The sequence below is a fragment of the Camponotus floridanus genome, unplaced genomic scaffold (assembly GCF_003227725.1).
Source record: "Camponotus floridanus strain SB8 unplaced genomic scaffold, Cflo_v7.5 scaffold43, whole genome shotgun sequence".
Lineage (NCBI taxonomy): Eukaryota > Metazoa > Arthropoda > Insecta > Hymenoptera > Formicidae > Camponotus > Camponotus floridanus.
Genome location: NW_020229581.1, coordinates 1038847 through 1615562, shown reverse-complemented (window position 1 = coordinate 1615562; position 576716 = coordinate 1038847). Strand labels below are relative to the sequence as shown.

Below are 576716 nucleotides of genomic sequence, written 5' to 3'. Positions count from 1 at the left end.
TTCCGATTATTATAGAAATTATGTGTATTGTGGTTAAATATTATTATTATTATTTATTAATTTATTTATCATATATATTCGCGAAATTTAAACCGCGAAATTTAATTTTTTCTCTGATTTAATTGTTGGGTAACATCAAAGTTTTACTTATCTTTCCGCGTCATCAAACATTTCTTTTAGAAAATCTTATAAAATGAATTAAAATTTCGCATTAAAATTACTTTTTCTTAATTGAGAGGAATACAAGTGATAAATTTATTAATGATTTTTTTAGTCGCGATAGATTATCAATTACGCTAATCTAAAAATTTTCTAAAAATTTCTAATCAATTTTACGTTGTACGTATTGCAGATATTTTCGTGTAATATAGTAAAGTAATCTACGTATATATTCTACATAACAATTTTTTATGTATTATTTTATGTATTATATATAATATATATTTTATTGTTATGTATTACACTATATATTTTCAACGAAAAATTTTATGTATTATCTTATAGTACAATTATAATACAATTTATAAATTGTACTATAATTATAATATATATTTTGTAATATATTTTTATGTGACTGCAAGCTATGTAATTATGCATTATAATATTTTATAATTATATAATATATGTATATTTTATACATTCTTTGTATTATATTTTCTATTTGGAAAATTTGAAAAACCTACATTATATTAAAAGAAAATAAAATAAAAAAATTGTACCTCTTCGATGGTATCTCCACCTTAACGAAGGCATTTGCCGGGTGAGGAGGTTTGAGTACTCTAATGATCCGGAGAGCTATGCCGGCGGTAACATAGGCCGGTATTCATACAATTTGTTTTTATATTTAATCATCTTAAATATAATCTTAGATCGCATCTTAAAATTCTGTTCAGTCTCAATGAAATAATAAACATTTTCTAAATTTTACTTAAAACGATTTTAAATATAAGACTGTGTAAACACCGGCCTTAATTACTGATAGGGTCACCCATGCCGGACAGGTCAAAGAGAAAGAGTCAGACTAAGAGAGATATCGTAATTATAATTATTATATTAATAATTATTAATTAATTACATATACTAATATATATATATATATATATATATATATATATATTAATATATATTATATATTAATTTATATTATACATTATTAATATAATAATTATATTATATTATAATATATTATAATACTTAGTTAATAATTATTATATATTTTGAATAAGATGGAAGAGAGTAAAAGAATGATAAAACGATAAGAAGAAAGAAGCACGAGTCTTGGGAATGCGACAGATCACAACATTGCAAAGATTTGAAGAAGAAGATGCATCGGATAAATATGTGTAATAATTAGGAATAGCTTGCAATTAAGTCAATAATAGTAATACTTTATAATTATGTTACATTTTATAATTTAGCACATTGTATTATATATATATATATATATATATATATATATATATATATATAAAGCATCAAGCATTAAGTATTTTGCTGTTATGAAAATAGAACAATATAAAAAATTTGCTACATAAAGTGTAACATTCGAAAACATTCACTGACGAGATACTATTAAAGACCGATGATTTTACAAGATTTATCGTGACACAAAACATTTATGTATTATATATATATATATATATATATATATATATATATGTAGAGAGAGAGAGAGAGAGAGAGAGAGAGAGAGAGAGAGAGAGAGAGAGAGAGAGAGAGGATCACAAAATTCATTTATATTAAAAATTTATTAAGCGTCTTGTGCTATACAGCGCTGGTACTACTGGTATTTCGTATACATACAACGGAATAAAACCAGAAACTCCATGATACATCAATCTTTTAATAAATATAACCATATAATTAAAAAATCTATATAATTTAAAATATTTGTATATATACATTAATATATTATATTCCATGTACATATATATATATATATATATATATATATATACATACAGGATGTCCTTTTCGTTTGGTATATATAAATATTTAATTTACTATTCGACTGATTGCATTCCGACTCGCTTTTTTATTCGATATATATAAATATTTAATTAATTAATCGAACGATTGCATTCCGATTCATCTTTTCGTTCAATATATATAAGTATTTAATCAATTAATCGAACGATTACATTCTGGTTCGCTTTTTCCTTCGGTATATATAAATATTTAACGAATTAATCGAACGATTGCATTTGAATCGGAATGCATTCGTTCGATTAATTCGTTAAATATTTATATATATAAATATAAATATTTATATATATAATTATATATATAATATTTTATGTAATTATATATAATATTATAATATATTATATATAATATTATAATAATTATATATATAATATTAATATTTATATATATATTTATATATATAAATATTTAACGAATTAATCGAACGAATACATTCATCTTTTCGTTTGGTATAAATAAATATTTAATTCACTATTCGACTGATTGCGTTCCAACTCGCTTTTTTATTCGATATATATAAATATTACACTTAAGTGTGAGTCCAAGAAGCAGATTTCGGATATTCACTGTCAGCCGCTCCTCGGGCGATCGGGACGAGATTTAAACGGTAGTGCCGCGAAATGGTGTAGAATTTTATGCAAAAAGAACGAAATCGCTATCGCATCCGGAAGTCGAGATATAAATTGGCCGTTTTTCGTCTGCGTGCGGACGGTCGAAATCATGCACGACGCCGCGCATGTTGCCTGCCTCTCTCGCGCGATATTCACTGTAACGCGGCGAGTAAAATGGCAAGCCGAATGCAATCGTTCGATTAATTGATTAAATACTTATATATATCGAACGAAAAGATGAATCGGAATGCAATCGTTCGATTAATTAATTAAATATTTATATATATCGAATAAAAAAGCAAGTCGGAATGCAATCAGTCGAATAGTAAATTAAATATTTATATATACCAAACGAAAAGATGAATCGGAATACATTCGTTCGATTAATTCGTTAAATATTTATATATATAAATATTTAACGAATTAATCGAACAAATGCGTACGTGTGAGTTCGACGTCTGCGCACTATGAAAAATTCTATATATGTATTAATAATTAAATTTTTAAATAATTAAAAAAATAATCAATAAATATCAAAGATCAGTTTACTGCTAATTAAGATTTATAGAAATAACAGTTAAAAATGTTTTTATTTCACAGCAGGCATTTTGTGTTTTGTAAATAAAAATATATAAATATAGCAATGAATATAGAAAAATATTTCTTTCATCTTTGAACATTACATTGGAAGATTACAGTATCTTTCGCGATTGAATAATTTATTTACTATCAATTTATATACATGAATGTCTTGTTATATTCTGGTGCTATCGGCATTTCGTGCACGGAACGAAACCAGAAATTGTGCACATTATACCCTCTGAGTACATTCATGGACTTTGGCTTTGTAGTTTATGTCCACATTTTCAATGTCTATAGAGGGAGTATCGATTTCAGGGATCACCTAAAAGCAGGCCATGACATCTCTCAGTCTTCTCTCTGTTTGAAGCGTTTGATTAACCAATCGGAATAAAAGCAGTAAAGAATTTTACTGAATAGTACAGAATGGATGGGATTCGATTGACCACGTCGCCAATTCAAAATAGGACTCTCTGATTGATTAATCGTTACCTAGGTACAGGTCGATATAATTGGCTGTGGTCAATCGCAACGTGGTTAAACAAGACGCTCCCGTACAGAATAAGCAAAACATTCTTGGTTCTTGTGCTGAACGAAAGAGATTAGAGTTTCATAGCACGATTTATTTACGCAGAGATGGCAGAGAATTTTGGAAGAGAACCGCCATCGGCTTACAACGAAGAGAACAAGACTGCAGGTCAACCGTTGTCGGACTTTCTGTTGCAATTAGAAGATTATACACCTACGGTATTAATCTGCTCTTTTATTGAATACAAATTTCTGTAGATTTCTGATCCATCCATTGTGCAAAGCATGTTACTAAAATTATGTTTATATATTTGCATTTGTGTGTACATTTATGCATATGTAAAGTACATTATACATTTTGTATGTTCATATTAGGTACCTGATGCCATCAGCGAGCATTACTTGCATACAGCTGGTTTCAATACTACAGATCCCAGGATGTAAGACTAAATATATATTGTTTATATATATTATTTACAAGTATTATTCAATAAGAATCTTTTCAATTGGAAATTTATTCAGTCGATTAATTCTATTGATATTTTCTGTTGATATCTATTTTAGAGTACGTTTGGTATCTCTAGCAGCACAAAAGTTTATTTCGGAGATTGCCAATGATGCGCTGCAGCATTGCAAAACACGTGGTGCCAATCAAAACACAAAGACAAAAGGAAAAGATCGACGGTATACACTGACAATGGAAGATCTGACACCAGCAGTTGCAGAATATGGCATAATAGTAAAGAAACCACATTACTTTGTGTAAAAATTTATTTTATTAATACAATTGAATATATTTATTATAAAGGTGCATTAAGGTGCAATTTCATTGATGCTAAAAAGTAGCGTCAATCATTGGTTGAACAAAGAAGTAAGTAGTTGCTTCTTTGTTCAGTGTCAATGAAATTGCACCTTTATATTGATGACAATATAAAGTAACTGCATTTGGATGCAGAACCTGTCATCAATTAATTTAATTGCACATGTAATAAAACTATATGAATATCTCCTGAAGAAGATTAATTATAATATATTTTATTTGTAACAGTATATACATTTTATCAATATATATAAGTATGGGTATGTTTATTATGTTATTATATCTAACTATTCTTGCTAATGTTTTTGTAGAAATTTAGAGATGTATTTAATATAATAAATTTAATGCGTGTAATAAAAAAAGTCATCAGGATTTATTAAAGATAAAAATTTGTCTATTATATAATTATGAAAAAATGATGTGGGATAATGTTTGTGTAATTTAATGAAAGAATTTGTGTAATTAATTTGAATAGCCACAGACATATACTATATCCTAGGTTACGTTCCAAAACGCAAGTAACCGAGGAAAATTTTACTCGATGGCTGATACGAACCAATCGGAAACGCTTAAAAGAGTTTCGGAACGGCGAGCGAGTAAAATTTTCCTCGGAGAGTAAGTTTTAGAATGTACCCCAAGAAATAAATTTTGGAAGGCAACTTTGCGCATGCGCGAGTGTGTCTCACAGTCCACAGTAGATAGTTAATCTATATAATTTTTAAGTTTATGTACAACTTTGTTGAGTGCAGTCAAGTGCAGTGAGTGTAACATATACGTGCACTTCTCTGATAGGTATATTGAACAGTAGACATTTCATACGTTATTGTTGAAATTGTATTTTCGAGTGTTTTGTGTTTTCCGGAGAAAAACAAAAGTGCGAAAATGAGTAATTCAACTATTTCGGATCAATCGCTAATGGACAAGTCAATGAGGAGTGTTTTCGGTGAGTAATTTAACGTATGATTTACACTGTTTTATGAGGTTAGCGTTGTAATAATGTAATGATGTATGTACACAATTATTTGTTTTGTAGTCGGGAATATCCCGTACGAGGCTACAGAAGAGAATCTAAAGGATATTTTCAGTGAAGTTGGACCAGTGCTTTCTTTCAAGTATCTCATTTTTCTGTTACTTGTCTTAGTTAATTTAACAAGCTTAAAATCGTTAAGCTTGTTAAAATGTTTGAATTTCATACATATTTCCAATACTTGAAAACACTTTAGAATAGTAAAGTACTTTAGCAATATTCTTTAAATATTAAATATTTAATTATTTAATTATATAAAAACTTACATATAAACAGGAATGTCAAAGAATTATATTCAGCATACTCATTTTATTTCTTGGAAATAAAATGAGTATGCTGAATATAATTCTTTGACATTTGTCTTGTATACATTTTCTTTCTACTATTAAAAGTGCATTTGATTTTTGAGCATACATTTAATTTGCATCATGTAATTATTCTAACTTTTATAATTACAAAGGAAATGTTGAGTATTTATCTATATGTACAATTTTTCAATTGTGTTAAATAGATTAGTTTTTGACCGCGAGACAGGCAAACCTAAAGGATATGGCTTCTGTGAATACAAAGATCAGGAAACAGCCTTAAGTGCTATGAGAAATTTAAATGGATATGAGATTGGTGGAAGAACATTGCGTGTGGATAATGCTTGTACAGAGAAAAGTCGTATGGAGATGCAGAGTCTTCTGCAAGGACAGAATACTGAAAATCCATATGGGGAAGCTGTTCAATCAGACAAGGCACCAGAAGCTATAAGTAAAGCTGTAGCGTCTCTACCACCGGAGCAAATGTTTGAATTGATGAAGCAAATGAAACTTTGTGTACAAAATAACCCGAATGAGGCACGTCAAATGCTTCTACAAAATCCTCAATTGGCATATGCTCTGCTTCAAGCACAGGTGGTCATGAGGATAGTGGATCCGCATACAGCAGTCAGTATGTTGCACAAGGCTAATCCTATCCCAGGTGTATTAACACCATCAGAAAAACCAATCCAACAAGTCCAGCCACGAATTGAGGAACCGTGGGCTCCGCCACGACCTCCACCAGCTGTTAATGCTCCAGCGCCCATTTTCGCAGGTAAAACAAAAATCTTAGTGTTTCTTTAATATTATGTAATTGTTATTAACGAATTATATTATACAATCATTTATTATTAAGCCCCATCTTGTAGCCATATTAAATTATGACATTAGAAGCAAGAAATCATAAAAGTTTTCTTGTGTAGATAAATACATCAAAATAAGTAAGTTTTTTTTCAATACAACTATTTGTATTTAATATGAATTAGTAAAAAATCTTTAATTTATGAATTAAAACTACAATAAATGTAAATCATGGTCAATCGTTATAAGATTTATTTTTGCTAAAAATAAATCTGTATATGTACAATATGTTCAAAAAACTTATTTATTTTGATGTATTTCATAAGAATAAAGCTAATGATTTTTTATCTCTGTCATAATTCAGTATGACAGATTCATGGCAATAAAGAACCAGAAATTTTAATTACATTATAATATCTTGTAAATTTATTGATTATTCAGACTTGGAAGTAAATCATTAATAAATTAATGCAACTTGTTTTGCAATTGTTTGCTATATTATATCATGTTGCATGTAAATTATGAAATCTCCATTATCTCTCCCTATATTGGAAAAATTGCTACTTAAAATTCAATTAAAATACATAGGTCAAGACGTGGATCTTCGATTGGATAGACCAATAGATCCACGTTTAGCTAGAATGGATCAAGATTTAAGAGGACCACCTCAAACGCAGCCCGCTCCAGTTAGTGCACCACCAGTGATACCGGCTGCTGCTGATCCGAGAGGGCCCAATACATTTAATATTACAGACAAGTAAGTTTATTTCAGTTGTCGAAAAATCGATTGTAGATTGTGTAATTGAAAGAGCTGCTCTTTTTTACAGCACTCTTCCTGTGGAGGGAGTCGAGAGGTTTCATATATATATATCTTAAATAGGTTTGATCATTACGTCGTACTCTCTCTTGCATTAAATTCATATTATTTTCAGCTTTTGCCGTGATCCAAGGGCTGATAGATTCGGCAGAGATCCGAGAGATCCGAGAGATCCAAGAATGCCTATTGATCCTAGGATTACCAAAGCTAATCGTAAGTATCTCGGATTTTTTCTTCTATTAAATGCATTTAATACAAATCACACTTAATTTCATTAAATGAATTTTTTACAAGAATTATATATTTAAATGCCTTTTTAAAAAGAATCTCTTCTTTTAAATCTTATGAAACTTTCACTTTTCAGCGACTCCTGTAGCTCCACCGGTTGTTCCGAGACCAGTTGCTGCACCAACCGTGCCAATACCAAGTCCTGTAACAGGCAACACGACTGGTTCTACCGCTGTGCTTTCACAGTCGGCAAGTTCTGCGACATCGAGACTTATGGCTGGAATGTCTCCAGCAGGAAATATTCCCAGTGGCGCATCTGACCAGGAAAAGGTATGTTATGGGATTTTTTTACTTACAAAATGATTGCGATATCTTGTAAATTTTATAATTTTATTTGAAAACTTATACTTTCAAAGAATAGAAAAGCACACAGAATAATATCTTTGTATAACAATTAACTTAAAAATTAAAATATAAAAATGAAAACAATCGCGCGAATATGTGAACAATAATGAATTTGATGCAGCATTATGCTAATATACAGTTATATTAAATTCGCTATTAAATTCACAATTCGATTATATTAATCAAAAAATATTCCAAATATCTAAATAAAAACAAATAAATTAAAAATTGTTTTTTTTTATAGGCAGCCTTAATAATGCAAGTGTTACAATTATCAGATGAGCAAATTTCTATGCTTCCACCTGAACAGAGACAAAGTATTCTGGTGCTAAAGGAACAAATTGCAAAGAGTACTCAGCGTTAACATGGTCTTATGTAAGTCTCTAACTAATTTCAAAATAATATAATCTTAATATAATCTTAAAGTGTGTGATGTACAATCAATATATTCTTATAAAATCTTATAAAATCTTATATGCAATACTTGCTTCTTTTATTGTCTATGAGATAGTAGTCAAACTTATATCTATTTATATTTATGTATCAAAAAGATGAAACTACTGCAAATTCCTGAGTAATTTTCTTGTCAAATCATGTACAATTTGTTGCACAATGTACATGGTTGAAATAAAACTTAAATAATATCAATCATAAATGTACAGTCATAGATTGTTAATACTGCTGCTTCTTAGTCTTCTTCAGGATTCTTAAATTGATATAAACCTTCTTTTATCAAATCAGCATAAAAGAGTTCTTTACATGATTTATCTTTGTATATTTCTGCCACTATGTTATTCCCATTACTAATTTCCTACAATGATTAATTTTTAATAAGTATTTTCATGCAAATTTTAAATATATTAATTTTAAAAAGACTTGCCTTAATTCGAGCCACAACTGTTTGATTATATATTTCGTCCAATTTTGATGCTAATAAAGTAGTGTCATCAGAAACAAAATTTAGTCCCCAAAATTTACATTTAATAGCCATAGCGGGCAATTCTAACCATTTTTCTTTTGGTACATGTAAACCATGGTTTCTGAAATATTTTTATGAATTATTACAAATAACTCTTGTATTGCACAAATCAAATAATACATGAATAAGTAATAAGTATTCATATCTTACGGTAAATCCAATGTTTTCCATTCATGGTTACCATAATCAACATAATATAATGAAACCTCTATGGATTGAGAATCCGAAAGTTGACTATTTGTGATGATGCATCTATACCATATTTCATCAGAAAATTTTGTTATGCATGGAGTATCTAAGAAAGATTATAGTGTATTTTATTGATAAATTCGCTATATATTAATTACACATAAAATTATAAAATTATTCATATAAAATTATTTATTTTAAGACAGACTATAACAATTAATTAAGAAAGATTATACTTACTTTTTTCAAAAGATTCAATTAATGGTTGATGATTAGCACTGATTTGCAAGTCTGACATTATAACCTCATATTGCAGATAATAATCATGAAACACCTAAAGAAGATGAATATATATTAATTAATCAGGCTAATGCTTTATATATAGATGTATTTCATATAAATTCGCGTATGCCTACATTGGAAAACATGGCGTCGTTGTTTTCAGCCAATTGCGCGTATGAAGTAATAGGATCTCTATTGCAACATAATATTAATTCAATATACTTCGTCTCTTGTGGAATTGTCAATTGTTCATATATATCCAAAAAATCTTTTTCTTCTTCTTGTGGTTGCGGTGTTGAACAGGCGTTTAATTGCTTGTCTAAGATAATTGCGTCCATCCAGGATATATTTTCAAAATCGGTCTGTTTAATAGATATATTAAACGATTCAAGCTTCAAAGATTCTATTTCTGCACAATTACCGCTGATCACATTTTCGTTAAATGTAGAATTTTGCGTATATAATTCTGATAAAGATTCTTTTGAAGCATTAGCTGTGTATAGTTCGTCATTCGTTTTCTCAATAGTAACGTCTTTGCTGGTAGAATCCGATCTTATGGCTTCGCTTTCAAAAGTTTCAGAATCATTCCATTCTTTACGTTCGATTTTAATTTTCATATCCATGTGATTTGCAAGATACATTAGTAGATCACATTTCCATGGCCGCAATAATGTTATTGATACCTGTAAATAATAAAAATAAAATGTTATTGCACTTAAAATTATAATAAGAAAAATATCGATAAATTCTCTCTCTCTGTCTTTCTGACTATATAAAGATAAAAGCTTTATATTTGTAAAAATCGCTTTTCATAAATAGACATAACTTACAATTAAATTTGCAGGTTGTCGCTGTAAAATAGATACTTTGCATTCTTGGTCGACAATAAGCGCATGTATTCGATCTAAATCGTGTATCATCCATTTACCATTTAACAATGCCTATATTTATACAAAAAAATTTAGAAAGATTATTATAATACATGAGCTAAGAAAATTATATAATATTTGTATTATTAAAATTATTCTCAATTTTGAAATATAAAATTATATTACTGGTTTTAATCCACTAATGATACATTTTGTAGATTGGATAGGAATATGTCCTAATCTAATATCATCCGTCACATGCTGTATTTCACATTCTTCTACATTGCCATAATCGACGAATTCCACCTAGAAACAAAATACAATATTATCAAAAAATAATTATTAGCATAATGGATTATTATTATTCTTACCATCAATGTATTTCCTAAATTTTTTGAAATGCGACCTCTATACCATTTTTTATTTTGATGATATCGGGCAATACATATATCTCCTGCCTTCCATACTTTAGTCTTTTTTATTTTAACCTTTTGATAATGAATTTGTAGTTCAGACTCTATATAGGAAAGTATATCAGCATCTAATAATAACAAAACATAAAAAAAGATATGCATGAATAAATAATATTGTATTGTAATATTTATAATAGATATTTATATTGATTATTAATTATGTAAGCAAAATAACGTACTGTGCTTTTTAGAATGCAGATACACGTTGCATTTATTGTCCACGTATGTTGGTATAGCGTGGAATACTTCTTCGATTATTTCAATTGGTGGTAACCAGTCAGAAAATTTCACTGCATATTCGCGATTCGTCGAGTCGCAAATCTGATATTTGGTGTTTAAATTGGTTAATGCATTAATACTAGAATTATGACACGACAAATCACTCTCACGTGAGAGTGTTCCGTCTAGCTCAGTGTTAAGCTCTTTATTAAACCACTTTACTTCTTCTTCTTGCTTAGTCAACACGAATTGATGATCATCTTCTAACTGTCGTTTAAATTCTGCTGCGAGAATCGAATTCGACTTTGCAAAGTAACTGTTGAAAATTAAAGATATTATGATACAAATATATGAGAGAGAGAATTAAGTTGCTTTATATATAAATTCATTTAAATTAATTTATCTAAGTACTTTTTAATAGGTAAAGCAACGCCCTTTTCCACCAACATTCTGTTGATAGAATTAATCTCTATTTTAGTTGGCGCCAATGGTCCTGGTATTTTGGCTTGTCTTACCCAGAGTTCAACAGGTATCACATCGTAAGCTTCTTCCTGAACCTTAAACAAGATATAAATATTATATCTTCGACTTTGTTTGTAAAACGACTTTTATTACATACTAGTTGAAAAGTCAGAATCGGTTTGATCGGATGATTATTGCAAATTTATTATAATATAAACTTAACATCGGCAAGAATGTACAATTCTTGCTGAACACATATTACAAGCTCATTATCGAATTCAAGTTCATTATTTACACTAACATTAAATAGTTTTCCAACGGATCGTAATCATAATTCATTTGAAATATAGGATAGTGTACATAAACGCTCTCTTAAAAAAAATATTTTTTTAAACTCACCGGCTTAGTGATATAATATTTGCAAAATGTGTTTTCTTGTATAATATCAAACAATGTGTCACAAGACAACGATGGCCACGTAGATGATCCACCGCACGGTAAAATACCAGCTAGCTTAACCTTGAAGCAATACGTTGGCTGTTTCGCGAATTTCATGTGTAAAATCTGTATATCCTCCATCGTCACCGTCTCCTCGATGCCCATATCGTAAAAATAGACCAATACCTCTGTCGGGGATTTTATTTTTAGGATTTTTGCACGAAAGTAAGACTTATCCTTCGCGGAATATACGGCACACAGAGCGCCTTCGCTCCAATTATCTCGCGATTCGGAGTGATAGATATCGTAGAATTTTTGCATCGCCGATACCATTTTTGTGTTCGACTTCTCGTGCTCCGTCTGCGCGACGTAAATGCAATCTGGTGTGATCACTCGTTGTATAGACACTTCCACCTTAAAAGGATCTTTAATAGTTTCATTCTTCTCCACAGGTTTCTTCTCATCGTTTTCTGTTTCATCATATGAATCATCGCTCAAATCCTTCGTGGAATTATCGAATTTTTCCAGTGGTAAAAGAGCGGACTTATTAGGCAATTCTTGGTGATTCCTAGGCGATTTATTTTTAAATTTGCTGTAAAAAAAGCAATGATCTTGATCAATCGAGTGTCTTAAATATAAAATTTTTTTATGCTGGTAGTTATATACATGACAGGTGAGCATACTGACCTGACTTGAAACGAATTGACGACGCCTTCAATTTTTAATTGTCGACTAACATCAACATCATCAATGCAAATACAACCGATATATCCATCTTCCACTTTTTTTCGATAAGTTATTGTTACATATTTTATGTTCTTGAAGATATTTAGTAGCGTTATATAACACTCTGATTTCCACAATCCATCAGGTTCTGGTTTTATATACATTAATGATATTCTTATAGCCTAAATCAAATGAAAAAAATGATGAAAATTATTGTGTCATTTTATAAATAATACAAAATAATACAAAACATAATAAATAATATAAAAATAAGGAAATGGACAGCAATTTACTTGCGCATTAAGTACGGTGTACTCATGCGGAATCGCTCGTAATTGATTACAGTTTAAAACTAGAGTGCATCCACAATCCACGTAAAATACTCTGACTTGATTTTCACTAAGAATTTCAATGATTTCACCACGTTGCCAAGTAAAATCTTTCAACTGCACAGCACAAGGTAAACCTTCTTGAGGTGAATCGATCATTTTCGTCAAATTGTCTTTTCTATAATATTCTTGTAACTCGTTCATTAATTTGGAAAATTTAACTTGTCGTCCAATTTTGGTGACATAAATCTTATCTGGCGATTCAATCCAGCTAACAGAAACTTGTATTGGCGTCTTATTTGGAAGTTCTTCTTTTTTATATACATAAGTATTTGTCAATATTTGCGTAGTATTTTGCCAATTCTCCAAACGCGCGTAATCCATACTTTTCATAGTATTACACATCGATTGCGGACCCATATTATTATCCTTCGAGATAACACAAAGATCTACATATAGCATGTTAGGAGTAGATTTAATGATAAACATCGAGCAATCGGCTCTATTCGTCAACTTCATAAAATCGTTTGTGCTCGCGTTCGTCCAATGAAGCTTCTTGGGCTTTAAACCGTGCAAACAGCATCGAATCGCCTGTGGTGGCAATTCTAACAAATGTTCAGCGATGTTTCGTATTCTCGAAGTTGATATATTACATTCTTCAAAGCCATAATCTAAGTAAAATACATTGTACGACGTCTCACCGTCATCGGTCGTGTTCACTGCGTTCACGCAAGCTCGGAACCATTTTTCGAATTTCCTTTGTTTAACAATACACGTGTTACCTGAACAACAAACTATCGATGAAAAAAAAATGATCGAGTAAAATGGTGAGCGATTAATCCTCGCGCTCTTACCTAGTTCAAGCTTAACTGGCGGTTCTGCACTTTGTCTGTTATATCCGTATTTCGTCAAATCCTTTTCCAATTGTCTGAATTCCGATTTCGAGGCAACTTTCCGAACGAAAAACAATGATGGATTAACAACGTATGTCACCTCTACCTTACACTCTGAAGTGCCTTGAAAAGAAAAAAAAGAATTTGATTTTTAATCCGAAGACTAACATTGGAAGGATTAACTTACTCTCTTGGTTCGAATCTTCCTTCTTTTGATATAGTGCTTCTATATCTTCTGATTTGATAGATTCCGTTGTTGATGCACTGACTGGCTTCTTTGATAAAGGCATTAATGGCAGTTCTTCGTAAAGTCCTGTCAATAATATTTCATAATTATTTCACAAAAACCATAGAATTATATCTCACGAGTCAAAATTTTATTAAAATAATAAAAATATATTTACTAAAAAAATTGTGTATAGATGAAATGAATATTAGTTATACACATAAACTAATTTTTATGTAAGACATTTGGATGCTAGTAAAGATTAAGAAAGCGAATTTAAAAAATCTATTTGAAATCGCGACAATAAGATTGAAGCTCTCACTTGTCTGCTCCGACTTGTTAACGGGTGACACTATGTAATTCTTTGGTAATTCATCCGTTCGCACGAGACTGTAAAACGATACTGGCGGCACTTGAATCGAGCAATGATCTTTTATAGCTGCGACGATCGAGTCATCGAATTTAAACCTGTTGAGAGAAAAATACATTGTTACACCAGCGAAAGAATTATCATTCAATAATTGCTAACGTTCCATATGTTCACATGTATGATAAAAATAACATGTTTGCAGAAAAAAATGATGTTTTAAATATTAAATATAAATTTCGATTAGAAAGATATAGATGGAAAAATGTTTCAGTTGTTAATAACGAGTGACAAGCATGTCATGTCAAAAAATAGCGCGTCAGCAAGAAAGATTTTGCACCTATCGACATAATTTCACGCTTTTTAATGATTTGAAATTCGTTGTCGATACTCACGTTGCTTTACAGTTTTGACCTGCGTCTTTATACATCAAATGACAAGGCAAATCCGCCAGTTCCTTCAAAATATTTATCGCATTTCGTATGTCGACTTTATGAAAGCTCTGTCTCGCATAAGAAGCCATCTAAACAAATAATCGTGTTTGAAATAAGCTACAGAGATGTTTGATAATAAATTAGACAAAGTAAAATGTAAATAATATGAAACTGAATTTAATGTAATTTGATGTCACTGAACCCACTCTGTTTCTTCTCTTTTTTATATTAATCAAATTATTCTTTTATTATAATCATCTACTACATTTTATCTAATTATCAATAATAGAAGTAGATTTAAAGTCTATAAAAGAATCCATAAAGCAAATAAAGTATTAAAATAATGTGTAAATTTCATTTGAAGCAAATAATAGACAACTGTACTTTTCTACAAGTATTTTTAAATTTTGAAAAAACGTACCTGCAACGTCACCTTCAATCTTTCCTCTTGTGATCGAAGCTGTATATCGATATCTTCTAAATTATTCTTGAGAGAATCACGCTGCTGATATAATTGGCTTATCAATTTCGTCTCCATGTTTTGAAGAATGCCATGTAGATACGCGAAATGTCGAGTGATTGCCGTCTCTATGATTTCACCGTTGACTAGATCGTACATGTTGGATGCTAAGGCAGAGTGTACCTTCTGAAATATAAAAGAATAATTCGATGAATTAATATTATAATCCCATTACGTTGCGATCTATTTGAAATAAATAAATGAAAATGCATATATACAATATTTTATGGTCATTCGTCATGTTAAGGCCTATTTGGTAAATTTTATAGCAAACGAAAAAATGTATAGTCTCTGAGGAAGTAAAGAGATAAATTGAAAAGAAAATGGAACGAAAGAAATGAAATGAAAGATTTTTCTCATTAAGTTTACATATCAATACAAGTTTTCGGGAAGAGAAAAAAAGATCAGATGCGTGAAATATTCACTGATAATATATGCATTTCACTCACGTAAATAGTTAAATATATATAAATATATAGGCAAATATTATTCCGAGAGTGCGTCTCTTGGGATGGAGCTCGCATTCGCGAGTTTTCTCGGCGGTTTTCTATTTTTCTCGCAAGTTTCATTCAAATTTGCGAAAGTCGTGTTGCCTCAGTAAACTCTTGGATCGCTCTACTGCTTTGCTCTCGGAATGAATTGACGGAATCAACAAATGTACAACATTACGCACTATCGTGTCGATTTGTAGAAAAATTTATTTTTTCGTCACAATTATTCGATTATTTTTTTAACAATGAATCAACTAATTCTTCGCGTAGCTGCATCTTTGTACATCTCTCAATATGAAATCGCCCGAAGCATCTCACTTGATCAAGTTCTTTCATCAATTCGATTTTTTCTTTCTACAAAGTATAACCAGATTTGAGCTGCATCAATCGATTTAATCAACGACATTGATGTTATATAAATGCAACATTAATTAACAAACGCGATAAAAATGCATAATCAATTATAATCTTTTTTATGCAATCTGCAGCAATAATGCATGTGCTTCTAGAAGTGTCATCGTGCACTTTCGAATTGAATCGAAAGGAGAATATGTGAAAATATGCCGCTGATTGACGAAAGTGTAGCTCAATCCGATGGCAATTGAAATGAATGACTGCAAACAAAGAGGGACTCTGCTCGTTCGAAATGCAGAGAGAAAGCGCGAACCTTTGTTCTAGATGCGCGACACAATCAATTCATTCGTAGCGAGTCGCACCATCAGGAACGAATACATATGAAAATCATTAAAAAGTCCAAGTCAAGGCATGACCGCGCATAATATAATTTTGTTCGGAAATATTTGACAAGTTTCTTTAAATCATGTATATTGTAGAGAATAGATTTTTTTTAAACTTGAATATAGATATGTTTGCGAATATAATTATAATAAATATTAATTATTAATATTATCTATTAATTATAATTAATAGATGTACCTGTGTAAGGATGCAGTTGCGCAAAGAATTCATTGATTCATTGTTAAAAAATATAATTCGTCGCAAATTCCAAAACAATCATTCGTTTTGCACAACATCACGCCTATGATTATGAATCATTTTGTCAGAGATTAATTGTTAATTAATTAAGGAGGAAAGTTGTATATTTTTTGATATGAGAAAAACAGTGAATTTTCAATTTTCTTTCTTATATCATAATACATTTTTAGAATAAAAAAGAGATTAGATTTAAAAAAAAAACATTTTTACAACTTGATAAAACACAATCCGCAAAAATAGATACGCGTGAACGCTCCTCATTTCTGATTCATATGATTTATCTCGCGCGACACGCCAGCCGAGAGGCATTTATTAAACGAGGACGATTTTATTTAACAAGCCAAAAGAGGCTTAGCGTTCAACTTGCATGAAGAGGACACCGTTTTTATTGCGGCCGACAGAAGGTCGACTTGATTCGCTCCGAGGATTCCTCCGCGAAGGAAAAGAGACTGGGCTCCTCTCTCGTCGGAGTGGAGATTGTGGAACGGCAGGGAACCGTGATGTATGCGAGACTAATGCTATCTGGCTTCACGAGCTACCTTTCCTCAGTCTTTCACGTCCCGAGCGACCGGTCGCACAGTCGAGACGACAAACGCACGTTCCGTTCGCCAACGCGAGTATACTCGCGTATCTTTTCCTTCAATTCACCGCAAAGAGAGTCGACTCGACGCGAAGGATACACACAATTCGACGATGCGTCCGCGATCGTAGCTCTTGCTAGTGTCAACACGGAGGCGCGGGTCGTAAGGGTGGTATCGAAGTGGACCCTGTCGAGGAAAAAAGGTAGAAAAAGCGGAAGAGCAGAGGAGGAGAGGCAATAATAATATGAAGGTCCTGTGCGTGACGATTATCATCGCAAATGCAGCGTTTCTCTTGATTATCGTTGGTGAGTTTTCCCTCTTATGAAATTGGAAATTTTTGGCGTGAAAAATTGGTAGAGTTATCAATGAACGAAGAACAAAAACCTTATTAATTTTTTTAGCTTTTTTTCAATTACTTTTCTTTCGTTCACCTACTTCTTTTTAATGGCGTTTAGCTATTTTGGAGTATATTTTTTTTGAGCGAAAATTATTACAGTCTCGAGTGAATACACGAAGACATTTACAAAGATCAACCGCAGGGATTTTTTTCTCTTTGTAATTAAACTGTTGACCGATTCAGATAGATTCGCGGATGCGTTTTTGTCAAATGAACTTAATTTGCCCTCGCGTTCTCGAGCAAACCGTACTGATATCCGTTCGTTTAACCATCTCCTTCCAGACTACCCTTTAACTATTTACACAGCATAATTAACGTTGCGCCATGAAGACGTTAAAAGAAGTTCTCTCTCTATAGCTGATTTATCAGGTTAAACAAAATCGCGCCGATTCTCCGCAAAGGTGGAGTTTGAATTGTCAATTTTGCGACAATGTGTCAAGAATGTCTTTCCATTTATCTTTACAATATTTTTCTCAATTTATAACACTCATCTTATAATTAACCACGAAAAATAAAATACATACACACACGACTCAGAAAACTTTTTAATAATTGTATCTCAGAAAATATTATTTTTATAATATCTAATATAAAATATCTAATATAAATCACAGTCTCTTTAAATTTATATATAATTTGAGACAAAATTATATTTTATTATAAAATATATTTATTTCTACCTATATATCTATTTTATAATAAAAATATTTCCGAAGAATCAAAATATATTTATAGAATATATATAATTGATATCAGATAATGCGTAAAGAATAATTCGTATAGAATTCACATCATATCATATATAAAATATACAATGTATCTAAAAAAATATTAAATCATATAAAATGAAATTTGTATTCTATAAAATCGTGATATAAATTATATAATCTAAGTACAATAAGTTTTTGTAATTCAATCATTTTAAATACGAAACGACGAAAGTATCGACAAAAATAGGAAAAATTATTATCTTTTATATAAATTCAAAACTAAAAAGAATTTTTTTAGTTATTGAGATATGCAATTTTTAGAAATTCGCATATTTGCTATTAATATATTACTTTTACTTTGTTTACATACTTGCTAAATATAATACAAATGTGTATTATTAAAATAGGTCAAAATAGAGAGCAATCACCGCGTATTACATCTTAAAAGGTATTTGAATGATAATAATGAGAGATTCAATCAATGTGTCATAAAGCATCATCAATCACAATCTCTTCGTCATTTTTGCTTCTGTCATTTGCGACAGAAATGTCCACGAACCTCGCGATTCCCTTTGCTCAAATCTATCTATTTATCTATGTACTTCCTCATCTTGATATCCCGGTAATGGACAATAAAATGTTTCGTGTACTAAAAAGCAATAATCGTACTCATACGTGTGTATCACAAAAAATTGGCGAAAAAGGTAATGCGTGGTTTTACGCTTTCCTCCTTTATCTCTCTTTTTCTTTCTCTTTCTCTTTATTTTTATCATCCCTTGGGCACGATATCGATCGAACGACCGACAGCAAAAGGATAACGAAAGGAAAAGGGGGAAAAGTCACGCGACTAAGACCAGAAATACATCGATAGAGGAAAAGAGGAAGAAGAATGCAACTAACACGGCGGGCTTTTTCTGAAAACAAATCCCCCATCCATCGGACATCGCCTCAATTACCGCTCTAACATCTCTCTTTCCAAAGACGAATCCGAAGAATTCTCTTTTTCCGTTTCGCAAATGTACCGCATTCGTTGCGTACAACAAAACATGATAACTATAATGAAATCCTGATAAAAATTAATCGAATGAAATGGAAAAATTAGTGACATGTATACAATTGTCATCAGGCCTTTATATATTGTCGGAATATTTGATTGGATGAAATATTACTCGTGAGAGATTCCTCCAAGTCTAATAAAAATTGAATCACTAAAAAAAATTAATTTGATCGAAAATAGAATAATTTATTTTGTTGTTGCCATTGTAAAGTACGACATTCAGACACGCATCTCAGTGTGTGAGACAGAATCTCGTATGTAACCTCTTGTGTAGGGGAAAAAAGTGAATTCGTCCCATAATCGATTCGAAAGGCGTTCCACCTCAAGCTGTATTTATTCCGATCTAGATAGAGAAATTCTATCCTCGTTCAAGGATCTCTCAACCTCGTTCCCTTTAAGGATGATTAAGTAGATTCACCTTCGTGCGTTCGTGAACGACATGAGAAGAGGTGATAATTAATCAAGCCACGCATGGAAGATTCTCTTCGCGAAAGATTTTCAATTGTATTTATCGACTCTCTTTTAGCTACTATCTACTTTTATAAATCTCTCGGGATGATTGCGGCCGCATTCTCTGTCTTCATCGCGTAACTGCACGCACAATTCGCGTTCTCGCTTCGCATGTTAAAATGTGAGTCGCTATAAACTACAACGGGTCGCTATAAACTTCTGAGTCTTTCCGATCGAATAAAAATTCGCACGCTAAATCACTATACGCCATGTATATCGTAAAGTGTGTATGCGTTAAAAGCGTACGCAATACTAAACTTTTTACGAGTATACAGAACAGAAAGAGAGAAGGAGAAGGAGAAAGAGAGAGGGAGAGGGAGAGAGAGAGAAAGAGATTTGTTCGTTTACGAATATATTCGCCGACTTTAGGATCAAGAAATATTCCATTTATCTGATTCGCATCGTTTTGTTTGTCTTACTGATAACGAATCGCGCGAACGCAAACGGGATTAACTCTCGTGGAAATAATCGTCGGAGCGGAAGAAACCTCGGCTTCGAGAGGAAGCGGACTCCACCATTATCCGTTTCGCATAATTTTCTTTATATCCTTTGCGATAATGACTCTAAGATTGTGTGAAATAGTATAGAGTTGGTCCAGCGCTCTCTCTCTCTCTCTCTCTCTCTCTCTCTAGTTAAGATTTTGCGAATTTTAGATAAAATTCTAAATTATGATGGAGCGACGATATATAATTTTTCTTATTCATCAATATTATACATTTAAGTACCTCTCAAGACGTTGTGATTTAATTTCATAGATTGAAATTCCGGAGTGTTTATTCATATTGTAATGTCACGCGATAAAATCTACGTATGTCTTTATATCTCTGTTTATTATACATCTGTCAGTATAATAATTGCGTTGCTTCACACGATGCATCGTGCGAGCTTCGCATAGTGCAAATGTTATGCCTTCCGCTGCGCAAAATGTTCGCCGACGATAATGAATAGGTAGTGTATCGCGCAAGAATAATGTATTACTCTGCGAATACGGCCTGCATACCGCATATATGAATTGTTTATCCGTGAAACGATCATCGTACTTGTCGAATATCGCGAATAATCGCGCACATTTCTCCGATATTCTTGAGATGCAAAAAAAATCAACGCAGATTCGATTTCGTAGAAAATCAAATCGCTCGCAATTTTATAATTCGCAACGTTAAATCTCTCAGCGGAGATGTGCCTGAAATAAAAAAAATGATAATTATTACGGGACAATAAAAATGTTAATAAAATAATATAGATTGTTGCATCGATTGGTTGCACGATATTTCACGATCATTGATTCCATTTCGACATCGTTATTGTCAACGACGAGACTAACGTGTAGACGCACACAATCTAATTCCCGGCTGCTGTATTCGACACATGTAAATGCAACATACGGGCGCATAAAGGCAGACACGTGTATTAATGACGACGACGACGACAGGCTTGCGCCACGTTCTTGGTCGCGAGATCGAGCATGACAATAAAGCCGCGGGAAAATTTCAAGTCGTGAGTCGAGTTATGAATTAAGTTTCTCGGTTTCCCGCCGTCCCCGCCCGCGTTTTACAGTGTGCAGTAGGAAGAAAAGGCGGTCGCTGCCTTCATACCGCGAACTCGCGAGTTTTCTATTCGAGTTCGCGTGCGGGAAACCTCATCGCATTAATATTTTTCACGGTGCCGCAAATCGAGATGAACGATCGGAAGCGAGATTCGGAGTATAAAGTCGCCATCATAAAAAAATTCCTCGTTAAATATTGTCCTTTTACACACGTGTTTCTTAACGAAAAAAAAAAAAAAATGTAAAACTCTTCCTTGTCTTCTGAAACCGCGACTATGGAAACCCTCGACTGCAACGGAGTCCTCGTATATAAAATGCATAGGAAGCAAGAAACGAGCGGAAGGGAAGATTATCGCTCTTTGTGATTCTCTTCTCCGGCATATTACTTTTCCCCGCGCGTAAATTTCATTATAGTAATACGTAACGTGGTATTAACGGCAAAAAGAATGCGCTCCAATTACTTCTCCCAGGATCTCCCCGTCCGTTCGCGCGCACGCTATAGAGAGAAATTTATTTCCATTACAGTCCTATATACTGTATATATGCGCACATATATATTTCATCTTTTCATCTATCGCGACCGGGCCAGCTTTGAAATATCTATGTGTCTGTGCACGCGCGTACCAGTGTATATATATGTGTGTATGTGTGTGTGTGTTTGTGTGTGTTGTGTGTGTGTAACGATCGATGATACCGTTGCAAATATTATTTTATGGGCGTCGACCAGAGGTGCGCGCGCGCGCGCGCACAGTAGCGAACAAGAGGGCTCTTCTCCCGAGGTGTCGAGATCGATGCCGGGTTCATGATTGCTGTCGAAATCAGTTAGAGGAGTTATTCATTTCGGGCGTCACGGCATACGGCTAATAAACATATTCACGACGACTTTGCCCCGGCAACAATTGTGAATATGAATAAGCGATATTACCCCACCTTCCCTCTTTCTCCCCCTCCCCCCGCCTCCTTCCCTTCCACGCGATGCATATTATTCATGGTAATTATTAGCAATAATTAATCTGTAATCATAATAGGTAATATCGAGAGCTTTCATTATTACTACCGCGGTATATAACCAATTTAGAATTTATAATCATAAATTTTTTCGGCGAGAGACGCATATATTTGTGCTTCCGATCGGACGCGATCGATTAATTGGGCTCGTATTCCACGTTCGATTTAACTCGACGACGACGATGACGACGACGACGATGATCTATCTCGAGAGAAGGCGGACGTCTGAAGGCGATGAATTTCGAAATGTTTTCACCGCGAAGATTAGCAGCACCGCTCAAAGAAGTAATCTACGATCTCGCTACGCCCCGTTGTTTGTAATCCGGCATTTTGTTCGAGGCGGTTTGCTTAAATCCTGCTTATATACCGCGCGGAGATGGCTGGCTTCTCCAAAGAGACGAGGACGGTACCCGAGTAACAATTTACGGACGCGGAACAAATGGAATTATAGTAAAAATATATCCGAATCCTTACTTATTACGTTACTTAGCATTCGCTAAATTATACCGTAATTGCTACAACTCGGTGCAATCGCTGTGCAATGTTATAAGCTCGCGTTCGCGCAATCGCGCGACAATCTTTTGACGTAATCGAGATCGGGAAAAAATGAAGAAATCAAACTACGAACTTAAAATCGCATCAACATTATTCTTAACCTATTGATTTTGTTCAAAATTTAATACTTTTCTTTAATTTCTTACGTCTATGATACGATTTTCTTCTCTTTGAATACCCTGCGTCCCAGGCCACTGTTTCGTGAAACGTTCATCGCGGAGAAGGATGGTTTATCTCTTCTAACAATCGCCGCGAGGGAGGATCGGAAAAATATAGCGTACTGAAAATCTCGCGAAAGCTTTTTCCTCGGCGAGATGAGGGCCCCGGAGAATGAAGTTCTCTCCTTCAACCGCAGCTTCCGCTTTTCCGATCTCGGTTATCGGTCACGTGTAATCTCGTTGACTCCCTGTCGTGTCTGTCAATGACCTTGCCTGCATCGTATCGGGGATCTGCGATCGGAAAATGCGATCTATCGCGACAAGGTCACGCCCAAGTTCCGGAAAATCAAGTTTGCCGTCGCGGGAAAGTAGTGTCGAACGCGTTAACGAATCACGAAAGTAATAAATTAATCGAGCGTGGAGAGAATCGTGCGTGCATAAACGGAGTCGATAGAAGCGATGGAGCGATCTCTCGAACCGGCACGAGAGTCTTAATGAGATTCTCGCGATTAGCTCGCACGAGTCGATCGAAAGCCTGAGTCATGGTTTTAATAGAGCGTATTAGAAGCTAGATAGAAGGCGGACGAGTATAACCCGAGGCTGCGCTTTTTTTAAATCCCGCGTCTTCTCGCGTAACCCCAGTCTAGATATCCGTGGGAGAAGGGCCGGAAAGAGACGCAACGTTCCGTTTTCCAGACCTCGCAGACCGCGCGGGTGAAAACGCGTGCTTTAGCGTCACTCGCGATCACGCCTTACACACCTGGTGAAAGGAAAAATGCATTATTTCCCCTCCCACGCGAGCGGCATATTTTTCTGATTGCATCAAGAGGTTACGTGTGTACGATGCATGTCAGTTACGCGGAGAGCGTCGACGGAAAATGAAGAGAAAAAGAGAGAAAGGAAGGAGAAGAAGAGAGAGACCCAGCGTAGACAAAGAGATGCAACATCTAGACGAAACGCGATTAAGGTATAGCGATCACGACGGACATTTACGAGAGCATTGGCGGAAGTAGGTCGATTCCGACCGGTTTGCCGCGTTTGAGCGTTAAACTGGTTGTTTAAGTCAAAATTCCTAATCATACGCGCACTTTTATTAATCTGTCAATTGCTCCGGATTAATCAAGGTGTTGGAACAATATTTGCATGATGCAACTTGCGAGATACGTAAGATTTATGTTAAGCTAAATTTTTTTCTCGTCTTTTGGATCCCGAATCCAGCAAGATACACACGAGTCCACTTTTCAAGTTCCGAGAGTCAACTAACAACTCGCGCTCTCACTAGTCATTGTTCATTGTTTTTACAACGTTATTTACCACGATCGCATCTGCGCAACTTCCCTTTCATCTCCCTCGTCTGACTTTGCCTCTGGTTTTTACTACTCGAGATGGCCGAGTAAAATAACGCTAATTTGCTCCAGAAATAACGTAATGATGAAACGCAACGGATTTAATTAGTTACTATATTTAATTATGTTTATCGACGATTCAAAAATATTCCCATTTAATCGTCTCCGGTTCTTCTTTCTCGAATTCCGTCATTAGGAGATAATTATTTTTATGATTATCGTGTAAAATCCTTCGCGCACAATTTGTCGGTAATTATTTTTTTTTCTTATGATTTCATTCCTTAGTATTTCCTATATAATAATCATGCGAAAACTGTTAATGAAGGTTAAAAACTGGCTTTACGACGGAGAAAGGCCTCGATTCCTCTGTCGCCGGAAGTTTGTCATATGTATTGCACAAGAGAACTACATATATATTTTCGATTTATATTATACCCCGAGTTCCGTAATGACACAAAAAACCGTGAGAAAATTTCTAATGCGGAACGCGCACGCGTAATGTGATTTTCAATTGAATTATTGTTCGCATCGAATAAATCTCGCATCTCGGAGAAATATGTCTCCGCGGAGATCTCCGCGAGAATCGATAATGCACATGGGTGTCGATAAATTTTTCTCTGCGAGAGAGCGCGATAATCTTTCCCGCTTCTCTCCCGATCGATATTCACGAGATGAGGAGACGAGGATTTAATTTCGCATTCGCAAATAACGCGAATATGAAAGCACGTCAACGTCAAATTACCTACTTTTACACGCACAGCATACGTCTCGTTCCCGTCGTGTAGAAAAGGGGCAAAGGGTTAACGCACATGAGAGTCACAAGCTCTTTCATTAACTTATTTCCAGTCTCACGGCGAGCTCTTTTCTCCCTCTTCCATTTTCTCGTCCGCTCGCCTTCCGCTTCTCTCGCATTTTCCACGGTTTTTCTCGGGCTTCTCTCCGTTCTTTCTCGTGGTCTTCTTTTCCGTTCGTTTGCCCATCCCTTTATCTTTTCCTCTATCCACTCTCCTAGCTATCTAGAACGGTGGCTCTGACAAATTTCATAAGAGGTACGGTCGTCCCCGCCGTCGACGGCGCCAAGACTCGACGAGATTATCCGCCGTAGAACGTGCACTTCCGAGATTATTCCACCACGTGAGTGTCAGTCTCACCTCATATGTGCACTGTTTCTTATCGATAAATTTTCGAAATTTCCGTCTCGCGAGTCGTTGAACTCGCTGTGAATTCTAAATCACTAGATCCGATTATTTGGAGGGAAATAACACACGTGATGTAAATCGTGCGGCGATTAAAAATCGCAAGATTTACCTGTAACTAATTCAACGACGCATCAAAAGCTCTCGAACTCTGAAAATATTATTTCTGCGAGACTAGTATATTTTCGCGTGCTAGATTGCCACGATGACGAGAGGAGCTCAAGTTATCAAGACGACCGGAGAGTGCATTCTGTTTATAAGTAATCCGATTAAGGCTCGTTTTCTCTCTCTCTCTCGCAGACTACCTCGCGCGGATGTTCTTATTAATCCTACAAAACTGAAGTATACGTGTAACGAGCGCGCAAACTCGAGGAAATTAATATTACTGACGAGGACGCGCAATAAATCAACTTTTATGACAGAACTCAAATAAATGTCGGACGAACTTTAAATTAAAACTTGCGCAGGTCGCCTTCGGGTTGTTTTTTCTCCCTCTCTATTTTTTACAATGACTTCATTCTTTACCAATGTTAAATGGATTATTCCTCTTCTTTTTAATTAACTCGTACGCCTCGGTAGATTATCTTCTTATCCTCGTATAGAGTAAAGAGATACTGTTCGTCGCGATAATAAATCGCCGACTACAAAGCAGTATATTCCAGGTCGTGCCGATGTTTCAGAATGCATGAAATTAAAAAGCCTGAGACGACGGTCCGGTTTAACGAAGATGTCGTCCTTGATTCTGTTCATCCTCAATCGCGTATTTCGCTGCTGTTATTAATCGCGCCTTTTTTGAGTCGTGCTTTTCTTACTTGCCATCGAAAATTAATCGTTGCAAAACTTTACGACGCGATTGCCTTGAACCGATGAGAATACGTATGACCAAGAAAGGCCCGATTACAATCTATGGACGTGCAATCGGTTAAACTCTTGTATCGGCAACTTACAATAGTTCCGACTGAAACGAATATCGCGCGCAAATATCGCCACAAAGATTTATAAATACAACCGAGTTGAATTAATAAATGGAGCGTGTAAATTTCTCTATGTCGGGCAACAAAGTCGTATAGAAATTGCGTCGAAACTTGTAGATTTTTTATTTCGCTAAACGCGAATAATTTTTTAACGCAGCGCTTTGATATAAATAAATTATAAATAGATTCGAGGAAAATTAAAATATATAATGTCCAAGTTTATTTGAAGACTTAAGTGACTTGACTTGACTTTTTTTTAATACATGCACGCGATTGATATGTATATATACTCGTGTAAATAATCATATACAGAGTGTTTCTTAATAAGTGCGAAAAATTTTAGGAGATGATTTTTTGTTCGAAAATTAAAAGAGGGGTTTTTCATATAAACATATACTTCTATATCCCTTCCTGTGGAGTTACACTCCTCCAAAAATGAGGATAAAAATTAGGTTTTTATTTTTTCTCAAATTTGAAACAAGTTAAAGAAATGAAATTAGGTGGATATTTTCTACTAAAAAGATAAAAAGATTATTTATTAATCTTTTTTTCACCTCTTATATTGCTATAAGGGGATGAAACTAGCAACCTATTCAATTTTTTATTAGCACTTTTTAATGTTTATAAAAACCCCCTTTAATTTTATAATGTATTATTGTACATTTAATACATGTACAATAATCGTAACGGTGGTTTGTAATCGCGATGTCCATTATTATTTCGGTCGTGTTCAAAGCAACAATATATTGTGTCGTTAGCGGCCAGTTACAAAGTTCGAGTATCGTTCGATAATATCCTCTGTATATCGACGATACATTATGCAGCCGTCGCACGACCAGTGTAACTTGTAAAGTCAAAGTTATAACGTGAAAATTACAATCCCTATGGTACGACTAAACGTACGTAACAGCTCGCGTATATTAATTCGCAAGAGCGTATCTATTCGCACGCACTCGTGATTTCCGTCACGTTATGCACTTTCATTCAAACAAACATTATCTAAGGCGTAATCTTTTAAACCTGTTACAAGATTTCTATATTGGAATTTACATTTAGCGCTTTTTAACGCTTGTTTCCTAAATATTTTATAACTTCCTCCCAATTTTTTTGTTTTATAATCATATCTTAGGATTTTAATAAGACAGGCTTTTCAATATTTTAAATTTAAAAATATCTACAATATTATCTGTCGAATATTTTATTTAAATATTTAATATAAGACAATTTTAATTAATACAATATAGTATCCTGTATACGAAATTTAATTAATATAAATAATATATAATTAATATAAATAAATATTATTTAATTAAATTAATATAAATCTAATATTATTTTTTATACATTTTAGAATTATGTGTCGTATGGAGGACTTTTGTTTTTAATATTATTTTTGATAAAGAACATACAGCATACAAACATTACGAAATTGATCGACCTTATCCTATGTTCGCCATGAAAGGAGTATTGCGTTGAAGTCGATCGGGAATCGAGAGATCGTGAGATCAGGGCGCGTGGTATCTCCGTCTCGCCTCGAATCGAAGAGAACAAGCTTTAATGATCTCGAACGATTGACAGACCTCGCTAATCGAAACGATCCGTTTCGCTGAACCGGATTGCGATATCATCGACCATTAACATGACGAGTTGCACGACAATCTTTTCATCCGATCTATATGTAAGAAGTAAAATTAATAAAACTATATTTTCTTTCGCAAGTGATGTTAGGAAGATATTCATCTTTGACTTCCTACATCGTTTCATGTTCCTATTTGCGAAATCATTTTAAGAGTCACGACGTGCAAGTCGAAATATCAGCGGGCATACAGCTAATCATCGCATGTCGATCGAAAATCGCTAAACGAATTTTGCAGCTTGCGGATCGAAAATTCCCAGAGCACAAAATCGTCCGTTTCGTGCGTGATTTCGACGCGAAGAGAAACATCCCCTATAAATATATATACAGACTCGGATAACGGAGCGGCACCGATAAGCGTGGCAGGCAGGACCACCTCGTGCGTTTGTCGAAATAACGTTAATTCCGGCACTGACTGACCAAGCACGTCCAAACTCCAGGCAAGGTCCGAAAGAATCGGAGTTTCTTTTCGCCGAGAAAGGCGAAGGTGCAAACACACTTCTCTCTGTCTCAATTTACTCCCCCTATATACATTCTCTCCTTCGTTCACGCCTGCCTGATTCCATGTCGATATACTCCTCTTTATTTTCGCGTGATTTTTTTCTTTTCCTATCATTTTTTTCTTTGCAGCTTACGAATTTGAGGATAAGATCGAAAGAAAATTTGGTTCTTCTAATATTGAGATTATTAGTACTTTATCAATCTTCTCGAGTCAATTTAAAATTAATTGTAGGAAATAGTAATTTAGTAATTCAATCGTCTTTCAATTTGTAAAGCCAAGATTATTTTGGTTTAGATTTAACGCGTTTTGAAACGGCGTGGTTAGAATAATCTGCGGAGTCGTAATGACTTGTAAATTTTAAGCCATCGAATATTGCATAATATACTAGATCTTGTTGTATTAATCGATGATTCTGCCAAATTTAATCTATCATTTTGCGCGGTGAGCTTAGTGTAAGAACCGGTTTTATTTCAGGTCACTTGCCTTTCTACGAAGCGAGCAAAAATTATTGGCGAATGACGAGCGATTAAATATACGAGTCATTTTTACATCAACAACAAGGAAATATAGTCAAGTTAAAAGAGAGAATTAATGAGATTACTCAAGGTAAATCTACGTATCAATGATTTCTGAAAGTCACATCAGTCTTTGTTTTTTACTTTAATAGATTTAATAATCACTTTATATTGGCAATTTAATTATTAGAAAATGAAAAAAGAGAGGGAAAGAATCGGGCATCTGATAAATGTTAAAATAAAAATTTTCGAAACTATTTACATATATTGTTTTACTATAAAATTAGATTTCTATCGTGGTAGTATCTAAAGTGAATACATTAATGTCTATATAGGTATATGTTTGAAGCGATTTTAAACGATATTGGTTATAGTGCAGTGGAATTTTTTATTACGTTAGTTTAATCGATGATGCGTAAATCAAGCGAAACTAACGTCGAAAGAGAAAACGATTTTAAATCGCTGAATAATCGATCGGCGCAATAAAATGCCGATGAACGCGCAGTTAAGGGAAGAAGCTGGGAAAAAAGATCTCATTTCAATGAGACGCGATTTCACACTTCATACCGTAAATGCAGAACGTCGTCAAACATAGTCAATATCAGCATATATATAGAATGCATCTGCATAGCCGGAATATTTCCCGTCGATCGGTTTCTCATTCACTGCCTCGTTTGACGCCGATGAAAAACCGGTAAAGCAGCCGATAAATTTCTTAGTTACGTCAGCCGATATATTTCCTATTAATTGCTCGCCAAATATTGTATTCCATGCATCCATGAATTATATAAATCGCGCAGAGACTCAGTAAAAAATATTTCGCTTAAAGCGTGAGACTTTTCTTTAAGATATTCTTGAGGATTAAAATCGAATTTTTTTCCATTACTTGCAGAGATTGAATTTCTATTGTGTCGATTGTATTGGAAATTAAGATTGTTACAAGCTGCGAGATGTTACAAGCTCCGGATGTTGCGGATATAATAGCGGCGAATTATATTTGTATCGCGTGGCCCGATTCGCTGAAGAGGAGCTCTCTTGGCTGCGGTACTTTCGCGACGGTATAAACGAAAGGCCATAAAGCGAAGCTTTCCATCGACAACTTCGGACGAGCTCAGGGGCGTACGCCTTCGTCTCTCCTTCTCTCGGTTCGGCGAGAATAATGCTGTGCCCTGGAGCGTACTTGTACGCTCTGGCGCAGGCGTCGTACGTACGCCGAAGGTTTTATAGTATTAACTGAAATTGCAACAGTCCCCGTAAAGAGTAGGAGGCTTTAGTGTTCACGCGCATGTACAGGGTGGCTCGGGAATCAAGGCGCATTGTCCGCAATTTTGATGAGATCGATGACTTTCTCTTCGCCGTTAGTCATCGACTTGTCGCGAGCTAATCGTCATCGCGATAATACTGCAAATTATTCACGATCATTTCCATACGAGATGCCTAAAAAAGCTGCCAGCGAATCTTCGGCATTTGCAATTTTAATTACAAGTGATTGCCCTGTTATTTAATTCAAATTTACAAAAATAATTTTGAATATAATTAAACAAAATGAACTGAAAAACTACTAGATTATGAAAAAGAAAACTTTTCATGTATTCAGGTTGTTTTTTACAATATCATGACTTGATGATGAGTTTTTCAAAAAGAAATTTCTATATATTTCCCTATAAAAGCAATAATACTTACAAACTTGCACGCGTAAAAACGAGGCATATCGTAATCGGGACGAATAGACGTCATCAGATTTTTCGGCCGCGAAGACGCGCTTATTTACACGTTGTTTACACGTATTTCGGCTCGGCAATCACCGGTGGCGATTGAATGCGAATGAACCACCCTGAACGTGAGTATCCGCGTCACCAGCTCCCGGGTTGAGCGCCCGGGCTTTTTGCAGTGACGAGAGGGGATCAGGGACGCGACAGTAAAATCGAAATTGTCAGAGCTGCCGCTTTAGTTTTAGAGCCTTGGGTTATTGCCGCCGTTGAATCCCGTCGCTTCCAACCCGCCGGTTCCCACATCTCCACCCTTGGCGCCCTTTTCTTTCTCTCACGGAAGTAATAAGTATCGTCGGGACATATAGCTCGCCCCATCTCTTTCTCGCTTTCACCTGGACTCTTCGGAATTCAATCAGGGAATTTCTACGTTGAAGAGAACCCGATCGTGCGAGAATGCTGGATGACTTATTCTCAATCCGCGTTGATCTAATTTTTATGCCGGGAGTGCGACTTGGCAGGGAATAAAGGGAATTGCAAGGGACACCCGTGGACTCTCGAGCGCGTTTCTTATAATTATGTCTTATTAAGATCATTACGAACGAGAAAAATGCGATCTTTAAACTCACACGTGCAGCTGAATGCGAAAAATTCCAAAGAGCGATCCATTTGAATCTCGCTCGCTCACGTATTTTCAGCAAAACTGAAATGATATGCCACGACAAGTGTCCATCAGCACGATTAAAATAACATTACACTGTATTGCGGATTATTTAGAATAAAATGCCAAATCTCTCTCTGTTAAACCGGTTGACTTTTTTAAGTTTTCCAGAGAGGGAATTTCATATTCTCGATAATACATTGATAATAAGCGAAATTCGAGAGTTTGTGTTAACAGTCAAAAAAAAAAAGATAGACCCATTATCTTTTCTCTAGGGAAATCCAAACAATTAATTTGCATTGATTACACAGCAGCCGAGCGACGAGCGTTAACGACGCGTATTGGGAGCGCTGTCAAAAATTAATATAATTGAACTTGCTGTCCCAGCAGGTGTGCAGATGTAGTCGCGCCTCCAAAGTGTTAAATCCGATTACGCTTCAGCGTGGTTAACAAAACTGGAAACCTTTTCGGTATGATTCGGTAAGCCGATTAAAACTTGATGGACGAAAAGTAAACGTGTAATCAAATCTCTCGCGACAGATTATTCCGGAAAGCGCGGCGATAGATTTCTACACTTTTCCATATTGCGGCGAATATGAAAATTTTCAATATGGTTTACGCAATACCCGTCGTGGCTGAATCCTCGATGCGGACGTTATTCACTTTTCATATTATCGCGATTATATCTTCTCAAGAGTCACTGTTAAAACACTAGCATTACGATTAATTTACACGAGATTTTCTCAGAATCAAACTTTCTAATATTTTATTACGCGCAATTTGCCGTTCCTCGTAACGTGTCATTACGAACAAAACGGATGATCGAAATTGTTTGTATTATTTCTATTCGCTAGCGCATCTTTCTTACCAAAATATAAATAATTTTCTCTCTCTTTATTATCCAAAGAATGACTCTATTATCGCAGAATATTTTCACACGCTCGAGTAAATAATTTTCTCATGTATTGGTCGTCTAATTTATTTATTTATTAATTTATTTTATTATTGTCGAATTATTTTATAGCAGAAAGATTCCACAGGGATGATCGCTCGTCATTTTCACAACTTTTTCGCAATATCTCGCATTAATCGTATTTTTCTGATGCGGTCCTCATATTTTTGTAATAAATAAATGATTATTATAGTCAAAGTTTCAGAGACTGCAGTCGAGTGTACGCCAAAGTGCAAGCCGACAGATATCGGCCCGTCTGTCCGGCTCGCGCCATAACGTATCCCCAGATTGCGTAATGTCTGAATGCCTCCAGCTGTCGAGTAGAAAGAAAACGCTCGCGCGACATTGACCTCGTTGCCGAATGCTTCGCGTTCGGACTGTCGGCATGTAGATATTATCGTCGTGGATTTGTTCATTCATACAAGTCGGCGTACGAGGGACTTAAAAAAAGCCGCGGAGATATTTCGGCGCTTATGTATGTCGATGTCATGTAACGACGATGGATTATTTCCTTCTCGTCGAGAATATTCGCAAATATCTATGGCTCCATGCATGGTTTCTACCTCGCTTCCTCTCCGAATCCTTCTTTTGTACGAGGAAAGAAGAAAACGGAGTTGAATGCGAAGAATGACTACGTGGATCCTGGGCGTTTACGCGACCTACAACGTTCAGTCGTAATGCCACGTGCTCGACCAAGCTCGACGCGGATAACTCGGAGCGTAAACGGGTGAGTATTTTGCAACGCACGACTCTCGCGAAGACGACTCTTGGTATGCACTTGAATCTTATATCGAGATAAAAATCTCTCCCCTCGAGCGTCTACGAGGTTTTTTTATTTTTTTCTCTCTTTTCTTCTCACGCGAATGCACGCGAACGTTGAGCGTGTTACGACTACGCGCCGCGTTACACGCTCGTTTGACGCTCCTCGACATTATGAGAGCGCGATATCGTTCATCAGCCTCGAACTTTCACTTCTGCATGCGCGACGATACGTACGTACGTACGTACGTATGTACGCGAGGCCCCCCTTTGCCGGCGTTCGCCTTTTCGCATCGCTCCGAGATCTCGTTTCACCGAGAGAAGAAACGCGGCCGCCAATTATGCCCGCGATGTTACGCGTCGCGCCATTTCATTTTGAGAACGATCGACTTAATCAACAATTTGCAGCTTAGTTTCTTTTTTCACTCATTAGCCTGCTAACTCGCGAGAGAAGATTAATTTATCCATTATGCAACACTGATTAACTTTTTACGTGTTTTATATTTTTTTTTTAAATCTGTAGAAGGTTTCGAAAATTATTTCACAAGATAGACAGATTTAAATGCGTACATTTATGATGCAGACAGGCAGTATTATTCTCGTGTTTAGAAATTAAAATCAAATAATTATTTATTAAGGGGCGAAAAAATTGAACCTTTGTACAGAATCTTCAGATGAGATTTTAACAAGCGATCTTTTCAGTAAATGTTTCTATTATTATCCTATACCGTTCGCGCGCGTTTTAAGAAACTCGTTTCCATCCGACTCCATTTTCCACGCCGGATCGCAAGGTATAAACTCGGAAAACAAATAGCGAAAAGCTAAATTGCAAAAGTAGTAACTGCGGAGGAAATGCGAATGGGAAGCTGACGACGCGGAGATAAATTGAGGATAGAACCGCGGCTAATGATGATACGGCGCCGTTCGAGACATTCGTTATTAGAGTTACCGCATTATGACGTTAACGAATTCGACATGTCGTCTAACTTGTCAAATACAAGCATGCTGGACGTCCATCTTGCGTCACATTTTATTGCGCAAATATGTGCTTTTATTTGCTTGCATCTTACACGTTACTTTTGAATATACGCAATAGTAGAGAATCGATGAAAGTGGTAGAAGATGACAATCACAATAGTAAACAATCGCAATTATTAAAATATATGGAAAAATCAGCAATCTAATAGAATAGTATTAAAGAATAATATTAAAATATGCTAAAAAATGGATGATATATAATAAAATATAACAGACTATAGTTATGCAATCTGTTGGATATATCGAGATCGCAATCCAACGAGTTTCTCCGAAACTATAGAGATTCACCTATCATCTCACATAGCAGAGCTATTTTAAACATCGTCTGTCCAAAAGAAAACCGATCATCTGTCGAGACCAGTTTGGTTTCTCCCCTTGTTTTCATTCCATTATTGTCTCCCCTTGGAATAAAGGGTCGTGTTCGCGGGAATAGCTGTATGTCGAACAAACACGAGGGAGACATCAGGCGTCGTCGTCGTCGTCATCATCCTCCCCCTCGAGGATATCGCGACGTCAGCAATGAGCATTCTCTCGCAGGCACGACTGTGTCTGTAACCTGTTGCTCCGTTCTTGAATTTGTCTACGTTAAGCCTCTCATCGGGAAGCGACGTATACACGCGTATATAAGTTCATTACTAATTCATTTCCGAGAGGATTCGAAAATCGCCGGGAAATCCGATTAGCACCGCAACCGCGACCGCGCCATCCTTAAGCCCAACTTCCCTCATCTTCTCTCTTTGCTTAATTACTCCCCTGCTCTCTACGGCTTCGTCTTTTCGCATCAGCGTGGTTTTGTGCGCACATTGTGTACACTCGATACGGTGCACAGCTTTGTAAATATCGAAGATTGGACGAACAATGCGAGAGAAACGCGGAGAAGGAAGCGCGTTTCGGAATTTCGTTTGTGTAAACTCGCGACATCCGCGAAGAAGATGGAGAATTGCCGTTGTATGATCGCGGATTGGAGCATTTCTCTTTCTTTCCCTCTCTTTTTTTCCTTTTAATCGATTCTTTCATAGAACCGCTCTCACAAGTTTATTTATAAATTACGAGCATGATATAAAAGATACAAAAAATTTAAAGAATATATATTTTCGCAAAAGGATTATGGAGACATCATAATTAATCTATGATTTGACGAAATATTTGCGAAAGATGTGTGTTTAAAGACGCGCGTGCATCTCTCATTTCTCTCTCTCTTTTTTTCTCCTCTTAATCTCTCTCTCGCGAGGGACTCATTTAACCCACAAGTTACGAGCGTGATATAAGAGTTGTAAAAAAATTTTGAAAATACGTATTTTCGCAAAAGAATTACGGAAACAACCAATTTATCTACGATTCGGCGAAATATTGCGTAACGCTAAAGTGCGTTTCGTGCGTAATTTCGAAAGCGAAATGCGGTTTAAGTCCCAAACAGGATCAATTTGCGAGATTTCAATATGCAAAGAAGATCTTTACTTTAATAATACATCGGCTTCGACATACGTGCTATGTGTCATATGAAAATTTCCGTCAGGATCATGTAGCGCTTTTTTCGCTAGTCTTTTAGCCTTTTTGAGATATTATCAGCACGCGAAATTTCATCGACAATAAAGTCGAAGCTGCGCAAGAAACCGCCGGAAAGCATTGTGAAACGCGTTGCCGTGTCAAGCGAGAATTTCGATGCGCGCCGACTCTCTCTCTCGAGTCACGCTTCTTGTCGCCCTCGAGGAAGAAGACGAAGGCGCGGGAGAGATGCCGGAAAGCCAAAGAGTTATGAGCCGAACCGCGAACCGCCTCGTCCGCAGGTGTACGTTTCCATCGAGGCTCGCAAATTTATGTCCCCTGACGTCGATTATAAAGATTTCCGGCTTTAGCGCGACACAAACTCTCTCTTCTTTTCTCTATCAAAATAATTTAAGATATATAATAATGTATCGACAGGAGAAACGATCGGATAAATTATAAAATATTTCGACGTTTCGATAAATTCGACATTTATGAAGTATATAATTAATGCAAAATTTATATATTTGTCGCGTTGTATGTGAACATATAAAATATTTAAGTATATATACAGGGTGAGTTTTATTTCATGTGTCAATCTTTTTATCATGCGCGAGATTATTGACTGCATAATAAATGGATTAACCGTATCAAAGGCTTGAATATAATGTGTAAAATTAAAGCAAAGTAAAAGCTGAACTTATGTAGTATGGATTTATTATTATTATTATTAATAAAACTACGTATTTATTATTATTATTATTATTATTATTGTACATATTATATTCGGACTTTCGATACGGTCGATCCAAATAATTGACATTTATGTATCAATCAATTTATTATGCAGTCGATAATCTCCTGCATGATAAAAAGATTGACACACGAAATAAAACTCACCCTGTATATAATTCAAAATGATTTTTTAAATAGATTTTTCAAAATGATCTTTCAAAACGATCTTTTAAAACAACAATTTAAATAGAAATTGTCAGCTATTCATACTTTGTAGGAGAAACATCTTTTCATCTCAGAGCGAAATAAACATAACAAGAGTAATAATCGGTTAAATAATCAAACCTTATGCATTCTAATAGAAAAACTTCTTGTTACTGTTTTGCATTTGAATCTCCCATAAATCATTCGCGTGATAGCTCCTGTTCCGGTGGGAGAGATGATGCGTACAGTTTGGCCTGTACGTACTTTCGGCTAAAAACGCTCGGCAATTTATCACACGGCAAAATAATTAATCGTTCTTCACTTCCGCCAAACAATACAAAACTTATCGCAGTCGTCATTATATCCAATCTATATCCGTAATGTAAACAAAATTACAGAAGAATAAGATTTGTCGAAATTTTATAAAATTGAACTTTTATGTTAAGAATTTTATTACTTTAATAAGTAAAACCAATCAAACATCGTAAACCAATGTAAAATCTGATGTGACAAAGATGTTAAAATCTACACAGAGAAAAATATCATTCTACTGCCAAGAAAAGCGATTACTCAGTTTATTTTTCTTTTTTTAAGTAATCGTTTTCTTCAACAAAGAATATATCCTTGATAATAGTCTTAAAATATGCTCATCACAAGGGTTAGAAAATGACATTATCATGTACTCAAAAGAAGAATTCATTTTCTCTTCAAGAATATTGTAAAATTGTATCAAAGAAAAATCAAGCTTACTTTACGTCAACTCGATATAGTAAGCGAACCAAATTTTTGTTTTAATTAACATTCTTAATACTGCACAAAATTCAGAATATATTCAATTAAATTTAATGCTTGTGACGAACTTATGATATATTTGTGAATATTCAAACTTATGATATCCTTAAAATAAATAATATTTACTTGAATACAGTATACATTTTTCTCTACGTAAGATTGTGGAAACACATTTCTATCCGGCACCTCGCCCATGGCAATGTAAAAAGTCCCAGGACGACTCCTCGGCGTTTATACCATTCAACGCTCCTGTCAATACAATCGCTAAAATTTCAAGCACGCTCGCGGAGATAAGCATCTGCGATAAGCCATCGAGAATCGACACCTTTAGTGCAAACGGACGACAGTTATACGGCTCGCGTTGTCGCCTGCAGATCCACCAGAAGAGCAGTCTCGAGCGGGGAATGTCCGGCAATGGTCGTCCGTATCCACTGTACGTTGCAGCTGCACGCGCATCGTTTCACGCTGCCGTGCAATGACTCCGAAGTCTCCTTTTTTAGCCCGGAAAGTCATTAAAGACCAACTACGTGTGGTGAAAGAGGGGGAAAGAAAGGCGTACACCGAGAGATCTTATATCATTTCGTGATTTTTACGGCTTCTACAAACTTACGTCGTTTCCTTCGTGGGGATTAGTAGGAAAGCTCGCGGTCGCGACCGGCGTCGATTGTGTGTACAACGGGTGTCCGAAAAGTGTTCCGGAAAGAATGAAACGTCGCAATGACAAAGCGCCCGCGAGAACTTTGGTCGTTTCCGACACGGCCACGACTGATCTTCGGTGATTCATCCTCCGGAAGCTTCGAAAAATAATATTTTACTCGAGACACATCCCTCTTACGAATAATTATCGAGAAAAATAATTAGCGAGAAAAAGTTATTACGCATGTCTCGCGTAATTATTTCGAACATTTCGCGGCGTTCGGAAGAAATATTCGCTCTAAACGAATCCGTTACTCATCGTGTTACCTCGACATCGCGGAGCGAAATTAAATGAACGTTCCTTACGAGCGTTGTATCTCTCGACGCTTGTTTTCATCAACGTCAGCAAATTGTTATCCGATCGTTGGGCATCCGCGAAATTATCCGCGTCTCGGTCAGGATAATTGATGATCGGCCATCGAACGTAACAATAACGCCACGCGATTGTCCGAATAATTATCTTCCCGTCACTATCCGTTGCTGTGGCTGACTACTATTGATTAACCAATAACTCAAACGCAATTACCTTTTGCATCGATTTGCCAAACCCTATACATGAAAAGAATCCGCCAAACAAACGCATGAAAATTCGATGTAATTGTTCAAACTAACACTCCCTTTGGGATAATTCGCATCTGATTCGCTAGCTATTTACATAATACCAGCTAAATTCGTATTCGGATAGCCCGCTGGGCTGCTGCAGAGCCTCTAATTGGCGGTATAAGCGAAAGTACTTAACACAGTCGAAGTACTCGAGGCCCATTATGCCCGTTAACATTCATTCTGAACTGACCGCGCGATTAAATCCGATATAAACGTCTAATATAACGATCGCGATCCGCGGGAACCATATGCCGTGTATTTATTCGCGCAAGTTTCGCAAAATATAAGATTACAAAATACATACTCGGAAACGGGTATTTTTTCAAACATCTTAATCCTTCGCATAAATCATGTTATATCACGCACCGACCGTGCCGGAAATTGAAGATTATCTGGATTCGTTATCCTAGCGCGCGGGCAGATAGCCGGCGTCAGAATTTCGCTCGTGGCCAGCTGCGCCCGATCATTTGGGGCGCCGTATATAACGCGATTTGGCAAACGACACACGTGTCTGGCGTCGTCCGCTCGCGCGAGCTTTTTCTTTGTTATGCATATACGGCGTAATAAGCACGCGCCCGGCCAGCAGCGCGAGCTGCATTATGCACGCGTCGGATGAAAATGAAGAGGGGAGGGGGAAGGGAAAAAAAGACACCGCCTGCAACCAAATGAAGTCGCGACTTGGACGCGACCGGGCTCTCTCTCTCTCTTCCTCCCTTGACCCTTTTCCGCATCCCAATTACCATGGCACGTAAGTTCTCCTCGTGCTTGGTTTCCGTACCCCATTTCACCTACGTCGTGACCCTTTCACCCGACGATCCTCGGAAATCTCATACACGACGGAGAAAACTTCCTCGAGTTCCCAGCGAGAAGTCGCACACCACCGTCAAACGCGCGAGATTTTTGTTCGTTTGCTTTCCTTCGTTTACTTTACGCTCATTGGTTCGTGAAATGAATGCGAAGCTAAATGTAAAGAAAGAGGAGGATAGTTGGGAGCAACGGCAACAGAGGAATAAAGCCATGAAATGGACGGCACTCTCTGGAATTCTTGCGCGAAAAAAAGTCGCGCGCTCTTTAACATTTCCTACAATGCCACTTTATGAACGAAGCGTATCTTGAATTTTCCGCGTGCCTTACAAAATATGCATTATTATTAATTAATTTCATATGAAATTTACGCGTGTGAATGAATTAATTTTTCATTCCAATGGCTCCATGCGAACAGCTGTTTGACATTGGTTTTAATTAGTGAACGATAGATCTTGAGAAAAATTCATTATTATCGCGCAAAAAATGAAAAGAAATTTTCGTGAAGCGCTACAGCTTTGCGACGAACAATACGGTATTAGCAAGTTAGTTAGGCACGTAGGATAGACGTGAAAAAATCACAAGTGTCAATCAAAAGTGTTGAATGTTAACGAAATGAACGATTCGCATGACTGCACGAGAGGAATCAAATTTGAATATACAAAAGGTAAAAGAATGTTCATTGAGGGTAGAGAGAGTAAAGAGTGAAAGACACAGTCAACATCCACGGTTGTGTTCTCGCGTTGCAACGCTATGGAGATCTTTCACCGCTTGTCTAACTCCAACATGGATTGCAGATTACGCAACTCCAGCACGTTTACGTAAGGTTTTAGCCGCGAGGTTCTCTGTCAATAAACCGGCTCATCTGTCTCTCACGCGTGTACTTAGCGGATTTGTTAAAAGGATAGAGAGGATACTTTGAAAGACACGCTTCGGACACAAAGAGTTCCATTTACGGATCCGCGAATCTCTCGTCTTTTAAGTGACACATAAACAGCTATTTTTTCAGCAAAAAGCGACGTTTAAAATAGTGCACATTGTTAATTTTCAGTTAATATTTTCTATCGAAAATATTTATCTCATTTCAAGTCACTTCAATTTTAAATGACGCGATTGACTTTGCAGAATATCGATTGAACAAAGTTTCCATCGTTAAAGGTAACACATGCTGAGAATCTTCCGGTGCATAAGACTAAGTAGCGAGAAACTATTCCCCGTACTGTCGGAGGCTTTATTTCCCTCGTGCCATTTAGCCTATAAAATAACAGTTAACACGCTATTTAGAGCGACTGTTGCAGAAAGCGAGCTTATTATGCATTCCTGATCGAGGAGAATATTGGTTCGCGCACCCTTAGGAAATCATGAATAATTAAGGATATAAAATTACAGAAAGAATTGTTGTACAACGGAATTCTAGAACTTTTTCATCTCGGCAATAACTGCTATTTTGTTTCAATCAATATTTTTTCACAAATCGAATCCTTTCTAAAATTCATACATATAAAATTATTATATATTATAAAAAATTTCACATGGAAAATCTCGTAGAATAAAGCGAGACGTTGCGTAAATTTGATCTTTTAATTTGTCTCGAGATAATTTCTTTGATCTAACGACTGGATCTATTTATTATAAATTATCGCGAAATATAGAGCTGAAAATAAATTGTTACAATCCTTAATAATTTACGAATTTTTATGGTACGTCAGCTTCGCTCACGCGCACTAGTCAAATATCATTTTTCAATACAAAAATATCGTATCCATACACGAATATCGTTGAAATAAATCAGGATCTGGGCGCTTAAAAAAAAAGAGCTTTTCCGTTTTTCCGCGGACGAGAGAGAAAGAGGGAGGAAGAAGGTATACTGCGGTGAAAACGCGAGAGACACAGGGATTTACATTACACCTCGTTACGCACCGCGTGACGAGCTGCCTTTGAATTTCGCGATACAATCCCATTTAGATGCAATGTTGCTCCATTCCTTTTTTCCCCCGGAGGAGACGCGCGCACCTCGCTAATGCGACTCGTGCGCGCACGGCTTTGCATTCGATGCGTCGCGCGTCGTCTGGACGCATTGTTTCTTTTATGACACTCATTACGCCGTATATGCATAAGCCGCGCTACATCATAAATGTACTTAATCATACCGACTAAGTTCATTATACAAAATAGCGACGCCTATAAGGGAATATTCTGCCTATTCAGTTTGTACGTAATCTTTAGGGATTCGTCACATTACAGAGAAATATATTTAAAAAATATCAAGGCAAAGTATAGATATGCGTACAAAATTTCGAAAGTGTTTATAAAAGTAGATTAGAAATAATAAACGGAATTCCAGAATTTTTAATAAAATATTAATGATAATAATAGTAATAATAAATATTTCAGTCTTTGACTAGACTTTCTTCAGTAAAATTAACTGAATTTAAATCTATTTATAGATATGCTTCGATTTGAAATAAATAATCTCAAAATGGAGTTCAAATGAGTTTTCCAGCTCGTTCGAGCTTTTGCGCGTAAAACGTCAATTTTTATGACGTGAATTTTATTACGAGGAATTAGATCGGCGCTCGCGACAATTTGATCCGATCGCAACATCGACTAAATAAAAATGTCATTATCGCGGAATGCGTATTTGCCGATCGACAAAGGCGGCGCGAAATCTTTTACAGCGATTCTTTCGAGTTTCATTATTCGACAAGCGAGCAATCGCGTTTTTCCATTGCTCAAGAATGGAGGAAGCGTTTCGCTCGCTAAGCAGAGGACGCTTATCCTTTGTCCAGAAACTCATTGTCGTTTCATGGATACGTGGCGGATTTCGTGTATTGCGCGCGACGTTCTCGCAGCCACGTCGAAACGGAAATGTCTTCGCAGATTTCGATTCCGTAGAAACGACGATCTCGATTACTCTCACTGGGTGTCAGCGAAGAGAGGCGACACGGCATTTCTCTCTCTCTCTCTTTCTCTATCGACACTGTCTCTATCGCCCGCGGAAGGAGTAAGTGCACAATTCGGTAGCCAATATTAGGTCTCATTGTTACCGAATTCTGTACGCGCGCAAACACGTTAGTCGATAGAAACTCGTAAGTAAGGCACATCCGACAAAGCGAGACAATAGTAGGTGAATCATGCAACAAGAAGGAAGGAGGAAGCGGAACAAGAAGGAAGCGAGGAAGGAAGGAAGGAAGCAGAGAAGGAAAGTCTCTTCTCGAGAAATGGAAATGACATTTGTATGCATTGCGGCTCATATTACAGTACAAACCCAACTCGATCCAACGTCTTCTCTCTCTCTCTCTCTCTCTCTCTCTCTTTCTCATTGCCTCGAATTCTCACCTCCTATTCCGTGATTACTGTTTTCCTATGCCACCTCGGTTGTTCCCGTAGGGAAACGTCGCGCCGCGTGTTTCACGTTCACGTTCATGTAGAAGATGACGGACACGTGCGATGCGATTGAGAGAGTCGACCAGATTACTTCGATGAAAATTATACAAAATCGTTGGTTTACGAAGCGCGCGAATCTTCTTTTACGAAGAAGTTAACTTGGAATCGAGAAGTTACTTATAAAATTGTTTCTTTTGCTATTCACGCTTTCCTCCTTTTCTTAATTAATATCTGTCATTGAGATGACTCATTCAATTAAATCATTGAATTAAATTAATTTCGTTGAATTAAATTAAGTTTATTGAATTAAAACATATTACCATATTTTCATCTTGCAATTATTAAAATTATACAACTAAAGCAAGTTAGGTATAAATCTCTTACAAATATCGAACAGTGTTTTAGAACACAAGTTTGTGCAAGCTTGTGGCATAATACATATATACGAAAAGTTGATAATATCTAGATTCGTTATTCTGTCATATCATATAAAATGATATTAAGATATCGATGTCTCGCAGTATTGCTTCTAATACATCACCGCCTCTTTTTCTCTGTCATCCGCTCCTTCATACTTTCCGGTTTTTCACGTCACAAACTCTCGTCTCGAAGTCCCAAAAAGTCCGCGATGGCACCAAGGGAGATGCACGAGAAGAGTGTTTGATCCTTAAGCTTCTCTTCAAAGCACACAAGAAGGAAACGTCGGGACGAATAAGTATTCTATATTCACGCGAGCTTACGCGAAGCATTCTCCTGAAGCTTCGAATTCTTGATCCAGAGATTCTATGGAAACTCGTGTGGTAGTAGAATATAAAATGACGCGAATATAATCCACAAATAAAGAGATAAATAATACTTAAAAATACTTCACATAAATTAGCGTTTTAGACAAATTAATTAATTGTAGAAACTATTGATATATGAAAAAGAGAAAGGTCATTTCAGAAAAACAATCTGTAATTAGTTGCAAACGGCAAAAAGTGGTACAATAAATAAAATTAAATAAAAATTAGAATATTTCATTAAATTGGAATAACAATAAATGAAATAAAATAAAGTGTACTATTTGTAATATTTAAAAAACGGATAAATGCATACGTGTTTATTCTCGTTAACCAGTAGATTTCACGAGAGAAAATGACGCTGCATATAACAAGCGAATCAATTATTTTTTACGAGAGTACGCAAAGAAATTTCGCGAGTACTAAAAAAAAAAGAAAACTTTGGTAATGTACCGTCCTATCATCGGTTGCATTACGAAAGCGCCGAATCATTACCGAAACACCATCTATCACGCGGACCGACTGCAGAGGTTATTCATTCCGGATGATTATCCGGGGGATAAATCTTCGTTGCCTCGTTTTACGCGATGCTCAAGGTCAGACCCGGAAGGTCAGGCGCCGCGTTTCTTCTTCTTTTCGACGATCATTTTGCTTCTGCCCAGTGTATGCAAGACACACTTTAAAGAGATGACACAGCTCGGAATTGATGGCACGCGCTTCGCCGAGTCACCGATGATCATTAGATGAATCGCCATCCGCGAAAATGCAGCAGGTCAAAACATCGGGTTACCCGACAGCTCTTCCGAGGTTTCGAATTTTTTATTTTTGCAATCGTCGGTTTACCGCGCGAATAAATTTTCTATCTATTTGACTGTCGCGATTAAAGTGCAAAGTCACGCAACGTTGGCGATGAGCTATCATCCGCGTAAACTCGCGCAATCGCCGACACAAGCAACGAGCACGTGAAAAGACTGACGATGTTGATAGTAATTGATGTTTTGAAATATCAAAAGGCTAGACCGAACTTGTCTCTGGAGCTATTCATCTATAAAATAATTTATTCAGAATTTGACAAAGAATTTTATAAAGATATCTTTTATAAAGATTTTTCAAGAAGAATCAGGTAAATTAAAATTAGAAATTATTAAATCTTAGAATCTTTTAGAACATTTGTTATGTCTATATATTTATAAAAAGAGAAAGAGAGAGAAAAAAATTCGCTAAAATAATTAATAAATTTTAATAAATATGATACGTGATATGTATTAAACTTGTTAGAATAAAATTAGCAAAATTACAACTAATTAATAAAAAAAACTCATAAGCAACATAAATTTTAAGTAAAATAATGTATCGTGTTCCGAGTAATCAAATTTTTTTATTTTATAATGTGTAGCTGTTGTTAAATGTAAAATTATTTAAAACAAAATATTTAGAAAGGTATTTCACATATAAAAGTATGAATGAAGCTGCAAAAATTCTCAATTTTTCCATTTTTTTGTCGTTCAAAAATATTTAAAATTTGCATCAAAAATTTAAATTTGCTCCCTCATCACGGATCACATTTTTTCATAGTAGAATGTTAACAGTGTGATGGATGCAAAAAATTCGTAGCACGTCCGATTACCGTGTCGCTAGAGAGGATGCCGTGCCTAAGCGTTCAAGTTTCTAACGATGTCATTCGCGATGAATCGAACGCCGATACTCTTGCGAAACGGATCGATTAATGTTTACACAATTCACCTGGATAACGTTCGTCATTAGGAAACAGTTCCCGTCACTATAAACGCTTTGAAATACGTAATCTTCTTTATATAATAGAAATCTTGTTGAGGTATATAATTGGCCATTGGTCGCTTGTTCACAAGAATGCCGACGTTCTTAGACGAATAAATTCTAATTGAAAATTATTAAATTTTTGTCGTAAGAAATTTGGATTTGGCCGCTTTTATACTCATAAACTTGGCAATCACGCATGATATAAGCGTACAAGAGTGCAAAACTATAAAAGCATTCGTTGATTTCATTCGGTCCGATGAATCTGCAACACGTTGTGTTTTCCAAGTTCTCAAGCATTCGCGAGTATTGATCGGTTCCGCGACTCGTTGAAAATTTGCTTAACAATGAGATCGCGTTATACGGCTTGTAAGCGATGGAAAATAGGTCGGACGTGCAGAGAAGTCGCTAAAAAGAGGAGACGATTTTTCTCAACTTCTATTGGCGTCGCAAGGCTTTGTGCGAAACCGCGTGTATGTGCGGCTTTGAGATGACTCGTCACTGTCAATGTAAATCACGATCCGACGTTGGCATATCTCATTTCGTTTATTTTCGCTCGCTATTTTCCATTCAGACATTTCGCTCGCGAGCGCACACGTGGGCGTGTTTTTGCTCTTTCTTTTTTCTATAAATTCGGCCTTATTGATTTCTACATCAAACGGCTTATTCTCTCTTTTTATCATTTCTCGTTCCGCTCGCACGCGCTCCTCCCCTGTCCGACACTCGCACAGAGTCGTTGCATCTCCATGGAAACCGCAAATTAAGCGTGCGGCGTAGAGTAACGGCAGGTGAATTGGTCCAAAGGGTGAATCGGATTTTAAATTAAAAGCTCGCACGCTGGCTAACTTCTGGCCGGCTTCAACTTAACCTACCGTGCGCACCGAAAAAGTTCTCATTCTCTCTTTTTTCTTCCTCATCTTTTACCTGTCGCGTTATCTCGATTCACTCTCAATTATTATATAATTGCATTCTATTAGAAGAAAATGTCTCTAATAATCCTGTCGAGAAGCCCGCGGCACAAAGAAATATTAACGAGATCCGGAAGAAAATAAAGGCGATTGATGGAAATAAATCCGATTTGCTTGGCATTAGCAAGCAGACTGATTGATTTGTTATGAGCTCTTGACTCGATAATACTGTCAGTATATCGATAAAATGTAGACCGATGTGTCAAGATTACATAAATTAAAAAACGAAAATATATAAATACAAAGTATAATATTGTCGATGTACATTCAGACACTTAAACTCGTCTAAAATAATAGATTAATATAAAGTAAAGATTTTAATTGTACTTTGAACATCCTGTAATATATAATTGGATTTTTTATCAAGATTTACTCGTTTCGCAATATCGTTTAGAGACATCATTAAGCGCAAATATAATCTCGGCGGACTATCTCTTGGCTGAGTGACAGAAAAATGGAACGGTCATTACAAGTTCATCTCTGAAGTTAATGACAGAAATTATGCGCAAATTTATAGGGAACGAGACTCTTCATTCTAAATTTTTTTCAATGTATAATCTAAAAATATTAAAATATAGTTATTTCTAAAATTGAAGAAAATGATTTAAAAGTTTAAAAATTTACCTTTATCTTTAATTTTTCAACAAAATGCAAAATTTAAAAAATGCTTAATTTATCTGCAATTAATTTTTCTATTAATTTTAATTATTTTAAACTTTGTTTTATAAAAATAAAATTCGCAAGCGACGATCATCGATAAATAATATGGTCTCAAATAAATAAAGAATAATAGAAGATACTGAGAAGCTCTTTCGAAATAAGTGACATTATTTTTTTATTTAATGAACATATTAAATTATTGAAGAAATTGTGCTATGACATCCGTTATTTCCTCATGGAAATTGCGCTAATTATATATGGCGACGCTGAGGAAAACTTTTTCCGTGGAAAGTGACGCGTCCGCGCTTCTCTGTACGCAAGAAGTTAGTTCAAAATCGTTGAATTGACGTAACTTTGAAACTCCGCGAACGGTCTCGTCACTCTTTTCTTCTTCATGGAATAATTAGCGAAACTTTCGAGGCTTCCCTATATCCGACAAGGTGTCTACCTTGTCATGTTTAGCCAGCATGTACGTTTTTGCCGTCCGCATCGCCTCTACATGTCACCCTCGGAAAATCAGAGCGTCGGACATTGGAATATTTTGGGCAAAAATGTCGAGCTTGCGAGGAGATTGTGATTTGTTGGAAGAGAGCTAATTTCGAAAATGCAACGAAAGTATCGCGAGTGTTTTATGTCAAAAATAAAAATAAAGAAATTTCATTTATTTATCCACGAGAAAGAAAGAGAAAGAATATAAGAATCATTGCCAAATTATGACAAGAAGTATAAAATCTTTGTCATTTTTAAACAATATCCAGATTTTTCAGAAAATTGTACATGTCTCTTGGTATATTAATACGATAAAGGTCTTTCCATTTCGGTCTCTGTGTAAAGCGAGGAGGATTATGCAGCTAACGCGCGCAATGCGCAAGACACAAGATGCAAGACATTATTGCCGCAAGATAATGACCACAATTATGGCGGATGCTTTTACATCCCCACAAATTTCTGGGAAAGAAGGTAAACTCTTTTGTCGGTGATTTCGAAAGTGGTTACAACGGCGCATGCGAAATACACTCGCTTTACTAAATGCGCCCGCACTTCACTTATTCATGTGTCGGCGGACAATTAATTATACCGTATAATACATAGCGAGCGATTAAAAATTGAAATATTGTAATAACTCCTAGAGAGAGAAAGAGAGAGAGAGAGAGGGAAAGCATGCAATAAATGTCGACACAAAGCGCGATACGTGTCTAGTGCGTTATTCACGATACGCTTGTACGTACATGCAGTTAATGCGGTCCGTTCATATTATACTACCGGCTACCGTGTATTTTAGCGAGATTAATGAGTCCAAAATATGGAAGAGTCATTAATATCAGATCGCTTTCCACCCACGCATGGCGCCATAGTTAAGCGATTTTTCCCCTCCTGATGTGTCCATAAATGTCATTACATATTTAACAATAACGCACTATCATTATGATTTATCATGCGTCATAAGCCGTCAGTTGCTTGTCCTGCGAGCGAAATTACGCAACGCAAAAGTGAAAAGATACAGTAAGCTATAATTCTGATTCAAAAGCCTAGAAGGGACCGGGCTTTTAATGATAACGATTCGAAAATGAGGAATCCTAATAATTTACTTAAAAAAAAAAAGATAAAATTCGCAATCTTTAATATTTAAAAGAGCGTTTAACGATAAAGATCCAAGGACTCGAAAAATCTTATCTGAAATTCGCGTCGGAAGATCGCCATTTTTCTCTTTTTTGCGGTAAGATGCATTCGACGTATTTGTTGTATTCGATGCATAAAGCCATCCTGCGCTCGCGACCGTCGTGTCGGAAAACCTCAGAAAACGCGCCGTTTGTGCGGAACCAGGAAGAGGAAGGAATCCTTGGCAGTCGGGCGGTTCGGATCGATTAATTATTTAACGAAGCTCGTCCCCTCTCCTCGCGTACCATTCTCCTCCTCCTCCTCCTCCCGCACCTCGCTCGCCACCATCCTCATCCCGTTGCTCCGCCGGCGTGTTTAGCTCCGAAGCAGCGCCCGTTCCGTCTATGTTTCCATCCCCTGCACAACCCACCCTCTTTCCGCCTTTCTCCTTCTGCGCGTCCGCTTCTCCTGCCTCCCCCCTCCTCTCTCCACCTCTCGGCCTGAAATTTCATCGTGAACGCGAGAATCGTAACTTCGATCGCACGCAGCACTGCCCTCGGCTGTCGTGCCCCCCCCCTCCCCCTCCCAACTCGCGCGGGGTTGGTGTTGGTACAACAGATACCTACGTAATTACTTCCCCTTTGATGAGAAAACTCGCGATGTTACGTACATGCGCACGCAAACAGCAAGGAACGGCAAGCGTAAAGAGTGACGAGCCATAACGAAGAAGAACGAGAAAAGACGAGATTAAGGTAGGACCGTTTCATGTTCGAGGAAAATTATAATAATTTTATAAAACTCGTCAAAAATATATCTAATAGAGAAGTAACAAAGTATATACATTGATAATTATAAACAGAATTATAACGATTGACACTCGTTATGACTGAAGCATAACGATATCTTTACGAGCACGTTTCACGTGTCGGGGGGGCGGGGGGAGGGGGGGGGTAGCAAAGCTTGAAGTATGAAACTCGCAAGGGCCAAATACACGCGACGGAACGACGGAGATGCGGGAAACGCGAGGAGCCAGTCAAAGGAGGGAGGCGAGTAGGGGGTGAATCGAGCGCGATATGATAGAGGCGCAGGATGCGCACAATTAAATGGGCCGATGGCTGGTGGACGAGGCGAGAGATCACAAAGACGGATCGTTCTTTGCGCCGTTAAAAGGCCCTCCTTCTAAACGACCATGGCAAAAAGGTTCTTCTTCCTCGTCGTCGTAAACACCACTCGATCTCTCTCCCGCGCCCCCTCTCCTCCTTTCCCGCTCTACTTTCTCTCTTTACCCGGTCGCGCATCGCTAGGGAGAGAAGAGGAAAAAGATAAAAAGATGAAGAGATGCTCTTTCCGCTTCTCCTCCCCCCCCCCCCCTCGATCGCTCCGTGAATTTCTCCGCGTTTATACCGGAGAAACGACTCCACCTTGCATGGTGTCTCGTTTCCAGGGTGACGTCTTTTAGCAAAGTCAGCGGCAAAGTCACGACCGAGGAGCCGATGCACGTGAAATGATTTCTCCCTTGGTCAAGTTAGGACACGAGATTTCGATGCGGTTCCTCGCTTCCTCTCTTTTCTTTCAAGAGATTATATCGAATTCTCTAAACGTCGTATATATACTTTATTTAAAGAGAGCCGAAAGGACGCGCATGACGGTTAAACACCTTACACCCATCGGTTAAATAAGCACCTTATACTCTCCCCTTTCTTTATCCCCGGCATCCTTTTTCCGCGCCTCGTATTTCCTTTGCAGATTATCACACCGTTTACTATTTATCCTTTTGTGGTATCATATTTACCACGATCTATCGTCGCGTTTACGGTTTCAATCTCTTTCGCCGTTGGAAATAGCGACTGTGTATTTTACAATTACGATACTTTTCGAATTTTTCATCTGTACGATTGTAATATAATGAATGGTAAATAAATTTTGTTCTAACTTATCTGCAAGTATTAATTAATAAGCAAATAGCGATAATAGATAAAAATGTGAAAGACCTGCCAACTACATTTTACGAGTACACTATTTTTATTCGCCGTTTAGAATTTTTGTTATATAATTATATATAATTCTGAATGATAAAGTCTTTCTTTAAATTCATTTTATATCGATTACATACATTTACATCCCATTGATTAAAATACGAAACTGATGAATAGCCAACCATTGAACTATATTTATCGCGTACGTGAAAGCTTCTAAAACATGGAATGTCTTCTTTCAATTTGTGAACAAGAATATTTCTTCATTGAAACAAGATTGTGTATGCGCAATCGCAGGATCGTTACGTAAATAGTATCATTTCTTACATAATAAATTCTTTTTCTTTAGCCAACTCTTGTAATTTAGAATTTAGAATTTAAATAATAATTATGAAAATAAGAATAAAATATTATATAAATATTTAAGTTATTATCATGAAAATATTCTATATATTGTAATATGTAAATTCTTTTTCAATTGTAATAATCGTAACAATTTTAGTTTTTTTCCAACATTTCTACGACTTTTTTGCGATTTTTCAAAGTCTCAGGAGATGGATATAAACTTCAAGATTTTTATAATGAACGATTACTCTCCTGTAATGTGGGCTCTGTTTTTAAATTACGATTGCAACGTTTCTTCTCAGCGTGAGAGGAAATAATTAGGCCACCGAAAATAAGCCAACTAATGGAGAAGTGCGATCGATAGTTAATTATCACACGCTATCGATAGTCAATTATCAGACAGCTGGCCTTCGACGGACAGTAGCATCATATCCCGATTTGTCTTTCGGAAATAGAAACTTTTTTTGAATTCACCACCGCCGCTGCCTCCTCGGGGCAGACCGGGTCGGAATCGATTCGCGAGCAGCGCTCGTCCATGCATGCGTTATTACACACCCCAGCGCGATAATTCAGTTCCGGGTCGAGTACGCTTGATACCTACTTTTATACCGCCGGTGTGCATCGAGCATTTGATAATTATTCGGCATTTCGATCATGGTCGAATAATTACACGTGTTTATCCGTGGCATTTAATATAACAAACGTTATTTGATCGAACGTATATATATTTATATCGCTAACGCTCGTTCGAAAACATTCATCATCGTCGCGTGACAGAGAGAGATAACTGTACAAGAAAATTATAGATGCTTTTAGCATCTTCTCGAGGCTCTAATGACTCTAATGTTCCCGTGTAACATGACATTTGTCAGAATTATTAAATAAAAATCGACAATAAGCCTCAGTAACGAATTGTTAATAAACGCACGACGAGGTCACACATTATTCGTATCGTCATATATATTTAACGTTCTTTGAAGCCCGTGCAAGGAAATGCGTTGCTCGGATAATGAGCATGCATTCCGCTGCATTCGCGCGCGATCGCTTGACCTCCCTTCCCGGCCTCGGTTCGGAGTCTCGTTTCGATGCACGCGCGTGCATAATCGGCGTCACGCGCGGATAAATACGAATTAGCGAGATCGGTGTTTGCGGTCGTAATCGGAGGATTTTTTTTTCTTCTCGACCGCGTGAACGACACGCATTTCCAACGTGTGCGGAGGGAGAGAAAGAAACATCCTCGCGGAAGAAGACGATCATATTTTTTCCATTCTCTCCCCCCCCCCTCGCTCTCCTTTTCTTTTTGTCTTTTACAGTTCCCGCTTGCTCCCCCCATTTTCCCGTCTTTTCCTCTCCCTCCCTCTCTCTCTCTCTGTGTACCTTCTTTCGCCCGTTGGCGAATTTTCATACAGCAGCGCGATATTAAAACGCCCGTTTCCCTGGGATATTTGCACGTCACGAAACGCAGAAAATAGTTACGTCGCGCGCGACTCTTTTTCCCTCGTGCTCCTTTCTGCTCCTTTAATAGAAAGCGGAGACGGACGGATGGATAGACAATATTTATTATATTCCGGAACTCGACCCCCTTTTGCGAGCGACATAACAATGTAAATACACGGCTGGATAAAGAGCTACGGACGCGCAATTGTAAAACTAGCCGAAGAAGTAACGATCGTATACATGAAAAGCGAAATATTTTCAATACCGATATTATCAAGTAATTTCTCAGTAATTTCGCATCCCGCGGCGCAAATTATTATCGAACGAAATGAAATAGGAATTAACGTTATTACGTCACTCGTGTATTTATAGGATTATGTAGACACCGCGTATTTGAGGACGATGCTCGGCAAACAACGAATAATGCGATAAGAAATGACGCGTAAATTTTCACAAGCGTAACGATTATTTCCCCGCCGTTATGAACGCGCGCGTGGCATCGCGTTCCGAAAAAGCGGGAATGTATTTTATTAAAACGTCGAACGACGTTTGCACGAGCGGAAATATTTCGCGATATTTAATAGTATTTACAGTTTTCGGGTCGCGCGCGCGTAACATTAAAATCGCGTTTTACGCGCGATCGATGACGCGGATTCGCACGAGGAAGTGGCGAAAAAAAAAAAAAAATAGCGGACAGACGTATCGCTGTCTCGACGCGTCTGTCCGATTGCGAAGCCCGCGCGCGAATTAATCCGCGACGACGTTTTGACGCATAAAGTTCGCCTCGTCGATATGAGCCATTAATTAGCTTCCGCGGCACGGACGCGACAGCCGGCATCAAATAGGATGAACACGCAGAGTTTCCGCGCAGCTTTCCGTAAACCGGAATAACAGGCGCGTTATCTCCATCGTGTTACTTCGCGCAAATAATGCGCGCTACTAAGGATTCACGCCGCGATTACGCGGTTAAATTTATCCCGCCGATCGTGAATGTACTTTTATACAAATGCGATGGAAAGCTCACCAATTGTTTCGCACGTAAGTATTCGTGAATACGATATTGTTCTAGAGGAGGAAATTTTATCATTTAATTATGAACCGATGACAATTTTATTCCTTAAAATTCGATGTTTAATTTTTCCACGTATAAATATTTTTTAAATTATTTTTATAAAAGTGTACAATCCTCGTCGGTTTTCCTCGGCAACTTTTCGTATTATAGCGGCGGCTACTTTTATTCTAAAGGACCGGAGACTCGAGATTTTCCAGGCTTGACCCAGTCCTCGACCGAGATAAAACTTGGTTCATTCGCGCTATAGATCGCGCAAAGTTTCGCGAGATACATACCTACCGAAAGGAGGACCGTCCAAGTTTTGCAGCCACCGTGGACCGATATCTACTGCGTTATTCACGATACATTCGTATAAACGGTCGACGCGACTCCGTACTCGATAATGAAATTAACACGCCTCGGGAGTCCGGTGCTAATTAATTTCAAGCGCAGCGTCCCCTCCCCTTATCGAACCGTTATCGGTCGCGTTCCTCGACATCGAGTCGATCGTGTATTACGGAAAGTTCCGATGTTTGACGTGCCTGGTAAAGACGCGCTGTACTATAAAGTGCAAATATTTCGAGCGCACGGAGGTTTCGCGAAAATCCCCGCGAACGACGTATTAATATTCAGCGAGGACGTACGATAGGGGAGGAATCTTGCGAATCGAACGAAACACATCTGGAACGCAAATACCATACCGTATGCGTCTGCGGTACCGCCTGTATTACGCGGCCATATTTTTCCTCCCGGAGGAAAAACAAGCGGGCGGCGTGGACAATATCGATTAAACGTTCCTCCGCATGAATTAAAGAGACTGTAAAAATTTGTTTACCTCCGGGAACCACCTCGTGACGGTCGGCCGCATTTTCAAATGATTTAAATTTCAGATTGCTCAAATGACCAAGCCCCCGGAGGCTGCAGGCGCGGCGCTTCCTTCTCTCCTTTCCGAATCCGCTCTTTCTCTTCCGCGTACAGACGAGACTCATCAGGAAGAAAATAACAGCAGAAATAGTAGAACTTCAATCATGCGAATTAGTACGGGAAGAAAGGCGAGTGGACAATGCAATTAGAGAGATAATGCAACCATTAGTCCCGTGGAGCAACAATTTTGACTCGGATTTCGATGAATCAGAATACTTGAGATTCCTGGTCGCTCATCGACGAGGTCCCTATCGAATTATATCAAAAGCGAAAAATCATGTGCCAAAATACATTGCTTTTTTCTTCCATACATAAATCATCATTCGCGTTCAAGTAGATTAATGAATATAATGAAGTCTCTTTTCTCATTTGATTAATAAATAACTGTAAATCTTGATCAACTGTCACAAGTCTATTTCGGTTAGAAATATGCTGCGACATGTCCAGATGAAAGTTATATACATGTGTATTTTATTACCAATATTATATCAGACTCGAATAAAACGAAAAAATTAATTTAGTTTGCAAGAAAAAAAATTGTATAATTTTTCAATTTTTCAATTATAATTTGATATCGGCTTCAATGAGCAAACGTTTAAATGTCGAATACAAAGTCCTGCAAATTTTTTAACACAATAAAAATTAATTAATTCGAACTTGACAAATTTAAACGTAAATTATCCGAAAAAATATTAGTACATTTAAAACTTTAATGTGCCATAATTTTTAGAACGTGTTAAATATTATATTTGAGTGACAGTTTAACATTATTTTTTCAATTTTATACTGTAATTATTTTTTACAATTTTACTTAATCCTTGTACGTTATAGCAGAATGTTTCTTTTACAGACGGCACGCGTGACGGTCGGGGCGACAAAGTGTCGAAGCGAGCGAAGCCGCTCGATCCCGACGAAGACGATTATTACTACGATGATCCGGTGGACGAGAGGAATAATCCTACGAACGAAGCGCCGGTCGTGCCGCCCGGATTCCTGAGCCCGTCTGTGCGCGAGTACCTGGATCTTGGCAAATCGATACCCGGTACGTATAAACAAGCTCACCCCTCGCGCAAAATTATCTCTTTGTGAGCCGTTTGTGGGCTCCACCGACCGATTCCGGTCGACACAGCATCACCTCGGTTTTTCTCCCTCTGTGTATATAGTGTACACAGTCTCTGCAATCCATTCCTGCCTATCTCCTTCGTTTTATCCAGCTTCCCATTCTACCCAGCTACCCCATTCTCGCTCGTCTTGTTGTTTCTCGCCGAACATTTCTTCTTTTGATATCGAGTGGACATGTCGCGTAAAAAAATCGTGTTTTTACTCAAGAAGGAAATAAAAGGAGAAGAGGAACTCTGAAACGAGGATCCAGCGTTGAACTCGCGAGGGACTTGTCCGAGAATAATGAGGAAATGGAGAAAGCGCAAGATATGATGAAATAGGAGAGAAAGAGAAAGAGAGAGGAGACAAGTCGATTGCGTCTTCCGTCGAACGCGTATCTGCAGTATTCTCGAGCAGGAAATATTTCACGCTCGACGGTGCCAGACTGCGAGAAATGCCAGGAATGCGCGGAATTGACCCTTTTCTTTAAAATACCGTCTGCAACCGCTATGTTTTATCCATAAGGATGGAAAATGCAGCCGAATCCGCGAGAAATATACAATCGCGCGTTATAACGGTTGGAGAGTCTAATATTCATTCGTACAATCATCATCCTCAAAGCTTTTATGCGAAATGACTTGTATCGCGATTGAAGAAAGATCTTATTAATCTTATTCTTTGCAGACACAAATTGACACATGTATATGAAACGCGTAAGTAAAACTGTAAAAACAGATTCTTTCTGACAAATTCGCTTTTTCCTTAATAAAAATATCACAATTGACACACTTCTTTCTCAATTATCAACTATTAACTTGACAAAATTTTAATATAAAGATCACTTAAAACAAAAATATTTATATAATTTATAAAATTAATGATATTATTATTTATTATATTATTTAATTATATAAATATTATTTGTTAAGGATGTTTTGTGCGTACAATCCCAGCAAAAAGTAGCTGAAAATCAATATTGACGAATCTCCACTTTTGGTGTATTTTGAGTATGAGAAATTGTGTGGAATATTGCAATTTGATCTTAGCCACAGTGCAGAGAGGAATTTTTTAATATTTATTGCGTTTTTACTTAAATATTCCGAATTTTGTTAATCAAAATGATTAACTTTTGGCAGAGAATTTCGCCTTGTGACAGATACATGGCTGGCTAACTTCATTGAATTACATTTAATATCTTTTTAACCAGTTAATATTTATATAATATTATTTGACGAAATATTTCCTCTATATCTAAACTTTTGCAAATTTTCAACAAATTCTGAATATTATTTCCATGTGTTTTTATCATTTGAATCGACGTGGTTATACGTTTCCCATAAGAACACATGTTAATATTCGGTGCACATTAAAATCTATAACTTGTGAACGCCTTAGTGAATCGATTTAAAAATTGTACTGAAGATTCTAAACATATGTAAGGACATTCTGTACAATTTTCATTAAATTCTCAATATTTTGAAAATAGATACAAAACATTTAATAATATTTATATAATTTATAAAAAGTTGAAGAATTGAAAAAATGACACTCAATTTCAAAAATGACAAAAAATCGGCTTCGAAATCGAGAAACTTGTCATTTCTTGCAGTGTCAATAATTTCAAGACACATATTATACGTCCAGATATTCTCTGAAGTAGCGAGACCGAGGATCTTTCCGTCCATGCGAATGAAACATCAGGTCGAGCGCGATACGCTTTGCCGGCTGCGATTATATAAGATTCGCCGGCCGCAAATGGATTTAAATCTAAACGTACGACGCAATACCATCGCTGCGTTCATGAACACCCTTCAACGGGTAATCCCGTCGACAATAGACGGTGGAACGAGGAGAAAGATGCGGACGCACGAGCGGAAATATATAATGTACAAGGAAATACGTAGTCGCGCGCATACCTCGACGAGCAATAACTTATCTTCTACATCCGCTTCTTATACCTCTCCCCCTCTCTCTCGTCCGCGGTCGCATAAAGCGCGTTTAAACCGAGAAACTCGTCGAATACGCGCATCGCCGCCAAGGAACAGTTTCAGCTGCAATTTCGCTGATATTCCGCAGTTGGCTTTCTATCTACGGACGAAACAAGAAGGGCCCGCATCGCATCCCTCTTCCATCCATCCTCTTTTTCCTCCCATCGGGCTCTGCCAATTTCTCTAACGCGTTTCTCTCTAACGTCCTGAAACTCTTCTTTCGCTTGATATATCGGCATCGGCCGATCGATACAAACTTTCCGATATCGGCATTTTTAATCTCTCGCTTGTCTGCCTTCGCCGATCAACCCATTAAAGCTCGCTGGCAACTTTAATCGCATAATTACTGCCGTCAATAACTGCACTTATACGCGCCCCATACTTCATAAATTTTGATACATTATAAAAATCAAAATTAAAAACATTAATATTTGGCAGACGCGAATCGGAGCATCTGTGAATTAGGACATTATAGTTATAGTAGTCGACAAGTTTCAGGGAATTGTGGACTTTGACGGATTAACTCTGCTTGAATTAAACAATCGTTTATCGATAAGCGCTTTAAAAGATCGCTCAGAGCCTTAAAGTTGTTCTATGAAATTATCAACTATTCTACATATTGGGGTTGAAGTATGCAATGACGTAATAATTATTCGAGAGAAAATGTTTTCGTAATTTGAAATTTTTGCATGCGAAATTAATTTAGAATATTGCATAAAATGATATTGTTTTGTATTAAATAAATAAATAATAAAAGACTTTGTAATGTAAACTCTCAAAATTGACACATTATAAGCGTAATGCATCGTTCCGTTGTCTGCCTACTAGTTTTCATCATGGTGCGAAGGTCGTTCTCTAAAAATCATTATTTTAACGTAACAGCATTAGCGGCATCGTAAATTCACGTCGGAGTAATTGAACGGGAAACGCTATTAATCTCTTCATCAGTGTGTGATAGTCTTCTTCCGCTTGTCTATATTGAAGAAAATTTATAAAAATTATAAAGAAATTAATGCAATTTCCTTCTCGCTATTAAAAGCGAATGCAAAATAAATCATCTTCGCGATGCAGATTCGTTCGGTTGAAAAGTAATAGCTTATCGTAAATCGTAAAGAGCGGGCACGCATTCGTGGCAGGAGACTGACTATAAGATTAAGTGGAATATTTTTAAGCGAGGGGGGCTTATTCTCAAGTTACCGCGATAATCCTGTTGCCCATTAAACGCGCGGTCGTATTGCGTTTAAGCGCGATTTATGTCACTTTGTGCCGGCTAATGGGCTCTTTGAAGACTCGCAATTTCGATGCTGACCTATCGTAATGCAGGCAGGCAAGCGGCATTCTCTTCGATTTTCCTCCGTCACCCTTCGACCGGCACTTACCCGTCTCCCTTTAGTCGATCGATCGTAAAATATTTGTAGCCTTCGGAGGGAAAATTCCTATAATGGAGTTTGCACATCGCGCCATCGGAGGGTAGAGACTGCGCCGGCAGGGCAACCCCTGCATGCGCGCGTTACACGCGATAGAAGATGTCGACCCGACTGATTTATAAGTGTACACATATATAACGCACGGGGTGCGCATAAAATTCACATATTAAATTAAATACGATCATAAGTATACGATCGGAATATAGGGTACTCGTGAAATTTTACGAAGAACGAATATTTATTTTCGGCCGCGAGGATTTATGCCCGTCGTCGAAACGCGAATAATATGCGTATACGCGATTAATCTGTCGACCATTGTTCTACGAGATTATTTCTGATTATTTGATAACGCGTTAAACATATTTCGCCGCGCGATTAAATCGATCGCGCTTTCGTTGTAACGCACGAATGTTACGCGTTTAAATGCTCTATAATCAACGGTGCGATAATCGTCAGCGATGATAAATCTATAGATAAATATATTATATCGTTGTATAAATAAATCCGTGTCGCATTGTGTACAGTACAGAAAGAAAATGTGAATTTCGAAAATACAGACATGAGTCGGATATTACGAAAACCTTTCTCAAAATGCCCGATTATTTTTAATACTCTCTACGCACCCGAGGGAAATGATCTAATAATATTCCTCCGATATTTCAATATGAATCAGGGATAGATTATCGGCCCAGTCATTTTCCCCGAGCGATCCGATAAATGTGCAGCGCGACATCAGGCGTGAATTTGAGAAATTTTGCCAGGGCGACGGCGTGAAAATTCCGCGAATATCCATCGACGACGGATGAGATCTTCGTTGACGTTAATCTTGAAGCGGAAAGCGACAACAAGAACGACATCGTCGACGACGATGACGAGGATGACAATGATATCGTGGCATCTTTCGTCGACACGACGAGGACCGATTAGCGTTTACAAATTCTCAAACAATGCACGAGGAATTTACGACGTCGCGTCGCTCTATCGTAAACTCCGGTGTGTCGACTAACTACCGTGACACCCTTCCGACAAGGGCTGATCATGCCGCTCCGAAGCAGCTGAGTTGTTGCAGGGTGTGCAAAGGGAACGAGAAGCCGAATCGATGGGGAAGATGGTGTAACGAGAATGACAAAGGCGCGGGACAAAAAATAACGAGATGAAACACGAGAAGATGGAAGAATAAAAATAGCGCAAGAAAATGAAAAATAAATTTTCACGTAATATAGAGGATTTGAAAATAACGAGGTGTGTGAGAATTGTGTGTCTTTATAGAAGACAAAAATTATATACGTGTCATGTGCATTTCGAAATATATATATATATATATATATATATATATATATATATATAAATATATATATATATAAATATATATATATATAAATATATGTGTTTGTGAAATGTGCACAATAATGAGTATGTAACTTGATAATAAAAAATTTAATTTAGAGCGAAAAAAACGTATAATAAATACGTGTAATAAAACGTGTAATAAATGTTACATACCTTAATCTTTTTTACTCTTATATTTTATGACTTTTAAACCTATTAATTAGTTATTTTTCCAATATTATACATTTTATTATATATATCTGATATATAATAAAAAAATTCGAAAAATGTAAAAAATAGCTTTCTACATGTTTCGTTAATGAATGCCGTTTGTTTTTCTTTCTCTTTCTGATACCTAATGCAAAATAAAATCATCTCTGAACAAACAACGAAAACAGCGAGAACAGAGAAAAAAAGAATTAATAGCTGCGACGCTGAATTAATATGGTAACGTAAATGTATCTCATTGACTTGACAGTTTTCAATCTCCCAAAGGATCACACGGAACCTCTCACTCTTCGAACCTGGACTCGGTATTCTCGGATAGAATAATGAAATAGTCCAACTCCGGACGAATTCTGCACTCACGCGGCTCTCCTCAATGTCATAGTTCCTACGGAAGCGAGTTGCAGGAACCAAGCAGGACAGAAGAAGAGAAAGAGAGATGCAAGAGGAAAGAAAATACGGGATTTGTTATATGCGTCTCGCTTACTCCTAGGCTCTTTCTCTCTCTCTCTCTCTCGTCTTTTCTTCTCTTCCCTCTTCGCCCCGCATTTTCTCTTTCCTTTGCGGAAAACTAACCAGGTACGTCCTTACGTGCATTTCATGACATACGGACAATAGCGGGGAAAAAGGAGCTAACCTATAGAGATAGAGAGGAGCGTACACAAGGGAATGGAGAGACGATGGGAGAGATGGCGAGAGAAGGAAACGAGGGTCTATTGGAACAAGATGGACGGAGAGAACAATACGGGTTGAAGGGTAGTTGTAGCAAACCTCGTCCTGTGCGCCTGGCTGACTTTACGACGATGGTTAGCAATGAAACGTAAAAGAGAAGAAGATGGATAGTGCTGAGGATATAAGAAGGAATGAAGAGAGAGAAAGAGAGAGAGAGAGAGATTCGTGCGTGATCGCGAATCATACAGACTAAATTTCGCCCTTCAGCTGAAAATATAATTGCATATAATTGCCAGAACGGAAACATTCGCAAAGACAAATTTATTAAAAAAATTTTAAACGAATATATATACACATATATATAATATTTAATAAATACTTGTAATAATATATATTAATATAATTAGATAATATAATATACAATATGAATATTTGTAATAATTTTATAGAGCGTGAGAAAGAGACTATGGATAATTTATCTGCATTAGCTTCAAGAGTTTTTTATATTTTTTACAATGTTGTATTCATTTTTATGTTTAAATAACGATTTATATATTACGATTTATATATTTATATATTATTTTATTGCGTATAATTTACAAAATGATGACAATTAAATAATGATTTCTGTACGTTTTATAATTAAAGCTGATTTTAGACAAGCTATGAATTGTAACAATTTCTATTTCTAATTTTGTGCACATATATAAATGTGTATAAATAATAAAATACATATTTTAAACACATGTTAGGCTACATTGAAATTATATGAGACAATCAAAAAATATATAAAATCACAAATAGAATTTTGCCTCGCGAATTATAAATTATCGAAAGCGGATTTAAATAATGATTTATATCTCTTCTGCATGATTTATGATTAAAGGATAATTTATGAAATTGATTCGCTAAAACGAAGAATTAATTCTATCAAACGATATATAATTCGGTTTTGATATCGAAATCAATATAAAAAAAAAATCCATCAAAAACACGCTAATATCCCCGGGCTTTACGAGAGGAACGATTTGGAATCCTCGCATGTGCAATTAATGCCATGCTGCATCATTCGCGCCACTGAGAGGATTAATATCCCGCTCATAGGACAAACGTATCCAAAGTGTAAACGAACGAACAGCTGAATAATCACAGGGAACGGGCTGTTTAATCATCTCGGTATGATTCGAAGTCATTTCGGGCTCTCCGCCTCATTACGCGCGACACGGCTGGACTAGGTTCGGGGCATTCTCATTGCGTAAGACAACGCTTGTGATATCCAAAAGCGATTCGCTTCCACTCGCGCGAGTGCATTTGCCTGTAGACATGCGTGCACGCGTGCCGGATGCATTCCGGATTAATCGCTAGAGATGCGTCTCTCGATTCTCACTTGACACTTGCGTTGTTACCGAGCAATCATCTTCGTATCGACATTCATTCGATGAATATACAAGCTTGAGTGTGTATGTATTATATATCTATATATGTATTATATTTACACATGTGCGCGATGTATACAAAAAAAACTCGTACGCTGCTGACGTCGAGCAATTTTAAATTAATGATCGCGTTATCGTGAATAAGTCGTTAGATAATTACATGTCTTGCATCTGGCGAAAGGATCAATTAATCTGCCGCTTCACACGCCGTCGACCTAACGATGCGGATTTACGGTGCAAGCTACCATAGCGACGCTCTTTTTCTAACGTCTTTTTGTCTCATGACGTGAGAGATTAAGTCCCTTTCGAATTTGTGCAAAAGTTAATATAATTTTGCATCTCTCTTTACGTGCGGATAATTTGAGAAAAAAGTCGCATCACGAATATCAGCGTCGCTTCTCTTTCGCGAATGATTCTTTCGTTCATCGAGAGAAAGTTGTAGAAGAAAGGAGAAGATATAACCCTTGATGTCTTTTAATTGCCGGCGATAATAACGTCAACGAGGAACATCCAGGGATAAAGAAGGATATATCTATTATCGTTGGTACTCGTTAAAGAGTTCCTACACGGCAAAAGAAGCGAAGAAAGGCAGAGGCAAAGAGTAAAAGACGAGAGAAGAAGGATCCTTTGATTCGTGCACATCCCGTTTTGCTTATTTATTTCTGCCTCAGTAATTCGAGACAGAAGTTTCCCGGCGCGATCCAAGTCTCTACGCGAACTTTTCATTGCGTTTCCCGATACATCCGGCGAGAGTTCCGCGATTCGTCGCGCAAGGAATATCGACTTTGCAATGCGCGCTCGTACAACTCGAATCGTAAAAAGAGATCGCGCTGTCAAACGACCAGCAGAGCGCTCTTGTTAGAAACGTCGGGCGAAATAATCGCTCGTACAAATGAAAAGAATGTAATTTAATTTTCTATAAAGTGTGCGAAAAATATGTATCTATTTGTTAAAAATATAAATTATTTTTTCAACGAGATTAGATCGAAATCATGTTTGTCCAAGTATTAATCGACGTGCGTTTCTGAAAAAAGACAATTTCCTGCGATTACGTTCGATCGTTTTTAAAACTCAGGGCCAGCCAGTCGAAACGCGGGTCTCGGTAAGAAGTTCTTTAGACAAGTTAAATAAAGCGCGAGGGCACAGGAAGCCGCCAAGGATCCTTCGCTATTGCCAGCAGTCCGGCGACGTTTAACTTTGTGCAACGCGTCCCGGTCTTGATTTTAAGGATTCGTATATTTTACTTGCGAAAGAGATAGACGTGGGGTTTTATAAGATTACATGCGAGAGAGGAGAACACGCCATTCTCTCGGCGGCAAAGATAACAAGACCGGTCTCGCGCGGAGAGATTTGGCCACGTGCCAACGCGTAAGATTCGCAAGAACAGAATTGTTGAGCCCGCACGATTCCCTTAAAGTAATGCTAAAAAGTACTCGACGGAGATAGTACCGACGACGATCCGACATTTTCTCCGATTGGCGAAGGAAGTTGAAAACGAGGTCGACGCTTATTAAGAGAGTTCCTTCGTTAACTCTCCACGAGAGACCGCGCCCTAAGCGCGGATAATCAATCTTTTTTTAAATCTCATATCGTGATTTAAATTTCAACTTCACGGAATAATTTTGCATTAAACTGTAAGTAATTGTCTTTAAGCATTATTATCGGAAAAAAATTATTACTCGTTTTTTGTCCTCAAATTATTTTAACTTAAAAAAAATTCCGTCATACAAACTATCAATATTGTAACAATCCATTATTATCAACATGATGACAAATTAAAATATATAGATATTAAAATTTGCACATAAATATTTTCTACGTTAATAATAATGCTTTTTTTCTATGTTAATAACAATGCAATAGTTTTGCAATTATAGTGATATAAAAAGCATAACAATTACAAAAACATTGCTTGGTTTTGTTTGGAAAAACGAGTAAATGCCGTCTAAATAATTTTGCGTCAATACGGCATCCTGTTTTGTCCCCGGATCGGACAATTCTGTCTCTCCACTCTTGTTTCCTCCCAATCTCTCTCTCTTTTTCTCTGTCTTTGTTTCCGTCTATCTATACATCTCTATCTCTCTCTATCTCTCTTCATCATCTGTCTACTTCTTCATGTCTCTGGCTATTCGAATCTCATCGAGCTTAGTTTTGCCAAGCAAGAATATCGCTCGTAAAATCGTGACGAAGGCGAAACAACGAGATGTTCCTAATGAGAGGAATGTAGAAAGAGATAGTGTAAGATGTCTCAAAGTAAATTTATAATGAAATTATACTAAATAAATTCTGAAAGATACGTGCTTTGATTAAAATCTCTATCTCAAAATTATAATATTAAATAAATTTGCTAAAAGTATCTATGAATTTTAACATAAACATTGCACATATTTTTTACAATTTCATACAATTATATTTCAATTATATTGCAATTTTACGTAAAGATTATTTACGTTTAAACCAAACTTATTATTAATTGTATAGATGCAAACTCTAAAGTCGATTAAAATTTATTATCCAATTCAAGCGATGCAACAAGTATAAAGTTCTACTAGATTTGCGAGTCAAGTTCTATTAATATTTAATAATTAAATTTAGAAATCGCATTTGAATCGTAAGAATCCTGTATAGTGATACACATATTACTTAGCGTGTTTTGTTATTTGTTTTACACACGTCTCGCACTTTGGCTTTCTAGCGAGTCGAGAAATTTTCGCGTCGATATCGCTCGACGGAGGCTCGTTCAAGTTAGCTGAAAACAGCGGATTGGCCAGACTTCGTCTCGGGCGCATTGCAGGAATACCGATGCGGCGAAATGGACCGGTCTGTACGCGCGCACAACACCCCGGAAACGTATACAATACGTGCACCTTCCACGAGAGACACGGTCGCATAAACTCGACCGTATCGCACCGACATCCATACGAAATTCGCAGCTTGCGTCGCTTGTCCGACCTGTTTTGTCAACGGAAGAGATTCCGCTGCACGGAATAAACGCTCATTGTCTCGCTTCCGCTATCTCCCGCTTTCTTCTTTCTCTCTCTCCTCCTTTCTTTCCCTCTCAGCTTCACAGCGGTTGGGTCCGCGTAATTATAACTTTGGTAGGATCCACGGCGACAACACTGTCGAACGCGTATTCTCGTTCTCGAGCTATTCACCCGTTTCGTAAGTACGCTCGCGCAACGTGTCAGTCTAATTATTTCGTTTTCCGTTGAACCTCAGACCGAGGAACGAGAGACGAGGACGGGAAAGTACGATGGGGATGAAGGATCCTCCCCGAGGGCACTTTCTTGGAGCTCTTTTAACGATCGCTTTAATGCGCCTACGAGCCTTTCTCAACCGCAAATCGTTTTAAGTTGTCTAACTTTGGTTTTCACCCCTTTTGATCGCGATCGCGATTTCTTTCGGAATTACTCGTTTATCGTTTGCCAATATTAAATTAAAAATGTATCAATATTGAACGCGAAAATATTTTGATACACGTTGCGAAAAATTGACAAATCTGAAAAGACGAAACTCCATCTTTCTTGTGTAAAAAGATATAATCCGCAAAATTAAACTGTCACAGATACAAATTTTCAAATGCAATTTTGTTAAATTAAATTATCAAATATTCAAAACTGTATTATAGCCTTTTGAAAGTCTCAGTTCTTTTGAGAAAGAGAGAGAAAAAGATATATATATGTATATATATATATATACTTTTCTATATTTTTTATATTTTCCCTTATTTTTTCTTTTACTTTTATTTAAACAAAATTACTGGAAATAATATTTCTAAATTTCTTAGCTTTCGATACATATTCTACCACAATCGTCCGAATAAAACTGTGCGATAAAATACGACCTTCTAATAAGATTCAAACGGCTACGATTGCAAAAATAACGAAGGGTTGAAAAAGAAAAAAGGGCAAAGAACCACGGTTGCACATCGATTCGTTTAACTTCTCCGCTCATTTAGATAGTTAATTCGTCCAAATCGCCGCTTTATATGTGTTTGCGAATTTCACGCAAAGGGAATCCGTGAGCGCTGAAATTACAGCCGGAATAAACCGTGAATTATTTAAGGCCTGGAATATACGATCGAACGATATCAAGTGGGATGATGAAACACATTTGAATGTTCAAAGATCGTTCCATCCACGTCATTAAAATATTATCCATAATTTGGATTCATTAAATATACTTTAATTAAAAAAAAGAATATTAAAACAATATATGGCAACATATCAATTAAAGTTTACCGATATGACTTGTGTTATTATAAAAAAATAAGGTTTTTTTTACGGGATTAATTATTTACATCAATCTTTTCTTTAATGCTAGAGAACTTACGGTACTTATTGCAATTGCAGGTCGGCCAGGCACGGATTATCCGGTGCTGGGGAAAGTGCCCTACACAAATTTCTACTGCGACGACCAGTCCTTTCCCGGCTTCTTTGCCGATGTAGAGACGAGATGCCAGGCGTGGCATTATTGTGACATAGACGGGCGACAGGCAACGTTTCTCTGTCCGAACGGCACGCAATTCAGCCAAGCGGTATTTGTCTGCGACTGGTGGTTCAACGTGAGATGCGAGCTCAGCCCGAAGCTTTACGCCATCAACAGTCGACTTTACGGTACGCCCACCGAGAGCCCGACCAGACCTCACCGACTGATCACAAAGGAGCTTCTGGAGAATATTTTCGTGCGTAGGAAATGAAGAGGTCGAACAGACAGCACGCGATATTCGCCTTGAATCAAGAAAAGAAGAGAAGAAGAGGCGAGAGGAAGAAAGGGAACGGTCATCATCGTTCGAAATGGAAGACACTTTCCCTCGCCATACAGAGAGAAATATCATAAAAAAAGCGCCGCGGGTCTTTAAAAATCCATACAAGATATCCTTTTATCTTCTTTAATAAATCGTTTGCGAATCTTGCTACTTCAAGAGTCTCGATTCTTTGATCTTCGAATCAATCGTAGTCACTTAACTATTCCATTTTACTGATCGACAAACTATCGTGAGATGTATGTCTGGACACTATCACGACTCTGCGAAAACACTTTCACAGGAAACGTGAGCGAAACATTCGAGAACATCCGATGCGAGGAAAACACGCCACTCTGAAGAACCACTCTGCATCTGGAGATTATCGAGAGAGATCAATCTTTGCCAAGTGAATATCGAAATGACAAAGATCTTTCGTCCGCAAGCGAAGACTGGCGCCGAGAAGACGAGAAGGATGCTCGTCGACGCTAAGCACCTGTGTCAATAAGAACCGGAACCGGAGATAAACTCTTCCGCTCACATTTGCCCTTCCACATTCATGTCGCCCTACGATTCACGTCGATACTCAAGGTTTTTAATCATTGATGAGATCTCATCAATGTCTATTGTAGCTCTCTTCTCTCTACCGGCGTCTTTACGGATGTCATCGACATGTCATCTTTACGGATGTCTATCGCGCGTCTCGTCGGTGGATAAGAAACTGCGGAAGTTGATTGTTATAGCGGAAGTATAAGAGTCACGTGCCATCGACACATTTGCGCGAAAATCAATCAACTACGTGTTCTATGATCGATCATTAACCCGAATGCGATCCTCACACAACAATGCTTCGATTGTGCTGTAATATATTTGATAGATTTTCGCGATTTTCGTTGTAGTTTTCAGTAGTGATCTTTTGTTAATTATATTTACCAACCCAAAAATAAATCAATTTTAATTACGCTTTGCTATTTTGCGAATATCATAATGTTCGTTGTATTTTTAGAAGTGAATTTTTATGCACGCTAAATTATATTCATATACATATAAATATGTATAAATAGGCAAATATTGTCAAAATATATTTTTTATTTGTTACTATAAATGTAGTATCGATTGCGAAGGCATAAAGTATCAAACGAAAATATTATCAACTTTAATATATTGTTATATGAATCATTGAACAAAGTAATGATGATTAAAAACGAATAAAAATTTGCCATTTCTATATATAAAATACCATCAATTTTTATGTAAAATTATTCTGACAAAATATAAAAATACTACGATTTACCATTATAACTTGCATCGCTGTTTCATCTAACGATTCATGGTGCAAAGTGTAATATTTTATATATTTATTAAAACATATTTATTTAAAAATATGTACAAAAAATATTTAATCCGATTAATTGTGTAAAAATATAAACATTGCATAGTTTTGCAAAATAAACAAATTTTGCGACAATATAAACCGCTATCTGTTTCAAACGGCGTCGCAAGAAGAAATCGTTGCGCGTGTGCGACATGAGCGGGCGTAGAAGTTGACGAAATCAATAGCTGATAATACGATTACATATTTTGATTGTGATGCCCGAGCGAAGTACGACAACGGCAGGTTTGCCGGCAATTAGTAACGGCATGTTGTGTGATCGCGCGATATTGTTGCGGTTCGCGTTTCGTAGCGCTCTGAAAAGCGATCGTCACGCGACGAATTCTCGCCACGACTAATAAACGAGCGTATGCACGAAACGCACAATCGAATCGCGGGTTGCGACTTTTGTCCTTTTTTTTTTCTTCATTGTGTAGAAACACTGGTAGACATAACTAATCACTCGAGATATCTCCCTCGAGCACGAGTTCATAGTGTTAATTAGTTGTTGAAATTGTGAATGAGCAAGCGTATGCGTATTTTGTGTCACTGTCATTTGTAACGTTTGATGTAAGCGCTTTCTGCAATCGAATGAACACATGTGCCTTGTATATAATAGAGATAAATCATACGTATCTACACTAAGCCATGATATGCCAATTTTGTTTCATAACGTTATAAACTCATTAGCGATTTTGTTAAAAAAAGATACCTTAATATTTAATCGATATAATAATAAGAAATATGTTTTCAAAATTCTGATAAACGCAATTGGCGATGAAAATGTACGATTAAAAAAGATATCCCGAAATTATTTAGCTATCTTCGATTCTCCGATATCCAACGAGAAATCTAATCTTCATAAAGTCCCGAACATTTATACAAGAATGTAATTACTGAAATTTTTATTGAATATAAGAGAAGGAACTTTTACGAGAGGAAGTTACGGTAAATTAATTCGAAAACTTCTTGATACGATGCATCTTCAAAAGATGCCTTTGCTAGGCAATTTGCTGATGAGAAAGGGTTAACGGAGAGAGACCAATTTCAGTGAAATTAAAGATCGCTTCTTAAACAAGTGGCAAAATTTAAGCTGGAAGATTGAAGAGTCACGCTTAATTTGATTATAAGACAGAAAATCTTAACTAATTCGTTCCGCGGTTTATACGCAGTGCGATTAAATATGCCTTAATTGACAGCGGCATTTTGTCCATTTTTACCTATAATCATATTTTCAATATGAATCCTATTTAACTCGATTTAAGTGTCGCGTCAACCAATCGTTCACGCGAAAGCAATAATAAAAAAAAGGACGCGCGATGATAGTCTAATTTTGGACAAAATTCAATTCAATCCATCTTCAGTATTTTCAGTTTAAATCTGCGCTGTTGAAAGACGTATTCTAAAGGTGAATGAAGTGATTGACATTTTAATAATTATGGATGCATCTGATGAATAATTTTATTTTCAGGACAATCTCGAAGTAATTATTTCTTTAAAAATATTATTATATGCGATAAGATATTATGTGCTAAATGAACAATAAACGTGTAATTACTTTTATAGATTTTCAAATTTAAAATTTAGATAAGATGAGAGAATTGACAAAGTACATAACGCAATATATTATAGAGCTCTTCGATAATCAGACCGTTTGTGAAACTTGAGAATTATTAAAAAAAAAAAAGTTGCGAAAGTATTGGTTTGATGATGGCCAACGCGGTCACTGCGGCCACAACTGATTGAACTTATACACCACAAACTCTATTGAACCTATACACCACGAATGGAGTTTTATATAAAATATCAGATATCTGATACGTTAAATGAACCGCAAGTTGCATTTCGCGAAATAATTGGTTTTGTATCAAAATTTTTTTTTCACAAACTGAGTTAGTGCGGCACGATGGTACATTTTGAGGTTTGTCTCTATGGTTTTTGTTTTAATTTTATTTTATCTCCCTCCGCCTCCCTCTTCTTTTCTCTTCTATCACATTCATTTCGAATTGTATCTGATATTCTTCATACTGTGTATCTATATAGGCATCCTGACAATTAAGCAATTGTTAATTACGAATATCAGAATATTTTTTAAAATAGTATTTTTCAATCGCATAAAATTAATTGAAAATCACTGTCCTATCTCAATTCGACTTATACTTTGACTATATAAAGCTTATATATTTACAATGAATGCAGTGTGAGTCTTGCAAATGATATCTAGACTACATCATGTACAATTTTCACTCGCACAACTATACGAAATCGTTTATTGAAAACGGTCATAAAGCGAGATCGGCTAATATTGGCTAGCATTTCAAGTTATTGTCCAGAAAGGTGGATGCGCGGATTGGCAAAGCGAGAAGAACGACGAAAGAGTCTAAGAATCCATCAACGAAATCAGGTAATCAAGTAGGCCAGCACGAACCACTTTCAAGGATTCAATTTCGCTGGGAGTTTTGCCATTTTTCCCGCCCCTTTTCTTGCATTTTTCTTCCCTCCCTCATTTCGTGCAAGTGCACTATGCGCGTGTGCGCAATGTCGCTCAGCATCCTTAGATTCATCCAATTTTGTGAATGAGCTCGTTTCAGTTGCCATTCGATACGTCTGCGCTCTGGACATTGATTTGGGATTTTCTCTAAACTATTGGAAAAATGATATATCGATAGAGCGATATGATGTGAATTCAACATTGTAAACGAATCGCCATCAAACACGCAATATTTTTAATCGAAAAACGAATAAATAAATAAAGTTAAAAATAAAAATAAAACCAAAAAGGATTTATAAGCGACGATTGAGAATATCTGTCATAATTTTTCGACAAGAACTCTGAGAATTGATGGCCAAAAAAACGATGATTAATATTCACGAAGATGTACCACTTTCGCGCCCTTAATCGCAAGATTCTTTTGACGTAACTTTTAAAGCCGGATGCAAATGGGCCATAAAACCGGGCATCCAGGTGGCTCATTTACGAGCGCGGAAAGTTTTTAGATTCGCGCGAGGATCGGGTTGACGATCGCGCAAATGAGAGGGACTGTTTTATCGGTCTGCGAGTTCGAAAGTAATTCTCTTACTTGACAGTAGGACCGAGGGACCGCGCGAATTGCCAGAGACTAACTTTGCAATAATGAGAATTCTCTGTCCATTTCGACTTCCTTATCGATTGCACTCCTCAAATATAATATTACTTTGCAGCTGTTATGCTCGATGTATCATTTTGATATCTACTTTACGCTGGGATGTAAATTTACTGAAGCAGTAAATTTACAAATACTCGAAACGGTTAATTAATAATAATAATAATCAATTAATAATAATAATTGCAATTTTCATTCGCGCAAAGACAAGAGAAACATTTCGAACAATATTTTCAGGCTTAATCATGATGATTATTGTTAATAAATTTGTAACTTTTTCAAAAATTTAATAAATCAATCAATTAATTAATTAATTAATTCTTTATAAATCGGTTTAAGTAAGTCGATTCTGAGACATCGTTCAGAATACCTAGTATATCTGGCCATTCTCGCGCTCGCGTCGGCGGGAGACAGACACGCGGATGAATTATTTTCGTTCGCATAAACAAAGCCACGACTTGAAAGGGGAGTTTAAATTGTTCGCTAGTTTTACGCGCCCGCGGCGTTCTCTCCCTCGCTCTCTTTTCGTCCTAGTCCAACTTCCCTCTTCCCACCTAATTCTCGATATTTCTCCTCTTTCCTTCTCTTTATTTCGCTCTTTCTCTTCCGCTCTCTCCCCCTCGTTGCCGGAAGGGAGAGAGGCGAATGCGCGCGTGTTGTTGCTGCTGTTGCCGCTGTCCATCAGGAAAGATCCATGCGAGTCTGCGCTTGAAGCCCATTGATTAACCGTTGTCTGCCGCATGCTACGAGCGAGAGAGAAAGCGGAAGAGCGTTCTCATGCGAAACGAGACAAGAGGAGAGAGATGCGTTCAACGTGCTCACGAGTAACGCTTATGAAAACTTTGTGCATCGGCTGCGCTGCAACAACAAATAAAATAACGCCCTCGATTAGCCCGGGCCATTCTCTCTCTCTCTCTTTCTCTCTCACTCTGCTCCCCGACCCACGCGAGCCGCTTAAATTATCAGCGTTTTCCATTTTGTATCGCCCTGAAGCCCAATCGCCAGCATCGTCGATAAGCAACGTCAAAGAGTTTCGTGCTAGCTACAGAGTCAAACGTGTCCACCTGTGTTATTAATGAAGCGTTTTCCGGCTGGTCTTAATATATTCCTACCGTGGCAAGATAAAACGCTGATCTTACACTTTGATAAGTTAAACAAGCGCCTAGGGTTCATAAATTATAATGTAGAGAAGCAAAATCGATATTGCTAAAGGAATATTTAAGAAAACGCGAAGTATAATTTAAAATTTTAATTTCTAAAAATAGCCAAAAACGAAAAATGCAAAATATTATACAACATCTCCTGCCATTTTTCATACATTTCTATATGTATAAAAAATGGCCGGAGATGTTGTATATGCAGAGACATATCAATGCATGTATAAATACGTTTTAGATTCGACGCAGCGAATGAATATTTCTGGGAAAAAACAGTGTGAATTTTCAGGCTTTTCTACGATGATAGAGATATTTCGAATATATACGATATTTACGCCGATTGCAACCGTGTTCTCTCTCATCACAAAGGATTAAATCGACAATTGTTCAATCGTGTATGTATGTTGTGTTATGTACAACCCGATACGACATGATGTTAACACGCCAGGCTTCCGGCCTGGCCGGAGGATTACAGGCAAATGATGCCGCAGTGATCGATTAGCACATAACTCTGTCCATATAAATCAGAACGATTCCCCGTTGCATTTTCAACGCAGTGATGCGAATAAATTGAAGAACATGTGCGGGCAATGGGAAAATTATAATTATATAAATCACTCACCGGATGAAGACAGCGATTAATTTAGATTATCGTCTTACCTGAAACAGAAAGCATAACGCTCAAAAACTAGAAAAAATAAATTTTATTTAGAAGAATTGCATCGACTAATTATATCTACAAACATTTTCTCCAGAAACATTACGTAAAGGGATAGAGAAATCGGATTAGTTTGATTATCAAATAATAAGAATGTCGTAATATAATTGCGAGCGAAAGCACGAAATGGTAAGAAATGAAAACGCAATTAAAATGAGCTTCCCGAATTCTCGATATGGCCGAAAATATTTCCGCGTATCCAAGTAGAAATGTTGAATGAAAATGTAGGATGATCGACGATTTCGTGACACAAACCAGCGAGGTAGAGACGCGAGACCGAATCAGAACAGCTCCTAGGGTCAAGAGGGTGGAACAAAAAAGAAGGAAAAAAAAAAGAAAAAACGTGCGCATCCTCCGCGATTTTTATTCTCGTTCCCTCCCATTTGTTCGCCAGTTGCTCTCTTCCCATTTCGGTCCGGTTTTTTAATTCGCGCGATATTTCCTGGTTGTTCGCATGTTAATTTTCGACGACCAATGACGCGGCAGGCCCGCGGGGCACAGACGTCGATGATATTTCGCGAGCGTGTTTCGAGAGCGGGTCGAGAGCAAAATTCCCGATCGGCCGGACGCTCAACCCCACCCCCACCTGTCGCATCCCTCTCTCTTTTCTCTTCGATATCGATACGAGCGAATGTTGCACTTTCACAGCGTGCATTACTAAATAGTGTATAATATTTGCGCAAAGAACGTTGACAGAAAAAGAACAAAGGGGGTGAGATTAATGAGGAGAACGCATGGAAAGCAATTGTGAATGGATTTTTCAATCAATATTTTATGACATTTTCGCGAAAAGTAAATATTGATACTCACGCAAATTACGTTCTCGCGCTTATACAGTACCTATGAAATAAACAATGGTTTTGCGAATATAATCATTGGCGCAATAGTTTATGCAATCGACGATATTGGGTCAAACTAAATGCAAATTTAATTTTATACGTTCGATTGTTTAATTACTCATGCAGATTTGCATACTGTTTCTCGTTAATTAAATAATTAATTAAATATTTATCGAATATTTCTCTGATCTCGCTTATACAATCAAAGCATACGTGTCAGAGTTGTTTCTTATAGTCTAATTATTTTTTTGTGTACAATTACATATATTCATTATCATATTTTCTTCTTCGCTATATAAATATTGATGAAATTTGATTGTTTTAGCGACAATTTCAAAAAACGATCTCCTAAATTAGATAACGATTGATGTTCAATCGAGATGACACTCGAGTGAGTGTACAAAATGGTACAAATGAAGCTTTAACTTTTGTTACTATATCATTTATTAGTGCATTCAATTAAAACATGAAATAATAACCTTAGTCCATATTTCAATTGAATGTACTGTATAATGTATTCTCTTCCAATATGCAGTGTTACTTTAATTTTCTTCTAAAAGTCTATGACAACTTAATTATACAATTTGATTATACAGCTGTGTTGCAAAAAGCAAGCTATCTTAAATCAAAATATTATGTGTTACACTTTCTAAATTCTTTAATTTCGCGGAAAAATTCAAATACATTATTCTATATCATCGAACTATTACGTATCAGAGATAATTGTTTAGTGTGTTATATAATTGCATAATTTGCAGTTTATTAAAATTATTATAGAATTTTGAAGAGTCCTAAAGCAATGCTATCTGTAACAAGTTCTTTATAAAAGGGTTTGAAATCTTTCATGAAGAATTAAATTGTCTCAGTTTTAATTGACAATTGCATAAATAAGAGAGCCCCAAATTGAACTAGTGTTGGAGATTTCGATGCCCGAATACAATCAGTAGAACTTTGGTGCCAGGCATTGGAGTCGCTCGTTTCTTATAACTTACATTAACATTTTTTTCTCTTGATTCATTGAAATTCGAGCTATTTATAGTTCGCAAAAGAAAGAAATTAGAAAATCTAATTTAATCAAAAACAAAATTATAAAACGTGTCAATGTATTTATCAAAAATTTACAAACATTTATTAAGGTAGTATCTTCTATAATTCAAAATTTTTAGCAATAAAGAAAAAAAATAAATTGTTTTTAAATATCACAAACATACAAATTTTAACTTTTTTTTATTAAAAAAAATATTTAAAATGTTAGATGGAATATGCTTTTTTTATCAGAATTTTGCTTTAATTTATCATTTGATCTATATTCCTTAACAATCTTATATAATAAATATAAGTTTATATAACAAAAATATCTATTGATATGAGTTGGTTGTCAAATACATTGTCAAACAAATATCTATTTCCAAGAATCGTGTTTGAGCGTGTTATAAATAATCCGTGCAGCTAAAAATCACTTTGGTTTATGGTTAATCCGGCAGTATTTTTTCCCCGCTGATATATTGCGCTTCGGTAGTGTACACAATGCGGCTGTATTGAACTGCAACCCCACGAAAATACTCGCGCGCTTGATTATTCACAGTTATATTCCAATGGGTTTTGGCTTTCGATTTGCCTTTCGAAATTCCATTTTTCATGCGTCACTGTCTATCCTTGCACTTTTACGGAAAATTTACGGTAACAATACGTCAAACAAGTTTTCTTTAATTTTTAACGAATAACAAATATAGCAAAACAGATTTGATTACATATTTAATTCTGAACTTATTGATTTCGCTTTCATTACAAGCGAAATTTCAAAATCTTATAAATAAATACTTAAAACGCAAATATTTTCATGGGAGCAAATACGTGATTTCGAGAGTAAGGAAAAAATTCCATTCATTTGCAATTCGAATATATAGTTTATAGCCGAAGCGGAGTGATAGTTCGGAACGAAGAAGGGAAAAAAGTAAACCATAAAACCTTGAGAGAATGTTTAAATGAAAGAATCTCTTTTCGTCACCTGTGCATGGTCACTAAATCTTTATGAGATGTAAAGAGAAAGCCCGTTGGACAAGATTGGTCGATATATAGCAACATCGAGTTGCTTTCTTTGCAACATAAAATCGATATATCCAAATATCCCATAAAGAATGAGAAGTGATACGAAGATATACAACTACGTCACACGTAAACCAATACGGTGAAAGTGAGTAAAAGCGCGGATGAGTCGTAATTAATCGCTCTACCATATAGATGTGAAAAAAAAAACATCAAAATTTTTATTTGGAGCCAAAAAATAATGCTCATCGCGTGGCGCTAATTTAGATTGAGACAAAAATTTAAGAATCGTTAACAAATTCAGAAAACAATAAGCTCGAAGAAGAATGGAAAAAGATGGGACGAGAGGAGGCGACGAGAGGAAATGCGAGCGCGAAAGAGAAGGAGAGGCGGGAGAAATGATGAAGCCGTTGTCGGCTGGTGTTGCCGTTGCTGTTCTACCGGCTTGATCGCATTCAAACGCCTCTGAACACGTCGGAGTCCCCCGCTGAACATGTGTTTCTCCGATTTCATCCAATGTTACCCGTCGCTCCGCACCCTCTGTGTGCGTGCTTGCACGCTTCGCGAAAACACATCGGATGCATCTCTCGCTAGCAATGCGTTTGTGCCGTGCATAACCGGGTTGTGCTTGTATCAGAGAGAAGAGACGGAGACAGAGGGATCTCTGTTCTGGACCGTTGAATACCTACTTGCTTGCTTACCAAAGAGAATCCGATCAAACCGTTTTCGCGCATCCCTTCTCATGCACCCTCGCGCTGCGTTTTTCACCACAATCTTTTTTCCTCCTTCCCTTCTCCTGGCGCACGTTGAAAAATAAAAGATCGCTACGAATTCGCCAATACCGCGATTATTACGCTACCTACATTTGTCTGCGACTACCATTACACACAACTGTGATCGTTGTGTTATTATGCGCAGTTATTTAAGTGGAAATAAGCGCAGCGAAATAATATAATCAATTCTAAGCGGAGTGCTAAATAACTCGCTGCTCTCTGCGATGAGAACGTTTTGAATTTAATATAGAGTCTATAATTAGATTACGTGGTAAACAGAGATTTGCGAAATTCAATAACCGTAAGATTCAACGAGCGTAATTGTTCAAAATAACGTTGAATTATATCTCTTTAAAAAAAAAATTATATATGTATAAAATAACGTTCACGCAGATATACTTAAAATAATATTTATGACACGAACAATTTTCTAAGTGTCGACAAAGTTTCACAATCGATTACGTTAGCAGACTAATTTATACATGGAAAAGCACTCGTAATCGAGTGATATTACCTGTGAGTCGAGGCGATAACGACTTCTCTAGCCGACCAATCAGTTAAGAGAGCGCATCCGTGTTAAAATCTGCATAACTGAGGTCCCACGCGAATAAACATCCCAACGTGTTCGCAGAGAATTTCCTAACCCGTGTGATCTAAGTGCAGGGTCCTTGGAGTCTCCACAGTTACTTGGATATTCCGGAACTTTCCGGCCAAGAAGGTAGAGAGATACGAAAGTCTATCGCCGCAGGGTCTAATACAGCTCTGAGTATCCGCGCAAAGGAGGAAAGAAGTTTAAGCTAAAGTTTCAAAAAGCAAAATATACAGTGCACAAAGTATACAGTATACATGATTGATTGTTAAATATTGAATTTTTAAATGTCAAATACTGCTATGTGATTCTCAATTATGCGGATATCACAACTTAATTACTATATATTACGCATCTTATGAATGCATTTGTTATAACATGTTATAATTTCTTTCATTTACAAATAAACTTGTTTATTAATGTTACGAAAACAACCGTATATCTTGAAAGTAAAATGTACTTGTTTGTTTCTTGATTCTCGAAAGTTATGCATATCTCGTTTTTTTTACAAGTTTACAATATTTTATTATATCTTTCCGTTTCAATCCATATCCATTTTTTCATCATTCGCGCCTCTTCATGTCTAGATTACATTCTGTTTCCTGTTCAATGGACGTACTTTTCGTCGAGTGCATTCGATAGCGCAGGCAGATTGCAACGATATATCGAACAGATGCAGCGACGACCGTGCGTTTTTCCCCTCGCAGTGGACAGTTATTATTTCGTTACATTGCACACGCGATGTATGCAACAAAGGATTATTTTATCGCGCACTTCCGCTCCACCGCACTTGTCTGTGACCGATATAAGCGTGAAATATTAATTTTTTCAAAGACAATTGATGATTATATGCTCGTGCGATCGAAAGGAAATTAATGCGACTCTAATTTCAATATTTTATTTCGTTAAAAATTGAGTAAATTAAAGAAAGTAACGAGAATTCAACGAAATGGAATTCCTAATCTTCAAAATTCGGCATTAAATTAGAAACGTTTCTCTCTTTAGATTGTATTTCTTGTTTTAAAACATATACTTGTATTTTATTATGTATCTTAAAAAATATTCTTTTAAATAACTTGTAAGATATAGTCAAGTGTTTATAATTAATTTTTCTCTAATTTTAAAAATTATATAAAAGCTCATGATTTTGTATAGTAAAAATTTTTATAAATTCCATAAATTTATAACTCATCTTCTACGCGGAAATATTATCGATTTAAAAAGTTATCAGATTCATGTCAGAGAGCACCGCTGCTCCCTGACATGAATCTGATAACTTTTATTATATTCGTACCTTTCTTGTCTACTAATCTACTTTCGAATTATTTATAATTTTAATGATTAATGCTCGAATATTCTCATTGAATAAAAGTAATCAAGGGGCGTTTCGCGTTCGACACTCTTGGCAACAATTGCAAACGCACTCGCGCTCGATTCGTCCGAGGTGTTGTGTTTTAAACATTTCTAAAAAATGATAAAAAAGGAGTTTTTTCAGAAGCGAATGTACAGAGTCATAAATCTAATGCAGAGTATTCCCTTTTTCCCCGGTCTCCCACCTCTCTTTTTCATATTATATGCTTTCATCACATTGCAAACACTCTCAGCCGCATGTCGATGGAAAACATAAATCCATATTTAGCCAGATTACACGCGCGGCTCTCGTTTATATATTTGCGACTCTCGGAAAGATATAATTTCTGCGTATTTTATCCTGTGTTTCCTCTATTAAGCATCCTCTTTTCCCATTTTTAATTCTGCGATTCGTAACGTATTTATAGCGAGTAGAGAAAAAAGTGGATTATGTTCTGACAAAAGGTAAAGGAATTCGTTTTGTTTTCTTCCGTATAAAAGATCTTGTTATTTTCCGATTCAAAATTGCTTGGTTTATCTCTCTTCGTAAATATAATATCGACAAATTAAGATCCTTGAATTTATCAAATTGTCGCTTATTGAATAGTTCAATATTTATTTTCATCGACATTTTTGCGAACATTTATACAATTTTTATCGTTTCTCGAGAGAATGTATTATCTAATAACATTCCATATACCAAATCTCGTACTATACGATTTGCGAAATATACTTTTTATTATTTTTGATTACATTAGTCTTATTTAGTCTTCATTTTTCTCCAGTATTTTTCCCAGTTCTATATTTCACGATTCCTATTTTGCATGCACATCGCACACTGCAGTTCGATTCCGGAAACAACACATATTTTGCGTTGCGTGTATTATTTTTTTGTCACACGAATAAAATTAATACCGTGTAAAAAATGCTCTTTTTCACGTAATGTATTTGCAGACGAAAATATTAAACAACAAGCAGAAATATAATCTTGCTCGGCTGTTTTTCATTAAATTTGAAAATATTGTAAAAAGAATGCTATCCATTATTTCACCTGAATTGATAATTGTTTTAATTGTCATGTAATTATCGTTTTGTTCGAAAATGTAGTCGAAAATACGTGGCGTGTGTTTCATGGAAAAATTTGAAACAAGGAGTGCGCCAAGTTAATCAGCCATACAACTATGCACATCGATAAATTACGGCGAAATGCAAGATTGAAAATTGCAGTAGCGGTAACGAAGAATCGTGCAACGAAGCATTTTATCGTTACTGCGCACGCATAGTTTCTCTCGTACGTCTACCTACGTGTCCAGTTTCAATTGCACGAATGGCGTGTTGAATAATACGATAACAAACGATCGTCGTCAGCGTTCGCGAAAAAAAGATGACGTAATTAAAAACGAGATACAACAAATGCACTGCATCGCGTATCGTTATATAAACTTCCTTTAGAAGGTATAGGATATGCACAGGAAACCCAAAGATCATTCTCATTCGCATTTCATGTTAAACTGATAATATACTTTCGAACTTGAAGTGACAATATTATACGAATTTGTCTAAATATGATAAAAAAATGTATAAATTTATTTTTCAGTACAAAGACGTATATAAGGTCTATTAGTGTCTACATTCAATAAAATTTATATTATCCCATTTCATATTCACCACTTAGATTCCAAAATATATTCTTACAGTTTATTGCAGAATGTCAGGAAATAGGGTGCAAATGAAAGCACAAATATATCATGCATGCGAGCGCGGCGTTTATCTTTATATTCCGTCGACAATTCCGACCGCGAGTCGAGAGGCTGGCTTTCGCGGGGATATTTCAGAGTATATATATATATATATATATATATATATATATATATATATAAGTAGAAGCGTGTTCCTCCGCTATTACGTGAAAAGAGGTACGAAATAATCGAAGGGACGCGACTAATTAAAGGGCACGAGTTGCGAGATAATCGGGGATTTGATCGTATGACGTCTACGCGCCGTGGAATTATCGGACAAACGCGGCATTTGTGAGATCTGATTTCCCTTCTCTCTTCCCCTCCTCTCGATCGAACTTATTCGAATGCATCCGACGAGAGCGAATTCGTGACTCAACCGTTACCCTCTTCTCACGGTGGGGTCAACGACATTATCAGGGGGTTACGGCTCATCACTCCGGATTCGAGAAAATGAGATTTCAGAAACATTGAACCGCGTAGCTGATCCGCGAATTTCAATTTCCCCAGATTATTCTCCCACCTCTCTTTTTTATCATCAGATTACTTTTCAGTTTGTGTTCCTAGTCGAAATGACTTCTCCGCGTCTCCCGTGCTCTTGCATTTGACGTGAAAAACGCAAGGGCTTTTTCGAATATTACATTATATATTTTCGTAAACTCTTCCGAATCAAAAGGAAAATTGAAAAAAATCACGCGAACAGAAAATCTTGATACACAAATAGGTATCATATGCGATTCCTCGCAGAGCGCACGTAGTTTGGATAAAAATGGTAACTACTGCCGACGTTCCGTCTTCTCGAGATGGCGAAGCTCGACTGCCTATACGTGGAAAAATCATAGCCTCGAGGAGAATTCTTACGTATGCATTCTCGGCTCCTTTGTCGCTGAATAAACGCCCAGGCTCCCGGCAAGTGTATCGCAGGAATTCCTTTTCTCCCGGCGGAATAAGAACAGGTTACCTGAGCAACCGCGTCGAGGGTGCCTGTGAATCGCTATTTCGCTTCGCGCAAACAGATATCCCAAACGCAAACGGGCGCTTCTGTTCTCTGCCGTGATGATTGCTGTAAATGGTTTGTCGTCTCGGAAGGACGACCGAGGAACGAGAAAGCAAGGGAAAGGAGAAGGATGAATTGCAGGAGGTTACAGACTCGGTGTCGGGAGGATAACAACCAAGAAGTTAGTCGACCGTCTCGGGTCATACGGTACTTTATTGTATAGAAGCGACAGACGGTTAATTAGAAACACTACTCGAGGCGATGAGAGGAATTTCCGAGGAGATTTCGGTCGAGATAGATATACGGATGATTTTCTCTCTCTCTCTCACTCTCTCTCTCACTCTCCATCGTGTGCTACTGCCCGTCTAATGTAATCTTAATGCAAATAAATACTCTCGCGGAAATTGCGAGCAAGATGCGTTTAACACGTAACGCGAAATGCCGTTTAGCAACGATTAAACCCGCAGTCTGGACGAGAGAATGTTACGAATGTATCATCCTTGTCTACCCAGGTCCTTCCTAAACCTTTTTAAAACATATATAAATGCTTGGGGGGAGCGTTATATGCATTTACCAATTTTTTTTCAGAATACAAGATCGGATTAGGATTCATGATTTAGTCGCCAGATTAAATTTTGTCGCTATTTTCACAGCGTGTATCTTTTTAGAGCGAAAAGTAATTTGCGCACATAATACGTCTGGTATTTATCTCTTCTCTTTGACCGCTTCCGCTTTGATAAATTTGATCTAACATCAATGATTCATCCTAGAACGTTCGCATTATGTTCGTAAAAGCGAAGAGAATAATTAAAAGGCCGAGAAAAAGGAAGTTTGTATTATAAATCTTTGATTCCCTCGGCTCATAAAGTTTCGCGCTTCGACATTTAATTGATATTTAAAGCCAGCAGCACAATGATCATACATGGTTTCTCGTTTACTCAATCATTGATAACGATTGAATAATAATTCATAGCTCAAAAGAGCTGCTGAGTTCACGAGACTGCGACTTTTTTGTAAAATAGTCGCGAGCCGCTTAGACGTCAATCAGCGATAAAATAATCAATAATAACCTAATCATGACCGGTTGAGGCATCGAAAGAGTACGTTCGTTTTAACGACGAGAAATATTTACTTAAAATGCACTTGGGTGTCGTAATGGCGTTCATTATGATGCCAGCGAGCGGTACTTTTTGTTCGCAGGGACCGAAGCGCAGCTTCAACGCGCTTTTATTTATTTTTCTTCCGCCGAGATAACATCTAATGGAAGGCATTAATAATTGCCGCGAGTTTCTAAAGCGGATTCATCTTTCGGTGAGTGATTCGACGTATGGAAGAGAAACAGACAGGGAGGAGGGGAACGATCGAATGCTCGAAATATTCAAGCGGAATATCTGCGCCGATACCGGAAGCCGGTTGGTCGGTGTACCGGCGTTAAACTATTCCAAAAATTCCGAAATACGCGAAAATAATTCATTGCTCGGCCGGGCTTTTTGATTTTAAATAATTTATTTCAGCTACGCCACTGGTGTATTAACGCGAGCCAGATATTTTAATCCGCTCGAGGCTACTTTAATGAAAATTTTCGGCCGCGTGCACGATAAAAAGGAAACCTTAGCAATGCGAGAAATTGCGCGTGATATTACGCGAATCGATATCTTTTTAACGCACGACGCGAGAGCGTTAATCGATTAACGCAGACAATATTGCAATCTTTTTTTCCCTTTTTTTTTTTATTAATTATAGTATCTGGACGAGCGAAATTAGAAAGAATTTTATTTTTGCGATGCCGAATGCGAGAATCGATGAATCGTGCCCGCAATGAAGCCGCCGTTATCGCCCACGCTCGTCCAGATCCGCTGTTTATCGTACATTTAACGGATAAACAATGAATTGAAGCAAATGCGTGCGTACGGGATAGGGGGGTGACGACGAGATATTTCGCGCAGAGGACCGCTGAATAGAGAGCGAAGCTGCGAACAAGAGAGAGACGGAGAGACGCTGGCCGTGCCACGTACGGTATCGCCGCATCGCGAGATCGTGCTGTACAGCAAGTCCCATGCATATTTAATCAGTCAGAATTATGGCTCGTCATGTAGCAGTTTTAACGGATCATCCGTTGCTACGTGATCGTCCGTTTCCCGCTTTTTCAAATACGCCAGTTGACATACGCGGCGCGTAAATATTGCGTAAATATCCAACTCTTCCCCGAAAAAGATTATAATTGTTTTTTCTTTTCTTCTTCTTTTGCAAAAACCGCGCTGCATAAAAAGAGAGAAAAACGATATCGCGAAATTCCCTCTAATTTTCGCGCATTTTACTACGAAAATTTAGTAGTTTCGAGGCAAATCTTCAGGTTCTTGAACTCTGCAAAAACTATCAACGTTTCCTAAAGCGGGTACTCGTTGAGTTTTATCGGGTATTATATTAAAGCGGCCGTAAAAGATTAAGATACCCGAGAGCCCCGAGAAGATTCGCACGGGAATAAATCGGATATGAATAATTTATCTGTATATTTATAATAAATAATATATATTTATAATGTAAATATATATAGCGTGGAAAGACGTTTGTCTCAGCATCGACCAGTCGAGTTATATTAGACCGCATCTCTCGTTCGCGGGACGTGATACAGCCTCCATTTGAGGGTAGTTGGAAAGAGGTGATTCCCTTCACCGTGTCTCTACGCGAAATGACGATGTGTTTCCTCGCGTACTTAATTTCGTGGTCAAGCGCGCGCAAAACCAGGACGGATAGACGACTGCACGGGTATTTCCGTAACCGGCGAGTCCGTTCCGTTTTAGACCGGCTCTCTCGGCGGACTCTCCCTCTGTCGGGTCTCTTTTAATTTCCATTTTTAATTAGTAAATCCAGAGGAACGGAGCGTTTACCCTTTCCCGGTCTCTTTCGCCGTTGGCCTTTTCCCGCTTGCTCGCTCGCTCGCTCTCCGAGTTTCGACCGCTATAAAAACGAGAGTATCGCGCGTCAGACGGCTTCGAAAACATACTGCTTTCGTATCGGCGTCCGTATCATTTTATATCAGAAATAAAAAAAAAAGGAAAACGAAAATACACAATGGATAGCACATGCGAAGCCGATAAAACATGATTTTTTCCACGTGATGTCTCTGGTAAACGCGCTCCGGATTTTCGACGGATTTATTTTTTTTTGTCCAAAATTCAATCCACCGGCTTAAAACAATACATTTTTCGTGGAAATAGAGCCGTATGCGCGATCGTTTCGCGACGTGAAACATTTCGAAAAATTGATTACTCGAGAAAATATGAATGTTTCTTTAAATAATCTCGATACATCTGAATGTGTGTGAATCGACAGTATAACATGATTATATATGTCTCGATTCTAATAATAGTTTATTTAAAATGATATACTGTAAGATGTAGAAAAAGAGAAAGAAAGAAAGAGAGAGAAAGTTTGATTAAGCCATCATTTTGGCTTCAAGTGAAGCCATATTTAACAGATACAATATATCAAACGACGTGCAAGAGTTTTGAGTTTGCGCGCAAACTTTAAGTCTTGCCAATAAAATATCCATGAAACATTCGAGCAAACGCAATTCATCGGAATCTTTCTTCAGGATATTAATATAATGTTGAAATATTTAATAAAATAAAGATAATTCAGATATCTTTGCGTCAGGCTTTACCATAAGAGAAAACTTTCAGAGAAAGCTTAAAAGCATAGAATTTTAACTTATTTTACCTTGCTTCGACAATTAATGGAAAAATAACATTAAAATAATATACTCTGAAAAATAACATTAAAATAATATACTCTGAAAAATAACATTAAAATAATATACTCTGAAAAATAACATATAAATAATATACTGTGAACACTTTCTTAAGAAATAATTTATATAACAGTGTTGACAGCCAATGTTTCGCTTGTAACGAATAAAAACGATTTAATAGTTAGATAAATATCCGGTGCAACGTGTGTGAAAAAATGTCGACGTCATTTTTCCGCGGTGTAATTCTGATTTGCTATTTACGAGATTAATTGCAAAGGTGTAAAATGAGTGGCACCTAATGACACGTGCGATGAGAGAAAGCAAAAGAAAAAAAGAGAGAAAAATACATTTCTACAAGTCGGCGTTCCGCGATTTTGTTTGTACGAGATGAATTTATCGCAGATAGAACAGCTAAAACCGTTTTTTTTTTTTTAGGATTGAATTAATCGATACAATTAATTATATTATTCTTACGCTGCAAAAATAAATGTGTTTAACGCTCTTATATTATCGCGCGCATTCCGAGCACAAGATGAGTCTCCGCCGAGTAAACGAAGTATGAGGGAAAAGAGATTTCCCGATACCTGCGATCCGTCGCACTCCGGTGTCAAGGAAAAAGTTGTGCCGTGTCATCGAATAACTCTCGGCGAGTGACAAGTTAAAGAAGAGGCGCGCGCGCTCCAACGGCACGTCGAGAGCAAAATTGCTAAAACTTTTAATTGGCACGTATACGCGAGACGCCGCCCGATAAGCATACATTACGCTGAAAGACGAAGAGGATGCGGCGCGATTTTCATCATCCGTCACGCTGAGGTGAACGAATAGATTCGCACGCGGATGACTGAACAAGCGCCGAGAATCGAATCTCGACAAAAAAGTGCGCGACGCGCGTAATAACGAGCGTACACGGCGAACGATGCACGCACGTTCGCACGCATGCATGCATGCACGAAGTACTTTGCTTCACGTTCACTTTCGTGCTCGCTCGATGAAAGTCATCGCGAGCGAGATCGTCCTGCGATTACGCAATCGGCTGCTGGTGAGACGATGCAAAAACACGGTCGCGTATATGCGACCGAATACTTTTGCGCTCAACGAAATGCGGATGCGTTACGTCAGTGGAAACAAGCTCGTGTGGTCGGACGCGACGGAAAGTGCAAACACGCATCTAGGTGGTTTCAAGTTGCGATCAAAATCCGGACTAACTAAATCCGATTTAGCGATGCGCCGCTGCTCCTTTCTAAATTGCAAATGTACGCTTCGCGAAAGGAACTTTAAATCTTATAATGAAAGTTTTAGAGAAAGAAAATATGCCATTTCGATTGTTGATGATTTTAAGAATTTTCCAAGATCGAGAGACTCGGGAACGTCCATCAAGAATTAGGAAATGTTTGATCGCATCCAAAAGTGAGAGGCGGAAGGAGTGAAATATAGTTATTCCTAGTTACATTCACATTGACGCAGGAGCTCGCGGAGATCGGACAGTTCGTACCGTGGCGATTAAATTAGAGGAGTTGCTGCGAATGGCATGTTCCTTAAGGTTGTTGTCTACCACCTTGCTCGAGAGCCAAACTTGGTTCAACCGCAGGGATGAAGTACCGTTGATTAAACGTATGTATATGTCAAAGAGATATAGCTCGCAAGTAAAATTCTAATTAAATATGTAGCTATAGATATAAATATGCATCTATCCAAATAAAATCTTTATAAACGTGAATAATTTCACAGGTACATTTTTACGTTAACGCATATAATTCACTTCATTAGGGACAAATGTCTATTTTCTATTTTTGACATTTTCCCGGTTCTCTTCTAAAATTCCTTTAATCTTTTTCGGTTTTATTAATTTACAGAAACAGCTGATTTCCATTAAAAAAAAAAAAATAATCTCGTAATTTCTCAGTTTCCATAAATAGGGAGAGCAAAGTTCGAGTTCTCTTTTATCGAGTTTGAGATCGACTTTTTTACTTATTTATGTGTGCCAACCACCGTAAGTGAATGAACGGTTCGAGATCGAGCAACCGGGGAATCGGATTTGTTCGCGAGATCGTCTCTCGGCGGCGGCAACGAAGGCGCATAAACGAGAGGAGTCTCGAAGAACGGTCGGTGTTGCTGACAGCCCGTCGGCAATTTAGTCGATCAAACTTCTCACCGCAGGGTTGTCGAAGGTATAGAGGATAGAAATGAGGGGCGAGAGTATGTGGGTGAGCGCGGTAGTACCTTACGAGAACCTACGCTCCGGCTAAGTTCCTTTCCCACGAGCTATATACGCGCTTCATCGTGTTCCGAGAGTTGGCGGTATGCGGCTATAGATTAATTAAGGTCGCGGCAACGTCATCCGGATAACGTGCTCCATTTTAACCGTTCTTTTTATCCGAAATATGACGAAGTACAATTTTTCAAGAAACTCGACAACTACTCGCGACTAGTTCGCTATAATCGTTATCGGATTATCACTATGATATATTTGATAATTTTTTTACTCCAACTCTTTTAAATTCGATCACTGAAAATGTGTCACTGATTAATGCAATGATTATAGTACTTTACTCATTTTTCTTGAGAACATTTTGCTTTTCCGTTTTATGTCCCGTTATGTATTTTACACGATAATAAGATAACATGAAAAATTTGATAATTTTAAAATATCATTCGATTGGTAAAATGTGACTCGATTAAAATAATGACTGATTCTTTCAATGAAATTTCATTGATAATACATTGAATTCAATTTAAGAGAGAAAGAAAATTTATATATAGAAACACATTATTCTTAATTCAACGATATATTCTTACAAAACTTGTTTACTTCACTTTCATTTTTTTAATGACTCAAGTATACTTTTAATAAATTAATTAATAATTTTAACAAAATTGGTTCGCTATCAATTTTTTGACATTCCAAAGATATATGCAAAAATTACTTGGAAAATTTTACAGAGCCCTGGTAAAATTACATCTGTATTAAGCCATCGACATCAACTGTCAATGTTAAGTATCCATTTCGTCGGATCGACCTTCCGCAATTTTATGACCACGATTAAGATACGCTGCCGATTGATTTCTAATAATTATAAGCGTTCACAGACTATTGCATTATTCATTCTTTTTCGTCCTGTTTTAGAAGGTACGGTCGCTTACTCTTGGCACGATATTCCTTTTCTGGCCTTCGATCATCTCCCACCTTGCGACTGCTTACTTCATTTTATGCTTTCTCTACGTTGTGCATTGTTACGAAAACTACTTTACGTCGCAACAAATAAATATAACCTCGATTAACCAAAGCGTATTTGCTCCCATTCTCGCACCTTCCCACAACTTACGTACTCTGCCGAGTTCTTTCATTTCCGCTGTTACAATCGCGAGTTCGAGGTCTAATAAAGTCTCCAAAATAAAAAAGACTTTAATCCGTACATCTTTGACATTTCTCTGCCTCTCCACCGCTCATTTCAATTTCTACGTTACAATCCAACTTTTTCGCACAATCTACACTTTAATTTTATATCTCGGCTTAATTAGTATCGATTATGTATGCGACATCGTTCGACGGCATTCACACTTTTCCCTTTTACATCGCTTTTAGAAGGCTCGCTCTCTGCCCTAAGGCGAGAATAAATACTCCCGTGTCCCTCCCTCTTCTCGCGTTCGTGCAACAAACCACCTTAATCGCTCGCTCGTGCGGTTCGACTCTCGATCGTGTCTCGGCGACGCGTCTCGTAAATAGAACGCCGTCACTTTCCACGGCCCGGTCACCTTTTTGCGGCATGCACATCCGACGGGCCGTATGCACCTATCTCGATGCTCGAGCGTTCCTTCACCATCGAACGTGCTTTGCGTACGTACACAACAGCCTTCTCCCATGCTCTATAAAAAGGGAGAATGGGAGGGGGAGGGAGGGAAGACTGATGGCGCGCGGTTGCATTATGCGCGGCTGACCTATAAGGAGAACATTTGCCGGATGAGAGGAGAGACAACGAGGAACAACGGAATAAAGCATAATATCGCTGTAGAGTTTTCCTCGCGCTTATTCCGTTTTGTTTCGCACCGCCGGTTGTCTTGACGATATAAGAGGGATTCTTGTAAAACCGGTAGAGCGAAACATTCGTCGTTTATTGCAGACTCCGTATTCTATATTCGCGAGACGAGAGAGCGGAGCTTCTTAAATCGGTTCGCCGAGAACGCAACCAAATAACTGTACGTACGCTATGTTTATGCGCTCTACTGTGTCGTGTATATATGTCGGGTATAAATGCGCTCTTTAAGTAGTAAACATTGCTGGCAGTTCGAGTGTCTCGCGTAGTCTTGGAGACGTAAAATTTGTCTCTGTCTTCAATACTCGAATTTGGAATAAAACGCGCATGCGACGCGATATTAAAACAATGGGGAAATATAGTTTGCGTATAATTTGCACGTATCGCGGGGAGCGCCTTCCTTTCGCTTTGCCGTACCCGAAATACCATCGAAATAGCATGAAATGAAAATTAACGCGACATAAAAATTAACTACCTTCTCTTTCTCTCTCTCTCTATTTCATCCGTGAATAATTGAAGCAATGAAACGTTTTAGAGATAAAAAATGTATTAAAATTTGAATGGCACGTATGCGCGCGTGAAAATTTATCAGACAGAATGTAATGTATTTTTACGCGTGCTGTTTTAAAAATCATTTTATGGCGCAAATCATAAAAAGTCAACATTAAACGAAGCGCCATATTTTGAAGTTTAAAATTCCTATCGGTTTACCATATCGGTTTACTTAGTCGCAATAATAAATAATACGGATTATGTGAAAATAATACAGAATAGGAAAATAATTTCCGATATCTCATTATTCTGTTAAAAAATATGTAATTTAGCACGGTAATACGTTGTTTTTTTAACGCGGTTATTTTTCATATTCATATTACATCGAAAGAGAAGAAAATCGATGATTCTTCAAATATATTAAAAATAAAGAAAATAAAAAATATCGCAATATCAAAAAATTACAATCATACTAAAGAAATTATCAAATAAAATTACGTTGCAGAATTCAAATATACGCTTAACATATGAACAAATCGATCAATACAAATTAGCGCGGAATGAGAAACAAGGAACGAAGTAATCTATCTGATGACTGATTGATGCAATACGCGTAATCCAATTTTTCTCTTTTTTTACGAATCGATTAGAACATGTAGTCGTAATCGAATAACAGAACGGCAAGTTAGAAAACAAAGGTGCGAAGAGAAAAAAAAATTTCCAAAATCGGGAACGTGCGTCATGGCATTGATAAAAATCGAAAACGGGACACGAAAGAGAAACACGCCAGATTTTCGCGAGCCGTTTGTTCGCGCACGTACATTCGACGTGCGTATCCATTTTGACTTAGCCCATAAATTTATGTACGTTCACGCGTGTATTCGGAGCTCGATCAAACGTCACCGCGCGAGTTGTACGCCTGAAAAAGTTAGATGATAAAACCAAATGACGGATATTGGACGATCGCGATAGCTACGCGAGGGATTCGCTGACGCGCGGTTTTAACGCTCGCGATGCGCTGGCGGAGCAAATCTGCCGTTCGGTTTATTCCATGCTAATCTTCGCGAACGGTGAGCTTTCCCCGTCCGATAATCGCGCGTGTAACTCTGCACGCAAATATACGTCCGGCGAAAAGTTACGCTCCGATGCGTTTTAAATACATTGCTCGCTTACTAACAAAGTACGCAGCCTATGATTTATTTTTAAACAATACAGGAAAGGAATTTTTCGATGAAACTATCAATCTACTTTGAACGATCAGTATTCTTCGGGTAATTTATCCTTAATAAAGGTCTAACAAATATACCTTTTATTTTAACAAAGTACATTATTATATTTTGACTATCTACTCTCTTACATCTCTATCAAATAGTACGTCAGACAAGGAAAATTATACACTTCTAAATATATATTATTCAATCACTCGCCATATCGCCAGTTATAACAGCGTAGGGTTTAATTAAAAGCAAGGTATGTTTCCGTAAAATATTTCTAATTAATTTTTGGTAACGGTTCATTAATAGTGATGCGCGCTGAAGTATCGAACGCGCGGGTGGTGTTCATTTATGCGAAGCGATAACACGCGTGGCGTTAATTTTGCGGGCGCCGCGGCCCGACGCAATCGATCCTTTATTCTTGAATTATAAAAGTAAAAACGCAATCGCTTACCACATGTATTTATTTCAGTGTATTTATTTCAGTGTATTTATCTCGTGTGTCTCGTGTAAACGGGTCACTTTTTTGCATTTAAAATCTCTCCTTTTTATCAGATTTTTAGTACATCGCGTACGAACACGATAATGGTATTCCGAATGACCACGCAGCGATATGCAACTGTACGATGACGCATGCACGCGATGCAACAATCCCTCCTACGTCGGGCGAGACAAATGCACGCTAAACACGGGTTATCACGCCGAGTTAGCAACGATAATCGGTATTACAGACAGATAGATTAACGTGTAATGGCTGCAAATTTACCTGATTATGGCAACGCGATGTTATGCGACTATAATGAATATCAAACCCTCATTTAATAATAAAATTAATTGACATTCATAGCGACACGCGGGAGTCGCCGCGGCACGTTTTCCTCAGAGTCGAAAAATTCCTGATACTGTGATTCTTGGTAAAGATCGATAATAACGCAATACCGGATATGCGTTTCGTAAATCGAGGCAAGATCTCGCAGGATCCCAAGAGGGCCAATAAAGTTGTTTCACTTTTGGCTCGCCGCAACGTTGAAAGTTCGCACTTTCGCACTCTTAATACAGTCATCTTTTTTTCCTCGTGTCGAGCAATAAAACGCGAGGGTGGAGAGAGCCCGGCTAAATTACAGCGATCCTTTATGCGTCGCGTTTATACTGTCGGAAGATGCGCGGCAGCCGGTTTCCCGGCGTTGCAGAATTCCACGTCGCGGCTATATTCCACGTCGTTCGAAGTATAGCGCAGAGATTCGCCGGGGATTGTAAACGAAAATACGATCTTGGCACCTGCACTCCCTTCTCGGTTGGTACGCGGGAGGGAGGGAGATCCCCACGCGGGGGAGGAACCGAGGGAAAACCGGAGGGATGCTCTTTTGCGCGGAATTGCGGAGGGAGCGCCTCCACCATTAACTTTGATGCGCTTATAAAACGCAGTAGATTTGAGCCATGCGAAGCTCACGTCGACGGAGTCAACGGTACGGGTACGACACGTATGTGTGTACGTGTGCAAACGCGGCCGGAGGTATAGAGTTTCCAAATTTAATAGCCCTGTGTCGCGAGTAGAGAGCGAGGAGGGAGCGAGAGAGGATGCAGGAATGAGGAATGGGTACACAACCAGGTACGGTGGATGGCTCTCGACCATAAATACGGGAGCTGGTTTGATTATATGGAGCTCCATGTCAAACCGACCGACCGCCCGTTCCCAGCGTCCTTCCCCTCCTTCCTCTTCCCGACCGCGTCGCATGCATCCGCAGACGTGGATGCGCGTTTTATCCTCTTCCCCCTCTTTTATCTCCCGATTCAAAATGAGACCCCTCCTCCGTCATATCCAAGTTCCATCGTTTTTGCGCGCGTTTCGTCATTTTTCGTGACGTACATGCAAAATAACTAACAAAGCTACCAGATGCGATGCTTCACTTAAGTTTATTCGTGCAAGCATCACGATCTTTGAGCATTGAAAATTTGTATTTTAAATTATCGAAAAATACGAAAATTTCTTTGCATCTTAAACTTTACTTCGCTCATTTTCACACACATATTAATATGTAAATTAATGTTAATATATTTAATTCCGCGGGTGTGTTTATAAGTTAAACATTATAAAAAAATTATAAAAAATCCGCTAGGGATATCGTATTCGAAAAAAGGCAAGCGCATAAGTATCATTGTACCAAACGATGCGTTTACAGCCACTTGTAGCACCTGTTCCAGCGTTTCTCGTTGTGTGCTGCGAAACGAAGCGAAGTGCACGATTACACGAATCGCGGTAACGTAGAGGCCGGAAAAGCGGCTGGTTCGCAAGCAATTTCGTGCACCGAGCGTCTGCGAGCTTTTCACTTATCTGGGCTATTTCTCCGCGTCTCTACCTAGTGTTCACACCACGGGAATATGTACTCGGCGATAACATCATCCTAATCTTTTTCACACTTTTATGCGTTTTTAAATAATTTCGCAAAAACAAATTATCTAGAGTTGAGGCGTGAAAAAAATAACGAAACGATTGAAAAAAAAAAATGAAAGTATATATACAAGTGCTTTGACTTTATATACATTGATATACACATTCATTCTCGAGTGAAAGAATATAGTCTTGGTGCATTCCAGCTTGAAATGCAACGAATTTAATTATAAAGTAAGAGACTTAAAATCTGTTTTCCTCGAAAAGAAATGCGATTGAAATGCGAGACGAGACACGAGTGAGGCGACGGTTTCTCGAAGGAACGCGGAGTAATCACTCCGCCGACTTTACTACCCGCGTATTAAACTTAAACAGGAGAACCGTCTCGGCAGATTCCTTCTTCGTCGAACGTTACGGACGAAGAACCTCGGGCCAATTTATGTCCCATAATTTTCGCAGGGAAACGAAACGTCCGCTGCTTGTTCACGATGCGCGCATTGCCGAGACGTTTCAGAAAATCGGGCTCTTAACGCGCGATGCAACATCGTTAGGCGAAACTATTCGACGCAAAATTAGAAAACAGTGCAAATCCGACGCTACGAAGGCGCGAGACCGACGTAGGTTTCGCATCGGAAATGTACAACAGAATTCAATCAACAACACAGTCACAACGACGTGACACGTGTGTATGTGTGCGTGCGTATGTTGTATTGTGTGTTCCCACAGAAATAAACCCTATACCACTGTTAATGATCCACTATTATTGTTCCCATTTTCGCGGCGTACACCCGCGTCTGTCGTCCAATCAGCATCGTGTTTATTGGCTTTTAATTGATTACAAATGACGGTTTGATTGACTCTGTTGCTTATACGTCCTTCTCGTTCTAATGACGACGGGGACGTTTCGAAAAATCGATCGTCATCGGGCTATACGTTGCTTACGTTTCCGCTTGCTTTGGGAAACTATTGCGTCACTGTCACGTTCCCGTTCGCATTTACGAATTTGACACGAGACAGAGATCAATCGATCTCTGCAAAAAGGAGAAAACACGGAGGAGCTAATGTGTCATCTCTTTAATCTACAACACAATTTAATCTCGAGAGAATCTTAAGAAATGCAACAACACCAAGAATAAAATTTCAGAGAATTATAATTTAGCGAAATAAAGTGCATAAGTTCTATACATACATGCACATATCGATATATATGTTACATATATAGGATTGCTTTGATACTGTTTGTATCGAATATCCGCTTGTAGTTTTACTATCCTGCTAATTACAAATCGATCCTTTACCAGCAGTATCTCATCGGTGAATCGAGCACATCGCCGTTTATAAAGTTGAAATTTATAATCCCGTAAATGCGATGAATTAAATCTAAATCAATTATTAGTGAATTAATTCTATAAAATTATATTTAATTATGTCGTTCTTAGCCGCGTATCTAAATGATTGAAATTACAAAATCTTCATTATCTAACGACAAAACACATTTTAAAAATGCAAAATCTAGATAAAATTGAATAAACGAGAAAAAACAACAAGCGTACAAATTAGCGTGGGCGAACGATATTTACAAAGAGAGGTATATAATTTACAAAGAAGATTGCAACACGTGTTCAAGAGATAGAACTCATGTAATGATCGTTTCAAAACAGCGCCGATAATTCGTGAGCGCGATCTTAATGCAAATGAAATTTCATCGGTTTGTTTGTCGACACCTGTGCGAAGCGAACATCTCCGTCTTAATCTAACAGCGCGGTAGAACCCCGCGAAAATGGAGGACGCACGTGACTCGAGCGAAAGTAGAATTTCATGCGCGGAGATGTGCTCGTGTTGATAGAGACCTAATCGAAATTCCAAGCCGCGAAATATATCCCCGGAGAAAGCACCGTGACCAACGAGAGGAGATAGAGATGCTGCGTATCCGTGCAATTCGCGGCGAAAACGCGTCGTGTATAAAATCAAAGAGGATGTAGGATTAATCATGGAACATGTGTCTTTTAGGAAATGGTTTCGCTGGACGGAAGGTTGCGGCCAAATGCGACAGTAAGATGCGGAAACGAGCGGTATCAAGTCATCATTGATGATTGTAATAAGGTAAATTATAGCGAACCTTCCATCTCGCGACCACCTTATATCTGAATATTATGAATTTTTTCCGCTTCTACTTCTCAATTACTTCTCAGCGCGCAGTAGTTTTTAAATTTCCGTCGCTTTAAATTGCGGTACGAAAACAGGAATTTAATTTTAAATTAGAAAACTAGCTAAATAATTTAGTTAGATACATATATTAAATGGAATTAAATGTACAGATATATATGTTATCTTTCATTTACCTTGTAACATGAAATTAACATGCGGATATACCTGTCATTTATCTTATAACAAGTCAGTTCCTTCGACTCAATTAGGTAATAATATGTAATTTTGCAAGTAAGGATTTCATAAAAATTTATAATGCAATTTTTTCAATGGTTCTAAACTCGCTTAGAGATCCAGAAATCCATGATTTCGAGACACAATCAAAAAAATTAACTTCCAACAAGGCAGGTAGATGGGATGAACAAAGCATTTCGCTTCTTAAGAAACTTCTCATAGGAATTGAGATAAGATAAATGGACTCTATTTTGTCACGGGTGGCTTTACGGCGTGTCACATGGCTTTTCCACTCGTCCGACTTTAATCCCTTCATTCATCGTTCCGACGTTGTTCCTAAAAGCGTGTAAACCTGCGCGTCACGGTGCAATAAGTGTCGCGTTACCGGACGATAGAACGAATTATCGGGTCGCGATTGGTTTTGAAATCTGCGCCCGCGACGATCAATTTGTAAGAGCCGATTGAATTTCACTTAAGCCCCGGGGAGAAACAAGGAACGCGGAAAATGCAGCGACGCGAATCGCACGCGCGCGCCATCAAAACCGCGAAATGATTGTATGTACTTAGGAATTACACGATTGCCGAGTCGGAATTGATTACAAATTTAATCTCGACGATTTAATCCTTCGAAGCTACGAGGCAAGTTAAATCTGTTTATTCTGAAATTACGAACAAACCAGATAAAAGCGCACTGAAATTACGATATTCATTACTTTCATATAAATTAATGTAGAATATATATGTGTTGTAAATGAAAGAGAAGCACGAATCATTGCACAAAGCATCAATCAATATCATTTCTTAAAATTCTATTTGTTATCGTTGTAAACATTTCCAGACCGCAAAAAGGATATGTATGTTCGCTAGGAATTAATCTGTGATATAATTTATAGTAACATGCATATAGTAACATGCGTGTTTTCTTTCTCATTGACGTATCATATATAATTATTAAAATCGTACGATAATGAAATACTGTCATATGCATCAGTCATGCAACGTATTTTACATTGATGTTACGCTAGTGAGGAACGACTTATCAGTGATGAGATAATCGGTTAATTTCTGGTTTCAGCAGCAATTGGAAGCAAATATGTTCGCAAGCATCTGTGAAATTGCCATTATATAATACTTTTGATCGATTAGCAGAATTTCCAACAACATCACCGACGCAAACTTCCCTGTGCGCGCTGAGCTGTATTGATTAAATCGGAAACGCGTCACCAGCTATCGATTTCAAAACTTCAATATCGTACTCTGGCTTACCCGGTGCTTCTTCATCTCTCTCTCTAGGTCTCTCTTATTCATTTTTTTCTTCTTTCTTACCAATTCTACCTGTCTCCATCCATTTTCATATCTGGCATTTCTCTCTTTCTTTCCGCGACATGAAGCTATCTCTCTTACTGGCGAGAATGAACGGCCGCCATTTCGCGGTGCCAGAGTTGAAGCGAGAGCGAGTCGAACGTCGCTCTAAAGAGGGGGATGGAGAGTTGGCAGATGGAGCAGAAGAGTAGAGAGAAAGAGAGAAAGGGGGGGGGGGGAGAGAGAGAGAGAGAGAGAGAGAGAGAGAGAGAGAGAGAGCACTATTGACCAGGAAGAACGGGAGATTTAAACGCCAAATTCAGGACCGAACCAACCTACCCACTTTCTCTCCCCTATCCCTCTCGAGCTCCCTCTCGTCAGAGTTTTACGTCACTCAATATATGCACGCGAGTTTATGCCGGCAAGCTGGTAATTCTGGCACGGGGCAAGTGTTTCACGTGAGCCACCCTTCCTTGCCTGGACCGACAGAGAGAAACGACGGGGGGGATGGGAGAGGGATGGAAAGCAGCAGGAGAGAAGAGAGCGACGGAGGGAGAGAACGGGAGGTATATCTGCCTTAGGAATTTCTGAAACGTCACTCGCGCGCGCGTAACTCCGCGACCGTTTCGAAGGAAATTTAAGTTTCATGGGATCGGGGTGATACCTGCCCGCGCGGCCGAGCTGGTATACATAAACGGTCGTTCGTATGCGCGCCGAACGAGTAGACGGATGGTGTACGATACCGTAGCGTAGGTAGATAGCTAGGTGGATACGGAACGTATATATGAACAGGATATGTTTCTAGGTGCCCGAGAGAGAGCCGAGCCCGGGTAACACCATCCCGGGATTCGCAAATAGAGAGAGGGAGGTTTGTGCGACACGGTTATTAAAAATGAGTGGCCGCAGTCGGATGCGCCGTGCAAAAATTGTACGCGCATTCTATTTGAATAATGCTCTCTCTTTCTCTCTCTCTTTTCCCCTCTTTCTCTGTTGCGGATTCGGAGAATCGTGCGACCGAGATAAAATGGATTAAACTGCGCCTCTCACCCGTCGCTAGAGAAAAGAGAGCTTCAAAGAGAGAGATCTCTAGTAAATAGTAAATAGGCGAACTACGAAAATAAGCGAGAGGTAAGGTAAATGCTTTCATTTTGCATCGCGCGAATCTCTTTTCTCGCTCGTATAAATGAGGAAATTACGATCTGTGTTTTAGCGCGTAGCGTCATGATGCTGAAATTATTTTGGAATGAATTAAAAAAGTTTTTTCGATTTAAATTTTTTATAAATCTAAAGCAAAAAAGTTCGCGACTCTAATTATGGAAACGTATCTTGCTTTGGAAAAGTCCAAGAAGTGACGCAAGACAAACAATTAAACACCCAAATATACGGCGAAATAAAAATCGAAATATAAAAATAAATAAAAATGTCAAAAATGAAACAAAACGAAATTCTTTCATTACGTGATTCACTTCTCATCGCGTGACTATTGGTACAAAAATGCGATAAACAAAAACGGGTTTCATTCGACAATCAATGGTGACAAATTAGTTGCCGATAGAAAGAACACACGGCGCGCGCGATGGCCGCGTAAACAAATGTTATGCAAAATTGTTTGTCGGATGAAATAACGTTGACGAACGAGAAGGATGGATTTGCACGGCAATATGCATGAACAATTGCCAACGCATCGTGTCGTTTGTCGCGATATGTTTATCCGAATGATTATATGCGCGTCTCGCGATTCGTCGGAAGGGGAGGAAAAAACACATGTCCCACTCTAGTCCCTCCGCTAATAAAACTTTCAATTGCGTGTCTCACGCGATAATTTTCATACGATCGTCGCGCTCGCGGCCAGCTCTAATGATTATGACACGCGCGAGTTCGTGAAAAAAAAGAAAGAAAAAAAAATATAAAACTAACAGAGAGGGAGAGAGAGAGAGAAAATACTGCTTCGTTGAAAGATCTGTCGCAAAAGCGAACTCGTAGTAACTTTTAATTACATTTATCTGCCGGAGATGACGCGTCCCGCTCTTTTTATCCCGCAGTTACTCTCGTCGGCCGAGCTTGAGAGTGCGCCCGGCACTCAATTACAGAGATACATGCGCCACCCTCGCATCGCCTCTCCCACTCTCTACCTCTCATCATTTTTTACATGTGTGTAAACGGGGCCGTTTGAGAGCCGCGTACTATTTTACGCTAATGCTTCCTCGACGGAATCGTGCATGTATCATACATTCGAGACCTTTCGCAAATACGTTGAATCCTGATCCCGAGATTAACAATTTATATATATATATATATATATATATATATATATATATATATCGTCCCAATCTCTAAATATATGTAAATAAAATATATAAGCTTGATTTAAATTGCATTGTCAGATACATGAACGTATGTAATTTAGTTGAATGGAAACGCTATGTATGTGTCATTAGAGTAGAAATAGAAATAGATTCTTTTATCTTTTTTGTACTTTATGTATGTTCGGAGTCTCCCGCATATTTGATTAAGCAATATTCTCAGGTGACTAATTGACAACTGCGATTCGTAATGGAGTCCAGGCGCGGATAAACGAGAAAGAGGAAACGTGGATGACAACAGAGGAAAGGGAAATCCTCGCGTAGAACACGTCCGTTCGCGGTCTCGTTATTACGTTTCGCGGTTATTCATGCCGGTTCGACGATGACAAAACATTGATACTCGACATTATGCGTGTTCGGGAGCATGCGCGTGGTATTGAGAGAATTGGTCTGTCAATGGCGTCGTCCTTTTGAACGTTGAAACAAAACATCGGTCCGACCACGTTGCACGGGGTCAAATGCCGCTTCGATTCGATCGCGCCATACGAATTTTCTATTGGTCACCTTCGGCGACTTGGAAAGCTTTTGTCATGCGGGATCGATCTGCCAATTAATCTGATCTCAATAGCGTTCCGAGAACGTGTCGTTATACGTTATCCATTTTGTACTCTCAAATTGCGTCTCAAAATTCATAAAAATTGATAAAAGCATTTGAATATTTATCCTGTATGTTTTTACAAGTGTGGATCCATTAACGTGCCTATAAATTATACAACTGTAATTATTCAACATTGAATTATTACTAACTCTATAAGCAAATTTTCTTGCAAATACATTGCATTAAATTAATGAATAAAATAGCCACATCAACGCCTGTCTGATGTTGTCGACAATGAAATTTTGATCAAGCGACTTATGGCGTACACGCCTGTTATGGAACATCGAAGGCAACGCGCTTAATCCTCAAGAAGCGGCATAAGCGGATTCGGTTCGTACCAGTTGGAAAGAGCGAAAATTATATAATTGAAAATGGTTTGAAAACGAAATTTTCGGCTATACATATCAACTTCACTTTGAATAATGTTGGATCAGGGATGAAACACAATGCTTCTTGAGAGAGTATATGTCAAAGGTAATACGCCAGAGAAAGAAACGTTTGTTTTTTAAAATTATCTCTAAATGAGTATCTATAATTTCGTAGGTGGAATTCCTATATGCATAGTTTTTAAAAATCGAAACGTGAAATTCGCTTTAAATGATTATTCGTCACAAAATTTAAAACCATTCTATTTATAATTTTATATTCCGCATATCTTAATGTACACGTATGCATTTTATATATGTATATTTGAGATATTTTCAAATATTTTCTGTTACACTGTGTATAAAATTATAAAAAAGAGTCTGAATGATGAATAATTCAAAAAAGGCTTAAGCAAAAATCAGGATATTTTTCTCGCGGCATAAAATGCACAACAGAAATCACGTGTGAATCAGTGACGAATAAATCATGAATGGAATTGAATAGCATGATTATAATTCTTCACTCGCGAGAAAATCATATGAAGCGTGGAAATCGTACGTGCGATTATCATGAAAGAATCCCTCGTGCGTATGTATAATTAAAACATTTTCACTCGCTCCAGTTTCCCGTTATTCAGCAGGGTCCGCCGATGTAAACGCGAAACGGAGATGGAGATGAGTCTGACCGGAATAAACACTTTGGGAATAGACTTTCTACCATCTTCGCGCGTGCCTTTTTCACCGAGATTTTGTGGGTCAGTATTACTTTGACCGCGTGATGCGCGTATAAATCTCGCGACACGCATGAAAGCAGGATTACCTTCATTCATTCCATGAAAAGCGCGCCTCGTAATGACTTTTTCCTTCATAAATTTCCATGTTTAAATAGGGCATGAATTATAAAAATTAAAGGCTTCTCTAATTAGCCATTTAACGTATAATGGAGCACAATAACGAAAATAAGCGATGTTGTTACGCAAGAGTGCGTAATATCTTTCGACAAAAATCCGAAATTCGACGATTATAAATGTTAGAGCGATCAGCTTGCAGGCAGACTCATGTAAATTTCAGGAAGATTTCCGAGCGAATGTTTCGCGTAATGGCGAAAATCTCTATCGGATGATTCGCCAGTAGCTAATGGTCACCCAACCGAAGCAATGCACATGCAATGTGAATTTAATTTGGTATACCTGGATATTATCGGGACTAAAACGCATCCATGTCTACCCATAGTTAGCGCGAGCAAATCTCACGTACGAAAAAGGAAATCAATTAATAAATAACGATACATTTTCCACGAAAATACCTTGAATGTATGTATGTTCGAAAAGCGACATCAGCTAAAGTATTAATTATATTCTGAAAATAACTTGCGCAAACCTCCAGTTCTATATACGAAAAAAACTCGCTTAAAAATTGAGAATAATAATGTCAATACAAGCTTACCACTTTACATATAAATTCTATGACTATATATAATTATTATAAATATATATAGATTATAATATATTAAACTCTTAAATTTTATATATTAATCTTTATCTCTTATTTAAATAAGAGCGACACCGTTCTCAGTTATCACATAGTCTTGCGATTTAATTAAAATATCAGTTAGGAAATGCATCCGAGGGTATGCCTTTTCGAAACATGTCCAGATGGGAAGAATTTCTAAAGCAATTTTGAAAGGTAATCGCTCTAACATAAATGAGCAACTTAATGTACATACAATCTATTTGTATCTCCAAAATGCGATATGCGCAATATTGATCATCAAACATGACAAAAGTGAAGCAAACAGATAAATGAAAATGAGAAACAATTACTCGATCAAATGGATAGCCGATATTGAATAATATTTAGCCGACAATATCGATGGCGCATAGAGATTTCGTTTTCGAAGTGATGCTTATATCGAGTGTTCCGAAAGATATGCAGCACAGCGATAACAGATATTTGGCGTATAATTTGCGCCCTATTTTTTTCTCTCTTTCTCTTTCACAATAACGGGTCTTCAAATAAATTTCCAGAGCAGAATTTAGAGGTGGTGATACGCACCATTTTGGGAAACTTCGTATATAACCCGACGTTTCGCGAATTTTTCCCGGTCGTGAAGCGCTTCGTGCCGTTGAAAAATACTCGCGACAGTTTTGCGCGAATTCTTTTTATTACGAAAAGATGGAAAGCGAGTCCCGTTGGAAAAATAAAGAGCGGGTCCACACGAAAAAGGAATTTCGCATAAGAATGCCGTTTGTTATTTCGCGCAGGAAATTCGGACGTCGCGTGAATTAGCATGAATTTAATTAAAGTGAAGAGAAAAGTCTTGAAGAGAAAATTCGATAAAAGTGCAGAGACATCTTCGATTGTCATCGGCCGAAATAAATCGCACCCGATCCATTACGGAAGTCGATAGACACGTTTTCTATTTTGAAAGTACGATTCTTTTGTCTCGACTGATGACAGCCCGTCTCGAAAGAACGTATCAAAAGTTATAATATATCATTCAGATATCCATGTAGTTTGCCAAAGTTTTTATTCCGAGTAGAAAGTGATGGATTCCAACTGCTTGTTACGTGATGATCGTGTCCTGGCCTTGAAATAATTGGAGCCTTGGGAGCCCGTGAAAGTAACGAGATGAATACGTGATAAACACGATTGACATTTTTTTCAGAAAATACGAAATATTAGTTGAAGAAAGAGAGAGAGGGGAATTTCGTCACGTGAGATAACGTACTTTCTAAAATAATTTCAATCGCAACGATAGAAATACATATCACTTTGAACATTAATTAGAGATTGTTTTAATTTTAAATGTAGATTATTCTTTAATAGCATATAAGAATTACCATCATTTTCTAAATGATAAAATATACAAAATGGCAGGTATTTATTGGTGATTTTTTATTGTACATTTTCCATATGCTTATGATAGATGGAAGTGGTAAATCTGCGGAGCACCGCAGATGTCTGTAAAAAAAAGAACATAAAAAGTCAGATTTGGATCGTATCCAAATGTAACTGATTTCATCGTGTGCGAGAATATGGCATATCAACACCGAAAGTTTGAGCAATCATTTTGTGAGAATTTATATCGTTACCAACGTTAGAATGAAAACGATATTCCGCTCTTGGATAATGCAATAGAAAACACGTTCTCGATCAAATATAAGCTTGTACTTATCGATGTATTATTATTGATCTGCGTCTTTGTATTGAATCAATCACGTCAATCCGGATTTCATCAAAGTAAATTCAGCGTAAAGGTAAAGCGGTCAAGAGTACGTCGGAGAAAACTAATCACGATCTAGTATCCTAAAATAACAATTGTAGAGTGAACCACAGATTTGTTTCAGGCGCCTCAGGCAATGATCTATCTAACTTGTATCTTAAATTGGCCTTGAACTTGTGACAGTGACACATGTCCGCATGACTTAAAGTGCCTTTCACGAATTGACAATATATTATGTAACCTTTAGATGTACGATCGAAATAAAACTCGAAACTAGCACATATATCCGCGTATATTTTTATATATAAAAATTATTTGGCGACTATATACTTTATTTAAAAAATTAAACATTTAGAAGAATAATTTTTTATAATTAATTTTACATCATAAAAAATATATGCGTGAAGAAATGTGTGTTTCGCAGAGTGAATAAAAAAAATAACAAAGCGATCTTTAAATTGAGAAAGGTGAAAGGAGAGTAGCTCTTTAACGGTAATGAAGACGGCGCAATAAAGTACACTGTGATGCGCGTGAATTGATTATAAATGTATTTTATCTAACGAGAATATATTGTTGATTAATGCTCGGAGGAAAGAAGGAAATTTCGCGTTTAGCTACCGCTCGATTTATTACGTCTCTTTAAAGCAGAAGAGTATTCGCGACGTGGGCCAAATTAACAGTACGCGGAATGTTAGCAGAGGAGATTTTAATATACAACGTCGTTGTCCTTATGAAACGTCGGAGAAAGTTGGTAAAATGTTTTCCTCGGGTAGATCGCGGAGGCGGTGGAAACACGAGCGACGGAGCACAACGGAGGTTAAAATTTCATGCAACCTCGCCTAGGTTACACGTGAGGAGCCGTGCTCTCGAAACAAAAGCGACGTGACGTAAGCAATTGCGAGCGCGTGCCGGTTCCGACCTCGCGTTCTCTGCCACGGAGATGCATTGTATCGTGATAATGAAAGTGAATTGTAATAACCGTGCAACAGTCATACAAAGAGTACCTTGAAAGAATAAGGCGCAAAATAGCGAGAATCCAATCTTGCAGTCTGAAAGAAAAGTCTTACGGAAATTTCGAATATTTCTTCTAAAAATTAATATTTTTTAAAGAGAGAGGGAGAGAGAACTCATTAATAATTAAGAATTATCGATTAAATTAGTAATTAAAAATTTTTACTTCCGGCTGAGTGTCTTGTTAAAATGCATTCCGCACAGTGCGAAATTTACATCGCGAAATTCAACGCTTTCCCCAAGAAACGCCTCGCGCCTTACAATACAAACATCATTTAGATGTAAATGTCCATTTATCTACATGTTTGACTTGTTTTTATTGTAACTTTTCCCAAGTCTGCCGACAACATGTTCTTCGAGTAATTTCACGAAATTTGTTCGCACGTAAATTTTATGTAATTAAATTTCGACAAAAGTAGCGTTAATAAAATTGTATCACATTCACTTCGTATTTTAAAGCCGTCGAGTCCCTGCTCTCTCGTAACGTAAAGCTTTGAATTTCATTGGAAAATACGTCGCGCGACAATGAGGTCGAGGAGTCGGAGATGTAAACCGAGGCTTTCGTAACGCGGGATCTCTCGCGGTGCAACGGGACGTATTCATCGTTCGCGCCCTTTTGTCGGGGGCGCGACTAGATCGTCCTCTTTTCTCACCCCTCGTTCCTACCGACTGGTTCAACTGGCAAGTTTCAAGTGTCGTCGGAGAGACTGTTGCTCGCGTTATGCTTTCTCCGTCCTTCTCCGGTCGCCTCGAGCTGGCATTTCGAAACGGAAGAGACAAAGAGCTCAAAGTCGCGGAACAATGAGACCTGATATCGCACGGTTCAACTACGTATACTACTACACTATTATTACTACTACTGTTCTCTCCTCCCTCGCATTTTCACACACGCCGACATCGTCGACGTGTCGACCGTGTGTTATTGTGTGTACGTCAGGGGGATGTTTACCTAACGGCATACAATTATCGTCTGCGAAAAACCTCAAGTCCGCACCATTCGGACCGTCCCTTCTTTTCATCCCCGCTTTATGGAATTAACGTTTTCGCGCTCTCCACGGATGTAATTAACGCATCGAATGCGTTAACCGTCGAGGACGCAGATGTTTACGCGTAAATTCCCTTTCTTATAACCGCGACGGATGGGGCTTCGCGTTTTATCCGCGATACGAAAACGCGCGACGTAATGCAAATCCGCGTATTTTCAGCCGCGTATTTCGTGTCCTTTTATTTTCTTGCCGTTCGCATCGCGCGACAAAACTTTCACGATGCGACGACGTTGGCGAAAACCACCGAAATTCCGACGGCTTATATAAGGTCGCTTTAATTGTCCGGGTGCGTGTGCTCGTTATGCGCGACGGGGACAATTTCCGCGTTCGCGAACACGCGGATACACGAGTCGTGACCGTCTCTTTCGGCGGAGACGATTAATTCTGCCGCGATCGCGCGACCGGCCGGATTTTTGTGCTTTCGTTACGGATGGAAATTTTTGTTTAATTTGATTGGCAATCACACCTGAAAAAATAGCGCCGATAACGGCCGCATCAGCAGCCGCGGCGATAATTGTCGACCGCTGCCGCGGAACTGTTGTCCGGTAAAAACGTTTCCGCTCCCCCGATTCGTCCTGTCGCTTCTCCCATTTCTCGATTAATTTTCGCGTCGTCACATCCCGCCCCTCTCCTTCTCCTCCGTTTACCGGTTACATACCGATAGGAAGTCGCTGCCATATTACCGCGCATTCGCGAAATGGTCATTTACGAGGCATCTCCTGCTCCTGGATTTTAATGATCTGGCGCAGGTGAATGGGATTCTTTTCTACGCGGAAAGTCTAATCGTCGCATTTGGAGCAGACTCTCTTGCCTCTCTCTTAAACCGCGCGCTCGTATTTTTCCCCGTTGGATGCAGTAGAATTTAACGTTCGAGCGAGTATAAGAATAATTTATCGCCATTTTGTAATTCTAGGAATATGAAAATCATAAGAGATTGTTTAATTTTATTGCTCGCTCAACATATCATGAATCTTCGTTTCTCTCGCGCGAATAATTGTAATTGATCTAATGGAAAGCTAGGGGCAACTTGTGATGCGCGCTTAAAACGTTCCCTTGGAAAATAATTAAGGTAATCAGAAATAGACAATTACGCGGTAATTGTAACGGGCGCTATGCAATTTCTCCTTTTGATACGCGCGCGAACTCTTTACGAGGTAACACGTTTAATGCTCGCAAGAGTTAAGCGCGATAAAACTAAAATTGACGGCGCAAGAGAATCATTATCGGATAGCATAAGAGACAATCTCCAGCGTTATCTTAATATTTCATGAGAAAGGTAACGAAATGGCTGCAAGCTCGGTTGAGTTTTACATCCTTCGAGAGATATCATACATAGAATTTTGTCTCCTTATACGAACTTCATACATATATGTCACTTTTTGATCAAATGTGCCATCGAATAGAAATTTAATAATTATTCATCTCGATAGACAAACCTTTTACCACGATCCCACTTGAACATACAGACAATTAAGATGAACGAGATACATTTTCCAACATTAAATCATTAATAAATTTTACCTCTTAGGCAAACCAAGCGTAACGACCGAGGGATAAATAAAATGAATACTAATGACACATGACAAGAATACCTTTTTCCAACATCACTGCAAGCATTAATGTTTATTAAAGTAGGTTGCGGGAGGGAGACCCTGGATAAGGGCATTCGTCACGTGCCACTTTTCTCCGGGCAAGTCGATCGACGCATCGAATGATTTTCGAGGTTTCGAAGCGTGTCGACGGAGCCCGTCTCGACGCTCTCGCTCGTCCGAGAATCGTCGGTCGGCCGTGATCGTGCAACGGGCGCTATCTCTTTCCCACCGCGGCGAAAGGCGACCGCGACGGGCAAAAGCAAGAGTCAACGTACGTACGTTCGCGTTCAGTTCCGCTCCGAGACGGCGAGGATACTACCGACAGCGTGGCATCGAAAGGAGTCAGTTTCCGCGTAGTCTCCGGCACGTCGGTCACGCCAGGTGCCGTTTATCTACCTGTCCGCTCCGCGTGTCTGTCAGACGGTACGCGCGAGGTACACGAGAAGATTGTCGAGAAGATGCATCCGTCGCAGCGCGATGCTCATCGCGTCCGAATCGCGCTGTTCTCGCTGGGTGAGTACGAGAATCGCGTACTAATCCGGATTAGTTCTGTAGCAAGTTGTGCGCGGGCCGATCGGCAAATTCACGCTTCGACGGACGCGCCGAAGTCTAGCGGCGAAACTTAGCCATCGTCTCGAGAAGAAAGGATACGGTCTGACAAAGTAACTGTGTAATCAGCGTAACATCCGATATTATAATACAGGGCGCATAAAATGTAACGCTCGAACGCGTATCGATCGCACGAACGCTTGGATGCTTAAAAATGTCAGCTCTGTTAGCTATAATAAATAAATTTTAATAATCGTTAATTAAACGAAGAATAAGGATCGATGGATGTTCTTCGAATTAACGTTAATTAACAATGAAAATTGTCGATTGAATCATTATTTTAATATAACCGTGATGAGAGGTATATATCATTTTGGCTATTTGAATATCAAAGCCGAAGCCTATCGATCCGCCGCACCCGGGGTTGTCATTATAGAGATTGTCGAGATGCATTCTCGATGCGAAACGCATGATCGCGTGGCGTAAAGTACATATTCCATAGCGCGATATATGCGCTTTGTGACACGTGCCCATGTCCTGGGAGAATCTCTGAAGAATCGAGAGCGACCAATTAATGCCGCGCTATACGTATAGATGCTCGTTTCTCCGCTAGTCGAAGAACCGCAAACCCCGCAAGTTGGAGTATCTCCTGGCTGACAAGCATCGTCCCCGTCGTCGACGATGCCGATGTCGACAACGGCGGCGACAGCGACTGCGGCATGGAACACCACGGGGAAATCAAGCGTTCTCCGCTTTTATTTGCATAAAATGATAGGACTGACCACGTCACGTTCGAAATGTCGGCCTCGCTGATTTTCCCTGCGAATTTTATTATGTTCCGACACACACACGCACATCTTTCGTCGCTCCGTGGCATTTCGATTTCGCGGAAACAACACGACGACGACGATCATTAAGTCGAATGCAAATGGGAGAGCACACGCGAAGAAATCCTCAACGCGAATCTTTCTCTCCTCGGCGTATCGCACAATCGAGCGGAATCGCAAACTCGAAAGACCGGAAAAGGAACGGTAATTGCGAATTGAGGAAAAGAAAAGTCGAACGTTTGGGAGGACGCCAAGTGTAAGCAAAAAAATTCCCCTTGTAAATCTCGTCTTTATTACAACTCGACGTTAACTAGAGTCGTGTACGAATCTTAAAGACCGTACGCGATAAAGGACGAGCTTGCGCGAATAACGGTAAAAAAATTCGGTGAACAAGAAGAGAGAGACCAAAGACGAATTTGCGATCTCGCGAATACGCAAATTAAATTACGGGTATTAAATTGCCACACATTCTCGCATTCGAAGGATGTCAAGGCGAGTGGGTCGCGTTTAAAATTTTCTTTTTTCGCTCACCGTTTACACAATCGCGCCAATTTCGCACGAACATTCCGCGTTCTATGGAAAGGTGGAGCGCTCCATGCGCGACGTCTCGTAAAATCCCTGAATAGCGTCGCGCCGCGCCGCGAAACGAGATTATAGCGAATTCGCGATAAAACCTCTGGCGGTACAAACTAATTCGCCGCTCGGATATTTTTAATTCGCGCGAGAGATTCGACGGGGAAAAAAAAAAAAAGAGTTAAAAAATAAATTTAAAAAAAAAAGGAAGAAAGAAAAATCGTTTTCGCCAGCGATTGTAACTGTCGAGCGCGCACGGAGAGCCGTATGTGCGCCTGTACAAACATTATCGGGCCGATGGCTCGGAATCCCCGGCCCGCTATCATCCCCGGCCTACGCTATCCCGAGCGAGCCGGCACTTAATCCCGGCAAATATAGTTGGAATTCCGCAGCATTGTTGCGCGCATACGACGAGCAGATTCGAATATTACCGTTGGGCGCGTCATACTAATCGCTCTGTCGCTGAGCTATACTACGATTAATTATCGGCTGAGCGCGTAATCCAGCTCGCTCGCGCGAGCGAGCGAAACTTGGGACGAAATCAATTTTCGTCGGATCTAAATCCCTTTTGCTAAAAGCATTATTCGGCGATCCCCAATTTCCGTTCGACAAACGTCATTGTCATCGAATAAATCCCGCGAAATATTAACCCTACGCGAACGCGAACGAAACGAAACTGGATATCGCAATATTGGCGGGTGTAGCTTTTTCGCGTAAGATTTGAAACTAAATTTTAATTTGATTCTTTTTGTTTAACAAGATTCGAGAGATTGGGCGACTAAAATGTTTTTAAAAGATAATTTCTGTTTTCGGTACGGAAGCGTACTTTAGAGTAACTACAAATTAAGCGAAGGAGGTACGGAGACTCCCAGCTCTGACAGTTAATTTTGGAAGCTCGCCAACGCCAGATATAAATCTGTAAGTGGACGACTAAAATCAAGTGGCTGAAATATTTATGCGAGAGTCTAGACGGGGTATATGTAAACAGCGGAGCTGGAAGATTTTCGGATCACTCGACGATCGCGTCCTTGAATTAATACAAACCGCAAATTACAAGATTCCAATTTACAATTTAAAATCTTACATGTAGGTTAAAATGCGAATAATAAAATCTCTTTCGTTACATCGTTGCTTTTAAAATGGCTGGATATTATGCGTTTCCTCTTGCAAAAATCAAACGCCGACAGAACGGCGGCGGATCGCCGATGAATTTTTCAACGTGCTTAAACCAGAAATCCTACCTCGCTCGTCGAATATCAGAGTCGGTTCGAGGTAGTGGCGTCGATATCGATGCGCTTGGGCGTATCCATTAAATCGCTCGATATTGATAGTAGTTGTAAATACGATACGTGAGCCCAAGATCCTTACGATCGCCCATACAGCAAACGCTGACAAAGGTCTTTGGAAAACTCCACGCGACTCTCTATGCACTTCCTCGCGTTCCTTCCTTTCTACCTTGTATAGAGAAGAATAAAAAGAGAGAGAGAGAGAGAGAGAGGGGGAGAGGGAGAGGGAGAAATGACCACCCCTCGCGTATACACACAAACGTCTCTCCCGATCGTGAAACTCCACGACGGTGTTTCATCGTGTTACGTGCTGGCTCGAGTCGTTCTTCTTCTTACAACGAAATCGATTTCCGCCGACAAGGCGATCGTAAAATTTAACGACGTTAATTCGGGGCCCGAAAACCGTATTGCTACGAGACAATCGTGTTGAAATGCGTCGAGTATTCCGGAAGAGGGTGTAAAATCGAACCTGCGCTAATCCGTCGACAGAGCTTACCTTTAAAGTTGAGCTAAAATGTTTTTCACAGAAAAATCAAACTTTGATGAAAAAATTTCTTACATCTCTAAAGAATAAAGGAATAATTATTTTTAACCGATAATGATCGATCATCGATAAATGCACAGCGCGTCTTTTAACACACTGTAAATAAATATAGAAAATGGCACAACAGGAAGGTAATTCGCGTAATACTTTGTACGCAACGTGTGCTCTCGACTGTTGCTTGCTTATTCTTTCGAATTTAAGAATCGAATCTTATATTCCGAGCTATTTAGACCGTTTCTAGGACTAAACCCGAACAGGCGAAACTTGGGGTTGAAACAATTAGAGCTGCCCGCGATCCTGCCGACTTGTTCTCGGCATTCCGTGTCATCACATTTGGGCGATCGCGGCTTAAAATTCTCACTGAACACAATCATATAAATTGCTCTCGCATTCCCGCGCTTACTCGGAACGAATAGAAGAGATCCGCATGACGAATCGGACGAAAGTTTATTAGCCGCGACGTCGGGGCCGCACGCGCATTGAATTCCGTGTGCGACACAAGTAGTAATTTGTGTTTGCAACGAGTTTCTCTCACGGTAACAAAATATCGAGTGTCTCGCGGCTTTCGCACGTGGGACTTAACAAGTTTACTTGTGCTGGCAGAATCGCGCGAGATACAATAATGACGGAATGGAGAGGGAAAAAACGTGTGTACGCGAAAGAAAAAGAGAGAGAGAGAGAGAGAGAGAAGCGGAAAGAAAAAGCTTTGGATCTAACGACAAAGACGCGTCGCGACATCGCGTGAAATTTGCACGTCGAGACAAGACAAACGCACGCGATATCTTCAGGCCATTGCGATAAAGCACGCCGATCAGGCATCGCGTGTCCGCGACCGGACACGGGAAGCACGAATGCGTCTCCAAGCGTGTACGTGGGAAATCCTCGTTAACGCGGCACGATGATTTTCACGATGCGTTTTTACTTTCGTCCGCACCGATTCGAGCACAATGCCCTACCCCCCCTTCTCCCCCGCCGTAAGATTTATTATAAGCAGTTCATTCCGTCTTCATCAATCTTGCCGGGCGCGCCTCGCTTTGGGAAACGTAACAGTGTACACATATATTCGAACATTATTAATTAAAGAACGAGAATTTCTTTCTCCTTCCTTGAATGTTACAAATAAATCGTCAACAATGCCTTTATATTCCTCGAAACCATATTTGAGCGAAATCCTCCAAGCGAGGTAGCGTGGAAAACCGTCAACTGCGAGGGTTCAATAAAATAACGCATATAAATGTGTCGGAACACAGGAGGCGGAAGTGTAAAACAGCATACGCGGCCAAGATCGGAATTGCACGACTCGCGCTGCAGGGGAAGTTTTTCCATCCTCCATCGACCTCCAGCTCGCGTTTTCGTGCATGGCATAAGGTTTCGCATGGCAATCGCGCGGTATTATTATCCGCATACACAAGTTCGCTTTTTCCCGCGTGCGTTCGCGAGGAATGTGCATGCACGTTCATCTCCCCCGCATCGAAAGAATCGTCTCCTTCGGCCTCTACCTTTTCTGCATAGCAACGCGCGAGCGAGCGAACTCGCGCGTTGTGATTTCCATTCTCTGCATTTTATTTTTGTTTTTTTCCCCCCCTCGGCTCTGTCTTTCTTCTCCCCCCCCCCTCCATCTTTTTCTCTTGCAATTTCACGGGGTTTCCATGCCTCCGTTTGTGTTGGTGATCCGTAACATAAACCGATATACTCGTATATCAGGCTGCTTTCACCGCCGGTTTAAATCAGTAATATCGTTGTAATTAATGCAATTCAATTCGCTATTTCGCTATTCTGCGTTACGCTACAGCGTTAACGCGCAAAATTTACATAACGTAGTTGTAGGGACGGTTACGTAGAGTGAAACTGTGCGGTAAACCGACATACGTTCGCTCGAGAAACGAAATCGAGAGTTTTGCACCGTTATGTATATTTATATTATTTTTTAAATTAAACTGTACGTAACAGAAATCCCCTCGGTTCTCCTCGACACACGATGAAAATGGAAATGGTGACGAAAGAAGACGAAAAACACCAACGATGCGCAGTCGATAGCAATCACGGACGTATACATTTTTATGATAATTAAGTAGCCCATCCCAGTTTGATATAGCCGTATAGTATATCCCGAGTGCTCGGCGTCGGGATACAATGTGAATTGTGCGCAAAGGATGAACGCCGATAAGGGCGATGTACATAGGCACTTGATGACAACGTCGGTGATGGACGTGGCTCGAATCGAACGAACAATCTCCGTCCTCCATAAACTCATACAGAGTGACGTCAGCCCGGTTTAATCACTTGCGGACTAGCCACGAAAATGAAATTTAACACGGCATCGATCGAATTACCGCGATGCCTCTTCTCGTGGAAGAGATAGATTGATCGGTCTAGTTTTGCACGGAAAAAAAATTGCTTCTCTCGGAATACGTATTTTGATTTTAGAAATTCGCGCGGAAATCTAATCGACGTTACGGAAGAGATTAAAAAAATTCGTCAAGTCGGATATTCAATGGCGTAGAAGAATATATCTGGCTATTGTGGCATTTTTTGACCGTCGTGGGACTACGGATGATTAAACGGGAAAGAGCCATGAGAGAACAATCTCGACTTTGTTCGCATTCCCACGCCGGTCGAACAAATCAAGCCGCGAAAGCGGCTCTCCTGCATGCAAATTTCGTGCATTCCGGTTTTGTCGAAATTACGTTTCTCTTACAACTTCCTGCAGAGGGTATTAGCCGATTGAGAAATCCGCTCGTACGTCCGTTTGTCGACCGTTGTTCGTTTGTTAATAAATAGAATTCCTGGACGGTGAGCGATCGATACCTACGAAGGTAGAAACGAAGGGGAACGATAGTCATCGGCGAGCGCTTTCCAGTTCGCGGAAACACCGTCGTGCTATTAGTCAACGATAAAACGGTCCACTGATCGCAATTATAAAAATCATTTTCAATGAGAACGTAATATATGATTGTATTGCGGACATATAATCGGAATCATCGTCATTTGAAGTGATTTATGTATCTCTAAATGCTTGACATAATATTCCTATTCGAATCTCGGACGAATGTAAAAGAGAATTTCTGCATATTTTATGATTTTTTGATTTATCATGCGCAAGGCGAATTAAATTAATCACGCTAGTTCACGTAACATCTGTAAGATGACTCATAAATAGAATCATTTCAATCGTTTGAAAACATAACAGCGTTTATTTCTGTCTGCGAGATTTCAATCTCTCTAAATTTATCTCACTTTCAAAATGATCGAGATTCGATTACCATGCGAAAGGATTATTTGCGCTTACGATGCGAGATTCAACGCTCATTCGAAAGTTAAAGCTCGATGATTCGTGTTAGCGATGATGTTGTCAGGAAGGATTAAACGTTCACCATCACAGCCGATCGTTATTAATCCAGCGTCCTGCAGGACTGAACAGGTTAATTAGAAAATTACCCATATGTTGGACATGATAACGATTTTCCCTCTCTCTTTTTCTCTTTTTCCCTCCCTCTCTCTCTCTCTCTGCCTCGATATTTGAATTGCAAATGAGCTATCGCCAGAAATGACGGGAAATTGTTAACATCATATTTATTATAATGAACAGCAGACACGCGAGCATCTTTGAGTATTACTCTCAATGAGAATTGCAGTAACGAACCTTCATTCGCTGGTAAAAACTGCATCACTCGTTGGTGTTTGTGAGAAGCGACGATATTGATAGCCGGATGTCTATATAACTTTATCAAAATTTATTTACTTGGTGATGTTGAATCATTGCTCTCTGTCGATTTCATTGTGTTCCTTTTTTCCCTCTACTCTGACAATAAATAATATATCTTATAATATATTTCCTAACAATATCTATAGAGATCGAAAAGCAATCTAAGCGTTTCAAGATATAAAAAATTATGACGCTTCAATAAAAACCAATGATTAATAATTCTAAAATTGAACGCGCTGTCAGAGACTTGAAAATTCCAGCATAGAATATTCCGTTTAAAGAAAGTGAAAGTAAAGTCATCTGCGTTCAATAAAAACATCCTTTCAATTCGATCGCGTGCATATAACGTGTCACGAATGCGCGATTTAAGAAACTCGATGCGATAATCTCGATCTGGCTTCATTAATGGTAATGAATGTCGATTGTCAAGTGACTTCTCGCGAGCCGTAAAAAGCGCTATTTCCACAGCATCGATTATATAGATGCTTCCGTATTAAGAGCTATCGGGATGGAAAAGCCATTGCGGGAAATGGCAAAAAGCGCACCTGTCACAGCGAGAATAGCAATTTGTGAAAATTTAATCTTGCATCCATCTCTGACCGTCGGCCGATGGCCAGTAACATTTATCGCGAGTAAATACATCTTGCGTGTTTGTACATCATATGAACGGAAGTTATACGCGATGCTTTCGAAGAAGGAGATAGCAAAAATTTACACTCTCTATTGTAATATTTTTTACGCCAGTATTCCGCGAAATGGAAATATTTCATAAAAAATTTGTTATCGGAATTTAATCAAAATAAATTTGTCATTCGTTGAATTAATTTTCAATCGTATCAAGATATTTTTGAAAAGAAGGAGAAATTGATGATATAAATGATATCCATAATTAAACCGTGTATAAAAATAAATTTATGCGTAGTTTTGTAATCATAATGTCATATTGATTGGAATATAAAACATAAACACTATTCAAAATCGAAATATACCGAATCGATAAAAAATTGATAATAAATACAACCAGCTTTTAATAATTATTTTCAATTATTTGCCGCGTTATACAATTAATATCAATTAGAAATCTCGTTGTATTGGAATTATATCATAGTAGATATTCGACATACGCGGCAGCAAACATTTGTCACAATTATCTATATGCCGCTGAGAGAAAAGAATGAAAAAGTGCAGTCATATTTTTTTGTATACATACATTTCTGCACTTTCATTCGTGCACCTATGCCGTTGCCACGTGTGAAAGTGCGACGAATTTCCCTCTGTGATGGATATTTGTTCCGATTTTAGGTATCGTCGAGATATACATTTTTCCGTTATCATGGACAGTGCGCTTTTACATGTCCCGACAGCTTTTCAAATCGTTTTATGCCGCGCGGAATGTCACTGATTGCACGAGAGTGTGTCTCGACTTTTTAACAAAATTAATTAATTGCATAAACGTACACGCAAACGCTCGATGATACTTTGCGTATATTTTTTACCGTCCCGAGTCAGGATTAATTATTCCGGAACAATTTAAATGTGGATTGCGTGATTTTTCGGACATTTGGCATAAATATCATTTATATAGGAAATCGCGAGAGACGAGAGAACTTTTCGTATTTGCAAAAGTCACGTAGCTCGTATTAAAAATTCGATAGCAACCGAATAATTAAATTAATATATTTTAAGCTTTTAAGCGCGTTTTAACATATACAGAGGGTAAAACCGACGCTCATGCATTTCCGCGCTTTGCAAGGCTAAACTTCAGGCATGCGAAATAACGCGAATAGCACGCGTAACGCGCGGTCGTGATAAAGTATGTCATAATTATTTATATTTTTCTCCTCACTTTATCGCTTTCATCACGTTTATAAATATAGTGGAATACAATCCTTCATCCCGACGTATTCTTCGGGAATTCCTACGATTCTTTCAGCTAAGCGAGGCTAGCAATATTTTTCCGTTTCTTACGTTTCCTTCCGGTCATTCGACGAAATTAAAGTTTACTAGAGATTCAACATGTCTCTTCCTCGATATGTGTGTCTGTCGTAACCTGTCAACACAGGTAGATAGGTACGACTATCCGAGATTCGGGTATCATATTTTGGATAAAGGATATCGCGTATCACAAAGAACGATATAGTCGTCAAACAGGTGATGAACGTCAAAGTGTCTCGTCGCAAAGCGCGGAAAATGGACGCGAGAGAAAAGAGCGGAATAAGAGGCGAGACGACGGTGGATGATGGCGTTTTCGTCGCAACGCAAATTCATAACTTTGTAGCGTAGAAAATTTTACCGCAACTCGTAAAGAAGAGGCACGCTATATACGATGCCGGCCAATCGGTAGCGTGCAAATAGCTGCGAGAACGGGTGGCGTTGTTCCGATGCAAGCGCGTATTTACGACGAATGCGGCAAGATGATCGATCCGCGGTGATCGAGAGCCCGATATCTCGTTTTGCGCGAATTACGATCGGCCGCAGTCCCTGGAGCGAAGACTCGCGCCGATGAATTGCGACGAAACAATTTTCGTCATCTTATTCGGCTGAATAAACGTAAAATTGATAGCGAGAGAAATGACAATTGAAAGATTGGCGAAAAAAATAATAAATAAAATTGTAAAAATTTTTCAAAGGGCATTTATTATGATATTGAAGGTTAAAGTGATGAAACAAGTTTTATCTTATTTATAATTATTCAGTTTAACCAGAGAGATTAATTTTAGAAAAAATGCATTTTCTTAATTGATGACTCTTGCAATATCATAAAAGGTTGTAAGAATGAAAGATGCATCTTCGACACCACAATATTTCTCAAGGACAAAACAGAAAATGCAGATTTCATTTCCCCTTGAAAGTTGCAAACGAGTTTCAGATCTTGGGATTTTATCATATTTTAAAATTCGATTGACGAAACATATATATTAGGGTTATAAAAATTTACATATTTCGTATGTAATTAGTACAAAACCTTGAATTTATATGCTTTTAGAGATGTTTGAATCCTTGAATCTTACATATTTATAATATATAATTTAATGATATAATTCAAAATTACATATTCAACGTGAATGCAATGTTGTAACTTGACATATGTATGACTAAGAAACATCATTTAAATAACATCCTTGAGTATTTGGATCGCGATTAATTCACAACGAAAGATTACATTCACGTAGAATGTAAAATTTTGATAACTGAATTAAGAACTGCGAGATGAAATATTTCTGGGCGATTAACGCATCATATATTCACTTTTTTATTCAAAATCCTCACACACGCATATCTAACCGTATCTAACCGTATACCCACTTTGTTCGTTCAATTTCAACCTAGCGCCAGCCGCATATTCGCGTGGACCATAAAAGATTGGATACCATATGGCCGAGATTCGACCGAGAAGTGGCCGTAAAAGTCCATCGCCGCTGCTCGAAATTATAGTAATCCAGTGATATATACGAGGCGTTCCTGTAACGATCCCTAAACGCGGAACTATAGACGAATCATATTGAACGCGGCGGAAACGCATACCGGTGTTACGTTTTGTTAATATCCGTGTCGCACGATCGGTTTTTCAATCAATCGTCCGGTGAACCTATTATTATGCCGACGCGCGTTGCACAATGTTCTCGTTTGCATTTTTACGTCCAGCTGTTGTAATTTTACGATCGCGCAAACAATCGTGCGCAGTCAGCGAGCTTTCCAAGCGACGCATCGGAAACCGAAATTACGATCGGTATACGTTCCGCGTCTCTCCTTTGTTTAAAAACGATGCTCGTCGATCAAATCGATCGCGGAAAAATGCCTCGTAGCAGCGTGTCCGAATATCATAAACGTGCCTCGATTTCTATTTTTCGCAACTCGTGTCGCATTTGCTTTGCTCTATTAAGTGTATCGTTGGTTACGACATAATGATTCGAGTAAAAATTTATCTTAGACGCGAGACGACGTCATATATCCGAACAGCATGTCTTTTCCCACGAAGAGAAAAATTTAATAACGAAATTATTACCAGGACATTCGCTTCCTCGTTCAAGCCTCTTCGTGAAATCGATAACCTCGCATTTTTCACATTTTACATCGGATCTTTCGCATTCTGCGAAGCTAATCGACGTTTCGATCGATCGGTATTCGGTAGCGCAACGTATATATTACGTAGCGATGCGTGCGCAGGTGAACAGGAATTAAACGTTGAATTCGATTAATGTCCTGCGGATAGGCGAGCAGATGAGGTTGCCCTGATGTTGATAGGTTTGAGAATGGAAGGAGGAAGGAAGGGAGAAAGCGAGGATCGAACCGAGACCGGATACGAGGAGCGACAGAATGGGCGCTTTACAGGCGAGGGGACTGTAAAGCAGTAACCACAGAGTTCGGTACGGGAGCCATCGGAAACAGATTGCAACTCTCTCTATCTGCATCAACTATCTCCCCTTTCCTTCCTTTCCTTCTCTCCTGCTGCGTATTTATCTCCGCCTTCTGTCCCCCTTCTTCCTCTGTCCGTCTCTCTCTTTCATATGTACCATGTATGCGTCCTGACATTAGCGTCTACTGGACCACTTCCGACCACGTTGTGCGCGAACTACCCTGCTTACCTCGCGGGCACAAAATACCTGACAGCCCCATTGCCAGTCCTATTAACAGGTGTTAGAGCGTGCAATTAACTCGGAATTCCGGGGTCGGACCGGGATCGATTAGACGCGCGTTTGTTTGTCTTCCGCCGGGGACGATAGCGACGAAAAAGGAGAATCGTGTTGCAATCGTGCGCGCGAACCTAGCCCCGAAATCTCATCACCCCGGTAGTTTTTGCGAAATGCCGACGTCCGAATTAATTGCGCGCAATTTGCATCGAATAAACCGAGACAGAACGGCGAATCTGGAATTCCCGTCAGAAGTAAATTTCTAGCGCATGATAAAATTTAATAAATTGTGACTTCTTACATGATTAATCAAATAATCGAATAGTGTTCACGACGAACGATTCCACGCGAGATTTTTTATTTTAATTTACCTTTTTATTTACCTCGCAAAGTCTCGATAAGTCAATGACGGTGAATGAGATGATATCTTTATATCTCGAGATCTTGTCTAAGAGAACATTTTATCAAATATGTTATCAACTCTCCACGCCTTCTCTCAGCTGTATCGTATATATCGATTCCTTGTTCACTGGAAGTATCCGAGTGCATCGACGTTGCATTGCAAGGCGACGCACGTATATCACGGATTCCGCGTCCCTCCCAATTCGCATGCTATATGGAGAGTGTGGCGAGAAACGACATAAAAGGAGAATAAATAAAGGCTAGAGAACAAACGAGAATAGGAGACAAAAATATCGTGCAATGGGGAGGCGAGAAGTAAAAAAGGAGCGAATAAATGCTATATTTCTCTCCAAATTGTAACCCACGAAATATTATATCTATCAAATGCATACTTGAATCGTCTTTACATTTTATCATCAGACTTAGAATAAAAAGAGAGAGAGAGAGACTTACATATAAATTACACTGGTCAACACTCAAATTTTTTCCTGACATTTAACATGTATTATAGGTTATATCTAAGACAATGATTATGAAAAAAATACTAGTTTAGTTGTATCAGCTCTACTTTTTTTATTTATAAGATATTACAATTATATCGATTATCGATATTTTTGAAAGATGTATTCGCCACAAATATAACAAAAACTATCTGGATTATGTAAACAACGTCTCCGAGTCGAAGACATATCGAAAGTTAAAAAAATAATAATTTTGAGTCGAGTAAAACTCAAAAAAACTGCATGTCTAAAGGGGGTAGTTTAAAAATATTAAAAAACAAGAGCTGTTAAAAAAAACTACTGTACTCGAAATCAGCACACTTAAATAAGCCCAAAACTGCAAAATTATAAGAGGAGAAAGTTAAAATTATTTTTTTTTTGTTGACCAGTGTTATTATTCAAACATTTAAAAACTTTTAATCAATATTCTCGCAAATAAATACATATAAGAATCTTTTAGGAAATTATTTCTCTTAAAATTTTTAATTCCTTTTCCATTCCATTTTTACACGATTAGATTTTACTTCATCACTGCTCATCGATGACTAAAATCATCCGTATTTCCATCAATATTTCCGGCGCATCAAAATCCATCCCAGACACCCATCCTGGGGCGCTGTAAAAGGAAGAAGGGATAAACAAACCGCGCTACTGCAGTTGGCCCCCTCATCCTAGTCGGCTTTTACGACTGGCACTCAACGCGTTCGAAACAGGCGTCTCGCCCTGAATGCGCGCCCGTAAAACTTAATTGCTGCTGCAATCCGTATATATCGGCAAAAGCTGCTGGTTAACCCCGGCCTTATGTATCGTTCTATGTACAGAGGTATATACGAATCCATCGTGACGGAGCGATGTACATCGCATACATATCGTTCTCGTCACCCCTGTTCGTCGCTTCTACCTTCTTCATCCCGATCTTTCTTCCCTTCACCCATCTCTTCTTTATTTCTCGCTCATCCTCGAATATCTTCTTTAATTAGCCTTGTATTCTTTTACATTTCTTCCATCGATATGATTTATTATTGATTTCTCAATTTTGATATTTCTCTATTCTCTAAATCTGGAATAATTGTTTAAATAACAAAATTTTGAAGCGTAATAAAAAAAAATCTCGTGAAAAATGTCTAGGAACAATTTTACTCATAATTGATATTTCCTTCGTATATAACATATTTGAAAGTAATTGAAAATATATACTAAGCCATGAGATGAGATCAATAGATGCGGAAAATTTCTATAGACTACCATAATCGTCATTATATATCGTACTTCACGTGACGCAGACGATGGATTGGCGGATGCATTATATCTCAAATGCATTAGAATTCGTATTTGATTGACGACGAGACGTATTGAAGAGCATGTTGTGCCATAAAGATTCCTCTTGACGATTTCAAAAAGCAAAGGGAGAGAAGCGAAACGAGAAAGTGAGAAGTATGAAACGGAGAATTATAAATAGAATACATAAAAGAATAAGAAGAATAGCACGTCGATATAAACTGATGTATTTAAATCGATGTATTTAAATCACTGATGTTAAAAATGTTAAGAAAATAGAATATAATAAATGGCAAATGAGGAGTCGAGCAACTGGATATTCTTAAAGGTTTGTAAATCACTGAATATCAGCTTTAATATTTAAATCTTGACTCTTGGCTGCGTTTCAGATTTGTGAAGTTTTGGAAATTTATATTCTCAAAATATGGAAATTTAAATTCTCAAAAATTCATGGGACGTCACAGAGATAACGTTCTCATTCGTCGACAAAAGGAAGAAGTTGGTATCACAAGAGACTAAACAAAGCATGGAAGACAGAACGTTCGATTGTCACGGGAGAGTCTTCCACTTCTCCTCGAGCAATTATGCATAATAGGGGTAGCAGCTGGCCCGTAGCCATATCTACCTGTTGCACGAGGAAAGCCAAATCGCTCGTCGGCGCGAAACTACGGCTCCGTTCAAAAGATCGTTCCTGAATGGTAGGAGGTAGGACATTGTGAAAGAAAGAGGCCATGCCGATTTAGGGGTGGATTTCCGGCATTCCGGATGGGATGGGAAACGCGAACTCGTGCCGGGAGAGGGTCGTTGAGATCGGATTTCAGTTTCGCTCGTTCGTTTCGGGCAGTGAAGATGCCTCTCGAACAGTGCTTCTTATATGTGTGAAAATGCGCCGGAATAAATATATCTCTTATCTGAGAGAGAGAGAGAGAGAGTGCCTTTGATCGGAGAACTTACATTAAATGGATTAACGTGTTCCATCGGATTTCAATTTATATAATTTTGTAGAGATTTCACTAAAAATTGTAAAGCTCGTTCCAAATTAATGGTAAATAAATAGTTACAACGGTTACAAGAATATTTGACATCCTGTTCAATTTGCTCGTTATTGATGATACAATTCTGAATCTAGTCAAACGCTAAATTTCATCAAATTTTTTTATATACATGCCAAAAAACACGAGTTAATTATAGAATTGCAGTTGTGCAAGCACAGAATGCGAAGATTTATTTCATAAAACAATAAAAAAATTATAAACAATTTCTAAAAATAATTTCACAAATTAATGTTTAGAAAAAATATCGAAAATTTGAACAAGATTTCAACCAAAAATTTTAAAATGTCAAGATTTGTGATTTTCTAATTAAATTCTTTTTTTTTCGTTAATAGCTAATTTTTTCGTTATACGTGTCTGTATGTGTCTAGACTAAATCTCTATTTACATTTACCAATACTATCTTCGAGGACAGTAAAATGTTAGTTTACCCATAAGTAGATACTAGTTGACTATAATACTACTTTCCACGTCATGTAATGTTAAAATTTCGCACACAAATCAAGCACAGATATGATTCGAAACAAAGATAAACGAGTAGAAAAATCGAGGCCGATGTTAACGAGGACTTAAGAAATTTTCATAACGTGTTTCAGAATTTTCATAACGTGTTGTAAATCGAAATATATGTCGTATGAAGTTTACAATTTATTGTGTAATACTTTGCACGCTCATACTTTCTAATGCGTGAATTCTTTCCATAATACTCAATTAACAATCCACACCTCTTACATAATAAAAAAGTAATCGAAAGAATATTCTTTCTATTATAGAAAGTTTTGAAAAAAAATTCTCTCGAATCTAAATAATTTTATGATCGCACGAAATTTTATTGATGCCTGTTATTTAATATTTTAATCATCGCCTTTTGCGTATCGAATTATCTTCGAGCAGATCACGCGATTTGCAGTAATAATTTTTCGAGCTACGGCACGATTTTGCGAATCTCGTTGGAGATTTTTAGCAAAATACTAATAATAAGTTGATTTTTTATTTATTTATCGCCGAACTAAAAATGGAATTATCAATTGCGATCTACTGTCACATTTTAGAAGACAAAGAAATGGAAATTCTGAATAAAGACAGAGTAAATAGAGATTAGCTCTCGTATTGCGCCACGAAAACAAGCAGCAAACTAACTAATTGTCGGTTGAGTTAGTTTATGGTGAATTCCTAATACAAAACCGACGGTATAATTAATTGCCGTCGTGTACCGTTTTAATATAATTATACGACTACCAATGTTATACTGCTAATTGCGAAAGTTCCTCCCAGGCCGGCGGCGCAATGTCGCGCAGCATTTCGTTGATAAAATCCGCCAGTGTGGAGAAGTTCGGTGTGATACGGCTAATATTTTCCGCATTTTCTTTTTCCCGTGGTTCACAATTACGCAAATGCATTACAGCGGAATCATGATACTCCTGCCATCGCGCGTATCAACTCCGATCCCGAGTTCATATTTCATTACACTTTTCTGCCGCGGGCTCGGTTTAGCAAAAGTTTCATGTATATACACAACCAGCTATGCGAATAACACGGATAACGCGGCGACAAAGGAAAAAAAAACAGTAGATGAATATCACATCGTTGTAGTTTTCAGCAAAGTATATGGAAAAATTAATCATAAATAATCCATAATTTCAAAAAAATCGACATTATATTATTAATATAATAACATTGCCAGATATCCCATAGCAACTTTTTATTAAATCTATCATTTTAAAAAAATCACACTTTCTCAAAAATATATTTTATATAAAAGCCAATATGATGAAATTAAAAATTATCAAGAATGAAGTCTTTGAGGTAATCACACAGAATCTGGATTGAAGTGATTCTATTGTTTTTAGATTCTCAGAAATAATAATAGAAAATAAATTTTTTTGAAGAATAAAGACTACACGATCACTCAGAAATAATTCACAGTTATTTCGAAAATAGAGTATTTATAGTAGATATACAAATATATGTATATCTACATAATTATATGCGTAATTCTTTCTAGATCATTTCAACTTTTTTTTTTTAGACACATCAAACTGGTGATCATCTATCTTTTTTTCTTCTATACAAGCTCTTTGTTTCCTAAAAGAAACGATATTTATTTAGACGACGCGATATGAAATTTCAGGGCATGTTAAGTGTTAAATTTTCGTTTTGGAAAATGTTGCTCACATTATTTGAATTTCTCTGATACTGATTGCCAGCCTCTTTTTTTATCGTTCGTAATTAAGTTTTTGTTAATAACTTTGACAAATTGTTTGAATTCCATATCATTTCCTCTATTTATGAAATAAATAAATTGAATAAATAAACGCCTGTATGCAAATATTAATTATAAATATAATTCAATATTTGAAAATATGAAAACGCGAATCCAATGTAACGCAATAAAATTCCTGGGGCTCGATGATGTTTATATTCCGTGGAGCGTGTGAGCAGAAGAACGTTAATTCCGGCGAGAGGCGCACGTACGCTTGTCAAGGTGATAGACGAAATGCGGTAACGTAATTTTTCACGCATTCGATCCATCCTCAAATAGATATGCACTCGACGCGACGAGAGAGACGCGTGTTTTTTTCATGACGTGTACCCGGCTCGGACTATGCGACTTTCATATGGACGCGCTATGCATGCCAATTTGATTCATTACGAGAGACCGGTACTTTTATACCGATTTTTATATCGAGTATATATAATAACTTCCGCCAGAAAACGCGGAAACAAAAATTTACATTTTTTTATTAACGAGGAGGAGAGAGAAAGAAAGAAACGGACGAATTCGACAGGGCACAAGAAATTGCACCGGCAATCTCACGTAGATCTACAGACGATCTACGTGACTCGAACGCTTCAAACGCACTCGCTCGGATGCCGTCTCTTCCCGCTAGCGAATCAAATTTATCGGGCAAGCAAACGATGCGCGACGACGGGCATCGGTAAAATTTATCAAAGAACAAAGCGTGTCCATATTAGTACATGATTGAAAGAAACTCTTTTAAAAAAATTCCTGCAAAAAAAGTACAAATACAAATTATCGCAAAAATCTGAAGAAAATAGTTTCTAAAAGAGAGTTCATTGAATTCATGATATTAGGTATGTTATTTTTCGCGTTTTTATTTTTTAATTGTAGCGAAACGAATACAACATTTTTCGTTTCTTTTCGCGAGGACAGCGAAGTTTTAAAGCGAAAACGCAAAGTTGCGTACAGGGATTAACAGCAAAGAGATTCACTCAGTAAGGTGCAGAAAAATAATAAAGAGCGACAACTCGAGGGGAGAGGAGGGGGATTATGAGAATGGATAACGAGCTGGAGGATAGCAAGGAGAGGTTTAGTTGCTAATTAGCGACCCAGGTATGTGGGTACAATTAATTGGTGGGTACAAGCCGAGTGAAGCTCCAAGTATAGAAAACACGCGTAAATAATAATGGCAAGTGTATGTAGTTGGAATTTTACATTCTTGGCTATCTCAATATTTAAATCTTCGAATCGTGTTTTAATTTCAGATTATCGATTTTTTTAATTGTCCCTAAGAATCCACGATTTTGCGTTGGAAAAAATATGAGCGAATTATACGCCGTATTTATATGAACGATAAAGCGATATAATATCGGAAGAAAAAAAAATAAACGACGAGGAAGTGATATAATCAAACGCGTTCACCGTTGTCTATCGTCGTAAAGATCAAGCGGCTCAGGAGGAAAAATAGCTCGTTGGAAAAACCGACGCGATTCGACGGCTGCCGCAAAATCTACGAACCAAGACCGTACACAAACTGGTCGTCACTTTCTCCGTAGCTTGTGTGTTACACCCATAAATGATAAAGTAACGAGACGACGCGAACGTTTCGACTTTCTCGACACGCCGCGCGCTATATTTATGTTAGAGGTGAATGTTATTCGATTAACATGTGACAACCAAAGGAAACTTTTGTAGTTCCATATGCATAAAGGACAGATAAAATCGAACAAACAAACAAACACACAAACATACATATATATATGTACATATACATATATATATATAATTGAAATATTCTGAGAAAAAAATAAAAAATTTTCTGAAAATATGGAAAACTTTAAGAAAATGGGGATTCTTCATTGAAATTTCTACATTTTTTAAATTCTTTTTTGAATAATATCTATACCAGTAATAAAAATAGATATTATCTGGAAAAAACTGTGGTAAAACTTAGACTTCTATTAAAAATATTAAAATAAATAAAAATTTTTTTATTTATCAATTTTTTTAATCATTAACTGATAGAGAGTCTTCTAATTTAAATTTTATCTAAAATCCGTAATAAATTAAAAATCGATAAGCAAATAAATTATAGCGAATTTAGTCGGATGCACTAGTGCGCACTGGTGCACATTAAAGGCTATCGTACATATTTACAATAGCATAAATAACTTAAATAGTTATTAATTTTGCGAGTTATTATTATCATTATTCGCATTGAATAATAATACATATATAATAATAATTTGTAGTATTAATTATTCTGCTTAATTACTTATGCTATTGTAAATTTATATATGATAACCTTTAATGTTTTTCAATGCGTACTGATACATTCAATCAAATTTGCTATTAGTTTTATGCTACAATATGTTGAACACAAACTAGATCCATATAGATAAGAATATTTAATTCTATTACTATTACATTTTTCCTATTAAACAAAAAATTTAATAACATTTATATCTCCAAAATTTTTGTTTTAAAAATATATTTCACGTATATTAATTTGAGTTTTAAAGAGTTAATTATTATTATATTATAATTTTATTTTTTAAACTATAATGATTAATATGATTTTCTTAATTAAAACAAAAATACATTTTGGTACAAAGTTATACAAATATATTTTTGTTACACATATTAGCCATAGTTTTTGCCAGTTTATTCCATTGAATAAAGTTCGGGACAATAATAACAAATTTATTATCATTTAAGAAGCAAAAGAAGGTTAAGGAACCAAAGACGAGAGTGCGAAATAATATATTATGATAGAAATTTTGTAAAGTTATTTATTTTACATACAATAAGAAGCGCAAAGATATATGTTTAAATTGTACTGTCGACAATGTTTCGAATAATATTATGTTTCTCCTATTTGACTTTGAAAAGACCCTAGAGCAGAGTCGAAATATCGTCGACAGTACAATTTAAACACATATTTTTGCGCACTTCTTATTGTATGTAAGATAAATAACTCTACAAAATTTCTATCATAATATATTATTAGTATCATCATTACCTGTGTCTTTGGTTCCTTAGCCTTCTTTTTTTATTTGTATCATTTGAATTATTTTTACATTTTTACTTTCTTGTTATTATCATTTTTTTTCATTCGCAAAACTTTCGACCAATCCTAATTCTTCAACATTCAGATAAAAGAATATTCGGTTTATCTCATAAATCAACACGTCGAAATATTTGTCGTGAATTTAATAGCATTTATTAGCACATGGGCAAAATTTCATATAATTTGATAACGCAATAGATACGGGATTTCAAATCTAATTTTATCGTGAAACATGTTATATAATCAAAATCATCAATATTCACATAATTCCTATGTATAATTAATATCGTGATTAATTGAAATCCTAGCAAAGAACAAAGATTACGCGGGACATTTAATGGTATTATAAATTATTAAAGACAGGTCCCCGTAAATTAGTCATCGTGTTCATACAATTTGCATATTGCCGCGCTATGTGTTAATTATTGCATCGACCGGATCTTTATAATTGAAAACCTTTTATTTAGTCTCTCTTCTGCATATGAATGTTATACATATGTCTCTCTTATATTGTGGATGTTATAGATAAATTGATACTACTAAACCAATCTTGAATATGATGTAATAAGAGCTTAAAAATGAAAAATAAAGCAATTGGAATGAAAAGAAAATGGTAGCAGTTTTATTCCAGTTCATAATTAAAAGTCGTTAAATACTAGTTCTTACAAACAGAAAATAGAAATATACAAAGTAAACATTGTATGCCAATCAAATTTAAATATTTTCTAAAAGACAAGATTGATTTTTTATTATTATCTGAATAGCAGTAAAAGTACATATAGATGTCCTACATTTCTTTTACACATAATTATTTATCTACTCTGATACATTTAAGGTTTAAGTAATAAAGTAAACATTCAAGTTTTCTCTATTAATTTCGTGCATGCATGCGATACTAAAAAATATAAAAAAATCCCGCTCAAATTCTCTATTTTTTCTCTTTTTTTTCCCCCGCATTACGTTTCATAGCAAAGCGAATGAATGCAATACCGAAAATCGATCAAATTTTCATTGTTGAATATTTAATATTTAATATTTAATATACCGCGAGCTATTTTTCGCGCAGTGAAATAACTTGCAAATGAAATCATGAAAATTGACAGAAAAAATAGTCGACAATGCCCGTCGCAAAAGACTACAATTTCTTTCTTTGTTTCCTTTTTTCTATCATTTATTGCCTTATCGTGTGGTCCGTTGTTGTCGATGTATAGCCTTTCATCTCTAGTGCATGCCAACCATAACCGATATATACGAGTGTCGGTGGGACAAAGTTCGCATAATCACAACCGAGAGACGACGACTAATGTGCTTAGCGTAATATTCGGTCTGGGGATTTCGAGAGCACGTCGAGGCGGAGCAGGTATTGCGGTACATCGAGAGCGCGTAATCGAGATGTAGTCGGATAAATAAAGGAAATGCGAGAAATCGAAGATGAGCGAGCGAGATGCAACGCGACGCGAGTCGCGCAGAAGAGAAAAGGGCAGGGGGAGAGAAATTCCCGCGTGCGACTTTGAATTAATAATCAATGCGCGCAGGAAGGGGTGTCGCGCGTACATATATAGAAGCTTTTTGAGATAGAGAGAGAGAGAGAGAGGGAGAGAGGAAGAGAAGATAGGGAAGGATGAAACTATAGGATATGTGTATATCTAGCTTACAAAGTTAGTCAATTCCCTTACGGTTGCTCGCCTATCGAATTTCAAACAGGTGTCGGCCGCGTGCTCCGAACTTTCGTTACTCCGCGTTGCGATTTCTCCGCAGAGCTTTCAGTTCCGGCTGCTGTCATCGAATATCGGCTATGTCCGGATATGTGCGATCGGGGCAGCACGGGTCGTTCTGTTCCCCGTTTGTTGTCTCATCGCGAGGCAAATAGATCGAGGGTGACTGTCAATTCTCGCGAGACGCACGACGAGAGCTGACTCGACGTGCTCGGATTTGAACAATATGAAATTATGAACATGCTGTGATCGAAAGTTGGAGAGTAGATAACTTTGTTACATAATCGACTTTTCCCGCGTAATCCGAAAACGAAACTCGCGTACGCGTGACAATTATGCAAAAAAAAATATTTCGGCAGAATGACGAAATGGCAAGCTTGACGACGGAATGTAATTCAAGAATTGATTTATTTGTCTGAAAAGTCACGTGCGTGGCCTTTTCTCATTTTCTTACTTAACGAATACGCAATCGCTCCGAGAGCGTGAGAGTGTCTTTAATTACTTACGGTAATAAATCGGACAGGGATATGTTGGATAATCAAGACGGTTAATCCGTTATATGTATATTTTTTCATACTTGTAATTGCGTTGACCAATTTAGCTCTCGTTTCGTCTCGCACGCCTGGGAAAAGGAGCGTAGAGAATGCGTTGATGTAATTTAGTCGCCGGTAGATTTACTGGAAAGAGGAGAGAAGGCCGGATGCATTAATAAAGATTAATTGCGATGGGCTTTTACGTTCGATTCACGACGATGTTGCGAAATATCGAAAAATACATGGCGCGCGCGGATTATTCTCTCCCATGCCATTGCTATATCGTGCCGGATTTGTTCCGATGCATAAAACGTTATTCGATGAAGTCTGAAAAAATTTCTTCTATATGCATGCTTGAACGACCGGCTTAATAATCTAATATACATATGCGAGTGTAATAACGTATTACGTAAATATATAAAAAATACTGCCACAGTGCGATCTAATATGAAATTTGAAAACTTGAAAGTTAATAATAAACAGGATTAAAGATTAAATAGTGCAATGATGAAAACACAATTCGGAAAGTCGTCGACGTTTTGTTTATATCTTGCTATATTAGCTTATTTGTGATTTTTCCTAATTAAGTCAATGCATACTTTGTTAATTTAATTTCGTTCATCTTACTCTATCGTTTAGCAACTGGACAACAAGTTAGCAGATATTATGTACTGCCCAATAATGCAATTTTAACTTCAAAATGATTACATTAGTCTCGACGTCGACGGCAAACACGAGAAACGGATGCTTCCGTCTTTCGGTAACCGGAAACAGACCGCATCTCGAGTGTTAATATTGTTAGGGATCCGACTGCGCGACGCGAAAGTCACCTGGAAGATTGTAATGAGAGCGGACAAGCCGTCGTCGTTGTGTTTGTAATTTCAACGCTCGAAGCGTCGACTCGGGTCGAAATGGAAACTTCGCTCAAGTGTAAGGAGTTCCGGTGAAATGCTCCTGATATCCCGATATGTCGAGAAGCATGTTCCTCCCTATTCGCACTAGTTCCTTCGAAACGTAAAGTTTCGCTTATGGAGTAATAAATTTATTCGTGTTTCGATGAAACGAACAAATTGTTAAAAAAATAGAGTACTAATATATTTATGATGCGTATCAATAAAAAGCAAGAATCCTAGATATGCAAGATTGGGAATTTCCCAGACAATTTTTTTTACACGGAAAAAATTTGATTATCCTAATTTTTCGTTACTAAATCGTAAAAAATCACTTTTGCACGGTTTATCCTTTTAATGTCAAAGTAGTAGAATTATCTCATAACGCGAGTTCTTTGGCGAATGCAATATGGAAATGACTTTCAAAGCATTCTGACAGACGAAGAGTATCATGGTTTGTTCAACGTTCATGGCAAATCAAAGGATCGATGGAGTGGAACTGTCGAAGCACCATGATCAGGAAGGATTAAGAGAATAGGACATATACCATAGATACGAATTGGAAATATTCGACAGAGTGAAAAATGACAACCGAAAGTTTAATACGATTTATACGGGCTTTGCCGCAAATTTAATTTGATTCTTGTGAAAAGAGCGATATCTGCGCTCAGCTTGATGATGTACTGTTAATTAAATAGGTATTATCCGAATGACCGCATTCCTATTTCCGCTATTTCTCCGCACACAGTCCCTCGAGAAAATAATTATATCCACAATAATAAAAGACAATCAGTATTTGATGATTAGTATTCGCGTTTATTATGAAACGTTCGCATTAATTATGACGATAGCATGCATATATGGAAAATCGTTCCTTGATAAAAGAAAATTTCGCGAACAAGCATTTTTTTCATCGAAAAGAAAAAAAAATTATTCTACAAAAAAGACCGCGCAATCATCTCTCGCGTACGCCGCTTTATTGTATTATTAAATATTTTAGAAGGAATTTTATATCAGAGCTACGGCCAATAAGATTGAACGCGCGAAATCGATTTAAATTTACGGAACACTTGGACCGAATAGTTGAAATTATTCGACCAAATGAACAAGTTGGTCGAAAATCTGAATAATTGTGGTTGCGGATACAGTGGATGATTCTACGTTTCGGTGAATTTAAACAATATTACGAATCGTTGATTTTTCTATTCAATTACGGTACAATTAAAAATACGAAATTAACAGTATTGTATATAAATGAAAACGTTTTCAATGATCCATATATAAAAATGAAACGTTTTCAATGATCCATATATAAAAATGAATTCTTAGAAATGATAGAGAATTAAAGAGAGGAAAAAATGTTTATATTTTAAATTTAAAAAAACAGTATAAAATTGCCATTTTACTTAAAACTTTCAGATTGTTGCATTCTAATGAATTTTTTAGCTTCTAAAAATTAACACATACGTAAATTCATTAAATTTTTAATTATAAAATTTTTTCATTTCTAAATCATGTCAACGACACATACTTTGAATCGCGTTGAAAAGTGATTTATGAAATTCTATCCGCTATGCGGATTTTATTGTCGAATTGAATTTTTTCACACAATAAAATGCAATACGAACAATCTCCATATATTTGGCGCCATCTCTATCGATGCAATGAAACTGCTGGTTATCGAATTCCCTCCTGAAAATGCCGTGATGTTTAGCGAAACGTTTCCTTTATGTCTCGATAAACACAAGGATTTTCAGGCAGACTTGAGCTAATGAATTTAATGCGCCAACCTGCGGTCATTCACGGATATCCTGTCGCGGTTTATATCCAATGTAAACGTGCACACAGCCATTCGCGGAATTTATTAGCGACACATACTACCCATTGTTATTCTTCGGGGTTGTTGCATTTGTAACGCTACAGTGAGCCAGTCTTTGAACGCGATCCTCGAGGGGAGAATACGACAGTTCCCCTGAATCGATTGATTTTGTGCGATTGTATCGACAGACAATGCAAACCCAGAATTAATACAAGATATTGAAGGCGCACAAATATATGATAATAATAAAATGCATATATATATTCCCTTCTTTTCAATATGACATACTTTTCTTTCGAAAGCCTAAATTCTTCTATTTTATTAAAGCTATAAATTCGTTTCGTCTTATTCAAAGCGAAAGCAAACTTAAATTTTTACGACATCGTTTCTCGATTAAATATGAGTATCTTGCAAATTAAGAATAGCTTAAGGGCATCTAAATTTTCCTCAATGAATCATTGGCTTCTTGAAATATATATTGAATTTCAAATCTTAATCTAATATGAAAAGGAGAAAGTTACGGAAAGTTGCCTGTGATTGAGACTAAAGTTAGAAACAGGAAATATTATTATTGGATCGATCACTCGATCGCGTGAGAACGCTGTGACTACTGTAACCGAAACAGATTGATTATCTATTGACGTTGAACGCTTGCACATTTTCCGCTAAACTATTGGAGCTAGAGCGCTTATTGACTATCATTTCCGATAGGAGACTCTGTAGTTTCTATTTAACCGTTGTCCGTATAATATGATTTTGACCGAACTAATCGAGCCGATTGCAATCCGCCAAAGAGGTACGTGGAATGATGAATCAAACAGCAATCGCGAGAACTATTATGTCAATAATGATGTGATGTCGCAAAACAGATGCAGCCTCTGCAATCTTTACTACTATTCGTATCGTACTCAAAAATGAAACTATCTTCCTTTCTAAAATTTTGCAAACTCAAAAAAAAAGCGCAGACTGTATGAAATAGATGAATATAGAATTGCTTCATTTTTCTAATATTGAATAAAAATCACAAGAGGTCGATAAAAATGCGGGAAATTAATATGAGAACTTGTAAAGGGTCAGATAAAGCTTCAAAATTTTCCTTCAAAATTTTTTTAACATCCAATGTGCAAGTGTTATAGTCCGCATGGCAAAGATCATTCCTTGGTATTTTCAGGGCGAGATCTCGAACAAGATATCGAAATAATACACATATATATATTATATATACACATATACACATGCCTTCATTTTAGCTAACTTACATTTCTGGATGTTCTTGTTCCATCCAATTTCACCGGTTTGTATCCCCTTAAGATTCAGTAACGTTACAACTAACCTCAGTGCAATGCAACAAAGTAGAGGGATGCCGGCGAGCATTTGCATTCGCACAAATTCTCCGGTCGAATCGCTCGGTCGACCTCGGCCTCGGTCTGCCCTGTTTACATCCGAACAAGCAAGGCTGGGTGGTGGTCTGTGGCATCGAAACGCAACAAGCCCTCGTGCGCGCGCGAGTGTCATTACGCGGCTCATTTTCCGGCTTTAATTAAACGACATACAAAATTCGCGCGGCACGCCCGCATCTTTCTGGAAATTATCGGAAAGCTTGAGACAGGTCAACCGTAAACGCAGGAACGTAGTCCGCAACTAGGACGGGGTACGCGTCAAGTTCGAATGCAAATTCCGTGATATTTTAGAGAATTTCTCCGACGAGAAATTCACTCCTGTATGTGACACAAGATACGAACAATGTAAAAGTAGGAAAATATCATCCAATTAATAAGAATAAAATATTTTTTCGCATTATATATGTGTGTATATGTATATTATCATATGCTTTTATGACTAGAACACAATAGAGTAGTCGAACATTCGATTAGGAATTAAATCATTGTAGATAAAATTGATGATAAAAATATAATTAAAATTGAATAAAAATTTAAATTCAAAGATTGTTATATATAATAATAATGTATTTTATAAAATATTCAAAATTTTAACAGATTGCTATGTGCAGATACGTGTGTCATGTATATATTGAAATTTCATCATATTATATCTATTCTTTATCCTTAAACTCTTCTACAAATTAACTGAATACAAGTTAACTGAATACAGATTTATTTGAATCAAGCGGAAATTTATTTAATTTTCTTGAGAATAATCTACTCATTGGTATTTTTTAATGCATTATTTCATAGATTTTTCTCTAATGTTCGGCTATAGTTTTGTTCTTTATTTTCATTCATTTTGGCAGCATTATATACGTGCCATATGCCAATCATGTTTATCGACAATTTTGCGAAATGACCGAGACCTTATCGCGATTTTGCTTCAGCATTGCATGCGTGTAATTACGTTACGTGTGTGTCATATCGCAAGAAAAAAAACACGCATTTCCTTTCGCTTTGCTTGTAATTTTAGATAGTCAAAATATGCATCGATAGCAACACATAATATTGCTAATAATCTCGATGCAAAAATAGTGAATACGAAATATATTAATCATTATATATAATATTTAATAACAAGTAATTTTTAGTAACAAATAATCTTATATAAAGAATTCCAAAATTAAATTCTTTTAATATATATGATGTAAATATTGAAAACTTGTAATAAATAATTTCCTTCGATATTTTCGCTAAGAAGAAAATGTGTTCTAATTAGTTAATTTGTTCTAAATTAATTAACAATCTACCACTACAAGGATGAGTGATTTATAAACCTTTAATATATATCCTACAAATTTTTTTATAGAAATATATAAAAATTTGGAATACATGTGTGAGATATTCTTTAAAAATTATTAAAATCTACATATACAAAACATAAATAGAAATAAATAACTTAAATTAAGCATTTAATCAATGAATATAATAAATAAAACAAGTTTTCTACGTTTTTCATACATTTCCTTCTTTGTATATTAAAATTTCTCTAATTATTATACTGAATTACAGTAATAAAGTATTACTGTATTACTGTATACAACGGTATACCATAGAAAGACAAATGATCAATAATACGTGTAAAAACCTCTCGAAACTGTTCCGATTTTCAAAGCTCAGCAACACGCCATGTTTTTCCGGTATCGAGCGGCAATCGCGATATTTCACTCATTAAGAATTTCCGTCCTCGCGACCAAGAATGAAAAATGGCTTTATTTTCCCGCACATATTGCACCGCTCGTATCGCGGCAAGCCCTTCGTCTCGTGTCTGTGCAATAAATAAAGTGACGCACGCAGTAATTTCAGCCACGCGCGATTGGGAGCTTCGACGATGGGTTTCCCGTCCATCGCACACCCGTAGCGGCATCAATTATTCGTAGCAGTTAGTTTTTGCTGAATGCAGTGTTCTACATTGCGAATGTCGCGTACTGCAGAAACGAGAGCGAGGATACGGTATGTTTATTACACCGAACCGCACGTCGCGAAAACAGACAGATATCTCGTATCGTTCCGTACATGAATGCTACCAACTCGTCGGAAATTAATTAGATACCATGTTCGAAGGAACTTGTAATTAAATTTTCGAATTTTAGAGGCGAAAGCAACGTCTGTATTCTGGACGCATCTATGTGATTCTCTCTATGTATATGTATATATATATATATATATATATATATATATATATATAATCTTTCTTCCTCCGTCTGTCAAGCTCCCAAGTCACGCACGTTCGAAATAACGTAATCCGGGAGACCAATACCTGCCAATTAATATTCCGTATCAAGTTACCAATGGATCGACACGGCATCCCATCCAACGTGTCGTACTTTCGCGTTATACATACAATAGGTGTTGCGCGACGCGAATTCGAGTTAGAATTTCACCAGTCGAACGGATATCGTTGCGAAGACAAAGGCAGAGGAAAAAAAGATTGAGAGATACATCGACAATAATTGGAAAGAAAAAACGATATCGAATTTGACTGAGATTTAATTTAAGGAATAATTATTTTTATTGTGGCAAAAATGAAAGGTCTCTTTGGCATCGTACGATCCATCGTATGGAAAAACAAAAATCTAATCTTTGTAATAAAAAAGTTATCGAAATTCACCTGTATCCTCATGTTGATTCCTTAATGCGATCGATGCATGGAGGGATTTTTTAATAATTTTTTAAACGGATACGCGACATATAAAATCATATTTGGCGAGACACAGAGATTTTCTTTGATTCGGAATAAACGCAGTATTTCGAGGCGGATTCGCGCGAAAAATTTATCTCCGAAGACACACGATCGAGTCTCTTTATACATACCAGATACGCAGAATGATATTGCATCGCGTCGTGCCTTGAAAATTTTCGAGACAAGAGTCTCTTAGAGATTGCGCTTTGCGAATTTTTCTATCATGTTTCGCGCTGATAGGATTAATAAAGCGCGCCGAGCCATGCTCGCGTCGCACCGCAACGCGGACAGAGTTTCCAGACTCATTTCATGCAGAATCGAATTGGATTTCCAGGTTGGAGCCGGTGTATATAACTGTGTGTAACTCACGAAGAGAGAAAGAGAACGAGAGAGGGAGGGAGAAGGAGAGGGAAAGAGAGAAAAGAGCGAGAGGGAGAAATATACGGTTAGAACGCACAACCCTTTGATGTGCATCGTCGGCTCGAAGCGCCGGCGATGCTCTTTCAGCGGGCGCGCTGCACTTTGTTACATCGACGCTAAATAATCGGTTTATAAAAATTCATGGCGAGTTTAGTGAGGCGGGTTTATATCCAGCAACACTCGGACTGTATACTTTGCTATTCCAGGGGTTGTCCTGTACTCTCCTTTCGCGTTTTCATATTACAATATCGCCAGCCGGACGTTGTGACGAGAGCTCGCAAATTGAAAAGTGAACGAGGATATATTCGCGAAGCGTTTCGCGCGTGCGAAGAATATTTATGGATGTACAAAGTATCGTGGAAAATTAACACTGTGATTCTTTAAAAATTTATATATCTTCAAATCGCGAGAATTTCAGGTTTTCATGATTTTAATAAACTATCATATATGCATCACAAAATATAAAATTTTATATCGTGAATAAATTAAAAAATTTGTAAATGATTATTTTACTTAAATTGATATTTCTTGGGAAGAAGAGAACCAAATATAATTTAATTCCAAATACTTATTACGCAAAGTATAAAATTTTATATTGTGTATTTTATATAATAAAGAAACTAAATATATTAAGAAAGTGTAAGTACTTTTTCAATATTATTAATTTTGCTGGTAGAAAAATAAACAATGATAAAATTATTTAAATAGAAACAATCGTAGACAATACAGACTAAAATATATAACGGTGCAATTGCTCCCATGGGAGAACAAACCGCGCTATATCGTGGATAAATGGGCGGCATGCGTTTGTAGAATATTTTATATAGATATAAAATTTAATTCTTCACAAACTATTAGTTTATAAGCACAAATAATATAGAAAGCACGATCGATTAGATAAGAAATCAATAACAAATTTTGATTATTGTTGGTCGACATAAAACGAGCATAAGATAGAAAGAATTCCTTTTTACGATATTCGCACCTGAAATACCTACATCTCTAATCGACCCCTCGAAAAGCCATCGCGCGATCCATCCCATCTCAGTCTCTTCCCTCGTCCTCGAAAATGTGCGAGGTAACGCACGGTTCTGCGCGCTCTTCGCCAGGTGAAATTAAATTAGAAGGAAAATATTCGGAGAGCCGGCCAGTGCTTTTGAACGTGCCACAAGATAGCGAGATAGAATAAAGGCAACGAGTGCGCGTATATCGGTATTCCTGTGGCATAGAGGGTATATTCGTGCTCTGGCACGTTCAAGCGATGCAACCGCTAAAAACGTACCGATTCGCCAGCTCTACGTCTTGATCGCCAGACTCAACTTTCAACTCTCGACCGACCTCCTCCTCCCTTTCCACGATTCGTTTTTGTCGGAACGTTTCAGACATACACATATATATCGCGTTATCTCTCATTTTCTCTTCGCCTTCTTTCACGAGTAGTCGTTCGTACAATTGTGATGACACATCGAAAATATAACTATACTACCGTTTTGCAACAAATTCGCGAGATTGATTCCAATTTCTAGATCTAATTTAATTATATATATGCAACACGCTTGTTTTTTTTTAACACTCGGGGTAAAATAAAATTAAAAATCGCTCTGTAAAGTTTGTTAAAAAGATAATAAAGCGATTTCTTTTCACGATTGCAGTTCTCTTAATGCGAAGCTTGGCGACATCGGAGCCGGCAAAGTCGAACACGACCAGCGCTATTTCCGAGAATGACGAGGAAGAGCTACTCGCGAACATGAATCTAACGACATTCAAGGAGAGATACCGGAGATTGATACCGTACATGACTTTCTATGTCGCCAATAACTACTTGCACGCCCAAACTGCGTTGGAGCAAAATTACGCGACGGATCCATCGATCAACTTGCTCCGGAAACTTTCGCCGCCGGAGCAGCACCCTTTGAGCCGGCTCGGCGGCGTGCCGAGGCGAGGAAATAAATACCGTGTCAATTTACCCGATCAAGACAAGAAGTTCGTTCCATCTGTGCAATTTGATCCTAGAAATATCGGAGGCGACAACGACTACTTTACACCGGTCAAGTATAGCGCCAAGATCAACTATGCCGAATATTCCACTCCGTCTTATCAGCTCTATCGGGTGGAAAAGACTTATCCCGAGATTACCACGCCTTCCACTCAGATCTTGCAGGAAAATCGATATTTCGTTACCGCGAGACCCCTGCGACCTCCCGTTCCCGCGCGAGAGCAACACTTGATCAAGAAACCGCTGCTTGGCAGCTCGCAGGACGATTACGATCAGGTTACGGCGAAGATACCGAACGTCATCGTTAGCTACCCCAATAAAGAATACGAAGGTTTGAGATACATCCCGCCACCGATACATCCGAACGTGCAGCAGCAGTCATCCACCTCGCAAATTTATCGAAAACCGAACGTGATTAATAATTTAGTCAAGAGTTTTCAGTTGACCGAGCAACTGCCAGAAATATTAAACAACGACAACATCGATAGCAGTATCAAGACCCTTTTAGAAATTATCAATATTCTGCACAATTCGCGGCAGGAAAATTTGCCGCAGCCACAGAAACCGTTACTGTCGCCGCCCAGACTGACTAATTATAAACCGAAAACACACACGCGACCAAAAGTGATTACCGAGACGAGGTTCCAGGCGACTCCGAATCCTTTATTGATCACCGAAGATCCCGAACGATATAAGGTAGCGAACGTCGATAACGTCCGGCTCAAGACACCACAATTACAATCAGATAATATAAATCACATAAAAGATGAAAAGGTGGAATATTACATCCCTTATGTTCAGGATATTTCGAATGAATCTAATCAGCAAGGATTCAGACCAACCCCCAGACCTGATACGACCGAACATACCTACGAGATCACGGAAGATCTTAGTGACGACGTCCTACAGGACGAACGGTACACTTTGCCGATTTCTACCGAAGCATCCGTGAGTCAGGAACACGTGGCGCCCAACGAAATTACGCATCCAAAACCGAAAACATCCTTGAAATACGGTGCGACACGCGGAAAACCCCATGTCGATTATCCAACGTACGCGATTATACCCGAAACTAATTTCTCTTGTAAAAGTCAAAGATACAAAGGGTTCTTCGGCGATCCAGCGACTAGATGTCAAGTGAGTATACGCGGAAACATAATATTTATTTATATTTTTGTTCCTCAAATTTTGGAATTTTCAAACGAAATGGTTATAAAATATATTTTTTCAATTTTTTTTAAACTTGGAAATCTTTATACACTCCTTTTCGGCTATTTTAAAGTTTATATTTGCGATTATTTAAAATATCGAATTAATAATAATATACATATCATTTTCAGGTGTGGCATTACTGCGATCTTAATGGCGGTAAATCGTCGTTTTTATGTCCGAACGGCACGATATTCAGTCAGATAGCATTGACTTGTGATTGGTGGTTCAATGTAAAATGCGAAACGACTACTCAATTATACGTTTTAAACGAGCGATTGTATAAATATATTTTGCCAATTATGCCCAAGTTTCCTGAAGATTTTACCGGTCCGGAAGTCGATCGATACTTGGAACTCAAATTCAAAGAAATGGAGGCAAAACTGAAGGAAAAGAAACTGAAGAAGCAGCAAGAGGACAAAAGCAAGCATAAAGCAAGCAAATCGCAAACATCGAATGACGAAGAATAGACGTATAAAATGTTAAATAATTTAATCGTAACGTACGATATCTGACTCGTTGCCATTATAATATATACATTATAAAACAAAAATCGTAGTCTATAAAGATTACAAAGACGAAGAGCTTGCAGTTTCGGAAAAGTGCAATATATATATAATAGAGTTATATATATTTTAATGAGATAAAGAGAGGATCATACACAACATCCTCGCGCGAAAAAATAATAAGTTATAATAAGATTATCTTACAATCTGTTACGGGTATGAAATGGCTGATGATATTATGTATTTCTTCTATTATCTCTAGTCATATTGTATTATTTATCACCGAAAGTGCTCGCCTGTCTCTATGAGCTTTATTTCTTTTGGCCTACTTGGCCTAAATTTATTTATTTTTATTACTGACGTATATACGTTTTATAGTTCTTGATTCTTTATCGAAAAAAATATTTAGAAAAATAAGTACTCACCTTTTTTGTCTGGCTAACTCGCAGCAGCGTCTCCTCGATGTTTGTGTAAACCTGATTAAACTCGGGTAATAGGGTCTGGTTCTGTAAATAAAACACATCAACATTTAGATTTATCACAATAGTGCATAATTATTTCTTTTAATTTAAATAATGTTACTACTAACCTTTTCTGATAATTCCACAAAGTCATGCATTTTGTGTGAGCGCAAAGTGCAATTAGAACAACAAGCCACATTACAGTCGTTACAAAAATAGTTTAATGTCTCGTGACATGTTGGCGAACAGCTATTCAAAATTGCAGCGGGAGTATTGGGGTCTCCTTCATATATCGGGACCTGTGTGTGACTTTGCAGTGCTCTTCCATGAATCTACAAAGTAGAACAAAATCAAAATATGATACATTTAATTAAAAACACATTTCTTTTATATAAGTATATTAATTTACTTTTGAGTAACAGCAATGACAATAGAGAGCCAGACATTGCGGACAATTAACATTAGCTTGATTTCCACATTCATAGCAACATCCTATAAGGAAAAAGAATAAATTAAATCTCTATCTTTTTTCATTCGCAAAAATTAATTCATTTCATGTAATAATGTGCTAACTTCCTAACCTTTCTTTGATATCTGACGTAACTGTGTAGATAATCTATGACAAAATAGAAAATCTTCATCGTCAGTTTCTAATGGACGATTACATGATGAAACCATCAATCCTAGTGTATATAAATTCAATGGAAGTAAGGATTCCTGACTGCTATTGTCTTCACTAGCAACACTTTTATTATTACACTTGCAACTTTTTTTACTTTTCTCAATCTGGGCACATTTACTACATATTGGATGTCCACATTCCAATAATAAAGGTATATAAATTCCCTTTTGTAAAGCTATCTTGTTCAGTTTTAATAAATCTGTAACAATTTTAACAAAACTCTTTCTATTTTGTCCTATGCGAGTTATTTACTATAATCTATTTTACAATATAAGAATATAAGATGTCCAAGTTGTACGTTTTTTCCATACATAATGAGAATAATACTGAGAAAATACAATAGGACTGTAGAAAAAATGTATGTCAATTTGTATCAAAGTTGTATTACAAAGTTATACGATATATAAAATGTAATTATATATAAAATATCTGATTAGCCTGATAACATACATTAATCTTCTATTATTATGAAATATGATAATCACAGTAAAGCTTCCCCATTTAAAATACGTATGAAAATATAAGTAAAATAAAACCGAATGGAAAGCATAAGTAGTATATAAAACATAAAACATTTTTCTAATCAACTAATAAAAATGTTTTCCATTAAAGCCTTGAATAAATACAAAAACGACACAAGTACTTCTTGATTTACAAGCGTTTCTCACTATAAAAAACACCTTAGAGAAGTCATGCTCACAAAGGATTCTAACCTCAAGATCACTGTTCGGATTCGTAATATCGAAAACAATCATTTTTACTTTCGCTTTTAGTATTGTTTATATATCGTACACGATACATACCGCATCATACGAGAAGGATCTCGCGAATTTGGCAACGCGTTGTATTTTTTCAACCGTGATGCCGGCGTAAGAATCGATATATGTATACATACATACATATATGCATGTACACATATTGTCGCGTTACGCGAAAAGCCGGCTCTGGAATTACCTGGCACGTAGAACTTGTGTTTACAGGCAACGCAGGTGACGTTCTTTAACCTCGTGCTGGGAATACTGTAGGAGGGCGGCGATTTGACCCTCGACGCTTCCGCGCGTGATACGTCCCTAATGTACGGATACATCACGGAAAATGGATCCAACTCGCGACTTATCCCACTCAAGACTTGTCTCTCACTCGACGCCGGTTCCTTCGAGATACAGAGCGTTCTCGACGAGACGCGACACGTTTGAACAACTGCTCTATCGCCGCTCTATCGCCGCACTACCCATGAGCACTTGCGCAAGTTACGTTATCTCCTGCCTCGTCTTTTTTACTCGACCGATCGTATTGTATTGGTACGCGGAGTCGAAATCGAGCACCGTCCTTCGGAACTGTTTACAAAAGTTTGTTTATATCGGATAACAAAGTAATCTCACTTTTATATCGCGAATGTTGTAGACGTGTAATATATGGCGGACAAACTCTGACGTCATATATAGCAACAAACTTCACGTTTAACTCACGTTATTTCGTTTGCCGCGCATTTATTTTTTATTTGAATTTATTTATTTGAGAGAATCGAAGTATATTTTTTTTAATCCGAGAATATGGTTAATTTTTTAAATAAAGAGGATTAATTGTGCAAGATATTTATATTTATCTCTATTATATACTGCTTTGTTTCTGGTATATTTTACTTATACTTATTTGTTAGATTGATTTTATTAATGTGAAATGAATACTCTTTAAATATTAATCAAGCGATAATAAAATAGAAAGAAATTTACTGAAATTTTAACGAGTTTGATACTGAATAAATTTCGATTAATCTCATTTAAATCTGGATTACGAATAATCTTGGAAATCAGAAATTCATTTCGAAGCTTTCAATGCTTTAAATTTATCAAGACCATAAAACATAAAATAATATAGTATAGATGCTTAAAGATATGCATAGTAAATTGAATAATCGCGTTGAGCGTTCTTAAATACGAATTCTCAGCTGTGATTGATCGATTTACATAATATGAATAGATATGCAAAACTTTACGACTTGGAAAATTAAAATGACACAACCGTAGTCCAGATTTTTATAATTTGTGTGAGCATTAAACGTATCAAAATTTGTAAATTTCTTATCCGTTAATTCATACATTGTCGTGAAATAATTTCGTACTTGAAATTAATGAAATCGACAAGTAATAAAATATATATATATATCACAGGTAAAAATGTGTTAAAAAAACAAATAATTCTTTGTATTTCGAAAACTAGAAATTTACATGTTAAAAATATATTATCGACCAATAATAATCAAACATTCTTGAGAATTTTTCATCACCTATATAGTTTTGTTTTATGACCTACAATCGTGTTATTAAACATCGGAACGTGTATACTTGTTTGCTATTATAACAATCGGTATTAATTTTTATAATGGAAAATTGAAAACTCATTGACCTCAATCATCAATTGCCACAATTGCTCGATAAAGTCCAAGGTCGGTTTTCAAGCGATACGTACACAAGATTCTAAGGACTTACCCGGACAAATTTGCATAGGTGCATAATGCATATGCATAAAGAAATTAATCGATCAAGTGTCTAAAAGAAGACGTCGTATTATTATCTTTCTCATATCAAACGAGCGAATGTTTTCGCGCATCACGCGCCTGTTTACAAATGAGATTCGATCGACGATCCAGGAGACTGGTGCTGCTACCTGGCGAGCGATCGAGGAAGTCGGCGCGAAATAAGACGTCGGGAAATAATCGCGCGGTTCGATCTTGTCGACGGCGATCCCGGATCGTCCGAGAGATGTCGGATGCCACTGGCGATTCGATTGACGGCGGGCATCGCGCTACTTGGCCAAAAATGCAAAAAGGTAAGGTGTGGGCAGACACGTAGATAGATAGAACGATACGCTATGTCGGTTATATCCGTCTGGTCTAGGCGCGGCCTGGCGCGGCCTGGCGCGGCCCGGTCGGTCGCCGGCCCGAGGGTCCGTTATGATTCCCACCCGGCGAGCGATCGCTTCAGCGAACAGCAGACTCGCGGAGTCGTCGGGATGCTTTTCCGCCTTCTTCTCCATTCTTTTTCCGCGATATCGCTCCGTTCCCGCCGCGCGTCGCTCGGAGTTATTATCGGCGAGGAAGATGCGCCGCTCGAGACGGAAAGATTCGCATCCTCCTAAAAGCCCCCGTGACGCGTACAAATTTCCGCGTGATTAATAATATCCGCGACGGTCGAATGCTCGATTTCCGCCGCCCTATCTATGTATCTCGTCGTCATTGATCGATCGGCTCGTTGCGCGCCAACTTCAGCCGTTTCCATCTTTCCCAAGGCGTTCCTCCCACCTCCCGCTTTCGACGAAACTTTTAAATTAAGTTGTTGACCAGCGGTTACCATTAGCGGTTCAATTTTCTTCGGACAGGACCTGTCTTCGAGGAGATGAATTTTATATCAAAAGGTACATAAATCACGAAATTCTCGGGAGAAATTGTCCTTAGATTGTTGCAATTTTTAGTCTCGCGTTGCCCGAGAATCGCGCGCGAGAGCGGAATGCTACTCGAATTAAATTCGCTCGTTACAAAGTAACGCGATCGGACGCGTGTGTCTTTGTTTCGTGGTGTCCTTTGAACAGCGCGATCTGTTTACGTAATCGGCGCGGGCGAGCGAGACAGTGTCGTCGCTGCGTTACTTGGAACAACAGTCACATGGCCTCTCTGGACTAGACGAACGAGCGAGCGAAAGAGCAAGGTCTAGGCTGGCTAGCGTTCAAGGTCGCGTACAGAGAGAGAGCGCGAAGCCCGGATCTATCCCCGCCCCAGATTTCTAGCGCCCTTCGCTCCTCGCTGTCACCCCGCGCCCCTCTCTCTCTCTCCCTCCCTCCCTCTCCTGTTCCTTTCGCTCGCTCCGTCTATCGCGACGTTTCCCATCCCGCTCGCGAGAGAGCCGCGACCCGCGCCGCGTGTGCAACATCGATTTAACCATAAAAATTCCCCGCGCTCGACTCTATCACTCGGCTATTATTTCCCTGCTCGCCCGGGCCGCCGACGCGACGCGTTCCGCTCCCGGAATTCTCTGCTCTGTAAATGCACGGCGAAGGAAGGCCTCGGGGCCGCGCGTTATACAGTCGCGCGAGAAACGAGGAAGCGCGCGCGCATCGCACATGATCCGCTCGCGCGTATGCGAGAGCGTATCTACGGAGCGCGCGGAGAAGAGGAGAGAGAGAGAGAGAGCGATCGCATACTTTGTGTTCGGGTTCTCATAAGGAAACGAACGGAAGCGTGACGAATAAGATACTAGCTCTCCGCCGAGAGGCGACAGCTGATTCTCGCGCTCGCTCGTTCGTTCGCTCGCTCGTTGCGAGGATGAAAGGGCGTATCGGCTATTAGGTCCCGTTACATACCACTACATCGACGAGGCATTAGCGGCATTAGTCTTGTTCTATTCTCTTTCTGGCGTATACACATCTTGTTGGATTCTACGCGCGTAGGCAGTTTTCGAAATTTATACTTTAGATAAATATTTGTGCAGGAGACACATGCGCGATATGTATAAATACAGATGTATAACAGATACATTTTAGATGTGATCTTTTGTATTTTTAGAATAAAATTTTTGACGAGTAATATGGGTGCGATTATATCACACGAAAGAGATTGTCTTTTGCATCATCTCTCTTTAATTTTATGAATATTTTATTTAATTTCGTAGATTTGCTTTTTAACAATTATATAAAAGAATGCGGTTTTTATAACGGTAAAATATTACAAGATATATAAATAACAATGATGCTAAATATTAATACCCAAATATTAGAAGTCAACAGACAATTTACGGAATATATAACGGATCAAAAACTCGTCGTCATTTTTTGCGTAAAGACTTGTACAGTTAATTTAAAATCCAAAATTCTTTCTCTTTCGCATTCTGATCCAGTCGCGACCTAGCAGAATCCAAGAAAGACTGTGTGTGTATGTGTGTGTGCCGCGTCTTTTTCGTTGTGAACCCGGAAACGCTTTGCCTATGCGAAGAAGCGGCGCTGAATCTACAGAACGGTATATAACTACGGTAGCCTGGCACTGGGTTCTAAATTCAATTCTGTTGACCTAGATTAGGTGCTACGTGACACGATGGGAGTTCGCAGTTGACTTTCTTCCCTCGTCCTCTCTGTCCTTCTCTTGCTTTCACCGGGCTTTCTCTCGCGTGTTCTCTCCGGCAAGATAAATTTGTTATTTTTTGATGCGCAGGTGTAAATTAAAAGGAAATTTTTTATTAACAATATTTAATTTCAATTACTCAATTTATTTTCAAAAGTTACTTTATAAAATTCCAAAAGAAAAAGTATTCTCGTCGAGATAAATCAGTGAGAGAGAATTTAAGGCTTTTTCAAATATTCAGAGTTGAATTGCGTTTTAACTGACGTTTTTATCACCTATTGAGATAGCTTTTTTTGCAACATTTAAACGGTCGAGAGGGGTTTCTTCTCTCGGAACCATCATTGTCGTTACTGTCGAGGGTATCGTGACGATGGAAAAGATCGAGGCAGAGCGGCGCCGAGTTAGCGAGAGATCGATGAATAATTTTGGAGTAGTGGACGAGCGAAAAGCCATTGATTGAAATTTTCATCAGCCTTTCGCGCGCGCGCGCGCCCGCTCCATTATTTATTCACGGAATAACGAACGGCCGCGACGAGCGAGCGGAGCAACGAGGAGACCAGGAGATAAAAGGCGATGTCTAGATTCGTTTGAGACATTACTGGCCACTTACACGGCTTCGCCGTGAAATTTTAAAACGCATTTAAACCTCGGTAAGCTTGGACACGAATCGAAGGCGGTGGGAGAGGAGAGGAAATCCACGCGAGAATCTTTCTAATAGGCATGCTTTCCCGTGTATTTCTCGTACAGAAACATCGCACGTTTGTGCGCGTGCGAAATATATTTAAAAAATTATAATTAAAAAGAAGAGAAATAACCGGAAGGTCGACATTAATTCAAATCTCATATTTTTCGTCGCGTAATATTTGCCATATTTGGATATTATCTCGATAAAAGCGAGTGTCGGAGAAGGCCTGAAATTTATGCGGCAAAGCGCGAGTCTGTGGAAGGTCATCTCATTTTATATGCGGTTTTGAACGGTAGAATCGCTCGGGCTTCACATACATATACGGGATTCGTTTTTGGCGAACAATCTCGAGACTCCTTCGTGACGAAGGAGCGAGAGAGGAGCAGCGACCGGTCGCGAGATCCTGCCAGCGAACGGTTTTGCGCAATCCCTGGCCTTCCCGTCCTCCTTTTCAGCAAATAGCTATCCGGCAAGAAACTTCCAATTCCGGATGTTGCGAGCGTATGGCGATACGAATATTATTTTATATCTATCCACATCACGGCTAAGTAACAGTTTCTATCAAAATAGATTAAATACATCGACTCTGCAAACTATAATTTTGCGATTCGGAGATTGATTTCGCGTTAATGTGATGTAAACAAATATAATTAATTAAAATAAGAGATTTCTATAAATAAGAGATTTATATAAATCCTTAAAACATTTGTCACATTTTCTAAATTGTACGACTCTCTCTTCTCGCATTATTTTATATCAATTTATAATTGTCTATTTTTCAAGAGATTCGAATACGTAATATAAAATCTGAATATCGCTTCGCGTTTAGGGCCCTTGGAATTCAGAGTTCGTAGTCGACCCTGTGCCTTTAAAGGCCAACGATATCGGTCAAGCCAAGCTCTCCGTTCGTGTAAACGACAGGCACTCACCGTGTGCGGCGAAGATCTTTGTCGGTGTAGCGGTCACACACGTGGACGCGCACATTCATATATATAGACGCCGTATACGGGTAACCTTCCGCACTACATCTAGTCCTGTCCCTCGGTTCGCTATAACCGAGCCGAGAGCGTTTCCGGGGTAGGCGACGAGCGTCGGTCGGAACCGACTGAAAATAAGGGGCCGCAGGGGGGGTGAGGTGTGGGTACACGTGTCGCTACGGGGTGGTTTGAGAGCGAGACAGACGCCGGGAGCCTCGGATGCATCCCTCTCACGCGCACGAGCGAGGAAGGGAGTGGCGGATAAGAGGGAAGGGGATGAGCCGGGGTGAATCCTGCTTGTGGGTGCGCGGCTGGTCAGGTCAGGGATGGAGCTACAAGTGGTGATAAACGAGGCCGAATCCTCGTTATTACCCATTGGGGAAGAGACTCCGGGAATTCCTGCGGAATTCTGAACGCGCCGACTACTTGCCGCGTTTTTCCGCCTCGCCGATCCCGATCGAACTTGTTGTGTTCTCTCCCTCTCTCTCTCTTTTTCTCTCATGTATGTATCTCCTATTCGCATAAGGGTAGTTACATTCCTTGTTAACTTTACCGAAACAATCAGCGGTCACATGTACATATTTTCCTATATTAACTCCGCATGTGAATCGAGGAACTATAAAAACGAAATTCGCATTCCCCGATGAGATTCTAAAATGGCCTCTATTGTGCAATATGCTTGATTATTTTAACTATCGTTGCATTCTTGTATCGATTATATTTGAAAATTATATTATAAGATATTTAACATTGTAAATGAAGAGAAAAGCAAAAGAAAATATAAATAGATGTGATTAAATGAAGCAGATTAAGTTAACTATTTACTCTTGTTATTTTATGATGCGATGTTTTAGCTTTATAGATAAAGTTCTATCCCCTATAGATGAATCACCTATTAAAAATAAAATGATAGTATATTATATTTTTGTTTGAATCGTGAAAAATTAGAGAAACTCTAAAACTTGACTTGGTATTTTTTTCTAGAAACAAGCTGGCTTCCTTTTAAAAGACGGTCTCAACGTTCCAAAAATATCTACGATTAATTTTTTCATGCGGATCTCAACGAAGCCGTTAAGAATCCTGGACTTTTCCAGCAGTGATCTTTTTTGTAAGTGATAAACGCGACTGAATGCCAAGTAGAATTAAGTGATGATTATTAGTACCAGACTTTTCTTCATGAATAACGAATGGTATGAATAATTGATAAATCACACGGTGGACGACTTGATGAATGGAGTATATAAAAGTCTAAACGAAGTAAAAGGCTTTCCGTTTAGCGCTTTAATTTTTTTTTTGCTCGTTTGATCATTTTATAAATATTTTACCGTCATCTTTTCTCGATAATGTAAAAGCTCATAAAGATGCAACGACGACTATTAAGCTTTTAACTTTTCTTCGAAAGTTGTACAGATGAACAGGAGAAAAGTGTTAGCGAGATTATAATCTTTTTAACTTTGCATAAAATCAGAAGCTCTTTATCAGCCTTAGGTCGCATACCATTTATGTACAATGGTGTTCGTTCATTAAAGGATTAAATCTGCTAGGATATTTCGCGCGATATTATTTTGACAGTTCCGTCGATGTTTTCACGATATTATTTTTATGCTTTTGCTTCTTATTTTTAATATTTTTTTAAACTACAACTCCCTTTAACTGCATGAGTAATCTCTCATGTAATTATTTCCTTTTTTTTCTGACCGTTAACGCTCGTCTAAAACTGCAAAATTATTCCACAAGACTTGCGTGTAATGCGCATATGACATTACTTATCGACCGTTCAGTTGGTAGCACCCGAGATGGGAGGATAGAAGGAAGTTTATTATATAGTGAACAAATGATCTATATTCAAGCACATGCAATATGTTACATTTTCGCATTAAAAGTTTTGTCTTGTACTTCTTTCCCGTCTAGTAGGATTCAATTAGATTTAATTGCATTAATTCAAAAAACTTGTTAGTTTCTATACGCAAAGATAATATAATTTTTAATATTTCTTAATTATTTAAACGAACCAATTTTAAGATTCTTTGTTTTCCATACTCGTATATTTTCAGTTTTTCTTAATATTTGATTTTGAGCGTCGGAAATGTGATGGTAATTTGGTACACTATTATAAATCTCAAGAAGCGTTGGATATAATATTCTTCTACTTTGTCACTTTGGGCGTTTCGAAAGTACAAACGATAAAGAGAAAGAAGACGTAAAAATTTGATCGAATGGCAACAAATAAACAAAGGTTATGCGTACAAAGAAACGCTTAGTGAAAAGGGTGGCATAAAGAGAAAAGCACAACCGTCATTGCCATTATTGACAATGTCGTACGGGTGTATAATAGGTATCGTCGCGAAACTGAATACAAACGTCACGTTAAAGTGCGAGAATCGAAGAAGAGAAATTGTGGGGTCTCGAGTTTGCGTGAAAACTCAGTGAATCGGGAAAAGAAATGATAGAGGATGAGTAGCTAAGAATATGCGAGAGACAGCGTGGGAAAATGTGAAAAGAGAGATGATGTAGAAAGAAGAGAAAGGGAGAAAACAACTGGCAAAGGATAAGTGTGTGTGCGAGAGAGAAAAGGGCGCGGTAATCGATTACGCTTACTTTGTCTTCATCGTCTCGTATCTCGTCGTACCTCAGTCTTCGGAGTAGTTCTTCGTCAGCTCTCCGGCAATCAAAAGAGCCGACATTCGCTATCCGGAGTGCAGACGGATCTGCCTGTGAAGAGCCGGGAAGTCGCAATAAAATTGACGTTGAAAAAGAAAAGAGATGGAATCGTTAATTTCCTCTCCAGTTTCCTCGCCTGGCCGCGCGTTCTCTCTCGCTCTTTCTTTCTCTTTTTTTTCCATCATCCTTTAGGGGTGCATATTGCAAACTCTATACTCTCGAACCCGTTTCGCACCGTTCTCTCCTGTCGTTCTCGTGCCGGAAACGACATTACACACTTCACTTTAAAGACCGCTGTACAATGACTCTCGAAATTGAAAAACGTCCGACAAACGTGGCGAAGATTCATCTATTGTTCAGATGTTTCGCGATTAATGCTTGATTTCATGCGAATTGAAAGAAGATGAAAGAGTTAAATTTGTCAAGTGATATTGCATCATTAAGTATATTTTTTTATATATGGAATATAAATATATTATTTTTGTTATTAAATATCGCGTGATATTGAGTTGAATGATATATTGTTTAATAGAGAGTTGATGTAATAACGTAAACTTTCATCGTTCACGTCAAATTAAATAAATTTCTTCGTTTAATGGACTTGACATAGAGTGACATTTATTTCAAAAGCATTAATCATCTCGTAACATAAAATTATAATGTTTAAAATAAGAAGCTGACCATTTTTTTATTATGCTGTTATTCGGGCTTGCAGTTTGTTTTTCAAAACATCTCTATTCGCAGTCCTAAGTATTCGCTACTAATTATAATAATGACATTGAAGTTACCAAAAGAAAGAAGAGAGCTCGATAAAAAAAGCGTTTGATTACAATCATCATCTGGGAAAGACAGAAAATTGTTACAGATGAGTAAAGCATGATAGTCAGAATCTGGATCTGTATCGCAGTTGATTGCAAGTTTAAAAATTTCGCATTTATCATAATTGGATAATCAAATTTTAATCGAGTAGCTTGTACATGACTTCTTTGAATTATTCTATTTATACGAATATGCAGTTTCTTCGAGGCCTCGTCATTCAACCAGAATAAGATCCACGACCAATTCCATCATTTTCGGTACACATACCGCGAGGCCAATATTTGTGTCCACGTGGATGGCGAATTGGGTAATCAGTGTTTGCAAGCCCTTTCGAAATTCATTAGCGTGCGCTTTTCGTGCACCCCGGGATGGATGGGGAACTCTACCGTATTTTGATGACGGACATACGGGGTTGCGAGTGCGTGATTTTCACTGCGGTCGAGCCAGAGTAAGCGACGGTGCCAGTGTGCCAGTTTCCGGGACAAGTTTCTTAAGAACCTGCGCTCCCGCCGAGCAAATGACATAGGAACGAGGAGGAATTGGATCGTGTAATTCCGGTAGGAAACGAGGACGGAGGTTGCCGCTGCCGCGACGGCGTCGAGCGCCGGAGTCTTCGTCGCCATCGATGCGAATCGAGCGCGATCATTATACACGAACTTTGAACGATTCGCGTAATTCGGTTACGCGATTCGGAATCGCGGGTTATTCTCGGCAAGCCGAGCAAAGGGACATCAAACTCGGATGGCAGATGTAAAATGGGAGCGCGAGATATCGATTACGCTTCCGCGTTTGTTCTCGTTTGCGTTCGCCAAAATTGTCACGCGCTCGCTCATAACTCGCATATATATGCCGAACGCCGAACTTCTTTGACGTGGTGTCGCATTTTTGTCTGGCTTCTCTAACAAAGCGGCCGCAGCAGTTTACAATGCGCTCGTGCACGCGATTCCTCCTGGCGCGCGGGTGTGCTCGTGTTGTTTCGAATCGCCGCGGGCGAAGGCGGAAACCGGGAGGGTGCAACGACAATTTTATATAGAGAACGAATCACGGCTGCATAAATTCATCGCGGAATTTCGCAATTTCGTGTTGGCCGACCAGTTAGCAAACCGATGCAAACCGATGGGAACAAATCGATGCCCTCTGGGCCCAACAACGGCAAATTAATATAGCTCCCGTCAGACTGCGTTGATGATACGCAACAAATTAATGAAATGATAATTGCGTGGACCGATATTATTAGATGCGCGCACGAAAAAATTCTTTCCCATGAAATTTTCATGCGGAATTAATTTTGCAAGAAATTATGTCATATTTATTAAATTCCCCGCAGCTAAATATTAAGTTTAATTTTATAGGAGGAGGAAGAAAAATTACGTCCATATTAATTTAATCTTAAACTTTAGACGCACATACATTTTAGATATTAATACGAAAATGTATTATTTAGCATGTGATTTTTCCGAAGAAAATCAGAAGTGCCTCTTCTCAAAAGTGTATCTCAATTCTCTAATTATTTTGGATTTCTATATTAATTATGTTTATATCATCTCCTTGATGTTCCAATAAATATATTAAAGAAATATAATTGTAAAGAAAAAGAATAAGGAAATCTGTTGTATATAGTCATGTTTTTCTTGATATCTCGATCAAATATGCGATAGCGATTCATTGTCGCGGAGAGTGCATCGAGAACGACCTGAATATTCGTTTAATATTGCGTTGCAGAGATTCATTCGTATAACCGGGCTGTTTGATAAAGTCGCTAGTTCATTGTTTATCAGAAAAGTCTGGTCCCGTTTTATGCTATGCCTCGATGACGACATCGACAACGAAGCAGAGAACCCGGCGGCGACGCGGCTGCTAGTAGGTGTTGGGACTTCCATTTTTCAGTTTTTCCCCAGGTCATGCGACTTATTTTTTTTCTTCCTTTCTGCCACTTTCGTCGTCGTCGGAGCTTCCCAGCTCCGTAGCAGCAAACCGTGCTGTTGTCGGCGAGTTGGATCGCGAAATCACACGACGATCGCAAAAAAGGCAGAAGGAAGCGGAAGGAGAGAAAAAAAGAACACCTTGTTGAGAGCGAAGGGTACAAACGCAACGATTAACTGAAAAACTCATGCTCAATTTGCGAAAGCTCAGTTCACCCTCTCACTGACTTTCTTTCGACATATAAAGTGTTCCGAGTCACAAAACACTCTTCAAGTACTTATCATCTTGTCATTATCCTGATATTGATTTGTATTTTGAATCTTTTCACACAACACTGTAAGCACCTATATCTCGTATCTTAATTTCATAAATCTTAAAAATGAATTGTTACTTTTCTGGATATACTTGAATTTTAAAATTCCCGATATTGTGAATTTTGTGTACCATACTTCTTCAAATTTAATTCTAAATCTATAAAACTGCTAGATCAACTTTTTAAATTTTTATTTCCTTAAAATGCTTTAATACATTTCCTGCGTCTAGAGTTGAGCGAAATCAGAGCAAAGCGAAAACACTTTGACGTGAATCACCTTCTACTCCTCTTTCTCTCGCTTTCATCCACTCTCGTTTCTATCCTCTCCTCTTTCTTTCCTTCCACGTACATACCCTCCACTACTTTCGCCCTGGTTTATACGTACTTATAAGCTGCTAAGCTTCTAAGCTTGCACTTGACGGTTGGGACGTAGTTGGTCGTACATACTCGGCCGCCGCACCGAAAAGCTCGCAAAGTTTATTAAAGCTCGATTTTCCCGACGACCAAACGAAAGATTTCATCTGAATATATAATATATCAGCTTGTATGCCGCTTAAGCTGACTCGCTGTGTCTTCCTGTCTTATGACAGTTGCTCTCCTCTTTTTGACTGAGCTATGCTTCTTTCTCTTTTTTACTGTTTGCCAATGTACTAACCCAACCTTTTAACGATATACATATGCATTTGAAATAATTTATCTGCACAACGCGAATTTTTTCTTTTATTAAGATATTTACTCGTGAAACGAAAGAAGTAATTTTTATAGCTAAAGTTTTTAGAAAGCGGTTTGTCACTTTTTCAATTTCATTTTTGTAAAACAATCAGCAAGTAAAATTTTTTCTAATAGTATTTACAGAATCGCTGTTGATACTAGTTGAGACAAATTTGACTTTTCCTTTGCTAAATCTATAGAGTATTATAATATTTATTCTACAAACATAATAATTTTTAATTCTCTGTCGAAATTTGAATATTTAAAAAATGTATTTTATATCTAAACAATTTAGATATTTATTTTACAGTTTTATTTTTTAAAAATCCTTGAAAATAATAATAAAAGTGGACAAAATCAATTCTACAAATATATATTCTCTTTTATTTCAATTATAATCTTCTTTCTATTTTAATTTTAACTCGTATAATGTTAATATTATTCCCTATATTAAATTAGAACGTTTTAAGTAATATTTTACCCAGGACTTTAATTTTGATAGCTTTTATCAAAAGGCCTGTAAATGTGAGCGATAGGCACGCAAAGGGTTTTAATCGTCAATAGCTAATGTGCATACGGCATAATGTTAATATTCTGTAATATTAACATAAGACAGAAAAAGAAAAGAAGAGACAGAGTTGCGTTGTTAATGTCAACCACGTCGTTAAACATCGCTGTCCCTGCACCAATAACAACGATGACGATAAAGACACAACAGCGATAAGATGATACTATGTACAGTTTAATTAAAATAATGTCAAAAAGGACGATATTCTCTCTTGCGTGAAAATTTATCAAGTAGTAATTTCGTGGCATGGAAACGGAAGTTGGAAAAAGCAGAAAATTGGCAACCGACTAGCCTGTGAAACGAAGTGAACGAATGACATTGTGTTTTGTAATATTATATTACATATATAAGTTAGGTTTTGCTCCAGATAATTGAAGCGCGTTCCGACGTGTGATCTCATTCAGTTTTCACCCATAATTTCTCATAAATAATCAAAAAGAGTTGTCAAAATTAAGCTAACATCAACATACAAAGTTACATGATTTTCAGATTCCTAAAGTTTATACAAAAGAATATATCTTTAATCGAATGGAACAAATAAATGAATCAATTTGCATTTTTCTTTAGACAGAAAGTTTGATAGATCTCTTTGAACTCTTGAATATTTTAAGATATCCACCGTCTTTTTACAATCCTATAAACGATTCGAGAGTAACAAGCGCAAAAATGTTTGATGTTGAAAATATATTCGCTTGTTCGTTATATAACGTGTTAAGTTGTCTGCCGGTAAGTTAATTTATTACAAAGATGCTTGGATAGAGTGGCTCGAAGCACAAAGCGTCTCAAGGTAACGAAATTACACTCGAAATTGATGCATTACATTCGAAAGGCTAAAACGTGTATCGAATTTACTTTTGCAACTCTCCCACACGACTGATCTTTATAAAATTGTATAGTCTATTCTCGTAAAATATAAACTTATTCGTGAGACAGCAATTGTTGACAAATAAAAAAATATTGACACTGACTAAAAATGGCAAAAAGCCGCGGCGTCGCGAAAAAAATCGATTGTAACATCCGTTACGTAAAGCGATTCTCGAGTAACCGCATCGCACGATCGATTTATCGATCGCCCCTCGGAGAATGCTTCAACGCGGAATTATCCTCCGCACTCCTTACGACCGCGGACATGCCAGGAACTCCGAGACGTAAACCGCCAGCGGATCTCGGCGACGGTCCCGGCGGTCGGTGCAGGATGCGTCGGTTGCGAATGCGACGTCCCGACCCGGGTATCGAGAACACGATGCGGTTCGACGAAGATAAACGGCGCGAACCAAACGGCGGAGACCGAGAAAGCTTGGCTGACGGAGACGGCGAAAGAGCAGAAACGAGCAAAACGAGAGAGACGGTGCACGCGAACGCGCAAGAGGGACGGATAGTGGACAAAGAGCAACGGGGGAGAGTGGGGGTGAAAGTTTGAGGAAGGACGAGCGTGTTGCGTGTTCGGCGAGGACGCGCAGAGGACGGGGAAGGACACGAGGAAATATAGCGAGCGATCGTGTGCAGGTGCACAGGAGAGGATCCGCGTACGGGCGGGTGAGTTGTGCGTACCAATCGGCGGGTGCAGAGTACGGTCCGCAGGCACGCAGGAGGAGGCGAAAACCGGGCACAGCCCCAGGAGCACGGCGGTGGCTTCCGCCATACGGGGCAAAACCGCCCCACGCCGGACCCGGGAAGCGGCGCGCGTCTGGTTGCGCTGGCGGGTGGCGGGTTGCACTGTCGAGTAGCGCGCGAAAAGGGGGTTCAACTCGACTCGATGTGCCAACGAGCGCACGAGAGAGAACAAGAGAGAGAGAGAAAGAGAGAGACGAGACGAGAGGGCGAGAGGGATCGCGGGGGAGGCGAGGCGGAGGATACGTCGGTCAGAGGAAGGGGAGGAAAGCGAGCGCGAAGAGAGCGCGGGAGGGATAGGGATAGCTAGAAAGCGGCAAGGGTAGTGGCGATGGTGGTGGCGGCAGCGGCGGCGGCGGCGGCAGCGGCGGCGGCGGCGGTGGCGGCGGCGGCGATCCTCGGGTGGTGCCGGTAGAACAGCGGAGGGTAGACGGAGGGAAGGCAGTGGCGACGGCGAACATAAAATCCCTCGCACATGCCTGGTGCATTCATTAGGGGGGATGTGCCCGTGCAGCGTACACGTCGACCTGCATCCACGCCACCCTCTCTCTCGGTGCCACTCCTGGCCTCAGTCGCGCTCCGCGGCCAACTTAGTGCACACGCCACTCCGTTGATCCTCCCTGGCGGACTCACTCGTAACCGTCTCCCATCGTCAACGTTGCATCGTCGAGTTCCCGGGCGCGCGAACCGTGATAACGTGTGCCACACGAGTCGTTGCTCAATTTTAATCCCGTCGATCGCGAATTCGCGCCTCGCGCGACGATGACCGAGGCGAGCTGAAAGGACTTGGCGCGCAAGCCGACACGAGTGCGAGTTGATAATCCGAGTGCGGGAAAGTAAACACGGGAAAGCCGCACACACCGCGAAAGACTTTCGGAGAACGAGAATCCGCGAAGGGCCTGCGGCCGCTTCCGGGAGCGGGAGCGAGGAAGAGGGCTTTCCTCGTCGTCTTCGTCGAAGATCGCCGACGGAAGATTGTCCATCCCAGCGTCTTGAGCAGCGCAGCGTCCGAAGAGGATCGCGTACGACAACGACACGGCTCTACGCGCCGCCGAAGGTTGCGGGAGGCCGACGGGATTTCATGTTCACGAATTTCAATAAACCAGGTAACGATGCGCCAGAGACCCGCCGGCGACGGAAAGTCCAGCTGCACGGAATTGGCGCGTCGACATATCGCGAGCCTCGTTTTGCCGCGCCGCAACGCGTTTTCATCGCGATCGGGAAAGGGCGGGAACGTCACGGGGAGGGGATTTATCGATCGCGCGATCGATGGCACGCGCGTTTCCGCCGCGCAACTTTTCCTGCGGGGGTGGAAAAACGAACGGAGAGACAGTGGCGTCGTGCGTCACGACGTCCCGTCGACATCGCTCCGAAATTGCTCGCCGCGATGCGCTGTCACTTGCGCTCGTTTCCTGCTCGCTACCCTCGAGATTACGAGTTGCAGCGAATAAATTTGCATGGACGAAAAGCGGCGCGTGTATCGTAATACTTTTTCTTGACGGGCTTTTATCCGCCCTATACGTGAATAAGTAGAATCGATCGCGAATCGAGCGGAAAATTCGGCGGAGACACAATTCGGGAGGAGTATCGTTATCGGGAAAAATAGCGGGAAATCATGTCGGGGAAAGTGGCGCGTATCCATGATAAAGCGGTCTTTATTAATATGACCGAATGTCAGTCCTGTAATTTAACACGTTTTGTCAAATGGCATGTTTATCAGCTCGACAATCGAGTCAAATAGCGGATTCGTTAGCGGGAAAAATGCGCGGTATGCGGATTTTGCACCGTTTCCGAGAGTTGCGTGGGCAGGTGCAAGGATGCAATTATTTACGGTGGCACGGCACGGTCGGATTCGAATTTCCATATTTTCGCTATTCGTTTGCGCGAATATTATTACTGCGCTTGGAGTAGTAAAAGATGCATGGCATTTCCGATGAAATATGCCACGTTCAAGAAACGTGCCTTCCAAGACGGGCTTATCTTGGTCTCGCTTCTTCCTTGTTCGCGGGAACGATTTTGATAAAAGAAAATTTTGCATAGCGATAGAGTACAACCTTTCAAAAATGTAACATTTCTGAAATATAATTTCTTTTTCATTTCCGCATCTTTCACGCGTTAGACGATCGATAAAATACATCGCGCTTTTAAGACATTTTTGTAGAAATAAATTTTTTATCTTATCATTTTTTTATTGAAAAATAACTAACAAGAGAATAATTTTTTAAGAAGACTCTTATATAGAACAAAATCTTGCTTATTGTATAAATAATTTATGAAAAAGAAAAGCTTTTTTACATAAAAGTAGAAAATTTTAACGTAACATTTAAAGATGGGTATTATCAAAAGATGAAATATCAGTTGAACTTTAATGTGAGTTACAAGCGCTGATGCTTCTATTTGAACGGTGTCGATTAGCATCGCTCTTTTAACGGAAAATATAATATTTGACGATTCTCCCGCAGGAAATATTGCCATATTGATTTCAATTAATTTCTGCGGACATAGCTGTACGATTCATAGCGCGTTAATTACGAGCAGGGCTACAAATGTTAACTAATTTCAGCCTCGCGTTTCAACGTATTTGGCCGCATTTTTCCCGCGCGGTAGCAGTTATGTCTCTGATATATACACGCGTGGTGGTTAATGCTGTCGCTCTACGTCAAGCTTAATTTTTAATCCGCCGCGTAGTGCCGTGTCGTGAAATAATTCGCCGCTTATTATGCAAATTTAATCGCGCGTTTATCGCGAGGCGCGCTAATCGCAGATAACTTTCCCGCTTAACTTCACCGTTAGGATGCGTTTACTCCTTTTTATTTTCCGACGTAACAAAGGACGTCCGGGCCGCTTTGTTTTCCCGGCAGCAGATACGCCCGCTAAACGCGGATTAAACATCCCCTCTGCGATCCCTCTCGACGCGATCATTGTGTCGCCGTTCTTATAATCGTCTAGGTGGTTACGCGCGACATTTATGTTCACCAACTCAAGCTACGGCTGTTGCCGTCAACAAGCAGCATCCATTCAATCGCTAATCACTCCGATCGGACGTTTCTCTTTCGGCAAATTAAAATGGAAAAAAAGAAAAAATGTTTCCGACCTCTTTTGCTCTTTCAAGGTGTCTAAGCTTAAAGATGTAAGAAAAATCATTCGGAGATTCTGGGTCGCGAATCGAGAAATAGATACTTTCGCAAGAAGACGAGCCGAATAACTCTCGTGATGGTTCCGAGAGACAGATACTCCCGAGTGAGCTTAGTTCTCCAAAGTTTTCCGACTCCCATCACCTTCGCGAGCATAGTTGCTCGGGACATCTCAAAGCATTTCTATTATTCGGATCGTTCTACTTTGGTCTCTCGAGTCATTTGGAGGGATATTTTGGAGCGCGGAATTCTCGAATACGTTTCTCCGCTTCGTATTTGCTACCAAGTCATAGCGTATTCGGTGTGACGGCGATGTTATAACGAGATTTTACGTCAATGGTGTGGCATCTGCTCGCAAGAAAACGATTTCGTTTGAAGATTTCGTGCTTCAAAGCATACACCGTCTTCTTCGTCCCGCAAATGTATTGTAATCGAGGAAAATGCACGCCCGAATGTGCAGCAGTGCGTCCTTTATCGGCGCGAGCATTCTACATAGAGCTTTTCCGAATATTTGCACGTTATCGCTTGTGTTTGCGTCATGGACTCGAACTTTCAATTCCTAATCGATCCGAGGCGCCAGGCGGGAATCTCGGAGACAGACGCTGGCGTCTCTTTGGTTCTTTGCGCGTTTACGTCGACGAAGATATAAAAAGAGAGAACGAGAGGAAGAGAGAGAGAGAAAAGTAGTCACGGAAAAGAGTCAAGTAGTTTCTATTTTTCTACTCATCGCTCGAAGCGAAAATCTATTTTTTTACGCCTCGCGAACTGTACTTTGCTCAAGAAAAAGCCCGAGAGACTCGGTTAAATAGTCGATATAATAGTTGTAGAAAACGGGAATGCGATAAGGCGTTCACCATTGATCCATCAACGGTATAAAAACGCGCGCGTCCGCGTTCGCCTTCGCAGCGTGCGAAGATCTACGCGTCCAAGATGAATTTCGGGCAGCGTCCAGAAGATAAAGCGCGCCGATGCGCCGCATCGCTTTGTGCCGAAAGCGGCGTTTTCCCAGCCCGCGCGGCCGCGCTGCAGCTGCGGGAAATGCATCGATCGCCGATGCATTTCGATGGCACCAACGTCACGCTTTCGGCGTCAAAAGGCCAAGGTCGGCCTCGCTTAATTGCGTGGACGATCGCCGACGTCTTGCCGACACGCAGGATACACAGGTCTGTTTTTTTTCCAAGAAAAAGAAAATATTTTCATTGTATTTTGTCAAAGGATGAATCATTCTTTGACAAGAATATTAGCCTTATTAAATGCATGGAATAAATTATGTAATATCGATATATTTAAATATATTCATAAGTTGCATCCATTAAGTGAGATAAAAGAAGGTAATTTTCTCTTTTTGTATTGACGATATTTTTCAATCAATTCCCGAGCACGATATCGAGTAAAAATTATTTCGAGGAGTCTTTTAAATTTCTCGACGCTTTATTCACATATCATAAGTTCTTTTCGCGTTGATTACCTGAAAATATGAATGACATTCGTCTGTTCTCGAATCATCTCTGTAAGTAGCTCGTTAGAGGGCGGATTTACTTAAGAAGATAAAGAACCGTATGACGTAGTCAAACTATTATAATTACGTAATCCTTATTAAAGTTTGTAGGCTGTTATTAAGTCAGGCTAGAAAGAATCTTTGTATCGGGATGTTCTTAGCGCGCGCGTTTAGTTTAATAAATGAGAGATGGGAACTCTGTGTGACTAAATAGTTTTGCATAATCAGGTTTATTATCGGACTAATTATTTATTGTTGGATTTAATTGACTTATATATATTTAAAAAGAAGAGTTTAAATCCTAGATTCTCTTATATTATTAATAATAGCTATAATATTATCTGTGTGAGAGTTTATAATTGGACATGTAATTTTTAATCATCAAAATATATTGTAGAATCATATTGAAATTCTTTTTAATTTTCGAAATTGTGCAGCAAAATATTCCACTCTCTTTTTTCGATTTTTTTTTGTTAACTGAGATGCGTTGAAATTTTCTGAAAATAGACGACGCGTATTTTCACCAATATAATATTGACACATGTTATTTTAAATTCTTACTCGCGACAGAATATCCAGTATATAATTCTCCAATATATAATTTCATATATATATACACAGCGCGTATATATGTGTGTGTGTATATGTATATATGTATATATGTATTCGTTTGATGTTCCAGGAGCTTTTTAAACGTGATATTATTCCATGTCTTTTAAACGCCAACAAATAAACAAGTATGTAGTGCATTTCGCATTTCATGATTAATATCTCATTTAAGGAAAAACAGGAAATTGCGATATAGAACTGAGTACAATTAGGACATGTCCGTGATTGCGAAATGAATCCCGATTGTACGGAGACAGATCAGCTTCCAACTAGCTATTTCGAAATGGAGCGCGAAAACGCGGGATTGAATTTAAACGACAGATATTGCATCGTACGTCGCAACAAAATTTCATCGCAAACGCGATTAATTAGGTATTTTTAAATCGCGGTATTATTGCGTTAAAAAAAAGTATACGAGAATATTGAATTTCTCATTTACATTGCGTTTATCGTATCATCGTTTTGACGTACGACCATTTTATTTCATTTATCGCATTTCTATCTTTGCGCGAGATATACTCGTGAGTCATAATTTTTCAGCGATGTCGATGAAAGCGCGGATTAAATCTGTTAACAGCCGTTCAAAGCTTGTAAATCCGCGTTGGAAATCTCGGTTGAGGAGATTTTCCAATTTTCCCCGTTGCCTATTGATTTCGCGTGAATAACACGATTATCATTTGTGGAAAAGGGGAAAGAAGGGAGAAGGATAGTACCAAATTAATATCAGATACTCACGGTTTGTGCAAATTATCATTTATTATCGTCAAATGAAGCTAAAGGGTCCAATTCGTACATCGCGATTTTTCACGAAATGGAAAATATTCTTTCGCGGAATTTTCTCTTTAATGTATCGAATACTGTTTTCGACTGATTACGAGTATAGCTCTTTCAGTAGCTACGACGAATAGAAAACTAGAAAGAAAATGCAGTCGTGAAACGTGCGCGTATTGTTTTTTCTTGCGCTCTTAAGCTCCATGCTTAACCAAATGGATGAAACCATGAGAATCTCTTTTTTACGCGATGCATTGTACGTTGGAAACTGATATTTACGCGAGTTGCACTCTCGAATTTAATCCTCATTCTCAATCGCGATTTGTACAAACATTCCCAGAATTTCACACATTGGCAAGAAAGACGACGCAAGGAATAATAACGCTAAACTTTTTTTTTTAATGTGTTAACATCGTAATAAAGCATCTTTCTTTATACGTGTCGTAAAATAAGTAAGCAGGTAAAGAATCATAGAGTGTATTGTGAAAATATAAAAAACTACTAGTTTCTGTTTTCGAAAATGTATAGAGAGGAAAATATACATTAGTAGTAATAAAATTGTATTGACATTTCTTTAATTTATAATTTGCTATCTAAAAAAAAATTAAATTTCACAAGTAATAATATGCAAATATCACATTCGTATTTTTTATGATGATTCAAAAATGCGTTTGTTCAATAATTTTTAAATTAATTTCTCTGCAATCATATTTACATTTCTTTAAAAAAAATTAAAACATTTTAAAGTAATAAAAACTGTTAATTTTTTTATACACATTAATGTTAGATTTTATTAAACGAAGAGCACAATTTCTAATCAAATTTTGAAAGAAACAAGTTAATTAAAAGTATATATTAAAAAAATTAGATATATGGAGATTAAATATATTTTATATAGTCTCTATTTATCTCTGATTTTTCTCATAAACTAAGCTTTGCAACGAATGTACGTGTTAAAATGAGTGCTGAATCACGATTAGATAAACGGATGAAATTAAGTTATTATATTTAGGGCTATATTTTTTTTTAAATGTATCAACTCTAAATATAATAGTAACTTCATTTGCTCTTTAGATTACACGTTGCTGAAAATCTATCACAACTTTTAATTGTAACTGTAATTACGAAAGCACTATTTGTATATGACAAAAAATCAATAAGATGAGGATATTTATCTTAATGCATTTGCCTAAGCTCGGATAAATTAGTTATTTATTTTTTCACTATTCATTGCAGAATTATTGATCGATGATAGAAAAAATCAATTGTCTTTCAATAATCGTTGTAATTCGGCATTTAATAAATATTTTGCACGAATATTGACACGAATTTATAAATAATAAATGGATAGAGATAGATCTTTAGTTTGCGTCATTAAAATATAATTCCAAATTGTATGGTTAATATTTTTTAACAAAAAGACAAATCACACTATACATATCTCCGATTGTTATAAAGCGTTTGATAGATGAGAATTTAATATTCCCACGCGTTTCGTGAAAATCGATGAGTCGCAAAGGTAAACGTAAAGTTAAAAGTATTCGATAGAGGTATATAACGCACTGTTTGAATCGAGCGCCTCGCGCGCCATATCGCGTACGTAAGCGTGCGAAAGCGTGCGTTATTCGGAAAATAAGAAGGCCGGCATCGCGGATCGATATGGCGGTCGTTTGTATTCCGGCGCGATACACTCGAGCGGGATATATCGCGGGCCGCGATTACAGCATCTAACGCGTATCTGGCACGCGATCCGGCAGAAGACATCGACGACGCGAGGCGACGCGACGTGACGCGACGCGACGCGGCGTTGCCTTAACCACGTTTGAATCCTCGCGCCCTTCGCGCCATTCCCCCGCGGCAGATGCACGAAGGTCAAAAGTATTTTAAAAATAAGGCCGTAGGCATTGGCAGATTGGTATGGCAGTGGACGTTAAGGGTCGGGTGGCGTTGTAATGGCAAAAAGTTTGCGAGAGGTGAGTAATCGACGTGTGCACGTTAGATAGAGGCGATATTTGGCGAAGGGTGCGCGATGTACGACGCGTAAGCTGCGTCAGATCGGCGTAAATAAAGCGATGCGCCGTAGGTAGGACGAGTGGTTAGAAATCGGGCATCAACAAATCGAGTTTTCGCGAGGAGGCTCGTGGAGGCTAGACGAGCACGGCCGACAATGGCGCCCAAGCCTCGCGAATATTGACATTGCCAAAAACATTACCTCCGAATATATCGGATTATTATCGTATACGTGGGTGGCACGTACTGCGTCGCAATTAGTGATCTAACCTCGCGGTGGTCCCCGTGTCGCGGCTTATCGCGTAGGAATCCGTCGCGGATTACTTCGATCGGGCGCTAAGGTTATGCGAAAAAATGTTTTCTGCACGTATAGTAGCGCGGCGTGAACCCTGAAGGGTTTTACAGTTATACTGCAATGTGGCACATTTGCAGAAGCACGGAGGACGTTGTGCGCGGGTTTAGAGCCGCGATTTAATCTATCTGGGAGATATCGTCAGGACGATAGGAAAGTGTACGCGGAGGAAGTGTGCGAGGTAGCGATTTAAGGGTTAGGGAGGCATTCAGTTAGCCAGGGTTTGAGTATAACTTTTTATGTAGACGGTTCAAGGCAACTAGTTTGGTTGTAGGGTCGGGATTGGAGATAGACAAGATGGACCAGCAGTATTGTCTACGGTGGAACAATCATCCAGCCAACCTCACAGACGTTCTCAGCTCCCTACTTGCTAGAGAGGCACTTTGTGACGTGACCCTGGCTTGTGTTGGAGAGACATTCAAGGCGCACCAAACCATACTATCTGCATGCAGTCCATATTTTGAGAGCATTTTCATACAAAACACCCATCCCCATCCAATTATATTCCTGAAAGATGTCAATGATACGGAGATGAAGGCGTTGCTGCACTTTATGTATAAGGGTGAAGTTAACGTTAGTCAGCATCTGCTACCGATGTTCCTTAAAACAGCGGAGGCATTGCAGATCAGAGGCCTCACCGATAATAGTGTAAATAACAAGACAGAGGAAAAGAGTCCATCGCCAGAGCCAGAAACGCAAACTGGAGTCAGACATAGCGATTCGCCTAATCTTCAGTCTCATCCTGAGAAAAGAAAAAGAAAACATTCAGGCAGCTACGATGTTTCCCTTTCTGGTCCGCCTAGTGAGAGATTCTTATCCGATTCTCAGGTATATAAATATATGTCATTTTTTCTAACTGTATCTCACGATGGATGACACATTTTACTTTTATTCTTTTTAACATTCATTTATTATAATTTATACATTTTCCATCTTATTATCTTTTGTATCTTTAAATTTGAACTCTAACTCTAAACCAAATTAAAGAAAATCATATTAGAAATGAACAATAATAGAATATTTTTTCTTTAAGTATATACAAGTGTAATTTTCTACAAATATTTTTGTTAGAATGTAGTTTATAAATACAAATTTTATTTTACTTCTCGTTACATTGCTTTGCAATAGCATTACATTGCTTTGCAATAGATATACTATATTTTCCTTGTTAATCGCTTAAATTACACATTAATATTTTTATTAAAATTTTTGATTTTGAAATAAACTAATATATTCTAAAAATTTTTACATCAATATTGTTTTGTGTAAAACTTTTGTGAATAAATTTATAAAGTTAATTTCTGTTTTATATATCAGTAAACATATGTTACTGCTTAAAGATCTGTTTGATTGTGACTCATACAATATTATTGATGAATGTTATATGTGTGTGTATGTGTGATTGCACAGCTTTCCAAATAACTTTATTTGTAGCCTTGGAGAGTTTAGGCCAAAAGCTAGTGTCTGTTGTATAATTCATGAGACAGATATTACTATAAGGTGTCTTCTATATATTTTAATGTACAAATTGTATGTGTTCAAAATGAGGTATAATTTATCCGTTCCAAGATATCAGGCATAATTTAACTATAAATCTATGTGATGCAACATAATATTTATTACTGACATCATTTAACAAAAATTTATCTCTATGTAATAATTATATAATAATTCCATCTATTATTTTTAACAAACATAATTTATTGATAGTTTTTTACCCTTAACTAAATTTTTTGTTGAAATAAGAAAGAGATGTAGCATTTAGAAAATATTGAGAAAATTTTTTTAATTGATTGTTTTCAGGCATCCTCACAGTGTAGTTACAAATCGAGTCCTTCTGTAATTCCAAAGTTAAATAACGCCCTGGGAGTTGAGATGGAAGAGGGTGGTCGACCCATATCTCCTGCTTCACAACCACAGGCTTCTATAAAACAAGAGGTGGATCATCACTTACCGGACTTCCATGACAATATTTCCCTCCCTGTAAGTAATTTTTTATTTGTGCTTTTATACATGTTTTAAATTTTTTTTTGGAAATTAATTATTTCTTTCCATATTTCTTGCATCTATATAGTTTTAAACATGTGTATTATCCTTCCAATAAATATACACATGTTTGAACACAATAGTGAACAAAATAGTGATTTTAAATATTTTAAATTTTTCAAAATTTGCATGTTATTTAATTTGTATGTAACAATATATATGTATTTATTCTTATTTTATCAGTGTAAAGTGATAAATATTTTAAAAATTATTATTCATATAAGGAAACATTATTTTTTTCCTCATATATATTTTTATATCATGACGGTATAAAAGATAAAAAAGATAAGAAATGCTTTTACTTTTTTATCTGACTTTACACGACTATATGAATTAAATATTTGCTTTTATATTTGACATTTTTTTATATTTATCTAAATATATAATTTTAAATTAATAAAAATGTACGCTACACATATATATATATATATATATATATATATATATATATATAATTGCTTGATATATTATTTCCATAATTATATAATAAAACATGATTTTTTTAATAATTATTTTTATATTTAAAGAATGATGTATCGATTTACACATTTATGTCTTTTAAAAAATGCATATCTTTATAAAATTGCTTGTGAATATTCTGTGGTGTGAGGTGTTTATGTAACAAGGCATTTTGCTACATTATTCCAGCATGTAATTCTGATCCTATTTATTCATTAAGATATTTTTATTGCATCCGTAATAATTTTTTTCGAAGACGCTCTATGCTTCTTCTCGCTTAAAACGCTTTGCATATTCGTGAATGAAGTGCGAAGTTCTCGTAACATATATCGTGGAAATAATTTTTCCTATGACAGAGTTTCGTTACTGTTCCCACAATTGATGACGATTACTTACCGTCATCCTACAACTACTCAGTCAAAACAGACATGGGAAGGAAGGGATTTTCTAATTAGAGATTACAGAATTGGCTTTTCTGCTAAAAGAGATCAATCGATCGAGATGTGTTGATTAAGCACATATCCTTTCCTTCTCTGTTGACAGACTAGTATGGAGTGGGAGGTTCAGAGAGATGGGAAGAGTGACGAAACTATGGATGTACAGAACATGACTTCAAATCGTCCAGATTCGGCTGTGGTGCAAGTTTCTCGCGAAAGTGCCATCATGGCTGGAGGTTCTCTCTGTGTCAATATGTCAGGAACTACATCTGAATTTACTGGAAATTCATATAATCTAAGTCAAACCGTACTTGTGAACTCGCACAATTCGTATAAAAACAATAATGTTTATCCAATGCAATCTTATTCGTTACCCGAATGTAGTTCGAATGTTAAAACAATTGACAGTGATGTGCATACATCGCTACGAATCAATCAGGAACCCGGAATGTCTGTAATTCAATCAACATTATGCGCGAATTTGCAGCGTTCTATTCCGCAAGGTAGAAAGGCCGGTAGATTTAGACCAGGATGGTTAGAAACATATTCCTGGCTGCAATACGATGAACGATCGAATCTTATGTTTTGCAAATACTGTAGAAAATGGAGTGAATCCATACCAGAAATTCGCACTTCATTCGCAGCGGGAAATGGCAATTTTAGACTTGAGATCGTGAACCATCACGATAAGTGCAAAGCACATAATCTATGTGTGGCTAAAGAAAGCGAAGCAAAAAAAAATTACGCTTACGCGACAAAGACCTGCTAGCCTCGATATTTATCGTATTCTATTCGTGCCTATCTAGCTTGTAATCCGTTCCGCTCAATTAATTTAAAAGAAATTATTATTAAATTAATGATTTATAAATACAATATTCACGTAAATACCATATTTGAACAAAATTTCTTGTCTCTTTTAATAATTCGTTTTAAAATTTAATCAAACTTGTAATAATGAGAAACTTGTAACAGAATGTGTTACAAGCATATTATATGACTACCCACAATCTCTTCGATATTCCTAAATCTTTTTCTTCGGTTCTTTTATTTTAACTTTAAATTTTGTAATTCTTTTTATCCATCATGTTTTTATTGCATCAGCAATTTTACAAGTGCATTCATACTTCGTTAAATGTAATTTAGTAGTTTTGCATATTTTTATGAAATGATTTTATTGATGTTAAAGTTATTGTTGTATGTAAAATTGTATAAAAAAATAATATGAACATTATTATAATATACACTATTTTATTGTGTTAAAAATACAAAATAAATAAATATATATATATATATATATATATATATATTTCATAAAGCTGATTTAGTATTTTTACTTTATAAAAAAAAGATGATGATATATATACATATTTCTTGCGATTAACAACATATAATTTATATAACAATTGTACATTTAAATAGTATATAAAATAGTACATAACAGTATAAAATAGTATATAACATTATAATAGTATAAAATGATTTGTACAATTTTTGTCCCGAAAATCATATAATTTTAATAAATGAATAAATAAAATGTACAATTCAAGTAGAATATGATAGAATATAATATGATAAATATTTTTATTTTTACAATGATAAAGCAAAATATTTTGAAGATATTTGAGAATTATAGACAAATTTAAAAATTTAAAAAAAAATACACATTGTTATATAACTATGTATTGTTAGATCGCAGCTAGTAATTAATAAATTTTCAATATACGAGATAAAAGGATGTGTTAAAGCAAATATTTCTGAGATGATATCATTCTGTGATGGGTGCTTATATTTTTGAATTAGAAATAAAAATAATTACAAAAAAAATTATTTATCGTTACATTAATTAGAATCTTTAATCTTCTGTAATTAGAAATTATTACTTTTTAGTTTAAGTGTAGTGACACATTTAAAAAATTTATTGCTAAACATTTATTCTCTTTTATTTATTGTTAAAAAGGTCGTATAAACTTTTATTAAGAAAATAAATATTATGTATCAATTTTTTTAAATAAAACACACCATATACTATTATCCATATGTGAGTAATAGTCATAAAGCGCAAATTACTTTTACATTATTGTCAAATTATAAATATATAATCGTTTATCGCTTATTTATAAATATATAATCGTTTTGTGTGCAGGGTCATCCAGTTGGACTGATGGGAGAAGATGGAGGGACCACGGCAGGGGCGCTCGGTGATGGTATTCAGGGGATCGAATCATCCGAGCACCATAATCCCCCGGAAATGCTCGACGGACTTGATGGTAAGATTGCACATTTTTTTTTAATTTTACGACCAAAATTTCATTTAGATTTAACATATTTCCTTATTTTTTTGTTTTGCATTCCAAGCCGTTCTGATTTGCGACTAACTTGTATGTTACGTGAAGATGATATTCGATATCGTGTCAGACACGACTTTAACAATCAAACATGAATATTACGCTTGTAGCTATATTAGCGATAAAGGATTTATCAATGCACTTTTTACGACTTGCTTTAAATATTGCATTTAATTCACCACAATCTCGTCAAGAGATCTGACTTTACGTCTCTTGAACGTTTGATATCTCGCGGGTGAAAAGAAAACGATCTCTTTGTCAGTCGATGTGTGGGAAATATGTTACATCTAAGAAATCGAGGGACATCTGCATGCACGTTTTGCAAGAATTTGATACGAGTCGAGTCGTACGTAGGTATCGTACGAAGCGAGCATCCCTCTATTTCCAAATCTGGCAAGTGTAGTGAGTGTAATTTTAGAAAGTGAAAGATTTTCTCTATATGTATGTATATATATGAAATATATATGTACATGTATATGCGTACATGCATGTGTGCATGTATATATATATATATATATATATATATATATATATATTTATATATTTATATATATATGCATACATATTGACAAGCGCAATATGCATCGCGCTGTGTGTATATACATATATATATTTTTAACTACATATGTATATTACATGAACCCTTGGTGTTGTGGTGATGGTATCGTGCATTTGCTACATTCAGTCATTGTGGTAGTTTTTAATTACGTGTGTTAATATATACAGAAAACATATAACAAAAACTCTCGTTGGTTTGGGACATGGTATCAGCAAATGGACTGTACTCCTATCTTTTTTTTCTCTCTCTTTTTTTTCTTTTTTTTTTCCTTTTTTTTCTCTTTTTTGTTGTGTCCGAGATTGCGATGGTGTGTGGGTGCGATTGGCTGAGTTCATCTCGCTGTTCTTACACGTGCGCGGGCGCACGTGCGTTCATATGCGTGGTGTCACATTAACGAACTCCATTTGCGTGAATGCGCGTAAATGTGCGCCATGTGTGCGACATAACGTGTACATACATATGTATGTCATATATGTGTGTGCATATATGTATATATACACACATATATCACATGTGGACATCATATATGCGTATATTGCGTGCACGTACGGATGCTGATATATATACGCATATGTGCAGTTTTCACGGCGAGTCTCTGTGCATGTCTTTACGCTGTTTTTTTTTCTATCTCTTATATACCCTTTGCCGTATCTTGCGTCACCGTGCCTAGCGATCTTGATCTTATATTCTCACGTCTCTCTTGCGCTGTTCGTTTCGATTTACACGAGTGAACGAGAATATTAGCAACAAAATGTGCAATCGGCGCATCAGGTTGCGCAATCCGTCATTTGCATTAATAAAGTTGCCGGTCGCAGGAAAAAAACTCGTTACGTAAGACGTTTCCCATACACATTGTTTGATACCACGAGATGAATAATAGGAAGCTAAACGCGATTATTTAAGAATGAAGGATCCGAAGATTCTATAATCCCAACATCTCTTAAAATTAGAGAAAATAAAATATTTTACTTTAGAAAACCCCTAAGTCTTTTTTTAACTTGAAAATCTCCGTCGATTCTGAGATTAGGGAATTGAAAGATTCAGACACTCGAGTTTTTGCATACACTGAAAAAAAAATTTTGTTGAATATTGCCAAAAAAATATTCTGTTCTAGTAACTGTACATCGTTGTACTGAACTCTCTGTTTTGATGATTTGAATAAGCTTTTTTTACATCAACAAATTATATCGGAATATTTTCGTTATATTTATTTGAACGTATCGGACAATATATTTAGTTGGGAAAAACAAATTTTGCCTTTTTCAATCAAGTTTTTTTTTCAGTGTATATTTTTACATGTCTAGAAAAAGTATATAGGTAGGAATTTAAAAGATAAAACATTTTTAACGAGATATCTTCTATCATTTATGCGCATTAATACGTCATGCTTATTTATAGTCATACGATTCTTATCCATCGTCGATGCATTAATAATAGTTGTCAGCAGCAGCAGAAGCAGTCTCAGGAAAAATCGTAACCCTAGCTCATTTTTCTAACGATTATTTCCGAAGCTAAGAAATATATGCGATTATACTCATTAAATTGATTTTGTTGCTAACTCTATTCTCCGTTCATATTTCGTATTCTCGACCTCGTGGCGATTTCATCGTCATCATCGTCGTCGTCGTCATCAGTAGTAGTCGTTGATAACCGCTCGATTATATATTCTTCTTGCGCGATTGCATATTCATATTATATCAAGTTAGTTAAAGTGTTGCACGAGATACATTATGCAATAGTTGCCAATAGTCGCGCGTTTGATCTCCGACGAAGCAATTTATGTATAGACGGTATTTGAGAACCAGGGAGGGCAAAGTCTATAGTTCATATCGCGATCTCCGTAGACGGAATTTGTCGTGCAAATATCGGAATTTCTCTCCTTATTGAGATCTTACATTAAAAATTTACTTTCTTTTCGATTTTCTTTTTTGTTAATTTGACATCTCTTTCCTTCTTTCTTTTTCTCCTGTACGTATTGTGACAGTATCTTTAGTCTCTTGGAACGCGATGAAATGACAGTAGAATTGCGCTTTTTACATTGGTATTGACATTTGTTACGAGTAGGTAATTATAGATGAGAAAGAGCACAGGGTGAAGTCCTTGATGGAATTGACTGAATATCTCTCTTGTTTTGATAAACGCAGCAAGATTTTAATTCTTTTTCTTTGAATTCTTCGTTATGTCCTTGGATCTTCCTGTTTTTCTATTTTTATGTCTACGTTATTTCTTCTGTGTAATTTCTTCATATATACACATATGTTTGTAGCGCACTTATGAAAACAAAAGAGGAAATTAAGCAATTCCATTTATGTACATAACCCTGTATAAATACGAGTGTGGTGTTCGTTATGATATTCTCGTTGACTTTAAACGTAATAGAGAAAATTCCCTTTTCTCTGCAATTATTTGAGTAGAGTGTGACTTGGGAAGTATATAGAGTGCTCCATTTAACGTTATCATCTACAATATTTTTTTTTCGCAATGACGATCTGAAGACAAAATATTTAAATGTTTTGAAGGATTTTGACAATTTTAAAAATATATGTTGAAATATGTAAATTAGTAAAAAAAAGTTTCGAAAAAATAAAAGTTTAAATTTCAATTTTATAAAATATGATAATACAACTATAAAAGTTACAGTTACATGATAATAAAACCATTATTTATAGTTTTATACATATTATTTGTATATTGATGAATGATACAAATTTATTACAATTTTATTAATACATAAATAATTTAGCTTTGTCAAAAAACCAGTAATTATTAAAATAATATTTATCCCGCAAAAAATTCTTGTTTTCGAAAAATTAACATTTATTTTGAAACTTTATTTTATAATTTTACATTTATAAATTTTTTTTATTAAACTGATTAGACGCGATGACTTTTTTTAATCCAAGAGATATTAGGAGATAGTGCAGATATTATTTCAGATAACATTGCGCAAGAAAAAGGAAGTGATTAAGTGTGATAACGTCGAATCGACCATTCTTATCTTGGGATAATACTAGTAGACACAGTTGGCATTGTCCGTGGACTATCATGATGAATTCATTGAAACGGGACCTTGTATTCCAGGAACGACAAGGACTTGCAAAAAAGAAAAGGATATAAGTAAAGACAGTCACAATAAGTTAGAGCACTCGCAGATCGGTATGGAGTGTTGCAAGGTTTGCGGAAAGAGCGTAGCCAACATTAAAAAGCACATGAAATCGCACAACCCCGACAAACACGTATGTCATATCTGTATGATATCGTTGACCAGGTCAGACAATTTGAAAAGGCATATTAAACTGAAACACGGAATACGAGAAGGCTCCTTGATCTCGCCGTTTATGCGTATGGAACATAAACATTTCTTAGCCAAATCCGAGTCGAGTTACTTGACTTAGTAACTCTTGCGTTGCATAATAATAGGCAGTGCGTACACGTGCAAAAATATATTAATCGCAGATTGCGTGAATTTTTGAACTAAAACTATTACAATTTTAATTCATCCAGGCGTTATTAAATTACAATAATTTACAATATTCTCTTAATCAGAACGCCTTAAACTATCGCGATATATATATGTTAGCAAACCACAAGACATATATATATATATATATATATATATATATATATATATATGTCTTGTGATTTGCTAACATTTGTCGCGAGACTATCGTAAGTTTTATTCATCCTTGGATTTTCGAAACCATGGATATTGAGCCCTTCAATTCTTCAGAAGACCTCGTATAACTCTTGTATTACTCTTACATAATTTATTTTCCTATCATAAATGTAAACTAGATTCGCGTGCATACATTAGGGAGTTGGCTTGAAACCGGCGCATGTGCAACTTTTTGCCCGTGTTTCACGTTTCACGCATAATTAGTAATAATTGCTACGATCAACGAAGTGTCACACGAAGTGTCGACCTCGTCGCACAGCTGTACGTGACGATTATATAGAACGATGTGCCGTTAGGCGCGCATGCGTTTTTTTTCTTCTATTTAAAGTACTATTATATTTAAATTAAAGTTAAATTAACTATTTATTCTTGTGCGTTTATAGCTCCTAAGTATTTAATTCTAATGGATAAGAGATCTAATGGGATTTCCGTTCTTGCTCAAGAGAACTAGAGCTCCCTTAGCTCTAATGAAATATTTCTAGAATCAATGGCCGGAGATCTCAGTGAAAGTAATATCGAGTACAAAACTTCATTCGTGTTCTACCTCCCGCTAATCATCTGATATCGCGTATCGTTCCGGAATACGGAAGATGAGTAACGTTCCTCCAAGATTACGGGGTCATTCCCTAATCTCGTAATCGCCCTTTTCATTTCCTCGAATCCTCGAATTGTTCTGATTCTGAAGATTCGCGGCTTGTCCGATCTCTACGTCCTCGGATTTCGGAATTTTGGATTACAGTATCCTTGACTATATCGTCTATAGGCGCGGCAGAGATATTATTTAATAATATTAAATCTCGTGCACATGTTGCAAAAAGTTTTGCATTATTCAGCAATCTTTCGATAAAATTTATTCGCGATAGAAAATGTCTGAACATATATAGTGTATTTTAGTGTTATAAAAACTTCATTTCATATATATATATGTATGCAAAGATAATAATGTATCATGAAACTTTCGTATTCTTTAACGTTTTATTCAAATCAACCTCGGTAATACAATATAATGCAAAGCATTTTTCAATGCATGTACGGAATATATACATATTTATACATATTATATTTATATGATTTATATGATATGAGGTTGTGAATCATGTCAAAGACTGATTTCTGTGTGAGTCGCCGTGGCTCAAAAATAGTCATGATGAAACTAGTCCTGCAGGCCCATAGGCTGTTACGAGAAGGAAACAGGCTTCTTACTTGTGAGCTCATTTATATGGTGCCTTTCGCTTAAGTACAAGGATAAATCATTAATGACGATAAATATATACGGTGAATAGTAATTATAATAAGCGAATACGATGTCTCCCTTAGACAGTGCATGGTCATACGTTCGTAGCCCTTCGTACATCGTTATGTAACACACGTATCCTTTTTTCGCCGTCTTCGCATCGTTCATGCGACTTTGGGAAGGAATGGCATCGAGCCAGTTTTTTCTTATCTACCTACGTTCTTTCTCTATTTGTAGATGCGACACTTTTAGCTCTTCGAGCCATTGAATTCGCGCCAATAGCGGATGTAGATCAAGCAAATATGTCGAAGTTTTTTTTTTTCTTGAAGTATGCGATCATACGTGCTAGCAAACGTATATCGGCGATACTCTCGCGCATACGTTTAGTGTCATTTCATCATTAATTTCTTGTCTCTCCGGATTCCTGATTATTTAAACACGATTATTTATCTCGCAAATCGAGAATCTTGATTTTATCCTAAAGGAAAGGAGCACATTACATGGAATTGTATATTAAAATACATAAGAGTACATGTTAAAATTGTACACACATTTTACGGGAATAAGTGTAATAAGGTTGTACCTTGCTCTTTTAATAGTTACAACATTGAATTTTTCTTCGTAATTATTGAAATTCGCTTTTCTTGTCTTTAAGAGAATTCCTCGGTATTCTAGCAATTTTTCGAAATATTCTCGTACGATTGGCGACAGCGAACTTTTGCTGTTTGTTCGTTCGTGTACAAAGCGACATCACGGTTTCACGGGAATGTAATGCAATCTCGCACGTTTGTTCCTCTCTCTACACTTACACGCGTTACGCAACAACGTGCGTCGTCTCGTTTTGCTAAACAGATGTTCTGGAAGCGTCACGGTTTTCGGAACTAGCAAAAAAAGTGGACGCGCAAGACTCTCGGGAATCTATTTATTTGAGCCCCTGAAACATTTGCTTTGATTATGAATAATGATCACAAAATATTATTTGTGCCGAAAGAACTATTCATCTATTTCTCCTATTTTTTTCCTTTTAATACGGAGATGTTATTTGTTTTTCCTTCGCTATTTCGCGATTTTTAAAATTTTTACAACAGATTAATTGAAAGCTATTATAATATATTTTAATGTGCAAATTTAAATTAATATGAAACAATTTGAACTACTTTGAATTAAAAATTTTAAGATATTTGAATTTAAAAATTTTTTAAATACAAAAGTCTCTTTCCACTTTTTCTTTTCCAGATACTTGATTTCTTATCTTTCTCGGAAAGAATGAGCCATGAATATTTTCCGCGAGATAAAACCGCAGACTAAGTCCGAGATCGATTGCGTCGAACGGTAGTAAAAATTGCAAGAGTTTGGAATCACATAGCTCTGTCAATGACACATGTATCGACTCTTTTTCCGTTCTGGCAACTTGACTAACGACAAACAAGCGCTAGTTCAGAGCACAATGTGACACATGACCGATATTGCTCTTGAGAATCAAACGGATTGGAAATCGTTGTAGAATCTCTTTGTCGAATAATAAATGAGAGACGATGTATATATCGAACGTTTAATATTACTTTTTACGCTTGGCGAATCATACGATGCGAGCATTTAATTCCGAGAGAGAGGGAGAATATATCGAGAAATTGTCTCTTCAGAAATGATCCATAAATATTAAAAACTCGGCGCATATTTGTTATGCATTAACATGGTATTTTCATTGCGATACTCTCAGATATTCGTACGCGAAATTTGGTATCCTCAAGTACGGGATCTACGGACGGCACGAATTCTTGAATCTCTCAATTCCATCTCCACCCAACAAGGAGAACACGTATTCGGGGCGACAATTCGGATCTGGTAATATTAATGTCGCGAGTTGGCCGTGACATGCACCTCGTAACGGAGCTTTCTGCATTATATATACATACATACATACATACATACATATATACATACATACATACATACATACATATATATATATATCATATATATATATATATATATCATATATATCATATATATATATATATCATATATCATATATATATATATATATATATATCATATATATATATATATACATATATCATATATATATATATATATATATATATATATACATATATATACGATACATACATACATACATACATATATATATATATGTATGTATGTATGTATGTATGTATGTATGTATGTATGTATGTATGTATCGTCATTGCACGAGACGTGAGAAACGTCGCATCACGGAGAGGCACTTCAGTATCATAATTTTGCGACCTTCAACAGCAGAAAATCATACGTTCGTTTTTCCGGGTAACGCAGTTGAATAGTGTCGTTGCATTAGTGAGCAGGACCCAAATGGAAATTAGTATCGTACGAGACCTTCCTTGTCACAGCATAATTAGGGCTCTCTTTCTCCCTCTCTCTATCGAGAAATAAAGAATCAACGTTTTGCAAGTCCCTACAATAGTTTCATTGGTCCATTGATCGATCGTTGCATCTAATTATACAGGATGCCCTTTATTACCCTAATTGTTCTCGCAGCGTGTTGTCCTCTTCTCGATTCTATCGATTCTTTTCAATAGTTCATCGAATTAAATCATATATTTTATAATTGCAAATTGATAAGTTTGATCCATTTCCCTGGATATACAGATCTAGAAACAAAAATCGAGAGAACTTTTGTACTTTAGGCTTTAATTCAACTTTACATTCCAATATTGGAAATTTTTTATATTCTTATATATTATTTCTATATCTTCATAAAATACGTTTAAACAATTATAATATTATCTTATAAATCATATGTGTGTTCAAGTAATTTCTCTTTATTAATTAAAATATCACAGAATATTATTGGACTAGAGTAAAATACATTTTTTTTAACAACTCCACAATCTTAACATTGTACAACTTGCGAGATTTTTCTAATCGGTTTTTCGTGAACTTTCTTCTTTTTTTTTTACTTCCGCTCTTTTCGCCTTTTTCTCTATTTTCCCCTTGATGCTATTGTCGTCTGCAAAATCACTTGGAACTTCTCTTACTCGATACTTATTTTCTTCATCGAGATTTATCCTCAACATCTATCGATCCTCGAACAAAGCTCCAGTGACATATTATATATTTTCTTTATTCTCGAAATGCATCAGTTGCTTAATATTCTCATGCATGAGCGAATACGATATTCGTCCATGAAGCTGAGATCTTCCAACCTCGATAAGCTCCTTAACTATATCTTCTCGCCCTTATTACATGAGCGCGTCTCACGGAGGTCGAATGGATGTGACAGTGGTTCGAGGACGAAGATAGGAGTGTCTTCAATAAGAGGATCACTGGGTAGAGATGCACCCGAGTAATATCCCCGGTCGCTAAGAGTCTCGTTTCTCGAGCACGCGATGAGAGGCTTTCGTCTCTTTTCCGCTCGTACCTGCTTACTTTAAACTCGACGATTGGCTTAGCCGAGTAGACGAAAAGCCATGCCTTGCGCCGATACGTCCTTGATAGTTCACTCGTCGAAGTAGCAGAAACTTCGTCTAACACGATCTCGCGATACTCATCATTAACCACTTAATCGTAGGAGCTTTATTAGAGTTCGAATCGTATCGACAATCTTCTCTAGCTTTACAAGCTTACAAAAGCTTTACAAAATGATTTTAAAGTTTTTTTTTACAGTTTTAATTTATTTATATATTTGCATATTCAATTTCAACAATTTTTATTTAATTGTATAAAAATAATTTTTGAAAAATACGAAATTCACTTGTAAATTGTGTCCCTTTCAGTTTTTTATAATTAGATTCGACTATAAAAAAACCACTCCTTTCTAATTATATATAACGCATTCCCCTACTTATTAGATATGCAAATTTTTACTTTTTCGTACTGTTTGCATCGCGAGTAACTTTTTAATATTTCTCGTACGCGATTATTGTAAACTTAAATAATCTAAATAGCCTTTGTATTCCATCAGTATCGAATGATTAGATATATAGGTAGTGTTATTCTCTTTGCATCGTGATATCCTTGTTATCGCCATTTCTGAGTAGTTCAATCAACCCTCCTTATGTCTCGAGTGGTTACATGTTCTGGGAGCGCTGCGATATTGTCTTCGAACAAACGGCATGTATTCCACAGACCTAAAGTGCTGTATAGCTATATCTATTGACAGGAATACTCGAAATGAGCTTCCAACATTTCGACTTTACGAGTAGTATTCTGGAAATCAACCGCATTGGAAAAGTTTGCACGACGGAATTTCCTCTCCTTGAAATTCACCAGACATATGTGCAAATGCAATTTTATTATGAATAATTATATATGTATAGAAAAAATTTAGTTTTATGAGATTATGAAGAAAAATAGAATTTAAATTTAAATATTATAATTGTATTATATAAATATATAAAATTCTTGGATCTTTCAGGATCGATGATTATTTTCGCGAGTTTTACATAATATCTTTCACGTTAATAATCGTAAATAATTCATGTGAAATCAAGAAAATTATTACCCGATCGATATATTATTTCTATGAAGAAATCGCAGTTCTTCAGCTCGGCTTTCACTGTCCGGAATTTAAGAAAAGCTCTTTTTTCGACAGAAACATCCGTTGTAAGACGACATAGTAGCAAGTACTTCTTCACGTGTAAATTTAGTGCGGCATCTGGTCCAAGAGAAAAATAAAAAAATGAGAGAAAGAAAAAGTATCGTTCTCCGCGACCATATGATCGTCATTCTCTGAGGGAGATACGAAATCCTGTACTATACTCGTAGACCGTGTAGACCGCTGTGTTGAATTCACGTGCATAGATCACAGTGCGTCCGCACTCCTCGGCACATATGCAATTTAGTCGAATGTACCGGGAGGGAAGCGCGCACACAATGGAGGGTGGGAAACACACTCTGTTCTCTTCTCGCTGCCTCGTCGTTGCTCCCTTTCCTCGTCATCCTCTACGGCCGGCGTTGCGTCTCCTCGTTTCTACCCTTCCAACATCCCTCCTTTCTAACGGCTCTTTCTGACACAGCAGTACGGCACGGTGATCGATGCCGGTATGCGAGAAAATATCGGGTTTTCATCCGTAAAATGATTGGACGTTGTTAACACGAACGATTTTCAGGCTTTATGCACCTGACTATTTACATTTATTTAATTCGTGATCAGGCATTTAAATATTAAGAAAATTCCTTTAGCAAAAAATTTTTCCAACGTTGATTAAAATTAAATTTGCATCTCCGTCTCTTTTTTGTAATTTTCCATACTATATCATCCGAGTAATAAGAGTAATAAGAGTAAGAGATGAAAGCTCCACTAGGGCATGCATTCGGATGCATTATTCAAAATATAAACCGCTGGCGTATATTCCCTTCGCGCGTATATCAACGTTGCCGGCCAAAAAATAGAGACAGCTTACGTGTGCAATGCCCGGTACAAAGTGTGTTAAGCTCCGAAAGGGCCCGTCCGTTTCTCTCGCTCTTCTCTGCATAATAAATCTTCTCAAGCATCCCCTCCATTGTACCGTGTCCTTCCCTCAGTCCTCCCCTTTCTCTCTTTCTCTTTGTCTCTTTCTTCATTACACGAACCACTGGTCTCTCTACGGTTCTTTCTCTCGTTTCCTCTATCTCCGTTGCAGCCAGTGATGTCTCACTAGAGAGAAAGAGGGTTGTCCCGTGGTCAGGCAGTGAAGCACTGGCAGCTGGATCGCGTTGTTCTCCGCCCTTTAATCTCTTTGAGCCCAAGGGTGCTTGCGAATGAGAGACGGCGCAGATCCTAAATTTATAAAAGATATTCGTGGAAATTCCATAATATTGAAAAATCGATGACGACGCGCTTCCCATTTTTCTATTGTAACCGTATCGAATTATTATTTACGCATTTGAATCATTTGAAAATAAATGTACTTTTGATGATTAGTTAAAGACAAAAAATCTTCTATTTTTGAGTAGAATAAATTAAGATCGAAAAAAGAAGAGCAATAAGTAGCCTACCTGCAGAGATAATATACGTTTCGGATCGATATTGAACAAACTGGAGAGGATATAAAACGCGCGTAGAGATCTACTCGTAAAGTTTTGGGACGCTTGGAGATGTCATTCGAGTGACTCCTGAATGATTCTCTTATTAATAAATCTCTTATATATAATCTTTTGCTCTCCTATACACGAGTGTACTTCTCTAGATCGTACTTCATCGATTCACTTGAGATAGAATTGACTCTTTTGTCTAATGTCAGCTTGAACAGTTGAGAAAATAGACGTTTCATTTACAAATGGCTCGTTTCTTTGCACAAACAATGTCGGACCCCCGTAATTTCCAAGAGTAGATTTCACATTTCCGCCCCATTCGTCTCTGTCTTGGCAAATTTTGCAGGAATACTTTTACTTCCTACTCCACTTCCGTGCGACGCCCACTGTAGGTCCGCCGAGCATTTGAATACGCTTCGTGCCTCGCGATTCCGATATAAATCATCGTGCGAACACCCGCCGGTGATTGTAAGGGTCGCGTTACGTCTCCGATAGGATCAGTTTGAAGTCTCGAATTAATCACGCTACCAAACGGCCGCTTGCTTGTTACACTAATACGTTGCTGCCGTCCGTCTTCTCCAAGTCGCGTTTTCCGTACTTGCTTCCTTACATTCTGGCGCTTTCTTTCGAATGGCACGCGGAACTCATTCGCGCGACACGATATGTTGAAACATGAGCTTTTTACCAAAGCTTACAACTAAGATCTATCTACCAATCTAGCAATTTTGGCAGTTGATCTTTGAATTTGTTTATTTATTATTTAGTTCTTTTATTTTTTATTTTGTATTTTATATATATATATATATTCTCTTTTTATTTAAATTATTAGATTTAATTTTCTTATTATTTATTCATTATGTAGATTTGTATTATTTTTTTTGTAAAGAATTGAAAACTTTGAGCACTTTTTTCGCACTTTATATCGTTCTCAATATTCTGAGAGCTACTTTTAAGAACTAGTTTTGAGACACTAAACGACTTTTCGTTACAATACATTAAAAGTAAAAGTTTATAGCGTGTACTCTATTCAGTACTTCAAGTTTCTTATTTTTTATGGTTCGTATGCAAAATAACAGAATGCGACATGAGTTATCAAAGAGGATCAGAAAGTCGTGCTTGTAGAAATGTTGGCACGTGTCTGACATACGCGCCTTTACATATATTCTCTATATAATCTGTTGCATGTAAAAAAAATTAAATGTATATCGATACGTAGAAACATGCATCGAAAATTCATAAACGCGGAGATGCGGAAATTTCCATGAGAAACGTAGTTTAACTTTACGGCTAATTAGCTAATGTGTATGCCAAGAAAAAATCTGAAAGAATCTGTAGATTTGAACGTGGGTTGATATTTTGCATAAAAAGTTATTGATGCCACACGCTAAAAACGCGATGTCGTCGGTAAAAGCTATTTCGACTACCTCGAAGCTATTTTCGGCGCGATGTATTTAATCATCCATCCACGACCAGTATCTCCCTTTTCACAGCCAAAGTTCCGCGATAGTTTTCAATTAATGCGTTAAAAAACTTTGTTTAATTAATACACCAAAGAGCATTATTTTTACATGTACAAATGCATGATATTTACATGCTAGTGTGAAACGATTCGTTCTTTTTACATACATAAGTTTGCACGAATCTCGTGTATATATTAAGTATAAAAATAGTGTCGCATAATATGACGTCGACAAAATATTACGTTTAGTATCATCAATCAACGTCAGATTCGCAAATCAAGATCGTTGCTTCGATGCTCGAATCAAGATTGCGCCATCGAACTTCATTTCCGAACGTTAATTTCGCAGCACGAGAATAATCCTATTTCGCGTGGAGAAATATTGACATTGTCGGCGGCACATCGATTCCTTTTGCTCGATAACTAAAATATAACTAGTAGTGTCACGCTACCTATGGGCACGTGTACTGCGCATTGCCCGTGCACGGCATTTTGCTGAATACTTTTCGCCACTCGGATCATGCGACATTCATCACGTAAAAAAATACCACGGAATTTTTCGTGGTTTAAATAAAAATTAATTTCCATCAAGTCTAATATGCCTTTATTAGACGTCAATTTTCGATGGATCTTTTTTGCATTGTTCTACTTTGGTTATATTAAAAGCATAGAATATCCTAATTGAATATCGAAGTCTATCTATAGGTCCATAATCTTATCTATTCGCCTTCCAATCGTTGTCGAAGCCACCGATTATATGACAATTCTAAGCTCGATCTCTAAATCGTTAGATTTTTGTTTTTTTGAATATCTCTCAATTCCTTTGATAATCTCGAGCATTAAAATGTTTACAAAAATTGAAGATTAACAATTAAATATAAAATGTTAAATTCGTATAACAAATATATAAATATGTAATGTAGGTATCTCGATTCGGAAAATTATCTATACATGTGCTGCGAGTCTACAGATCAATTTCCGAGTCATTTTTTTCGATATATTTAGGTTTCGTATTTTCTGCTTCGACATGCTTAAGAAAGGAAATACGTTCGATAACGATGCTATTAGGGCTTATACTGCGTTGACCATCGCGCTTATTTTAAAAACCTTTATCCTTTCCCTTTTTCCTCGTTCATACAAAAATTGTGCCATAAAAAATGCCTGCCTATGCGCCAACATAGATTAATGTAATTATCATAAGAAATTAATTATTCACTTTTAAAGATAACGTTTGTATACCTAGAGATTAGGATTTTTGTATGCGCGCGCCAAACAAAATTTTGCGCTTCGTTTAATCAAATTTACTACAAATTAAAAAAATATCATTTTGATGTCACTTCGAATTTTTAGATATTTAACTTTTGAAGTTGAGTGATAGAATTTAAAAAAAGAATTTGAATAGAATTTTAAAATTGAAAAAGTTTACTAGCTTTTTGAATCATCCGCGTTTAGTATTAATGAAAACTTACATTTGTTTGTTTTCAAAATATTGAAAATTATCACTATTTAATAATTAGTTCCAAAGAAAGTATTGAAAAAGTGTTTTTGGCGCGCGTAACAAGTATTAAGATTTAAGTATAAGTGAAGATAACCAAGTTATTTGACAAAATATTGTAATATTTTTGTACCGAAAAGAGACTTGTGAAATATAATAAACAATGATTATTCAATCTAACCTATCATATATTATGGATTTCGGATATATGCTTTCTCGTCATACTCGATATTTTTATGTGATATAATGTCCAAATTCTATTATTTTTTAAAAATTTTCCGTTCTGCCAGAAAACAGAAAAAGAGGATGCATGCTTCGTGGTTCTCATGACGAAAGAATCGCTCTATTTTTTTTCGTTAATCGCATAACACGTGCGACAACGTGTGCGAAAAGAGAAAGAAAGAAAGAAAGAGAGAGAACCATCTTTTGCATTTTCTGGGCAAAAAGAGCAAATTCTCGTTTACTTGAATTTTATCGTTTTCCGACATACATGGACGCTTTGCCTTTGCCACATTTTCAATCCTCTTTTCTTTATCTTCTCATATTTTCTTCCTTCTCTTTTTCTCCCCCTTTTTTATGTATATTTTTCTTTTCTCACTCTTTCTCTCGTATCTATTCTTTGTTATTCTTATATGAATCTTAAATAAATTTATTTGAATCGCGGAACATAATCGTAATAGCAATTGACATCCTTTCGTTCTTCACAAGAGACATTTTATTCTAACCCGGTGTTTTTCAACCTCCATGTGACAAACAAATCTTTCGCGACAAGTCTGAGGGAAAAAGTTAATTATCTTTTTGTAATCTTTTATAATGTATCTTTTCTACTTTGAAATGAATCCAAAACAATAGTAACAACACAAGGTGTTCGAGAAAGATATTTACAAATAATGAAATTCATCTTGTGCAAAATAAATATAATCTTGTCGCATATATCGCGAGTTTGTAAAGTCTCTAAATCTGTCATGTTTTTATCAAAAAGTCAAGATCAAAGGGACTATCAGAATATATCATAACTTTGCGGAAGAGATATATCAATAGCAGAAGAAAATTAAGATCGATAGTTACTTGGAATATATATTATATTTTTACAAATATATATTTTTGCATATGTATTTTTCAGAAAATTAATGTATTCATATGGAGAAATAACTTGATAATTAAATTTTGTATATATAACACAAACAAATAATATTATAATTTTATATAATCTTGTATATAAATTTTTATTACAAAAATCTGTCTGCTATTGATATGTGACTTTTGATAAGCGCAACCTCCTTGCAATACCTTTCGCCACTCTATCGCGCGTTTCAAGGCATTTCTATCATGCAGAAAGGGTTGAAAAACACTGTTCTAACCGAATCTAACCGAGGCTATTCCACTAACAAGAGAAAAAAGGTGCTCACACATATTTATATATACCATATATATATATATTGCTCTCAACTTTGTGTATATGTATAATAAAAAGCGACATTGTACAAAGCCTTTTCAACAGCGTCGACGGGACGTCGTATCCACGACTGCATTTCGCACACTCGTCACGGAAACTCCCGGAAAAGTGGAAATGAAAAAGTAACATGGGGGAAGGGCGGACGATCGGGTTTCATTGAAAATCGAATGAGACGATGAAAGTTTTTAACTTGTCTGTTTCTTTTCCTTCCTGTCTCTCCTTCCTCCCTCTTCAGCCAATTCTTCCTTGGTCTTCTCATCGATCGGAAGCGCGGGGTGACCTTTCACCTTCTTTCTCTGGCGTTTCCGTGCACCGTCACGCGAATATTATTTAAATCGCGCATTAATCGGGAACGGAAGCTAGCGTGAATGCAGTCGATCGATATGACGTACATCGCGGTAGCGTCGACAGCAATCGGCTCTTTGAGGAGCTAGACAGCAATTTAATCCTTTGTGGCACCCGCCATTTCCGCGAGAGTTTCAAGATGACGCTTGCATATACGGGATCGTTGGCAGAATACGCCCAAACATACCGTAACTCGCGCAAATATAATATACGCGAATAAGTTTTGTTATTTTATTGTTGCGATGGTGTAGCAATTTATTTTCTAAATAATTAATATACAAAGTTATATAGAGAATGTATAGAGAATTAATATCTTAATTACAATAAAGAATTTAGTAAAATAATCTTAGTAATTGTGAGATACAACAAGTTTTTCTTAATATCTTTTTAATATTATATTAATTGAATTTACAACAAAACTTTTAACATACATGCTGATTTACTCAATGCGCGAGTTGCGATATTTGTGCGAATATTGTCATGCGTTTTCTTGTAAAATTATTTTCTCCGGTGATTTCTTGTATTTTTACTTTGAAACGCGCTTTGCTTCACATTGCTGACTTCGCGGCAAAATAAAGTGGCACGTGACAGGTAACCATCGTGAAAATAAGGCAGTTTGCAAAGGGTTAACACGCGATATCATGCTTGGGGTATCGTTGAAATGGAGTCTCTTGCGAAAGTTCAATCTATTCAAAATCCGAGATGGTCTTGCCGCGACAAGAATAAATGGCATTCTATAGGGTGTCTTATATAACAATCTATCAAAAGAGCGTAGCAATATACTATTTTTTCAAAAACTCTGGAACAAATATTTTCTTGGTTAAATTTTATTTTACTTTCTTTAAATATGAAGAATCTAAGATTCTTAAATATTTTAAGCAAAAAATTAAAAAATTTTTTTCTAAATCCAGGAAACATGAAAGATTAAAAAATATGAGAATTTGTTCCTACATATATGCTTAAAAATAGAGGCTAATTAAATCTTCATTAAATTTTTATCTTATTGAAAATACATTTTTATGAAGTTTTATCAACAATGTATGCGTCACACCCTATGTTTCCATTATGATTGTCAGCGGATATCCCGGGTACGCTAAGTGAGATGCGTTAAAACGAATATTGATCAGTTCAAATGGGAGCGCGAGCTTTCAGGGACTTCATTTTTCCAGATCATGGAGCATCTCGAGTATCATTTCCCTGTCACGAGGAATCCGTCGAAGAGTAAATCATTTTTGATTCACAGTCAACGTCTCTCTCTCTCTTCGTAAAAATAAATTAAAGTAGTTTTATGCGATATGATGCACTCTGAAACGCACATCATTTTTTAACGTAAATTTTATTATAGCGCATATATATTTTGATCCAGATATCCTTAAAAACTTTGCACTCTCTTGATTACATACATTTTCTGTAAAATATGAACTTTGTATTTTTTTTTTTAATACATGTATGTAGTGAAAATAATATATTTTATTTTAATAATATATTTTAAATAATTATATTTTATTCATTGTCATGTCGATTATATTAAAACTTATGTCTGCGAATTACGCGTTTTAACAAAGGAGTCACATGAGAGAGACGCTTTGTAAAGGACTGGCTTTGAGGACAGGAGATATTCCGAGGTGTTCTATGCGTCTCGGCAAGCAGGGATTTTCATGGCAGTACTATAACGGATTTATGCACATCACAACGCAGCGCGTGCGTGCGTATTTATGCGTATACGAGCGCGCTGAGTGAGCGGGCTCTCAGAGTGCTCCATTACGTTTTGAGTCTATCTCTTCCGTTTGAGATTTCGAGTGCCGGGCACTTGTGCCTCGAGACAGACAGAACCATTTGGCATCTTTGAATAATATAACGACCTCGTTTCCTCCGTGCATTAGGATATGGTAGGATAATTGTTTCGGTCGTCTCGCATATATGTATCGTTTCAATAATTAATTCGAGCGACGTGTATGACGTCGCATGCGTGATACGTCTTTTAATTTCTTTGGACAAAGTCTCGCGAATAACTTAATTATCTAAATGTTGATCTCATACTTGGAATCTTGAGAAGCACATCGTGCATAAAACGGAAATAATGCACGATTAGTCAGTCTTTTAAAAGTAGCGAATGTCGATGTTGATTTCTTTTAGCTTGCGAGATATACATATTAATTATTTCATTCGTAGCACTTTATTATTATCGAGCTCGCTCGTGGACTTAACGCGATACTAGGAGGATGAGAAAATTACCCATTTACGATTTCAGCTCGCTTTGCCTACGCACAAAACTTGTACGCCCATTTTGACGCTTTTTCTTTGATTAATCGCACTGGTTTGAAGTTTGATCGATGTTTAAAGAGAACTTACATGTCTGCGCTTTGATCGCACGTTTCCTCACGTGTACCTCAGTTTTAATCGCGTCGAGAGGCAAGTGTTTGCACCAAGTTTGAAAACGCGCGATGTACATTTTTTCGATGCAATTCTGAATCGCTACTTGATACATATTTTAAATATTTTTTTAAATATTTTTTAGTCTTCATATTCAAACGACAATTGCATATCTGAAAAATAATCAGTAGTTGATGATTACATAATTATAATAATTAATTTTTTGGAAATAAAATTCGAGGAACGAAAATGGAAAATAGAGTTATTATAAATACACATCATATATTTTTCCAAAAATTTTATAAAACAAACTTTTTAAAATGTTTAAACAATAATGATGAGGGTGTTTTTTTTATTTTAAGTATTATTGTAAGCCATTGTCGTTTGTATACATTTTTATTTTTTATGAAAACGATACGAAATTTTTAGTGGATACGCATTTTAGTTGCAGAGAGCAGTGATGATATTCATTTAACTCGCTAGCCCGAAGTGCTGCTTGATTTAATATTTATTCCTTCATTACATTCCCTCGTTTTTCGTATCAGATATTTGCAAAAATAACCCATAAGAGCTGGTGTCTCTCACAAAGCAAAATTCCATGTTTTTAAATACGGAATTATTTAGCGCATACAAAGAGCGTTTCTCGAAATTATTCAAAGTATGAAAAAAATGAGAAACCAGCGGGTCAATTTATTTAAATTTATTTAAACGATACTATATCTTGCAAAAAATAACGGCGCTCTGAGGAAATGCGAAGGTAACGGGCGATCGATTTTTAATCAACAACCTCATATTTTCTCTATTCTCGCAAAAAAGTAATGTTATTTCACGAACGATTTCATTGTGCGAGACGCTTATTTCGAACGTATTATAATATATTTATATTTTTCCGAAAATGCGTTGATTTCTTTTTATTCAGTCAATTCTCGATTGCGAAAAACGGTATTTTTCAAAATCGTATTAGTATGATTTTTATAATGATCGTAACAAAAGTAAAAAAAAAGCTTTATTCACTTTTCTATTATTCGTACTAACATTCGATTTAATGTTCGTATTTTGTTCTGTCTGTCTCTCTTTATGATTAAGATTAACGCGCATGCAGGATATATAACTAGTATACATACATTTACCAAAAGAATGGAAGGACTTTTAAGGGAATGGGAAGAGACGTAGAGAGATAGGGAAGCAAAAGCGACTAAAAAATTCAGAGATGACGAACGCGCGATATTAATAAGAGTGAGATCAGGATCGGAGGATCCAAGGATACAAAGAGATCTTGTTCTGCGAGGAGTTAAATGTCCGACGAATCTCAGGGACTCAAGACCTCGGGGATCTTAGAATCCGAGGATTCGAGAAGCCGAGTATCTGTAGGTTCAAGATTCCGAAGATCGAATGTCTCAAGATCCTAGGACTCGATGATCTAGAGATCTCAGACTCGAGGAATTCGAGAATCCAAAGATTCAAAGACCCAACCCGGGATCTATGTCCACAATTCTGTTCCGAAGGATTCGAGGATCGAGGATCCTGGAATTCGCGAGACCTCCGGGATCCACGGAGTCGAATGCCTACCCAAGTATCCAAGGATCCGGCGACCCTTGAGAAAAGCCACTCTAGAAACAAAAAAAAGTAACGAGCTTATATCGAGAAACGTATTCAAGTAAAATACTACAAAAAGCGAAAGCAGCATACGGAAACGGCATAGAAGTAACAGTAACGTAATCAGAATAACATGATGAAAAAATAGAAAGTAAAAAAGAAAAAGTAAAAAAAGAGAGAGAGAGGGGGAAAGAGAAAGAAACGAGCCGCCGGCGATCGAGTGGCTCGCCGCGTAATTCGTGTTGGGAGGCCAACAGCTGAAAGTGACTTGTCTTGTGTTGATGTTGCAGGTTCAAAAGCCTGGCACATGCGGCTGACCTTTGACCGGGTGCCAGGCGGCTGCAACCTTCACAGGTGCAAGCTGTGCGGCAAGGTCGTGACGCACATCAGGAACCACTACCACGTCCACTTCCCTGGCAGGTTTGAGTGTCCTCTCTGTCGTGCCACGTATACACGTAGCGACAACCTGCGCACGCATTATAAATTCAAACACCCCGAAGCAAGAAAGATCGATCTTAATGATTTTATGGCGGGCTCGTTGGCGCTTTCAACGAGCAACGACACCATGAACACGCTATCCTAAAGACGTCGGAAAAGAGAGAGAGAGAGAGAGAGAGAAAGGGAAAAATGTGAGAGATTATATATATTTAATATATATTTAAATATATATTTAAAATATATAAATATATTAAATATATATTTAAATATGCATATATATTGAAACATAATATATATATATATGTAATAATACGCGTCCCGCAAGAATTATATATATAAATGATAGAATATATATCGAGAGCACACGAATGGCTGCAGCCGCAGGGGGGTATTTCGCATACGGCGAAGATACGGTCCTGAAGTTACGGCCATTGGGGGGATTATAAGGGCCGGCCAATTTCGGCTTTTCTTCTTTCTCGAACACCAAATCTTTTGTAGATTTTACGCTTAAGGGATCGAGAAATTCTCCTATATGGGAGTCTTTTTTAACAAATAAAAATTGCAAAAAATGGCAAAAAAAAAGAACAGAGAAGATTAATATACAGCGATGTGTACAGTTTAGTGTGCGGTGACTTTTCTTGGGAGTGGGCTTGTTGTAGCTAACTTGTCGAAGCTGTGAGGATTAAGTTTTCTTTTTCTTTTCTTTTTTCTTTTTTTTTCTTTTTTTTTTTTTTCTTTTAGTAGGTGTCGCCGACGAGCGGGGTTAAAGTGCGAAACGAAAGTCGCGGGCCACGAATACGAGAGATCGACGCTTCGCGTCGCGCGAAAGCGTTTCTCGCGTCGAGCTGATCCGAGGAGGGGAGGTTTCGCGATGAAATTTAATTCGTTGTGTATCGCCGGACGAAGAGAGCTCGTTACATCGCGCGACGGCAACAATGACGACGCGTTGCTTTTTCTCGCTTTTGCGGCACGTCGAACCGGTTCGACGCCGATTCGAATCGATCAGGAAGTGGATCGCGTAATCCTCGAGGCTGCAACGCCTCGAGAATCCTTGGCCGTTGACTCGAGCGATCCAAATTGACGTCTTCAATGTGGTAAGGCCGAGGCCCTCTCGAATTTCGAGTCGCTGAACCGAGATGAAGCTCCGCGTTGTCGATTGCGGTACCGTCGATCGATCGATTCGAGACGAGCCGTATCGTATGTATATAGCGCAGGTCGCTTTATCGGAACCTCCCTCTTTATCACGAAAGAAACGCGCTCGCTCGCGAGAGGAAGGTTTGCCCTCTGTCTTTCACGCGGAGCGTCGTATCTACGTGTCTCGATCGTTGCCGATTGAATTAATTTGTCGCGATGGATCATGCGCATCAATCTCGCACCCAATCGCGTCCGCGACAATGTCCAAAGACCGGGCAGCTTTATCTTTATTTTTTTCCGTGGTGAAAAAACGTGCGCCGATCATCGATACTTTTAACGAGTGTTCGGGGAAAGTCGCGCGATTAAAACGATAAAATGTGAACGTTCGCACGGTTAGTGTGTGCGCGCTGATTTAATTACATAATTATAGTCTATATATAAATACACATATATAAATATTATATATAAAATGGGAGCAAACGTGGTGCCAATTTCCTCCCGTAGACGCCGCTGCCGATCGGTCGAGACGGCAGCCGGAAAGAAAATATTAATGATTCAATTAATTATATATCTATTAATTATAAAACTGAGTCGCTGGAAGTAATTCATTCGATACGCAGGGTGAGTCGTATAGTTGTTGAAGAGTTTATAGTTGAACTTCATATTAGATTGTAATCGTAATTTTATGATTATATACACGGGATATACACGCGCCTTCGGGAACCAGTAGCAATATTAACATGTACGCGTACACGCCTACGCACGTACGTGTTTCTTATAGGCCACATTACACGCAAAATATACACAGACACACATACACATATGCACACGCAGATATAACGTAATTCACGAAAGATCGGCACCGCGTTCGCGATACACGCAGCACGCATAAACGCGAGCAGCAGGAACACTCGTATACGCGCAAGTAACACGCAACGTAAATCGAGCGACAACGAAATTTCTGTCCTTTTGCATACGTTCGTCAAATTTTCACAACACTGTGTAGCGCACTTTGCAGTCTTAATATGAACTTTAACTATAAAACGCACGTTACTTGTTAATTAACACCTAAAGTTTATATAATATTATAACGGTTAAGCTGCACGCCGCGTTATTATAAAATAACCGCGACCGCTGGGTAAATAGTGGAAATCACGAAGACATTCCACGATTCGGGACTTAAATGCGTAGGCAACAAAATAAGGTTTTATTGTATTGGATGATTTATATAAGTACTATATTATTTTATACTTTATATAATCTATTACACACTAATAATCTATCATTGGTTGAAGATGTAGTTACGTTAAAGAATAATTTTTATTCATGGGATGTGGTCATACGATATTTGTATCGTTGTTGCACATTGATATTTAATTGGTTGGGGTGCAATCTGTTTGTTCTTCTTTTTTTCTTTGTTTGTTTTTTTTTCTCCGTACATCGTGAAATTTACGTGTAACACATATATACATATATATTATATCAATGGTAAAAGGAATACACCGATATACGCCGCTCGAAAGAAATTTGGAAATTATTTCTTCAAACGTTCGTTTTATCTAATATTTTAAAGATATTTTAATATCTTTTTAATATGTATGTATGTGTCCAAACTTAATCTTTATGTTTGCGACAGTATCTAAATGGTTTTAATGACGCTTAAATCCAACAGAATTGCCCGAAGAAGCAATCTTCTAATTATTTTGAGCGATGTATAACCACATTTATTTACACATATATGCACACATGAGAGAGAAGAGGATAGGCGTCTCACGGGTAGACACGGGACAGAAACAAGAAGCTTTTCTTGTCCGGACGAAAGCGTAGCGACCCCCACAGTCTAATCTTTTCAGACAGCGTGATTCACCTTGAGAAATCCCCGTTTTACAGACAACGCGAGATTAAGGTAATTGCTAATTTGCGAAATTAATAATACCAAATTCGAGGCCAAAGTCATAGTCGAAACTTTCTGCGTTCTTTCGAACGTTACATTTATAACGTTAATAACAGGGCATAGCGACCCCCCGCTCCCCATTCGATGATCTTAAATTTTTTTGACGATCGGGAATCTATCGCGCTATTTCGATTTTAAGTCTAAAAAGTTCTGATCGAGACACACCCATTCTATCGTTCTCGAGTAGCAGCAGATACATGATACAATAAGATAAGTGATTGTCTATTCTATGGGGGTCGCTAGAAATACATACACGCAGGAACATGGATATATGCATGTGCAATACATGCGTATACGCAGAGTCCGCTAGCTATTCAAAGAGCCAAACCGCAATATGTGATGAAATGATATTACCGTCGATCTTTTCTCTTTTTTTGCAAAAAAGGGGCACTTTGCATAGTTAAGGCTACGAACACGCATATATATATATATCTATAATTTAATAATATATAATCAGAATATTAATATATTATTTGCAGATTATTGAGTATATATACATATATTAATATATTGGATAATTTATTTTATTTTGTTTTATCGTTTTATGATTTTATATATATGTTATTCACTGTGTTTATATATACACCGCGAAACATTATATTGCAATAAGCGACACACGCAAGATTTATTTATTGACAGGTCGGATTGAATCGTTTTAAACTGCACTTGCAGGCCTACCTCCTTGGCTGAGAGATTACGCGTCGATCGACTTTTCTTTATTCTTTCTTTGCCTTTTTTTTTTTTACTTTTTTGTTCATTTCTTTATTACTTCTATGCAACGCATTAGGCGACGAAACAGTTCGGCGCCGATGTGCATCTCAAATATGATCAATTATAACTGCCGAGAATATTCCGCGTGTATTATCGCAAAAGTTGATAATAACCTTCCAATTCTGATTCATATTAAACAATGATTTTTTATATTTTCCGGATAAATATTTATTTTCGTGGCTGTATCTTAAAATTGTTGTGAAATTTGTGAGATATTAATTAATGAATTAAATTTCTCTATGCGAAAGATATGAAATTTAACTCTGTACTTGGAAATCAGTATTATCTTATAATCTTTCAGAGATTGATTATAATTTTAAACTCGGCAATTTAATAACACAAAATCGTTTCTTTCATACAGAGAAAAAAAGCGAGGGAAAAAATTTTAACGCGAAAGAAACAGAATTTAAAGGAGAATAAGAGAGGAAACAACTTTTACGAGCAATGCCTATTTTTTCAGCGATTCCGTCTTCGAAAACAGGGGTATTCCAACTTGATGCTATAAAAAAAAGATAATCTATTTAAAATACTCAATCAATAGATTTTTATCGCGGTCATATATATTTTATATAAATTAATCATTAAAATTAAAAATATCAATATTCTTTTAATAAAAGAGAATTCTCATTGTTAATTCTGATTAAAAGAATAATTGACATTGAGCTTTTTATAATATTGAACTTTTATAATATTCTTTCCAAAATCTTGAAAGATCTCTAAAAGAACTGCTCGATCAGCTTTTTGCTAGCGCTGTGTTTGAAAACTCCTGTATCAGAACGTCAGCGTGATATTTTTCCGCATGTTTCCACGATGCTTTCGATATGTCGAACGCGAATAAACGATAAGCGACAGTTATAGACAGCGGCGTGCCCGCAGATTTGGGCGCACACGTGATTCTTTCTCTTTCTCTCTCGGTCGATGTTTCTCCTCTCGGTGCACCACCCTTCACGGTGCATTGCGGGCTCTTTTCGACAAGGGAGAGAGAGAGCGAGATGCTCGTGGACAGGATCAATGTTTCATCGTGCGCGCGAAATTATGGCCCTGCAGAGTCAGAACGCGCGCGGTTGTATTTAATTGGTTGACCGCGATAAAGTTTAATCAGAGTTTGCTTTTCATCTTTTGTCCTAATATTGCGAAAGTCAACTCCGTCGCTACTGTCGCTCTATCGTCATTAGAATGCAGTCGTTGTTAGTTAGTCGACGGTTTAGAGAGGGACTCCATCCTTGGGAAACTTTCATTTTTGCCGCTCATGCGATACTAAATGTCGCAAGACGAATGAACGAACAAAATCATTTCCGCAGCGTCAATATATGCACACTTTTAGGTGTTTTTAATTTTTTAAATCAATACTGCACATCGTTAGAGCTCTCGTGTATCGTAAAATTATGTAGATTGCTATGAAAAGTCATGCAACACTCTAATGATGAATGCTATTAATCGACGAAAAATTGCGTGATTGTTACAGTTTTCTTTCTTAAAGCACAGTAACATTAAATCGTAAACTTTGTGGCCATCTCGTCAAATTAATTATTCGTAGAGATTTTTTTTATCATTATTATAATAGATATTTGATCGTATAGTTTATATGAATGAAATAATTATGATATAACGAATCATTAATTATTGTAAAGTCAGCTGCACGAATCTGCAAGTACAATATTATAGCACGAATAATGTGTAATGTTGAAATAACATTTGATTTTCAATATTACGCGTCGTGCAATATTTACATAAACAATAGTGATGTATTTACACGGTTACGCGATTATTATTCAACAACACATTCGCGATTCGTATATGACTTTTCGCTCGTTTTGTATTTACATACGCGGTTGGACGTTCGTCGACGCACGGCCGCTGTCAATTTCCGGAATTGTTCATACACGAATTGTCAAATGGCCGCAAACGTACAAAGCATCCGACAGCCGACACACACAAATGGTACTTTATACACGCGCGTGCACATTCTTTTTACGCGTATAAAAGAATTCTCATATCGCATAACGTCGATAACAATCTGCGAGAACGATTTCGACGCAATCAATTCTACGGGAAATGAATTTAGCTTGATAAGAATTCGCAATATGTACCCAGTCAGATTTTGAAATTTCTTTATTAAATCTTTTTTTTTAGTTTTATATATGTAAATTATCTCTGATATTTTTAGACTTAAAAATCTTTGAATTTCTGAGCTTTTCAAGTTTCTTTAATTATCTTTTTTAAAATAATTCTTGCCTTTCTCTAAGTCCTTTCAAAATTATTGATATACGAGTCCTAGTTGCTGTTGTAATTTCGTGTTTCATCACAGACCGGAAATCTGACGTGCGCTTTCACGTCCGTATCGATCGACTGACTCTCACGACGATCGAGAGCGTCCGAGTTCACCGATTACATGCAGACATGCGGAGCACGATGTTCGGTATGCTACGTATTTCAAATATTCGCGGATAAATAGCCGAGTGAATAGACATAATGACGGAATAGGAAGCGAAACGTTTTAGAGCATCGTGGAAATATGTGAACCAGTGTCTTTCAAACTTTTCCATACGATAAGATTTCTCCGGAAGTCATCTAATTTTGAGTTTTAGATATCGTATCCTTAATTATGACACGATTGTAATTTTTTATTATCTTATTTGAATCTGAAAATTTTAGAGCAATCGAATATTTTCCTCTAAAATTGTTGTTAAAATTATATTGTTAATCGAAGGTTGGAAAAAAAAAGACACAATTTTTTCTTCTAAAACAATTATTAATATAGATAAAAACATAATATATTTATCTCTTTTTAAAAAAAAATTAATATTTTATTTACTCAAAAATATATTTCAACGTTTTAAAATTGAATGATTGCATTGATACTCTCGTTGCTTACTTATTGTTTTTATCCAAATTTATTTCAATATGTTATTTAAAAGGGAGGCAGAATCGCATGAAAAATCCAGATTTGAAAAACACTACGAGAACGCCGATCCCCTTTCGAGGATGCGTAAATACGCGAGCAAAATCGGAAAACGACCGCGGATAAAGTCCCCGTCGACTGGGAGACGTAATCGGCATGGATTGTTCTGTCTGCGCGTTGAAACCAGTTGAATGGACTTTCCGCCACCCCCACCCCCTCTATGTGCGTGCGAGCGGAAGGTGATACACGTGTGCAACACCACCGGAGATTTTTCGTTACCATCATCGTGCTTTTGCGGTGTCCCTCGTGTGTTGCATTATCGCGTCCGTGTTCACGGACTAATTTATTCGCGGTGTTTTATTTCCGGCCTTCGTCGACGCCGACGCGCGATTTGCTTTATGATTTCACCTTATCCCCCTTTGCTATCGTTTTTTCCTTTATGTATCTCGTATCCTCTTTCGCGACTTTACATTCTGCCACGTAAAATTTGACTGTACAATAGGAACGCGATATAGCGACAGTAAATTTTAAAAAACCTGCCAGAGAAATTTAAATGCGAAGTTGATGATAAAAGGGGATTTAATGAGGTAATAATTTCACTATATTATGATATAGACTGTTCCGAGCAAAATGTCGACGAATCAAAGATACTTTTGATAATCGCTATAACGAGAGAGAGTTATCGTATATTAATTCAATTTTTGGATTTAACATATAAAAGGATTTTAAAAAAATAAAGAAGGAAAAACGAGAATAAAAAGTATCTCTCGAATCTTGACACATTATGCATCGCGTGGTTTTTTTTATTTTTGTTCAGATTGGTATATATGCATCGCGACATCATCTCAAGGCCATTAGAAAATAAAAACGTGGTAAAAAGAAGTGAAATTCCTCGCAAATTCATTGTCAAGTACGAGCGTGTGAAAGTCGGAAAACACAGGTCACAATGCTGTTGCAATAGGTGCGACTATTACAGCTCGGGATACAATTGCAAAAATACTGTCATAGGTGTCCTCGTTCTGAACAAAACAAATAACTCGATAAAAAGCTAGCGCGATGCGATATAAAAAATATAAATTCCGTCAAATTTTTCGTCCAAGTATTATGAGCCAAATAAATTGACCTAGGCTATCGACCGAGGCCTATCATTACCAAGATCGAAAGCTTCTTATAGAGTTATGGATTAATGTAAAATGGAAAAAAAATTCTGTTGCTCATTTTAGAAGCAGTCTTTCGCAGCTAGTCGATTGCATTCGGTATTCTTTATCGTTACAAATATTCGACGGTCTCGACATATCCGAGGATTCCAATATATTAATAAAACTCCTTTAACAAAAAATTGTCCCTTGGAATACGCGTGTTTGCCGCTGGTTATTCGACGCGACAAGACGTTATATTTCGTTTCGAACGGTCCTCGGAAACCCGGTGCTTTTCTATCCCGTTGCCACCGTCACGCGATGGAGTATCGACATGTGATTCTCAAAAAAGAAGATCCCACGGAAAAGCTCGCCGCGAACGATAACGGCGTTATATGGAGAGCGCGAGGCAATAACCTTTGGCGGAAAGTTTATTTTTCTGGTAGTGGCGTGATGCGCGAGAAAACGAATAAGACAGATTTCTATAAAGGTCTTCTTTTTCTAAATCCTGTGACTTTTGTACGACCGCTCGCAGAATTTCCTCTTTTTATTTACGAACTACATATACGATATATACACGGCTGAAACTTCTCGCTTTTCGTTTTTCCGCGGGCGGAGCACATTGGAGCGGGCGAAATCATGAGAGTGGAACTTGTATACAGGATGTATATATGTGTATGTGTATTTGTGTCCCGAAACGACATATATATACATCACTAGCACGGGTGTATCTCTCTTGTCTATACATCCCTCGTCCCTGAGGGGAGATTAATCTTAGGAATATTTAAGAATCTAAACACACGAAATCACCAAAATAATTCTTAACGTTCAATCATGCAAGTGTCAACTTTTATAAATGTTCGTATATATTTCATATGCAGTGTGTCAAAGATTCGAACAATTTCAGGCTCTAAATGTGTGCGAAACAAACTCTATGTAATTAATTATTATATATAGAATATATTATAGCTAAGAGACGCGCGGTTCACTAGAAAGCGATTCAAGAAAGGAAAATCCTGCTAGTGATTTATATCTCTGTTAGGACGATTTTACACACGTGAAGGCTCGCATACATGTCCAATCGTATGTGTATCCGCGCACGGATAGCCAAAATACGCGTACATCCGCGGCACATGAAAAATAGTAGGAACGGAACATGTGCAGGAAGGAAAAGGGTGGGTGAAAAAGAGAGAAAGAGAAATACTCGGCACACAATTTTACAAAATATTGAATCGTCCTGCGCGCCGTCGTTTAACTCGGCCGCGGGTCACCTGGCTGTTATATCGAAATCTTTTATTAATTAAACGGAAAATACTACGATATATATATTACTATTATTACTACTGCTGCTACTACTACTACTACTACTACTACTACTACTACTACTACTACTACTACTACTATTACTATTACTACTATTGCTATCACTACTATTACTACTACTACTACCACTATTACAACTACTATTATTGCTATATATAGGTATTTATATATTTACAACTGCGTGGTATGGAGTGGAACATTGTGATATAATAGATTGGTGCTAACACCTTATTGAAATTGAGATAAATTTAATGAAAAATAAAAAAAATTGTGCAATATATATTGCGATAGTAAAAAATGCGGGGCATGGTGCTGTCGCGCGGTGGTCAAGTTGCGTTCTCCGGATATTTTGAGTGGCGAGAACGGGCAAGGACGAACGAGTGGATAATGTTTCTCTTGAGTTTTCGAAATTCTCGAATTGCGCCCCGGAAATTCATTCGATTCGAGCGGTAACGGGCGTGCATGGTTGAGTAACGCTCGAATTTCGATACCGAATTACTCCGCTTTTCAAGCGGAGTAAAACCGGATCAGGAAGGATCAGGTTGTACAGATGCTTTAAGTACTTAAAGAAATTTAATTCTTTGACGCTTGACATTTAGTCTCACGTGAAATAATTTCGACCAGCCTTTGTATCGGGCAAAAAATTCTCGAAACTTTAATTATTACTGTTAGAATGTTAAGTTTCATCATCGATGGTTCGCAAGTTATTCAAAGTTACGCATCGAAAGCGCGAATTTGAAGAAATTTAATGGGCGATGTGATTCGTGCTTTTACTCAACTAATGCGCGTATACGATGCGTCTCGATCTCAGCTGTGCTGACGACGAGACCCTGAACCGTTCTCAGGATTCGCATGGATCGCGGGGCCGGCACTCGAGGAGACGTTTTAAACGATTGAATGCGAGAAAAGCGAAGAAAGAAACTATGGCTGTGCAAGTGAACATTATGAATGTAGTTAAATAGGCGTTACCTAGGGATTAGGCTTAGCTGATAGGATAAAGGGCGCGTTTAGGCGTTTTGTTGTTTTTTTCTTTTGCCGCCGAGCGACAGCACCCCCTGTCCCCTTTGTACATTATTAAACTAAATAAAAAAAGTACTATTATTAATATCTCTTTATATAATAATATATATATACAAATTACGGATTAACTATGGATATATATGTATATACACACATGATATATGTATATATATCTATCTTCATATATATATATATATATACATTTTGTTATTTTTCTCGGGGGATGAATAAACTGTAATAATTGTAAATCATAATACAGGGGATCAGTGTTCCCCGCGAGAATACTGAACGTGTTCTACTCATCATTAAAAAAAAAAAAATAAAATAAAATATGAATCGGCGCGACTGTCAGACTGAAAGTTGTGATTTTACACGGCGCGCGCGTGTAAATATAGAAAAACAAACCTCTAAAAATAGATTTGATGTTATGAACGAACGGCGAGGAAAAAAAAATCGTTATCCGTTGCATTTTTCGCATATTGTGTGATGAAGCGAGAACAAGTACGAACGCATACAAGAAAGAGAGAAAGAAGAAGCGTGAAAGAAGAAGTGAAAGAGAATCAGTTCGGGAATGAGTGAGAGATTTAAAGAGAGAGAAAGAGAGAGAATGTATGCGTGCGTGCAAGAAAAAAAGGAACCAAATCGCGATCAACATTTCTTTTTTTTTCCTAACATGTCTCGTTCCTCTTTCGACACACATCCAAGAAAGATACGCATCACCGTTCCGTCGTGCTCAACGCACTAAAAAGCTCAAACGTCTATAAATTTATGCGGCAAACTTTGAAAAAGTTCGGCAATCGAGGAAACTGATTCGGTCGAAGGAATCGTGATCGCAAATCTTTCAACGTGTGCGTACCAATCCATTTATTTTCTTGTTACATTGTTGGTCTGACGCTCCCTTTTATCCTCTTTTCGCCGAACTTTGGTTTTAACTCCTTATTTCCGGTCTTTTCTTTCCTCTCACCGTTGTTACTCATTTCGAAGATTCGAAAGCTTTCCGACAGTGCAGTTACTTACGGGGACACTATATATAAAAGCGATCGATCGATTAAACACTTGAATAGAAAGGAAGCAAAACACCCGCCCGACTTAAAGCGTATGTGTTTACGAATGAAGTCTGTGAACATAGAGAAAAACAAGCGTTTCGATTAGCACGATCATCGTCATCGTTGCCATCATTGTCGTCCGTCCGGACCAGAAACGATGGCGATTACGACGATCGTCGATAGAGTCGAAGCGACGGGATGCTCGAAAAAAGTTGATATATGTTTTCGTTATATAAATGTCACTTGGCTCGAAACGTACAATAGGCAATATTTAGCGAAGAAAAGGAGAAAGTGAAAAATTCGCAGAGGAACTTCTGACCATGCCAATTAAGGGAATAAAATATTTAAGGCGGTAACCGGTTTTATTACGAGAAATTATTCTTACTACTATTTCTCTCTTATTGTTATATTACGATTGTATTTTTATCCTTATGATTATTCTAACATAAAGTCTCTTATGTTTACAACTACATTATTATATATACATCTTTAATTCTAGTGTAGATAATACGGATGATAATGATGATGATGATAATAATAATGATGATATGATGATAAACAAAAAAAATGGAGAATTAATCACATGTGCATTTAATGTATTTCATACTAATTTTTTGATTAAACATAATTGTGTGTTAACCGAGTAGTCTATCTTTCTTTTTTCTTCCAGATCATATTTTTCCCTGTTTGACGTTCGCACGTTCGCTGAATAAGCGCAATTGTGTGTTACCGGACCGTTTATCCTTCTTTATTCTTCCAGATTATTTTTTTTTCCGGTCGCATATTGTTCGCCGATTAAACATAATTATGTGTTAACCGAACCGACTACCTTTCTTTCTTTCAGGTCATTTTCTGTTTCACGTTCGCACGGTGTTCGCCGATTATGTTTATATACTCTTGCTTATATGTAATATATACTTTTTCAATTTTTACAATTGACTATTTGCGTCTTTCACGTTTCTATGTTTGTCGAACACCTTGGGAAAGTTATGTAGATTAATTGGAGATTAATTAGCGACATTTTTACGAGCGAGTATTATTAAACAATCCTATATAATACGATGTTATTTGCGCGTCTGCACGTGATTGCTGCGCGCTTCATGACAGCCATTTAATCGCAGTGTCTGCAACGGAGCGTCTGTGAGGAATCACGTTCACTTCAACGCCGTGGACTACGACGACACCTTATCATTTAAGCTACGCTGAATTATTTCGACTAACTCGCGCGATAACGCTATTATTAGTGCGAAATAATGCAAGAACGTTGTTGCGAATCTTTTCGTCGTCTTATCTTGAGACTATTTTATCGATTTATGACATACGAATTTTTTTTATTCCATTTCTATTCTTTCCATTTTCAATATTTCATGTGATCGTACTGTCGAGTGAAGCTGCATAAGAGAATGTAGAAATGCAAAAGTTGATCAAAGTTTTTGAAACTTTATCGATAACCCCTCGGATTCTAAATTCTCAGAGTCAACATCTAGGTTTTTTCTTTTCCGGATTACTTAGTCGATTGAATTCACAATTTCGCGAGTTCTTAGTTCGTTATGCCGCTTGAATCTTCAAACGTCTCGAGGACGTTTGGTTTATCATTCGTACGTAGGTCAGATCGCTGTAGTAAAAGAAGGCAACATGATAGACTCGAGCAGCTTACATTTCCGAGTCACGTGTGCCCACGCTCTTATCGGAGCTCTGATTTTACGTCAACGTGTCGTTGCGTACATACGAATATGTATAGCACGTTTTCGCATACGATACATACGGGGAATATGTTCTTCGCGATCGCAGCATCGTCTTCCTTTACCGAGAGAGGGATTTTTACGCGGTTTCTGAGATTTTTCGCAGTTTCAATCCTTGATCCTCGCGAAGTTCTTAGAGTTTATCGTCAGTACGAAGTCTCAAAAACGCATGTTTCCTTCTCGAGACACGAAGCTGCGTGGATCTCAATCTGGAACAGAATCGTGATTGTCGACTCTATCCTGTTGATTTCTACAGATCGATTTTTCATTTCCTTTCGCAGACTATCGCGGTTACCGTCGACGTTACAAAGTGATTGCTCTTTTTCGGGTCTCATAATGTTCAAAGAGGATATTTTTAATCTTTGATGTGTTTCCGAATGCTGAAAGATCGTTTTGTAATTTTCCCGGGATCTTCAGCGTGTTCGAATTCTTTAATATTTGACATTTTCGGTTCGTTGGTTATCTTCGATTATTCCAGTGTCCTTTGATCTCGCGCCCCTCGAACAGGTAGTTTGCTCTCACCACAAACCACACGTCGTGTATATCAGTGTGTCAACGTCGTATACATAATTCTCTCCAAGATTGTCACGCATCCTTATACGCACACGCTACACGCCACGGGAGACGGATTAAATAAAAGGAATAATGATTCCAATCTGATATCAAAGGGAAAAATTTGGCGGGAAATAAAGAGAGAAAGAGAGGGAGAAAAAATATAACGCCGGGGAAATAGAGCGATGACACGTTGCGCGTGGAAAGAACGGGCTAATACGAGGTGCTTTGCTGACACTGTGGTTTCTGTTGTTGTGTTGCAGAGCTGAAAAATTGGCGGATATCACAGATATTTGCGAGACAGAGTAACAGCGACGAGAGGAGGCGGTGCTCGTTGTGCGGTAAGGTCGTGACGAACGTGCGCAATCATTATTACGTGCATTTCCCCGGGAAATATGCCTGCCCGCTCTGCCCAGCGGTGTACACGCGCAGCGACACTCTGCTCACGCACACGCGTACCAAGCACGCGCGCGTACCCGCGCAATAGCGCACGCACGCGTCGCAATATCGTGCCGCGTATTTCAAGCTGCGGATCTAGCGCGAATCGACGAGAGATCGCTTCATCTCCCTCTTCTTTTTCTTCCTTTCTCTATCGTTTCCTACTCCGTCTCGCGAGATGCGAGTTTGGCTGACAGATAAGTCATTTGTGATACTATATCGAAGGAACTGTATTAGGACAAGATTATGTGTATATCGAAAGGCGAGGGATTTTTAAGAAATTAATCCTTAAGAAGGAAGCTTAACATCTGAGAGAGAGGATAATCGTAAGATTGAAATGTAAATTCGTGAATTGCGGGAAGCGTAAATGACAGCGTCCTGGACTGGAGAAACTGAATTACATGTTGGAAAAGGCAGATCCCTTAATTAGGAGTACTTCGTGGAATGTCAAAATGATTGCGTACGCAACACGGCACTCGCTCCCTCCCTTTCGAGCAATCAATAATTGACATTGCATTTAGCGCTGTTTACCGACTTCTCCAGACGTACTTGAGTAATCGTAAAGACCGTGTGATTCTATCGTGTAAATATTAGCCTTCACCTCTTTCACCTCGCTACATTCCTCCTTTCTATCTTTTTCCCTTTCTTCGACAACGAAAGGTGCCTAACGAACTAAATGCTCGAATCTTAGGATTTCAAATTTACACCGGCTGTATTTACACCAGTACGCGTTTTTAAATCTCTTTTCCGACTCGTTATTCGTGAGAGCGTGAATTAACTTGCAAAAGGATTCGATGCTTCCGGCTGGCAAGATTTAAAGACGAATCGAAGAAAAAGTCGAGATAGATGAAAGTGGCGGTCTCCTCGTTTCGTCCCTTCCCTTCCATAATTATAATTATTCCTATTTTGAATAATAAGTATGGTAAAGGAAAAGGAATAAAAGGCGAGAAACATTATTCGATATTGAGTAGAATTTGTAAGTGGTTTTCTTTTAGGAGATATATATATATATATATATATATATATATATATATATATATATATATATAATTGGACAGAAAAATTAAATCTACGATAAGTTTAATTACGAATGAATATAATTGTCATTAATATTGATAATTATTGATATTTTATGAGACAAATATTTACGTAATTACAGATGCATCGGCCTACAGATAATGTATAATTATATGTAATTAGCTCTCTACGTGTATAGATTAACATGTAAGGGAGTTGATATATTATAATTATTGCATTTGACACACACGATATATTTTAACAACAATTAATTATAATCCTCTCCCTTGACAGAGAATACAGCCGGGATATGAATGAGGTCATATTTTTTAAAGTCTTAAACAATTAAAAAAGATATACTTGATGTGAGGATACTTATTAATATCGAATCTTCAGAATGCGATATTTAATCTTCAAGGGAGATTACTATATGCATATTCAGAGATCAATAATCCAATTTAATACAAATTTACAGATTTATATAGACGTTAAACGCATATAAAAATTCATAGATCCGCAGCTTTTTGTACTATATAAGAAATGATTATATTGATAATGTGCAATGTGCCGAAAATGGATGTGTTCTTTCTTCAAAATGCCAAAGATAATTCGTGGAAACGTGTTATATGCGTTATATAGTATAAATGAATGGCGACGTAATGGTATAATAAGCGTCTGTGTTAAGTTTTCTAAAAAGTAGAAAGAGTTTAATTTCATTTTTTACTTGTACCTTTGAATTCCTGCGATCGTCACCGACGAGGCCGGATTCGCGAGAGTTTTTCATGTTATATATTCGTTATCTCTCATTCCAAGTCTTCTTCTGCGAAATCAAGTGAATCATCTTCTCACGGAAAGAAAGCGCGACAGAGCCGTTGATCTTTTCTCGTTCAAGAATAGAGGATGAAAAAAATTATGAAGGATCGATAACTCGAAGAACTCGTAGATAAATCGCTCTCGCGTTTTAACGAACAAGAACAAATAATTTGAATCAGCTTATGCGCGTATGTACGATTTAGACTGTACGACTAATGGCCAATTATATAGAGTTAAGAAGGATTGACAAGGGTTCTTTGAGAAATATAGATGCTTTATAAGACTATTCAATTAAGAGATGTATTATATACATATACATATATATATATGTGTACATATATATATGTATATATGTACGAAATAAAGAAGTTGGCATTACAATAATTTCCAAGATTTCAAACGAGAGACATACACCATTGTTATCACCACTCTAAACCATACCATTTTAACTGTTCTGTAGATTTTTGGTCTTTTTACGCAATATGAATTATCGGATGCTTCATTCACAGATAATCAGTTTCGATAATCGATATATGTCGTTCCTTTGGAAAACGGGAGGGAAGGGGTTGAATTGGTATTTACGATACCACAACGGCACTACAACGCCTTAATCAACTATCTTGATTACTTTCAAGTGCTCACAGGTAGTACTATGAAGTGTTTGAATAAGAGATAATTTATATGCAAATTGGTAAAAATTATAATTTTCCACACTATTGTTAGGAAACTCTACAAAATAATTTTACTTAGATTTATTTTCTCAAATTATAAAAAAATATATTCCTGTCACATTTCTTGACTTTTTGTTATTTTATTATTTTATAAATTATTACTACAAAGATGTTATAAATTTTTAAAAATTATTTTCTGGAAAATTAAATTGCTAGTTAGCCCTGATTGATTTTGCCTACAATTGTGTGTAAATTTTATCAATAAAAATAAATTTTATCAATTTATTTTTATCAATATCATTGATCGCTGATTAAGAAACTGTATAATTCGTATTAGAACTTGATATAATTTGAGACTAAAAAAATTATTAATGTTGAAGAAGAGGAAGAAAAAAAATTACGCGCGGTTAATCACAAATTTACTTTTATTATTATTTATTATTCTATTTACAGTTATTGTGTTAAATGTAAAATTTTAAAAATTTTGTCTTAAACGTTCTATAATATTCTATTTAAATGTTCTATTTAAGAGAGCAACCTTTCATCGTTCTCTATAGTGCGTCCTGTATACAGATGATTCGTAAACTTTTTTTTTGTCAACACACTGACGACGATGAGAGCATATGAACTTTCTGCGTTTTCTAGCACCGATTATTGGAGCTTTGTAGCGGATAATCCCGCAGTAACATCGGTAAATGTTCGGTTAAGTATTTTTCTTCTTCACGGTTCCTGCATTAAAGCGATGCTAAAATATATTTTAAAGAATCCTGAAAAATGTTTTTAAATAACCCGACGAATCAAAGATTTCGTTTTTACATACGATTCGTGCATCTAAAAACGGCAATATTTTAAAATTTGACCTGTCGAAGAATCTTAAAGTAGTCTCAAGAATTTCAAGGGGCGTAGAGGCAGGTTATTCTTATTTCTTCTTCTTGTTCCATGACGGCATCGAGAACGTGAGTATAAATCTTGGAATGCTTATGGAATATGTCTGCGCTTGTGAAAGAAATAGTGAATGCTGATTGTGCGTGCGTGGATGCGTTTACACATCACCAGACAAAGTCGATCATTTCGATCCACTGCCTGCCTTGTGACGTTTTTCTCGCGCGTGGGAGAAATTTTTCAAAGGACAATGTGCACAAATAATGTTTGCTTAATTTTTGCGTGTTTGAAAATTATTGACTAAGCTATCATTTTGCTCGTTACATTTTATTTATAATTCTAATACAAAAAATTAATTTACATTAAAATCAAAATTTATATCATTTTATATCGCTTAAAAAAATCTTAATTCTGTTTTATTACAGTTAATTCTGTTATTTATATATTTTGCTTTACGTTATTATTCCGTTCCTTCAAGACTCATGTATCAATTATTTAAAGTCGCAAGAAAGCGTTCACGTCACCAGGTGTGATTCGCAAATTCATTAGACCGCTCAGAGACACTGATATTAAACACTGCGTCAAACGAAATCCACCCACTGCACCAAGGGGTTCAAGAGTCTTGAGAAGATCTCGCAGACCGAAAATTTCAGGATCTAAAGCTGATTTCTGAAAGCACGGCATCCTGAAATCAAAGGATCTGATGATTCAAGGAGTTCGGGAACTACGACAGACTAAAAAGGCTCGGGGATCCTGGGTAAACATGCGATCTTGGAAGAGATTCAACGAGCTCGGGATCTAAGGCTGTCGTGGATCCTGGACTCGTAGTAAAAATCTTCGGATCTGTCAGATGTTTCAGGATAAATTCGTGGCTACGACGGCGTTGATTGTGCACGAAGGGCATGTAGATGCTGTTGGGTTTTGCAGGTCCGATGCCGAGCGTGCCGGTCGGCCTCTCTTATCACGAGATGTTCGCCGTGTCGCTTAACAGTCCGGCGCTGTGGAGATGCCGCGCCTGCGGAAAGCAGGTGACCAATCGCTGGCACCACTTCCATATACATACCGCGCAGCGCTCGCTGTGTCCCTATTGCCCGGCCACCTACAGCAGGATCGACACGCTGCGCTCGCACATACGCACTAAGCACAGGGAGATGCTATTCGCCGGGAAGGGGTCCTTGTAGAGGACGGTGATTGCCCCGCGAAGGAAGCGGCCGCCGCCACTTCCGCCGCCGCGTCTGCTCCAACGCCCGTTTGCGCCCTTCTTCGGTTTCGGACTACCCTGACCGTCTCCCGTGTCGCCGTACTCGGGGAATCCGTTCACCGAGTGGCGATGAAGCGTTCTCGGGAGGAGAGCGCGGGCTTGGATGGATGGCATGTGTTTCGCGCGCGATTAAGGACTCGAAGATTCGTGGGTACCGAAATTCGAACGGTCGAGGGATCCTATTGTACGATTATAAATTCCGGAAGCTTCGATAAATTTAGGATTTTAAAACGACCGTTGCCAACTAATCGGATTCTAGCGTCCGAAAATTCGGGAGCTTCGAGGATCCTCAGGCCGAACAGTCGGAAAGGTGTCGAAAAGTACTTTCCCAAGCATTTTCGGCGGATGTTGGACCCAGCGATCGGCGCGATGGTATTGATTCGCGGGGCGAATCCACTCGACTTCAATGGCCTCATTAGCGATAATTATTTGCCGGTTAATCTGTTTGTCGCGTCTTCGATGACAAGCCACCACGCCGCTCTACGGGAGGGTGAGGTTGACAGACTGGAAGAACGGTTATCGATCATCGCGCCCTCGAAACTTCCGTCACATCTCGTGAGAGCGGCGGAAGGGCGGACGAGGAAATAAATAGGGCAAGGGGATCTATCGACGAGGTGCTCACGCGCTGACGGTCGGGCGGTATGGCTGGCACGAAGTCAGAATTTTGCGAGGACAATCGATCGATAAGTAACGCTTCAAATAGTTTTCGCGAAGAGCTGTATCTCGTTCGGTCCCTTTTTCATATCTGCGGAGCGGACCGTGAGAAATGATAAGAATGCTTTAAATATCTACTGATCATTTAAACGTTTCTGTCAAACATTTTTTAAATTTTAATATTCCAATTAGTGATCTATTAGATTCTTAGAAATTGTTTTATAATTATTACGAGGCATTTAAAAATTTTATGTGCACCATTTTATTATTTTATTCGAATAGTATTTTTTAATTATTATTTTTTAATACATTAAGTATCACGCGGTACTTTCTTTCATTATATGGCGGTTCATATTTTGAATTAATTTAAAAAACTAACGGATCCTATTAGAACATTGTTTATAAAGGAATCTTGATTATATGTGAATTATGGTAAAACTGAGAAATTGATTCATGACAATGTACCGATTAACACATTATATTAACATATATCTTGTAGAATGTGTTTCTGATGGTCCGCTCTCGAAGATATTACACAAAATATTACACATACGTCACATTCTTGTTGATCAGTGAATGTTTATTTGCTTAATTGATTTCCATCAAGTCGTCTTTATATCTTTGTGAATGATTTAGAAAGTAAGAAGAGTAAAAAAAAGCACAAATGCACAAGAAAATACAAGGTGGCACGCGAATACCCACCATTTTCTAAGTAAAACGGTCTAATTAATATGCAATGGAAGGCTGAAACACGCGCTGTGATTTTCGAACACCGAAAAAAAATTTTTTCAAAGGATACTACGAATTATCGTGATAGCGATCATTATCATTGTTACAAAGAGAAAATCCTTAATCGTATTAATCCTATTAATATTGTTTCATTACGTGCGATAATTAATAATCGTTTCTTATAATTATAATTTTCGTTACAAACGCAAACGGTCTATGTGTGAGTGAACGAGAATGAGAGAATAATATATGTAGACTGCCAATCCTCGGTATGCGAAGACGAAAATTATTAAATTTGACTATATTTAAAAAATTTTTTTACAATTAAGAAATTAATTCAATATTGGCATTTTTTAATTATTATTATTTGAGCTAATGTTTTATTATAACTTTTATCTTTTAATTTAATCAGTCTTTTCATCTTCGAGGTCTAGATTGAAAAATTTTATGGAAATTTTAGAATCATTTTTAGCTCGAAAAGAATTCTTCAAATTTATTTTGCTTGTTTATTCTTATATTAGATTTCAACCATGATAGGTTCGGCACATGATGAATTATAATAGAATCGGAAAATTAGAAGACATTCCTGAGAATGTGAAAACTTGGAAACCTGAGAGAGCATTTAATTAATTAATCGATTAACGCAATTTGATATTATTGCTGTGTACTCGCATTTGTCGTAGACCGAGGACGGCGGTAAATGAAACGTGTGTGACCAGAAGTGCATCCTGACGTCCGTAATAGTATTACGTGCGTGTGCGCCGAGGTATGTATATATACTTTGACGGTGGTTAACCGCCGTGTGTATAGAGAAGTTATGATTGTCCGTCCTACGGAAAATTCGAGTGTTCCGTAATGGATGCGAGTCGTCGTCGGCATCGAGCCCTCGAAAAGCAGTAAGTATATCGAGAGTTGCCTGAATCCATATACTTTATTCGTGTACGCTGTGTATAATGAATCAGATAGCGTATCACGCTGGCTGATACATAAACAAGAGAGCGACTTTCGATCGAGACAACTTCGGGTGCCTCGGGCTCTTCTCACGAGGCTGCTCGATAACCACGTTATCGAAGCGATGCTGCATGATAAGCGGGAAGAGAATAAATCGGGGATCCTCAAACTTTGCACGATGCCCAGAAATTTTTTAATGCATAAATGATTCGCCGAGATTTCATAGTTTCTAAAAAAAATTCAAAATCTTGCGAATGTTGAATCCTGCAACTTTTTAATTATCTCGTTTTGGAACTTTAATATTTTAAATTCTTTGATTGTCGAATTTACATTGTGAACAGCAATGTGCAAAAATATGCATTCTGAGTCACGCAATTTTTATGGGAATAATGTTGCGTTGTTTGAGGAAAACTTTTTTTTCTTTTCCCCGTCTTAGGACTGTCCGCAACGAAATGACGTGTCGAAAGAGGCGCCGCATCATTTCAGATATACCCAGAATATTTCTCTTTGGACCAATACTCTTGATGTAATAAACGGTTGTAATCGCTGTCGAGGCTCGTAAAGTACCTAAGCAAACCTCACGCCGAGAGGAAAGTTTTTGACCGTGTGGTTCCTAAGTTTTATTCATAGCGAATCAAGTCACAATAGGGATTATGTGATATATTAGGTGCGCGGTATATTTTTAAGGCCAATATAATTTACAGGGACGGACTGGCCCGATCTCTTGGGAAATGGAAATGTAATACTTATTCAAATTAATCATCGCTACGTACGTGTGTATATATAAAGTTTGCGAATTTGCCGAAAGAATTGTGCCACCATTCTCTCAATAATTAATATCAATTGTTCGCGTGCGATAGTTTGACGTGAAAAAATTATAAGGATTAAATACATCTTGTGCGCTGATACATCAAACACATTTTATGCAACTGTTAATTTTAATGGGTAATATTTTCTAATCGATTAAACGTGTATTAGTTAGATATTTGCCCTGTCAGCCAGTCCGTCCATGTCGATTTGCGTATTATGTGTAATTAATATTCGCAAATGCGAGAGAGAGAGTGAGAGAGAGAGAGAGAGAGAGAGAGAGTATCGAGATGGATCACGCGGCGATTTCTTCTTAGCATCGTCGTCGTCATCGGGGACGCGATCCTAATCGCGAAAGATGTACGTCGCCGCGACAAACTGCTCCAATCTCGAACCTTTATTGTAAAAATAGGTGTAAATATCAGAAATATAGGAGGAAGGGGGGATGTGATTCCATTATTATTTATTAATTTTCTTCAAGATAACGCAATTACGCGTAACGTTAGAAATTTGCTTCAGTATTTTTGGCGAAGTACATAAGCCTTTACGTTGATATTTTACTATCAGCGAACCAAGTTTGCTCGATTAAACTCTGGGTTAGTCTCGTCAAGAATTCGCACGTTACAGCTTCTCAAGCGTATCTGTAGTGATCACATTTCTAGTGAGATTTTACGTTAATTTTTCGTAGCACATTTTTTTATATTGTTTTTTTATATTTATCTTATCGAAGTATATTTTTGAATTTTGGATAGGAGGGAAGGAGGGCGATGATAAATATTTACGGTTGTGATAAAGAAACTATCGCTAACTAACGAATCGCGCGATTTTCTAGAGAAACGATTCAGTTGCGGGGCCTATTTAACACATTCAATTCCGATTAGCCGAAGATTGAATCGGAACGAATTAAAATCGCGCGACTCTCGTCGGGAGCGACTCGTCGGCGATGTGTCTCGAGTTCACCGATAACGAGAGCGAGGGAGAATTCGCGCGACGTACACTTTTTCAATCGCGAGCTCGACGGTTCGTCCGCTCGATTTTTGTAATGTTCCGTATTCGATCGACTTATTAAATCTGGGCTGTTTTTGAGGCGAGATCCCACCTCGTCTGTCGCGCCTCGACGGGGTCACAAATGGAAAGGGGGACACATGTACGTACACGTTCTCGTACCATTGTAAATAGAAGAGGAGGAAGAGGGATGCAATCGCGAGACTGGAGTGGTGTCATCTCGGTGATACGTCCAAATGGAATTGTGACATTTCCTCGATCAGCACAGATATGTCATACACGTCGATCCCATCGGAATCCTCCACACGACCAAAATGGAGCTAGGTATTTCATATACATAGGCTTACACGCGCATAACGTATATTACATAATACATATACATAGATAGCTAGATAGATGAGGGTATACGGGATGTATGTCACAAGAAGCGCGTACCATCGGCACGCGAACATTTCCCGGCAAGGATTTTCGGCACAGATTTTTAGCGAGAGCTCGATACATCTTGATATATTTCGATATTAAATATATTTTAATTGAATCTGTGATTATTTCAATTTTTGTGTGTTTTATATTTCTGATGATTTTTACTTGAAATCTCTTTCTTCTTTCAAACGAAATTGTATAAGTTTCTGGTACTGCACTCCTTGCGAAACATCCCGTTTACTTATCACTGTGTTGGTGGTCCGGTATGGCGGAAATCGGAACTTCAAGCACAGCTATTTAATTTTTGCTCAGATGCCGCGATTTCCCGATCGATCGATCTGCTGCGCGAGGCAAATATTGACTTCCTCCAATGAACGACGATAGTTGAAGCCGGATACGACGCGGGTTTTTACGTTCTTCCAAGCTTCAATAGAGCAAGTCGATCGCGACGTCAACTTGACAAGGCGAGTTGCTTTCTGTCTTCCGTCTGTCTTTGCGCACCTTTCTTACAATTCCTTCAGTTAGACAACAATTTACAGAGATAAATATCCGAGAAAGAGAGAGAGAGAGAGAAAGAGAAAAGAAAGAGATCTTTGATTTTTCGATTATGTGATTCTGCGGTTTTTAATGATATCTTAAATTCTTCGATCTAAAGATCAATCATTCTTGTGGACCTTAAATCTTTCGATGTACAAGATTGGTTCGGTTACATCAACAATTTTAGTTAATTATTGATAAGTCATCATTCAATCACAGATCAGTCATTTTCCTCTTCCTAAATGATAGGCACAATGGACTAGAAAAAGAATTATTGGTAAACTAGGATTAATTAGTTGTTTCTGGTCTTAGTATCTATTTATATTTTATCTTTAATTCTTGGCTCTTCGAACAGTATAATCTTTATGATGAAGTAACAAATTATCTAACTATGCTTTGTACAAAAAGATTATACGAAGATATAACGATCGAGAGTAGCCTTATTACGGATGCTACCTGTTTTTCTCAACGACTATTTGTAATAAATGCTACAGTTCCTAGACGCTTCGAAGCAACGATCTCTCGCAACTCGACCACCGACATTCGACCGAATTATCGCTCTTGATACCAAATGTTCCTTAAGTTCTTTACGGAAATACTCTTGTAAATAGTCAACGTCTACAATAACCGAAACGCGTGCGATTTGTATGCGAGAAAGGTCAAATTAAAATGTGATAAGAAAGAGAGAGATGAGGAGAAGCTCTGCGAGCTTTACCGATTGCCGAGATGACGGTTTTCAAAATGTACTAATTGTAAATTCAAAGAAAGATATTTTTAAAATTTTATTTCAAATATATTTGTAAAAGATGTTTTATTTTAGAAATGTATATGTAATTAGTTAAATCTTTCTAATAATTTTTATTCCAAAAATTTTTTAATCGTTCAGTATCTTTATTTATAAGTCCAAGATGCTGATTGTATTCTTCTCTCTATCGCGTGTAAATTAATAGGTGATGTGATTCGTACAATTAGTAAATTTTGGAACCTGGTGCCCAACGGCGTATTCTCATCACGACGGTTAGGATCAAACGTCAGTTATTGCACACACACATACACACACACACACACACATACATACATACACACGCTCGATGTAACTATATAAATATCGATATCAATCTGTCAGTCTCGTGTCTCTTTGATGGTACTTAAATGAAACGGCCCCTCGGGTCTCTATGCATTCAGCGGCGCAACGTCAATAATGTTCTCTAAAAAAGCGAAATATATATATATATATAAGTTAATAATAATAAAAAGAAAGAGTAAATAAATAAATAAATCTTTTCTTCGTAGCACACGTTCCTCCTTTGGCCCGACATGCGACTCTCGAGCACGGATCTTTTGTACATAAAAACGCCGCGAACGCGGGTGCGACGCGCGCGAGAGGTAATAATTAATTAATTAATTAATTGACGCTCTGTCTTGTCGCAAGTCGTGAGCCGACCTTGCGTATAAACTCTTTGCTCGTTTATATGCGATGTATTTTTGTGAACAGTATTGAAAGTGCTACCGTTGTACAGTTATCATATGATAAATGTACTAATGATGTACCTATAATGTACATAGATATATTTAATTAAAGTGAATATGAATTTGTGTAATCCTCAGGTGCTCATTATCCATCTATTTCTCTCTACTCCATATTCCCGTTTCCAGTTCGAAGATTCGAATATCCCTGGATTCTGCGAGAGATACCGTCGAATGCGACCCATCCTGATTAATGTCATCTGTCTCATCTTTGTCGTGTTAACTTACTGATAAGAGACGCCAAGGTAAATTCACATTCAACTTACCGAAAATTCAGAATCGCTTCATACGCGAAGTAAATGCGAATTGAAGGAGAAACTAGACTATGAGTTTGTTTCGTTACCTTATTTCGATACGTTACAGCGTGTTTGTGACGCTGAGGTCAGATCGAGATAGTATTTGGCATAAAAATATTATTATTGATGTAAGACATAATTATCTCGTAAAATATTCCAGACGCTTCAAGCCATATCTCGCTACATTTATATTGTCGTTCGAGCTGTTTAAAGAGATCTGACGTAACGAATACATTAGGTAACGCTGAAAATACAAACATAAAATAATTAACATACGAATGCACTTAAAGTAGTAAAATTATTTTTAAAAATGTACTGCATTTTTCTCAAAGCAAAAATCGAAAAATCTTATTCGAACAAATTTTTCTATCGCGTACGTACAAAAATGAATTAATTAAAGAATCTTTGCAAAATTATAAAATCTGAACGGAAGAACATAACGGGAAGATTAAATCTAAACATTTTCGAATCAATCGCCGAGTCGAAAGATTATGAGATCAATACCGGAATACGTTCCTGTCAATTCCTGTTAATCCGGTCGTTTTTGCAGAGCCGCACAAAGGGACCGTGAATCGAACTTCGCTGTCTCGATACGATGGGGACGCTTTAAAGCGTAGGTATTGTTTGATTATGGATAGGATTGACGTTTCGCCGGTGCGATCGTTCAAAGGAGTCTAAATGCATATCGATGTGCATATATATAAGAATAATAAGGAAATTGCTGAAATTATTCGACTGTTATTCGGATAGAATTAAAAAAAAACAAATCGTTATGAGAACAAGAAATCTATCAATTTTACTAGCATATAAAATACAAACTATACAAAAAATTTGATAACTATATTTTATATTTAAAAAAAATGTATGAACAATGATGCATAAAATTGGACTTGGAAAAATAGCCTTATGTATTTTTGCATTATATATTAATAAAATTGATAGAATAGAATTTTTTATACTTGAAGCAGTTTGATTTTTGAAATTCTATTCATTTGTTTGCAAATAACAACCGAATTTCAACAATTCCTCAATTGATATCATTTATTTAAAAAGTCATGTATATACATATTTATATAATTATATAGATAACACACACACAAGAGAACAATTTTACAAATCTGATCACATTCATTTTTTTCGTATAAAACGCGAGACCGCGTATCGACACGTTATGACATTTACACTTAAAAGTTCGTCGTCGTGAGAGACGATAATGGAATTATGTCGTGATTTCAAAAATGAAACAAGTGCATCTCGTTTTTCTTAATTGAGAAATACATGTACCCTCTTTTATAGCATTTTCGCGCATTATTTTATACCGAATCGCGCTTCTTTCGTGCTGCTTTTTCCTCTCTTTCTCCTCGGTATCTTTGCTAGACTTTATAGCGCACGTGACTCGGAAGTAAAATGATTGACGGGGACCAAGCGGAAATACGCGGGCACCGGTTCTACGTGCGTTACAAGCAAATTTGCAATTTCGAGAAAATAATAGCGAAAATAAGTCGGCGAACAACTTTGCGCGGCTGTCCAAGTTTTAAAACGCGTTTAAGCTTAGACCGTACGGTTCTGGATTATCGGAAATGGTATAAAATCGACATTATACGTGATATAGAGACTGTTCTCATCTCTAAAACAGTATCTATCGATTTCTGTGGGAAATGAATTTATTGGTGTTTAAAATTATAAATTACAAATTTTTGAGGTAAATATATGCACTTTGTAAACAGTAAATTAATTGAATTAAAGAGAAAAAAATGTAGATTAATTAATGCATTTAAATGAAAAATGATAAACTATTTTTAATACCTACAAAATTATATGTGGCTAATGGAAAGTCATATTAGACTCCCACCGTCTGTGCCTTAATCATGCAAACGATGCCAAGGAGTCCACCCTCTCCTCATGATGAGGAGAATGAAGAAGTAGAGATAATTTCTGAGAACTACCCTCCAGCTCTCCCTTCATGAAGATACACGACAAAACGTGGAGGGAGCCAAGAGTCGAGAAGATTCCGAGAACCAGAAGGAGAAAAAGGTGAAGGAAGCCACAAAGAAAAGAAAAAGAAGGACAAAAACAAGGAGAAAAGCAAAGAGAAAGATTCCGGGAGGAAAAGAGCGCACAAAAAAAGTGAGGACCAAGACCCTAAAAGGTTGGCCCATTTGCTATCATAGAAATGTCGCCAAATTCTACGCGGCAGACAGAACAGGTGAACTTGCTAAAGAAAATTTTTGAAGCTGTTAGAGGCCTTAAGTCTTCTTTAGATGACCTGAACAGGAAAAGTGATACTTATTACTTTGAATCAGGAATGAAGATCAGACTAGAATAGGTGTAGCTGAGACACGTATTGCGGGCTTACAGCAAGCATGTATTGAAGCAGCAGCACAGAGACCAAGTCAGACCTTGGCAACAGTTACTCTTGCAACAGCCAGCACTTCGACATACACTCCAACACCTCATTTCAGTCGAACGAGACCTTCCACAACAAGAGGCCTTGGGCTAATGAAAAATGAATTGCTGGTTCATTACAAAGTTCCTGTTGGAATCGAGAAAAAAGAATACCCTTTCCTTGTTCGAATTGCAGCTAGTAGCTCCTTCCGTCCTGATTTATCGATTTGATATTACTCTACTCTGCAGGTAGAATTTCTGAACGTAGCCGTAAATGTGATGAATTATATGATTATCATTATGAATGGTACTTATTATAAACATGAGGCTCAATTCTTATGCATATGAAAACTATCGATAGTTATGAATAAATTATTTTCCTTGTCGACAACTATCAACTGTTAGTGCTTGTCGATAGTATCGATAAAAATCGATAAATTTTGCATCCTTGCCAGTTACAGAACAAAAGACTCTGACTCTCTCGATCTTCGACCGAGTGGAGTATATCTTTCTTGACACTGCAGAAAAGACTCTCTATTTTCTACCAAGTAAGGAATAATGCAGTCCTTTCCATACAAATAAAAAGGTTTCTATTCTTATAATTTTTCTATTTCCTTCAAAGTCAACCTAGAAAAGGCTGCAAGGTGGGAGCTTACCGGGGAGAAGCTTGTGTATATTCACGAGTATTTGCAAGAGGTCAGAGTCTATATAGCGACGAGAAATTTTTAGAAGTCCTAAAAGAACATGGACAATAGTTTCCCCTCGCATGAACATTTTTGAACGAATGAACATTATCAAACTGGTCAGGGATCGAAATGTGCTATTTGTTCTCTCTTCGAGTTGATTTGAATTATCGAGACAATTCAACAGTGGCAGTCAAGTTTGAGTGGTGACATGGACCGGGAATATGAATCCTTTATTTTTTAGATCAAAGCCAATAGCTTTAAAGAATGTGTCTCTTAAAGAAAAATCGAAAGTTATATTGTTAAAATATATCTCTCTGTTAAAAAATTTCCAGTATATTCAAATTTAAAGAAATAAAAATTATATAAATTATATATAGAGATATTATAACGTTATTATTTTAAGAGAACAAAGTTTAAATAAATGCAAATATAACGCAATCTATCAATATTGCATTTTTGTCAAAAAAATTTATTCGATGATAAAAAATTATTTAAACATTAAATATTTTCGTTTAAAGATTTATTTTTTATGTATTTTCCTTAAATATAATGTTCTTTGAAATGTCTGAATTGATTCCAGGAAGTATTCATTTAAACTTTACATTTATTTCGTTTATTATTACATTTATTTCCGTTTCTCATTCTGTTATCACTAATATTATGCAACACGCTGAAAGCCTGGAAGATTACATTACATTTTTTCAGTACATCAAATGTGAAGAGAACTGAAGAATGCGTTCGGAAATCATACCGTAAGGTAAAGTAGCATTTAATTTACCAATCAGAAGCTAAGATTTCTTTGTTCTGATTGGTCAATTAAATGTTGTTCTCTTCACGAGTAGAATTTCCGAACAAATCCTGAATAAAGTAAGAGAGGAGAGATTTAATTACAATCTCGTTCGCCAGATGTCGCGTCATTGTTGGATATGTAATCAGAAATCAAATACTTGGATCTGTTCTTTTCAGCTACACTGCTGCACTAGTGCAATAAGTTAGAAAGAGACAAACATACTTTCTTTCGCTCTAAGTAATTGCACTAGTGCAGCAGTGCAGCTGAAAAGAACAGACCCATTGTCGCGTTATCTGAAAAGAAAAGATTCTCTTATCATTTTGGTACTTCGTTTACACGTTCAGATTCCAGTTACTCCAACTTTTCTGTTTTACTCCGTTTTAGTCAAAGCCAGTTTTTTGTAGCTTGTTCATTCAGTAAATCTACTGAAAAGCTACTGCTCGCTTGTACATACATACTGTAACTTGTCACGCAACAACAAATAGTTACGAGCATTGGATAACGATGACACTGGAGGCGATAAAATGGAACAGAGAGGAGAATAAGCTGGTAATTCTGGATCAGACGCTATTACCAGATATGACCCTCTATCTTCATATAAAGGATGTCCAGGATGGTTGGAAAGCTATCAACATGATGAAAGTAAATTTACGAATGTTTTTTTCAAAATATTTTGCGATATTTATCAGAATAAATTATCTAATATTAATATAAAATATAATAAAATAATGTTACTGTATCTCTTTCATATTACAATCAAGATATACTTTTTTTTTTATTAATGTGTCCCCCAACTTATTTCGATAGTTATTAACGCTTTATATCAATTTTATACTTTTTAATATGTTTTGTCAAATTGATAATATTGTTTTCTAGCAATTCGTTGGGCTGAATACTATAGAAAAATGATGTTTCATTTTGTACAGTTATTTACATAAATTTTATAAATATGATTGAGAGTTGATTACAATATATTTAATATCTTTAACATAAGAAATATGTTTAGTAATTATTTATAATTGCATTTTTAATTTTTGTAACATATATAGGTACGAGGTGCACCAGCCATAGCTATTGTAGGCTGTCTCAGTTTAACATCGGAGATTATTAATCATAAGGAATTCAAAAATAAGCAAGCCTTTTTTGATTTTATGAAGGCTAAATTAAATTATCTTGTAACAGCACGTCCTACTGCTGTGAATATGAAAAAAGCAGCAGATGAATTTATAAAGTTGGCAAATGAACTTTACAATGATTCTAATTATTCATTATCTTCTATGAAAGACAGGTATAATTTCATGGTACTTTGTACTTTTAAAGAAACATCTAAATAGTATGATTTATATCTCATTTTGAAATTATATTATAGAATTGTAAATGATTTTGAAGGGATGTTGGAAATTGATGTGAAAGTCAATATGGCAATTGGAAATAATGGTGCACAGGAGATTTTATCGAAAAATGCATCTAAAGATAGTATCATAATCCTCACACACTGTAATACTGGAAGTCTCGCTACTGCAGGATATGGAACAGCTTTAGGCGTTATCAGATCTCTTCACAAAATGGAAAAGCTCAGTAAATATAACTTGTTTTCTTGAAAAGGTTATCTCGGCTGGATAATTAAGTTATAGACCCCAATCATTATTTATTTTTTCAGTTCATGTCTATTGTACCGAGACTAGGCCTTATAACCAAGGTGCCCGTTTGACTGCTTATGAATTAGTGCATGATAAAATACCGGCAACTTTAATTTGCGATGACATGGTTGCCGCGGTATTGAAAACGAAAAAGATCACAGCAGTTGTGGTAGGTGCAGATAGAGTCACTCTAAATGGCGACACTGCAAACAAAATTGGGACTTATCAGGCAAGTGTCTTAATCTTTAAATGTTATATAGTGCGATGAATGATATTAATCTAAAAACAATTTTTAAAAATAATTGATTAAAATACAATAGCACATATATTTACATAGCTATCTATACTAATTACAGATTGCGATTCTCGCCAAATATCATAATGTTCCTTTCTATGTGGCCGCACCACGGACATCTATAGATACTAATATGTATAAAGGTGATGACATAATCATCGAGAAGCGATCCGCTGAAGAAATAACTCACATAAACGGGAACAGAATTGCAGCAGAGGGAATAGAATGTTGGAATCCAGCGTTCGATGTGACACCAGCAAGTTTAATTACCGGGATAATTACAGAAATTGGTACTTTTTCACCGGAAGAATTGAAAAAACACATTTGAAAAAGATGAATGCACGAATAAAAATTTTATTATATAATAAAAAATATATGTGCTTACGGATGCATTTATATGTGGGTGCATATACCAATTATAAATATCAAGATTCAAGATATTTAATTTTATTGCGTAAGTACTGTGCCATCATGAAGAAAAAATTGTATGATATGAAAACTCAGGGAAATTATTTACTATATTTAAAGAATTATATTGAAATCATAATCCAAAAGAGGCTATAAAATTAAAAAAACTATTGTAATGTTTAATGGATGCGATTTCAATATTTGCCTTAAGAAGTTACATAATTTTGTATAATACTTTGCTTGAATTTCTAAGGATGTTTAGCACAATAATGTGATACAGTGTATGCTATTGCCATAAGTATCAAGAGATTTGTATTGAATAAAAAGAAGCAAATTTATTATATCTTTGATACCCGAAATATGCATATTTATCATGCCTTACAATTGCCATATCATAACATCCAAAATTCAAATATTTAAGTTTTTACTAGTTATTAGATATATGATTGTAAACTCCTCAATCCTAAATTTCTTAATCCGTGAATCACATATTTATAAATCACATTCCTTCCAAATCTCTTTACATCCTTAATATTCGAATCCTTAGAAATTCTATCATGATTTTCGAAGCAACAAATCAATTTACTTCACAACATTCCATAAAAATGAAAGAGTATGCTATTTATCGTATATATAATTATGTTTATATTCGATTTGCAGTTTGCGCAGTAACGTATGATAAACACTCTAACTTATGCGAAATTATCCGTATCTATGATACCAACAAGTATCGTCGATACTTGTTCCTGCGGGAGAACACGAGGTTCTATTTTCGCCTTTGAAAGAGGTGCAGCGTGGGATACTGTTCGCATCGCGGGGTTTCCGTAGCGCGGTGCTTTAGTACCGTCAGCCTCGTCGTTTCGCGCGGAACTTGGACGCTTGGAATAGGTTCGTCACGCGCTGTAAAAGTTTTTCGCCGCACGCTGAAATCGGAACGCGGTTGGTGACCGTGTAATAGACAGACCGTGGTGTTTGTCGCTGCCTCCCGTAGCTGTTCGCAAGACCTTTCGGAAGTACGTTTCACAATTCTTGATGGAAGTGGATACGGAGAACGTCAGGATGGATAAAACGGACATCAACAGCAACGATAACGATGAGGCGCCCACCGTCGAAGAGAGTTACGAGATCACCACTACCAGGCGCAAAACTATTCGCACCAGCTATAAGATTCAGGAGGTAAGTTGTCAACGACAATTGCATTCATGATGTCCGCGATCATCGTAACTATCGAGGTAACTGCCGGCGCCGGAGGTAACTGCAGCGTGGGCGTTTATGTTGCTGCTATATGTGATTGTATAGCGGGGAGATTTTAGGGAGATAACACGTGTGAGAGCAAGTGAGTTCAGTGCATTCAGAAACGAAAACACGAACTGGTTTCTCTCTCTCTTATAATTAAATAAATAAAAATTAACTAGTTAAGATTTTACATGATTTCCGAGCTTCTAAGATTCAATGAAATACATATTTTTAAAATAGATATTTGAACTCCAAAAATTTTAGCGAATTTTCAAATCTAAATAGCTGAGATTTAAACACGAGAATTTCAATGAAATTGAAAATTGTTTATTTATGGAAAACTCTAAATAGATAAAATTCTGAAAAATGATTTTTATAGAGACTAGAAAAATGAGATAAAAGCTAAATATATACATATATTAACTCGCTTCACGATATTGATTCTATCTGTAATTTATTTTGGAACTCCGTATGCTCTGGAATATTATTGGTATCGTTCATGCGCGGGCGTGATTATACAGACGATAGATTCAGAAGATGAATTAGTAAACGTGAATTAGTAAACTGTTCCACCAGTGTTTATTATTACGTATATCCAGAGAAACGCATACGATGCAGTCATAGATGCAACGCAAAATTCGTCGTGCAGGTGCGTCAAAGCACATGTAATTTGCCAAATATCGGTCCAACTATCATTTATCGTTTATTTATCGTTTCGTGCCCATTGTTGTATGATTCATTGATATACTGAATTTGTTAATTCAAATTTAACGCGAAGTTTGAAAGTCGTAAAGTTTTTTTCACGATCTTGAGCTGCGGAGGAACTTGTATTTTTCACTCCGTTGAAAGAGAGGATCCGCTGTCCCTCGAAAAACAAACGGTCACGATCCTACGTCATTGTCAGGACGACGATTTTAGAACTGGCAACGAACTCTCTTCGAACGCAGAACCGACGAGCGACGTAAATGAGTGGCTGACGACCGTTGTTTGCGATCGGACTTCCGATGAACAATATATTCGTGTTCGTGTCTTCCTGTTCCACGTGTATCAAACGATTTCATAAATCAATCTTGAAGAAATTATTATCTCAATCAAAAAAACAGGAATGTCAAAATTAATATTATAAATATTCATTATTAAAAATTGATAACCGTAGCCTTTCTGAATAATATGAGACATTGATATTAATTGTGTGTGAGATCTTTTAGTATTAATATAAATAATTTTAGTTTACTAGAGTGTAAATTTTAATCAGCTTACTAAAGTTTTTATTTTTATTATATAAACTGACAAAAAGATATTAATAAATTAAAATTATATTATTTATATTAATATTAAGAGACTTCTCAGAAAATGTCTCATATTAATTTCGAAAAAAAGGTTGATATAGAAGGAATAACTTTTTATATTAGATTAAAGACAATATAGGTATATTTGTTGAAAAATATATTTAAAGCATCAAAATACAAATGCGGCCACAAACTGTTTACATACTAATGAAAATTGTGAAATTCTTGGCTTAAGTTCGAATGTCATTTCAACGCTGTTACGCCGAATTAACCAAAGAACTCGTTTGGTATAAATTATGAGTACATTGATATTGAACAACCTGAGATTTCCTGAATAAAAATAAAGAGAGAAAGTGTCTATGCGAAGAAATTAGCCGCAAAGAGGGTTTTAATCGAAGGAAATTGCGTAAAAGGAGAAAATGCGATGAAAGAGAACTATCGAACGAACATGATCTTGTCGTAAACTTGCTCTCGTTTTTCGCTTGTAATGCAATTAACGGTCACAAAGCTACTACCACGATTCTACATTTAAACGAGGAACGGCGCTTCGTTAAAGCGAAGCGTCTAAATTGCAGTCTACTTTGTCGAGGATAGCACGTGACAACATAAATTTCACCGGCGATCTGCTTTCGTGAAAGCGACGATCTGTTTCCTCCAGTGCTTGATGAAGATGCTCGCTTTTCGAACACCCTGTTGCAACACGACCATAGAAATTTAATCCGCGTAGCTAATTTTGAATTAGTATATGTCCTGCCAACTGTGCATTTCGTCCGCGATGCGATTCGCCATATCAAAAATGTGTAGAAATAATGGGTACTTGTAAACAATATAAGATATATCGCGCGTGCAAAGAGTTACGTAGATGATGGATTATTCGTAGGAAGATACTTCGGACGCGTGAAATATTGCAATAATATATGTTTTAACGTTATGATTTTCAAGGAGAATGACGTTATCTCGATATTAAACGCTTAATTTATACGACATTTTTGGAAAACCTTGAATTCTGTATATTTCCAGACTCAGTTACGTAGCCAAGGCAATCTAGCAATAATTTCTCGCGAGTGATGTACAATTCTTCGATGATCGTTCGCGGAACGATCGTCGAAGTCTCGTCTCGACCTCGATGCTATTTTAAAAGTACGTCAACGTAATCGCTCCATCATTCTATCTTGCAAAGTCTGCGGAAGCGGCGAGAGCAACGATTTATCGAACAAATAAATGTATTTGAATATCGATGTCGCTATTTTTAAGTCATGGATGATGGCTGAGTCTCGCATGTTCTCGACTTTATAATTGCAGAGAAAAACAGGTTCATGTTTATGATAACACCATCGGTTTCCGGATAGACATATGTTGAAAGCGATTGTCGGAATGCTTTGCTGGTCGTATGATATAAAGTGATGGACAGGTAAATTCAACTCGTGGACGAAGTGCACGGAAAGGCGAATGAAATTAACTGGACAAGATGTCAAACTCCAGCAAACAAACTTAGCAAACGTATGCGCGTATTACTTGACGCTAATGTTTAAGGGGGTAAAAGATTGGCGTTCCACTCGCTGTTGAATCGTTTCAACCAAGATATTATATAGAAGCTAGAGACATTTTAACTGGCTGGCTGAAAGCAAACGAAAGGTGAACCAATAAGACGAGTTAAACAAGTTTCTTCGTGGCAGCTGTTGTACATAATGTAGAGAAACGTCGGCGAATTATCTAGGAGGAGACCGGAACAGAAATCAGTTTAAGTGCTGCGTTTGCGGCGTTGAAGTTTGGAAATGTGCGTCACTGCAATATTAACATTCGGAGATCCAAAGTCTATCCGAGTAATAATTTGTTTGAAGACTAAAATTGTTTGATATTTATATCATAATTTAGAATTATTATTAAACTTTGTATAGATTTTTTACGAATGGATTTTTTAAGTTACTAATCTTCTAGATTTCGAAATCATGATTGAGTGCTTTCGATTAGCCAGATTTCTTTGTAGTATAATTAATTCTAAATAACGTCAAGAAAGAATTCGTCATTAGAATTCAGAATGAAAAGCGTAGAGGTTCTAATTGAAACGACAGGTATTTTCGAACTCTTGTCAAACGCTTTCTGCGAAACTTATGTTTAATTCACAAATGGCCAATGAAAGGAAACAGCTTGACAGCTAGATATAGAATTGTGAAAGAGGAAGAAAAGTTGTACGGGGCGAAAAGGAGAAAATACGAGACGCCTATAAACTCGGCGACCTGTTTTCGTAGTCCGCGAATTTGTCCCGCAAATTATTCACCCTGTTCTTGACGTCCAATTAATCATCGTAATTCTAAGTTATCCACTCGACTGACGATACCAGTAGTGGCAGCTGTTGAATTATTTTCGAGTTGCAGCCCCGCCCGATCTGAATGAGCTTTCTGTCTGCCATATTTCATAGAGAAATTGTGGAAAAGGATAAGAATATTCGTCGCGTTTCCAAGAATATCACCGATAGACTTTGACACGTCGTTATTCTTTCAGTAAAAATGCATTCGTCGGAACCAATACGAGCTTGTAACTTTTTCTCTCTCTCTCTCTCTCTTTCTCGAAAGTAGTAGAATTCCTTCCCTCAGAAATGAAATAAAAAGTTCAAAAGAATTGATTTTTTATCATCATACACTCTAGAATGTATTATATTTTTGCGTTGAATTTTTTTTACATAAATTTCGTTCATAATATATTTGACACTGATTAAAATCGCTGAGTTGGGAAAGGTTAATCGCATGCAAAAAAATGCAGGGACGCCAAATACTGAGAAATAAGTTGCCGGATTAGCAATGATCAACGTTGACATTTAATGCGATTTATCGGGAGGGCGGCAGGAGGCATGCATTGCAGGTCGCACACTGTAATATCTTTGCCGTTATCGGGGATATGCTCGTGCGCCGATAATGAAACACGACTTTAGTCGGCATCCCATTGTATTCCCGAACTCCCGCCCTATCGTTGGAGATTACTACGGGAAACCTGTTGAATATCATTCACGGAGGGGTTGAACCCGACATTCACAGTTACAGGCAAAGCCATTACTATTCTCTTCCACTACAAATACACAGGTAACTTCGCCCACTCGTGTACTCGTGCCGCTATTGTTAAAGGCCTCCGGCGATCGCAACTGCAGGTGTAAATGGAAACGAGACGGTTCATCGCGATGAACATTGTTCATGCAATACTGAATTCATGAATGCATGATTTGCGAAGCGAGAAAGCAGAAGAGATTACACGCTAAAATTGATTTTAGTTAATAACGATAAAAAAAGTATTCATTTCGCTAACGCGTCTTATGAAAATTATGAATTTATCAGTTGTTAAAAATTAAGACGAAATTAATATTTATCAGAATCGTAATAATTATTTCTTATGAAAAATATGAATATATCAGTTGTTAAAAATTAAGACGAAATGCTATTCTGTATTCACTGTCCTGTAACACCTCTGTAAAATCTCGTTATTCTAATAGTTCTGGAAACAATTTTGAGATTTTTGCATCTACAAAACATTCAGTTATTTTCGATTTACCTCACGTCACAATTAATATTTATCAGAACTGTAATAATTAAAACATTCCGGAGAAGACTGAAATTTTTATGAAAGAGCCATGAAATCATTTTAACATTATCTGCTGATAGAAATAGATAAGGGTGAAAAAGACCAGGGAAAACGCGTTGTGAACTCTCGGCACGTGCAGCGTGACCTGACAAAAATTCCTCCTTGTCTTGGATGAGCCGACCTTGCGTCTAGGTGAGGTCGTAGGTGACGACATTACATTCTGCAATTAACGTCGCCGATAAAATCCCAAGCATCCGCGCTATCCGATCCGCGGATCAGAGCGATGGATTCGCGTTCCCAGCGAAACGCCGAATATCGCCCGCTGCATTTTAACGGGGATTGTCGCGAACGGGATTATCAACGCGATTGAAGAGAAATTCGATATGCCACGTATCGGTTTTTAGATCGTAGGTGCTAAATAACGCGAATGTCCAGCCGAATGTTTTCTCTATCGGCCGCCAAATTCTATTTATCGAGAGTTCGTATCTGATGTACGATGCAGCTGACACCTCGTTTTCTCGCGTTTGCAACTGGCGGCGAGTGCTTCCGAAAATATTTCACTCGGTCGACGACGCGTCGTCGTCGGGCTGACGGCCGGGTTTTCGACGTTGCACTTAAATTTCATGCGACGCACTCGTAAATATCGGCGCGCGATTTCGGTTCCGGATGCAACAGGTCGAAACCATCGAATCTGCAACCTCGTCGCAGCTTATAAATAACCCGACGATGACGTAGGGCCACGGCACATTTGGCGAATGACGTCAGAGTTACCGTGAGCGGGCGCATATATGTGCGATGTCATAAATCGGTTTACATTTTACGACTTTAAATATTTTTGTAAAATGCGCTCTCCCGATACGCGTTCGCGCAAAACGCTTTCGCGAAATTTTACTGCCACGCGAAATTTTTACTGCCACGAGGAATTACACGAGTCATCCACCGCGAGCTCTTGGAAAGCTTTTTCGCGACCGAAACTGTGCATTATCTCGCGATTTATCTCGTTTTTTAATCCTGGGCTTCAATATTTAGATAAATTTTCGAGTAAGCTTTATAGAATCGAAAGGATAAATTCCTTGAACTCATTTGTGTATCATAAAGGAAGATAATTCTGAATGAAGTGTCGGTCTTTTGGCAAACTTCGTTACGATTGCACGCTAAACGGATACATGTGCGAACAGCATATTCAGAGTTTTCGCTACAGTATCATTCTGATCTAGAACCTTGATATAACGTGTGACAGATCGCAACGCAAGAGTCGAATTAACACGCTCTACTGCATCCGGCGCTCTTGAATACTTTATGTTCATTAAAGCACGATGTTTCTATGTATATTCCATGTATATTGTTGTGTCGCACAAAACTACAACTTTGTTTATCGAAATTTTATTTATATAAAAATTCTACAAAATTTACAATCTTGAAATTTTTTATCAATTTCGTAAATTTTACGATTTGAATATCCTGAGATTTTGAATGTCTAATACTTATCTCCCTTGAAAGTTCTAAATTCTCTTACATCCTTTTATTTCCTTTTAGTGTCTTTAAAGTCCTCGAGCATTTTATAAATATCGATGCTCTTAGATCATCGATTATTATATTAATGTATCACTACGGTAATATGTCCCTTTCAATCGTTCAAACAGACGTTTGGCAGTTGTTTGACACCCGCGATAATATTCTACGAGGCATCGGGTTTGCCGGACATTTTCTGGCAAACGAGACGTCGACGGAGATGGACGGTGTCGGGCTTTTCGGCCGGGTATCGATTTCGCGTGGTTAATCGGGATAACTTAACCAAGAGATCGCTCGCAAATTATACGCGCATCCAGAATCCGGGGGCAATTTCATCGTGACGGCAGCGAAAATGTATGAAACGAACAGCCGGTACGCACGTTACTCCGTTTCACTTTCTGGTCGATGCCTCCCGGCGTTTCAATTAGTGAAGGCACCAGGCACCATCGGTCGATGGGCCGCTTTCGTCGTCGTCAGTCGTTCCGATCTCGAAATAGATCGAGTTCTCGCTGTTGCCTGTCCTCGGACCACCGTAAGCGGTGCCTGACCCTTTATTGCCCATTTTTCACGCCCGTACGATTAATCCCAACTTTGTCGGTGGCACGATTTAGGTGGACAAGCTTTGGGCGAGCTTCAGCCGTTCGTGAACCTTTGCCCTTAGAGTGTCAAACTTCTCGGAGCGCAACGCGTCGCTCATCGAAGGTTCGAAAATTGACTCTGAAAAGAATATTTCAGCCCAAATAAAAATCACTATTAAATATTTTGACTTATCTCGAGATAAACAATTATTAATTTCTAATTAATTATTAATTATTTAATCAATAAACAATTATTAATTTAATTTAACATTATTAACTTTGAATATTTATAGTATTTTTTAATAAGTCGAAAATAATACAGTAAAGATATATACGATAATATACAATGAATACAATATAAATAATAATTTGACAGAATATATCACCAAAATTTAAAACATCGTTAAAAGCATAGCAGAAAAATTTTATATATTTATACAGAGAACGATTATGAAGCACGGACGCGATGGTGTCTGGATTTAAATGATTCGTACACAAGAAATTGCGTCGGCATCGCGATAATCAAAACTCGAGACGGTATAATTGAAGCTTAATTAGCCAGGTGGCTTGCTATTTTTTACTACTGCGCTGCATCATTCGGTGTTTTAATTGGAAATGACAAACCACGACTTTCCATTTGATAAAGCATCGGTCTGTCACGGACACAGGAAAATTGAAAAAAAATCAATATGTTATCGAGAATAATTTTTGTCTTCACTCAGGCCGTCAAATTTATCATCATGCCAATCTCACGGACAATCAAAGTATACAGAGGATTTGCTGACATTGCATTATTTGTGTACAAAGTATTGCATAGCGGCGTTGAATAATTATTTATATGGTTTGCAGAGGAATTAAGGATCTTAAGGCAAAAGAAACATTAGATTTCACTGAATCAAAGATAATCTCGATAAATTTAAGATTACATATATTGTCTCTCTTTTGTCACATGAGGCATCTCGTTTTATAAATTAAATTTATTTTTCAAAAAATTAGAAAAAATCGAAATTTCTATTGATATAAAAAAATGTATCTAGTATTTTTGCTTTAATAAAAATCGCAGATTTAAAAATAATAAATTTCTGTTTGTTTTTGAAACTAGACTAGAAATCTTTTACGTATTCGAAATGAAAAAAATATATTTTATATCTGCATATAAATTTTTCAAGGCTCGCGATTAAACATGTTATAACGTTCCAATAATACTTTTTTATTCTAACATAATTTTGCTTGTTTACCACACATTGAAATGATAAGTTAGTTCGAACGTCGACGATGAGGTTTGCTATAATTCATAGTCCGTGCGACCTGTATTTTTCGAAGGGGTGTGTTTTTCGTATCTCGCGCGTTAACCGGTCTGATAATGGGACGATCGATGACAGTGCTACGTAAGAAAGGTCAGGTCAGAATTAAGCAAGACGGAAACGAGAGTCGATTGGGGAAGGTCCGCGTTCTCACATAGGATATACGGTTTTCGGCGCTAACGGAAGAGAAAACATTCGGACTCATCGTGTTGTTGCTGACGTAAGGATGCCCGGCATTGAAGGGAGGAGCGGTGAATCCGACTTAAAAATAACACGCCACTTGAAACAGCTGCGTGGATGGAAAGTTTCCTCTCTCGATTTCAGGAGCATTCGATAAAGCAGCATTCGATTCGCGATTTGGATTTTGATCATTTCATCAGATTAGTTTAATATGAAGACGTTTTCATACAGGATACATTAAAAAATATATGTATTATATTGGTAGAACTTTTGTAAATAATGATATAATAGCTTTAATATTTTATTGAGCAAATTTTGTAGTATTTAACACTTTAAATGACTATTTTAATATTTTTAACGTTCTTTTACATTTTTTTTACATTTTAACCTGTTTTTTTTTTCGTTTCCATACGTTCTTCTTTACTCTCCATGTATTTAAGGATAAAACAATATGAAATTGACATTAAATAGATGATTGGATTTTTAATTTGTGCTCGCAAATAGGTTTGAATAAAGAACGTAATTATAACAATGCAAATGATTGTTTCGGGCTTGACAAGACGGAAGAGTTATTATATTCTATGCCAATAATAAAATTTTATCATCTCTTTGGCGCGGAGCCTCCACTGTATCACGCTTGGTAATATCAAACGACATGCTCGCGCTGATTGCTATTTGCTCGGCGTCCATTTCGAAATAATTAATTATATTCCATAATTAACATCCAGTTCTCTGAATTTTGTCCACGTGTACTCGATGCTTTTGTTAAACTCAGACAACGAGCGTTGCATATAAGCAGTTTTATATAAGTTTTAAATATACATTCTTCTTTAATGTATATATACATTCTTCTCTAATGTATATAAACAGCTTTGAAATATATTCTCCAATAGTAGCTACATTTTCTTATAGTTCGTAATCCGAAGTGCGAAATCTTTGCAAATATTGAGTCACATTGCAACGCGAATTCTTTGTAAAAAGAAACTCTCTTAAAATTAGATTCATACATAGAAACATAATTGATTGTGAGATACTTATTTTTAAAATGAGCCGATCAATTATACATGTCACATCTCGCGATTAATTTTTCGCTTTAATGTCGCATTTTCGGTCTGCGGCTTTTTGAATTCGCAATCGTGGATTCGTCGCTCATAACTTGACATCTAGTTCGCCGATAATTTCTGTCCGTTTTCATCTTGTCGCGGAAATGTAAATGTCGATTTACGACTGCGGTTTTCTGGTGGAAGTGTCAGATTTAATCTTAATTACGCATCACGAACTTTGTATACAGGACAATCGAAAACTGCACGATTTGATTAAATAAAAAAAAAAGATATATCGAAAACAGAATATTACCTTACGAAATATAAAAACTTATTCTATAAACGTACGTCTATAAATTTTTAATCATCCTGTATGCATTTTATGCTGCTATATCGCATATATAGCAGTAGTATGGAGAGTAATTTGATTTTTCCGGCGCAAAAAGGAGACCATTACCCGGACGGAATTGCTCGCTCTCGTCCGCGATTGTTGTGTCCGTGCATGTGATGCATATTGAAAATTCGCACGAACGATCATCGGACAATCGACGTGCGAAATGAGCTCTTTAATCGCGCAGGTGATATCCCTGCGGCGTCAGAGGAAAACGTTTATCCCCGCTTTGCATAAATTATTTTCCGAAATAGAATCGATCGATTTAACTTTCGTGTTGTACGTGTGCTGCGACACTCTCCAAATGTGAGAGAAATTTGCATAATGCGCGAAAATAGCGTACGGTATCTAAATGATGTCGGTTTAATAAAACTTTTGCGTGGAATATCATCAATGGGAAATGTGGGACGTAAAGAAAAAAATTGAAATAAATATAAATACTAAATTAAACATAGTATACCCTATTAAAACTGGAATCACATTTTTTAATCTTTTCTATTATATTATCTTTTCTATTATATTTGAATATTTTCCGTATAAATCCTTGCATTTCCAATCTTATTAGATATTTAATTTGTACAATTATTTAAAAATTTTATTCACGCTATCCATTGTGCAATTTATTGTTAGTCTATTATTTGTTTTATTCATTTAGTGATAGAGTTCGTTATTATATTATCAAAGCACATCAATATTTCCTAGAATTCCTTTTCTCAAGTCAAGAGCTTTTCTGGCAGCTCGACGACCGAGGGTAAAATCGAGCACAGTGTCTTCTTTGTACTAGCAATAGGGGCTTGGCAAGCTTTTGCACCATCTAACGGTTCTTCCGGAAGAGTTTTCGCACGGACAGCTTTTAAGCTCGCGCGAAAGCTTACAAATGGCTGCCGCCATCTATTTGATAAATATAATTTTTATAAATAATTTCACGTTGAAATAAAGAGTTCGTCATCATTGATCATCTATAACATAATAGTTAATTCAGATTTTATTAAAAATAATATAATTTTCATCCTTTTTAAATATAAAAAATATAAATTAATATAGATATTTTGCATCTTTTTATTGCTAATTATAAACTTAAAAAAATTAAAATTGAAGTCTGTAACTTTTGTGTATTAATATGAATGTTATTTCTTATATAAAATAACAGAAAATAATTGTTTTACTTTATATTTGGATTGAGGAGATTTGTTTATATATTTAAGTTTATAGATTTTGTAACGCATAAAAATGAGAAAGACAAATTAATTAATCAAACAAGTTGGAAAACTCGATATAATAAAATAAAATCAAATAGTTTTTGCGCCGTCAAGTTATTTCGCGTAATTCAAAAAATATTCCTCGAATTATAGTCTCTTATTATTTTCACATTTATCATTTTTGTATTTAAATAACTCGACCAACATACGAATATCATCAAGTGATCCAATTTTACGTGTGTTCGCGCTAAATACTGAATTATGCATCAAATGCAGCGACTGTCGCAGTACGCATATCATCGCGCTCGAACATTGCCAAAGAGAAATTCCGGGCGATTTAACAAAAAGGATTTGCATGGATACGACGGAGAAAATTATCGCGGCCGAGGATACATCATCGGTTTATCTCGTTTGAGCGAAAACATTGCTTCCGTTATTTCGTACCGTGAAATTCGCGGGCTGGCTCATCGGAGAGAAAAGAGGGAGAGAGAGATCTTCACAACCTTTCGCAATCTGTTTTACGCAACTCCCATCATGTATGTTGTCGACATCTCCGCAGACGAAACAAATTATTTTCCGCGGATATTATTGCTTCTGCAGTAGCGATATGTAACATCTAGATTTGTTCCGCAATATTCAGGTATGCGACTGATGAAATCAAAAGATTGCACGTGGGATCAATGTTCCCAAGACTTGCATATCGTAAAGATTTGTACAAGCGCGATATTCTCGTCGTTTAGGTACTCTTAGTCTCTTCTGTTTGCGACACTTATTTTTAAGAAAAATAAACAATCGCGCGGTAAACGACAAGTTGCTTTATTCTACTTCCTATGTGCGAAAAATTTTAGGAGGGCGGTAGAGGACAAATTATCTATGCAGATACGGGCCGTGTATAAAACATTGCAAAATCGTCAAATCACCTACAAGATGCACAATAGAATTCTTCGCTTTTTGAATATATCAGGAAATTAATCGAAAAATTGTTTATCGATTTCTTAAGCATCTAATGGTCTATAATTTTAATGATATCTTTCTAAAAGAGATTCAAAAATCTAAAAGTACAGCTTTTTATTATTAAGATATTATTAGTGATGTTTCGAAGAGTATCGATTTTAAAGACAAGTTATCGATTAAAAAAATTAAGAACCAACTAACAAAAGAATCGCCTCGGTATTTCGTACAATGCGCTTTTTCCCGTGCGTCGTCATCGTCGTCAGCGGGTGGCGGCCTAATTATACGTGTTTCTCCGTATTTCTGGAAGCGGTCTGCGGACGGGGCGCGGTGCGGCCCGCTCGCGGCAAAGTGGAAACGCGTTTCCCGACTTCAGTCGTGCGTGGTCCATCTCGAGAATCGCGCATATTTCGAGTTATCTCGCAACGCATTATCCGAGAGACAAGTCTCTCAGCGCGAATTAAGATTGTATTTTGCCTCTTCGATCGCAGCATCCATTTACGGCCATCTAGCTCGTCCATGAAGCGATCACGCAGATATCGAAAGAACGAAAGAGCTCGGATCGATTAATTGCATCCGTTGCAATTTTTTTCTTTTCGTTTAAAATGAATTTATTTTTCGTTAACGATATTAAAATGTCCGCCATAATTTCATCAAAGATCGCGTGACATTTTTTGGCTTATTAAAGCTGCTTCTTGATATTAAGAGTGTCAAAATTTTATGTCGACGTTTCGGATTGGAGAGAGAGATAGATAGATTTTAATCCTAAATCCCTCGTTACATGTGACGATCGATTTGCTTTTTAACAAGCAAGGATTGGGGGTACTATGATTATGTACGAACTTGCAGAAATGTTTTTTGACGCGACGATAGATAATCGTAAGGATTTTTTTAAGTATCCGTCTTGTGAGGGATTTAGAAAGGAGTGATATTTAAACTGTGCGAAGCGAGATATCGCAATAATCATGGCGACCACGGAGGTCTTCCAGGATTGGGATTCTCCTTATGAGAATCTCAGCACGATGAGGACCACTACTAAGACTACCAGAAAAACTACAACCACTACAACAACCACTAAACGAGAGGTAAAATCCGAAAGAATTGATTAGATTTTAGATTCTTAATGAATTTTTGTATGCGTTTCATATATTTTTTAAATTGTGTAATATTTTTAAATATTTAAATTCTTCATTCTTTCTTCGAATTCTTCAATATATTATTAATAACATTCATTAATAAATATCAATTTAAATTGTAAATGTTTTTAATTGTTGATGTCCATGTATGAATTTATAATTTTTAAATTCTTTTATTATTTAGAATGCATAGAGTTTTTAGAAATCTCGAATCTTTTAGATTCTTAGATGGAATTTTTAAGTATATTTTTACATTGTAATTAAGTACTAAGGACTTTACTTTTGTAATTATAAGTCTGGTGATCTTGCCAAAATTTGTCGCGCATTTCTGCTCTTGCATACATCACGCTGATCGCGTATCTTTACGCCTGTCAAATAAATCATAAATATACGAACGGAAGATTTAAGATGTCAGCTTGCGACTCGGAGATTTTCCGGATTAGCGTTAGTGGGTTAAGTCCAGAATGGGTGGAAAGGCCAAGAAAAAGTCTTCTTTCTTGGCGCGCGTAAGTCGAGTGCACAAAGTAACTACTTTCGCATGCGATTATTCATCGAGAGTGGTTTAGAGATTTTCCGGCTGTTTATTCGCGTGAATCGACTCCGCGAAATAATGGCGGTTCTGGCAATCGTTTTGTAAACGTGAGGAAGGCGTCCATATTTTGAAATACATTCGTGTCTTTATGAAATTGACGGATTTTTCATCTTAAATAATAAGAAATATTTAGTTATAATATATATTTATTAATTCTCAGATTCTTTTAAATTTTCATATTGATCAATTTACATGTATTCGATTATTGTGTATTTTTTAATATTTTTTCTTTCCTTCTTTTTAAATTTTCCTTTCTTTTTTTCTTTCCTGAATATACAAATATATTCATATTTCATCGCATTATTCTATCTTCTTAGAATAATGTGAGCCAAATGCAGAATTCAGTAAACAAGTAGTCGAATTTCGGATCTTGTTAGCACCATTTTGACACTGTCAACGATACTTATGGCATATGTTGCAGTTCGGCTGTTGACAACCGCGCGTGATATGTTGGCATTGAAATTTCAAAACTGATAGAATGCATCCGACTATTGTAAAAATATATTTGATATAAATACAACTAAAGTGACGCCAAATAAAAGCGGAAGACTCGAAAGGACTCGCGTCCGTTCGATCAGCGAGACTTTTTCCGTTACCTATAAAAAGAATTCGGTGTCTTTTTGTGTCGCGGTTGCAGGTGCTGGCCACGTGCCAGATGACGTGAATAAAAATCGCAATAAAAAAAAATGATTGCGCAATTCTCAATGATTTGATATCCCATGGCCCGTTCCCTCCCGAATTTATGTTCGGTTAAACGCTTCGCTTTTCTGCTCCAAGTGTGAAAGCGGCTGTTCATTCAGAGGCCAAGTCGATAATTGAAAACGTCATATTCAGTCGCTGATTCTCCAGCTTGTTGAACAACTTTATAGAAATATTAACGCGCGAATAAAGCGCGCTGCGTTTGCGTCAAAGCGCAATTCGACGTTTTAGATTTAACGGCTTCAGGCTCTCGAAACTTTGGACTCTCGATTCTGCGCGCGCGGGCTCTATAAATTTCATCGACGTAATATTCTTCGTTCGTCTTTCCGGCTCTCCTTGAGGCAACAATGTGTGTTTGGTTTTTGGCGTATCGACACCTGGCTCGGTTTCTCTGGCGATGATCAAACGAATGCGGCCTCAACGTGAAACCGTAATCAATCGCACATTTTATACATTATATTTTTGAAATTATCTAGCGCGAATCATTTATGAAATACCAGATAACTCGGTATATTTTTGAAATGCTATCGGCATTACATTTCGAAATGCATTGTATTTTTGAGATTCGACCTTGCTCGTTTTTGAGATTCGATCTTGCGCACTTAGATGCTGCGCTTACCTCACTAATTTTACATCCGTTTGAAATTTCATTGATTATATTTTGGAAGCGGCTTGTTATTGGCCGTGAGTGCGAAAAGCGAAATAAAGGTTATTCTCAGAAATTTTCACGAAAATGCCAGCGTGATCGTGATGAAAACTTTTGATGATCTGGTCAAGCCGTTGCCAAAAGACGCGGCAAGACTTATAAATTATCCACAAGGATAATTCGATTAATTCAGTCAGAGCGTGAAGTATCATGGCGTACAATATAAATTGCGATGTTTTCTCGCGAAGTCGCACTTCGTTTTGGCGCGGCTCGAATACAATGCAGTCTCTACAGTCTAGAGTATGCAATTAGGAACACGCTGGAATACAATGCTAATGATAATTGACAGAACGTCAGCTATCTGTGACGGGACTGCGCCTTTCGCAATATTCGCAGCGACTGGAGAAAAACGCGTGAAAGATACGTAGACGAGATATACACGCATGACGTACAATGCAACGTGCGTGGGTGGTCCTTGCAATTTTATGTCTTAAGAACAGCATGAACGATCTTCCGGTTGGGCACACAAGCTGAAAAACGAGCGTAACTTGAAGAGCGTGATAAAGGTAGACTTTGGCAGGGGATTTGCGCACAAAGTAGACGCGGCGCGTAAATCCCGAATTATTTATGACAAGAATCTATTAATTTCGTACAAAATCGTTTCGTTGTTCGCCGCCCATCTCCCCTCGCCTCGTCCAGCCCGATTCTCGCACGCGAACTCTCCGGCTGCCAGGACAATCTTGCGAGAGGCGTGGGTCTCGCTGCTAAATCGGAAGTCGTAAAACCGAGATTGTCGGGGTTGGCGCTCATAATAGAATACGCCGTACAATTGGCAGTTTCGAAGTCATTTACCTCGCGAACTTTGTCGGACGATCATCGAGTAAAACCGTTCGTGATTTTCTTTTACAAACGCTCATAAACTTCGGACTTGTTGTGCACATCACGTTCCAAAAATAGAATCGACTTGCTCCCTCGGTACTCTGATTTTCTCTTTCTGTCTGTCTCCCTTGGACTTTTCTAATTATAAATCCCAAACTCTTTGTACACAACGCCGAGAATAGAATACGAATGCTGCCGCGATAAATGAGGAGTTTCGAGGGTTTCTGACCTCGCCCGCGGTCATTATTCTCTCACGTGACAGAAAAAAATAAAGTACACGTGGATCCGTATTTGCCATCGATAAAAGGATCCTTGAATTTTGTTCGGGAAGCACGATTGGATGTATGCATCTTCTCTTCGTTTGCGATTCGATTTTTTTGGATTCGCAATTTGCGATTTGCCAATAAAAATATTTACGTTGCCGGATGAGAACCAGATGCTTAGGCGGCATTCAGTCGGGAAAAGCTCTCATCCGAACGAACGAAAATGATTTGTTCAAAGCGGTTCAAAATTGTTTCCGTCGTTTTGCACTTTGCACCAAACTCGGAATATCTTGAAAAGCATATGAATTTTTGAAAACCATAGACTTTTTCTGTTTCTCTCTTGTACAAAACTGTCGAGGATCTTATGACATGATACAATGAATTTTCTAAAAAGCATCTTATTTTTCTATATTTCTCCAAGATTCAAGCTAATTGAATCCATATTGTAATTTATGTTTAATAACTTTAAAATTCTAGGAGAGTAGGCGACTTTGTAGATTGATTCGACTGAAAATATGAATTCAAAAATGTGATTACTTCCAACTTCACGTTCTTGGAATGCATAAATTGGTTGGATTACGGAGATACTTCGTACAAGATGATAGCTTTTGAGGAGAGAGAAAGTTTCTATCCTTGGATATTTGTATATGACGCATTTAATGGTGTAAGAAAATTTACTTAGTACATTTAGATCGCGGTAATTCATCTCCGGCATATAAAACGAGATCTCTCCATGCTAGAAAGTATGTTACAAAAATATTGCAACGAACAATCGGGTTTAATCGTGCGAACGCGGTGACCAGGATGCGCGTAATTAGACAGAAGAAAAATGCAGCGTAATTTTTTTAAAACTATGAAAGCGATGCTCTCTCAGAATAGACTATTGTTTTCATCTCGTGTTGTTAGACGGTTTAGATGCGCCATCCCGACGACCGGCTTTTCTCTCTTAGAATAATATAAGTAGAGATTATCGCGTTGATATATTCTTGCGCGATCACATTGTGATACTTACGATTGCACTTGACGTGTAAATCATCATAGCATTAGCCTCAGTGTATTTATGAATCGGCTTTTAATTAAATCGCGAAGCATCGTCGATTGTGTAAGAGCTGTTGCCATAAATGTTGAGGACTTTTTTTTCGCCACTACCTTTGAATACGTAAATCGCTTGATTATGTATGATGCGAGGGCGGCTTTCATTACCGCGTCACGTATGCTACATCATGCATAAGAGTACATGGCTGACCTTTTCATCAGGCATTGCGGAACTTCCCACGCGTGTGCGGGTGAGCTGTGATCAACCGATCGTGACTAAGCAAAGGGCTCTTAAATGCGGGATTAGTCGAAGGGAGAAAGGCGTTGCTATGTTAACGATGATTCTTTTATGACACCACGAATAGAAATGGATAGCATCGAGTAAAAGCATTGAATTATTATTGAGTTGATGCACAAAAATATCTTTCTTAAAGTAAAACACTTCCTGTTTTAATTATTTAATCATCAAAATCATATCTCTTTTAGAGATACGATTTCTCTCATTCCTCTTCGAATTTCTTTTAAGTATTGGGAAGAGCACATAGATAGCTTCTGGAGTGTAAAAGAGGATGCTTTACAATTCCAATAACAGGCTTGCGCATTCGGCCATGGATCACATCTGTCTTTAATATTTGCGCGACATAAATCGAAAGAGTTCACAAACAGAGCGGAAATCCATAAAACGTCCCAAAGTACGCGACACATTGCTTCCTTTTATCCGCGATCGATTCGCACATGTAACAGCGAAACGAAAATACGCCAGTCAGCTCTGCGAGTCTGTTAAGCTAGATCGCATTAACATGCGCGATTATTTACGCGGAGAAACAACGTATACTAGGTATAATCCGCGTCATGTCAACGACCCCGTCGTTGGTTCATCATCGATGTTTCCGATCGATCACGCGCGTCAAGATTGATAACCGTTCCCTTTTCCCCTGTTTGTCGCTGACGGCGATCTCTATTTATTCGTAGACTCGAGTATTTATCCATCGTCGAATGCATCGGACAATAATCTCGTGTGTCATAGCTCAATTTACAAAATAATGTTCGAAAGCGAGGTACGGGAAGCTCACCGAGAGATCGTCTGGTTCATCGCGAGGAAATTGATCGATAGAGAAATGGAGCAAGCGCACATACACATACATGAGTACGGAAGTGTGGGCGTTATCGATCAAGGGCGACTGCGTTCTCGAAATACATCGATGAATCGATCGGGTAGAGACGCTTCGTCGTAGTCGTATTTTTGTAAATCGATGATGCGCGGCGGAAAGTAACGACGGAATCTCGTCGACTCTTTCCACGGTTCTAAGATCAAGAACCCGTGATCTTTCGTGAAACTTCTCTTCAGGATTTATATCCTCTCTCCTTATTTCGAAATATACTTGGCGTTAAGAGACAAAGGGCTTCCATTTTTATGAAAGGTACGGAATACTTGTTCTTTAATATTTTTTATAATAAAAGATTATTTTTTTTGTTCGTGTTTGTGTTTTTAATTTGAGAGATATTATTATTTTAATTTTTAAAAATATTATCATGGACAAATATTATTCCACAAGTTTTTCCCAGTAAATTTATAGCTTCTATTTGCTTAAATTTTTTTAGAAATATTTAAAGCGTAGAAAATCTATATTTACAAAAAAAAAGATATTATTAAACTGTTTTAAGGCTATAAATAAAAATTCTCTTGAGCTAACCTGTGATAGGCTTTGTACAATAGATTAACATAATTTAATAATAGTTGGAGTACCGTTGATGTTTCCAAACATAATGTTAAAGTTCAAAAGATATCGTAAAGACGTCCCAAAGAGATTAGCTTGCTCATTAGATTCTTTTATGATACCTTTATGGCGGCTCGTAAATGTTTGTATAGTCTGGCAATTGATTGATCGTGAGTATGTGTGATCATGTGTCGTATGTTGCAGAATATTAAATTATGTTTACATTTTTACGGTGAAAAATTCATGTAGCGGCATATACGGGATATAATATCCTCCATTATTCAAATTTATGGGTATTTTATGGAAAATTCTATACAAGAAGCGCATGGCAATATCCTCGGTTGCATCTCTATCTAACGGTTGATATGTAGGTGCGATGAGGTCATCCGGCGAGTCCGTCAGATGATATCACGTCGATCTTAAGCAGCAATACGTTGTTTACTCGGACAAGGGACGCCAGAGAGATGAAAATGCCATTCGAGCTAGCTAATAAATTTATCAAACGTCAGACGATTTCTCGCTTTATTTGCAACACAAGGACAAAGCATTTGGCCGCATTATTGAAGCAATGAAATCTTACGCAATGAATTCACTAAATAAAAAGTCAATCTTTATAATGATTCGTTATTCCATTATATCTGCGTGGAATTTATTTTTTCAAGTAATTATATATTTTGATAACTTTTTTCACAAGCTTTTTATATTTTTAATCGAGTCTTAATCGACATTTATATATATTTACTTTGTTTAGCATCTCTTATTCATTAAATATATTGTACATATATCAATACAAATACACAATATATCAATGTTTTTCAAAAATTCTCAAATCTTTAGAGAGAGAATTTGAACAGTCTCTTTCCACAATTCTGCAGGAAAATCACATTTAGACATAGGAGAGAAAAATGTAGACGGGAATTAATTTCCGCTGACATAATCACTTGTAATCTCGAGCGAAAACTTGGAAAAACTGGAATCCTTTTACGGGAATCAGGACCCGGGGGCTCTCCAAGTGAAAGTCGTTTTGAACGCAATCGCCGCCGGCTCGTAGACTTCGCTACTCGTGCACAATACCGCTCTACCTGGCATCTCTCATCGAGGTTCCAGCATATAAAACTCAGCTGTTTAGTAGCGCTCCAGCTCCGGGCGACTCTTGTCTTACTTAGTTTACGACGGTGCGCCGCTCCTTGCTCGTCTCACCTGAGCGATTACGTTACCGTAAATCCAGAGTCTCATCTGCTTTGTCAGTCCCTTCGCGAACTCGTGCCTGTGTGTCACGTGAATATCTTACAGGTCACTCATTCCTGCGGCCTTCGTTGCGTAAGTACGGCTCCATTTACGGTAATCGTTGAAATTCGCTGTTTGCGTCGAGCTGTTATGGCAATACGAGCTCTCGCAATAACAATTAACTTAATTATACACGATATGACATCTTACCACATTTAAGGACTTAATTTTAGCACTTGAGATTCAAACATTTAAGAAGAAAATTTGACAAAAATATATAGCTTTTTTAAATATTTCATATATTTTCATGAAATATGCGTTTCAGTTTAATCATAATAAGAGGATACTTCAGATTGAATGTGCAAAATGTTTTCGCGAACTCTTTCGCATAGTTCCCAAACGATTTCGCATCTCAATTCCAGTGATGCCGCGCAGTCCATAATGGTTGTAGGCAAATAGCGCTTATTTGGATAATGCGTATTTTGCATGCGGTATTCGGAGAAAATGATCGAGTGCCACTAATTAACAACTAGCCAATATTTGATCAGTTTGCGCATATCAGCGATGCCTAGGAGCTCCATTATTCTAGTAATTGAAACGGTATAATATCGCGACCGCGCTCGATTGTTCGACCAAACATCTGCGTTGACTAATCATACATAAACTTTGATCTAGCAAACCCCAAATTCTTTTCGCCAAAGTTGATTGAAGTGCTCTATATGTTGCTCGAATATCTAGTTATCCACGAGACAGATTTCAGTTCAATAGAATAGAAATTTATTCGTATTCCTGCTCTTAATTTACGAGATGTTAAAAGGACTTCGCTCTTATTATCTCAAGGAGTTGTCTTATTTCGAGGACTATAAATTAAAATTGTACAAATAAAAAATTATTTGATAAACTTTAAAGTTTGAAAAAAATATTTGAAAAACTTTAAAGTTTTTTCGCGTTAGATTTTGAGAAGGTTCTCAGGAGAATTAAATCTTCACAAAATTATTAATAATACGTAACATACGTTATTGCGAAGCAAATAATACGAAATGTACGATATCACGAACGAACGTTTCAGTCATTGCACGTCCTCGTCGTTGAATTCATTTGATGAATCGAGCCATCGATTTATAAGACGCATTACAAAATTTCAACGCTTCGTCGCTGTCGTTAATAATTATTGCAAAAGGAGAGTTTTCACCAGGAAGTCGAAGATCAAAGCACTATTCGGAGAGAGAAAGAGATGAATATTTACACGGTCTGTCAAACGTTACAATGGATAGAGCTACAAATTGATACATCTGTGCTTATTAAATATGGAAACCGGTAATTTCGTTAATAATAAGCGCATGTCGAATAACAAATAATCGAACAGGTTGTAAAGAAAGTATTAATATTAGAGATCTGAAAAAGTAGAAATAATTCAAGTCTAGCACTGGAAAACTATTTGCTCTCTTAAACTTTATCTGAATCGTTATAATTTATATTTCTGATTTAATGCTTATCTTAATATTTGTACACACTTAATTGTAATTTAATCTCGTCTTAGTTTAATCCGAATTTAATTTCACAAGTTAATCTTAATTTGATTCCAACATTCAATTTTATATAAATTAAAATTCCGTTTATTTTGATGACTTTGACAGTCATTCTTAATCTACAGATGCGCGACGTCGATCTAATTAGTAACTGGAGTTTCACATCCGCCCGGCTTTGTCGCCAACTAACTAAAGATGACACGATAACCCAGATCACTTATATCGATATACTTTCACAATGAGAGATGGGGCGATTTTATCCATTCTGGCCAGGTATCTGGCGTGTTGCCAACAGAAATCTGTTTGTACACAAAGAGAAAAGATCGAATATGAAAAAATTCGATCGGCTCGAGAGGGTCAAATTGGATCCGCATATCGGTGGGAAAAATAATTCGACATAATGGAAAAGATGCGACAAGAATACGCGGATTATCGATAGGACCGGCTTGATAAATCGCAACACGAAATTGCGTAACGCGCGTTTTGGCAGAACGTATTTCATCGCCAACGATCGTAAACTTTGTGTAGACGTGCCAGATAAATCGTCCGGCTGTGATTTATATCGCGATCGCGTCGCTAGCTAAGATTTGCGAGATCTGTAACGGTTATTATTATTGTTGTTATTATTATTGCGACGATAAACGCGTTGTAATTAGGCTAATTCTCCGAGAAGTGACTAATCATGCGTACTGACTGAAAAGTCACGGGATTGAAAATGGAACGAGTATCGAAGATAATTATCGTTATATCGATTACGGAGGCATGCTGGATCCGCTGATCGGGCGAGATTGCTTCAGGCCATTGAACAATGTCTGTCACGGTACCATTCGTCAGCTGTTAGACGCGCGCATAAATACTAGTAACGTATATAACGTTGTGGAACCACCGTTGTGGCGGTACGTTACGCCGTATAAAATGATGTTTAATGACCGTTACGTCGCAAACGAACCTTAAAGATCGCTTGATTCATATACGCTCCAAGTACCGTAGGTTGAATAAAATCGAGCAGAGGAAGTCCACGTTCAAGAAATTGAAACGAAACGCGAATTTTCACGTCAATAGCTGAGAATTTAATTAATAGATTAGATCTTTATTTTTTCTGACATGAGATTGAATTCTTAATTCTCGGATTCTTATCTTTTAATAATCCTATGAATCCGATGAAATTTTTCTTTTCGATTTGATTAAGATTGAGATGGTTACTTGTTATAGGAAAAAAAATTCGAGATAATAAAGATGTATCGCGAAAGTTATCGTTATGTTCGATGATGCGGATCTCGCAGTTTTCACTTCTCGCATCTGCTGAGCGATTAAGTACCGTTAGAAAAAAATTACCTTTGGACGTGTCGCTATTCAATCTGTTCGTGAACGAGCGAGATGCGTGAGTGGCTCGCTTTCTCGTCGAAAGGAAAAAACTTAGTTGCATTTTCTAACGCTCTGCTTCGTAAACTGTAGGAAGCGAATTTGTAGATTTCTCGGGAAAGTCTGTAAGTAATTTCAGAAATTTTAGAGAAATCTAATAAAATTATTATAGATGGCTGAAGATAATCGCTTAATCTCTGTCTTTAGCGATGTTGATGCATGATAGTTCATATTCTGCCTCTCAGTCTTTAAATATTACCTTAACATTGAAAATATATATTTCGGAAAACTTGGATAAAAATATCTCGAACAGATGTGACTTTTGTATCTCTGACTTTTTTATGATGATCGTCTGGTCTCAGCGAGGAAAATAAGGAACCACGTGCGGTGTCTCGTGTAAAAGGTGATGTATTTTTAGTAGCTCATTCAAATTGAGCTAGTTCATTTTTTCCAGACTTTTCAAATTTTCTGTTCACATTCTGCGTTATTTCTCGCTTTTACCAATTATCTTGTCCTAAGCATTCATTATTCGAATCTGAAAATTTCAAGCTCTGGAACTCTGCATAAAGTTAAACGTACAGAGATAAAATTCTAAATCTTAAAGCTGTCAGTGAAGAAAATTGTATTGTTTAGCAGGTAACACGTTTAAAGAGAATCAACAGCCTCTCGTAAAAGATTTTTCGAACGAGATTTTGGAGTCGCGAAAGAGAGGGAGAAAGGTGTTGATGCGAATTCGCCGACGAGTGCAAAGTACTAAGTTTCTCATCGCGCTCGGAAGGCATGGCATGGCAAGGGTGGTGTCGTTATTAATGCGGGCCTAGGTCATGGGCGGCGGAATGTCTCCTCGACTGGTCGCCGTAGCTGGTTAGTTCATAAGAAGGCCAGTGGCCGCGCTCTCGCGGCCACTATAAATAATCGGGTGCGCGGGTATGTCCAAGTATAGCCCGTTGGGAGGGTGCCAGTCTCAGCGAGGAAGCCTCAGCTATTTTTGAGGGCTGTCGCCGCTACTAACCGCTCGACGGACGGCACTCCGATCAGGACCGTCGACGGAGATGGCGATTCCGCTGCGTCTCTCCCTCCGAATGGGGACCATTGACGCGCGTATCGAGCCTCCTTTCACCCCTTTCTCCCTTTTCCTCGCACCGCCTTTCCTTTCTAGTCCGATATCGATCTTCTCGTCCAGATTTTACTCTTACGGTGACCTTGAGCGGCGTCGAATCAGGCCGATTATGTCAATGTCGAGATTCCGCGGATTACGTGATCGAGATAGAAGGATAGAGGAACGGGACGCGGAGAAAAAAGAGGAAGGAACGGCAGCAGGAAGGGGAATTGCCGGTTTTGGCAACTTGCATTCACGTGCTGGCTTCACGGTCAATCGTAAAACGAGGACTCCGAGGCTCGATTAATATGCGGATGACTCGTACTGCACGGTTTTACGCGTTACCGGATGTACACGCGGATAAATTTACACCGGCTCCCGATGCATGTTGAATACGAAAAAAATTAAGCGATGGACAGTGCATCTTAAATAGCAAACGCCTCGCTGAAGAATGTTAGATATTGATAGCGATGCTAGAATTGAAATTGTATAGAGATGTATGAGGAATCAGTTATCAATCGAGATTACAATTCATTTTTTATTGAAGAAATAAAAGCTGATATGAAAACCTTGAGTCATATATATATATGCTATAGCTTATTTTGTATTGTCACAATCTCCGCAGTCTCTGGTGCAATCATACATTCAAATTAGCTCTAGTATTAGCAGTGTCGTAAGGATACTCATAATTTAGCAGAAAAGGTAATCTCATTGCGGAAGAAGTGAAAGGCTTTAATCGATTGATTCGATTTTGCATGTAATAAAATTATCTTCTATGAATTATTAAGGAAAACGTACAATTCTTTTGAATGAAAATTCAAGTCATTCTAAACAAGAATTAAAGATTACTGATGTTGAACTTATTATCGAGAACGTATAACGTTTTTTCAGAAATATTAATAATTTTCGTGTTTAGTAAAAAGTACATACATAAATTTATTAAGAAGAATATTTTTAGATAAATATTTAAATGTAGTTAAATATTTTTAGATAAATATTTAAATATAATTAAATATCTTTAGATTAAATATTTGTCGAGTTTTTCATCATCTAGAAATTAAAATTTATATATGTGCGTGTATAAAAAAAGTCTGCATTAAGAGAAAACAATTTGCAAATAATCCCCCTCTATCTTATCTAATAATTATATATAAATAATATTATATATATAAAAATATATTTTATATACAAATTATATACATATATATATTTGTATATATAATATAAAAAATAAATAAAAAAAATAAATTATAAAAAGGTAGATAGGCATATACCCCCGGTTGTCTGTTATATTCCAATATTAATATCCAATATTAAAATAATATTTATCCCGCAAAAAATTCTTGTTTTCGAAAAATTAACATTTATTTTGAAACTTTATTTTATAATTTTACATTTATAAATTTTTTTTATTAAACTGATTAGACCCGATGACTTTTTTTAATGAGATATTAGCAGATAGACCAGATAATTTAAAGAGACACATGAAATGTAAGGCTCCTCTCGCCGTTTATAGCGTATAGAACATAAACATTTCTTAGCCAAATCCGAGAGTCGAGTTACTTGACTTAGTAACTCTTGCGTTGCATAATAGGCAGTGCGTACAATCACGGATTGCGTGAATTTTTGAACTAAAACTATTATAATTTTAATTCATCCAGGCGTTATTAAATTAGAATTACAATATTCTCTTAATCAGAACGCCTTAAACTATCGCGATATATATATCACGAAGTCGCTGAATCGGGAATCGAACCCGAGTCTTTCGCTTGCCGGGCGACTGCTCTTACCACTGAGCTATTCGGTCCCACACCGACACTTCTCCTATCCGTTTTTATTAATCTATGGAAATAATGAGAACACGATCATTTTTAGCTCGGTGTGTAGTTCTAAATAAATTGGTAAATAATACGGCTCTATGTATTTAACAACATGATAATTAAGAAACGAGCACTAAGAGTCTACAAAACGCGGATGGCAATGCGTAAATTTTTTCGAACATTAATCGAAGTCTCAAACCAAGAGAATCTATAACTTGGCATATATGTATATGTCTTAAAAATTTTTTCGCGAACAATTAATGTTCGAAATAATTTACGCATTGCCATCCGCGTTTTGTAGGCTCTTAGTGCTCGTTTCTTAATTATCATGTTGTTAAATACATAGAGCTGTATTATTTACCAATTTATTATTTTTCCTCTATCGTGCATTCGCTTTGAATTTCCCGCCTCTTCGACATATACTCCATTCGCCGTAACATCTTCCAGCCACGCGCGTAGTTGTCCAAGCGACGCGCAATCAAAATCGCGTCAATCGTGCCGTATCATTGCTATTATAATCGTGCAAAAAGAGAAGATTGCAATTCCGATTATCCTCGATTCATCTGTGCCGGGAGTAAGGATCGAGTATCGCATCATTTTGAAAAAAACGATCTCGGAAAAAAGTGGACAAAAGTCGCATCGGGCGCGTAATCGACTCGATCTTCACGCAATCGCATTGTCAACGTTAAAAGGGCGCTGCCGCGATCTGGTGGGCTGGTCGGTGAATCGCGCGCGTCCGTACGTCGTCGTGTGTCGAGACTGTGTGCGAGAATCCGGAGCAAGCGTTTCTCTCGGACTTTTAACCCTCGAATTCACGCACCTAGCGACGACACGCACAGGGCGCGAGGTCGCGTCCTGTCATCGTCATCATTATCATTGAGTAAGTCCCAGTGAAGAGGGAGGGAGGTCCATTCGTCAGCCGGGCGGTGGCCGGAGCGATTCCGCTTTAATCATCGCCGATTTGGCACGCGAGTTGTCAATGAAAATCGATCCCGAATTATCTGGGTCAGAGGGCATCAGTCGCGTTGGACGCTCGCCGAATTTAAATGAGTCATATGATCGACGCGATCGGATCAGTCGATCGCGAACGCACGACCTGTCGACGTTCGGTGATTACGCTTTCGCGATAACAGAAATCGGTCGTGTCGTGTCAGTCAGTCCTCCTTGGCGGGGGGGCGCGTCTCGTATCGACATCTTTTTTTCCCTGCGGTCAATGCGCCCTTTGAATAATTGATCCGGCACGACTGACGGGCGCCGCAATAATTAGCCGGAAACGTCAATAACGCGCGACAGCCTTTCCTTTGTTTATAACGGCGAGAGTTTTAGATGCTTCTTGACGTGATTGTATCTTAAATAGTAGAAGAGATAAAGCTTTATTCTAATTAAACGCTATTGTATAATATATCGGAGCTTATTGAGATACACGAGGATTTTTGCACTTGACTGTACATTATAAAATTTTACAAAATGTCGAGAAAACACTCGGTTGTTGACCAACAGCCATGGGATGATTTACAGACTTCCTCGTCAACCAAAACAACCACCATGACGACAGCAGCCAAGCTATATGGCAAGGATCTAAGCGAGTATGATGACATTGATGTGGATCAATTGTTGGCTGAGCTCACACCGGAGGAACTAAATATGCTGGCCAAGGAAGTGGACCCTGATGTAAGTCTGTTTGTTTATATAAATGATTAGTAATCTTATGTGTTTTTTTCAAAATCATGTGCTTTTTGAAAATAATTGAATTTAAATTATGCTTATAGGATAGCTTTATGCCACCTTCGCAGCGTTGCAGTTATGAATGTAACAAGAGTCCTACAGGGCCGCTGAATCGAAAGAAACTCATTGAACATATCAACAAGCAAGCTTTAGAAACACCTGATATTCCAGAGTTGAAACCATATGTACCTGGTGTAGTTAGAGGAAAAAAAGTAAGTATATAGATTATAAAAATAGGTTTTTGACCATATAAAAGATGGTATAATATTTATAGCATAATCTAATATTTTCTTATAAAAATCTAAAGTCTGAAATTATAATTATAAAAAAAGAAAATATGTGTAGAAAGTCAATGTACAGTTTTGCACAATATCTGTATCAATTATATGTATCGTTTCAGTGGATACCTCCACCACAAGAAACCATAAAAGAAAAGGAAGCAGATGAACAGATTGCGATAGATCTTGGGGAGGAATACGAACAAGCGCTTTCAGCCGCTACCCAAGAAGAAATCATTGATCTTGCTGGTAAAGATTGATCATTTCCTAAAGTCCATTGTCTTGGAATTAAAAGATAAGCAATTATCTAAAATCGTCTCTTTCTTGCAGCTATTCTTGGTTTCCATTCCATGATGAATCAAGATCAGTATCACGCATCTCTATTGAATTCTGGACAACCGGTCGGACTCGGCTGGGATGGAGTAACGAAAGCTAGTCAACCGAAAGTTTATCCTATGGAACCGCCCAATGATACGGACGTCGACGCCACTATTAAACAAGTGCGGGACGATGACTCCACTCTGACTGACTTAAACTGGAACAATATTAAAGTAAATAACAGCAATTGGCAAATATTTTCGTAAACAGAACAATATATTTTATTCTAAGCTGGCAATGATATTTATTGCAGAATATTTCGGACGAAAAATTCGTACAATTGTTTGAAGGATTAGAAATGAACACACATCTTGAATCACTAAGTTTAACTAATGTTGGACTCAACGATAAAACTGCACAACGGCTGGCCGATGCTTTAGAGAAGAATTCGACACTCAAAGTACTCAAGTGCGCATTTTTTATATTTTATATATTTTCGCGTTAAAAGTGTGTGCCGCTACTTATTATTGTTGTACTTATTATTATTGTAATGTTAACATTTTTTTTTTAGCGTGGAGACAAATTTCATAAGCCCACCTGTGATAGTAAGGCTGATCAGATCTCTTCTTAAGACAAAATCCATTGAAGAATTTCGATGTTCCAATCAGGTATATATATATATATATATATATATATATAGATCATTGCGTAAAATTATGTAAAAAAATCTTATGATAAAAATAACGGTTCCATGAAATTTTAATATTTATTTCGCAGAGATCGCAAGTACTAGGTAACAAGATCGAAATGGAAATCACACAATTGGTAGAACAAAATCCAACGTTGCTGCGACTTGGATTACATCTGGAGTTCAATGATGCTAGACATCGCGTGGCTGCACATTTGCAACGCAACATTGATAGGAGTAAGTACATAAAGAATTTTGCAAAGATTTATATTTATCAGCATATCGTAGACCATAGAAAACATGATTGGTATTCTATAAAACAAAATTATTATTTAATACCATCCTAGGCATAAAAGGGTGTCTCTTATAAAAATGATCAATTATTGATAACAGAAGATTAGCATTGATTTATTTTTGTAGCAAATTGCTATAACTAGATATAAAATCTAATGAAACATTGTGGTGTCTATATTTTAGCATCCAGAATAACTCTTTCCACAGGTCAACACGTAATAATCTTAAATAAGTGTTATACAAATTGTATTAGTAATGAAGCGTCTCCCAGACGCATTCGATACTATTGTTTCTACTACGATGATAATTGTACTGTTTTCCATTTAGATGGGAGCAATTGTATGGGGGACTATGGAGACCATGTGACGAAATGCTTCTAATCCTTCTGAATCTGCTTCGTAGTCTCATGTAGCGCTTTACTGTAGCACATTTCATCATTTCATCTATTCATCCTGCTATATTCATTCATTATTTTTTTAGCTAGGGACATAGAGGTAATTATAAGCTCCTCGTCCCATCTCTATGCACTTTATAGAACTTTCTGACATAGTATTTTTCCCCAAACCTTTACCATTTAAAGATATAAAAGTAAAACTATATATAGGAATGACTATTCTTCTTTAACATTTAAATTTTATTTAATAAATGCTTTTTTCTCCCTCTCAATAACGTATCAAGCCTCTTATGTCATGTTTTATACTTTCTGTCTTTATCATCTGCTTTTTCTTTATTACTCCTTCAAAAATCTATTTTATTTCGCGCATTTCCTTGTTATTAAAGAGATAGATAAAAAAATTGTGCAAGTAACACAAACTGATCAGACTATGATCTGTCTGTTTCAATTTTCAGCGAAACATGGAGAAACGAAGATTAGAATAGTTTAATTTGGTATGAATCTGTCGACCAGTTTTCATATTTAATTAAACGCTTTAATAATTCAATTAACGATTAAATTCGTGCTTGATCGATGTTAAAAAGTACTGCTTTTTTACGATCTTATTATTTAATAAGACGAAACATCGGGACGCTTTCATGACTGATATGCTTCATTGCATTTTTAATTTATTGCTTCTTGCTTTCTAAATCTAACATTAATATTACAGAAAGTAACAAGTGATATCTGAATTATCGTGTCACGATAGACTTGATTTCCTAGCAAAACATGCAAATGAATTTGTAAATTCTTAAATTCCCGCGCGTGCAAATCTCTTAGAATTATATCTTCTTATTCTCCAATTATGGCATGCATCGCTATTGTAGAGACCAAAGCAGAAATCCTTCAAAAATATTTTTTAAAAATATAAAAATGACAAAACTTTTGTATTGTTTTATCGAATTTGTCGAAAATTTATTCCCAATTCAAGCGAATGACTTCGATTGAATGACTATAATTTTAATTGATTATTTATTTGACTAGTCCGTCGTGTGGAGGCTCAAGCTAAGTTTCTAGCGATTTCTACTGGCCCTTCAACTTTCAAGGTTGTTCCCGCAGATGACTTAAAAAATAGAGCGTAGCGCTATTGCAGCGCAGTGAGTAGTTTTATTATCAAAAGTGAGCTTGTCTTTTCCCATACGATTTTGATAACTTGTTCGAAATACTTACTTTGATCCTTGTACTCGTATTAATTCGTAATGATAACGTTTCAGTAAAATTTTAACATTAAAGAACCTTGAATTTAATAGTTTCTTAATAACACTTAATATTTTTTATGACAAATGCAAAAGGATGCATCAGTTTGATTATTCTTAGCTATCAATGACATTTCCGAATGTTCGGTATCTCAGTTTCAATATCCGATTCATCATTAGAGATAAAACTGTTTGTAATTTTATGTGCATTTCGAAAAACCTCTCTCACGACGAAAGTCATGTGTAACAATTGTCTCCCGAATCTGTCTCAATACTAAACGAATGTAATAATAGTTTATTCTCCACATTTGTCAGAATCAAACAGATATCAACATAAAATGATAAATGCAACTAATATTTCATCCCTTAACAATCTGTCGCACGATCTTATTTTGCATTATTGGCACTCTTATTGATTACTCTTCCTTACTCTGTTTTCTTTTTTTTGCATCTCGTCCCACTTTCTTTTTAAATTTAACTACCTCACACTTCCTTTCTAATATCTCAATATACTATCATGATACATGCGACATACAGATGACAAGGGTTTAGGTTTTTATGATTCGAGTTCAGGGTTCCTTGGTCAAATCTTTCAGGCAGGATTAATGGATCGCCCCGGTCCCTACTCTACATTATACGTCACATTTATTTGACGCATATGTATATGTATATGGGTGTTCGTCATGACGCGCTCGTGTTATATCGATATCGAGCTGCCAATGTCCATCTTGATTCGCAAGATTGTAAAAAAAATATGTTGATTTATAAAAAATATATGTAAATCGATTCTAGATATTTTGAACAATACAAATCTTTCGCCCTTAAAGTTTCTGGTAAATTTTTTTCTAATCATTACAATTAATTAAAAAATAATTAAACATAATATATATTGATATTGATCAAAAGATTATCTTGCTAGTCGAGATTTGGTACCGTGAAATCTCTTTTATCGTAAACGTGTACTATCCACGATGGTAGACTCTGCAAGCCCACACAAACTGCGATATATATATATACTCACGATACATATTCTTTCCCAACAGTACGGAAAGATCTATCGTTGCGGCTACAGTTCCGATTCTTTAACATGAACCATAGGAAACCTGCCTTGATTCAATGAAAGGTAGCTACCCGTTGTATGGTAGACTGTCAGCAGAATAAGTCGCACCTTTCCCTTTCGCGCGGGAAAGCTTAACCAACGCCAACGCTATTTTTACAGCTTCTACTAATTAATGCTTTTTATTAAACAAGTTGCGCCACGAAAAGAAGCGTAATCGGTGTGTTTAGACGCGATCGAAAAGAGAATATTCATCATATCGTTGTCGAGACATGATATATATTCTGTACAGATTCGCAACATTTTATACTTTCGCGAGAATAGATTCGTCAAGTTCGATTTCGATGCTTCATTTTGAAAAGCAATTATACCATTCCAATGTAAATTATATTCTTTCCAGCCTAATTAGTGCAGTGATATCGAGAAATAAAATTTATCATAATTATAGTCGCACAGTATTAAATCGGGTTTTGTTCGCTGAAGAGGGTTGCGTGACTCCTAGAGCGTCGTGTATTTTGACGTACGCACATCACCATCATTACCGTTGCATCGCACCTGCGATGCAATGGAGTTTAGATGCATCCTATCAAACGCAATGAAGTCATGACGCGTTAATTTCCACAGAAGCGAGGTTCCTAGGAGCTTTATTCCCCTCGCGTGACATCCTGCCGACATTAACCCGTCAACTCGAAGACAGCCTAACACGCCGACGTTGGTGCAAACCGAATCTGACTGACGTCTGATACTGAGTGAATCGTTGTCTGAACTATTCGCGCGGGGATTTTTTTTCTTTGCTCGAGCACCGCTCAATTATACGCGCACGTCTGTCTAACAAGTCTAGTCGAGCCTTCTCGTGAAAGAGATGAATAGTCATCTTTTGGAATAATTAGGATGCATATGAAAAATCTCGCAATTTATGTTTGGTATTTTTATGAAAACGTGAAAGCATATTCGGTCCTCGGAACCCTTGAAATCTTTAAAATCGCGGGTTTTGTACAAATAATTATTCCTTGGATTACTTTTTTCAGTTATGATATTTCTTATTTTTTTGTATTTTGAATTTTGATTTCAAAATTGGAGTTTTGTCTATGAACTGAGTCTTCGAATTTTCATTTATTTTATTTTCAAATTTGTGAATTTTTTTTTCCTAATATAATTTTACAGTTTTACTTTCTAGTTTTGAAAATATTCGTATTGTACGCGTATTATTGGGTTTTAATCCCCTGCGAAATTTTATGATACCCTCGATCGGCGCCGGGATATATCGTAATGACAAAACGCACGTACCGCGGAGGTGTTATTTTTAAAATGCAAATCGTTGAGGTGAGAGAACAATTTACTCTTTCATCGGGGATTAACGGCGTGACCCGTGTTAATGAGTCTACAAATGCTCGCACCAGGCGCAAAATTGCTAATATTAATTGCGAATTGTGTGCACGGCATTTTAAAATAATATCTTGCGCAATGCTTTCATGTAACACGAAATGTTAATTGTTGATGCCGATGGATTTTATTGCGTGGAATTTATTTAGGATTACAAAAAAATCTCTTTTAACTTGTATCTTTAGAGATTTTAAGACTTACATTGCATTCGAGAGTAAAATAAATTTAATAATGTGAACCATATAAATTATTACACATTTTATTAATGCAATCGTTACGTTATGTTATGTCATTTTCAAAATCAAATTATCATTCAAAAAAATGTAGATAATATAATTTTTAACGGAATTTTTAGCCAAGAATGGTATATTGTCATTAATTTTAATAGAAAACATAATCTGACGATAAGAACTATTTATACAAGCTTTTGTTTCATTTTCATTAGGTAAAATTCAAAACAGTATAATCTCTGAATGAAAATGTGTATGGTTTATCCTATTAGAATTGTATACATTTCAGATCATATGTATATTCATGAAGAATGTATATATTTATTTGATATTATTATCAGTATCGTTTATGTTATATTTTTGAACTCGCGTTCCCTTCCATCATCCTGCAGTTTCGCGCGGATTATTCGGGACCGAAGATTTAATTGCGAATAATTACAATAATTTTCACGATTTTCATTTAAACTGTTCGATGGATATATCGTCACAAAATTTCGCAGGAACGATGGTCGTATCGACGTTTTTTGTTCGCGTTATACATCTTACCGTCTTATTTCCCTAATAAAAAATGTCAACGTCAGTGGTGAGACTTTTGGCGCTTCTCTGAAAGATTATTTTTTTGCTGCGTTAAACCGTTAGGTAGTTTTTTCTGCTCACTGCGGTTTTTTTCTATCGCAACGTAGACTAAAAATATTCCTCCTGAGAATAAATCTGTGGAGGACACGTGCATTAGATTAATGGTTCTCGTATCTGTCTGATGACTAACAACAATATTGTGTCGTTGTGTCTGTCTTTGCCAATTTTATGAAAAATTCTTACTAACAGCGGAGATATACATAAAATTTACCACTTCTCGCTATTTACCTGCTTTTTGCATTTACGTACGAGTTCGTCGCTGTTACGCGTTCGTAATGCATATTAAATCTTTAGATACTTGGAATCCTCTTTGTTAATCCCTATAAAGGCACGGAGCAAAAAATTTAATGGAACGTAATCGGGACGAGTGCGCCTCGAGCTTCGATAAATTACTTACGGGATCTTTAAATCTCCGCTCGATATTGCTAGACATACGGGAATAATTATGAGTTGACGATGAATTAACACGAAAATTAAATCGGCGAATAAACGAGAATAAATTGTGAAATTTTTTCTTTGGCATTTTTTCCGTGTAAAATGTAATCGTATGTAAAATCTTCAGGACTCTTAACGTTGATGCAAAAGCAGCTCGCGAGATTGATATATATTTTAAGGCATGCCATGTGTCGCTCGACTAAAATGCGAATACGAGACGTGCGCAAAATAAAACAAAAATAAAACACGATACTTTTGACCATCATTATTGCATTGTCGTTACGCGTATTAAACTAAAATGCATATCGTGTATTTCAGTTTCAACATTAATTTTAAATATAAAAACATGTGTATTAAATAAAATGTATACATTTTTTTAACAATCTACGCGAATATATACGTTCAAACCGAGTTTTCGAGTTTGATAACAACGGGGTTGATAAAAAAAAAAAAAGAAAGAAAAATCGACGCTCGTTTAATCGCGAACGGCATAAAAAAGAAAATTGCGGTGTCGGCGATGGAATCTGCCGTTTCGCCCGATAGAGCGAAACAATTTGGCGAGACCACAGCGAGAACGAAAGACAATTAAAAAGCGACGCGCGCTCGGCGTGATCCACGCGAGGGGATGTTTTACGTCTCCGCCGCGCGTTATTTCTGCCACGCGGCGAGATTACTATTTTACGGCGCGGATTACCGCGCTCTACGCATCGCGTTTCGAAATACGTTCCTTTAATCATGTAATGTGCTTTTTGTCCGGCAACAATCGATCCTGCACGTCGTCACGGATAAACGAGAAAATTGCCCGACGATTGTTCTACAAAGATTACGAGATATCGCGTGCTCTTTTTTTCGTTCGGGAAATTGATACGCGATGATAATTCCGCGATTGTCCACGGGAATTTAATGCAATAACAAGTCCGATAAAAATAAAAGAGATTGTTTACACATGTCTCTTGAACTTTTATGATAGGATTTTTTTTAATTAAAAAAATCGGATTAAAGATAATTGACAAAGCGTTTCTCGGATGCGCCGCAAGTCGAGCGATATGTTTGTTACGTTTTGTTTTTTTTTTTTATTTTCTTGTATATTCTTTACCGGCATGCATCGGATCGGTAAAGTATTTTTCTTTTTAGTTGCTAAACGCATATGATGACAGTGTTTCGGGTGTCTGTTGCAGTACGGCAGTCCCGGCTCGGGGTGGCAACATCTTAACGCGAAGTGGCGTTCGCCTAGGTATTTTATTTTGTACATATATATACATATATATATATAATACACAAGCACACATTATACACTATATACACATATATATATTATATTATGAATGTATACTCTTTCACGCGCACATATCGACCGATCTTATTGTCTCCTATGTCAACACTTACGAGGCTTAACCTACTTATCCTGTCGTTTGCCAAAATGATTATTGTGTCTCTCGCGAGGAAACGCAAACGAAAATAGGGCGGCGATGGCGAAATGTCAAACAGCACGCCCAGATTATTTGATTCTATTTGCTGTGTGTACACAATATAACGAATTACGAAAATTCTCCGTTTTCGAGAGTCTCGATTCCCAGTTTTTAATGATGATTGACTCTCTTAAAGAATTCAAGATGTATGACAAATATATTTATAACTACAAATAAAAAAAGGATGCTATATAGTAATAATGAATTTAAACAAAGTTTCTCTCTCTAAGAATTGTTCCTTCGTATTTGGACTGTCACTGTAAATTTCATTTATAGTTAATTCGATTAATTTATGCATTCGTAAATCGTTAAGTAAATTGCACGATCGATATTCTTAATGATTATTCTATAATAAATTGAAGAATAATGTAAAAAATTGTATCTTAAAATATAGACTCAATTTAAATTCACAGAACTTATTCCTGATTAATTTACATGATAATCGATATTCTTAGTAACCATTGTATAAATTTGAACGAGACGTAAAATTATTTCTTCCAATTTAAAGAAATTTTATTCACAATCGGGGGATTACATACAGATATTGCGAATTATTGATAAATTGCACGATGATCAATGTTCATTTCAATGATCGTTCTATAACAAGTTTGGAAGAAAAGCACTAAATTATCTCTTCCAATTCAGACTGATTTAAAATTCGTAGCTAATCAGATTAATCGAGTCGCTGGCGAATTATTTATAACTTTGCGACGATCAAACATTTTCTCGGTGACTGTTCTATTTACATATCGTTATCTCTCGACCGTTGAGTATCTTTCGGAATGACCGCGCGATGATGGCGCTGGGAAGGAAATTTGCATAGGATCAACGACTGTGGAGAGGATATTTTATCGGTTACACGCCGTTGATGCGGGGACTTGTTGTCGCGCATGGCAATCGTCGAGATCGAAACAACACGCAACGTACTCCGCCGACTACTGTCGCTTAATCGCATTTCTCCGTTTCTCGTTTACTCGCCGTTTCCTCCCCCTGCTGTTTTACATCCCTCTGAGCGACGCTGTACATATTCGCCGCCCACGTTGCATGAGTTTTCTCCGTATAGAACGCTGCACGCTTTAATATAATTGTGCAATACACATATGTATCGTTTCCTCCTCCTATGGCTTGATTACATCGCGATGTACGATTTGCGAAATTAAACGGCAGGACAATTTCGCCGATGCCGCGATGATACGGAATTATTAATCGCTATTCCTGGATAATGCGTCCGCGTAAAAGTACCGCAAATTTTGCGAACGAAGCTTCTAATTTCTTTTGGTCGAGTCGTTATTCTGTTGGAAAGCATCATAAACAGAGAATTTGTTATTAAACGCGCTCATTAATTCAACTATGTTTCCACTTGCTCGGAGAATCATCATTTAAATTTTAACGATAGAATTTTCCCCTTATGAAAAATTTCGAAAAAAAGTGTCGCGTTCCCAGCTATTTATTATTAAATATTCTGTTAATTAAAGCTTAATTAACTACGTTGCGATGAAAGTATGCTGTTCTGCAAATCGGTAGAAAAGAGTTCGTCGTTAAAACTAACATTGAAACTTCTGACACGTATTTACTTGCTAAATATTATACCTTACAAACTGGAAGGCCCTGTTGTTACTTTCTTAACAACCGATAATAATTCGCGGTGTTCGTCAAATAACAAACTTGTGACGGAGAATCGCGCCTGATGCCGCGGTCTCTTGTCGCGCGAATTTCCAGAATCGCAACCTCGCGTTGTTATTGCAGGCTGTTGCAAACCGGACGTTGCGTATCGAACGGGGTGAACGAGCGAGTCCGCGCTGTAACTCTTCCGCCCCGCGATAACGACCGAAATATCTCGAGCGCGGCGGGCGCTCGATAAATATTTTTCACCAAGACTCGGAGCCCATTTTATCGGATCTCCCTTTTACGCGCGGTCTCGTGCCGACCGGCCGGTTCATTTCGTCGCGATTGCGCCGACATGCATTAAAGCGCATGCAAGCTCGTCGGCCGCATATTATCCGATATAATGGCATGCTTAGCACGCTGTAGGCACCGTGACTTTTTTAAAGCCTGCCCCGATTAGCCGTTGTTATAGCTCGAATTACGCGGAATCGTTATCGCGGATAAACGCGGGTCGCAATTCGTAAGTTTCACCCTCTGTGTACTAGTTCGATTTCATCTCACACACGAATATCGAAATTCGAATATCTCACACACATGCACATGCTCTACGACTCTTTCCACACTGCATTAAAAATTTCTAACATTTTGTATCTTTATAATATGCGTTTAAGACGATGTTACAGTAAACAATATACAATACGTTGCAGCAAAGCTGATGTTCTCTCATGGATGATGTACATCGTGTATATCTTTATTCCGCACTTTTGGTAGTCTTATATATTTTATTCAGAAATGCATCATTGATTAACTGGTATTATTTCTTTAGACTTGGCCCTGTATGTAATTTACACGTTTGCATCCCCAAGACATAGACACCGTAACACAACTATATCTCCCGTAGTCAACTATAATTAACACGATCACTATATCTATATGTATACCTGCATTAAATTGGAATATTGCATACGCGGAATGTGTTAACGAGATATGTGTTAACCAATAGCACATTATGCACAATTAGTACAAGGATAGCATCGGGATTTCACGTTAGTAATTAATGACTTAATGCACCGTGAGAGCATGGAGAAACATACTCTTGTACTGATATTACTACTGATGTTCAAGTAGACTACTAATTTGTTGCGATTTAATGAAAGGAACCGAGGATTGGATAATGCGGCACTATGGCGAGGCACGAAAAAAAATATATTGAAATTATTCGTCGTGAAAGATGCAAATGGCTCAATATTATTATTAAAATCATAGCGCACACAAAGTTTTATATATATAGACGCAATTTTTCAATTTAAATCCTCATCACACATATTTAGGATATTTACCATTCATTTCTTCTTCCTTCTTTTTTTTTAAGAAAGAGAATCGAATTTTCCAAGATACAATTTCAGAAATATTGATTTACATAAAAAGAAAAAAAAATAATAGCAAAATTACCGAACGCAGGAAAACACGAGAAACAACAGAACCGACGAAAAGGTTGGTTGTACGCAGCTTTGTCGGAAAAATAATGGAAGCTTCAATTACCGAATAGATTGCCTCGAATTTCTATCGACGGACGCTATTCTTCCATTTCACCGTTTCTTTCTTTTCGAGCCCTTTGTTTTTTCATTTGTTTTTTGTTCAGTATCCGTCTGCCAATTTTTCAAAACAAAGTTATGCACTATCCGTCATACGCGTGTTTCGAGCGAATCGTGAGCTTTTTGATATGAATCTATTTAAATGTACGGATTTATTTTTTCGCACGTAGAAATTTTAGCCAAATCCAATCTTCTTGTCTGTTATCAGATCTGTAAATTTTAATAGTTTAATCGATATTTAATTCTGAAACTAAAATTTCATTAAATTACGTAACTACAACTCAGTTTAGCTAGATATTTATGTCCAGTTTACATACTTTTATAATTATACTTCAATAAATTTTTAAACTATTTAAACGTATTTTTTCTTGGCGATAAAATTTCCAGACGTAACGATAACGACAGTCAAAAATTACGGATATCGCACGAGTAGGTAAAACTCATCAAGAGATGAGAATGCGGCTTCTCTATCAAACGGGTTCTAAGCTTTCGTCGGCTTTACTTATCTCGGCTATCCCGCGAATGGATTTCTTCGGGAACGAGGGTCTCCCCCAAAATCGTACGCGCGCGCAACTTCAGCGATAATGATAAAGCGGATTCGCGACTTCGAAAGTGCGGAGACAGAGAAGACGAAGAGGATGAAGCCTCGTTTTACGGTGCATTAAATTCTGACGAAGTGGCTTGTTCTATATTGGCGGATCCGAATTATCCTGGAACAGATAAACAGACCGCCGACGGGAGCGGGGAGGAGAAAACATCGGGGACGTGGAAAAGGGGAGAAACGGGACAGCGACATTTCTAAGGAGGTTGTAGCGATGTTTTTTTGCGATTAAAGGGGAGAAGATGAAAAGGACAGGGAGCGAATCGGGAAAGATAGAAACAAGAAAGTATGATGGAAGTACTTTGGGATTTTCAAGGGAAGATGAAATCTAGGGACGCGTCAGTCGAGCGTGAAAAGTTCGACGGTGACTGTCTCGGCAGCTCCGCGAGTTTCTTTTCGTCTACTTTTTTACTAGTTCTATAGAGAAGATGTCGTCGTATCTAGAGAAAGAGGAAGATTGCCGAGTTGTCTGTTTTTCTCGCCAATAGTTTAGTATCGCTCGTAATAGCATCTCGATTCGCTCGTGATTGTTAGAATTTATTTGTCGCGATTACGTCGCGATAAACAGCCAGCTGCGGAATTGAAGCTTCAGAAATAATGAACATGAGTTATTTCTTTAGAAGAGACAAACGGATGCATTTAATGTAATCTCAAAATTGTAATAACAAATGTTCATTTACGCATAAAACAATCAGAAAATTTCCATCCCAAAGTGAATGGATATTTTTAAATCAAACTTCCATCTCTCTTGAAAAATTTGCTGTATCGAAACTGTATTCCTCTGGTGTCTCACGCACACTCCAATCGCGAGGTTGATTAACGGCGTAATTAATCGTATTTGCCGCATCCGCTTTTAATTATCTGCGCTGGGGGCGGTCGGGAAAAATCTGCGCGAGCATCCGGGTGCTGCCGAAAAATCGACGATGATGGAAGCTACGGGAGGGAATTGTCCGACGGCTCGACTAATTACACCCTAACGTATTACGCTTGGTTCGCGCGTAGAGACGTTACGGGAATAATAAATTACTGCAACGGCTCGTCGTGCTTTCATCGCGGCGCGGGCGAGGCGGAACTCGGTTACAAGCTCTGGCCCGGCATCTCTCGCGCGTTCCATGATAATTAATTCCCCATTAAATGCAGAATGCGGTTGTTTACTTAACACACGTCGTCGTACACGCCGGGAAAAGCCGACGCGGATGCTGCATTATTATTAGCGCGGAACCGCGAGATTTCCTCCCGTGGATCATTTCTTGCCGCGGGTAGCTCGATTTCATCGATACTCCGATAACGAATAACGCGCATGCTACACAGTTATGGAGTGTCGACGCTGACATAGAGTCGCGTCGACACTCCGAAATGCAAGGAAAACGATAAACTCCTTCGCAGAGAGAAATGGTGAATAAATACAGCGTCCCTTGCGCACAATTCGAATGTCGAAACTTTTCTTGGGCGCGAATCGTTTATCTCCGTATGGCAGACGCAGCCGTTCCCTAATCGGCAAAAAATTGCGAAACACGCCGCGCCAATAAATCTGATTTCTATCGGAAGCTACTACCGGGCGCGATTTTGTTCGCGAGACTCGACGCGATTTATCGGGAGGAGCGTGCCTGTTTTTATCACGAAGCACGGTCTTGAATAAAAATATCGCTATAAATACAAAGTACGATGACAGCTCTCGATTCTTATTGGCAAATGTATAAAAACGTCGATAAAAGGGAAAGAAATTACCGCGCCTCGAGAATTCAACAATCGATTATTCCGAAAATAATCGAGTGGCTAATAAACGCCGTGATTAGCATAATCGCTGTACGACGAGATTTAACGATCGCGCGAGTGATTACGTATAATGTTATAATTTGAAATGATATAATTTCCGTTTTACGTGCACGCGGCACGGAGATTAACACCGGCACGAAATTTGTTGCCTCTACAGCGGCAACTACAAGATTATTCGTCACACATTGAAGAGAAACGCGTGTGTATACCTGATATACGATCGTGCATACACGTATATATCAAAGTGTAATATTCTTCGTGCGGATTAATGCGGCAGGCTTTATATGTATATCTTTACAAGTACCTGATGCGTAAATCGTTTTATCACCATGGCAATGGCTTAACGTAGTACGCACGTTAATTACTTTTGCTTTACGACTGGCGAGACACGCAGTAATGAGAAAGAAAAAAGGGAAATCCGGGAAAAGTCTGCGCAGCAGTAGATTACTCCCATCCGAAGGATCTTCATGATGCAAATTACTTAAGATTCTTGTATTTATTTTCTAAGAGCTTTAACAACCGGTAGTCTGCGACAACATTTTGCGACGAAATTTTTACACGTCTACGGAAAATTACACATTGCGTCTCGAGATAGCCTGTGTTATTGTCATTTGCATCATATTTGTCAAGTGCTTCGTGATGAGCCGTCCTGTTAAAAATATCTACAAAATAAATACAAAATGAAATATAAATTTGAAATAATTGCTTTTATATAATATTTCTTGCAACCTTTATCAATGAAAGAAGAGATCCTTGAAAAGGTTGTATTAAACTGAAATTAATTCAAGTTACGTGAAATAACCTCGCCACAGTGCCTATCTATCCGATCGTCACGCTCGACGATCCACGCATTCGAGGATTTAACAATCCAGAGATCAACGATCCCAAAATTTCTCTTGAGCACAATATTTGAAAAAAATCTGATTTAAATTATTGATCCGAAAATGCACGAAGGTATGTGAATCCACAAGAATCGCATACGGTCGAGTTTTAAGATCTTCTAAACTGATCTTTGGGGAGAATCCTCGCGTCGATCATCAAGCCTCTAGAACACCATCCATCGTAATGGCTCCCTCGAGCATGTTTCTTTTTGGCAGATCGCCTGCGCCGCATGGGAAGAGCTTCCCGCAATTATACCATCGGCTGGGCCATACATTGATGATGATCGCCACGATGATGGCAACGACGATGACGAAGACGATAATACGCCGATGATCGCGCGTGAGTTTCTCGCTGCGTCTCGAAGCACCGTAAAATGGTCTGTACACGTACATATATGGTATCATACCACCCGCAGTGGATCTTTAGATTCCTTCGGGAATCTTCGTATGCTTTGAATCCTTTGGATCTTGAAATTAACGCGAACGTTATTCGAAACGAGATGCTCGATTACGGAGGAGAAATCAGAAGCTTCGCATAATGCGATAAATTAATTTATGCGCGTGAATGTCTTTCGTCTTTGTTGCTCTAAAAAAAAAAATACATATAAATTTATATAAATATGTAGACCTGCACTAAAACTATGTCGCGCGAAAGATACTCTAATGACGATGTAAAACAAATTTAAATCGTTATATGGATGTGACATGTGACACACATACACACGGTATTGTTGATTTATATAATATATAATAAGACGAATATATATTGTCTTGTAACTGTTAAGTCATTGAAGATGACTCGCGGTGGAAAATGATGCGAAGGGAGCCGGGATAACTTTTTTATCGTAATGCGCACCAAGATTTCCGTTCATCGCTTTAACGTGGCTATCTAACTGGATTATTTAAATATTTATACACGAAAGAAAAGTTCTCTTTTAATTAATTCGACCAAACTTTTGCTCGAGTGCATCGCTGAACGATCGGGTACAAACTATATTCTGTGTTCATCTTTTTTTTTTTTTTTTTTTTTTTTTTAAGAGAATCTTATTATTTCACGTTCTATCTCGTTGTTACTAGCTACTGCCTGGTCATTGTAAAACGATTCATCGTCTTTTATGCTTTAGAAAGCAAATAATTATTCAATTAATAGTTCAATTAATAGTTTTAATACGTCACTATGTAATTGAAATGTATCTATGTATCGAAAAATTTATAAATATAAGAAATTAGGATTTTTTTTCTCCAAAAATTAATCGAATCGATATAATTTTTAATGTAGAATGATTATTTCTCTAATTGTTTTCACATTGCATTATTTAAGTACCAATTGTTGTATTTTAATCAACTTTGTGCACAATGTGTAAACATCATGACAATGCATTGAAATAGATTAATTAGCTGCGAACACACGCGCAAATTTTTCATTAAAAATAAATATCGAACGCGATACCACCGACCCGATCGTTCCGCTCGGTATAATAATGTCACTGTAATATTCGCTATAAGGTACTAACTCGTTGTTTAAATTAATGATTAATTTAGTTATACATATATATGTAATCAATCTGTACATATTGTCTTCAATGTCGTTTCTAATCGATCGATGTAACCTACGTGTTATAACGAAAGAGGGAATGGATTATTATCGCGTAAGAGAGAGGGTGGCATAGTTGTCTCTGTGTATGCATGTCCGTGTGGATGAGAGGGAGAAAAAGGAATCGGGAGTGCGTGAGTGACGATAATTATACGGTTTTACCAAGATAGATCACGCGCCGATTGGCATATCGCTGTATACTTGAGCTTGTTAAATGCATGGAAGTACGCGGATCAAAAATACTTTTGCACTGTACTTGTTCGTTTATGAGTAGAATTGTAGAAAATGTATCGTACAGATGTAAAATATATTAATTTGACGTATTAAATTCTTATGTAATCTACAAATCTCTCTCGAGTATTTTTGCATTTTTTGGACGTTACGAATTTTTACGGATCTATCGGTTCTCTTCGGATTCTTTTTAAAGCCGCGCCTAAAAAGATTTTTAAACATTTTTCAATAAATGACGTGCAAAGTTCTCTTTTGAAAAGCGTAGGTGGACTCGTGTAGTTGACAAGGGTAAGAGAAATCGATAACGAAATAGTATTGTAATCATATTTGTCTCGCTCGCCTTCCGAATGCATTCTTGATTGTTGTAAACACATTCGCGTATCTATTTACTCTGTCACACGGAACACTCATTACATTACGTACACAACATACCGAAACTCAAATGCACGCGCACGATCAAAGCCTTGTTGCTAAGCCTTATCTTGTAACACGAGGTTTAAATAAACTGCTGAGAAAAAGACATTGTCTTGTGTTTCGTTTATTGAATACGAATCCATTTCAATCTATACAAGATGTAACGAATCAGTGCAAAGATTAATATTGTAATCTTCAATCTTTATTCACGCAAAGGATTAGATCATCTTGAGTTGGCAAATGACTCGATCTCTTGCGTTGTTCGATGCACAGAGCATCGCTACATTTTATGTAAAATTGCGTGACACGGAATAAACGAGAGAATGCAAGACTTCTCTTCCGATGTCGATGTATATATATATATATATCGCCGTACATATTTACCTTTTATCCAGTGCCTGCGACATCGTGGACTATTCAATAAAACGTCTTTTCTGATCTGTGTCTTGTAGGTGTTCTTTATTCTTTGTAAAATCATACAGCAAAAGCGATCGGATCTACACAGTGTAGTGAAGCGAGATACAAGTGAAGTGAACGTTCGCCGGACGAATGACGGATTTTTAAAGGAGTTTGCTTCTTCCCATCGCCTTGATCAATTCTTAATCCGAGGGATGATTTTTTTATCACTGAAAAAAATCGACGAATGCTATTCTTCTTCTTACGTTAGAATTGATAAAACATAAAATATGTTCGGGATTTTAAGGATTTTAAATTGCACCTAACGTTTAGATATTTTCTATTTCTGCTTATCAAATCCACGAATTTTTGTTTCAATCTTCCAATCTAGGAATTCTTTTGGATTCTTATTCTCGAATAAAGAATTGATATGCCGTTGATCCGTCCGCAAACTCCAGATACATATATTCCTTTCATCTTATTTTTTTCTTTGAAAATTCGATTGGCCCGAATAGCGCAAGATCCTTTCGTGAAAATCGTTGGCTAAAAGCGCTATTTCTGCGCGCGTGACTTAGAAACTTAATAACTAATTCAGACGAAAAATACAAGTAATGCAAATATACGTATATACCTAGATTCTATAATAAAAACTAGAAGTTTCCTCGAGATTAATTATATCCAAAATATATGTTACCTAAGATCTTATCGTCGGCTGGTGACGGTGGTGTGGCAATTAAATATCCAGCGATGTCAATTCATGATCGTGTGATGAAACAAATGTCTTTTATACAAATAGCTCTGTGGTACATAAAATTTGATTTCCCCTACTATAGTATAGGTATATATATATATATATTATATATAATATACATATATATTTATATTATATATTTTTATAATAGAGCTAATAAATAATAATAATCCCTTTTTTTAATAGTCAGTTGTAATTTCTGTGAAACCCGCCTATCCGGCGCTTAAAATACGATATCGTTTACACGTTACGTTATACGCTCTTCGCATTCGAAATTTTTAAAAACCACGATCTCTCTCTCTCTTTCTCTCTCTCTCTTTTTCTCCTGCGTCTTTCTCCCTCTCATCCCCCTTATGTCACTTTACGTACTCTATATCCTTACATATTAATGATTTACCGTAATGTGTGTGACGTGCTTAAGTTACTGGTTGCACTTACTGGTATCACCTGCCGCCAGAGCGGGGAGTCGCGCTCTCCCCGGTGTGGCCGTAACTTTAAAAAGCTTAAAAACCCCCGTACTTAGGCTAACGAACGTTAACGTCGCGGCGCGTGGCGCCGTTTCATCGAGTCCGCTCTAAAAAGCGCGCCGCTCGGCCCGACACTTTAGTGCCGTTCCTGGACTACGCGCGTAAATGCAATCAGTAGCGTATCCTTGCGTCCTTAAATCGTCGGTTCCTCGGATCCTCAGGCTTCGGACAGCCGCGAAGGAGACCTCGAGGGACTTTTGTAAAGCTACGGGGGACCCCAGGAACCTCGGATTGTCGAGCCCTTAGATACGAAAAATGTGAAACATGTGGCTCGAAATGATCGTGCGACACGAGGACAGAGGGAACGTCTGTCTTCGTGAGAAACTTTTTAAATGCGCGCGCGTGTGTCGTGTGTAAATGTGTGTATGTTATGCGTGTACACAGGAAACTTGTCGATGCTGCACGTTCGCGATCATTTTCGCCAGTGTTCTCGCGAGATGGAACGGTAGAAGAGTAAAAATGGCGACAATAAAAATGACAGCAAGGACTATCTTCGTTACCACGATGACTATATATATATATATATATATATAGGAGCCGCAATTAATTTACGTCGCGTCTGTTTGACGTGTCAACGGATTTTCTTAATAATTAACGCTTTCAAACGGAACAGTTTCTAAAGTTGGAATGCATAAGAATGATACTATGATGGAATTTTGATCTTAATAAGCGCCGCCGAAATCTGAACACCCATAGACCCATATAAATCCACAGTCTCTCCTCGAGTTATTTTACTTTTATATTTATTCAGAACTTTTCTCTAGCAACATTTTTAAGATCCAGAAGTTACAAAAGATTTTCAGGGATCTTCAGATATCCAGATCCAGCAAACGTTTCATGCAATATCTACTACTCACGTCTACGAGGATTGCGCGGCTATAATTCTACTTCTTTTCGTAATTAATATTTATAATTAATAATTATTCATAAGGATAGCTAAACTTAGCTGTATCTGTTCGCCATATCTTCGTTTGCTAATTAGAAATCATAATTGTACTTTCACGTAATTTTTTTTCATTTTTTTCTTTCGTAAGATCAATCGAACGTCATTGACGGTGAATCAAGACGTGAGAGAAGATTTTCAGAATAGCGCGTTAAAAACGTGAGATTCTTTAATAGCTACGTACAATGAGATTCTTTACAAACGCGGCTTGTCTCTGATTCGTCGGGAATGACGAACGATTGCCCACTCAATAATTTATATTTTTTGCAACATTATTAGTAACATCACCGGCGGCGTGTGCGTCTTTTTTCGTATAACGTTCACGAGCGTGAAAATTTAAATCTCGCGTGGCATTTAATTTCTCGTCTCCCGCGTGTCGACTCGAACATTCCCCTTTCGATTTATGGCAGCCCTGAAACCTCAGCTCTTTTACACTGACTGCGTGGCTGTCGAACAAGCTGAACATTAAGACACATCTACACGGAGAAATAGAGTTTCGCTATTTTTTCTTTTTTTTTTTTTGGTTCATCTAACGAGCAAACAGTTTTAATTAGAGTTTATGTATATTTTATATAGGTAATAATTGTAATAATAATAATAGTAATAATAATAATTCGTAATATCAATTCATCCCAACAACAAGTTTAAGTTATCATCTGATAGTGTATTTTGTTTTCTCTTTCTCTCCTTTTCCCTTTATCTCTCTTACCATCCTTTTTGCGGTTCATTCTTCTTTAATCGATACTTTCTTCCTCATTAATATATATCTCTGTTTATTATATATATCTTTATTTGTTTTATATATATGTATAGACTGATATCAACACGTATAACATCGACCTTTTTTTATTTTTGTTAAATCAAGATCTTGTGAAGAAGGTTGTGGCTACTTCGATTACGCGCGCCTGCTAATTACAAATTCTCTTTTTATACGTGACTAACGCGAACAAGTCACCGGATCGTGTTGCGAAACTCAACGACCGATCCAATCAGTCAATTGTCTTTCATTTAGGTTTCGGCGTTTTATCAGTTGAACGTGAACTATTCTGCGTTTCTTGACGCTTCGCCTTTAAGGAGGACACGAAATTTCGAGGTTTTTACCCTCCTTCGAGTTTCGACCGTGCCAAGTACTCGTTTTCTTTTTTTCAACCCTTTCGCCGCGAAGGAAGCGTACGCTTGCAGCCGGGACTTTATTCGTGAAAGAATGTGAAATCGATTTTTCCATAGCGAAGACGGAAACTAATTGGAAATCTTCGTTTGTCTTTTAATATTCAATATCCTTTAATATTCAATTCTTCAGGAGATAAGCTTACACGAGAATATTCGTTAAGAGAATATTAATTGAGGAATGAAGTTTAGCTTCTTTGTGCTTTCGTGTCCGTCTGGCTTCAAAATACAAAGAATATTTAAAAATTTAATAATTCAAGAATCAATCTTCTCGCGTAAAGTGTCACGATTACAATATATTTGAGAAATAATTTTACCGTCAAAAATTTATGTCTCTGTCACGTTTATAAAACATTTTACTTATTTCTCAGCCGGGACTTTAATCGGAGAATATATCGTGCAGCGAAAGGGTTCGATATTTGCTTTTCGTTTCTAATGGTAAGTTTATATAGTTTCTTCTTGGCCGCGTTCTTCGAAGTTTTCTTTCGAGACGGATCCTCGCTATTGCTTACACGCATACAGCTAAGGTCTTAATGGTAAATTCGCTATTTTAGATTCGATAGACAAAGTATATGTGTGTGTATGTATATATGTATGTATGTGTTTGTGTGTGTGTAATGCAATGAGCATGAATGTCGAAGGAACAGAAAGTTCATTGGAATATAGTTATTACGATGAAGCGGTAGAACTCTCGTGGCACCGAAAGTAGACATGGTCACGGAATGTCTTCCCGTTCCCGTAAAAAATAGGCGAGTCAAACGAAATGAATAGGAACTCATTCTGTAGAAAATTATGAGTCGTCTTTATAACGTCAGAAGGATTAATTGAACGATATCTCTCTTCGACTTTTCTCCAATTCATTGCCATTCTCTTCTTAATTTGTCTAAATGCGGAATAAAGTGATTTATTTCTTTAATTTCTTTTTTACTTTATATAATTTTTGTAGCTTTTTTTACTCTATAGAATGCACTTTCCTATTAATTTCTTTGAAGATTTACTCAATCCTAGAAAACATACTTTTAATTACAACAACTTGCAAGACTTAAGGAAAGCCAGAGAAATTAAGCGTCTCTTTTTCTGCTCTCTCGCGCATTCGTTATTCGAGATATCTTATTTTTTTATCTTTTATTTTTATTTTTTTTTTTTTTTTTTGCTAAATACGTGTATAATATACATCTTGACATACCTACTTTTTTCAGGGACCATTTTTAAAACTGCTTTTAAGGTAGAGCTCTCTACCGCTTCCTCTTGTTTTTTTTTCTTTGCTCTTCCTTTGATAATAATAATCGTACAAAAACTCAACCGCAAGCCCGCGATATGCGCAACGTGCGTGGCAGTATTCTCGGTAAGTAGACAGTGTAAATACGATATGATACATAGCAGTGTGCCGTGAACCCTTTACACGAAACGACGAAAAGGGAACGATATTAGCTAGAAATACGTCAGTGTTGATTCGATCGTGAGACTATCGTGAATCAATACGGCGACGCTACATTGATTTAAGCCGACCGATTTCCGAGAATCCAAAGAAATGGAAGTTCGAAAGTCTGTGGGATCTACAAGCATCCGAGAATCCGCGATTCTCTCTGGAAAAGTCGAAGAATCGAAAATTTACGGATTAGATGATTTATGAAAAATCCGCGGCCATCTTGAGATCCGACAGAATCCGACGATTCAAACTCAGAGGATCCAAGGATCGAGGAGCATTCTGAAGGATCCTGAAATCGGTTCGAATTTCCGAGACGAAAAGATCCGATGGATGGATCTGTTGTTCCAAAAGCGCTTACTCATTCGCTCTGCTAATTAATCGAATTGGTAACTGCGCGTTCGATTTTATTACCGTCGTCAATCGAAAAGGACGATCAACATTATTGCACTTGGTTTTATTACTGTCGTCGCTTCGGAAGGAAAGGATTATCGTATTTTACGTTTACGATTAGTGTCGTATAAAATCGTAGGATTCCGCGAAGGAATCGCGAAGTCTTGTTCTCAATGTTACATGGAACTTTCTGATGTATCATTAAGTTCTTATTATGGCTCTCTACAACGTATGAGGTCAAAATTAAATCGCATAATTACCGATCGATCGATTATTCGACTGGTTTAAATTTCGTTTAAATTGATTTATATAATAGAAGAAGAGTAAATATTTCATTTCTCGATTCAAATAACAAGACAGAGTGGCGATCGATGGTCAAACCGCGATTTCATTTGCACCTCACGCGTCCACTCGTTCACTCGGTAACAATCGCATGATGTACGGGATGCAATTCGTCGTTGCCCTTGTACTCGAAGTAGGTTCCTCGAAATCTGCACCTCTCTCCCTGCCCATTTATTTTCCCACGCCCCTCCGTCCCTCAATAAATTTATTTAGATTATTTGGTACGATTAACCATTTATTTGGTACGATTAACGCTTCTAACCCGTAAAATTGTCCCGCTACGTCCACGGACGATTACTCAATAAATAATAGGCTATCCTGGCTTTTTTTTGAGGCCGTGCGATCGCGAATGCTCGATCGTCCTTCCGTCGTTCCCTCGATGAGAGCGCCTCTCGTTCTTCGAGCGATCGTCCAACGTCTTCTTCTCAACTTTCGTGTCTTCCTCTCTCGTTAACGATTTTTTTAGAGTTACGTATACGCAAACGAATCCGCGGATCCCTAGACCCCCTCGAATCTTCGCGTATCCTTCGATCCTCGCCGCTGTCCTCGGCTCGTCCTTAGGTCCCTGGATCTTTGGTCTCGCGGATTCTCGGGTTTCTGGATTCTTTAGATTCTCTTCCCCTTCCCCGCTTCTTCAAGCTGCGATCCAACGTCAGGACGATCGATCGTGCGCCTTCTCGCGTTGCGTCGTCGCCGGCGCCGCTTCTCGCGCGAGAACGATCGTAAACGGCCCCAAGGAAATTCCTAATAGACGCATCTGCATAGACGCGAGACGATGCGACGCGTTCAGGTTGCTTACAATTGCCACTTAGCTATCAATATCATGATCAGGTGAGGTGCGAGAGTGGCCAGCGATGCTCCGCCCGTCACCCGGACATCACTATCCTTGAAAAATACGCCATCGATCACGTGGATTATTCCGTTGGTGCACTCGACGTCTGGACGTACGACACGGATTTTGGTATGCTGCCATTCCAAAATGTAGCCTGAAAAAAAACAAAGAGCGAAAGAGAGATTGACGATGATCTCTAAACCTGGGTGCTAGGGGCTGGTTAGTTACAAAAATGAGGAGATTGTGAGAACTGAAAGCGCACTGCGATGCAAAATGCAAAGCTCCCTCGACCTGACGATTACCCGGAGGATCGCCAGATCTCGAATTAACAACATGAGGATGGATGGATACAAGTCTACAAATCCTAAGAAAATGTTATAGAATGCTAAAGGAATATATAAAAATTGATAAATTGTAAAAATGAAAATTCAACCAAAAATTTTCAAAAATCAACGCCCTAATAATATATTTGACAAACTAAATAATAATATATCTAGTAATGAGAGGACACATAACAGTGTCGTAAAATTATAATTAAAATTCTGTTGGCGTATTATCATCGCTAAATTCAACAATGCGAGAGTCATGAATTTAAATTTTGCTGTTATTCTTAATTTCAATTTTTTCACATTTATGGAGTTTAAAAGATTTTACAAATTTAATTTATACAAGCATTGATTGCTGTTAAATCTCAAATATGCAGTAAATAAACAGTTTCTCACTTAAAGATTTAAAAGAAGAGCTTTCGGTGTCTGTGAAGCAGGCACGATAATCTACGAATTATAAAAAAGTACCAAGAGTTCTGATAGCACTTTTCATAGTTCTACAGTTTCTGATAAAAATTAAAAAGAGTTCCGCATTTCTTATATTAAAATATCTGAATTGAAAAAATATGCTAACTTCGCGAATCTACGATCTCACCCCGCGAATCACGACACTCTCCCTCTAAAGTACTAAAACGCGTTGAAAATTATTATTTTTGACAACAATTCTCGATAGTTCTGCTATAGTTCAGCCTATGCTGAATGATATATGCAATTTCTGACCGATATTTCAATAATTAATAATTTTTTGTGAATTTTTAATGTACTCAATCAGCAGGACACTTAGTAAAAATGTGTCGTGCTGATGATTTTCCATAGTTTTTACAGCAGTTCTATATAAGTTCTATCCTTTAAAAACATTTATAGAGTTCCGACCGTTTATTATTTCATAAATAATTTTTTACAATTATATTATTAATTGTTAGAATATCGTTAAAATATAGAGGGAAGAGTGTCGTGCTAGATTCGCGAAGTTAACACGACATTTTTTCGATTTCGATTTTTTAATATGAGGAATGCGGAACTCTTTTTAATTTTTATTAGGAACTGTAGGATTATGAAAAGTGCTATCAGAACTCTTAGTATTTTTTTTAAATTCGTAGATTGTCGTGCCAGCTTCACAGACACGAGTCTTTCGACAAAACTAAATAGTTTCCAAAAAGAATGATCTTACTCTTTAAAGTATTAAACTAGATGTTGGATTGAAAATTGAGATCGAAAGTAAGAGAAAATGTTCGATTCGAGGTAACACATTTGTGATTCCAACGTCACTTTCTTTCAAATTACTCAAGCATCTTTTCCTTTCGGTTAACAAAGTCGTCTACTTAATCCTTTCCTCGCCCATGTGATCCTCGTTGAATCGCCACGTAGGATCGTAAAACGGAGCAGAGTTAAAGGGCTTCGGGAAAACGCTTCGGAAATTCGTTCATAGACGAGAATGACCGGCTGAGCACGTAGCAATTAGCGCCGCGAATAATCAAGGAATTTGCATTTAAATGGTCGAAAGGTGCATAATAAATTGCGCGACGGTTCCGGCCCATAATAACGCGCGTTCGTTTCTGGTTTCCACCGATCCAACGCCAAGATTGCCTTCGCGAGTTGACATATTTGTCACGGAAAGTCTCGGACCGACGTCTCGTTCTCAACAACGTGGAAAATTCTGCGCGGACGTAGACATTCGTCATGCTCCGCATCGTAACGCGATGAAAAGGACTCTGTTTATGAGAGTCCGCGGGAGAATTTCCTGAACCTCGTACGGAAGTGGACGTTGCACTTCGCAGCAGTCTGACCGGAAATGAAATCCTTTCCGTAGTCTACACGCGTCGCTCTTTACGTGAAAAGTAGCCGACTCGCAAAGCAGCGCGGACTTGATACAAGTTAGTTGCTGCCTCAAGAATTTCCAAATCAAATCAAACGAAATATTGCGTTAAAATTGCACTTTTGTTTGTTAAAACTGTGCATAAACTGTTTCGTTTATTCCATAAACTCATTATTAGCGAGCATTATTTATAATTCGGTCTCGACTGATGTAACAAGTTAATTATACCGCTTATTTCGATGTTAATGATGACAGCGGGCTTTTCACAGCTTTAACATATAAAGGGCGTTTAAAATCTTTGTATGCTCGAAAACCGATCAAATCGATTCTTTTGAAATAATTCGCTCTTATCTCAAATTACAAAAAGTGTAAGCGTTATTGAAAGATCTCTCTTTTCCTCGTTTAAGACGTCGCATTTGCGCGATTTTCGCGGGTGGAAAGGGCGAAATTCTTATCCCACACGTCGCGCGAACACGTTTGCGGTTGTCTTTTTTTCGCGCACAATACATGGAAATCGCGAAAGCGACGAGAGGGGTGACTCCTCATTCGCCCCGCGACAAAGGTAATGATATCCTATTGCCGTTGTTGTAGCAATTAATTTACGCGCAACAATGAGCGTACTCCTCGTCGTAATTAATTCCATCGTTCACAATGAGTATTGTTGCCCTCGCCGCAATTAATACGCTTTTGTTTCTCGCGTAGCGCGCGTTTCGTCCCACCTCGCTCTCTTTCACTGTCTTTTCTCTCTCTCTCTCTCTCTTTCTTTCTCTCTCTCTCTCCTTCTCTCTCTCTCTCTCTCTCTCCCTCTCTCTCGATTCGGTGACTTTTGACCTCGCGTTAAAGCCTCCGCGAGTGTCAGCTGCGACTATAACGAAAATTGTCGGCCACAAGCGTGAACGCGTTCTATTGAATCGAGAATCCGCGTTTTAATTGGTCGTGAAAATCGGGGTGAAAATCTCTCGCTTTCCCGGGTCGTTCATTGTATTGCGCGCGCACACACACTTATATTATTTAATAGCGAGTCCGATCATCAGGTAGAGGCTCTGAAACGTCGAAAATAACAAAAGCGACTTTCGAATGAGAGGCTCGCGAGGCATAGTTTAAGAACGTCTGCACAAAATGACTACAATGCAATATAATTAAAATAATAAATCGAAATAAATTAAACCAAGCATCGACGGCTCATGGCCTGTCGCTAATCTCAGTGCGAACGAGGTCTATGCAGTCTCGCGCCGTGCGAAGTTCGAATTTTATCGATGAAGGACGCCTCTTCGCCTCTCCCACGTCAGATCCCGTTCGTAGATCCTTTTCGTATACGTAAGCGTAGCATAAAACTGAAAATCGTATGTCAGCGTAAGCGTAAACTTGGCGACACGATCACTGGTAAGCTGAATCAGAACGTTGCAGCATCCAAGGATCTAACGATTCCAGGATCTAGTGAGTTTAGCAGTTTGGAATTCAAGGATCTAGGGCTCCTTCTGTTTAAAAGAGAATTCTTTTTAAGACACTATATATAGCTGTAATCCTTGAAAATTTGTAATGAAACAAAATTATCTAAATGATCAAATTTAGAATCAAAACTATAAGAATTTAAAATTATAAGGATCCAAAAGATGGCCAGAAATTTCGCGGTACGCGTGCTTAAATATTCACGCATTTCACTCTCTTAAATGAAATCAAAGAATTATCATTTCTATAAAGTAGTTGCAGTCATAAATATAATATCAAAAACGGTAAATTCTCATTGACAAAAATCAGTTTTTAATGATAGCAGATGATTTTCCAATGAAATTTTATTATCATAATCAGTGAAACGTGAGAGAACAGACTAAAATGTGAGTATTTTCGGTGAAAATCGAGTGAAACGATCTCTCATCTTGGAAGAAATTTTCTCGTTACTTGAATCGATGACATATGCACTGATTCAGTTTAAGAGAGCAAAACTCAAATATCTGACAAGATTGAAAGCGAACTTCGCCGGAGTGAGTTACGCACGTAGTTTCGTCCTCTCGCGCACATACATACGCGTGACAAAACGCACAACATGTACGCGCGAGCGTGTAACGCGGTGCGTAATAGAGGGGTGCACTCCTTCACACTCAGTAAGTGCTTGCTCGTACAAAGTGAAAGCGCTCGTGTGTCGTCGACGACGTTTAAACACACTTAACTCAACTCACCGGATGGTTCTGGACGGATTGCGTTTTCGTCGTACTTCTCATCTACATGTAATCAGACAGCAACCAGGTTTGAGAGTGTCGGTGACAGGTGGTAATGTGACGCGACGACGGTTTCGACGACGAGAACAATCACGTGGCAGACGCGACAGTCGATCTCGATAGAGCGTTAACGTTTAAGCGGGTGTTTCGTCGCTCGGGGAACGCGAGCGTCGACGGGGAAACTTTCCCTAATGTATGTGTACTTGGCGAATTTACACACTAGTCTAGTTTACGCGAGCGAAAGATCCCGCGCGCGTCAGACGAACGAAAATTTACGCGTCAGACGACCGACACCTTGAGGTGACGTATAAGATATGTATATATGCTGTGCACAAGTAAAAGGGTGCGGATACGTACGGTGTACGTTACGAAATGAAACTACTCACTTTCGCCACTTTCCTTAACGCGAATCTTTAGATTGTCCCTGCTAGTCGGGAGCTTGACGGTGTCGTTGCTCAGCTCTCTCAACTTTGCCATCGTATATGCCTGGTCCGCTATTACGAGGTGCCGCTCCAAGATCTGCTTCGTCTATAAATGAGTCATACATTTTTATGATTAAATGCAGTAGTGTAATTTTTTCCTTTTAATATAAGTGACTCTTCTTGCCATCGCGTATTCGTGGTTTTTAAGAATTTACGAATTGAAGGACTTGAAAAATGCAAAAATATGGAAATGAAAAAAATTTCGAGAAAAACGAAAGCCTCGATGGGAACAAATTTGAATATGAGATCTACATGCGACGTGCACTTAGAAAGATTACTCACATGATAACTAAATTCAGGCATGAAGAGTTTCTTGACAGCTGATGGATAGTTGTTCCCTGCATCAAACCAGGCTTTGTCAATCGGAGCAAAATACGTGAATCGCTTCGTCGTATCGTTCAGCTGATCGTTGAAGTTGCGTCGTTGGCCCAGAAAGTATGTCGAGCTGAAAAATACAAAAGGAAAAAAACGATTTCGACGGTTAGTTTCGCGCTGATACCTCGAGGAAAATCGTGAAACGATTTTACAAACGGTAAATAACATCGTAATGCCTCTCATCCGCGTTGCTTAAATCGGTTTAATTGAATCATGCGGGTTATAAGCACCGGGGAAATTTTTCCGAGGCAGGGGATTGCGAGTAGACCGCGGTAACATCGTGATGTTTACTCTATCCGCTTCCGAAGGCTCACCTTCGCGCGCTGCCTCTCTTACGGGATTAATCCGCCCTCTACTACCCGGTGGTGCTTGATCTCTCTCGCGTTTTCTCTGTCTCTCTCTCTCTCTCTCTCTCTCTCTCTCTCTCTCTCTCTCTCTCTCTCTCTCTCTCTCTCTCTCTTGCATCGCTCTTTGTAAAGCCGCCGACCTCGCTCTCGTCTACCTGCGGGGAATGCACCGTCTCTTCCGCGGATATCAATTATAATTTTAAATTAGAAGATAATCCACACAACGCTTTCTTCGCGCGGAAATCTGCCGACGGTATGACGGGGCACGATTGTTGGTCGGCTATTTGGATCAACGTGCATAAACAATCTTCTCACGGAGAGAGAATCTCGGTTCTTCATTGTTGCATCTCGGACTTTGTAAACCGTAGAGTCCCGCTCGGGTCATCAGCACTCCTTAAATCTATCGTTAAACGAGAGATCCGCGCGAATCTCTCGTCTGCGAATATTTAAATCGCAAAAATTGTATGGCTCTCTAACATTTTGGAATCCTCATATCTTTTTTAGATTCCTAATGTAAATTTCAGCATCGATTCCTCGCCAACGCTTCAACTCCTTGAACTAATCGTTTCCTGACGCCACCGGGAGATCCCTGAATATTCGGCTTCCTGTTGGATCTCGAATTCTCTCGATCATCTAGCAGAGTCGATCCTCTGAATTCTAGGACGACAGGATGCTGGAGTTAAACGGGATAGATCTGGATGCAATGGAGAGTACGACGAACCCGATATGTTCCAGGTCGGTAATCTCGCCGAGTGAGTTTATTTGCTTTTTGCGTGGCGCTTCGAGTGCCGACCGTTAAATTGGACAAGGAGGCAATATCGGAGCACGGCAGGCGGGAACGGAAGGCCAGGTTACGAATTTAATAGGTCCAACCCTGCGCAACTATGCAATTCCGGGCGTAAGACTCTTCACGATTATAGTTTTTACGTCGACGATACTGTCGAGCCGATGGGTTCGCGGTAATTGGAATGAGGATTTGTTGCGTTATTTTAATTAAAGTCGAACGAGAAGAGGACGAAGAGGATGGGGTGGATGAATCGTGCACAGGAAAGAAAGGTTTGCCGGGGTCACGTGCAACGATAAGATTTTCTTTCAGGAATGGATAAGGCGTGCAACGGTGGTAAAGATCAAATCTACCCGCGAGAGCTCGTACAAGTAGCTGCTTAAAAATGAACATTGTTCTAATTATCGATGATAGAGACACTCGCGAAAGATAGACATGCTATTCTCGTAAGAAGATGAAATCATATCATTTCGTTGTGAGAATAAAAATCAGATAGATCTACGTATTTTATTCTCTTACGAGAGAAGAGAGTACGAAACAACGGGGAAATTTTAGAAATCAAAGTGTAACGATTTATATCATTTATATTCATGTTATTAAAATATATATAAATCATGTTATTAAAATATATATAAAACTAAAGTCTTTAATGAGAAAGAGAGAGAGAGAGAGTGCCATTTATAAATAAAATTAAAATTTAATTTCAGATATCAAAATGCATACGATAGATATTTCTTCAGCCTTCTTCTTTCATTTAATGCAACTAACGCTTCGATGTTCGAGAGCTTTCATAAGACGAGAATCGATGATCCGAGTCGCTTAGCATAAAGATGAATAAAGATGAAGAAGAGGAGGAGAGAGACTTACTTGAGCATCGGATCGGTCTTGAGTTTGTCGAGTACGGTGGTGTAGGGGACCCCGAGCAACCTGTCGATTATGTGAATAATCCCGTTGGTGGCTGCGATGTTGGCGGTAATAATGGTAGCGTTCACACCGCCGCCTTCCACGGTGACGGTCTGGTTTCCCCTCGGGCCTTCCACGACGTTGAAGTAGAGCTTCTTCCTGTCGGCAGCGGTCTGTACCTGCAAGAATTCGTGCGGAAGCTCTGTAAAGGAATGCTCGCAACGTGGCAACGCGTAACTCGCGTCAAATACCGGGGTCACGTGCAGTGCTTTAAAAGGATTACATTATACGTTGAAGCTGCCACGCGATGCAGCAAGACAAGGGAGAGGACGAGAAGAAACGAGCTTTTGAATAAGAAGAACAGATGCTAAGAGAAGATGCTAAGAGCTTCAATAAACAAGTCGATTCTTCGAAGGCATAATCGAATTGGTCGACTGATTATCTATTAAAATATGCCAATATAATCTGTTCGAGATATTAATTTATAATTTCGATAACGTATATAATTTGCAGGAAAATGTTAGACTTGATTTAATTTTCTCGAAATTTGGAAACTATGCAAAGAATCGAGCGAGCGAGAGAAACCTCGAAATCTTTCACCTTCGGAGAATTGACATTTTGTGCACAAATACAGAAGGGATCGCGCATATATATTTGAAATCGGAAAGAAGACGGAGAATTAAAAGTTCTTTGTGTTTCCGTGCTCAAAAATTTTCCGCACACATATATATATATATATATATATATATATATATATACATGCACGAGAGTGGAACGAAGAAGCAAAGTTTCGTGAGGCAGTTAGATATAAGTTTTCTACAGAGTTACTATTATGCATGTTCGCTATCGAACATACGCCAATAAATATATCAATTTCACAACCTAAAGTCTGCGAAAAAATTCGACTAGTCATACTTCAATCTGTTGTTATTAAGATACAAATTGCGTTCCTGATATTTTAATCATTATCTCAATAAAATAATTCGGCATAGTTATTACAGAGGATCAAAATCGAATCATAAAATTGCACAAAACTCAAGATAATATTTGTAAAAATATTGTATTAATATTGAAAAATTTAAATTTTATCTTATAATAGTTTTGAGTGAATTTTGACGGCAAAAAGTTTTTCTTTCTCTATTGTTTTGTCTCGATTTTATTAACGTTTTTTACCTAATATTGCTTGAAATAATAATACTCAACATCATCTTTTTAATAAAATTGAAGACAATTATTATTATTTGTATCACTTGCATTTGCTTCACAAAATAAAATATATATATATATATATTCTTTGTTTTTATGAAAAAGCAGAATGCAAACTCATACAATCAGAGAACAGTATACAGCATTATTGTTGTATACGAAGTTTTGTGAAGCTAAATGTTTATATAAAATTTATTATTTTGTTCATTATATTAAATTTGTTCTTTTTAAATTTGCTCTACACTTTTATTTATTAAATATAAAATAATTAAAAATATTAAACAAGATTTTTAAAGTTCATATAATATAATGTATGTAAATTTTTCTCATTTAATTTACAAATATACGCTTTAGTTTTTCTTTTAAAGAATATTCATAATCTTAATTTTAGTATTATCTTGATAATTGATAAAAAATCTTATCTTAATCTTATTTTAAATTTCGATACAAGACAATATCAAGACTAGACTTGAAAATCCTCATCGCTCTACATGATCATTTTTAAGAAAAAAGAAAAATGAAAGCCTCCGTCTCTGACAATAGCGTGCCAATTACTTCGCGATTATGAGGACACCAAAGGGAAGTCATCAGTGGTGATAATTTCCGAAAGAAAATCGCGTAATTGCGGACCTGGGACGCGCTTTCGAGTGCGCGATCCGCTTCCTTATCAACGGACGCGAAATTTGATCTCGAGAGACAGCCATGTCAGGGTGCGATAGCAGAGTGAAACGAATCCCTTCGATCCGCCGGATTATCCAGACGATGCGGCGTACGTAGTCGTTCCCGGCAGTGCGAGCTTTTAACTTGCAAATATCGTCCGGATTGCAAATCGGCGCTCTCCATCCGTCAGCCCGTCCCGTCTCTCTTTCTCTCCTCATTCGCTCCGTCGTCGATGTCGGGACGGAAAACTCGGCATAGAGAGCGCCAAGAGGCAACGATCCCTTTTCCGGCTGATCCAGCTCTCATGAATTTCCCGGTGTGCACTCAGAGCCACTTCCGGTTACTTTCTTGACGTTTATCCCGGGATTCTCCCAGCCGAGAGGCTGGGAAAATGTGTACGCGGTGTCTCAAAAAAGATATCACGAGTATATTTTCGGAGCTATTTGGCGTCGATTTTGCTTTAAAATGAAATGTAAAGCCGAGATTCGGAGTAGCTTCTCAGAGAGTAAAAAATTTAGAAAACGTCTTTAGTTTTGTAATGAGTTCTTATTTATTATTATTCCTGCATCTTTAGATTAATGGACGGAAAATTTTAAAATTTTTACAAAGATAAATCTTAATAGAGATATCATCAAAATAAATACTTAATATTATTCCTACTAGAAATTCTGTTAATCTATTTTGAGTCTGTTGAATATATAATAGAATCTGTTTTTCTCGTTGTTTCAGCAGAAATAAATACCACGAATGAATGAAATATTTTCCTTTTATTAATTTAGAGTTTTAAACTGCTTACAGTGGAACATGGCTTAAAGTGGAACGCTTTTAATTTAATAAGGTAGGGATTTTTAAACATTTTGCGATTACTTTTTTGATAAGCACTCATTACTTCCGATATGTCTATGCAATTAATTTCCTATCCATAGCCGATTTTTCAACACTTGCAGTTATCAATTAGCCGCGCGTAAAGTCACATCGCCGTCAGGACTTTTATTTCCGCAGGGAACGATGTTGAATAAATTAATTACGAATACCAGTCGTAACAGAATAAATCACGCTATCGAAATAGAAAAGAAAAACGCGCGAGACGAGAAAGAGATTGAAATTGATTTATCTATCTTTTTGGATTCACTCAGAAATTCGCATAAAATTTGTACGTGTATTTCATTAATAACCAGAAGAGTTGGAAAGTCATTGAGTTAAATTAAATTTATCAAAGAGACTGTGATTTAATTAATAAAATATTTCGCGATCGTACAAGTTAAATATGAAATTGAATCAAGAATTTTAAGAGTTGGACGTTCATAAATCTGAAGATTAAAGGATAAAAGACAGAAAAATGTAAAAAAAAGTGTAGATCCAGAGAAGTCAGTCTTTAGCGATTCTGTAATCAATACTCGAATTACATTCCGGAATGAATTTGAATCTTAAATCAATATTCCAAACGAAATTACGCAAGGCGAGAGATGTTCTCAAAACTCGACACTTTAAATAACGCATGCTTATACAAAGGGGAGAACAGTTTCGCGGGGCGATCGCGACTAAAATTGAATTTTACGTCGCGATGCCTTCCCTTCTGGGAGCGCTTTATCATTTCAGCGTACGCGAGAGAGTCGCTCTTCCGAGACGCGCACGCGTCGGAGACGCGGGGTCATAAAGCATGAAAGCGGTGTAAAACATATCTCGACGATAAATTAGTGCGCGAGCGCACTGGTGCGTGCGGTGCTTAATGCAAATCAGACTGGATAAAAGAAGGAACAAGTACACAGAAAGAAACGTGCATATGTCTGGCGCGCGAAACGCATCGTGCCGTGTGCGTGAGTTGATGCACGGCATGTTTTTTTTCATGAGGGGTTGTTTGCTTATCATATCCTAGGACAGGGGTTATTAATTATTTTCTCTTTCGGCCCCGACGCGCGCGCAGCTTAATGCAAATTGGTCTTGTTGCGAGTGAAGAAAAAAATTATATATTCTTTATTTCTAGCGCGGCAAAAGCGGGTGCCATGAGAGATTAATAAGGTAGCTTAGGGAACGTGTTTCGCGACGTGCGGTAGACCTCGATGCTCTTGCAACTTGCTAACATTGTGCGAAATCTGACATCTTCCAAAAAGGCAGACAACTATTGTGAAAAGTTTTTATTACGACCATATAAAACGGACGAAATACAATGAAGAATACTACGTGAAGAATTCTACGAAAATTGCATGATAATTTTCGCGTAAAATGTAGAATTAAATAATTTGGTTCATTCATATAATATTTCTATTTCATTGCAGAAATATTATTAAAAAATACACATATATTTATTTTATAAGTTTACTTTTACTTTCATGATTATCAAGTAAATATATTTTTAAAAATATATTTATTTTATAATCTCAAATATTCTTTTATAGACATAAAATAAAGATCAAAGCCTCTATTTAATCTCTATTTACTTAAAAACATCAAAATGTTAATCAGTTAATCCGAAATTATTATCTTTATATTAGCATGAAAGATTTTCTAAATCAGTATTTTATCATTGCTATTTGGACTCAAATCGTTTATCTCGAACAACTGGCGGAAAGCGGATTCGTCGGCAGAATTGGCATAATACAACACACAGACGAAGGCTCTGAAACATCCTAATCAACGATCGGTCACGCGGCGGCAGCCATGCGAAAATGTCACGCCGCGTAGAAACTACGTTGTTTCCGATTAAGGGCGATTTACCCTTTGTTTACTGTGATTAATATATACACCGCTACGTACTGCATGAAGCGCAAGCAGAGTCAATATTGGTTCGCGCACGTTCGTGCAGCGTGCGCGCAGTAAATAACGGCCGATATTGCCAATCGAATCGCCGTAACTACCAGCAATTAGCGAATTGGTATTAGCGCACCTGTTCGTAGCGCTTTTATGATAATCCATTCGTAAATTAATTGATAACGTCGTCTCGACCTATCGCGATCTACTCGTGCCATGCTGGCGCTGATGTTAAATCGAATCGTCTCGCTTTTCATTTTTCTCCGACGAATTTGATAACGGATTTAGCGAAAAAAGCACACACGTCTACAACTTGTGGATTGTCCTGATGTAGCAGTTCGTATCGCGGTGAATCGTATGTATGATTGAAGAGGTCGCACTGACTTTACAACCACTATCGTTCTCTCCTCGCTTTTATACGTCCGGCCGAATGTTTATTTATACTGTGATCGAATGTTAATTTATTAAAGAGCGGGCGGAGTAATTAAAGCCAACATCCCATATCGACGTTGAATGATTGAAGCGGCTCGATGGATATTGAAGAGTAATTAGTTGTATCGGAGATTTCGCGTAATTGCGTTCATCGTGGCTCAATGTAGGTCGGCGTTACGATGAGATACCGACGAGTTGTAGCTGTTGCGCTAGATAACGCGGTAGATTTACATAGTCTCATCGTTATGGTTGTAATGATTAATTTTACGGAACGCGCGAATCGATGATATTTCTCTCTCTCTTTTTTCTCTTTAACTTTTCTTTTCTCTTCGCCATCATCGAGCTTGCAAATTAATGCGTTGCTTTCTCGCGAATCCGCTTGAAATTAATGTTATCATACTGAAAACACAATTCTTTTTGCGCAATCATTCAATGAGGATTCAATACCCGTAAATTCGCTACGATCGATTCAATGATTGCGAACTGCTACGTATTTCTGGAAAAAAAATCGTGATTCCGTCTTTAATTTGAACACAAATTAATAATAAATTTAATTTTAACATAAATTTAACTGTTTTATTTTATTCATTTTTTTATTAGAAAAAATGCATCGCAAAATTACGAAGAATGTTTGCCCTTATTTTACTCGAGATACGTATTGCGAACCTTGTCCCGTTGATTCATGCAATTCGCGAATGCGACTCGTTAATATTCATTGTTATCTTAAGCAGGGGAATCGAGAAACGAATTAAATTGCCGAGACGGAGCGATCGACCGAGAAACGTTTCCTTCCTGAAAAAGGATATCTTCTTGGCCGTCATAAAGTTCGTGCAGTTTGAAATCAAATTCTCACAACCACCTGGATGCAAGTTCCGGAAACTTAACCGCGAAAAGCGCGGCGTTTCGCGCACGCGAGAGTTTCGAAATAATACATATTATATTGGAAGTGCAACTGGCTATGGATATCGCAGACAATCGCAAAGACATGTAGGATGTATCCCGTGTTGGTGAGAAAGCGAACATCGCAGGACGCGTTGCTGCTTTACATTTCTTTCACTTTACGAGTTTTCACGCAAGATATTAGGCAGTTCTCACGTTCCGCAAAATAAAGAAATTTTGTTACTCGATGATACTCGATTAATTTTCCAGCCTTGCCTCTCATTTCTTTTTGTGAGAAGAAATATTATAATTATAATAAAAATGAAATTATTATATTTTTAAGTAATTTTTTATACGAAACGTTTTAAATAAGATAATACTCATTATAATAATTTTGTAAAATATACCGAAAACTTCGTGAAATTTAATTATTATATTTGTTATTATATTTATATTTAATTATTTTTGATAATAATTTCTTTGATTAAATCTGAGATAATCTTTTTAAAAAAAATTTCGATTTTCAAGGAAAAAATTAAAAGCTGCTTCTAATTCAGTCAGAACTGCCTCTCCCCTTTTACAGTATTGCAATATATAGTATTATATCTTTTATAGTATTAGTATAGTATGAGTACAGTATTAGCGGCGCGGATCAATATATCCGATTAATATATCCGGATTAATATACCTGGTATTACGTTCGTTTGTTTGAAAATTGCAATCGAGATAACGCGTCGGAATTTCCATGCCACGTCGGCGTATTTCCCGACCGAGCATTTGCGTGACGCGATTTGTCCCCGAATTCTCTCCCTACTTTTGTTTCATCCCTTGTTTTTTCGCGATCCCACGAGGTGCAATCGGCCGGGTATGATTTTTCACCGCGGATTTGCGAGACGTGTCGTATCGGCGGCACCCTATAAATTCGACGAGTGCGTATAGATAACACACGGGCAAATCTGTGCAAACATTGTTCCAAAGCCAATAAACTCAAATTCATTTCTAAAGCATTTCAAGAAGAAATTTATCGATTTTACACAATTATTCCAACGCCTTTCTTTTTCTCGCGCACTTAAAGAATTATTGCGTACCGCGGAAAACGTGTGCCACGTACGTGGGTGCCTCCTCTTCGCTTGTGTATCGCGTATTTGACGCGTATTTCGCTATTATTAATAGCGACTATCGTAATATGGCATTAATAACGAGATTAATATAATAAATCGCGCGCGTCGGTGAAAAGTGATGCGCGTGAGCGATTACGCCGTCACTCTGTTGATTTTCTCGGCGCTTCGCGATTACGATATTTGCCGGTTTCTTGTCGTAATTGAGTTCTCGCGTGCGTTAACGAGACGCTCTCGGGGCCGCGTGGAAAATGACGAGTATGATTGATAGAGAGGATAACGGCATTGTACATTGCGATCTCATCTGTAAAGTGTCGGTGTAAGGGGAACGACGACAACCGGTCGAAAAATTCATCGACTTGCGAGAAAATTAATTAACGATGCGCTTGGTCGCGCACGCCGGGAATACACACAAATATATACATATATTAAAATTCGAGAATAAAGAGAGTTTATGACGTTTGCAATTTCATCCTCCGAACAAGGACTGTAAAAATAAACGAAGGGGAGGAGGACAAAGGAAAGAACCGCGGCGGAAAATTGCCGGGAGTTTTTTGTTATTCCGACGAAAAGTTCCACCATGCTGATTGGATGATAATGAGTCTCGAAAAGTGCGAAAACGAACCGGCGATGCCGATCGACTTTGAGCAAAGTTTAAGAGCAGAACAGCCTCGGCGCGTTGTTATGACGTTCAGACGCGGCTCCTATTCCATCTCGCGAAACTTTTTATCTTCCAATCCACTTAATCCGAGGAAGCCGAGTTTTCTTATCGCCCGCGCCCAGGTGAGATCACTTTCGTTCGTCCTCGTCACCCTCTCGGTCGCGAAGAAAACTCCGCAGCTCCTCCGCAAAAATACGCAATTATCGTTACATCGTGTTGCCGACGAAACGGCAGAAATCCATTCCGCCAGGCTGTCGAACCTTTCCGCAATTTTATTCGAGTCGTGCGATTCTCGATCTACGGGGTGACAGAAAAATCAGTCACGTTGGATATCAATTGCAATATCCGCGTATACTTATAATTCGTTCTCTCCGAGATACTCCGAAAAATAGAAAATTTTGAAGATGTACGGCCTTGCAAGATAAAATAATTCGTACTCTCAAACGTCAAATTCCGTCTGTAAAATTTTAATACTTTGACTTTTCGATCACCTCGTATATCGTGTATCGCGGCAAGAATAGAAATCTCTTTGGTCGTTCGATTACTAAAGCTATTGGCGGGACGAGATTTATTGACGCTATCGATTGCCGAATGCCTGGTGCGGCGTGTTAGTGTTGGAAATGTTAACTCGCATTCGTTTTGCGCTCGTAATGCGCTCAACATCGGAAAACGCATGAAAGCGGACAGTGCAAATGGATGCGGACAGAGGAGAGAATTTGCGAAACAATTTGCGCAAAATTGAGAAAACAGGATGAATTTATAATTACCCCGAGGGTTGACTTCCCACTCAATGGTGGCTTTGAAAAAAAACAAAGAGAAGAACATTGAATTAATCAATGTAATTACATAACATGTATTCACGTGAATGATTGCTGATACAGCGTTTTCAGCATGCACGGAGAAAAATTCTCTTCAATGTAAGAGAAGCACAATATCAATTATTTCGACTTAAAATCTTCAAATTGCAAAATATTAAATAAATTTTACAAATTAGCATTATGTCATTATATAGTTTATCATATACTTAGAGCCTGTATATAACAATTACATAGGCAAAATTAATATTTTACAATATCTCATCTATTATATGACAAATCTATTATCTTATTTATTATAAGATGCAAATGTATAACTTTAAACATCAATTTCGACTTGTATCACAATTTTAGATAACTTTATCATCATATATATAAACGCAAAAAAAATAAGACTTACTTGGTTGATGGTCTTATTCCTGATATGTTCGATGGTTAGTTTCTCCTTAACGTAATGCAGCTTGAGGATTTCCTTGATGCGCTTCTTGTCTTGCAGCATCTGCTTCACGCCTGGTTCCTCCAGCGCCTCGTTGCTAGGCGCAAAGAGGGTAACTTCACGCAAGTAACTGATGGTGTTCATGATGTCCTCCCCGAAATCACGGATGGTCTCGTAAAACTTGAACACCGGTCCATCTTCCTTTTCCTACACGGAGAGAAAAGATTTCTGTCAATCGGTTACGCGGTGCTCGTTGCGCCTCGATTCCACGAGGTGCCGTGTTTCAAGGGAAAAGAAAATGAAACACAAATGAAAAAAGCGTAATAGAAACGTAAGAAAAACGAAAGAGGAAACACCCAGAAGACAACATCGAGATTATTTATAAAGGATGGGAGAATCGATGGTGTCCAACTTCGGCTCAAAGTCACCAGCGTTCCATTACGCGTTAATCGGCAGATATGCCTTTTCGTGTAACGGAATTTTACATGAACCACGCCGAATCCGGACGCCATTAACTCTTCGCAGAAAAACACGAAAAGCGACAAAAATAAGAAAAGTTAAAAAGAGGATCTGGAGAAGTCGGAGGATAAGGAACACAAGTCAACGCGCGAAGTTCACGAAGTAAGCTCTCGGAGTTTCCATTACGTCTTCGTTTCCTATGAATTCTCGTAAATTGATTCTCATATATATTTGATCGCCAGCTATTTTCGACGAGCTGAAGTTGATTGAAATCTTGAAAAATCGATAACATTCGACCGACTGTTGAATTCTGATAGAAATCGACATGTATAATTTGGAGAAAAATAAAATTTTTCATGCGAAAATGATAATTATCGTTGAAAGAACATTAAGAGAGACTCCTAAAAGATCGTTTAAGATCTTTCAAACAAATACTTGAAATTCAGAGAGTCGTGGACGAAACAGTCGCAATTAGACTGGCGTAACGAACTTGCAGCTTCGTGTAACTTGCGCCGTGAGGAAGAGACGAAATGAATTACTTATGGGAAGAAGACAAGGTGTAAGGGAAAAGAAAGCGTGACTCGGATGTGACCGTTGGTAGTTCACGGAAGTGGCAACATTACGTGACACACATATAATCCACGTTCCTTGTCCCAATTACTCGGAGTGCCAATTGTACTTCTTGTACGGAGGAAAATCATGCGACGCGATTAAATTACGGGAGCTCGTAGAAACTAAAAGAAGTAAATAATTTCGACGTAATTCGACGGCTAGTAAAAGTAAGGAGGAATAACGACATATAATTTAATCAGAAATTCTTGATACAAAAACACAAACTTTCTTACCAAATTTTAATACACGTCGCGTGATTTTCCGATAATTCCGTATAAGAAACTAAGTGATATCCCACTGTGAAGCGCGACATATCAACACCGAGTACATCAAAATTGTCGACAAAGATAATATCCGCATATTTTTTATCAAAAATACTAAAACAACATGTCGCGTCATATTTAAATATTCTCTAAAAAAATCACCTCTATTTTTTTATGCAATGTAATAAACTTGCAACTGTATAATGAATTTTAAAAATATGTTAAAATAATACATTGTAAATATAATATAATTTGACAAGTGCTTTTTTTTCTAAAATATATGGCGCTCTTTTGATAAATCTCTGGAGAGATTTTTTTCTGCAAATTATACGGAAGACGAAATATTTTTAAAATCTTGAAAAATTTAAACGTTTAACTCTCGAGAGGAATATAGTTAAGAGAAGGAGACTCTCTCTCGTCTTTTTAAAAATCTTGGTGAGAGCAAGCACAGAAAATCCAATGTTCCTTTCGTAAAAAAATGGTTTACGAGGTATCATAGAAGAGGACATGAGAGATTTGAAAAATTTGAGGGATGGAAAAAAATATAACGCAAAAGTTAAAATGTACATTTTCTCGTACAACTCCAGTCGAATCGGATTATACCATGAAAAAAAAAACGAAAAGGTAATTAACGAGATGGCAGTTAGCCATTCACAACGCCCGCAGCTTCGACGTAGTTCTCGGTGTTCATAGACGGGCTTAATGAGAGAGAATGACCGGAAAGCAAAGAGGAAGACTTTCGACGCAAAATAGAGATGGAATCGCGCGAGAAACCAATAGAATACACGAAATCCGATCATTGTGTCGGGAAATTACTTTTGGATATTATTGATCTATGCGAACGCGCGGTAGAAGAGAGGAGTATCTTTTTCTCTGTACTATTATAGGAGAATAAAATCATGTAATTTGAGAAGAACGATTACTTATTATATTATTTTAGAAAACGAAATAAAATTGAAAGATTTGAAAATTTAAGATTGTCTCGAACAAATTTTCGACTTTGATTATTTCGCCATTTTTTCTCGATATGTCTGTTGTAAGCGCAAAATTACACGATTCTCGACGCGCCAGTCGGTTTGGTAGTATTACTAAAAAATGGGTAGTCTTTTTATACACTCCCAGATTAGAACAACGTCGGCCTTTGCGCGAGGAAAATCTGCGGAAGTCATTTCTCGCGTTCCTTTCCCGTTTGCCGAATGTTGTCAGCATTTCCCTCGTGGTACAAATCCCTCTTTTTTCCGTCTCCTCTTCCTCTTCCACCTATTTATTTCACCTTCCTTCTCGCTTTCCCTTCTTTTTTGCTCGTCTCTCTCGTTAATCTCTCTTTTGCAGGTTCGTGAGGCCAATGGAAAAGCCGAAAATTAAACGAAAGGGAGGATTAACTAGGCACCTGAAGGTGTTGCGGGAGAAAAATATTGATACGGGAGTAAAAAAGAAAGATGAAAAAAAAAACAGAGAAAAACGGGGAAGGGGCGGACAGAATCGTAACAGAAGTCGATCGGCGATCGTTAGCCGGGCTATCCTGTCCGAACGAAAAAAGGCGAATTTAATAATGATATATCGCTACTGCTAGGATTTCCTTCTATGTCGGGACAAATTAATAAAAATGTAAGAGGGCGAGAGACGCGCAGCGCCACGAGGCTCGCCCTGTGCGACGGAAGATTAAGAGGAGAGGAAGAGAACTTCTCTTCCGCAACTTGAAATCGTATCGATCGGCGAAGGCTCGTTCCTCTGTTTTTCTCAACCTCTCGCTCGGCTACGTTCTTTTGTATTCAGAGCATCGAGCCGTGAAGTTGTATACGTGTCGGCAAAGTTTTCGTTCTGCAGCAGAAATACATCTTGAAACACGGAACAGTTTCAAAGAGCACGTAGCAGAGATTTTTGGTGATCCTTTGAAATATCTCTGTGGATCTTTAATTATTCCAAGGATTTTAGATATTTAGTTAATTGAGGTTCCGAGGATCAACAGATTAAAGAAAATAAAGATTTAGAGAATCTTGAGATTTTTATTACTAGAATCTTGAATCTTCTATCTATCCGATTCTTTTATCTTTATTTTATCGAGATATATATATATTTCATTTTGATTAAGCTCGATGCTCTACCTCGTTGTTTTTTATCATTCTTTTTTTTTTATTTATACTATTATTTATATCAATACAATAATATTAACTTTCTTTGACTCAAACTTATATCACGTACTAGAACGGATCAGCGAAACGAGATTCCTCGATCGTATTTTTATGTAAATAGCCAGACGTCGTCGTAGAGACGATCCTGGATTTTACTACTTGTGTACAAAAATTTAAATGTTCAAGGATCAGACGATCCGCGTAACATCCCCGAATGTTAGAATCTTAGGAAGGATCTTCGATTTCGATTGTCTGAAACGGATCGGGAGATTCAGCCATCTCGAGATCTGAGGATTCAAAGATCAAAGACTCCAAGATCTTCGGTTACAACAAGAATCTGAACATTCAGGGATCTTAAACGATCCTGGAATCCAAAGATCCATAAGGAATATTTCAAGATTCGAAGCAGATTCGAAACCGAGCATCCGTGGATCGATGGATTCGCGGATACACATGGCCCTTCGGCGACGAGATTGGCGTCTGAAAAGTGTCGTGTGTATTTTTTCGTAGTCTTATGACGAGTTCATTTAATAAGTACTTACGATGCCCTATACGACATGCAGAGTCCAATAGAGACATGCAAAGCACCACAGAATAACATCATTGAATCAATATAAAAATAGTACACAATTGATCAAGAAAAAAAAGAAAAAAAATACAAAAGAGAAGGAGATCGCGCTCTCGACGGTAACAATACACAGAAAGATACAGAGAGAGAAAGAGAGAGAAAGGAATCAAGTGAGACTCCTTTTATTCGGGAGCCCCGCGTGTCCTCTCTGAAAGAAAAATCGATTCCCCGTCTTTTGCTCGTTTCTCCCGACGACGTAAAACAGTTCGAGGCGCACGTTCTCCGTCAGCAAGAAAGATTGATCGCACCATCGCGATTTTTTACTACTATCATGTCGATATACTCTATACTCTAGCGAATTAATATCGCTTGTAAATTGATCGAGTAACCAAGTAGAGAGAGGAAAAGCGAGTTATTTTTCTTCGCGACGTGACGTCGCTACGGCGGCGCACAGAAGGTTAATTAGTCACCGATTACAAGGGTTAATCAGTCATTTGCAACTGCGATTAATTAAGCTCGTCGTACGGGACGGTTGAATCGACGCGCGATTTTTCGATGGAGGGTCCTCCGGCGTATTGTAAATTACAGGTCGAGATTATCAGTAGGTAATTAATAGAGAACCATGGAAATTTAGTGCGTTCAATGCGCCTGGACGGGTAATTACGATAAACGTCATTTCGCTTGAAAACGACGATATCGCTACGCCGCTGCCGCGATACTCATCGTGAATAATGGCAAGACGACGACGACGTCGTTTGGCGAGCTTATTTATTAATTATGATCTACGGGCCTCCGAGGATTTCTATCAAGAAACATTCTCACGAACTTTCGCGGTTACGTTCCCTCGGGTCGGATAGAACAAAAGGGCTGATAAAAACAAATATTTTCGCAACCGCTCAACCGTTTACGATCCCCCGGATGCGATGATATCCGGGGGATCCGAGTTCTTCGAAAAACCAAAGATTCCCTTGAAATACTGGATCCGAAAACCCAGGAGTTTGTGTGGTCTGTATTTAATTAAACTATGCATTAATTATAATCATCGTGGGTGCCCCAAGAGAGACGTATATCCCAGCGGCGGGAGTTATTTTCTCAAGGAATTCACACGGCGCGTCGACCTTTCTTTAGCAAGAATTTAATTTTAAAAAAGCGCTTAAATACCGCGCAAAGCTCTTTAATTTTCATTCTTTTCGAATGACTCCAAGCAATTAAGATTTTAAGCGTTTGCTAAAGAAAAATGAACTGGAGATTACTTGCGGAATATAACATTCCCACGACTGATACGCGTCTTTCCGGGAGCGTCCCGGGAACGATTATAGCGATATATAGATTAGGCGAGATGATGAGATGATTCGAGAAAGGGTGATGAATGGTAACAGCGTTCATGATCGAATGCACTGATAAATATGTCACGTGAGATCGCGGTTATGCCGTTATGTGAATGTCGCGAGGGCCGTATCATGATCTGTGAGAATCATGGGAGAAACGCGGCGCTTCTCCAACTTATATACCGTTATACACATGTTAAAGAAAGTTTTGCCCCACTTCACTTATAAATCTTCGGTATCGCACGCGACGAAGTAACCGAGACGTTGTCTATAAATATAACGATGCAAAATTTCCGTCTCTTTTCTAAGCTCTATATTTCTAGCTTCCGAGCTCCCCTAAATTATTTGAGGATTTTCTCGCGTCTTTCGACAGAGACGCTAAATAATTAATAGTCTATTTTCCCAAAATCTTGCTTCGAATATACTTGGATTTAATGATTTACTTAGTTGGAATTATTTCGCGCGCTCACCGAAAGGAAGATGGTGCAAAACCTTGATTGACATGTGTATCCGTCGTGTATATCGGTGCTCTCCCGTATTCGACATTCGAGCATGCGACATTCATAGGACTAATCAATTCTAGCAGTGCAACGTGCAGTGCGACTGTCGCTAAATACTGACTGATTTTTTTTACAAGGAAGATTTCACTCGCGGCAGCTGGGCCTGTAATCAACGTTCCGTCGTAAAGAGCGCGCCTTGTAGTCGTCGTAATCGTAAAATAGTCCTTATATGAGCATCTATCGCGTAATCGCGCGCTCATCTTTCGCGCGCGTTGGATAATACACTTTGGAAATGAAATTTTTACAGCGCATCCAAAGTACTAACTTCTCGGGCGGCAAGAGTGTTGTGCGAAAAAGTTTCGCTCTCAGCGAAACAACGCGATCATCTTCGTCGCCGAGGAAACTCTCTTCCTTTTTTGATACTTGCCGCGACTGAAAATCGACGCTATTTATAAGGGATGGCGATACCGAAAAATGATAGTTTCTTTCGAGAAACGAGAAGATTACACGATTGTATTGAAATGCGTTAAAATTAACTTCAATAGAGTATAATGTAATAATTGTTATATAATTATACATTAATGGTTCTCGAGATTTTTGCATTTGTTATTAATCTTCCTTGCAAAGTAAGAGAAAACAGTGCATTCTCATCCACAGGCGGCAGCTAGTAATTCGTAATACGAGCGCTGTTTCCAAGTCATCAATCAATCAGAACATAAAAAAATAACGAGCCGTCTCACATGTCTCGTTTTGTTTCATCGCGCCCCCTTTAGCTTTCCTCTCTCTAGCGCACTGAAAAATTTACTCAAACTCCCAATAAACCGAAGGAAACCCGTAATAAATGATTTCCGTACGAATCTCACAATTATATCGGGTGCAAAAAAAGAAGAAAGAAAGGAAGACAAAGGAATGTATCCGGAGATTCGCAAAACGCGCCGAAAGAGGCCCGAATTCAATCTTCATCAGGAAACCCATTACAACGGCGGGGAACAAAATTCCGCTCGTAAATCCTTTATCGTCGCCGCAACGCCGGACGAAGGAGCAGATCCTCCCTAAATCCCACTCGATCTCGCGCGTTAGAAATCTAAACTCGATATATCACGGTGGTCCCTCCTCCAACCCTCTGTACATTATTAGACCCGCGTCGAGGGTCAGCGCGGCTTGGCGGGGTTACATCGATTTACGGGATCCAATCGCACGCGTGCGCGCCATCGATCGATAGTCTGATAAGAACGTAAGGAGTAAGTTGGTCGTATAACGCCGAACGTCGAAAATTTACGCCCTACATTCGGATACAGCGAGGAGAAGAGAAGCGAGCGGACGAGTATCTCTCAAGTTTCCCTTTAACGATCTCGTAAAAGTCATCCCCGCGACACACGAGGCTGCGTTATTTTTTACCGGTCCTGTCCAAATGATTGCATTAATAATCGGTTAATAGTCGGCTTAATAGTCGGTTATGTTTGCGAACTGTACTAGCACTTATTTTAGGATAAATTTGCGAACTTTACAAAATTTTTATCAGGTCGAAAGTGCATTGGAAAATTTGAGATGATTTTTCACTGAAACCAATATGGAATTGTATTTTTGAACACGCACGTTAGAATGACAATCCATCAAAAGTCATGAAACTTGTACAGCCTCTTTTATTATTATCGCGAAAGTGCATCCGGAAAATTTAAAATAATTTTTGTTTTCATTAGAATCAAAGTGGCATTACACTTTTAGAATCGTAAATTGGAACGATAACGGATTACAAGGCATAAAACTTGTATAGATTCTTTTATTATTAAAAGGGATAATAATTGCAAATTAATTGTTTTTACATCTATATTAAAATCTAAATTAAGGCGAAAATAAAAAGCTGGTTTCAGAATAATAGGAATAATAGTTCCATGTTAAATAAAGGGAGAAATTGAACGATTTAAAACATTTTAATATTGAAAATGACTAATGCGTCACAGTGATTTTTTTCTAGGATAGAAATAGCTTTTCAATGCCCGAGGATATATTTACGTCAGCGTTTTCGTTTTTCGGATTATTAACACGTCATTAGTATCGATGTTCATTATTCGGAGTGACACGCAGTTATAATAAAAACGCGAGCAAGCTCTAGATTGGCTATGTGATTGATCGTGAATAAAGTTATTAATGATGCGGCTGATCGCCAAACGTTTATGTCACCGAAACTGGACGCGTTATTTTATTTAAGCATTTCGATTTGCGCGTTTGCGTTCCACTATTTAATAATTCCAATTTTAGGCAAAATCGTATCGCGAAAATCTCAAATTTTACAAATCAAAACAACAATCGTATACAAAAAAACATGTTTTATTAATAAAATAAATATGCAATTGTGTCTAACTTTTTAATGCAAGCTACATGACTTTAGTTACTTCGTTTCTGTATGAAAAAGGAATATCGAAATACAAATAATTTCGCGAGTTAATATTCGCGACTTTTAAAAAGTGCAGGCAGATATCACTGTGATTCCGTTTCCGTCACGAAGGTACGAAGAACGCCCCGGAACTTCTCGCGAACTTTCTTACATTTGACCGGACGCCTTTCTTCCGAGATAAAGCCACTGTCGACACGCGGCTGCAAGAAGGCAGCTCGCTTGCATTCCCTCTCTCGATGAGGTACGATTCTCTCGAGGAGGGACCTGAAATTTACGACGCTTGTTTGGCGCGCGCCTTGTCTTCACTATGGAAAACTCGCGAGAAGAAAGGAAAGAAAGAGAAAGAGAGAAAGCTTTCCACGGACTTTTTTTTTCGCAACGGCATATTTCATTTCCCCGAGACTTCCCGCTTCTTTCGCGCGGCGCGTCGGAAACCCGGGCTTCCTTTCCTTAGGATTGTAAATGGCGAACGACCGCGTGTTGAGTAATGAATCCAGAAGGATCCTTGTTTCGGGTGGCAGACAATCACTCAACTTCCCAAGAGCGGAGAAACTCAGAAATCTCGAAATGCGAGAATACGAGAATGCCAAAGCTTCCAAGAGATCTTGAGAATCTTGGATTCTGCGGATTCTTAGCCTGTGCATTGAACATAAAGCAAAGTTTCATAAATCAACAACTTCTTTCGTAATGTCCACTTGATACCATTTTTCGACTATGCGTGATAGAAAACTAAGATTCTATCGATATGAAAATTGCTGACATGCAAATATCATGTGTGTACGTGTGTACATGTATATACTTGTATGCGTGCATATATATGTGTGTGCATGTGTGTTATGTGTCGAGACTATGTCGTTAACGTATATACATATCATACAATCTATCATGCATGTTGTAACGAAATTAAACTATAAGTTTTGCCTGTGATGCTCGCAGCGTGCGTTTCGAGTGCAATCGAGTGCAAGGCACGATTTTCTCTCTTCGGATCTTCGGTTAGGAATCGGTTAGGATTGGCTTGGCATATTCCGGCATATTCTGAGGAGAGTCCGCGATCGATAATACGCGATATCCGTAATGGTTGGTTTTATCGGTTAACTTTGTATATCGGGTAAATAAATTCTTCTGAGAGATAAAATATTCATAAAGTATTCACTCACGAGATATTACATAAGTTGTGCGCTTTTTCCTCATAATAAATTGATGATTAAATGTGCGATCGATATCTCGTGATGCAAATTCAATTTCTCCAATATCAAATATAATAAATAACTAATAAAATACAGTTATAAGAAAATCAAAATTTTGTTAAAATAGTTGCAATTAAAGTTTAAAAATTGTATTGCTGCGTTTTTCATTAAATTTTTAACTAGATCGTTAAATTTGATTAATGATACCTTAATATTGCAACAATGTCATTATTTTTAGATTAATTTTTGGTATTTCTGGTTCTGGAAAAACACACAATTACAGAACATACTGTGTAACAAACTCAAATATAAATTCTATTTTGTCCCAATTACAAGTTGAGAAACGTGCAAAACCATTATCATTCTCGAGCTCCTCGTTATCCTTGTATTTTACTCTTATTTGTTTTAAAACTTATAATAACTCGCACTTAAACATCAAAATTATCCGTCCATCAAATTAGACATAAAAACGATTAAGCAATATCTTGGCTTAATTTGCTTTGCAAGGCAAAATTGGCAACATTTAATTTTTGACTCGTCAACAATTAGAAACTCGTTTCCAATCGAAAAGCAAATATTTTACAAGAAAAATCTACTAATAAAAAATTATATCCGCAAACGAAAAAATTGTATTTTTAGTAAATTACTGGATTTTATTGTAGCAAACTACAATAAAAATGTTGTTTATCTCATTATTTTTTATTTAAAAAAATCTCTATAATTTTATTATCTTTTATTCTAAACGAATGAAGTAAAAAATATTTCGAAAATTTAGTAAAATAGGACAAATAAACATGTATATTTAAAATGTATATTTAAAATGATTTGATAATTTAGAGTTATAGAAAATTTACTTAAATACTTAAAATTTTCCAATTATTTAATTTATTTTTATAAATAATTCCAAGAATTTTTTAAATTCAATAAAATTCTTGTTCTTTCAAATATTTCAATATCCTAAATTTAATTTTTTGAAAATTTAATAAAAAAATTTTAACGATTTGCGAAAATAGACATAAATGTAATATTCGACATCTAAATATTGACAAAGATCTCAAAATCTCTGCAAAAGATGTTGGATATCTTAAAATTCTCCTGTGCAGTTGCCTATACTTTTGAGAGCCTCGTCAGAATGCACAACAAGCGAGATTTCAACAATCCGATTTTTAGATTTTAGAAATCATTAATGGGTCTGTGCAAAAATGTACCACAGAAAAAAAGAGGAATAAGTAGAACGGAATCCGCTTCGATTTGCATCATAAATAGCAGCGATGGATACAATCCCGGGGAAAACGCTTCAAAAGTCGCGCTGGGTGGCATAATGGTGCCGTGCAAAAAAAAAGAGGAGAAAAAAATGCGCGTTTTTAGCGGGCGCGTCAAGCGTGAGGAGGATGAGGGCAGGCGGGGTAACGGGTCTGGGAAGAGAGGAGATAGAGATTTGAAAGAGTGCTGAAAAAGAGAGGCAATAGGACGCATAAAAAACACCGACTACAAAATGCAAAGTCAGCGGTCGCTCTACGCTCGCGAATGCGCACGAGTGCGTGCGCGCGCGCGCGTATGTGCATTTTATTTTTATTTTTTATCTTTATATTTTCTTCGTTTTTTCTCGCTTCTCTTTCGCCTTAGCATGCGGGCACGCGCACGCTACTCTCGCACTTTGCTGCTTCTCTACTTGCTCGGTGTATGGACGGACGCAGAAAAGGCGCACATTAAGCTCTCACGGTGGTTCATAGTTTGCATAGCTCGGCGACGTCATGTAATGCGCGCCAGTGTCCGCATTTATGGGCGACGCTGCTCGCAAGCGCAGGATCGATGAAACATGAAGGCGCTCTTCCTTTTACAGAAGGATGTGCGCGCGCGTGAACGGCAAAAAATTTGGCATCATCTTCCACCGGGAAGATGAGTAAGGGCTTTCGTACGGGACGATCCTGGATAACAGCATTCAAGGATCTGAGAGAGAGAGAGAAAGCAACGTCCTCCGCTTTTTCAAGACTATACTACTTCTTTCGTTACATCGATCCCGGAGAAATCTCTTCGCCAATAAAATCGGACATCGGCGGTGAAGGTAACGACGATGAGCGAGGAGATATGGCGGCGCACGAGAAGAGGCACATGAAGAAACGAAACTATTAAAAAGACGTGAATGTGCTTATGACAAGATAGAGAAATGTTGAAAGAGACAGATAACAAAAAAGTGATAAAAGAGAGTCGAAAATAAGAATTCAGAATGGCTGTTTGTGTGAATGATGTGTGAATGATGTGTGAATGATGTGTGAATGATGTATGTATGATGTATATGTGTATATGTCACTATAAAAAGATACTACAAAATTTTATATTTCATATGTCTAACTCGAATTTTTATCCTTTTCTTTTACCGTTTTTTTTTAATATCAATGGCACATATTTTGCATAAGACTTCATCGTTATTTGATCAAAGAGAGAACTTTTAAAACGTAAATATTTGAAACGAAATCTCTTCCGACAGATTAGATCTGACAGCTAATTAGATATATATCTATTCAAAGACGCTCTGTGTAATTATAGTGACATGGTGACGTAGCGATGATCCGAATGAATGTATTAGAATGTAATAGAGAGATAGAAATTAAGGCGAAAGTAGAGAAAAAGCCGGTGGCGAATTACCTTGAAGGACTGCATAGAGAAACCGGAAACCAGGGTTGGTCCATAACATAAGAAGCAAACAGAAAACAGAGAAAGGTAAACTTGTAATTAGGTCGCTCGCTGTAAGAGACACTGTAAGCGTTTCGCATGTAATTCCCTGCCAAGAAGATGGGCTAGGTGTGAGTTGACAGGGGTGAAATAGTCTTATCTGTGTCTTTCTGTAGGTCGATGGATCCAACGTGTGCTATCGGGTGCTGGAAGAACTTGTGCTACAGGATGAACAAACGTCGCAAAACTCAACTCAGGAAAAGCTACAATATTTAATAACGTTGCAATCAAATAGTCAATGTTTTAACGTGAAATTTGATGATTCTTGACGATCATCCTGTAAATTAGGGCATGAAAGCCGTTCTATGTACAAAAGTATCAGGCTTTATAATAGAGAGAAACTTTCAGCGAAGTGCGTTTAATCTTTTAGCGCTGCAAAGTTGAAAATTGCAATTCATGCTAAATTGTCAAAGTATTTACATTTGTAGCATAAATTAAAAATGTACTCCAAAATTTCTTCCAAATATTCATAATGTAATTTTGCGAATCGAGAGCAACGGCTGCTGCTCTCGATTCCCTCTATCGATCGACTTGAACAATCGAGTTTTATTATTAGTGTTGCGGCAATATTAACTTATTATTGAACACCCTAGCAGCCAATTAACTCGCGAAGCGCTGTTGTTTGCGTATGTACACGACGCGCAAATATTTATCGCACAATTTCTCTCGGTTATACTCGGCCGCAAGTATTGGCGTAATTTGGAATAGAGGCGCGTGCGCCCGCGCTAAAAGTCGTCAGACGTTAACGTATTGCCTGGCGACGATTATGTCATCATGATTCACAATCGAATACAATAAACGCGCGATAAACTCGTCGCTAATTAGCCGGACTTAATTACGCCAATACGATACGCTGTCACATATTTCCATAGGCTTCGTGCTCAATTTGATTTCCGACTCGATAAAAGCGCGCAATGCAGAAAATGTGCTCGCGCATATATACATTCACGTATATGTGTATATATGCGTAATATTATAATTCGATAAATTTAAACTATCTGTCAGTGTCACGCGAGTGGCATAATTCTTGAGATTTTAACGTTTCATGATTGCATTGATCGATCGCAATTCTAGTCTGAAATCGCCAAAAGATAGACGCAATCGCGTAGCCTGTGGATTGTGAGACATGAGTATAGGAAGTATTATTGATGGCGATATATTATAAAAATGCTATCTCTGCGAATGGCTGAGTACCAATCGTAAGGCATATCTCGACATGTTTTACGATCATCGTAAAATCTTATATACACAATTTATTCAGTCTGCTATAGTATTAATATAAACTATAGACGTATTTTATTCGCGTATACTCGTGATTTTATCTTTCAACCGGAGGAACAAGAGTCGCATATCGTGATTGTTTAAAGACTGAGCGATCCAAGTCTCCGAATATATCGTTTAAATTCTTTTTCAACTCTTAATCAATTCTATAACAACCATCAGACTTAATGAATACGTTTACGTTGATATTTAAAACGCGTTTGGGGACGAGTCGAGTCGACTGACATCGACGCGTGTGAAATTGCACGTCGATTTCTAATTTCTGCCGAAGACAGAATTCACGCCAGTTATCACGTATGCGCGCAAAATTGCACTCGAGTGCGCGGCTGTCTATTTTCGTCGCGGTGAACCGATAATTAATTACGACACGAGGACCGGGAAAACGCGAAAATGTCAACCGGTCGGTCGGCCGCGCTTCGATTGTCACAGCCGCGCGTAGGCGACGCGTTCTCGGCGGCGCACATCTCGTGTGTCAGATGCACCGTACACTGCATATAATATGCACACACGGGACGTCCCGGTTTAACTTTTCAGGGGAATTACGCGCGAAACGCGCCACAGCGAGGCGGTGTTATCCCGTTTGAAATGCTGCTCAACTTCCTGGATGCATCGCGATCCCTGTACGCGGTTTAAATCCATAGCGCTAATAATGCGGGGTAGAGAAGATTTTCGAGAGTGCATAGTCCAATATTAAAATGTCCAAGTTATATCTGACGGCTTGAGAAATGTATGATATTACATATCGTTCATAAGAGGGAGAGATATCAGTGTGTTATTAAATTTCTTCTCACATGAATGAGTTTTTTGCATTTTTTAATGTAAAAATTTTGATACTTAATTCTCTCTCTCTCTTTTACGATTTTTAATACCTACAGCAATTTTGTCGCATACAATTCTCGCTCCTCGCGCAGGTAAAATTTTTCATCTTGCATCATTTGCATATTTAGGGCGCTATTTTCTATGCCAACTAGCGGTTAATTAGCGTACATTACGCAAACATCGATTTTCCCCTCTCGTATCGATCGTTCAACATCGTTTGGCTTTTAATCCTCTCGTCGTGAAATGGCGTGGAACACACATAGGTACGAGCGCGATATATTCAGTCGATGTAATTCGATTTCATGCGCGGTCGGATTAAACAATAATACGCTAAAGGATCGTCTGTACTGGCGCGTGTTGTGTCGAGTACACGACAACTTTTACGTTATATATTTTTTTTACCAATCTCTCATCGACGTCGGTCACGTCAAAAGTAGAATCGATGGTCCTTGTTGACCGCGTCAAAATACCATTCTGAATTTTCCGACAAATATTTTGCCATTTTTTTGGAAAAAAAACGTAAAAAATTCTCGCCAAATCAATATTTCCTTCTAGCGCTGTAACACGATTTTTGTTCACTTTATGTCAAGAGATTCTTTGGTATTTTTTTTTGCGCTATAGTAGTTATTTAGAAAAGCATAACATGATAAAATTCTTCTACCATATCGATTATTAGAGCTTGAATTATATATTGCGAACATTAATTATATATTGTTTATATATTATATTATAATTATATATTATATGTGGAATTAAATTTCGGTTTCTTTAGCGTCGATTGCGCGAGTATAAACGAATAAACGAGATAACAAATAGTACAAGAAAAAAAATATACGCGCGGTACTTAATCGTACGCTATAGCAATGTGCGTTTTAATCTTCGATACGGTCGAATCAAATAATAACTGCGCGGCGAGCCGGGAATCGTTTATGTTCACACCTGGCTGTCATCAAACTCGATCAATTTTCCATTACTTTCCCTTTCATCAATAACGCTTTGTGGTCTATTTTGGCGATCACCGCTTCATTCGCGAAAATCTCACCCATCACGTGCCGAGATGTATCGTCCGAATTTTTTAGCATGAGTGCAGATTGTGTGGCATGCATTTCAGAAACACATCAACTTCTTTTTATCATATTAATAAAATATACGATTTGATGTGTATTTTATTGTGCATTAATATTGTCTAAATTTTTATTCGCGAGAAAAAATAAATATATTTTTGCGAATTTACTATAATTGCAGATAATTAATTCATATTACATTAGCAGGATGCGCGTTTGTTATTTTCACATTTTCTATTTATCCGTTTTTATCTCCATACGAAGAGAGAAAAATAAGTATACATTCACAATCTTCTACTGCAGAAAATTATGTACGCTTCGCGGAGATTTGGAAAATAATCCCGTCATTTAAAAGAACTGTTTTGCCACGCGGAATTATTTCGCGACGTTATCACGCGTGCGTTATTCGATCTCAGAGGAGGATATGAAATTGCACGGGGGGATACTAAGGCGAGTACACGTTCGTTCAGCGAATTTTCCGCACGATCGTGCTGAGGCTGCGACTCCCGGCGAATTTGTACGCGACAAGTGACCCGGAGCTACTGTGCGTTTTCCGAGTATGTACATCCGTATCTTCTTCCGTGTCGAATCGTTATTATTCACGGTACAGAAGTCGGGATTTTCTTGGCAAATTTTGCGGCCGAGACACCCGACAGCTGTACGACCCACTTTCGCAGCAGTCGCTGACAGTTCGACAAGTTGGCAGGTCAGGAAAGGGTGGAGGGTGTGTCACCAGAATGGAACATTTAACGGAATGTAATGCCAGGCATTACAGATCGATAATGTTACCGGTTATGGTCCCAATACAGGCTTTGATTGCCTCGACAGAATATTATGCGGGCAAATTGCAGGCAATTCGTAGGGGAACAATGATTATTTCGATGATCATCGAAGAGCGAAAGATATTCGGAAACTATGAATTTGTGAATTGTGGATGAACGCGACAAGATTTACAAATCTCTCTGATATTTTTCACGAATTCTCCGGGATTTATAAAGTTTCGTATTCTTCCGAAGCGCGTTTTTCACTTTTATATTACTTGGCGCGCTGATCTCTCTGTCGTGACATTTTTACGAATCGTATATCGGCTTTAATACAATTATTCCCGGTGGCACGTTTTACGCGAGAGAGATAACCACTTTCGCTTTTACTAGTGAAAACTTTTTCCGACATGCGCGAACTCAGCGCGATTCGATTTAACTCCTTAAATCTGATTCTCCCTCGACGACGTTACAGCTATGTTACCGTCGCGTAGCTTTTGCTCGACGTTTACGCTCGTTCGTTGCAAACTAAACTGATCTCATGTACTAACTGTGTGCGTAACCACGGAAGCGCAATAATTCAATGAGCAAGTACGGGTACCTGAGCCTCGCCGTGAGCGGCAAGTAGGCCGTTTTGAAGTGAATCGTTGTACCGGAAGCCCATAATGAAACCACCCGCACACGCTCCGCCGCGATAGTGAAATCTTTAACCGCCGAATTAACGCTGCGAGGGACGTGCGTTACGACGCGATGAACACCAGAACGAGGAAATTTCCGGCAAATTTATGGAGATGAATCAAGAAAGCGAACGAAGAAAAATAATGGATCCGTGAATCCGGGAAACGTTGATATGTCCTGAATACATTCAAGTTTGATTACCGACATATCTCGAAGCTTTAAAATTTTGAAGTTTCCGAACGATATGCCATTCGCGCTTTAAAAATTCAATATTTACGAAGCTCAAAGTATAAGACTTTATTAAGATTTTCTAATTCGAATTCTCTAACTTAATTTGTGAAAATACCTATAGAGTTTCTCAAAACCTAAAAAGAGAGAAAAAATGAAAAGGAGAGAATTCTTTTCATTCATTTGATCATTTTACCATTTGTAAAATGTTGGAGGGAGTCCCGATCGATCCTCGATGGATTTCACGCTCTGATGTATGACATTTTCTGGATATTCGGATATCCTGAATGCGGAGAAGATGCAGCCTGCGACGCGATAGATGCCAATATACAGTATAGTACATAGAGTCTAGCATTTTTGCGAGAGAGATCGATATCCATCGGTGTCTCGTTCTATTTCAATTTTTCGACGAAGGAATTTTTCCTCTTCCGCTTTCCACGAAGGGGATAGATATCGCGAATGGAAGATCGTGACGGTAGCGGCGCGGAAGCGGCGCAAAGGCGATCAAGAGGAGCCGGGCCGCCTCTCGAAGCCTGGAATCGAAGCGATTCGAATGGTCGGATTCGCGAATTGTTCTGCATAATTTCCGATTAGCGTCTCGTCTCGAGGAATTACAGTTACCAAGTTCTTACACTCTGCGTGGAATTTCGCCGACTGCCTCTCTCGCGAACGCCGCGGCGCCACGAGTTGCCGAGCTTTCCGCGGCGTCGATCGCATTCTCTTAAAGGAGAATTCCGTTCCGCGCGAATCCTTAAAGGCCCATCTCTCTCTCGAGCGACGTCGTCGCTTCGCGCTGGCAATCTCAAAGTGCATAGCGAGCTTTTCGCCAGCGTTTACAACGCGATTCCCTTTGTTCAGCTACACAAGAGAAATGAAATTATTTGCGACGTCGAAGTTGTGATCTTAACATCCCGGAGAACGCTTCGACGCGTCGAAAGCTCAGACGTCAAGAGTCTTATATGAATAACATCGTTTGCGCGTGCAATTATCGCGAGAATTCAAAATCCGCGAACAATATTGACACTATGAAGCAAACGATAAAACGGTGACATTAACAAAGCTTAATACTTTTATGACAACAAAGCTTAATACTTTTATGACAATTAAACGATAATATCGCAAGGTGCATTTGTTATTTTGTTCTTCAAAGAATCCAAGAGATGTTATAAAGTTGTAATTTTTGAAAATAAAAAAAAAATTCTCCCTCTCATAAGAGAATTTAGAGATATCCATGATTGATAAATATAAAAGTTTCCGTAATCATTTGCCATATTTTTTTCCACGCACTTCATAAATGTCGGAGAAAGAGAGAAACAGCTACCTGCTTAGCTCAAATGGTTAAAGTTGTATCTTTGCGCTAGCGAAAGCTCATGGGAAGCTCGCGGCGACCGCAAACGTGTCCGGCAACGTAAAACTTTCCGACACCTCGTAGTTTTTCTCCTTTCGAGTACAGTTCCTTTTTCGGAAGAACGCGAGGGAGAGCTTAAAGATTTAATGCCGCACCGGAGAAAAAGTTGTCGGTCGTGTAGCACGCGCTCATAAACGATCAACTTTGCCGAGCACCGCTTTTCGCGATGCTTTTTTTCCCTGAGATTTCCACTGATTTTCTTCTTCCGCGCGGAACGAGAGGAACTTTGCGAGGCACAACAGATCGACGGCTCTCTTACTTTCGCATTTCATGGTTCGTCGTGAACGATCGCCGGAGACACTTTTGTTATTGCGGTAGTTAGACGTTCGGCGAAAATAACATTGCGAGAAGCATCTTCAACTGTATCCTTGTTCACAAACTCGGAAAGAAAAACATTAGATTAGAGTTTTAAATGGTGAAAGATACATGTTTGCTTTCGATAAATATGCAGATTCATATAATGATGCCTTACTTTTGATTCCGCAAATTTCTATAATTTGTGTGATTATATTTTTTCATATTAAATATTTCGTTTATTTATTATTCTCACAATTTATCTTGATTATTTTGAAAAATTGATTTTATGATACTTGATGATAAATTCAATTTATTACTACACTGCAATTAATTAATTAATTAATTAATTAATTTAAAAATGCCTTACGATTGATACTACGTTGTCAATACTCGATAGTTCGATATACAAGGTAATCGATACTTTATTGTGCGATAGTTACGGATATTAAATTAGTTTCATTACTTCCAGACTATAAGTTTCGAACAATTCCTTTTACGCTCTTCGGGAAACTTAGTGAACTCTTCTTGCGAGGTTTATTATTTATAGGAAATATTAAAAGGGAAAATTCAGAAGAACGGACTAAAAATAATCTCGTAATTAAAGGTTATTGAACGAGCAGGAGCCGCCTTTGATCTTCCGCTCGAAAAAAATCTAAAGATTTTTTTCACGCGCGCCGCAAAAAAAGAAAATCTGCCGTCCATACATGTATATTTATAACACTTATAATCATAAATAATCAACGCATCATTTCCGAGGAAAAAATAAACTTAACTCTCCTCACATCACAATATGCAGGCTTCTCGATCACCTTGTATACAAATCATATACTCGAAAGATCGTGTAAGTTAGCGGGTGAACAATGCACAAGAAGGGGGTTAGTTGTGGTTTGTAGAACTTGAGTTGAAAGAAGGGAGGGAGGGCTACTCGCAATATTCGACAAAGTACAAGGAGCGAATAGACTCGGAGGCTCTATGAGCATAAGATGCTTGCCGAAGTAGCAAGGTGAACAAGTTCGCTGTGTGGATACAGGCGAGAGAAGGGATCGCGATTCAAAGCGCGAGATAATGCTATAGTAGAGCAACTCGAATTCTCGATGTGTATATATATATATATTTCAGATATAATATGTGCTCGTATATATCTATTATATAGATGTACTGTTGTACGTGACAACTGGTGTGTCATTATTATTATGAGCGGAAGCATGGAACGGAAGGACGAATGATCGACTCCGTTTCGTCCGAGCAAAACAGGAAATAGATGGATAAACGAGATAACAGTGTACTTCGTGTCGATCAGTAAATCACAAATTCGTTATTTATACATCTGTTAGTTTTGAAACAAATGTGTGGCGGTTGATTCTCGTGTGTACATCAGCGCGCTTATCGGAAAAATGTGATAATGTAGAAAATTATTTAAAGTAACGATCAATATGCATCTGCGCCAATATTTGTTCGATTATTTACTTTCGTAGTTATTAAAATTTCATTAACTATTTTAATTCCATCAACTATATTTTTAATCAGCAATAACGATTCAAAGAGTCGATCGTCGTTGGTTCCCGCTTCCGATGATGAATGATATAACGACGAGGACATCGAATCGCATGAGTTCTTGTCCAAGTTCTTTTCGAATTCTAGGACAAATCGAAATCAAAGAAAGTTTCAGAGAAAAGTTACTCGGCGATCTCAGCATTTTTTAATTGTTTCAACAGCTGGAAAACTCAAAAACTGAAAAGATTCTTTCCGAAACACCTTTCGAGAGACGCGCACGCTTGGACCTTGATTCGATGTCCCGGTAACAGACGCAATTATGTTTAATTATGGTTTGGCGCGTGGTGTGAGACGTGTTTGTCCCTCTTTCGCAGAGAAATGTAAAATCAAAAGGCAAGAGAGCACAGTCAAAGATCAAAGACATAGTGGACGATAGAGGAGCGGAGGGAGGATCTACGAGAGGAGGCGGCGAGAGATCTGCGGTGTGAGACACACGAGGCGCGTGGTGCAATGGCAGAACATGAAATTCTGTGCTCTCCTACACACCGATCTTGGGTACTTTGTCTTTGCTGTCTTTCATTTATCGAGTTTTCCCGCCTGTCTCGTTCTCAGTGTCTATGCGAGTGAACCTGGAAGTAAGTGATTAGTACCTCGCGTAAAACTATCGCCGACCGTCGATGGCAGTTCGAGTCCTTTAATTACTCCGTCTAATTACTCCGTTTGTTCGACAAACACGGTGTTTGCAAAATCTAAGAATCGTAAATTGAAAGAATCTTTAAAACATACTTAGGATTTTGAAGTTTTCAATGTCAAAGAGAGATCCGATATATCTAATCCGATTATCTAAAAAAATTTATCTTCTTGATCGTCTTACTTGATCGTTTCATTTATCTCGACTTATATCGACGATCGGGACGTTTCTCGAGCACAAATACACAACATACAGGCTCGTTGAATCAAAGGACGAATATGATTTCACGCGATCTGTCGGGACATTTCCTGCTAGGAAAAGTTCCGTCGCCTTTGATCCAAATTACGAGCCGAGAGGGTCTGGTGCAGACAGTAGGCGAGACGTGCCGAGGATCATTGCTGAAAAACAGTCGATATCGCATGTGACGACAGCTGTCACGTGAACATTCCATTCCTCTGTCCTGTGTAAAACGTTTGTATATATATATATATATATATTATACATATGTGACACATACATACAGAGCGTATATAGGGTGATCTGCGCGATACCAGTTTTAGCAGTTGCCGACTTTGTTACCGGTAACAATAAAAATAAAAGATTGAAAAATTACGTAGTTATCAAACCAATTATGCATAGCGACGCGAAAGTTATATATTCAACCGTATATTTTTTAATTATATCGTTACAGAAGCAGACGGTAACTACACTGTAAAATAGACTGTACAGCAGGCAAATAATCTAAATTTTTTAATGTCACCACACACACATACACACACACACACATTATCCGTACATCACAAAGGTATTTAATACCGTGAATGCGCGTTTAGTCGCGCGCATCACCCTATATACGCGCACATAGATAATGTGGCACGTATTGCAAGAGGCGAGGCCGCGGAACGGATGCGCTTATCGTAGAACGGAGTTGTGTGTTCCGATCGTTCATGTAGGCATTCGTGTGTGATGGTATATATCATGAAGTGAAATAATGTTTCAACGATATTTTTCTCGAATTTCCGCCGAGAAGTGGAACAGCTGTCCGATGGTGAATGAAAAGCGTCTCGAAGAAAGGTTGGTAGACAAGTCAATGCGTTTCAATCGACGGAAACTGCATCGAGAGTCTTTGCACATTTGGGGCGATATCAATTAAAAATGTTTGATAATCGCGCATTAGGCCATTATCAAAAATTGTGCGCGATTGCATTATTAAACTTGGATTTCGAATTATATATCGTTGAACTAATGTTTATATGTCTAAAACTTTATGATTCAAGACCTTCAAAAAGTTGACTATTTATAAGAATTTACGATAAAAGTCAATATTAAAAATTAAAATCTCAAACAAGTTGACATTTCAGTAAGATTAATTAATTAAATTAGATTTAAAAATTGGAATTGAAGTCTAAAGAGCTAAATAAATATTACATTTAAGGATTTAAGAATCTAATAACATAAATACTTGATAAATGATCGCTTTTTAATTAACATCGCTCCATAATGCGACATGTGTCGACATCGAGACAGTGAAGAATAAAATGAAATAAATATGAATCCTCATTTTTCGACGAGAAGAGACATTCTTGTAAAGAGTGATTTTGTGACCTAGTTATAGTTGTAGTACTTGTGCTTGACGGGTGCCACCTGCTCGAGTAATGAAATTGTTATTGACTTAAATAAAGTAGTTCGAACTAAAGTGGCTCGTTGTTCCTGTTATCCGAGCGTTGATGCTGTTATTGAAGTAAAGAGTAACTGCACTTAAGTATATCAAGTATAAATTATTTGTTACACGTGTGATGCAGGAATACAGGCGAGTGTATTTCCTGTCAATGGCGGTGTTTTGGCTCGTGTTGCTGTTCAATGTAAAAAATGATTAGCAGAATATACGTCGTAATGTGAAAAAATCATCTCTTCGTCGAGGAGTAGCCTACATCCCGGATGCATCGGCCTCGTCAAAAGACGCATTATTATACGCGTCAATTAAGTAGTAATATATCTCATCGGTCATCCTTTTATCCGGCTGCATTTCGTATATATATATATATATAAAATATTGTATCATTGTGCAAATACTGCGCAAAAAAACCAAAAATTTGATTTGTTTAATTATTAAAATACTAAAAGACAAATTATTAAAATCTTGTGTCTAAAGGACTCAATTTTTGAATTTCAAAAATCTTTGAAATCTTCAGCTTTTTCAATATCGAAGGGCTCGAAAATCCTCGAGACTCGCCTTTTAAGTCCAACGTACAAAAATTCAGCGAAGGGCGTTTTACTGCGTAAAGTTGATCGGGTTGTCGAAAGCGTGCATATACCCGGAGTGTTACATTATCACGAATTATTTCGAGTACGCGCACGTGCTCCGCGTGCAACCCTGGCGCTAAAATGGCTGCGCGAACTCGCTAAGATTAGAATCATTACGATACACGGGATCGGCGCTGTAGCGGGATAGAATCTTTACGATTGCCGTAAAGCGTATTCTCTTTCTCATTTCCGCTCGATTCCCAGCTTCGCGAATGCGCACACACGACGAAATGCAACGCTTATCTCAACGCGACGTTCTAGCCAGCGGTACAAGTTGCCAGTTGCAAAACGTTCTTTCCACATGTTCTTAAACGGTTAGTATCGCGGTGATCGTTCAATAACGTTCCCGCGGGAGTCCTCTCGACTATCATAACGTTAACAATAATAAGCATTCTCACTTGCCAGCTCGATAAGCGAACAAGTTAGATAAGTATAAAATACGCTCTACGACTCCATTTCGGTGCCGATAAGTGTTGTAAGACGTATAATTTTATAGCTACAATTGTAAAATAAATTATTTGGACATTTTATATCGTCCCTCTCCGCAAAATTCGGATACTTGGTATCTTCCTGAGCTTCTGTCTCGCGCACTCTAAATACGCGAAGGATGAAATTGGTCTTCACGAATCTGCCACGAACCGGAAGCTACCTTGCTGACTGCAATTGCCTCATTTAGCCCGAGTCTCGCATAGTTTGCGCAGCGGTCAAAATGTATGCTTCTGCATTCGACGATGCGAGCGGCAGCGATTACGTCGCGATTACATCGCAGCGACGACGATGACGACGGTAACGGCGACGGCGACGGTGTTGCACCCCTCCTCAATTCGTACACAATGCCGGGATCCTTTGAGGTCGATGTTACGGGAGTTCCGCGAAACATGTCACGTCGAGATATACGTATCGGGACACTGCGAATACTAATGCCCCTCTAATGCATCGCGCGGCCTGAATTCATAATAGATGCCAAGCGTCGCGTCGTCGAGATGAAGCACCCGCGCGCGTAAAGTTTCCGCGATTTATCGCAAACGTGTGTGTAAACGGTGAAAATAAATCGGGCTCTTTGTTTTTAAGAGATGGAACGAGAGAGAGAAAGAAAGAGATGTGTGCGCGAATTGTTATTTCGATTCCGTCTTACCCGCAAAGTATCTATAAGCTTAAGATCTCTGAAAATACGCGATAAAAGCAATCCTTTTTTTTTCGTTTGTCTCAAATCGCACTGCGATTCGAACGATATCCTTTTGCGTGTGTATCGAAAATTGAATAAATTTTTCTTCTATCAACATTCAAGCGTACGCTATGTTTTCTCTCAAATCTGTTGGAGTTTAAACGTCATACAATCTGACAGTCAAAGTTTCGGGTTGGATAAATTTCTGAAATAACAATTCTCCATAATATTCGCGTTTGGAGAATTTCACGTGTTCCATTATACTTCGTTCCTCTCATTATTATCGCGATGCTTTCTCTGCGCGCTGATACATCGCGAGTTGTTCAAAGGAGTTAAGCAAGCCGGGCAACGTAAAGAGAGAGGAAGCTCGCTCGACTCGCCGACTGTGAAAGAGCCCTCGTACATAGATATCAAACTTGAGGCTCACGGAAAAACGAAATCCGACGAATGGCGAGCTGTCGTCGCGCCTTTATAGTCGGCGGTGAATGAAGTTCCGAGAGGAATGGGTGGAAACAAAGGTCCGCATTCAATTTCGCAGAGAGCCCCGGTAAGGAGGTTTAAACGAAGTTATAAATTTCGACTTTTTCTTGCGCGTTCGGCTCGTATAAACCGGACCGGTCACAATGCTTTTACGAGCAGACGACTTTCCAGGTCGATTGCCGTCGCTTTTTCACCGCACGTACGTGTCGTTTGCATTAGCCGAGGTTATACGGAATGATTGAAGACCCGTGGAAAGCTCAATGAATTTTAGCAAAAGGATTTTACAGGTTTAACGTATTACAGCGTTTTTCAATTTCATTCAATTCAATAATATTCCTTTTTAGGGATCTCTGTTCCTATCACTTTCCTTTTCTCTCTCTCTCGATACATCCGTAAATAATTTCTTCCAAATAATTTCTTTCTTTTTTCAATTACATCATATATATCCGTTTATTTGAATTTCTAGGATTTGTAAACTGAATGTTCATTTTTTATGAGAATACGAAAAATATTGAAGATAATACCGCATAAAAATTTCGGTCAAATAATGCGCTTACGCATTTTTAAAAAATAAATATGCTGCTGTTCGGAATGCAAATGTACGTGTGTTTGCATCGCGAAATATGAAGATAGCATTGCATTTTTCTAAATGCAAATCTGTTTACATCGCAAAACGCTAAAATAATATCTCTACACGTTCTACACGTTGAGATCATGTTTGAAAATGGGAGCGCATTTATATTTGATGTATACGGTAAAATTATTAATTTTAGATAGCAATTAATTTACACGTACGTAGGATGTGTTATTTTACGATCATTTTAATTTTAAACATTAGAAAAAGAGAGAGAAAGAGGGAGAACGCACTACCTTATGATTCTTTTAAATTATGTATATATATGAAAATTTAAATTAAATTATAACTCCTGGTAATATTTAACAATTTTCCCTAACGAAATGCAGCCGTATTTCAACGTAATCATTTTAATGAATGCGGATAAAATGACGTCGATGACGAGACCGCTCTAAAGCGATGCGACATCGTGACGCATCGTACACATTATAAATCATTATATTTGCTCTTTATTAAACTAATCAACTGATTATTTTCATTATTCTCAACATGCGATGATTGAGTTTGGAATAATATTATCGTTTATCGTGCGCTGTTACCGCAAAATTTACCTTATCGCGAAACGATTCCGCAAAAATAAATCGATACGATTAATATTTTTTGAAAGAACGCAAGTCTCGAATTTTTTGTAAAAGTCGAACGAATCGATGTTACGGAAAACTGTATCGGCGGAATCGATGCGGTTTTCGAACAACGTTCGTAGATCCGATTAATGACGGATGATCAGGCACTGACCTCGAGAAAATCCTTCACGGTGGTGTCGACCACCATAAGCGGTCGTTGTATCAGATGAACGACACCGTTGCGCACCGGGATGTTCCCCTTCACTATCTCTGCCAATACCACTCCGGATGGGTGATTCGAATCGCCCATTACAGTGTTCGATTGGACATAGACTGAAAATCGGACTATCAATTAGACATCGATGTACGTGTAAACCCGTTAAAGTTGTTAAATCGTAGACATATCCCTTTAATTGACTGTTTTATTACACGTGAAATCATCTCGCGACGAGAATGGATCTGTTTTAGCAAATAATTGAATACCGTCCACTCAATTGTATCACATCATTGTTTAAATAAATAAAATAAATAAATAAGTAAATTGTTCCCTGAATTAAATCAATATTATTCCAAGTGTTCGAGCGACCATTATTACCTTTATTATGCGCCTTCAGGAAGCTGACGGTAACTTTGAGATTGTCGGAAAATACAAGAGTTTTGTACTCCACGTTGGCAAGCGTCGGTGAAGTAAATAGGACTTCGTTGGGTAGAACGTGCCCATCGATCACCTGCTTATCAATCATATTTGGCCTCGGTTCTGGCTGTAACAGAAAGGATGCAGGGATTATCTCTGAAAAGAATCGATATGAAATTAAAGAAAAAAAAAAGATCAAGTGGTATAATTTATTTTGTTAATTATAATTTCTATGACTGATTGTGCCACTTTTCGATATTTTATTTACAATTTTTGTTATGTATAGAGAAGATAATATAATTTGATAAATATGAGACGGTAAATATTTTATGAAAAAATTATCTACATCATTTTCTCTTTCTCCTTCAATTTTGCAAATCCTTTCGTATCGCAATTTCTTGTTACTGGATACACGGCATCCTTTCATCCGACACTTCAACCGAGCACAAAAGGATGAAGACCGCGTTGTCATGGCAACTCGATTTCTACGCGGACCACCAACTTTAAATGCTATCCTTGCGCGAAAGGATCGACTTCGGAGGAAAAGTCGTCGGACGAAAGGTGACGAAGACGCGGAAGGCGCCTGGGTCTCGATATCGGCCGCGGAATTCTCGACGGAAAGCGACCATCTCGTTGAGAGAGGAACTTTTCAAGATTGAGTCGTTACACATCCCTCCGCATCCCTTTCGACTCTTCCGGGTCTCTATTTTCCTCGCCTTCCCCTTGTTTTCCTTTTTTCCTCTCTCCGTTTCCTTTTTTCGACCCGAGTCCATATGTACAGGCGCGAAACTTTCGGTAATTTCTGACGAAATGGCTCGTTTAACTCTGCCTCGTTTTTACGCTCCAACTTGGATTACACGCGCGAACGTTCATTGTACGTACGAGCTGGATGTTGAAAATTGGAAAAAAAGCGGAATTCCGCGCCAAAATGTAACGCTGCGAGTATAATAAAATCCGAGGGAGGGAAAGGAGATGGTGGAATGTGCGCGGATTCATACACAACGAAATTCATAATTTTTAATTATTTTTTATTTCCGCCGGGGATTAATGGACGTTCCTTGAAACTATATTTAAAAAAAAGGAATTTAAAATTCTAACGCGTTGTAAAATTGTATACTGCAATTGGAAAAACATTGTTGAAAAAAACAAATTTTATGGCATTTGTGATGATATAACTAAGTAATTGTTTCAATCGATATCGAATATTAAAGAAATGTAAAACAATAATAATGAAAAAATAGTATGTCTAGAATTTTCGTTATAGGTTTTTCGTATAAATTATATCTAAAATGGATGAAAAATGTTCTAAAACAATATTATGATAATATTAATTATGATATTAAATACGATATTAAATACTTAATAAATATACCTGATATGTAAATTGGATAACCGTATCTGACGCAGATGCTTAAAAAGAAACTCGTCCGCTTCAAGAAAATACGCTATGGAGACTTACATATGCATAGATAAATTTATTTAGATAGAAAGTCGATCATCAAAAAAATAATCGACAAAAAAATCATTCGACTCGACGCTCGCGACTGACCAATCGCGAATAAAAATCTCTTTGTCCTGATTGGTCGATCAAACGTCGCGAAGACGCTTGCAATCAAGATTGAAGCGCACTCTCTAAGTAGCGAGTTCACTCGCGCGATCACGTGACTGCATTTCCGCGACCGGTCAGTTCGGGCCGAGCGTCACCGGAGCGTAGTCGGGCTGCGATCGGTTCGTAATTTCGCGTCTTTGCTTCCGGCCGGAAGTCCAAACGAGTGTCGGGAGTGCCAAGTTCAACGATAAACGATCATTTCAGTGTGTTTTATTTGACCAAGTGCGAGTCTTGAGTGTTTCTCAATATTAATAACCGCTATAATCCTTGCTTTCCGTTTCGCCGGAACGGTCCATTTTTTCGTACGTTTGTAGGAGAAAAATTATCCGTTCGCATCTCGGTTTATTCGCTCGTCCGGATATTATATATTCGAAATATATCGACAAAATCGGAGAACTCGTGAGGATTCAGACAATCGTGAACAAACGATCTCGCTTTTTTAGCTACGATACGCGTATAATTTTAACTCTAGTTGTCGGTACTCGCGTCCGCCATGATTGCGACCCTCGCGTCTTCTCGGAATTCACATCGGTCGAGCGCTGCAAATATCGAAGAATCTAACGAGCGATAGTTCGATTCCGCGTCGAATTCCATTCCGGGCGAATTTCGCGTACAAACGAGCGCCAAAATCCAACGGCGAGCGATCATTTCGGTGCGTTAATTAGCCCGACCGACTGCGGTCTCGGCTTCGCCGATATTCGGGAGAGTCCATTTTTTCAAACGTTCTCGGAATATTTCCTCCAAACGTCGCGAGTGTCCCATATTCGGGACGTCGAGGAGTATCGCGAGAAACTCGGAAAAATTGCCGTGACTGATATCTCTCTCTTTCACGCTATGATATACGCATAATTCCGTTGTAATTTTAGTAACCGATATTCGTGTCTGCCATGACTGTTGATTTCGCGCTTCTCGAAATTCATATCGATCGAAGCAAGTCGAAAATGTCCAAGCATTAACGAACGATATTTCGATTCCGCGTCTTTTTTTTGTCGAATAGTCTATTCAGAAAATATCGTTTTGAATTAATATCGAGATGATTACGTTTTGAGATTACGATATTCTTATAATTTCATTTCAACTGTAATAGCCGGGGATCGTCGACGCTTCCCGGAATTTCACATCGACCGAGCACGCGTTATCACGCGCGCGTCTCGAAAATACCAAAGTATTTAACAACAAACTAAAGTATGTACTAAAAAGATTGCTACACATAAAGTTATTTAAAAAAATAACTTGATCATTTTAAATAATTAAAATTCAATTATTATATATTATCATTTTTCAGAACATGTATTATTATTTCATCAGTTTACATATCATGTCATAATATTTAGATATTTTATATATAGTAATCTTTAATACATGTACATAATACATAATAATCTTTAATAGTGTGATATAGTGCGGGAGTGACCGAATTTGCCTAAAAGGCGACAATTTAATCGATCGAACGAATGAAAAAAAAATTGTGAAATGTGAAATAAAGACAAAATCGTGTCCCGATTTTTTTTTAAAGTCGCGAATAAATATGTACCTTTCGCGTGAGAATCGAAAATATTTACGGGCGTTCTGTTTTAAATGCATCAATTAATCGATCGCGAGACGCTCTCGAAAGCGATCAAACGCATTTCTTAAAGTTCAGAAACGATGCCAATCGCGTTTCATTAAAAAGGTTATTCGGGAATACGTATTGTCTTTCCGCGAGTGTGACCGAGTGAAATCCAAGGACGATTTTTTTACCGTTTTAATTCAATCCCTTTATCAATATCAATCATGTTTCATCGATTTCGCATCTATCGGAAAAATTTTGTTTACGAATACGCGTATTTATCGCGAGTGTGTTTGAAAAGTGCGAACGCGTTGCGAGTGGATTGAGAAGCATCGATAAACATCGAGGGATTGTTTTAACGGATTAATGGATTACATAATGGATCAATAGCCGTTTCTTCACAATATTCAGTGAGTTTATATTTGTTTTCCTATCAATTTTTTAATTTTTCAATCTTAGAAATTGTCCGAAAAAACAAACAATAAGATACGATTAAAACTTTTTTCACCAAATAAACAAACGTTACATTTAAGGACAATTTTTAAGATCATTTTTTACACAAAAAAGATACATACGTTGATATATTATTCGTAAAATGTGTACGTTGGCATAATTGCGATTACACGGTAATTTTCTGAATTTCTAACGTAACAAGGGTGTAAAAGATATCGCGTGCTCGAGATATCGTGCACTTCGTCAACGTTAAGATAAATTTACGCGTGACGTTAGAATGTCGTACTTGTGACGCGACATTTGAAACGTCTAAGTGCCACATGCACGTATCTGCACGGAATAATTTACACCCGCTGGTAAAATGTCACATCGCGTAATGCTACTGTAACACGGTGTTTCCCGTGTAGGACGGTCTAAATGTGCGCATAAATCCCGTAATATCTAGGATAAAGAGATATATCGATATATCTCACGCAAGTTTTTCAATCTTAAACACATCTCCGTGATCACATTTTAAATTAAAATTCTCTCTCTTCCTGCTTTTTACGCCAGTCTTTAAGTAAGTTATGAATTATTCAATGTCAATACATTTTGCAGATATTTTTTTTCACAATATTATAACTTAAACACGCGATATGAACTTTAAATACGCGCTTTTTCCACTTTGAACGAGGCGCAACAACTGCCATTATCCTCGAATCTTTCAAAGTCGGTCGCAGGAAAAGATATTAAAATCATCCCCCGGATGATCAATTTACGAAGGTCGCTAAGCCGCTTACCTTGAAACCTTCATCAACGGGGATGAAGAAGGTAAAACGACCCTCGGCTTTGAAGACAGACTCCTTCTTTTCGATGACGATCCGTTGTCGGAACGTACTAAAAAAAAAAAAGGTTAATTATGACGACATAGTAGCACGAGACACGCCGATGATATAATAAGACAAATGAGAAAAGTTCGCGTATTTATGTTATTTAAATGATTCCCCGCGCAAGTTTTTGTATTTATATTCAAATCAGAGGAACTGCATTAATTGATGAACCGGTGTAATAATATCTTTATACGTAGAACTCTGTTCGAGAGGATAACATTAAGATATTTAAATTACACATTTTAGTTTAAAAACAATGGATTTTTTTATGACACATTATTATTGAACGCAGAGTCAAATATTCACGATATTTAGTTTTTCTTAGTGTCACGATAAATAATTTAAAACGTTTCAAACTGAAGAATTTAATAATAGTTAAAGAATCTATGCGATAAAAAATATTTTCGTTTTTAGAACGCGATGTATATTTAAAGCTGAAGTAACAATCTGAGAGTCATGAGCGTAAAAAGTGCTCCTTTTTCAAGCGCAAGAAACATTTTCCTTACTTTTTTATAATCATTAGATATTCTTGCTCTCCCTTAAATATCTCTCGTTCGCATTATATAAATAAGATCAATTCAGCGCTGATTTATATAGTTTACTTACCGTACACGATGATCGCCCAAATTGAGATTTTCGCTCTGGTTCAGAAACTGAAACGCGTTCGGGTTGTAAATCGGCGTCTCCGGCGAGTTGGATCGTACTGGCTCCAGCACCTCGTTTATAATATGCAGCACCTGAAATATAAAAAGTATAACAGTTTATTGATAACGGAAATATTATAATTCCTCAAATGTACAGCTCTTTTAGAAAAAGTATGTATGTATGTTATAATTTTATAAAATTTCATTTATATTTATTTATATAATTAATATTAAATATTATAACATATATACAGGATGTCCCAGTTATCTTCCGTCATCTTTCAAAGACAGATTCTTGGGATCATCTGAAGACGATTTTTCCTCAACGAAAATGTCGAGGCACTAATAATTTATTGGAAATAAGGGATTTTTCGTAAACTAAGCTTTGTAGAAATAAAATATTAACAAAACCACATTCTTTGATTAATTTTAAGTAGAGTTTACTTTAGTTGAGTTTTAATTTAAGAATTAATTGCAAAGATATATGATGACAAAAATCGGGAACATGCAAAAAATGATGGCCTTCATTGACATTTTCGTTGAGGAAAAATCGTCTTCAAATGATCCCAGGAATCTTTGAAAGATGACGGAAAATAACTGGGATACCCTGTATAATTTATTTTTTTACTTCTTTCAATTATTATATATTTTGATGGGAAAAACATTTTTTGAATAGAATCAATTATTTGAGAATAAAAAAAAGAATGCGTTTATTTAAATTAAATTGACAATGATTTTTAAATAATGATAATTCAAAGCTCATATATAAGAATATTAAAGCACGATTTTAAAGATAAAATTGAAAAATTGAGAAATGAGGATACTTAATAAAGTTTTTTTGTTCCGAAGACTAAAACAATTAGCGGATGTAGGTAGGGATATTGAACTCTAGAAATTCCGAGATTAAGGTTTAGAGTTAGTTTCGCTGAAATTTTGAGAGTCTCTAACTTGCGTGCAAAGACTACGTTAATCTCGCCAAGTCGAACGGATCCATAAATCCGGCCGCGGCGGAGAAGACGAAGTGAGACAAACCGACGTCAAGCTCGTGACGCGAACTCTGTGGAAATGAGGACACGAAGAGAGACACGAAGATAAACCCTCCAAAGAGCGGAGGATGCGGAGATGGAGCGAGAGAGAAAAAGAAAGAAAGAGAGAACAGGAGTGCACGTAACGAGTATTTATCCTGCGGCGACGAGCGCGAGTTATATCGGGTCTGTCAGAAACATCTGACGCGCGCGCGCGCTTTAATAGAAACCTCATGAAAGAGAGAAAAACATATTTATATTTGTGTGTATATGAGTCTGCGTGTTCGCATGTGTGTATGTATGTGTGTTTAGAAAGGTAACGCACCATGAAATACTCTTTCGCAAGACAGGTTTTTCTTTAGTTGCAATCACGAACAGGAGAATTTCTTCGGCTTTATTTATCGCGATAAATAAAACAATTGTTTAATTAGAAGCTTGTAGAAAACGGCAAGCGTTTGTCATGTCTCGTGCACATTTTTACATTACATTTTTGTGGAGGAAATAAAAATACGGAAAATAATTCTTTTTTTATAAAATTTCACGATCGAAAGGAAGATGCGGTTCTTTTTCGCGCACTTTGTATAAGCTATTTCACGGGTGTCGAGTCGCGGGAAAGCGAGAAGATGTAGAAACTGTTACCCTCTTTGTGCATCTCCGTCGGGAACACGGGAAACGCCATCGTTTACTGTCCCGAAAGGGAAAAAGTTCGTGACTAAAACGTTGCCGCCGCTATTTATTCGCTCTCTCCCGCGATCTCGTCCTGACTCTCTTATCTCGCGAGGGATATCCCGTTTCTATAGCTGTTTGCCTTCCTCCGTCTGGGAAAGAAAAGGAAAATGTAGGGCAGAACAAGGGCGTTGGGAAACATAAGCGCCAAAGTTGCAGCCTCCCGAGAGATTTCGCCCTCGGAATATCATTCCAAATATATTTTTGCCGCTTCGTGTTAATAAAAACATACGTACACTTAACATGATTCTACTTATTATTAACATATCCATAATCTTCACCGTTTTGATATTACAATATATGTTCCACTATTTTTAATAAATACGATTAATTTTAACAAAGGACGGGAAAACAAAGCAACTTATTGAAATACTGAAAAACTATGTCGATAGACGACAGCAATACTAATTGAATTAACGTAATAATTTCATTCCTAGCGTCATTTTCTTAATTATTATTAAAACGTTACAAATACCTGCCTGACATACGACATTACAAGAGTTGGGAATAAACTATATATTTTAGAATCTCGTAAGTGCTTTTAAAACAAACATTTAAAATTTTCATACAACCAGAAAAAAAACTTACAGCTCTAATGTGACGAGCGTTTGTAGAGCGTATAATTAAATATCCGCGCGATCCATCGTGGTCGCCCCGACAGTTTTAATACGAAACATCCATCATGGTGTCTGTAAAGATGAGGAGAAAAAAAGCTGGTCGTACGGAAAGTTGGCGCCTATGAGCTCTCCGAGAGGATAGGAAGAAAAAAAGAAAGAGAAAGAGAGAGCGCGCGGACAATGTGGAAGACTGTATGATAAGAGGAGAAAAAGAGAGAAGGAACGCGTCCCATTTATCCAACGGAGAAAGACAAAACGACAACGATAGATGAGGACAGCGGAACGGGGAGAGGGGAGGTGGTGATAGTGGTGGTTGGCTAGAAATGAATCGTTTTACTCACGGAGAAATGAGAGAGGAGAGCGAAGTTTGCGTTCCTTACGGGATAAGACGAGACGAGCGAGGACGGCCATTTATCTTGCTCCTCGTGGTCGCGAGTCATCCGGAAAAGGGGATCGAACGCGGCAGGACGAATCCTTAATTTTTCACGCGATTACCCTATACGTCTGATTTCCCGCGTAACAACTAAATATGTATAAGGAAGACGTGGAAATTTCAAGACCCCCCCCCGATAGCGTTTTAAGATTGCAATAAAATCTCGAGAAATAAGGATTAAAAATCAAAATCTGACGGCTCGCGACGTCTCACTGATACCTCCGCGAACTATCGTTCGATCATGTTGATTTCGTCTCGAGCTTCTCTCTTTGTCGCTTCTCAATTTCGCTCGAGCAGCGAGACCGCGACGACGCGGTTGGCTTACCGCGGGTGTATCGTAAAGTTAACGCTAATTAAACTTTACCGATAGTTGGGTCGGACCATTCGCGACCTCTCCGAGAGAGCGGGTTCCTTCTTAATCAGCCTGGCTACTAATATTCGCGGTCGTGTATGGTACACAGGGGTACGAGTTATCATCTCGATGCACACCGGCTCGTGCGCTCGCGTTTATTCCTCCCAGACGCCCTGCCGCGAGATAATCACGATTTGCGCGCGGTTAACGATGAATCTCACGTATCTATCTTTACGATAAACCCACGCGAATATGGCCTTTGAATCAGAGATTAAAATTGACGCGAATCTCCATTATAATAGAAGGTATTCTAATAGAAAAATATCGCCAAATGACATATGTCATCGGGGAATATTTTAAGTTTGTTTTTTTTTCTCAATTTTTTATCACGATTATCTCTCCTTTTAAAAACGTTCTTTCGATAATTCTTTCGTGTAATTGAACATCCGCTGCTTGTGTCATAAATTTTGGCAAGAGTCCTTTAATGAAATACTTACATTTCGTATAAATTTAGAAAATAATGAACCCCTCGTTTCTCTAGTTAAAACGTTTCTATATGCTCTTCAATTAGCGCTCAAAAAGGTGCAAGAGGAAAACGAAGAACGGCAGGAACAGCAGAGCATTTAAGTTTGCAGTTGACGTACGTTAATAATTTTATACGCGCGGCGAGTCGCGGCTATTAAGTAATCAAATGCATTCTTTCCGCATGAATATTCAAGCCAAGGAGAGAGCGCGAAGGTAATTCTATGCAAAGTGGGGAATTCCAAATCCGAATTAGCTCCGCGCGATTCGAGTCATCGCCGGTATAGAAATCGCGCTAATTTTCATCCTTAGCTTCCGGTTTCTTGAGAAAGAGATAAAGTTCCGTACTTCTGTACATTCAATTATCATCGAGATTTATAACAAAGAGATGTAAAAAGGCGAACGGGATGAGAATCGCGACAATTTTCCGACATGCAAATGTTATTCTTAATGGAAACTAGAAATTAAGACGGCTGATATATGTTTTTACAGATTGAAGCAAGCGTGAATCGCGGAATGGAATATCGTTAATTTTTAAAACGCAAAATTCTCCGATTACTTTAATCGAGATTCATTAATCTACGACGAATCAATGATCGAACGATGAAATCACGGGAAATTGGACTATTTTTTTAACCTTAAGATTCATTAAATCGAACAGAAAAGAGAGAAAGAAGGACATATAGTTAGCTCTTGTATGGTATGATTTTTCTCATATTTCTTCTTTATCCAACTTTTTATTTTTTCATGAATTTTTCATTCTATTTTTTGTAATGGATGACCTGCTTTCATTCTTTTTCTATAGTTTTATAATATTTTAGCCTTCTTTTTTTAGATAGAGATGGATATTGCTATCAAAATTTTTTTAACATTGCAAACAGGTATAAATCTTATTTTTGTCCTTATTTTATTCTGGCCGTGGATTATTTCAAATAATTGCATTTACATTGATATCTCAGATTTGTTTCACTTTAATACAATTATTTAAGAAAAAAGTTAAACTAAAGAAAGAAAAGCGAGAAATTTTAATTTTCTCATAAAAAAAATTTTGCGCTTATGTTTTATTCTAAATATTTAAGTAATTGACGATTTCTCATTCGTTATTTCAATCGAATCTTAAAAAATATTCAAGGTTAATCGCATTCAAAATTACCTCCGTTATTTTAGTACACATTTTTATGTCTTTGCTACTCTACAATTGTACAATTCTTTCTCCCTTGACGGCAACATGAACTTTCCAGCCAAGTGACTACCATCTTTATTTCACGTAAAGTCCGATACGAAACGCGGCTTCGACCCACCTCTCGCGCTTTACTCCATTCCGCCATCCGCGAAAAACTTCATCCCTTTCTTGCAACTATTCCGCCGAGCGCCTCTCGCGGTGGCTGATTTTCAATTCTCCTCTTCGCGGACAAACCGCTTGCACCACCGGCTTCCTGGTGCACTCAAGCATCCCCGGCGTTCCCGCCCTTCCTTTCTCTCCTTTTCCCACGGCAACCCTTCCCGTCATTCCACCCCGGCATTTTTCCCCTCCATTAACCGTAACTCTTTAGGCGATTCTACCGGCGTTGGTGTAGTTATTCGGACTGGAATTTCTTTAGATTGTTGGAAAACAGGAGCGCAAGGGACTTGCTCGAGGGGGTAGCTGCGTTCCAGGAACGTATAATGAAATCAAAATCCCCACCGTCTTTTGAGATTAAAAACACCATCTCCCTCTTCATCTCTCTCTCTCTTTTGCCTTCTCGCTATTTGATGCCTCTCTTTCCTATTGCTGTATGCGATGACAAACTTTGCTAAAATTCAAGTTGAATTCGTTGCAATCTGTGTTCTGTTTTGTCACAGATTGCTGACAAATTATCAAACAAGTTTACGAATTAAATAAGACGATGTTATAGGATGAAATAGTCTTTGTATTTCAGGGAGAAAGGATTCGATAACGAAATTTGATGCCGAGACGGGGGTGACTTCTGTGTTGCTCGCAAGTCAAATAAAATATCATTCGATCGACAGGAAATAATATATATTGCATCTTCCGGGGAAAGGGCGGGGGACGACAACAAATCTGCGAGTATAAAAAATCCCAAATTGGATCGAAACCTCTCGAATTTCTCTCGTACTTACGAGTAGACTGATGTAATAAAACCGACTATAACTCTGGGGAGTCTCCTCCTCCTCGCGTTTTCCCCTTTTATTTCAACTTCCCGCACGATCTGTCAGGAAATCGAAACTCGGAAAAAGATCTAAGATGTCATAAAACTCATATCTTAGGGAAACTGCGCAATAAAGCAACGCGAGAGAAAAATGCATCAGTCAAATTTCTATGAATATCACTATGAATTAAAATTAGACTTTTCTCACAGGCTATAAATGCTTATAATATCGGAGATAAACCGAATAGAATTTAAATAAAACACATTTAAAAAAATAAAAAATAAAAATAAATCGTTCGAGAATAATAATTCGGATTAAAAATAATTCGGAAAAAATAAAAATGAATCGTTCGAGAATAATAATTAGGATTAAAAAAAATGTCGCTCACGTTTTCAGCGATGCAACATTAAACCCGATGCATGAGAAACGAAATTAACTATAAATTATTTACGACCGATCTTAAAATGTGCGCATCGACCCGTGCTATATTTCTAATCCGTCGTATCGTAAATACGATGTGTCCATAATCATAAAGTGGCGGAACGGACAGTTACGAGAGCGCCATTCGCTGAATTGCAACGCGATCGGCAAACTATCGGTTTCTATCGACGGGTGGAATGTTTGCGTGAGAATACGCGGTATCAGAAGGGGAGTGCATCGTGAGTTTGTCGAGCTCAAATTGGGAAGACATTCGACACACATACATATAGACACGTATCATGCCGATATCGAGCGATTCCTCGTCGCGCGCGCGCCAGCGAAGAGCGCATCGCGATATGTAAAGGATAAAGTTTCGCCATCGGGACGGGATATTTCTCTCTTTCTCCATCGTACGCGAGACCCTTTGCTTCCGTTGAGACGCCGCGAATAATGGAATACGTATGTCTATAGGATATACGTAAGGGGACAATGCGCATAAATCCATTCTCAAGTTGATAGATATGCAATGTGCTCACGAGACGCGGCACCGACTGAAAACGGATCGCTGACCTGTTCTATTGTTGGGAAGCAGCTCCTATTATAGTCACACTCGCGATAAAATATATTTGCAACGTTTTTATTTGGCGAATCCGATCTACGAGACCAAAATACCGCATCATTTTTTTATAAAATCAGACATTAATAATTGGAAGTTCAAGATAAAAGTATAACAACTGGAAATAATAATTAATGATAATAACGAGAATAACAGTTTTATATCATGTGATATTCATTGAATATTGCACTTTTTAACTTTTATAAAATTAAATATTCTTTCATAACTGACAGCTGCAGAGAAGACAAATAATAATCATACAATAATAGTTATAAAAATAAAATTATATAACTCTGAAAATAAACCATTTTGAAACAATTAAAAAACTGTATGAAAAATTATTTATTAACAATAAATGTATCTTTGTTTGTATTTATGTATTCTTTATAGTTTTTTAACATAAATGTTATTTATTTGTCAAGTTTCGATACTCTAACCATTCCTGTTATCGATTGTCAATATTTCACTTTCGTCTAGCTCTTCCTATCAATCGTGCATTATTGAATCAATATCGTGCAATTAATAATTATGGATGATTAATGTAAGTTATTCTAGGTGATCGCGGACCCCCATTCAGCGGCTAATTAGCCCAATCGTGATTATTAATGATAATGTTACAATCAATCATTATCACCAATTCTCACATAATGTACAACATGGAAATTTTAGTTTTTGCGTCAAATTCAGACAATATTTTAGCTTTCCACAACTATCCTTTTACCATGATATTTGTGTGTAATAAATACATTAACATATAAAATAATTTTAATTGTATCGAATCTGCATTAAATCTGACAAGCTATACAATTAGCTCTTGAAAAATAAAGATACGTATATTGTATTTTTCTTATTATTATTTAATTTTTTATTTTTTCAAAATAATGAATTGCAAGTTTAATTTTTTATTTAATTTAATACATATATATATATATATAACAATTTTTGCAAAAATGGAGAAAAGTCTGAATTTAAATTTATATTTACTAAAAAAATGAAGCGCGAGACGCGATTTATGAGTCGATATTTTCATGCTCTGGTAACGAGCAGGAAGTAGCTGAGGCAATGGAACTTCCGGGTTAAGTGGATGAGAAAAGTTTCCCTAATATTACCGGGAAGCAAGAGAGAGATTGATCTGCAGACGAGCTCGTCGAAAGGATTAGTCGTAGCCCTGGCTAGTCCCGTGCGATTTTCATCAGGTGATGGTACTTTAACTATAGATTAAAGGATTCGTCTGGCAACCTGAAATGAGATCTACTTTCCCTACGCGACCGAAAACTCAAATCAGCTGAGAGGGGGGGGGGGATACGTTGAAAGTGAGATACGCTATCGACGACGAATTTACGGGTATTTGCAAAAGATTCCACCTTGATAGAGTCCCCATGAACGAAACTACTTGGCAGTATTTGCGCAAATGCTATACCTTACAACGAATTACCTCGAATATCTTTTCAAGGAGCGAATTTATTTCGCAAGATTCTGTAAAAATCCGTAGATTTTACAGCGCACAAATTTAGCGTTTCCTACGAAATTATATATTTTCAAAAATTATATTTATGTATAATCGTCCCCATAAATTAATTTGGCAAGACAGGGAAAGGGGAAGGAGGGGATACAACCTACACGGTAATTCTTGACTAGCTTACAATTCGGTTGATTATTATAAATTATTATAAATCGCATGCGTTAACATCGAGATTAATTTGCAAGGAACAGTGAGAGCTCCATCGATAACCGACGAGTTGATGACTCTCGCGAGAATGCGAATGCCAGGAAGCGCCGTTCGACATTATCGAAGCCCGCGATATCCATCAACCTAATGGCCCCGCGGCCAAGGCGAGCGTGTAAAGCTCATTAAAAGCTCGTTAGAAAGCCGCCAGCGGCACATCGGGACGGTCGAGGTAACGTGGACGTTGTTGCCGGGAAATCGGTCAGAAAAGTGGTAGTTGAATGCGAGGGAAATGAAAGCTTTACTCGTAAAGATAAACTCGCGATTTACGCGACGCTAAAAATCTTTCGACTTTCTCTCGTCAAACAAGCATACGCTTGCATGTTTTACGCGACAGTAGTAAACTTTGTTTCTTAATTTTTATGTGTACAAGTGTGTTTCAATTATACGTACAAAATCGTTTTTACGGTGCCAAATTTTTTATGAAATTTACCCCATCATATATAATGCTTCCGCAAATATTTTTTTCGGCAAACCTTTTTAAATATTTGTCTTCATGTAAAAATAATAGATTGGCGTATAAGAATAATTATTAAACATTTCTCTATAAATACTCAAATATAAATACAAATAATATCAAAATAAAGTAAAATGTTGAGATAAAAATATGATGAATTTCTGTCAAACTTTTCATTTACCTGAATCATGGTGTCGCCGTTGACTTTTAATTTGGATTGAAAGTTGCTCTGCTCCAAAAGAATCTTAGCGTTATTAATGTACACGTTCACGCCGTACTTCCCTGATGTTCTAGTGATCCATAGAGGTGGGTTGCCTTCCAGTTCGGAGGATATCGAGTCCCTCAGCTCTTCGATCGTTAGAGGCCGGTTCGCTGTAACCGACAAAGAAAATATCTTGTTAATACTTTGCTCCATAAAATGTACTTCGGATGTTAAAAGGTAAAACCTTCTCATCGATACGCAGATGAATAGAGTTGCTTTAGTTCTCTCCAAACAAAACCGCAAAGATTGCGATTTACTCTTTCGCAAAGTTTTTAAGTTTTCAAGAAGATTTTTTTCTTGGTAAAAAAGAATAATGCGGGAAAAATAAAGAAAAAAAGCACGCGAAGAAAAATGCTGAAAATAACGTAAATGGCGAATGGGACAGAAACTGAAGATAGAGCAAACTTCAAAAAGTCCACAATGAAGCTACAATGCTCGTCGCTTTATTATCCCGTTACCGAGAAAACGTCCTCGTAATCTTGAGGTTTTTTCCTCTTATGCGAGCATATAGTAAAAAGCGGAGAGCAGAAACGTCCTGACTATTATTATTTGATACCACGAAAAGGATGCAGTTATGATAAAAATTTATAGAACGCTAAATGTTTCATTAAAATTTGCAAGACAAAACATTTTTTTAGATTAAATTCTTAAATTTTTGAATACTTAAACTTTCTTTATGTTTTTACAACATAATCTATACATTTTTTACCCAATTCTAAATATAATTTTCTTTAAATGTTGTATTGAAATGTAATTTCCCGAATATACGAATTATGTTTTATAAAGATAGACTTCGAGATTGAGAAATAGAATTAAATATGCATCCACAATTAAATAATTTTATTTGCACTTTAATATAAATGCCAATTAAATAAATCAAGATTCTAAATTTTTTATTTTCTTCCGAATAACCAATCCAAATTAAAAATAAAATCTCGATTTAATTTCTGATTTTTCTCCCTGTAGTTTTAACGTAAGAATCAGAATACTTTTGTACATTCCTATCGAATATCGCGGCATTGTAGTTTCTAAGAATAATCCTGCTCACGACACAAGTGAACTGCGAGTACCGTGCAAGCTCGAAAAGTCCAATCACCGCGAGGAAGAAAGCGGACTGTCCATAGTACCGACAACAATGACGCTCATTACGAACGCTAGGGATTGAGCCGCGTTTCGTAAACCACCGGTCGTTTACCCATAAAAGTTTCCGGGACACAAGAAGCGGTCGACGCCATAGAATTTCGTTTTCTCGGCAGCGCGACGACGATTCAGACGCGACGTCTCTTGCGAGAAATAATTCTCATCATTCGCGAGCTTTTCGCAAAATTGCATTGCATTACGACAGAATATACATCGCGTTTATCCACGGGCCGTAGAAATTATATTTTAAATTATACATCTTTCTCATCTGTCGTAACAGTCGAATCAAAGAGGCCATTGCGATTAAATTTTCAGCTCCTTTATTCCTTTAAATTTCTTTAAATTTCCTTTAAAATCTGCTTGGCTATTTTATTTTTTTTTTTTCAAATTTTTAACGCTCGCACAAATAATGTTTGCATGTAAACGAGGAAATAAGAAAATTATCTTTAACATGAATAAATATATCGGCGATGATTCACACGCAAACTTTGACAATTCGCCGATATGAAAATTTATATGATTCGCACTACATATATATGTACAATTATACTCAATTATGATATTGGCAAAAGTTGCACATTTCTCTCGCAATACGAAAAGTAACATTTATGATTGGCATTTATATACACATGAAAATAATTTATATACATACGAAAAGTAACATTTATGATGGCATTTATAACAATTATGCGATATATAAAATGTGTTGATCAGAAGACTAATCATTGATTTGAAAAAAGTATGGCTCAATAATGTAACGTACTATTTAGGCCAAGTTTAATCTAATGATTACGACGATGAAAAAAATTCATACATACTCGTAAAATTTTTTCGAGCTACAACTTATTATGATAAATTTCTCTCGATACGCTATTCTTTTGGCATAAAATGACTTCTGGCTTATCGTGTACGTACAAGCTTGGAGAAGCTCAGCGCTCGAAGAACCCATCAAGCTACGCCATACACTACATGCTTTTATATTTCCGTGACGCGTCGTCAATCACCCTAGAATGGTTGCATGCGTGATCTTTCTTCCGCTAGGTACAAGACGGAATATACGAAGAGTGCATATATAAAATGTATTAGAATGTCGATATATTATGAAATACCATGCATACGAATTTGAATGCAAGCTGAATTAATTGCGTAATTATTTCGAATGTGTCAATTTTTTGTGGGAGAATCAAGTATTTTTCAAGTATATTTAAGAAGATAATTGTTTCGTTTTATTATCATACATAGCAAAATATTCTTTGGTCAGTAATTAATAATAATTTTTTTAGATTTGTATTATATTTTCTCCAAAGTATTTAATCAGCGTTATTTATTTAACATCAAATACATGTGTATATTTTACGGATAATTTATCCTATATAATAATAATATTTTAAATATTTATCTCCGATATACATGTATATTCCATACGGAAGCAAAATTTTCGTTTTATTATCATACATTGCAAAATATTCTTTGGTCAGTAATTAATAATAATTTTTTTAGATTTGTATTATATTTTCTCCAAAGTATTTAATCAGCGTTATTTATTTAACATCAAATACATGTGTATATTTTACGGATAATTTATCCTATATAATAATAATATTTTAAATATTTATCTCCGATATACATGTATATTCCATACGGAAGCAAAATTTTTTTCAGCTCGTCGAGATTCGTAAGTCGGCGTGAAAATGCCAAGCACGTTCGAAAGTTGGTTAGGCGTCGACGAACAGCGATCGCATTATCGATCGAAGCGACGGTTTATCGAACGAATCGACGAATGGGGCTTTATTCGCGCGCCGACTGGATTTTTATAGCGCGTCTCTCTCCGCCGGAGCGCATTTTTCTTGTTACGCCGGAGAGTGCTTTATGCGACGTGATCGAGTCGCGGGAACGATCGTATGCCTCTCAGAGGGTAATATCTCCAAGCCTGGGGACTCGCGAGCGTTTTGTCCCAGCAGCCGAGCCTTTTCGCTCTTTCAACGAGGCGACCGAATGATTAAGCTGCCGATCGATTCGCATTTATTTTCTTCCCCGCGAGCCCCGCCTGTCCGCCCGTCGTGGCGATGCGAGGCACAGGTGCTACGAGGCGACCACAAAACGAGAACAACCCAAAGCTGCTTGCGCATCGATTTATGTCCCCCATTCCCCCTTATCCGCAGCCTCCACCTCTCGCGCGCGACGTCTCTACTCGTCTCTTCTGTCCGTTTTCGACGTATCCAAAATCCGACTTTCAAACATGCACGTCGGCTTCGTCTGATGAAGGCGAACCGCGCGTTGCTTTATTCGGGCTGTGATAGATGGTCTCGATACATGTATTGTACAGCTGGATATTTTTGTGCTTCATAAAGAAGAAATTCCTTTCAAATGTATCACAAAGAAATTAGGAACGTAAAAGTAGAAACATTTGTATAGATGAATATCTATATAATTAAGTAAGCGTATGATTAGAGGGGATTTAAAAGAAGAAATATTATTCGTTCAAATAATATTCCGATTGTATGTTGAAAATATCTATTTTAGAAAGATGCCTTGAATTTATCTTTATTTAAATATATCTTTATATCTAAATATATCTTTATTTTAGATAGATGCCTTAAATTTTAGAATTATTCGAACTCAATTTTTTGATGTTTCGAATCTAAGTTTATAAAGTCTTATATGAGGTAACTCTTCGAATTTTGAAATAAAATTGCATATAAAATATAATATTTTTTCTCAGCTATTATAGCTTTTATATCTTTTATATACATATATAGCTTTCTATTTATTTATATATTTATTTTATTAGAGTATATATTATCTTTTATAGAGTATATAAATCTGTATCATATGGAAACATATCAAAGTTTTATTTTTTAATAAACGAAATGCATTTATGACATATGCACATATGACATCTTATTCGCATCTGAATAATGTCGCAGAGAACAGCTGTTCAACGTCAGATGCTCTAGACTCTATCAGATGCTGTCATATGGCGCCAGCTAGCGGCACAAGCCGCTTTCCTTAATGCCAGTTGACTGTAACACGTTCGGTTACGTTACAGTCGTTTGCGCGTGGTCGCGTTGTGTGTTTCTCTGTGAGTGATTTGTTCCTCTTATTTGCGCTATTCGAGACGCGTATATTTAAGACAGACATATATTCGGCAGCTTTGTAACAGCACCGGTCGTAAAATGGAGAACGTTTCCGTGTCCAAGGTAAGTGATACGACGCATGCAACCTGTTGCTATCGCCTGCTTAACCTCAAAATGCATAGTCAACGTGCTGAACTGTTACTATGAATAATGATTTGTATATTTTCATTATTTGTCTTAAAAATTTAATGAAAAATGTTAATGTCTTTGTTGCGACTTTTTTGTACGCGTGTAATACTATTTTCACTTATATTATTAAAAAGAATTATATTTTATATATCTTTTTAAGTTGGAATTGATTATCTAATAGCTTATTGTGTAAAGTTGACAAAAAAATTATTGTATTTAACATTAACACATGTAAAATTTGTATATTGCACATCAAGGTAAATTACACATCAACAACTTATACAATAATTTTGTTTATATTTGCGATTTGCGATGTTTGTCATCTTCGTCACAATATATATACATCCAAAACTAAAGCTAAATTAATACAAAATTTTTGCTAAAATAAATTAAGGTTGCGAACATATAAGTAATTAATTTTACAAATAATAAATTAACAAAATTATAAATTATTCTTGTGGTTGCATCGTTATTTCCTCGAATAATTCTCCTTCTCTGTTTTTTCTTTATTTATATGACATTTGCTCAAAAATATAGTTCATTACACACACGCACTAATTATCAAAATATGAAAATTAACAATTTATTATATTTTATATAGAACTCTTAATATTATTCACATATGATACATAACTTTATTGTATATGCAATATACAATAAAACGCAAGAATCACAATTATACAAAATTGTAATCCATTCAGCATTGTAAAATCGCATGTCTGAATTTACACGACGCTATTAATATATTAAAATTTAATATTATTTATAATAACATTAGCTTTAAAATATATATTTATATTAATGAAATATTTACATATAATATGTAATATATTAATTTTTATAAAATGAATAATTAAAAGTTTAATCATTAAAAGATGTAGCAAATAATTTATTTTAAAAAGTAAAGTTATATAATCAAGATTTTACAAATATTAAAATTTAAAATACTTAATATTTAAACAAAAAATATTTATATATAATATGATATAATAATTACACAATGTTATTTAATGAGTAATACTCGCATTATAATAATTCATTGTAAAACTAAAGAGATCTGCAAAATGCAAGAATATATTATCGCTTTACCGAATCACAGGATGATTTTCATCGAATCACTCGTGTTTCAATGATCAATAATGTACTACAAATAACGCATTTATGACACGCGGTTCATAAATATTAATTTAGTATGGAATGAATATAATTCTCTTTGCGCGACATTATGTTAACACGAGACTAGTTGAGATGCGGTAATCGCGGAAGTTAATTAGTTGCGCAGGCTAACAGTCTCTGTTAGTACGAAATATAATCACGTTTGGCATCTCTTAGTACTTGTTACGATCGTGTCTAGAGAGATAATACACGACAACATACGAAGTATCTTGTAATGCTTCCTTCGTGTCTCGTGCGAATAATAAGTACTATTGTACATATTTAAATAACAGAATGTTGTAAAAATTTTTACGATGTGTTTAATATATATAACCATTATTGGGTTATCAAATATCTTAGAATTTATATTATATCAAGTAAATTTGACATTTAAATGGCAATTGCTGGGACGTATATATTATCTATTGATGTATTTATTTGAAATCGCGATTTTATTTATTTTGAATCGACAAAATGATGATATATTTTTGGATATTACATTTTGCGAATATTTACTTTTTAATTTTAACTTATACATGTCTCTCTATTCATTTATGTTATAATTAGAGCTGGTAAAATGCGTGCGTATATACTCATTAGTAACAGAGAAAATATTGCATAAATTCAAACATGGGATTTTCTAGTGTCGAGCGAATCATAATTTCATAATTGTTACTTTTGCATTCTCTTGTTATATAAATAAAGTTGTATTCGATTAAGGTCGGAATGTTACGTATCGCGTGATTATAATTAACCATTGTTTTCGCGAATGAGTATTATACGAATGATATGAAAGAGTAATAAACAAGAGAACAGAAGAAGGAACAGATGGTTCGAGGACACATGACAGAATAATCATGGAATGTATGAGCAATTTCATTATTATAAATATTATTAATTTATTATAATAAATAAAATTATGAGTAAAATTTAATTGCTTCCTAAACGTTAATGATTCATTTGAACAATTAACTTCGCGCGCACATAAAATACATTTTAATACTAAAATCAAAAAAGAAATATTTTTTTAATATACTTCATTTTTATACGTCAAACCAACATCACCTTGTTATTTTAATTTAAACGATAACTAATAAATCTGATATTAAGTAATGTATGTCGAGAATAATTCGGGAAACATTTTAATATCAAAAGAGATGGAGAGCAATTAATTATAATTAATATAATTTATAGAACGATAGATGTTAAAACGTTTTCGAATATTTTTTAAAGCTTATTTTGCGAACAAATTTAGAATTATGTCAATAATAAGAATTGGATAAAACAATTTCATCAAGTTGATAAAGTTAATTTATTTTACTGATATATTTAATTTATTTTACTGATATATTTAATTTATTTTACTGATATATTTAATTTATTTTACTGATAAAGTTAATTTATTTTGGTTTTTACTATATAATTACAATATTCTGTGTAGTCAACTGTGACAATTTAATATATATTTTTGAAATCTATTTACAACATTTTGGAAGCAAAAATGCTAGAATTATTATATTAAGCATTTTTGTTATTAATTTTCTATTAAATTTTCTATTTATAAAAGCAATAAATTTTAAAACAATAAATAATTATAAATAAATTGACATTTAATTATGTTATATATTCAAATTTTACTTCTCTCAATGGGAGATTAATGAAAGTCAATTTGCAAGAAAATTATTATCTTTTTTAATTATATACAATTTAATGTATAATAATTCTTATAATATATACGATAAAATTTAAAAGTGCGTGAAATTTTGAAGTGACAAAGACAATAATACAATAATATTGTTATTTTGCTAATGTGAGCAAATATTGCATACGTAATTAGAGCATAATATCAATTACGATTTTTTTAGGGTGTATTTGCTTACGAAGGTAGTTACAGAATTGGCAAGAGGAAAAGAAAAGTTAAATGCCCAGAATATTTTGATGAACCTTGGTATATTGCATATAGCGAAACTTGGAAATATATTGAACAAGCTGCAGAGGTACACTATATATATATATATATATATATATATATATACACTGTATATATATATATATATATATATCGTGCATTTAGTTTCATCTATAAATCTCAATTTAACAGACGCTAGAGTACCTAACAGAATGCGTTAATATTTCAGAATGTCAGAGCCAAAATGTTTCAACAGGTTATGTCCAATTTAGAGACTTTTGTGTCAAAAATAAAATCGAATCCATTAAATACAACATCCTATGAAATACCTACAGCTATTTTGTTAACAGGTGAAAACATATGTTAAACCCGCTACAATTTTTATGAAAGATTATACTTTTTTACATTTAATTCGTCTAATAATCTACCTAAGCTAAAATTTTATTTCGAATTATTAAGGAGTATTTTTTTCATTAGCGAATTTCGATAAATACAATTTACAAATAAATTAAAATTATAGGAGTTAATGTTCCCGATCACACGACCCTTTTCGATACAGCGATATCTAAGCTTAGCGAGATAACGTCACACGTAGCAATGCTATGGAGTAAAGACTGTAACAATTTGAAAAATATCATCGAAGATACTATATATCAATTTATTCAAAAATCGAAATCGGTTAGTTTGCAATAATAGTTACGTACAAGTTTTGCTTATTTCAATTTTCAAATATAAATCATTATTATTTGTAGGATGATGTTTCTCAATTGCGTAAAAGTCAATGCACTATGCGTGCCTTAAAAGAATGGTTTGTCGAATATGAGGATCCTGAAGATCCTTTGATCATAATTTTACCAGATTTCGAAAGCTTTTCCACTAACATTTTACACGATTTTATTTTGGTGTTAAGGTATGGTATATAATATTTTAATGTATCATGCAAGATATACTTGCATGATCAATAAATTATTTAAATTCACGCACGTGATAAACAATTGTGAAAGAAATTCTCTAATAAAAAATTTTCGCAGTTCATACAGAAATACATTGAAGTTCGTACTTATATTTGGTGTCGCGACAACATTACATATTGTACATAGATCACTGACATATGACGTCACATCCAAATTAGTAGTGCAGGCAAGTTAAGCAAAAATTCTTGCACAACACCGCTTATAATATTTTCATATTTTGTATTATATTTGCTATCCGCTCTCTCTCTCTCTCTTTTAGGTATTTCATACACAAACACAAGTCGAAGCACTATCCGATGTACTAGAGAACACTGTCTTCTCCTCAAAAATCCCATTCAAATTAATCGGTCGTGCGTTTCAATTACTGACCGATATTTTCTTGTTTTATGATTTTTCGGTTGATAATTTTTTACAAAATTTTAAGGTAACAAAAAATGAAAAAATCAATTCCTCGCAATACACTACTTGTAAATGTTTCATTTTTTTTTTAGATATGTATGATACAGCATTTTTACGGTAATAATATAAGCTCTCTGTGTTGTAAACCAAAAGACATTAAAGAAAGGATATCTGAGCTCACAGATGAAAACATCGCAAACATTAAAAATTTACCGTCTATTGCAAAATATTTGAAGACATCTAGCAAAGTAACGAATGGGAACGATAAACTTAGCGACAAAGAATTTAAAGTTCGTATTATTTACGAGAATTAAAAGGAGGCTATCTCAAAAATCATATATACTATCAATAACAAAGGAATATCTTTCAATTAATACATTAATATATATAATTGAGTTTATATATATTTTTGAAATTTTAATTTAACATTCTCATCAAGCTATTTAATAAAAAGAATAATTTTTTAATAAGGATTTTTTGAAATTTGTGTCCGAATAGAATTGTTATTGATGTATAATTTTGACTACATGTGCTCTTGAATTATTGCCTTTAAAAACTCAATTTCTTGTAGGAACTACTGGAATCGTTATTAATTAAATTTCACAAATTTATGAATCAATTTTTAATCATTTTAAGGTGTTTGCACTGCTTAGTTGCTCCATTACCAGGCGCACCAATGGGTAAACAGGTATAATGCTTTATCAATTTAAGACGAAATATGATATATATGTATTGATATATATTTAACATATATATTATACATATATCAGAAGTTGAAATGTCACAAAACAATATAAAAATCATTTTAGTTGCGAGAAGTTTACACCAAAGCGGTTTATACGAATAATCTCACAGAATCATGCGAATATAAAGAATGTTTGAAATTATTGGGATTTTTGTCGAAGGAGGAACTCCTCTCGAATCTCGAATCTATCATAAAGATCATTGAAGATTCCAAAGATCCGATGATTAAGAAAATTAAAACCAATCTCGACTCGCGCATCAATGCGATTCGAGAGGCTAGTTTAAGTGCCACAAAAGGATCTTTTGAAATAATCAGCGTGGAGGAAAAACTTAGTCGTATGCAGCTAAAGGAAGTATGTATGAATATCATTCTTTAATTTTTTACGCTCGAAAAATACCTTCGTGTCACGTTACATTACTTTTTACTGCTAAACTAATGTTTTCATATTAAATAATATCAAGCATGATAAAATACAAGTTTATTTTTTATCATACTTTATGTATAAATTAACCAGATTTTGCCATTTTACGTAAAGTTACGAAAGTAACTTCCTTTTCTCTCTTCGCTGCCGCAATCGAATGCAAATCAATATCTCGTACCCTAGAGATGAAGATTGTCAACAAAGTATGAACGCGGTGATTAGTGACTTTCGTTCAATTCTACCACGTGTCCTCTTTTCAGAAATTGCTTAAAATGAGTCAGCAGCAGTCGCGTTCCGCTTACAAACAGGCGCAACACGATTTAATCGATTATCTGGATCGAGAAGTCTTTTCCGTTCACCTGGTCGAGCCGAGTCGCGTTACGGCTCACGAGATATTCTGTTACAGCGACGGAAACCAGGCGAAGCACCACATCCGCGGCTCTTTGAGGGCCGCCATACACACGGGATTGAACGATCCGCAGATGTACCTGGATGTGAGTGGACAAGTTCGGCATGAATGGCTCGCGCGATTTCATTATTTCATTATTTTCCTCGCGTCATCGAACATATCGAGTATGCCTGAAAAATCGTTCGCGGAAAATTTGCAGTTGAAATTGAATCTTTAAATAATATGAATACGTCTATATAAATATATACGCGTTCGAAGCCTCGTGATTAATGCTCACGTATTAAATATTCAGCATAAAAACGACGAGAAAAGAGACGATATCATTTATCGATTTCATGCATTTTAAATTTTTGTTAAATCACTTGTGATTTGTGATTTGAAATTATTCAACCTTTAAATTTTTTACTTTTCAATATTATCGGTTCATATTTTTTTTTCTCTTGTTCCTTCTTCCGGGACTTTCGAATTGATATAGCGGAATTCGTTATTAATATGACACAAAAACTGCAAATCAGTTTTTAAGTACAGGCGATCTTTGGATTAATCGATTTCGCTGCAGGCTGTCGCGCTATTTAATCTTTCTTCATACGAGCCATTCATCGGCGACCGCTGAAAAAAATTACTCTCATCTCATTTTTCCGCGATGCAGTTAATTGGAAATGCATATTTCAGTGCGATTGCTGCAAATTGGAAAACGACGACGACATTCCGCGCACTCTGCCCGACCTGAGTATAATTTATAAGCTGCATTTGGAGTCCAGGAAGCTGATCAATATGTACGACTGGCTACAGGTAACAATCCCGGCCCGTGCTCATGTTTACAGGTTAATCCCTGTTACACTTACGGTCACGAACCCGGCGGACCGTCTCGTGATTTTAATCGCCGCCGCCACCGCCCCCGCCGCGAGCGATTCACGCAAGCACGTCATTGTAAGCAAGGCGCACACAAGGAGTGCCGAGTGCTTTATCGCCGGCCGGTTGTTAGCCGGTAAAATGCTTCTTGTGAAAATTGCGCCGGCGAAAACGTGCTCTAAGCTGAACGGTTCAACGACGCCGATCGCGAGAGAATTATTGGACGTTTAACATACTGAGAGATTAAGACTTTTTTTCGTAATAAATTTTTTTTTCTTCATTATTAAGTTCTTTTTGATAAGAAATTCAAGAGCTTTGTATTTCTCACGGTCTTTAAGTTTTTGTCGTTTGAAATATACTTTGACATTTTCGAAATGTTAAATTATTCCCCATTTTGATTGCGTATTTTTAGTTTTATTGTTAAGATGCAATATATTCTTTTAGGCGTTCCTGACAATCATAGATCCGCAAGCTCAGGAACAGCGCGATGTGGATCCGCAGCTGCAGTATCCTTTACAAAAGTTTCCGCGCGAGAAGCAACCCTCGCGTTCAAAGTGATCGACTCTCGTCGTGATTTGTATTATCTACGTTGTCTTTGAAATTCATATCATGCCTCCTAACGCGCGAATCCTACTCCGTAGACGTAACTTTAGCGAATTAGATGCCTCCTAGTTTGAATAATTCGCACGTATTATCTCGCATTTCATCACGTAGTAACTTATCCTTAACGGAGAGAATTCACAGAGCTCGGTTTACTCAAGCGGTTGCCGCCTTGCAGTTCCTCGGTTTCATCAAGACTTCACGAAGGAAGACGGATCATGTAAAACGCCTTACGTAATAACAATATTGCATGTTGATAGTTTGTCTTGTTTGTTCATACAACTTGTTATGCGTGGTAAAAACATATTTTCGAAATATTTTATTTTGTATCATTTATATGAGAATGAATAAAATAGTATTTTAAAATATAAATGAATCTCTTTTTCTTCGAAGCGCAATCTCATGTATATCTCGCAATTTAAATATTTATTCACTTTCAAAATTCAAAGATGTTGACACTACTTAATAATTAATAATTTTTAATTTTTGATTTTAATTATAAATAAAGATGTAAAAATTGCATGCACACACACAATGATTTAATATACATAAAAGATATTGATGCTTGAATGAATTTTATGGACTTTATGAATTAAAAAAATTAAACCTGGATTTATGGATTCGACTGAATGTCCTAGATCATACAGATCGTACATCTTAATGACATATTTTTTATCATTTTCACGATAATGACGTGATTGAAGACGCGTATCTTGTGTATTTATTTTAATCTTCGTTTTTTAAAATCGAAAAGATGACGGAAGTTATTATAGTTATAGTTATAGTTATCAGGTTCCTAGTGGAATAATTTAACGACTTGCACATATATCGATGATCGCGCGTTCCGTATTTGCATAAATTTTCGCCCGTCGTGATCTTGAAATATTTAAAATCCCGAAGCAAATCGACGTGCAATTTTTCTTTCGTTTCTTTTCTTCGGCTCTCAAAAAATCCGCAATATCGATTACACTGTCTTTGTGGCGGCGTCGAGCGTGCCACGCGTTCCACAGAGATGTGAAAAAAATTCGGCCGAGAGCGCACGGCAATCGTTTCCGCATTTTAACGTGGACGAATATCGATTAATCGGATTCCGTCGACGGCCTTTTTTCTCGCCCAGCGACACGATTGAAAGTTAACATTCCAAGCGACAATTTTTAATCTTTCGTTCGATGATGGATGAAATTTATTTGTCAAAATTTAACGGTAATGCCTTTCTAAAAAAAATTTTTTTAAAATAAAATTAAGATCAATATTCCAGAGGGGGAATTAAAAGTAAAATCCAATTGTAGATGACGAATGATTTATGCTTTTGAAGCTTACGAAAGTTTACGCAGTTATGTTAATATTATCCGCTTATCTCTCTAGTCCACATCAAAGTTACCTATTTCTATTATATTCGTGACGACATTATCGGTCCTCGTTACACGTCATGTCCTCGCGAACAATCCCCGCGTTACAATCCATTGTCACGAGTATCGTGACGTAGCACATTCACAGTACAGATCCACGGGGATAATGTTCGGACAAAGCCAGACGTAGATTGCCTCCGCATTTCTCTCTCTCTCTCTCTCCCCCTTCCCCTCTCTTCCCCCCCTCTCTCTCTCTTTCGGTTAATCATAGAACAATCCCGGATTCAAAGGATAGTGACGATGCACAGGCAAGGATTTAGTAAAGGTTACCGTCCATGCATCGATTGGAAGGGATGCTCCTGATGCACAGAGTACGTTAACCCTTGGCTCGCCTTTGACCCTTGCCGAGAAAGGACAAGGGATGTGGAAAGGTACAGAAAGGGGTGAGCTTGGATAGCATCCTCCGTTGTGCAGGAAGGTTCAAGGATATAGGGTAACTTCGGTGTCAAAGGAGCAGTATTGTGAAATTTCCTGAGAGAATCTTTCGTATCGCGTTCGTAGACATGGATCTGCCTACGGTACTTAATTTTTAAATTTAAGAAATCGAAGAAAAAAACAATTTTAGGATCTAGTTGAACTTTAAAAATACACTATTTTAAAATTATATGCTATCGGGAAATTAATTATTCGAATACAAAAATCCTATGATTCGCGTATTAAAAACGGCTGGACGTGATACTCGATTTTTAAAATATTGGAGAAACTCTCTAAAATCCTAAAATAGATAAGTTGGGTATAATATGCTAAAATATAGGATTCAAAGAATATTATAAGATTTGAACTTGCCAACAATTAAAGATGCAAAGACTTTTTAGAGATCTCTTATGATATTTCGTATCACACACATAAAGAACATCGGAACACAATAATTTCGATATCAAAGGAAATGAAAGTTCCGAGAGTCGGGTATTCTGAGGACGTTGTTCTATTGGCCTTCGCGGAGGACTTTGGCTCGTATGCAGATGAATGGAGATACGAGGCAACCGAGCTTGCATATCCACTTTGCCTTTCACGATGAACGCAACGCGGGATCGGGTGATATCGATTCGACGCGTTCCCGAAGGTCTCGCTTGGATTGATGGCTATCTTACTTCAAATGGACCGACGCGGCGGGATGGTATGACGAGATATGGCTGCGTTTCAGAGATTGTGCATTGATAAGTAAAACAGCTCTCTATGAGATTAGACGAATTATGGAAATAATTTTTTGTTCGAATCAGTTTAAACAAATTTGCTTCTTCCCTGCAAATCTATTTTTAGGACTAGTCTTAGTGAAATAAAGACGTCAAATTGTGCTAAAGAATTTTCTGATTAAGATTGAGCTCTCGGCGCCATCCTATATATTTGCCACGTAGCTTACATACGAGATAGTGAATTAAGTGTCTTACGAGAAGATAAATTTTCAAGAGAAAAGTTTTGTTTCAATAACGCCAAATCTGTTTTCGCACTTTCTATCTTTCTCGCGTCGCGTTCCGATCCTTATCCGCGTCCCGCATCGATCCTCGCGCTTCCACATGCCCGAAGAAAATCCATTTGCAAGAAAAATCTATGAGGGAGGTCCACTTCTCCAACTCGAGCAAAGTGCAGATACGCGGCGAGAATCAGTTTTCCGGGTCGGGGCTGCCTGAACTCTCGTAACCTTCGTGCTCAATCGACGGCGCGACCCCGATATCCTTTCGGCATCCTCTTTAACTTGTCGCTATCGTTATATCGGATCTGTTCGGCGACGGTCGACGGAGAAACGAAGTCTATTCTTTATCCGGCTGTGCATGCACGCGCGAGACCGACTTGTATATTTCTCGAATACGATTGCAACGATTTCTCTCCGAGCACATAGCTCTTCCGGCGAAACAAAACCAACCAAACTTTATTCTGTTTCGCGCTGCGAAAAGCCTTTTCTCCGTCATTTTTGAAAAATTACTTAGCCACTCTGCGTTATAGAAATGAATCAAGAGTAAGATAAGTTTGATAAGTATTTATGTAACGATTCAATTGCTTTCTTGTAAAAACACTGTAAAAAAAAGTATGTAAAATTACACATAAAAATCAGTGTAACAATTACGTTATTTATAACGGAAATATATAAATCATGTACTTTTACAAAAATTAGTTTTTTTTACTCTTTATTGTATAAATATTCGTTTATATTTGATGAGAAATTACAAAGTGAAAAGTGTAATTTTTGGATTTTATGTAAATGTACAATTTTTTGTAACATTTACATATAAAATTTAAAAATTACACTTAATAAACGAATATTTACACAATAAAGAGTAAAATAACTAATTTTTGTAAAAGTACATGAATTTATATATTTTCGTTATAAATAGCGTAATTGTTACACTAATTATGTATGTAATTTTAAATTAAATTTAATATGTGAAATTGTATAAATACATATACAAAATGTATTATTACATAAACATTTCTAGAAATCTGCTTCTAATTTAAATTTATTAGTACAAGATGCTTACTTATTTAAGATAATAATTTTATCTATGAAATGTAAATTTACTAATGTATGTAAATATACACCTTTAATAGTTGGTCTCAATATTACCCACTATAATAGTTGTAAATTTACACAAAAATTTTTTACATATGTACCTTTGAGATGGAAGATCGATTTAAAAATTCGACTCAATTTTTTCATCACGTCAAATTTCGCTTGACTTTGAGAATTTAGAAAAATATTTACTCCTGGCCAATTTTTTCGCTTGACTGAGAATTTAAAAAAATATTTACTCCTGGCCAATTTTTTCGATTTTATAACTTTTTAAAATTTTCATCGAAGGGATGACATCGCGTGTACGTATACATGTGGACGCGAACGTTTCTGTTTCGACGTGATGTAATTTAAAATCAATGTGATATTCGATATCGATAAAACGATTGGCGAGTAGATAGATGACGCGCATTACGATGTCGTCGACGCGTTCGCCGCGGTTTTCACAAGTACCTACAATTACCAATTATAATAGCGCGCCGACTAATTAGTAAACAGTAGTAATAACAACGCGCGTTTATCGATCAGCGACCTGGGAACCGACCGCATCGCTCGCTAATAATCGTCAGTTTCGGCCGTTCCCTCGTTTGCCGGGTGACCGCTCGCGGATTCTCCTTCTCGTTAGACAAAAGCTATATATTGGAGCTAGATATTTCGAGGTTTCGTGAAAGAAAAATAAAATGTTGATTAAGAGAGAATTTTTTCCTCATATTTTTAATTCATCTTCGTCGCTATAGATCCATAAATTGTAAATATTTCAAGCGAATATATTTACATCAATATAATGTAAGATACAAAGTATCATTCCCTCCAAGCCAAATAAATAAAAGCTGGTATTTTGAGGTTTTATGAAAGAAAAATAGAATGTTGTCAAGAGAGAATTTTTTTTCCGTTATTGCAGCATTTAAGTAGCGTATCGTTTTTCTTTATGCGGCTCTCTATTTGCGAATTCGAATATCCGAACATTCGATATATGCAATATTCTTCTTCGCATTTCAAAGACAAATGTGTGTCGGATAAAATCTCTTTTTATATATCCATTAATATTATTTCGATAATTTTCTCATATCCTTTTTCTGATTTATTCTTTCCGAAGAATTATATAGTTTTACTCCGATAATGTAAATTCACGAATATTCGAGGATTAATATACATCTCTTGCGGAGAGCAATCTGTGCGTCATAGCGCTTTTATCTTCAAATACAACGACACACACACACACACACATCTCTTCGGAGATCCGCGAATACCGTAGAAAACTACCCTCGGGTATCTCGGAATTTCTCGGCGCAGATGACTACATTTCCCATGGGAGACGGTCTTCCTTCTCGGACTTATTTTCGTGCAAGATGAAAGGAAGCGTTTGCGGTGGTCACAGAGTGTCGCGAGGAGAGGGAGGTACTCTCGAATCCTTAGAGGTCTCTACAAGTCGTCCTCCGACACGGAAATCAATCTCGACAGCTTCTCGCATCAATCTCGCATCGCACCTGAAGCGCCCAATCACGTCCGCGCGGGGTGTCCGCTGTTCGTCCATTTGGGAAAAAAGTTCGCCTCGAAAATCCTCGTGAGGCACGAGAGAATAGCCGACGACGAGAAGCAAGAGGGACGATACCTTCGCCTGCGATCGCTCGCCCGGATGAGCGGTTGAGTATATTGGTTCCCGATAGATGGACCGGCCATCGAACAAATTTTTTACCACGGAAGAAGCACGTCGTGAACGTCACTTAGAATTCGAAATATCGATTTTACAACATTTGGAAGATAATTTGCGCATCTAAAATATAAAATTCTTCTCTATGGGGATTGATAAAAAATCTATGAATACAAAGTAATGAATGCAAATTAGCGCGCTTCAAAGGGAAAGCTCAAGAATTGCCCAATGCATTGAACTTTTGCTCGATAATTATCGATCACAGTCATAGAATGAGAGGAAAGGAGATTGGATGTGACTTCTGATAGGACGCCATAACTATTACGTGGTAAGAGGATTGGAAGCTCATTTTGCACGAGCTTCGATAGCTCCATCGAGAGGCAATCATATGATAGAATTTATCATGAATAGCCCATCAAAGATAGCCGCGAAATTCATTTGCAACGTACGCTCGATATTTGGTAACGCGAACGAAACTACCTATTTGAATTTATAAATGTATTAAACTGCATAAATAAATGGATTACGTAGGAACATAATTTATAAATAATTAAAGTGAAAAATTGATGTTGTTACGTAAAAATGTGATTCATAAATGTGACAATTTAAAGACTTTATTCTATTTCATATGTAATTTTTTATCTTGTAATATCCTCCTTTATTAAAACCTCGTATATGACGTGTAATTAAATGTAACGCTACGAGGTAAAACAGTCCGACGATATTAATGGCAATATTATGAATTTGTCCTACTTTGATAAAGTCGCTGGATCAATCTACTCTCTTCCTCTCTCTCTCTCTCTCTCTCTCTCCCTCTCTAATCCATCATATAAAATTAATAAGTCTCGATGCAACACAAATGCAAATGAATGGTGCAACGTAATTAAAAATCGATGCTGTCATCAGAACTCGGGTCAAAATAGATTCGTAATATTACTAACCGCGCCAATTAATGTCAACCGCTCGTAAATTGTGTTGCGTTTTATCGTGACTCTTTGCAATGCTCAATTAAATTTTCGCGGACGTGCGAATAAATTGTTGGCAACATAAAAATATATACGCCGAAATGTATGCCGTAATTTGCAACCAACGTATATTTTTCGCCCGTCCGTTCGCCTGCGCAATTCATATTTAAATATCAAAAAATATCCGTGTTGAAACTTTCATATTGCATGTATCCGTGAGATGTATGTATACGTGTTGAATCCTTTATTTATACACATTTTTTTTAACAAAAATATAGTCGTAGTTTACAACGCGATAAGCGCGATATTTCTTTAATAATCACAATTTATTTCCACATAGTTCGCGTATTTACACAAAAGGGTTAAATCCGCCGTACTCTTCGGACGAAGAATAAACATATCAGTCACGACGATTACGCGTTATCTCGGATGGAGGGAGAGGGGAAGCGTTTCATTGCCGTAAATCCTGATAGAAGCCCCTGCGCTTCTGAACCTGACCCCTCGCTTGTCGTCACCCTCCGCGAACGCGTTATTGCGATTGAGTGCAGCCAACTACACTCGTGCTGAACATCGATCCTCGAGCGTGTCAGAAGCCTCGACATTAATGCACGTTGTCGCGCGTAATTATGGGTCAGAATCGAGTAATCCTACAGGATAATGTAGCGTGAGCCGCGAGAAGAGTATTTTGTGGAATCCATTCGTCGCAAGAGGATCACTGACGAGCGGGCAAAAATTATCGACCTATTATCGGATAAAGCCAGAGACTATATATCCCGGGATCATTATTTTTCAGCAGAATTTCAGCAACATAAATAGCAACGGTCCGAAATAATTTCGCGTTATTGCGCAAAGCCCGATGTTATCATGCGAGTCGAATAATTTCCCATTTAATTTCGGGCAGATTTGTGCACGTGTCAAGGCTAGAGCGTTTATCACAGTCGCATTCGTACACGCTGATGAGATTCCGTGAGTCCTGTCACACGATAATTCTCGCGAAATAATAATATGCAGAAATTTCAGCATCAGTGTGCAAAATACAGAAATAATCCTTACTATACGTATATTATAATGCAAGATATTATCGTCGTTTATTTGCATTGTTTTCAGAGTCACTGCGTTAGTCGCGGATAGAATATTGCGGTATAAAGCACACTCGTTCGAATTCACATGTAATAATCGATGTGGAAATCGTATCGTAAGGCAGAAATTATAACTATTAATATTATATTTAGTTCTAATTATACACAGAGAAAAATCTACTGCTAAGAAAAGCGATTACTCAGTTTATTTTTCTTTTTTTAAGTAATAGTTTTCTTCCGCAAAGAATATATTCTTGATAATAGTCTTAAAATATACTCATCACAAGTGTTGGAAAATCTCATTATCATGTACTCAAAAGAAGAATTTATTTTCTCTTCAAGAATATTGTAAAGTTGTATCAAAGAAAAATCAAACTTACTTTACGTCAACTCTTGTAAGTAAACCAAATTTTTGTTTTAATTTAATATTCTTAAAACTGAAATACTGCACTTATTAAAATTCGGAATATATTCAATTCAATTTAATGCTTGTGGTGAACTTGTGATATATTTGCGGATATACAAACTTATAATATTCTTAAAATAAATAATATTTACTTGAATACAGTATACATTTTTCTCTGCGCATAACTAATAAAATCATTTGTTATTTTTGTTAATCCTTGGAGTTCTCAATTCAAAAAATCTCCAATCTCCTTACACAAGTGTTTATGTACTTTATTCATATCATCTGTTAATTTTATCGTTTAGAGATTTAATAAAAAAATTAAAATTGATAAAAATTTAATAATAATAAATAATAACATTTATGATATATATATGCGATATAAATAAAGTTTCTCTCTCTCTTTCTTTTTCTGAAAAACCGACCATATCTTGTCTCCAATCACGAGTGGGGTAAGTTTTCCCGCTGTGCGCAAGTAATTCACAATTGGCTCTGCTAATTCCCCGCGCGCGGGCCTTTTCGGCTAATTTCAATTAGGGATAATTGATTGCTTTACACCCGTCATTCGTCCTCGGCCCATCCTCTTTGTCCGCGCTCGACAGAGGACCACTTCGCGACGGAGACATTCGTCGAGATCGAAAGGCCGAGTGAGACATCGCGGAGCGAGAAAGAGAGAGAACGCTTGTGGGTGGAGTAGGGTACGATATCTCCTTCAACAATCGAGGGTCCGAGAACGCGGAAGCAGGGTAAGAGGGGGGAATTTAATCGCATGCGGTCCATTCCTATTCAACCATTCGATCCAACTACCATTGCAGTCAGCTACCGTGAAGGATATCGCTCCTCTAATTGTTGACCATCGATCACTCAATGATCGAGGAAGCGCGAAAAGACGGAAGATTAACATGCTTTCGATTAATTCAGGACTCTTTTGTCACGATTCTTTAAAGGTTTAAAATCTTCCAAAACAAACGCAAGTATTTTTTAAAGATTTCAAAATGTTCAAATATTCAAACAGCCACTCGCACAGTCAGATGTCATCGAGCGACGAGTTTCTATATCCGACTGCGACACCCCTTCTCGTTAAAGCCCGCGGCAGTCTCACGATTGCGATGAAGAAAATGTTTGCGCGAAACAAGGAATTAAGGGGGGCGTCGCCGCTTTATGCGAAAACTCCCTCCTCTCGCACGTGCGAGGTCTCTTCTCGCCTTAGGCAAGAAAAGGGAAGATTGCTTTGACTTGGCACAGCCGAACAAAATTTTATCCCGATAAGAGATAAATATAAGGAGAGAATTTTTTATAAATATTTTTATATATTTAAATTTCTTTTATAATCTTGCCCTTTTTATATGTTTTTAATCCAGTCTTATTCTATAATAATCGCAAACTTTTCTCGACTCTGTTAATCTGTCACTAATTCATGAGAAATCATATGCAAATATATCGCATAATTAAGCATTAATTTATTGTCAATTTCTTGTTTTAATTGTATTGTTTTAATTTTGAGATTATTGTTTGCGAAATAGGTTTAACAAATAATCAAAAAGATACAATTATTATGCGCAGTTCTGTGACTGAATCGTAGTTTACTTGATTGGTTTTTGTATTTTAAAAATTACTGCTTGAAATAAAAAATTCTTTAATGTTTTTATTATTTAATTTATCGAGAACTTTTTTGTGTTATAGAATTCTGCGAGTGTCGGGGCATATGTATATATTTAGTTTTTAATCAATTTATAAGAATTTCAAAAAAGATAGAAAAAGAATATCTTACATATGTCACACATATATTATACAATGATGTAATTATCGCGAAGACAAGTAAATATTCAATTTTACAAATTTAATTTACAAATAATAATAAGTATTTAAACACTTATACAAAACATTTGATAATTTAAACAATTATAGATTTCTTACCTCGTGATTGCTCATTCAATGTTCCCTCGATACGTCTTTTTCTCCCTTGTTTATCCTTTGCTCCTTCATGGCACTCACTCGCGAAAACACAATTAATTACAATCACGCGCTTCTACGTAATACTCTCGACGCAATTAATCTTACATTTTATTTGATATCGCAACGGAAAAACATTAAATAAAATTTACGCGAACATTATAATCACATTTATCACGTTTATCTTTCTTACTAACGAATAATGCACGAGTACATTTGAGATAATTTTACTATAATCTTACTTTTAATTAATTAATCACGCGCGTGATAACCGCTAATTGTAATCGTAAAGAATGAACGCGTTTTATATCTCCGAATATTTATCGCGATCGTGCTTTGGGAGATAATACGACGACACACGGAAAGCACGTTCTACTCATTCGAGTTCGACCGCGCGACTGACACCGTACGTAAACAATAGCGCGGTACACGGCACAAGAATTCGATAGCGTAGTAGGATCGTTGGTATGTAAACAATAGCGGTACGAGAATTCGGCCTTGTAATAGAATCAACTCAGCGCGCTTAAATTATATTTTGTTTTCTTTATACATAATGTAATCTTTATTGTAATCTTTATACTTAAAATTTACATAATATTATCGTGAATATTACTTCACGATATTAATGCGTAAAAATCTAATTTCGTAATGAGATGCAGCAAATCAATTCATTGTATTATTTATTCTTATAAATTGCTATATATAGAGTATATGTCACGAAATAAGTATTATAATAAGAAAGTTTTCCAAACATCAAGTAATAAAATATTTGAATTTCGTTTTTTATTTCAAGCAGTAGTTTTTGAGAGACAAGTATAAAGCTGTGCGATCATATATATATATTACATTTAAATGATGATTTATTCATGAACTGCGCACATGGTAATATTAATAATTGAGCAATTTTGATTTATCAAGTTTATCTTGCGAGAAATAATTTTGGGATTAGAATAATAAATTAAATGGATAATAAATTAATTGCGCAATATATATCGAAATTTTTGCAGCGAGAGGAAAAAATAGACGACTTTTTTTTACATTATCTTACGTATTATCTACTTGTTATCTACTTGTATACTCGTTTTATTTATCGTGCACTTCTCTTAATCCTCCTCTTCGTCCTATTCCTCTTTTCTCGTTCGAAGTGCGGCGGCGGAGGTTTTATTTATACGATGCCACCCGTTATTGCCGTTTCGTGCCATTGGGACGCGCGGAAGAGGGTTGGTGGCCTTCATTAGGTCTTCTTCGTATTTAATCCAACTTGAATGCCAGTGTCGTGGAATGGGAATAGGGCTGTATTTCATTCTCGCAGAATGCCCCTCGGGGTATTTTGTAACCATCCAAGCCACGCGGACCAATTCGAGTCACTGACGGATAAGCGTCGTTCTCTTGCGCGCGATGCGGTTTCGTCTCGTACCTGATTAATTAAAGCCGGACGCGCGCGATACTCCGCGGAATTTCGAATGCTCGCAGCGTGTGTATAAGGGGATGAATTCTTTAGCGAGCTTAAAAAAGCGACGACCGTAAGTTATCGAGCGCGAACATCCGTGCCGTATCAGCGCCAGCGATAATAAATGCGCGGGCAGATTTCTCGCGAAAATGTAACCAATTTATTCTCGTCGCGACATACGAATGCGACGTCGGGCCTCCGCGCGTCGTGGCCGCGATGGTATCGTTTGGCTTTCCGGGCACGCGAAAAAAAATGTTTCGACATAATTACGTCGTTCCGAGGGCGAATCATCGCCGAGAAGGTGTAATGAGGCACCAGCTGTTTCCTCGCGCGGTCACGAATGCGCGCCACCGGACTCGTTACATAAATAATTTCTCTTTATTCAGGTAATTGCTTTTTATTCAGATGATTTGTTGAAAGAGTTTTTAAAGTTTCGCTGTTTCTATGGGCTTTCGGTGCCACGCTATGCGCGCAGGTTCTTCTCTCTTTAAGAAAATAATGACCTAAATTAGAGAAGGATTTATTACACGTTCGTAAAAGGGTCACATCGAAAGATCAAAGCGCGCATTATCAAAATCATTATATGGACGATAATTATGCGCGCGTGCAAAGGGTAATTAGGTTGCGCATATCGCGAGGTAATATTTAAAAAATGACTTTTTTGCGCGCGCAATAACTGTGGAATTCGCGGCGCGTATCGGCCGGCTAGTTTTTATTATAACATAAAGTACGCACGGCCATGTCTGTAACAACCGGCATATGAAAGCAATTAGGAAGAAGTTTACGAGTGGCGCGAGGGTCTCGACGAGGGCGTTCCTTAAAAAGATTTTAATTACAACCTATAAACGCGACGGGCGGTCGCATTTAAGTCTCGTTTCATTATCGCGCCGAGCCTCGCAATCCTTTAACCGTCTTGACATTTATATATGACATAATTATGATTTTTCTGACATGGCAACGCGCCCTCGACAACTGGAAAGTGTCGGGAGCAACCGCTTTTTTTGCGCTTCGCGCCGTCATCTTTTCCCGATGTCGAGACGAATCCTCGTTTCTCTCGACGAGGAAAATGCATCCTACTCGTTTTACTCGGCGCGAAAAAGCAGATGCGCGCATTTGAAAAATTATTATGCGAGATGATTCATCCGGTGGTCTTATCTTAATTGGTTTAAACTCAGCGGCGAGACCGCCGCCGCCACGAGGAGCAGATTGGAATTTCTGGTGGCGCATGCACGATTATGCCGGTAGCGTACACGCGATAAAACGTTGCGGAATTAAACGAGATTAAAATCTCTAGGGATTACCAGCCACATCAAAGCGGCTCTTTCTTTTTGCGACTCGTGTATATTCAAATCTGTCGGAATTTTAATCTTTCGCTTTCTTTAATGAGAACATGCGGAAAAAACTGAATAATATACTGGACCGAATATTACAAAAAGTCGAATAAAATAATTATATGCGCTTTATCACGTGGAAATATCGGAATCGCCGGCACAAACGTGCACCTTTCCGTAAAAGCTGTCGGATAAATGAAGAAACGAGGATTAAAAATGTTAAGTCCCGTTAATCTTTGAAAATAAATTTCGACTTTGCGGCGAAAGTGGAGAAAAATATATCTCATCAATTTACACGCTCGACGATATCGCATATGGTCCGGGAATCGGATTTATATCGAATGAAATCCTCTCTCGCGGAGCTTAAGCTCACCGTTTCTCCGCTAATTCTCACAGCCGACACTCCACCGTGATTCAATAATAAGTCAATAATAAACTCGATCAACCGGGAGAGATCTCGCCGCCCCCTCCTCCCACTTCATCTCCCGTACACTTGGCGAGTTCGCGCAGTTCCCGACAAGACAAACGAAGCCGCCCTTTCCTGGCCTGTGGCTACAAGATGTGTCACAGACGCCAGAACGGCTTGTTCCCCGGCACGTAGAGCACTGTGTAACCAACTTCCGCTCGCTCGTGGGGCACGAACTCAAAGTCGACGACGCGCACACACACATAAGCGCGCACACATACACGTACAAACATACATATATATATTATATATATATATACACTATTCGACTCCTCTCGTCTTCGCGAGCGTTTCCTATATACCTATATACAGACTATACAGTGTCTTTAAGTTTTGCACAAAGACCGAAGGAGCAGTTAAGTTAGCTAGAAGCCAGAGTTCGCACCATTCTCCTTTGTCATGCCTCTCTTTCCTATTCCCCTCCCCTGACCACCAATCTCGCAGCCACCCATCTAGCGACCGACGCTCTCCGGGTCTTCTTTGCTTGTCCTCTCCGCGCCTTCTTCGTCCCCGGGGCGAACCCAAGTCTTTAACTTTGCGCGACTAAATTTGCCGGCAGTCGAAATACCCCGCCATTGTCACCGTCGCATGTTACGAACGGAATGAAAGAGCGTCTCGTTTGGCTCCAAGTGTTTTGAATTGTCGTTTAGATTCGTCATATTCGCGATTGTTCGAAACCGTAGATTCTCAATAGCGAGCGTCGAGGATTTCCAAATGAAAATCTACAACAGGATTCGTATTCTATTCAGGAATATACGTGAGCTCGCGACGCACGTGAAACGCGAAGCGGGCTAAAAATCTTCTATCCGCGTAAGATACTCTGGAAACTGATTCGAAATTTGCTACGCCCCTTATTAAAATTAGATTTCAATTCTTTGCCGGGCATCGGAACTCTTGAAAAATTCAAGCGTAATCGTTCCCGCGAATACGTGCGATACGTAGAAACGTTCTTTGTTAACCTCGTGCAATTTTAGCCACGCCGTATCTTTTGCAAGGCATTATCTCGCCGCACAATGTGACTTTGGAATGAACGGCTCGCCCGCTGCGGTTGACCTACACTCCTTAAATCTTTACTCGATCGTCCATGTATTTAAAGTAGGATAATATCCAGCCTCACGACTGTCGTAAGCTTCCACCGTTGAGTCTCTACACCTGTGTCGCTTCACTCGTAAAAGTTTCTTCCATTCAAATTTTATCGCGAATACAACTTGGATGCTTTCTTCGGTCGTTTTAAAAATTGTAACAAATTTTTATTCCGCTTACGACTCGAAATGTACGAGACGTTTGCGTGCATTTGAAAGCTGGATTTGTAAAACGCGGAACGAATCGTAGAATTTGTATAATTTACAATTAAATGAATTATTTTTATTCGGAAAAAATTTCTTTCCAATTATTCGAATATCGAGATATCATTAAAAGCGCTTAGCCTTTAAGATTCGACTGAGAGCGAGAAATCGCGCAAGAATGAACGGGACGGAGGAGCAGGCCGGGGTGAGACGAGGGGAAAGTCGAGGTAGTCGAGCGAGAGGTAAAATGATAAATTAAACCGACCGCAGTAACGCTCGGCCGCAAAACAAGGCGGGTTAAGCTGCGGAATTATGAAAGTTCCAAGACTAATTGTGAAACTTTTCGCGATGTACAAAATTGCAGTAGATTCGCGCGCGATAGAGAGAAAGAGAGAGAGAGAGAGAGAGAGAGACAGCGCAGGGTCAGTCCTTTCGCTATCGCTCGAGGCAAAGTGCCGCCGAGATAGGCGCCGACTTGACGAGATAAAGAGAGCCTTTTCTTACCGCCAGGGACCCCGACACTCTCTCAAGGGATAAAGGGAACGAAGTCGTAGCTTCGACCTCTTAGTTCTCCATTCCGTTTGAATTCTGCGCCAACGAAAAAAAAAAGAAATGAAACGGTTTTGTCCAAAGTTACGGTCGGGTAAATTGCGATTTGCTATAATTCCGCTAAAGTTTATTGTCCGCGAGTCGTCGCGAAAAAGTGCGCGAAAACGTTCAGATAAACGAGAATTTAAACATATTTGAAACGTCAAGAATTTAAATCCTTAAAAAAGTTACGGGCGCAAATATCCGTAAGTTGAGAGAGATTCGTGATCTAATGTGACGGGAGAGATGTAAAGTAAAATATTACTCTTACGTAAAGTGGCGTGTTATTATGAAAGTACGTAACAAAAATGAGGGGACAAAGTTACTTATCTCCCGTTCATTAGCTCTAGTAAATAATTTTCAGCTTACGCTTTGAGCTGCTTCGAATCGATGCAGTCAACAGCATCACGCGAGCATAACTATCGCCGTGCTTTCTCGAGAGCATCAAGCCGGCGTCTTTTATTTACCCCGCATCACGGCGAGTGGGAAGGACGGGGAAAGAGCGGATGACGGGGCGAAGGGAAGGAGGATAATGTAATTCTTGACAATCTCTTTCACAAGACGCGTCTCGTAAAAAGTCTTTTGCACGCGGTAATTTCGTTCGAGCTGTTTGCTCTCCAATACGTCGCTCTGGCGTAGACAAAAAAAAAAGACAAGGTGAAACGTTCGACGAGCAGTCGACGAGGAGTAGAAGCAGCGGCCCGTCGACGAACGTCACCGGTGACGACCCTCCTTCCTTCGTTCCCGTTGTCGTCGTCGTTCTCGGAGTAGTTGATGGAAAAAATGCCTCGGGCCGAATAACATTGATCGCATCAAACGCAAGTCAACGACCTTACGACCTTTGATTATTCAGTCCGAACATTTCCCGCGGTAGTCTCCGAGGTAATTCGTCCGGGTAACTCGCGACATTATCCCCGATGGAGGAAAACGGACTTAAAGAATAAGTACTCGGGAGTGTATCGTTGACAGAAGTTTGTGAAGAAGATACTTTTATTGTGGCGAGAATGAGTTTCAAGAGAGAAACATTTCTCTCAGATTAGCCACACGCGTGTGGAGCTAGTATTTTTTCCTTTTTTGTAATAATTGAAAGAAAATCCTCCATCGCCCTCAAAGCATCATGTAATGTTACTTATCTCACACAATTTTTTTTATATAAACAAAAATAAATTAATGCATACATTTAAATATTTTTAAAATAAATTAACACATACATTTAAATTTTTTTCCATCGACGACAATTTTTCTTTTACGCTTCCGCAAATTCTCGCTATACTGGATGTTCCCCCGAATCGTTTGACAGACTCGCCCGAAGATTCGCATAATAATACCGGCCACCCCGTCGTGAAAGCTCGCTCCATGAAACGCTCGTTTTCCGGTGCGACGCTCACCGAGAGGGTCACGGGTACGCGCGGCTTAGCCGTTGAAATCGGATTAATTATTTCCCGGCGTGGTCGGTTGCGCGGTCGAAGGCGCGGCCCTTCTTATCGCCGGGTTTAACGCAAGCACGGAAGGGCACGCACCGGGGCCGGGGAGCGGGGCCGCTCTCGTGTTTGCCTTCGAGTCTCCGTCGAGATCGATGGCGCCGTGCCACGCCGATGCGACTATCCGTGTAAGCGTTTCGCCAGGTCGCCCCGCGCGCGTGGCAACGCAAACATCGCGCGACGAAATTACACACCGCGCGCGACATCGTAAACACACGGACGACGCGGACGCGAAGACGGGGCGAGTCGGGGGCCGGGGCGAGGCGAACGAGGGAGGGCGCGCCTAACGAGGCCCGTCGTCGCGTTTACCGTAACCCGCTAAGGATAATATGGATTTTGATTGAGCAGCTTGTTTGCCGCGTGTTCCTTATTGATCAAAGACGACGCGTCTTTTAGACTGGATGACCGAAACGATGAATTCCAGGGATCACGATCGAAAAAACGACTTAATACAATTTCTTCTATGCCAACTTTTCTCTATTAAAGTATAGCGCGTCTTGAAAATACGAGTCTCTATTCTTGACGACTTTATTGATTTTTCACATATTTTTCCGACGCAGAAATTGTCCGATATTTCGAAATTGCGATAGTCGAGGAACGCTTTTGCGTCGATGGAAATTATACGCGGATATTAAAAAACGTACTACGTATTTCTTCGATATTCAAAATGAGAACAATTCGCGTGAATGCGATTGCCTTGCGCGCGCGCGAGCTCGTTTCCATTTCCATTCGACGCACAATAAAGTGCAACAGGATGCATTAACGCGAACGGATCGACTGACACGTCGTTGACGCTGCGCGATATTAGTCAGCTACGCTCAATCGCAACAATGCTCCTCTCTTTCCCCCCCGCCCGTTCTTCCCTTTCTATCAGGATCTACATCGATGAATGCCCAAATGGATGGTCGAATGGCCGTAAACGCGAATACGTCGATAACGGACGTTACGGCTACCCGTTGCTTCCCGTTATATTCGTGGCCATCGAAGAAGCCCTGAATTACGAAAGCGCGTAAACGTCCGGCGCGCATATAGAATGCATCTTCCGATCCGCCGCGGCTTTGCAGCTCGGCGGATGCATTACGGATGCAAACGTTCGGTCGAGATCAAAGCGCGAAATACCGAAACTCGGCTCGGTGAAGCTAATGCACTTCGGCGCGAAAGCCGAGCGAAGCGAAAGCCGGACGAAGAAAGGAAATAATGCAGATGCGGTAGAGGCAGGGACGGTCTCGCGCAAACTGTGGAAATTGAGTTTCCGATCGTGTCGAGAATTTTCCCGCGTCGTCGCGACCCCCGGTTCCGGAAAACGCGGTACAATAGCGGAGACAACGAAATTTTCTCGATTGTTTGCGGATTTCGCAAATGCGCGAAGATATTCAAATATTGCATCGCATGCGCGCGCGGGCGCATACATACTTTTTATCATTTTATTCTTTTTTCGAGAGATTAATTTATAAAATTTTCTAATACTTCTCCAATTTTTTAATATTGTACACAGAGAAAAATGTATACTGTATTCAAGTAAATATGATTTATTTTAAGTATATCATAAGTTTGCATATCCGCAAATGTATCACAAGTTTACCACAAGCATTAAATTTAATTGAATATATTCTGAATTTAGTAAGTGCAATATTTTGGTCAAGAATATTAAATTAAAACAAAAATTTGGTTCGCTCACTACAAGAGTTGACGTAAAGTAAGTTTGATTTTTCTTTGATACAACTTTACAATATTCTTGAAGAGAAAATAAATTCTTCTCTTGAGTACATGATAATGAGATTTTCCAACACTTGTGATGAATATATTTTAAGATTATTATCAAGAATATATTCTTTGTTGAAGAAAACTATTACTTAAAAGAAGAAAAATAAACTGAGTAATCACTTTTCTTGGCAGTAGAATGATATTTTTCTCTGTGTATAATCTTAGTAGAGAAAAATTTCAGAATACTTTTTCAGGTATCTTTGCCAAGTATCTTTGCTTAAATGATATATTTTATATTTTTATTTTAACGAAATCAATGAAAATTTGATTTTTTGATATTTTACGATATACTCACACATGTGATACAGAACCAAATTCTTAAAGTTTCCGCCGTACTTCTGGAATGCCCGATTAGTCGGCGCAAACACAGTCACGTGGCGATACGTCAGAGTTGTATTGGCCACCTGACTAGCCTCCAGGAGTTGATAAAACTGTAACAGAAAATTGCGATATGGATTTCAAGCGATCTAGTCTTACTCTTTGCTGGTCGCGCCACAAATTAACGGACGTGCATTGTGCGTAAAAAAAAAGAAGAAAAGAAGAAACGCCTTATGGCATTATAAATAGTATATCCTGCGCGCACTCATATTTCGCGTTCCCCGAACAAAATCAAACAATCACTCGACGAGCTCGAAAGGGAAGGCTTATACGTAGGAGTTCGTTAAATTAATCATCGTCCTCGCATGATAAAGTAGGAAACGAGGCCGGGAACGAAGCGATCGATTCCGACACCGGCTCCAACGCTTCTTCGCCGTGAGCGAAAAAGAGAATCCATCCTCCCCGTCTACGACGATAACATGCCTCGCGTAATTCGCATCAGCGGGGATTAAAGTTCTCGCAGTTTGCATCTCGAATTCGGGCAAACGCGGGTTCGACGTGCGCCAACTAAAGCATTTAATCCGACGTGTCGGTTGGAATTTTCCGTGGACTTTCATCCGCTGGCGGCGGCGGTGACGGCACAAAGGAACCTCGTTAGTTATCAATGCTTAATTAGCCGGATACAAAGTCCGATCTACCAACGGGTATTACGAGTCCGTCCTCTTCCCTGCGGAGCTCTTCTCCCTTTTCCGTCGGCCATCGCGTCGCTCGAGAGAGTCGGGGAAAAAACATACCGCTGAAAGATATTAGACTCGTTGAAACGTTGAATATTTTTCAACGCTCGATTTTAAGCTTCTCGTTACACGTTTCGATTCTCGCTTTTCAAACGTATTTTCCCATTAATCGCTGTGTAATTACCGCTTTTGTGATTTTACATCGTAATTATTATAACGATATTATAATTATTATGTCGTAACGTTGTCACGATAGGACAGCGTAAAATGTTTTAATGAAATTTTTAATTCCGCGCTCGCGATATTTCGCGACGATTGCGCGCGACATTTATGCATCCGAACGATTCCACTCTGTGAAACGTAGAAAAACGAATTCATTCGCATTAGACTCGGAAAGTATGTCGGTCGGAACACACACACACACACACACACATATATATATATATGATAAAACCCGTCGTTATTGTAGCTCGCTTTGTCGATTTTATGACGCGTGTGGCATTCGAACAAGTTTTACCGCACAAAAGCGTCGCCGGGGCTTCCGATTCTCGTAAAACTCCGCACGACTATCGTAAAAACGCGATTATTTCGTCTCATTGCTCGAAACTCCGCTACTGAGGGAGAACTATGTCGGCGCTCGGCTATAATAAACTGCTAAAGTTTCCGTACGCGGGAGGGTATACCTTGCCGGTGATTTTTCCGCCGCGACAGCACCCCCTCGTTCTAACGCGCGGACAGTTGCTCGAGCTTTCGACTTTGTCCAAGTTAATAGAGTATTTTGCATTTTATACTTTCCTGTTTCTACGCGCGATCATGTTCCGCATCCAACGTTAAACCTACTTTTTTCCAATGTCGTTGAATCCGCCCACGATATTCTCTTACAGACTAAAAAGAATAAAAGTCTGTCTCGATGTACTCTCTGAAAGTGAATCAGTGAAACTATCGCTAATTTAAACAGTAAAATAAGATTTCACTGAGAATCAGATTTTCAGTGGAAACGCTTATTTTTTGTTATTTTATCTCACTGATTATGGTCAGTTAAAATAAAATTCACTATAAAACCAGTAAATTTCACTGTAAAACCAGTAATAGCTAGTTTGTTGGTTTACCACTACGATCGCTATCTCTCTCGTATTTAGTTTTAGCCATAAGAATTATATAAAATTTGGAAAGAGCGACAGATAAAATTAGAAGTATTACTTCGATTTAATGTCTGATACAATTTCAATAGAGAGACTTCAGATATTAAATCGATCTTATATAAGTCGGACAAATAAATATCTGACGACTTAATGAAAATTATGAAGAGACGAATTATAGTTTAATATTACTGACGCTAGAAAGAAATATTACTGATATTGAGAAATATTTCTGATTGAAACAGTCAAAATTATTAACTGATTCTTTCAATAAAATATCACTGATTTACAGTGCTATACTTATAACTGCTGTAATCAGTAATTATTTACTGTTATAGTTTAATATTACTGACGCTAGAAAGAAATATTACTGATTGAAACAGCCAAAATTATTAACTGATTCTTTCAATAAAATATCACTGATTTACAGTGCTATACTTATAACTGCTGTAATCAGTAATTATTTACTGTTATAGTTTAATATTACTGACGCTAGAAAGAAATATTACTGATATTGAGAAATATTTCTGATTGAAACAGTCAAAATTATTAACTGATTCTTTCAATAAAATATCACTGATTTACAGTGCTATACTTATAACTGCTGTAATCGGTGATTTACTGTTTCAGTGATAATACACTGATTCACTTTTAGAGAGTAACTTTAATTCCGCTTTACAAGTCGCAAACGACTTTCGGAAAGACTTTGGTTTCGATTGTGTAAAATCAAAATGTTGGTTCGCGAGTTGTTAAAGCTGTAAGTTTCGTGGACGACACTGTCGGAGGCGGGAAACTTTGTTACCGCGGTCCATATATGCTAATTAGTACACGGCGGGATAATTGGCAGGGAGATTCAGGGAGCAAGGTCTATTAGTTGCATTGGTCGGTCGGTGGTGCCGGCAGGAAATTTCTGATTAATTAGTGGAAGCTGTATCCGCGTGGATGCGGTTCATTCAGGACGCTTCTATATTTCACGATAATCGACGTCGCGTCTTGTCGTGCGCGGTATAAATTTAGATCTTAAATTGAAAGCTCAATGAGGCGCGATACATTCGGGATATTATTTATGGAGGAATAACAGAAATACTTCAATGACGAAATTTACGAAGGTGTTATAAATATGTCGAAATCTTTTTTCATTCCTCGAATAATGGGGCCCGTCGTTCAATTCTCGTTAAGAATAACAGCCACGTGGGCCCAATTTGTGAAAAATAATGGTGAAACATGGCTGCGACCTCCTTTATCTCTCTCGCCCCTTATCCGCGCGGCGCTCTCTTATTCCCTTTGCCTCCCTTTAACGAAGCTCTTGAGTAATGGAGACATGTCGTGACTCCCGGCAATTAATGCGAGTTGGTTCGTCGAGGCGAGCCTGAGAGAACGACGGGATTGGTCGAGAGTAATAGACAAAAGGAGAGAGAGAGAGAGACGTGGCAAAAAACAGCTCCGCGGATAGAAAAAAGTTTCTAACTTAGTAATCGAGACGTTGTGTGTCGCGTGTGTCGATTGTCTCACAGGTAGACACAAGAGTTTTATCAAGTCTCGTATAATATCAGCCACTCGAGAGACCTCGAATCGCGAAAAACTCGAGGTTTTTAAGTCATTTTAGGTAGTCAACAGTTTGGAATCTGTCGCAAGAAAGGAAGTTAAAATCGTTTGAAAGAGATCCGAACGGTTAAAACTTGGTTTTTCCAATGTTTTTGCAAGAACTTTTTGACATTTATATTCTATCTGTCTCTCGATTTCTTGAGTTAAATCGAAAGACTTTCGTATCAAGCAAGCATAAATTATTTTAAAGAGTAAATTATTTAAAAAATTTGCACGTTTTTAAAAATTCATTCGATTGCTTTTATTTATAAAATTTGTTGACAAACCGTCAGAATGTAAAAGTGTTTGTTTATTGAGCGCGCCGAACGTATAGCAATATATGTATTATGCGTTATTAAATCGTGCAAACATTTACCTTTGTAAATCTGCTTTTTTATTCGATAAATAAAAATAATCGCCCCGATAGGTTAAAAGGGAAAAAACGATTCCGGATGTTGCCATGAAACGTAATTGAGAACCTGGAAAGACCATCGCGACGAGTCGGAAATTAGATTAAATTGTACGCTAAGATATTTTCTATTTTCTCTCCAACTTTCCGATATCATTTCGTCGCGTTACGTGCTCTCGAAATATCGCGCGCGATCTGAGAATAAACTTGGCAGCCAAATTTGTCATCTCGAAATAAATATATTGTTTTCCGTGTTCCATTTTTCAAGATTATTTGCATCTAATAGATTTAAGCATAATTTTTCGAGAATAATCTTTGTGCTTGTTCGGACATTTTTCAAAACTAGAGGCGACTTGTGAAAATCCAGCTATTGGCGAAGATTTACGTTCTCGTGTTAAAATTACGCGCATAATAAATAAATGCGACATGAATCTTAATTTTATGTTCCACGTCTTAATTCATGTTCACGTTTCAGCCCTCGAGGCATTTTATCTCACGGCATACATCAGCGTCTGACGTTTTGCTGCCGGTTATATATTCTTTTAAAACCGTGCTTACCATTTTTGTTATAGAGAAATAATTAACGACAAATTAAATATCCTGTTTGTATTTGCGTTATTACGCTACATTTATCATAATGCATGCAAATGTAATATACAAAGAGAATAATAATTATTTCAACTCGATCTGATAAAATTAGCTTTTTCGGTTATTTGATAATTAAATTCTGTAATATTTTTACAAGATTTATTTTTGAAATATCACTTTTTCTACTTCATTCAAGTTGTAATCGTACATTGTATCGTATTTTCGTCAGCACAGCAGATGTAATAACCATACTTAATTTCAATCATTATGTAAATTATAAAAAACAAGAAAAGAAAAAGAAATGAAGAACTCGAAGACTTTGCGCTTTTACAAACTGGTGAGCTTCAATAAGAGATGAGTCGCGTCCACTACAAGATGAAAGTAACGAAATTTAATTAAGGTGAGCTTACGCATTAAAAAGTTTTCCTGCGCCAGTCCAGTTGCAACTTAAACTTTACATGGATGCACTAATAAAGCGACATTCGATTCGCGTGCTTCTAATCTCCTCGTTTTGCTCGCGAAAGCTATCTTGACGAGATATATTCTAAAATAGATGTACGTCGCTTTTCGCATGCGAGCAAAAATATAAATTGTTGCTTAAAAAATGACATAAAAGTCGTTAATCAAATACACTTGATGAACGAGGATCGTGCATCACCATTTTAAATCCATTACATTATGCATTAAGATGTATCGGACATCGGGGGACGTCCTTAAACTTTTCGCATTTCTACAAAAAGCATGGGTTGTTTATTTTTGTTGTATGTCACTTCTCTCCCTTGTTTTTATTCTTCTATGCCCTAACGACCGCGCCCTCGGTGGATACGGATATTTATGCGAATGGATGGCCCTTTCAGGGCCGCGACGAGATGTGCCCCGTCGTTTATGAGTCAACGATATCGTCACTCAGGCGAGAGCTTTTGCAAATTACATTCACGCGTCAAAGAGTCGCGATTAATCTGCATATTATTATGCCAGCTCATCCGTACGAGCGCGCTTTAGTGCTTTATACGAGTTCACCGAGTTAGAACACTTGAAATATATTCTCGTACAAGTCGGTGTAATCTGGGTGATATAAAAGATGAAAAAATTTTTACGAAATCTTTTAAGCGTACGTGAATTTCTGCGAAGTTTTATATTTTAAAATATTATAATTTTTGATGCATATTAAATTTTTTATAGGATTAAAGAGCGAAATGTTTAGATTCCCTCAAGAGCTTCGATAGCGCGCACAGTGTAGTGATTCATTGATGACGAACGCATGTTTGTATTCTATATTTATTTTTGTTAAACTACGAAGTGATTCATCCACGGGAATAGATTCAATCGGATGCACACGATCACATGCAAATTAATACGTCGTGCGACGTTTTCCCGTCTCTATTCTCCCCTTTAAAATATTCAATCTAAAACTATTCAATGCGCGTAGACAATAACGAGCAGACTTGTGTCAATATACGTTATATTCGAGGGACGATCACGCTTGCTAACATCATTGGATGCATTGATGGAACAACAATATCATTTCGACTCGATAGTCGACAGAACGTCGTCTCGATGTAATCAGAAGTAACGTCGCAAAGCCAAGAACAACACCTTAGCAATCATGTTGCAGTTTCTCTTTGATATAACTGCTGCCATTACTACGTGCAAATTACTCCTCGATTCGATTCGATTCGATATCGGAGCTATAAAGCGTTTCTGGCTTGCGCCCGATAACCTCTTTGTTGCTTTGCATCAATATCATACACGTACGTATATCTGTATGTTTAGACATTCCTAGATATATCGAGTGTTTCGAATTATCGCTATTATTACACCGGCTACATGTCCTTTGATTAATCTCAACTCAATCTCTGGCTCGGCAAAATTAAGACCTCCGATAAAATAATTATGAGGATGATTAAAATTCAAGATTCTCAGAGAACAAAATCCTCGACTGATTTCGTTCAGTAGATTACTTCTGATTTACTCATACGATATTCATTATTAGCGAGATTAAACATTGAAAGCTTGTGAACGAGAAAACTGAGACTAAATCGATGACAGAAACCGACGTCGTTAGTTTCGGGACGCTCTATATATAATGCGCATCGCGCTCTGCATATCGAAAGCATAAATGGGCTGCATAGATGCATTATGTCTGTACATTATGCAGCATGACTCGTTGAGGCAATTCCATTGTAAATTGACCGCGTGCGCATTGATAGGAGAAACGCGCGTCGACAAGAAGGGTGGCAGAGACGGTGAAAAGGATACGGGGGTGGATTCGGAGGAGGGTCGTCGCTTGCGTCGGAAAAGCGTGAGTCGGTAAAAGCCCTTATATTGAATACGTGGGTCACATCTCAATATCTCGATGCACTTACTCGCGCCACCGATATTTCGCCTTCGGGACTTGTCTGAGAGAGCGTCACGTGTGCCCTGCCAATACTAGCGATAAGTAGCGATCTAAAGATTCGGGCTCGCGGTTCTCAAGATTATGAATAATAAGATAGAGACGAACAATCTATAACTCTAATCCGGTCGTTTAGAGCAAATTGTTCCGTGAGTTTATTTGCATTTTGTAATTAATAGCGAGCAATTATAAATTGGAAGCAATAATACGCGTCGGAAAATGTTTGAATATTTGCTCTGTTTAGAATATTCTCCGGCTCAGCGAAGCTTTAAATACGGTATTAATTCGAGATACACGTCCGAATGGAGCGAGTAATTTCGGCCGATTAAATTATTTTGGGTTCGCGGAAATTTCCTGTAATATATAGCGGGCTATCTGTCACACATTGTGCAGTCTCCATGTACGTAAAAGAATTTATGGATCTATGGTTTGCGATAGCGCGAAAGGCCGTTACGTTAAAATATTAAACGCCATCTATTAAACTTTCATGGTTCGCATGATTCTGCGATCGTCGTGTACTTTATCGGTCGTAATTTCTCGCGAACGGCCGGGAAATTTACTTCATGCGCCACGTGACTCATCGCCGTGGCATCGTCGTCCCCTTATAAACAATTCGGAGAAATGAATTTCGGGCAAGAAGAGAGAGAGTACGAGGGTGAGATCGCCGACTGGCGCCATCGGAACGACCCCTTAAATCCGACCCCTTCGTGGGGATCACGACTTCTCTAGATGTTCGTGATCGCCATACGTTGCAATGTCGGATCGTTATCGATACTCGTCGCTTATCTCGTCAGTCTTTGTCGTTTGATTCATAATATCTTTCGTGTCGATTGTTCGAAAGGAGAAAAATCTTAGCAGCGAGTCGTAATGGCATGAGAAAATGAAGCAAAAATTAAATCGATGGAAAGAACAAACATTTAATGGAAAAGATAATCCCCGAAAAATCACAGTTGGTTGGGAATACAAGAAAAAATGGGCTTCATCTCTCGATTCATAAATATTTCATGTTCCGATGATGAACGTTCATCATGGGAACTACCCCGCTGTTAACGTTATTTATGTTACGTGCCGGAACGAATGGCGCGCTGGTTACTTAGCGATATGAAAATTCTCGAATTACCATCGTCGTCGAGTCATCCGAGCATGCCTGTCTCTCTCGCGACTCGCCGTCTTTGACGATCGATCATCCGTCCCTCACGAGACATTTTTCGAGGATCATGATGCACGACGATGTAAGATGCCCGTCTATTCATTTTCTCATGACTCGGTAAATCGAATTTTCCCGAGTAAACGTTTGATATTTGAATTTCTTTGAGCAGCTACCGATACGATTAACAGATACTGCAAGATTCTAACGTTTCAAAGTGTATATACGACGGTTTCAAATTCAAACGGAAAAATTCAATCAAAATTCCAAATTGAAAAAGGAGATTCAAATATATATTCAGCAATTCAAAGAAAGCGAGCATCGATTTATATACATTTCCTGGATTTTTTTCCCTGCGAGATTAAATGAATTCTCCAAGAAGATTAATTTTCCCATTAAAAATCGCGACAATGAATTGTTAAAAAACGTATTGAAAATCATCGTTGATTGATTATGCCCCCCCAATATCATATCGCAATATGTTCTCGAACGAAGACGGCCTCCGGAGAATTTCGTCGGATTCGCGAATCGTATTCTTAAGGGGTTAATCCGGCGACGTGATAATTAATGATACGGCCGCATCGGAACGGAAACGCGTACGCAGCTCGCTGAATAATTAAACGCGCGTCCCGCGACGCGCGGTATCGCGGCGGGCTAAAAACAAGGAGGAAGCGGTTGTTGATCGAACCGGACATTATCCGGTTGTGTGTGTCGTCGTGCGTCCCCCGCCGCGCGCGCGTTCGCACGCCGCGGCCCCAGACCTCATTAACAATTAGAATCCGCAGTGATTATGCTTGCGCTAATTGGTAATCAATATTCAGTATAACCATTAAAGGCCGGTCCGGCGACTGAATATCGATAGGATCGACCGGCTGAATCCGCGGCCGGTTAACAGTAAGCGATACGACGGAAGGAGGGGACCGGAATCGGGAAGTAACAATGCCACATCCGGCGACCGGAATATTGGATGGTTCTGGACGTGACCTGGATTACGTTGGCAAGTTTTCGCGCGACTTCTGCTTAATTTATATCGATAATCGAGTCGAAGTTGGAGAAATCTTCATCTTGTAGAACGCGTCTCGTCTATTCGCGTGTGTATGTATGCGGGTGCGATACGTAGCGTAAATGAATTTCTTGGATCTTGGATCGTCAGCATTTTACGACACATACGTAGATACTCAAGTTCGCGAGAGGATTTATGAACTCAATTATGAATTAAAACATTCGTTCGTCGCTCTCGCGTCGCTCCTCGCGCGGGCTTCTCCCCGGTAACTTTGATTGAGTGAGTTTACTGCAAAGTTGGTCTATAACCCGCCTACTTTTTGGACGTTCACGGAGCAAGCGGAAGAGAGACTCGCGCGTCGGAGGTGCGAGAGAAGGAGAGGGACGGGAAAGAGCAGGATATCATCTACTTCACCTCGTCTCGCGGTCAGGCCTCGATCAATTAAAACTTCACCGAGTTTGATTTATCGAACGACTTTGATTGCGGCTCCGTTAAAGGAGGGTGCGCGCGCGCCACCGGCAATTTCTTCTCTCAAACTTCCCCAACTTTGAAAGTTCTGAAAATGATCTAGTTGCTGTCTTCCATTTCGCTCAATTATGTCACGTGTTACTTTTCATGAGGTATGCGCGCGAGTAATAATATTAATATATATTAGAAACACCAAAGTTTTGATGTAGAAAACTGTAATATCCAAGATATTACACAGTTTCTTCTCGCGTGTCTTCTCGGATGACAGATGCCGATCCGTGTGCTCTCCCGAATCAACGAGGGGTCCCGAATTCCATTCAAATCTCCAGCAAACTAGTTTCGGTCAAAGTAGGTGGTAATTTCACAGTAACGGCAACTACCGCACCGCCACACATCCGATTTACTCTGGTCGAGCGAGCGGGATCCGGACGCGATCTGCTATTCCCGCGAGGAACTTCGCTCCTCGTTTATCTTCATTATCGTCGTATCTGTCCTCGGTTACGGTAACGCGGGCGGAACGTGAGAACCCCGCGTTTGCTAAACGCGCCTCCGTTCAATCGATTCACGCGTATATAAACATATGAATATTTATGAGACGTTTATCGGAGATAGAGCCGTGGATGTTATCGATTCTATTTTTCCGGATCGTTTTTCGGTTTGATCCGGTCCTGGACGATCCCGTCGCCATCATCGATGTCGGAGGTTTCGCGTCCCGCTGTTTCGTACAACGTTTTTCCATTTATCTGCGACGCCGGTGTTTACTATAGCCCGACGTACCATATACTACGCACCGGGGCTTTATTTTTCCGCTATTTCTCCTTTGACCGGCGATGAGACGCGTATAAACGGACTGCCCTCTTCCTCTTCCGCCGCGAGTTTGCCCCGCTTTTGTTTTTCATCTACTCTTTTTTTTTCCTTTAGCCGTCTCTTTGTCTCTTCGCTTCTGTTGCGCTCTCTGCTTCGCTTTCACTTGCCGAGTTTGTCCTGCCTCTCGATACTCTTTCACATTGGAGGCATGGTGTATTTTTTAAAAATTAAGTTTAAATAAAGTTGATTTTTTTACATTTATACACGTTAAATATTTGAAGACTGTAATCCGTTATTTTATTTAAAAAGTCAAAGTTTCAAGCATAAAAATAGCATTTTAGAATCTAAAATCTGTCACTCGAAGAATGTGAAAGACATTGAAAAAAATTCTTTTCCAATATTTGCCGCGGTAGAAATGTCGTTTCCATTTTCTATACGATTCTCTGAAAGAAGATTGAAAGGAAGTGTTTCAGTTTACATCCCGTGGCATTTTCCGTTTGATAGTCGATAGAGATCGACGGTTGGGGTGGTAAAGAGTGCGCGGCACACTTCGAATTTTCGGCATATTTACGACGGAATTGATTTAGGGAGTCCCTCTGTTTTGAGCGTGCGAGCATGGCGTGGTCCATTTAAAAGCCGAGCAAATAAACAGAGAAGTTCGTGTACGTAACGACGCCACGAACGGGTCGTGGGGAAACACGCCATGGCTCGAAACCTCTCAACAAAATGAAATTTGATTTACCTCGAAGCCCACAGGAAGGAATCCTTAAGAGGTAAACAAGGGACCGAAACTTGTACGAAAGCCTGCACTACGGACCATGTTAATCCCATCATCTTCAATGTTTTCGTTATAAATTACACATATATATATATATATATATATATATATATATATAACTGTATAAATCTGATATTTGAGGTACTAAAAATGCGAGAATTAAAATGTCAAAACGTTCGATAAATTTCAATAATTTTTATAATTATTTTTAGGTGAGAAAAGCGAATTATTCAATGGGATTTTTCTCTCCAACAAAACATATATATGTATGTGTGTACGTATATGTAAAACTATTTAATCCCCTCTGTTATTATATGGAAACATATACAGGAAACACAGCGCGTTGAGGGGACGAGAGAATAACAAAATAAACTGTTAACGATAAAGCGACGGGCAAAACGCGCAATTTGGCGGTATGTAATTAAACAAAAGCATCGCTTCAAAAGGCACCCACCAGGGAGACGATTAGGATTTCAATACGACCGCATTTTGCGCAATTCGCGGTGCGTCTGCAAAAAGCGCATTTGCAATCCAAAGAGAGCGGCGTCCGGATTCACATGCGAAATAATTTCGTAAATTGGTACAAGATAATTAGATTAAACGATATGTTCGTGATCCATTAGCTAATTAAATCGCAGAATTACGTTTATGGTAATTAACAATCGCGTAATACAATGGCACGATCGTTTATTCGCTCGACAGGACGAACGGCAATAAGGATAACGATATTGTCATTGTGTGATCGCGGAATAATAAATAATTATCGCGATTCGCCGATTAATTCCTCTCATCGTTTCGAATTTAGATGCGCGTCACCGCTTTGATTTATAATCTCGTTTTCTACGGAATGAAAATCTCTCCGCTGTCCGGACAATCCTTCTTCCCTTTTGCGTTAGACTTTAACGGCGAAAGGGCAAGGGATCTTTCGCTGAAAGGTTTCGCTTTACCCTTTTCAGACGCGCCGTTGCGCAACACTGAGAGACTCTTGTAACAATGCTTTTGCCCTTCTTCCTCCGGAAAACCCTTTTTGTCCGGTCGACACGCACGGACTATTTCCTGCTCGAGAGATGACGCTCTTTGGATGATTTGATAATTCTGTAGAGACTAGTGTGATGCGACGCGTATAAAGTAATTTATTTATTTGATGGAATATTAAAATTATCTGCTTGAAAGGAAAGCGACGCGTTTATGGATTAGCAAAATTAATGAAGACAAAGAGGAATTTTAATCTTTCACGATTTTGACGATAAAAAATTTGTAAAAAGAAACGCTTAGATGCAATTTCGAAAATTAGTCGTTGTCATCTCTCGTACTTGACACTCGCCAGCAACAAAAGAATGGTATTATTTTCGTTTGCTCTACCTGTCGAATTTCACGAATGTAGCGAACACGTTCGCGTACATTTTTTTGCAAGGACGAATGGCAGCAAAGGAGACTATTTCTCTTTCAGTAGAATGTTTGGCTATTACAATGTAACGCTTGTCATCAAAAGGCACTTCAAAGAGCCTGTATATCGGCCGCTCGCTATGAAATAAAACCCGAGAGTCTCTTTCCAAGTTTCGAACACGGCGAGAGAAATTGATCGTCGGTAGCGTATTACGAAATCTATGTTCCATTTCGCTCGCGCATCGGAGGTACTTTTGCCCGTTTCGTTCCGCGTCTTCTTTGTGCACGAGCTGTCGGCAACGAGGCGTGTCGGAGTGGCTGTTTGTAGCGTCAAAATGTCGGACGAAATCGAAGTCTGGGATGTTTTTGGACGTCGAGCTGGATCTACTACGGTAGCTTCATACGGATGGTAGTCGTTGGAAAACAGCGTCTTCAAGTCCGACACGGTTTCGAATTCTCGATAGAATGATCGAAACTTTAGACACGGTAACTACTACCTGTTTCACAGATCGACGTTAATACGTCCAAGTAATGATAAAGTTTTGTTTAAAATTCTTGCACGCTTGTCTTGAAACTGATCAGTTTAATTTACATTAGAAGACTCTTTACATCAGATGCGGATTTGAAACAATAGGATGTATGATGTAAGATTTTTTAATAAATATATTAATTTAAAGGAAAATTTATATATAAAACATATACATGATTTACAAAATTGCACACGATATTTTATAAATGGATAAAATTGGTGAATTTTAAAATTGAAAAATTGATGAAATTTAAAAATACATTGGTGTTAAAAGAATTCGAAAGTCGTTTTTGAAATAAATATTTCAAAGATTTTTCTGTCTGTATGCAATTCGATTATTTTACAATCATGTACTTTGATCTTTGAAATATAACATTTTCTTTTACTCGATTTGCGTCTATTATAATATTTAATTAATGGACGTTTCATTCATTTATCTCCATATCAATAACTTTATCTCGGAATCACGCGGCCCTTTCATTGCGTGACAGACGGCTATCTGGCCCAGGGGTTATCAGATCGTAACTGTAAAGTCCTAAAATCATTAACGAGTTTGCGCGCACCCCATTCCGTTTCGAGAATAAATCTGTTGATTTCTAGACAGGATTAGGGTCGGACAGTAAACAAATATAGCACTTATCGATAATTCGTAAAAATCTGCGGACCCCCTTTGGGTCGTCATTAAACACCAGGAAGAGAGGGATGGCGACTGGTTTGAGTATCCCTTATACCCGACGGCGATTAAACGACAAACTGTTAGGAGCGGAATTCCCGGCTTCGTCGAGCCGCATCTGCGCGTGCATTTCTCGATCGACCTCTTTCGATAAAACTGTCCCCCCTTTTTACGCCTTGCTGATCGTCGAAAGGAGAAGTCGACACGATAGATTATGATCCGATAACTGCGGAGAAACAGCTTCCGGCAATGGCTGACTCCTCGTTTTAACGTCAGACTTGGTTGGTGACTTGAGGCTATTTTACCGATAACCTTCGAAGGGCCCCTCGAAGATAAGAGAATTGTCAGCGAAATTTCGAAAAGTAGTAAAATTATAGTGAAGAGAACGACCTATAAACTTATAATAATTACTTACAATAATCTGGCTTTATACATTACATCGATTTTCTTCGGCAAATATTGTTTCTTAATATTCGACAAGTTTCCGAAAATTAATTAGTTTTCAAGTTAAAGTTGTAAAGGAATTTTAATTTTTTGAGTAAATTTTAAGTAATAAAAGTCAAATATATAAAATATTGCGCAAAAATGTATTCAACATCAAAGAATTCCCATTAAAAAAAAATAGAGTTCCATTTGCATCCTAATAACACATATATCAAACGTAGATCAAATCAAACTTTTCACATTTTTTACTCTGAAAATAAATTGCTTCAAAAAAATTATAACTCGGCGCGCAATATTTCATACATTCTCTGCTCATATACGTTCAATGTATACATATTTTATTTTATATATTTCTCTCTCTTTTATGTTACTTAATATATGAATTAATTCGTATATAATATCGTAAAATCGAATGGGAAATTTCACCAAGAAGATATGCTACTGGAAAGATGAACATCATCAATCAGGCAAAGACATATATATATGCACCCATCCGAAATGAACTTTATCCGTCATGTAACCGCATGCGAAGTAGCAGGTGAAAAGCATCGTGATGCGCGTCGTCAAGAAAAATTCTCTCTCACGGAAAAAATTTATAAAATATGCATTACGCGCTCACGAGAGAGAGAGAGAGAGAAAGAGAGAGAGAGAGAGAGAGGGGGGGAGAGAGAGAGAGAAAGAAAAAAATTTCCTATACACCGCGTTTCAGTGGACATTCATTTGGCCGCGTAACGGCGCTTTGTCGCACGAAGCGGAATGCTCCTTGGTGAGGTATTTTGCCGGCGTGTGTTCTTTTTTCGGAAGCCGGTGGCAATCGCCGGCAGCAGGCGCCGGATTTCAAAGGCGAAAAAGCTTGCGCGCGCGCGAGCTCGACACCAACCCTTTCCCGAGCGTGTGTCTCCGACTCCGCAAAAACAAACGACGAGACGACTGCGTCGTTGCATCGCCATCGGTCCTTCTTTGAAACGCGATATAAAACACAAACTACTTCCCCGTTCCCTTTGCTCGAATCCATATATTTAACTGGCGCGCGGCAGGCTTGCTGCGGAATAAAAAAAGAAAGAAAGTCACGTGGGTAGATTTTACAATCCTGTTCTTGGACGCGGAGCAGAGCTGCACAAGCAGCGTATCTCTAGCGTGTGTCCTTTCATAATTTTTCTCGGCGCGTGAATCTTCCATGCGGCCTGCGCCAGCCGACTCTGTGCATTTTCGGTAGTACGCGAAAGAATAAAAATAGAATAAGAGAGAGACAGAGAGATTTAAAGAAACCCGTAGAATTAACGAATAACGGTGAATATGCAGATTCCAGAAAAAAGAAGAATCAAAAATTATATTCGAGTAATACAAATTATCGTAGATGAGAAAAAAAGACACAATTGGATAGAATACTTATAAAATATAATATTGTAATTACAAAATCGCGCGAGAATGATGTAAAATAATTGTGAAATATGGTAGGGAATATTTTCCGGGCTAATATAATTTAAATGAATAGAGTAGAATAAAATCGGGAGAGAAAGAGAGAGAGAGGGAGAGTTCACATCGTGCGTTTACGCGCGCGCGCGCAGCTATATTTTCTAATGGCAGAGGGGGGATTAATGAAACATGTCTATTAATTAGTAGCTAAGTGTTATGCGGCATATCCATTAGTGATAACCACGTTAACTAAAATCGGGGAATCAGGGAGCGAGGCGCCGATAGTATTTAACGTGCGCGACCGGGATGAATTATCGGACGTCTCTGGTAATTATCAGATAAATATTACACGGGATGTATCCATTAGCGGCGATCGCGCGCTCGCCAGTTAGATGTGCCTAGATTTCATAAACCCGACATGGGTGCATGCGGTCTGTGCGTCGATAACGCTATAAATAAACGGAAATCCGAAGCGAATTGCCGAATATCGTAGAGCCGTTTACATGTGTCCGCTCCATCGCGATCGCATGCATGTATGCATGTACATGTTTTCCTGCATTACGTTACCGTTACATTGCGCGCGGAAATCCGCGGCACGCCAAATCTATTTTGTTGCGTTGCAGATCGTTCTTCTTGCAGATTGCCGCGTGCGTGTTACAGTTACTCCAATTACGGTTCTCCGCGATGCTCGTTACCGACTGCCTGCTTTGCTTGTTTCCGTTGATGGATCCTCGTATTTTCCACGTGATTTTACCACGTGCAGCAGCCGCGCGAATCGATCGCAACGCGATGACCGTCTATGTCCAAGCTCTACTTTTCGCCGGTACACTTGGGTGAAAGAGAGAGAGAGAGAGAATTTGCGGCAAACTCGACTCGCGAATCTTGTTTGGAGTCGCACGCGGTGCAATCTGGAAGCGCGGCTTGCACGATATCTTGCAATTCTCTCATCCTACGGGCTTTTACAATAAGATGATTACGCGATCGACACATTCGGACATTGGCCCTTTCATCGCATTCTCCGTGTCCCTTCGCAGATTTCATTCTACGCGGGACAAGACAGCGCGGATGCGCCGACCTGGGTCGGGGAATGGTGGCGAAAGGACAGACGACACGGAAACGTAATAAAGCCCGATATAGTCCAAGGACGACGAGGACAGATTGGGAAGTAACCGAACGATCGAAAGAGATCGAACGACGCATCGGGAGAGGATGAAAAGGGAGCGAACGGGAAGAGAAATGGACGAGGGAGTGGACGACAGCGGGCGCGGAGGCGGCAAATTGAAGCTCGGGTAAGTGGAAAGCCAATTTCAAGTTTCTTGTTGTGAAAATAAGATCATGGAAAATTATTGGGTGTCGTAACGGCCGCGCGGCACGTTCCCATCTCCGCGCGGTCGCGAACGGATAGAATCTTTCGCAAGGAGAAAATTGGAAACCGCTTTGTCGGCGTATTATGGGAATCCGGCTGGATGCAGCCGAGAGATTTTCAGCGCCGATGTGTCAACGATGCGACGCGATACGCTCGATTTTCGCGAGTCGACTAGGCGGAAAGCCCGTAGCGGATCATCGCGAAAATTCGAGAGATAATTTATGCGCGATCATAAATGCGGATGTTCCATTTCGAGAGTAAATTATCTCGTTTCGCGTGCGACCGAGAAAACGCATCGCGTAAAAGTAATATTCCAGCAGGCGGGGATGTACGGACGGGAGGGGATAATCGAGATTTTTGAGTATCGTGTAACATATTATGGAATCTAACCGCGCGGAATTGCAGCGTGATTCGACCGCGCGTCCGCGCGTTTTTAATTAAACGCCACGCTTAATGAAGAATTTCGATAGATGCACGCGGGCGATTATATTCCGTCCATTTTCCGTGCTCGCGGGCAAATGATCGGCGGGCACATTTACACAGCGCCATGTATATGCGTTTTGCAATCGTCGTGCCGTTTAATTTATTTCTCCCCTCCTCACTTACTTCCCTTCCCAATCCAATCCCCGTTAGTGTGCCGTGACGAAATTAAATTTAGGCATTTGTTTATACGCGCGCAGCGTGCTGCGCGACGAGATTATCGGCTAGCAACGTTGTCCTATCGAAAATGCCCGACTGCGAAAATGAAAGCGGACGTGTCGCGCTTTCAGACATTTTGCAAATTTGCGGCCGCGCACGCATTCAATTAAATTAACAAATTTTATTCGGCCGCGCGACGATTATCCCTCCCGCGTAGCGGCCATAAATTTTACGAAAATAATAATCGGGATGAACCCGGAACAGGGAGATTTCGGAGAGAGGGACCTTCGTTTTCTTTCCCCCCCCTTAAACTAACGTCGCGATCTCCTCCGACGATCAATTTGCCACTTTGACGACATTAATAATGTCAACATCTTGATTCACACTCTCGAAGAATAATATTGTCCCGCAATTACTTTCCGCTTTCGCGATGTTGGACCGAAGATGGCTCGAATTGTGCAGTCGGTTTCCGAGTGTTTGTACACGCGAGGCAATAAATTTCTGTTCTCTCAACCATTCGCTTTTAAGGAGCGAAGAGATGCAGGGGCAAAAATACGCTTAAAAATAATGTTTAATTATTCTCGCGATTCAGACGAATCAACGATATATTATTCGTGCGTGCTATTCAAAATCCGCAGACATTAGTATTTTGCTTCGATATCTGTCGCAATGTCGCAAGACGTAGGAAGTTATCATCTTCCCAGACTTCATCGAGAGGTATCCTCTTAATCGTTCCAAAGACAAGAGGGCACTCGACGACGGTCCATCGACGATCGTATATCGAATTAGGTCATATCTTATACGCTCTCGTGTTTGTGCTTCGGTACAAACACAAGTGCAAGAGCACACACGTGTGCATATCCCTGAAAGTCCTACGCTCGGTCCTACGTTCGTTACGGTCCCGAGCACCATAGTTGAACTTAACTTTGCTCACGGGATGTTTGCCGGTTAATTCTCCGAGTCGTATTACTTGTACATGCAGCTGGCATGGAAAACGGGGCTGGATCCCCCTTCCTCGTTATATACTTGGTTCCTCGTCGTATATCGGATCGATTTTGTTCTTTTCAACGTCGTGCTATAATATTCATTGCACGGAACATCCATTCAACGTACAAAGATAAAACCAAATAGAATTTTCGACAAATCCATTAAACACATAATAACTTTGACAACTTTATATGTGCCATAATTATCGTGGCGAGCTCTCGGATCGCATGACGGCTTTTTAGTTAACGTAGTTGCAATGGTAATGGAATGGCTCCCGTATAGACGGGGAAGGGGGGAGAGGAGGATCATAATAGACTGTAATTGCCCCTAATGAAATATAATCATTGTTTCCACGCTGCTACCAGCATTCTGTATTAAAGCGATCCCGAAACTTTGTTTTTGAGTTATTTATGAGATTAACGCGTAATGAAATATAGTCTCGTTTATGGCAAATATGCCCGTCGGCGTTAAGGGATATATACAACGGAAGTTTATACTCGTATAAATTCCAGCGTCAACCGAATTAATTACTACTTCGAATCGAAAGTATCGCGAGCGCGGAAAATCGCGCGCGATAAATAACGATCGGGTCGATACGTGAGAATTTATCAGTTTTCCCCATCTTTTCTCTTTTTTTTTTTCCTCTTTTTGCCCGTTCGATTCCGCACACGAACGGCGGGCTCTCATCGGGGAAAACGCTTGACAAATTTATCTGCCACTACTGCCGCTCTAAAGGACAGCCGTACGTGTACCACGTATAGCGTCTATCGATCCTATCGAGTATGCGAGGACACGTTTCTGCTTTCGGGTATAGTATCGAACGGAAGTAATACGATCGCGTAATCGCGAACTGTGAATGGCCCGGATTCGAAAAAATCGATCCGCATCAAAATGTTAATTCGCGGGAGAGAATAAAATGGTCGAAAAAAGAAATTCAAATCCTGTTTCACATTTCCTCGTCGCCACCGTCTAACGTATCGCCGGATATACTTCAAGTCTATGGCGAGTAAGATTCGAGAGTGTAAAATCGGATTAATCGCCGAATTATACGATTCTTAATCAAATCCCGTCTTTCCGTCCTACGAGCGCGTACGATTAATCTTCCGGAATCTTCCGGCTCGTATCTATTTAATTATCCCTTACGCTACCTCGTCTACGTAATTATTCTCGAGGATTTGCAATTTATTTAATTATCGGCCAGTGCACATCTTGCTGCCTCGCGTTCGGTTCGATTTTCAATGATGCCCGTGTCACTCGCTGGCAAAAACGCCGCAGATCTTCCGAGTCTGATAATCTAAAATTGCAATCGTTCGTACGTCAAGGAGAAACGTTGAGGATTCGGTTTCTCGGATAAATCTTGTACAAATTGTAACGTCGTTCTGTCAATTTTCGCTTCTTCCGTCATCAAGAGAAAAGGAGAGAAAAGGAGAAGGAAAACATACAACTGGAAGGATGCGAATCTGTTATTCTTCACAACAGACGCGAGTTTGCGGAATCTCGGGAGAATCTCCTCGCCCTAGAAGTTTTTCGCGAGAAGCTACGAGAAATCGAGAAACGCTAGATCGTGATTTTCGCGATTAATACGAGCGGAATGTAAACGCAAGTGAGGAATTTTACTTGCCCGAGTGTCCTTTGATCATTTGGTAACTACGGTTAACTCGGAATAATGAAACTGGCGCTTTACGCTCACTTCGGTTCGCCTTAATTAGTGCCGTAATTAAATGGAAGTTTAAGCAGCGAATGGAGCTCGCTCCGAAGTCCATGAAATCTTCGACGTACTCGACCTGAGTCCTCTTCCACTTGCTTCTTACACGTGCGACTTCATTTTCTACTTAACTTTGTTGTATTAGACGTCGTGTAATTCTGCACATGTATGCATATCCGATCTAACTATTTGACGTACGCTAATGTACTGATTACAATCTTGATTACACAATCATTACATAAGTCTTTGTGAAAGTTTTCAAAGTAAATTCTTTTCTGAACGTTTTGCTTATCCTCGAATTTCATGGATTAATTCCATCAATTTCCACTTTTTCCTTGCAAAAATTATAAAAAAAATTACTTAGAATTTATTACGTTAAATTACAAGATTCTAATATCTGAAACAATCGCTCGTGAGTCTGGTGCAAAATGGAGAATGAAGAAGGATTCCAATGTTAATTCGAGAGTCACGAGTTCAATTTCGTAGAATAAATTCTCGTCGATTCCTTCCGCGACGTCCTACCTTACATCAAGCTAAAATGTAGATGAGATATCCTGAATATGTATATTATACGTGAGTAAATACGAAGAATATCTGCAGACATATATAGAGATACGTATTTCATACGAGTTGTTATTCTCTCGTTCTCTCGCTTGTAAAGTCAACATTAGATACGCGTATAATGTTGATCGCCTTGCTTCCTCGCGTTGAAACATTCTCTCTCTTCGTCCCCGCTCTCAAACGCGGCAACAAATGTTTCCCCTCGTTATGCTCACGTCCTCAGTTTTGCTCACGATCGAACTTGTCTTGAGATCGAACAGATCGCGCGGGCGACCTGAGGGCAACGTGTCGGCTGGCACGATAACTGGACGGTGTCGCCCGCGAATGGAAGTAGCTCGTTAATGGCGAAAGTTCCCGAGTGGATCGATCGTTTGAGAAAACAACCGTCCTCCGCCTGTATTCCCGCTAGAAGAACGTGACGTGAGGGTGGAAGACGGCGAAGAGGGTCACAACCCGAGCACCGTCTCGACGTAATGCTTTTTTGATATTCTACGAGTGACTACGTGGATCTCGTTGACCGATCGATCGATATGTCGTCGGATAGAAAGTGTAGGGCTCTTGGAAAAAAACGCGGGAATTGACCAAGAGCTTATTATTTATTATCCCATGCGAATAGAATTTGCGGATCAAGACGCGAAGACGTATCTGTGATTTTGCAAAACTTACGATTATGAATCTACTTTATTATACACTGAGAAAAAAATCTGGTTGCATTAATTAGAATTCTGGTAGAGTCAACCAGTATGTCTGTTGGAAAATGGACGAACCGGAATTCTTGTAGGAATTACCAGATGAATCTGATGAATTTTTTCCTGTTAAGTTTACCAAATTTTCTCGTTAATAATATTAAACTCACCAAGTCGTCTAAAATTTTTTCCATCTAATCTCAAAAGTCTGTTTAATATTCTGAATTCCAACAAGATTATTGAATAAATTCAATCCAGATTATTGAATAAATTATTTTAAATTCAGTTTGTTAGAAATTAAACTGATAAACAGTGAAGCAAGAAGAGGATGCAGCTCAAACACTCGCAATCAGAGAGCTAGCGTCCTCTTTCTGGCACTACTGCTCGTAAGAGAAAAAAAATATACTTTGGATTTAATGTTAATATTAGTTCTTTATATACATTTCATGGCAAATATTGAATACGAGTTAAGTTAAGAAGTAAGCAAAGAAGTTAATGTAATAAGAAATTTGATAGATCCAACCAGAAAATACTGACCAAATCCTTATAGTAAAATCTATTATAAAAAATCGAGTTTTATCACGATAACTAGAAATTCTTGTTTGATTTAACCAAAATGCCTTCAATCATATACGTCTTGTCGATACAATCAAACGATTTTTCTCAGTGTAGGAATGAAAAGTATCCTTTTTTGGCACATGTTAATATTTAATCTCGAGACGAATGATTTTCACTACCTTTCCGTGTACTTTCGTGTTCGCGTCTCGTGTTACGCTTTCTGGGCAATTTCATTATCGGTCGCAGTAATGAAAAAATGTACGAATGCGAGGATATAAATTTCAACGCCGAGGTACTTTTCTCTTTGTGTTCTTATCCGACTCCCCGCGGAAGAGTCGTAACGGTAGAAAGAAGATGGGGAAAACTTTTCTGATGCGCGTGTAGATCGCTCGCGTATTAAGGTGCCTGTACATCGAGGAAGGGGAAGGGAGGCATGCTCGGAAGCATCGTCGAGCGAGTGGAACACCGTGACGAGGAGAAACGTTGCGCACGTAACGCCCTTTTGATATTCTCCTTACGAGCGTCTACGTGATCGCTCGTGATCGAAGGCTGACGCGAAACTGCGCGCGCTACCATCCGCCGTGCCATTACATCTCTCACATGGGGATGGGGCAGGAGGAGAGCGAGAGACCTCCCGGGAGGTTCCGCCGCTGCTGCTCGATTTCCACCATCGTCTCGCGAAACGACCCTGGCCTCCGCCACCCGCGGTTCCCCACGACTCTCCTCCGGAACGACGACGATCCTGAAACTATCCTGGCGTGTGAATCCTCTCTCCCTCTCTCTCTTTCCATCCCCCCTCTTCCTTTCTGTCTCGCTCTTTCTCTTACCGAGCAAATGGCCTGGCCAAAGTACCCGGTCTTGCTGAGAATTACCGCCTCGGGAGAGAACAGTTACGGTCTCGGGCTTCGATCCGTTGATAATTCCACTAATCGTGAATGAGCGCGCGGACCCTGGAAACTGCCACGTAAAACTGCAACGATACTGCGGAGGATCGCGCCACGAAGACGCGCATAACCCAGGGTGTAGATTCCGTGATACAGAGTCCCCTCTTCCTCTTTCTTCTACCTTCGCTCCTCTAGCCTTGAACATTTTAGATCCGCCCGACTCGTAAAATCCTTATGTACTCGGATCTAGGAGATCCTTCAATCTTTATATGCTAGGATATCCAATGTTCCCGAGATCTCAGCTCCTTGTCTCCTTGCTTGGGAATCTCGAAACCCAGGATTTTTCGTTACTCGACGATCGGGCGAAGCGGAACGTCCTTCTTTTATCTTGAGATTTCATGTAAATCGACAAGGGTAACAAGTACGCGCGGGATTTCGACGGGACTGGTCTCTTACCTTGCGCGATTTTATCCCTTGGACCACTAAAAATGGAGGAGCAAAAAAAGGGAAAGCGACGAATCTACTATCGAGACGAATGCTTTTCAACGCGGTTCCACGCTACAACAGCCATGCAACTGTTAATTGCAGACTAGCCGAATAACTATTATTCCAGTAAGTGGCGCGCTAGGAACTTTCGGCATTAACAATCTACCCGTGCGAAGCGGGGCCATAGTTACTGCATTTCAATGCATCGGTTTCAACGTCACGGTTTCCGCAATCGAAAAACTTTACCATTAGCAAAATCGATTCGCAGCCGCTTCGATTGTGCCGAGGTTATCCCGTAGCGAGGACCAATTGTGAATAACAATACTACGGGAGAAATCGGGAACTAATAAATGTGCAGAGATCCAACAAATACGAGAGTTAACTTAGATCCGTCCTAATATCTATAGAGATCAATATATATTATTCATATTTCAGAAATTACATTCGGAAGGAATATTTCTCATTAAATTAGTGGTAATTAGGTATTTTGAAAATTGCATTTAAATGGGATATAAATAAGAATGCTCTCAAATCGGCAAATATATTATATTTAATTCAAATCGTCGTATGATCTTAAATAACTGTAAATTTTCAGTTTTCCAAAAAAATCACGCAAAATGATCGCATGTCACGACCGTTTGACTTGCCGAGTGCGTGGATGCAGGTTCATATTTCATCAGTGCGTACTGCAAACATGATTGGAGATGAATAAAAAATAGCAGGACGCGTGAGCGCGAATGACAGTGTTCGCTTCGTAGTATATTTTTGCGCGAGCAAAAAAAAATTGCGCGATGTTATGTATTCTGGATAATCGCTATCGTTTTTATCGAATTAGTTGCGCAAGTTCGTATTTCATGCGACGCGCGTACGAACGCGCTTTTTCTATCATTTTATCCGAGTGTACCGCCGATTTTTTCACAGATTTTTAACATTTGTTTATTTGAAGCTTCTGTGATATATCGCGTCCCAATACGCGACAATATTGAGAGATTATTCACTATGTATTTATCATGCAATGAGAGACACTAAAACCCTTTTGCAATTCAATTACCTTATCGACGAAACTTTTTAAGTTTGAGAAATTTAAAAAAAAATGTTTATTGTGTTCTATATTTTTTAATGTTTCTGACCAAGCATTTAACATCCCACATGATTTTTCGACATCGACATATGAATTTCCTTTTTTACCTAATATTAACTTTCGTTAATATCACGAGATTTATTAGAAGATAAAAATATATATGCGATCGTATAATTCTATTACAAAAATTTATTGAATATCCTTTCAAAAATAAAGATTTATTAAAGAATAAATTATATATATTTATATATTATTATATAGCTTTTATATTTTTAGAATTTATATTACATAGTCAGTATTATGTGAACTCTTTTATTCTATGATGTAGCTACCTATATATATATTTACTAATATTTTATGCTCTATAGATTTCTTTTGTATTTTTTTAAGAATAGACTTTCGTTCATTATTATTCATTTTTCTATACTAGATCAAATATTTGCAACGTGATGCTCGATAAATATATCCGAGCACACTCATTTTATCGTTTGAAAATTGTACGTAGCAGTTGATGCGTTTGCGTGACAAACATACCTCATATTTCGTCTACACGTACAGTCTTAAATAATGATGCGATGTTTTCAAACATTTGCAACATTGTGTTTTAGATGTTGAAAAATCTTGCGAAATAATCTCGTAGCTTGGTGCAATTATTGAAAAGCATCAAGAGAGTAGTATATATATGTACATATGTATGTATGTGTATATGTATATATATATATATATATATATATATATATATATATATATGTGAATAGCATTTCATCACACGCAATAAATGGATTTAACGTGACAAATTGCCGGTATCGTATATTTCGTTGATCAATGTTTTCCATGCGTAATGGACCATACGTAATGAATTAGGCGCACCACTCGTATTTTATTACCCAAACAGTCGAATAAATGGAGAAGAATAAATAAAAGAGATCATGCGAGAGTGAAAAATTGAACGATTAATTAAAAAGGCGCTTTTGTAAATTTCCAAATTTGCACCGATGTCACTTTCACAAACGGATGAAAAAAACGGACACACATATTTACATTTCGTTCACATTACATATTCGTTCATTACATATCGAACCCGTATCGTTCTATCAAACATGGCAATGTGTAAAGGTTGTCGTTAACAATTATGATAATCTGCGATAAACAATCATTTAGTACAAGTACATAAGCGATGAGCACAGTAGACACGATCAACAGAACGTAATATGCAAATATATTTAATCGATCAATAGACGATTGCTTCGCAAAACGCGATCGGTATCTACTCTTACTTGTCACACAGAATAGTCGTAATAAATTTCATTCCTTGTCAGACACATGAAATGCTTCTTACTCATAATAAAAAATGCATCTTTAAATACATATACATGTATTATATAAATATATATGTATTATAATACATATATATATGTATTATATAAATACACTAAAAAAAAAGTAATGTTGAATTAACAACATCAGTGTAATTGGAATTTATTTTATTAATTCAATAAAATTATTAATCAATACATGGCGTATTAATTTGATTAAAAATATTATTGAATTAATAAAATAAATTTCAATTACTTACTGATGTTGTTGGTTCAACATTATTTTTTTTAGTGTAAACTCTTGAAAAAAATTACTCTGGATTTGAAACAATTTTTCCAGAAATATTGAAAACAGAAATTCGAAGCATATGGATCCTCTTTTCCAAAAGCATAAGAAAGGTCGATTCATCCGCGCAGCATGAAAATTGTATCTCCCATCTCCCGTCTCTGGCATCGTAACAGTAACATTGTTGGCAAGTGTACCGGCGCCAAATACGAGCTTCGATAAATTGCGCGACCTGTTTACCGCAAAAAAGCTGGGCGGATTTCGAAGAGGAAGACCGGCCGCGCCGCGTCGCGTCGCCAGATTGTAAACTCGTTTACGTACGCACGAGAGCATTGTTTTTATCGTGGCTTGTATCATGGAATTGCAGCACGCTCGTAATCGTATATCGTGTGCTATGATAGCGTTTCCGGTCTGAAAAATTATAGAGTCCCGCGTGTCATCGAACTCGCGAGGGATGTCTGTTTTATTTCGAAAGAGACCAAAAATTACCACGGAAACAATTATAAAACTTTCGTCATACACTTTTCATTTTGATATAATAATCTCGTTAATATTATTTACGTAATCTTTTTTTCGATAATTTTATCTCGGTGAAGCAATTTTATTGTAGATATTACATTTATTGCGTCCGGAAATGCAATTTCTCGTGCAACCTTAAGAGGATATCCGTGTGATCCGATTATTTATTCCGTTGGTTGAGTAATTATCTTTTTCGAAATTAAATTTGTAAAATCGCTCAAATTTTCGCAGGAGCAAATTATTTTTATTGAAACATAAAACCCGTCTTTCCGGTATATATTTAAAATATTCGGCGACGCTTGATTCGCTCTCTTCCTTGCTCTCTGTTACCGTGAAGAAGAGGACCGAAATTTTCGACGTAATGATTAATTACGCTTGAAGTCAGAGTGTAATCGCATTAATCTTGAATCTCCGCGAATTTCGGAATCGCGCAGATGGAACGGATCGAACGTTCGCCCACCTGTAGAGTCGTTTTTGCGCGATAGTCGCGAGTTTCTTACGTTCATCGCGTACTCACGTACGAGTTTGCAGTGACGTAACGGATGTTTTTACGATGACACCTTGCATATAACCGCTGTGATCAGACTCGCATTATGCGCCGGATTGCTCGAAATGGATCGTCACAGTGTACCTTAAATGCATGATGTCATTTGCATGATGAGAAGCGAAAGAAAGGCTTGCGCTATCATTCTATAAAATAGTAGTCCCATAATGTGCCAGTTCGGTTCCTGTAAATAAATCTTAAAATTACAGAGAAGCGAGAAAAAGGAAAGTAAGATTGAAATTTCAACAAGATATTGTTTCGATTCTCATAATAGAGATATGGAAGCCGGAAGAGAGACCGTCTCTTCGGGAGATTTCGCGCGGAGAAAATTTTCTCCCTAAGGTACGGTGGCGAAACACGCATATACACACGCACGCTCGCGCGCGGGCGAGCGGGAACTCTTCGCAAACACGCCGGGTTTTCGTAATCCGCTTCCGCGAGCGTTTATCACGGCGACACGGGGGTTTTCGTGGGGGATTAATACGATTTCGTAGTAATTGGAAACGCAAGCGTGTGCCGGACGGAATTACATTCCTGCCTCTGTCGAGACCGCGCGCGATCCGGATACGAAAACACACGGGCCAACCCAAAGGCGCGAAGCGCGAGTTCACGGGATCTCGTATAAATAGTATCGCGAATGCGCCGCGTTAATTATCGGAGAGGATAAGCCACTGTTTCGAATGGAGTTTGCCGCCGCTGTGTAAATCGAGTGTCTGCAAGTCCGGGGATCGAAGATCTTTATCCGAGAGCTCGCAGCGAACGATCTAATTATCCCTTATGATGAACTCATCTTGCAAGTCGCGGGCGAATCGGAAAAAGGAGAAATTACGACATGAAATTTTAAAATCTTTTAGAGGCTTTTAGAAAACAATATAAAGCGCGAACATAATCATATTTGACAGTGATCTTTGAGGCAATTTTCGCGATATCTCGAGAGATTTTTATCGCGTTATCTCGCAATTATGTAGATGTGTATTACAGGATAGCGTTTTATAGTCTTCTTAACTCGAAAGATTGACGTTCGTATTACGCAAAATCCAGGCCGGTGAATCTTCTTAAGAGTGTAAAGACGAGAGATGGTAAAAGGGAAGGGAGAGAAGGGGCAAAAATTGAATCACTTAGCGTCCGCTATTAGTCACCGTTAACTCAACCATCGTACGGCGGTTTAATATACCGAGGAGGAACGAGATGATGGAAAAGGGTGGCAAATAAATTAATATCTCGTCCACGATGCTATACCTGTCTTATCTTTTCCATAACAATCGCCATCTTTCGATATTTTCTGCTCTCTCTCTCTCTTTCTCTCTCCGTTCTATATCGTCTCTGCTTTGAATAATTTGCTAAAGACTGACACACTTGAACACGATTTCGTTAACTTTTGTCGCCAATTTCGAAGCGTTTCTTTGGCACTTTTCGTTCTAACGGAACGAGAACACGTTTTTCATTTCCTCACTTTTGACATGGAAACGCTTAGAGCATTCGAGGAATGCACGGAATACAATTTCTTGACTTTGCTTTTATCTAAAAGCTCGATTCGAGAATTATGAGTTTAATGCAAGCATCTTAAGGTCAAACGTCGAAAGGGCGTTTCCCGGTTCTTCGCTTAAATTCATCTCTCGTAGCTTATAGTAGAAATCGTCGGGCCCATTAATACCAAAGGACAATCACGGTTCACTTCCTACCGTATGAAACGTCGTTCTATCCGTCCGAGCGCTCGATCGGTTGTCTCGCTCTCACCAATTATTCCGGCCGATGAATTTTACGCTCGTTAAACCGACACCCCACGGACGGTGTTCGAGCACCATTAAAAAGTTCACATTGTCGACGGCGTCCCGTGGAGCGATCACTTATCGACACTTATGTCGACATCATTCCCCACTCCATTGGAGAACGTTCCGCGTTTCCAGCCAGCCATTTCTCGGATTTAAGGCGACGTTTCGCATTGCAAAACGGAGTTAACCGAGAGATTGTTGAGCGATCGCGGAACTTTATAGAAATTAGAATTAAAAGACGAGTGTCCTAAAAAGCTAAAATTCCGGACAACTATAAGGGCTCCCATGACTAGGAGCGTGTCTAAAGTTTCTCCAAAGGGAGAGGAAACGTTAAAGAGAACTCGATGATTCAAGCATCCTGAAATTCGAGGCTTTCAGCCTTTCTTCAAGGCTCGAGTTTTCGACGCTATAAAGTTTGACGCAACTAACGGATTTAAGAACCTAGGTTAGCATCGATGAGATAAGGGAAGGAGAAAAGAGAGAATCGATTTAAATATTTTCATCGAGAATTTTTGGATTCTTATATTAGTTGAGAAGAGAGTGCAATTAAAACTTACGAAAACTGAGGGAGTCTTTAGCAAGGAGAAGAACGACGATCGCTTAATAACTTCGTCGGCGAAAGGAAGTTGGTCGTACGGACTATGTGCAAGAACTAGCGTTTTCCCTCGTAGGGCTCGTGCAACAAACGCCGACTTTTAATTCACTTCGCAATTTGTCTTTAATTAACTCTAAGTTTGTAATGCATATTAAGCAGTCGGCTTCTAGCAGCTAGGTCACGTTGCCGCGTCGCCAACTCGCATCATGTTCGATAAGAGTAATTTCTTTTGTATCGCCGCTTTTTTTTCGAATGCTTTGATCCAAAAAGTTTGCCAATTACTAATCATTCAGTGATGCATATAAATTTCTATATAAGAAAATTCTTGTGTGTCGTATGAGCTTTACAGGATTCAAACTTGATCTACTACACTGTTCATAATTTTCTTAATTTAAATACCACACAGAGAAAAATGTATATTGTATTCAAATAAATATTATTATTTATATATTATTATTTATATATTCAAATAAATAAATATTATTTAAATATTATTTATATATTCAAATAAATATTATTAATATTGTTTATTTTAAGTATATCATAAATTTGTATATCCGCAAATATATCACAAGTTTACCACGAGCATTAAATTTAATTGAATATATTCTGAATTTTAGTAAGTGCAGTATTTTAGTCAGGAATATTAAATTAAAACAAAAATTTGGTTTGCTTACTACAAGAGTTGACGTAAAGTTTGATTTTTCCTTGATACAACTTTACAATATTCTTGAAGAGAAAATAAATTCTTCTTTTGAGTATATGATAATGAGATTTTCCAACACTTGTGATGAGTATATTTTAAGATTATTATCAAGAATATATTCTTTGTTGAAGAAAACTATTACTTAAAAAAAGAAAAATAAACTGAGTAATCGTTTTTCTTGGCAGTAGAATGATATTTTTCTCCGTGCAGTATTAATTAGCGTTCATCATGTCGAGTCGATGAGATACGAGCTTTTGAAAGCTCTGGCTCTTTGAATACTCGATTTTAGCTTGCAGAATCTATAAATTTGGAACAATAAACACGCGACCTATTTCGCGAGAAATTATTATTTCGCGATTTCGCACGGTTGACATCTACGATCCAATTAGAACGAACACTGTCGCCTCGCGAACCGCGATATATTCAAGCGAGAATAAACTCGCTGCCCGAAAATTGTGTGTCGAGAGGAAGAGAATCTAACGGATTGTTTGCAACATCGAGGCGGTAAATTGCGAAGTTGAATTGACGGTCGCGCGAAACGCGACAGATTTTCGCCTGATTGCGTGCGATCGGGGCTCCAATGGGGCTGTCCACGAAATCTATGACGCCCTCAGAAAGCATCGTGAAGAGAGAGAGAGGGTTCGCGCCACCCTCGAGGACACGAATTACGAGGGGGATGATTTCTCCGATGTGCGATTAAAGCGACGGATGAGCGACGCGATCCGTGACGAGACTACGCCTCGTCCATTCTCGAGCGATCGATACCGCCGACATATCCGCTCCATGAATTAGTTATCGCATTTTATTTACAAAATGGTCGCCGATCCAGCGGAATAATTACGTCGGTCGTCGTATAATGTCACGTTGTTTTTTTTATCGGGACAAGGCGTTATTAGAAGTAACGATGTAAGAAATTTTACACGTTACATCTCTCAGACTATAAATCATTTGCGACGGTCTCGGGATCATTAAGGAAGACAAGTTGGACGGCGCTCGATGCTTATGCTCAAATTCCGTGGCAATTGTTCCTAACAATTCACGTCAAGCGAAGGCGAGAGAATCGAACAAAGAAGGAGGAGGAGAGAGAGGAAGGGGAAAGAACACAACACGGGGATGGAGAAAGGATAGAGGATCCAGGGAGAGAAAGAGAGAGAAACGGATGTGCAAGGACCGTCGAGGATAGCTTCCTTGGAAAGCCCGGGGTTTCCCGTAATTTCCCGAGGGTAAAGCTGTAGGAACGTGCTGGCCTCGTCGACGAACGTCGTCTTCGTCGCTGGAGACGACGAGGCCGCTAATCTCTCGAGGTGCAGCGCGAAGAAATCCACGTCGAGCAAGGGGAAATGGGAAACCGCATCACGGTGGACAGCGGGATCTGTGCGGGAGTCAACACCTTCTTTCGAAATATCGATCATTTCCGGATAAAGCGTTTCAATAAAACCTTCGATTCTTATGCCTTCGACTCCTTACACGCTTAGATTTTCAATTTTGAATCTATTAATGCCTATATCTATCTGTCAAGAAATAGAAAACTTGTATTTTTAGAGCTACACATATGTATTTTTGTGTAAAAGCTGATTCTCGAGTCTCCTTCCGCTCTCTTTTCCATATTTCTAGATCAAATATTTGAAGATCCTTAGCTTATAATAAAGATAAATAACAAGAATGCTATTTTTAGAACAAGATTATGTGAACAGGGAGGATCGACATTTAACGAAGATTCACGGTATATTTACTTTTGATTGCCTCTCCGTCTGTCTTTCTTCGTCATCTTGCGTGACGCGACTTTCATTCCGCGTGAATAACGACGCTCAAATATCCGAGACGAGGTCTCATTCCCAGCGCCTAATTTAACCCTCAACCGCGCTCTCCTCGACTTTCCGTCCGATTTCTCTCGAATGGGAGAAGCAGGCTGCTCGCGACAGTTCGCCGGAGGAGAATAACCGCAGGCTGCGACCGTGTTAAGGCGGGATATGCCCGAGTCATCTGCCGCGAGTAAATTTCGCGACGTCTCCCAGTCTTAGCCGGAGCCGACATGGACAATCGGAAGGAGGAACGGGGGAGGAAGGACTCGGCAAAGTCACGGTTCTGCTTTTGCGGCTGATCGAGCTGTACGGCAAGACGGAGCGAGATATTGGACCGCGGCCAACGCAATTTTCGACTTCCTATTCTTTTCGCCGCTTTGACTCGGTGTAAACAACGAGATACGACTGTGAAGAACATATGTACGTGACGCCATACAGCACGCTCGAGATTGTTCGCATACGGTTGTCGCTTGCTATCGAAAAACGAAAGCGCGCTGGTGATCTAGACAATATCGGGTTTCGAGAATTTGAAAGATTCAAGGGTCGCGCGGTTTAGAAATCCAAGGGTCTAAAAGAATGATCGATGCCACGTATTTCAAAGAGTTTCAAGATCGCATATTTTGAAAAATCAAAAATGTAAGGATCCAAGAATTAAGAACTCTTAGATGTCTCTTGTAGATTCTAAGATCTTAAAATTCCAAGAGGTCGAGCGTTCCAGAGGAAATTGCAACACAAGCGTTTATAGATTGAAGAATCCTAGGGCGTTCGTTTACATTTACACGTACGTGAGGCTTATCCCGTCCGAATAAATCGAGCGATGTAGCCGGGTAATCTCGGTCGGGTCAGATTTTGAAATGGATTCCGTGAGATCGGTTAACATCGTCCGGGCCCCGTGCGGGTCCACGGAAAATCGCAGGAATTGCCTGGTCGGCTAAGCCCGTCGAGATTGCTTCCTGTTTCCCGTGCGACACGTCCTTATTTCTTAAAAAAAAGAAGCGTCGCGATAAACCTCGACGAGTAGCGGCGCCACCTTCAAAGTAAAGGCGAGAAAGTAAAAGGTAGCAATTCGCGAGCGAACGAGAGCAGTCCTTCAGGAATGCTCGTATTCCGGAATATTTAAATCCCAGGATCCCGGAGATTCCCCTTGAATCTTTACAGTCTTGAATCATGGATTCCTTGTAACTTTAGATCTTTGCAGTTTCTCTCAGCGAGTCGCAGACAATAAGATTCACTTTTCGCGAAAGAGCCAGGGAAACGACGACAAATACGCGTGTCTCAGGTTATTAAATTAAATTTATCCGACGCGGTAAAGCAAATCCTGATACATCGGTTTGTCATAATGAAGACAACCGCGTTTCACAAAACGTCGTGCAAAATGGCGACATTGTGTCGGCGGAAAGCTCCCTCGATGCCGCGGTGGTCTTAAGTTCAATTGCGAGAGAATGGTCCCACTGGCAACAGTATTAAAAGGATTATGGAAGGAAAATGGGAAGAGTCACGCGCGAGGAACGCGCTTGTACAAATAAGACATAAATAGGATTCTCAACACGCGCTATTTCATCGCGATCGTTAAAACGATTGAAGCATTCGTGGTAGGATAAACGAAATAAATCTATCATTTATAAAACTTATATAAAATCACATATTTCTCTTTCTAAAACGATTTTCAAATATAGTCTATTATTTAAAAAAAGAAAAAAATCGTTTTTAAGGATGTTTTGTACATATTTTTAAAATATTGAGAATTTAATAAAAATTGTACAGAATGTCCTTACATATGTGTGTTTAGAATATTCAGTACAATTTTTAAATCGATTCACTAAAGCGTTCACAAGTTATAAAGATTTTAATTTGCACCGAATTAACATGTGTTCTATTAAATATAAAAATTTGCAAAAGTTTAGATACAGAGGAAATATTTGGTCAAATAATATTATACAAGTACTAACTGGTTGAAAAGATATTAAATATAATTCAATCAAGTTAGCCATGTATCTGTCACAAGGCGAAATTCTCTGTCAAAAGTTAATCAATTCGATTAACAAAATTTGGAATATTTTAATAAAAACGCAATAAATATTAAAAAATACATCTCTGCACTGTAGGTGAGATCAAATTGTAATATTCCACACAATTTCTCATATTCAAAAAAACCATTAAAAGTAGATATTCGTCAATATTGATTTTCAGCTTTTTGCTGGGATTGTACACACAAAACATCCTTAAATATAAAATTATACAAATTATAAACATGTCGCGCTCTCGTTCCGATTTAATGTTATTACGAGAAGTGATTGTGACTCGATATACTTTTTAATGCTTCAACATGTAAAGCGCTCGTCAGTGCAGCGACCATGCCGTCGCCGTCGTGGCGTATGAATTTCTATCGTGCATTACCCATACGAGTTTAAGTGCTGTTTGAATCGCGCCGGTAAAAAGTTGCCCGTTCGCGGGAGGAAATCGAGCGACACGTTTGGAAGAGCGCCAAATGCGGGCATTGTTTTACGAGTGGGAATTCCCGGGAATATTTCGCACTGTGACATCACCTTGGAGCCTGGGATCGTGGGAAAACTTTCGATCCTTTGTATCCTTCGAGCTCTCTTTGATCCTGCAACTATGATAAATGTATGAATGCTGTTTGAATATTAAAATCCGTTTAAATATTAAAATCGCAGAGAAAAGTTATAACGTTTTTAAAAAACGAATTATTTATTTTATTGCGATTACAATATTGGAATAATTTCAAAATTTTTGCAAATTATTAACGGTGTGTGAAATTTGTTTCCTCTTGCGATATTTTCGCCATGAATCCGCAGGATTTCCACATTGTCATTTTCAAAGTACGCAAACAATATTTTTGTATCATTAGAAAACTACATTTCTCTACATTACGCTGTGTTTTTTTCACTCGAACGCGCGGAGTAAATTGAGCATATTGAGAGTGCTCTCGTATCGCGCTTTGCGTCATTAAAGCGGCGTATAAAGCGGAATCGCCGGAACCGTAAGTGTGCCACTATGCCAGAGATACGGTCGATATATCGCGTCATGAGAAGAGGGAGGGGAATGCGGCGGGGGAGCGTTTCATCCGGACTCTGGTCGCGACTTTACGGACATCGGTTGCCGGGGATACATCTCGGAGTTCCGGGCGATTCGTCGGCGTCTCTCGCGAGATGCTCCCGAGACGCTCGCGAAATAATTCGTGATTTTTCCGGGATCCGAGGACGCATCGATGCCAAATGGCATCGCGAAAGGTCGTTATATGGATACATCGGATAGATTCCTTTTTTTTTCAATGTTCGCAGCAAATGGATACCGCGTTCGTTGCGCGCATCGTCATGCTCGTTATTTTCGCGAAACAACACTTCGTTATCGTGCTCGGATGCATGCATCCGCAACATGAACACCGGGTTCTGTGTACCCTGGGACCCATCGGACATCGATGTGCTCTATATTTGTAAATGTATTTTTTTATCTCGCGACGTATCCGTCCCGTTCGATTATTTCATTAAAATTTTCATTATTCTATGCGCAGTATTCGGGTCTTGAAAGAATCCGGAAATGGACGAATTTTATCGAAATTAAAACTCCGATTTCAAGATGCATTGTTTCGAGGATCTCTGGACGCTATTCGCGAATTATTTCTCACTTTTTCCTTCCCCTCGTAAAAAGCTTCGCGAAGGAAGAAGTAGCTTCGTAGGCACTTCCTTCCGAGCGTGGCCATCGCGTAAATATCCGTATCCATTTACATCGTACTATTCCGACGATTTACGCCGCCGTTTTCTCCCATCCGGCGCAACAATTATCGTCGGTCTAAATTACACAGCTAGCCAAGATCGATCGCGCCATCCTCGAGGTCGGCGATCCGCTATTTCGATGCGCACGAGAAGCGAGGAGCATCGTACCATCATCGCAATGTTAATGTTAAAGTATCCACGGATGCGGCTCGGATCTCGTTGACCTCGTTTGATCTCAAGTCGCGATTCTAAAGGGGAGTTTTACGTTAGTCGGCGAGCGTGATTTTCAACAAAACTAGGCCGACAGGTGAAACATTTTCGGTCTAACGTCTCTTCGACTCGCAATTACGACGTCGCTTTTCGTCTCTATCATCAATATACGCCCGGGTAATTGCCAGGTTACCGTCGACCACAACGAACACCCGTCGGAAACTGAAACATTGAGAGCCGTATCGCTGCCGCACGCGATCAGGTGGGCCCGAGCAAGCTTTACTTGGGGGGATAATTCGCTCGGAGCAATCGCGTTAGCCTTGAATTTTTGGATATCTAGGTTCCAAGCGCTTTAAAATTACACATACTTTGTATCCTTGAACCTTTAATTCCTTTTCAATCTCTCAAAGTCTTTTCAAATTAGTGATTGAGTTGAAGGACGAGATAAATACGGAGCTCGATACCTCTACCTTCGCTTTAATTTGAACATTATTTTGCGGGAGGAAAAATTTTATGCAATGTCATTTATCGTGGTTGTGATATTTCAAGCACACGCAAAGTTCTAAGAATACAAGTATTCTCGAAAGCACGCAAATAAACAACGAAATTACATATAAAATCAGATATCCGATAAATTAATTAATAGTTTTTAATTAATGGAACAGTCTGATGATAACGTTAAAATAATTTCGCCGAAATGTCGCTCTCGTAAAAGGAACGGAAAGTTGTTCAATTAGTTTCGCCAAGATTTCGTAGAAATTGGCCGGCTAGTAATTAACTAGTAATTAACGCAGAGATAATTACGCTAATTGCATGCGGCTGCAAAGTCGGCCGTTTCGACGACTTCGTGATCATGTGTGGGACCAACTTGAACAACAGTTGACAGGAAAGCCCGGTGCTTTACCGCAGTGTTGACTATAGGCAAGCTCGACGGCGATGAGGAGGCGGTAACTAGGTTGCCGCAGAGTGACGTCACAATTGCTCCAACCTAACTTCGGGCACGATGCCGTGGCCATCTCGTATTACGCAAATATCACCCCAAAATTACATCTCTCTCTCTCCCTCTTTCTATGTATATTTGACCCGTTTCTCGCTCGAATTCTGATGCAGCTGACCTTGCAGTATTTCGCAACGTGCATCATAAAGAACAGCGCATCCCATTCCCGTCAAGGATAGGACGAGGAATAGAGCGTCCAAGGACGCTGAGTATCCGGGGCTTCACGAATACATGCACCTAAGCATCCTAGAATCCGAGAATTCTAGGCTACAAGTGCTACACTAAGATCATAAATTCCAAGGCTTCGAGATGACCCAAGGCCCTCTCGATCCCCCAGGAATGTAAATTAAAGACTTCCGTGAGACATGAAACCATTATAAATTTCGCGAATAAAAATCGTATAAAAACAAAAGGAGTAATAATTAAAATTTATTTAGCACAATCGAGAGATCGCGTCGAACGCGCGTTGAAACATCCCTGCCTCTCGTAAATACGGATGACAATATTATGCTTGTTACGTGACAAAAAAGAAGGAGGTATAAACGTCACACGGGACGTCGCACGGCCATATTCAATCGACGAGGTAAACGCAATTATATCGGATAATACGTGTAAAGGGATGATTTGCATCGGCGGCCCCGACCCGACCCATTGTTCCGGGCTCTTCTTCTCGATGTAGGTCGGCGCAAGAGCTCGCGTGCTAACTCGCAGTTCTCGGGGCCGAGACCGGCCGCCGACCCTTCGCGCGCGCGACTACATCCCTTAACTTAACGACCGTCTTCCGCAGCATCGCCTCGCCCCGGCTCGTGTCGGCGTCTTAACCAAAACGTTTTCGTCGCGCGGGCCGAGTTCTTCGCTGGGACGATGTATGGCGCGGATCGCGGAACTACGTCCGGCATCAGGAAAATCCGTATAAGGGCGCTTCGCAATTTCCGCGACACGCGATCGAGCGGCGCGGCTCGAGTTAGACTCTCACGACGATGAAAGTGCACGTTTGGCTGAATGTGCGTTTCCGAGGGTCGTTATTTATCGCTCAATTAATTACGTTTGAGAGAAAAATCTCGATGCGTAATAAATATATTTATATACATACACACCATTTTGTGCATCATTTGTACAAAATGGAATAATAATTAATATTGCAAAATTTCAATGTAATTTAAAAATGCAAATTTTTTTACACGATTTATTTACGATATCAGGTTCGTATAATAATTAAATTATTATCTCACGCGATCAATTTTCACGTAACATTATTTATATGTTTTTTATAAAATTCTGGTAAAATTCTTATAAAATTTCTTAAAGTTCTTATAAAATTGCAGCTCGAATTTCTCTTACGGAGAATAAAAATGTCAAAGATACGGGACTGAAGGTATTTATTGCAATTTTTATATCGAGGATTTTTACACCGATTTGTCGCCCTATCGGTAACACTAGGATGACATGCGCACATATCCTCAACGAAGCGATAAAATAAATACGTGGAAATCCACCGGTAGCGCTTCGCGGAGAAGCGAGAGGATTTGTCGCCGGGGATTAAACGAAATTTATAAAGTTCTCGTTGCACTAAATACCGTTATTAAGTCGCCTGCGCTTTCCACGATCCCGCTTCGAGTTCAGACTCGCCTTTCATGTCAATTCCCGCGCACCGTTTCACCCTTTCAACGCGGCCGCCTTTCGAACGCCAGTAAACTGCGGATAAAGCGAAAGCAACTTGTTCCCCACCTTCGCGATTTCCCCTCGTCCATTTGGCACTCGCTATCTTGATTCATCGGGTCGCCGGAAGCGAGATATCCGTTCCAAAGTTGATTGGGACTCGTTCCAAGGCGGTAAACGCGAATCTTTTGCGCGATCACGGAATTTATTTTGACGCAAACTAACATAACTTTTTCTCTTCCGTTCCGTAGAAATTTAAAGAGATTGATTAACGATAACATGAACGGATGAAACGAGCAACATTTAATTACAATATTTACGTCTTCATCGTTAATTCAAATTAACAACGTTCAATTCAATCAATTTCCAATTAATTTGTCCCTCTATCTAGCTGTCTGCTACCAATTCGATTCGTTTACAACGATAAGCGAACCGGTGCCTTGTACCAACTTCTCCACATTATTAATTATGCTTTCAAGTCTCGAAAAAATGATCTTGTGCAAGCTGTCATCTAGACTAGAAAAAATTGCGAAGCCTTTTAACGAGCGCCCTTATCGTTCGCGTGGGCGAAACGCGCGCGCATTGGTCACAATAAACGACCGAGAACGCGCGTTCTCTCGTCGACCGTATTAATTACACGCGATACATATCGCGCGAGGTGTCGAGCCCCTGGTCAGGGCGGCATCCCCCCTCGCCCTCTCTCCCTTTCCGCGGTGTTCTCGTCGGTGTCGCTTTAGGTCGCGTTAACACGCGAGATAACGGCGTCGCGTCGCGTCGCGTCGCGTCGTTGCTGTTCTCGGGAAGGAGGTACAGGAAGCTCGGATCGTAACGAAGTCACGCGCACGGCGTGTCAATTCGGCGCATTTGGTGCGGTCGATGGTGTAGTCGCCGGCTGGCGGCATCGAATAGCAGGGCATGCGGCGAGCAGCGCGCGCGGGCCATTACATGCCGTAATACAGTCGCAGGCTAGTCTCGCCGTAATGCGAGAGATATCCTGCGAAATTGTACGCGACTATATTCCACGTCCGATGCGCCAGTCGCGGCATCGGTCGTGTAGCCCGGCCATTAAGCCACCAGACACGCTCCGCGCGATCGCCCATAGATCATCGATCGTGACCCACCCTCGATCCTCTAATCGCGTCGCCCTCGTTCCTCGCGTTACGTAACAAAGATAGACACGAAGCATATCCTCTATTCTGTCTATAGACGCATTTTTTCTCGATGCAAAATTCATGCGCGTTTTTCGTAATAGAGATAGGATATAAATATACTTTTTGAAAATTGATACTGTCAAGAATTACGTATTTTAGAATCAAGTATTATAATAATTCAGTAGGATTTTGTGAGGCTACATAAGCTCGATAATCGAGAAATCTATAAAGATTCGAAAATTTACGAAATATCTAAAATTGAGATATAGAAATAATTTAAGTCAACATGTATAAATTATATAAACTATCTCTATATCTAGTTTGAATCACGTCATTATCGATTTGATTTTTAAATTCTGTTTTGCGCTTATTTATTTATGCTTCTCTATGCAAATATCTTCATTTATTTTTAATTTTATGCACCTGAAATGAAAAAATTTTGTCCAAATATACTAAAATATGTAGCTATCATTGCACGACTACTCGATTAATATCGTTACGTCGGACATCGAGAGAAACCGAATCGCAAAGTTTTAGGATTTGAGAACTCTTGAGAAATCAAGCATCCGCGGATTTCGAACTTTTCGAAAGAGAGTCCGAGGTTAAGTGGATCAGAAATGCAGAGGTTTAAAAATCATAAAGTACGAGAGCGTTTGAGAGGCGAGAGAGGGAAATCAACGATCCAGGAGATCATTGGTCTTAATAGCCGAGGATTCGAGGAGCCAGGAGTCCATTGATATACAGCTACCTCTAATCCCTCCAATGCTGTGGAAGCTCGGAAGCTTTGCCAAGATATCGCGAGTAGCCAAGTCTACAAGTACAAGCGCGTAAGAGGAGCATTCTCTTAATATTCCAAACTAATAAACATCGATATAAAACTTTTCATTCAAGATTACAGGTCGCGTTTTTCTATTTACATGTCGAAACACTCGATCAAAACCGAGAGAAATCGAAGAAGAGAAGCACTTCGAGCATCGCGCGACGTCTCGGATGATCGCCTCGCGCTTCCTGTTTTCCGTTTGAACCGAGGGGACACGGAAATGAGGGAAGGGAGAGTGTCTTCTACTTCGTTACTCTACTTTGGTACAATCGAGCGCGAGAGCGATGCACCCGATGGTGCACCGTGGATAATCTGCGCGACCATCGCGCATTTCCCGCCACATTTTCCCTCCCTTCCTGTCTTGACTCGCGCGTCGTCCATTCCGTCGGCAAATTTCCGTTCCAATTTACCGAGACGGCGTCTCCGACGACGATGCCCCGCAAAAGGGTCACGGTAGAAATGGATATTTGAATCTTTCGAGCTTTCATCGCCCCGAGAACTTCGCTTCCTGAGAATGGTACTTGAATAGCTGCGTGAATAATTCCATTTTCTGTTATGGAAACACCAAGAAATATTTAATTCATAATTAAGCGTCTGAAAGTTTAATGAATAAATTCTGAAGGCGTAGCGCAAATATTAAGAATATTGGAATATATATGATTTAATTGGATCATTAAATCTTGATCGGAAACGGAGTAAATGTAAACCGATTACCGTTAAATCGTTAGAAATATATTCCAATAATTTAATGTTAAATTAAAGATATCAGAAAAATGTAAATCAAACATTATTAAATTCCCTGTATCAACAAGTATTATAGCTTTTTTAAATTCATGCAGAAAATTATCGAGTTCTTTATATCGATTCTCCGAACGGGAAATTACTAAAACGGAAGATACACAATAGTTATTAATTTTTAATCTAGCTAGATTTATTTATTTACAGCTAGATTTATTTATTTATAAGATTTTCCAATATATGTTCGAAACGATCTCACCTTCATTGTTTGTCGAGGAAATGAAAAATTAGTACAAGTAATTTTTCGCTGGAATATTTTTCCTCTTAATTTTTTTTTAATAATCTTTGTAATAAATTGTAAAGCGAATCGAAAGGAATAAAAAATATCCACGACTTAATTTGACCGCTACGCAATGTTTCAAAAGCACTCGCAATGAAATTTATTCATAGCCGTAGTTCATCGTATCATTCGTTTCACTTGCGATTAGCTCGCTTCCTATCGCCCCGCTTCTCTTTTTTTCACAATGTCCCGAGGGATGACTAAATAATAAACGGGTAGCAACGTTCGCTTCATACGACGTCGTTGCAGAATGCCATGAGAGGGAATTATGAATGGATGAGACGGGGTGCTTCTAAGTAATCTTTTCTGATGCTCACGGAGGTGTGGAGCGCTTTAAAGCAGCGCTGTAAAATGGGATATTCGCTTACAACTTTGGATCTATCATCGCCACTAGAATAATAATCTTTCATGCACAGCCGCGCTCTCGAAAGATCTATTGTTGATGAGCATCGCTACTAAATGCATTATCATACATGCAATGCATGACATACATAACAAAGTCACGTAACTCTCTTCTCTCTATTAGTAACATAATATATTTTGACTGAAATATAGTACACTTAATATAATAGAGATTTTTTAGATATTTTTAAATTGGTCAATATATTTAAATATATATTTAAATTTATATTTAAATATACTTAATATATTTAGATATATTTGATGGTGTTGGTACGCATAAATGCCATTCGTTAAAATCAGATTGTTTTATTTTCAATTATTCGTCGTGAAACGCGACTCTACAACAAAGTTGTAATTAAATAAATACACAATATAAACGAGAGATATGATATTTGGATAGCGCTCATTAATTTAAAAGCGTATACTTGCGTATCTATATCTACAATGTACCGACAATATTTGCATTATACATATATAACCAATATTTGTACATTTGAATTTCATATGTAGTTCATAGATTCGTGTCGCGTTACTTTTCATTCTTTTCATTTGCCATTTTTAAATTTCAAACAGATAAAACAGCTTTAAGATATCGCGAAGACCGTAAATCTCATAAAGATACTCGATTTGCATTGATCTATTAAATCCGATCTATTATCTCCGATTAGTTAGTTCCGTCAACTTTGCTCTAAAGAAAATGTATGAAGTTTTTCGACGATTATATCTATTTCGAAAGCGAAAAGAAGCAAAATAAAATTCGTAAAATAATTGTAAAATGATTATTAATAATGTAACTCGGCAAAGAGGATTTATTTTGTTAATTTTAGTGATTATATTGCGTCGTCAAGTGACTTGAAATAATCGAAAATATTTTTATTTTATACATAAATTTATTATCATATAATTTCATAAACCAATCTTGGTAATTAAACACACACGTCATATATCAGAAATGGAAGATAAATCAGTCATTGATTTATTGATTCGTCGCTATTAAAATTTATCGAATATTAATGCAAATTGTGACGTTTCGATTACATTGTCGATTACATAACATCCTATGGTATATTCTTATTTATATATATATTATATTATTCTAGGAGGAAAAATATTCTCAAAATACACCATATGGTAAAATACGATTGGTAGGATCTTTTATGAATGACACTTTTTCGCGCAAGATGCGTGCCAATGCATACTCCGATTTTCCATATGCGTAAACAGACATGTATACAAAGTAGATCTCGCGGCTTCGCGATGCGAAAGCGCGAATCTTAGCTGATGCAAGGAGGCATTAAATTTATTCGTTCGTCGCGAAGACTAAGGCAACAAATTCGTCGCGACGTGCATTATTCATAGACCCGACATTCCGTTGGATCCCATTTGATCTTTGCGTGGATCTTGCACTACAGAATTTACGCGCCGACATGCGAGTCAAAGGGAATCTCCTTAATGAAAAATGACGCCGCTATCGCTCCAAGATAGCTAATATCATTCATACTCAGTAGTAATTATTTCCCACCAGTCTCGTTTTAAGTAAATTTTTTAAGAAAGTATACTCTCCGGCAAAGTAATCCTTTCTGTTGCGCGGCGCGCTTGTCTCTTTTCGTCGCAAAATTGAAGAAATTTATTTGCGTGTATAAAATATAATATCTTGAAACAAGATATTGATATAATTCTTTCTTTTTTCTCTTTCTTCCATTTCCCTCTCCCTTGGGAGAGAGATAACATATCGCACATCAATTATTCTCCAGACACATACTAAACCGTTTTCGACCATTTATAACATAGCGGTTGGATAAGATTTTGATAAGAAAATAATTTTATGTCGCTTGAAAATAAAAATACGTAGATAAAGAAATGTGCACGTAAACCAGTCTATATGTATGAATATTTTTCAATAACGTTTTTATCTTTGCGAATTTTAACCGAGATAATTATTATTCTCTCTCGCTCTTTATCTCTCTTCCTTTTTCTCAAACTAATAACGTGAATTACATCTACGCTCTAAGGAGAATCCATGGCCCCCATGACCCGCAGGCTCCTGACTCATTCCCCAGGATGGGACAATTAACTCGACTGAATTGTCCGTTAAAAGGTCTCGACACTGACGGCTCAAGGCGATCTCCCTTTTAACGAATACAAAGCCCGTCTTTTCGTGCCGGTGCTCGCGTCTTTACAGGCGCCGCTGTCGTTTTAAAGCATCGTCAGAATCAGTCTCGCTTGGAAACGACTCGCTCGAATATCGAAGTGGTTAAATAGTCGCGGAAACTTAAATAACGGTGCCCCGATCATTTCGAATCTTGAGTTTGATTTCGAACGATGACGAGGGAATTGATGAAAATTTAACCGCTTCACGCCCAATCGCGTTAAATGGATCCAATTAATAATTCAACTCTCAACTTTGTTCAATGAAAGACGCAATTAAATAACTTTCCCACGCTTTACATTAATAAATATTCGTATTTGCTTCTTTTGCAAGAAACCGATAATGCAGTTTTCATCTCGGGGAAGCCGATGATATAAAAAGATACCGGAGCAAGCGCGATAATTTGTATCAATCTTACAAATTATTTCAAAAAGTTAGCGAACCGAGTATCTACCTATAGCGTGAGAAAACGTGAGAAAACGCCATTACTTTTTGTCAACGTCTGATAACGAGGAAATATCCGAGTATCTCGAATTAAATGCAAAATTAATGCGACGACTCGGCTCTAATTGCGAGAAGCAGCGATTTCAAGCACGCCTCGGAACAAGCGAGCATCTACTAATTATCTCCGCGACAGTTATCCGACAAGAAAATAAGCAAGCCGCCCCTTCTCTCTATCTCGCTCCCCGTCTCTCTCTCTCTCTTCCAGTTACGTTAATGCGTTTCTTCGCGGGGATTTTTGCCAGCCGCTCGCAACAAATACCTCCGAAGACGAGTAATTTCCGTCGCTGTTCCGCTTTTCCCCGAGAGCCCGGCGCCGCATCCGAGCAGACACGATGACGCTTCCGCGCAGCGAGACTACGAGCTCGCAAACGTCGCGGAAGATCCGTGGGGAAGCGACGGAGGCGCCGGATCCCCTCGAACTCCATATATCTTGTTGATGGATGTTGTTAGGGTCCGGCGATTGTGCGGCGTTTCTCTCTATCGCGCGTGGCACCGTGTGCCTTTCTCGTCTTAATCTCGTAACGTCGCTCTTAGTAGCTGAGTTTGCATTTCTGTCGTCCGTAATTGCTCCTGAGACGACCATCTCGGGACGGGCGGCGGGCGAGAGTCGGAGCTTTCAGGATGAAACGTCGATGTTGGATATCAAGAGCCGGATTAGAACAGCATTCGGAGAGGTCTCTATAGCCTCTTAATCCATACATGTGGTATATTTGATTCATGTCGTGTCTACCGGGATCTTTAGATCGCGTGATCTTAATAATTAATGGAATTTTGAATCTCGATATCCTCGAAACTTTGTGTTGTTAAATATTAACGTATCGCGTGGACTCAGATTTATAAGTCGACAAGCTTTCGAAACTTTGCTACAACAAATAATGTTTAACATTTTCAATATCAACTTTTATTAGCTTCAATTTGGATATATTAAGAAATCTTATTCTTTATTGATTTCTTTTTTGATATCTGATCATTTCAAGAGCCTTAAAGTTGCGATTATCTGTGCAATCCAAGTGTTTAAGGCTTTTCGGGAAGAATATTCGCGCAAGCTGCTAGACAAACAATCTGGCCTTATTTCTCGATCGATCAAGATCAATGTTCGCAAAGACCAAGCTTCGTAGAACTGCGTGGAATTTCATGATTTTCGAGGATATAGCTCGTCCGCCGCTCTCTATCTTTTACAGGCTTCGCCAAAAAGTAACATCGTAAAGATCGAGATAATCCGAAGCATTACGTTTCTTCGGTAACCCGCGCGAGTCCCAGGATATCATCCCGCCCACACAATCCCGGGACGTCCGCAATCGGTAAATATCCCACAATGTCGTTTGGTATAAGAGCGGAAGAAAGAGCGGTGTCGACTTATATACGTTGGCTCTCTTTTATCCGCGCCAGTGGTCCATCTACCAAAAGCCCAAACTCGTCTCTCGCGTTCGAAGGCATTTCGGAAGATTCCGATACGATACATAGTCTGCGAGAAGTAATTCTCAAAATCGATTTAATTTTATCTCTCTCTCTCTTTTTCGCGTTCGTATTTTTGCTACGCGATGAACTTTGCGAATATCGAAATTAAATTTGATTAGAAAAGACGCGAAAATTATATATATATTTTGAATATTAAATAATATTATTATTAGATTTATCAGGAAATTTTTTTAGATTTATCTAGAAATGTAACGATTTTTTTAGCACTAAATCGCGACAATTGGATTTGGTTAAATTTGAATTTCTTGACTCAACTTAAATTTCTTCGTCAATTGATTAATTCATTAGCTGCTACGATCTCTCTTTATTTTTACTTTCCATCGATTACTTTCCGCTGCTCGTTTTCATCTCATTCTTGATACAATGATTCCACATCCCGGAAAGAGGCTTCCATGACGGATATCGTCGAGAATGGCTGTGATTTACGAGGTCGGCGAGGCGCAATAAGTTCTCGCGTCGATAAATCGAGGCCGAAACTTGGATGGCGATAACTTGTTTTGGCACTTTCCTTTCGCCGAAACTCCAGGATTCAGCGGCGTTGCGATTTCATCCGGTAATATCGCGATTGGAAGAAAAACCGATTCGATTCTCTCACGTCGATTCTAATGACGCGGCGCATTGTGAGATTTTAATTCTACGCGCTTCTAAATTTTTTTACGCAAAGCATCGATGTATTCGACAAATTATGTACAATTATGATTGCGAAGATTAGATCTAGATTCAGAAAATGAAGATTATCGATTTGAAAAGAGGAATCTATCGCTAAAAAGAATGCTCAACCTTTTTCTACAATGCAACTAATTTAATAAAAGTTGGCAGAGAGTTTGCGGGGCTATTAAATTCCTTCGGACCGCCAAATTAATTCCCTAGGCTCTCGCCTGACTCGCGTCGTACCCGTCGCGAATTAAGCTTCTCTTCAGCTCGCCGGGAACGTACGGGCTGAACAAACGGTCGGCCAATTATGAATTCTCTCTTTCGGCGCGTCGCGCCGCTACTCGCGGCACTATTTTAGTGAAGCTCGAGCACTCGACCCTTTTCCCGACCACTATCCAGTTAACTTGACCCTGCACATGGCCGCCCTTCTCCGACAGAACAGCTAATTAGCATGGAAAATTTGCATCCGCGACAAGAAGCCATCTGGACGCCAAGAATGACGCGTATATTTCTTCCGATAATTACCAGATTCAGTCACAAAGAACAGATCGAGAATGTTTCACTCGCGCGACTGTCAGTCTCCAACGACTGCGAGCGACGAAAATGTTATCGATCGTAGAAACGAAGCCAAAGTGAACAGTAAAGTCGTCAAACAACCGTACCCCCGTCCGTATAGAGTCTTATATAGATTTATAACTAGATATACTGATATATAAATCTTCGTGGATCTCGGTCCCTACGAACGCCCAGAGATCGGAAATTTTTTTCCTTCGTACGATTGTAAATTTTACGCTGGCTCGTCAATGGATTTTATTCCCCTATAAATTCTTGCGGATCCGCGAAATATATATTCCGCGACTTTCGAATTCACGGCGTTTTCATAGATGTACGGCTTTCGCGTTTCCGCGGACAATAAAATCGTCGTCTCGGAGCGTTTCGGTCTCGTGAGCGGCTTCTTTCCGAAATGCTCCGGCCATTTCACTCATTCGCGCTGTCATCGCGAACCGCTTTCGCACGCGCGAATAATCTGGGTTGGACGAGATCTCTGATGACGGATGCGTGCGGGGATTTAAAAATTCATAATCCGCCAAAACTTAAACCGCCGGCGGATAATTTTGTCACCGCAGAACCGTGCACGACGATAGGCCCCCGCATTACGCCGTATTATGCCGGTCGTCCTGTAATCTTCTTCTTAGCGAGCGCTCGTGAACGCGCCCATATGCCGTGCCTCGCCTCGGGTAATGTTTAACAAAACGGTCCCATCGCCCGCGGGTGAAATGCAAATTTATCGCCACCTGGCAAAAAGAAAAATAAAAAAAAGTATTACGAGCGGACGGAAAATAAAAAAAAAAAAAAAGAAACGGTCCTCCCGCTGCGCGCTCGCCCGGAGGCCGACAGCCGGAGAGAATTGGGAAGGGAAAAGAGAGAGAGAGAGAGAGAGAAAAAGAGAGAAAGAGAAGAAGAGCGAGAATAGTGCCGGATGCAAAGGCGATGTTGAGGACCGAGGACTGTAAAACGGCGCGGAAAACGAAAATTTGGAGGAAAAAATTAAAAGCTCGCGCGCTACATGGAAATGTGACTGTTATGACTCCGACCGCACTTTACACGTTCGAAATAAAACTGGCAAATACAATTAAAAATATAACACGAACGTAATAGAAATCGCTACAATAGCGCCCTGTTTAACTCAAATTGCCGTACGATTTTATCGTTTTATTGAAGTCGACATGGATTGAAAAAAAAAGTCGATATCCTCGTGAATTTATGCGCCATTAAAAATTCGGTTCGCACCGGTCAATAGCAAGTTGTGAAGGGAAAATATTAGCCTAAGGCTTTTGGAACTCCCGCGCGGCCGCCCCGTTGAACGTTGGGGAAGTTAATGCCTGAATATTAATTATGGCGGTCCAGCTGGCTGCGCGTTGGCCAATGTTTTGTTTCCGTCTCGTTGTTTTGTTCGGTCGCGCGCGGCGCTTCGGAGCGCCGTATGGCCGTTTTCCCTACGTTCCAACCGGTAAAGCGTTAAACTCGTCCATTGTTCGTACCACGAGAGCCAACGTATACGTGAAGCCGGAAGCGCGGCTTTTCCCAACCCACGAGGCGCCGATCTTATGCTTTATCTCGCGTTCCTCCGATAGTAACGGCGGTTCAGCATGGCATCGACTTGTCGACCTTTGGGGAACAAGAACGCCCATCCAGATAATATTACACGCTTCTCATAATTTCCGCGTCCCTTGAAAAGCGGCAATAATTTATGATGAGCTAGAAAGCCCAGATGCTTCGGAAGAACGGACTCGGAACATTCGTTTTACTTTTAAGATTTTGCCAAAAAATAAAATCTCTGCGGGGATATATCGCGTTATTATCTGATCTCCCAGAATAATCGTCAAAGCTCAAGATTTCCGCGAGGAGATCCTATTCGTTAACTTTCGATCGCGGTATTTATTATCTTTGCAACATTAATTATCCATAATTACCATAATATTATGGCCGACAAAAATGTGTCTCAAGACGTAAAAAAAAAAGGATTTATAGGCCGTTGGTGCAGGTCGCTATTATGGCGCGTCGTCGTCCGCGATTTCGTTTACAGGGACGATCGTGGATCTCATCTCGCGCGGAGCACGAAGACGAGAAATTTCCCTAGGATTTCCACGGGATAATGCGCCCGGCGAAAAGGATAATGCATCTGGGAATACGCGGGACTGGAAGGGCATGATTACCCGGTTGCCTTTCCTCCCTACCGAGTGTCGTGGAATTACTCTGGACAGGATTTACGAGGCAGCTCGTAAAGTAACCGATGAAATGTGAATTTTTGCCGGTTGTCTCAAGTGTCGGGGGGATGTATATTAACATTCGCTGGGCGACATTCAAATTAATCATCGTGCACGAGAGCAAATATCGACGCAGCAATCGCGCGAGCGGCCCTTTTTGACAAATGGAGATGAGAGTTCATCTTTAGTTGCGATTGTAAAGAATCTTTATAAGGAATTGAGTCCAATTTTTTACGATGGAAAAATTTCCATTCCTCTTTTTTGGATAAGAAGAGTACAAAATTTTTTCAAAAAGTTTCGCGTTCCTATCAATTTATTACACTTGCCGATTAAAATCAACAAAGATTGAATCGCGAATCAAGCCCGGCGAAAACAAAGATGGATTAAAAATTGGTACTCGGACAGTGATTAAACGTGTCGGCTAAGTGAGCGAAATATCCGGACGATTCGCCAAACTTTATGCAAATGCTGGCACAATTTCAGCTTAATCGGCGTCCAACGTTCCAAATTGATACATTTGTCGAATCAACGCGAAGCGGAAGCGGACGCATTTCCGCTGCCCGTAAAATTGTCGCCGTGCAAATGACCGCCTTTCGCGAGAGCTTTTTACGTTCTGGGCATAAAGGTGGGTAGGAAATTGTGCCCGGTGCGCTTTGTGCGCTTAGTGCTATTAGCACTGACTTTTCATTACTTCTTTTCACGAGAGAGATGTCGCGGGTACATCGCATGATGCTCGCTGCGAGATGTCATATTTTAAACCTTTGTAGTCATCGTCACACATCGTCGAAATTACGTTAAAAATCCACCATCATCTTCGCTATCCAATATGCGAATGCGGTTGAGAGACTTGTACGAAGGATACAAATAGAATGAATAATGAAATGAGAAATTCCAGAAAAGAAATAAATTTACAAATAAATGACCGTCGCGCGCATACGTAATTTTGTGCGAATTTTCCTTTTTTGCATATTCGCTCGGTGTTGCATGGATAGCAGAGAAGTTAAATTAAATTACTCATTAATGAAATTAAAATCGATTAAATCAGAATTAAAACTAATTAAAACGAGATTATATTATTCAACATCGAACTGCGGCGTTTTTGTATTTGTCCCTTTATTTATTTGTGTGTACTTTTTATGCAAGCGTGCAAAAATATAAAATAATTAATATCATGCAAATTTGTGATACGTGCGGGACGGGCATAAAGTAACATTATTGCGTACCAATTGATGACGTGATGCAGTTTGAAATGCGATAAAGTCAAACAGCGGACTGTTGATCGAACAATGGACCATTTGTTTCAATCCTTTTGCAATGTGTTCATGCGTTTGTGAACTCATTTGTTCGTTTTAATTTATTAACGCGTTTATTAGTTCGTTGGGAGCAGTTGGGAAAAATCAAAACTACTCTTCAAAAACTGTCGTAGAGATGGAAAGTGATATGCAAGGATAATTCTCGATTAGCAAAGAATGCATCTTGAATGGCGTAAACACTCGATAAAATTGAAAATAATATCGATATTATAATAATGAATATCGATATTATAATAATGAATATCGATATTATAATAATGAAATTACATAAAAAAGATAGATATTAAAATATGAAAATTAATTAGCAGCGAGGCAAGTTTCAATATCGATGATTAATAATCTCGATTGGAAAAATACGCACTATTTATAATTTTATACTTTATGCAATTTCATGCTATCGAATGCGTCATACCTATTATATTATTGAAATATCGCTTCGTCGTTAGAGGTGCGGATCGTTCGATTTCTCTCCCTTCTCCCCTTTGTCCGCTCTTCACCAGCCAGCGAGAGGGACTGCCGCCAAAGAAACGCGATTGTTACACTCATTTGCATGACAGAAGGGTAAACAGGGGTAACGAGATTTGCGGGGTGGCGACGTCCGTATACAAAACAACCGCGGTCGGGATGTCGACCAAACACCAAGCGCTAATATGACCTCGTGTGTACGTCGGCGCATACAAGGGATAAGAGCTGACGAATGGGTTTCTTTTTGAGTGACAAGGAACGAAAAAAAAAACTCTGCTCGCCGCTAGACTATATTCACGGTTACCGATGTCATGCATGCGAGATGATTGGAATTTGCTCGTCAAAATGTAATATTTAAATTTCTAACATTGAAGAGATTTTATAGGAAAATACCACCGACATTTTTTGCGCGGTAAAATCATTTCATATTATTGAAAAATTACCTCTCTGTTTTTCCAGCTAATAAGAGAATGCAATAATTGATATAATAAAACTGAAAATATATATATATATATATATAGATATATCCACTTGTTATAATTTTTGAAAGCATTATTTCGAAAAATGTTTACAAGAAAAGATCAAAAGATATTCGCATGATCGAACATGAACATGAATCGTGTTATTAACAAAGCGTTCAAGAGGGATGGGCACGAAAACATGTCGCCCCGATGACTCGCCAATGAATGAAGCTGATGGATTTCAATATATGCGCTGAATTCATTAAAGTAACGACGGTTGACGGGGTGTTGCCCAAACACAGCGCGATAAAGTACACTTACACGGGGAGATTAAGGGTTAAGGGACACGAGGGGTTGTTCTTGACAGAAAAACCAGTTCCCGCTGCGGCCGGCCTGCTTTCGTCGCTCGTGTTTCTATCGGCTAATACCAGTGGTTACTAGACTACTATCCGACAAAACACTCGGGGACAGAGCCAAGAAACGAACATTTGGATTAAAGCCTTCTGTATAATTTTCGTGCATTTTGCTTCTGCATAAGAGATGATGTAATTTCAAAGCTACAATAACAAATGAAATTCTTGAACGAATCAATTTTATTAAAATCTACGTGGATTCTAATTTTAGACGTTTTAAAAGTTCTGAAAACGAGTTAAAGATTTACATTAAGGAAATGTAAGAAACACATAAAGATAATAAAATATAAAAGATAATAAAGAAGAAAGATAACCAAGCATTAAAAAAATATAAAGTGTTTAAATATTTTAAATAATTCCGCAAAACTCACGCGAAATTTTTAATCTTTTGATTATTTTAATCTCTGAGAGCTTATGAAACATTTCGAGTAAATTATATGTAAAATTCTTTCTCCCTTTATTTTATTTATTCACATTTACTGAACCACTGAGAGACTTTTACGGAGATTTCGAAGAAAAACATATATATGCGTGTTCTCTCGAGATCGCTGTCCCTCTACTCGGATTCCGGACGTACCTATTGTATGATCAAACAAAGCGGGGCAGGAAAGGGGTGTCGTGGATTAAATTTCATCCCTACATACTTAAATGCGAGCCTTTGTGTACGCGGCGAACCGCAACGCGGAATCGAAATGTTGCGCTCACGTTCGATTGGCTGCGGTCCCGAGGGGTGACGGCGCGTCCCTTTTCTACCCTCGCAGGGTGTATATGCCGCAGTACCGCCTCTTTTTTGCAAAGATCGAGATAGGGGCGCGACAGCCACGAGATGAAATCGTCGCGATTACGCGCGCCGCATCCGGTTTCGGCGGCCATGTTTTGAATCGCGAACGCGGAGTATCGATCGAGACTTTTACGTGTAACATTTGCCGCGATATCCAATAACGCATTCAATCCAAACGCGCGAGATGTGTGTTTCATATATATTTTTTTTTTATATTCATAACATAAAATTTATGATTTATGGCGTTATATAATACTGCATATCTTTTATATGGATTTAAAATGATGTATAAATACGGATATATATATTTTTTTCTCGTTCCAATTTTAAATTTATATACTTTGCAGCTTTTATTTACTCTATTCGAAACCTCTCGTCAGGTACTTCGATTGCGTTTAACTTGGCGAATATGGCTGTTTCGCGAGATCGAATAAAAATATAGCGAAACCACCCAATGGCAACCTAACAAGTTAATCAGCCAAGTTGTGTAGGAAAGCTCTTTTTCGCAGCAAACCTGCAGTGTCCTGATGAAAGGAACATGAAGATCGAGAGGCCTCGCATCGAGAGTGAAAAAGCGGTTGTCAAGATGAAAGCTTTCCGCCTTTTCACGCAGTAATTTTTCTCTTCTTATTTAAACACTGCGATTTTTATCCGCGTTCGCGCTTTGTATTCGTCGATTTCATTCAGCATAGTTTTTACAGTTTTTATGGCAAAAAATATTTCATATGATATGACTCAATGTGATAAAAATCTCATCCAATCTATTTTGGATTTGAACAGATTAAGAGATATTTTTTTCTCTCTAAAATAAGATATCGTAAAATAGTAGTTTAATTTTCAGAAAGTACTTTATCAAATGTTTTACAATAGTTTCAACAATTCAACTGATACGGAAAGAAATTTTTATATTATCTACCGGATGCAAAGTTAAATTAAATGTCAAGAAAAAATACACATGCGTGGAATTTTTGAAAGAAAGAGATAATTATAATTTTAAATTAAACTTTCATAGAATCGAGTCGATTCGTGCGAAAAAGAAAAGGTGCTTTCGGGATGAAAACGCGAAAGGGTTAAATCGGAATCGTTGATTGGAAGAGGGGTGTAACGAAATTTAACGAACGATGAGGTAAAAGCAAGTCGCGTCCCGCTCGAATGCGTTATTATCATCGCACGCATATGCACGCTAATGCGTAATCACGCGTGAGAGCGTGCGTGGCGTAGCGTAAAATGAGAGATGGAGGGAGAGGATGAGCTCCTGTTTAAGCAATTCCCGAGCATAACGCGGCAACGCTCCCGGGCATTTGGCCAGCTATATGAACTTTACATTTTTCGTTTATCTTCGCCGAAGGGTGTTCCGAGTTCCGAGTAGATTTTTCCATTTTCCGATGTTGAAATTGTTTACCGCTTTACTTCGCCTGGTAACGAATAATAACTCGCCATACTTTTCTCTCGGTCGCGTAAATAACTTAATATTATTTCAATTTAATCATTTATAACGTTTCGCCAAAAATATTCGCGCAAAGTACACATTTTATATCAGAATTTATTTATCGCATATACTTATTAGTATTAAAAGCTATTCTTTCGATGGATATAAAATGTATAAAGTTATATGATGTTGCGATTGTGTAAGCATCGCTTTGTTTATATTGATACAACAAGATATTAAATCACTATAAAGAGAAGATTATTTTAATTTCCTATTTCCATTGTGTTGATACATTGAATATACTCTCTTATTTGCTTTACTCGTCAGCCAGAAAGATCGTAACTTATCCCTCTATCAATGTCCGGCACTTGTCACAGCGCTACATCCGCAAGAAAAATCGTACTTTCCTCTTTTATTCGGCACGACAAATCAAAGACGACGGTGCTTTATCGCTACGAGACCTTTTTCATCCTCCATTCTTAGACATCGTCGTTCGATAATTTCCGCGCAAGGATGGAATCTAGCTGTTACACGCCGGATGCAGTCGCCTCCCCGGACCGAGTTCATTGTTCGAAACAAAGAAAAGAATAATGGTGCTGGCTATTTTTTTTTTGTTATTCAGCAGACTGTCGATTTTTGTTCGCTTGCGGCGAATAAAAGCGGAACAAACTGACATGTTTACATATTATTGATGAAGGAAATATTCACGATTTCATCAAAATATTTTACGCTGGCGCCATTTAAATTAAGGAATAATTATCAATGATGAAGTCAAATGAGAAGGGCGAAAAATGTAATTGATGGAAACGACTTTTTCTTTTAATATAACCATCAAGAAACGTATCCTGAATTGCTTCAATGGACAAGACGGACAGAATGATTCATCGTCGTCCGATATATTCGGCGCAAAAAAAGCAGCTTCCAATGAAACGCAGTCACTATTCGTCGACTGTCACCAAACGTCACGTGAGATGCGAATTGATTGGGGCGCGGTGCGATTCGTTTCAGCATTCGTTACGGATATGATTCATCGGGATTAAAAATTGCGACGCCGTCTATCGTGAGGGAGTCAACTGTTTCTCGCGTTTCTTTAGATCGCGTCGGTGAGTCATTCGTTTGCGGTTTTAAATGCATTCACTAGCTCCGCCGTTTCACCGTATTCGATGCAATATGCATGCGTCGCATTAAGATGCGAGCTTTAATTTTAACGGCGTAAAAGAATATTCGATCTATATCGCGTCTTTGACACAATGACTTTAAAATTGAATAATTCATATACCTCTAAAGTTCCGAAAATATCCGAAATTCCGGCGATTCGTAGGTACGGAAATTCAACGATCCAAAGATCCAAAGATCCAAGGGCTTCCAAGTGTTTCACAAATTTGCGGTTTCAAGGATCTAACAACTTGGAAATTCAGAGCCCATTGCAATTCGAAGATCTTTCCCTTTGTTCGATAGTACTTCACCTTCATTTACATCGCAATTATCATTTTCTCGTGGAACAGCATTGATACTGCAACGACATCAACGTCGTTTGTCTGGATCTTGAGGGAAACTCGGAGAAATCGGCTCGCCGCGCACATATATAAGGAGAAAATTTATTAGCTATTACCGGAAAACCTCTGAACAGGAGGGAGTGATCGATAGCGTACTTGACGATCTTGAGAATCCGGCACATTGTATTGATGGATGCACGGTTCGATATGCTTGCACGATTTTGTTCTCAATTGCCACTCGTGTTTAGAAATTTACGAGTCAACTGTTAAAACGAAATATTTTGACATATTTACAACTACTGAAAACTTTATGAAAACAGACGAGATTAAAAGAGCGAAAAAATATGATTGAATTTACCGTTTAACAAATACACTAACGTAAAGTTAAAGTTCCTTTTCCTATAAATTGACTTGGATACACATTACTATGATAAATTCCTGTATGATTTTTCGAGACATAATGAACTGTCATTCTTAATCAATTACTTCACCGTTTCTATTATTACTTTCGATATCCATATATTACTATAATGTATATGCTTGCGATATTATTACACTTGTACGTGATCTGTGGTTTTCTACATTATTACTTCATGATCAGACCGAATGGAATCTGTCGCGAGTCTTTCTATGGTTTTTGTTCCTTTTGTTGACTGGGCCGCGCTTCATCAATGTAATAATCGATATATTTCAATTAGCGCGCGCGTCAGGGAAACGGGACAGCGCGTTAAAAGGAAGTAATAAACCGGGTTGTAAATGCACGATATGTCCTAGACACGAAAGGTCTTTACGTATACTTGACGAGGACGAGTGACTGGTGGCCGTCGTATCGAGGCAAGGCAGGTACCTGTACCTATTTTAGCCGATCTCCGTGTAATTAATGTCCTCGCTTGTCGGAGCTAATGACGTTTAACACGTGTCTGATGGGAGTAAATGTCGATCGATTCGATATACGTCAGCGTAATAAGCATGACGCGCCTACCAGCGACGCGCTGGATTAATTAAACCGGATCAAGAATGTTCATCGTCAATGTTATCATTATCACACGCGAATTTGAAATTGTTGCAATTGTTTGTCCGTTGCGCGCATTTTAACCTATAATAACGTGTGTGATAATATCTTTTTTTTCTTTTATTCTGGTAAAACTAATTTCGCTTTAACGCGTAGAAATGCATTTCCGAGGGATTTTCTAATTTTCTCTTACCAAACGTGCTTGCGCGCGTGCGTGTAAAATTTAATCAGCCTCCTGAGATTTTCTTTCTCCTATCATACGTATTATACGCATGCACACATACACACACACACACACACACACACACACGTACGTACGTATGTATTTCATGTGCCGGTAACGGAAAAGAAGGATGTTGGAACGGAAAATTAATTAAAGACCCGCGAGTAATCCCTCGGATTAAGTAGATACGCGCGGCTGTTCGCTTCCAGAAAAAAAGACAGTATTAGTTTTTACACTCTTCCGGCTATTGTTGGGAGAAGAGAGCTTCCCCGGTCTGTCGCTTCCGACGCAACGAACGATCGCGCATCTTTAAGATGAGACTGAGGTAAGAGATGAGCACCATCTTGCTCGCTGAACCGTATGGCATGGCGTATTCAGACTACATAAATCTCTCTCTCTCCATCCCTCTCCCTTTCTCTCAGACAAACGCTCTCCAGTTAAGCGACGTGGCTGACACGATCGATAAATCATGGTCTACCTTTCGAAAACTCGACAGCAGGACGTACCGATGAGACTGTCATGTTGCGGAGGTAATGCCCTTTAGCATTACACTGCGTACATTCTCGAGGTTAATGAAGGAACACGTACGTACAGCAGAGCCTAGCGTTTGTGCGACCTTATCCGTCGCACTCATGATTGTCACGGATGCGTTTAATTCGTCCAATCGCATTAGCAGCGCAGATAAACAGCTTAAACCGCGGGCTGAATCATCCATCGTTATTGTGTCAGGAACGATAGCGCGCCGCTGAATCATCGTCGATCGCGAGATCAGTCAAAGGGGGTCCGGAGGCCCTTTTGACAGCGCGCGATCAATTAGCGTTTGAACGACGCAATAGCGTTTCACCGCGGAAATTGCATCGCGGAATTGCAAAGCCATCGTAGTGCGCTGCTGCCGCGCCTTTCAGCGGAACGGAGATTCCATCGCGCTGTTAATTTGCCGTTTTCGCGACATCCTTCCTGGGTTTAAATCCTCGATTATCTTCCTTCGAACGTTATTAATGATGAAGATCGGATACTTGTGCTTCGAACGTCCCTCAATAATGATAAAAATGCAATATCTTTGTAATTGCTCTTTATTCGATTTCTGCGGGAAATATTTGCGATTTTATTGTGAATACGTTTCATCATCATCGACGACCCGAGGGAATAATTTCCTTTCGCATTTCTCGTAATCAGACCGAACGCGAAAGACAATTCATCCGCTGGGCTAATTTGCAAGAGCCTCCTCTCCAGCGGACACGACGTTATTAACATTCGCTCGCGGATCCTTTATTTCATAAAACACTGCTTTCCGCGATGATACCGAGGATCATGCAGGTGCATCTAGTCGGCCAAGCAAAGCCAACGAGACCAGCGGGAAAGCGAGGTAAAACGTGGGCTTTTGTGCTTCCTTTGAGTTAACAATTATCCGAGCATGAAGGGGGCGTCGTCCCATGCCAAAAAGACGGCTTTTCCACAGAGAGAGTCGCGTGTCTCTCTGTGCTGGCCCGCAAGGAACAAGAGTGGACCCGGTTGAATAGACGGCGAAGGGAAGGAGGAGGGGAAGGAAGAGGGAAAAGAGTGAAGGAGGAGGAGATAGCCCTTTCATCAGATTCTACCTCGAGACCTACCCTCTTCCCGCTTCTCTTTTTCTCTTGTTGTCTTCGCGATGCCAACTTCTTCCTGTCCTCGTCTCCGCGCACAATGGAAGTCGCGAGTCTCGGATGGCAATATACGCTTCATTAGTTCCTCGATCATCGGCGTACGCTACCGTCGCGTGGGTTTGTCCCCCGGGGGTTACCATGACGTCCGATTCTTTCGATTAAATGGAACTAGATTTGAGATTGGATTTGATTAGCCCGCTTATGTAATTTCGCGATTCAAACGGTGATTCCGAATGTAAAATGACATGCTTATTTTTAATCACAATCAACTTTTCATTCATCGCAATCAATTTCATTCTGCTTCACCTCTTCGAGAATGTATTTCATACATGACGTTTGATTCTGTAAAATCTCACAAGATTTTTGACAACTTGACGATAACAAAATAATAATAAGAGACATTGTTTTTAATCACCACATAATATTTAACATACAAAATGTGAGATTTGAAAATATAGGAATTGTTACAACATACAATAAGTATGAAAGAAATATATTCTTTTATATTTTTTTCAAATTTAAGAGAGAGAGAGAGAGAAAATGCCACATATCGGAGAACACGTTTACGATTCAAATGTTATGGATGAATCAGTTTCCAGCAGATTGTATAAAATTGCGCGAGCACGCGCATATAATACATCGATTGTGTTTAAGGGTTTCGCACGTGCAATTCCGATTTTCTCACTGCTATTTTTTCTACTTTATTCTCTTTTAGCCACTTCGCGCGTTTGTCGCGATTTCTGTACGCGTGTTCGCTATATTTTTCACAGTAATTTGAACTAGCATCGCAAAACGGCAATTCGATTTGCCCATGAAATGTGCGCAAAGTCTTAATGGCTTTATGAGGAAACGTTTTTGCGCAAGAGAAAATTAGTTTGAAAAACGACAAATTTCAAAGAAATTTTATAAAGCAAGAGAAGAATGAAAAAGAGAGAAAAATCAATCTTCTTCTCTCGTCTTGTACTTGACTGCAGCGATGCAATTTAAATAAATTTTCGCATCCGTACGCTTGTACACACGCAGATGCGGAAGCGACGATACCAGCGAAGGCTCGCAAGACCATGGAATTCAGCCTCGTCGATATATCTCCCGCAAATAAATCCAAACTCTCATATCCAGACATGGTGGTGGTCGCGCGCGTTCGTGGGTCCGACCTTAAATTTTCTTAACGCGCCGCGCGTATATTACTGAGTTCCGATAGCGGGTGAGAGCTCGACGGAGGGTGACTTTTGTGCCCGCCATACGGAAAGATTCCCCGAGGTATGCTCCGCTGCGCCGCCCTAGTTGTACATAGCACATATCTACAATTTATCCTCGGATATCCGCCATCCCGAAATATTCCAAGCTGAAAATCGGCACGAACGTACATGAAATCCTTCCATTCTCGAATCTAAGAATTCGAAAAGGAAAAGATCTCCAAGTTTTACGCCGGAGATCCAAGTCGAATTTTAAAGTACGAAGGAGAAATTCAGCTAAATTCGGAGCAATCGGGATTTTAAACTACCAGAAGCGAGATCAAAATTATTTGACAAATATATCACGACAGATTGAGTATCCGCTTTAAGATCATTGTTGAATTGAAATGTATTCGCGAAATCTCTTGGAAAATTTAAGATGCTTCAAACGTGAGGAATCTAAGAATCGGCGGGAATGCACCGCAAACGCGTGCTCTCGTAACGCCGGTTCTGTCGACATCGGCCAAGTTCCGGGGCGGCGGCCAATCCTAGAAAAGAGATATCGAATCGATAAAAGCCATCCTCGCGGAATTTTACGGTCCGATCTTCCTGTTGGGAGAGATTTACTACCTTTTTCCGTCGTTCTTTCTCGGCGCTTCGCGCGTGTATTTTCTTGATTAACCGTCTTAACACTTGGCTCAATATTCCGCCATAAAATTAGTACGTTATCTCGCGCCGAACGTGCACGGCGGCAATTTCGATACCGACTAATGCACCTTCAATCACGCCGACTTCCGCATTGTTACTTGTCTAGCCGAGTTATCTCGATGAACACGCAGCTCGCATAATTTTAACGTAAGGGGATTAACGACGATGCTGTGGACAAACCGATTATCCATGCTCCTTGATAAGGGACTGGCTTAATGCACGGAGAACGTCGGATTACACCGTTGCCCCGGGAAAAGACAACGTTGATGCGCCGACGATAGCCATGTGAGAAGCTAATTGAAGTGGACGCGAACGATAACGGCTCATCCATACGGGACTCGACCACGCAAGCTCCTCGTTTGTGCGGATTCGCTGACCTAAGAAGAGATTAATTCGATGTACAGATTTTACGGCCGACAATCTTCGAATTCTATAAATCTAAATAATTTATCTAAGAATATAAAGAAACGTTCGTCTAGAGAGAGAGAATCAAAGCCTAACGATTCAGGACTAGCAAAAATTCGGAAATTCAAGAAATCGAACAAAGGAAACCCGATAATCTAAGAATCTAAAAAGCTTCGAGTTTAGAATTCGAATTCGTGAATCTCAAAAAAAAGAAGAAAATATTCAACAATTGTATAAATGAGAGATGCAAGTTAAGATCGAACGAACCGAAGAGGCTTCGTCGGCAGATGTATTTCACACGATAACGACTTTAGTTACGGTGTCATTCGTCGGTAACCCCCGGTGACATCTGGTAGACTGTTCGCATAATGGAACCCCCTCAAAATTCACGACGCGGCGCTGCGGGGCGAGGGGCTTTGGGGGATGTTGTCGACGAAAAATCGTCGCCGCGGCCGGCCCGGGGCGGATCATGCGAAACCGAGATGAGCGTGTAATTTTTGTTGCGCCCGGGTTATTGTCCGCGTTTCTCGTGAATGGTGGGCCCCAGGGATATCGATGTCTTTCAAGTGAGGCACGGTGGGCCCCGGCTCGCCCAGAGGAGCATTCATCAAACCGTAATTCCTTTCCGCTTTTGTCGCGTGGCAGGCGGTCCGTACGTGATGAAAAGTCGAATCGCGGATAGTTTTTCCAACGGGCGTCCGTCCATCCGTCAGGGAAGCCATGCGAAAATAGTGTTATTTTTTTTTCGACACAGTAGCCACGCCCGTCGAAGGGCATGTGATAAAAAACGCAAATACAAAACTATTTATGACATAATTGTTATATGATACTATAAAAAATTTTTTATCAAATTATATTAGATATTAATTATAGAATTATATTAAATAAGAATATATATAAATTTGTAAATATACGTGTATTTACTAGTTGCAGCGATGTACTATTCCGGTTTTTTTCCTCTAATTTTTCTCGTGAGTTTTTTAGGATTAAGGGTTAAAAATGGGAAAGACGGAACCAACTCCGTTGGTCTTTCTGGCAAGAAAATCCGAAGTCCTTCCGCAGGGAATTGTATTCCACTTCAATCTCGGTACTTATGGGAGTCGTTAAGAGGCGGATTCAATGGAAAAGTCCCTCGATTCGCGCGTTCATTACAGCCACAAGAGGCCAGCCCTTGAGGATTATGTCGCCACTTTGGTTTTTTCACAGGAGACTTTGCGTCAAACGTAGGACGAGCAAATCGAACGAGAATAATAAACATTTTCTAAAGTGACTGCAAAACGAGCGATAATTTTGAAAAGAGAAAATTCGCTTCTTTTCAGCACGACATGCTTGTTGCAAATGAGCGATTATTTCGAGATGAATTGCTGAAGATATGTGTGAAATAAAAATAGATCAATGGAGATCTATAGACTAATATTTTACGAAGCAACTTATCGCGTTCCTAAAATTGAATATCCATTTGGAATACTAACATTACATACATAATGTTGAAGAAAAACACTCACGTATAATACATCGTCAGAAACAGCTCTAGTCTCACAGAAACGTCCTTTTCCGATTCTTCAAATGCTTTTTATATGATGAAATAGCATGCCGTTTGTCGCCTCTTGCGGGCGCATTACTAGATATATTTCCATAAAAAGAAGAAGGGAAGAGTCATTTTTCAGTGAGACATATTGTCCTTCAGTTTTTTTTTTAAACGATTATCGCGTACAACTTCTGATATTCTAGATGCAAAAAAGTCAAACAATTTTAAATTAATTAATTTTATACAAGAAGATAAAAAATTAGGCAATACAGATTTGAAGTAACGAAGAAAATATTCAAATTACTAATCTATTTTCAGCTTAAATTAATTAAATAATTTAGATAACAAAAGATAACTCTTGTACAAAAACTATTTCATATGAACTACTTTTCGTATATAATATGTGTTATTTGTGGTAAGAATATATTATTTATCATATCCGAATAAAATAAAATTTTAACTGAATTAAATTTAAAAACACGATATCAAAAAAGAATCGCGGTACTTTTATGCATAAGATCTCTCGATAGATCAAGACATCGGTGGACAAATCGTCGGACTTTTGCGGAGGTAGAGAGAGGAAATGATCAAATGATAAACGATAATGATGCGCCTTTGAAAAATTGTCCTTTCCATTTCTTACGGAAAAGCCAATGGTGCGTTCGCCATCGAGGGTGACAGATGGTAAGTCGTTCATCCAAACACACACACACACACACATAGAAAGACTAGTCTAGAGGAGCGACGAATGTGAGCCAAGAAGCAAAGAAACGGGTTGCGAGAACACTCTTTGACTTCGTTCGCTGCAAATATAAATCAGTTTCGTGCTCACCTCCCACCGTTATACGACGTCTCATTCTTACGTGATGCGGCCGTAAGGTATCGTGCGCTATCGACTTGTCGAAAGATACGTCGCATTTCTATCGTCGTATCAACGTCGTGACGTTGATTTTCTATTTCCTTTATGTGTTCCTGCGATTCGAAAAATTATCACTTCACGAACGATGAAATATGATACGTACATTCGGCTTGAATTCCATCTTTCTGCGTCCTTTTTTTATTGTTTTAAATCTCTATAGTATAATAAAAGTGATGCACAATACATATATAGAGTGTTTCTGAATAAGTGCGAAAAATTTTAGGAGACTTTCGAAAATTATATAAGGGGGTGTTTTCATATAAACATATACTCCTACATCCCTCCCTGTGGAATTACATTCTCCTAAAAATGAGGGTAAAAATTAGACTTTTATTTTGTAGGTTTTTAGGTTTTTATTACGTTTTAATTTTGTTTTTGTTCCAATTTTCCCAACATTTATTCCCTCTAATTTTATTTTTATTTTAAAATTTAACTTCTCGTAATTCGGAACCTATGCTATTTAGCATCGTGCTGTGCACGATAACGTATTTTTTTTCTTGAAAACTAATTTGATGAAAAAAATAAAAGAAATAAAATTTCTAAATAAATCAAACTTTTTAATGCATATTTTTAGATGATCATATTCCGGCTCACTAAAAGTTCTAATAAAAAGTTGAATAGGGATTACTAGTTTCATTTCCTTATACCAATACGGGAGGCTGAAAAAAGTATTAATAAATAACCTTTTCATTAGTAAAAAATATCCACCTAATTTCATTTCTTTAATTTGTTCCAAGTTGTTTTGAGAAAAAAAAATAAAAACGTAATTTTTGGAGAAGTAAAACTCCACAGGAAGGGATGTAGGAGTGATATGTTTATATGAAAAATCTCTTAATTTTCGACAAAGAATCATTTAAAATTTTTCGCACTTATTAAGAAACACCCTGTATATATTATGTATCACTAATGCATGAATCAATGTATACGTATCGCTGTGAAAATAATAATAAAAAATATAATAAAAATAAAATAAAATATAATATAATAAAAATATAATAATAATAAAGTACGATTATATAATTTTTTCAAAGACTGTCGACTATGGATATCGCGAAATGTTTTACAGACAGTTTTTTAGAAGGATGCATAGAAAATGAAATATTTTCGCTCGAGGGACCACGAGGAAACCGTAAACTACCTTTCCATTTGGTTCGCGTTACATACACTCCAAATAATTCATTCGTCATCTCGACTTGATAGCGGTGGTCGTCGATGTATTCGCGACGTACTCGAGAGTATTCAAGAGACTCGCGGAGCATATCGATTCGAATCCGGCTTGTTTCCGGATTCTTCCGACAATGTCGCGCTCGAGAAAATAATACGGAGCGGGAGACACCTGTCTGCGGAAACGTGCACGGCTCGAATTCAAAGCCACATCGCGGCAGTTTCTCGGAGTGCACGCACGTACCTCGGATGAAGGTGTAGAAGTGCATCGCAACGAGTGCATCACGCGGAGAGATTCACAGACCTTTCATCCTCTCAAGCGCGATACTTTTATCCCTACAAACGTACGATTAAATGCGATTTTCTCTCGTTTCTCCTTCCCTTCGGTGATTGGGTTTTGCGATATTCCATTTGGAGAATACATTAATACATCTAATATTCATTATAATAATAATATTTCTTAATTGAATCGCTATGTGGAAATTATTTCCTCGGCGGAAACGTAATTAGCATTATCACCGTTCCGTTCCGAATTAATTATTAGACAGAATGTAGACTGGATTATCAAGCGAACGACGTGACGTGGATGAGAAGCACGTTGGTTGGCCTGACTAATCCCATATTTTCCAAACTGATAATTTGCCGGCGTAGCTTTGCCGATGTATCTTTGGCCTCGGGCGATATTTCGAACAGCGCAAGAACGCGCGGCCGCGGTAAAGGGTTCATTTAGCATGCGGCTTTTCGATTAAGTGGCGCGGGCGCGCTGGACTGCCAGGATGCGTATCGAAGACGCGCGGAATGCGGTACACCGGCGACGACAAAACGAGCTCAGGCTGAAATCCGCAACAAGGATATCCGTACAACGTACTATGCAGCATAATGTTTGCGCCGGATATATTCGCGCGCGAGCATCTAGCCGCATACGTGAAATGCCTGACGCGCCGAAAGCCTGGCAGGACGAGAGAAGGAGGAAGGGAGGGAAGGACTCTGCAAACGATCCATGTAAACGTTGCCGGTAAATGGAACTGATTGCTTCTCCCGGGGCCTGACGTATACTGCGGGGCCACACGAACGTACGTATGCGCGTGTGTGACGTACGTATGCGCGCGTATGTCGAGGGTGTCGTGGTGACGCAGGACGACATATATGTATGTCCCCGCGAAGGGATTCCGTGCGAGGAGATTAGCCGCAAGGACAGCCGGATTCTTCTTCGATTGGCCAAAGTAGGATGAAAATGCTCGCCCTCACCTGCCCATCGCGACAGCGAAATATTTACCGTGCGAACCATTCGAGTCGCCCTGGCTGCTCGAATTCTTTCTCGTTCTCAAATAATTGAAATACACGCTACATTCGTCTCGAGTTTTAACTGATAATTGAATTTTCCAATTTTCAGAATACAATTTCTCGAGCTCTTCTGTTATTCAGACATTTAGTTAATTATATCTTGGATTAATTATCAGATTAAAAATAAAAAAAATAGCATTTTTAATATTGAAGGCTTTGAAAAAAAAAACTCTAGTGTTTTTAATGTTGAAGGCTTACCATTTCAATTGAACGCAAGGTGAACCGTCTAAATATGCGTTTTTATTCTATTAAGATGACGGACACGAATTCTCCACCTATTTGGTAACTGGTAAGCCGATGTCAACGTACTCGACACGATGATAAATTGTTGCGCGACGCCACCAGCGGCAAATGTTTTTCCTCTGCGAGCTGCATTATCGGGAAACAATTTAAGAGCAGCAACATTTACGTAGAAAGCAATAAGTGCATCTAATGCGATTTAATGGTCCCGCGCGGAATGTGTCGTCCATCCATTTTTCTCGCTTAATAAGATTTTTTTTTGAGATAAAATGGAACTTTTGAAAAATATAATTTTTTAAATAAAAAAGAGCACGCAACAAATTTAATGTTAGTTTCCTCTAAATTAAATGCGACAGCAAAAAACTTTTTTAATAGAAATTGTAATAATAATAATTATAATATTTTAATTATTAATTATTATTATTATTTCTTTTCTAAAAAAGCGTTTTAAATGTAAAAAATTGCATATTATAATAGTCATTTCTTTCTTTCTCTCTGTCTGTCCGATATCCTAAAAGTCCGAGTCCATATCAATTTGATAATAAATTTTTTACATGATTTGCATAATAAACAAATCGATTCGAGAATAAAAACCCATATCATTAAAATTCGGGGATTCTAGGACAATCTATGCATGACTGATGCGGCAATCATTATACGTATGTGTAATTTGATATTCTGAAACATTATCGGAAGTTTCATCCGATCAGCTTTGTTCGGTTTGTAACAGCCAAGGAAAGATAAAAAAAAGATGAAACAGCCGGGAATAGTTTCGAATGCAATGCTTTACAATACAAGACTATTGTCATCGATGGATAATCGACAATAATTGACCCGATCAAATCGGCGATAAATTTCCCATTATCTAAAGTTCTCGATATTCTCCAGAAATAAAACGTCGGTCTCATGAGGAGAGCGCGATACGAAATAATCAGCGACGACAATGACGTCTGTGAAAAATCACCTTGTCGTGCCTTTTTTGCGGAAATCCGGGACATCGCGAGATGACAGATGGCAAGTCGTAGACGCGAGGGAAGGGAGTTTGCCGGGGCTCGTTAAGCGAGAGAGTACTTTAGCCCGAGGTAAAGTAAACGTAACAATCTGCTATCAATCCTAAGATATTACGATCCTGATAATGGAGCTTGATATTCAAGGATCTCCTCTCCGCTCGAGGACTCCGCTTTAAGACACTTCGTACAAGGCGCAAGAATGTCAATTTATTACGGCCGCGAGATTCGAAAATCGCAGTCCGCGCGGATCCAAAGAGATTTGAAGATTCAAGTTGGAGCGATATTCGCCAAAGTTTCCCGCGAGTCTCATTCAATTTTCCGCCAAGATTTACGTAGCTGGTCCCGTTATGCGGCGAGCATATTGATAGGCCGCGCGGCCGGAACATGCAATCCACGTATTCCACCGTCGTACTATCGACGCCAATGTTAAATAACAACGCCGACGCGACATCGACGCCCGACTGTCTCGTGAGGCGTTTAATTACGGTAACGGCAAGTACAGGAACGGTTAGTTTGCGAGCAAAAGCCATCGTCGAGTCGTGCATACGCGACGAGATGACGGGGCGACAAGCTGGTCGTATTCACGAGAGAATGACTACTCTCTCGTCCGATCTCGTATAATGATAATTGATTCCCTCGGAGCCATCGAGCCGCGAAATTGTTATCCGATGCATATGTCGAAACGCACGATTATATGTCGTTCTATTAATAAAATAAAAAATTTAATCTAAATATTTTATCTAAAAAAATATTTTATTAAAGATCTATTTTTCTCTATTTTTTTTACTTTATTTTCTTTAACGTTTTCGTAATTTTATTTTTACCTTTTTATTATGAAAATGAATTGTGAAAATGGAGTTGACGTTGCTCTACTCAATCTACCGACGTGAAATGTAACGCCATTTATTTCTTGAAATGGCACTTACCGCAACGCAATGGCCGCGTTACCTCAATTTAAATGTAGCGGTTGAGGATATTAACGAAGTAGAGTATCTAGCAAAATATTTATCAAATGATATATTCGTCTCGTCAAATATTTCGGCGGCTGTACGACGCGCCTGCCTTGCCACGATAAACAATGCATACGATTAAGTTTTCCATTTACACGGCGCCGCAATTCGAGCGGATGAAAAATTCAACGCTCGCGATTTTCAGGGTTCTTGCGCGCTTCAATTACCGTGTCTATCCTCCTCCCGTATTAATCTATGCAAATGAAAGCACCATTTGCATTATCATTGTGCGCATGTGTATGTCGCGCGAATGATTCAACGACTGTATATTTTACAGAGTTTTTCATGAGACTTCAAACAGGCGATCGTATTCCGCACTCGTGCGATAATTAATAAAAAACAACCACGTTAACGCTCTCATTTCAATCGTGCGATTCTCAATTCATGAATATAATATCGCTTTTATTGTACATCTCTCCGACAATTCAATTATATAAGCTTACTTAATAAGAGAAACTCGGTGCATCGGTCGACCACGGCGGTCGCTTCTCTTCGAAAGCGAGTTCCCCGCGCGGGCTGCGGTATCGATCGTGCCAGATGACGCGAAGGAACAGTTTAATCGCATCAACGACGCATCGTCGGCCCGGATGCATACAAGCATCGTGGTCACGACAGAGATAGAGAGAGAGAGAGAGAAACGCGCGTTCTCTCATTCGCGTTCCACATCGCGCCGGCTTGCGGATGTGCATTCATCGCGTGCATTATTGCCTATATGTACGGTCGGATAGGGCGACGGCGTGACTATGAATAGGGAGCAAGTTTAAGGCTACGACGTGTGCACGCAATAGCGGCGGCTGCTGCGGCTCTCCTTGACAGATTTACGCACGAGCGCGTCCGCGATATTTCGTCGTGTCGCACGCGCCCCCGTGTTTCGGGGCGACCGCCATCCCCCTCGTTTCGGCGAGACGCGGGTGGAATTTGCCCGTTTCCGCGAGCCGGTTCAATCGATCACGTTGATCGAATCGGGGATGCTTGAACGCGCGCCGTGTAACGTCAGCAGCGTCTCTGTTAAGTTTCGTAAATTTTATATCGAGGGGAGGGAAGTTTCGATTTGCGTCTCGCGGTAATTTTGTTCTACTTGTGTCATTTGCCGAGGAATTCAACATTGTTTACGTTGCGAGATGTATGAAATAAAACTGCTTCGCCGATCAATTTAACTCCCGCAGTAATTTTCTCTTTAACTCTTCTCGTGTCCCCTCGTTGTTCGAGTATAAGCGTAGTCCCGTGAAATGTTTTTGACGCGTCAAATGAAAACAAACCGAGCGTTATCCGTGCAACACGTGTACTCGACTCGGCATCGAATCCAGAGAAGAAAAAGCCACATGCAACGCGACAAAAAGTATATATGCGATCCTTTTCCCCGTATTTATCGTAACACACCGAATAAACGAGCCGCGGCCTCCCCCCCTCCCCCGTAATTTACAACAAACAAATGTATCTCGCTAGAGTGCATCTCGCGTCGCGCTGATCCTATTTGCATCTCGTTTTCCGACGCGTTCGCGCCGACGTGATCGGCGTTTAGCAGTCCCTTTTTTATCGCTCGGATCTCTCTCTGTCTCCCTCCGTTGCTCTCGTTTGACCGAGCGATCGCTCGAGGGAGAAATTTTCGCCGAAAACGAAAGCTGCAACCGACCGGATACCGCGAGATCGCGGGAACCAGCGCGTCGATGCGTCTGCGTGTGATTGCGCGGTGAAATGCGATAAAAAAGAGCGGCCATCATTTTTGCACAAATGGTCCTGTCCGCCGCAGCTTCCACCCTCTTTCTCGGGACTCGCTACGTTTTTCACCAGATTGATCTCGTTTATTAACTGCGGGACGTCAGCTGTCTTCTTCCTAAATCGATTGTGATCGGACGGAATTTTGATAAATAAAATATTCTAAGCGGATAAGAACGATATATCACTGTCTTGAGAAGGTTGGTCTATTTTTCGAGAGATGAATTATAAATTTCCAGCTGCATCAAATATTCAAAATCAAGATGATTTATTAATACATAATTCACATGCAACATTATAACACACATACTATCTATGCGTGTCATTATTTTAATTGAATTTTAATTACTTTGAAAATTTGACATCTGTTATTTACTTTGTTCAAATTGATAATTGATAAAACGATGAAAATTTCACAAGAAGAATCGTCAATATAGAGGACTCGAGAAATATCTAAAATTCGAAAGTTTAAAAATCTCTGTGCGATCGCAATTTTTTTCTAAATGGCATCGTAAAAAGGACGAGGAACTCGCGGAAAAAGGAGATGGAAGAGAAAGAGAATAAGGTAGAATTAAGCACTGCGGTTGGGGTCATTCCGAGGTTAAGAGCGTCCAGAATGTCGAGGGTGTTCTAAAGGTTTCAGAAATTCGAAAGTGTCGAAGTTGGTCCCTCTGCAGCGACTCGGTAATGGCGACCCCTCGAGGCTACTCTGAGGGTTGTTGGAAAGTTTAACCAGTTTCCGCGGGTCTCGTGGTCAAACTCGTAACCTTGTAAAGTGAGATTTAAATCTGCCACGGCGGCATTTTTCCCAAAGCTAACGGGCATTCGCTATTCCGATATTTATCGCTATGGTGGAAACGAACTTCGACTAGTAGAGTCGCATCGTCAAATACGCGGCTATCGATTTTACCTCGCTCGTTGAAAATTCTTTTTCATTCCATTGCATTCGCCCATTGGTTCTCTTCGCTCTTATTTTACCCTGTACCTATGTTTCAAAGATTTTCGACACGATTTATGCACACACGCGTCGCGTTAGAATTTTTTTCAAAATGTGGACGACAATGCGCGCACGCGTTATTTGGAAAACCATTGTAATCCCGCTTGTTTCCGAGCTCTCGTGTCTCTCTATTAGCGCGAATAATGGTGGCTTTATTGCACAAATCGAGGGCTTAAGTGTCGGGACTGATTCGGTCGCGGAGGAAAGCTGAAATAACCGCGTCGTATTGTGCATCTAGAACGATTTCTTTTTCGATCATGTGCGCGTGACACTCGGCAGCTTGCAGAGCTTGCGATACAATGATTTAAAACGTTTTTACGATTTTGTCGGATACCGTTATTCGCGTCTATTTTTCGCGCTTGAGTGTTTTCGCGCGAATCGATTGCGCGTAATCGACGGAGGGAAAATTTTATCCTCTCGCGCTTCTACTCTTGGGATTTCATTAAGCGCGGAATACGAGTGTTACATCGTCGTTGATTAGTCGAACGTGATATCGCCCAACGGCGACATTTTACATTATTTACGACGATGATTTGATTTAAATAAAAATTCGAGCGGGGAAATGGAAAATCAGTGCTCTTCATCTCTCTCTGATGGAGTAAATTTTTTTCCGGGAGAATTAAAACTAAAGTAACTAGATATTCTCCAGTCAAGTTGAAACTTGATAAATAATTACATGAGGAAAATACCTGGAAAAACGAGTTCCATCCACTATGCGCAGATGTAACCGCAGTTTGCTCGCGCTGTATAGTGCGCCGCAAATTTATTCTTCAAGTTACATACCTGAAACAGAAAAATAAACGCAAAATTATAATTTACTTCCTAGACAATATACACATTATAATTTTGTTATAAATGTAGCGATAAATTAGCGCGTTAACAAATTATCGAGTGAAGGAAAACATAAAAATAATTAATAATTAATAATTAGAGATTTGGCTCAAGCAATCAAAAAATTAAAAAGAAAATGGCATAAGAGCCAACGCGCGGTAATTGGAGCGCAGAGAAGCAACAACACTTCTTTCTTCTTTCAATATTAATTTATTAAAAAACACATATATTATAATAAATTAATATTGAAAAAAGAAAGAAGTGTTGTTGCTTCTCTGCGCTCCAATTACCGCGCGTTGGCTCTTACGCCATTTTCTTTTTACTATAAAAATACATTTGTATATAAATTTTAATGAGAGTTGAAAGGGATAAATAATTTGAAGACTATTACGACATGGCCGATAAGCCATCGTACAATGTCAGACCGCTCGTGCGATCTCAATTGCACATATCCTAAACATAGTATAATACATTTTTGCGATGCACATCTCCGCCGGCTATTGTACGGTTGTCCGAATGACTTACACCACGCCGGTTTTGAACAGCCATATGTTATCCTGTCAAAAGCAATGAACCGGCTGCGGAATTCCGCCGACTACGCGGCGCTCCTTCGCGAAACAATGACGTTTCGCCATAAATAGCGACCGCATACGACTCGCGCAATTGCAAATCGGCGTTAACGATGGCAAGTCTACGATGGGTGTCTACGCGTTTACATTACGACCGTAAAGTAAACGCGAGAGTTACCCTTTTACGGCAATACGTCTCGTTTTATCTTCACGCTCGTCGGTTAAAGGTGAAATCTCCGGCACGAGCGGCTCGACTAAAAAGGCTGTAAATTCTTAATGTACGCTTAAATTGGCTCAGGTGCAACCGCACGACTACAAACAGCGCGATACGTCGTAACGATGTCTACATTTCCCTATTTTTTTTACACGCATTGTTTTTACGCCCGCAATAGCGGTGCGCGTTTTACGAGGGAGCGGAAGTTTAAGAATGTAATATTTTCTCTATAAATATTCCCATGCCAGTTTGATAGAATATGCAATGTACGCGAATTATATAAGAAAAATGAAAGAAAAGCTAAAGACATTGAGATTCAAAAAATTCAATTGCTCATTTTATTTCTGTATTTTACTTATTTAAAGGTTAAATGTTTTCATGTTACATCCAAGCGCTCTTTCACGCGCGAGAATCGATGGCATTCAATATGTGTCCACAAAGTTGCGTGACATTTCCAACGTCTCCGTAATTCCGTAAATCGATACGCAGCATTGTGCGCGACACGCTGTGCACATCCGATAAAAATAAGTTGACATTTCGCTAGTCCGTCGATCTTCGACAAAAGCGGAAAGAAAGCAATTCCCAGCGTGGGTAAAGTTGCGACTCGTTTCTCTAGTTGAGACTCTGCGAATCTCAACCAGACGCGTGGAAAACTTCGTATTCTTGCTCCGGGACATCCCGAAACGAGGTTTACGTCGGCGCCGACCAAGTGAATTCGTCCAAGTCTGCGAATAAACCCGCGACATCCGCCGCAAAATATTTTTAGTGGCCGCATACCCGAGCGGATACCCTCTTTTTACGTACGCACGAGATCGGGGAGATCGAGGCGCACACACGTGCGTGCGATGACGTAGCGAGACGCTGCGCTTAGAAGGCCGGAAGAGGATCCTTGAGAATGATAATTCACATGTGTGCCGCATATAATATATCGCCGCACGTGATGATACCGAGTGAATTTCTACATCGTACAAATGGCTTAGCGCGACAGTCGTGCTTGTACTTTTAATTTTCTTGCGGGATTGCTTTTTATTTTTGGATTTTTAAAACTGTCTAACGTCAAATGCGAGCGCGGCGTTGTCATTGTAAAATTTCTAAAAATATTATAAAAAAATTCATTATTGAAAATTTGCATTTTGAATTACAAAGAGAATATACGAAAAGTGCTCATTGCTTATTAAAATTTTTTTAAGAGCCAATGTTGATTCATCTTCAAAAGCGTTTATTAGCACGGCTCTATTATCAAGAATCGTGAATTGGCGAAATTTAATATTATTTAAAATACGTACTATATAGATGAATGTATAAAATTCAATATTCGTATTCGTTTGACGAAGGAAACGCTTAAATAAGCCGTTCTTTATGCCCATACGCGTCCGTTCAATTCCTATTTAACACGGCCGAAAATAATTTCTACTCGCTTAATTCAAGTATATATCATGTTAATGAAATCAACTATTTATATGTCAGCCACCATTTAATTCTATGATGATATCACATGGAATTATGGAGGTCGAGGCGAATGCAACGGGGAACTTTTCCGTAGGGGCACTCTCGCTCCATTCGCTTTAACTGATACACCGCTGCACCGCTCATTCGAAACTGGCGATGAGCCAGATGGATGATATTAATGTACATCGCGCACGTACTCGGTAAACTGCGCGTCGGCAAACACTATTTTAACGATGATCACACATTGCTTACACGATATCAGCTTTCTGTCTGCCGGCGGTTCATGGTTTTTCGTTTCTTTTTTCGCCTCTTTCGACGTTCAGCCTAATCTCGACGTGCGTTGTTATAACCCGACGACGATTAATGGAATCGAAAATTGAAAGGACGAGCGAACTAGTTTGAGGAATATTAACACCGCGTCGTCTATTGAAGATTGAATCTTAATTTCAAAAAAAAAATTCATGCCTGTTCCTTTACACGTGAAATTATTGTACTATTCGCGACGATATTTGCAGACAAACTCTTGTGCGACTTTGACGTAAATTATTTAATGTATATAATGGAACGGTCTCTTAAAAATCTTTATTGAGAATGCTTTAGCGAGCTCATGATACGAGACAATTTTGCATAAAGCTGACGTTAAAGTCTTTGCGGCGGAAGGACGATATAAATTTGTAAAAGCGGGAAGGGAGGAGTGGTGGCTACGTTCGCGGTCTACGAATGAAACGTCATGACTACACGTTTAAGCCCACCGACTGTATTTCATTCGGTAGTCGAGGATAACAAATGGCACGGTGGAGACCGCTACAATGGCGGCTGAATATCGCGGCATTTTTTTCGGTAATCTCGCGCACCGCTCTCGTTCGTCAGCGGCGGAGAACGCGGCACGAATTTATTCGATGGCTATCCAGTGTCGATGGACATCCGCCTTCCTGGCTCGATAGCGCGCACGCTAGTTCGTACAATTCGCTTTAGATTTAGCGACAATGAGCCCAGCACAATAGCGATGATTGCCAAAATTAGCCGGTGCGCGAGATACATACGATACTGTTTTCTCTATCTTTCTCTCTCTTTTGCAGACCTGTAACAGCGAGGTCGACTGTTAGAGACAAGAATAGCGTTCAGTTTAGCCGGAGAAAGAGACGATCGGAGAGAGAGAGAGAGAGAGAGAGAGAGAGAGAGAGAGAGAGAGAGAGAGAGAGAGAGAGAGAGAGAGAGAGAGAGAGAGAGAAAGCAAATTGCAAGCTCCGCATGGTATGGATCGCAAAGACAATTGCGACTTCCTCTCTGTACATAGGCGTTGTATTAGTAGCCTCAGCATCGCTCCATTAAATCACTTTAATTCCTGATGCATCTCTGACCATTCTCGTTAACGCAAACAAGCCTTTTGCTTGGTAATGCTTTGAGTGATATTTGCAGATTCATTCATTTTGAATCGCGCAGCTCGAAATTTTGAAGTAGATTTTCTCGTGCTCTGATATCGCGATAAATTAAAGATTCAAAGGAACCGACGACTAATTAAAAATGTGAGCGAGAGAATCAAAGGATTCTACAAATTTTAATCCACTTTACGACGATACGGGACTTAAATACGGCTAAATTCCATAGATAGCGGCTCAGCGTCAAGGGAATAATACAGAGTCCACTGCTGCTCGTCCCAAGCCAGGGTTAATACAATTAATTTAATCCAAGCGCAATGTTTCACGTTCGCGCCCTTTTGAATTCCAAGTAGCTTATTCCAACAGGTAGGAATTCAAGCAGGTATTCATTTACAAACCGGCGGTTTTATTTCAGCTACGCTCGCGCGTTCCCCAAACGGGGGGAGAAACCGTGGAATATATTAAGACTCGTCCTTAGCGTTACACGTAGGAACTCATACCTGTGCAATTTCCGAGCGACTTCTTTCTAACGGCTCTGGGCCGTAAAAAAACTTTTCTCCGCCGCTCGTGTTGCGTTGTTACGGAAGTTTGTCTTTACATAATTGCATTCTACGCTGCCATCACTTCGCGTCTCGCTCTGAAATCGCAATCCATACGAGGATTACTAAGGAACAAAAAAAGCGATACTAAAGACGAAAAAAGATGCCTCTCGCGTTATTTTTGTTATAATTGTCAGAAATAATGTCGAAAATTTAGCTTGACGATTCTTTATGCAAACTATTTCTAATATAATACAAATATTATAAGAATACAATTTAATTACTTTTCAAATTTATATCATGATTCGCGAGACAACCTATTAAAATTCTAAGAAATATTTAATCTCTTTTATTTCAGGATACTTTGAATTTCGCCGGCGTTCTCGAAAATCTTAAAATTTTTAATTCTAGAGTAGATTTAAAGTTTAAAATCTTAAACTTTAAGAAAAAAGATTAATATGTCGTGCGCCATCAATTTTTAATGCAAACACGTGACCTCATTCGCTACATCGCGAATGCGACCGATCTGCGCAGAGATCTTCTCGCGACTCGGTTAATAATTTCACCGTCGCGCCTTATAAATATCCATAAAATGCTGCCGGAGCCTACCATCTTTATGGCCCGGATGGAATCGTATAGCGACGGATATGGGCTACGGCCGTTTTTCTCTCGCGCTATATCGGATATTCCAAGCTCCGCGATACGACTGTATCATTTTTATTCGGCGCGCAAGATCTAAACCACGGCAAACACGCGCCGCTACACCAGAATGTTAAATTTTCCGCTTGCTCGCTCTCAGCGTATAAACGAATGCGGCTATTAGAGCACGGAGATCGACCGGTTGCGTTAAAAGGCGAGGGGAGAATCGATAAACGTGAACTGCGAGAAGAAACGAGGGAAGATTCAGCTTGCGTGACCGATTAAGCACGCGACACCTTGATCCGTTCAAGTTTCTGAAATATAAAATTCTTTCGTATAAAATATAAGTCTTTCGTATGAAAGCGTGCGGGGAATCGACTATCGTTTAAAATTTTACACGATAATATTATACGGTTAATTAAGACGGTTAATTAACGAAAAATAAATACGGAAAGGAGGAGGAAAAAACGGAGCGCGTGGAGAGAACACACTTTTAACTATGTACTTTGTAAAAGTTTGCTCGAATCCCGTTATTCTCGTTTTTTCTCCTTCCGAAAACTTGCTCGACGCGCGATTAATTTCGTCGTCAAGATACAAAGTCGCTCGCTCGCCACGCGATAACGTGAGAAGGCGACATAAGACGTAGGCACGATGCACTCCCTCGTATTGTTCCGCGAACATCGACTATAAATATTCGACTGTAGACACGCTAGAGCGTGCTTCCTTCGCGATCACAGAGTTGCGCCTCGTAAGAAATCGTGAAAAACGGCGACGTCGTATATTTTTCAAGCGATATCCAGTTCACTCCCCGATTAGGATCAAAAATTAAGTGTGCTCGTACGAGTGCGCGGCACGACGCCCTAATGGAAAGTAGAGGATTGTTAATGATTAACCCCGGTCATTAATCAGCTCCCGTTCATGAAAGCTCATTTGTCCGCTGCTTGTGTAACGCGCGAGCGCGGAAATAAAAACACAAAGGGGTTTTCTGATGGTCGCACGGAAGGAAGGAAGGAAGAGAGACGGGATGATCAAAGGAAAAGATCAACGTATACTCTTCATAACGAAGCGTACAGTTAGTAGTATCTGCATTGCGGTAGAAGGAATGGAAAAACGAGTCCAACGGAGGAAAAAACTCTGGACCGTCAAGTTAGATACGATGATTATTGTTTCGCATAAATTGAAACCGTTTCAGACGACTCGGGAAAATTTGATTTTAAAGGGGATAATACCGGTCTCTCTCTTGCAAGTTTCTCGCACAAATCTTTGAGTATTAATCAGAAGAATGTTCATCTTCAAAGGGAACCAACTAGTGACTTTTAACATCATTGCGCAGTTTTTACAATTAAACTCTTCAAAGTTTTAAAATCACGAGTTTTTCAGATACTCGGATTTAAATATGTAGATTGTTATATATCTAAAAACCCACGTCTATAATCTCTAAAAGTGTCGAATCATTCACTCGTGGAAAAATCTTGGATTTTAACTTGCGAGAAAAAGATCTCTCATGTTCCAGATCTTCCGATTCGAGGCTCTAGACAAATGACCTTGCCCATCCGACGAACGGGATGGCAAGTTCAGTGCTAGGTCCACCATCTTTAAAAAAACGAGGGGAATGTGTCTAGGAATGAACACATCATTGCTGGCGAAAGCAAATTTTCCTCGTAGCATACAAAGTAGCCCGCGGGATGTCAGTTAAACGAAGGAAGTCGTAAGCGTGATGGCTTCTTTCCCTGTCTTTCCATCCCGTTCGAACCGTCAAGTCGTTCTTCTTGGCTGCAACCCCCGGCGTGCCTGCGAAACTCCCTCTCGTTTTCCGTAGCCATCAGCAACCGGGACGTTCGCCAAGGCGAAGTCCACGCCGAATACGAATGACCCGGACAAATTAGGTCTCTCGCAAAGTAGCCCCGTCCACGTACGAACGTGCTTGTCTTGCGATAGTTACGACTCGAATGCGTTCCGAACGCTCGTGTATACTACGACCAAGTTAATTAAAAAGTGCAACCAACGCAAAGTGGTACCAACACAGCGTGATATTTATAGATTTCTGCTGTCGCATTTGTTAGGAAAAATAAGCTGTAAATAGCAATATAATATAGCAAATAAAATTCGTTATTAAAACTTTTAAATAGCCGTTTATTCGTCGAACAATTACGTTTCAGAATCGAATAAATTCGCTCTGTCTTGAAATGATATTATCAGGTGATTATTTTTGAACGTAATTCTGTTTCACAAACACACATCTTTTTCCTTTATCATAAAAATTAATTTGATTTATCTATTAAATTGATAATTATATAAATTGATATAATTGTTACAAAAATGATAGACATTTTTCAAGAATATATCTCTGAATATAATTAGCTTGTAAAATTTGAACACGCATCATTAACTGTTAATGAACCAGGGAGAAGCTTTTGAAACGCATCTCTGCCATTAAACGTCGGCATATTATTAGGCAAATGTCAACGGTGAGCGATCGATGAATCCGACATGCCTGATCAAGACGATGTATGGACCGAGTGTTTTCCCCGGAACATGTCGGTGAGTGGCTTTGGGATTTGACGTGAGAGACAACCTCGTTTCTCTAAGTAGGCGTGAGTGCACTCAGGGGGTGAAAGTACGCGGAAGCAAGGAGAAACGACAACGCCGTAAGAGGGGAAGGGCAAGCGTAGTGTCAGAGGCAAAGACAGTCACACTTTGCCATGCAACCGGAAAAGGTTCAGAAACGCGTCGGTACTTTGCTCGACGGGAACGAAATCTCGGTGGCAGCTGAGCGAGTTCCAGACGAATTTTTAAATAGCTGTTTATTTGTCGAACAATTACGTTTCCGGATCGAATAAATTCGTTCTGTCTTGAAATGATAGGTGATTATTTTCGAACGTAATTCTGTTTCACATTTTTTGTCTTTATAAATTGTCTATTAAATTGATAATTATATAAATTGTTGACATAATTGTTATAATAATGATAGACATTTTTCAAGAATATCTTTTGTTATTAAATAATGTAATTTGTCTGATATAATCTTTTCTTTCTTTTATTATACTCCTTACATTATTACCCCCTTTGCAATTTAAACGTTATACATAAAAAATTAGTTAAAATTAATTGTTACACAAAAAATTAAAATCTTTAAATATTTAATCGCCTTAAGTTTGAACATTATTTTTTAGGATATCTTACTTTTTTATTGTGGATACATAATCACCTCGATAAGATTCTTCGATGCCAAAAATTATCTAAAATTCTCAGTGCGCTAAGTTTACATTTGCTAGACTTTAAGACGCCCTTGAAGTCATGAATATTCAAACGAGCACTTTTCTAACACTGTGTTCAAAGAAAAAAAGCGAGAAAGATAGGAAGTATGAGAAAGTCAAAGACGGCTCGTGTCAGCGAAATAAGCAAGTAGGTCCCTACCAAGTGAAACGCCTCTTAGAAAAAGACCCCTCGGAACAACGAGAAGATCGGACAGCTAGCGTCACGAACTAGTATTATCTTGTTCCGATAAGTTCGCGAAGGCGAGTTTTCTCCCAGCGGGTCGACGTTCTTGATTAACAACGCTGCTCGAAAGTTAACAAGTATACTTTTACTCGGAGCGTGATGAACGGAAAGACTGAATGCAATATCTGGTGTCTAGGTTACCGAAAGGATAAACTCGCCGTTTCTCTCGAGAGCTTTTATAATGTAAAAATCTGTAAAAATCTGTAAAAATTCAGAGTTTTCGAAAGTTTATAATATTCTATTATCTTCGAAGTCAACATCACGGAAAAGACACATGATTCAGGTTATGCAAAGAGCCACGGGAGTCTAAATATCTACGCGAATGTATCATTTTCTGGACAGACGAATATTCAGATTCTTACATCCTCGGATGTTTATAACCTAAGATCTCCAGCGATGCGGAACCCTAAACTTATGTACGCGGTACCTTGCCCACAAGGTGCTTCCATTACATTAGAGGCGCGCATTTTTCTGATTTACGAGTGCGAGCTGCACAAGAGAGATGCGAGTTTTTAGACTTATAGCTCACTATCTGGCTAACACGGGTCGCTTCGACTTTCCCGGTTTCTTACATTCTCCGCGATTCTCCCCGCAGCCATCTTTCAGTCTTCCTTTTTCTCGTCCCTCCTCTCTCCCTCGCTCTTTCCCCTTTTGTACCCGCGTTGCGCGAATATCTTCGGGAACCATAGTCGCCGTGAAATGCTTCTCCTCGCCTTGGAAGGACATTGTCCTTCTATCGGCATGTCTGTATAATCTGGGGAATGCTATTTTCCCTCGCACGGACATCTCGACGCCGCCCCTATCTTCGCACGTGCACACGAAGGGTGCGCCAGTCGATGGCGGAAGGGTGGTAGATCCCTCCGTGCGCTCCTGGTCGTTTCCGGAGCTTTATCGAAAAATCCGTCGAGAAAGGGAGAACTCTCGTGGACATCGTCGTCTCTTGCGGAACGTTGGAGGGTCGGAAAAAGATCCGACAAGATGGCGCATTCGAGGGGAAGGCCATCTACCGATTTCTTCGCCGGAAAAGAGGAGCCCTCTATCTCGCCGAGTAAGATGACCATTAGGCGAGGGTGGCTTGGCAAGCGTCTTTTTATTGCAACACACATCCAAACAAGTTCGTTGTACACACTTGTGGATATTCCGTGGATTCGGTGAAGCGAAGAATGCGATACAATTTACGCGAGAACGAAAAGTTCCTTTATCGTAAAAAATTGTTATTACGACACCTATTCGAATCATGTCTTGCTCCGTTATTTATAGATTACAATAGACATTCGCGTCCTCGAGTCTCCTCTCTCGGGGAATTTTCGGGATCTTTTCAACGATCTCGTAAACAATCGCCATTTGTCCAACAGGAAAAAGCGCTACAGTTCTTTTTATGCGCGTATCTCAGAAATCCCGTCTCTCGGCGCCCTTTGACAGGTGGAATAAATCTTCCAAAAAGGGTGGATTTGTCGGGCTGGCGTATATCAATATAACCACGGAATACAAATAAGACGGTGCGCGTATCTCAATGTGGTCGGAGATAGGATAAAGGGACACCTAAGGGTTCATTGTACCCCGCTATCTTTCCCTCTCGATACTTTCTGATTCGACCGCGTAGAAAACGTGGAGCTAATAAATTAGCCGATTCCTCGCGTCGTGCTGCACCGCGACGCGTCATCCGCCACACCCGCCGCGATATCCGAAAAGCAGAATTGAAGAAGAAATTTATTGTTACCCGGAATCACGAGAGCGTCGTAAATTTTTACATAAAGTAGCGTACGTGATGGCGCTATCGAATCCGCGGCGAACCGCACTTATCTGCTCCGCCGAATCGTTCGTTTCGTCCGGAATACGACAGGAGCAAATCGGAATTGTCCGGAAATATTCTCCGCAAACGCAAAACCGCAGCGATATCGAGTTCGTCGAATAAGGTAAATGATTTTGTAATTGATCCCTCCCGAGAATTTATTCGCGGCAAAGTTTCGTATTAGCTTTCTCTCTCATTGCGCAACAACGCTAATTATTCCTTTGACTTGAAGAATGGGGACTGGACATAACGAGGAAAATTCATTGTAACTCAGAGATTTAAGGAGAAGGAAGAAAATTTATTTCAAGAACCTGTTAAATTATAATTAATCCAATTTAAATATTCAAAATTTGTAGAATTTTAAACATTTTAATTTTAGAGAATAAGAATTTAAAAAGAATATGTTTCGTAATAAATCTTCGAGTCGAGAATTATATGCGAAAATTTAATACATCATTGTTACGTAAAATATGGCAGAAACATTCTGTTGGTTGCTGGAAGAAGCGGAAATTATTTAAGAAGAATGAGCTTGAAATTTTCTATTTAAAAAATCTTGAGACAAAAATTAAATTAAAGTGTCATTATAAATCCATAGCAGTTTTTATCATGTCCTTGGAATCAAGACGGAATTCTTCTCTTTGTACTTTATATCAATACATGAACGAAAAAGAAAAGTTGTGTCGCAATAATATCGAGTTGGATCGATTTTTAAACGCGGATAACTTAAAACTGACAGTCGCCATCGAACGAATTGCGGGGATCAATCATACTTTCATTTTTCCCAGATTAGGTCACGGTTAATTGAAAAAATCTTCGGTCGATCAGTTCCGTGTACACGAATCGTCCATCCACGTTGTCCAATTCGCGGATTTGACGTTATTTCAATTAAAACGATCGAGTGGCACGCAACGGGACGAAACGATCGCACGTAATTGAAAACGAACTGCATCAATTTCAGCATCAATTGCTCCGGGATACAACGTCGCACATGAGTGTTCATCAATTCTCATCATATTAGTGACGAATGCATTGCTCTATCGGGGTTGCATTGTGATTGATTGTTAGATCAAATATTTCTAATATTTACAAAAACATATTCAAATATATGTTTTTGAATGACAAAAAATCTGTGAGATTTTCTTAAATTCTGCAACATGCTTACGATTTATTCCTCGATTTTTAGAACGCCTCAATACAGAATAAAAACTTAACACATCAATATCAATTACAATCAAAAATTGAATATTTCTTTCAGCGAGAATTCTTCTTTTTTAATCTTTTTTAAAATTTTTTAAAATTATAAATATATATTTCTTTTAAATGTTTCAAATGTCTTTCAAATGTCGCTGTTCATTAAACGGGATTATAGGTTTAGCACTCAATTAATACCTAGAATCTATCGATATACCGATTTATAGTAGGGATAGGAGATATTTCGGGCGGAACTTTGACACACGAAGCAAATCCGAAATCCAGGATAACTAGATCTCACCGTGGTATTTGTCCGGCGAATGTCCGGCACCTGAGAACATTTCGGTTTCTGTAACTACATCCTAAGGTCGTGAGTGCTGTGACCTTTCTTGCCATCGGGTCACCCTACATGATATTGCACTCTGGGTACGATCTCCTCTAGCGTCTCGACGTCCACGCTGGTATCGAAGATACCCTGGAAAACGATCGCGCGACAACTTCTCGTCGAAAGTCTGCGGCACCTGCTCCACGATCTACTTTGCAGCAGCGTTTTTCGACGATTTGATCGTTTTACAATTGCAATCTCACGAATTAGAAATTTACCTTGGTCTCCTGTCGTGTCAAAATTGTCAATCTATCTCGATAAGTTTTATAAAATTAACAAACATTTGAATGGTCTGTGATTTTATTGACATTTCTAAAACTGCTTGTGCACGTTGATAAAATTCTTTTTCCAATTTTATTTCTTTCAATTAAAAATGTTCAATACCCAATACTTTTAGAGAGAGACAAGTTTAAAGATTAAAGCGCGAGCTAATTTATACACCATTAAAATTGTAATCATCGCGACACGAGCGAAATATTGGCACTCGACGAATTCTTTACACATGTCTCTTTGTGCTCGTTTTACGAAACGTTCGCGAGGACATCGATCGACGTCCAATAAGGAAGCCTGTCGTTTATCGTGCACGGCCGAATCCAATAGCGAGGGGAACAGGAGCTTCAACGGTTTCCAGATTATTCTACTATACGATCGATTTTCTCTGCGTCGCGGGCTGCGGCCATAATGGAAACGTTTGTCGTAGCGTCGCACTCTCTTGTTCTTTACTTCAATCGTGCAAACCGTTTACCGCATTTACCATAGCGAGAGCGAACGAGAGCGACCGCGTTTACGATCGTGTTTCCCGGAGCTTTTAGAAACTCGCCGCGCACGTCGATCCCCTCATTGTTCGAGAACGGCTGACTCACCGAGATTCAATTTCACCAAGTAGTCAATCTACACGCAAATACACTTTCCAGAAATAAAATCTAACTGACGATATAGAAGAATAATAAAATATGTATACGCGAGAAAATTATGCCTTCCGCATCTCGATACTTTTTTTACATATCAACTTTAATATTTTAACTTCGCCATTGTCGAGTTACTGGAAAATAAATTGTAAATCATGGCGCGAATATTTTTCACACGCGAAAATATGATTTCACAAAATATTCGAGAACTCGATTCGTCGCTTAAATTGTTCCCTTCCGACAAATCTTTTGCGAAACCTCGACAAATTACATTAATCAGTCGACGAAATTTATTATTATTGGTATTGCGAAAAGCGTGCGTATAAAAATATATTGCCTCTCATTACGAGATGGAACAGCTGCGAGGCGAAAACGCCGCTCGTGAAGCTCCTCATATAGACGATCTATAGAGATGTGATTGTCGAGCGTAAAGAATGAGCGCCGATAAAACCAGATTGGATAACCGCATTTATCAGACATCGCGTAGCGACGACGTATCCCCGGCGGGGTGCGCGACCAGAAAATACGAAGGAGATCAGCAGATTCCTACCGCGATCATCATTCTCCTCGCGGACGTTTCCTCGCTCCGGGGAAACTGTCCGCGGGAGATCGGGAAAGCTTTCGCCACAAAAACAGGGGACGATCAATTATCCCTCCGAAGTTTTCCGGTCGCGGATAACCTCGCGCTCGCGCGCTGAGTGGATTAAGCGATCGCCCGTTGGATCGTTGGCGGCTTAAAGGGAAGGAAGAAGTGGAAGAAGCTCGCGCGCGCCAGCCCAGGGTGGATCCATTCTCCCGCTTCCGGGATCGTCTCGCGAGAACGAGCACGGGCCCGAAACTTCGATTCGAAGGAAGCAGGAGCTTAATCGAGTGAAGTTAATTCTGAGAAAGTACGGCATCTCCGTCCATGGTGCCTTCTCATGAGCGAAAGACTGAAAGCGTAATAAACTGGAAGGATGTTATATGTCGTTCTCTTTAGATCCCTTGTTTATGTCCTTGAGTTTCCGCAAATCCTCCACAATTTTTAGCATACGCTTCAATTTTTTTTAATCCGACTAATCTGTAGATCAGGAATATTTTTCAATCGAATTCGCGGAATTTTGACATTTCTGATATTAACATCTTTATAAATTAAAAGGATGAAACATTTTTTCATCTCGTATTTTATGTGAAAATAAATATGTATATTGAATAGATTTATAATTTTTAATAATTGCGAAATATCGAAAATTAATTTCTGCTTAAAATACGACGCCGTTTTTGCGCGCGTTGCAAAGGCATTCACGTCAGAAATGCCAAACGCGAGGACAGTCTACAAGAGGTGTAGCAAAGAAACGGGTTTTCACAATCGCGAGCATAAAAGCGTTCTCGAGCATTTATTCCCGGACAAGGTACGTTAGAGTAATACGTTTTCCCTGTCCATAGAAATGGCTGTCAACTCAGCACATCCACCGTTCCATTGTTCGCGGATTGAGACCCTTCGCGAATACGGCGGGTGTCGATGTAGCCAAGATGAACGATCCGTCGTTTTTCAAAAAGGACCCGCAACAGGGCGCCGCGTTTATAGAGAGGGGTAGCTGTACCAGGACGTCGTTGATCTATGCGACCTGTAGTTAACAGAATGTACCGGCATTGATCTCACTCGGCGATCCTAACCGCCGTCATATAATAGAATAATACGAAAAAGATTTATTTTAATAAAAATCTTCCTGTTGTATTGCAATATATAAATATTGATATTTTTTAGGTACCATTACATCTCCCTTTTCACTTCTCATTAAAATAAAATATCGATATCAATATTTAATCTAACGAATTTATATACACGCTCTGATTTTGATTTTAATGATTTTTTATGAGAGAGATATTATCTGGAATATACATTAAATAATTCGTCCGTCATATATGTAAAGAGCCGGAAGTGATATCGAATCGATCGACCAGTGTTGCAAAAATGCAACGTCGTTAAAAATACCTGTCCCATCCGCGCTCGAAATCAGGGCGGCGCGTCGCGGCGCGGACGTGACGCGAATTCGCGCGGCGGCGAGAAAAAGGCCCTTGCATAGTCCGATTTCCCGGCGGCAGCGCGTACAAAAGCCAGAGGGGATGCCGCAGAGCGGGTCGTTGCGCGACCTCATCCTTCCTCCCCGATGTATCCCCGACCACCATGGTAAACCGCTCGCGAGTACCGAGCTCGTATCTGATCGGACCGCTTGTGCACCATCATCCCTCTCCGTCCGCGAAAACACGCGTCAGTGGCTGACCATGTAACTCGCGTGGCGCAGCGCGCGGCTCGGCCTGGTTTTGCGGCGAGTTAGCGCAGCGCGGCTCGGCTCGGCTCGGCGCGACCTCGCGAAATAACGTGTGATTTATTCGATCCGCCGTGATATATCGACGCCGTCGTTTGGCGGCCCCTCGAGCTGGCTCGCGCGCGTCGGGCGGTATTGTGCTCGTCCGTTGATAAAAGGGCAGGTAGGGATGTGATGTGCCATTATACGATGTCCACTGTTTCTGCGTGATCCTTTTTTTCAAATAGACGTGGTATATATGAAATATTTATACAAGATTATTCTCTCGAAAATATTTATAGATTGCACGTATTTATATTACCTTAGATTCGCAATTGAACGATTCCCCGGATAAAAGTTGTTTGAAAATTCTTGAAAATTTCTGAGATCGCAATATAGAGCGACCGTTCGTTCGGTAAACTTTTTCCACGGCAACTTTTTCAATACGCATTTTATATCTTTGATCTCTAGGCGCGCGGTAGCTTCCTCGCGTAAACTATCTACAGACGGAGCTGAAGTACGCGATTCACGTGAGGCGGATTACAGGCGGACTACACGCGTTTACGGACGAATCACCGCGTAGGCGTTTCGCGCGGGGTCGTCTCTCGTGAATAAGACATTTATGATAATGTCGACGTCGTGCGGAGCTTGCGGAAAATTTAGCAACAGCCGCGAGGAGAGAATTCCTCGCGTGTCTCACCCTTTCGCTCTCTACCAACCCAGAATTTCTATTTCCCCGAAATTCTCTCAGTTTCTCTCCCTATCTCTCTCTCTCTCTCTCTCTCTCTCTTTGCGATTCTCTGGCGTTTGCAAGTTTCCGCCAACCTCTTCCCGTTCGCTCCTGTTTCCTTCGCCGTAGAGAGAAGGGAGGAATAGGAAATGAGGTTTATTTAGGTCACCTCTACTCTGTCCTCCGACCTCGGGAAATGATTTCCTCCCCTTTGTCCTAAATGTCCGCGCAATCCTAACCCTTTCTAACAGTTGTTTCCTCTCAAACAATACCAGCCGTAAAGTCACGGAATATTCAAATATCTAAAGAACCTACCCTAGAGAAAGATGGTACTCTGCTCTAGACATACTCCGCCAAGTGTACGGTTGATTTCAAGAGGCTAAAAAGGTCCACAGATGTAAAAATGTAAATTGAATGTCGAGGTAAACGAAATCCGCTGTCGTTTCCAGGCTGCTCCTATTTTATCCCGTGTCGCCAGCTGATTTTCCGGTTACAGGTGGTTTACGAAAGTCCTGACAATTCGGGAACTTTAAAATCGAGTTGTACCTCTCCCGGAAGAATTATCGCAGCGAGCAACTTCGTACTTATTTAAATTCCTCCCACTCGACCATGGTACACAATTATAGACGGTAACTTAATCTATTTCGAAATTGCTTGCAAATTTATCCGAACTAGTCGTGAACTTTCAGAATTGATATGCTTGCGCGAACTCGCTTCATCAGCCTTTCATGACTGACATGAAAACAAGATTAGATAAAATCACGTAAAAAGTTGGTTCAAAGAGCTTCACTCGGGTGTCCACAATATGTTCAAGTATCTCATTTGGCGACGTTAAATTTTTAGGTGTTGCGTAACGTGCGGGCCTGGCGTGGTGGGTAAATTTTAATGCGCCACAATATTACCAGGATGAAATCGTCACCGAGATACGTTTCGCGCATTTAATGCTCGTATTTTGGCGTTATACGGCCCGGGAATGTTTTTATTTTCAAGTAGCGCGCATTGCATGAAACATTCCTAACGGGCAAACGATAATTAATAGTCGACGCGAAAATTATGAAATCACTCGGTGGCGGGCAGTGGCGGTCGCGTTCTACGGTCGGTCGATCGAAAATAATTAACCGCGATTAATTTCGCACCGGCGGCGCTGAGGCGCACCATTTCTCGCTCCGTTTGGAAAATAATGAAATTACGGGCGCGACAAGCGAGCATCTCGTTCTCGGCAGCGATAAATCTTCGGTCGCAGGAAAAGAAAGTAAAAGTTATATGGAAGACGAGGCGGAACGTGTCGGCGAAGGAGTTGATTTACGCGGCGTTTAAAAATGCTCGTTGATCCTCCGCTTTAAAATTCGCGATAATTCCGCGACGTAAGATGGATACGAACTTTCGTAGAGTTTGCAACTGTCTTTGTGAAATCCGCCCGACAAATCGTGTCCGAATATGTATCAGATTTTGAATTTTTATATAATAATGTGTGTATTTTCAAAATTTTCAAAAAGATTTCAAGACTTTTGGATTTTGAGATGTTTGCTTTTAAAATGTCAAAATTCTCGAATTGGGATTTTAGAGAAATTATTTATAACTGTATTTTTAATCACGAATAAAAAAAATATCACTTCTGAATTTTTTTTCCTACAATACATTGGTTTTTTAGACGATTCGTCATACGTATAAAAATAAATCTTACTGTTTTCCATTCAGACATATAAGCATTTTCTCGTGCACGGATAAAAAAATGCAGCTATCAGAAAAATAAATTTTATCCGAGAGATCTACTCACGTATATTTGACACTTTGTTCTCTTTCATAGTCTCATCTCTCTGATGTTTTGAAACAACTGGTTGAAATAATTATTAAAATGATTGCACAGGTTATCTTATACAGAACTCGCAAATTTTGTTTTAATTTCATTTGCTAATTATATTTCAAATTAAAATTCTAAAATTCGTTTGGGGGGAAAGAGAAAAAATTCAAACGAACAATAATTGCTTGTAATTTAATTAAATCCTATATTACATAAAATGCTCTTTACTTTTAATTGCTTATAATTGTATGTGAACGCTGATTCCTATAACATAATTTAGAAAGTTAATTAAGAAAAAGTCGATTTTAAATTGATTAAAGAAGAATTAAGATAAAAATACTAAAAATAAGAGAGCTTTTATGCATTACAGTTACAAAAATAAATTGAATCTTCTGGAAAATATTTTAATCATATAAAGTGCTTTGCTTAATTACTTGAAAAAATAAGCGAAATATTTCTAAATACGTAGAAAATATGCGAGCAAAACGATAATTTAAGAAATTTAATGAACGACGTGACCATAAAGTGTATGTGAGATAGTTTTACAGAGACACGTTTTATCGGATTCCTTTTTACGCTTGCACTTTGTTAATAAAGACACGGATTAAGGGGATGCGACATCGAGTGGTCCGAGGATTATATCTCCCGTCGCATCACGTGAGCGTATTTTTGCAACTAATCGGTTCGTTGCACGGTTCGTAGAATGTAGTCGAGCGACTAATGAAGCTTCGTATAAGAGCGACTTTTACGAGCAACCGCCATTATTTTGCCTCTCCTTGATACAAAGAAGAGACTGTACTGACAATAATGCGTTCTCCGCCCCTCAGGCGTCCTTATAAATTAAAAATTTTTTCCTTATATATAATGCTATTTTATTTCATTACATTCTATTTGCACTTCGCCATTTTGAATATGATTTATACGTTCCTTATCAAGAATATGCAAAATTTAATGATGGACAACTCTGTCAAATAATCAAACAAGTTTCGGCGCATTCATAAATTTATGCTAATCTAATATCTAAAATATATTTGAGCGCGTATATTTTAAAGATATAAGAATTCATATGTTGGGATTCTTACGTTTTTGAATTTTTATTCGACTAATGATGTGAAAAAACACGAATATAAAAGATATAGAAGCTCGCAGAGGATAATAGGAAAAGAGTTGTCGAGAAAAGATTGAGGGGAGAGAAAGAAAAGTATACAAATATATTTATGAATACGCCGCAACTGCTCTTGACAGCCATTGAATTTCGCGGCTTGCATACCCGTAGAGAGCTTCGCATGCAAAAACGCGAATGCATATCATCATCATACGGTGATTACGAAATCCAATCCTTATAGAAAATTTAGACAGGGATTTTTTATGTAAGTAGAAAGTTTTTTATTTCTTGCCGACAAAAAAAATTTAAACTCGTGATATCTAAAAATACTGGTACGCTAAAATAAATACCGATAAACATTTCGTAGAGACGTGTCAATGCACGTTTCCGAATGTTACGATTTGAGTGACAATCGTCTCGCATTTATTGTTGTTTTCGCACGCACACATATATTCACACGCGCACGCATATATTCGAGCAGAAAGTAGTGCGAGAAGGAGAGCCCCGCGAGAGATGTTTCAGACGATGCGGAGAGAAACTTCCATCGATTCCCCTGCATGTCGACGATTTCTCGGCGAGTTACCCCTCCGACACTTTGGACAAGCTGCACGTACGTACCATGTCCAACTACGGTCAGACGACATGAAATTTCCTCTATGGAAATCAACTTTTGTTCGACAGATGTAATTGAGTGCGCGCTTGTTTGTGAGTATACCAATGTTGGGCATTGAGCACTTTTGATTGGACGCTTCGAATGAAAACGCAATGTAAATATGATGATTTATTGACGAAGAATAAGATTGATATACAGGCGGCCAAAGTACGCGTATGATTTCTCGTGGATTCGTTGGATGCCTGATATTTATCAATTGTCGTTATGACAAAGTGAATATCGATTTCTCCCACGCAAAAGATAACTTTTGAAAAATATAGACATGTGAAATTAAATGTTTTTTCAATTTTCTAAATTTAGGACGCTTTTGACGATATTCTGCGCGCGTGCGCTAAATTAGATACATTGTTAGTGATTCTTGCTTTCTCTTCAAATTCTGTACTGTCAATGAATTGCTAATTGCTTGAATTACACAAATGTTCATGTAAAAATAACTTCTATATATGTAACACAACATACAAAATTAATTTTAAATTTTCTATATTTTAAATTTAGGATACATTTATCTCGCATGGCTGATTTTGAATAAATTACGTTTTCCCTCTTCTCTTGAAATTCTATATTCCTTTATAATAGATTATTAATCTCATAATTTCGATCGTAATTTAAATGATTAAACATGTAAATATATATACACACATGTGTATTATCCTTTTCCGCTGGTAGAAAATCTCCTGCATAAAATGATGCTACGTGTAATTAAAATAAAATCGTTTTTAAATTGTAGCTTACGCGGAAGCTGCTCTTCAAAATCTGCGTAAATTGATATTGATGATGGCCACGTGCTCCAGACAGAATGTAATTTCCACATCTTTAATGCGAATCCGGTCACAAGAGTATTAAGGCTACTAAAGAAATTAGAGTGAAATCCGAATCACACTTGTCAATTTCTCCGAGATTATGAAATCTGTAAATCGAGAAACTTTTGACGCGTCATTAAATTCTAGATAAAGGCCTCGCTTCGATATGCTGTTAGAGATTCGGCTAGAACTTTGTAACGCTCTTGACAAAGTTCTTGATACAACGCTTGATACATAAAATAATAATTCACACTGTCGAACTGTTTGCTGACTCGATCACGTAAGAGTACGTCAAATTTAAAATTCTAGGTATCAAAGAATTGTAAGAAAATAATAAATAAAAATGGAATAGTTTAGATGTAAAAAATGAAATAATCTCAAAGAATTAAAAGTAATAAAAATCGATTTTTTAAATAAATATTAAACCCGGCCATTTTAATATTTCGTAAGGATCTAAAATTTAAGTTCCGCGAATCTCTCAAACGAATTTAAGTGACCAAATGTGTATTCGCAGAGCATGTTAAACTTGAACCTGCGTCCGATTAACGTCGCCACAAGGTATGCGTGTACGTTCCCTCATCTATTCCGCATATATATTTCTCCATCTGCGTACATCGGCCTGTCTACTTTGTGCGCACCGGGTATGCACAATCGAAAATCCGCTTAGCAAAACGCGTGGCGTTAGTTTCGGACGTTTCTCGCCGAGGCTGATCGTAACGTTCTAATTTGGAGCACACTCGGTTTCATGATATTACCGTGGGAGGAGGAAACGGCCACGCGGTAACTGTAACGGGGCCGGCTGGTTCGTGGAGCGTTATGTCTGCCGGGGTGCCAGCTGGCGCTCCGTGGAAAAGTAAATAAATGAACGCGTAAAATTTGACTAAATTTCAAAGTTTCTCGAGGCGCGACCCTGTCGGGTGTCGAAACGACGAATGCCAGCTCTTTCCATTGTGCTGACGGGAAAAACTGCAATTGAAATAATCAGCTACGACCCAGTTGGGTAAAGTATGCCACGCGTAACCCGCCGACTTCTTGCGTAAAATATATAATCTAAAAAAGCGGTCGATTAACGCGACGCAACATCGAAGATTAAGGTTATCATTCCTGTTGCGGTGTACGTTATTGAATCGCGTCTCGGCTCATACACAAAGCATTAACAAACGGAAGAAAGAACGAAAGACCTTCCGTCTCTTGTATTCGCATTCGATTTCCAATGTAGCCACGGCTTGTTCCAGCTTTACCAAAGGCTTCATACATCCACGGGCTCCTTTGATACCCTCTTTGTGTACCCTTTTGAGGGTACACGCCAACATGGCGAGTCGGCGGAAAGCTTCTAGCGGAAGCCGCGACGAGCTTTTTCCGATCCCGTTCGTATAAAGGATCCCGTGTTTACGTGCACCTGGAGTTCAGAAACTGCGATGCACAATGCCCGCAACAATGGAGACTGCGCTAGCAACCCCTTCACCGCACCCGCATTCCTCCCTTTCCCCTCCCTCCCGTTGTCGCGCCAGCGGGATTCAGCAGCGAGCGTAGAGTTTTATGCAAATGGTACAAACGCGCTCAGCGTTATGATGGCGAAATAATTTGCTCCAAGAAAAGTCGATGCTTTCTTTAGCGACGCGGAAATCTGACATACATATATGCATTCGTATAAATATATATTCTATCATTCTGTACGTGAGACGGAGTTTCAAGTTGGTTTTTTCAAATAATCGTATCCACCAGTCTTCTTTTAATAATAGGAAGCTTAATCGTTGAATATTAATAATGTTTTTTAGTCCGCGAAAGCTTTCAGGTTCTGAAACGTTTTAGATTTTTTCAGATATTAGATTCGAAATCCGCTCAATTCGATTCGGATTCTCTCGCGGTTCGGGATCTTCGAGTCCTTTGGCTGTACCGCAGTCGACCGACCACGAGGGCGGAAAATTTTATTGAAACGAAATATACGATGCGAACGCGGACAAAGTAATAAAAGGAAAATATCGTCTGCTCGGCGCGCAATTAAACGCGGAATTAGTCCGCGGGCGAGGTGAAAAAAATATACCGGGAGTGCGAGGGCCAAAGAGAGACAGCGAGAGAGAGAGAGAGAGAAAGAGGTGGGAAACGCTCGTTGGAAACACACGCGCGCACGTAAAGTTCTCGCATCGTTGCAACGTTCGCGCTATCCGCGGGGACACTGCAAATCCGGTTAAGCTCGCTTCTGATTTCAGCGTGTGTATCTCGTGTGTTGCACTCCCTTGTGATCTCTCTTTGCAGTTCCCGCATCTCTCTGTCCGCCATATATATTTCTTTTCTTTCTTCGATCTGTGCCTTCTCGTTTTCCTCCATTCACCATTGATCGCGAATACACGCTCTCTCGGCTAAATAGATTCGTGTACATCGAATGATCTTCAAATCTAAAGAGAAAATATTTCCATGATTACACCGAAGCGTATCTTTGTTTGCGGATTTTTATTAATTATTTATTCCGAGTACATATATGTGTCGCAGACTTTTTATTTATAAATTCACTCTTTCTGCAAAAACTTTGCGCTTTATTAAAAGACTAAATCTATTTATGAAAACGCTGATTTTATGAAAACTTACAATGTATATGTACATCGAGAGAAATATCAATGTGAGGTTTCCCTGTATTTGCTTTCTCGCAAATCGTAATAGGTTTCTATTATTTTTCATTATAATCACGGAATAAGTCTTCGGAATTGCTCAAAGACGTTGATGAACGAAGCCAAGTATTCTTCAATGTTGCACTCTTTTATTCCGTCGCTTACCAAGAAGCGCTACTCGCCGAGGGCGAGAGCGGACCGCGGAATGCCATTAGCGGGCGGTCGCAATATCGCCGCAAGTAATATCGGAAATATCGATAGACAGACTTTGTTCCACGCTGTCCGGCGGCTCGATAACTCTCGCGGAAAATGCCGAGGTAACGGCGAAGGCTTAATTAAAAAATACTTGCAGTCTGCTGTAATTACGCGGTGGACTCGTCGCGCGCGCGCGCGCGCGTATGAAAGGAAGAGAAACGGAAGGAAAGGCGCTCGCGAGATCTTGTCAAGTCTGTCAGTCGTTTCCTCTTGCTCGGCTCTTCTCTTTCTCCGGTTTTTCCTCTGCTTTTCCCATCGACCGACAGTCCTTGTCGTCCGAGGGTACAAGTAGACACGGCGGAAAAGTAATTAACGTATGTGCGTTTCAAACACGAATGCGGGTGAAAATGAAAAACCGCACGTTACCCGACACTCGACAAGCTAGAAGGGGATGTAGCGGATGGAAGGTCGAGAACGAAGGGGCACGTAAGCGGTCTCGTTGGCGGTGCACCGGTTTATGCATTTTTTAACTCCGGCCGCCCTGTTAATTCCCGAAGAGACTCGTGTCGGTTAAAATGAGTTTTTATATCATCGCGCGCTCCCTCTGATATTAATGTGATGAAAAGGGCGTTAAGAGAGCTCGATAAAGTAGCGAGAATCCGGAAGCTTCAGGGCTATCGGGGTGCAAAATTGCACGATATCACGCCGGCAAAATTTTGCGCGAGAGACTTTAGCAGCTTTCTTAGAGTTCTCCGAGCGAACGTTCGCAGGATCCTGACACCTGTCAACAATCATAGTCATTAGACACTCGTAAAGTTGGCGCGAGGCTACAACTTTGAGCGGACGATTACAATTGTCCCCGGCAGACAACTATGAACGACGACGACGACGATGGACGGAAAACAAGAGCGCGACCATTCGTGGTAGACGAGCATCCGTCACGAGCAGCGTGTTTGCGCGCGAGAGCGCCGAAGTTTGCCGCCTCGAAATCGTCGTCGAGGAAGTTATGATTAACGTTAATTCGCGAAAACGAGCGCACCCAAGTCGGGACCGCGATTCGCTCCCGACTCCTCCCCCCGACATTCGTTTGTTCCATAGATATTTCATGCGTCTCCTCTCTCGCCCCTCGTATATCACCCCCATAACACATGGCGCCATCCCTGGGGAGAGGGTAGCTGCACACAGACTCCCGTTGCGCCTGCGGAGGCGACGGTGGAGCATCTCCCTATCTCCTCCAAAAGCGAAGGTAAAGGAAGGCGAGGTGGACTTGTGTGCGTTCCGCACGGTTGGCTGGTTGGCTGGAAGAAGGAAAGGACAGGTTGATGCCTTAATTTATCACCGTGACCATCTTCTGGAGACGTCGCCGCGAGGAGACGTCCATCCAGTCGTCCCGTCTCGTTTCGCCGTTGCATGTCCACCAAAATGGCTCTTAATCAGCCCCGATACAGCCGTCTGCGTCCGTAAACGGATCTATTGTAAAGCGGATTCCGTGCTTTTCGAGTTGTAAAGAAATATCTCGCGATGCGAGGTCTCTCTCTCTGTCGAGGATATCGAATGATATTTTTATTGGTTGCGCTCAATGTCAGATTATAAAGCTTTTAAGTAAACGGAGATTGAATCGGAAAGAGAAAGAGATGCACGAATACAAAATTTTCCAAGATGGAACATGAGATTCGTTACAAAGTTGATTTGTTGAAGATCAAGTGTTATATATTATCGTATTGTACAATTGTTATATGTTACGTCAAGTGTTTACTATTTGCGCGAATTTTTCATTATTCCATGCTATATCTCCACGTGATTACTCGAGTTTACTCATAAATTAAATATCAAATTCATTCGTAGCGTGGATCATGTTTGCGCATAAATTAAATATTCCCTCTCTGTTGATGGGAAACCACAAAAACAAACTGGATGCAAAAGTAACGAGTAACTCGAGCTAGCGCGTAATAAGCGGCAAAGATAATGTTTGTTTGCCACGCCACGGTAGGGTGGTAGGTTCACCTTTCCAAGGCGCTTTCTAGTCTGCTAATTGCCGATGCGTCTATTTTTACTCGCTTCTACGCGGAAGTAAAATTCGTTTTTACTCATCATGTTTGTATTATAATTAGACAATTCGACTGTGTTGCCTCCGTCGCGAATTTACGACTCGATTTAAGTCATCGACGAGTTCTTACGATCGGTAGATCCGCTGGCAAGATCCTATTTGATTCTCGAGCACGACTCTGTCGGTCGAGGGCTCTCGTTCGATTACATCGGTCAATCGACCGTGAACAGTTCCTCGATTGCATTTCAGGTAACGAGAAAAACATTCGGTCATTCCTTCCTCGAACACATGTTAAGCGATCGGTTCTAGTGGAGCGGAGAAGAAACCGTACAATTACGAGTAACCCTGGCAGACGTTAACGAGATTCGACAACTAAGAACAAGCATTGTTTCTCAGACCGCAAACCCATTCGCGTAGTTACTATACAGGAGAACCGCGTTCCCACGTTCGTGTAGCATGGTAGATTAGACTGAGATCGCAAGTTATACAAGGTAGAAAAATTTCGGTATTAATAAAAATCCGGTATTTATAAAAAAAACAAGATCTTTATATTTCAAGAATATAAAGATCTAAAGTAAATAAGAGAAATTTTTAAAGAGAGCCGAGATAACGAATAAAGAAATAAATTTTCGAGAGATTGAGAAAAGTTACGATTTTAAAATATGGTAATGCCAATAGCGGTAATCGAATATCGGTCGTATTTCACGCGATAAATAAAGATCGAACGTAGACTTAACGTATACATGCGCGAGCGAGTTGCATGGCGTATTATACCGTTACGTTTGCGGCAGTTCCGATCGCGGGGAAAACTTTCGTCGTAAAACATCATCAAAGCCATATACACGCGCCGGGAAATCAACTGGAAGGCGCCGCCACCCCGGAAGTGCTCCAGGTATTTCCACATTCATCGCGCAAAGCGGATAACGCGAACTTAGTAATCGGCGAAAGAGGTAATCCGCATGACTGGTAACAAATCCACGCAAGCCCCTTTCTCCGATTTCTCCGTTTCGCCCGAATAGCCGCAAACTCCTCGAAAGTACCTAATCTGGGGAGATCCGCGAGTTCACGGAAGAATAGAAATAAATTTAAAAAAAAAATTGGAGACAAAAATACAAGAATATCGTGAAAAATTTCAGGATAAGAGTCAAAAGTTCACAAGCGATTATTAAATTTTAAATAATCTTAAATTCGACAAGATTCGCAAGGATTCAATTAGTCATCGCAGAATTTTGGAAAATCCGAAAAGAATTCACGAATCTTGGAGAGAAAGAGAGAGATTCGATATTCGAAGGACTTTGGCAAAGATCCTGTATTCTCGCCAGCCAATATACGACTACGAATCGCGGCCCCGAAATGCGGACGAAGTTGCTGGTGAACAAGGTAATCCCCGCGACTGGTAACAAATCCGCGCATCTCCCCTTTCTCCATCTTCTCGTTACAGCCGAGAACACACGACGAGTTTCGTCGTATTACTTTACTTGTACGTACAGCAGTGCTTGTTCGGTTGCATTTACATACCGAAATAACACAGTAAATACACAGTAAACATAGCCAATTTTCAGCATTATTAACTCTTAATCCAAGAGAAACGCGAAATTACTCCGCTTAAATCTATCAAATATTTCAATATATCAATGATTAACGTCAACAGCGAGCCCACTTGATGTTCATTAATCTCGTCAATAGTTATAATCGCTCGTATATTTTCAATGAGGGCTGCAATTTAAATGGATTTCCCATCGATTTTTGATTGATTTTTCATTATACGGAGATCATCACGGAATATAATAGAGTGAAATTCAGTGCAAAGTTATTGATCCAGTTTAACTATAGTCGTTCGCGCTCGTTAATACGATATTTCAACCATTGTTTCATTACGTGCCAGAAGAATACGAGAAATTTCATATTTTACCACTTACATTCCTATTCCAAATTCCGAATATTTTTTATTAAAGAGAGATATTTTCGATACGCGAGGTGCATATTCAATAATTTACATCTACGCAGCATGTTAAATTTTACAGTAATTTCCAATGTAAATTAGCCGAGTAATTAAGCTCGAGATACAAAATTCTTCTCTCGGGGGAAAAGTGTAATGCAAATTGCGCCTCTTTGAAACCGTCGTTTCAAACTTTCGAGTCACTTCGCAAGCACTTGGAGCGATCCGACTAGAGCGTTCCGTCTTTCCATCTTGACAGAATTCCTTCGCTATTGCCGGCACCTATTCGGCGGACAAATTTCGCATAAAATTACCGAGGACGAAGATTCAGGGCCATCCGAGCCACCGCGAGGTAATATTTTTAGCGTACGCGCCGCGAGCGACAAGCACACCGTCAAAACCGCCGAGGCGAGGGTTGCAAGGGAAAACCCCGTTCGTGGAAGGCGGTAACGTAATCCCGGGTAATTTGTCATTCCCCGTGTACGCCGCTTCTTATTTTACCCGGGTAGTGGACACGACGTTGGCGTGCATCAGCCGGCGACCCTCGCGGGAGAGTAAATTATGCGTGAGGGTGGCTTTAGTGGTGGATTTGGCGGCGGCAGGCAACGCGCAAGAGACTACCGCGATAAACGAATATAATCAAGAATTTTTTTTTTGGAATAACGATAGAAATATTCTGGCTTCTCTCTTGAATTTTTATGTACTTTAAATACATCAGAGGTTTATACAATCTAGAAATGTTTTACCTCTACAGAATATAAAAAGCCCGTTTTGCATCTTTAAATTAGAAACAAGTTTTAACTTTTTTTTTTAAGTATGTTAACATTGTTATCTACGATTCTTCACTCGAATTACACGGCTTAAAATTTCTTTAATTTTTCAAATTATATCATTAATCGTTTTGTATCATTTGCGATTAATTCTAGTCGAAAATATCGTGAGCCACCAGATTACAGTTATTTCGGTAAATTCTTTCAATTTTCACACTTCTAAAAAATTCTAAAAAGAGTCTTTCTTCAAAGAGTCGATTTAGATATTCATCTGGGAAATAATATCCGGAAAAAGTTTCCTTCGCCTTCTGTCTCCCCGATTTTACGCGAGGAGCGACTTGGCTACTTCTCGTCGTGTCATTCTTGTTGGCGATTATCCAGGAGGGGCACTGAACATCTCGATGTCGACGTCTTCATTATAAAAATGCCGCCATGCCCGGCAGTGACTTCCGTTCACAGAATGAACGTCACTAGTGTCCGAACAGCTGAAGCACAATTTCATTCGCGTGACATCGTCGCGTGCGCGATGTGATAGATTGCGCCTTCGAAGTGTACAGATAGGTAATCGAGAGAGAGAGGAAGAGTAGCGCGTGCATACATTTACATTATGTAATGATGCTACCTCTGACTATCATCCGCTCAACTACAATGCGCCTGCGGGATCAAGGGATACGTTCGGCCATCGTTCGGCCATCGTACCATTCCAACTGGAAGCGATAAAGTTAGTTGCCTGAAGCATGCAGCTCGATCGCCGAACTAATCCCTTACGATCTGCACGCTGGACGTGCGATCGATCCTCGTCACTTTGTATCGATCACGATGCATTAAATCCAACAGTCGCCGGTCAACCTGGCAGTCGCCGAGTGATGAACTGGCGTGCAGATAATATGTACTTCTGATTCGATATACAACTAGTACTGACATGGAGAGGGCTACACGAGGCCTACGGCATGAATAATAGGCTCCAACGTGAGAATAGCGGCATCTTTATAAGCAAAAATCCCCCGGTATTACTGTAATTGAGATTTATTTTAATTGTCAACAGGAAGCGGCGAAAAATTCAATCACGACGATGATTTTCCATTAACTATCTTCAAGAAAAATCGATGTCTCGAGTTCATCAAACGCGTCATCTCATCTGCGCAAAACAGTGTACACTGTTTTACTTTTATACGCGGTATCTCGCGTAAATTACGTTGCGGATCGCGGCACTTCCGTATGCATAGACCAGTTTTACGCGCGTCATTTATTACGACTTTCGAATATGAAAAAAAGCGAGATACCATCCGAGCTCGCGGTGTACGTCGCGTAAAGAGGAGACGAGTCGAACGCTCTCGGGGAAGAAGGTAGACGCGCGGACATATTCCGGGAGAGCAGGCAGATGGTGGATCGTAAACAACGTTCAACGATCATCGCCGAGCCCCGAGTGCGGCTGCGGGAACGAAGGGGCAGGGGAAGAAGCTCGTTTTAACCCTTCGTCACCGCTCTCCGCGCCCCTCTACGGTCGGCATAAATCACCGCGCAAAGTTATATTAACGGTATTTCACACCGCGGCGTTTCACGCGGCCCCGCACACGCTCTCCACATCCACGGGGTCAGGAAAAGTAAGTGGCATGTTGGGCTAGGTCGAGATGCTTACCGCGGCATGAGATAGGGAGTTGCCCGGGTGGGTTTCGCGCCAAGATTGCGTCTCGCCTTACGAAATCACCCGCGCTATCTTTCCCAAAGCCGCCACCACCTACCCCCGGCGTATAATTCACTTTTCACGGGGAGAGAAAAAAAAAGAGAGGGGCGGGAGATAAGAAGCGAGGAGAATAAGGCTGTTCGAGGAATCGACGTAAATAAAAATCGATAAGCCGAAGGGAATTCGAGAGGCTGCGAGCGTTACAGCTCGGGCGATTAAAACGCTAAGAATCTTTATTCGTCCCAGCTGCTAAACGTCCCGGGTGACATCTCGGCGGAAGAAAAATGGGATGCAAGTTGCTCGAAGATAAAGTTGCCGCTACTTGCACGCGCTTTTCTCCGGGCACTTTAGAACGACACTTCCCGTAACCGTTTTACGAGAAGGAATATTTTAAGTGACATCAAAGAGCTCATCTCTAGGAGATCAAAACTTTTCCATTGATCCGTCCAAGTTCCGCAAATTGTGCTATAAATGTAAAACGAACGTCGTTTAAAGTGAAAAATTCCAATGATCGCGTGTCTGAGGACCAAATTTCGGCTGTTCTCGTATAAAAATTTCAATTTTAACGTCGAAATTTCAATTCCAACTTCTCGTCCCGGCGATTTCGCGAAACTATCGCGAGCTTTGTCGGATTCCTTTCGCACTTTTCATTAAAATTTCACATTTTCCACATCAAATCATATAATATATTTCATAATTAAATTAAACGTCAAAATACCGCAATATAAATAAAGATATGGAAGCGCACACGATCAATTATATATGTATCGTAATGTTTTAATAATTTAATCCGCGAAATATGTCGTAGCTCTAATTTCCACATTCGATATAAATCGCTCGAATTAATTTCGTTAAAATAATTTAATTAAAAGACCTGGCGGAAATTATATCGAATATTTTCACGCTAAAATGATAATTTAAACAAATTAATCTATTTGCGTCAGAGAAATAATAGATCCCCAGATATTACAATTAATCGCACGACACATCAACGCGATTAATCACTCGGTCGAACGGCCGGATTTTCCGCCGACGAAAGAAACTTGCAATAACTTGGCGTACAAAAGCCGCACGATTTTCCATCTGTCGCGGATACAGCAGGTGGCTGGCTAGTAACAACTTCATGAAATACAAAGTTGGTTGCAGCTTCGCGCGGTATTTGCGTCGGACTATCTAACGTCGGGACAAAACATTCTGCCCGGTTTGTTTTAGATGTTACGCCAACTTTCGCCCTCTCCCGCCCCCAACCCCTTCGCTCCCACTAAGCCCAACTTTGCAGCTTCGTTACAATTTCAGGATCACAACGAATAATTTCGCATCAGGCAAAATTATGCCGCGTACGTGCGCGCCAAAAGTAACTCACTTTAATCGTGTAATCCGCGGGACTGGTCCCGTTCTAATTTCAAACTTGCGTTCCGGTTACACGCCGGCAATGATTCGCGTAGCTTGCCCGCGGCAAGATTATCCTGTTTACGACGAATTAATATTATTGAGGGACCGTTATCTGCTTTAGTAAATCGTACAATAAACACCGGCATTATAAGCAGGGTGTAGCGGGAATTTCGCATATATATATATATATATCGACTGCGACTACTCGACTTAATTGACTCTTTAATCTTTAGGCGGGATCTTTGAAAAAAATTGCATAGCCGGTGCGGGTTTCGTTCTAGATTGCACGCACCGCGGATTATCGTTTAGTCGGAGACACGATACTGGAGGGAAATCAAGAGTTATGAATTACGTGCTCCGCGTTACTTTATGGTTTTTCAATCGCTCACACCCGAAGCCACGCGATTGTTACGACTCCTGCGAGACATTCGAACGACCCGTTGGCGTCGCTTGTTATTTTTAGATAATATCAACGAGACGTGCGTGCGTGCGTCCGTGCGTGCGTATTCGCTTAGGATGTGCACCTGCTAAGTACACACGCCTCGAAAAGAGGGAACGGTCTGACTATGCTCGTCGAAAAAAAAAACATGTCAAAGCCACATAAATTCCTTATCGATCGGAGTGTAAGACGTTAACAAGTTTACGAACATGCCAAAGATGAAAGGGAAGCAATACGTAGAAATTATTACGTATTTCTGAATTTCGCATATTTTTAATCCGTTCAATTATGCGTATCCTGAGATCTCCATCATTGATTACTTTTGGATCCAGAACTTTGTAAAATTCAGTTTAGCTTTGTTCGGTTTTAAATACTCTTAACTCCTATCGCTGCGCGTTTCGCTGCGAGTTTCTTTACGAGATGGATAAAGGCCCGATAAACTTAATTCCTCGTCTGCGCGAATGAAGTTTGCGCTCCAAGTAGAAAGAATAGCGAGAGGAAATCTAACACGGAGATCCGGCTACGGGAATGGCAATTATAGGCTTCATTTCGCTGCAGCTCCAATTATCGTCATCATTCTTTGTTCGATGGACCGTCAACTCCAGGCGATGGACACGCCGGCCCGAACGAACTGGAGTGGATGATGCATCTCGCCTCACTCTTGGATCGTTTAATTAAATTTGCCCGAAGACTGTCGTTCTCGTTAGGATGAAAAATTCTGTCTCGCGCCTGCGGAGCGATAGGTTCCGTTGTCTCGACGCCACGCTAATGTGATAATTAAAATTACTTTATCGCCCGTGTCTCTTGCGAAGGGCGAGATAACTTTGAATAAAAAAAAGAAAACGAAAGTAGACGGACTGCGCTATTGAAAGGGCGACATTCGATTAAAGCAATTATCTCCATTAACGTGCGCTTTGAGCGAAGCGAGTTGATAATCTCTCAACTAGACATATACGGAATACGAAGTTTAAATTTTAGGAATTTTGGATCTCGGTATTTACAATCAGAGGGAGATTTATTAAATCTTTTTATCTTTTAATCATAAAATTGATAGAGAGATGCATATTTAAATTTAAAATTCCTACAATAATTGAAATCTATAAATGTGAAATCGCGCACATGCTTTATCGCATTCTTTATTTTATTCGAGAATTTCGCAAAGAATTTAATAAATTTTATGTAATCTTATACAATTCTCTCTGATTGTATTTCGTTCATATTTTTCTGCTATATTTTAATGAACATTATCAAGTAAAAAATATTTTCTCGATAAAATCTATTATAAAATATATATATGTATATATCGATCCAGCTATTTCTCACTTTTTTTAAATTTCCATCAAAGTTTCCGATGCTGCGCCGTCGACTGGAGCAGAGACAGCGACGGCTGTTATTGCGTTTGAACCGCGCCGGCTTGATTGATAGATTGATCGGTAAACGGAAACGACTCTACTGAATTTTATGCTGTATCCAGGACCAAAAAGACGATCGGTTCCGCTTCGGACTCGCAGCGGGAACAATGCATTTATTGAAGTGTCACTTATGAAGAATGAAGAATTGAAGATTAGACGGATCGAAAATTTTTTTCAATTATTCAATTATTACAAATCTCGAGGAAAGAAATTTGACTCTGCACGCGCTATTAAATATCTATATTCGTGTCAAAAATCTATATTACAAGTCTTAAATACTTATTTTTTAAATATTAATTTCTATCCTCAATTTTCAAAGATTTTTTTCTCGCGTGTACAAAGTGTGAGGTAAGCTTAAGGGGCACGGAAGGATGAGGTGGAACGGAAAAACAATCAAGCCCCATCCGAGCGCGCGTATAGACGGAGAACAGTAATAATAATCACCGGTTGCATCGACGACGTCCGATAACAAATCCCGAAGAGGGAGTTGGCGGAGAGACAATCGCCGATAATAAAAATAAAATTGACGCTGCCTCGGCGAGAATCGGGCGATTTTTCCTGCTTTTTCCCGAATCGTCGTTCACGGCATCCTCTCGTCGCGCATTCTTTTTTATCCCATTTTATTTTCCGACGCGTCGCGTCGGTTGCTCATCCGTCAACGGATCGAAGAGGAGGCGCGTTGACGCGTCGACGGAAACGGTAAAGCTTCCGGCGTTATTTTTGACTTTTCGCCCGTTCTCGCCGCGTCGTAAATCAGCGTCGCGCCGGTGCGCGCAATTCTTCCAAAATTCATTGGAATTCTCGCTGGCGCCGGACTGTAAAACTTGGAAGATAGGACAGAGACGTCGCGATGCGACGCCCCTATTTTTACGCGACGACAGTCTCTCCCCGGTATTCGCCGAATGGCGAATTTCCGCGTGTTTATTCCGCACGCAACTAATTAAATTTCCCATGCGAAAAGCACAATGCGCGCAGTGGGCATTGACTCGAAATATTCGCGGTTGTTTGATATGCGATTATTACAAGTTTCCGTTGGCGGTCCGTTACACTCTCGATTGAATTAATTCGACCCTCTCGTACAATTACAATCGCGGGTGTTCGATTAAACCGCGAGAGCTACGCGCGAATAAACCGTAAACGCGTAATTAATCACCCTCGTATTCGTTGCGATTCCACAGTCGAGTGATCTCTTACAAAGGGTGTCGCGAGTTAATCATTGTTATTCAAGAGGAAGCGTCGACGCCATTCCCGTCCCGGCGATCAAGATCCATCGAAACTTGCTCGTAGTGCGTGGAATTTAAAACAAGCGACACCGTGACACGTTTAGAATCTGGCAATTCAATTTAGGCAACGATAACAAGATAAGATGTCTAAATCCTCGCCAATATAACGAATCTTACATCTTACGATGCAGAAATTCTCGAGAAGTACATATTTAAATCTATAAATTGGAGGATTACTCGACCAAATATTTATAGTAATATTTTTTTTAATTAATAATTACGCTTATTAATAATCGGAGGTCGCTAATTCCATATTTTTGTCGTCAAATGCTCGCTTTCGCGCTCTCTCTCTCTCTTTCTCCAAAAAGCAATGTAAACCTGCCCAGCGCGAGAAAGAAGCATCACGACGCGTTCCGCCAGACTTAATAATTCAAACGGAGAAGCCGGGGAGTCTGGCAAAATCGCAACGATACAATGTTTCTTTCCGTCCGGAACCTTGTTGATTCTCTTTTGTTTCTCTCCTTTATGCTCCCACATACCTTCGAGATTTTTACGAGTATTTCATGGCAAAGAGTAAAGGGGAAAAAAAGGAGACACGGACGGCAGGGGCCTCCCTGCGACTCACGAGCAAAAAGGTGAAATTGAACCACCGCACTTGCAACTTGCGCTCTTTGAGTCGGGGCTAATTAGCTGAACTCTCTTCAACAAGGTCAACGGCAAGAACGATGTACCGGGAGTTGGGTTGGTTACTTTTGAGGTTAATTCAAGGCTGCGCGTCGCTAAGCAGCGACTGTGACCCGCGCGGATGTAATTTCTGCTTTATTTTCTGGAGAATGGAAGCAACGCTCTGCATGTCGTCACGCGAGCTTCTGACGGCGAATAAGTGTTTGTAGCCCGGACATGTTTACTGTCGAGCAAACGCTTCGTTTAAATCCTTTTTCGCCAAGAATGTAGTAATATAAAGCGATTCAAAAGTTGTCATACAAGCGCTTTCATGGAATATATTTCTTAGTAAAACACATTCTGAAACTTTGTGAATGTGAAATTGAATAAATAGATAACAACATTGAATAAAATCTCTCGAGTCTGGTGAAAAGTTAAAAATAAGTTGATTTACGACTACAATGTTCATTACTATCTTTTAAAGTGGAGCTTTGAACAGATTTTTATTCAAAGAGAATAATTGTCGCTCAACCATGGAGATTAAAAATGAAATATAAAACGAGCTCTAAATTTTTCCGTGCAATCTAAGAATACACGGGAATTAAAAGTTCAGTTCCCTGCATTTTTCATCGTTGGAATTAACTGCAGTGTCTGAATAGAGCACATTTGCGTCATCGCGTCCGCGGGATCTTTGGATCCTCGGAATAGTCCGTCCGTCCAAATGAAGCTCGACAGTGTCCTTGCTGGTGTATTCCAGAGTGAAACCGCACGTGCCCGCGGCAGTGCTCCGTAACAAGCATTTCCCTAGGGTCTATCCGGAGCTTACCCTTCGCAGCATCCGCACGAGGGAAACCGATTGCTCACGGCGAATCCCAATATTTATGCGGGCAATGAGGCGCGCCGCCATAAATATTTTATGCCCCGCCACTTTTCGAATTCAACGCGCGAGTCCGAGTGAGAAATATACAAGGGGAAAAAGAAAAAGAAAGGGAGAGAAAGAGAAATACACAACGGAACACTATTTTGGAAAGCTCGTTTGTCTTCGTCAATTCATGTCTTCCGCGTGTCCCTTTTCAGAATCGGCGGCCTCTAAATCTATGAGGGATCTTGAATAGACCTATAAAAGTGTTACGAGCCCCGGGCGCTCTAATCTCTGAATATTACTACTTGAGCTTACTACCATGAAATTTTCAGATTCTTAAATCTTTGAGCGCTCGATATGCAATTATCTTACATCTTTCAGAAATGTACTTTATGTAGCACGACAGCAGTAATTTTCAGCGAATATATATTTTACATTAAACGAATATCGTATATTAATGTTGAATTACAAGTTATATTCAGTTTCCGTGAAAACGAATGCACAGTCTTTTTATCGTTTTAAGCGATTTAAGCGTGGGACGTAAAACACGATACGGATCATTGCGAAAAGTGCCAACTCCACTTTTGTCGGTGACATTGTTGGAGGGATCATTACCTCTAAATTGCTTGTATCAACTATGATCACTTGCGACCGCGCGTATAACGCACAGAACGTGTAACTGGGTTACAGAGCGCTGACAGCTGATTTGATTGGGCAATTACTCGAGTTTGCCCGTTACGAAGTAACAGCTCGGACCGGATGATTTACGGAAATGACGGTTGAAAGCGTTTTGAAAAAGGAACGTTACGAAATAATAATTCGCCTCGTTTATCTCCGCGCGTTCACGTTCAAGCAGAAAAATAATTCTCCCGACATTGCTTTACTAATTATTACATCGCGCTACCTTGTTTTCTTAATAGATAGGATTAATTAAAACGGAGAGAAGAAAAACATATCGCATTATTTATCTATCATTGCATAGAACATAGCCAAGGCGATAGAAAAAGCAAAATCGTGTTTAATTATAATGTAAATTTAATTGTAATATAAAAACTTGTAATATCATAAAAATCTTCTTCGATATTGAAATAAAAATTCGATAGCAGATTTTTTTTTTTTTTATCTTAGCATTCCAACTCAACATTTTGAAATTTGAATAATAATCAATGATTTGATAATTAGTGAAGAGGTAGCTGCCAGCGATTTTCAGTATGTTAATAACGTAATATCGTCAATAATACGATTTATCACTATTATCATGACAAACTAATCGTTTGCGTCAAGCAATACCGATGCGAACCACTTTATTTGCGATTCGCATATTACGCTCACATTATTGCAAGTTAACAGTGAAGAGGAACATTCAGCATCTAGTAATCCTGTTACGTGTACCCGAAGCAAATTAATAAAGCGGATAATTCGCGTCGAGTATCGTTACTGCTGCTATTCAATTTTTTTAGAATATTAAAATATTCAAAGAACGAGGGAAACTGGATGCTTTAAATATTTCGTTTTTTTTTCGTCAAAATTTTTTCGTATATTTATAAAATTCAATTTAATTTTAAAATCCTTATAAATTTCACGAGAGATCTTTAAAGCGTAAATTTTCGACCATCCAATTATCCTAAATTGAATCTGATTCCTTACAAATTCCCCACTTTCCCCATTTTCGTATTTATTAAATTCTGAAAATCCGGGATATACGTATCCTTTATCTCTCAAGTCCACGGATTACTCCGCAGATATGTACTTCTGTTTGAGAGTCCACATCTTAAATATGCTTTGCACGTCGTACACCGAGAGGCACTCGCGCCGATATATCGTAGCGGCAAGACGGCGGCACTCGAGTTTAGCGCAGAGTCTATGATTCATCGAGCGGCGAGGTGGTCCATCGGTTATGCCAATGCTGCAGTCCTTCATCCGCGCGGCTTACCCTTTCTCCCTGCGCTCTCCCTTAGCCGTCGCCTAACCGTCCTTCTCCCTCGTGCTCGGACAAAACGTGCCACCCTCCGCGACATATTGCGTATGATCCCGACCGAACGGCCGGGAAGACAAATGGTCGGGATGCCGAGACATCTTCGAGCCACTCCGGGCTAGGATTATTTCGAGAATGAAGACTGTGCCCCGGGTTTCCTGAATCCGGGAAGCAGTGCAGCGCGTCGCGCAGAGAGAGAGAAATATGAAGTTAACTTGGGGAAGAATTGCGCGGGCGGACTTGAAGTACTGTTTGCCAGGTGAAACTTATATTTTAAAGCTGGTTCACTGTGTGACGGCGGACAAACTTCGCGCGAAAATGTCTTTCCGTGTAACGCAGAGCTACAGACGTAATAATAAATATGAGAAACGTACATATTTGCGGGAAAATCGTGACTCTCCGTATTGTAACCAAATTCTCAGACAGATTTATGAGTCGTGACACAACTTTTTGGATGTCCGCTCATAAAATTCCAAGTTTCTTTTATCTTCGACGAATTTAATAAATTTTTAAATCTCTTAATTAAAAATTTAAAGATTGAAAAATTTCTAGATTTATATTAGTGTCTGAGATTTTATTTTCTCCTTATTTTTCGCAATGCGCGCCAATTATCTTCGCAATTCAGATATTACGAGCGACAGCGGAGTATATGGCGCGGAAATTTTTAGGTCGCGATAGTGGGGTGAGAAGGGACTGCAACGGAATTGCCGCGAGCTCCGCTGCGGAGGATATAACGGGTGAGCTTAAAATGGCTCAAGGTCAGTCGGTATCGATCCCAAGACCTCACAGGGTCGGTACCGGCTTGCGTCAATGCCGTCCTATAGGAGCACTCGGCCTCGACACGAAAACGTCTCAAATCCTTAAAGGATAGCGCGACTGCATTTCACCCTCCTTTCCTCCCTCTCTCCCTCCCCCTCTCTTTCCCCTATCTACACAACTATGACCGGTGGCGCATAGCGCAAGTACCACTGAGACGACCCACTTTTCGAAGCGAATCACGTCGATGCACAAGTTCTATTCTGTTATTCGCTCAAGAGCGGCAAAGAGGGAGGACATGATATCGCTTAAAGGAAAATATGTACGCTAGACGGAGTTTAATGACGATGAGAGTTGTTGGTCGACGATGGATCAAGAGTTCTATGAATAGGAATCGTATAAACTATCGCGTTGCCGATTCGCTCTCTGAATATATTCCGGCTCTATGTTTATATATTGTATGTGTACAAGTTAAATTTGTGTACTCGAGTTGAAATTCTCTCGGCTTCTTTGAACGCGCGAAATCTAGAGAGAAAGATGTAGTCGGAGGAAGACTTTGACACTTAACTTTGAGAATCTCCCGTCATAATCATGCATTAAAATTATTACTAAAATCTTTAAACAACAGCGTCTTTGCAATTTAATTTCTTAATTCATGCACTTTCGGGTCTTCCGAGATATCAAATAATATATTCTTTTGACGTATGATTTTATAGATGAGTCTATAATAGTTGACAGCGTAAAACGTAACATTAAGCGACGTAACATTTTTCACGCGTGAGAACAAAAATGAATTTAAGTACGACGACCATACGGGCGACCTCGAAAAGGGGAAGCACTTTAAGTCCTTTCCGTAGGGCGTAACTCGATATTGCATTAATGCGATATACGGAGGATTTTGATGGCGGACGAAGGCCAAGTCGGTTGCAATATTTCGTCGTTCCGGTGTCATATGGTGAGGCGCCCAGGGGTATTGCGTTTCCGCCCAGGGTTAGTAGCGGATTAAAGGGGATACGTTATTAAGAAATGGCCGCGGTGTCGCGTTTCGGAGAAAACTGCCTTACAAGGAGCCTGGACAAAGTAAGTTCAAACCTGGTGGTAATTACTTTTTCAAAACCTGTGATTTCTCGCGTCTCAGACGCGTCTATTTCAAGTCATGGACCCTTTCGACTCGCAACTCTCTCGAATTTATGAGGAGCTTTGAGATTAAAAGCGCAATTTATTTCTTAAAATGTCGGAATACGGCATCATACATTTATGAGGCATCTCTTTCGAGCAATTAACTTTCTCACTAAAAAAAACTTTGAAGATTACATTTATAATTTCAAAAGATAAGAATTTAAATCTCCTCATTCCTGGAATCGATTCCGGACGAAGAACACCCACACACGTTATAAATCTTCTTCGCGCCGGCGAGGTATAAAAGCGAATGTCAACGCGGTGTGCAACCTGGACACCAATCGAGCGCGGAAGCTCAATAATTCATAGTATACGTCCTATACCTCGCATCAAAACGTGATCCATTGGCAAGTCGGTCGCATCGACTACTTCATCACGTAATAAGCATATAACCGCGGCTCGGTCGATGCTCTACTAAACCAGAACCAAAAACAGTGAACTCGAACGGAGCAGACAAGTCGATGCGAGGGGTCGAACGAGCCTCGAAAACAGGCGCAGTATTCCGCATAAAGGATGAAAGCACGATCCTCTCCTTCAAAACTCTCTGACGCGTTGCTGTAAGCCTCGGCCGCATTGTGTCTTCGGCGTTAGCAATGTTATTGGCATCGGCATTATAGTATCGAACCAACTTTGAAGACCTGTATCAGTGCCAGTCGCTTCTCTCTCTCGAGACAGCACCAGCTATTTACGCGACAAATTGATTTACTTGTTCGCAAAGTACAAGACAGACATCGAGCTTGCTATTCGTATTTGCTGGTAATTCCCAGCCAATTAAGTAGACTTTAAATTTATGAAATTAAACAGACGTGTACCTTCTATTGAGCATTTTTTAAAGACACTTTTAAAATTTAATTTTTTACTAATTTTTCATCATAACTCTTTTTAAATTTAAAATTAATTGTCATCTCTTTTATTCGGTCATACAATTGTGTGCCAGTACTATAGGGGTATATCGCGCGGAAAAATAATTTTTCTTCGAGAGAGAAAGAGACCGAGAGGGATATTTCATGTAATTGGTATTTAAATTTCTCATACAACGCGAAATAAATCGCAGTATAATTATCTTGTTTGTGCAGCCAGTCTACGCGAGACATGTGCCAGAAATACTTCTATTCTTGTTGCAATTACAGTAGATCCAAAGTGTTCTCTATTGCATAAATCAACAGCTAAAAGTATAAGACACGCGAGGTCAAGAGATGTAAAAAGATAGAGAAGAGTGCAATGATTCCAAGATTCCTGCTATTTTCCTCATCTTCTTTAGAAAACAAGGCGATATGTCTCGAGGCTAAATTTAAACGGAGCGAGATATAATTGGAGCAGAACGATTGATCGACGACGCCCATTCCCTGGAACTGGACAATGATATATCTCGGGCAGGCGCGGTCATTGATCTAATTAATACCGTACGTGCATCGGCGCGATCGAACAGCAGGTCGAGCTTAATCAGGGAATGTCTGCGCGATGATGCGAATCCGACGCTAATTGAGACAACGATCGCCGGCAATCGCACGTTAAGAAACGGGAAACGCGTTCTCGGAAGTCTACGAGATAAATAATGAAGTAAAGCGCGAGGAAAGGAGAGAAAGAAGGTTGGTTACCACCTCCGAGATACATCTTACAAGGAACGCACAGTTAGTCCACGCGGAAGTTTTATTATACGCGGAAGAATAATGTCGACAGCCAACGCCGACGAGGCGGTAATAAGATATATTTTTCAACGCGCGCGATCTTCGTGCAGGTTTCGGCGGCGCCGAGTGCTAGCGATTTTATTTATGACATGGGTGTCCGCTAGCCCTAGTAGATGCTGCCATACACGTGCCCTCCCAACAGCTAGTCTATATAGCATAGTTACGTATGACCCTTCGTAAATCATAAATATAGGAATCGGTAGATGTAGCGTGTATACAACCTTCTGAAATTCACGAACGCGCAAAGTGACGAATCTATGAGAGTGCATCATTTTACATCATGAAAAGTGTTTCTAGAAATTTACTCGTTCAATTTTAAATATCTTTAATATCTTTAATAATTAATTTATGAATTTAAGAAATATTATACACTTATACAATTTTAAATATCTTTAATAATTAATTTATGAATTTAAGAAATATTTAAATTAACTATAAATATTTTATATTTTATATCATATATTACAAATTTTGAAGATTAAAGAACACGCTTAATTAAATTTAGAAAGATCCGTGGATCCTCTATTATTCATCAACTGAAAAAATATAAAACTTTTTTAAAAAATATTTTTATGTCCCTTGAGAGAAAAAAATCCGGCGAGATAAATTTAAAAAATTATTTTGCCGAAAAGTGTGCAATTATAGATATTTCAGATTAATTCAGAGATTTATTCGAAAGAGCTTTTAGTGGCAGAAGCATTTACATACCAGGCAAGCTAGTAAATCTAGAGACCAGCTAGCTAGACAAGCGGCCGAAAGCAAAGCTGTTAGTAAAGCAAACTTCACCGGCTTGAATTAAATTAATGCGCGGCATAACGTTGCACATGTTGGTAGTATACTGCAGTAACGAGCGTGCCCAAAACGCTGCGATTATGTGTAAAACTTGGGATTAAGATGTAACACGACGCTAAGGGACTGTATTCTTCCATTTTTCAAAGCATGAATAATTATTTGAATAACTTTGCGAATGTACTCCTTTCTCATGAAATACGAGTGCTCATAATATTCTCCATAATTTCTACGAGATGATAAATTTATCATTGATGGAAATGATTTCAATAACGATAATTCATTTATTTTACATGAGTCATTTAATCGATCGTTTCCAGATCTCTCAGTATTTTTTTTGTTTTTTTTTTATAATAACATTGCCAATCGCTTTCTCCTTTTAATATATCCTGAATATTAAATACCCCTGTTCGAGCTGGATAATACATCGCCCCGAAATTCCCCGGCGAAATTCCTTGCTCGCCCAATCGAGGAAAAAGGCCACGAAGAGAGAAAGGATTAAAACTGACGAAAAAATTATTCAAATTATTCTTTTTCTTCATCTTGGTCTCGTTTGGTTTGTAATAATAATTGTATAACACAATCGAAGTATATCATATCCAATATATTATTGAATTGACAGATACAATCACCGGATCTGATAAAATAGCTTTCTCTCTCTCCTCGTGATACAATCCAATACACGCGACGTATCGTTTATACGAAGTTAGGTCGAATGCTTTACGTGTAACGTTGCAGTTGCTTCCCAGAGCAACTACGCGACTTTTACAACTTTAGCAACAGCACGAGACTATAAGTGGCGTTATATCGGCAAAATTCCGTTAGAGTGAACCATTTAATCTTTGCACTATAATATGATGCTGATATCTTTAAAATAGAACGCAACGGGATCTTGTGCTTCTTATATAATTACGTTCAGATATTACGTAATGCATATATAATGTATATTTCTCGCGCGCGACATAAATTATCTTGGAACAGATAAGAAGTATAATTTTTAAAATAATACACGTTACACGAAAAATCGATTTCGCCAAGATATTGTACGTTATGACACAATTAATTCTGATAATACTGACTTGATAAAACAGAATTATAAATAAATTGTAATTTTTTTAAAAAAAGCTTCAACATGTTAAAAACTAAGAATTTTCAGATCCATGTATTTGTATATATTTTTTATCATTCTCTCTTGTATATATTTTTTATCATTCTCTCTACGAAAATAATATAATATTAACATTAATTAATTATAATTTTCTCAATAAAGAAACGCGCTTCACATGCACGAGAATCATTGATAAAAATCGGAATACGAACTTGATTCCTTAAAAGATCACGGAATGCGAAGAATGGGACATTACGGAAAAAGAATTCACGCTCTCAGTCGTGCGGTTCGTTCATCTACCCTTTAGCGCTTCGTTCCAGTGGGAACCCTCGAGTCACGTTCCCCGTTCCTCGGGGGCGGAAATCTTCTAGAGCTACTAGACACGTACGACATATAACCAACGTTTCGTCGGTCCCAACTTCGAGGACCGTACGAGCGAACAGATCACGCGAAGGCTGAACTATAACCGGGCAAGGACCCTCGACGCGCTCGTAGAGGGAGAAACCGGGAGTCTTTTCTCGGGATGGTGAAAACATTCAGAGACCCTTTCGCAGTAACTCCGTGTGCTCTTCGTAACCTCGTAACCCTTTTGTCATTACGGCGCATCGGGGATGACTAAATTCTTTCACTGCCACGTTTGTATCTTTGTCGCGCAAGTTCCAGCAGGGCATTCTTTTCCCTCCGCACGTTTCTCGACAGTTAAACGTCATTCGCATTCGTTCATCGTATCCGTTTCGATTCTTTTATTTATGTGGCTCATCAATGTTCGCCGTAGAATTCAAGATATAAACAATTTATTTACTCTTCTTTCGCACGAGTACGTTTTTTTTCCATTGTGTTCTCTTCGAAAGTTCTTTTCGCTGCAACGAGATCGCTTAAAAGGAGAAGCATAAAGTTTCCGTTGTATTCTCGATACGTTTTAAATTTCTCGAGGACGTAGACTTCGATGAAATTATTTCTTCCGTTTCTTTCAGTTGGATGCGCAATGCAATTTACGCGGGAAACGCATGGCATGCTGACAGTACATGACGAATGCATTGCTCTACTTTGCCGAAGCGATCGTTGCTCGCCTTGTTCCGCCAACAATATTCGTTCACGAAGCATTCGCGGCAAAGTATTTTCAAAGTGTTTTCAAGAAAAACAATTACGTTCTAGATGCACCGCTGCCTTTTCTCTCTCAGACAAACCGTGTCTCGTAATGTTCATCGTATCTCGAGAATTTTAAATTACTAATCGAATGTGTATACATCGAAAATATCTTTTCGAAAATTTCATTACACAGATTTATGGATGCATTTTCACATTTTTTAAAATTAATATATAACACTGTGGACTCATATATATTAGAGATTCATGGATTTCTGGATCCACGATAACATCGACCGATTCCAGGATATCATGAAGTTATTTGTCTAGTAGTTTGTTGCACGCTACGGATCTTTGCACGCAAATTGTAAGCACGCAATTGCAGTGAACGCCGCATTTTCGCAAAATTGTGAAACGCTTAATCTCGCATGCGAGGGGAGATGGAAGAAAGCACAACGTGAAATCCTATTAAGCGATCTCGGCCTCTATCTTCATCTGGCGCGTCTGATGCGACTGACGTCTCGAAACGGCCGGGAAATGGAACGAATGTATAGGAATAACAGCAATAATGCCGCGGAAACAGAAAAGAGGCGATGAGAGAAGAAAATGGAAAGCGTAAGAGCGAAAAAGACTCGAAAATGGAACCAACCGACACGCCTGTCCGGGACTGAATTCCCTTGTGGAACGATAAGATCATTCTCATCGTTACTGGAAGCCCTGGACCGGAAATCTCGCTAGCAGCTCAAAAGGGCTTTCCAATCTTATCATCCCGCTCACTTCCGGTGTGTATTTCGATCATTCAATTTACACTTTTCTCCGATTTTCATATTCAAAATTAATGTAATCGTGTTATACAATATGAAAATAATTTAAGGAGAATATGAGAGATTTATAAATATGAAAATAATTAAATAAAAATTTTGAGAGGAAAACAGATTTTTGCGAGTAAATTAAATAAGAAAAAATCGATGGCACATTCTAAAATTACTACATTTTTACATGCTATCTCAAAGTAATATATAATTGTATTCTTAATCATACATATATAAGTATTTTTTGCGCACCATAAAAATTCTTCGTAAGTATATTTTTAGGCATCGTTTCCGGCGTCGATACTCTCATCACGGAAAGGAAAATAATTGATCGACCTCAATTTAAACATCTCAAACATATAGGATATTTTAAATTCGACTCTATATCCGAACATATATCTATAGTTGCACACATGTACTATCAACTTTTCGTGAGATTAGCACTTTTTCTGGGGCTACTTTGGCCGGCTGCGATTCGATTCGATGGCCGATAAGGAATATGTGTTTGCGTGGTACACATCACCGGTTTGCGGATGTTTTATGGTGTTTGCATTGATTTCCATCGATGACAGAGCCATGGTAAATATTATCGGAGGCAGCTACACACCGAGGAGCAAACTGTGAATTTAGAGACGCCCGCGGTTTATTTTCGCGGTATACACGCAGACGTACGAGCTCGAGGACGGAATAATAAACCGCCTCCACCCCTGTCTGCATCTGGAGCGACAGGCGGAATGCACACGAGGCGAGGAGATCTGCTATTTATGTATAAAAAGAAATATAATCATACCGTGCTGTTATATTTCAACCATACGGTCTCTACTACTGCCGAGCACTTTTTCACCCCCCGGGCAATTAACGCTTTAACCGGCGGACTGGTTGTACAGTAAACCGTAGCGAAGATTTGTGAACATCCTTTTCTTTTTCTTCTTGTAAACTGTATTACGTTTCTCGCGCGCGTAGACAAATAATCAAATTTTATTTCTTGATTAACTCGGATAATTTACTTTTTTCATGGCTTGATTTGTAATTTATTGTAGAATGCTAGAAATAGGAAATTTTAACAACATGATAATTAAGAAACGAGCACTAAAAGCCTACAAAACGCGAATGGCAATGTGTAAATTTTTTTTTTTCAAAAATTGTTAAAAAAAAGGAAGTGATTAAGTGTGATAACGTCGAATCGACCATTCTTATCTTGGGATAATACTAGTAGACACAGTTGGCATTGTCCGTGGATTATCATGATGAATTCATTGAACGGAAATCGGGACCTTGTATTCCAGAAACGACAAGGACTTGCAAAGAAGAAAAGGATATAAGTAAAGACAGTCATAATAAGTTAGAGCATTCGCAGATCGGTATGGAGTGTTGCAAGGTTTGCGGAAAGAACGTAGCCAACATTAAAAAGAATATGAAACATCCCGCACAAACACAATTGAAATGTTGAACACAATAAGAAATGTTTATGTTCTATACGTATAAACGGCGAGATCAAGGAGCCTTCTCGTGTTTCAGTTTAATATGTCTTTTCAAATTATCTGATCTGATCAACGATATCATACAGATATGACATACGTATTTGTGCCTTAAACTATCGCGATATATATATATATATATATATATATATATATATATATATATACATATATATATCACGAAGTCGCTGAATCGGGAATCGAACCCGAGTCTTTCGCTTGCCGGGCGACTGCTCTTATCACTGAACTATTCGGCCCCACACCGACACTTCTCCTATCCGTTTTTATTAATCTATGGAAATAATGAGAACACGATCATTTTTAGCTCGGCGTGTAGTTCTAAATAAATTGGTAAATAATACGGCTCTATGTATTTAACAACATGATAATTAAGAAACGAGCACTAAGAGTCTACAAAACGCGGATGGCAATGCGTAAATTTTTTCGAACATTAATCGAAGTCTCAAACCAAGAGAATCTATAACTTGGCATATATGTATATGTCTTAAAAATGTTTTCGCGAACAATTAATGTTCGAAAAAAAAAAAAAAAAAAAAAAAAAAAAAATTTACGCATTGCCATCCGCGTTTTGTAGGCTCTTAGTGCTCGTTTCTTAATTATCATGTTGTTAAATACATGGAGCCGTATTATTTACCAATTTATTTAGGAAATTTTAAATTTAACAAATTATATAATTATAGAGAATAATTAATAATATGTCTTTTTACTATTCATTCAAGAAACTGATGCTGATTTATTTTATTCGACAATTTTAAACCGTCCCAAATTTTTTGCGCATTCTGCTGCAAAAAAATTTGATTTTATTAATATTTTTAATAAATACAAAAGAAAATATGGCGACATCTCCTCAAGATGATATTATTCGAGGCTAGCCTCTCTCGGAGAAAGGAGTCATAAGTATTCAATTTCTGCTCTATCTGGAATCAGCTGGCAGACGGCCACGACGAGAACAAGCAAGGATTCTTTTGTACCCGATGATTTTACGGAAAGATATTTGTCGGGCATCTCGGCACTACTGGAACCCGAATTGCACTTGACTCTAACCACCGGGGAATTGACCTGCGCCCGAATGCGGTTCCTCTTTCAGCATATTCGCTATCCAAAGCCGAATGTCGCGGCGAATATAATATCCATGAGACGAAGAGCTTGAGATACATAGGCGCGAATACGGAAAAAGCAACATGTTTATAAAACGCATAGTGTGTAAATTAAAAATAGGAAAAAACACGCAAAAAGATAGAGAATGAAATAAAACATAAAAATGAAACATTTTTTAAATACCTTTTAAAATATTTAAAAATGATTTTGAAAAATTTATTTGAAATATCAAAAATTCAGGAACTCGTTCGAATTCAAATACATAATATTTTTACGTAAACATACAATAAAACATTTCACACTGAAAGAGGGACTTGAGTTACACACACAAAATCCTTTCTGCTTTACCGAGCATCACATTACGAACGTCGTATTACGATTGCACAGAGCAATGATGTAAGGAAAACCCGAGAGAAAAGTCTCAGCGGAACCCGAGGGAGACCGGAAGTAAGCACGTCGAACGTGCGTTTTCTTTTAGAATGAGCGTAAATTTTGCCTTGCATTGTCCGCAGCTGTCCGCAATTTTCAAACCGATGTGACCACAAGGACGTTCAGTTCACCACGATGGTCGATTCAGATAGGTTACTGCTCTTCCATTCCCATAGGTCTTTTGACAGAATTACGGAAATCGACCACAAGATTTATATCTATTTTTAACTTCGAAATCGAGAATCTTTTCTTTAATTTATCAAACGTTGATTTAACGAAAAAAATATTATTATTACCGATAATCGATCCCACAAACCGTTAGAAATATGTAATGACAGAATCGTATAAGAATGTATCAAAGTGTTCGCAATTTTCGAGCTTGGCGCAACCGAGAGAGCTACTTTATCTCCACTTACTAAGTCCGTTTAGCAGAATCAGCGGCGTCGGCGATTGGCCAGTTTGGCTTGTTAAACGATCAGCGTAATGGACAATTGGGAATCCAGTCTAATCCCAGAATGCCGAAGCTCGCTCGGTTTTGCTTACGAAAGCTGACTTACTTAATTGCTGGCTTTTCCCCCTCAATGGACTCTTTGTATCATCTCACTGATAATTTCCTTCGAATACAGCTTATTCTCGTATCTCGCTAAAGAGGTTTAATTCTCGTATATAGAAGAGTGATCATCGCGCCCTTCCATTATCCCTCTCAATCCACGATTAATCCGAATAGTTGTGCTTGTTTGTTTAGAATATAACGCGATCGTACAGTATTTCATCGTATACGTGGTATATGATGTTCTTCACGCGCAATATTTTCATGCACGTGACAAATAAAGCACTTTGGGCCGCTCTTAACGGGGTGAAAAATATGAAAAAGTCTCTCGATCGCGTCCGCGCAAGTACACTCGATAACTTCATTGTGATTATATGTGTGTGCGGTGCGAATCGGTCCCCACCGTTAGACGCAATTACCGAAAAATAATATTGCGGTAGAGAGATCAGCGCTAATTTTTTATACGATCGCGCATTCTGCAAAGAGAGCACGATAAATTCCAGCCGCACCGCAAACTCGCACGCGCCGTTTTTCATTAAGCGCGGTCGTTGCCCCCTCAGTTTCGGACTCGAGGTTAATGACTGGAGGGGTTAATGAGTTTACATTAATGAGTGCGATGCGCGCGAACCACACATATGCTCCATTTGCTACGATGCGTGTTTTCACATCTCGCATTCTAACGATCGCTGTTCGTTTTTGTTGATATTTCATTGAATCCCACAGTTATATAATACATATATATACTCAAGCGCGAGCATTGATTTCGCTGATTCGAATATCGGAAAATATTTCCTTTTTCTATTTTTACCAAAATGTAAATTTCTCACCTCGTATCATTCTGCACTTTTAATCGAATATCGATTAATTATACGAGTGAAAACGATTGAAATTTCGATGCGTCCAAATGAGTATCCAAAAATATACATTCAAATATACATAAATGTTTTGTTTCATCAATTTAAAACCTTTTAAATCCAAATTTAAATTCCTCCCCGTTTAATTTCTTTCACTCGGCACTTGTCGTGTAACTTCCCTCTGCTTCGAATTTCGTTATCGTCCCACGTTTTCAGGGCAGAGGAAACGGAGCGCGGGTCGAATTAATTCAGCAGATCGCGACAAGTCAACGCCGTATGTTAATATCGCGCCAAGAAAGTCCGTGAATTATAGATCGCGGGTCTTTTTTCTGTCTACGGGGGCAAAACACGAGCGTCGCGGCGCCAAAACCGACGTATGGCGTACACGCACGCGAATTGTGCACGCACGGGTTTTTCTTGCGCAGGATGTTGCGTATCGATCACCCCCTATAGTCTCCATGGTGTCTCACATGACAATATGTCGCGTGACAGTGATCAAGGGTTACGGAGGAGTGCGCGGGTGGAGGAAAACAAATATATCGAACCCATAAATTGCGGCTCATTCCGGCGTCGACCATTATTTACAATCCTCCATATCGAATTACTTTTCAGGACATTATTTATGGCGATCCAAACTTATACGAGGTTTTTTCGAGCTCTCTGCTTTTGTTCGAGTGCGCATCGAGCGCGAGACGCGTGATCGATGCCAAGTACGGCATTGTCGAGATTGTTGTATGAAAAAAATTCGCGAGGGAACTTCGCATTTCTCATGGTAACGACGAAATTATCGTAGATAACATAAGTAAAATGTGCGAATCGGAAAGCCTCGAAATTTTGTATTTTTTCTGCTCTGCGAAATTTTAAAATCATCTCCTCTGTGTTAACTACAATTTTTAAATACTCTTGCGCATCTTCGAGATTCAACTCGATGTACATTTTATGCGGAAAATTATATAAAATCGCATAGTGATAGCGATTAAATTGAAGAGTCTCGCAACCAAATGCATTATTTATATTCAGCAGTAAAACATCGTGATGTAATTGGGCGCACTCACTCTGATGATTACCGACGATCGCACGCAATATTGACATTGTTAAGACGATATACATGAATCGTCGTGAATCAACATTCCATTGTAATACGTCGGAAAATTAATGCCGCGGGGCGACTCGGGGGAGAAAAAGAATATCGCGGAAATATGCATCACGAGCAGAAGCGTGCCGCCATTTACTATGGAAATGTATTCCGCGACTGTACGGTAGATCGCCAGTAATTCTGCAAAAGTCGCGTTGCTCGATAAGCAAACGAAATTATTTTTGTCTTTAACCATTAATCAAACGTGTATCCGGCCGCAAAGTCACCTACAGTTACTTCACTTCTTGTACATTTACATTACAAGAAGATACGTATTTTTGAAGCTGCAAACATTATGCCAACTACACGTACAACTCATACCATATTGTGAAATATAAAAAGATAAAAATATATAATTTCAGTTACAGTCACTGTAGAAATTAACCGAACTCGTTAAATGGAGCTTGAGAATTAAATAATTTATGCCTTGTTGCTCGTGCAATGAATTTCAAGCGGATTTCAGTTCTAATTGGAAAATCTGTGAAAATTTATGATGAAATATTTATTGTCAAGAAAAAGCGCGGCGCGCGTGAAAAAAAGAAATTATATCCGGCAATGAAATGTTCGCTAATAAATGTACAATCGAGAGAAGTGCATAATTTATATATGCAATAGTAATAATCATATATAACTTTCATAGTGGAAAATGTTTCTCATAAAATGCAACTACTTCACATGAAAATGCAATTACATCTATTTCCGATCGACTTTGCTCATCGAAAACTCCTAACTGCTTCTGTTTACATTGCCATCGCACTTTTACTGCCTCCGGCTTCGATTGCAACTAGCTTTTTTTTTATACACTTTAATATTCGATACTTCGTGGTTTTACGTAAAACCGGCACTATCGCTCATACTATCGCTATCGAGCGTGGCGTTTCTCATAAAAAAGAGGTATGCGTAGCTTTCGGCGTGATATCTGATACCGCACGGCGCGAGATTGGATTTAATGCGTTTTTTTTCGCATTCCAGCAAGAAAAAAAAAATAGGGACCTCCCGACATTCGAGATTCCGACATCGAGAGGTTTTTCTCGACAGCTGTTCCCTGTGCCATCGAAATTTTACTGTATCGATCATCAGCGAGGTTACAAAATTTCCCCGAGATTTCACTTTTTTATTCCATCTCTTTCTTTTTTAATCGCCGTCACACGCTTTGTATTACGAAAATTTGATATCGTACAATGGCCGATGGGTGCGTGTACTCGCTGCCTTTGCTAGATAGTAGACTCGATTTTCCATCGAAATTGTCATTGTTTTAATTAAAACAATAATATGCATCATTCTCTCTTAAGCCAAGCTTCACACAATGCTTCGAATGCATCACAAAAAAATCTTATTTTTTGCGTATCATCGTGATTTGATATGTATGAATCTAGAATATATTTTGATTTCATATGTAATTTTTTTACAATAAAAATTTAGAATAAAATTTTGTGAATTACAATCATAGAAATTTTCTATTACATAATTAAATTTAAACAAATATTATATATTTCATTAATTTGTCTATTAAAGAACATTCTGTATCAATCGAATGAATCATTGTCTCATTTAATTCCCAGATTCAAGTAATAAAAAATTAAAAAATCCGGAAGAAAAATGAGGTGTGAATGTACTTTGACAATTAATGTAAAATAGTTGAGCAGAGAAGTCCGTAAAGCGGGTTATCCTTTCATTTCTCTACATTACATGTGCATAAGGCGAGAAAGACTTCGTGCTCTTCCTCGTACAGTCATCTCGAACAAGGCCTTTAATTAACTCCATTCTGTCTGACTCAATTGCTCTTCGCAAAAAAAGAAAAAAATGGTGTGTGCTTCCACGAATGCCATGTTTGAATCCAGTATAATTAATAATATAAAATTTAATATTAACTGGCATCAATGCGATTATTTATTGATTTATCGAGCGAAAAGATGAAGAGGAGAACGAGAGAGAGAGAAACAGAGAGAGAGAGGCAAATTCATCGAATAACTTGTTTTATTATGCGGTTATATTATAATATTAATAACCTGCATGTGTGCATTATGTTACACACCTATGATAATATTATAATATAATTTACCTTCTGATCTTTGTATCAATTTCATAAAGAGTCGCACATTGGTTATTTATTTGCCTGATTAAATGACTATAACCGCATGTAAAGCCCTGCGCCAATTCGAATATCAATGAAATTCATAATTATACTAAAGTTAAATATTTCAAATAGAACTAATTTGCAATCTATGTGATTAGATTATTATTGAACATAATGTAAAAAACGTGATTGCAACGAGTTACAGATCGATCGCGTAACTTTTCAGTCACTGCGTAACATCCGGCTACAGCGAAAGAATTGTAGACGTTTTAATAGCGACGACTGTATAAAGACCACCATCCGTTTTTCTTATCCGCGGGGAATTTAGGCGAGAAAGTCTCGTAACGAGTTCCGCAGCAACGACCGATGCGTTTAATTAACGCGAAACTCGCGTGAAATAGATTCAACTCGGCTCGTTTGCAGCCCATTCTTCATAGATTATTCGAATCTGAGATCGATATTTTATGGCGCTTAAAGTGGATCGTTTTATAATATTTTACAAGAAACGATTAGAAAGGATTTTTGCGGAAAATTGAATATGGCGTGCATGTATTACTCCAGAAATGCAATATTAACGAGAAAAAATATGATTCGACTTTAAACGCGCTCAATTTTTGCAACGCTTTATGTATTCGATCAATACGGGTAAATGAACTTCAAACAAGACACGAGACAGCTCGTTTATGACATACTTGGAGAGAAAGAGAGAGAACGTCTAGACTAAATAATTTAGAAATTATTACTTCCTATTGCATACACGTTCTACCCTCGCTATTTCATCGCGTGCGACGCAACGAGATAGCGGAATAGTATATAATCACCGTGTTTTTGATTATCTCTTGATTTCATAGCATTTTAATCGCATATCAAATATCGTTTTATTATTAATCCATAACTATACATTCTGATTCAATTTCTCGTTTGCGTTATAATCTTCTTTACTCTCATTCAAGTAATTTTTTTAAATAATAAATTTATGACGTATTATTTTTACGATGCGTTATTTAATTATATACAAACGATGTGTAATTTATATTCTTCCTTTAGAAAGAGAAGCGTTCATACGCGTAGATAAATTTTTCATTGTTTTCCATTTCAAAGATTATGAAGTTTTAATGCATCAATTTCTCGCGCAGTTTAGTTTCTCGAAATTACATCGATGCTTTGTTGACGTATAATTTTTTCCCCGTGAACGAAAAATTGCGCGTCCTAAGTTTAATTGACGGGAACGAACGGTGAATTATACATAGAGGCATCGCGTTGTACACGACGTCGTGTGGAACGTTGTCGAGGTGTGGGTGAGGATGAGACATGATTACCTCCTCAATTACCGCTCAATGCTGTCCTCTCCACATAATTCATAACGTTACATATACCATGGGTGAAATTCACTCGTGCTCGTACTCTCGACGACCGCAGAGTCGAAATTCCACCAGTGTCGAACTCGGAATTGATGCGATCCGGCGAAGGGAAATCAACGACGGACAACGTTCGCGTCGCGTAAATTATTTCCATTACGTGCTTTATCAGGGTCTCCCCTTCCTTGTGTGCGCATAAAAAAGTAACTCGATTTATCTCTTGCTTTTCGCAGGTTATTTAGTGCATATAAAACAATTTAAAAAATTAAAAAATTACAATTTAAAATTACAATTTAAATCTCTCTTTCGAAAATCAACAAACAATTATCTGATCCAAATCTGCTGCAATTTTAAGATATGAAAACTCAAATATTAAGAAATAAAATAATGACAGACAATTGTTGTAACTCCATATTTTATAACGTTAAAGAAAGTAATTCTTAAATAAATTCTCTCACTGAAATATCTATGTCAAGTCAGATTAAAAGTTCTTACATAACTAAATAGCTACTAATTTAAAGCCACGTGCAACCACGAGAGATATACGCTTTTCTCTTCGTATATATTCAGCCTCGCGACGAGCGACCTTACGTTCCTTCACGATGACTCTATTCCGTGGCATTCGTCATCGGAGGATTACTTAAGTGCTATAATTAGTCGAGCGTACGAAATGCACCATTAAGCAGCGCGAAAAGTCCTCCAGAAACGGTCGTCAACCGTAAAGTCTTCTACCGCGACCAACGATTTTCGCAAACCGTCTTTAACGACGCCGTCGAGAACCATTTCAGATTCGCTTAAAAGTCAGAACAAGACTTTTTAATTCTTAGTCACTACAAATAGTTTCCGGTCCACCTTTTGTTTGAGATAATAAACAGCGAAGTAATAAAAACGAATAATTATCGAAACAATGGTCAATATTATTTCGGATAATACTCTTCGATAATAAATACAGGAATTACGTAATTGACATGTTGTTTCCGCGTATATCGCTCCACGAATATTATTTCAAACGTGATATGTTTACATCAATATTCAAACAGAAGTGGCATTGTATCGTTTGTTTTTATTTATATTGATCACAGCAATTATGCGTGTACGCTTATCTGGAATAATATCGGAGAAAAAAATGCAAATCACCGTAATTATACTCGTTTTTAGATCAAATCTTAGGGAAATTAGTGCGTTCAAAGGAATAATTAAAATTCAACGCTGTACATATGTGTACATATAGATCGGAACGTAGCTGTTTGCGCACAGCTGGCGTTTAAATGGTGACTTTTTGCGAATAATTGTATCCAGCCCTGGAATTAGAATGATCGCATCAGCGTGACCGAATGAAAATTACGTGGCGAAACCTTCGACGCGTGATGCAAAGTTAGCACGTTCTCAACTTTTGCGTATAAATTCGCGAATGCATTTTCGAGAAAAAAGCGATTCATTGTGGCTTGTTGACGCACACGCGACTTATTGATTACCATCGACTCTCAGAATTATAGTTGAAATTTCAAGTACGGTGCTAAAATTTCAAAACTTTGAATTTTAATAGAATTACTTTCACAAGAGATTTAAAGATTTGCAAAACTGTTTAGACTTTTTAAATTAAAATTTGTAAATTTAAATTTGTATTATACGTATTTATAGAGATTATTAAATTCTCTTTAAATCTTTGAGCATTTTTTTAGCTTAATCTTTAGAACCGTTCGAACTTAAATTGTCAAATGTTCAATTTGTAGAACGCAGTTTTAGTCTTTGACCTTTTGCATCGCTTGATTTTAGATTACTTTCTATGGTCTCTGGATTCTCTCTTGATCTATGCCTTTCAAGCAGTCTCCAACACTCTTGCCAGATGGAATGGCGTTCTTATGATATAACGAGAGGTATCCCTTGGGGATCTTAATTTAAAAAGAAACGAGACAGACACTTTCTTGATACTTCCGGAGGTCAAATCCGGCTTCGTTCAAATCGCACGTTTCTTCAACCGCGATACCATCTCTTTTGTGTGCATTGTATACCACGTAATTTATATACGCTCTCTCTCTCTCTCTCTCTCTTTTTCTAAGAACTGATAACGAGAGCTTGAAAACTAAGGCAAATATCTTTCCGGAGGGAGGCTTCGTGATTCATGTTCGCTAGATTCGTTTCTCACTCGCTTGTGCGCCTTCTGGGCGAAGAAAGAAATCGGATATGATGAAGTCCGGTGCATCTCGCGAAGGTGAACGAACACTATACGATTCCTTGCAGAATGTGTGGTCTCTCCTCCTGTCTTCTCTTCTCGTTCTTTTCGACGATTCGGTCTTTTTCTCTCTCCTTTTCTCTCAAGCCCCAACCGGATATTTTTAACAAGCGGTTCGTGCCGAGACGAAACAATGCGCATACCTCGCTCTGTACGTGGCACCTAATAACGCGTTGCGGGAAAAACGCGCTTTCCCACAGGAAAATCCACCGTCGCAGGGAGAAAACATGTTTTTTTCCCTGCGGGCCGTGGAATCTTATAACGTCGAAATCTAGCGCGTCGACAAATCGCGTTTCCCCGAATTGTCCAAATTCGTCGCGCGCCAGAAAGGCTCGCAACCGCGAAAATTTTCATTCTCTCTTCCGCATCACCAGAAATTTGATCGAATTCACGGGAAATACGGTAACAACGCCTACGCCGACATGTCGGATTCCACCGTGCAAAATAAAACATTCGCGACTGCCGAAAGTCGCATCATCTGGGGAGTCCCGGCATAAAGGCACCCCAGAGCCGATCTATCGCTCCGCTGAGTCGGGATTCCGATGCATCCGGGATCTGGATGCAGCTACGAGAGAGGCGGGATTGGGGGAGATGAGAAAAAGGAGAAAAGAAAGAGAGAGGAGAGAGAGGAGAGAGAAAAAGGACCGTAAACGCGGCCGCGCTTCGAATAGGAATCCGCCGCGCGACGGGATTGGAGCGATAGCGAGCGGGTGCACCGTTTCTCGAAAACCGGAACAATACGTCGTGTAGATGCCTCCGGGGCCGGCGAGGAGAAAAAGCTACGGGCGGTGGTGTGTTACTCGTAAAATATGGAACCCCATAAAGATCAGAGCCTGTGCCGCGTCGGCGAAAAGGCGCCGGCGACGATCGTGACTCGGGAATTTCCCTTCGCTATCTCTCTCTCTCTCTCCGTGCTTTTTTCCCTCTTTCTTCTCTTACTTTCTTCGGATTCGCACACGAGATTCTCAGTTCCACCATCCCGTCGTTCTTACATTCCGCGAAGGGATCTTTAATCTTTGAGATAAATATTTTATTCGGCATAGATCCGGTTTAATCGCGCAACCGGGTTTAATGCGCGCGCTTCAACAGTTATGAATTTATTTATACGATGCTCCGACACGTCGCATCGATAAACGCGTATAAACGCAACGCGTAAGCAACGAACATTATCGAATCGAATTTTAGGCGCATAGCTGCAATCAATAGCTTTGAGCGGCGGACCGACGTGACAAGCACGCATGACATTCGATCGCGCGAAATGCGGAAGTACGCTCCATCGAGAACCCATTCGAGAATTGATGCATCGGCCAAGTCTCTCTCTGGTGTAAATCCTTTCGCAATTCGAAACCGATCGACTCTCATTTCGTCTCAATTTCCAGTGAGAATCGAACTTAAGCCGCCGAAATTCCGGGGATATCGAGCCAATTTTCGACAATCGCCGCGGGCTAAAGGACACGCTGTCCTTTCCGACAGAGAATCGCGCCCAGCGGAGCATAGAGAGCGGTCAGACGCATTGGCAGTTTAAGATAGTTAGGCTGCCACGTTGAAAGTAGCGGTAGTTTGAGATAGTTAGCGACCACGATGAATTTCCTCGCCGCGCCAATGGCTATATAGACGTATATGGGAACGACAGTTCTCTCAGAGGAACAATTGAACGCGCCTGAGACAATCTGGGACTTATTATGCAGATTCAATCGCGACATTTCCACGCGAAATCAATTTTATCCGCGCGTTTATTTGTGTTTGCTTATCAAGAAACTGATAAGCAAACAACAAATAAACGCGCGACGCTCGAAATTAATTTCGACGATCGATGATTCGCACTGAGAAAAATCGATTGATTGTATCAACAAGACGTATATGATTGAAGGCACTTTGATTAAATCAAACAAGAATTTCTAGTTGTCATGATAAGATTCGATTTTTTATAACTAGAACGTTTAATAGATTTTACTAGAAGGATTTGATTAGTATTTTCTGGTTGGATCTATAAAATTTCTTGTTACATTAATTTCTTTGCTTGCCACTAGGCGACGAGCCACTCTTAACTTAACTCGTATTCAATATTTGCCATAAAATGTATATAAAGAACTATTAACATTAAATCCAAAGTATATTTTTTTTCTCTTACGAGCAGTAGTGCCAGAAAGAGAACGCTAGCTCTCTGCGTGTATTTGAACTGCATCCTCTTCTTGCATCACTGTTTATCAATTTAATTTCTAACAAATTGAATTTAAAATAATTTACTCAATAATTTGGATTGAATTTATCCAATAATCTTGTTGGAATTCAGAATATTAAACAGACCTTTGAAATTAGATGGAAAAAATTTTAGACGACTTGGTGTTGGCGAGTTTAGTATTATTAACCAGAAAATTTGGTAAATTTAACAGGAAGAAATTAATCAGATTCATCTGATAATTCTTACCAAAATTCCGGTTTGTTCATTTTCCAACAGACATACTGATTGAATCTACCGGAATTCTAATTAATGCAACCAGATTTTTTCTCAGTGCGGCGATACGACTCGAAATGTCAATTTACGAGCGTAAAGAATACGCGACGCAAAGAATCCGATTAACGATTCTCTCGCATTTGGGAGAGGACTGGACTTACTAAAGCCTGGCTTACTAAAGCCATCGATCTAATCGCACGAGCAGCTTTCAACATAATCCGTGCGCCAGCAGCGGGAACCTGCATCGTGCATAATTGAATGCGATACATCACGCGGGATGACCGACGTGATGCGCGGGGCAGCGGTGCCGAAACATCGCTATGGATATGGTTGGTTATAATCTATCGCCCGCATTGAGATCGGCGTGTCACGCGAGCTGTTTTCGCGATTATCTAGGGACACGCTCAGTTGCCTGGAAGGCGACAAGAAACCTGCACCGCATGTAATTGAATTCGATACAACCAACGTGGCCTACTACAACATATCGGGCCAACTCGGGGCTGTCTTGCTCGCGACATACACCAACCGCGGATTAATTTCGCCCGTTAATGAGAATTGATCGCTCGCGTACATTTGCCGCGCGGTTACCCATCGACTTTTCCGATATGAAAGAGACGCGAACGGCCCGAAATATACAGGGTGTCGCTTAATTGGCGCCCACTATTTATATAGCGATATTGGAAAATTGAGTCGAAAAGTCCTGAACCAATTTTTTTCTATAATAAAAAAAATTTGAAACCATTTCTTGTTGAACCATTTTTTCTTCTATAATGCGAAAAACTTTATTTTGCATTAGAAATCATATTTCTTCCGTTAAAAGCGTTAGAACACTTAAAGAAAATTTCGTCAAGGAGGCTAAAAATCGGTGCTTATTGGTGCAACTTTACGCAATAATTACCGCTTTATTAAGCATTATAGAAACTTTTCGACTCAATTTTCCACGAGGAATATCGCTATATAAATAGTGGGCGCCAATTAAGTGACACCCTGTATGCATGCCATACGGTAGAATGTATGATTTATATACATAGAAATATAATACATTATTTATGTTTCATATATCACGTGTAATTAAATGTCATTACACGTATCAATCATATTAATAATTAAATATTTTAATAATTGATAGATTGTTATGTCGCACGTGGAAAATAATTGACACAGCCACAAAAAACAGAACGCGTATATGTATATATTTTTTTCTTTTTGAGAAACAATTCATCAGATATCTAAGCTAAATATTTCAGAATTCTGATGGTTACGAAATCCTTTTAAACGCTGCTCCGCGCATATTTACTCAACTTGTTAACTGCGAGCCATACGTGCGGCTGCACGACAGTCTGCCGATTCTATCGGTGTGTCATGCGAACATGTTTTCGAGGTTATCTGAAGTCATGCTAATCGCGAGTACAGATTTGCATCGAGCGTAATTGGATCCTATACACCGCGGTCTGCTAAGGCTAACAATCTACTAGTGTTGGTATCCGCAAACACGATCCGCCCAAGCTATCACCGCGACCTTCGGTGCATTAGATCGATACGCATTACTGCCTCCCCCTTCCCCGTTTGTCTCGTCCCGGAGACCCAGATACTACTATATTTGTGAGAAAGACTTGGTCTTGCTTAGTGGAGAAAAATAGAAAAATATCAAATTTCAAAAGATTGGATGGATAATATTCCATTCAATGTATATATATATAGACTCGGAAAAATCTTTTATTTTAAGTAATTTATCCATCCTTAAATAGGAAATATTACTGATAATTAAAGGAATATTGATCGACTGGAAACACTCGACAGCAAGAACCTAGAGAACTTGGATAATAATAAAAATTCAGAAATCTCGTCTGTGTCATAAAAAGAAGAATCGGACGCAAATTACGCGAAAAATGAGCTCTTGTCCAAAGCTTCGTGGCCTCTCCCGCAGGTCGAGCAAGCCAAATCCGTAGTATTTGTCAAGTAACAACCATCACGAACGAAGATTATCCGTAAATATTTTCGCGAGATAGAGGTAGCGCTGAAACGCAGCCGCTATCCGGTTTCTATTAGCTCCTGGTTTCTCGGTTCATCGGCTCCCTGAAATTGGAAATGGTCGGTGGTACCAAGCAGCTCTTAATTCCTGGGTCTTCCTATTCTGATGGGAGGAGAAACGAAACCAGTTATTTGCAACCTTCGGTCGACCGTGAGCGAGGTAGTCGGTGCGGCATGTCGATTTCCGATGATTTCCAGGACGTAACAGCCCGATTACGTGATTCACGAAGGCCAAGTATTTACAGAAGAGCGAGGGCAATATGAGCACCCGTTATTTTCTTTTCTTCTTTTTATCTCTGCGCGATACGTCTTTTCTCGTTTCTCTCAACTTATGTAATTCTCTTAGGAGATTTCTCTCGTACGTTTGCGACCTTTTGACTGGAAAGATACTTTCCAGGCAATTTCTTATCTCGAGGCTTTGTAAATCCTTACATATTTCGACCGCAACATGCTAATAGCGAGATTACAGAACTAAAGTTACATTATTGCTACTATGTCATTTCTTTAACAAGACGAGATGTCGATTTTTCACATTATTCTCTTCGAATTTTATCGTCGACCATTCGTACCTCCTACGACCCATACAGATGACTTCCATTTTCATACAATTTATTGGCACATTTAAAGTTACACACGAACGTTACATACTGGATTATGGATATAAGATACTATTGCGAGACGTAAATTTATATTTCGCTATCGTGCATGCGGCGACACACTACCTCTACACATGTCCGACTACATATTCCCTCTCGTAAAACCTTGCCCGCAGGACGATTGGCCCAGTAAATAAAGTCCGCGAAAATGGGCTTCTATACCTTCATGTTTGGAAATAGTTTGCCGAATCGATCGGGGCTAAAACTAACCCCCGACGCGAACCGTCCGGGCGATTTTTGTCGCAGCAACAAGTTGCCGGGCGGAATCGCTCGCCCCCGCCGAGTCGGGGAGAGAGGGAGGCAAGAAACGCATTATTGTAATGTCGTCGACGGGACGAACGCCAGCTTTCATTCGATACTGACATCGAAAAGTCTATACGGGCCAGCTAATGTCCACTGTAAAAATTTTTTCCTTTTGCGTAGAAAATCAAGCGTTATACGATCAATTAATCGGCACAAATCACTAATATTATATATTCCTTAACAAGGAATATTACTAGGTTTCAAACACTCGAAAAAAAATTCTCTCTCTGAATTATAAATAATATATATATTTTTTTTTAATTACTCCGGTATAAATTAATTATAAATTTTTATACTTTATCTCTCTAAATAAAAAAGAGGCGGAGTATATTAAATTAAAAATAAAAATTTAACATACACGAAACATTTAGTAATTTAGTTGCAGAGATGAAATTTCAAAGATACTCCGAAAAGTGATTACATATTTTTACATTATTCATTATTAAAAATATCTCAGTGAAAATATCAAAACACAAGTAGCATTTCACAGAAATGTTCACACACACAGTGAGAGAATTTTTAATAATCATAAAATATGCGGCTAATGCTAGGCAATGTAACGATGATAAGTATAATTGACCGAGCGGAACGCGAGCAATAATCAAGACCATCGTCGGCAATCATGTACCGATTCGATAACAATCTCGGAGCGCTCGTGGACCATCCGAGGTCACGTTTATTCAGTGTCAAAGAACGAGAGTGACGTCGTAACTAGGCGCCGGGGCTTTCTCACGCTCTTTTCTTCCGTGGCAAACCGCGGCCTTGCTTGCGCGCCTTTCACTCTTTTTTTCGTACGATATTTACGCTAAGTCCCGTTGAGCTCCATTCATGCCGACCAGGCGCGACGGCAGCAGCAGGTGTTGCTGGCGCGGCAGATATAAATACGGATCGCTCGTTCTCTCGTAGGTAGATAGATATTACCACCAGGGGCTCTTAACCTACGGATTATAACCCCGTGGGTCGACACGATCTTTTAATAGAGTGGAATTTCCTCCTACACACACACCCGACGTGATTCAGCATGTCGCGTCGACCGGTTGACGTAATGAAAAATACTGATCCGACCGACTCGCCTCGTCAAGCTAATCGTGCGCACTTCCGAATTGATCTAGTGCAAATCGAAGAGGATGTCGATCGAAGGCATATCAAGAGATGTAAGAATAGATGCCGATTACATAATATAAAATATATTTATAAATTATCTTAATATCGCTAGTCAATTAATCAAAGGTTCGTTGGAAATAATGTAATCGACCAAAACTAGCCAAAAAAACCATATGGTCGAAACGTCGTAACAAATAAACAAACAATTTTTTGGCTAGTTTTGGTCGATTACATTATTTCCAACGAACCTTTGATAATATAAAATATTTGTTTAAATCGATATAAAAATATTTGTTTAAACTTGCTAAAAATGTCGCATTTATCGAGAATTAATTTATGGCGATTTTTCTCCCGATCTCTGGAATAAATAAGAAGTCTATCTCTGTTCGCTTTGCCGCGTGATTTAATCGACTAGAATGTGCCGATTGGATTGAATCATGGTCACGAAGATGTTTGAACTTTGTCTGTGACTCGATTGGAAAAAAGAGGCTAAGAACCGTCGGGGCTCCGTTTGTGCTGGTAGACAAAGGAGCAACTGGAGGTCTGTTACTGAAATCACGTCATTGACCGAAGAGAGAGGAACCGCGCGCTACCGTTTCTGCTGCGGGCGCACGCACGATGCACGCACGCGTATGCGTACATCCCACGCGTGAGAGTGTCTTGATGACGTCGCGCTGCGTAGACCGCATGGTTTCCTAAGCAAGGGAGCGAAATAATGAGAAAGAGCCGCCACATGTGCACGGAAGACGCGATATACCGCGTGCGAGCTAACTCCGTTTCGAGAAAGAGTTAATACACCGTATCTCTTTCAAGGGACTTTATTATACTTTATTAAACGAGTCATTCAATGAAATGGGAGTAGTGTGTGCTATAAACCTAATTTCTAAAATTGGAATGTCGTTTCGACGAAGTAGCGTATGACTCATCCTATGTGTATCGCGAGAACAGGCATTACTATGAAGAATGATAGTACATCAAAATATCTAAATGATTATTATCCTGATGATTCGCCATTACTACATCGTTTAATTGTAGTCGACATTTCACTATCGAGTTACGAGCGAAAGTAACGAAGATAACGAGTCGCGTTTTATTTTCCCGCAGATGTTGTTAAATTTTAACAACTTTTCGCACTATCGTGGCGTTTACGACCAAATTTGCGCGGCAGTATTGTATTATCGTGTTAATTAATGATTCTGTAAAAAAAAAGCGCAACAACGCTGCGTTGACATCTGCTCGTTTGGGCAGATTAAAAAAACTTCCCTTTTTTTTACCGGTCCATTATCCGAGATCTGTAAGTATTCCAACGTTACTTGACAGATTAGTCTATGTTTTTTTTTTACGACATCTGCTGCGCATTGCACTTTTATGTGAATTTATATGTAACGACCGATAACGTGATCATTGAAATCGGTTGCAAGAGAAGTCCTCTCCCCATTCTTATGGATAAAACTTTATCAATTTATCAAGAAGGCTCGATGTGCGACGAAATGGCAATGCAACTTCGGAATCGCTATGAATTCCGATTAACCGTAGAAAAAAAATATAGACTAATGAGAGTTAGGCGCAACTTTTCGTTCGCGCAATTTAATTACAGCCACGTGAAAGAAGTTAATGAAGTAAATAACCGCCGGTTTCATACATTATTCAACCGAGTTAGAAACATCTCGCACACCCGATTTACGAACTTTTCTGCTCCCTCCTCCTCCTCCTCCTCCCCTGCTCCCTTTCCCTATTCCTTCCACCCGGAAAAGTTCCCACGACTGCATACATCATCGAGTCGGGCGATCAGTTTACCACCTGGGTGAGATGCAACTCACCATCTACTCATGCAAACCGCTCCGAAATTTCGAACCGTTCTTCGGAAGAAGACGCCAAGCTTCTCTCGACATTCTTAAACTTTCGCTTGTCCGAGAGTTATTCCGCTTACGAAACTATCCAAGACGAGATCAAACTCGATTTCTTTTCCTTCATATTTCTTCATCTTACTACACTCTTCAACATTCCGAAAAAGAAATTTCTTCGATATGATCTTTCGTGTCTTATCATCCGCGTGTGAATCTTTCCAATTTATCCTTTATAATTATTATAATGCTCGACGATGAGGTCTTTCAAAATTCAAGATAAGTAACAGGCAACCGCGAAAATATCAGTTGATGTAATACAATGTAATAAATTTGTCCATTTTAGTAAAAAAAAAAAAATTGATTTACAGTCATCTCGGTGATCTCGTATTGGATATGCAAGGCTTAAACAACGTTGAAATGAACAAGTATTGCTGAACGGATAAATCCAGCGATTATGCCGAATCGTGAATTTCATGCGGAAAAAATCGAGCGACATGACGTATGACAGAAGTGTCACTCTGAAACATAATCGATTTCCTGTGGCTCTCTAAAAAACTGTGCAAGCGACAGTTCTCTAATAACAAAATTGATATAAAATTTTGAAAAGATAGAAAATTGTATTTAAACGAGACGCTAAAAAAAGTAACGAAGTAATCAAACCTTAATAATAATTAATTTCCACTTGACATTTCGATTTGACATTTCTTATTCTTCGGACGTATTCTCCGTTTTAAAAATAAAATGACTTATAACAAAGACCCGTCTCTCTTTTAAACTTTTCATCTATTCATACTCTTTTATTTGATTCATTGTTAAATTAGAAATTAATAGAGAACGTTGGAAAATTAGATCACCATTTGAAATTTCGACATTTCAATAACTTTGATGTAGTAACGATTTATGAAGCATACGTCTTTGATCTTACAAAGAAATTATCAACATGAGTGTACTAACCGCAGGTTGCATAGTTAATATAATTTAATGATTCACGCTAATTTTCCTCGTTTCCGTCACATTCCTTTGCCGGAATTCATTGGAATTTTGTCGACATTCGTCAAAAAGAAATTTTACAAATTCGATGGCGAAAAACGCGATGAAAAGGCAAAAAAATTCCGAGGGAAGCAAAATGCTGTATGAAAAAAAAATCACAAAAATTCTCGATAATAGTCGAGAAAAATCTTTCGATTCTTTCATGACGTCACGGAACACGTTGCGCAATCATCGGCGATGAGCGTTCGCTGCATTGAAATTTCCCGTCAGCGCTCGTTCGTTGATTTAAACACAATTCTCGCGCGTACGGTCGTACCTACGTGAAAGTCCAAGGACACGCGGGGTCGGTGCCGCACATTCGCGTGACGTCATCTTGAATCGCGATCAACGAGAGACACACACACACGATTCTCACTTACCTGAGACAGATCGGAGTCGTCGCGTATCTTAGCGTCCATGGTCACATGACTGGCGTGGATTCTCGGCGTCGCGACGACGAACGCCGCGGCGAAGAGGAACGTCAGCATCGTCCTTGCGGCGATCAGCAGATTACCAGGCACAGGAGAGACAATTCACCAATTCACTCGCGGATAAAACGTTCACCACGCGGACGATCTACGCGTATCGATCACCGATGGATCATCGACGAGAGTCAACGCGACACTGACACGCGCTCGCGGGACGTCGCGAAGCCGGAAATTCTCCACGGACAAGGACACCGTAATCGCGTCAAAAAGATAATTATTTTCGCATCGGCGATTAAAGCGATTCGCCGGTCGATGAGCGAGCGCGAGATCGCGCGAACGTTTCTCTCTCTCTCTCTCTCTCTTCCTCTCCTCTCACCGCGATTTCTCTATCTGTCGCCGCACTCTTTCCGCTCGACGTGTCAACGATACGAAGGATAGCGCGGTACTGCGCCCTCTCCATGCCTCAACCTCTCTTACCCCCCACCAACCCCGTCGCAACGAGTCTTCGGCGTGGCAGCCGAGTTTCCCCCTCCAGCGCCCTACTCCTCCTACGCGTGCGACCGCCGCGAACACGTGACGTCACCTTTTCACTACGCAGCAATTGCGTCGCGCGGATTACGAGAGATACTTTAATTCTCATATCAATACATCTGTTTCGATTTTTGAGCGGGGATCAAAATCTAAACGGAAATTGAATATCAAACAAGTGCTTGGTATAATGGATGCGTATGATACGCGTGACGATATTACACGATCTTTCCTCGACAAAATATCTAAACGGTAAATAGTTTATGAATTGCGATTAAAAAATAAGCAAATTGTTTTCCAGGAATTTAAATAAATAACAGCGCTCTATTTTCTAGTTTAAATTGAATTGAATCTATTTTCTAGTTTAAATTGACAAAATATTTTGTCAAGATGATTTTTGAAATATCAAGATATATTTAACTAAAATTTTTCAACTTTTCAAGAAGAATTATAGCCTCTAATTAAATTTTAATACCAGAAAGATTATTTCGATAAAAACTGTATAGCACATGTATGCTGATTATCGGATATATTTTAATTTATATACTCGTATATGAGATATTCCATCAGAAAATGTCATCCTCAAATAAATAAAAAAAGAAGATTTGAGCAAAAGCTTTTTGCATATGTATATTCATTGTAACAATTCTTAATTACAATTTCAAGGATTTAATATATCCATTGTTAGAACCGTGATAATGGGCCCCAATAAAGTTTCTTACAATTGTTGATGTGAGAATGCCTCTCTTCGAGGCAAAGATAATGTAGGTACATTCTTCAATCTAAACGAGTTAAGTAGGTGAATTAAATTACCTTTTTCAGAGTGTAAGCTGAGTTGTAAGCCCTATAACTTACCATTTAAACGTATATAAGATAAGATAGCTAGATTGTACTCTATGCTCTCGGTTTAAAATTCTCACTTTTCACACTTTCAGGCAAATTTTGTATAAATGATGTAAATGAAATTTGTACTAAAAATATAAGAAAATCTGCATGACGCAGAGAATAAAATAAATCGTTAAGAACTTGGGATTAAATTTTAAAATATATTTGTGCTCCTTTTCGAAGACAGACTATAGTATTGCGAGAAAGAGTTTATTAATTTACAATTTAACGATGCTAGTTATAGACGACTTATTATATCGCCTTGTAGCGAAATGAGAACAAAAGAGGAGGGAGAGGAGGGAGAGAGATGCACGATCGAATTGGGAGCGATATAATTGCCAACTCCAACAGAAGTTCATGGGATATTTACTAAGTGGAGTGGACTTGGACCGATTCTCGAAACCACTTGAGGCACAGCGCGGATTAAGGAAAGATCCTGATCACGAATATAAACCCATAGGTCCGCGTGAAACTTCCGTATTGTGTGTCCCGTTCTCTGCTTGTACAAACGTTAAGTTCGTCCCAATCCACCTCGGTAATTAGAGTACTCTGGATACATCTCTTTCACCTCTCCCTTTCTCTCTTCTCCCCTCATTCTACCGACGGTTAGACTAACTTAGTCGCTTGGAACACATGCTGCGTGACACGGATTTACTCTCGTCGCGAAATAACATTTTCGAGGGACGACGTTTCATTCGCTGATAGAGTTCGACAAATTTCATCGATGCTGCAGAATTAATCGGCTGGAAATATGTTTTCCTGCTCGGAGTTTGGCAAATGTTTGACTAATGAATAACAGTTTGTGTGCACGGGGGGGGGGGGAGGAATATTTAGTTATTAATACGCAAACGCACGCCTTCGCGCACTCCAACGCCCGACAATATACGAAAGTGTTGCGGAAAACAAATCGTATTACACTTTCAGCGAAATCCGATATCAATTCCCCCCGACAAATTTACCATAGAAATTCGGGATATTAAAACTCTCTCCGGACAAAATTTGCGCGGAAAAATTTCCAAATTCCCGACACACACAGGGATTCTAATGTCGCGATTTGCAGATTCCGCGATCGATTGCGCGATTTGAAACGCCTAAGCACGGAAAAGCTCCTAGTATACGAGATCTCGGGAGCCCCAAGGGCGTCGACCCTCAATTACGAATCTCACACCCTCGGGCTTCTCTCGTAGCCGACTATCGCCGGGGAAGCTCGCTCGTTCCTTAAAGACGAAACAAACTCGACCATGAAAAGAAAAGTTAAGTGCTCGTGACATTCCCCACGGCGGTCCCCTCACGTCCACCATTTTTCTCAGCGGACCATAATCCTCCAGGAGCAGCGTAATTTTTAATTACTTCCCAGCAACTCCCTCTTGCACACATTTTCTTGCGCGCCGATTTTCCTCGCCGTCTCTTTTTATCCTTCGTGATAATGGAATTAGTTGATTGATAAACTGAGTTTATTTCTAGATCATTACTTTGCATCTAGCAGCGTCAATTGATTTGTATAAATAACTTTAGCTACTTTAAAAAATTCAAGATTCGAGAATTTAAAAACGTAAAAATTTTTTTTTTCTTTAAATGGGATATTAAAGACTACAACTATAAAAGCTGAAGATTTAAAGATTGACTGCTTTCAATATTTAAAGAGACACGATATTTAAATTTATATGTCCGAGAATAATAAATTGTTACGCTTGACAAGAGTCGCACAATGGTTAGTTCATTGCGTTGCAACGCTTAATTATTCGCGATAATAAAATCGTTGATGCATGCGCAAATACCTTGACGTGAAATCGGAGCAAATCGCCCCAAATCGCCTAATAGCTATCCTCGTGTCATTTCCACTTCCGATCTCAGCCATGTGCTATATCCGCGGCTGTATTCGCGAATAGGACGCGTCGAGCGTTTTATCGCCACGCAACCGGCTGTTATTCTTTTTTTAGAGTCGGGCCCTCCGCGGGGGAGGACCCCGCCGCTTTTGTTTTCGCCAACTGGAGCGGCCCGCGCGATTAACTGACCGTTGTCCAAACGATCCCGGTCTCGTTGGGCGAAAAAAATGGACGGGTCTCGCGTTTGTCTCTCCTCTCTTTCTCTCCCTCTTTGGACGCGGGCGAATTTATGGAGGCGCGTAACCGCAGCGCGTAAAGCGTCATCCGAACGACGAGAGAGCGGGAAATTGCGACGAATATTTTAACACGACGCTCGCGAATATCGCGAGATGCGATTTTACGAGCCTCGGCGAAACATAGATGCGCGCAGACATAATAGGTGCTTTCTATTCATTACAATTTCCCACAGATAACGTATCAAGAATAATGCTTTCTCTCTGATTCGAAATAATTACATTTTTCATTTTTTTAATCAATTTTTTTCCGTTCCTTTCGATGATTAGATTCTTGAATTTTCAATTTATCGATGATCACCGCGATAAATTTGCGAATTCTCGGATTTAGATATTCTTCCTTTCCCAATCTTTAAATTTAAGACCCCCGTAGAATATCGTCGCTCGTAGAGCTTTTCGCTCGCAGTTATCTCGTCTTTCAATTACGAGGTTAACCTGTCTACCTACCTACCTATCCGATGATGCATAACGGGAGCCTCGGCACTATGACGTGGCTAAACCACCGTCGCATTCAGGAGGAGCTCGATGTGGCCGATGCGGCACAAAACTATCCCTGACACGTATCCCTCCCCGTGACACATTAACGGGCAACCGTAACCGCTTCTAGAGCGAACGCGCCCTGAAGAGCCGGGTCGGATCCAAGACGCGACTAGTCCAAGTTTGCCCATTCGCCACTTCCGCCGACGCGAAGAGCGAACGCGCGCGTTAGCGGAGAATGCGAACAGATGCAACTGAGCGGGGAGGGGGGGTGGTACGACACATACGTTGAGAAACGTATTTGTAAACATACATCCTATCCTACGGGGCTCGAGCAGCCGTGTCGCAGTAAATCCCGGTACATTAATATTAATGCGTCTTCGGCATGTACCGGGCCGCTCGCCCTTTCTCCCTGCTCCACCTCTACCCTTCGACGTCGGTCCTCCACGTCGCAGAAAGCACTGGGAGTTTGACGGAGTTTACAACGCGAAGTGCATACAGAACCTAGAACTCTTTACAATACCCAGGCACCTCTTACTCACTCCTTTCTCTCTCTCTCGGTCTTTCTCTCTCTCTCTGTTTCTCTTTCTCTGTCTGTCTCTCTCTCTCCCTCTCTTTCTCTCTCTCTCTCTCTCTCTCTCTCTCTCTCTCTCTCTCTCTCTTCCTTTCTATTTCGCTTTTCTTAAATTAACGAAACATACTGAGTAGGAAACATGTACTATTGAGTAGATACGTGCATTTTACGAAATTTCAAGCTCTCCAAATCTCCTGATCTTCGGTCTTGTGCTTCCACTGTGCGCAGCATAAGGATGAATATTTTAATAGAGGTCTACATTCGTGAGATTTTTCGATCCTAGGAATCTTCCGGGAATTTTAATCTTTCGAAATATTTTCCAATTATCATCAATATTAATATGATCAATATATTAAATAATGAATATTACATTCTTATTGTATGGTACATAATCGCAGCGTGAAATGACCGTCGATTGATCATCGCAAGGGACAGATCGCCGCCTTTTCCACGACTCTGCGGTTGGCCATAACGATCTCTCGTTAGCGCAGCTAATTACTCTGGTAGTGTGCAGTGGACTGTGAAAGGTCGTTAGTTAATAGCATGGGTTAGTAAAACGATGGAAGTCTCTCTCTCTCTCTTCCTTTTCTCTCTATCTTTTTTTACATATTTTACATTGTCTTATAAAACTTTATTTGCAATGATTGGAATATATGACATTCAAAGATTGGAATATATCTCATATTTATTCTGCAATCTTTGCATTCTTGCATATATTAAAAATTGTTAAAATTATTATTTGAATTTGGAAATTGTAGCTTGGGTATTATCGATAAATTTTTGTGGATTTTTACGAATAAGCTTATAAGTTTAAAAAATTTCAAATTAAAAAAAAAAATTAATTTGTAAATTTTAACGTCAGACTTTTTTTTAAAGTCCATTAATATCTAATTTTTTAAGTCCTCCCGTGAATTATCTAATCTTTATACTTGAAACATAGGATTCACGAAGTTTTAAGCGCATTAAGAGGAAAAGGTTACGAACATTTTAGAATCCTTATGAAGGCAGCATATAACTTTCCTTTGCGTAGTATATTTAACCTTCTTGCAGTTACTGAAAGGAGTACTGAATGCAAGTTGGATATCGGGGAAGGTTTCTGTGAAGAGGTAGGAGAGAGGAAAGAGAGGAAAGAGAGCACGGGGTAGTGCGAGGTTCTGCTCCGGATCCTGCATGCTCGTAAATAGTCCCGATAACGTGCCTCTTATGCGGGATACCCGATATTCAACGCGCTGTTTATTGAATTTGGTCGCGGCTGGCGTTGCGGTTTCCGCTCCTGATTTTTCTATGGGTAACGAAGGATTTTTTGCGAATATTTTTACTCGGATCTAGTTGGGATTCCGCTGTGAATCTCCATACGAATACATAATATCTCTCTATTTTATTTATCCAACCGAGAAAGAGATTGCAAAAAATTGTCTTTTCGTCTTATTACGCCTTTCTCGACGGAGTGATAATTTTCCAATCAACATCAATGATAATTGTTCGGATGAGACAAGGAAAATAAATTTCTAAATGCAAAAGGATTCTGTAACTGAAGCAAATGTCTGCAATCAGAGCGCGAAATAAGATTACCGAACGCGATGTGGAATTAACGCGTATTTGTATCGTAGTATCACACTCCGTGTTTCTGAATTTTATCTCGTATTTGTCGGCCCTGCGGACTGCCGTTGTACCATGGGCGAAAGAAGGAGATGCGTGCGCGGGAAAAGGAGGGAAAGAGAGAAAGACATAGCGGCGGAGATGCAGAGAGAGAACGACGATTAATAGCAGCTCTCGCGCAATTTGAATTTGATGGTTTCGTGTTTGTTTCAAAGCAAGAGGATCGAGTATCCTCGAGCGCCGGTAACACATTTCAACCGAAATAAATTGCCCGTGGAAAGTGCTTTTGATTATACTAATATCATTCGCCGAAACAGGTATCTTTAAACAAGATATTTGCGATCTGTTTCAAGTGGAAAATTACTAGCTGCGCCCGCGGAATCCAAGATTGAAACTTTATTCATTGCGCGATATCAAAAACAATGCGTGTGCATGAATATTCCGCGCATTTCGAATATATTACGTTTCGCTTTGCAATATATACTCTGGGAAGCTAATATATTCATTCTACGACATTTTCATGCTTCTATATTTCTATATGTGCCTTGAGCGTGCTTGTAACATCGCGCATATTTCAGTAGGATCGTATCTACATAAACGTCTTATCTTAATTAATTAGTATGCAAATACATAATAAATTTAACAAATTATTAGCTACTTTACGACATAACTTTTAGCACCGTGATTAAAAAGTACCGTACTTCCATTTTCATTTTACGCGATAAAATGCAACACGCGCACACACATATATTTCAGATGAGAAATATTTTTATCGTCGGAGTGGATTTTTTATGCATTTTTGATTCTTCTCGTATAAGTAATATTATGTACGCGTATAATCAGTTTTGTGATATATATATATATATTATTATTAAATCTTATTACTCTGCGCGAGATAACTCAATTTAGCATAATGTCAAGATATACCCATGCTTTCGCGCGTGTCTTCCAATTAAATTTATTCCAGTTGTGGCGTAATTTTGCGCTTCTCGTACGCTTCGCGAACGTGCACATCCGTGCGTCTCGGGGGTCTCGCTAATTTGTACCGAGATAATGTCAGCATGTACGCTCCACTCTGCTGCTATTGATGGTGCGTGCATTCGTGGCGCTATTATTAATACAAAGTAGACAGCGATGCGTATACAACGCGTCCCGTGCTTTGCTCGTATGCGCTTTGAAATGCGCGAGAATCGTTCTGACGCGAAATAACGCGTCGTCCATGTCGTCGTGAAATTACGCGCGGTATTAACGAACAATTTCATCAGTGTCACTTTATTTCAATAATGGCATAATTCTGCGAGATAGTGGATGATAATCGCTGTGATTGTTGCTATAAATGAAAGAAATTTATCGTTTCATTATGTATTCGGCTTTGGAGATTAGGTGATATATATAGTTGATAAATCTTTGCAAGTTTTTAGAAAATTCGATGATAACTGTTAAAATTTTCAAATATTAAAGATGCAAAAATTCAAGATATACTTTCGCCACTTTAAATTTTTAAACTAAAAATCAATTAACGAGTTAAAATTTTAATCGTCAAATTAAAAAGCGTCTCAGCAAAGATTACCGATAAGTAATTTTACCGATTCTTTTTTATTATTTATGAAATGTGTTTTTTCGGATATTATGTATATGTAAAGACTTGAATACTTCGATATTTAGTGACTCGTTGCTCGAGCATTTTTTCTCGTTCTAAGTATCACCGGTCGGAAATATTGTCCCTCTTATTAAGATGACGTCAGGATTGGAAATGGGCTAAAGCTTTTTCGGTTGACGGATGTGCAAATCGCGTGCGACGCCTGCGTAAATCGCATTCTCGGTGCAAGAGGAGCATAAGCGAACGGACATCGCGTGTCACGGCCAAACGCTCCGCTTTATTCGAGCGCGCTCGGCTCTTCGTGAATTTTGATTTTTCTCGATACGTTTTATTGCTTTATTAATCCCTTGATGTGCTCATCACGATGTCCGAACAAATGTGTTGCAAATTTACAATCTCTGTGTTGCCGAAATTGCACGAGAATCTGCGTTCGACGCCTGCAAAAATTCTCGCGCAGAAACAATTTGACTGTCCAAATTTTTTAATTATTTTTTTACAAATAAATAAACGCATATGTTGCGCGTGTATGAATGTGTGCGTTGTATGTATTTGTATCGATAAACGAATAATAGAAATTTTTCGTGTTACTCTACGATTTGATTCCCCTCTAGTTTAAATGCGATAGATGTTGCAAAAATCCATGTCGGCGCCTCGAATCTTCACAATATTTCAAATCGTTGGAAAATTACTATCACGTTCGAAAAATTAAAAGGGGTTGGTGGTCGCGGCAAATCAGTTTATCGAGAGCTTTTACTGGCGCTTTTATCGTAAGCGGCAGATGAAAATTGAACTAGCCGTAAAATTTACTCCCCACGATATAAATGGACGCGCTATATAATTATAATATATTATACATTTATAAATTATATGTATTTTTCCATCTTATAACAATTGTTAACCATTTAAATATATATATATGCTCTTTTGAATTTTCAAGATCTGAAATTTCACGAAAATTGTTAAATTCAACTGCGATTTAATTGAAATTCAATTAAAGTTTTAAATTTGATATTATTTGAAATTATTAATTCTCTGCGTTAAAGGATATTTGAAGTCAATGAATATTTTTGAATTGTTTGGCAATCCTTCATTTCTCGGACTCTCTAGACGGGTGAATAAATTCTTTGTGGAGGATGTGTCTAGTGATATTATTCGTCGATAACCTAACGCTCTGTAAATAATCCCTAAACGATGCTTCGATGCATCGCTATTCGCGAGTGATTGATGCAATGCTAAATGAACCTACTCTTAAATAATTGAGACGCTTCATTTGAATAATTGATTGATGGTAATTGCAAGAACGACATCGCCCATACTACAACGTCGGTGGCCGACACTGACGTGTCCGCCGTTTAATAATTTATTGTCGTTAATAATTGGCGAATAATTAGCGTGCCGCGCTGACGTAATGTTTATTCATAGGGCATCGTGTCGAGGTAAAATTTAACGGGCAGAAACGAATGGGCGCCTCTCTTTTTGATGAACGACTCATTCGTGACGACGCGGAATATCGATAGCGATTCACAGATATCTATTGCTTCCCCTTAGAATAGCCCTTAGAATAGCCATGAATCTATCTCTAAAGTCCATCTCTCGTATTTAGATTCGATCCTTTTTCACAATTCTTACGACAATTGAAAAGTAGCGGTTTAAATAATTCTTAAATAATTAAAATTTATATAGACATTATTTATTTATAGACATTATTTTTTAAATTCTTATCCTTTAAGAAAGATCTGTAAGCATTTGTAAGTCGAAGGAACTGATTATTACAAAGGAAGTTGCTTTCCACCACAAGATTTCCGATAAAAAGTACGATCGTGCGTCTCGGGGAAACCTTCCATGGTTCGATCGCACATCAAGGGATGGGCGATCGTCTGTATTTCCCTCTAGCAATACCGTAACATCTCTCTCGCCATCACGATATCCAGAACGAAGATGGACCGCGGCACGTGAAATATGGTAATTCGCCTGATATAATGCACTCCATCTCCCCGGCGTCCGACTATGCGCGATGCATCGCGCTCGCGCTCGCAGCAATATGATCAAACCGGCACTGAAATTTGAAGAGGGTATCCGTGTTTCGCGAGACATTTCGTTGTGCCGTGGCGGTTTGTCGCCCGCGGCACCTACTATCGTGTTTTTCACAACTGTCAGTCATCTCTCAAGGGACATAAAGCTGATCCAAAAATACAAAATATTACATTTTTAAAATCAAAAAGGTGAAAGATCTCGGAAGATAATTCGCAAAAATTCGTAGATTTCAGATGCAAAGATTTATTTATAACATTGCATTATATATTAACTGTAAATTATAATTATTTATAGTTAATTATACATGGGAAAATTTATAAATATGTAATTCAGTGCTCAAACAGTTAAATTTCTAGTTCATTTGTATTTCCCAGTCCTTCTACTTTATTCATGTGCCACCTTGGCGATCTTATTTCACCTAATCATCGTTCACTCGATAAAATAATTTCACAATTTCCTGGTATGTGATTGCACATTCAAGCGGAACGACACGATGGTCGCGCACGGCAAATGCAGTTTCATTATCGACACATCGGCGCGCCAAAGAGGATCTCGATCGGCCTAGTATCGGAGTAAGTCCCGGGTTCCGAGAGAAGGGCGCTAACGATAGCCGTCCGACGTGATTGGAATTGAGAAAGTTCCGGTCAACCGCGTCGTCTCGAAAGTCGAAATACCGTCTACGAACTCGGAAATCGATTCCTGTTCGGAATATATATCGTCGACGTGTCACCTCGTAACGAGAAGCTTTCGGAATAATGAAGTTTTCCTCGGGAAAAATTGGGTCGGGCGCGCCAGCCCTTTCCTTTCGCCGTATGCGCGTTCTCGATCGATACTCTTATCCGATCGCATTCGTGCGCGATGCGATCGCGTAGAGAGGCGTAGGCGAGAAAAATATCCCGCATACGTCGAAACAAATTTCGCCCCGACTCTCGCGTAAATCCCACCCCCGCCAACAAACTCGTACCGCGAGTGAACTCGCGGCTCTATTCGACGATAGTTGCCACGCTCCACTTTCGCCAACTGTATGCGTGAATGAACGGGGATCCCGCGGCCGACTACGTTACGAGAGAAAGATATTTATTACTCTAATAAAGGTATATATCATAATGACGCGCGCGCGCGTAACGTTCACCGTTTATTTACGCCACGATATTATCGCACGTGCGAAAACTTTACTTTAACGTGGGCGCGGCTACGAAAACGTCAGGTGTTTCGTCGGGATTGTTTGAGATTGCCGCGCAGCTAGTTCAATTTGAATGGAAGAAGTTACGCGTTCATGAGCCCGATGTAATCAGAATTTATACGCTGTCCGCAGCATTATGGGGCATCATGTTCTCACATATTTCCTACGTTCAACTAAAACCCTTGGAATCTCGAATCCTTAACAGCGTAAAGTTTCTCCAACTTTTACATCGAAACTTACGCGGTTCAATTAAAAGTCAGGTCATTACACATATATTATACATGTTACAGAGACAAGTTGTAATTTTGTTTCTTTTGCTCTTTCCATAACCAGTGTTGTCATAAAGTAAGCATCAAGAAGACACGCGTTTGATCTTTTTTTCAATTTAAAATGACCGTATTTGCCTTTTTCAACCCGTATTGCGAATCGAAAAAAAGGTCTTTGAAGCGAGTCGAAAAAAAGGTCTTTGAAGCGAGTCGACGTTCCGAGATAAACCCAGCAAACGCGTAAAATGTGCGTCACGTAGATAAGGCAGTCCTTCCGTCAGTTAGCACTTTTTCAGTAACATCGTCGCCGCGTCCGAGATCACGCCGAGAAACGCACGGCTGCGTATTTTCCTCTCGTAAGCGAAAAGTTGCTCTTCCCTCCCTCTCTCCTTCCTCCCCTCAGACAGATGAAATTGCATTCTCTTCGATAGAGTAACAGCCGCCGCAGTCAGCAGGAATGAGAAACGCGTTTCAGCCGCGACCAGCCGAGACGCCGCGGAATAAATTCGAGCGAGCTCGGTCGATCCTGGCACGCTCGAATTTCGAGCCCCTCGCCGATACTCGTTGCTCGCCATCCCGTAAGCATCTAGTTTAATTACAAAGCTATTTGGATATTAGTACGAGTGGATGGGGAAATTTTTGGAATATGAGCTGGAAAGCTTAAACTGTACGCGTGTAGCTTGTAGCTGTTACAACCAATTGCCTGCATTTGCAATTTTTGCGAGAGATCTTATTTTGGCTGAGGCTAAAGCGTTCTTCGCCCTTGCGTCTTTTATACACCACTCGCGATATTAAATTCTAACGCTCGTGATCTTTTTTCGTGTCTTTTAGATACTAAAGATCTCTGTCAATCTTGGAACGGGCGACTTTATACCGCGTTTGGAAAAAAAAGCGGCGGCCAGAACGACGCTTGGAAACGCTGTCACGCTTCTTCTCCTTCGTTCTTTTCGAATTCCGAGAGTTCCGGTAGAATTCTCGAGCGAATTCCCGCCTTTCGACGAGGTGAACGGTACGAGGTGAGCGGGCTGATTACGTACTTTTCATAGGAGTAATAAAACGGGTACAATGTACGCGGTGCTTTTTTTACACGGTTAATTATATGAGCGAATGTACTTAAATATAAAGATTGTCTTGCGCGATAGAATTATATCGCGTAATGAACTATAGCGTCAGTCATTTCGTGAAACGATACTTGCAAATTGAAGTCTTATTAATTCATATGATTAATTAATGTCATATGAGAGGCTTCGTCATGAAGAACGATTATTCCTGCGAGAAACAAATTTTCAAAAAGAACAGTAGATCGATGTACTTGTTTTCTTTTTGTATTATTTTTAATCATTATATTACGAGAGGATTTTCAAAGAGAAAAATATATTATTTCAAAATATATTGACATAATTTGTTTCGCCGACATTATCGCCATTATCATTTCGTCATTATCATTTGAATCGTCTCTTATCATTTTTCAAATAATCAGTTTATGTATTATTTATTTTCCTAATTATTTTTATTCGCAAATATGTTTCCGAAATAATAATGAGATACCATGGAAAATATATCATTTATAAATCCCTATTTAATTTTCATTGGAATTATATCTCGGTGTATCTCGTTGTTACAATATGATTCAATATTTAATATTCATTATCAAGAGCGGTTATTATTTTATATTATGATAAAAGCGCTTCGGTTGAAAATAATCTCCCTGGTTCGACATGAGGGATTTGAATCAACGTGCAACTGAATTCGTAGAGTATCATGACGTGCACAGTTCGTCACTTATGTGTCAAGCACGCCCATCAACGTTGCACATCGGCCGACAAAGCATTGTTATACGCACTGTGTCGATTGTAAAACAAATTCTCAACGGGAGATGGCTAGACAGCGTTATGCGTATTTACGCATTATGCGTTTCGTGGCGCATTCCACGCTACTGTGCAACAAATACGGTACAACGGACTCTAGGCATTCGCATCGAAACCCACCGCTTCCTCTTGGGAGCTCCAATTACGCGGCTATTACTTCGATAATTAATAACCGATATCCCTTGATATCCAACCCCGTTCAACCGACATCCGAATAGCCGGGATTTCCGTGAAATGGCGGATTATATCCCGCGAGCGATCGGCTTCGAATTGAGCGCGGGAAAGATAACATTAGAAAAAAAATAAAATAAAATAAAACATCGTATGCACGTATTGTTTAAATATAAAAATGTGGGAAAGAAAAATTTAAGATTCCAACTCGAAGAGTCCGATGAGGCAACACAAACAAAGAGATTTTCATATACGCAAAATTAAAAAAAAAATCTAAAGAAATTTGAAATAATCTAAAAATTCACGAATATAATTTTTTGAAACACGATTAATGGAGTAGATTTTTTAATCGCGTCATGAAAGATACATGATTATTCAATAACTAAATTAAGCTTGGAGCTCAAAATGACATTAATTGAAGCGAGCAATTTTATTTTTACCGATAATGAATCGCTACTCTCGCCATCGAATTTCAGTCGATTAAGTCCTGCGGACTGACAAGAGTCGACAACGTCAGTAACGTCTGCGTTGCTACACGAAAAGCAATAAGACACTGATTGTAGAATAAGCTGGGAAAACGATAGGAGAGCCGATAGAAAGAGCACCGCGACAACGACGAGTCGCGAGAACCTAATAAAGCCAATATCGGCTTGGCGGATGCCAGATTGGAAAATAACCGTTTGGCGACACGCCGTAAAAGAACAATAGCTTGCTGCAGGCGGAAGGGTGATTTAACAAAAAAGGAGCGGAGTTGAAGGGATCTGCGCGGATATACCGCGTCGTGGAGATCATCGCACAACGCTCTCCAGGCTTTCGCCTCTCGATACCGTATTGATCATCCATGCGTAACAGTGAGATTTAAAAAGAGAGGATAATGGAATAACGTCCACTTATATGAATAAATAGAAAGAAATTCGCATGCTTTTTTATTTTAAGCATCATTGTAATTTTACAGATGTTTTTTGATTTTAGACATGTTGTCTACTATCTAAATGCGGCAGTTACGATTTGAATAAAATTCATTTACTTGCTAATCAAATGAGATTCATTGAGCATTTTGCCAAATCTATTAGACGAGAATATATCTCAAACATGTAAACAAGAGATATACTATTCCTGTACTCTTTAAAATTCGTTTTAGACGAATTCTACATTTGCGGCAAACTTTAAAATAGAATTCTATTTGTTATAATTTTATGCATCACATATCCAAATATATGTATATATGTATATGCATACATATTGATTTTTGATAATACATCCATGAATGGAAGAATGAATAAAATTATATTCTCGCGTTGCATATTACTTTATTTAGTTACTGAAAAACATAATTTCTCTGCGGATGGTTTATACCGGTTACTAGCAGGTTTTTTAATTTGTTCAAATTGGCATTTAATAATTTCGAAATCGCCAGATAAACAAATAAAACTGTTTTATCATAACCTGATTTATTTTCCTTCGTAAATATTTATTCTTTTCGGAGTCTAATAATTCAATCGAATAATAACGTAATCATATAAAAAATATAAATCATACACACACCCATATTGAAATATATTTTCAAATCTTAAAATGATTTTAATCGCGTGTGTTGTATCTTTCGAGTTTAATTTGTGAGACACAAATATATAATAAGTATAGAGTAAGTGAGTTTTCATACACAATTAGAAAAAATATAAATTAATACAAAAAAAAATAAATGAAAAGAAAATGAAACGATGTCTCGAGATACAGTCGAAAAGGCCTTGTTATGTTTACCTTTGAAGTTTATCGAGACGTTGACATCGATGCAACTATATAGTGATGCAAATGAGATTTTTTTCTCTTGGAAGTTTTATTTCTTTTTATGTGGTATTTAAGAGAGAGGTATTAAAAGAGAGAAGCGAGTTTTTTTTTAATATTAAATAATATGATGATGAACGATGACGGCGCAAAAGGTCTGGAGTACTTTAGCCATTAGGACTGGTAGCAAAAGCTGTGCAAAAATGGGCTTAGCTTCCCCTTCACAGTAGACCTTTAGGATACTAAGAATTTTAGTATCCTAAGGCACCGTCCAGGTACTGAACTATCCCACTGCGTCAAAGTATATCTATGGGGCATTGTGTATAAATTTATAATATAATTTGTGAGAGGAAATTTTTTAATGATAACTTTATTTTCACACAAACTGTCAAAATTGATTTTCAAGCATCGGCCTTTTTTAGAAAGAATATTTTAATATATTCAAATTTTTTTCTAATATATATATTTTTATAATATAATAATTTTAAATGTTTTTTTAAATAGATTCCACAAAAAACAATAATAAATATAATTCTGTCTCCAATTTTGGATCGCGAATTATCGTTTAAAATGCTTAAAAATGAATCGACAACGTTAAATACAACATTATAGTAACTTATTAATTTCTGAGTCCGAAACACAAACGGCGATGAAATATTTCTCGAATTTCTTTTTTAGAATTCTTTTGCTCCATTCGACCGACATCTACGCGATTCCGTTTCCGAGAGAGATTTTGCATTACTCGCAACACGTTCCGCGACCATGGACAACCGGATCAAAGGGGGCAGGGAAACATCAGCCAGCATTGCATTCAAAGTAAAGCCCCGTAACTTCGTTACCGCGAGCGACGACACACGCGACCAGGAATACGTATACAATATGCACAAGAGTGCTGAAAGTATATCGGTCGCTCACAAAGCCATCCTTACGCGCTGTAACCAAAGTTTCGAGTCTTTGGTCCGACTCGACGATTGCTCGTGCAGTAAAAGGATTGCGATCGGTTTCTTGCAAATTTTGCATATCCAGAATTTTTTACTCTTCCATATTTGATATTTCAAGAAATTGTTTCTTCGAATAAAAGAAAGAGAAAAACAGAGAAATTTTATGGAACGCTGTAAATTTTTCACGTTCGCGTTGATGATTGAATATTAAAATCTCGAGTCTTTAGATCTCGACGCTCGAATAAACTCTTAAATCCTTCAACTGCCGAGTTCTACAATCGTCGGATCCTCAAGTCATTCGACATGAATTTTCTCGACTCACGCGAATAGAGCTGCGTTACGGAGAAGCAGCGTTTTCCGCAATTAATCGGCAGCCGCAAGTTCGTAAGAGCACTTGCATCCCACCATGGTAAGCTGAGAAGAAACGAGTGGCTTTCGTCTACATCGTATGACGATAGTTCGACGTTCGATGTCACGGTGGTAGTAATTTCTATTCCGCGAGTCAAGCGTAAAATACCACTGACGTCACCAAGTATTGTTTGTCGGAATTCTCGGCGAGATGCATAATTTCTAGTGTTTGTTCAGGACAAATGTGTCCTTTCACTTCACGATAGTGAAACCTTTTCTTTTCAGATATTATGAAATCTTTGTAATTTGTCTCGAGAGCTTGTATCATGTATATCGTGGAATCAATTGGAATTCTTTCAATCAACAACCGCATATATAAAAAATGAAAGATCTTTATTTACAAAATTATTGATGTAAAAATCCACATGACACTCCGAGTAAAATAATTAAAATATGCAATTAAATATATTTAATTAAATAATAAAAGTGAACTTAATAAATATCTAATCATTTCTTACATACGTTAACGTCCTATTCGTGTATCGAAAGATTCCCATATTAGAAATTATTATAATTAAAATTGTTTAAAGAAATTAGGAATAAGTCCAATAACAATAATGGTACAATGTATATATTACATCATCTATATAAAAGCTAGCTATTTTAAACGGGAATAAATTTTAATTAATCAATTAAATCAGTCAGAGAATACATTCTCCAATTTTCGAGAGAAGGTATAAATGGTCTTACGAACTCGCAATAGTCGGATAATTGCAGAAAGCGTGGCTTTCCGGCATTCGCGATTCCGCTTCAAGAGCGCAACCGATTAATATTTTTAATAGCCCTGTCGGAGATTGGCGGTTTGTAAACCGTAATTGGTTTCAATTTCGCCGTCACTTGATTCCGTGGAATCGCGGCAGGTTATCGGATCCTCTCCGACAGGATACTATTAATCTTCCTTGTTAATAAAACGTGCTTTTATCCCTGCCGCATGTTACTGGCAATGCATGACGCATGAAATTGTTATTTCACGGGGTCCTCTCGAAAAGTCAAAGGTATTGACAGCCATGATTACATCAACAGATTAACAGATTTAATCGTAGGTATCGATATCTTTGATTTCTTGAGAGTACTTCAGTTAACAAAATAACGATTTCATGAATAAAAGTGTGTTTTACTAACAAGGAAAATTAATAGTACCTTTGAAATGGGATTGTGATGCTGATGAATCACGCTTTCCGTAATTACTTGATTACTGCGAGTTTGTCAGACTATTTATATTTTTATTCGAAAATATATCCAAGTTCCATGATTATCTTTTAAATATATATATATATATATATATATATATATATATATATATAATATGTGTATATATATATGTATATATATACCTGATAGCATATTCGCATAAATCTTTTTCGCAAGATTATAAATGTTAATTAATATAATTTATCACTCATCGATATAATGCGTAACGGCGGAAAGTTATACGCAAATATTGACATATAAAACATACATATAAAGATCCAAATTGTATATATAAATATTTAAAATAATTATTTCAAAAAATAATTATTGTGTATAATTAAATTTTTCACATAATTAATTTTTTGTCCCATTTAAATACAATATTAATAAAAAAGTTAAACTTTTGAAAAGAAATTTTTTTAATCTTTGATAAAATATTATAACAAAATATATAATTTTTAAATAAATAGTCCAAATAATTATAAATTTTAAATGAAAAAATATCATATCTCAAATTATCATATCTTTTAATTTTGATTCCAAAATAAAACGTTTAAAATATTGTATGTTAAAATATTACATTACACACAGTAATATAAAATAAATCATTATCGCGTAGAGATAGGAAAATATTGTTTATGAGTAATAAATAATAAATTGTTTATACCTCGAAGTTACGTGGGTGCCTCCGCGACATCCTTCTCTTCTCTCTTATTTGTCTTTTGCTGATCCTTCATAGTACTCACAAGACACTCATAAAGTACAGTTAATTACGATCGTGCACACTAATCAACAAAATATAACGATTACGCGACATTTTATATTCGATGTTAATCAATACACGACGCACACTTTATTATATTTATATATTATAACGTTTAATGTATCCCGATACCTCTCGTAATCACATTTTGAAAAATAATACGACGTTTTACGTCACAACATACCAGTCTCGTGAACATACTATGAATGACAAGGTGACTCAGCGCCGAGGTTAGTCTCGCGCGACATACGATACAGTACGTTGCAAAATTTAAGATACTCATTTTCTAGCGATTGAAATAACGAAAAGTCACGTTTGTTAATTCAAAATTTAAGAAACAGAATATCACGCACTTATTTTATACTCTGATAAATATCTATTTTGAGACGACAATGAATTAACAATATACGATGTTTGTTTTTTGCCAAATATTGTATGACATTTAATTCATTGCTATTTAAACGATAATCATTACTTTTTTGTGACTTTAATACTTCAATTTTGTGTTTTGCATTATTTATGAATCTGAATGATTGTTAAATTAAAATATTACACGTAAATTGAGCAAATTAAAGCGCAAAACATAAATTTAAATCCAATCAAATTTAATGAAATAATTATCGCAATGAAGCAATATTAATATTTAGAATATAATATAAATTTTTATTATTTTAATTCCTCTTCAAGAGATATAGACGTAATTGTAAGAAATAGTGATGTGTATCCTTGGTTGATATGACAGTGCGACGTAGTAGGGAGAGTCTCATTACTACACAATAAGAAAGAAAACGGAAAAATTGAGAAGGGGAAAGGCCCGCGTCCTGCGGGACAAAAAGATTGTTATTATTCTGTCAACGTCCGTACGTCGAGGAAGGTATCCTATATGATTCATCATTAAAGTTCTTATACTTTGGTAGCTTTCGGTAGTGATTCTATCCATCTTCTTGTAGTTTTTTTTACATAATTAATCACGCAGATTGATTTATAATTATTTGTAATAAATACATAACAAGTTGCGTTTAATATCTTCTAATATTTATCGCAATCGCCCGACAAATACGATCGTGACGAGTATTAAAATATACATAAACACGATCATTCTCTATAATTATTATAATTCGATCCAATTAACTACGATAAATAAGATATAAAAATATCGCGCCAATTATTTATCGAAGTAAGTACTTTATACGACATATTAATTTGAAATAAAAATCAAAACGAGAAATAGAACATGAGAATCATAAATTATTTATTTACTATATTTAAAATACGAAGGATAATTATTCTTTTTAAATATGCTGGGATTTAAATATATTTTGTCTCGTGCTTTAAACTTTTATCCATTTAAATATAATTTGCTCATTATTTTCGGGTTGATAACTCACAGTAATACACGAACCACAGTATCGAGATTTAAATAAAAGCCAATTAATGTACCAATCGTTTATTAATCATCAATTTGAAAGACACATAAAATATGCATGTAAATTTATTTTGTAGTATTAAATATCTCGTAATAGCAACGAATTAACTACAATGTTCGGCGCTTGTTTTTTACGTATACCGTGTTATTGTTGACGAGCGGTTGGGATTTATTGTCATTTGTGCGGTGAGAGTCACTCCGTGTGTTATAGTCGAGTGAATCACAAGCATCATAAGATAAATGCACGATTATTCTTACAATTAGCGATTATCAATCCGTATAAATAATTATATTATCGTGTATTAATTCGTGATTTGTGTAATATTATGTACTGCAATAAAATTATTTACAAACTGTTGGGTTACTAACAAAATATTACGATTGAAGAATGGATTGATTTCAAATCAAGTACAATAGGATGCATTTAATTAATAAATATAATCGTGTATGCATATATATGTACATAATATATACATAATCTACTATAATATTTTAATAGTTATCAATCGCGTAGTAAATATTGGCGTTCATAATACAAATAATAATTATTCTAATAATTAGTCTATAAACGTGTATTATTTGTTAGTAATAAAAGTAACATTTCCGCGAGTAACGTTGGATTTAATAGCAAAATTTAGTCGTAAAAAATAAAAATTTGATCGTATAATTTTTGAATAAATTAAATTGTAACTTCATACGGACGTTATGCCACAATATGATCAAATGTGCGGTATTTTGTGCGATTAACATTGAAAGTGCCGTGTAAAGTCACATAATCATCATATTTTGTTGATTAGTGCGCACGTGATCGTAATTAATCGTATTTTCGCGAATGAGTGTAAGTGCCATAAAGGAGCAAGGAAAGACAAATAGAAGAGAAGAAAAAAGAGGAAGAGAGGAAGAAACTCGGAGCCTTGAAGCGACAACAAAGCAACTATTTGGTGAGCGATTTATAATTTATTAATTGTGAAATTATCAATTATTAAGTGTGAAATTAATCGCATATTTATCTCTGTGTTTAAATAAATTGGTTTTTAAATGATATAATAAATTACGATGTAATGATTATATAAAATATATTACAGATTTAATAAAAATATTTATACATATATATTTATACATATTTAAACATTTAATAATTGATATTTTTATGTAAATACATACATATGTATGTAAGATATAAGAATTAAATTTTTATTATATTTCAAATACATAAATAAAATTCTTTCTCGCGCAAGTATGAAAATTACATAACTTTTACTCTATTAAATATCTGTTTAAAAGACGGGTGAAAAATATTTTATTACGCTCAATAATTTTTTTTAAATAATAATTATTTTAGACTATTTTTTAATTTGGACATATTTTTATATTTTATACATCAACGTCGTGTATTATAATTTGCTATATGTATCATATCAATGCTAAATTGTTTTTTATTTTTAATTTAAGAAAATAATATTAAATACACAAAATAAAATATTTATATCATTTACTTTTAATTGTATATTATTTGATTTAATGCAATTAATTTAAATTATATAGTGATTATGAAAGATAACGACGAATAGCTTCATATAAAATAAAAGAAATAATAGAAAAAATACATGTAAATACCCCATACCAAATTAAGTAAATTAAATAAATTTACTTATTTAAGTAAATGTGAAGAAATAGCAATAAAATATATAAAATATATAATCAGTAAAATATATAAAATACAGATAAAATATATAAAATGTTACAACGTTCTACAAGAAATATTTTATAATATTATAATTATTTAATTATTTTAAATAAATATTTATATAAATTTAAATATAACATCGCGCTGTTCGCGCATAATTTAACGAATATTGAACGAATTTAATTATAATAGATGATTCCTTCAAGCAAGGATTAACCTTCGATCGATCCGGCTTCAAACTCACTGATCCGATAGCATCTGAGCTCGTAATGTCGTGACTTACCAAGCTCGTAATTAATATCAGACTTCTAGTTGCTGGAATCCATGGTAATGCACAACCAAAATGCATTCACCTTGGAAGAGGCATATTGCAATATTAGTCGCGTCAAGTTCGCTGCATTAGGAATCCCGATAGCGTTCATGTGTATATAGATTGATTAGACGCGTGTACGCATTTAACGACGCGAATCGCGCATATTCACGAGGGATCTTCGCGTGTTACGCATATCTGAGAGATGCTAATAGTTTATATACGCGTTATGTACGTGCGATCAAACCCGCGGAAATTGTGGCTAATATCGGGACGACAACATTAGACTCCAACGATGAGTCTCCTAATTTCATTAAGCGCTTAATGAAGTAACATCAAGGCAAATGCGATTAAAATCTACAGAGTAGATGAAAGTTGCAAAAGCTGTTGGATCCTTAATACGATGCATGGAATTGTTAATTCTTGGAATTTGACATTCTTGAAACTTTAAAATTTTTCTCGATTCTTTAAATATACATCAATCCTTGTTTTTTTAATATAAGTTTATTCTTTTTTACTTAGTAATTTCAATTTAAATCTTTAAATTTTTTGTACTGCTTACTTTGGATCCTTGAAATTGTTTAATCTTTAATCTTGAAGTCTTAAATGTTTAGCGTTTTTCGGTGCCAAATTTTAAATATTTTTCGCGTAAAAGTCTCTTTAACGATTTGTCAAAAGTTTAGCCGTTATGGAATGGTATTTTAATGCAGCTCACCTCCTTTTTCTCTACATTCCCGCGACGACAAGGCGGATAGTGTGCGCGCGGAAAATATGTATCTGAAAAATGCTTTGACATGCGCTAGATACATTCTTCGTCCTCCGAAAACAAGTTGCAGACACGCTTAAGCGAGCGCATGCTGTTGCAACAGCCGGTACCCAAAACTATTTCCCACATTATGTTCGCGGTAGTCACGGAAGGATGACTAAGGAAGCGCAAGGCGGGCGCAAGTAACGAAGAGTGCGAGCGCGCAAGAGACGATGCAGGAAGTTGCCGCGAGCAAACAGACTTCCTTCCAAAATCCAGTCGTAATTCAGCTGCTCGTTGCACACGCGCTCAAGATGCATTCTGAATTTTTTCCTTTTTTTTTCTTTTCTTTTTTTGAGAATGGAAAAATAGGAGACTCCGCGACGGGTTCTAAAATAAAATCTTCTCGTTTTTGTTCCTTTCCTTTTTTTTGTTTTCGTAATAGCACAGGCAAATTGGAATGGCGGGCTTAAGTGTACATCACTACGCGTTAATTCATGCGCCCGGTAACGAGGGAGACGGCGAAAAAAGCGAGCGTGTTGACAATAATGGAGCACGTTTAAGGGGAGGCAAAGGGAGCGATTACAGCAGTGCGGGACATACTTCCTCGTCCTGAAGCACTTTGTAACTGGAATGGATGCGGGCGGACCGAGAACACAACGTCGCTTAAAGTTGAAACAAAGTTCCCTGACGGGTAGAAGGAACTGACTCTCCGGAACGTACGGGGTGACCCATAATTCCCGGGTATTGTTCTAACTATCTTGCGGTAGCAATACGTGCCCACTCTTTGTGCCGTTTCTTGTCGCATAATGTTAACGTAATACATAACTCGGACGTTTATGAAATGTAATATCTATGCGCTATATATGTATTTGTAAAAAGTAAATATAAATTTGAAAAAAACTAAATATTCAGAAATCTACATCGACGACGGCAAAGATGAAATATTTAAGGATTTACGAGCAGAAATATCTAACGTCAAGTTATACATACATACACAATATATATTATCCGAGTCAGGCGGAAGGGCATTGCAAAACCCCCGCATGTGGCAAAAGCAACCTATATTCGGGATGCCGATAACTGCAGTTTTCTTGTGCAAAATCATTGAATACGCTGCGGCGAGAGCATACGGAATAGGGAATACCGAATAAAACGAGGATGCGGGAGAAATTTTATATCTCATAGCGCGTCGCGTCGCGGTGAATGTGGTAGAAAATTACAGGAAGCGCGTAACTTGGCTAACTTTTCGGGATTTTCCACAGAGTTTGATCGCCGAAATAAAATCGAGCGACAATCGGGGAGACGGAAAATTTCGTTTTGAACTTTTGCTTAAACAGCATCCGGTCCGAAACAGGGATTAAAATAACTTTCAATTATGTTTGCACTTTACATTTCCAGTCTCATTTCAGATTTTTCTCTTTCGAGGCTCTTTATAAGCTCTGAAATTTTTTTACTCGAATGAAATTAAAATACTCATATTGTCCTGATGTTATCGTCTTTTAATATTTTAAATAATGTGGCAAAGTGTATGTGGATTTAAGCGATAATAAAAAGCTTTCGGCATTCTTTAGCGATAATAAAAAGTCTTCAGCGTTTATTAAATATGATTTAGAGCTATCTCGAAGAAGATGAAACACGCACCGCAAGAATTTTTTATTCGGACAGATCGTTTAAACTATTCACATGTGACTCTGCTATTTTGCTATTATGTCTGATATATAGTCGGTTTCGTGCCATATATGTGATATTCGAGTCGAATAACATTTGGGGAAAGCTACGTAGCGTGTTTCGAGGAGGATGCCCGAAGGTGAACAACATTAATTCTCCGGGGACGTTTCGTGACGCGTAATGATGTTAGAATTCGGACGAGAAGCGGGATGCGCAACAAGCCGTACACATGCGATAAAACTACAAGACACGCAATGCGTTTTGCCGCGCTCATTTCGAATGCAGATCAATGGAAAGTGATGCCGTGCACCTTCATTTCCGGTGGCTCATCCCCCTCCGGCCAATTCCAATACTATGGCAATACACACGTGGCGCCGTCCGCCTTTATAGGGCGACATTTTAAAATGGAAATGCAAGCGAATGACGAACGAGACCGAGCGAGTGACGCAAGAGCTTCGAAAAAGCACGATCCGTCCCGGAAAGGTTCCACCTTTCTCTGAGTCTACAAGTCTCCGGCATTCGATTTATTCACGCTTAAAAGTATCTCTTTGAGAATATGTTCGGTGCATTGACAATTTAACGATATCTTCCAGAGATGTAATTCGAGAAACGAAAAGTCCAAAAAGTATCAGTATGAACGGGCACGTTTTTATTATTTAAATGTGACGATTTCTTAGATCTTAAGATTAATAAAAAAAAATTCAATTTGAATTCTTAAAGAAGCTTCATGCGAATTAATAATGATAAATTTTTTAAAATTTAAATTAAAAGAAATTCGAGAAAATGTGGATGTTTTCGAATTAATCGCGATAATTTATTCCGCCAATTTTATTTTATTTTCGAGAAGAATACGAAACGATGGCGCACGGTTGATGACCGCGACGAATGGAAATCGATGACGCAGCTCCAAGCTACGCCTTGCTACCCTCTATATTTATATATGTACATACGCTTGTATATGTTATCGTGCATTTACGCCATTGGTAGTTTAGTCCGGTTGTCGACGTTACCTTGGCGCAACGTTTTTCTGTAAAGGGAAATCGTGGCTCCATTTGTGCAGTCTGCTTTCAGCAGCAAACTGGATCGGGGCAAAACCACCGTGTGTTCGAGCGGCGCCGTGGAATGGATTTCAGGTCACGCTCGGCATTCCGCCGATAAGAACGCAGATGCGAATATTTAAAGACCGCGAATTTTCAGCGCTACACCGGCAGGGTTATGCCACGAAACGAGGAATCTGGGGCGAAATCGGCGGAATCGAAATCAGGTTTAGTTAACCCTTTCCCTACGGCATTGCGCGCACGAAACCCAATTGCACTCGGTTACGAAATTGCATCCGATCTATTTTTCCGCGAGAGAATAACTCCTTTCACCATGTAATTTCTATCCCAGATATTTGCTCCCAATGTGTACGCGAAGTCACATTGTTACAAATTGAAATGAAATTTATATTACGATTTATATTATATTGAAAGAAAAGAAGAGAATTAATAGACGCGATAAAATATGTTTAGAGAAGCGAGAGACTTTGTAACTTTAGATAAAAAAATTAATAAATAATTCTTCATGTGAAACAGATAATGGTAATGGAATTAAAATTGCAAGTATGTAGTCGGGAATTTCAATCAAAAATCCGTTTTATCCGTTTTATTACTGACATTCTGTTACATCGCGATAGCGCAAGTAGTACCACCATGTTATTACAACTAATTTCAAACACGAGAAACCGATAAAACGACTATTTATAAACTCACATTTGACCTCTCAGTAAGATCTCGTAATTTCCCACATCAACGCTCACAGAGAAAAGAAGATTTATTCCTTGATTGTTAGAATATCAAATAGTGTCCTGTGGAATATATCACAAATATATATATTCAAAATACTTAAGAATGTAAGCATAATTTTTAAAAATGCAGAATTATATAAAAATTGCAAAATTAAATTTGTATGCACAAATATTCATAAAAATCTAAAATCGTAAAGTAAAAGTTGTAAGCTGAAATTATAAAGTATAATTTAAAATTTAAGAATGTGTTACGTGATTTATCACTTGCTTTGCAAAACTTTGAAATTTTAAATATTAATACATTTTTAAATTTTAGATTTCAACAACTCCAAATGCAAAATAACATTTTCAATTTTAAAAACTCGATGACAAAAAGTTTCAAAAGATCTAAAATTTAAGAGAAATAAAATTCAAAATTCATATAAAGTTAATGATTTAAAAATTTATATGTATATTTATTTGCAAAAAGCATTCGTCGAAAATACTCAATTAATGAAGAAAAGACAAACTTTGTAGCGGAAAAGCTTTTGCGTGACGTCCAAGTTTTCGCGTTCATCAAACGTTTCTCTAACTACGATGAAAGTTGCGATGAAGAAGGATGTCAGATCGTTAAGGAAATTATCTAATTCGTTGCGAACATCCTATAGATATATGAACCTAAATGTACTTGGATTCTATGACGTGAAAATCAATAAACCTGCACAATTCGAATGTCGAAATGATTAACATAAATATTAAGACAACATTAAAAGATAATATCCATATTTTATAATATTTTTCTCATCAATTTTATTTTACAAAATTTATTCTTAAGAGGACTTGATATACTTGTCAAAAATTTTGTTTTCTATTAATTGAGAATTAGCTTATTTATTGTCTGACAAAACAGAGGTCACTTTCGAGTAAACTTTATTCGACTGCTATAATCGAATCCCTAACACTCAAATATCGAATTAAGAGTGTCATGCTGAAATATCAAGTAATCGAGGATTGCAAGATTCGCGAATCTAACGATGCATACATGCTATGATATAGCAATCGAGACGGATCTACGTGTCTGGCGCTAACAGCTGTTAACTCCTTTGTAAAATGAAGCATTCGTAGCCCTTGAAAGGAAGAGCCTGGTGAAAGTAAGCCGATTAACATTGGATCTTATGCGCGATTCTCGCGACTACGATCGAGGGAGATCGACTCGTAGAGACAGGGGGTTATAAATAAAGCCGAAATCAGATGGAATCCCATTTCGAGGTCGTATCATATTGGCCGCCTTCCAATAGCAGTAACGCACGTACAATCCAGCTCGACGGGGCAAATCCAATCCATTTAGCTTGACCCAGAATTCTCTGTTCACATCCATCCACTGAATTCATACACTGTCTATCTTGCATGTGCAAGTATGGCATGTGCGAGAATGAAACAAATTATTGGCAAACGCGAATTAACAATTTATATTGGAAATATGTCTAGATTCACACGATAAAATTTATTAATTGCGTGAAATATCGCTTTGTATTATTGCAAGATATTAATATAAAAATATTTATATACACGTTAATATAATTATTCATTATTGAGGTACTGTATTCTCTTTTCAGATATATATTGAAAAATATTTCTAAATGCAACTAAATTAAATTAATTAAAACTGATTCATATCGTTTGTTATTTGAAACTGCTATTTGTTTTTAGTATTTTTGTTATTTATTTTAAATTCTTATTTTTTAAAAATTACATTGTTTTCATTTAATAATAAAAAATCGAAGATACATCAAAAATTAAAAGAATCAGAAAATATATAATAAAAGTTGAAATTATATTTATCGATTCGATTAAAATAAGCAAATGGATCCTATAACATTGTGTCTAAATAAGTGTTCGGATGGAAGACAAAGGTAGCGCATAATAAAACGAGAAGCTTGAACGGCGACTACTTTAAGTTTAAAAGCGGGATACTACGAGAGCTTTCAAGAGTCATTTTCAGCGCATAATTCGACGCTTTTACTCGATAAAATCTCAGACGGTAACAGTTCGCCTGTCATCGCGTCATATACTTTCACGACACCGCAAAACTTGGACTGCAACGGTATGATATCGCGATTGATTAAAATATTCCACGGAACAATCGATTCCGTGCTCTTTAAGCATTAATATTAAGCGAATGAGAGAGGTGCTTTATCGAACAGAGTGCATTACAATGATGGTATTCACTGTCGGATAATTGATTTTATTCACGTTCTCGAAACTAGGGATTTATCGGACGCTTTACGAGAGCATACGTAACGATCTGATTCAATTTGAGTGCGCGAAATCGGCATAAAATATTAATAGTATTGCTGCAACAAATCTTTAAGCTAGTTGCTCTCAACAATATTGAATTTCCGAGTACCGACAGCAATGGATTAATTATACGACGTAATGCGATTAAAACATTGTTTTGTAAAACAAACATTAATCAAAGAGAGATAACAATAACGGGCGAGACGGAACGAAACAGTTTTAATTGCTCGTAGATCGTACTAAGTAACGTTATGCGCGAACTTTTCCCAGTAAACTCGTTTAAAAACGGATTAAGTCGGATGTTCGTGTATGTTTATGTCCACCAACAAGATACGTTAACAGCGAGCGAGTCTAATCAGAATGACATTACAATAAAATTCCACTTCACAAATCTAAATGTTGCGAATGTAATGAACGTATTTCTGAAATTTTGCAGGTACACGCGCACGTCATTGCTAAATCCAATAAATGCTGTGTCCGACAAATTTTATCTAGTTTAATAATAAATGGACTAAATGTTGTTAAAATTGAAGATTTAATATTATAATTTGATGATTTAATATTATAATTATTAAAATAATAATAGCGGAATAATATCCGCGTTATCAGCAAATTTCACGAAATTGGTCATCTAACAGGTCAACGTCCTCTTTTCCGTAGTCAATTTTGGAATAACGATCGACAGGCGATTAATAAATATCGCTAATGAACAAAATACTCTCGACCGACTACGATTGACTTAGCATAATAATGAAATATCAGGAAGGAGTACTGGCGCCGACGTTGAATTAATTCGTTCACAAACCGGAACCGCGACGATAGGCAGACCGACTGTTAGCACAGGTCCTGAAATAATAATTCTCGTCGGCTGTTTGCTAACGAGGTTACCGCGGCCGAGATTATTCCTCGAGGAGAGGTGCTCGGGCGGCACGACCGGGCCTGAAAGCAAGGCCGTGGAGAGACAATAGGATGAATGGCGCTATGAAAGGAAGCGTAGGATCGAGTAGGATGCAAAGACAATCGTTAGATAGCTCCTAGAACGCCGCAAATGAAATTGTGGGGGCAAATAAATGCACTCGCAGCGTATGCAAAAACTCGAAGACTCTAAAAATCTGAAGCAATTTTGCTTCGGAATAAATCACAAACTTCAATATTTTCTTCGGATGTGTCTTAGACATTCGAATAACAATCTAAATCTCTATCTACGGTGTGTTATCGAATCTTCAATTATGTCTCCCTTTGTTACACCAATGTACGTAAAACGAGCGTGCTTGGAATCACAAAACACTCTCGTGCGCCCGACTACCGAGAGATAAATAATTATTATTATAGCACACGCGCGGCTGTAATACGAATCCCTATATTCTCTAACGCGATGGTGAGTTAGGGAGGCCGTAGCTCGTAGTCATGCGTTAGGTAATGTTACGTATGTACGTTCGTATTCCAACTGTGAATTATTTCCGCCCGGCCGTTCCCCTTCGTGACGGCGCGCAAGCGAATGGTACAGATTTATCCGGGTCTGACTTCTGGCCGACTAGTACTACGTCGCTAGTGGTGTCGCCCAGGCTCGAGTCGGACATGGAGCTCCGGCCTGCGGAAAGCGAGACACCTGCCTTATACCGTAACGCCAGGACGGAGGTAATAAAGAGTGTCATCGTTTAGCAAAGCCGCTGGAAAGGTCGGCGATAAAGCCGCGCTGACTCTGTAAACGTAACTCAAGGCAGACGGGCGTTAAACCGCGGGTGGAAGTGCCACGGCGATAAAAGCGCCCGGCTATATTCCGCGTTGCAGGATTATACCGGGATACAACGTGGCGGGCATATAGCAGGATGCTACATCAAACGCAGCGACGGATGATTCACGGCTCTTTGCCGATCTTTTACACGGCACGCACACGGTCATTTCCGATTTTGATGTATGCGCGCGCGCGTGCGAATCGGAATTGATATTGCGCTATAACATCAGCGAAAAAGAATTTTTTTTCCAAATCACTTTTATGAGATTCTTCGATGCAGTATATTCTCGATATCATCTAGTACATAACATAATATCTTAAACCAAATGCAATTTTTTTATATAATAATAAATTTACGAATTCATGGAGATCCACGAATATATTATATATATATATATATATATATATATATATATATATGAGATTATAATTTTTATTAATTTGAAATTTTTTTTATTGTGCTTAAACGCGAAAAATTAAAGGCATTTATACATTTAAATTCGCATAGTAAATGAAGCGTAAAAAAGAAAGAGCAAATATATTAAAATATCACGAATGAGCGAAGATACGATCGAACTTCTCTTCGAGATGCGTACGTCACGATTGAATTATCAAAGACGTGTTAAATTACGTTTCATAAATTGACTCAATTCGCACGATCGCACGCGCGACGGAATTTCCCTCTCTCGTTCTCGATTTTACATGAAATGATAACTCCCGATTACCACGCGAAAAGAATTTATTGCGCTTCACTCGCGTCATCATTTTTGACACCTCGTTAATTTCAACGAGACAGTCAAAGGACAGAACTAACTGTTCCGTTGATCCTCTTCGCGCTTGAATTGTTCCATTCACAGTTGTAATGCTGTCGATTGCGGAATTCTTTGCAGGTGTATTAGGAATTTATGATGGTCGTCAATTTATTTGAGAAGAAAGCTGCTTGTTGGAGAACAGATAGTCCTCTCGCGGATATCTCTTGACAAGAGCTCATACTTCTTTGAATTGCTTCGCAAATTATTTGATATTCGCGACTATTTGCACGAACTTTTGCAATGAAAAGTTTCCGCATTAAGCATCATCGCTATATGCATGCAGATCCTCTAATGCGCACTTATGCTTATTTATGCTCGAGGCTAAATCACCTGAACTATTATAACGGGTTAGACGTTCGTGTTCGCCAACACGAGACGAAGTTTAAACTCGCCCCTATCACACGGTGGGAAATCCCATGGACGGACAGAAATTTCAGATATCTAAGTCTGCGATGATTGATGTCAGATTGTTCCGGATTCGGTTTGACAGACGCGGATCAAATATCTTGAAATTTCTTTCAATTGATTCCTGCGACTGTGGAAACGTAGTTATTTTAAAATACATGAAATGTAAATGTATGGAATATACGAACATTTCCTGTAATGCGCGGAAATAGATATGACCAGATAATTGATAGAATATATATATATATATATATATATATATATATATATATAAAATCAATGCACATAGTTTTGGCAACGTAAAGAATTAGACATGTAGATTATGTAGCCACGAACATAAATAAGCATTAAGCAGGAAACGTCATATTGATTAAGCGAACAGAACGTCAATACCAAACAGATATATTTAGATAATATATACGATATTTATAATCGCTTAAAGCATAATACATATTATACGTAATGTTAAATATACATTTTTAATAAAACAATACACAGCAATTATTATAGAACCGAATCGTCGCTGACATTTGAAATATTTAAATTTAATATAAAAATATACGCGTTACGTTAATATGACAACTGAAATGAATTGATATTTTGCTCCTATTTTCAATCTCTTTTCAATCTGTTTTTTCATTTATTAATTCTATAAATAAATATATTAATAAATTTTTTATAAATTTTATTTATATGAGATTGTAATTTGTATTGTATTGAGTTCTTACTTTATACCTCATATAGGTAATAAATGAACATTTTTTAGAGATTTAAAAGAAGAAGGTTCCGGTAGTAAAATTAAAAATTAAATTAAAAAATTTTAAAATAAAATGATATAAGCTTAAAGTATCAAAGTAGATATTAGATTATATTGGAAAAAGTGGTAAGTACAGGGAAAAAAAATTCGACTCGGGAAAATATACGTATGTGAAAATTTAAATTGTACCTTATTAAAGATAAATTTGCATTTACCATGCAAAAAACTTTTATAATTTTAACTGATAATAAAAATTTTAATAAAACTATATTTAATAGATTAGAATCTATAAAATTATGTTACGCATTAAACTCTCTCTTTCAAAATATATACAGAATAAATACTATATAAGACATTTAATACAGAAAAGTCTTTTTGAAAAAAGGGTAGAAACATGCATTACGTACGTATCCATGCATGCAATAAATAGAAATTAAAGAAACTAAAAATTTTAAACGCTACATAATAAAATCTGTTACTTATATGTATTTAGCTTTTATTATCATAAGATAAAATAAATATTTTAAAAAATTATTATTGTATGCATCGAATTTTGTATATTTAATACATATAATAAACAGACATTTAATGGGATATAATAATTTTTGTTACAAGATTATATAATTTTTACAAAAATTTCATTCTTTTTAAATACACAAGCTATTGTAAGATATCATATAAAAGCATTTTCTCTAATTTTTGTTAAGTTTAAATAAACTTTTTAAATAAACTTTTTAAATAAACTGTTTAAATAAATGAGAATAGATATGTACACAAGATTAAGAAAAAGAAATATTCAATTCCGACTCGAGTTCACCACACGAATATTAACACGCGTACATAGCGTAGTAAAACGTTAAGATGCCAACGATAACTTTACATAGGGTGTGCAGCATGCAGTCATGAATATGATCGTGAATGCAACTATTAGCTTCGAAAACAACAGAATTGGTATGTTTCAACAGAAAGATAAGTGTTACACTCTCCGATGCAAGCTTACGACAATATTCCTGCGAAAAGTATAATGTATCTCCCTGTCTTAACTTATATTTCTGTGATCCGTAATAATATAAAGACCAGTTATCCTAACCAGTTATCTTTTACGATAACAGCAAAATAGTCGTTCGCGTCGATTATTATCTACATCCATGCCTTAACATCGATCGTTTTTAAGTAATTCTTCGACCATTCGTATTTATTCCGTCAATACATCAATATTAATAATAATTAATTTGCGTAGATGAATTCGAACAAATTGTCAATCAAGAATGTATTAAAATATTAACTGTTTAAATATCATTGATATTATTTCAATGGAACGTTCATCATATCATGCGTTCATCAAAACATGTGCGCTTCCTCAAAATTTATGGCCTAACACTTAAATTTATGATCGACTTTGAATTTGAAAAGCGATAAAAATGTATTATCAGAATAGTGTTCTACCAGACAGCGATTTGGCAGCACTTTTATATTTTCATTACCTTACCAATGTTTTTGTTCCATTACGAATCTGAACATAAATTCTAAAATATGTTATTCCAGCACGTCCAGTGAATTGGAAAAAAATGGCAACATTTTGTTTTAAGTGAATAAACATAATTTTTTCAGCTAAAAAATTTGATTAAAATTAAACAATAAATTTAATATTGACAATTAAAAGGCAAAAGGAGTGATGATTAATTAAATAATAATTTTTAATTATTTAATATTATTTAATTAAATAATATTAATTTTTAATTAATAAAGAATTTTTTTTTCCATTATCAAACTAATAGAATTTTTACTAATAAAAAAATTGCATTTGAATGAAATAATCATTCTATTATGTTAATGTAGTTTAAACTTGTGTTTGTATTACTTTGCGAACAAATTACCGCTCTTTAATCTTCAAGAATTCGGTCGCGAAAATTCAAAGGCTAAGACCGCCATAGCACATCGTAAAAAGAAGACAATACGAGCAACCTTTCATCTCACGAGCATCGATTAGGCAGTGCTAATTAAGGTAACCCTCGAAAAAAAAACTACCTGAATGCTAGCTGATAGAACAGTGTAAAAAATGCAATTCTCAGCGTATGATCACTTCAACGAATCAAAAGTAAAATATAAAGAATAAAAACGTTCTCTTTCTTTTTCTCTCTTTCTCTCTCTCTCTCTCTTTTTCTCTCTTGTGAAAAGTTCATAGGAAAAATAGGTTGAATGCCTTCGCATTTTCGGGCGTCAGTCTGCCTCGAGGCAAAGTAAAATCCTGTAAATCAGAAATTTTTATTCGTTGAAATTTCAGTCAATTTGCAATTCAATTTCTGCATATCTCTCTGTTGATGATTCGTCTCTTTCAGGTTTTATTTTCTAAAAGATCATATTTTTCTCAGTAGTAAAAATTTATCACAGTAGTAAAAATATCTAATAATCTTGAAAAAGAGCTTTTAAGTATCTGGAAAATTTTAGGCTTACGAATTTTTAACTATATTGTAGATCCTCTTGCAGATAAAATAAAGTTTATTTCTTAAACAATAGCTTTTTCGATTATATAAGTACATTTTTTTATCCATCGTGTGCAAATACATTTATGTATCGGGTAATTTCGAATTACTACAGCCAGTATCGATGTTTTTTGTATAAAAATTTGGATACGTTTGCAAATTGGAACTTTATTGGTCAAAGATCAAGAGATGCAACGAGTACATCAGGAAATGCGCCTGGAAGTCTCAACGGGATAATAGATGCAAATATAATCTGGCGGGCTTTCACGGTGCATTTAATGTTTCACGAGCATACAAAATGGATACTGTATGCCGGTGCAGTTACATCAGTGTTACTGCAAAGTTTCATGCCGCATGTAAGCAAAGTATCGAAAATCGAAAGTGAAGTTTACGGATATGGAAAGTGTCGCAAAATTTTCTTTCTGATTTTAACTTAAATTTTCCAAGATTAATATGTACAAACCTCTTCAGTGTTTAATGTCTTAATAATTCTAAAAACATTTATCAAAATAAAGAGCTAATATTTTTCAGATATTTAAAAGCTTCTTTTCATGATTATTAGATATTTTTAATACTATGATCTAATTTAAATGATTAAGGTATTGCAACTTTTTGAAATAATCATTGAAAAGAGAGATCGATTTTTCTGCAATTTCATTACTTTGATAACACATACAAGTTCTCTATTCAAACATGTTCCCAGAATCTCTAAGAATAACGTCTTTTAATTTTGAACCATATCTCGTTCACAACGGATTCATTTAATATCTCTCGGAACGCAATAGAGCGCGAGTACGGAACAATTTTATTTCTTACAATTTCTCTCGTAATGTCTTCTACCACGACTTTTCGCATTGCGTGCGTTCTTCACGAATATCAAACGCGTATATGCACAAGTATAAATATAGACCGGTCCATTGCGTACTGAGATTAAATTTCCTGAAAACGAGACGGACTGAGGAACAGTCGAGGGAAAATACAGCCGCAAGAAAACCGGATGCAAAGTTAATCCCGCAGCGAACAATTCGAGCATTTCTTCGTGCAAATCAAGAGACGGGAAAACGACAAAAGTACTTGACACAAGTTATTTACAGTTGTTTCCAAAGTGTCAAATACATTAATGCATCAGAACTTTTCGACATATTATTTTGTATGCAGTTAACAGATATATATATGACGAAATATTTTCTTTAAAGAAAGTATATTTTGTATTCATCACAAGACTGGAAACTTGATATAATCAATTTCTTAATAAAATCATAAAAATCACCGGATATATTCTTAAATTCTCGTATCAGAATAATCGGATTTCGTAATTAAGATAACATTCGGCTTTAAAACAAGTACTCAAACAGGATACGAGGCTACAATAAATATTATGAATTATAACATCATATTGGTGATTATCGATTCCGATCAGATATTTTCATCCGTGGTAATAAACGCAGCAAAACTTCGGCATTCCGTTATTGTACGATATTACAACGCCGAACAATAAAACGCATCATGTATTATTTGGTGGAAGCTGCGAGTATGAATCTTTCATGATATCGCCGAGAACGAGCGGAGAGAGTGCTGGACGTATACGGTAGCAAAGGATAAAAAGGAATTTCAGAATGCACCTTAACAAACATACATTTGCTTATTGATTTATTCATTTAAAATGATTTTTGATATAGCAACCAAACGTTTTGTAGATATCTTGTTGCAAACGATATTCTAAAACTTTGAAACTTGGGGCGATACTAATAAGCTGCATCGTACTAGAGAAAATTTATGTTTCTTCTTACAGACATTTTCTTACAAATTCAATGATACTTGTGATGTACTATGTATATTTAAGTACATTAAGAAAAAACTTAATAATCACAGCAAAGAATTATATATTAAATCACTGATTTCGCGTTAATTAAAGAATTTAAAATTGAAGGAAGCATCTAATTAAAACACGCTTAAAGAAGAATCAAAGAATTTATAACAAAATTCCATTAAGATTATATCAAGATACAACATCAATAGAAACCAAGCGAATACAAGTGTTAAAAAGAAAGAAAACCAATCTCGGGGAAGAGGACAGATTAAAGGATTTACTAGACTATTAGAATTGTACGATGCCGAAACGAGAGTACGAAGGGAACGCTACAGCCAATCTACAAGGCGAACGAGAATTACATGAATATATAAGATACCCGAGTCCGATGTGTACTGTCGAGAGGCGCGCAGTAGAGATAGCACGGCACTGGTCAGACATGAGAGAGGATTTCACTGCGGAAATAGTGGAACGTGGGTCGACGTGCCACCGCCGCCAAAAGTCAGAGCTGGGGATTAGTACGTACACATGGGCGCAGCCCACATGGTCGGAAGATAATGGATTATCAGCTGGCGAAATTAGTAAGTGGCTTTGTCGTAATTGCGCGAAAGCCGTCCGACCGCGTCGCGTCGCTCGTTCGCGTTTGTTTGTCAGCGAATCGATATCTTTTAATACCGCGAGAATCCGAGGAACGAAAAAAAAAAAAAAGGGAACAATGATCTCGGGCGTGGAACCGTAATATTAGGCGCATTCCAGATCTACGAATAGATGAAAAATCATCCTTTTCTCGGTCGAGAGAGTATTACATCGTCTAACGAGGATGAAACGTCATGACAACTCGCGTTGCGCTCGCGCGAGTTAACATATGTTTGCACTAACCCCCCGCATAGTTATGATTATACTGCACCGCTCGAAACTACAACGATGTCGAGGCGTACGAAGTAATTCCGAATTCGTGTATACGCGCGCTCTTAATTGAGCAAATATAACACCGCGATGTTTAACGAAGGGATCCGCGCGGGGACGAAGGATACGTTGCGGATCCACCTACGAATTTCGTCCTTGTGTGCTCGTGCAAAATACAACCGCGTCGATTTTACTCGTATCAATTTTGGAATTTACGAAAGTTTATATTGCCAAAAGTTTCGAAAACTCATTTTGTGCCTCGAGTATTTCCCGGAGTGATAATAAAGATATCGAGGATCTGCGAAATATTTAATGTAACCTCGACTGCGGGCGGTGGATGACAAGAACGATGGTAGTCTCGCCTGATAATCCGGCGTGCTATCGGAAAATCCAGTACTAACCTCCGACGAGAGCTTATCTCTCTCGTTAGCACGCGGGACCGTTGGAATAATTTTTCTTCCTTCGAGGAGAGAAGATCCAGCGCGATGCAATTCGTTATTCGCGCGATACCTGAGGCAATTAAAGTAAAAGCGATTCGAGTTAATGATGCTAACCCGATTATGTCAGCGCGAAGTTAGTAGTACAGCACGCTACTTGTGCCAACTTCTTAACATTACGACGATCAGCTTTAATTCCTTCAAGGCAAAAGCTGTTAATTGAATCTGAAAGTTTTTTCGCGACCGATTTTTTTGAATACTTAAACAGTCATGAGTGCTTCAGAAAGAATTCTCTCGTATATTTATGGTCTTCTTGTCACGTTCGACTACTGATATCTTATAGAGAATGGCGAATTTTAAAAATCTTAAGGAAAAAATTTACTTATGTTCTCTTAAATTTCTATAAAAATATATTATATTATATTATATTATATATTATTATCTTTAGAGAGGAAATGTTGTATACTGTGATGATTTACGACAGGAAAATGTATCTATTAACTGGAAATGAAATGAATAAAGCTGTAGGACATGTGACATTTTATGACCTAATTTTCTTTCTTAGAAATTATACCGAGCATTATAACGACGACAAACCCGCAAGACAAACAGTTGAGGTATGGTTAATAAATTTGCAATGTCCTCGAGGACATAAAACAACATAAAGCTGCTCCCGCAGTGTTGCATTGTTTTCCTTGCTTTCACTGTTCTCTTCTGTGCATCTGTCCTTTCTCTCCGATATATAAATAATAACTTTTTTGCATTCTTTATGCCAAAAAATCAATTGAGCGTTTCGCAATTCAATCTTACTTTGCGAATAATTTGAAAAAAATAAAGAGTATTGTTCCAAAATATATAAATAATTTATTATCAATAACGAGTTATATTTCACGAATATTCGCATTAAGATAAAAATGCCGATGATAAGCGAGATGGGATATCGGGAAGCCGGCCGAGCGATAACCTTTGACTCGTGTTAACATAACGATAGCCTGAAGGTTACGAGAACGAGAGAGGGAAGCAAAATCAATAACGCAGCTAATAATAAGCACGGAATCCGTTAAAGTGATGACGTTACATCCAATTTGTACCTCATTCTCCTGGTGAGACGTAGAGGCTTCGGCTTTGTGGATTTTAAAGGCGATCGTCCGAAAATAGGAACTCGGAATAGTCGAGACTAGTTGCTTTTTATTTTTAATCCAGTGCTTTTTATTTTTATCCTTAGTACTTTTGCTTTCTCTCCTGCGCGGAAATTTATAAGCAATCGCGACGTGAAAATTTATAAGCTCTTTAAATAACTCCCTGCACGATTACAAGAATCCGTGTTACGGCGTGATCCTTTTACCGTGTGGGTCTTTAATCGACTGCCGACGAGCGATCGCGCCAATATACGCTTAACAGCTTTCTAGCGCTTAACTCTCGCCCTAAACAAATGGCTGCAACCACGAACGAGCGATAGTTTTCGCCCTTCGCATAGTTCCGTCTCGCATACCGGTGGTGCACCGAAAATTTACGCTCTCAGAAATCTCTCAGAATTTCGTGATCGCCCATCTTGACGCGCGCGCCAACAAAAGTTCCGCCTCTCTCCTCCTTGACAACTTTTCATCGTGCGCGAAATATCCTCGGAGAGGAATTAGAGATCGCATCCCCTGAGAATAATGAATTATCAAAGCGTGATGTTCGCGTCTGACGAAGCCGAGAAGCGCAATCGTGAAAATTGACATTTCTTTCAAAATTCACGAATTTTATATTATAATAGATTTTGCATTTTTAAAAATTTTTAGATTATTTTGACATTCTCTTTCGATATTAAAATTTTTGAAGCTTTAAATATTTTTATTATAAAATTTTTACACCAAATATAAATTAAATACATAATTTAATTTTATTTTTATTTTATACAGATTTTATATTTTTCACACAATACAATTCTCGCATTTTATATTCTCGATTCTTTTTTCAGATATATTTTAAGAAATAAAAGAAACATTTTTAAATCTCGTATAAAGAAATGTATCGGGGTATAAAAAAATAAAAATAGATACCGGGCAATATTCAGAGTTTTCGATAAAAATTTTCTCGCTAAATTTACAGTCACCCTGTAGATTTAAAAAAATTCAAATAGAGCAGAGAAGGTCATGACTTATTTACTTCTTATTTTCCGAAAGATGAAAGAGAATTAATAAGCGCAGCTGCCAAAGGAAGTCAGACATGATTATCGACAGGATGTTGCAACGTAATTGTGATCCAATATTTGGATTAATTTGCGCTTGCGAAATTATATACGGTATATCAAAGACATTAAGAGTACTTTAGTCCACCTCTCTAACGTGCACATGAACTAATCGTTCATATAAAACTAAGGAAGAAATTCGCGTTCGCACCGTTGGCAACAACTTTTTTCCGGTAATTTCTTAACCAATATTAAATCTCTTAATAAATCAAGTTATAAATTTCAATCAAGAATTTCTCGGAAACTTCCGTCTTCCTTGTCCGGGAGCTTCTTTCATCAGTCAAAGAATTTAACGTCGATTAACTACGCTACTAGTAATTAGCGTCAATATATCGACAGAGATGAATCCCGAGAGCGCAAGGAAAATCTCAACACGAACTTTGACAGAGACCGAACGGAAACTTCGGACTTTTTGATCTCGGTTTAGATTTTAAAAATTGCAAGAAACTCTGGAGAGAAGGATCTATCTCTAGAGGACTTGCGATTTCTTTCTTTTCCCTACCTTTCTTTTCGACTTTTTATGAGAAAAAAGAACACATAAATGAACGAACAGATAAAAGAACGAATGAGTAAGTAAAAAAAGTGTTCCCTGTACATCATTGATATATAATGTAGAAAGAAAAATCAGAAAAAATATAAAATTCTATTCAGACGATCATTAATAAAATGACAAGATAATTATGTGTCCTTCCTTTGACAAAACAATTGCCGTTAATTAATTCACTATACATCTTACGCAGAATATCAACTTTTAATTAATATTTTTAATACGAAGAAAATTTATTATATCATGGAATATCTAAAACATTTATATTTTAACAGAATAAGTGTCAATAAAAATCACAACTTAAAATAAAATATTTTTTTAAAAATTTACTTGTCGAATTTTTAATATTTTAAAATACTGTTCTTCATCTATCCGTATAATATGTTTATCGTTTTTATTTTAATAGAATGTTATCTAGAAGTATTCTTTCGCTAAAAAGTTTACACTTCATAAATTATTTTTATATATAATTTAACTTAGAAATTCCTGCGTTTTTCTTCTTTCCTTTGTTATTCGTGGAGTCGATGACGCGGCTATCGAGAGCGCGTCGGCCCTTTAAATCAAAAGTTCTTCATCGACATTCCGATCGAGTGGACACGAAAGCGCGGAAAGAGCTGCTCGATTATTCTCATTTCGTTCTGCCGCCATCACTTTAATGGCGTTGTTTCGTATCGGACGTAGGCCTTTGTGTGAATATCGAATAGCGACGCTTTGAGTTGTTTCGGCTAAAAAGTTTCTCATCGACATAACGAAATATCGATGGTAATTTTTTTAGTATCGTCAATAGAATATATCCTTGCAACAGAATATTATAAACGTTTCCTCTCTTCTAAAAGAGATTATTATTTCATTCACAGTATTATGTGAATTTAATACTATTTTTTTATATTCAGGCTTTCGATATAACTTATAGAATTTTGATTCTTCTATATCGTATCGAAATGAATTCTAAAAAGAGAATTCCCGATGTTTTAAAAAGATAATAACTATATATAAAAAATAAGTTTAAAGATATATGTTAAAAATGTAAAGTAAAATATAATTCACTTTTTCCGATATATGAAAATTAGCATTTTTCTTTTATTTCAATCAGGGAATCAATATACACTATAATATTTTGTTTATACAAAATATTATAGTGTATTAGCATTTGATCCCCTGATCAAATGATAATTTTCATATATCGGAAAAAATCCTATATCGAAAAAAGTGAATTATATTTTACACTGCATTTTTCACATATATCTTTAAACTTATTTGTTATGTATAGTTAGTCTTAGACTTATTTTTTACGTATAGTATTTTTTATATATTATCTTTTTAAAACATATCGGGAATTCTTTCTCTAGAATTCGTTTCGATACGATATAGAAGAACCAAAATTCTATGAATTGAACCAGAATTCTATGTTTGAGATATTATCCCAAACATTTTAAAAAATGCCAGATTTTTAAGACAAATTTCTATTTGAAAATTGAAAGAACGCGTTTACTATTTCATAAAATGATTATTATTTTTATTTTTACTATGTATTAGTTGTTAGAATTCTTTTCAAAACATGTCAAGAACTTTAGATTTTTTTATAAAAAAATCAGACTATCTATCAACTATATCAAAATTTTGAAAACTAGATGTTAATTTCATGGAGATCAATGCTACGTGCTAATATACTACGTCAATATAATCATTAATTTTCTCTTTCATCACATTTTTATATATTATTTTATCTTTTCTCATCGAAATTTTATTGTCCTTTAACTGTAGTAACAAGCACACAAAAAAATATATACAAAAGTATTTTTATCATGAATGTTTTTCTATTTATCACATGTTGTTCATTTTTATTGTGCAACATTTGCTTCTGTAAATATTAAAAAGGAAACTGTAAATTGTATTTATTAAATATATATATGTATATATTGCGTTGGCAATATAATGTAATTTCCGCTGCTATTTCTGTATTGGGCACATTGTAAAAATTGCTCAAAAGCTTGTGTTTTGTGGTTTGAAAAGTTATCCATCATCACGCACACTAAAAACTATAAATTCCATTTCGATGAGCGGCCATTGAAACTGTAGCGCATTCGAGCGATGTCGCCCGTAGCGTCATGTTTGCATGCGCAACATCGCTTCTAACTGGCCAAAAAAACACATTGCCTCTGTCTATTTGAAATATTTTAATCGGACGAAGACAAAGGGCCTACGCGTCAAAAAATCATTTTTCAATTCGCTCATCTCAAAGCGAATGTCGAATCGCCGCTGCGAGAAATACCGACTATCGTTTTTTCGAGGTATCGTATCAGCTTTTGAACTACCTGGAACAAACCCATTGATTTGTGAACAAATTCCGGGAAAAAGCTATCAAATCCTCGTAACAGTATTTTTCAATAATCAAACAATTTAATGTCTACGATTAAACTTGTTTTGTTTTTACAGAATGTAAAATAAAAATTCTTACAGAATGATTAAATATTAATATAGCCTTATAAAATATTAAGTCATCAATATTTTCGAATTTACGAATATTGAATAAATATATTTTTGGATTCTGCAATTTTGCCTGTATATATATTTTTTATTAATTTCACAAATTTTTTACCATTTATTCGATAAAAATGCAAAGCAAATGCACTAACAAAAAATTGAAGAATTTTAAAATTATTGATTATTAATATGATGAAATATGTGAGGGAAATAGTATCGGTGGAAAGGATCTAGCGAAATTCTTGAGCTCGTAATAAACTCTTATAGTTTCGACATAAAGCTAATGAATATTCTCCGCCGAGGGATCAAAGGCTGCCCGTAAACCATCCTCGAAAGTTAACATTGTTTTCAACAAGAATGCACAATAACCAGTAATATAAATTATAAAGTAATATAAGTAATATAAATTATCTCGCGAAAGTGAGAGCATGTAATAATAGTCGACATAAGTGATACAACCATATGCTTTTGTCAGACATTTTTTTGCGTGACTAACTGACGACGCAACGAATATGAATTACGAATGCATGCGGAAATATAGCAAAGAATCTTTATATAAAATATGTACATTACACGCATTTAGTCTAAAACAAAAAATGCAGTCGCGATATCCGTGTATCGATCAATAATACTAAAGTCTGACTTTTGCTTCGTCCGACCACGATCTGACACGTATGATCCTATGGCGAGTCCACTTTGCAATTAACGAACTTATAATTAGCGCACGACGCTGACAACTTTCCTCAGTTCGGATTACGGTCCTTCCTGTCAGCGACAAACGCGTGTTAGCGTGTTACTTTGTTGGCAGTGTCAGATAATAATTGTGCTCTCGCGTGTACGTTTATATAATATGCACTTGGTCAAGCTTCCGGTTCCCATCGTTATATAAACGAAAGATGAACGGATCGATACGCGTATTTTCGTTTATCAAGCGTGTCTCGTATCCTTTTATTAAAATATAATAAACGTTGTAATCGAAAAGCGATGCGAGATTTATATTTATTGAATGTGTGACCAATATTTTGTGGTGACTGGCGTCATTTAATAAAATGAAATATCAATGTAAGAATTACAAGCTATTCGAAATATCAAACGGAATAAAGTAATTATTCGCTTAAAATAAAACATGAATGGAAAGCAAATTGAAATTGAGTTTCAGCTTATTTCATTTTATTTCATGTTCATTTATGTCGAGAATATATGTATTACATGTCATTTAAAGCTTCAAATATAGATTTTTACGATTAAAGATTTTTCAATAATAGAAAAGGAGAAATGAAGCAGCCACGCATAATTTTATATATTACTCTATATTTTATAATATAGTGAATTATTTAATAAAACATATATAAAAAAATAAACATGTCATAAGAAACTTTGAACTAATATTAAGGAAAGTTAAATTAATGACTTATACCTTTCTTTTTATCTTCAGAATCTTTCATCGGCGAATAATAACATGAATGCAGTTTGTGATAAATTAGGTATTAAAAGAAACTCTCAAAAAATGCCAAAATCGAGCTTGCTCAAAAAAATTTTTGAAAGTTTACTTGTGGATTTTTTATAGGTGTTTCCTGCGCAAGATCAAAGACGTTTGTTCTTTATAAAAAATAAACGGAATTCGAACAAGTTTAACAGTTATGTATTAAGATTATATCAATATAAAAGGTAATCTTTTTCGGAGTAAAAAATAAAAGCAAGAATTTATGTCTAAGAGCTAAAAAGTTTAAGCACGTAAAGAGAGAATAAATATTCAATTAAGAAAATATATCGCTACGAGAAATATCAAAAATTTGTACGAGCTATAAAATTTTACTGCAAGTATACGTTTTTCTAGGATATCCGATATTTTGTTACACAGTAACAGCTATAACATTTTGTAACCGTTTTGTAACCGTTATCGTAACGCTGCACGCCGAAAATAGTCATTTTTTCACTTTGAGTTGTGCTCGTAATCGTATATTGATTAGAAATATTGAAACAACCGTTCGTACACACATATTCCATATATCGTACGAAATAATTTTCAAAAACTTTTTTTAAAAAATAAAATAGTTTTAGGATTATCGCATTCACTTTATTTTTTATACGTAAACGTTTATTTGTTTCTTAAATTGAATATAATAATAAGTTATATAAAAAATATATGTAAATAAATACCTGAAAAAATATAAAAGAGACTTTAGAAAAATCAAAATGTATAAAAATATAAATTGATAAAAAAATATACATATAGTTAAAATTCTCTTAAATATTTTTAAGTAAACGGAGAGTCTGATAAGGGAGTCAAATTTTAATTGATTTCGCAGTTAACGAATGTGCAATTCCAGAATATCCTCGGATTTTTCAATTATTTAAGAATCTAAATATCCACAAACTTGCTCGAATTCCTGGAAACACCCGCCGCCGTTGAAACAAATTACGAAATAATTTCGCTGCCGAAGTTCAGCTAGCGGATAGGTCCATTTGCTGCAGCGGCGCCGCGCGTTTCGATCTCGAACGATGGCGCAGCTTGGCCATTCTTTCTCGTTTCGTCGGCGACGGCAAAGTCAGCGTGTTCGTTAAGACGCCCGGCAGGAATCCCGTCGCTGATTGCGAAGTCTAATTATAATTTCCGGAGGTCTCGGGCAATTAGCATCCAGCAGCTGCAACGGGCAACGTTGCACGGCTGCGCATCTTATTATATCGTCTTTTGTCGTACAAGCGAGCGATTCGAACGTGGAGAACATTCGCGTCGAGGATACCCATGCTTTCTTACGTTTCTAGACCTTCTCGTGATAACTCATGACCGATAATTTAACATAATTTATTAACGAAATTACGGCATCGAGCAAAAACGCGAGCGAGCAAATAAATGGAGAAAAAAATATGGTTCTTCTTCATTAGGCGCAATTATTTCGACGAAAATTGTATAGTTATCACGCCCGTCTTTGCGCGAAAAAACACCCTGAACATTTCGTAGAAAATAAGTTTATTATGATTCTATTCATGTTCATATAATTCATGTTATGTGTGATTTATGTCGATATAATTAATTATCTATTTTAAGTGAGGGTTTTATGATGATACAGCGAATAAAATAAATGTTAATTTAGACAATTTTCAAGTTTCGAGATAGTAAACCATTATATAATATTATTTCAAAGCCTGGCATGCTTCAAATAATTTTTAATAATTTTTGACAAACATAATTTTTCCATGTTTGAATGGAAATTTTTCCATGTTTGATTTCCATGTTGGGGTCTTTGTATTCTAACTCTAATTATAATTTTTTATAATCAATAAATCTGTAATAAAAGTTTTTATTCTTTGGTCTATATTTATCTCTATGATTTTTGTTTTAATCCTAGATTTTTCGAAATCTAGGATTTTTCGACTTCTATTCTGTTTTAATTAAAAATTCTATTCAATCTGTTTTAATTAAAAGTTAGATTTTAAAAAGTACTGGAAGCCTAAAATACAATCTCTTTGAACTTTATTTTGATTACTCAATCTTTGCATTTTAATAATCGTATTTAAGTCAGCAAATTTAATAATCTCATGAAAATTTTGAAAATTTATATTTTCGCGTTCTAAGATTTAATTATATATGCAAATTGGATAAATTTTTAACAATTTAGAATTAAATAATAAAACGCTGTTTTAAAAATCATCATATTAAGTTTTCTCTTGAACATTTATTTTATTTAACATTGGACTATATATTTCGAGCAAGCATTGATCTCGCAAAGGGTTCCATTAGCACACCATTAAGCTCGGGTCGTATGTTGTACGATCGCTGTCTGCTTTCACGGAAATTACGTCATTGGTACACAAACGCGACGCACCTATGGCTCTTACAACGTTCGATGTCTCTAATCGAGCATTGAAATTGTATGTGAAAATCGGTAAAACTGTGGCCAATGTGCGGAAGGTGCTCCGTGAAACATTCATAACTTCCAGCGCAGGTTGTGCTCGTCATCCTGCGTCAAGACGCGCGCATGTATGCGTGATATGTTTGATCGTGTCGGTGAACGTTGTACGAGAGAGACTGTCACGGTTCCGGGCTAACATCAATTTCAATCTAGAGTCGCTTCACTCGACTCCCTCGCAATGAAATCGAATGTATCGGTTTTACGAGATCATTCAGGTACATCGAGGTCATAAAGCTAAATTGTCCTCAAAGATACATCGATATAAAATATCCATATATATCTCCACATATATTTTATCTTGTAGATGATACATTCGAGTAATCGTAAAGAATTAATGAAGTCGATAATATGATATAAAAATGATAATGTCTGAGAAATCGAGGTTCAAGAATCTAAAAGCAATTTTCATTATAAAAGAAAATAATCTAAATAGAATACAAAGGAATTAAAATAACTTGAATTGGAGATTGGTAAAGATTTATGTGCGAATGTGCAAGGATTTGAGATCGGCTAATGAAATATTCGAATAATATATAAGGATTTTGGTAGGGAGAATCAAATAGATAACACTAAAATTAAATATTCAATTTAAATGTTTATTCTGCGATTTACCGCAAAATACTGTTTTCAGATCATTTCGACAATTGATTTCTGTTATACCCGATATATATCTCACTTAAAATTCCCCTGTCGCAGTAAAGCTCCCTTTTGCCTTCTCGGTAACTTAATGAAGGGTCGATTATTTCCAAACGATTCACTGCCCTAACACTCGTACTTCTAGCAGATGGTGTAGCGATAAAATTACATTTCACCTTCTTGGAAATCTGAGGGAGCGATCACTTGTGCCCCTAAGCTTGAATATATCTTTCTTTTCATATGCATTTCGCGATAATAAAATTACATTTCACTTTCTCGCAAAAGCGGGGAAGCTCAACGAAGGTATGATTATTTCCAAACGATCCGTCAGCGGTTACGAATATCGATGTACTTCGCAAACCGACGAGATACTGGCGAGATATCAGCGAGATACCAGCGAGTCCGAGAAACTCGATAATCAATTTGCATTCAATAATCCACGATCGCGCGTTAAGACGGATGTATTCGATGGAGCCCGGCATCTCGGGGACTCGGAACTACCGGCCCGGAAATCGGCATGCGGATTAGACGCTTTGTCGTCGCCAACGGTGGTGGTCTCGATCTGTGCCGGTCTAGGATTCCCGGTTTGCTTATGAATGGTTCATGCCGAGTTAACGTGCACCTATGTACATACGTATCTATACTCTCCGCGCATTCAACCGCGCATGAATATTTTACCCGACTGCGGAAATTACGGAGAACGCTCTATACGAACGATCGAGTACGAGAGAAATTTGAGAGATCTGAGGAACTCTTAGTATTTAAAGACTTAATGAAGGAGAAAAATGCGATGATAAAATATATTACATATATATATTTTAAATATTAAAAATTGTAAATTTCAGCCGAAATCTTGAAAGGTTTAATTAATTTATGGATCTCGAAAATATACTAAAATATATGAGAAGCATTAGAAGCAGTTCTCTTAGGAATTATTAAGAATGAAAAGCAACCGTTTTGAGATTTTTTAAATCTTAAAATAATTATTAATAATTCCAGATTTGTTTCCGATATTCTATGACTTGACTATATAAAAATATTTCAAATTTAAACAGAGAGAATTTAAGTGTCACAAGCATATAAAAGAATTTATAGATATCCAATAATGTGTATGCAATAACAATATATGAAATAACAATATATTATCATTATATTATAATATAATATCATATTATCATTATAATATAATATTATTAAGAATGAAAAGCCGTTTTGAGATTTTTTAAATCTTAAAATAATTATTAATAATTCCAGATTTGTCTATTCCGACATTCTATGACTTGACTATATAAAAATATTTTAAATTTAAACAGAGAGAATTTAAATGTCACAAGCATATAAAAGAATTTATAGATATCCAATAATGTGTATGCAATAACAATATATGAAGTAACAATATGTAATCATTATATTATAATATAATATCATATTATCATTATAATATAATATTTTTATTTATTTATTTATATTCTTTTATTTATATTTTATACTTAATTATGTTTATTTAATTTTTTGTACTCTTGAAATGTGAAATAATTGTAATTGTATTTTAATATTACTATTAAAGATAGGTTGTTTTATGTAGAAAATATATATTAAAATTTGTAATTAATTACAATATCTAGAGAGAAAGATTTGAATAGAAAATATTGATATATAAAAATCAATAATAACAAAATATATGTTTTTTTCTCTCTCTCTTTCTCTATCTATCTATCTATCTATCTCTTTCTCTCAAAAAGCATAATATATAATTATTTTAGTTTAACATTTCAGACTCTCACAATTTCTTTTTTTGCGTAATTATATCTTGTAACACACATAAATACTTTAAGAAAGTAACTAGATTTTATATAAAATATTCCCACAAACTATATTTTTTAATATAAAAATAATATTTATGTTCTTTTATAATAGTAAAAATAAAATTACTATTTTTAAAAAACATAGAAAAAAGAGAGAGAGAATTATTCAAATATATCATTTAAATAAATTATTTGCCATATGTAATATTAAAAATAAATCATATCATTAATGTTTTTATGTAAACGGCACTTCGGTGTAAAAAGTTAAATTATTTACATCGATTATAGATGAAACCTTCGAGATTATTCATTGAAGCGGAATTGAGCTGGAAAAATAATATACCGCCTAAGGGAAAAAAGTGAGAAAAAAAAGAAAAAGATACATGTATATATAAATTTCCAATATTCATATTTCCTATACATGGGTTTTAGACAATTATTTAATAATTCATATATCTTATATACAAAAAATACATGATATTGGAAATACTATATGCAATTAAATTCATAATGTAAAAGGCTACTTCTTTTTTTTCTGCGACATTACACATATGTAAACAGCATGATAAATAAAATAAATAAAGTAAGTGCAACAATAACAATTATTTATGTTCCTGCTCGATATATTTATCATACAAATAGACATATTTTTCGTACGAAGACATTTTTATATCCTTCCAAGCCCAATTCAACTTTGCATTATATACGCGGTGAGCACATGCATGACTTTTATATAAATATATAAAAGCCATGCATGCTCACTTACCTGGGAAATGTAAGTCGTTGTAACTCGACGTAAATGGGTGTCCCAGGGCCATGTCTCCATTCGGGTCGTCCTCAGCTACGGGGAAAGACATTCGATTGTCGTCAGCACATTCTTTCACACAATTCTTATCGAAAGATTACGCTCGTTTCACTTTTCGTAAGCGCGCGAATCGAATTGACGCCTCGGCAGCTCTCGATGATCTTCGGTTTGTCCCGAAGTGCACAATCGCCTGTTAAAAATTAAAGATAACAATTAATATAACAATGATATACTTTTATTTATCGCTCTTAACATAAAGAACGCAGAGATATTTCCATCTCTTTTCTATAAATCGAATATATTGATAAACGTTACGTCATGAAATTGCTCTTTTATTATATTCATGAGCCTACTTATATTTAGAAGTCTATTTAAAGTATTATAAAGGACACGTAAAATTATTTATACGTATAGAAACCTATCAAATATATCGAATCGATCATGCAATTGAATGTATCTATGTATAGGAAAAGATACACACCCACGTATATCACTTTAGCAGAGGAATGCAATCTCTCGTGACGTGAATCGACGCGAATTGGCAAGTCAAATCGCGATTGCCTTGCCGTTCGTCTTTAATTTAACGGCGAATAAAACGAAAGGAAGGGCGTTCACGCTTTCACTTTAACTCGATTTTAATCGCGATACCTTCCGCGCGTCCTTCCTTCACGATCGTTGAAACTTGAATAGCAGTAACTTCAGAACCGTTAGACTACTGTCGACTCACTTCCGGATTAAAGTGCGAATTTGAATGTCGGCTAATATCTGTCCGTATCATATTGTTGCTCATATGTCACAAAGTTTATGATGATAAAAATGTTTTTTATCATCCTCATGTGAGCTTATGTAATGATAATGAAAAATGTATTTAATACACATACATATATATATATATATATATATAAAAGGATTGCAAAATATTTTTTACTATTCGTTACTCTTTCGAATAAATTTTTGTATTTTAATCCGAGATATTACATACTAGTGCGAATATATTTCAATCGAAATGTGATCTTTATTGCTCTCGAATAATGAATACGCTGCTCTTAATACAGATCGAATTACGTGTGAATGTGATACGTGATGCACATCGGTGAGAAAAATGCTAACCTCGCTACTTTCCTACTCTTGTAAATCGCATGCGTTAGAATTTTCGAGCCAAATCGCAATCACTTGAAATTCAAGCAAGTTACCTCCTCTCTTATTTTTAGCTTAATAGAAAATACAAGAATTGATCGATCGTGCTTTCCCATTTCTTACCTTATCGAAAAATTTTGCGACCTACTCTTCGCGATGGAATTTGAATGGCGCTTTTACGACACTCGGTTACCTTCACTGCCCTAAAAGTACCTTGCCCGCGCGATTTAAAAGCGTCATATTGAGCGTCATTGTAATTTCATGAATACTTTATTAAATATTTATGAAAGAGAGGAATCTCTAATCGTTCAGGCACAATTATATAGTATACTATCGAGTTGTTCTTTCTAGATATTCATATATTTTTCTATTTCATATATATTTTACAAGAAAAAAATTCTATGGAAAATGAATCAATGTATATTTCTACCATTCAATGTGAAAAGTATATGCAATTCCTAAAAGAATTGACTGACGAATTTGCTAAATTATTTTGGCAAGAAATAAAAATTACAAAACTAATTGTAAGTTTGCAGTAAAATTGACGATGTTGAATGGTTTAAAAGTCGTAGATAAAATCCAGGATTTTTCATCGAGGAACCCGCGAAAATGATCTGCATTTTCATTCGCGACAATAGAATCACAATGATTAATAAGATGCATGTTATTTTATGTAATATATATCCACGAACATTATTAACATTAACATTTTTAACTGTGCATTAATAGATTAGAACTTGAACTTCCCGCGGAAGGACATTGTAAACACATCATGGTACATCAGCGCCGCATCGTCGATGCACGGACGCCGCGTAGACAGGACGACACCGGACGGTAAAATAATCGCTTTTCCGTCAAAATCATTCGATATCCTTACGAATTTTGATCCGGTTGAAGCAATAAAGTCTCACAGACAGCGATCGGGACGTGTTCGAGCGTAATATTCGTCCCAAGAGAAGCCGACGAGACGCACTTCTCATCCTATTTTGCGAATAAGATTCGCGGCGGCGAAGAATGTCGCAGGAAGACGACGTCGGATTTTTGTACAAAACAATGAGTAAGTTTTGACACAATCTATAAACAATTCAGTCTGTCAATCGCGCGATAAGATACAAGGAGTTCATTCATTCATCATTGATTCGTTCATTAAGGATTTGAAACTATGGAATTTTATAATATAAAAGATGTTTGTTAATTGTAGATAATAAGCAATTATGAAAGAAAAAGTTTAGCAATTGATTTTCTTCACTTTGTACGAACATTTAAATGTTGAGTGCGCCGATCGCACATTGTTTTAATTTGTTAAATAACGAATGATATAATTTAATAGAAAAATCATTCTTTATATATATATATAAAATTGAGCACTTTGAATATTGAATATCGAATAAATATATCGTAAAAATATATCAAAATATAATATTTAATATAATTATATAATAACGTAATTTTCTTTAGCCCGTAATATACAGAAATATAATAGATATTAATATAATTATAGGGCAAGTAATTTACAATGCATTAATATGTGTATTATACTTTAATCAAGAAAATAAATATATATATATTTAAAATTAAAAAATAAATAAATAAATATATATATATATATTTATTTATTTTATTCAATACTATGTATATTTTAATATATATTTTCTGCAATAATTTTATGATAGTTAATGATTGATATGACAATAACATTAAAAAAAAATAAAAGATATATATACTAAATAAATAATTATATCACATTGAATACAAAATTTTCATACACAATTTTGTTGAAAAATTACATTTATAAATGTGAGATATATATTTATCTATAAAAAATTCTGTATGAATATCTTATATGTAATATAATATAATATTTTTGTTTTTTCTTATATTATTATTGTACTATCATTACTGTAATTATAATTATCATATTATGATAAAATTACTATAGAAGTTGTGCATCAAATATCATAAACAATATTAATTATTGTTTAATCAATGTATGCATTATTGCATTATGAATTACTTATCCTATAATTATATCAATATATATTGTATTTCTATATTACATTGTGTTTATTGTGCTTATAATTTTAGTGCCTGTCATTATCATTATTGTAACAATCATATCTATTATTAATTCAATGCATATCAAGTGCATATGATAATAATAACCTAATTTGTTTCTTTTGTGAATACATAATAATAACTAAAACCAACTACTTTATTATTATTATAGCTTTGTTATCATTTACTGACACATAAAATTAACCTAACATGTTACCGGTAACGTAAACGCCCGCGACATACATACATACATACGTATGTGTAAGTGACGTACTCGATGTGTACAATGTATATGGGAAGCTTAAAATTGTGTAATGTTCCAATATGTTAAGGATTTTGTACACGAACAGTAATTGATAATTCGCGCTATAGAAAAATAATCGGATTTTAATCAAAGTCGCAAAAGATATTGAAAGCATCATGACTAGCACATGTATGTTCAAATTTAAGTACAAACATAACCTATCATCGTTTGTGCATTTTTTTCCATAGAAATTTTAATCCAACATTTGGTCAGCAATATATATTGTTGCTTTTTCACAAATACAATTTTCATACAAATATGTAACAATGAAAAAAACATTTTTCTCCATAAATATATTTTCTCCAAAAATATATTTGGATACTGTGTTTAGAAAAAATCAAATTATTCTTTACAGTTGAGAGAGATCCCAAGAAGAGAAGAGTAAAACCAGTGGAATCAGCACAGCAATCTTTGTTGGACTTTGATTTAGGAGAGAGTTCAGATGATAGTGATTTTAGGATCGAGGATCATTGTGAAGAATCAGATGATGATTCCGTAGATTCTAACGATGTTGGCAAAGGTGAGTTATATGAATTATATTATATGTTTGTGTTATGTGTTGCATAATATTATAAAATTGTCTCATATACTAATGGCAAGAAAAGAATGAAATTAAAGTGCATATGTTGTAAGAATATTTTATGAAGATAAAATGATATAAAAAATTTATTTGCATGTTTTATATATAATCTTGTAAGTAATATTTGTAATGAGACATATTTTTCATAACAGAAGAGGAAGATGCATCCGAGGAATCCGATGATTCATTAGATGATCCATTGTTGAGAGGAAAGGACAATGCTGGTTTGACTGTGGAAGATGTTATCGAACAAGCTCGCCAACAAGCTTTAAAGGGTGCTCCTCTTGATGAGAAACTAAATAAAATGCTAATTTGTTGTGGTTGTTTAGGAGATAGAAGTGACGACATAAATGAGATTGTTGAATGCGATGGTTGTGGAGTTAGTGTTCATGAAGGTCTCTATTAAAAATATTTCAAAAATTATGTTTAAAATTATTTTTATACTATACTATATATATTTATAAACAAACATTAAATTTCAGGTTGCTATGGTGTATCTGATGTAGAAAGTTTTTCGAGTACTGACTCCCTATGCCAATCAGCACCATGGTTCTGTGAAGCTTGTAGTGCGGGGATCGAAGATCCATCATGCGAACTCTGTCCTAACAGAGGTGGAATTTTTAAAGAGACAGATGTCGGGAAATGGGTTCATTTAGTGTGCGCTCTTTATGTACCTGGTGTTGCTTTCGGCGAAGTAAATTAATTTCATATCTTGTCTCATATAATAACATGTGTCTTGTTATATAATCTCATAAATTGTATATTTTAGGTTGATCGTTTGTCGAGCGTAACATTATTCGAGATGGCATACAGTAAATGGGGTGCAAAGACATGTTCTTTGTGTGAAGATTCACGTTATGCACGCACAGGCGTATGTATCGAATGTGATGCTGGAATGTGTCATACATATTTTCACGTGACATGGTAATACTTTCATCGAAAGCGCTCATCTCAATTTATATTCTCAAAGTTATGCAAATTTAAATTGCAAAATATTATTTTCACAGCGCACAAAGAGAAGGCTTACTATCCGAGGCACACAGTGAAGAAGTTGATCAAGCTGATCCATTCTATGCACATTGCAAATTGCATTCTGATAAATCTCTCGTTCGTAGACGTAGACGTAATTGGTTAGCTTTGCAATTGCGTGCACAATATCGACAACAGGTGTTAAAGCAGCCTAATCATTTAGATACAGACGAACAACGTAGAATTCAAAGAAAATTGGCCAAACACAGACATAAATATTTAGCTCACAAAGCATCGCGTCCACCTCCATGGGGTATGTTAATTTTTTTCATACAAATATATTATATTAAATATATATTTTTTTTAATACCATTAATTACAGTGCCAACACAAAAGATGCCACGCTTATTAACTACATCTGCTTCTGCTTGCCGCCAATTGGCAAAGAAAGCCGAGTTGATGGGCGTAGATACAGCCGCATTGGAAGCACAAGAATCTCAGCTGGTAGCATTAGTCGACGTTAGAAAGAAGTGGCATATCGCTCCCGCCTTCAGCGTAGAATTTATTGGCTATTATTTGGATCGCAACTTGCGCGTGACTTCCATGAAGAGACGATTACAGGAACTTCTCGATATTAATTCACAATTATTGAACGAACAACAAAAACTGGACAGAAAATACGATGAAGTAATGAAGGATAATGAGGAACAGATCAAAGTGAACGTGACGTTGAAAGAAAAGATCGAATTGTATCATCAAGTACTTAAAAGCGCCGGTTACACAAAATCTCTACCATCAATCACTGATTTAGCAAAGCCAAGAATAGCACCTACGCTTGGTAAGAGTACATCATTTGAATTTCTAAACATAAAGAACATAACGATGTATGTTTCTTATTTTATAGGTACAGGATTAGGCGTACCTACGGCAGCCGCTTTAAAAATGGGCGTTGGATTTCCGCTGCCTGTGGGTAAAGGTGTTGAAGGTGTACGCGAGGGTAGAGTATTGAGCAGTCAGGCGGCACAAGAACAAAATCACAAAAACGAGCTTACGACACTACGACATCAATGCGGTATCTGTAGACGATCGACTAATCAGCATCTTCTTGCAAAATGTGACACATGTCATTTGCATTATCATTTGTCCTGTTTGAGTCCACCTCTAGCACGAATGCCTAAGAAAACAAGACAGATGGGATGGTATGCATGAAAGTATAAATAAGTATTATAAGTTCAATTATTGAAATTATTATATTAAAATTTTTCAATATTGCAATTTTGCAGGCAGTGTTCAGAATGTGATAAAGAATCATCAGGATCGGAAGTGGAACGCGTAGACACATCAGCGCCACGCAAATTAAGGCATTGTAAGGATGACGCCAATTCGACACCTACACCACCACAGGAAATGCAGGCAACCATGACTCCAAGCACACCTATTACGCTTAAGAATTCCACTAGCAATATAACAAACGTTATTGCTCCTGATACACATGCCACACCAAAAGTATTTATTTTATAAATAATGAGATTTAACTCGGTGGCGTAAAACATACATTAATATGTAAAACACAAACAATTACATCTTTGTAGTTAACTATTAAACCAATGGGACCGCAACCATCAACTATAGAACTTGCACAGACAACTGAGTCAATGTATAATCAACAATCCATTAATAATATCGCTATAAGAGAGGGTTCACCAGAATACATGGTAGCTTCAGCAGATGGGACAGAATCTGTCTCCCAAAGAAGTGGAAAGAAGAGAAGGAGGTGTGTAAAATAATCTGAATAAATAATTTATTATTAGTTTTTAAAAATATATCTAATTTATATAAATATTTTATTTTAGGGAAAAACATAAGAGGTATTCTCCAGATCCAATAACTGGAGTCAAACAAAGAAAAAGGAAACATAAAAGGAAAAGTTTAGATATAGAAAATCCAGAAGTTCAAAGTCAACCAGAATTTCACAGAAGAATTACAATAAAAGTATTTATTTGTTTTTTCTCTTTAACTGTATTAGCTTTATTGATTCAAACATTAAACAACAATTTAAATTAAACGCAGATAAAATCAATTCCACGACCGGAAGGAGATGCCGCTTCAGAATCGAGCCCACAAATGTTTGTAGCCACTTCCACAAGTACTGAAATCACATTGCCACCACCATCACCTGTGCCACCATTGCCACCACCAGCTGTAAATGTTCCTCCCGTAAACATGTCTGTTAATAGCAGCGGTCGACTATCGATGGGAACGAAGAGAGGAAAAGATACGGACCTTATGACGCAATGTAATGTCTGTGATACTCCCGGCACCAACCAAAATCTCGTTATGTAAGTTTTGAAATTAATAATTATGTTTAAATCTTAAAGTATTTAGAATTATATTCTAGAATTGCAAGATGTTATTGTAATGACTTTTTTGCATTTATTCTTTTTTGTTTTAGGTGTGACGAATGTAAAAAGTGCTACCACTTTACATGCTTAGATCCACCTGTAAAAAAGTCTCCAAAGAGGAGAGGCTATTCTTGGCACTGTGCCGACTGCGATCCTAGTGTAAGTTCATAAATTTTTATTGTTCGTAAACAATATTTTTGAAAATATTAGAGATTGATGTACTTTTTATTTTGTCTATATGTATATTAAATGCATCACATGATACATAAAAGTTTTTAATAAACAATTATATAATGTAAAAAATATTTTTTAGATAATTTTTCTCATTGTAACTTAGCCTACAATATATTTTTTTTGTTATACATATAATTTATAGAGACAATAAATACTAAATATGTGACAAAATATAAAGTACTTTAATCTGAAATGTATACGAAGTACGATTAGTTGATTTGACTTCATGAAGAAATCAAAGGAAATTATAGGTATCGTCCCGTGATAATGTAAAAATTAATATTATAGGGAAGTGGGAACAGAAAGCTTTTTTGTCTGATGCAAACTAAATTATATTTATTGTTATTTTTGATGTTACTTTGCAGCAGACTAAAGAATGATACATTGAAGTATTTTAAACTCTATTTCATGTCTTCCTCTTAAAATATTGTCAATGGGGATATATATCACTCTGGCACATTAAATGTAATAAAAGAAAGAAGTTTTTATAGTAAAAATATTTCTTTTATTTCAGGCCTCTGAAACTGAGACTTAATATCAACAATTTTCTATCTACAACTACAATTCTACGTTAATAAATAAGGCATTCAATGTTGTTATATATTTTTTTCTTTTTTTTTATAAGATACACAAGAGAACGAAGAAGAGAGAAATTTTGCTATAATTTAAAGAAAATCTATAAAAAGATTATCATTACAAACTTTCACTTGAAAATGATTTACTTGAGCCTTAGATTCACGCTATTTCTTTCACTGATTTTTTCGTAACGCTTTATAGTATTATATTGTAGCGATTCTGTGAGAAGAGAATTTTTAGCAAAAAAAAAAAAAAAAAATATATATATAATATATATATATATATATATTCTTTATATATATATATATATATATATATATATATATATATATATATAAAGAATATACAAAAGAATATTTTCGCATGATACAAAAGTATATCAGTTTAAATACAAAAATAAAATATAAAATAAATAAAAATAATAATTTATAAATATTCCAGGATAAAAAAAACATTGATATATAAACAAATATCTCTTTATTCTCATAATAAAATCATTGCGTCAATATTACATTTTGTACATTCTAAATTATATAAATCTTGCTATTGTAGTAAATAAAATTTTAATATCATTATCTATTTCTCTGAATAAAATTATCATAGAATTATAAAGGAATTTTACAGTGTCTGAGACAAAAGTGGCGCTGTAAATTATATTACATTACTGTGAAAAAATATCTTTTCTTTCATTTTGCCCTGCATAAATCCATTTCTGAAGTCCATCGCGTTCATAGGTGAATAACCTGTTATTTTTACTTTTTTTACCGAGATCCAACTTTCTCCTTTACATGTCACAATTAATACATTGCTTTTCCAATCAAATCTTACCAAACCTGGAAAGTTGTTCACATCAATCACATGCCTTTTATTCGAAAATAATATGTAACACAATGTGTGTATGAATATAATGTGTGTATATATATAATATATATGTGTATATATATATATATATATATGTGTGTGTGTGTGTGTGTGTGTGTATAATTATATTTTCAGATAAATAATTTTTTTTTCCTAGGAATAAACTGAAGGTTTAGCGTTTCACAATTCTTGGAATTGATTTAGTACTGTACTGAATCATACAGGAATGACGATTGATTGATTACCTGGTACATCATTCTTCGCATTTATTCTGCTAATTGGTTTCGACGTCTGCTGCACATCGAATAATTTTATTGTCTTATCACCAAACTTTGTGGTTAATGGGTACAATCCTAGGAGACCGCGATGCAGATCATATACATTTTTCGCAGTCATCTCGTCCCACTTTACCAAAGAAATATTTGATGTAATTTTAGGTGCTACAATGTGTAATCATTGAGAAATATTAATAGCAAAAAATTTAATTAATTGAAACATGATTGTATTTTATTACTTAGTACAGCAGTAAAAGGATAAGTAAAAGACAGTAAAAGTTACCATACGTTATGCCTATTTTTTCTTGAGGTCTTAAGAGTGATAATACTTGTGGCAATTTTCCTATTACATTGACTAAAATATTTGCACCCATTTTTGCTAACTTAACATATAATTCTGGTAAAGTTTCATCTGGATGAATATCTAATTTTTCCTGTGCTACTATTTCCCCAATATCAAATCTGCAATAACATGAAAGTAATGAGGAATCATTTGCAGTCTATGTGATGTACAGTTGGTTGCATATATTCATTCTTTTATTAATAAAACTTGAGTGTATAGATGGTTTTCTACTTTTTTTTATTAAAGAATTGAAAAAAAATTAAATAAAAATTTATAAAATTTTTCTAATATGAAAAAGACTAAACTTGTATATAAATTTATCTCTTGTATCACATTTTTTATTTTTTAAAGAATACTTAAAGAAAATTAATTTAAGAGAAAATGATTACTTTTCTGGCATTATTTTCATGATTGTAACTCCTGTCTGTGTATCTCCATTAATTAAGGAATAAATTATTGGAGCTGCTCCTCTCCAGCGTGGTAATAGACTAGCATGCACATTTAACATACCACTTTGGCAAAAAAAATATATTAATACATATATTACAATACAATTTATGTATGTGTATTGAGATGGATAAAACAACTTACAGTGGAAAGGAATTTATAATATTTAAAGGTATCAAGTGGCCAAAGGAGACAACTATCCCAATGTGAAAATCTTGTGGATTCTCTTCAAGAGGCCATCGTTTAACATTAATTCCTTTTTCTTCTGCATATTGTATAACAGCATTCTTTTTTCCTTTATACGCAGATACAACTTCTAATCGACTTAGTTTTTTGATCCTACTACATAATATGTAATTTATATATATATACACATATATATATTTTTACAATCAAAAGATAATAAAGTACTAACTATTCATTATACAAACTTTGTAAGCTTTCAAGAGCAAAGTTATCCGTCCCGAAAAATAATATATTCCATGGACCACTGGTTTGAATTGAATGCAATTTTTTCTTTTGAACATGCATGCAATGCCAAGAGGTTACTTCACGTGGTTTTCCATAACTCTTGAATATTGTGAGAAAATACGAATATTTACTTGTTATACGTGATAAATTAATGTTTAACATATCGTATTTTTTTTTTACATAGAAGATTCATGAATATTAACATTCATATTCTCTTCGTTAGAGATTTTACTTCTCTAGATGAATGATCTTGAATATGACATGTTTGAAAAATGGAGAGAAACTCGAGGAACTCGACTATGATTTCATGTTTGTGTAATAATAATGAAGATGTAGCATTTTATCAAAGATTGTAAAGTTATAAGATATGTAAAAATTTTTTTAAAACATTTTAATACAAGTTTTGAGTTTTTTCTTTAAACATAGAGTCTGTTCTTTTCAGCTGCACTGCTGCACAGCTGCACTTGTGCAATTAGTTAAGGTGCAATTTCATTGATGCTAAAGGTACAATTTCATTGATGCTAAAAAGTAACGTCAACCATTGGTTAAACAATGAAGCAACTACTTACTTCTTTGTTCAATCAATGTTTGACGCTACTTTTTAGCGCCAATGAAATTGCACCTTAAAAAGTAGCGTCAACCATTGGTTGAACAAAGAAGTAAGTAGTTGCTTCATTGTTTAACCAATGGTTGACGCTAAAGTCACTAGATTAACAAAGTACCGCAATTTTGATCTCAATAAGATAAGCTGGAGCAAAAATGGCGTCCGATAGTATAGATATATGCTGCGATTGTTGCATTTCTCCACGCAACAACCTGGCATTTTTGATATTTTCTTCTTTTTCTGCGCAACAGAAGGAGTTTTCTCACCTCACACACAACAGGACACAGGACAAACCAGAATCAAGGTTAGAAAAATTACACTTAGTATAGATAGCTACACAAAGTGTGCACTATCTGCACTATGCGGTACTTTGTTAATCTAATGACTTTACCCGCGAGAATGTTAAGGTTCGTTCGAACGCGTGACGCGCGTAAACATAATACACGCATGTATGTGCGCCAACAGCTCTTTTAAGAAAATACTCAGGACTGAAACAGTTTCACCAACTGGTCAATTGACGAGTTTTTTGTATCAGTGATTGGTAGAACTGTCTCATATATGAAATAGTTGAATTGAACTTTTTTGAAAAGTTTATTCGTCGTTGTCGCGATATTAACGTCCGGAATAAGTGGAATATATTCGTAAGTTATATACAATTTTATTATTAATAAATAGTTGATTGCTCTCGAAATACGATACTCGATTATACGATAGGAATCAAAATTATAAATTATTACTTTGTTGCAATCTTTACGAGCAATGATTATTCTTCTATTTCTATTTCGTTTCTATCCTAATATATATGTGTAAACTTTTTCTACGTTGAGAAAAGTTCTTCGTTTCTTTTGGAATATCTTAAAGATTCTTTTAATTAAATTTTACAAAATATATAACTATTAAATTTATAGTAGTTAATATTTAGAAATAAATAAATAATATTTCATTTTTATATAGATTAAGTATACGATATTATTTATTAAAAGAACTAATATATCTTTTATGGATCTTTTTGTTAAGTTAATTATTTAGATCTACGATTCGATTGTTTTACTGCATTTCAATCCGAATTATATATTTAAATGATCGAAAAATAAAACGATAATAAAATAATAAGCAATATATCTATTTTAAAAATAGTGTATATAAATAATAAATAATAAATAATTTTTATAAATTACTCACCGCATGTCTCTGGCTGCTTCAGGCTCTCTCCCTGCTTTCTGACTGTCCGATACTTTTCCAGATGTCCTTCTCTTTTGTTGTTTCATCCTTTGTTATTTCCTCGTAGCAGTCACGTATTCACTCGCGAACAAACAATTATATTTCAGTTAATTATATTTCAGTCATATACAGAAACGATCGCGAGACACTTTGCACGGCACTCCCGATCGCAAAATAATCATAGGAGATACGTATTTTTATAATATTATTATTATTTTATTATTATTGCAAGAGAGGAACACAAAAATTACAATAATTCGCTCGATTTTTAAACGAAGTTCAAAATCATGCACCACTCGATTCTTACACTAATTAACTATTTCTATTTGTTGATGTATAATATATGCATAATAACGCGAATCATAAGATTAAAATATTAAAGTAATGTAAATTGATGATACAGCAATCGTTTAATTAATATGATATATGTGCATGCAGTTTAGGAAAGTTTAAAATCGGGCGAAATCGAATTTCATTCTACGCAATGTTAAAGAAATAATTATTATTCGTAAAGTTCGATAATCGGAGAATATTGCGAGAAAATTTGTAATTTTTGCCCCTTTCGCTTCAATTTTTATTTGCAATAATGAAAGATCGCGTTTCGATGAATTTATCGTCGCCACAATTGCATTTATTATAAGAGTAAATTATTTGTCATTTGTAATAGTCGAATTATTATATTTCGATCTAATCGCGATCGTACCTTTAGGAAAAGAATTCGATAATACGGAGCGGTCCGTATCGCTACTTTCTCCCGTTGGAATGTCGCCGTGCGAATGAGGGGAGGTCGTCGCGTATGTAAACAATAGCGCGCTACGTCACAAGGCCAAATGACGTCACAAGATCGAATGACGTGTTAGCTCGCTGCCGAAATATTTAACGCGTATTGTGACGTATGTGAGAATTGTATTTATATACAAGTATATTTTTAAAGTCACACACACACACACTCACGTACACTGAGAAAAAAAGTTGTTAACTCGACTAAACCGTTTAACTAAATTATTTTTTTTTTAATTGAAATATCGAAATATTTAAGTTAAATAAATGTTATGTTAGATTTATAATAGTTAAATATTCCAATTAAAAAGATAATAATTTAGTTAAATGGCTTAGTTAAGTTAACAACTTTTTTTCTCAGTGTACACAGTTTAATTATTTATTAAACTCACGAGATGTATTAATCGTTTAATAATATAAGTGTATTTATATCCAAGTATATTTTTAGAGTCTCACACACACACGTACATTGAGAAAAAAAAGTTTTTGTTAACTCAACTAAACCGTTTAACTAAATTATTATTTTTTAAATTAAAATATTGAAATATTTAAGTTAAATAAATGTCATGTTAGATTTATAATAGTTAAATATTCCAGTTAAAAAGATAATAATTTAGTTAAATGATTTAGTTAAGTTAACAACTTTTTTTCTTTTACAATTAGTCTTTTCTCTGTCTACTATTTGATTGCTTTATTACGCTTTTAGAAAGTAAAGTTCTATAATGTAACTTTTAATTTTGTATTTCATATGAAATTATTATTTTAAACATAATAATTTTCTTTCTTTGCATTTCTATCATGAATAGACATTTCCAACCTTTACTAAAAAAACTAAAAATATCCCTCAATTTTTTCTCTCTTCGGACAATTTATTTACATTTATATATAATTCTCTTTATTCCTTTAAAAATGAACATCGAGAACAAGATACACGAGTATTGTAAATGTCAAAAAATGATCGCGCGAATATTATAGTTGTGAATATATAAAAATAAATGCAATATACTATGAATTTTCTACGTTATATATTGAATCGAAATTGCACAAAAGAGAAAAAGAAGAACAAGCCTATGAATAGACATTTCCATTTTTTATTAAAAAAAAAAATTAAAAATATCTCTCAATTTTTACTCTTCCTTCAGGCAAGTCTACATATATGACCAATATGATTAATTGATTCCATCTTTATATATTTATCATTATGTGCTATTAATTAAACAATATTTCAGAAATCAAAGTTGTGCGAACGTTGTGCGCAGGAATGGCCATGAGCAGAAACGAATGCGCAGTGGTTCGGCCGCCATGTTGGCGCGTGACGTCATACGCGTCATTGCTACGTCATAGGCGTCATACGTGACTCGGAGTCATACGCAGTTACACGGATCGTCGTACGTCCGCATTTTTCGCGTCTTTTAACCGTTTTTAAACGAATATCGCGAGTGAACGAGCGTCGAAAGTGTCCAAGGATGATCGCGCGACTTTTATAGTGTGTCGATGGAAACGCGCGACAGCGATTTTTGACGATATTCAGTGATGGCGTCATCGCAAAGATGGAGCGAAGTTGCGTCGCGTTATTCGCGCCCTTGATGATGATTATCGGATGCGAGCGAGTATCGGGAGTGCCGAATAAAGTGTCGCGCGTTCGCGTTGATGATATCGTGTGTATCAAGATCGGAATGGGACGTCCCGAGGCGAGCGAGTGGAGCGGCCTGTGGAACAGCCGGTGAACGGTGAGTAGATTTGATTTATCATATTTGCGTGACAATTCATGCTCATTCGACGCTTATACAGCATCGCGATGTCTCGAATTACGTTCGAACAAATCGGCGCCGCATCATAATTCGATGCGATGCCGTGCAATTCAAATAAAGTCGATCGCGTGAAGATGGTTCGGCTAGAAGCGATTTCAAATTTATTTTGTACGCGCGCGCAGTGCTGCACATCTCGTAGGACAGCCTATCTCGTAGGGCTGCCAACTGTTAAACGATAAATTTGTTTGATCGAATCTAACCTAACCTAACCTAATCTCTCAGTGTCTTTGGATATCGAATGTAAATACAAGCGTATGCTGCCTGGATTGTATCATGCTTTCAAAAATAATATTTAATTATTTCATTAGTGTATTACATTTTATTACGTATATATTAATCGCATTAAATGTGCGACGTACAGTTTTACACATTTTAATGAGGAGCATATAATATAATTGGTTAGGTTAGATTAAATTAAAACAAGCTGCTGTGATTTATTTAACGTAATAGGATTAATTTGACGAATGTGCAGTTATTGAAGTTACATGATATTTGTGGACACATTTTTAAAGTAATCATGAGTGTCTTATCTCATCTCGATTATATGAAATTAAAATATAAAATATTTACGTATTCCACATTAACGTTATTCATTGCAAGTACTATATTACTACATTACAAGTACTTTTCTTATATCTCAATCATATTCAATCATTTATTTCATCGATGAAGCTTTTCATATACCGCAGACAATATGATACTGTGTGTGGAAGTTTGGAAACAGGTAATACATGGCACAAAAGTAATTTGCTCTCAAGTATTGTGCGCATTTCTCAAAAATAAATCAAATTAAATTATTTTCAGAATCCAAACATCGCTACATTGCCAGGATTGTATCTTATTATACCTGCGATATTATCACCTTTTAATATGTGTGCGCAGTATTACATACATAAAATATATAAATTTATTTGAAACGTACTGAAATCTTTATCTTATTTATAATATTCATGATATTATAAAAGAAAATTGCAACTCCAATGAAACAGAGCGGTGGAATAATTAGTTGATACTTATGCTGGTCTACAATATTTACCCTTTTTTCACCATTAGACTTTTGGTGCTTTTTTTATTATACAGATGTTATCTGTAAATATAGTACTTGTAATATTGTTTCTGTATCACTGTAAGCATACAAAAATGATAGCATTTGCAGGTAATTATGTTATACTTATATATCGTAAGAAAGAGAAAATAAAATTAAAGTTGAATACTGAATGTGCTCTAAAGTAAATCTCATCTAAATAAATAAATGCATAAATGTGCGCCCCACATTCCTCATGAAAAAAATACATAATATTAATCTTTATGTATTATTATTTTTAGATTTGTTTTTTATTCTTTTAAATTCTCTAGATGCACTTTTCATTTCTCCTCTCTTTCTTTCCAACTACTAAATATAGATCTATCATTTTTAATAGATTTGTCATTTTTAGTGTACATTATTGCAGTAAGTGGAATAAAGAGCAAATCTTTTGGCACATTTAAAATGTACAGGAAAGTCAGTTTTATCTGATGCGTTTTTTTCAATAGAATTATCTGAAAAAATTCATACGTCTTTTTTAATCTTAATCTTTCTAAATAAAAATTAGAATAATAAATTTGCAAAATAATTTGCTTTAATATATTTTTATTGCAAACATGAAGCAAGCTCAAGGTGCATCACTATGAAAACATCGATAGAATAAAAAGTAGATCGTATACAAAAAAATTAAAATATTTACGCTACATATTTGATATAGCATTTAATCGATATGTGCAGTAATACGATAAAATCTAATTTTCTCTAGAATTTTTTCACGAAATTTAAACTACTAAGAAAATATCAAACATTCAAATTGTTCAATAGTCTTGCGAAAGAAGCAGTTCTCGCTTAAAGAATCTTTAGAAAAAAAAGTAAAAAAATTCTAAAGAAAAAAAAGGACAACAAATTTTAAATCTCACATGGATATTTAATTTTATACTAATTTTTTTAATGTAACGCTTCATTTATCAAGATTTTATTTTGTGAGACGTTTATACATAAAAGTACAATGATTATACGGCTTCTTTAATCTATTGTTTCATCTTCGCATGGTTTTCGTTTATAAAATATTTGTGCCTCTGGATATTTTTCTCTGGAAGCTTTATGCAATGTGTGTAACCTAAATTTGTTAACGTACAAGTATTAGAATAACGGAATAAGTATATGTAATTTGATTAAAAATACGTTTCTTACATGAATTTTTAATTACATATTTTATTATACTATAAATAAAAAAATTATGCTTGCGCGACGCGATTCTAACAATTTACCGACATGCACAAAATGATGACTTTACCGGCACTCGAAAAGTATTGGACTACGTAATTCTGGCGTTTAACGTGAATGCAGATGGCGATACTAAACAGCAAAAAAAGTTGTCGCATTGTGTGAAACGCGAGGCGCGAAATATTGCATTTCGTATATCGTTCTTTGCGAAAAAAATGTGTGGGAGTGTTGTACACGTATTCGCGATTAACAGTTCGGTGTTGATGAATACTAATCAACGCAAGTATAATTTGTCGTGCATTGGATATCTCTTCAAATTCTGTATATGAATCGTTTTCGAATCGTCCTGATCGTCGCACGTTCTGAATCGTCGCACGTTCCGATAATACAGTGATCCAAAAAAATCGCCGAATATATTTCGTATGATTAGAATCGTGCACAATATCGAGTGACTTTTATTTATTTGAAGCGCGACGTATTTTTGCGGACATTTATCGAAAGGAATGCACGTGCTTCTCCAAATTGAGATGAGGTAAGATTGCAAAATATCGAAGCTTTATGCAATGTGTGTAACCTAAATCTGTTAACGTACAAGTATTCGAGTAACGGAATAAAAGATAAAGATTTTGAGATCGTACAAGTTCGTACGATATATATGTATATATTAATATCAATCTTTATTATATATTTATATATTTATTTATTTATGAGTCTTCTTTTTCTTTTTCTCAACATCATTTATTTATTTATTTAGTTCGCTCTCAATCTTTTAAAATGCAAAAGTAAATATTATAAGATTTGACTTTGGAAAAGCGCGATAAAACAATCGAATCATTCGTAATTCATATCATTAGCATAATATACTATGAATTTTCTACGTTATATATTGAATCGAAATTGCGCGAAAGAGGAAAAGAAGAACAAGCCTATGAATAGACATTTCCATTTTGTATTAAAAAATTAAAAATATCTCTCAATTTTTTCTCTCTTCGGATAATTTATTTACATTTATATATAATTCTCTTTATTCCTTTAAAAGTGAACATCGAGAACAACTCTCTTTCTTCAGGCAAGTCTACATATATGATCAATATGATTAATTGATTCCATCTTTATATATTTATCATTATGTGCTATTAATTAAAGCCGTAGACAATATTTCAGAAATCAAAGTTGTGCGAACGTTGCGCGCAGGAATGGTCATGTGCAGAAACGAATGCGCAGTGGTTCGGCCGCCATGTTGGCGCGTGACTGCTACGTCATACGCGTCATAGCTACGTCATACGCGTCATACGTGACTCGGAGTCATACGCAGTTACACGGATCGTCGAACGTCCGCATTTTTCGCGTCTTTTAACCGTTTTTAAACGAATATCGCAAGTGAACGAGCGTCGAAAGTGTCCAAGAATGATCGCGCGACTTTCATAGTGTGTCGATGGAAACGCGCGACAGCGATTTTTGACGATATTCAGTGATGGCGGTCATTGCGAAGATGGAGCGAAGTCGCGTCGCGTTATTTGCGCCCTTGATGATGATTATCGGATGCGAGCGAATATCGGGAGTGCCGAATAAAGTGTCGCGCGTTCACGTTGATGATATCGTGTGCATCAAGATCGGAATGGGACGTCCCGAGGCGAGCGAGTGGAGCGGCCTGTGGAACAGCCGGTGAACGGTGAGTAGATGTGATTTATCATATTTGCGTGACAATTCGTGTTCATTCGACGCTTATACAGCATCGCGATGTCCCGAATTACGTTCGAACAAATCGGCGCCACATCATAATTTGATGCGATGTCGTGCAAGTCAAATAAAGTCGATCGCGTAAAGATGATTAGACTAGAAGCGATTTCAAATTTATTTTGTATACGCGCAGTGCTGCACAGCCTATCTCGTAGGGCTGCCAACTGTTAAACGATAAATTTTTTCAATCTAACCTAACCTAACATAACCTAACCTCTCAGTGCTTTGGATGTCGTGTAAACATAAGTGTATGTTGCCTGGATTAGCATACAAAATATATAGATGAAACACCCACCAATCACAAATAGCTAAACTGAGCCTACTCGAAAGAAATCGAAAATCGCATTTGGATGTTTGCTTTATCCCCATTTGTCAATATCAGTAGCTAATGCTACGTCTATGTATTTTATATATCTATGACCTATGACATCAGCTGATTAATTAGTTTAATTTTGTTCTTACTTTTGACGCGTCTCTTGTGTTTAAAATGATATTTTTAAGGTAATATTACATTTGTCGTATAAAGTAAAGGTTCTAAAGGCTTACGATAGGAATTTGGGAAAATTCTTTATTTGATAATCAATCTTCACTTTTGGCGTATGGTGTAATATATTTTTTTTTACAATTCTCACATACAAAAGATACCATTATAGAGAATTTAATCTTTCACAATCAAATGTAAAAACTTGCAGCAGTGTTAAGTAATCAAGATTTGTTTTTTGCATAATAATTATTTTGTTTTGCGAGAAGATCTTTATATATAGAGTGTTTAATCCCGCAATAAAGTAAAGAAAAAAAAATTAGAGTTCAAAAAATGTTATGTGAATTTTACGGATCTATGAGAGAGATATAAACAATGGATATGTAATATATATGTTTACATAATAATATATCTTTCTCTTGAATTTTTTTTCATTATACTTTCATTGTGCTAATAACACGAAAATATTAATTTGATGACAAAGAATTTGCTTTGCATAATCAATTTGTTTCTTCAAAATTAAAGACTTTTTTCGCAAATGTATGTATATTTTTGTATGTGCAAAATTTTCTTTTGTTTCTAGCATATATTGTTTAGGGATCACTAGCAATATTAATCGATAATTACAGACTCATATCTTTAATTTTTTTCATAAAGGTCATTGAAAAAGTTGATAAAGTCATGTATGAACAAACTATAAACAAATATTATACTAATCTCGAATATCATTTTGTCACTAAAGAAGTGAGTGTGAATATATATAATACATATAAAAATATACTCTTAAAGTATATATATACTATATACTCTTAAAGTAAATTATAAAATTTAATGTTAATATTGGAAACAAGAATCCTTAATTTATTACTTTTGATAAGTGTATATTTTTTAGGAAGCATTAATAGTAATACATAATTTATCCAAACAAATAAAAGAAAAGGATGTTAATTTATCACACAGGTAAATAATTTCCCATACAGCTCAGAACATTGCTGCAATATTACTGCAATGTTCTGTGCTGTATTAATATTAAGATATGATATGATAAAAAATGTAAAAGATTCTATGTTTAGCATTATTTTTTAATAACTTCTCTTTTTTGTATTTGTATAGATTCTTTGATACAGCACTTATAATAGGAACACATTTACTTTATTTTGTACCTATTTGTAAACATATAGATGTAGTTGTTGCTATTATCGAATATTTACAATATTATGGTGGTCAATTTGTGTTTAATCAAGAATATGGTATGTGTATAACATTATTTTTGCAATTGTTAAAATATTAATTATATTGTTATTGTTTTATTCATTTTTTATGTTTTATTTCATTTTTTAAAATATATTTATTTTTTCAATCTGTTTTGTAGACAAGGCAGAGTATGCATATAAGGAACATTATATACCTATATCATTAATGCTTACAGTTTTTAATATGTGTAGAGAAGAAGCAATTATTTTATTTTTGCAACGCGCTATTATGTAACTATTTACTAAAAGTTTAATTATATATTTAGTAATGTTATTATATTTATAGTTACATTTATTACGTATTTCATTTAATGTTGTGTATTTCTTGTATTAACATATATTATGAACTTTAAACACACACACACACACACACACATACATTCATTATGTTTATATTCTAGAGATGATTCAGCATTATTTATGAGCGAAATTTTTTTTTACTATATTAAAATTATGATAAATGAATCAAGTAAGGAAAATATATTGTTAATGTAATGTAAAAATGTGCTTTTTATCTTATAATTAAAATCTTAAATTTACACAGATCAGAAAAATGAAATGATAATTCTAGAAGATTCAGACTTGTATGCAGTTATTAATTGTTTAATGATGATGGATAATTCTTGTGTAAATAAAATTTGGATTCAAGAATCAATAAGACAAAAATTTTTAGAGCTTATAAAAAAATATCTTAATTATTTTAAGTGTCCTATTCATATACTTCGATCACAACAAGAGCTATTACTTACATTTAATACATCTTGTAAAAGCATAATGAGCACCATATCTATATGGTCAGAGGATATTGTAACTGCAAAAAATTTAGCTTCGTGCTTAGATGTACATAATTTAAATTACATAATACAGTATCTCCAAAAGAATTTATTTCAAACATTATTGAAATATCCTTTTCTTGTTATTCAGGGAGATATCATATTCATAAATACACATATGGATTTTACTGGTGGCATCTTGCTTGTGCCTTTTGCAAGAATAATTGACAATTTAATAGATCATATAATTATGAATAGTATCGACAAAACGAATTTGCATATATTTGATATAACTCCATCTAATAATGCTATAAAAATAAATGCACAACAATTTACATCAAATCCTATAATTTATAATCTGTTTTATGATGGCATGTGGCAAAAACCTGTGAAAGGCATGTATTGGAAATGTAATGACGAAATATTTGCAAATGCAACAAAGTATGAGTATTTTTTTATCTTATTTTCAACTACAATAATTTTGCGAGCTTAACAACTTAATACATAAAACATATATTAAATTTATAATAAATTTATTATTATTGTAGCGACGATATTAGGAGATGCGTTAAGTCAGCAGAGAAAGGATTCGAAATTTGGCACGCTTATACCATTGCTTCTAGAATAGAAATATTATCTAAGCTTGCAAAAACATTATACTATCGGTATGTTAAGTCTTGTAGGTTGTACATTTTTGCCTTAATCATAATTATATATGAGTTATAATGTCGTAATTTTAAGTATCTCAAAGTGTTTAAAAAAAGTTACAAAAAACATATTTGTAAAAAATAATTAATACTTGTAAAAACCTTAATACTTGTAAACCTTAACACTTGTAAAAAATAATCGTATAATGAGAATTGAAAAATAAATTTTAAATATTTTTTTATTAATTAAGGCCTTTGGGATATTCTATTGTTAAAAATATTAATAATAATAATAGATTCAAAATGATCTAAAATGATCCTTAAAGATTAAAAAGATTAAAAATTTTTACTTACACAATATTATTTAATGTATTTCTTATTTTACATATATATAGATGTATATGCATATTTATGTTAATTCAATCTTGTGATAATCCTTTATTCTAATTTTTTTAGCGAATTTTTATTATCAACTTTAATATCAAAATGTATGGAATTCGCATGTCTTTATGAAAATTCAAATGGTTATTGTACTCTAGAAGAAAAATACGAACTAATAATAACTCGTAAACCAAAAGGCATTATTATTCTTAAAGAGAAAAATGAAAATACTTTATTTTTTCGATTGATGCAAAGTTTACTTGCTGGAAATTCTGTTATTGTGATATTTAATGTAAATTTTTGTAATTTATCACAATATTTTAACATGTTTTCAATATCTGGTATACCTCCAGGTGTCATTAATATGTTATCAAGTGAAAATATAACAGATTTAGAATCAAGATTATGTGGAACAGAATATTCAATTTATGCAAAACGATTTTTCTCGGAAGGAAATTTAATTGAAAAATATATCAATTCATACATGCAACTTAGCCTACCAAAACAAGTTGTACATCCTCTTAAATAATTTTATATAATATAAAAAAATAATAATTTTTGATTAAAGTATAAAAATGTATACATATATAATCTATGTGCATAAAGTTGATGTATTTTGTTTATATATATTACAATAGAGAAGCAATATATTTCTGTCATTTATTATTCAATTCTTTAAAATATAATACTAATGATTAAATAATTGTATTACAATGTATTCTATAAATCAAAAGATTAAAAGAGAAGAAATTTAAAATACGTCTTATATTTTTACTTTTATTTATATAGACTAGATTAATATGTAATCGCAGTGTTATTAATGAAATTATAAAAGCTTCTCTTTTTATTATACAT

General features: G+C 37.7%; 14 protein-coding genes and 1 pseudogene across 46 annotated transcripts; 11 read left to right on the top strand and 4 right to left on the bottom strand.

The window, feature by feature from the left end:
- The first annotated feature begins 3584 nt into the window (after window positions 1-3584).
- LOC105255283 (transcription initiation factor TFIID subunit 10) lies at window positions 3585-4738 on the top strand. The gene is made up of 3 exons (XM_011264467.3): window positions 3585-3923; window positions 4080-4144; window positions 4269-4738. Exons 1-3 carry the CDS (start codon window positions 3813-3815, stop codon window positions 4468-4470), a joined length of 378 nt encoding a protein of 125 aa, XP_011262769.1. The 5' UTR covers window positions 3585-3812; the 3' UTR covers window positions 4471-4738.
- A 535-nt stretch (window positions 4739-5273) lies between these two features.
- LOC105255287 (cleavage stimulation factor subunit 2) lies at window positions 5274-8487 on the top strand. 2 transcript variants are annotated; one of them, XM_011264475.3, is made up of 8 exons: window positions 5274-5467; window positions 5558-5636; window positions 6063-6631; window positions 7246-7414; window positions 7485-7511; window positions 7590-7687; window positions 7839-8032; window positions 8352-8487. In XM_011264475.3, the coding sequence occupies exons 1-8, from the start codon at window positions 5407-5409 to the stop codon at window positions 8469-8471; spliced, it is 1317 nt and encodes a 438-aa protein (XP_011262777.1). In that variant the 5' UTR covers window positions 5274-5406; the 3' UTR covers window positions 8472-8487. The 2 variants fall into 2 exon arrangements, with proteins under 2 accessions (XP_011262777.1, XP_011262778.1); XM_011264476.3 differs by lacking the exon at window positions 7485-7511.
- Window positions 8352-69136, top strand: LOC105255285. Of its 2 annotated transcripts, none has more exons than XM_011264470.2 (3): window positions 8352-8482; window positions 55885-56076; window positions 67565-69136. In XM_011264470.2, the coding sequence occupies exons 1-3, from the start codon at window positions 8473-8475 to the stop codon at window positions 67909-67911; spliced, it is 549 nt and encodes a 182-aa protein (XP_011262772.1). In that variant the 5' UTR covers window positions 8352-8472; the 3' UTR covers window positions 67912-69136. The 2 variants fall into 2 exon arrangements, with proteins under 2 accessions (XP_011262772.1, XP_011262771.1); XM_011264469.3 differs by lacking the exon at window positions 8352-8482 and adding an exon at window positions 17226-17886.
- On the bottom strand, window positions 8773-144907 carry LOC105255286 (RING finger protein 17). Of its 3 annotated transcripts, none has more exons than XM_011264473.3 (23): window positions 144412-144907; window positions 143357-143656; window positions 143185-143267; window positions 142904-143107; window positions 142740-142820; window positions 15415-15639; window positions 14955-15082; window positions 14515-14660; window positions 14154-14279; window positions 13928-14089; window positions 13038-13855; window positions 12706-12926; window positions 11980-12610; window positions 11530-11675; window positions 11079-11434; window positions 10798-10967; window positions 10613-10732; window positions 10388-10498; window positions 9692-10240; window positions 9516-9609; window positions 9237-9381; window positions 8988-9147; window positions 8773-8918 (listed from the first exon to the last, which is right to left on the bottom strand). In XM_011264473.3, exons 1-23 carry the CDS (start codon window positions 144542-144544, stop codon window positions 8796-8798), a joined length of 5232 nt encoding a protein of 1743 aa, XP_011262775.2. In that variant the 5' UTR covers window positions 144545-144907; the 3' UTR covers window positions 8773-8795. The 3 variants fall into 3 exon arrangements, with proteins under 3 accessions (XP_011262775.2, XP_025267597.1, XP_025267598.1); XM_025411812.1 differs by lacking the exon at window positions 144412-144907 and adding an exon at window positions 144261-144395; XM_025411813.1 differs by lacking the exons at window positions 142740-142820; window positions 142904-143107; window positions 143185-143267; window positions 143357-143656; window positions 144412-144907 and adding an exon at window positions 54407-54506.
- On the top strand, window positions 108763-142834 carry LOC112639026. Its single transcript, XM_025411814.1, has 3 exons — window positions 108763-108951; window positions 140256-141736; window positions 141940-142834. Exons 1-3 carry the CDS (start codon window positions 108897-108899, stop codon window positions 142276-142278), a joined length of 1875 nt encoding a protein of 624 aa, XP_025267599.1. The 5' UTR covers window positions 108763-108896; the 3' UTR covers window positions 142279-142834.
- Window positions 144908-158323: 13416 nt separating the features above from the next.
- On the bottom strand, window positions 158324-160007 carry LOC112639012 (annotated as a pseudogene).
- A 1115-nt stretch (window positions 160008-161122) lies between these two features.
- Window positions 161123-212711, top strand: LOC105255291 (protein bric-a-brac 1). 9 transcript variants are annotated; one of them, XM_025411748.1, is made up of 5 exons: window positions 166300-166820; window positions 167484-168037; window positions 169013-169192; window positions 172295-172418; window positions 176137-176551. In XM_025411748.1, exons 1-5 carry the CDS (start codon window positions 166709-166711, stop codon window positions 176448-176450), a joined length of 1284 nt encoding a protein of 427 aa, XP_025267533.1. In that variant the 5' UTR covers window positions 166300-166708; the 3' UTR covers window positions 176451-176551. The 9 variants fall into 9 exon arrangements, with proteins under 9 accessions (XP_011262790.1, XP_011262789.1, XP_025267533.1 ...); XM_011264492.3 differs by lacking the exon at window positions 176137-176551 and adding an exon at window positions 211471-212711 and having other exon boundaries at window positions 166304-166820; XM_011264493.3 differs by lacking the exon at window positions 176137-176551 and adding an exon at window positions 206986-208149 and having other exon boundaries at window positions 166304-166820.
- Window positions 212712-222852: 10141 nt separating this feature from the next.
- Window positions 222853-225007, top strand: LOC105255290 (methylthioribose-1-phosphate isomerase). The gene is made up of 5 exons (XM_011264486.3): window positions 222853-223236; window positions 223644-223882; window positions 223964-224172; window positions 224255-224463; window positions 224591-225007. The coding sequence occupies exons 1-5, from the start codon at window positions 223099-223101 to the stop codon at window positions 224855-224857; spliced, it is 1062 nt and encodes a 353-aa protein (XP_011262788.1). The 5' UTR covers window positions 222853-223098; the 3' UTR covers window positions 224858-225007.
- Window positions 225008-225765: 758 nt separating this feature from the next.
- Window positions 225766-271142, top strand: LOC105255288 (tropomodulin). 10 transcript variants are annotated; one of them, XR_003123253.1, is made up of 11 exons: window positions 225766-226113; window positions 253714-253866; window positions 253965-254132; window positions 254321-254447; window positions 254529-254749; window positions 254830-254984; window positions 255088-255184; window positions 255294-255441; window positions 256916-257028; window positions 262047-262102; window positions 269012-271142. XR_003123253.1 is itself a non-coding variant. In XM_011264477.3 (10 exons), the coding sequence occupies exons 1-9, from the start codon at window positions 225970-225972 to the stop codon at window positions 257011-257013; spliced, it is 1311 nt and encodes a 436-aa protein (XP_011262779.1). In that variant the 5' UTR covers window positions 225766-225969; the 3' UTR covers window positions 257014-257028; window positions 269012-271142. The 10 variants fall into 10 exon arrangements, 8 of the variants coding, with proteins under 8 accessions (XP_011262779.1, XP_011262783.1, XP_019884354.1 ...); XR_889513.3 differs by lacking the exon at window positions 256916-257028 and adding an exon at window positions 258171-258250 and having other exon boundaries at window positions 225767-226113; XM_011264477.3 differs by lacking the exon at window positions 262047-262102.
- A 332-nt stretch (window positions 271143-271474) lies between these two features.
- Window positions 271475-503658, bottom strand: LOC105255294 (fasciclin-1). Of its 6 annotated transcripts, XM_011264495.3 has the most exons (16): window positions 503155-503658; window positions 365625-365760; window positions 335044-335234; window positions 325780-325910; window positions 325084-325180; window positions 320655-320820; window positions 320232-320392; window positions 306106-306114; window positions 298024-298029; window positions 293980-294222; window positions 293532-293561; window positions 285025-285239; window positions 282934-283096; window positions 282556-282697; window positions 282131-282172; window positions 271475-277965 (listed from the first exon to the last, which is right to left on the bottom strand). In XM_011264495.3, the coding sequence occupies exons 1-16, from the start codon at window positions 503260-503262 to the stop codon at window positions 277775-277777; spliced, it is 2031 nt and encodes a 676-aa protein (XP_011262797.1). In that variant the 5' UTR covers window positions 503263-503658; the 3' UTR covers window positions 271475-277774. The 6 variants fall into 6 exon arrangements, with proteins under 6 accessions (XP_011262797.1, XP_011262798.1, XP_011262800.1 ...); XM_011264496.3 differs by lacking the exon at window positions 298024-298029; XM_011264498.3 differs by lacking the exon at window positions 293532-293561 and having other exon boundaries at window positions 503155-503657.
- LOC112639017 (origin recognition complex subunit 3) lies at window positions 339297-347324 on the top strand. Its single transcript, XM_025411777.1, has 14 exons — window positions 339297-339464; window positions 342551-342682; window positions 342824-342944; window positions 343115-343272; window positions 343347-343504; window positions 343626-343734; window positions 343828-343992; window positions 344060-344257; window positions 344539-344655; window positions 344777-345064; window positions 345394-345627; window positions 346215-346334; window positions 346839-346900; window positions 347139-347324. Exons 1-14 carry the CDS (start codon window positions 339441-339443, stop codon window positions 347230-347232), a joined length of 1980 nt encoding a protein of 659 aa, XP_025267562.1. The 5' UTR covers window positions 339297-339440; the 3' UTR covers window positions 347233-347324.
- A 51543-nt stretch (window positions 503659-555201) lies between the features above and the next one.
- On the top strand, window positions 555202-562711 carry LOC105255295 (PHD finger protein 14). 3 transcript variants are annotated; one of them, XM_025411759.1, is made up of 14 exons: window positions 555202-555459; window positions 557117-557281; window positions 557494-557736; window positions 557824-558035; window positions 558111-558265; window positions 558349-558623; window positions 558693-559148; window positions 559215-559509; window positions 559594-559816; window positions 559903-560084; window positions 560164-560302; window positions 560381-560649; window positions 560763-560871; window positions 562541-562711. In XM_025411759.1, the coding sequence occupies exons 1-14, from the start codon at window positions 555417-555419 to the stop codon at window positions 562544-562546; spliced, it is 2772 nt and encodes a 923-aa protein (XP_025267544.1). In that variant the 5' UTR covers window positions 555202-555416; the 3' UTR covers window positions 562547-562711. The 3 variants fall into 3 exon arrangements, with proteins under 3 accessions (XP_025267544.1, XP_011262804.1, XP_011262805.1); XM_011264502.3 differs by lacking the exon at window positions 562541-562711 and adding an exon at window positions 561461-561761; XM_011264503.3 differs by lacking the exons at window positions 555202-555459; window positions 562541-562711 and adding exons at window positions 556700-556890; window positions 561461-561760.
- On the bottom strand, window positions 562043-564305 carry LOC105255296 (methionyl-tRNA formyltransferase, mitochondrial). Of its 5 annotated transcripts, XM_025411760.1 has the most exons (7): window positions 564100-564304; window positions 563864-564018; window positions 563593-563790; window positions 563391-563513; window positions 562942-563120; window positions 562629-562823; window positions 562044-562355 (listed from the first exon to the last, which is right to left on the bottom strand). In XM_025411760.1, exons 2-7 carry the CDS (start codon window positions 563977-563979, stop codon window positions 562174-562176), a joined length of 993 nt encoding a protein of 330 aa, XP_025267545.1. In that variant the 5' UTR covers window positions 563980-564018; window positions 564100-564304; the 3' UTR covers window positions 562044-562173. The 5 variants fall into 5 exon arrangements, with proteins under 5 accessions (XP_011262806.1, XP_025267545.1, XP_025267547.1 ...); XM_011264504.3 differs by having other exon boundaries at window positions 562043-562355; window positions 563864-564305; XM_025411762.1 differs by lacking the exon at window positions 564100-564304 and having other exon boundaries at window positions 562047-562355; window positions 563880-564032.
- Window positions 564306-573248: 8943 nt separating this feature from the next.
- Window positions 573249-574617, top strand: LOC105255216. The gene is made up of 6 exons (XM_025411740.1): window positions 573249-573551; window positions 573700-573767; window positions 573921-574057; window positions 574180-574291; window positions 574462-574497; window positions 574605-574617. Exons 1-6 carry the CDS (start codon window positions 573489-573491, stop codon window positions 574615-574617), a joined length of 429 nt encoding a protein of 142 aa, XP_025267525.1. The 5' UTR covers window positions 573249-573488.
- Window positions 574618-574740: 123 nt separating this feature from the next.
- Window positions 574741-576390, top strand: LOC105255215. The gene is made up of 4 exons (XM_020028780.2): window positions 574741-574900; window positions 574985-575274; window positions 575382-575498; window positions 575937-576390. The coding sequence occupies exons 1-4, from the start codon at window positions 574835-574837 to the stop codon at window positions 576388-576390; spliced, it is 927 nt and encodes a 308-aa protein (XP_019884339.2). The 5' UTR covers window positions 574741-574834.
- The last annotated feature ends 326 nt before the right edge of the window (window positions 576391-576716 follow it).

What these genes read in the sequence shown, in the direction of transcription:
- LOC105255286 (XM_011264473.3), bottom strand. Translation starts at nt 144,544, where the DNA reads ATGTATCCGTACATTAGGGACGTATCACGCGCGGAAGCGTCGAGGGTC. An exon ending in GGTCAAAACTGTAAAGCAAC is followed by an intron (nt 14,661 to 14,954) that starts GTGAGTATCGAC and finishes TTCTCTCAACAG; the next exon opens with GTTTAAATTCGATGACTCGA. An exon ending in AATATTATATCACTAAGCCG is followed by an intron (nt 11,676 to 11,979) that starts GTGAGTTTAAAA and finishes ATCTTGTTTAAG; the next exon opens with GTTCAGGAAGAAGCTTACGA.
- LOC105255287 (XM_011264475.3), top strand. Translation starts at nt 5,407, where the DNA reads ATGAGTAATTCAACTATTTCGGATCAATCGCTAATGGACAAGTCAATG. An exon ending in TCCAGCGCCCATTTTCGCAG is followed by an intron (nt 6,632 to 7,245) that starts GTAAAACAAAAA and finishes TAAAATACATAG; the next exon opens with GTCAAGACGTGGATCTTCGA. An exon ending in TAGGATTACCAAAGCTAATC is followed by an intron (nt 7,688 to 7,838) that starts GTAAGTATCTCG and finishes TTCACTTTTCAG; the next exon opens with CGACTCCTGTAGCTCCACCG.
- LOC105255291 (XM_011264487.3), top strand. Translation starts at nt 166,709, where the DNA reads ATGCACGAAGGTCAAAAGTATTTTAAAAATAAGGCCGTAGGCATTGGC. An exon ending in GATTCTTATCCGATTCTCAG is followed by an intron (nt 168,038 to 169,012) that starts GTATATAAATAT and finishes GATTGTTTTCAG; the next exon opens with GCATCCTCACAGTGTAGTTA. An exon ending in ATGACAATATTTCCCTCCCT is followed by an intron (nt 169,193 to 170,257) that starts GTAAGTAATTTT and finishes CTCTGTTGACAG; the next exon opens with ACTAGTATGGAGTGGGAGGT.
- LOC105255294 (XM_011264495.3), bottom strand. Translation starts at nt 503,262, where the DNA reads ATGCTGACGTTCCTCTTCGCCGCGGCGTTCGTCGTCGCGACGCCGAGA. An exon ending in CCTGAAGGCGCATAATAAAG is followed by an intron (nt 320,393 to 320,654) that starts GTAATAATGGTC and finishes TCCGATTTTCAG; the next exon opens with TCTATGTCCAATCGAACACT. An exon ending in GGAATAAGACCATCAACCAA is followed by an intron (nt 293,562 to 293,979) that starts GTAAGTCTTATT and finishes TTTTTTTCAAAG; the next exon opens with CCACCATTGAGTGGGAAGTC.
- LOC112639026 (XM_025411814.1), top strand. Translation starts at nt 108,897, where the DNA reads ATGCATCCGTCGCAGCGCGATGCTCATCGCGTCCGAATCGCGCTGTTC. An exon ending in AATCGCGCTGTTCTCGCTGG is followed by an intron (nt 108,952 to 140,255) that starts GTGAGTACGAGA and finishes TCACGATTGCAG; the next exon opens with TTCTCTTAATGCGAAGCTTG. An exon ending in ATCCAGCGACTAGATGTCAA is followed by an intron (nt 141,737 to 141,939) that starts GTGAGTATACGC and finishes TATCATTTTCAG; the next exon opens with GTGTGGCATTACTGCGATCT.
- LOC105255216 (XM_025411740.1), top strand. Translation starts at nt 573,489, where the DNA reads ATGTATGAACAAACTATAAACAAATATTATACTAATCTCGAATATCAT. An exon ending in ATCATTTTGTCACTAAAGAA is followed by an intron (nt 573,552 to 573,699) that starts GTGAGTGTGAAT and finishes TATATTTTTTAG; the next exon opens with GAAGCATTAATAGTAATACA. An exon ending in TTTTTGCAACGCGCTATTAT is followed by an intron (nt 574,292 to 574,461) that starts GTAACTATTTAC and finishes TTTATATTCTAG; the next exon opens with AGATGATTCAGCATTATTTA.
- LOC105255285 (XM_011264469.3), top strand. Translation starts at nt 17,826, where the DNA reads ATGAAGGTCCTGTGCGTGACGATTATCATCGCAAATGCAGCGTTTCTC. An exon ending in GTTTCTCTTGATTATCGTTG is followed by an intron (nt 17,887 to 55,884) that starts GTGAGTTTTCCC and finishes TTTCTTTTACAG; the next exon opens with ACGGCACGCGTGACGGTCGG. An exon ending in TCTTGGCAAATCGATACCCG is followed by an intron (nt 56,077 to 67,564) that starts GTACGTATAAAC and finishes TTGCAATTGCAG; the next exon opens with GTCGGCCAGGCACGGATTAT.
- LOC105255290 (XM_011264486.3), top strand. Translation starts at nt 223,099, where the DNA reads ATGACACTGGAGGCGATAAAATGGAACAGAGAGGAGAATAAGCTGGTA. An exon ending in AAGCTATCAACATGATGAAA is followed by an intron (nt 223,237 to 223,643) that starts GTAAATTTACGA and finishes TAACATATATAG; the next exon opens with GTACGAGGTGCACCAGCCAT. An exon ending in ACAAAATTGGGACTTATCAG is followed by an intron (nt 224,464 to 224,590) that starts GCAAGTGTCTTA and finishes TACTAATTACAG; the next exon opens with ATTGCGATTCTCGCCAAATA.
- LOC105255215 (XM_020028780.2), top strand. Translation starts at nt 574,835, where the DNA reads ATGAGCACCATATCTATATGGTCAGAGGATATTGTAACTGCAAAAAAT. An exon ending in ATTTAGCTTCGTGCTTAGAT is followed by an intron (nt 574,901 to 574,984) that starts GTACATAATTTA and finishes CTTGTTATTCAG; the next exon opens with GGAGATATCATATTCATAAA. An exon ending in ATATTTGCAAATGCAACAAA is followed by an intron (nt 575,275 to 575,381) that starts GTATGAGTATTT and finishes TTATTATTGTAG; the next exon opens with CGACGATATTAGGAGATGCG.
- LOC105255296 (XM_011264504.3), bottom strand. Translation starts at nt 564,081, where the DNA reads ATGTTAAACATTAATTTATCACGTATAACAAGTAAATATTCGTATTTT. An exon ending in CAAAGTTTGTATAATGAATA is followed by an intron (nt 563,791 to 563,863) that starts GTTAGTACTTTA and finishes CATATTATGTAG; the next exon opens with TAGGATCAAAAAACTAAGTC. An exon ending in ATGAAAATAATGCCAGAAAA is followed by an intron (nt 563,121 to 563,390) that starts GTAATCATTTTC and finishes ATGTTATTGCAG; the next exon opens with ATTTGATATTGGGGAAATAG.
- LOC105255295 (XM_011264502.3), top strand. Translation starts at nt 555,417, where the DNA reads ATGTCGCAGGAAGACGACGTCGGATTTTTGTACAAAACAATGA. An exon ending in ACATATTTTCACGTGACATG is followed by an intron (nt 558,266 to 558,348) that starts GTAATACTTTCA and finishes TTATTTTCACAG; the next exon opens with CGCACAAAGAGAAGGCTTAC. An exon ending in AAGAATAGCACCTACGCTTG is followed by an intron (nt 559,149 to 559,214) that starts GTAAGAGTACAT and finishes CTTATTTTATAG; the next exon opens with GTACAGGATTAGGCGTACCT.
- LOC105255288 (XM_011264477.3), top strand. Translation starts at nt 225,970, where the DNA reads ATGGAAGTGGATACGGAGAACGTCAGGATGGATAAAACGGACATCAAC. An exon ending in CCAGCTATAAGATTCAGGAG is followed by an intron (nt 226,114 to 253,713) that starts GTAAGTTGTCAA and finishes GATGATTTACAG; the next exon opens with ACTTCCTCGTCAACCAAAAC. An exon ending in AATTTCGATGTTCCAATCAG is followed by an intron (nt 255,185 to 255,293) that starts GTATATATATAT and finishes TTTATTTCGCAG; the next exon opens with AGATCGCAAGTACTAGGTAA.
- LOC112639017 (XM_025411777.1), top strand. Translation starts at nt 339,441, where the DNA reads ATGGAGAACGTTTCCGTGTCCAAG. An exon ending in ATTTTTTACAAAATTTTAAG is followed by an intron (nt 343,993 to 344,059) that starts GTAACAAAAAAT and finishes TTTTTTTTTTAG; the next exon opens with ATATGTATGATACAGCATTT. An exon ending in GCGCACCAATGGGTAAACAG is followed by an intron (nt 344,656 to 344,776) that starts GTATAATGCTTT and finishes AAATCATTTTAG; the next exon opens with TTGCGAGAAGTTTACACCAA.
- LOC105255283 (XM_011264467.3), top strand. Translation starts at nt 3,813, where the DNA reads ATGGCAGAGAATTTTGGAAGAGAACCGCCATCGGCTTACAACGAAGAG. An exon ending in TAGAAGATTATACACCTACG is followed by an intron (nt 3,924 to 4,079) that starts GTATTAATCTGC and finishes TGTTCATATTAG; the next exon opens with GTACCTGATGCCATCAGCGA. An exon ending in AATACTACAGATCCCAGGAT is followed by an intron (nt 4,145 to 4,268) that starts GTAAGACTAAAT and finishes TATCTATTTTAG; the next exon opens with AGTACGTTTGGTATCTCTAG.